This window comes from Homo sapiens, chromosome 11 (assembly GCF_000001405.40).
Source record: "Homo sapiens chromosome 11, GRCh38.p14 Primary Assembly".
Lineage (NCBI taxonomy): Eukaryota > Metazoa > Chordata > Mammalia > Primates > Hominidae > Homo > Homo sapiens.
The window spans coordinates 121,984,015-122,560,730 of NC_000011.10; the positions used below are offsets into that span (position 1 = coordinate 121,984,015).

Below are 576,716 nucleotides of genomic sequence, written 5' to 3' on the forward strand. Positions count from 1 at the left end.
ACCGTTTTTCACCTATCAGATTGTTACATATCCAAAAGTATGATACAATCTGTTCCTGAGGCTACAGGGAAAGAGTCACTTTCATACATTGCTGGTGGGAATGTAAATTGTTACAACCCTTAGGGAGGGCAATTTGGTAATATCTGTTAAGATTACAAATGCATATACCCTTTGACCCAGCTATTTCACTTCTGGGAATGTATCCTAGAGTTATCCTAGGACGCATGCAAAATGATATACCTGAATATCTATTGCAGCATTGTTAATAATAGCAAAAGATTGGAAGCAACCCAAAACTTCCATCAATAGGAGGCAGTTTTTTCATTTCATTAGCTTGCTTTTATGGCTTCACAGTGGGGAAAAAAAAAAAAAAAAAAAATGAGCCTCTGCTCCTAAACCCAGACTGAAGCTGGCCTAAGCCATCTATGCGATTTCTCCTTCCCCTGGTCTAACCCTTTAGAACTTCCAAGGCAGTGAAGTCCCCCCAGGTGGGAGATGGCCTTGGGCCATCTCTAGGACATAAACTTAAGTTTGGGATGGACAGAAGAGGGAGCAATGCAAACCACTCTATCCCCTGCTAATTACAAAATCAAAGCTTCTCTTTACTGAAGTGACATTGAGGGAGAGAAGAGGGTAGTGGGTGAACTTTCCCTAGGTATAGAATGAACCGCTACTAATTGTCATTTTAATCTTGGTCATCATTTAATTAATTAGGGAAAGATATGAATAATACTGCATAAGACTTACCTTTGCCTATTTCAGTAAAGTGGTCCCTTTTCCTAAAATTATACAACTAGGATGCTATTTTCCCCAGATACTAATGTTAATGAGCACTTTATGATACCACAAACAAGGCAATAATATTTACCGTCTGACAGCTACCTAATCTCAGATATAATATCTAGAAGATATAGTTCCCTACATCGTCTAGGTATAGGTGAAGTTGAGTGAAGTTGTCCAAATTGAGACTATAAAATGATGGAAAATGTTGAAGTTAGATGTTCTTCTCCATTTTTGCATTTGCCTACATTTCTTTTTAAGAATCACATGATTTTGGTCAAATGTCGTGTTGCTGATTTGTGGTTGTGGTTGTTTGTCTGCGTGCCGTGAGTTTGTTTTTTGGTAAATACAAATTATTCAAAAGCTATTCAGAGAAAAAGAAGTGGAATCCTGCTAGACAGTAGACAGTAAGAATTCTGTGGGATGGTCCTGGTGAAATAGAAACCACTTTGTGTAAAAAGGCTCATTTTAAGTGGGTCAATCTGTATTAGTTGCACCACTTGAAACATTGAAGATACATTTTAGTGTATCTCGTGTTTGGGGACCTTTTGGGAACACACTATATTTATACTCTATTAAACTAGGTCAGCTTCTTTGTTGGGACAATCCCAGAGGGAGCTATACATTTCACCTGAAGGTAGCAAGAAGAGTTCTGGTATTTTACTGGTTTGTCTATCTTAACTCATGCTACTGAAGTCAAATCTAGTAACGTCCTATGTCCCAGTGAATAAACAGTGTCTCCTTCATTTACAAATATTTATTTAGTGTCTAGCATGAGTTATTTGTTGTGCTAGGTGTGGGAAATATCAATTTCTGCGGTCAAGGAGACTGCTCTCTAAAAGGATGGTAAGACACATTCATGCATATCTATAGAAAGAGCAGAAAGATAAGCTAGGCTTAAGGCTGCTGAGTTTATGGTACACGCATATTAACTAAGAGAAAGTGTCCTATATAGGCAGTTAGAAAGTGAGACACTCTAGAGAGCTTACAGTACTAGATAGAACTTTGTTTAGTTTTCGGTGGTAGAAAATGAAGCTCTCTTTCTAGAAAAGAGGAGTCCTGATTCGTACATAGCGTTTTTTTCTTCTGATGAAAACAAATACATAAACAAGATGTGATTTTTGATATTTTTCAGCACATTTTAACTTAAAAATTATTTTAAAGAATTTGTGTAAGTAAAAATATGTGTTAATTATGAGAACATCAAAACTATAGTGATTAATGAACATTTCCATATAGTAAATTATGGCTGCAAATGAAGGAAGTCACAGCCCACTGTTTCATGTGGCATCTAGTCTCATACATTCAGAGAATAATACTGAATTCTGGTTTTGTATTCTAATTAGAGCACTAACAAGATAGTATTCATTAGAAGAAGACAAAGTGTCTAAAAATCAGGCCATAGAAAGTACAGCTAGATTGGAAGAATAAATTCTGTTTTATAGAAGTATAGGGTGACTATAATTAACAACAATTTATTATATATTTTCAAATAGCTAGAAAAGAGAATTTAGAATGTTTCCAACACAAAGAAATGATAAATGTTTGAGGTGATGGATATGCTACTGATATGATCATTACACATTGTATACCTGTGTCAAAATATCACACTGTAATCCATAAATATGTATGATTGTTATTAATATGTATCAACAAAAAATAAAAGAAAAAAATTGCCATTCAAGGTACTAAAATTTTTAAAAGAATGTCAATTCAAATGGGTTATTCACCTTTGAAAAGAGGTGACTATAGTTTATAATAATATATTATATATTTCAAAATAGCTAGAAGACAATAATTGGAATGTTTTTAGCATAAAGAAAAGACAAACATTTAACATGATGGATATCCCAATTACACCGATTTGATCTTTACAAATCACATGAATGTATCAAATTATCACATGTACCTTCCCCTTCCCCCCACCAAAAAAAAAAAACAGAAAGAAAAGGGAAGGCTTAGAACCAGTGATAGCTATCTTCAAATATTTGTGGTAGATCAGTATTATTTATTGTTATTCCAGAGACCAGAAATAGGAAAATCATAGGTGAAAGTTCCAAAAAAGCAATTTTCAGCTTATGTGGAATGACTAACTGACAATTACAGCTGTCCAAGAACAGGATAGGGTGTTTTGTTTATTTGTTAGCAACCTACATGGCAATTGAATGGCATTCAATTAGAGATGCTGAGATGCAATGCCTTTCAAATTTTAAGGTGCATTTTGAGTCACCTGGGGTCTTATAAAATGCTGTTGGCCACCAAACATAGTTTGAGTACCAAGTATATAAAGAATTTTCCTTTGCTATGTGGACAATTTTGGATAAGAGAAATTTTAAATTTTCCCTCATCTTGAAAAGTCTATTATATTCTATGTTTATTTGAGTACCAATGCAAGGTATTTGCTGGATGCTGTGGAAATAAACAAAAGTCAGGGTCCCTGAGATAAAGTAGCATATTTCAGAAACAAGAGAATGCATAGCACATTTGAAGAATATTGACCTGATTGAGAGAAATTTTTCTGGTAGGAGAAGTGTTGTAGAAATAGGCTTTGAAAAGGCAGAGTTTCCATTGTGAATATAAAATTAAGTACTTCAGACATCATCCTGGGGGGAAAGGTATGCCAGTTCAGATTTGCCTTCTTCTATAAGTAATATACCCCCAGGATAGTGGCTTAAACACACAAATGTTTATTTTTCTATGTAAATAAAAGAGGTACAGAATTAAGCTGTTCAGGGTTGTATGACGACCCCATAAAGTCATCAGGGACTTGGTCTCTTTCTATCTTTCTGTTCAGTCATCTTCCTTGCTGTCTTCCACCCTCAAGATTATTTTAAGATTCAAGACAGCTACTGGAGCTCCAGCAATTTTATCCCATTCCAGGCTTGGGAAGGAAGATGAAGAAATTGCTTCTTTCTTTTGAAGAAAACAACTCAAAAGACAACTGCTGCTTACATCTCACTGGCTAGAACTTGATTACATGACTGAATACAACTGCAAGGGAACCTGGGAAAGATTATTGTCTCAGCTATGCACATTGTCCAGGGTTCTGTTTTTAAGGAATAATAAGTGGATTGATGAACACTGGAAGTCACCTAGCAGTCTTTATCACAAATGGTAAGTCCATTGTTTCTGAATTGGAATGGGACACTGGCAGGGGACTGTTTTTGAAAGATAAGTATGGAGGTAATACAAAGACTGAAAGTAAATGTTGGGAGATGTAGTCAAGATGACTGATTTCTAGACATAAAGGAATTCCGGGGATGTTGGACTAAACAAGAGTAGTAAGAGATTAAGTGAAGAGAGAGAACTATAGAATGGCCTTTACAAAGTTATGATGGACAAGACTTGGTGACTTGACCTGGGTCGGAAAAGACAGGGAGGAACCTAGAATACCCAAGAGGTTTACAACCTGGGTGACTTGGAAAAATGATGAAACCCATAGCAGAAAAAGAAATGGCACAAAGAAAGGCGACTTGTCGAGGAAGAAGATGAGTTTTGTTTTAGATATACTGGGTTTGCTGTGATGAGGGAACATCCCAGGGGACAGGCAGAAATATCTAAACACTTCATGGTTAAGACTATAAGACAGTGTATACTGCTCGGGTGATGGGTGCACCAGAATCTCACAAATCACCACTAAAAGGACTTACTCATGTCACCAAACATCACCTGTTCCCCAATAGACTATGGGAATAATTAAAAAAGGAAGAAAGAAAGAAGGAAAGGAAGGAAGGAAGGAAGGAAGGAAGGAAGGAAGGAAGGAAGGAAGGAAGGAAGGAAGGAAGAAAGGAAAGAAAGAAAGAAGGAAAGAAAGAAAGAAAGAGAGAAAGAAAGAGAGAAAGAAAGGAAGGAAGGAAGGAAAGAAAAAAGGAAAGAAAGAAAGAAAGAAAGAAAGAAAGAAAGAAAGAAAGAAAGAAGGAAGGAAGGAAGGAAAGAAAAGAAAGAAAGAGAAAGGAAAGAAAGAAAGGAAAGAAAGAAAGAGAGAAAGAAAGAAAGAGAGAAAAAGAAAAAGAAAGAGAAAGGAAGGAAGGAAAGAAAAAAGGAAAGAAAGAAAGAAAGAAGGAAGGAAGGAAGGAAGGAAGGAAAGGAAAGGAAAGGAAGAAAGAAAGAAAGAAAGAAAGAAAGAAAGAAAGAAAGAAAGAAAGAAAGAAAGAAAGAAAGAGAAAGAGACTTTAGCTTAGGAGACAATTGAGTGTGTAGGGGATGGCTTTTGAGGGTATTCACATATTCCACACTTCCACGTAAGTGTCTAATAGTCATCTCACACTTTATGTTTCCAAATAGAACTCTCAGCCACCTTTACCCCACTCTAGTTATTGAAGACCCAGAGAATGCTGGTCTGTTTTAATAATGATCTCAACCAAACACCAGTACATAGGCAAATTCTCTGCAGAAAATGAGTTAGGATAATACTCTAAAGCCAAGTATAAATTATTTGATATCATGTTCTCTTTGAGAATACTCCTCTCTGAATTTTGAGTTATTTTCTATAATCGTCTTTGGATGCCTTCAAGTTCAGTTTAGCCATCTGCTTCAAGGGAATGATAACCCATGAAACCAAGGTGTCCCAGTTCAGCCAGCTTCCATAGCACTCTCCTCAGAGATAGACTGAATTTTCCAAATACCAATTCTATATGAATCTGTTAATTGGATTATAGACAAAGTTTCCTGTCTTTTCTCTGGGCTAAGAATCTGATTTTCCCTTGACAATATATTCCTAATGCCAGAGGTCAAGGCTTTTATTAAGCCATTCTGAACTTGCCTTCAAGTGGTTAATGAAAGATCCCTAGAGCACAGCTTTGACCTTAGCCTGCGTTGCATTTTATTTAATTGAATTGTATTTTGCTCCCTTCCTTTGTTTCTCTAGGCTCCAACCAGAGAAGGAAGCCAATTGAACTCCTGGGATATATTAATTACATGTTTTATTTGACGATGTTTTGGTTTTCCATTATGTTCTTGTCATCTTTTTATTGTTCTATACCACAAAACGTCACATGGACTAACTCTCTGGGAGTCTCTTATTTGCATTTAGTGAGGAGAGGACAACCTACCCCAAGTGGGTGGGGAAATTCCTGTATATCAAGTTATAAGGCAGGGGGTTCCCTTTCCACATTCGTAAAGCTACCCCGAGCTCAGGATACCCCCCAGTCAAATGGGTAAATGCTAGACAATTTCCTGTGGGAGACCTGGCCTTCTTGGAAGGAACTGAAATCTGCTGCTAAACAAGAAATCTAGAAATGTTTTGAAAATCTAAACGTGATAAAAATGGAAGAGAGCTTTCTTATTAATAATGGCACACAGATACACAGACCTTTGTGGTTAACAAACTGTTCACACTTGATACTCCTAATTGTCCTTAAGATAGGCATGGTGAGTACCAAATTCATGTTACAGAGGAGAGCACGATACTGACAGAACCTGGTGACTTGCTCAAAGCCACACAGTCTATTCTGCAGTAGAGCTGGGACAAGTCTTATGCTATTTACGCTGCTTTCTTTCCATTTATCTATAGTAAAATCATCAACCAGAGTTTGCTGACCTATCAGGTGGCACAGTACAGACTGCTCTAAGCTGTGGTTGTCAAAGGTGTTAGATCTACAGAATTAAATTGCATAACTGTGAACAGACACTTTTCAAAAGAAGACACACATGCAACCAACAATCATGAAAAAGAGCTGAACATCACTGATTAATAAAGAAACGCAAATCAAAACCACAATGAGATACCAACTCACACCAGTCAGAAGGGCTATTATTAAAAAATCAAAGAACAACAGATGCTGGTGAGGTTGCAGAGAAAAATGAAAACTTATACATTGTTGATGGGTGTATAAATTAGTTGAAACATTGAGGAAGACAGTGTGGCAATTCTTTAAAGACCTAAAAACCGAACTGCAATCCCATTACTGAGTATATACCCAAAGGAATATAAATTGTTCTATCATAAAGACATATGCATGCATATGTTTGTTGCGGAACTACTCACAATAGCAAAGACATGGAATCAACCTAAGTTACCATTGACAGTAGACTGGATAAAGAAAACGTGGTACGTATACACCATGGAACACTATGCAGCCACAAAAAAGAACAAGATCATGATATTTTCAGAAACACAGATGGAGCTATAAGCCATTATTCTTAGCAAACTAATGCACGAACAGAAAACCAAATACCACATGTTCTCACTTATAAGAGGGAGATAAATGATGAGAACTCATGGACACACAAAGGGGAACAAAACACACAGGGGCCTATTGGAATGTGGATCAGGAAAAATAACTAAAAAAAGGGGAACAAAACACACAGGGGCCTATTGGAGTGTGGATCAGGAAAAATAACTAATGGGTACTACAGTTAATACTTGGGTAATGAATGTATCTGTACAACAAAACCCATGACACAAGTTTACCTATATAACAAACGTGCACAAGTAACAGAGAACTTAAAATAAGTTAAATTTAAAAAAACTGCATGTCTGAATCCATTTTATTTCTTTCCCTCACTTACACAAACAGCATTTTTCCCTTACCTCCAAAATCACTCTAGTATATATTGATACTTCACCAAACTACTCTTCACTCCACAAATAGACCATGCCATCTATATATGGCTACCACTTTATTCATATTGCTCTTTTCACTGGATTGCTCCTTCCACACCCTATCTGTCCTAAAGCCTCTTTTGCTTCTCTGTCTGTGTGCTTTACAGTTTGTTGCTTCTTCCTTAAAACACTCATAGTATAATGTTTAATCATGAATTTGTGTAATTGAGATAATGGATCTAAAAAGCTAGTGCAGAGTAGAGGACATTGTGTGTGTTCAGTAAGTGTTAGCTATGATGATGACGATGATAAAGATGAGGATAATGATGTATTTTCTATTAGTCTCCTAACTAAAGTTTTGTATTTAGCACAACACATGTCACATGGTAAGAAATCAGATGTTTTTATTTAATTTGCGGGGTTATTTATACTGGTAGTTTATAGATAGAAATGAAGGCAATCTTTATATTAGTCTAGAATGGGAAATGACAGCATAGATATAAAACCACAGCAATGATAATTTTAAAATGGTGTAGCTGAATCACAAACATAGTGTGTATGAGTTTGAAACTACCTTAGCATCTAGTCGAGTGGTTTTTGAAGTGTGGGGCCCGAACTAGTAGCAGCACCTCAGAACTTATTAGAGATGGAAACTCCAACCATATTCAATATTTACTGAATCAGGAACTCTGGGAATAGGATCTAGAATTACATTGTTTCTGCAAGTCCTGTAGGTGATTGTGATAAAATTGGAGAATGACTGATCTAGTCCAATCATCATCTAGCTTAACACTTGAGAAAAGTAAGGCACAAAGGTCAAATGAGTCTGCCAAAGTCACATACCTTGTTAATGGCAGACATGAGGCTAGAGTTGTGATCACATGACTACATTACCTTTATATTTCTTCTCATTGCTTTAAAAAAATTCTTACTGTGTTTCTTTATTCAGTTAATAGCAATATAATTATATTAAAAGTTTTGCTGTAGCCAGCAATACACACTATCATAGCAGAAAGCCTTAGTACCAGGACACCAGAACTTGTATTCTGGCTTGTCCAATTACTGTCTGTACAGCTATCTGAGGCAGCCCTTCAGAAGAAAACCTGTGGTGCCGAGTGCAGTCAATTGATGGCCTCAGCTGCAGCATCTCTGGGACCTGCCTCAAGATGAGAGCTAAAAACGTGGCTCCCAGTCAGTGCCTGAGCGTGGCAGGGGTCCTAGGGCCTGGCCATTTCTATGCAATGTGAGACTCCTCCAACTGTCCATCTGTCCTTGGGAGCTCCTGTTGGGCTAGCTGCAACTCTCAGGGCTGCTCATCACCCGAGGCTGGCTCTTCTTTTCCTCCATCCTCTCACACTGCCAGAGTTACACCATGGGCTGAAGGCTTTCTGTGTCTTACTTTGCTCTCTCCCCTGTGTTTTTCAGAGAGGTTGGCCCTATCAAATCTCTGCTACTTCTAACTGTACCGTGGCTCCTGATTCCAGGATGACCTGAAGTGACACACTACTCTCCTTGAGCCTCAGTTTCTAGATGAGTAAAACGAGGTTTCAGGAGTTCATTGCTAATACAGAACTGGGAAATGATAAATGGTTTCTCTGTTATTGGTAGTAGCAAGAGCATCAGTGTCACAAGGTCATTATGGTGATGGAAGACATTGGTGTAAGTGTGTGTGTCAGAGACACCTGTTGCTTATGGAATATCCAAGTGACCACCCATGCCTCCAGCCCAGGTGGAGCCATGTGACAAATTCTGGCCAATATGCTATGAGCAGAAGTGATACATTTTCAATTCAGTCTAAAACACAAAAGAATAAATGTCTCCTAAGGCTGGCACAGCAAACCCCAAAGACACGTGTTTAGGATGATGGAGGCTTCATCAGCCTGTGATTTGTGAGCTAATGCGGAACCCAGCCCCCAGCTCACTCACACTGAAAATGTCTCACAACAAGAAATAAAGCTTTAGTGTGTTAAGCACTGGGATTTCAGGATTAATTTGTTACCACAGCCTAAACTATCCTATCCTAACTGAAACAATATGTTTGGTAAAACAGACAGCACAATGAAAAAAATACATTTTCATTTTTAACTGTTCATTTTCAGGCATTCTTTTTGGTTGTACTTGGAAGAAACCATATCATCATAGAGAAAAGATGAAGATATAATTCAGAGACAGAAGAACAATGGAACTTGACTTAGAAATAAAATCCTAGATATGGTTTGCATACATAATTCAGAGAGAGAAGAACAATGGAACTTGACTTAAAAATAAAGTCCAAATTTCATGTTAAAATGTAACCCCGGCCAGGCGCGGTGGCTCATGCCTGTAATCCCAGCACTTTGGGAGGCCGAGGTGGGCGGATCATGAGGTCAGGAGATCGAGACCATCCTGGCTAACACAGTGAAACCCCGACTCTACTAAAAATACAAAAAATTAGCTGGGCGTGGTGGCGGGCGCCTGTAGTCCCAGCTACTTGGGAGGCTGAGGCAGGAGAATGGCGTGAACCCAGGAGGCAGAACTTGCAGTGAGCCGAAATCACGCCACTGCACTCCAGCCTGGGTGACAGAGCAAGACTCTGTCAAAAAAAAAAAAAAGAAAAAAAAAAAGTAATCTCTAGTGTTAGAGGTGGGCCCTGGTGGAGGTGTTTGGACCATGGGGATGAATCCTTTATGAATATTATCACCATCCTCTTGGCAGTGATTGAGTTGATGCCAGATCTGGTTGTTTAAAAGAGCATGATACCTTCCCCATCTCTTGCTCCAGCTCTTACTGTGGGACGCGCCTGCTCTTCCTTTGCCTTCCATCATGATCGCAAGCTTCCTGAGGCCCTCACCATAAGCCGATACCAGAGCCATGCTTGTACAGCCTGCAGGACTATGAGCCAATGAAATGTCTTTTCTTGATAAATTAACCAGCCTCAAGTATTTCTTTATGGTGATGCACAAACAGGCGAGCACAATCCTCAATATTAAGATAGAAAAATGTAGTCATTTTGCAAAATTCAGCAGCCCTTCATGCAAAAAACTCTCAATAAACTAGGTATCGATGGGATGTATCTCAAAATAATAAGAGCTATTTATGACAAACCCACAGCCAATATCATACTGAATGGGCAAAAAGTGGGAGCATTCCCTTCGAAAACTGGCATAAGACAGGGATGCCCTCTCTCACCACTCCTATTCAACATAGGTTTGGAAGTTCTGGCCAGGGCAATCAGGCAGGAGAAAGAAATAAAAGGTATTCAATTAGGGAAAGAGGAAGTCAAATTGTCCCTGTTTGCAGATGACATGATTGTATATTTAGAAAACCCCATTGTCTCAGCCCAAAATCTCAAGCTGATAAGCAACTTCAGCAAAGTCTCAGGATACAAAATCCACTTGCAAAAATCACAAGCATTCCTACGCACCAATAACAGACAGAGAGCCAAATCATGAGTGAACTCCCATTCACAATTACTTCAAAGAGAATAAAATACCTAAGAATCAAACGTACAAAGGATGTGAAGGACCTCTTCAAGGAGAACTACAAAATACTGCTCAATGAAATAAAAGAGGACACAAACAAATGGAAGAACATCCCATGCTCATGGATAGGAAGAATCAATATCGTGAAAATGGCCACATTGCCCAAGGTAATTTATAGATTCAATGGCATCCCCATCAAGCTACCAATGACTTTCTTCACAGAATTGGAAAAAACTACTTTAAAGTTCATATGGAACCAAAAAAGAGCCCACATTGCCAAGACAATCCTAAGCAAAAAGAACAAAGCTGGAGGCATCATGCTACCTGACTTCAAACTATACTACAAGGCTACAGTAACCAAAACAGCATGGTACTGGTACCAAAACAGAGATATAGAACAATGGAATAGAACAGAGCCCTCAGAAATAATACCACACATCTGCAACCATCTGATCTTTGACAAATGACAAAAACAAGAAATGGGGAAAGGATTCTCTATCTAATAAATGGTGCTGGGAAAACTGGCTAGCCATATGTAGAAAGCTAAAACTGGATCCCTTCCTTACACCATATACAAAAATTAATTCAAGATGGATTAAAGACTTAAATGTTAGACCTAAAACCATAAAAACCCTAGAAGAAAACCTAGGCAATACCATTCTGGACATAGGCATGGGCAAGGACTTCATGACTAAAACACCAAAAGCAATGGCAACAGAAGCCAAAATAGACAAATGGGATCTAATTAAACTAAAGAACTTCTGCACAGCAAAAGAAACTACCATAAGAGTGAACAGGAAACCTACAGAATGGAAGAAAATTTTTGCAATCTACTCATCTGACAAAGGGCTAATATTCAGAATCTACAAAGAACTTAAACACATTTACAAGAAAAAATCAAACAACCCCATCAAAAAGTGGGTGAAGGATATGAACAGACACTTCTCAAAAGAAGACATTTATGCAGCCAAAAGACACATGAAAAAATGCTCATCATCACTGGCCATCAGAGAAATGCAAATCAAAACCACAATGAGATACCATCTCACACCAGTTAGAATGGCAATCATTAAAAAGTCAGGAAACAATAGGTACTGGAGAGGATGTGGAGAAATAGGAACACTTTTACACTGTTGGTGGGACTGTAAACTAGTTCAACCATTGTGGAAGACAGTGTGGTGATTCCTCAAGAATCTAGAACTAGAAATACCATTTGACCCAGCCATCCCATTACTGGGTATATACCCAAAGGATTATAAATCATGCTGCTATAAAGACACATGCACACGTATGTTTATTGCGGCACTATTCACAATAGCAAAGACTTGGAACCAACCCAAATGTCCATCAATGATAGACTAGATTAACAAAATGTGGCACATATACACCATGTAATACTATGCAGCCATAAAAAATGATGAGTTCATGTCCTTTGTAGGGACATGGATGAAGCTAGAAACCATCATTCTGAGCAAACTATCACAAGGACAGAAAACCAAACACCGCATATTCTCACTCATAGGTGGGAATTGAACAGTAAGAACACTTGGGCACAGGGTGGGGAACATCACACACCAGGGCCTGTTGTGGGGTGGGGGAGGGGGAGATATAGCATTAGGAGAAATACCCAATGTAAATGATGAGTTAATGGGTGCAGCACACCAACATGGCACATGTATACATATGTAACAAACCTGCACATTGTGCACATGTACCCTAGAACTTAAAGTATAATAATAAAAAAAAATGTAGTCATTTTGAGGGGAAGGATAAGTTAGACAAGTCATATCCCTCCATGAACTACATAATCAAATTATACAGTGGAAGGTAGTTTTTTTTCTATATTAATTTGCTTTAGGGTGACTAATCAGTATTATTCAGATTCTTTATTTTTCTAGTGCAATAAAACTAGAACAGAACATATCTAAAGTGAGGCTGCTTTCTGTGTAAGTGGCTTGTACTCACTGGGGATGGCTCAGTATGCAGCTATTGAGAACAGCTTGTGCTGGCCTTTTTGATAGCTGGAATGCAAGTCAGCTGGTGATTTAGCTCTTCTAGTTCTTAGAAGACAACCAGCCTCCAAGCGGGGCTGGCAATGGCCAGTCAGTCAGAATAGGGGAGAGTGAAAAAGTTGAAACAGGTCTGGGCAAGGGACAGATTTCAAGACTGGATGACGTTTGAAATTTCATTGCTGTCAGACAAATGGCAATTAGCAGAATATGTCCATGTGCTGCCTTTCCAGGGATAAGATTTCAATGAGAAATACCTTGGAGGAAGCCAATATTTTGGATTTGGAAGTAGGGAAGGAATGCTTCTCTGACTCTGGACAGAGAGAATCAAAACATAGAACTTGGAGCTTCTACCTGACATAACCTAGAAAGGTATTTTATATAGCTACTACCTTTTAACTACTCTTGGGTGCTCATAACACTGGAGCAAGTGATACTAGGTCACTCACTTTGTGGTTTGCCATAAATTAAGGAATGGTGCAGCTATCCTTATGGCAAAAGTGGAGAAGGGGTGAGTTCAAGGGCCCTGAAAGCAAACTGTACTCCAGGAAGAAATCTCCAACTAAAACAGAGATGTAGGAAATTTTCATACAATGAAATGATAGTAGAATGAGGGTAACTGTAAATCTCACAGTATTTTAAAGTTACAAGTTGGTACTGAATCTAGTTTCAGAGGAGCTTCATATAAAATATGTAACATCTTGTCTGGATACAGATTTCACATAATCTTACATCTTAGGAAAGAGTTGCTTCTAACAACCTTCTCCCTTACTTCTTCCCTCCCTTTGTCACTTCTTTCCTTCTTGCTGTATTTGTGAGTCTGCACAGTTGTCTATTGATGTGTTTCTGTACTAAAGTCACTGGATAATTTGGCCAACCTATGAAATTGGAAGAATAAAATGACAGGTGGTTTTGCTATATTAGAAGTAAAACAAAACAAAAAATTAAAATAAAACTAAAACTTAAGGATTAGTTGTCACTTTGTGTTTTTTTTTTGTTTGTTTGTTTTTTGGTACTATTGACTCTTAACCTTAGAAGTTAGAAAAACCACGCCTAGCTCACAACTCTTCCATTAACTTTCTGGGCAACTGGACTTTCAGATGCAGAGTTAACCAAAATTTGCTCTGCACTTTCTATATATGTGCCCGGCATTAATCTAGGTGCTTGGAAGTATGCCATTTTACTTCATTGTCATAAATTTACAAAGAGCTTAGAATAACTATATGTTTTGGTTTGCCTGGGACAGTCCCAATATCTATTTCCCACCATCCTATCCAGGTGGCACCTCTTTTCACTCTTGAAAGTCTCATAGTTTGGAAAAGGAATGTCCTAGTCATCTTACATAGGGTAGGTATTACTGTAACATTCTCTTTATAGGCCTTTCTGGGTCTTCATTTTCTCACTGATAAAAACTGGATGCTTAAGTAAGACATTGGATGCTTAAGACGTTACTATCTATGATTTCTTGCACATTCATAGATTTCTTTGCATCAAAGTTTTCTATCTGCTTTAAGTGTCTAAAAATGCAAAGATTCTGCCCCAGCAACCTGTCAACACTGAAAAGGAGAGAAAGAATTCACCACTTCGGTAGAAGAAATAGAATTTCTAGAGAGAAAAGGAGAGTGAAAAGAATGCCTAATTAATGTACATGTGTGAACGATGCAAGACTGTCTATTCAATCACCAACAGTTTATAAAAGATATGCAGAGAAGAGGGGATATACCAAGAAAAATGGGGTGATATAAATTCCTAAAATAATTTGATGATATCTGTTTTGTAATAACATGGTAAGTTCTAGTATATTTCAATTTAGAATCATTGCAACAATGAAGAATTATGAACTGTTTCAGTTATAGGTTACTCGTCTTGTATTATAGGGCTTAAAAATATATACATTTGCAAATGTCATATCAAGAACATAGTTTTCACTTTACCCACAGGCAGCCTCCTGGGTAATATGTTATGGTGAAAAAAGCATGGGTTTTAAAATAAAACATTTAAGTTTTAATCCTGGCTCTGCCAGAATTAAAATGTGTGCTGCTTACTCTTTCTTTAAGACTCAGTTTCTTTATTCATAAAATAAGAATAACAATCTGAATGTACAGGATAATGCTGAAAATTCAGTGAGGTAGTGCTGGCGCATTGTAATCCCTGAGCAACTATTAATTCATTCCTTTTCCCCAACCTGCTCCCAAAGAGGCTCCCATAAGAAATGCATCAAATATGTATTGTGTTGCAGGATAATCAGACACCGATAAGAAATGTATCAAATATGTATTGCAGAATAAAGCATGTCGTTATAAACCTAAATCTCTCATGTTTCAATGGCCACGCAAATACCAGTAGGAGGGATTTCATCTGATAATGGCTTTATGATTAGCAGCAAGTAGTGGCTTGGTTTTTGGCTCTGCCTTACATTAAAGTTCTTTAGAGTAAAGTCTCTGTCTTCTACAAGGCTGTCCATAAGTCTGTTGATCCTCCAAGGTGGAACATGTTCTCTTTTCAGAAGGTGCTTAATAAAGTCAATCTGTCATCAGTTCTCCAAGTTCAAAATATCTTCCCAAATGGAATTTACATGCCTTTCAAGAAAAGAGAAGGCTAGGATCAGATCTCACCTGTGGTATCGAGTTCTGTTCTGGATTCCATACTTTAAAAATGCCACATGTGTAGTCTTGGGATTAATGGGCCTGAAATGATTAGAGGGTAAAATCTTGAGCAGCTGTAGGCAGGAAGTATGTTTAGAAGTGTTTTGGATAAATGTTTTTCTGATGGGAGCACATTTTTTAACCTAAAAATGGCCAATTCTGGCTGAAAATAAGGAGAATATTCCTCCCTTCTGGAAATACAATACAGATAGAACAAAGAGTCAGGCATCTGAGGGAGAGACAGACAGACACAGAGACAGAAAAATGCAGAGGCACTTAGGGAGAACAAACCATTGCCAGAATAAAAGGTAATTGGTAGCAGACACTTCATAATACATATACAAAGAAGTATTTCTCTATGACCACAACTAACAAAGTCTTGCTATTCAAGCAAGTGTTAAACAGTTGCATCACAGAGACTGAAACCTTCTTTCACAGTTTTTGGCATCTGTGAACATCGTAAACCCAATGCAGAATTACCTAGAGCAACAAAAACAATAACGTGAGAAATCTGAGTAATAGTGGCTCCAATAGCTGTCTTGATGAGAGGATGGCCCTAAACTTTCCAGAATCTCCCTCACCTTCCAAAGCTACCCTAAATAAAAATAATCACTTCTAATATTGACAATGGGTCATCTCTTAATCTTAGGTGCTCTATGTGTAAAAGTATCTTTAGAGAACTTCTTTTACTCACACATCACCCAAGACAACCCACAGTGTGGGAGAAAATATTTGCAAACTAGGCATCCAACAAAAGACTATTATCCAGAATCTACAAGAAACTCAAATGAGTCAGCAAGAAAAAAAAAAAACCCACACACACCAAAAAGTGGGCTAAGGACATAGACAATTCTCAAAAGAAGATATACAAATGTCCAACAAACCAATGAAAAAATGCTCAACATCACTATTAATAATTATCAGGGAAACACAAATCAAAACTACAATGTGAAACCACATTACTCCTGCAAAAAATGGCCATAATTTAAAATCCAAATAACAATAGATGTTGGCATGGATGTGGTGAAAAGGGAACACTTTTACACTGCTGGTGGGAAGGTAAACTAGTATAACCACTACGAAAAACAGTATGGAGATTCCTTAAAGAACTAAACATAGAACTACCATTTGATACAGCAATCCCACTACTCAGTATCTACCCAGAGGAAAAGAAGTCATTATATGAAAAAGACACTTGCACATGTTTTCTATAGCAGCACAATTCACAATTGCAAGGATATGGAACTAGACCAAATGCCCATCAACCAAGTGTATAAAGAAAATGTGGTATGTATTTATACACCATGGAATACTACTCAGCCATAAAAAAGAATGGAAGAATGGCATTCACAGCAACCTGGATGGAGTTGGAGACCATTATTCCAAGTGAAGTAACTCAGGAATGGAAAGCCAAACATCATATGGTCTCACTTATAACTGGGAGCTAAATTATGAGAATGCAAAGGCATAAGAATGATGTAACGGACTCTGGGGGAATGGGGGGAAAGGGTGGGAGGCGATGAGGAATAGAGAACTACACATTGGGTGCAGTGTACACTGCTCAGGTGATGGGTGCACCAATCTCAGAAATCACCACTAAAGAACTTATCCATGTAACAGAACACCACCTATTTTCCAAAAGCTATTGGAATAATAATAATAACAAAAGAAAACCTCACTACCTTAACTGATTTGTCATGTATAATATAGGCAAAAATAATTCCTATGCAGAGTTTTAAGAGAAACCCTCTAGTTCCTCTTTCCAACATGATTGCCTCCCCCAATACCCCTGTAGACTGAAACCATCATCAAATCTCCTAGAAAATTCTTCCAGCCTTTCATAGCATTCCTATGGCTTTGCACCAATATTTAGCGGATGGGAAATTTGAAATTCATATACAAATGTCTATTATTTATTAACAAATATTTACTGAGTACTGTCTAGGTGCCAGACACTGACCTTGGTACTGCTTATCACTGCTTTATGGCATATCAATATGTTCATTATCAAATTTATAGAAAATTAAATACTGTTTTATTATATTGTATGAATTAAGTCACTCCCGCTTAACATCTTTTATTTTTTTACTTTTCTAAAACCCCATTTACATTTAGAAAGTGTCAGAGATAGCCATTACTCATAGTCATTCCTATATGGACTCTCATGCCAAGGGGTGGACATTTCATGGGTAACACCTCTTCCAAAATGTTGCTCACTATGTAACCCAAACACATAGTGAGATACCAACTAGATGATAAAGGGATTTGAAACCATTTTCTATGATGAATGATGGAAAGAACAGGGGATATTTAGTGCAGAAAGGCAAATGCTTCTTGGAAGGCAATGAGTTCAAGAATAGACTCGGAAATTGGTAGGGAAAGCATAGGACAGTTCCAAACATCAGATTTAGGCCTGGGCCATAAATCCATCCCAGTTCCGAGAGGTAATAATTTTAATGAAATAAAATGAACATGAGGAGTAAGACAAAAACCAAGTTCTTTGGGTCACAGAAGATGGAAAATTATAAGATTTAGAGAGGAAAAGTCATGGGGCTTTAAAAAGATCTTCTGTTAGAGAAGAACAAAATCACGCAGAGATGACAAGGCCAATGTCCCTAGTGAATAATCTCCAAATGCATTGGGATTGGGCAGCCAGGCTCTGACACTGTGTAGAAAACAAAGGTAATTTAATACTAAGGAAGAGACATATAGTGGGTCAAATAATATAAAATCTGAGCACATTAATATTTCTGTCAATTTAACCAAGAATGTTATGGCATATGTGTCGCTGGGAGTGACAGAAGCTATTACTGAAATGAGATTAGAATCTTTTTGAAATATCAACAGAAGCATTATAGTCAGTAACATTCCCATATAAAATAGATGACATTGATGCTACACAATCAACATACTAGGGGAATAACATACAGAATTACAGACTAGATTATTTTGCTCTATCTAGATTATTTTGCTCTATATAGATTTTTTTTTTCTCTTTGGAGTTTTTGGTTAGCTGTCAACTCAGTTAGTTTTTCTCAGCCCCAAGTACAATATCAAATTTATCTAATTTTTAAACAGAAGTGGGGTGAGTATGTTTGGGTTTCCTTTTATTCATCATGACCACCAGGGTTTGAATCGATTGGCCAAATCAATGGGTAAATTAACCTGTAAAAATAATTATCAGGCTGGGGGTGGAGGGCTTCTTCTGTCACCTTCACAGGATTGGTCAGGACTGTCTTGCCCTTTGGCTGGGCCAGTGCAATGTGAGTTCTATGTTCCAAGTTTTACAAACCCCTTAAGAAGCAAAACACAGTAGGAGGATATTTTAATATTGATGTCTATTTAATCTCATTTTCCCCGTTCTCTAATGATGCAAGCAGCTTCAACAACTTGCTATAGTGCTGTCTTCAAAGTAGAGCTGATGGCAGACGAAGAGTTAAATGCCTCTCTTTGGAGCTCTTCTGTATATTTGGGTAGATCTAAAGCAGGGAAAAAGTCCTTAAAAGCCGTGTCTTTTATTGCAAGTACCAACTACTTGAAATAGAATTATTTTACTTCCTTGGCTTTAAATGTGAAAGTGCCAAGGCCTAGAAGATTCAAAACATAGTATAGCAAGAACAGATGGGTAATGTAAGCAGAGATGGAAACTCTGAGAAGATAATCAAAAGAAAATGCTAAGAATAATAAACATTGTAACAGAAATAAGAAATGCCTTTGATCAGTAGACTGGATATGACCAAGGAAAAAATCAGTGAGCTTGAAGATAGATCATAGAAATTCCCAAAACTGAAATGCAGAGGAAAAAAAATGAAAAAGATGGAACAGAATATACAGGAACTGTGGGACAATTTAAAAAGGTGTAACATATGTGTAATAGGAATAACAAAAGGGGAAGAAAGAGAGGAATGAACTGAAGAAATATTGGAAGTAATACTGGCTGAGAGTTTCCCAAAATTAATAATAGGCTCCAACCACAAATCTAAGAAATTCAGAAAACCACCAAACTTGATAAAGTACAAAAAACCCTACACCTCAGCATATCATATTCAAGCTGCAAAAATAAAAAAAAAGAAAAGAAAAACAGACTCTTGAAAGAAGCTAGGGGCTGGGGGGACCCACCTAACCTATAGAGGAATATGAATAAGAATTATATCAGACTTCTCTTCACAAACAAGCAAGAAGAGAGTGGAATAAAATATGTAAAGTATTAAAAGAAAGCAAAATACCCAACAAAGTACAATTCTTTATGCAATGAAATTATCCTTCAAAAGGAGAGTGAAAGATTTTCTTGGACAAACAAAATTTGAGGGAATTTGTTGCCAGTAGATCTATCTTATAAGAAAGTTAAAAGTTGTTCTTCAGAGAGAAAGAAAATGATAGAGGTCAGAAACTCAGATCTACATGAAGAAGGAAGAACATTACAAAAGGAATAAATGAAGGTAAAGTAAAATCTTTCATTTTTCTTATTCTTAATTCATCAAATGATAATAGTTTGTTCAAAATAATAATAGTGACAATGTGTTCAGAGTAGAGCTTGTCGATAAGTGAAAAAAATGACAATAACATTGTAATAGATGGGAGTTAGGTACTGGGAATCCTCTACTATAAGGTACTTCATCTACTGATGAAGTGGTATAGTGTTATTTAAAAATGAACTTGGATTAGTCATAAATGCATATTGCATACTCTGAAACAACCACAAAAACAAACCAAACCAAACACCCCACCATGTATACCATAAGCCAGAGAGTCAGGAAGATGATGCAGTGACACTAGAATTTATTAACTGGAACAGAAGGGGGAAAAGGTGAATTAGTGGGGTGCTCTGTAGTCTCTGAGACGTGGCCTGGGTCCCAGCTGTGGTTGGAGATCATAGGAACACTAGAGCCCCTGATAGAAATTTCAGATGATCTGGGAGCATTTCAAAATAGAATGTAAAGATTAGCACAGACCCTGCGCAAAGATAACACGCAAATTCGTGAAGCGTTCCATATTAAAAAGAAAAGGAATGTACCATTTTCTCTTTCGCTCTATGCAGTCTGGAAGACTGCAAGCCTCACAGAGAAACCCCAGGTCCAATATGGCATTTGGGTGGTAGAGTAGCAACTGCTGAGGAAATCAACAGATGGGTCAGAGGACAGCTTTGAGTCCCTCAAGCCACAACATGACATGAGAAAAGCAGCTGAGTATTCAGAGACCTCCAAAAGAAGCCTCAGAGTTGGGATGAGGGACACAGGTGCATGGGATTTTTAACAGGAGTTCATCAGGAGATTGTCATCATAAGCAGCAAATGTGCCCTCATGGCTTCTGCTAGTTTTTTCTGCTAAGCATGTCTTCTACTAAGTAATTTTCCATTTCTCATAACTCCAGCATATGCCCTCACTCTACTTCATGGAGTCTTTCTGTGACTCCTTTCAGAATTCGGCTCACACTGTTAATAACCTAATCTTCTCCACAATTCCAAAGCATAACTGCAGAGTTGAGAGAATCTTATCAGATTAGCTTGTTCCTGAGCAGAGATTTAGAGATTTCACAGGCCACTGGCGAGCCTGGGCACTGGCTCCTCTCAAGCCATTTGCTCACCCATGGCCTCATTTGGTGAGGTGAGAAGCAGGACCACTTGGTTGAGACTATGTATGTCCAGGAATGCTCTTTTTAATCCCTCAGCAAGAGATGTCTACAAGGTGGTTTCCCTGAGGAAAGGCCATGGGCATGGCAAGCATGATAGTTGACCTTGACTTGCTTGATTACAGATTGATGCATAGAGAAATATCAAAGCAAAACTGTTCTGTAATCACTAATCTATGGTAAGAAGGGATCACAGATCTGAAAATAATAATACTGTAGAGCGTAGAGTCATGGTGGTAGTACTTTTTCTTTTTTCTGTCATTCCTTAAGCAAATCATGTTAGTATTAACAGTAATAAGAGCTAACATTTGGTAAATGCCTATTATATATGAACTAACCTATTTATATAAAATTACTTAATAAATTAATTAAATGATTGATTTAATTTCCATAATAATTCTGTGAGGTAAGTACTGATATTTTTATCGCCAATCAGAAAATTGAGAGATTGAAAAATCTAGCAACTCACACACATAATTTTCTTGCTTATAGGAAGTAGCATTTGCACATAATGTTTCCCTTGCAAAATATCATTGACTGTACTTCAGAACAGATTTACTTGCACCGAGTAAAGATAAAAGCGAATTTAGAGATAAGAAAAGATAAAAGGGCCAGGCACGGTGGCTTACACCTGTAATCCCAGCACTTTGGGAGGCCAAGGCGGGTGGATCATGAGGTCAGCCATTCTAGACCAGCCTGGCCAACACAGTGAAACCCCATCTCTACTAAAAATACAAAAATTAGCCAGGCGTGGTGACACTTGCCTATAATCCCAGCTGTTCGGGAGGCTGAGGCAGGAGAATCGCTTGAACCCAGGAGGTAGAGATTGCAGTGAGCCGGGATGGTGCCATTGCACTCCAGCCTGGGCAACACAGCAAGACTCCGTATCAATAAATAAATAAATAAAGGAATTAAAATAAGGTGGGAGGGGGCTATCAAAAGCTTATTCTAGCTGCAGTAATTTTACTAAAACAAAACTCCACTGGCTTGGCAAACACATACAGAATCCTAGAAAGCTTTAACTGAAATTTAGGCCTCTATGAGATTTTTATAATCTTGGTGTTTAAGAGGAAACAGTTCACTGGAAAACAGAAAACTGGGTTTTTCTTGGTTTTGTGACTTATGTACTGCAGAACCTTAACCAAGTCCCATAACGTTTATGACATCATAGTCACCACAACAAATAAGACCTCATCAAATGCTTTTAAAATGAACATGGACTGTCAGGAAGGAATCTGAAGATGCTTCAGATGAGCAAATCTGAGTCCTTTTCCTAAAGACCAGAGAATAGCATTATGTATGTAATGTGACGAGCATGCAAAAGTGGGAGACAGTCCCAGTGAGTCCTCAATGAACCCACTAATGAACATAACAGAGATGTAAACAATGATAAGACAATGTGTAGTGAGCTATATTACAAGTCTTTAATAAAAATATATGAGAGCAAAACTAGTTCCCCACCTCATACCCATTGGCAAAGACACAATGATTGCCAATACGATTCACCTTGCATGCCAACTCCCATCAATTATTAGCAGCCCAGAGTCCTATGTGGAGAGATCTGTGACTCTGTCCAGGCCAAGAAGGAAAGAGTGCTAAAAGTTATTAAAAATGTCTGATGCGGATATAGGTGGGAAAGCCCAGGGACATGCGTGTAGAATAAGAACTGTTCAAATGCACAGAAACCTTTGAAGTTACCAGGAACTAGGTTGGAATTCTTGCTTCCTCACTTAACCATGTGACCTTGGACAGCCCAAACCTCAGCTTCTGTATGTATGTAACAAAGGATCTAGTGCCCGTATTTTGTGCTGCTATCGGTATGTCCTTATATAAAGCACCTAGCACAGTGTCTGACAGGTAGTGGTTATTCAATATATTTTAATTTCTTTGACTGGAAATCCAACTTCTTCCATACAATATGTGGTAGGCATTTTTTTTTAAATAGTGATCATTGTAAATATAGTTTACATGGTCTAGAAATCACATATCAGTGAGGACTCTAGACTCCTCTCAGCCCTGAAAACATCTCTCAATACTTACACTAAATTTTAACATTCCATTTGCAACTTCACACCTTAGGTTTATGCATTCTCTTATTATCTTCCTCTGCTTTTCTTCCCTCTGCCTCTTGGATTTCTTATATCTGTGAATGGTACCAACATTTATCTGTGGACTCAACACATAAAACCTGGAATCAAGGATGCCTCCCAAGCCACCATTTTAACTAAAATGCCTTCTGAGTATGAAGTGGTGAAGGAAACTCTGTCACAAGGTTGCCCTACTGGAGATGTGTTCTGTTCTCTGAAGAATCGTTATCCAGTCCCACTGCAATGAAGTCCATCATAGTAGTATGGAGTAGTCATTTTGAAGGCCTTCAAATACCCACTTTACAGTTTAGCTCCATTGTATGACTAAACAAATGGAAACAGCCACATGTTTCTTTCCCTTTCCTTGATATGTGAGTTTCCCTAGACCTCCTGGCCTCTTTGTGCCCTTTGCTGCATACATGAACAGAAACTGCCTCCCAGAGCAGATCTGCAAATAATTTTTCTGGCTGAGGCAACCTGAGGTCAAGAAACCATACAGCTGTCATCTCACAGTTACAGTCTAATGGGAAGAAGCCTGAGGCACGGGTATCAGGCTCCCACACCATCAACCTCCTCACCAGCATTTCAGCTGAACAATAACCACAATTGATATAAGAACAAAGCCACTTCCCAAATATTTCTTTCTTTCTTTTTCTGCCCAGTATGCAATGCTTCCTGTTTCTCTAGTAATGAAAATGTGTTCATCTGTCAAATGGAAAGCTGCCCCACTGTCTTAGGTGCAGAGAACTTCAATCACAGCAGCTGCTGCGACCAGACCGAGAGCCAAGCTCCTCATTTGTTTTGGCTAACACTGAAGAATCAGTTTAGGCATCCCCTAGAACAAAATGGTGCACGGGAACAGAGCCAAGCTATGGAAGAGAAGCAGCAAAGTTGCAACAGATTATTTGTCTGCTAAAGCAGAAGGAGAAAGATATCAAAACCTGGATTCATTTGAGTCCAGCCTCCCTAACATATTCTCTATTTGCAACACAGATGATTTCCTCTAATATCATTCAACAGGTGCTAAACTGTAGCTTTTCTGAAGATTAATCATTGCAGCCTTGGCAACAGAGAATTAGGAAGTAACAAGGTGGCTCCCAGAATTCTTAGGCTATTTCTTCTGAGTACTCAGCACAGGGCACTATATATATATATATATATATATATATAGATATATATATATATATATATATATATGTGTGTCTGTGTGTATATATATATACACACACCCAGTATATATGCACACATATATACACACACACATATATAATGTATATATATTATATAGCCATATAGTGTATACTCAGGGCAATATATATATACACTATATATATAACTTTCCATTTGACAAATGAACACATTTTCATTACTAGAGAAACAGGAAGCATTGCATACTGGGCAGAAAAAGAAAGAAAGAAATATTTGGGAAGTGGCTTTGTTGTTTCTTATATATAGGTATATGACATATATCTATATAGTGCCCTGTGCTGAGTATACACACCCACCCACACACACCCACATACATACCACTACAACATATATAGTGATATATAAATATATAGTACATATATAGTACAATATATTATATATATTATAAATATATAGTACATATATGGCATATATGTATATAAATATATAGTACATATATAGTATATATGTGTATAAATATATAGTACATATATAATATATATGTGTGTATATATATGCTTGTTAATTATAAGAAAAATATTGTTACCCTCTGTGTTCACAGAGCACCTGTGCATGCCTACATCTTGGCATATATCACATTTATAGGAAGTTATATTTGCTTTTGTGTCTCCTGCTTATGCTACAAGCTCTTTAAGATAGGTCTATCTTTAACTTACCTCTTATTTTCAGAAACTAGCTTGTGATAGACACTCAATAAACGTGGATTGAATGATTTATTTGCTGAGTTAAACTACAAAAATGCATGAATTATCAATCTTTCCATGTCATTAGGGAGATTTGAGTAAGCATGATCATTTTTTGGCAATTTACCAGCACTGATTATCCTTAAAGCTCCATTTAGATTTTTATTTTTACCCATTTGAGACAAGGGCCAAGGCCACACAGATGTAAATTATTTAATTGAGTCATTAAACCAAATCCATGTTGTGGTCCAGTTGGCCCACATAAAAACGTAGAGCTTGGGAATATGATATGGCTTCACTTTTTTCCAAATTTATCTGAAAATGGCTAACTTTGAACATCCTTTGAATATTGTAGGGCTCATTAGAGAAGGGGAACAGTGAAGCCAAACTCTAGGAAGAACAAAAAGAGAATTATATAGAAATCTTAGAATACTTAAATGCCTCAAAAATTTTGAGGGTCTATCTCAAGTCTGGCCAGCTTTTATTATAGAAGATTGCTTTCATATGGCCAGCCTGTTTGTTCTGTATGGGGATATGTCCCAAGAACTATCTAAGTTAGATACTTTTCTAGGTCAAGATAAGCCAGTACACAGTGCAAGTGGATTATGGATGTTGCAGTATGATCTACTGCCTGAATTTCCAAGTCTTAGATGAAGGTAGTGATCTGGAGTGAATGAATGGATCATTCATTCAACACAAAAGGGTGTCCAGTAGGAACTGAGTCATTGGCCTGGGAAACTGGAATGGAGAACGGAATGGCCTGGGAATGGAGAATCCTCAGCTTTGTCTTTAGTAGTTAGATCTTTGTGATGGTTAATACCGAGTGGCACCTTGATTGGATTGAGCGATACGGAAGTATTAATCCTGGGTGTGTCCGCATGGGTGTTGCCAAAGGGGATTAACATTTGAATCAGTGGGCTGGGGAAGGCAGATCCACCCTTAATCTGGTAGACACAATCTAATCAACTTCCAGTAAATATAAAGCAGGCAGAAAAATGTGAAAATGAAAGATGGGCCTAGCCTCCCAGCCTACATCTTTCTCCAGTGCTGGATGCTTCCTGCCCTTGAACATCAGACTCCAAGTTCCTCAGTTTTGGGACTCAGACTGGCTCTCCTTGCTCCTCAGCTTGCAGACAGCCTATTGTGGAACCTTGTGATCATGTAAGTTAATACTTAACAAATTCCCCTTCATATATATGCCTCCTGTTAGTTCTGTCCCTCTAAGAGAACCCTGACTAATACAGATTTTGGTACCAGGAGTGGTTCTAGAGGAACAGAATACTAAGGATAGAGTTCTTTCATTGGTTTTAGGGTTTCTGGAATTGGCTGCTTAATATGATTGACCCAAAAATGCTAAGGACTCTACTTCTAATAGTATGCAGAACACTGATAGTCCTTGGCATGAACTATGTAGAGAGTTATGTAAAATAAATGCATTTGACACTCGGGATTCACTGCTCATGAGAGGCAAGGAGTTTAGTGACTCTATGCATAATACCTTCGACCATATGTGGAGAATCAAGGAACATAATCAACCTGGTTGGTTGCTCCTAAGTTCAGTGACAAAGTGATGAAAGAAAATGATGAACTCAGGGATTCTGTCTCCCAGTTTCAGAAGCAGATACTGAGCCTCAAATATGCTAAGATTGCCCTGAGTGAGAGTCTTATCTCCTGTAGAGAAACAGCTGAAATTGTGGAAGAAGACATAAGCTTTTATCATGCGAGTGGCTGACCTGCAATGAAAGGTGCATGCACAGCCTCAACAGGTGTCTACTGTTAAAGTGAGGGCATTGATTGGAAAAGATTGGGATTCTGAAGCTTGCGAATGGGGATGTGTGGGAGGACCCTGATGAAGCTGGGGACACTGAGTTTGTAAAACCTGACGAAACTTTTTTGCCAGAAGGAACAGCTTCCCCATCCCCAGTAATGGCAACATCCCCTCCCTTACCCATGCTACCATCAGCATTTCCACCTCTGTCTGAGGAGATAAACCCTGCGCTGCCTGAGGCAACAGTGATGGCCTCCCTTGAGGCAGTTGCCAGGCTAAATAATGTTGATTCTCCTCAGGAGCCACGCCAACACCCCTGTTTGCTTCTAGACTTATAACTAGACTAAAGTCCCAAACAGGCCCCTGGAGGTGAGGTTGAGATTGTGACCCATGAGGAGGTACGCTACACTCAAAACGAACTGTTTGAGGTCTCTAATTTATATAAACAGCAATCTGGAGCACAGGCACAGGAATGGATATTAAGGGTATGAAATGATATGAATATTATTCATATTCATTTCAAGGTATGAAATGAAATGAATGGATATTAAGGTATAAGGGAAAGAACACAGAGTTGGATCAGGCTGAATTTATTGACTTGGGCCCACTAAGTAGGGACTCTGCATTTAATGTTGCAGCTTGGGGAGTTAAAAAAGGTTCTAATAGTTTGTTTGCTTGGTTAGCCGAAACAAAGATTATAAGATGGCCCACTGTGAGTGAGCTGGAAATGCCTGATCTCCCTCGGTTTAATGCAGAGGAAAGGATCCAAAGGCTTAGGGAGATTGGGATAGTGGAGTGGATTAGTCACTTTAGACCTACTCATCCCAGAGGGTTCAGAAGATATACCCTTGACCAATGCCTTGCGAAATAGATTTGTGAGGGCAGTACCTGCATCTTTGAAGAGCTCTGTAATTGCTCTTCTCTGTATGTCACATCTAATGGTGAGAAATGCAGCCACTCAACTACAAAATTTAAATACAATGGGAATAATTGGATCCCAAGTGGCAGCACTTAACTATCAAAGTCAAGGTGGGCATGACTACCATAATGGACAGCAGAGGCAGCAGCAATCAGAATAGTCTGACTCATGTAGAGCTCTGGCATTGGCTAATTAATCACAGTGTTCTCAGAAGTGAAATTAATAAGAAGCCTACTACATTCCTACTTAAATTGTACAAACAGAAAACTTCTAGGTTGAATGGAAAAAACATTAATTTAAATTATAAAAACAGAGAATCACAGCCCCTCAATCAATTTCCAAACTTGAGCCAGTTTACAGACCCAGAACTCCTTGAATGAAGGGGAGGCCAGGTCCCCTTGAGGAAGGACCCTACTACATTACCAACAATTTATGCAGTGGATCTTTCTCCCATCCTTCCACAAGGAAACTTCCAACCTTTTACCAGGGTAATTGTGCACTGGGGAAAGGGAAATGATCAAACATTTCAAGGACTACTGGACACTGGCTCTGAGCTGACATTGATTCCAGGGGACCCAAAACATCATTATGGTCCTCCAGTTAAAGTAGGGGCTTATGGGGGTCAGGTAATTAATGGAGTTTTAGCTCAGGTCTTACTTACAGTGGATCCCCAGACTCATCCTGTGATCATTTCCCTAGTGCCAGAATGCATAATTTGCATAGACATACTTAGCAGCTGGCAGAACCCCCACATTGGCTCCCTGACTGGCAGACTGAGGGCTACTATGGTGGGAAAGGCCAAATGGAAGCCATTGGAGCTACCTCTACCTAGAATAATTGTAAATCAAAAACAATATCGCATCCCTGGAGAGATTGAGGAGATTAGTGCCACCATCAAGGACTTGAAAGATGCAGGGGTGGTGATTCCCACATCCTCATTCAACTCCCTGATTTGGCCTGTACAGAATACAGATGGATCTTGGAGAATGACAGTGGATTATTGGAAGCTTAACCAAGCGGTGACTCCAATTGCAGCTGCTGTACTAGACATGGTTTCATTGCTTGAACAATTAACACATCTCCTGGTACCTGGTATGCAGCCATTGACTTAGCAAATGTTTTTACTCCATTCCTATCCATAAGGTCCGCCAGAAGCAATTTGCCCTCAGCAGCAAGGCCAGCAATGTATCTTTACTGTCCTACCTCAGGGGTATATCAACTCTCCAGCTTTGTGTCATAATCTTATTCAGAGAGACCTGGGTCGCTTTTTGCTTCCACAAGATATCACACTGGTCCATTACATTGATGACGTTATGCTGATTGGATCCAGTGAGCAAGAAGTAGCAAACACACTGGACTTATTGGGGAGACATTTGCATGCCAGAGGATGGGAAATAAATCTGACTAAAATTCAGGGATCTTCTAACTCAGTAAAATTTCTAGGAGTCCAGTGGTGTGGGGCCTGTCGAGATATTCTTTCTAAGGTAAAGGATAAGTGGTTGCATTTGGCCCCTCCTACAACCAAGAAAGAGGCACAATGCCTAGTGGGCCTATTTGGATTTTGGAAGTAACATATTCCTCATTTGAGTTGTTACTCTGGCCCATTTTTTGAGTGGCCTGAAAGGCTGCCAGTTTTGAATGGGGTCTACAACAAGACAAGTTTCTGCAGCAGGTACAGGCTGCTGCGCAAGCTGCTCTGTCACTTTGGCCATATGACCAGCAGATCCATTGGTGCTTGAGGTGTCAGTGGCAGATAGGGATGCTGTTTGGAGCCTTTGACGGGCTCCCATAGGTGAATTGCAGCAGAGGCTTCTAGGATTTTGGAGCAAGTTCCTGCCATCTTCTGCAGATTAACTACTCTCATTTTGAGAGACAGCTCTTGGCCTGTTACTGGGCTTTGGTGGAAACCGAATGCTTGACTATGGGTCATCAAGTCACCATATGACCTGAACTGCCTATCATGAACCGGGTGCTTTCTAACCCATCTAGCCATAAAGTGGGTCATGCACAGCAGAATTCCATCATTAGATGGAAGTGGTATATATGCGATTGGGCTCAAGCAGGTACTGAAGGCACAAGTAAGTTACATGAGGAAGTGGCTCAAATGTCCATGGTCTCTACTCCTGCCACCACCCTGCCTTCTCTCCCCCAGCCTGTACTGATGGCCTCATGGGGAGTTCCCTGTGATCAGTTGACAGAGGAAAAGAAGACTAGGGCCTGGTTCACAGATGGTTCTGCATGATATGCAGGCACCACCCAAAAGTGGACAGCTGCAGCACTTCAGCCCCTTTCTAGGACATCCCTGAAGAACAGCAGTGAAGGGAAATCTTTCCAGTGGGCAGAACTTCAAGCAGTGCACCCAGTTGTGCACTTTGCATGGATGGAGAAATGGCCAGAAGTGCAATTATATACTGATTCATGGGCTGTAGTCAATGGTTTGACTGGATGGTCTGGGACTTGGAAGAAGCATAATTGGAAAATTGGTGACCAAAAAAATTTGGGGAAAGGTTACCCAGATGGACCTCTCTGAATGGCCAAAAACTGAAGATATTTGTATCCCATGTGAGTACTTAACCAACGGGTGACCTCAGCAGTGGAGGAGTTTAATAATCAAGTGGATAGGATGACCCATTCTGTGGACACCACTCAGCCTCTTTCCCCAGCCACCCCTGTCATCACCCAATGGGCCCATGAACAAAGTGGCCATTATGGCAGGGATGAAAGTTACACATGGGCTCAGAAACATGGACTTCCACTTACCAAGGCTGATCTGGCTGTGGTCACTACTGAGTGCCCAATTTGCCAGCAGAGAGACCAACACAGAGACCTCAATATGGCACCATTCCTTGGGGTGATCAGCCAGCCACTTGGTGGTAGGTTGACTATATTGAACCTCTTCCATCATGGAAAGGGCAGAGGTTTGTCCTCACTGGAATAGACACCCCAGATATTGGTTTGTCTATCCTGCACACAATGCTTCTGCCAAGACTATCATCCATGGACTCACGTAATGCCTTATCCACCATTACGGTATTCCACATAGTGTTGCCTCTGACCAAGGCACTCACTTTACAGGTAAAGAAGTGTGGCAGTGGGCTCATGCTCACTGAATTCACTGGTCTTACCATGTTCCCTATCATCCTGAAGCATCTGGATTGACAGAACAGTGGAATGGCCTTTTGAAGTCACAATTACAATGCCAACTAGGTGACAATACTTTGCAGGGCTGGGGCAAAGTTATCCAGAAGGCCATGTATGCTCCGAATCAGTGTCCAGTATATGGCACTGTTTCTCCCATAGCCAGGATTCGTGGGCCCAGGAATCAAAGCGGGGAAGGGAAAGTGGCACCACTCACCATCACCCCTAGTGAACCACTAGCAAAATTTTGCATCCTGTGCCTGCAACATTATGTTCTGCTAGCCTAGAGGTCTTAGTTCCAGAGGGAGGAATGCTGCCACCACCAGGAGACACAACAATTATTCCATTAAACTGGAAGTTAAGATTGCCACCTGGACACTCTGGGCTCCTCCTACCTTTAAGTCAACAGGCTAAGAAGAAGGGAGATACAATGTTGGCTGGGGTGATTGACCTGTACTATGAAGATGAAATCAGTCTACTACTCCACAACAGAAGTAAAGAAGAGTATATGTGGAATACAGGAGATCCATTAGGGTGTCTCTTAGTATTACCATACCCTGTGATTAAAGTCAATGGGAAACTACAACAGCACAATCCAGACAGGACTACAAATGACCCAGACCCTTCAGGAGTGAAGGTTTGGGTCACTCCACCAGGAAAAAAACCATGACCTGCTGAGGTGCTTGCTGAAGGTAAAGGGAATACAGAATGGGTAGTAGAAGAAGGTAGTAATCAATACCAGCTATAACCATGTGACCAGCTGCAGAAACAAGGACTGTAACTGTCATGAGTATTTCCTCCTTCTTTTGTTAAAAACATGTTTGTGCATGCATACACTTGTACTAAGAACATATCTTCATTTTATTTCCTTTTCCTTTATCATGTGACATAAGATTTATTGACTTCATATCAGCATTGAAGTATTGTTAACTTTATGTAATAGTATTTAGGTTGGGGATTGGTATGTTTCTGGTTGTACAAAGGATAGTTGTATTATGTTAGGTGTAACTATGACCTCATTATTGTCTTTATTTGAAGACTATGTATGATCTCAGGAGATGTGTATGGGTTCAAGATGACAAGGGGTGGACTTGTGATAGTTAATACTGAGTGTCAACTTGATTGGATTGAGGGATACAGAAGTATTAATCCTGGGTGTGTCTTTGTGGGTGTTGCCAAAGGAGAATAACATTTGAGTCAGTGGGCCGGGGAAGGCAGACCCACCCTTAATCTGGTGCACACAATCCAATCAGCTTCTAGCAAATATAAAGCAGGCAGCAAAATGTGAAAAGGCAAGACAGGCCTAGCCTCCTAGCCTACATCTTTCTCCTGCTGGATGCTTCCTGAACATCAGACTCCAAATTCTTCAGTTTTGGGACATGGACTGGCTCTCTTTGTTCCTCAGCTTTCAGATGGCCTATTGTGGGACCTTGTGATCATGTAAATTAATACTTAATAAACTCCCTATATATATATATATATATATACACTTTATATATAAATATGTCAATACTTAATAAACTCCCAATAGATATATGTTAATACTTTATATATATATGTTAATACTTAATAAACTCCCTATATATATATCCCGATTCCCTACATATATCCCGATATATATATATATATATATATCGGGATATATATAGGGAGTTTATTAAGTGTATATATATATATGTGTGTGTGTGTGTATATATACATAAGTGTATATACATAAGTGCATATATAAACATAAGTGTATATACATAAGTGCATATATAAACATAAGTGTATATACATAAGTGCATATATATACATAAGTGTATATACATAAGTGCATATATACATAAGTGTATATACATAAGTGCGTATATATACATAAGTGTATATACATAAGTGCGTATATATACATAAGTGTATATACATAAGTGCGTATATATACATAAGTGTATATACATAAGTGCGTATATATACATAAGTGTATATACATAAGTGCGTATATATACATAAGTGTATATACATAAGTGCGTATATATACATAAGTGTATATACATAAGTGCGTATATATACATAAGTGTATATACATAAGTGCGTATATATACATAAGTGTATATACATAAGTGCGTATATATACATAAGTGTATATACATAAGTGCGTATATATACATAAGTGTATATACATAAGTGCGTATATATACATAAGTGTATATACATAAGTGCGTATATATACATAAGTGTATATATATATAAGTGCGTATATATACATAAGTGTATATAAATAAGTGCGTATATATACATATATACATAAGTGTATATATAAGTGTATATATATACATAAGTGTATATATACACGTGTATATATATACATAAGTGTATATATACACGTGTATATATATACATAAGTGTATATATACAAGTGTATATATATACATAAGTGTATATATACAAGTGTATATATATACATAAGTGTATATATACAAGTGTATATATATACATAAGTGTATATATACAAGTGTATATATATACATAAGTGTATATACATAAGTGTATATATATACATAAGTGTATATAAAGTGTATATATATACATAAGTGTATATATATACATAAGTGTATATATATAAGTGTATATATATACATAAGTGTATATATATAAGTGTATATATATACATAAGTGTATATATATAAGTGTATATATATACATAAGTGTATATATATATAAGTGTATATATATACATAAGTGTATATATAAGTGTATATATATACATAAGTGTATATATATATAAGTGTATATATATACATAAGTGTATATATATAAGTGTATATATATACATAAGTGTATATATATAAGTGTATATATATACATAAGTGTATATATATAAGTGTATATATATACATAAGTGTATATATATAAGTGTATATATATACATAAGTGTATATACATAAGTGTATATATATAAGTGTATATATATACATAAGTGTATACATATAAGTGTATATATATACATAAGTGTATACATATAAGTGTATATATATACATAAGTGTATACATATAAGTGTATATATATACATAAGTGTATACATATAAGTGTATATATATACATAAGTGTATACATATAAGTGTATATATATACATAAGTGTATATATATAAGTGTATATATATACATAAGTGTATATATATAAGTGTATATATATACATAAGTGTATATATAAGTGTATATATATATAAGTGTATATATATAAGTGTATATATATGTGTATATATATACACTTAATAAACTCAATAAAACTAAATAAAAGATATATATATCGGGATATATATATCTCCTATATATATATATCGGGATATATATATCTCTGATATATATATATATCGGGATATATATATCTCTGATATATATATCTCTTATATATATAAATCTCTGATATATATATCTCTTATATATATATCTCTGATATATATATCTCTTATATATATAATATATATCTCTGATATATATATCTCTTATATATATAATATATATCTCCCTCCTATATATATATAGGAGATATATATATCTCTGATATATATATCTCCTATATATAATATATATCTCCTATATATATTATATATATCTCCTATATATATAATAGATATCTCCTATATATATTATATATATATATCCTATATATATTATATAGAGATTATACATATATTGGGATATATGTTAATACTTTATGTATATATGTTAATACTTAATAAACTCCCTATATATATCCCAATATATATATCCCTATATTAAGTATATATACTTATATTAGTATATATATACTTATATTAAGTATATATACTTATATTAGTATATATATACTTATATTAAGTATATATACTTATATTAGTATATATATACTTATATTAAGTATATATATATACTTAATATATATACTATATATAATATATAATATTTAGTTTAAGTATATATATACTTATATTAAGTATATATATACACTTATATTAGGTATAGATATACTTATATTAACTATATATATACTTAATAAACTATTATATACTTAATAAACTAAATAAAGATATATATATATCTGGATATACATATCTCATATATATAGATCTCCTATATATATATAATATATAGATCTCCTATATAATATATAGATCTCCTATATATATATAATATATATCTCTCCTATATATATATAATATATATCTCTCCTATTAATTCTGTCCCTTTAAGAGAACCCTGCCTAATACAATCTTCTACCTTGGCTGCCTCTCTTCCAAATCCACAGTGCTTGCTGGAATGAAGGCACCACAGAGGCAGCCTCCTTCGTTGAGTCCCTGCTCATTGCTGGACAGCAAGCTCTGCCCAGACCCCTCCGTAAAGGAGGGTTTAATCTTCTTTGCCCCATATATTTCATGCTTGTTTCCCCTATCTTCCTCTCACATTATCTCAATAGTAAAATGGTCAGTGCTCCACACACAAACTGATCTGATAACATTTAGTTGAAATGATTAAATTTAGCAAAATATTGGAGTAAAATTATTTAGTTCTGTGATACTATGTGGTTGGATCAAAATGATTTTCATTTCTTTGCTTAGTTCTGTTTTTCTACAGTATCAGGTTACTTAACTCTATCTTGTCAAATATCAGATTTGGGAATGTCAGGATAATAAAAGCAAGTTTTATTATTTCAAGATGGATATTTGGCATTGTGTAGTCATAGCTTATCTGAGATAATATTTTAAGGATTAATATTGGAGCAGAACTAGAAGAAAGACATAGTTATTTAGCATACATGTGACATTTATGTCAAACAAGCATGGATTGAAATAAACCAATTTAATTTCCAAAAGCCCATTGCATTTAGCAGAAAATTTTGCATAATGCATGTAAACCTGTGCCATTGCCCCATAAGTCAAACTCTTCAAATTACTACTGGAGATTTCAATTCAACCCAAGCAAATGCATAGTATATATGTGCTTATATATATGTAAAAATCTGAAGCCTCTGAGACAAAAGTCTTAAGACAATGTAGCAGGTGTCAATTTTTTACCAAGATAATGATGAGAACCCTAAATCAGAATGTTACATACTTAAAACCAATTTGTTTCAGTGGCATATACTCAAGTGTCAAGTATCAAATGCTTATTCAAAGAGAGACCTCATATGTCAGGTTTGTGCAAGACTGTTTCTGTTTATTTTCTTCCTTTAAGTATGCTCTTGTATCCCAAAGTATTTTCTTAAGGCTGAAATTTAGCCATCTGTGGTACAGGAACACAGGACTGGGAAGAACTTGACCCAGTTCCTTCAGGGATTACTTCTTGAACTCCTGAAAACTGTATTTAAAGTGGCTTACAAATGGCTGAGAATTCTTGCTTGATATTTTAAAACCTATGATGGGAATCAGTTTTGGCTTTGAAACCAGGACTTAAGAGTATTAACACTAGGTCCTTCTTCTTAATCACAAGGCAAAAACTGCATGTAAATTTGGTACAACAATGATCGGCCACTTGGAATAAAACTCAAGATGCTGGAAAACATTGATTAGCCTTGAATACCATGTTAAAGGTAGAGTCTTGTTAAGTATACCTACCAATACAGAGCCCTGTAATAGTACCAAACTGTTAAAAGGTAGAGGTGACCATAGAGCCCTCCTCCGTATGGGGAGCTCTGTTACTCTTGGGGTATGGCGTATTATAGTGACTACTGGGTTTCCTTATCAGGAAACTTTGGGTGAAATTTGGCTCTGCCTATATTTGAATCTCAAGCAAGTTACCTTGAGGAGTCAACAACTCTGAGGCTTAATGAACTAAGACAGTGATTCTCAAACTTTTCTGTCTCAGGATTCCTTTATACTCACAAAGTTAGTGAGGACCCCAAAGAACCTTTGTTTATGTACATTGTATCTGTTGATATTTTCCACATTAGACATTAAAACTGAACATTTAAAAATATGTATTCATTTAAAAATAACAATAAACCCACCGTAGACTAACATAAAATATATTTTTATGGAAAAATAACTATATTTTGCAAAAATATTAGAGAGGAGCATTGTTTCACATTTCTGCAAATTTCTTTAGTGTTTAACAGAAGGCAGCTAGAGTTAAGACTGCATTCAATCTGTACTGATATCGTACTTCATGTAGCCTCAGGTAAACACTTCATACTTGAGAGAATGGAAGTGAAAAAGGCACTCATTTTAGTATCACTATGAAAATTGTTTTCACCTCATGGACTGCCTAAAAAAGGGACCACCAGGGGTCCCCACTCCACACTTTGAGAACTACTTTCCTTAGAAATGATACCGAATAATAACAATAATAATAAGCATAGCTAATGTTACTTAAATGCTTGCCCTGTGCTTCTCCCTATTTTAAATGTTTTTTATTATTATCTCACTTAATTCTTCTAGCAACTGAATAAGGTAGATATTATATAGCATTGTCTTTATTCTCCAGATGAGAAAACTGAAGCAGAAGGAAGTTCTGACTTCCCAAGGTCACACAGATCATAAATGATAGAGCGAGGATAGGAGCCCAGGTACAGTGTTGTCATAAAGATCAACAGTATTAGACAACAGTGTGGTGGTGGCAGAGGTGACGGTGGTGATCATACAGTGGCACTGTATGCTATCTAATGTTTAGGAAACACAGGCTATGTAAAATGCTGGGTGCCTTCCATGCATCATCTCATTTTCTCCTCACAACAGATCTAGGATGTACTTTTATTATCATCATCATTTGACAGATAAGGAAACTGAGTCTTTCCTAAGATCATATTTAGTATGTAGGAAAACTATATAAACTCTCTAACTATAAAGTTTTGTTACTACTATAATTAAACATAAAATTATGCTAAGGGCCGTGTGCAGTGACTCACGCCTGTAATCCCAGCATTTTGGGAGGCCAAGGCAGGATGATCACTTGAGGTCAGGAGTTCGAGACCAGCCTGGCCAACATGGTGAAACCCCGTCTCTATTAAAAGTACAAAGATTAGTCGGGTCTGGTGGCAGGTGCCTGTAATCCCAGCTACTTGGGAGGCTGAGGCACAAGAATCACTTGAACCTGGGAGGTGGAGGTTGCAGTAAGCCCAAATCAGGCCACTGCGCTCCAGCCTGGGCAATAGAGCAAGACTCAAACAAACAAACAAACAAACAAAATGATGCTAAGATTAGATGCTGTAATCTGATACCTCATTTAACTGGCATCATAAGATCCAGTTATCTCTGCAGATGTGAATTTCCCAGAGTAGTTCATTTTTACTACTTTGTGGCCCAACTGTTTAAGGTATAACCATAATGATGGAAGAAATCATTATGAGCATCAATTTGGATGCTACGCCTTCCTGTGGAGATGCACTGGAGGCTGTTGAGATGGGAAAGCGTCGATTTCCCGGTCAAATAATTCAAGGATACTCTGCATGCTGTGGCAGTGTTTTCTTTCAGGGTTTGTGTACCTTTCCTGTTTTTACTATCCCCTCCTTATAAATTCAGTAGTATTTTTTTTTTTTTTTTCAGATTTAGCCCTTTTGCCTGATTTTAGCCAACTCTCTTTTTGCTTGCTTGTAAATTATTCCTTCCATTTTGTCCTCTTGGGGAACTAGGCAACCACGTTTGCCTGTACGTATTGCGAGTAAAATAAAGGCAAAACCTATCTGAGTCTATGGACTCTGAATATTTGTTTAGATTGCTCCAAATTCTTCTGCTTACTTCCACTTGATTGGCCTTACTCACACAAATGCAGTTGCTACCTAAGCACTTTCATATAAGTGAGATTTTACCAAGCGATCACAACTTCTGAAAGATGGCGAGTTTTAATGCCATTTACTAGGAGAGTAATTTGCATATGGGCTTTCTTTTCCTGTATTTTTACATTTCAGAGCTCTGCTATTAACTACACTTAAAAAAAATCCTTCAGAGGAAACCAAATATGCCTTGTTCCAATTCCAATAAGGTTGCTTTCAATATTTTGAACTTGTAGTCACGGTTGAGATGACTTAATTTAAAACACATTTGGAAGCGCAACTGAGCCTAACCTATGTAGGTAGCTTCATTATTTTCTTGGAGGGGTTCACTTTCTGTTGTTTTGTTTTTGTCTAAACTCATGGCCCAGCGTTATTTATGTTCTTCTATATCTGAGATGTATCTCTAGTAAAAATAAAATAAAAGGAAAGCCGCTATTGTCAGATTGGAACGAAGTGGTAAAAACAAAAACAGAAAACAAAAATAAAGAACAGGAGGAGCCAAAGTCTGAGAAGAAAGAAACATAAATCATTGTTGTACTAGATTAAAATCAATTCAACAAACAATTATATGCACTGAGGACTGGTCCAAGGGATAAACTTGCAAAGTCTTCTAATCACATCCCTAATAAAACTCAAAGTCTAGGATCTGGCGCCTATCTACCCAGCTAGGCTGCCACTCCTCCTGGCCTTATATGTTCCACAGAAACGCTACCAAAAGCAGTATGAAGCTTCCTCAAAAAATTACAAATAGAATTACCATATGATAAAACAATTCTGCTCCTGGGCATATACCCAAAAGAATTGAAAGCAGGGGCTCAAACAGACACGCATACACCCATGTTCATAGCAGCATTATTCACAACAGCCAACAGAGGGAAGCAACCCGTGTGTCCATCAATGGATGAACAAAATGTGGCATATATATGTAATGGAATATTATTCAGCCTTTAAAAAGAAGGAAATTCGGCTGGGTGTGGTGGCTTTTGCCTGTGATCCCAGCACTTTGGGAGGCTGAGGCTGGTGGATCACTTGAGGTTAGGAGTTTGAGACCAGCCTCGCTAACATGGTGAAACTCCATCTCTACTGAAAATACAAAAATTAGCAGGGCGTGGTGGCGGGCCCCTGTAATCCCAGCTACTCAGAAGGCTGAGGCAGGAGAATCACTTGACCTTGGGAGGCCGAGGTTGCAGTTTGCTGAGATTGTGCCACTGCACTTCAGCCTGGACAGCAGAGGGAGACTCCGTCTCGAAAAAAAAAGAAAAAAGGAAATTCTGATACATGTTACAACATGGATGAATGTCAAAGACATACTAAGTGGCATGAGCCAGTCACAAAAGGACAAATACTGTATGATTCCACTTATATGAGGTACCTAGAGTAGTCAAATTCACAGAGACCGAAAGCAGAAAGATGGTTGCCAGAGACTGGAAGGAGAGAGTGATTGGGAGTGTTTAATCGGTACAGAGTTTCAGTTTTGCAAGATGAAATAGTTCTGGAGATGGATGGTTTCACAACACTGTGAATGTACTTAGTGCTACAGACCTGTACACTTAAAGATGGTTAAAATGGTAAATTTTAGGTTATATATATTTTGCCACAATTTTAGAAAAAATTTTTAAAAATTTTAGAAAGCCTACACATCCTTGCTGTTGTCATTCTGTTGCTTACTTAATATCTTACAGGCTGGATGCCTGAACACACTGACTTTGGTAAACTATCTTCAGTTTAATTATGCTAAGTAAGGCAGAAAGAGAGCAACTGACTTGCCACCAACAGGCTGGAAGGTTGCTGACAAAGCTCCACACAGAACCCAAGGGACTGGCCCCTGGCTCTGTGCAAAAGCCCCCGAGGCTTTGCCACTTCCCAGTGAATTCGTCACAGTAAGCCTGAGAAAGCAAATAGACACTGGGAAGGGGGCTGAGCTGGTTGCTTTGCTGATCATGGACCAGCCTCAGAGAGAAGACACCTGTGATGTGACTTGGCCATTGTGTCTCCTCCACAGTGCTAAGCTCCTGCACTTCCATGCTTATTAAAAGTTATAATTCTGGAGACGAAACAGGGATACACTCATCTGGCTGTAATTCAGGACTGAGAAGAAAGCCTCACCTTCACCCTACCCAGCAAGCCTCCTCCCGCCTTCTTTCTCCACCCAAGAAATGCAACAAACTACTCTGTCGGGGATTTCTTTCCTCCCCATGACTGTTCTCTAATGAAGTGCAGGTGCGCGTGCAGCCAGTGGAGAATATGAGAGGATGGGGCGCCAGGAGGGGTGAAGAATTTCCTGAGAAATTCAAGCCCTTAAATCGCTTCTCTTCCGTTAGCCAAAGAAAGTTTTTGGTTATATCAGGAGGTTGGCAAAGTTTTTCTGTAAAGGGCCAGATATTAAATATTTTAGACTTTGTAGTTCCCCTGACAAGTATTCAGTTTTGCTCTTCTGTGGCAAAAATGGCATAAATAATATGTAAAAAAAAATGTGTTTCAATAAAACTTTATTTATGGACACTAAAATTTGAATTTCACTATAATTTTCATGCGTCTCAAAATATTATTTTTTAATTTTTCTAAATCATTAAAAAATGTGAAAACCATTCCTAGCTTGCAGGTCATACAATAAAACAGGCGGTTGGCCAGATCTGGGGACTATGGACTGTTGTTTGTTCACCTCTGGTTTGAATATTTATAATCTACCTACTTTTAAAAAATTAATGTAGCTCACGTGTTCTTGAGAGGAAAGGCAATACTATTTATGGATAATTTGTTTAACGCAATTTAGCATAGCATGATGGTGAAGAGCATAGCTTCTGGGAGCAGAATGGTTGGGTTTAAATTCCAGCCCTGCTACTCACAAGCTGTGTGACCTTAAGTAAATTACTTAAACTCTCTGAACCTGTGTTTCCTCATCTGCAAACAAGCTGACTCCAACAAAATCTACCCAACAGAGTTGTATGGATTAAATGAAATAGTATGTGTTGAGGGCTTAGACTGTTGCCTGGTGCCTTGTAAATGTTAGATGCTATTTGCTATATGATAGCATTATCACATTTAATCCTGCCAAACGGATATTATCACCATGTGATAAATACAAACAATAAATTTCAAGTCATTTAGGCAGCTTGCTTGTTGGGGGTCAGAAAACACTACCCCAAAGCCCTTTGAGCTGAAGGAGATTGAGAGGGCCTAGGAAGCAAGGTCTCTCTGACCTTCCACCACGTTCCTGTGCGAGAGCCAAACAGAAAGGAATTCTCTGTCTTACCTTTCCTGCAAGTAGATCGTAAGACCCTCATGTGAGAGATGAACCGCCCTGTATCTGGAGGAAAGAAATGCAGCACAGAGAGGCCGAGAAGCGTCTGAATAAATAGGCCTCTCTCAGCAACACGCTCCCGCCCCCCACAGTTCATTACCATAAGGCTCTGCCCCTTTCTGTTGTCCAATCACATTTCTTCACACTTCTTTCGTCAGATTTACCGTTTCGTCAGATTTACAACGTTTTCCCTGGATCTTTGGGGTTTTTTTTATTTCTGAAGCCTCCTGAGTCACAAAAAACTTTTAAAATAAATTTGTTATGCTTTTCTCTTGTTAATCTGTCTTTTATTATAGGAGCGTCCACCATGTCCCTTGCAGTAAGTGAAAAAAAGTTATTTTTTTCTCCCCTCTGTGCTCAAGCTTCAAACAGAAGGGTGGTTCTAACACAGCCTATCTGCTGTGGTCCAGGCTCTTTCCTTCCATTCAAACCAGGCTGCCTCACTGCTCCTGTTAAGACTATTTCTGTAGCTTGTCATGTTGTTAATCACATATTTGCTGACAAATCTCCTTTCTCTTTTTGTTCCGTGATTCTTCTTTTGTTAGGTCTTCTCTTCTATTCCCTTCAAGAGTGCCGCTTCCTCTATCTCCAAAACTTCCCATTGCTGAGGTCCAGAATGTCTACTTTTTTGTCCTCTGCAACATTCCTCTAGTGTCTCCTGCAGCTTTGACGATAAACAATCGCCTTTTGCAAATGTGTCCCACAGCTCCACGTCTCCAGGTGCTACACAATTAGATGCTTCCAGAGGGCAGAACGTGCTAGATGGACTGTGACATCGAGTTGACCTGGCTTCACATCTCAGCACTGCCTCTCATTTACCGGAGGATACTGGGAAAATTGTGTAACCTCTCTGAGTCTTGGTTTAGATATCAGTAAAATTGTGATAATAATAAGAACCCCCAGCTAAGGTTGTTATAAAGTGAAACGATGGACATAATGCAAATAGGAGGCTTATTCATTCATTCCTTTATTTATTTGCTCAGCAAGCATCTATGGTGCCCCTCCTATGTCCCTCTAAGTGCATACTCAGTGGTAGGTGATATTGCGAAAGCCCTGAGTCTTTTCACCTCAACACATCTTCTAAATGTGCACTTCTCTATTTTTGCCTTTTGCTCGTCTTCCAGTCTTCTAGGTTCAAGCCCATAATTCTTGGTAATGCTACCTTCTCTCAGCTCCTGTATTCCAACCATCAAGTCTTGCTTGACTTGCTCATTTTTTTCTTTCTTTTTCCCACCATCCTAGGACCAAGCCCATGTCAGCACAAACCTGGATCCTTCTTTCATGCCAATCCTCAAGTTTTGACTTTATTTCAGTTGGAAATTGGCATCCAGGGAAGTGTTTGAATAGGGAAGGAAAAGGATCAAAGTGGTGCTTTTGGAAGTTTAATTTTTGCTCCACATGAGTTCCAGTGGGAAGTGGCCAGTGGCAAGGAGACAAGTAAAAAGTTTTAACAATTTAAATATAAACTGATAAAGACTTAAAGTAAGGTGATGCTATTAGGCATGGAACGGAGAAAGAGGAGGCTGCAAGAGGCATTTTGAAGGAACCTGTGTGGGAGTGAATTAGGTTTGAGGTGTGAAGATAACTCCACAATTTAGAGTCTTGGTAACTAGGAGACTAATGATACCTGTTTCACAACTTCAGTAGCACTTTGTGCTGCTCACGTGTGTCTTTTCACCTACCATCTGGTGTATGTTATTTTTTTTAATGAATAATTGTCTTTCTCTACAAATTGGTTATAAACTCCGTAAAGCAAGGTCTATGTGTGTCCTAGTCTATTTTCTATTGCTTGTAACAGAATACTTAAACTGGGCAATTTATAAAGAAAAGAAATTTATTTCTTACAGCTATGGAAGCTAAGTCCAAGATCAGGGGACCACATCTAGTGAGGACCTTCTTGCTGGGGGGGACCCTGCAGAGTCCTGAGGTGGTGCTGGACATTACATGGCAAGGGGGCTGAGTGCTAGCTAAGGTCTCTCTTCCTGTTTTATAAAGCCACCAGTCCCACTCTCATGATAACTTATTCATCCACTAATCCACTAACCCATTAATTCATGAATGGATTAATTCATTCATAAGGGTAGGATCCTTATGACCCAATTACCTCTTAAAGGCCCCACCCCTCAATGGTACTACATTGGAGTCTAAATTTCAACATGAGTTTTGGAGGAGACAAATATTTAAACCATAAGAATGTCCCATCACGCTTTCCTTTTTATTTCAAAATTTGCTTACACTGAGTCTAGGCAGTGCTAGTAAGTGTTGCTAATTTGTTCATTCTTGTTGTGAGTACTTTGATGATGTTGCAGGAATGGAAGGTGGGGGAGCAAATTTTTTCCCCAGAGAATTAGAGTTACGTCAGTATTATTAGCTTATTGCTAAACTAAGTCTATTCTATAAAGAAACATAAACATTCACATTATGCAAAAAATTTATTTTCATCAGTGAAATACAACCCCCATGAAAGCTCCCACACAATCTCAGTAGGCTGGTGGTACAGTGCCTTGGAAAGAGAAATCAGGAGTGACATTCAATAGCCAGCAACCCCAGAAAACCCTCTATCTTGATGGAAAGGGCTACTTGTTTTCTGTCTCCTCATCCTCACATGTACATTCCATCTGCCTAATGCTTTCCTCTCTTAATTGAAAAACAAACAGACATGACACACACAAAAAAGCATTTCTTGCCCCATTTCTTAGCAAGCAAGGTCAACTTATGCCGCACTCAGGCTGTGTAGTAGGTGCAGGAAAATGTTTTTGTGATTTCTTGAAGCACAGCTTTTACACAGTGTGGCATAGATATGAAGTCCTGCAGACAGCAGCTGCAGGCAGAGTGGGCTGGTATGCAGCAGGGGAATGCATGGGAGGGCTTTCTGAGCAGTCTTTGAGCAGATGGCGAGTCTAGGCATCCGGGTGCAAATCACTCCAGTCACATCTGAAAACCAAACAAGAATTCTTTAGAATAGAACTGTGACGTCTGGACAGTGTTATTCATTCTACAGTGATATCAGAGAAAGGGCTTCCCATCTTTTCTTCTGAGTAGACCCCCGCTCCAAAAAAATATCCTAGAGCAATAGCAAGAGTCAAGAAGTCCAAGGCTAAGCAAAAGGAGTAACATTGGCTGGAGGCTGGGGTCCTAGAAAAGGAAAGGCAAAAGACTACAAAAATGAAGAAGTGCTCATTAAGCTGAGGAATACGTCCAGGGACAGAACTGGGAAAAATCATAGAACAGATAACAGAGTGGTTAGGGAAATGATTTTAGACTTGCTAGCATCTCTCTTGTTATCTTGGATTGGTCATCTATTCAATACACAGAAAATAAAGGACTTCCTAGAATGATATAACAGAAAGATCAGTAGCTCTCTTAACAGACGGGCTTAGGTTTTAACCTCACACTCTGTGAGTGATCTTGGCAAGTCACTTCAATTTATTGGGCCTGGGACTCTTCATCTATGAAAGAGGCAGGATGATATCTACTCCTAGGGTGTTATGAGGATTAAATGAGATAATGTAGGAGAAGCTCAGCTCAGCTCAGCATGGCTTGGCAAACAGGGGACATTCAATACGTATGTGCTCTTTTTCTCTCTTCTCTCTTCTCTTTTTCTCATAGGAGATAGGGCTCACATAGACCTATAAAGGCAGAATTCTTTCACAAGCTGCCTTTAGGCAGAGAGAACAGAACTTGGTCAAGAACTGTGAAGGGCTGAAACTTTATACTACTTGTAAGCTCACAAGATAACCTGACAGATTCATGGATGCTGGCAGAAGACACAAGATTCCTGGGTCAGAGACAATGGACTTTACTCACAGCACAGCAAGCAATAAGAGTATTAGCATATTTGCTTTGACCCTCCAAGCCCCAATTCCCACAGAACAATGTGAAGAGAGCCAGGCAATACCTGCACACACTGTGGGGTGGCTTATGAGAGAGAAGCCCTGAGTATAGAAAACCCAAATTTTGCATAATGGACCCTAAGTGCACCTGCCCTATGCTCCAGCCCAGCTCCGTTTTTCCATATATGTTTCCACTATGGAAACATCCTTAAAAAGAGAGCCCAGCACAAGGACTGTCAGCACCTGCCAGATGTAAAAATGTAAGACACATGGAAAATTGTTTCCCAAAAGGGATAACAGAAATAATCCCTTTCCTTCCTGTCCTCTTACCAGGTTCATTAGCAGTGGCAGGCTTTCTGCACAACATTACTTTTCCCTGTGAACATGCAGTCTCACACATCCCACACTCCCCGTGTTTCCCTCTTTATCTCTTCTCCCATTAATGTAAGTGCTCAAGCACCTCATCAAGAACTTTCTATCCCCATTTTGACCTTTTTAGAGAAGTGCCAGAGCCCACAGTTGGGGAGGCTGCTGGCCTGACCAAAGGACAGGGCTTTTCTCTGGGAATCTCGTTTAAAGTTTTATGAAAAACATAATAAGAGGGGAATAAGAGAGGAGGTCAAGGGAGAGAATGAGACATCTCTCCTTAACTCTCTGCACTTGGGGAACATTTGATCCCAGCTTGGAGGTGAAAACGGAGCCAAGTTGGTGTCACTGAAATGAAGCAGGAAGTGTTCTGAGTCTCAGATATCTCCCTTCAGGTGCACGGGCCCAGAGCCAGCTGGATGTTTGGAGAGAGCAAGAGGCCACCTACATGGAGCTATTTGAGTGACACCAAAACATCTTCCTGCACCTGATATTTCCATTATGGTCTCTTCTCTAGCAGAGGCATGATCTAAAAAGGACACTGTTCCAATATAAATATGCCATCTGGGAGAAACAATTTCCACTATTTATAAATGCTTCCAGAGGTGGCCTATTCATTTAATGTCCTTATTTTAGTACAGCTACGTGCTAGACATTGTGTTAGCCACTGGACTTCAAGGGGGATCAACCATATGTCTTGCTCTCAGGAGTCTGCAGTAAGAATCAGGAAGTATACTGGGAATTAGGATGCAAGTGACAAGCTTTATGACAAGTGAATTGAGAGAATGACATAGGAACATAGACAAGGGGCATTTAATCTTATTTTGGAAGATCAAGAGATGTTTTTCAGTGGAAGCTAAATGTAAACTAAGACCCTGTATGTTGAGTCTTTCTTAGCTGTATTTTAGAGGTGAAGAAATGGAAGTTTAAAAAGTCTAAATGTCTTACCGAATATTATATGGCCTGGGAGTGACAAAGCCAAGACTCAGACATACTATATTTTAATATTGGCTTTATCATGGGTTTTCCCATGTGTATTAACATATTGGTTTATCTAGGCAGCTAGGGCCTTAGGAGACAAGACCTCTGAGAGACAAGTCTTAGTGGTGATGGGAGGTGCAGGAGTGTGGAGAGGGTTGGGGTGAAGATGATTGTGTGGGGTGAGGGTAGAGAGAGGGTGATGCTGCTTGGGAAAGTCTTCCCAGGGGTGGGGTGCTGGTGTAATGGGGGCTTTTGGAGGAGTGATCGATGAAGCCTGAAGACAGTGGAGAGTGTGAAGTTTCTTAGGGAGAAAAAAAGAGGAAGAAAGAGGGTAGTGGGAGGAGGAGGAGGAGGGAGGAAAGGAAAAGAAGATTAGGAGGAAGAGGAGGTAAAGGAAAAGGAGAAAGGGGAAAAGGAGAAGGGGAAAAAGGAGAAGGAAAAGGATAATTATTTAAGAATGAGATCATATCTTTTGCAGGAACATGGATGGAGCTGGAGGCTATTATTCCTTAGCAAACTAACACAGCAACAGAAAACCAAATACGGCATGTTCTCACTTATAACTGGGAGCTAAATTCATGATGAGAACTCATGAACACAAAGAAGGAAACAACAGACATTGGGGCCTGCTTGAGTGGGGAGGGTGGGTGGAGGGAGAGGAGTAGAAATAAATAACTGTTGGGTACAATGCTTATTACCTGGATTATGAAAGTCTGTACAAAAGACTCCCATGACACGAGTTTACCTATATAACAAACCTGCATATGTACCCCAAACCTAATACAAAAGTTAAATTAAAAGGATAATTAAGGAGAAGTTGTGATAGAAAATTTGATGTGAGCAGCAAAATCTAACTTTCTCTGTTTTATAATTGTATCCAGTGCTACATGAGTTAGTCATAGCCACTATTCCAGGAAGCAGGAGGCCAACACCTTCTCTGTAAAGAGAGAGAATTCAATCAGAGCCTCAACACAAAGCCCACTGCTGATTGGGTTCTTCACAGGAGCCTGAATTAGTAGTTCTTCCAGTCCTTTCAAACACTACTACCCCACCCCATCTTGTCAAGGTTTGCTCTGTTCCAGAAGGAAGTAAAGGAACAGGTGTTAAGAACCAGCTTCCCCACTCTACTTTGACCCTACAGGCGCCTGCAGTTTCCTAGGACTGACCTTAGCATTCGGAATGAGCATAGTGTCCTGTAGAGTGCAGGGTCAGTGCATTTCTGAAATAACAACCAAAAAAAGTAAAACTGGTTTTGAGTTGGACCGGGGCTTATATCATATGCTATGGTTCAAAGCTTTCCTCCTAGTCTTAAAGCCAAGCCAAACTCATTTGGGTTTCGAATATCACCATTTAGCAGTCCATTGGCCTGGGCCTCCTTCTCTTGACCGAACTCTCATCCAACCTAGGCAACATTTGGATTCAATTTGATAGAAAATGTGGGTGAGCTGCTTGCCAAATTCTTATGAATCTGTGTCAAACTCAGTGATTTAGGCTAAGATTTGGGGTGTGGCTGAGTCCCCAGAGGAATTCTGTGGTTGCATAATTCACAGAAAGTGAAGCAAAGGGTATTTTCAAAACTATTTCCAAAGAAGTGGACTCTGTAGAATCTCAGTCTATGGGGATTAAGATTTTGGAGACTTCACCACAGAATTTAAGTCTTTTCACAGTATGTAATGGTCTTTTAGGGATGTTTAACCATCTGTTCATTTTTCTCCCCCATCATTCCACCATATAGGTTATTATCCATTTGAACCAAAGGAAACCAGTACATAGGAATGATACATTACTTAACTCAAGGTCAAGAGGTAAGAAAATGGCTGGACTAGGCTATAGGCCTGGTTCAATGAATTCTGTTGTACAGGGGCTACCAAAACCTTGATCTCTGACCCCTTCAAAGATGGTGATTTTTTTTCTTTCATTACAAGACAGGTTACTACAGCAACAACATACAAGCCACAGTAAATATAGGGTATTGAGACTGTTCCCTGGGAAATTGACTCTGAGGTGGAGACTTGCATGTAGGGAGTTATCAGGAGTGCTCTCAGGGATGATACTCACGAGAGAGTGAAGGAAGCAGGACTGGGCAAAGGGAAAAGATGGACATTGGGCATGTACAGGAGAGGGCTACCCAGATCCCTTGGGGCGTTCTGGAGCTCTGATAGTCATTCACAGTTGTTTAACATTGTGGCAAACGATCTGGACAGACATTAGTTAAGAGTTACCTCTGGAGAGTAGACATGACCTTGGACTAGGAAGTTCTCTTTGGCAGAGAGCAATTTTCATGGAAGGCTCAGCTGTGTGAGGTTAGCAGCCAAATTCCTGGCAGCTGGAGTGCCTTGGTCCTCAAGGAGGTGGTGCCCCACAGCATCCACTACAGGAAGGGAAATAGAATTGTACATTGAAAACCCAGAGTACCATAGCCAGTTTCATTGAGGTCATGTCCATAGTGATGTGAAATTGCTCATGGGAGCTAGAATGGGGCCTAGAGATATCTAAGGCTCGAGAGACCAAAGAGACAAACACCCAGCAAATGCTAAGGGTGTGTAGGAGTAAACGACTATGGCTTTTGCATTTTTATACAGGGGGTAAAATCAGGTTTGATAGAGTAAAAGATAATGGGGGAAGAGAAGATGTCAAAGAAGAAATCAAGGACAGACAAAAAAGTCTGCAAGGGAAAAGGAATGTGATTTAGCTAAGATGAGTGTGGAAACTTCCAGAACAAATTGAAGACACATAATCCTTGAGTTATATTTTGTAAACATCCTGGAATCCCTACTTTCTTCCCAGAAGCTACTCTAAGGCTTCCCAGAAGCTTGGCCTTGGTGCTACCGTCATACCCTAAAGCTGGCCTAGCTAGCAGCTGATCACTGGAGTAGGAGTTAGGACCCCTGAGTTTTTAGGGATCCACTTGAGCAATAGGGTGGCCTTGGACTAATAAATTTGTTTTTGTTACCTATTCTTTTCCTCTCCTTCCAGTACTAAAATTACTGAAAAATGTGCCCATTGTTTTATACCAAATTACTAGGTGAGTATTTCAATTTTCTAAAACATGAAAACATGAGGGGTTTTAAAAATGGCTTCCTTCTCTCTTCTCTTCTCTCTCTCATCTCTGTCCCTAACTCTGATTTTTTTATGACAAGATTATGATGCTATTTTGTTTTTTTGTTGTTACTATTTTCATTTTCGCTTACATTGTTTTCTCCTTGAGCAGATTCTCTTTTCAGATCAACTCAAGGTTCTCGAACACATCTGGTACGCTCTTAACTTTAGCTGCTAGAAGTATTCCCAGCACTTGGAATTCCATCCCATCTACATCAGAGCTGTCAACAAAATGGTATCCAGTTGTTAAGGCCCATCTCAATAGCAGTGTGCACTTGGTTCCTTACTCACGTCATACGCAGCATATTGAAATTGAAATTGCCCACTGACTTCCATTCATTCATTCATTAGCCTTTTCTGAAATCTCCTGTTTTTTGTTCCCATCCTGATGTGATTTGACCCTGCCCTGCCATTTCTTATATCTACTTGTCTCATTCTGCCTTACTCTATAGTCACGTGGTTTCTCATTCTATTCTATTCATCTGGTTTCTATTTTAAACTGAAAACTCTGGAGGGCAGAGATTATATCTAAATATTATTAGATTTTTTTCTTGCAACACAATATCATGATATATATATATATATATACACACACACACACACACACACACACATACATATTATACATATATACATACGAGCAACCTAGTAGTCAGAGCTCATAAATATTTAATTGAATTTGCTTTCTAAGAACAATGAGGGAAACCAGGAAAACATTCAAATAATGAAAAGCTTGATACCCCTTAACTTCTGACTCTCAACTTAGTTATCCAAACTGAGTGAGATAGTCCTGAGCTCAAAGTTAGCTGCTCACAGTGAGTAGCTTTGTGAACTTAAATTAATAATGAGCCTATATGAGCCTTAGTTTTCTCATCTGTAAAATAGGAATGATAATTGTAACTACCATGGTAGATGGGACAGTAGTACATAGCCTGGCATTTTATAAATCTACACATGTTCAACTGAAGAAGGTTGAAGGATGGAGCTGGAGTACATTAGCTGAGAACTGAGTCCCCTTGGCCCCAGCAACAGATCCTGACTCCTTCACATAGTGCCAGTGCTACTGGGCTGTGAGAAGTAAAGGATCTTGAGGTCATTTATTTTTGATACCAAAGTTCTCTTTGATACCAGTTTTAACTCTTCTGAAGAGGATAACTAGATTTTTTTTAATGTGGACCAAAAAATTGTCCACATGAATTTATAAAACTGAATTATATTCTGATCAGCCCTTTATTATTCATAGGAGCAGTTCCACTTCTAGATTATCAGTGGAATTCTTTTCCCTTATTTTTTGGGCTGCCTTCTCCCTGCCACCCAGCATGTGGCTGAGCCACATCCCCCAGTGCGGGCTTAGGGAATGCAAACTCATTTTAACTTTTTCCTGAGCAGAACATCACTGGGAAGAAAATTGGAACCCCCAAAAGCCATACAAAGCATTCCAAAGTAAAATATAAGAAACATTTTGAATGTTTTTCTGTTTTGGATTATCTGTGCCACTATTCATTTCCCTTTTTTGTGGATAATCAAGAACTAGATGTATTATGGTTAACAAGACTTGAAAATTGCTGAGAAAACTCTGCAGGGCATTGAAGCATTTTAAAGGTAAAATTCATAATCCTCAACATTTACACTTGACAGCCCATGCTACCCTGGAGGAGGGGAGTAGGGTAGGTAGATAGCTGCAATAGTTGCAACTGCAGATTTCTTTTTTTTTTCCCCAAGGAAAAAAAACAGCTTCAGCTGTTTCAAATCATATAATTTGAATAATGATTAAAATCAGATAAAGCCCCCAAGACAGACAGAAAAGGAAAAAGAAACTCTATCTTGCACTGCAAAGATTTTTTTTTTACATCAACTTAACTTTTTAAGAAAGGAAAGATTGTTTTCTTTTTTAGCCAAGGAATTTCTTCATTGCATTTAGCCAAATATAGGTTCCACACCCTTTTCTAACTCCAGCCATGTGAATGTCCTGATAAGCACACGGCAAAAAATAAGCTAAGTGAAATATTCTCATTGCCTCATGATCTCTAGAGTGTATGTCATCAAGGCACTCATCCAAATATTGCAAGTGAGTTATCTGAAATTCAGTTTTGAGGAATCCAGAGCCACCTCCTCAGTCATGGAGGGCCTCTGGGATCCAGAGGGAGCTTATAATGAAGGTAAGGATTTGAGCTGGAAGTCAGAGTGCTTGAGCCCTTTCCTTGGTTGTATACTCCTAGGTCAGCTCCAACCAGACCTTAAAAGAGTTAGAAGTTCACACCCATTGCTTTTTTCTTCATAGGATTCAATTCCATGAAAACAATGCAATTTCATTTGTGTAGTTTTAAAATGTAGGAGGCACAAGTGACTAAGATATAGGATCCAAAGCTGAGGGCAGTGCAGTTCCTCTCCTCAAAGAGCTCACGGTCTAATACAAGAGACAGATTATTATCGCTATTGCACAGAGAGATTTGCCCACTCTCTCTAACACAATTGCGCTTTACTGGTTGCTAAGAGTGCAGTGGGAACACGGAGTAGGTGTTCTGAATGGCATTTTAGGGCAGCCCAGAAAGGCTGCATGAAAAGTTGGTATTTAAACCGGGCCACGAAGAATAAATAGAATTTTGACAGATAGAGGAAAAAGAGTGAGACTTTCAAGCTGTCAGCTGATGTTTCTAAGAGAAACCTCTGGCCAAGGGACACTAAGAGGTAATACTGGACAAACTCAGTAAGGAACTGATAAAAAGGTCTTCAGAAGGTGATAGGAAGAGGCTGGCAATCAACAAGTGAGAGGGCTTACAAATATCAGCCTTAACCACCACCCTATTGTGCTTCCACCAGGTACAGTCCCATCTCTCCTTCCATGAATTCCTTTCTCTAGAGGAAACTGACGGTTCTCAGGAGAAGTCCTAATTCCCCCAACCCCACCAACCTTTGCTTCCTCTGAGATTACTATCGTTATTTTACATAACAAAAATGACAACAGTATAAGTTACTCTGCCTTACCTAACAAACAATGATAAGAATAATAATAGCTATCATTATTTAGCATTTATTATATGTTAGGCATTTGTGCTTAGCATTTTACATATAAAATGTCGTTCAATCTTTGCAACAGCCCTTTGAGCTATGTACTTTTATTAACACACTGTATTTCACTGCTGAGGAAATTTAGGCTTGGAAACTTTAAGTAATGTGCCCATCGTCACTCAGCTAGTAGAGTTGAAACTCAAGTTTCTCTAGTAATCTCAAAGCCCAAGTTTTTAATCTCTACATCATCTGGTCTCTCTAGGAATTTCATTCTCCCATAACAATAATATCATAGTTTTATATAGTGCTCTGCAAATGCATACAAAGTTTATTCCTTTTTATTTGTTCATTTAACGGCAATAGCCTTGTGTTGTTATTTTAATGTTTCATTTTTAAAAATTAACTTATTTTTAATTGACGAAATTTGTATTTGTTTGTTGCTCTCTCCTTGAGAATGGAGGCATTTAGTAAATATAAATTAAAGGGAAGAAAGGAAAAGGGAGAAAGTTTGGAAAAGAGGAGGAAGGAAGAGGAAGGGAGGAAGGGAGAGAAAGAAAAGGGAAGAAAGGAAAAAAGAAAGAAAGTATAGAGGAGAAAAAATAATATCTTGCTTTATCCATCACAAGGTTGATGGCTGATACCTTTATAACCAAAGACAGATTAACAACAGAGAAGCATAACAAACGTATGTAATTCATGTTTTATGTGACACAAGTCTTCAAAAATGAAGACCCAAAGACCCAGGAGAAACTGTATTTTTATGCTTAGGTTTGATGATGAATGTAGAGGCATGATTGGACAAAAAGGGGGTATGACTTAAAGATAACCTGGAGGGCACTTAGTAAGGCCTGATTCTTCAGATTCTTCTTAGTCTGTCTGTGGAACATTCCTTCTCTCTGGATGTAGGGCAGGACACCTGTCACATGAGGGTCTTCAAGAGAGGTCAGAAAGACCTTTCTGCTTCTGTGGTTTTCTCTGTTTCCTTCAGCTTAAAATACTCAGCATGCCAAGGTGCCATACTTGGGGGGTAGAATTTCCTGCACTCTGTCAAAAAAAGAAGGAAAAAAAGGAAGGAAGGAAGAGAGGAAGGAAAGAAAGAGGAAAGAAGGAGGGAAAGATGGGAAGAAGGAGGGGAGGAGGCAAAAGAGAGAGAGGAAGGACAATTTTCTGATAAATAAATCGAAGATCAGAGAGCTGAAGCAACTGGACTGGAGTTGTGACAAGTCAATTACAATATCAGGATCAGAATCCAGCTTATGGATTCCTGATGTGACCATCTTTTCACTGGATTGTTGACTTTGGTGATAAAGGTCCAGTATTTTTTTTTTATATATATACACACAGGTGAAGAGAGATTTTTAAAGTTCAGTTTTTATCTTTGGTCATCAGAAACAGTAGCATCGTGAGGTAAAAGAGTTAGCTTTAGGACAAAAATGAATTCTCTGCAGGAAAAATGGTGTCTGACCTTACAAATTAAAGTCACATGACTTAGGGCCTATTATTACACAGCAACAGTCACATACCAAGCATTACACAAACAGATGGAGGGGGTGAAAGACGACTTAATGAGAAATGCATGAGAGGAATGTGAGACATGCATGAAGAAGGAGCATTAAATACCTAGGATAACAGCTATGGCTAAGCTACTCTGAGTTGGGATAAAATAGGATAGGCTAATAAAGGAGTCAAGAATGAAGAATTCATTCTGCATGCCAAGGGGAAGAAACTTTGTGATTGAACCATTACTCTGGGACCTTCTCAAAGAATATTCCTTATCCTATCTCAATACTTATCCCCTCCCTGGAATTCTTTGACTGTGAAATCCTTTTATAACCAAGTTTATAATGATCAAAAGGATATTATGACATCAATTTTAAGGAAAAAAATCACCTATGCATGATGGGAAGGTGAAGTAGAAGTTGCATTAATATTAAGTTGGAAAAATAGGAAGGTGGGCAGAAAAGGAATCACTCTATGGGGAAAAATTAAGCAATTGGCTGAGGAGATGTGAATCTGCCTGGATCATCTAATCTCACCAAGCCTCAATCCAATAGCAGTTCTAATACTGTCACCTCCACACAGTGTCCACAGCCTAACAAAATTTTTCTTGGATGTGAAACCACTATATTCTTTACTGAGGTCTTCACCCTGAAAATTGACTTCACTCTGAAATATTAGTAAGATAAATGTTATGAATGGAAAAATTCCCTGAGCTCATTCTATTCGCTATACATTCTTTCTTTTCTTCTTTTCTTTTCTTTTCTTTTTTTGAGATGGAGTCTCGCTCTGTCACCCAGGCTGGAGTGCAGTGGCATGATCTCAGCTCACTGTAATCTCTGCCTCCCAGGTTCAAGCGATTCTCCTGCCTCAGCCTCCCAAGTAGCTGGGACTACAGGCGCATGCCACAATGCCCTGCTAAGTTTTTGTATTTTTAGTAGATACAAAAATATCTACTATATTTTCACCATGTTGGCCAGGATTGTCTCGATCTCATGACCTTGTGATCTGCCTCCCTCCGCCTCCCATAGGGCTGGGATTACAATCGTGAGCAACTGCGCCCGGCCACTATTCTCTATACATTCTTCTTATTTAGGTCCACTTCACTATTGTCTGTTTCAGATTGTAAAATTGCTGAGTAGAACAGTAATGTAATATACTCTCTATGAACTATTCCCAGCTAGGAAGCATCAATCTTTAGACAGTTCATAAAGAGGATGAAGAGGAAGATGACAATGACAATAACCAGGAGAGTGGACATGGGATTCCATAAGGGATGGGAAGAATGGCTGGAATTTTGCTACCTTGTGTATTAATAATTTAAGGCAGCATGGTATAGAGAAAAAAGCCTGGTCTTTTGAGTGTGAGATAGATATGGCTTCTCATCTTATTTCTCTTCATCATGTGGCCACAGTATAGGGTTTACTCCATGGATTTACAAGGTCAAGATACACTTCTAACAGATAGGAACTATATCCATGCCTCAATATTTAAACTATGGATAGATTTATAAACTTCACCTTGGAAAGTCTCAGAAGTATTCTCCAAGCAAGCTAAAAAAAAAAAAAAAAAAAAAAAGCAAATGGCAGCTGACTTAATGGAAAAATATAACAAAACAATAACCTGGAGACAATATCTAGGAGGGAACAATTCTGGGACAGCATTTCTTTTTTCCCCACCTGACTTCAGAGAGGTAGCAAGTATTCACTGGGAGGCATCACTTTAAGCCAGGTACAAAAACAGGCTCCAACTACAAAAAGTGCGTTTTCCTAACAAAAGTATTCCAAGCAACCTCCCTGTACACGGCACATTTTCTGAAAATCAATCAAGCCCTCTCATTCAGCTGAAGTCCAATCGCATTGTCTGTCCCTTCCTCCAGAAGCCGATTTCTGCCAGGTAGAAAATTAAGTTTCCTTTACTCTTCTTTCAGACACAATGCTTCAGCATCGCAGAACTGTTGTTCTGTGTGGGAAACCGACTTCCTGTCTCAATAAACAAGCGCACACAGGCTTTTCTGGACACATAATGGAGCCTTTTTTATTTTATACAAAAATCATTCCACACTTAACACATCAATGAAGCCACTTAAGCTCTACTGCATCTGAATTAAAGAGGAATTGTGTGATCAAAGGGTGTGAAAAGAACCACACAGGGTGTTCTTCAGATCCTCTACTTTTGTTACATTTGATACATAACAAACCCAATAAATATGCTTATCCCAGGAGCTAGTTTCATTATCTCATACCCTTAAGCCTGGCGAAAGTATGTCTGTACTGCCCTTCGTTCCACAGTGTCCATTTTATACTGACAGTTTTGGTGAAAAAGTGAAAATTATTTGGCATGTGGGTGAGATTGGGGGAATGAAGTGGCTTTCCCTTTAGGTTTTGTTTGTTTCTGTTTCACTAACTATAAATGCATATTTATATGTTTATGTGTGTGTATAAATATATATCTACATGTATCTATCTATATACACACCCAAAAGAACTATATATAAAAATATGTAATATATATATTACAGATATAAAAGCATGTACATTTCTCAAGTTAATATTACACATAAAATGATAACACGGGAAATTTCTTTTTCTTACCAAATATTTGAATATAAAGCAAAAAAGACATGATGAAAATTCTCCAGTGCCTAGAATTGAATAGGTGAATAGGACATACTATAATCCTTTTATACCTTTTCATGCTATGAACATAGCTTCTGTGAAGGTTACTAGGTATTTAACATTAGCTGTATTTTTTTAGTATCATGCATTGTAGGAGATTTGGAAAATTCCTAGAGAGTTCAGGCATCCTCATAAGCCACATATCACAACTACAAATATATTAAAGTGCATTTTGTGAATAATAATTCAAATACCATAAAGATGTGTCTTCCATGCAGTTGAAAAAAGGCATGAAATGCAAAATATGCAGTCAACGAATTAAAGTTGATTGAACATGTTATTTCAATTTATGCAATCCAATCAATATTGAATTGAGATTTATTCCTTTAGCTATCATTTGTATAGCTCTAGTGAATTGTTGAACAAGAACCCAAAATTGTTTAGATAGAAATCCTATCAATGAAGAAGTTCACATTGCAATTAGTTCAAATATAATCTGTGGAATGCCAATTATGAGTTAGCCAGTATTCTAGGTACAGAGGAGTCAAAGATTAAAAAGGCATGTCTCCTACTGTACTCATAGTCCAGTAAGAAAGAGACAACTGCAGACAAAGGTCCCCGTGCAAAGTGTGATGGTAACTTTCATGAGGTGCCCTATTGGAGTGTGGTGGAAGAAACAACTAATTTAGTATAGAGAAGTCAGCAATGACTTCCCCAAAGGAGTTTATATTTGAGCATGGTTTTAAAAATGGATGCAAAGATTAGAAGTTTATCAGACAGACAAATTGGAAGAAAAATATTAGGTAGAATGCAAAGAAGCCAAGGCATGCTTGAAAACATGAAAAAGCATCACGGGCTCTTAAATTGGTGCATAGTCTGTATGATTGGATTGTCGAGTTTATAAAGTGAAGAGAAGCTGCAGATGAGGCTGGGACGACAGGCGTGATTAAAGCATCCAAACTGTACTCTTGTAAGTAACCAGGAACCAAGTAAGATCTTAACAGATCAGAGTGATTTGAATTAGATGTTCTATTTTGTGTCTAGATACAGTGAGGTGTCCATACTAATCAACCCTTTGAATAATTATTCAGATCTGGTTGTATTGGTCTAAATAATTTAGCCAGTTGCATTTTTCTTTCTCAGTGCTCAGTTGTTTGGCACTGCATATGCCAGCCATGCAGATGACGGGCTGAAAGGTTTGGTTTACGTGCAGATGTTTTCAATGTTGTGTAGACAATCACAAACACTGAAAGAAAAAATATTCCAAGGGGGTGAAAGTCCCTTTACCATGCTTTCCAAATACATCATCATTGATGGTATCACTAATAGCAATTCAGCTTTGTTTAAACACAGTTATTAATATCAGATGACCATCTGTTTTCCGCTACAGTATATATATCATACAAACCTTTCCATGGAGCCTATGGACTGTTCTCTATTGCATAGACAAATAAAGCTCAATAAATAACCATAAAAATAAAAACATATTGATGCAGTTGTACATTCTCTTCTTGATTAATTCTGTGTGTGTATATACCCAAGGTCTAGACATACACAATCTGGCTTTCTCTGTGAAAAAATAAATCAATAAGTGCTTTTCCCCCTTCACTAATCCTATCCTGAATTGCCTGTCAACTTCCACTTACACTCACATAAAAAAATGATGTTTCATTTTGCTTTCGAATGATATACAGAGTCTCCTTTTTCCTTATTTTTATTTGGGGTTTATTTGTCCTTGAATTGTATGGCTGCACTTGATGTCATGATTTAAATGTGGTCTAAGGCAAGATCTTTCACTCAACAGCCCATAGGAATTCGAAAATAATGAGAATGGAATTTTCTAGTAAACAAATGCTGACAAACATGCCACTTAGATGTAATAAGCACAGAAAAATCACATTCGTTGGCTACGAGGGAGAGAGCTCGGGAAACAGAAGAAAATTTGTCCATGTTCATTTAAAAAATAATGTGACTCCACCATGAATTTTTCAAGATCTGAGCATGAAGAGGCCTGTACGTTCGTTTAATTAACACATTTAAAGGATGAAGTGACAAATAGAAGGATTTTCAGAGGAAAACAATCAAGAAAGTGGAGGTATTAGAAGCTATATTTTATGAGGAGAAGTAGAAAGATCCAGGAAGCTTTCACCTAGAGAGAATCATCAATCACGGAAATCTCCACAGATGGGTCCCCAAACTCACTAAGTTATGTGGGATAAAAGGATTTCACTTACTGTGCATATCTTTAAAAGGAAGCATGGCTGGAAGAAACAGAGATAAATATTGCTCCAATACAAGGAGAAACCTTCGAACACTCAGAGCCATCCGTATAATGGGTAAGCTGAGGAAGCAAAGGGTTTTGTATATACAGAAGTGTTCAAGCAGATGTTGGAGCACCATGAAGCAGGAATGCAGTAATTCAAGAATTAGAAGGGTTCTTAGGTTTCTAGAGATCCCAAGTTGTAATTCGAACTCATCTCAATCTACTGATTTTCCTTGGGTTCAGCCTATTATGAACTACAGTGCTTTCTCTCCTGCTATGGTTGAATGTTTGTGTCCCCTCCAAAATTCTTATGTTGGAACTTAAGCCCTAAGGTGATATTATTAAGAAGTGGGACCTTCAGGAGGTAATTAGGTCATGAGAGCTCTGTCTTCATGAATGGGATTAACAACTTTATGAAAAGGCTAGAGGAAATTAGCTAGGCTCTTTTTTCCTTTCTATCCCTTCTGCCTTGTGAAGAAACGGTGTTTGTCCTCTACAAAGGATGCAGCGTTCAAGGCAGCAGGACCTCACCAGACAGCAAACCTGTGGTGCCTGATCTTGGACTTCCTAGTCTGCAGAACTGTGAGAAACAAATTTCTGTTAATTACCTTCTCTCAGGCATTTTTTGACAGCATCTCAAGCAAACTAAGATGTCTCTTCAGCATCAGTCTGACTGCTGCCGCTCCTGATTTCGTCAAGCCTGAGTCAGACCTCAGTTCTGGACATCACAGTTATTTTAAAGTAACAGCCTTTTCCTAGATGATGATATTTGGTTGTTTTTGTTTTGATTTGTTTTTTTTCAGTCATAGCTAGTAATCTCACATCGACTTCTGACTGATGCTCTCATTTGAAGATTTGACTTTAGCATTCTTAATCTTGAACTCTATCATAGAGAGAAACAAAAAGAAAGACCTCAACCCTTCCTTGTACAGGGTCATTTCAGAACATTAAAAGATTTGAAACTCCGTCTCTACTAAAAATACAAAAATTAGCTGGGTGTGGTGGGGCTAGCCTATAATCCCAGCTACTCGGGAGGCTGAGGCACGAGAATGGCTTGAACCTGGGAAGCAGAGATTGCAGTGAGCTGAGATTGCGCCACTGCACTCCAGCCTGGGCGACAGAGTGAGACTCAGTTTCAAAAAAAAAATTAAAAAAAATCACACACACACCAAAAAAAAATCACAAAAAAAAAACTCCTTTTTTTTTTTTTTAAAAAAAAGATTGGCATCAAAAAGAGTTATAGAGATGAATGGTGGTGATGTTTGCACATTATGAATGTATTTAGAACAACTGAATTGTACATTTAAAAATGGTTAAGGTAATAAATTTTATGTTATGTGTATTTTACAATTCAAAAATTAGAAGAGGAAATAAAAGGTATAGTATGGGATTTTCGCATAGGCAATAATGCAGTTTATGATTTGAATTGGTCCATTCTTACTACTTTTCAAAGTGACCACTATTTTACTTGAGTGTTTTTCTTTCTAAAATCCTTGGGTCATTTTTACACATTTTAGTCTCATGCCATAAATCTGAAGCCAACCAAGACTGTATAGAGAATTGGGGAAACCTTCAAAGTTCTGGTGTCGCTCATTGATCTCTTGGGTAATTCAGTCCATTAACTAGTGGCTCATGTCATCTATAGACTATTACTCCCCTCAAGGCTCCTAGATTATTAACCAATACTGGAAAAAGGTTTTGGGGCCAGCTTACATGCCTCTCTGACTTGTCTGCTTTGGAATTTCCCTGTAAGTCCCTAGATTTTAGTACATGAGTTATCTCCCAAAAACAAACTTCCTTGTCAAGAAAAGGAAGCTTAAACAGGCGTCAAACGCATTCATGACACTCAGCAGTTTGATGAATGGAGAGTAAATGAATCATAGGCTTATGAATTACATGACTTTCTATGTACTCACATGTCTCAACAGGAAGGGGTGACAAGTTGGAAGCTTCATTCTTGATTCTTGAAAACCAAACTTATCTGAACATGCCATCTGAGCCCGTTTAAGGTTAACATGTCCTTGTTTCTAATGCTGACTGCTACCTTTTGTGGCCTTTAATTACTAAAATCTTTACAAATTTCTAGGAAATTCACATTGGGGCTGATGGGGGTGAAAAATAAATGACTTCTGAACGTCCTTTCAAGTCAAACAATCTATTATTCTTTTTTTTTTACTTAGGTAAGCCATACTGATTCCATAGAACAAGTCTGCTAGATCATAGCCTTACTACATGCAAGGGGAAAGCTCATTACCTGTTGGTAAAAGAAAAAGAAATCAAGCAAAGAGTTCTTTTTCTTTTTCTATTTTTTTTCTTTTCTTTTCTTTTTTTTTTTTTTTTTTTTGAGATGGAGTTTCACTCTTGTTGCCCTGACTGGAGTGCAATGGCGTGATCTTGGCTCACTGCAACCTCTATCTCCCGGGTTCAAGTGATTCTCCTGCCTCAACCTCCCGAGTAGCTGGGATTACAGATGGCCACCACCACGCCCCACTAATTTTTTGTATTTTTAGTAAAGACAGGGTTTCACTATGTTGGCCTGGTTGGTCTCGAACTCCCGACCTCAGACAATCCACCCACCTCGGCCTCCCAAAATGCTGGGATTACAGGTGTGAACCACCACACCTGGCCAAAGAGTTATTTTTCTTTGGAGACCTGGACAATACTGATTCTCTTAGCATGCATTTATTGAAGAACTAATGTGCGCCAAGCACTCAAGCTACAGCCTTTCCTCTAAAGGAGCTCCCAGTGTGGTGGGAAAGGGCCACAAGGGAGCAGGTAATGTTAACACACTATGAGAAACTAAGACAGGAATATGCACAGTGTACTCTGGGAACACAGGGGAGGGGACTCTAACCCCAAGGAGGGGTGGAAGAAGGCTGGGAAGCACTCCTAGTGGCATTGATGCTCAGGTCAAAGATGGAAGGATAAGTAAGACAGGAAGAGAAGAAGGGTGGAGATGCTGGGAGTTTGGAGAGAGTTTAGTGTGAATGTCACTTGGGGTTTCAGTTTCCAGTTGGGAATTCGGTGGGCAAGCCAAGGCTGGCAAACCAGGCCGGGGCTGGCTCATGAAAGGCCTTGGATGCCAGGTTAAGAACAGCAGATTAGGTACTGGCTTTAGTTCACATTTGGTTTCTGCTGTTATTGCTGTATCTGAGCTTGAATGCTGTTAGCATCTGGTTTAGCCACATGTCCTCAAAGAGCGTGTTTTCCTTTCACCTGCGTGTTTCTCTTAAAAATAATTTATCCTACAGGAAATAGGAGGAGGAGAGGGAGTAGGTGGGGATTTACTACTTAGTCTTAAGCCCTGGTAGAAACATTTTGACTTTTTATTCCACAGTTCTCGTTCAACGTTGGTTCAGCCCTCTGCATTCCTGGGCCTCGGTTTCTCATCTGGCAATTGAGATCACTGTGCTCTGTCTCAGACGTGCTGTGCGTCATTTGGAGAAAAGTTGTTATTTGACTACAAATGCTCTCAAGTTCCTAATCAGATTGTATGAATAATTCACAGACAACATCATCCAGGGATAAATTATATTTGGAACTTTTATGTTGACCATTTCTCAAGCCAGACTGCTGTGATTCATAACAACCTTTGGTGACGTTTTCTAAGAGGTAAAGAAAAGTAAACACAAAGAGTTCTTTTTAAAGATGAGGAAAGAATTAAGGAATAAAACAGTATCGGGGAACTGGAGAGACAGACCAAAAATACAGTGGGGGATTTTATATGTTTAAGAGTCATTAATACAAACAAAAAAAAGTCCAAATTATAGATACAGAGCAAGACTTTTTTAACACCTCCCACCCCAGTCCCTGGTTACCATCATTTCTATTCTCTGCATCTATGATTTCAACTCTTCTAGGTTCCATATATAAATGAGCACATGTGGTGTTTGTCTTTCTGTGGCTGGATTATTTCACTTAGCATTATGCTCTCCAGGTTCATTCACATTGTTACAAATGACCGAATTTCCTTATTTTTAAAGGTTGAATAGTATTCCGTTGTGTATATGTACCGCATTTTCTTTATCCATTCATCCATTAATGGATACTTAAGTTGATGCCATAGCCTGGCTACAGTGAATAATGCTGCAATAAACATGTGAGTGTAGCTATCTCTTTGACTTACTGATTTCACTTCCTTTGGATATATATCCAAAAGCAAAAATGCTGGATCATAGGGTAGTTTTATGTTTAATTTTCTGAGGAATCTCCATATTGTTTTCCACAATGGCTGTACTAATTTGCATTCCCACCAAGAGGAAGGCTTTTATTTGGGATCTGATACCATTAAGTTTTATTTTGTTTTATTTTATTTTATTTTATTTTATTTTATTTTATTTTATTTTATTTTATTTTATTTTAATTTTTGAGACGGAGTCTCGCTCTGTCACCCAGGCTGGAGTGCAGTGGTGCAATCTCGGCTCACTGCAAGCTCCGCCTCCCGGGTTCACGCCATTCTCCTGCCTCAGCCTCCCGAGTAGCTGGGACTACAGGCGCCGCCACCATGCCAGGCTAATTTTTCGTATTTTTTAGTAGAGACGGGGTTTCACCGTGTTAGCCAGGATGGTCTCGATCTCTGGACCTTGTGATCTGCCCGCCTCGGCCTCCCAAAGTGCTGGGATTACAAGCGTGAGCCACTGCGCCCGGCCCCATTAAATTTTAAACATTAAGCTGTGACAGATTTAGTAACATGGACAAGGACCCGTAGCTTGTGCATGACTGAGCAGGGATTCGTAACTAAGTCTTTCTGGCTTCAGAGGTCTTCAAAATTCTGCCTTGGTGCCTCTACTCATTGCCTCAGTGATTGATTCTCAAATAAGGACACGGTTTGGGATAAGGGTACAAAGACTTTGCCATACATGGGATTTTGTAAACGGTATCTGGGAAGTGAAGTCAGTAATTCTGGGGAAATCACAACTTTCCCAGGCCTTTCCACGGGGCATGAAAGCCACTACTTTAGTAAGATGTCCTGAGCATTGGTCTCCTGGTAAATCCATCTCAGCCCTGCAGTCACTTCCCATGGGCCCTAAGTACTGCAGGAAAAATCTGACTCATAGCAGCACTTCTTGTAACACATTCTGGCTTTGTGATTAAATTTTCCTTCTTTATTTTTTGAGTGTAGAAGCAGATAAAGAAGAGAAGAGATGAGTCTTATTCAGCTGATGTTTAAGAGAAGGTCCAATTATACCTCAAAAGAAGCACTTGCATAATAAAAAAGATTATTCCCATTTTACAGAAAACCTGAAGAAGTCATATCAAGGACTTGTTTAACTATTTAGTAAGAGCTGTTATCAGAGCAAAAACAAAAATAGAAGGGCTGTTTAGATGGTGAGGAAAATTGTGCACATACAAAAGCCTAAGGGTTCTTTTCTTCTCTTATTTATTTATTTATTTTATTTATTTTTTTTCGAGATGGGGTCTCGCTCTGTCACCCAGGCTGGAGTGCAGTGGCATGATCTTGGTTCACTGCAACTTCTGCCTCAGGGTTCAAGCAATTCTCCTGTCTCAGCCTCCTGAGTAGCTGGGATTACAGGTGCCTGCCAGCACGCTTGGCTAATTTTTGTATTTTTAGTAGCGATGGGGTTTCACGATGTTGGCCAGGCTTGTCTCAAACCCTTGACCTCAAGTAATCTGTCCACCTTGGCCTCCCAAAGTGCTGGGATTACAGACGTGAGCCACTCACCATGCCCGGCCTCTTCTCTTTTTTTAAAAAAAAATTTTGGACTGCGCACTGTGCCTCACGCCTGTAATCCCAGCACTTTGGAAGGCCGAGGCGGGCGGATCACGAGGTCAGGAGTTCAAGACCAGCCTGGCCAACATTGTGAAATCCCATCTCTATTAAAAATACAAAAATTAGCCGGGCGTGGTGCAGACGCGTGTAATCCCAGCTACTCGGGAGGCTGAGGCAGGAGAATCACTCGAACCTGGGATGCGAAAGTTGCAGTGAGCCGAGATCGCGCCATTGCACTCCAGTGTGGGGGACAAGAGCGAGACTTCTTCTCAAAAAAAACAAAAAGACAAAAAAACAAAAACAAAATTGTGGTAAAAGATGCATAGCATAAAATGTATCATCTTAACCATTTTTGAGTGTATGGTTCAGTAGCATTAAATACATTCCCATTGTTGTGCAACCATCACCACTATTCATCTCCAGAACTCTTTTCATTTTGCAAAACTGAAACTGAATCCCCATTAAACACTAACTCCTCATTCCTTCCATCCCCGGTCCCTGGAACCCACCTTTGTACCTTCTGTCTTTGTGAATTTGACCACAGTAAGTACCTCCTATACGTGGACTCATAGAGCATTTGTCTTTTTTGTAACTGGCTTATTTAACTTAGCATAATGTCTTCAAGATTCATGCATGTTGTAGCATATGTCAGAATTTCCTTCCTTTAAAAGGCTGAATGGTATTCCATTGTATGTATATACCACATTTCATTTGTCCATTCATTAGTTTCTTCTTTGTTGTAGTTCATCTGAAAAATGCTGGCAATCTGCATTTGAGTATTTGAATGTCAAATTGGCTTGAAGGAATAGAGGTGACAGATAATACATCCCTGTGTTTTTCCAAGTTTGTTTCTTTGTCTTTGTACTTATCTGACAGCCATGGCAGAGAACTCCACCTACAAAAGTGTGAGTCAAGCTTCCTATCAGGCCTGATTGGGAAAAACCCTGTTCCTTGTATGGATCTCAAAACTTTCCTTGTCAATCCCGCCACCCAATTCAGTATTTAACTGAGTTAACATGTAGCCACATGATACTAGCCATAATACTTTTTAGACATTATGCTCAAGCATCAGATTCTGCTAAGGTTTACGGGCAGGTGGGAGAGAAGAGGAACTCCAGACCACCACATTCAGACTGTTGGGTCTTGCAAGACAGTGAAGGAGCATTTGCTGCTTTCATTACCCTTACTCCAGCCCATGCAGCTGTTTCAGTGACTTCCTGCCATTCTTCTCTCCAGACTCACTCCTCTCTCACAGAGCACACCAAATCCCCCCTTTTCCTTCATGCCTCAACTACATTAAGTCCTCTCTCATAGCCCTAAAAAAAGTGAAGCACAGTGAACCCAGTAAAATGCATGCTTTAGGTTTTGTCTGTCTCTTACATTCAAAGTAAGTATTAGAAATAAATTTGACTTTTCTACACCAAGGTGAATTGCCCTCAAGTTCCTAAAAACAGCTGTTTTTTTTCACCTCTGTTCGACTTAATACTACAAGAACAGAGTCGGTTTCACCAAAGTTAGGATACATTGTTCCAATGGATGATCCTCCTGTATGCTAAAACAAGTCTCTTTTATTAATTTTAATTTGTATGGGTACATAATAGGTGTAAATATATTTATGGGTTACATGAGATATTTTGAAACAGGCATGCAATGCATAATAATCACATCAGGGTAAATGGGGTATCCATCACCTCAAGCATTTATCCTTTGTGTTACAAACAATCCAATTATATTCTTTCAGTTATTTAAAAATGTACTATTAAATTATATTTGACTGTAGTTACCCTGTTGTGCTAGCAAATACTAGGTTTTACTCATTCTTTCTATTTTTTGTACCTATTAATCCTCCCCACTTCCTCCCGCTCCCCAAACACACACACACACACACACACACACACACACACACACACACACTCTTCCCGCTACCTTTCCCAGCCTCTGGTAACCTTCCTTCTACTCTCTATCTTCATGGGTTCAATTGTTTTAATTTTTAACACCCACAAATAAGTGAGAATATGCAAAGTTTGCCTTTCTGTGCATGGCTTATTTCGCTTAACATTAATGATCTTCAGTTCCAACCATGTTGTTGCAAGTAACAGGATCTCATTCTCTTACATGGCTGAATAGTACTCTTTCATGTATATATACCACTTTTTCTTTATCCATTCATTGGTTGATGGACACTTAGGTTGCTTCCAAATCTTGACTATTATGAATAGTGCTGCAATAAACATAGAAGTGCAGATATCAGAACAATATATTCATTTTATTTCTTTGGGGTATATACCCAGCAGTGGGATTCCTGGATTATAATGGAGCTCTATTTTTAGTTTTTTGAGGAACCTCCAAACTGTGATTGTACTTATTTACATTCCCACCAGTAGTGAGTGAGGTTTCCCTTTTCTCCACATCCTCACCAGCATTTGTTATTGCCTGTCTTTTGGATATAAGCAATTTTAACTGAGGTGAGATGACATCTAATTGTAGTTTTGATTTGCATTTCTCTGATGATCATGATGTTCAACAAATTTTTATATGCCTGTTTGCCATTTTTATGTCTTTGGAGAAGTGTCTATTCAAATCTTTTGTCCATTTTTTAATCGTGTCATTAGATTTTTTTCCGATAGGGCTGTTTGAGCTCTTTATATATTCTGGTTATTAATCTTTGGTCAGATGGGTAGTTTGCAAGTATTTTCTCCCATTCTGTGGATTGTCTCTTCACTTTGTTGATATTTTCCTGTGCTGTGCAGGAGCTTTTTAATGTGATGTGGTCTCATTTGTCCATTTTTGCTTTGGTTGCTTGTGTTTGTGGGGGTACTATTCAAGAAATCTTTGCACAGTCCATTGTCCTGGAGAGTTTTCCCAGTGTTTTATTTTAGTGGTTTCATAGTGTGAAGTCTTATATTTAAGTCTTTAATCCGTTTTGATTTGATTTTTGCATATGGCAAGAGAAAGAGTTCTAGTTTCATTCTTTTGCATATAGATATCCAGTTTTCCCAGCACCATTTATTGAAGAGACTGTCCCCTCCCCAATGTGTGTTCTTGGCACCTTTGTCAAAAAGAAGTTCACTGTAGATGTATGCATTTATCTCTGCATCCTCTATTTTGTTCCACTGATCTATGTGTTAGTTTTAAGCCAGTACCATGCTGTTTTAGTTACTATAGCTCTGCAGTATAATTTAAAGCCAGGTAACGTGATTCCTCCATTTTTATTCTTTCTGCTTAGGATAGCTTTGACTATTCTGGGTCTTTTGTGGTTCCATATAAATTTTAGGATTTTTTTTATTTCTGTGAAGAATATTATTTATGTTTTGATAGGGATTACATTAAATTTGTAGATTGCTTTGTGTAGTATGGATATTTTAATAATATTGATTATTTCAATCTATGAAAATAAAATATCTTTCAATTTTTTGTGTGTCTTCTTAAATTTTGGGGGTATTTCTTAAATTTTTTTCCTCTTAAATTTTTTTGTGAGATTTCGTAAATCAGTGTTTTGAAGTTTTCATTGTAGATATCTGAAACAGTTCCCTTTAAAGCCTACCTTTAAAGTCTAATCGCTTATTAAGCCTACTATAAAACAATATTGTTTAAGTCATACTAAGTCATAAGAAGAAATACTGGTTTAGAAGAACATATATTCTAGTATATTCAATGTGCATGTGTTAATCAAACCTATGTTTTACAATTGACTGTGACTCAGTTTCCTCATCTACAAAATGAGATGAAATTTAGCACCTATCTCAAAGAACTGTCATGAGGATTAAATAAAAAACATTCCATGCTCATGGGTAGGAAGAATCAATATCATGAAAATGGCCATACTACCCAAGGTAATTTATGGATTCAATGCCATCCCCATCAAGCTACCAATTCCTTTCTTCACAGAATTGGAAAAAACTACTTAAAAGTTCATATGGAACCAAAAAAGAGCCCACATTGCCAAGTCAATCCTAAGCCAAAAGAACAAAGCTGGAGGCATCATGCTACCTGACTTCAAACTATACTACAAGGCAACAGTAACCAAAACTGGTACCAAAACAGAGATATAGACCAATGGAATAGAACAGAGCTCTCAGAAATAATGCCGCATATCTACAACTATCTGATCTTTGACAAACCTGACAAAAAGAAGAAATGGGGAAAGGATTCCCTATTTAATAAATGGTGCTGGGAAAACTGGCTAGCCATATGTACAAAGCTGAAACTGGATCCCTTCCTTACACCTTATAGAAAAATTAATTCAGGATGGATTAAAGACTTGAATGTTAGACCTAAAACCATAAAAACCCTAGAAGAAAACCTAGGCAATACCATTCAGGACATAGACATGGGCAAGGACTTCATGACTAAAACACCAAAAGCAATGGCAACAAAAGCCAAAATTGACAAATGGGATCTAATTAAACTAAAGAGCTTCTGCACAGCAAAAGGAACTACCATCAGAGTGAACAGGCAACCTACAGAATGGGAGAAAATTTTTGCAATCTACTCATCTGACCAAGGGCTAATATCCAGAATCTACAATGAACTCAAACAAATTTACAAGAAAAAAACAAACAACCCCATCAAAAACTGGGCAAAGGGTATGAACAGACACTTCTCCAAAGAAGACATTTATGAAGCCAAAAGACACATGAAAAAATGCTCATCATCACTGGCCATCAGAGAAATGCAAATCAAAACCACAATGAGATACCATCTCACACCAGTTAGAATGGCGATCATTAAAAAGTCAGGAAACAACGCGTCCTGGAGAGGAGGTGGAGAAATAGGAACACTTTTACACTGTTGGTGGGACTGTAAACTAGTTCAACCATTGTGGAAGACAGTGTGGCGATTCCTCGAGGATCTAGAACTAGAAATACCATTTGACCCAGCCATCCCATTACTGAGTATATACCCAAAGGATTATAAATCATGCTGCTATAAAGACACATGCACACATATGTTTATTGCAGCACTAGTCACAATAGCAAAGACTTGGAACCAACATAAATGGCCAGCAATGATAGACTGGATTAAGAAAATGTGGCACATATACACCATGGAATACTATGCAGCCATAAAAAATGATGAGTTTATGTCCTTTGTAGGGACATGGATGAAGCTGGAAACCATCATTCTCAGCAAACTATCACAAGGACAAAAAACCAAACGCCGCATGTTCTCACTCATAGGTGGGAATTGAACAATGAGAACACATGGACACAGGAAGGGGAACATCACACACGGGGGCCTGTTGTGGGGTGGGGGTAGCGGGGAGGGATAGCATTAGGAGATATACCTAATGCTAAATGACGAGTTAATGGGTGCAGCACAACAACATGGCACATGTAAACATATGTAACAAACCTGCACGTTGTGCACATGTACCCTAAAACTGAAAGTATAATAAAAAAATAACAATTAAAAAAAGAGCCAATGTGCTTAGCCCCTGAGTCTTAAATGGCTGACATTTAAGACTTCAATAAATGTTAGCTGTACTTGTATTAGCCACTTAAGTCAGTGTCTGTCATTTAGGGGGATTACCTGTCCTGATTTGCCTGGGACTCTTCCCATTTTAGCACTGCAAGCCTCACATTCCAGGAAACCCTTCAGGCCCAGGCAAATCAGGATAACTAGTTACCCTCCACCATACATGAAAATCCACAAATACTAATGACAGTCATTACTTCTTTAACACTATTGGAAAGCTCCTAAAAATAAAAAAATTAAAATTTTTAAAAAACTATTGCTTAAAGATACTATTTGTATGATAGTGGTTACATAAAAAATTATGAGTCTACTTGGACACCATTCATCACAAGTTGAGGATTAAAGTGAAGGGGCCCTAAAACAACCACTTTTTCTTGTTCATAGTTTCCAAGTAGACTGAAGATACTAAATAGATTAGTATATAATTTAACCTATGTAATATTCTTTTAAAATTAAAACATATTATCAAAATACATTGATATTTTAAAAACACTAAAATATTAAACAAATGAAATATGAATAAAACACAGAAAGTGTACCTTTTTTGTGTGTTTATGAATAACTTTAGTGTGACTCTCTCACAATGCTAAGCTCAGGTAGTTTTTAAACAAAATCTGATTAATAATCCTATGTTAGTATGTTTTTTAACCTGCTCTTTCCTTTGATTTCATAGAAAGTAGCTTTATTTTTCTCAGTTATTCTGAAGAAAATATCCCTTTTGTTATTTTTATTTTTAAATTCCTAAGTAGACCTTACCCATTGAGGGTCTCTACGGAACTCCATCTGTCTCTGAGAAACTCTCCTCCTTGCATTAAAATGAAATAATTCTGTTGTTAGCTGTCCTTTCAAGACTAAAGAATTGTGTGGCATCATTCTGCTGTAGCTGATTTCAAATAAAGTTCTTATGCTGGAGTTGGATAAATAACAACTTTTAAGAATCCAGAATTTTTTAAAATATAAAATTAACATAGGTTACATACAAAGTTAATCATTTAACAATTACAAGCAAACACATTTCTTCAAAATGTCTATATCATGTCAAAACAATTGGTCATATTGTAAAAAAATCAGCCAAATAAAATTTCATGAATGAAATTGATTACTAAAACCTTTTACTTTTTGATAAGTTGCATTTCTTTCATTTTGATATGACATAGCTTGGACATTTGTAGCTTCATGGGTAAAAAAAACTGTAATAGAATTTAAAAATCCTTAGATTTATATTTGTGTGTGTGTCTGTGTGTATGTGTGTGTGTGTGTGTGTGTGTCTGTGTGTCTGCAGCCATTTTTAATTACATACACACATCCTCAGATATCAAAGATTTATTTCAGGAGAAAGAAAAGAATATGCAATACATAGTATATCTATAGTTGTTATATTTAATACACTTAACAGTTTTTATATTTAAAATGTCTGGATGCAATTTCTCTTCAAAAATGTTAAATACCAAGGACACATCTATATTTTTTGGTAAGATACTATCTATTGAAAGTGCCATGCAGGACAGATATAAAAGTAGCTTGACCAAGTCTGAATTCTCACTAATCTCAGGTGAAGGAAGCCATTTGCTATTGATAAAGCTAGTTAATCTCCAGAGTACAACCTGGGCTTTATGTATTTTTAGATGAGAATCACAAAAATTGATCTGCACTTGCTTCTCATACAAGCTTCACGTGCCGGCTGCAATAAAATCTATGACTGTGATTCAAAGTATACTTCCAGTCTGCATGAAGAAAGAGACTCCAATGCTGCTAAAAATGAATTATCTTCTTTCTTCAATTTTGAAAATGCCTTAGAAAAATTAACTAATTAACAGATGCATCTGATGAGAATCCTGTAGACTATCACTCAGAGATCTTCTATTGTATATGATGTAATACATTACCACTACAATAGAAAATTATCTTAGCTCTTAACAATTCTTAGAAGCTATGTAGAAACTGAGACTGATTCCATGTAGCATTAAGAAAAAAGATTCCCAAGTAGCAAACTCCTTCATCCTTTACTTAGGCCAAGGAAATTATGACCTAAAAACAAAATCAAACAAAACAAACAAAAAAGAACCACAAGTTAAAAAAAGAAGAAACCTAACCCACAGGCGTTTACTTGCAGCTGAGATTGATCTTAAGGTTAGCAGGTATAAAACGTAGTAATGACTACTACCAATGCTGCTTTAATTTTTTGAAAGAGGAAATTCTCATGGGCTAGATGATTTTTGTGTGTGTGTGGGGGATGAATGATGGCTTTGTGTTCCTGAAATAGGAGGTTAGGAAGATGGGTTTTCAAATTCTTGGTTTATGCAGTGTGTAAATAGTGAAAATAGTTATTTATATTTACATCTTGATAAGACACAGGCTTTCTCTAAAACACATTCTACAATGTACCTAAAATCATGTTTTTTTCCAGCACCTAACACAGTACCTGGTACTCAAAATGCATCTGTTGAGGGAGTAGAAACATAAATGACACCCGATAAATATTTGTATTTATATTATCACAGAAGTCTATACATTTGCAACCTTGGTTTTGATCATGTCTACCAGGGTGTTACTAGGGACTCCACATGTACAAAGCCTAATTACAATGTACACTAGAGGAACTCTTAAGGCAAACTGCTATGTGTATCTGTACTATAGAAATCAAGTTCAAAATAGTACCAGATAAAATTTGGCTTAAATTTACGAACACATTTTTGTTTACAAGTTAATGTACATACATTTTTACTATTTGAATAAAACTACATGTGAATCATAGACCCATTTTTGTTCCATTGACTTGAACAGTACGTTTGACATCTCACAAATACTGTGAACAATGTTCTTTCCAAATCAACCGTATGAATACGGAGAACAAACCTACTTTTACATTGCAGTTCATGTAAAGTCTGCCAAGTCTAATACGGTATAATTGACTCTAGTTAGCTCTCTCACCAACGGAATTATTCTTTACCTTGGGTGAATAACACTTTAAAAAGTAATGTAGTTTAGAATTAAAAGAAAATAGAAAAAGTGTGCTTTCATTTTGGTTCCTCTAGCTACAGTTCTCACAGGGCTAAGTAAGATCCAAACTAGGAAAACTGACATAAAACATGAAATTGACAAGGAAGTTGCGTGCATAAAAGTAAATGACTGCTACCTCATGTGATTACTGAAACCTCATTATGTTCTACACACACACATTTATATACATACATTAAAACTAACTTACATATGTACAACAAACTTACTGGAGTGCAATTACTAAGGTGGTATGTCTGATTATGAAGAAAAGCATCCAGACCTATTCTTCAAAGAACTTGACAACTAAAATGGTTTGCATTAAAATACCTGCTTACCAGTGATGACAGAGTAACTGATACACAACTAATTTTCCTGTCATAAATAGCTATAAAATTGGACAAAGTATATGAAATAACCATTTTAAGATGTTGTACGACAGGCAATGCAAAATAGTGGTTACTGCATAAAGAAAACTAAAAAAAGTTAGCTCAACAATCTCCCTGGCTTTCTGTTTGGAGGCATTTTCTGAACTGCAGTGGAAGGAGAGGAAACCCAGAGCACAGTGGTAATTTTTTGGGCTAAGGGGAAAGAGAACAGAATTTGGAGCTCCAGTATTTGCTAGAATGTATGAGTCAGGGTCCAAATAAAAGGGAGCTGTACAGAGCAGGAGCTTCAGAAATCTATAATGAGGACCCTTGAGTGTTTGACGGGAAACACAGCTTCACATGGGCAAGCCAAGAAAATATGAGGTCCAGCATAGAACAACTACTGAGCAAAGACAGCTACTACAGGAAGAAAAACTACTGAGGAGCTGTGAATAGAACAAGTACTATAGCCTGCACAGGCTGAGAGACATTTAAGTTCCAACCAATTAGAGAGCAGAGACCTCTCTAAACACCCACAGTTCTTAGTAGAGTCCAGAAAGGCCATGCCTTAGAAGGAAAAATTTATCCCTAGAGTAAAGGCTACTCTAGGGCTGCTCTAACAAAATTTTACTAAGGATCAAAAGAATCAAGATGGTTTAATTTAACTGCTTTCTGGAACAAAACTTAACACTTTATTAAGAAGGAGACTAAAATCAGACACCATAGGAACTATAACGTTCAGCACAAAATCAGGAATTACTTGATGTGTAAAGACCGCAGCAGAATAGAAACAAACTCAGAAAAGAAAGAGATAATGGAATTAATAGAAAATAGCTTTAAAACAACTACTATTACTATGTTAAAGATTTAAAGGGAAATGTGAATAAAGTGAGGAAACAAGTAGAGAAACAGAATGGAGAATGGAAATTTTATAAAAGAACATAAAAGAAAAAAGAAATCCTCAGCTGGGTGTGGTGGCTCACACCTATATTTTCAGCACTTTGGGAGGCCAAACTGGGAGGATCACTTGAGGCCAGGAGTTTCAGACCAACCTGGTCAACATAGCAAGATGTCATCTCTAAAAATAAAATAAAATAAAATAAAATAATGCAATAAAATAGAAGAATAAAAAATAAATCATAGAACTTTGTTCCCCCCTCTAAAAAATACATGAAATGAAAATTTCCCTGGATGAGTTTAACAGCAAAAGAAAAGATGAGTGAATGTGAACAGAAAAATAGAAATGAGTCAAACTGAAGCAGAGAGTTAAGTGGACTGAAAAAATTAACTGAGCCTCAATGACCTGTGACAATATCTAATTACATGCATGGAATTGGCATACTAGAGGGAGAGACAAGAGGGGGAGAGCAGAAAAATGTTTGAAACAATGGTGGTTGAAGATTTTCTAAATTTGATAAAAACTATACACTCAGAGATCCAAAAAAGCTTAATAAATTCCAAGAAGGAAAAATCTGTAGAAAATAACTCCAAAGCATATCATCACTCATTAGCTGAAAGTCAGTAATAGTAAGAAAACTATTAAAAGAAGACAGAGAAAATAGACATATTACACACAGCAAAAACAATCATAAGAAAAACTACTGACTTCTCATTAAAAACAATGCAGGTGAAAAGACAATAGAAGGACAATTTTTAAGTGCTAGAAGGAAACTGTCAACAATCAATATCCAGTGAAAACTACTCCTCCAAAATGAAGAGAAAATAAAACTACTTTTTTTCTGCTTTCTTCATTTATTTTTCTCAGTAAAATTACACATGATTGGATGTTAGACAGTTTTCTTTGAATATTAGCTAGAAAATTTTGACATATTTTAGTGCCTGAGTCTTCATGATACATTATTTTTTTGACCAAAACAATTAATAAAAAACTAAAAATTTGTCACCAGCTGGCCTGCGTTACAAAAAATGTCAAAGGAAACTTTTAAGGTTGAAGGAAAATAATTTCAGATGGAAATTCAGTTCATAAAGGAATAAAAAGCGCTTGGAATAGCCATTAGATAGGTAAATATATAATATGTTTTTGTTTTTTAATTTTTTGAAAGATAATTCATTGTTTAAGGAAAAAATAATACCAATGAATTGTGAGGTTTCTTTAAACATGTAGAAGTTAAATGTGTGACAAAAATAGAAAAAAGTACAGGAGGGGAAACTTTTAATTTCCTTGTGTTTTACAAACAGTGGGATAGTATTAATGCAAGGCAGACTATGATAAGTAAAAGATCCATATGTAAGTCCTGTAACAACCATTAAAAATAACATTAAAAAATAAATACAGTGATATATATATATATATATATATATATATATATATATAACCAATAGGAGATGTAAAATGGAATAGTAAAAAATAATCTAAAATTAGTCAGAAAAGAGGGGAAAAAAGAATAAAATACATATGGGAAAAATATAAAACAAATAGCAATATGGAAGTCTTTAGTCCAACTATTTTAATAAACATATTAAATGTAAATGAACCAAATATTTTACTAAAAGGTGAAACTGTGAGACCTTATTAAAAAGCATCACCAAATATGTGCTATTTACAAGAGACTCACATATAATGTAAAGACACATTTAGCTTAGAAATGAAAATGATTGGAGAAAGGTATACTATGAAAACACTAATTCTAAGAATGATGGAGTAGCTCTAATTATATTAGACAAAGAAGACTTCAGGAAAATTAGTTTTACCAGAGATAAAGAGGGATATTTCATAATGATAAAAGTGTCAAATCATAAAGAAGCCACAGTAATCATAACAGTGCATGCATCTAATAACAGAGCATCAAAATTCATGAAGCATAAATAAATAGAACAAAAAAGAGAAATAGACAAATTCAAAATTACATTTGGAGGTTTTCACACTCTTATCTCAGTTGACAGAATAACTAGACATAAAATCAATAATCATATAGAAGGTTTGAATCATCCTATCAACAAACACAATTCTAAGTATGTTTATAAAACACTCTTCCCAACAATCAGAAAATCCACATTCTTTTCAAGTGTTCATAAAACATTCACCAAGATAAACCTTGTGCTAGGCCATAAGACAAATCTCAATATGTTTAAAATAATTTAAATCATTTAGAGAATGTTCTCTGACCACAACAGGATTAAATTAAGAATCAATTGCAAAATGTATTTGAAAAATCTTTCAATATCTGGAAATTAATTAAAATGCTTACTAAGACATAGGTCAGATACAAAATTAAAAGGAAATTAGAAAATATTTTGAACTAAATGAAATAAAAATATGACATATCAAAATTTGTAAGATGAAGTTAAAGCAGAAAGAAACAAGGTTTTAAATATTTACATTAGGAAAAAAGAATGGTTTAAAAACGGTGATCTAAGAGTCTGCCATAAGGAACTAGAAAAATCAGGATAAATCAACCCAAAGTAAAAATGAGGAGGGAAATAATAAGGATAAGAGCAGATATTTCTTAAATAGAAAATTGACAAATAATTGAAAAACTAAAAAAAGTTAATTCTTTTAAAAGATTAATAAAATTGATACCTCCTAGCTATACTCATTAAGAAAAAAGAGAAAATATAAATTATCAATATTACAAATGAAAAAGGAAATATTATTACAGATTATTCAAACCAGAAACACAGTAAGTGAATACTATTAACAACTTTGTGAGTAAAAATTTGGCAATTTACATTAAAAGAACAAGTCTCTTGAAGAATACAATTAAACTTAACACAAGAAGAAATAAAAAATCAGAATAGCCCTATATCTATTAACAAATTTATTCATAATTTTAAAACCTTTCCACAAGAAAACTCCAAACTTAGATGGCTTCACTGGTAAAGCCTATCAATTAAGAAAGAAATAATACAAATTGCATTTAAACTCTTTCAAAAATATAAAAGAAAGGAACACTTCCCAATTCATTTTATGAGGCCAGTGTTAACTTGATACCAAGCCATTCACATACATTACAAAAAAAGAAAGGTACAGATTAATACCTTTCAATAACACAGATACAGAAGTCCTCAAGAAAATATGATCAGCCCAAATCCAGGAATACATAAAAAGGCGAATACATCATGACCTAGTGGGATTATACCAGAAATCCAAAGCTGTTTTAACACTCAAAATAAAATGAATGTTAGTAAACATATTGGCAGGATAAAATAATGAAAAATCACTTGATTATCTCATTAGTTGAAGAAAAAGCATTTGATGAAATTCAACAGCCAACTATAATGATAGCAGTAACAATAATAGTAACCACCAGAAAATTAGATATAAAAGAAAATTTTCTCAATCTGATAAAGTCCACTTATTTTTTACAAATAGAAATAATACTATATTTAATTATAAAATACTGAATGCTTTTCCCTTAGGAAACAAAGCAAGGATGTCCATTCTTAGCACTCTTATTCATCCTTGTACTAGAGGTCCCCAGCCAGTAAAATAGGACAATATAAATAAACAAAATGCATAAGGACCGAAAAGAAAAGAGCAAAACTCTTTTGAATTACTGGTGACATAATATATAGAAAATTCTAAGGAGTCTTTAAAAAAATCCTAATAAGCTGATTTAGTATTATCACAGAATACAATGTTTACATACAAAAGTCAATTGCTTTACTGCATACTAGCAATCAAAACTTGAAAAATGAAACTATAAACATACCATTTACAATATCATAAAAACAAAAAAAGTATAGAAATTGGAAAAGTGTGGTATTGCTGTAAAGATGAACGAATAGATTAATGAACCACACAAACACACCGCAAACATCTACCAGCTGCTCAGTTCACCCACATCCACCCGTGTATTATGAGTCAAACACAACCTCATCTGGTGTTACTCTGTCTCATTTCAGATAACCCACCTTCTTCCACCAGACAAGAACTGAAAGTTGAAAATAAATTTACACCTATATGATCTATTAATTCTGAACAAGGTGTGGCCTCTAGACGCTGAAAAGGGCAAGAAAATGAATTTCTCACTAGAGTTTCCAGAAGAAATGGAGCCATGCCAACAGCTTGATTTCAGCCCAGTGAGATCCATGTCAGAATTCTGACCTCTAGAACTGTAAGATAATAAGTTTCTGTTGTTTTAATCCACTAAACTTGTGTTCATTTTTGTTAATTAGAAATAGGAAACTAATAAACTAGCTCAAGAAATAGTATCTTCATTAATTTATTTAGATAATTTTCAGATAATATTACTCTGTGAGTCTGTTTCATGCCAGCACTGACCTAGGCATGGAGATTTGGGATTAAAATGCATAGCTCTTAACTTGAAAGTTGGGATCTAAAAGCAATGACAAATAATTCCTTCCAAATGTAGCAAAAACTATGATAAAGCTAAGCACAAAATGCTGTGAGAGCACGTATAAGAGGCATTTAACCAAACTGAGGAGGAAATAATAGCCAGGAAGACTTCCTGAAAGAAGTGATATTTTAACCAAAGTCTAAATGATTAGTAGAAATTAATCTGGCAAAGACGGAAAGTGAGAATTTAATAAAAGTAACGTTGAGTTCTAAGAGCCATAAGAGAACTTGGCACATCCAGGGAACTGTGAGTAGTTTGCTACTCACCGAGAAGTAAAATGAAATGCATAAGCAATCATGGGCAAATATACAGTTAAGATGTAAACCTTAAGCAGAAAGAAATTATTAATATTGATTTAATTATTATTGAGTTATCATTTACCTGTTGCAAAATGCAGATTTTAGGGGTTACAGTATGATTATATTTGGCTATTGAATTTGCTTACATAACCCATATCCCAACAAGATACAGTCAATTCTACCCTAATATGAAATATGCATTCCTAAAAATCGCCATTGCCACATAAAATCATGCAATAAAAGTCACATCATAAGGTTTAGCACAAAAATGAGACTGGGCAAAACATTCAAACACTTCATCAGTGACACATAAAAATATGTAGGAGCCTAATAAAAACACTAGTGCAGTTTTACACATGTTATGCGATTAGGAAGTTCATAAATGCTACAATAAATATGGCACTTTACCTTGAAAAAGGCCTGAAGCTGGTTTGTGTGGGAGTGGACATCAGAAGGGTTGCAGCTTGTGAGTTTTTGTGAGGTGGAGGAAGGAGGGTTATCTGAAAGCAAAGTTGATCTTATAAAAATTTTAAAACATAGGCATTCAGCATCAGGCTTTTATAAGCATAAAAATGATCAGAACTATAGTCACTAGACATATTAGCAATTGTTCTTACAAGGACCAAAGCTTGGCCCAAAGAAGGAAAAACCTTTCTCCTGATTTTCTCATTGTCAAACTGACGCAAATAGGCTCTTCCTAACTGTTTTTATTTATATAATAAGGATAGCCAAAGGAAAAGAAACACAGGATAGAGGGATGTAAACAAGATGGCTTAATAATCAGAGGGGTCTGAACCCATCATAGTTTATTTGTGTGAATGCTGTCTCAAAGTAATTACTGTTTATAGGCTCAAAAATGGCAAGATTTTGCAGGCACTTGACTGTGTCCTTCACGTTTTAACTCCCAACACAATTCTTTGGTCTTTCTTTTTTGACACCTTTATCCCTGTGTTAATATCTAATCTAAAGCCTAATATCAGTGTCTGTTCTAAGAAAGCTGCTTTTTCTTTAGTTGAATAACACCTTTCAGATGAGACCTTATTTTATATCCACAGGGATGGGGGCAGATCATATAAAATAACAAAGAAACACTAATCTGGTAGTTAAGTAACCTAAATTCTTGTCCTGGTTTTCTCACCAACTTAAATTCTGAAATCTCATCTGCAAAAATAAGGTGATTAACCTTGTCTGTCTTTAAGGTCCATTTAAGTTCTATACTTCTATGACCATTATTAACAAACATTATTGAGATCCTTCTAGGTGTAGAGTGTTTATCAAACAATCTATCCTCATTTTTTACAAGATAAGAAAGCTCAGAAAGGCCAAGTGACTTGCTAATGTCACACTTCCAGTAAATGGCAGAGCTCAGATTCACTTGCATGTCTTGTCCACAAAACAAATGTCTTTGCAAATGCCACACTGTTGTCCTTAAAAAAATGGCTATCATATCACAGACAGAAAAGATCCCATGTGATGGACTCCTGGGTGCCCAGCACCTCCACTCATTCAAGTGGTTTCCTTAGGAGCTGTCATATTTTATAAGATCCTGGCAGCTTAGCCTCTGTTGGTTAGTTCAGGGTGAGACATGACCCAAATTAGGAAAGTAAGATTCTTTCAGATAATTTGGAAATATGAAAGGAAGTTAGTATGTCTGAGATGATTGAAGCCATACAATAAAAAACTCAAAAGATGTTAGCAGCAATGTTTGCTGCCAAGTGAAGAATGCCAGTTTTCAATGACAGTGAAGCAGAGAGGAAAGAGACCGATATGGTTTGGCTGTGTCCCCACCCAAATCTCATTTTGAATTGTAATTCCCATAATCTCCACGTGTCTTGGTAGGGACCTGGTGGGAGGTAATTGAATCGTGGGGGCAGTTATCCCCATGCTGCTGTGCTCATGATAGTGAGTGAGTTCTCATGAAATCTGATGGTTTTATAAGGGGCTTTTCCTCCTTTGGCTCGGCACTTCTCCTTGCTGCCATGTGAAGAAGGATGTGTTTGCTTCCACTTTTGTCATGATTGTAAGTTTCCTGAGTCCCCCCCGCAGCCCTGCAGAACTGTGAGTCAATTGAACCTCTTTCCTTTATAAATCAGCCAGTCTCAGGTATGTCTTTATTAGCAGTGTGAGAATAGACTAACACAGAGGGAGAGTTCTGGCAGAATTTGGACCTGAGTTCTGGTTGCCCATGACATCCCGCTGCACTTTCAAACAGCTCAGTCATTCCTTCCTCCTTTGCACTCCATGTGCTAATAGGTCCTCTTTTTTGCTTTGATTGTTGAAGGACCCTATGTTAGCTTCCCATGGCTATTGTAACCAATTACTACAAACTGAATGGCTTAAAACAACAGAAATATATTCTCTCACAGTTCTGGAGTCCAGAAGTCCGAAATCAAGGTATTGACAGGGTTAGTTCCTTCTGGAGGCTCTGGCAGAGGACTCGTTCTCTGTGTCTCTCAGCTTCTCATGGCTGCTGGCAGCCCTTGGCATTCCTTGGCTTGCAGGCTCATCACTCCTGTCTCTGCCTCCATCTTCATGTGGCCTCCCCGACTGTATCTCTGTGTGTTTTCCCCCTTTCTTTTCTCTTTCAGGTAATCTTGTTTTTGGGCGTAGGCTCCACCCTTATCCAGGACGATATCCTCTCGAGATCATTAGCTTAACTGTATCTGCAAAGACATTTTTCCAAACAAGGTCACATTCACAGGTTCTGGGAGCCTCTTTTGGGGGGCCACAATGGACCGCTAGCAAAAGAGAATTGCAAATTGTAGTGGTGACTAGTTTCAAAGTTTAGTGCTACCCATCCTAGTGAAGTTTTTCATGTTTAATTACACTTTCCCTGCTGCTACCGCTACCTATTTTTTTTTTCCCTGTAAGGTCATTTAGACATTTAACAAATATAGCACTATAATCAGAAGAATGAACTGTGTTGGCAAATATGCAAATACATCTATGAATATTTTAGATTTATCTTTTTGTGTTGCAAAGGCAAGCAAGATGACCAAATGATTTCAGTTTTCTTAGTTCAGTGATGCCAGTGGTAGATAACTGCAGATAAGGTAGATAAACTGTCCTATTCCACTTATATCTTCCATGCACTGCTGAAAATTCATTTGTGCCCTTTCATTGCTTCAAGAATGGTATTATAACACCTTCAAGAATGGTTTACTAGAAAGTTCTGATGTCTAGACACCACATAGGTATGTTCTGATTTGTTTTGTTTTTGAATAAACGACAAAAAAGAGGAAGTGTGTTGGTGTTTAGTGCTTTAACCAATATAAGTTGCCTTCTCTTTCAGAGAAATGTTCCCTATTATATAAAGTCAATTTCCATGTAACCAGCTATTTGCTGGGGTAACAAATTTACCCCATCCTGGAATCTCAAATAAAAAATCCATTGTAATGCCATTATATGACCAGTTTTATGTTTACTAGCAGCTGTCTTCCCATCTTCGCTATTGTAGAGTAAAACTATTGTACTGGTATTAAAAAAAACTCCTGTAACAACAACAAACATACAAAGACCCTGGTTTACAAGAGTTGTTTTATTAGGAAAATAACTATGGGATGGATTCAATAAAAAACAAAAACCATGCCTTCCGCTCAGTATAATCTTACCGATGCTGTCCATCTTCCTGATTCACTGCTGAGGTACTGCTTTACCTTACAGAAGGCATCCAAAACGTTTAAACTTTGTGTTTTCTGTATTCTGACGGTTTCACAAGGCAATTTCCAAATGCATACTGTCTTTAGAAATAAAGTTTGAATTCAGACGGAGCTCAACTTGAATCAATCATACAAGCATTGTATCTGATAATTATATAGATTCTCCCGGAATGGATGTAATGATGCCTCTTCCTTAAGCCCCTTTACCTTGCTATGTTGTAAGCAGTCTCCTTTGTGTATTATAGCACCCTGTTTTAACACAGTCAGTCCAAAAATAGGAATGCCAAGCTCTTGCAATGTAAAATCTCTTAGTGTGGGACTAAAAAAGAAGATATAGCTTTCACAGAGGGACAAAAATGCTATAAACATGTGATGGCTGATTTGTTTGTGGTAGAGTTAATTACTTCTTTGTTAATTCCTGATAGAATTTAGAAGGCTCTTTAACAACTCACTTTTGGCTGTTTATGTATCTTTTTCTTTAAAGAGCCACAGATGATTAAGTTAAAAAAAAAATCCATACTTTTTGGTAGGTAACCGTTTTAGCTGACATTATAATTTTCCGTCCTCAAACTGACTTTATCCTTTTTAATGATGTTCATGCTCTTAATCAGGACTATATAAACAATCCATATTACAAATTTCATACAGACATATGTGAACATTTAACAGGCTTTGGGAGACATTTGCAGTGTAGAATATCTAGCTGGATTTTCTTCCTTGGAGATTATCCTGTACTAGTAACAAGCAGAGAAAATATTTCCCACGCCTGTGAGTATTTAGGAGTTCCTTTGTGTGCCTAGATCTTTTTTTCCCCATACAGGGGAAGTGGTGTGCACTGGGGGTAGGCAGAAGAAAAATGACAAGAAGCAAAAGCTTTGCTGCTGTGGGATCAAATTCCAAGCAGAATTCCTTCATACACTTCCATTTCTGTGAAAGTGCGGTGTGGTGTTTGTTTTCACTGTATCTGCTCGCTTAATTGTTTCTGCCTGTTCATTTCGTTCCTCAGTGAAAACGTTAGCCTAAGGGACATTTGAAAATCAAAAGGTAGGCTTGGAGTTTAACAGGAAATGAACAGTGGTGTTGCTGCAACATTAAAGTAAAAGTTTAGAACCAATAAGAAATAACCACAATTCTAAACTCAACACGTCTTTTCTCCTTTTTGTTGTTTCCTTTGCTCTCCCAAATGTCAAGATTAAAGAAAAACATTCCATGGTTTCTACATGTTTACATTGCAAGGACGTATAAAAGATGCTGTGAGGTATGCATTAAAAGAACTTATCTTAGATACGGCAAAAATCCAGAGATTTTGAATTATTATGCAGGAATATATAAAATCCAGGACAGATTTCCTGACAGCTATAATTATTTAATTCTTTTAGAATTATCTTTTTCCACCCCCAAACCTCCTCTTGCCAGAATTGTTGAGATAATTAAGGAAGTAGTGGGAAGGTTAGAATCTGAACCATTTCAAAACCAAAACTGACCAGACAATTGTCCAACTCTGTTTCACTTACAATGCAGGACTATGACTTCTGTGTTGGCATGTGTGTGCTAAAGTTTGACCTCTGGCAGGGAAATTGTCTTCAGACAGAATAGAACTTGAACTTCAGAAGTCCAGTGGTCCTCATTGTAGTTGCCCATTTGCACTCAACGTAGCATGGCTTAATTGCAACAAATATCAGTTATGCTAAATGCTGGTATTCTAACAGCTCAAGGTGAAGTGTTGTTACCGTCCACCTTTTCTCTGATCACTGAGACAAAAGATCAAACAGAAATATTTTAAAAAACACTCGCAGAGGATCATCTCAACTTAAAATACTGCCTCTTTTATGACCACATTCTCCATCTTAACAAGGAAATCAAACAATTCAAGGGGAGAAAAGCAAAGAAATCCACAGAGAAAAGTTGTTTAAAATTGCCCACTGGATACAGCCATTGTAAGAGTTGAATAATGAGGTGGGAAAATATCAGACTTAAAAAAAAAAGCCTAGATATTTAAACATACAAAAGTTATCACACCATTTATTTTTGGAAATAATTTGGGTTAATCCAAATAGCCATGATGAGGAATAGTTGAATAACAAGTAATTACCTTTTCCTGCCTTTGAAGAACAATGGATTTGGGATGAATCCAAATTTGTAAAAAGCAATCATGATTTTATATTCAATTATCTCACGGAAAGATCTCTGCAGTTTTGCATTAGTTTCTTGATGCTATACTTCATGGGCACTGCACACTTGGAGAAATAATCAAAACTTATTAATGTATTCAATTATTCATTGATTATGTATGGCACTCACTAGTTTTAAGAATAGCAGGTCAACAGAACTATTGATTAGAAAAAAACATTTTTGGAAGAAAAACTGGCTCTCTTAGCTACCTTTGCAGTGGTCATTCTCCGTGGAGAATGTAATCATTTGGTTGTTTCTATTGCTGGAGTGGAAGCGGTGTTTGTGGTGGTGGGTGGGAGCATGACACTAGGTATATGTCTGAAACGGGGAAGCAAGGCAAATGGACAAATTGCAAGTTAAATACTTTAGGAGGGAGGGGACGTATTTTTACAGGTATCAGTTATTGTCCTTACAAGTAATAAATAACGCTAAATAAAACATGTAACTAAATGGGCATTAAAGACCTTTTACATACATAGAAGACAAGAAACGCTTTTTTTCCTCCTATGCTGCAGACTGCAGGCATTTTCCTCTGCCTCTGTCAAGTGTAATTCTTTCTTGATGAATGACAAGGCAGGATAATAGGCTGTGGTCGCCATGGCAACCAGACAGCAGCACTGTGTGCCTAGCATTTTTTCATCTGAAAATGAAACCAGAAGCAAAGAAAAGCTGAAAATGTAACCAACAGATTAACTGATACAAAAAAAGAAAAGAAAGAAAGGAAGAAAAAAGGAACAAAAAGGCAAGTTAGATTACAAGCAATTAAAATTACAGTACCTAGTCTTTCCCTCTCTCTCTCTCACACACACACACACACACACACTGACTAGCTATTTTTAAATACTATTTGAGAAACATGAAACAATCATGTTTTATCTTTATTTTTCCAAATGCTTCATTTGTTTTTGAAATCTAGGAAGAATTGATTTTTAAAGGGGCATTTAAATTCATTAATCACTGAAATTTATTAAGCTTTATGTATTGTGTTTGTATTGGAATTTCTAAATTCCTTTTCTCTCTAGCGCCCATCCCAGAACTATCCAGAGACCAAATGCTTAACGTGCAACAGTTTTATCTGGATGCAGGGTTGGTGGGGTGGGGTGAGGGAGGCAAGGTGACTTGAAGCTGAGAAATAAGAGGGCAATATTATATTAGCACTCATGGATTCTATAGACTTCACTCAAAGTATTTACTAAGCAATCAGAGTTGCTTTTCTATTCAGCAAAAGGAAGGCTGCAATTTTCTGCTATATCCCCATTCCTAAGCATAAGAAGGTTCCTGGATCCTCATTCAATATATTGCATATTCTGTCCATATAATTTCCTTTCATTTACTGATCTCAAAACTTGTATTGAAGCTTTCCTGTGAGATCTTCTCGGTCTCTACTGAACACAAATAAAAGAAAACAGACATAAAAGAGTATTTTCTGAGAGCTGCTGTCCCTTTACACCGCAGGTTTGGTAGAGGCAAAGAACACTGAGCTAGAAGTTAGAGGACAAAAGTCCTGTGAGGGGTGCAGCTTTGCAACTGCAGGCCAAAGAGCAAACCAAACAGGCCTCGGAATCAACATACTTGAGTTTGAATCTTAGCTCCATCCTTTTGGTAATCATAGTTTTCATAATAGGTAATATGATAATAGGTATCTGTTACAAATGAACCAGAGAGTTCTTAAACTCTCTGAGTGTCAGTAGTTTTCATCCTTAAAATGGGCAAATCTTATCTACTTCATGGGAATGAGAGGATTCATGAGATCATCTGTTGAAAGTGTCTGGTATATAATAGGAGTCACTTAAAGATTCCTCCTTCCTGTAATCCAAACACCCAGTTTTCTAATATGTGTAATAGAAATGTCTGTACTGTGTGTGTGTGTGTGTGTGTGTGTGTGTGTGTGTGTGTGTGAGAGAGAGAGAGAGAGAGAGAGAGAGAACGTATACATAACCACCTGTTTTGGAACGATGTAAATCAAATAAGTTACTCTATGTGAAATGATTCAAGGGTACAATGTGGTCATGAAAATGGAAGACAGTGTCACCAAGAGATGTTGACAAACCTCTTTTCCAGAAAAATCCTAAAGAAAGGTGTCCGACTCCAACCCGCCCTGAGGCAGAGAAAAAGATTGACCAGCCAAGTCAGGGCTCCTATTGCAGGAACTTTCCCTTTATGACCAGGAGACTGAAATGTGAAAGAGGCCCACAGAGCAACTTCCGGGAAGGTGATGAGCACACGGGGGCGTCCGAGCAGGCTAGGGCCATGGGTCCAGCGAGCCTCGCCACAGAGCATGCACTCCCGTCCTCCCTCTAACGTACCCAGTGTCTGTGCTGGCCACCCACAGCAAGGCCTCATAAATCCTTCCTTTGTCCCCATTTCCCTAACACACACAAATGCAAAGTGAACAGTTGGATCAAAGCTTTTAATGTGCTTTGTACTGTTTTATTTGAAGAGATCAGGTCTGATATTTGAGAGGAAGAGTCCATCTGGCTGGGCTGAGCTCAAGGAGCCTCAGACAAATTGTAAACAAGACCGGGGCACAAGCTCCTCTCACAGCCCACAGCCTGCCACTGCCATTGCCAAAGCACTATCCCACGCTAGCAAGGTTTTCCTGACCATTCATGCAAAAGGAGCTTAGTTACCAAAATGGACCCTCTTACAGGATTTCCTAAACTTTTCTAGCACATCTTGCAAATTACCACTGGCAGTCCTGTCTAAGCTTCTAATGGCCTAACATCGCACCTATATTTTTTAATTTTCCAACAGTAGATATCATGGTGAATTGCATAGTGTTAAGATCCTCAGTTGTTCAAATAAACTCCCCTAGTAGAGAGAGAATGTGAAGATTGAAGATTGGAGAGAAGGGAATAATTACTTTATTAAATGTGATGTACATTTCTAAAAAATAAAATTAAAGCTTACACTGTTTACTACCTTTGGAATACAAAGAAGGGACATATTAGTTGCATTTCTTCTGTCCCAGCATTTATCACACTTGACATCATCATTTATGCAGTTATCTGTTCTTGCTGGATTGTGCGCTCTTTACCGAGGGAGCCATGCCTATCTTGCTTCTTGACACATCCCCAGGACCTAACAGGTACTTGGCTTATGGTAGGCACTTAATGAATATTTGTCAATCAAATGACCGAACTTTGAAGTCAGACACACCTATATTTGTACTGTTGCTCCGCAACTCCTTAGTCCTGACCATGAGCACCTTTATTTCTCTGAGCCTGATTTCTTCTCCGTAAAATAAAGTGATAATTCTTCACATAATTGTTGTGATTTCTAAATAAGAAACATGATATTTGAAAATGCTTAGTGCCTAGCATAACATAGTAGATATACAACAGCGATTAGTTTTTCTTTAAAAAATTTAAACTGCTTTGATGAATTTTTAGTGAGTTGCTTGCCATTCCAAAAGATCTTTCCTGATAGTCTTTGGAAACCCATACAATGCTGGTAGAGGGGTAATAGGTTTATAAAAGATTCATTCCCCAAAAGTGTGTATGTGACCCTAAAAGTGTGTATGTGACATGTCACCATGTCTTTTGCAAGCACAGAAGAGCAAATGTCATCTGTAATTAACTAGAACAGGGCAGGTTTGAATTTGACTGGAAAGACCAGGATGGAAAGTGAATGTAGACCCCTGGGGTTGCAGAGGGTGAAGGACCAGAAATAAACGCACAGCAGTACAGCCATTAATCTAGGGATGACCACCTGTGTTGGAGCATCTGGAGAACAAATCACAGATAGCAAAATTGTTCTGAGGCACAAGACAAGTGGGATGCACGCAATGTCAGTTGAAATCAAAGATAAAACTAACATTCAGGCAACATTTATTAAGCACCCACTGCATATGGGAAAATGAATAGGTGCATTCGCATGTGTATATCCCTAAACTTAGGAGGCAGTTGCACAGCAGTAAAGCACAGATTCAAAAATCAGATGCCAGGGTTTCTGTCCAGGCTCTTCTACTTAATAGTATGACTGGTACATTATTTAAATTCTCATATCATGATTTCCTCACCTGTAAAAGGGGGATAACAATAGTACCTACTTCACAAAATGTTTGTGGTCATTAAGTGATTCGATACACATAAAAACACTCAGAACAGGGTCTGCACATAGAAAGGATTCAATAAATTTTCATTATTGTGGGTTGATTTGTATTAATTCATTTTTTAACCTTCATTAGAGCTAACAGAGATTGTCAACTTATGACAGAAAAGAGCTGTAGACCTGGGATCAGACGACTTGGGTTTGAAAATCAATTCTGCCATTTACAAGCCTCAGTTTCCTCATCTGAAAATAGAAGGAAGAAGACCTGGCTTGAAAGATGTGCTATGAGTTGTCTATTTATTTAAGGAGACCAAGATCAAGTGTGTCAGTTGAGAACATGCAAATGATAAGCAGAGTTTTAAACTGCAGGCAGTGAATATCAGGGACACTTAGTAGATGATTTCAGGCCAGAGCAGCAGAGGTTAAAGTCCCTGCCCTTGGACACTAAGGAATAGGTAATAAACATCAGAGACAGGAGTCTCTGACATTAGCACAACAGCCAACTTAACCCTGAGACACAGTGGTGCTAAATTACTTTTCCAAATTCACAATTCAGATGAGGTCACCATTCTCAAAGGCCTCCAATGACTCCACCCTGGCCTAAGAATAAAAATCTAAGCTCCTATGACCAACATTCAATTTCTCCCAGGACCTGCTTTCAGTCTTCAGTTTCTGCACCATCTCCCTTTTGAGATTACTAAGATATTGACTATTTACTATACATGCACATGACTTTCTACAGATAGAGGTACAAGCTTTTGATCTCACTCTTGCTTCCATCTAGAACACTGTTTCTTCCCATCTCCATCTGTCCAAGTTTCCCATAACCACCAAGTCTCAGCTAAAGGCTGCTTCCTCTGTAAATCTTTCTCCAGTCCTCCAAGCTCAAAGTGCTCTCTTGAGCACTGAACAGTTTCTATTTTGTATTAGAATCATGTATGTTTCTGTATCTGCCTGTTATCCCCTAAACAATTACAAGTTTCTTCTATTGGTAGAGTTTTTAGCTGTTTCACCCTTGTTTGCTTGAAAAGGGGTTTAAACAGCAATCATGAAATATATATATTTTTTGTTATTTGTTTGATAACAATATATATGAATATATGAATATATATGAATGAATATATGAATGAATTAGTGAGTAAAGGAAAAAGCAAATCTGTAACTCCCTGACCTATCACCAGGTTTGGTTTTATAATAAAAACAAGGCTGATCATAGATGTATTAGTAATAATAATAAGAGTGAATTATTATTTTTTCCTATTATGAGCCACGCTTGAACTATGAGGTAGGGATGCAGTGGTGAGTAAACCATACACATCTCCCTTCTCTGGAGGGAAGTCCTATGGGAGGAGCATGCATTTATCAAATCATTGTCGAAATACATAATTACAAACCATGAATGGTATAAAGAAAAACATTACAGCAAGTTATGAGAACACAAACAAAGGGACAGGATCTAATTGGGAGGAGGTCAAAGAAGGCTTTCTTGAGGAGTCGATATTTCTGTTCAGATTTGGAATGATGATAGCAGTTGCTTATAGGCAGAGCAGTGACTTGACTGCAGGGGACTGAATAGAATGGCCATTAAAGGCATTTTACCCTGCAATCAGATGTTTCTGGGATTGTGAAGGTGGGAAGTGGTCTAGCATCTGTGTGTGTGGAGTAATTTTCAGTGTGTGTGGAAAATAAAGTAGGCAGACAATAAGAAGGATGGCCCGGAGAAGAACATGATAAAGCAGGACAGAGATAAGGCCAGGGGGAGGGGAGGAAATAGCTCAAAGAATAAATAATAAATCTGAAGAAGTAAAGAAATTAAACACAAGGCAAAATGGAGGAAATGGTGAGTATACCACTAATATCAGTCCTGAGTAGCTCAAATAAAACCCATAAACCTTTAACCGAGAAGTATATCTTTGTTTGTAGTTAAACTTTCTGCATTTAGAATTTAAGGAAAGAATTTTGGCTAAAAGGAAATTCTAAGCTGGTTTAGGAAATTCTAAGTTGGTCTTTCATTAGATGGGATTAAGTGCCAGGGGTTGGGGCTAGCCTCTCTGCAGCTTTTGCTGGGGCTGGATATCTATTTGTAAACATAGGTGAACAAATGGGGAACTTAGGAAAACAAATGGGACGGCTGAAGGTTGCACTGAAGAAGAAGGCGGCAAGTGGAGTTGTATAGATGACCTCTAAGTTCCATTCCAGTGATTAAAATCTTAAGTATTTAAAAAGCAAAGGGAGAAGGTGCATCTGGAACTCTGAGACACTGTATTAATGATTCTATTGTCACGTGAACCTTTTAGGATACCAATTGGTATCCTTTTGCTCATGTACATTCCTCAAAAGTAGCATGTTTTCTGGTCCTCCTGCGTGGATGGAATGAATGTCTCTCGCTCTGCTGGCACAATAATGATGGAGACACAGGAGCAAGAACCTGTCTCAGGGCACATCTGTAATTGAACTTCAGTGGGTTTGGATTTGAAAGCAAGTGACAGAAACAGAAGGGCATAGAGTGTCCAGGTTATTGGAGCAAAGTAGGAAGTAGAGCTGCGGGAACAAAAGATAAGCTTTGTCTGCTTAACAGTCTTCCCAGACAAATTGTGTTGAAAAATATAATAAGAGTGATTTATCTTGGGTTCCTCCCTTCACCCCTGCAAGTCTGCCATGGGGTCAAAGAAAAAAAAATCAATCATTGGAGAATCCTTCCTTGAGCAGAGAAGTCTTGTCAGTCTTCTAGGTTCCTTTATTAAAGCCCTAATACCCATGGGAGGACCCCAGCTTATTAAATAATATGTTAGAGAAACGTTACTCTATCAGGTACTCTCTAACAGGTACAGAGAGCTGAGCTCAAGACCCTAAGGGCAGGAGACACAGGACAGAGCTACGGGTTAGGCAGAGCACTACCACATGGGAGAATGCTGGAGAAAATTCTGTCCAACTTCACAAGGGAGGCTCAACCAGGGCCTCAGTTGTATAAAGAGCCTCTGCTGGCTCCCAGTAAATAGCTCCTGGCCCAACACAAAGTCACTGTATGTGCAAACATTTTATTCACAGAGCAGTCACTTGCATCAATTATACAATAAAAATGTGCACATATTTGGGGCACTTGCTCTTTAGTATTCATGGGACTTCACATGGTCAGACATTTAGCCAGATGCAAGAAAAAGTGATTATCAGCTACATACGAAATAAAAAGCATGAGAGAGACTTCCTCACTGCAAGCATGATTGCCTCATCCCATGCTTTTGTGAATGGGCATTACTGACTGGCATTCAGACCGTAAGAAAATTGGCCAATGAGAACTCAGCAATGCTCTGATTGAAAGCTGGTCGCACACACACAAGAAATGCCAGTATGCAGAACCTGATAGCAAGATTTTAAACATTCTCTAGAGCAGAACGTATAAACTGAAGAATCGGGTAAAAAGGTGAATTCATGGTTATTAGCTAATAATAAGACTATAATTATTGCAAAACATCTTGGACAATGCAGGATGGTGAGTAGGGCTGAAAATGGAAATAAATAGTTTTCTAAAAAGGTAAAAATGAATGACTCAGGAAGAAGGTAACTTGTTTTTTATATGACTTTCTTTTAGGGTTCAAAAGCTACTTATAACATTTTTCTCAGCATTGCTTTTAAGGTTATTTCATTTCTGGAGTCAACCTGGTTGTACATTCAATGAACTTGATACTTCACTGTAGAACCTCTTTTCTCTGAAAGGTCTAAAAAAGGCCCTGGTGACCCACCATGGTGGGGGTTCTCAAACTCAGCACTTAATCTCAATTAAGAGATTCAGTGGGGAATGTGCCTTTTCAAAGAAGATACTGAAAACCTAAAATGAAAAAGATAATCTTCTTACCTAGTATGATTCTATAATCAGCTGGTTTGGACTTGGCGTTCAAGATGTAAATTCAATCCTTGTATAGATCAGTTAGTTTCTACTGCACAAACACTTGTCTGTCCTCACTATGTACCATGATCTCAGATAGTCCAGCCTAAGTCCAGCTGGCCACCTACCAAATGCCATTGTTTAAAGAGAACAGGGCCATTATTTAAGGAAAGTGTGGGTGGCTCCCTGTGTGTCTTTAACATATGTTTTCACCTAAATGTGGGTGAGTTAAAGCTTGATATATAAAGGAAAGAGCATATTATTACTTAAGCAAATGGACTATCTAGGGGATAGAAGCATAAGTCAAAGAATGTGAATGTTTCCCCCATTGCTAGTGATTCCCCTGCAAATATGTTTTTAGCGTATTTGGTATAATTATCTGTGAGAACAGATGGAATGGGATCACAGGTACTTCAACCTTCTTGATAATCAGAAAGTCATTTCTATTTGACTTTGGAATACAATGTTTACCACTCCTACACAGGCCCACCTTCTTCATTATGTTCAACTTAACTTAAACCTGTATTTCCATGTCCACTGGAAGGCACTGGACATAATCCTTTATGCAGTCTGTCTCAAGTTTTCATCTTTTACTTTCTTCTAGATATTTTCTCTAGTCTCTTCATCTTCCTGCTGTCCCCCCATGCTTGAATCAGGCAGAAATTCACACCGTTAATTTTCCAGAGACTAAATGTTACTAAGGGTCAGCATTTCTTTACATGTCTGTTTCCCCTAATGAGGTGAGTTCTTTGATGACAAGGATTATGTATCATTCATCTTTGTATTCCCAGGACATAGTATGTCCTAAATTAATGTTTATTGAATGAATTAACTATAAAAATATGTAACAACTCATTAAGATATTTTGCCAGTCAATTCTATAATTTCTTAAACTGTTAGTTTAGCATAAAGCATTACATTGCTCTGGGCAAGCAGGTAAGTGGCTATTTACAAGGCAGATTTATATTTAATTGGATATAATGTATTCTAATGATTTGAATTGATTTGGTTAGTCTAATTTGGATGAAAGACACTCAGTCCATTGGTGTTATTTATTTCCTTGGTGGTAATAAATGAGATTCCTTCTAATACCTTGCTGACGGCAATTTGAATGTCAGTGGAACAGTTGGAGCCTTTCACTTTTGCAATAATGGTTTAGGGGCAAACAATAAGACCCTTAAAAACCTATCTAATCCAGCTTTATGGCCTTATAAGCTGTCAGGCTCTTCATTTTTTTTTTCATGATGGGGAGATAAGACAGGATGTAAGAAAAGCAGAGAGGGGACCATGGGGCTTAAGGAGCTAAAGGACTTTGAGATCAAGTAAATAATAAAATTGGTAGGTGGAGAAACTGCTTTCCCTCTAATCTCTATTTCCATTTTTGCAAGTGGAAATACGTACATAAAGTCAAGCAAATGATAAATGTAGAAATTCCTAATGATCTTGTGAATAGCAAGATTGGAAACAATGAAAAAATGTCTTAATCAACTTGTAGAGACAGAAGGCTATTTTACTACAAGAGGTAAAATTTTGGGACACACTGCACCCACATTAATATGCTTAGTAAACTAAAAGCCACACAGTATGAAGACATTACCTGTGGTCATAAAAATAAAGGTCTAGGGGTGAGGCGCAGTGGCTCACGCCTGTAATTCCAGTACTTTGGGAGGCTGAGGCAGGTGGATCAGTTGAGGTTAGGAATTCAAGACCAGCCTGGCCAACATGGTGAAACCTCATCTCTACTAAAAATACAAAAATTAGCAAGGTGTGGTGGCTCATGCCTGTAATCCCAGCTATTCGGGGGGCTGAGACAGGAGAATGGCTTGAACCCGGGTGGCGGAGGTTGCAGTTAGCCGAGATCACGCCATTGCATTCCAAGCTGGGTGACAGAACGAGAATCCATCTCAAAAATAAAATAAAATAATATAAAATAAAAATAAATAAATAAAAGTCTAGATAAAAGACTTCGAGTTTTTCATATTGTTTGAAGAGAATTCTTTAAATCAAGCACAGCCAATAACAATTTGGACTCAAAATCAAGCAAATTTCTCCCTTTTAAACAGTGTATTAGTAGGCTGAAGCAGTTCACCTTGATTCAATGAACTGAACTGGACTTTGGATTTTAAAATTTACAAAAATCCTCCAAAAATTCAAGTCTTCACAAAAAAGACTTGTGAACGAGGAGTCAGGAAAACTGGGCTCAAGTGTTGTCCTGCAGGTCTTCATGGTACCTGCTCAATATTCTACCCCAAATATTTCCTTTACCAAAATGAGATAATATCATATGAATACTAGGCAGACAAACTAAATAATAGATTAAAATGTATTGCTCTAACCCTTTGGGAGAAATCATTAAAATATAAGGAGTTTGTATTTTTATTACACCAGAATTACCTACAGCCCTGTATCTAGTTCTAGCCATCCAGCTAAGGATAGATTCAGAAACAGTTCAAAGAAAAGCTATGCTGATGGTAAGAGTTCTAGAAATAGATGGTATTTTTTAAAAACATTAAGAGAACTGGGATTATTTATCCTGTGGAAGAAATGTTTGAGAAAGGATGAAATCATGGTTTGGAATTAGAGCAATGATTCTCAAAGTGTGGTCCCAGGACCTACAACAGCAGCAACCCCTGGAAACTTACAAAAAATGTAAATCCCAGGCCTCTATCCCACACCTGCTGGATCAGGAAGTCTAGAGGGGCTCTAACAACCTGTGGTTTACCAGCTCTCCAGGGTGATTTTGATGCTCAGCCTAGTTGAAGAACCACTTGGTGAACAGGAGCAGTGGTCTTGCAGAGAATAGGGAAAGTGAATAGTGATACTCATTGAAACAGAAAAGAAGGGTTGGGACAGCTTTTAAGTATTTAATCTTTTCCCCTGTGAAAGAAACCAGATAGCAAAAGAGGACAGTATACAAGTAACTCGGAGAAAAAGCATAGAAACCATCTAGAAAGGGCTCTTTTCTTTCTTTCTTTCTTTCTTTCTTTCTTTCTTTCTTTCTTTCTTTCTTTCTTTCTTTCTTTCTTTCTTTCTTCCTTTTCTTCAAGGAGAGTACAGAATCCATATGACTTCCTACATGAAGTTTTAGAAGTAATTTTAACATTGGTTTACTCAAATGAAGTTTTAAGGGAACAATAGTAGCATCAGAAGCAAAGCCAAATATGTACACCAAATTCAAGCAGTAATGGCTCTTAAATAATCCATAATTGGCTGGGCATGGTGTCTTATGCCTGTAATCCCAGCACTTTGGGAGGCCGAGGCAGGCAGATCATGAGGTCAGGGGTTCAAGACCAGCCTAGGCAACATGGTGAAACCCCAACTCTACTAAAGATACAAAAAATTAGCTGGGCATGGTGGTGCATGCCTGTAATCGCAGCTACTCAGGAGGCTGAGGCAGGAGAATCGCTTGAACCCGAGAGGCAGAGGTTGCATTGCGCTGAGATTGCGCCATTGCACTCCAGCCTGGGTGAAGGGCGAGACTCCATCTCAAAAAAAAAAAAAAAAAATCATAATTAGTGGAAAGAACCATGACTTTTCAGAAAATCAGTGAAAAAAGAAACATGAAATACCAATGAGAAAAGGAAAGATAGAGAAAAAGGAAAGAAGGAAGGGCAAAAGCAAATGGAATACAGAGAAAGAATCACCAACTCTCAGTACAGGAGTGAGGGCAGGAATGAAAAGGGTGCTTTCAATGACCCAATACACATCACCATGCAACAGCATAGTACATTGGAGCCTTGCTAAGAATTCTGTCTTCAGGAGCCAGATTGTGAAACTGCTTTTTCATGAATTTCAATTCATTTAAAGAATTCTAATTGAGTTGAAATTCCTTACTATTAATTTCTTTAGGCACTTTGGTAGATAAGCCCCTTGAACAGGTGCCAGATCATACCCACCTTATATAGAGGATTGTTACTATAGTGAGAAGCCAAAAACATATATTTTTGAATCACATTTACTTTTACTTTATTTTGTGGGATAGGTAAGTTTTGAGGATATATAGACATGTTAATATCCATAAATAGTATAGACAGAAGATTTCCTACTCTACTTACCCTAAATCTCCTCTTTCAAGTAAGGATAATTATCAACCCAATAAGATAGCAAGAAAGAGAAAAATCCAGTTATTTAAAACATCAGTGTATGCACTATAGTAATCTCAATTATTCACATACAAAATGTTGCCTTTTTTGATTACCTGAAGCAAAATGTTGATCCCAGATCAACTTTCTCTGGCTATCCATCATTTATCTAGATAGCTTCTTCCTAGCATCAGTAGTTGTTAAGAAAAAAAAAAAAAAAAAAAAAAAACATGTAAATATGAGGCCAATGAAAACAAACAAATAAAACTAACCATGCAAAACTAACTTCACTTCTTTCTTTGTTAGTTATTAGACTGATAGCTTTGGGGAATGACATTTGGAATCCTAACTTCAGTATGTGACTTGACTCAGCTTCTTATGATCTCTTTTGGGTAAGTTTGAGTCAAACATTTGAATAAGATGACTCTGAAAAACAATCTTAATTTAGCAGATGTCTTAGGATAAAAAAAATATTGGGAGATGGAATGATGAGTTGAATTTTAGGATGAGGGAAATAGAGTTTGACAGCAGCATGTATAGAAAAGACTTAAGTGTTTTAATAGATGGTAAGATAAGATGAATCAATACTGATAGATGGTTGCTAAAAAGATTAATAGGAATTTTATTCCTGGAAATCCAGTACTTAGGGAAAAATTTTATAAAGGTGATCATCATGCATTTCTTCCCATTTGTCAGTCCACATCTAGAAAAAAGCATTCAATCCAGAGTAGCACATTTAACAAGGCAACCAAACCAACTGGAATGTGGAGACTCACAAGAATGATGAAGGCATGTGAAATAATGCCATGGGAGGAATGACTGCAAGTGCTAAGGGTGTGCAGCCCAGAGAAAAATGACTCTGGACGGAACATGATTTCTTCTTTGAAATATCTGTAAGACTGACAAATAGAAGAGAGACTAGACTTAATAGACTTACACTATATCTCCTAAGGCTAAAATAAGAAACAATAAAAGACGATGCCTTTGTGATTCAATATTAAGAAAAAGTATTCGGCAGGCACGGTGGCTCACGCCTGTAATCCCAGCACATTGGGAGGCCGAGGCAGGTGGATTACCTGAGGTCAGGAGTTTGAGACCAGCCTGGGCGACATGGTGAAACCCCATCTCTACTGAAAAACAAACAAACAAACAAACAAACAAACAAACAAACAAACGAAAATTAGCTGGGCATGGTGGTATGTGCCTGTAATCCCAGCTACTCGGGAGGCTGAGGCAAAAGAATCGCTTGAACCAGGGAGTCAGAGGTTGCGTGAGCCGAGTTTGTGCCACTGCACTCCAGCCTGGTGACAAAGCGAGACTCTGTCTCAATTAGAAAGAAAGAAAGAAAGAAAGAAAGAAAGAAAGAAAGAAAGAAAGAAAGAAAGAAAGAAAGAAAGAAAGAAAGAAAGAAAGAGAGACAGAGAGAAAGAGAGAAAGAAAGAAAGAAAGAAAGAAGGAAGGAAGGAAGGAAGGAAAGAAAGAAAGAAAGAAAGAAAGAAAGAAAGAAAGAAAGAAAGAAAGAAAGAAAGAAAGAAAGAAAGAAAGAAAGAAAAAGTATTCAAATGATCTGAGTTGTCCAAAGATGGAATTGCTGATCAGGAATGTGGTCCATTATAAGCTAACAGGAAATTCAAGCAAAAGATGGCCTTTGTGGCTTCTTCATCAGTGAAAGTCTATGAACCTAGAATTAAAAAGGGAATTTGACTGAAGTGAGCATCTAAGGCATATTCTGAAGACCATATTCATTTTTTATAACATCTGCACCCTGCTCCTCTCTGTTAACCTGGGTATTTAAAAGCCAGTGGTGTGTAATCTAAAGACCTTCTCAAAACACTATACCATATTTACATTCAACATCTCTGTAAAGTAAGAACAAGTCAACTACCTTGTTTCTCTTCTTACTGAAGAGCTAACTCTACTATGGAAATTGTAAAGAAAATAATTATCGATAGAGTTAGATCTATAACATAGCCCCTTTGATTCACGAAAATGAAACTTTGAACATGTGTCTCTTGACCTTCACTGTCTAACATTCCTCCCCAAACTCTCCCTAATGTTGATTGCTTAGTTTATTAATTCAAGTTCGTTGAATAAGTCATAGTCTACAATCACGATAGTAGTTTATGAGAGCAAGTGTTGCTGTTACTCCAAGTGCGTGGGGAAGTTGCAGAGGTCCTTTTCTAGAGGCCTTCAAGATAAGTTGCAGAGGTCCTTTTCTAGATAGTGTGATTATTCTACCATTGGCTCGTTCCTACTTTTCCACTGAACCTACCAGTTATCACACTATGAGCAGAGTAAGGAAAAACTCTGTAATACTTGTGTATTACAGTGCTACTGCACTTTTAATTTTCTCCCTCCCACTATTGGTAAGCAATGATATAGCCTCCTCAACACAATACCTAATGCTGGGTACTGTAATAATCATGGTGCACTGCTCACAATCCCTGTGGCAAGCATTTACACTGCTCTAAGCACCAGCAAGAAAAGAAACAAAAAAAATTTTTTGTGGTTCCTTTTAGTCCTTGAGTATATCACAAGTTTAACCCTAATTGGATTTACCTGATGTCAGTAAATGACCTGGGACTTTCGGCAGTCATTATCCCAAAGGGTAATAATCAGAAAGTTGAGAGGAAAAAACCTAAAATGGCACTTATCTAATGTGGGAAATTAAGTGACTTAGATAGTTATGTACAAAGGGTATAACCAGAGCCAAGTGTAATGTCCCATGTGATTTTTACTAGGAGAGACTAGTTTTAATAGTTTCATCTTTGGACAACCCTCCTTTCTAAGCATGTACCTGCCACTTAGGGATCCCCAACCCAACACGCTGAGGCTCATTTCATCATTATTTTCATCATCCTAGTAAAAATTCACTAGGATCTTTTAAGCCAGGATAACCAACTTCTCAAAGTGTTGAAAAACTTGGTGGCTGATATATGCATGGACTAAGTTATGTATATAAGTTAATAAACCCACACACACACACACACACACACATCTTTTAGGACTGGTTTGCCTGAAGTCTTGACATCATGGAATGTCAAATGTCAAATGTCTTTAAAATATGATTATCGGCTGGGCACGGTGACTCATGTCTGTAATCCTGGCACTTTGGGAGCCTGAGGCGGGTGGATCATGAGGTCAGGAGTTCGAGACCAGCCTGGTCAATATGGTGAAACCCTGTCTGTGCTAAAAATACAAAAATTGAGGCTGGGTGCAGTGGCTCACACCTGTAGTCCCAGCTACTTGGGAGGCTGAGGCAGAAGAATCGCTTGAACCCAGGAGGCAAAGGTTGCAGTCAGCCAAGATCATGCCACTGCACTCCAGCCTGGGCGACAGAGCAAGACTCAGTCTAAAAAAAAAAAAAATATATATATATATATATATATAATATACATGATATATCATGTATATTATATATATATTTATCTGAGTCTCCTAAATGAAGAGAGAGTAAACTGGCAGAGAAATACGCATAAAATAATAATTTGACATTCCACATTGTTGTTATCTATATATAGTGTTTTCCTTGAGGTTAGCAGATGCCAGAATTCCTAGATCAATTAAATAGTGCACCCTTTGCCCACAACTTCCTTTGTAAAAGCTGAATATACAATATACTAACAGATTTTTCAAAATATCTATTTTTCATTTTTAAAAGTATCCCTATTTAAAATGTAGGAGCCTAAAAATATACACAAACCAAATGTTGATTCATTGTAGGAGTTGCATGTTATGATTCCCTCATTGCATCTGGTAACTGCATGTGGTTAGCTACACTTGGTACGACTGGATACAGCTTGACATATTCTGGGATTTATTAAAATGTAAATGACAAAGCAGAAAAGAATGTTCAGACAATTGGATTACTCCATTGACTGAATGTTCCAATACTGTATCTATTTTTGTCAAAGCAATGGTGGTTCCTGCTGTGGAATGCTGAATGGAATATTCCATTGCAGGGCATGGGGAGAACTTGCATAAAAGAAATTGAAACCTAATCATTTAATTTTTAATTCACCTCTCTAAAAGCAACACATTGCCAATACTTGTAAAAGAAATTATGATAATTTTGGCACACAATTATTGGAAGATCATCATTTTCAACTATTTATTCAGTGTCTATTATTGGTTCTGTAACTTCATTCATGAAAACAATGATACATTTGCTTGTTTTTGCTCTTGGCCTTGGCTTGTTTTAGCTATGAGCATTATGTGATGAGCATGAATATCTGTGATATGGCAGGGAATATGCACAATCCAAGAGAGACGTTTTCCTGATAGGAACTGTTCTTATTTATTCCAGAGAAGAGAAGGCTGGGAGGTAGTTGTCTTTAAGGACATGAAGGGATTGAGTTTAAAAGAATGGAGGCCGGCTGTTCTTTCTCTCCACAGGGAACAAGAGAAAATGGGATTAAACTACAGCGTGAGGGATTTGGAATAGAAATAAGAATTTCCCAACTGTGTGGAATCTCAAACACTGAAATCCATTTTGAAGGAAGCATGTGGACATTAGTTTTATTTTGATGCCTTTAAAATATGGAACGGCACATTTTCACTATGTGGTTTTTACATGGATGAAGAAGAGCAGATTTGACGACAGAGTTCCAGGATTCTCTTGATCTATGAGTAGAATCTAAAAGCGATGCATGGTGGTAACTGTGAGAAGTAACTATTTTTTATAGTGGTTATTTTTTAATATGAACTTTTCTCATGGGGACAGAGTGTCAATTTTACCTGTACTGTGAAATGTGAAATGGAATGGAATGGAATATAATAAGTTGGGTGGGGACAGATAATGTGGGAGCACAATGCAATTTTTAATTTTGCCTTCCCACTACCATTTCTGCTATTGAGTTATTCAAGTTTAAAGGCAAAATATCCTTCTAGTGGAGTTTAATATATGTATATTGATTTTTGAATTTGTAAAAATGTGCTCAGGATTCCTGGAGAAATGAGCATCCTCTGTACCCTCGTTATGGGCATATATATGTGTATATATATGTATATGTATATGTATACATATATATATACATATATATATGGATATTTTTAAAGGAGCTGCATTTTCACGTTTGATTAGCAGATTAGCAGAATTATTTGAGTATATGGGATTCAAATTGGTCCAAATTCAATTTTGCTGTTAAAAATTATGACTACAGTGGATATTGGTTGTCTCTTGATTTGAAAATAATTATATTTTCCATTTCCCTGAGATAGTTAGTGTAGCAGGAAGAGTGTTGTGTTAAAATCAGAAACCTGGGGGTCAGGTCTTATCTCAATCATGACCTGGCTGTTTGACCTGGACAACTCAGTAACTGTTAAGTATCAGTTTATATTCTGAGGAATAAACAAAACTGTGTTAAACAGATGGTTTTCCTTCTAATATGCTATCAATTATTGATACCAAAAACTCTCGATTTTCTGAGCTGAGTCTAAGATTATGTTCCCGTAAGTCAACAGTTCTCAACTTTGCCTGCACATTCCAATCTCCAGCGGAGCTTTAGAAAATTCAAATTCCTAGGCCACACTCACACCAACTAAGTCAGAATCTGTCCCAGGTATCAGTATTTTCAAAACTCCCCAGGTGGTTACGATATACAGCCAGGGTTTAAAACTCATGCTTTGGATACAGTGCAGTAAGGAACTGAAATAATCATATTAATGTTATCTATTATGAGTGTGAGAATTGTGTCCATCTTGTTCCTTCCTGTATCCTCAAACCTGAACAAAGTGCCCAGCACGTAGTAGGTGCTCAGTAAATAGTTAATATTTTTAGGAAACTTTGGCCAATTACTAAAAGATATAGGGCATATCAAAGTAGATGGCTGTATCTACTTTAATCATTTTTATGTTCATCTCATTCACTTAATAAGAGCTCAATTCTCTTCTTTTTTTGGTCTGTATAACGTCAAAAGAAAGTGAAATAATAGGTAATATTTTGCTGCAATACAATTCACCTATCCTTAGGATGAAATTTTAAAAAATTGTCTATCACATTCTCTAGAGAAGGGGCCCTTTGGAAGCTAAAGACATGTCTCCTACATGACTTTACACATCTAGGTAAAAATTAAGAAAACTAATTGTCTTTATGTGTCCAGGTGTGATATTCATTCAGCGGACACTTACGAAGTACTTTTGATGCCAAGCATTGTGGTAGGCTATCGTAGACTTTCCTGACCAGGGTTTTATGCTAGAATTGAACCCTAATGCTCTGAGCGTCTTTACCCGTGATGAATTATTTTCCTTCCTTTGCATGTAAAATTGTATTTTTAATATATCATTCTTGGGAGAATTGAGGAAATAGCATTCAAATCATATCTTTGTTCTCTGTGGTTCACATAGCAAACCCCAGTTAAGAAAGGGCTGCAAGTCTGGAGGATAAAATAACAAGCAAAACATAGCATTTATCTTCTGGAGTGGCACTATCCAATGGAAGTTTCTCAGTGATAGATGTGTTCTATATCTGTGCTGTTCAACAGAGTGGCCACCAGTTGCATGTGGCTATTGAGAACTTGCGATGTGAGCAATGCAACTGAGGAACTAAATTTTTACTTTTACTTAATATTAATTAATTGAAATTGAAATAGCCACATATGATGAGTGGCTACCTTGTTGAATGGTGCAGCTCTAGAATCTCATATTCAAATATGAGCACAACACTGGAAGATAAATGCTAATACGAGGTAAGCTCAGAATGACATGAAAGCGCCTAGGTGGGGAAGCTAGTCTTAGCGCTGGTAGAGGTTGGGGTGAAAACTTTCCAGAGAAAATGACTTCTAGGATGGGATGTGAAGGATGAGGGATGGAGTTTGGAAGGTGTAGTGGAGAAAGTACTAGGTAGAAGCTGAAGTGTGTGAGAAAGCCCAGAAGATAGAGGGAACATTAAGAAAAGGCAGGTGGATGGCACGAGCCTAGAATCACAGAGGGGCTGAAGAGTTGATGAGTCCAGAGAGGACTGTTGGAGCCAGGATCAGGGCATGAAGGGCTTTAGGTGTCACGATATCTCAAGGGCAATGGGAAGCCAGTGAAGAGTTTGAAGCCATGGAATAATACAATCATATTCGTGGTTTAGAGAGATTTCCCCGGCTGCCCCTTGGCAGTGTGGAGAGGAAAACTGGAGGCATGGTGCTGTAGTCCAGGTGAGAAATGAGTGTTGTTCTTTAATGCAGTAGCATAGATGGAGAGAAGTAGACATATTTGAACAATGGAAAGAGAAAAAAAATCAAAAGATTACCTGAGTGATTGACCATGGCTGGCGGAGATGGAAGAGACAAGGACCAGACCTTGGTTTCTGACTTGGTAGATGACAGTACCTTTTATTTAAAGGTAACATGGGATCCTTTAGAAGTTGTCTCCACATTTAAATTTTCCTATCACATTAGCTGACTTGTTCCTCGTGGATCTTGAAACTAACTTTGATATACACTAGTGAAAACAAATAAATTATAAGAGCATGCTTTTTCAAGAAATCAACACAAATTCACAGTTGATGCAACATTGCTTTTATTGGGGGTTAGGAACATATGACAAAGTCACATAAAATGTCAACAAAGTCACACTTTGTGCTTGGCTGCTCTTTAAAAAAAAAAAAAAACCCTGTTTATTTATGAACTCACTCAATGAGAACTATGTGAGATGTGGCCAACAATTATCATGCTTAAAACAGGACGGCCAGAGCCATGAGGAGATTGAAGTCTGACAATGCTAGCTAGCTAAGTGGAAATTTACCATTGTCAAATATCAGATACTTCCACACATTTAGATGTTTGTCCATAAGTAGACCCAGCTTAGCTGACTCCTTTGAGAAAGAATTGTGTCTCAAACCTCTGTTATTCAGCTGGCCATATTATTAATCATTACTAAATGCCAGCCACATGCAAAGGGGATGGAAAAGAAGAATGAGATTTGCTCAGTTTTAGCTTTCTGTGGCTGAAGTATTTTTGAGTCAGTTACATGGATACATGAGGATTATAGTAGGAAATGACTGAATATTTTTAAAAACATAAGTACTATGGAAACAGTCATGTATAAACATTCGTGCAGAAGCACTTACAAACATACACTGTGCATAAAGTTGGTTAAGAAGATGCTTGTTAGAAATGATTTATGTAGGTGAACTAAGAATTTGAAATAACTTAATACCATTGAAGACATCATACACATACAACTTTGGACATTATGCATTCTTCTGGGGATGAACCATTGACAACTTCTGGACTTCATTGCTAGCTATTTTTTACATTGAGGTGGGAAACCAAAGAAGTGCAGAACAGAAGCAATCTACTAGGCACAAAGCTCCCTGGTTACTGCCCAGATAGACTGTTTCCACTCATCAAATTGAAGTGCATACTTAATTTAGGAAGGGCAGACCAGTGCAAAAGCTACTGATAGTGAACTGGAGGGCCCGGTTTCCATCCCTTACTCTGCCACACTCCAAAGTTCGATCTTCTGTAAGTCACTCTAAATTTATGGCCTTTAGATTTATTGCCTCTATTAAAAAGGGCATTGCAACAAGTGACTTAAACCTCCCCCTTTTTTATTCTCAAGGATTTGGGATTTTACATAGACAAAAGTGAACAATCTCATCAAAGTCTTGCAAAAAAAAAAAAAAAAAACAAGTCTGAAATGCTGATAAACTTCATTCCCCATTTTTTTTCCCAATTTCTATCATGAAAATACATTCTATCACTCCAGCGTAATTTTAATCAGAAGACTGAAAAGTTTTAGGTGATTATTAAATGAAATAGCTAATTGTTTGCCATGGAAAAATATCAAGGAATATAAAAAGGGGTAATAATTGTGACATTGACTACAATATTGCAACTTGGCACTATAGATCATGAGCTTTGCAACTGCAATACTGAATGTGAGCCCTGTATATGGCACTTCGGCAAGTTACTTAAACCTCAGTTTTCTTGCCTGTAAAATGGGGATAATAATACCTATTTTGCAAGGCTGTTGAAAGGCTTAAGTGAGTTAATATGTAAAATGCTTAACAGAACTCAATAAATACCAATTATTATTAGGTTAATGGAAAAATCATAGTTCTCCATATTGTCACCAATCACCCTTACTTACTTTAAAGGAAGGGAAATATGATAATAATTCTAAGTAATACCTGGGGTGAGAGACAGGAGGTGACTGTGCAGTCTTTTCCAGATATGTATAGAGAGCTGCTGAATGTCTGGGTTTAAGTCAACAAGATGTGTGTATTCATTTCCTCCTCCAATTACAACCACCTAAAGAACTCCATTTTCTCCTTCCTTTCCATTTATCTAAATCTTCCACATCACTCAAGGTTCATCTCATATTTTCCTGTTTTATAACTTTCTTCCCTAAGTAAGTCAGTTTTGCCAACTTGATGGCAAACTCCCCTGAACTCATCTTTTGCTTGGTTTTGTTTTTGATCTTATCCTCTACTGACTCTATCTGTTACTTATCTTTGCAAACATTTCTATAACTTTTTCTAACTAGATTTAAACTCTTTAGAAGCAGTGATTTTATCTGATAGAATCTAGCTTTCTTGATTAAAAAAAAATGATCGATTGGTTAGTGTCAAGTGGACCAATGTGGTACTATGATTATTTTACCCTTTGAATAGCCTCTGACTACTTTATTTTAAAAGTACTTTTATTCTGTAGGTCACTCTCAAGATCCAACCCTATGTGTGGCTAAAAATCATTCTCCTTGTAGGATTCATTTTGTTTCTTAAAATATTAACACATTTGTGCAATTTGGGATTTTGAAACAAGTGCATTAATAAGCATATCCATACTAGGAAAAAAATGAATGTCACATGAATTTAAGTACAAACAGAGGAATACACATGAGGAAGGGAAAGTTCTTGGCTCATGAAAATCTAGATGTCATTATTGAGTTTTTCTGTTTCTTGAAAAGATTGTCTCTTGTTCTGAGAGTTCTAGTGGCAGAAGCTGCACAATTTGGGGGTGTTTCTTAGCAGAGGAGGTGTCTTCAGGTGATCACTTTCTTTGTTTCAACTTCATAGTTGGCTTGAGAGTCCATCAATATAGCAGTCTCTTCAGTCTTTGTCCTTGCACTGGGGAGACATTCCTGAGGAGGGGTACTATAGGACCAGCTGAAAGGAACATCAACACAACTAAAAAAATAACAGAACATGTCACAGAAAGTTATCACATTGACTCTTTAATAATAATAAATAAATGTAATGATACTTTGGGGACCATGCTAAGTCTCACTAGAGATGAAATGCTGCATCACTAGAAAAATGCTGTTGTTTTACATTGTTCCCCTTGCTAAAGAATCAGTCAGCAATGGCATTGCCTGAGTGTGTGTGAGACACCACTCTAATGGCTCTGGGAGAAAATGCTGTGTAAGAAAAGCTTCAGGTTTATCCAACAGGGAACTTACTAAAATGGGACACATAGGGAAAGAACAAAAGAACACATGACATTGAGGACAGATTCAAATAAATCCAAGGAGTGAAAACAAAGTAAGATAGCTGTGGGTACATAACTGCTTAGGAATGCAGGGCTGAATGAAGTCACTAGAATTGTTAGGTGTTGTCAATTCCTTGTATTTGTCTTTGTATTCCCAGCGCATGGCACAGAACATGGTATGGAAAGAAAAAAAGAAAAAAAAAAGAAAGAGGGAAAGACGGAAAGATGGAAGGAAGGAATGAAGGAAGGAAGAAGGAAAAAGAAGAACGAAAAAGAAAGGAAGGAAAGAAAGAGAGAAAGAAAGAAAAGAAAGAAAAAGAGAGAGGAAGGGGGAAAGGAGAAAAACCGAGAAGGATGGAGGGAAGGAGAGAAATAAAGAAGAAGGTTTTCAAAGTGTAGAAGAGGTGGGGGGACAGATTATGCAGAAAGGAAAAGCATATCCTGGAGCATATTCAATGACTTAGAAGCCAGAGAAAGCAGGCTCACTTAATTCAAGAAGAGATTACACATTCTGAGTGGTTTTAGAAAATGGGGTAGGGCAATTTCCAGGTGGCTTTGAACACGTTAAGATTTAATTTGGGAAGTATGATGTGTTACTGTAACTATTGTAGGCTTCTGAGAGGAATATTAAGATGACTCAAATGAATCAAGTGGAAGGAAAAACGTGAAACTCAAAGGAGTTAATCCAATGGAAAAAAACGAACCATACTGCAAGAAATTAAATGAAGGCAGGCCTAAAGAATATAGTCTTAAAATAGAAAGGCAGGTGCTTGTCGGGGTTTCTTCTATGTTAATGTTAATTGAGAGAAATGGGCTTAGAACTCAGATCAAGAATTTGCTTCTCCCACTGTGTAGCTTTTTTCATTCTTCAGCTGTTCTTCTTTTCTGCTACTGCCCCTTCCTGAAAGTGAACTCCAGTCCTTACTGTTTTAGCATCAACGCAAAATATGTTAGTAAATACAGAACGTGGAGGTGGAATCAAATATAACTTTGAAGGACGACTGTTGGAACAAATGAGCTCCAGATCCACCGGTTCTGGAGTTGTTCCTATGCCTCCATACTTTAGAATACCTTCAAAAATTCTTAAAGCTGTAAAAGAATTTAGAGCCCAACTAATCCAACCCATGCATTTTAAAGATAAGGGTATTTGAGAAGAGTTGTTATTAATGTTTCTCTTTTTTTATAAAAGTTGTTATGAATAAAATATACTTCTCAGGTAGATGTTTCTTTAACTGAAGACCTTATCATCAGCCTCTTCATCATGCTTACACAATGAAGATGTCTAATAAGTCAGGCACACCAAAAGGGGTACACTATGACACATCACTGCTTTCTGCCCTAAACACTTTTGATACACCGAGGATGCTGGCTCCCTAGATGGCAGGTATAATATGTTTTTTAATCTGTAAAGTAACTAAGTGTTAAACGTTAATAGGTATTTTTCTGATTAAGCATGCAATAACTGATCTTGGATGAGTAATTAAATATACATCTTAAAGATTTTAGAATTTATTATTTTGTGAACATTGACAGGGATGATGGGGTGCTAAGCTTTTGATACTCATTTGTAAAACTCATTTTTTAATAAATTAAAATATTATGTATTAAGGAATAACATTTTGCACAATTTTTTATGGCTCATTTGGATATCTAATGATGGCAAATCCTTGAATACATGAGCAGGTGAAAAGTAAACCTTGTATTGCTTTGGTATTAGGTAGCTATACATCACGCAAAATGTCTCTTTCTAATAGGGACTCCATCATTAAAACAAATTTTGAGAAACAGATAGTATAAATATGTGAATGACCATATTCTAGGTGTCTACTATGAGTCAACTGTTCTACAAATCAGCTTTCTTTGGGCTCTATGCCTACTCAATTGCAATGAGTCATATCTTGTATCTCAATATAAGCCTCCCTTGGAATCCTTTTTGTCTCCCAAACACATAAGCATAAATCGAGACCCTTGTATTGCCTTGCCCGGGGTCCTTCTGTGACCTGATGGTAATGATTCTCCAAATTTGCATCAAGAGCCTCTTCACCTACTGAGCCAACTACCAGGCTGACCAGCCAACTCGCTGTTGCTCTGACTGGGCTATTCCTTAATAGGTAGATCTTCAGGGATCAGTTCCCTGGAAGGAGGCTCTCCAGTGGGGCCATCAGTAGACCTTGGACATCATGTCAAGACGTTAAAAGGGAAGTTGATGTTAGTGCACAAATAACCTAAGGCAGAGTTTCAGTATTCAACATGTGCCATGCAAAACAGTGAAAAACAATAAAAGAAATTGCTGATTATTGTTATTGTTTTGATTACTTTGGTTAAATTAAAATTATTATCTCTGCCTAAGGTCATTTCCCTGGCATTCTATTTTGTTATTCCAACAAAGGAACTAATATTCTCAATTACTTCAAGTTGTCTAAAGTCAGAAAAAGACTAAATCAATCAAGAGTAGCAAATATTTTACAAATTAAGCAAGTGTCCACAATGATAACCCTTTCAGAGATAATTAATTTCCAACATCTAGGTCGCACATATTTATTCTTGCATAAGAACACAGATCGTAGAGTCCTCGTATCCCTATATTAATTAACAAAGAATTTTTTTAAAATAAGCTTATTTTAAAAAGATTCTACTCAGGAACCATTTCAATGATGAGAAATGCACAAGAAAAGAAAAAAACTCAAGTAGGCAACATGTAAAGCAACAGACAACTATATGCACATTAGTATAATTACACATTGCAAATTATATCGGATGTATCTAATATCTAATTTTTTGAAAGCTGATTCCACTTGAGACTTCAATAACAGCATCAACATTTTGCAGGTGGCTCCTTCTGTATAGTATCCAAAGGGAATTATTCCTCTAATGTGCTTACAACCCTCAAGTAAAAGCTAAAGCTCTCTCTTAAAGGACCAATGAACAATGAACACTAGGAATATTACCTTGATAAAGGAAGGGGGGAGGGTTTCACCATACATAATATTCAGCACGGTTATTTATTCTCTTCCTTCTGTGCCCATGATATTTATTTGCTTCAAGCAATAAGAAACAAACTTAAACAGGAGACTCATTAGAAAATGTGAACGAGGCTACATCTATATTTTGAGGCAGCGATATAAGAAGCTAAGGGTTGATAATTTCTTAGATCACTCGATAATAGAGAAATGTTCAACAGAATGGCAGGTTATATCTTTGACTGAAAACAGAAAGCCCTACATTAAATTCAGCACTTCTAAAACATAGGATTAATTTGTCCTAAAGAGGACACCAGATCAAAGCTCTGCTTTGAGAAACAGGCTTTTGTCCTCATCTTTCTATATGAGTTAATCAATCATCAAATAACCAAAATAAATTTGTGATCTTGGAGAACGAAGCATATTATTCAAGGTGATTGGATCCATTTTCTTGATTCCTCCTTCAAGATCTTTCGGCTAATTAGTCAGGGTTACTATAGAATTATTTAATTATCTGCACTTTTGTGCAATAAAATATGTTGTCATATCACATACTTTATCATGCTGTTGCAGTTCACACTTAATGATGCCTCTATAGTTAGCTGTTTCCTTTGTTCTGCTCAGTAAGTGGTTTTAGAAAGAGGGTGGGCCGGGAAGGTGGAGCCCTGGGGTTTGTAAAATAAAATCATATATTCCTGGTCTACATGCCAAACTTTATGCATTTAAATGAATTTCTTCTTAGAAATTAAGTGGCAATTCCATTCGTAATAAGCTAAGAGGCACAGGTCGGTGACTTGGAATGCAACCGCAACAGTGTTACTATACCTTGAACATCTCTCTAGTGCATTTCCACTGCAGTGCAATGGTAAAACGACGATTTAATTTTTTTTTTTTTTTTCTAATCAGCAAGGAATGTCTTTAACAAGGAAGAAGTAAATTATGATAATTACTCTGAATGGTCGGATCCTTGAGCATTACTAATTAGCATTTATTGCCTGGATTATAGAACAATACATGTGAAACCGAACTGCGATTGCTCTTTTACGTTGAAGACTTGAAAAGGCAATGGAGCAAAAAGCCAGCATCATCGGTAGTGTAGTCAGTAGTTTACATCTCCTTGATAGGACGCAGAACCCCTCACTTTGGAAACACGCAAATATGGTCCTCAGTATTTATGGCCCATTCATTTTTTTTTTGTTAGTCACATATTTACATAAGATATCATAGTCATGGTAGACTAATGAGAGGAGAAGCATTTTGGTTATGTCATTTCGGGATAATTTTATCAGTTGTGAGAGTTTAACAATAAAGAACATAAAACTTGCTGTTTCATAAAAATATGAAATTTTCCTGGAGAAATTTTGACTTAATAAAGGAACAAAGAACTCAGTTTGTAGTGAATAAAATTTTACATTCACTTCCCCACTTTCTCATAGAAGATCTACAGTTGGGGATAACCGATAAGAGGCAATTGGTTTCTGGCTTAAGAGCCTTTTTCATTAGGAATTTTCGGTAAATTAAAGTCTGAAATTAGAAAAACATTAGACATTAATCAACAGACCAACACCAGTCACGTAAATAAATGGCATTCGTATAATTTGGCAGCTGAAATTCTTAAATAATCTGGCAGGTACAAGGAGAGAAAGAGGAAAAATGAACCGTTCATCATTCTCACTGCGGTCTCACCGTTTCCCTCCACACCCCATTACAGCGAATGAAGAGAAAGAACATCGTAAAATATAAAGCCGGTACTAAATACAGTCACTAGTCTTCCAATACCTTCCATGGATTCCCCACCCTGATCCTTTCTAGTTTGAAAGAATAACTTTGACTAAATCTGTGAGGAGATAAAACAGGCTGGTGATAAAAATTAATTCTGCTGAATGAGCAAATGCATTTGGATTGCAGAGATGCAAATAAGATAATACTTTTCTTTTCCTTTGACATACCAAGAGGATTACTTTAGAATGTTAAATTTGATTTTATTAGAATATATTAGCAGTGTTTTAATTAATACCAATCAAACATTTTCTTTCCCTGAGGCTTGATGTGTTCCTCGCTTTCTAAATCATCTGTCTTTTTTTCATCAAAAAGCCCCTCTACCAAATTACCAAAGCCTTTGTTACATTCTTTATAATTTTACTGTATTCAATGGAAAATTATGAGCTCTTTACCTAAAGGTGTCTTGCCTATAGTAATATATTCCCAGGTTCTAGATTTAAAATGAATACTGTTCATTAGTACACATATTTTTTAAAGGTAGAATTAGAGACTTGAAAAGAAATATCTTCTGTATTTTTCTTTTGGGGAAAAATGTTGCAAAAGGAATTTTGGCTGGTTCATATTATTTGGCTTTTATTCTCACTAGAGCTTCCTAGAGCTGTTAAATTCCAACTGCCTTGGTTTTGAGCTGGCATTTCTTTGGAAACAGAGGCAAAAAAGGAATTTTTAAAAAGGAGGTGGGGAGAGAAACTAGTTAAAAATACGGTGAGCCAGTGTGCCCTGTGAACTGAATTGTAACTGTGTGTTCCAAGGAGGTGCTGCATTGCATTTCACTCATTATCCTCTCCTTTTCTCTCAAGCTTCCTGTCCTTCTGTGTCCGAAAGCTCCAGTTCACTTCTTTCTCTTTTCTTCCCGCAACGCACCCCCGCCCCAGTTCCCCGCCTTATTTTTTTTTTTTTAATCTGCCAAGCTGGATTTGCACTTTTAAAGATCAGTATCAATAATGCCCTGCTTGTTTCGGTTGCACTCTCCCTTTAAAAGACAGCCCCCTCTAATTGATGCGTCTGGGCTAGTCTAGACTGGTAGTGATTGAACCAACCACCAATTATGTTATTCATTTCACTGAACTTCACTGATGGGCTCGGTGAGGAAGAAGGGGTGTTGAGAAACCTGCCCTTGACTGAAGCAGTTGCCTGCTGAAATATAAAATCTTGTGTCGTTATGCACTTTTAAATGCCTGGGTGATCAGTTGTATGATAGCAACCTCGGAACATGAGCAATCCACTTGAAAACATGTAAAAACCTGAGAGTGCCTTGAAATACAAATTAAAACACTTGTATTAAATTACTACCCTGTTATCACTGAAAATCACGGAAGAATTTTACCTGGCATGTTTTTATTGATCCATGTATACATTTTCATAGAGTAAACTGCAGATATATTTTAACTTCAAAAAGCACCAACTGTTTTACAAATGTTGGATATGAATAATGTGGTAATATAGATTCGTAAGTTAAATAGATGCCTTGCTATAATTTCCAAATACCTATGCATACACATCAGCTAAGGTAGGGGAAGTCATTAAACCATTGAATATAAACTAACGATGACTCGACAATCAAATAACTATTTTTTTTGAAGCACATTCGGACTATCAAAGACTGGAAAGTAATATTCTAATATTACTACACAAGAGGTTTCAACAAAAGACGTGGTGCAATCGTTGCATAGTTCATATTCTCAGTTCAATTTTCTGATACAAAATGGTTTCTTGATTGCAATTTGGCATTAATGACTAAAATTGCAATAAACACTTAAAATAAAAAACAATAACAGGCAAAGAACAGTTTCCCTAACCTTCAATTACATGTATAAAACAAGGCTACAACCAATATAAAGTCTTTAGAAGAAGAAAGCATTTGGATTGGGGTTGATTTAGGTGTTTTTCAAACATAGAAGAGAAATGTTGGCCCAATAATACGAAAATTGTTTAAATGATATTTTATACTAGAATTTTTCACAACAAAGGAAAGGTAAGTTACTGTTTCTCTTCCCCAACTACGAGACAGCCCTAAATCACTGAAATGATTCAGTTATAAAAAGTTACAGCTCAAGAAAACTACAAACTAGGTAATGCTAGCCATTACCTTAAGAAAGGATAATTTTAAATGTACAGTTTGGGTGTTATAAAACCTTTTTTGGATTGAATTTAAGTACTGATAAAATTTTCCTTAGTTTTAAAATGAAAACCAGTATTTGTTACTCCCAAAGAATACGATAATTGTGTTTGCTGTTGCTGTTGCTTTCATTTTACATATTTAGAAGATTTATTTCCAATCTTTATCACCTTTATATCCATAAAGTATAACATTTTGTAAAAGATACCAAGCAAGGAGGTGGTATCCCTCCTTTTATTTTTAAAAAATCTTGCAAAGTCATACAAACTTAATTTTTATTAATACCATAACTTCCATCCTTTGTGTGGAATTGCAAGAATAGAATTTTAACCTATTAATATTTTACTCCAAACTATTAGTTTGCCTTTATCTGCGTCTGTATGTTCACTGTCTAGCCATCCATGATACACATGTGTGGACACTGAATATATAATATATTCACATGCCCATTTTAATTGGGCACAATTTTAAGATTAACTGTGGAGTTTGAAAGTTGGAGACATGGGGCATGCTGGGACTTCAGCTGAGATGTTCTGAGGTCAAGCACCAGGTACTGAGCTGTTCTTGTTACGCTCGTATACTACTGCGTGTTGCTCTCAAGGAATAGACCAGGCAGATGAGTTCCACAAGCCTCAGGCATCAATAACATGCATACATACACATAGCAGCCAACACGCTATTAAAGCAAAATATATACCTACTTTAACAGAAATCCAGGAGCTGCCACTCTCTGGTCACCTGATCCCATCTAACAATGAAAACCTCAGAGGTATACTCAATCACCTCAGACAAACTTTCTTTTCTTTTGTTTTTGCTTTAAAGAATAAAATTCCACCAAATTTCCAGGATGCAAAAGCACGACTCGCAGCTCCCAAGAGCCTAACCCGTGGATTTAAACGGTAAACATCACAAGTTAGGGTCTCAGGGACTGAGAGGAGCGCAACAATGTTTTCTTTCTTGAGACAAAGCAAAGCAAAACAAGAATGACAGGCAATTTCTGTTCGAGGTTCATAACTAAGATGCAACAAACAGGTGGTATGGTATTTCTTCTCTAAGCTCCTTTCCTTCACAAAATTGAGATTCCGTTTAAGCCTAATACATATATACACACATACGCAGTATCTGGGGGCGCATATACAATCACGCACATACACATACGATCACGAGTACATCAGAGAAAACTCTTTCAAGATTTGGGCAAAATAGTTCACTAAAACGGAAAATAATATGCACAGACTCAGAAATGCCCAAGTTTTTAAAACCATAGTCTACAATAAGGATTTAGTGTCTTTTCAAAGCTTTAATTTACGACTAGCACAAATGACTGAAGAGAAAATAGGAGGCATCTCTTTCCCCCAGGGCAAGTATGCCGCATGCAAAAATCATAGAAATCGGGTTTTCAAAGGAGAAGACCAAGAAGTAGGATTCGGAGGCTATAGAAGTGTAAAGACGAATAGCGTTCTGAACTCACCCATTCGAAGCGGAGCGGGGCCCGCACAGCCTCCTGTGGCACCATCCCGAGCAAGGGGGGAAAATGAGAGCTCTCAGTGCGCTAGGCTGGGCGAGGTGTTTCAATAGAGGACGGAGAACGGGGGCGGGGAGGGGAGGCGGGGGCAGGAAGCGATACACCAAATCTCGAGACTGTAACTCTGTAGCTTATGCTTTGACGAGAGAAAAAAGGGCAGTTGGGTGGGAGTGGAGGGAGGGGCTGGAACTGATCAAATTTGGAAAATATTCACTTAAAAATTAAAAAAAGGCGGGGGGGGGGGGGGAGTATGAAACCTCCCCAGAGCTGCTTTTTGAAAAATTTCTTCCTTCTTTCTTTAGCGTGCACTTTGCCAGTCCTGCAAACGGAGGCTTCGTCTGCATCAGCTGCTTGGCTGAAGTCAAGGCCAAATCACCAAGAGCGAGCACCAGGCTGTCATTTGGTAGACACGAAGTGGGAAGGGCTGGGTGCGGGCTGGGGAGAGACATTCCCCCCGCACCTCCCGCTGCGGATTCTTTGAAGCCTTTGGCCAATATTTCAGAGGAATCCGAAGCATAATTCCCCTCCATCTTCGCAGACAGCCCCTGGTTCTGTACCTGATAGATTGTCGCTTTCCTCATCAGACTGGAAGTGGGGCTTTCCTGTGCCGCCACCAAAAATGAAAGGAAAAGGAGGGGAGGCAGATGGGAAGATGACCCTTTTACAAATGTTTCTTCTCCTTTTTCTTTCTGTTTTTCATTTCATTTCTTTCTTCTTCTTGTTCTTCTTTTATTCCAGGCCTGAGCAAGGTAGATGGCTGGCTAGTCAAAGAGAATGACAAAGCAGCCACAGCCAGGAGGACACTGGAGAGGCCTCAACGCACTTAGTAAAAATGCTAAATATTTTTTTAGATATTTCCATATGCAACTAAAAACAGTTAGAGCTCTAGACTCTCCCCCTCCCCTCCTTTAAAAATGGAATCATACTAGCAACACAGCTAAATTATGTCTCTTCTCCCTCTGTACAGTGTCTGTTTAGCAGCCCCCCCACCCCCACCTTCAAGACAACTTTTTTCTCACCTCTGTGGGTTCTTCTCAGGCACAATCCTCCGTTGAGCTCAGAGGCTCTCCTTTTTCTCTCCCTTCCCTTTTCCTTTTCCTCTCAGAAAAGCTAGTCTGTCATCATCACACCTAGCTTCTCTCTCGCTCGCTCAACCTCTCTCCTTTTCTCTTTTACCATTAAAATATAATAATAATAATGGCCCTTTCGACATAGCAGCATGAAGTGGCTGCCTTTGAGAAGCACATTTAATCTTTACTGGCTCCCCTAGGCTTCAGTGAAGAAGGAGAAGGCAAGGAAAAAAAAAGGAGAGAGAGAAAAAAAGATTGTAAGGGAGGCTGCTGACGGACAGCAGGCATCAGGCACAAATCAGCGACAAGTTGAATTTTCCTAGACCACACTGCCCCCTTTCTTCTCGGCTTGCTCCCTGGGCTCCTGGAAAGCCTGAGTGTCTGGTTACAGGAGGCAACGGGTCTCTTTTTGCCAACCATGGTGCAGATTCCTCGCATGCCTGCTTAAATCTCTGGCAGAATAAGAAATCAATATCCCCCTCTAATCACCTTTAGCTCTTCGATGGCTTCCCCCCTTTTCTGAGAATCCACTTGGCTCTCCTCGCCGCTCCCCCGCCCTGCCGGGCTCCTACATACAAAGCTTGCAGCCCTGTCATTTCTCACTTCCTTCCATATCTTGGAGACAAGCCTCTCTTCTAATATCCTCTCGCGCTTGCTCCCTCTCCTGTTGTAGTGTGTCTCATCCCTGACTTGCAGTGCTGGATGCACTAAGGCATCTCCCTGACTACTAATGAGGCCAAAAATACATCAGCAGGTCAGGGGGAAGGCCAGACACTGCATTATACAAATACAAAAAATTTCTCAGCCCGCAAGACCTAGAGATCAGGTATCACATTTTCGAAAAGGAAAAACAGGGAGGGAAAGAAGTGAGGAAGGGAGACCACAGTGCAGTTCTCTGCCTAACTGTTTCACATCCTAGGGGAATTTCAAGCACACATGCATGTATGAGTGCAGGTGATGGATTTTGTGAATCTTGGTGGCCTTTCTTTATGGACGGAAAGTCAACAATGCCCAAATATTTCTTTGCAATCAGCATTTAGCGGGATAAAAGAGCAATGATTCGGATCTACATTTAAGATATGTAGACTCTCTGTTCAGGCATGTGATGACTACAGAGCTAAAATTCCCTTTCCTTCCAGTGGCTGGGGTTTGCTCGTTGACTGTATTTGCCATATGTATTAATTTACCATCTATGTGCCCTTGGATTTTGAAATGAACTCATCAGTCACTGAAGCTCATCCTGACCCTTTGCTTTCACTGCAGGCATTTTCCTTATTCCTGAAGCATGTTTTTCCTCTTCAAATGTCTGACAGACACATATACACTTCATCGATCAGCCTCAAGTTCCCCAATAATGACAAGTAATATTTCAGATGACAAAAAAAAAGAGGCACAAGAAAAAAGGAAGACATCCTAAGTTGATTGGGGGAGCATCTCCTCTCATTTCTGTTGGCACTCATTTTTAAAGCTCTGCTCTGCTGTGATCCTTTAAGGCATGGATCTGCCGAAAATTAGGGTCTCTACCTATCTATGTACACAGTGGGTATGTTACCGTTCTAACCCAATTTTCCTGCCTAGAATCATGCAGACAACCGGCAGCGTGGTATTAAATATAATGTCAGATTCTGTAAATAGCAAGGAAAGGGAGAAAGGTATCTGAGGATGCAGGTTTCCTCCAAGTCAATATTTTTAAAAGATAGTTTCTTTGTGCTCAACTCAGACATAATTGTGCTTTGTCTCTGACTGTGAGACCTGCAGAAGCATACCTAGATGCCAAGGAAAAGGAGAAAATGCACAAATAAGAAGAAGATACAGACAGAGGAAGAAGGGAGAGGAGAGAAGTAGAGAGGAAAGGCGAGGAGCGCATAACAGCTAAAGGCAAAATGAGAGTGTTGGATTTTTGTAATACTTTTTTTTTCTTTTTGTCGTTATTGGGAAGGAGAAAGAGGTGGTTGCCAGGAGTTGGTGACTAGGTTAGAATCTTTTTCAGATTTGGCTAACGGGGTGTTTTCACTAGACTGATGGAGAAAAAAGAAACACGCTAGAATAATCATGAAGGGTGGAGCTGTTAAAAAAAAAAGTCTTTGACTCACTGGGTGCCTCCCTGTACACCAAAATGAATCATTCCTAACCAGAATCATCAATTGTCTTAGTGTACTTCTATATGAAGGCCAGATTATGGGAATCATGTCATTGCACCCATCTTCAAAACGAAGGGTAAATAGAGGACGAGATTTCCCGAGACTCTTTTAAACCTCTCTATATTTGCAACAATAGTTCAGCATGATTTTCACATAATAAGCTAATTTGCTCTTGCTTGTATTCACTCTGCTTACAAAGATATACAAATATATAGCTTATGAAAGTTTTGCTATGAACACATCATTTTCTCTATACAACTCAGCGATGTCTTTGGAGGATACTTATTTCAAGCAGTTAACACCTGACCCCAATTTCTGTGGGTAATTAGTGAGCTAGATAACCACACAAAGTGGGTAATTATTTAGTACCCAAGGGTACGCTAGAAGTGGGTAGTGGCTTTGTTAACAAAAGCACATCTCTAATTGTTGTATCTATGATGGGTGTTTTAAAAATACCAGTTACTATATCAAGTGAACCATGATAAATAAGTGAACTAGTTTGCTGTCCTTAGCATATACATATGTATCTTCTATCGTGGGTAATAATATTTACCTCTCTTGTATGGAGTGTTGTGAAGATTAATTAGTTAACATCTGTAAGACTCTCAGAAGATGAAATATTGCTAGAGGCCTTCTAAATACTGTATTATTATTGTTATTATTACCTTGGCTAAAAATCCCAGAATGGGAGAAATGGAGAAGGTAAATGTTATTGTCTGGTCTATGTCTAAGTTTGCAAATATGCTGAGATCACAAACATAATGAGTTTGATTATGGGGAGTAGTTTCCTACCTGACAGAGTCTAACCCACACTGTAATAGAAAAGAAAGGCAGAAGGTATTTCATTGACAGCTGGCTCTGGTTGGATCTGAGGAACTGAACTGGGATAGAAGTGGAGAGGAAAGGGAGGAGCAGGAAGAAGGAGTCACTGATGGGCTGGGAGGAAGCCGAAATCTGCTGGACCACACCCTCCTTCCAAAGTCTTTCTATCCTTCTCTCTCACAAGCAGCAAATAAGCACAAAAACCCCCAAAGAAGATATCTATGCAAGTCCTGGGACAAATTCAGCATAATGACAATCTATCTGCCAGTTACATAGCATTGATTCTGGAGGAGAACCATCAGCACAAATTATTATAACAAATGCACGTACATTTGAAAATATTACAATGTTGAGAATAGGCACACACAGATCAACCTCAGATAACTTTAACCCAGGTTATGAGCAGCGATGAAGAAGCAACTTTTTAATTGCTTTTATGACTCACTCTCGGGGGAGAAGGGGGTATTATTAATTTTTGCCAAGAAAGAAAGAAAATAAAAAAGAAAGGAAAGAAGAAAAAAAAGGAAAAGAAAATCCCATGCTTTCAGGGACCTAATTCTGGAGAACAACCAAGCCTTGAAAACAAACAACAACAACAACAAAAACTTACTGCTGCTTTCTCTGTAAATTGCCCATCTCCTTGAGCTGGCTGTCTGGCTCTGGCTGAGGCAGGACAGACAGAGGCCTCTTGGAATCCAAATCTTCAAGTAGGCTCACCACATTTTTTCTTTCAAAGCAAGGTTGTCCTGGGGATTAACCCTAGGAGTCTGGGAGATGCAAGCATGTGGGGAGGGTGAAGAAAAAGACGCAAAGATGTTGTATTCAGTCCAGTTGACGGCTTCCAGGGAATGGAAAAAGGAAAGGACCCCATGAGCCAGCCAACAGGTACCACTGCCGAAATCTCTGCTGGAGGATGGCCTTTGGAACACGTGCTTATGCTGTGATTGGAGGCCAGTGGTGTGATGAGCACCTTTTAAGAGTTTGGGAGCAGAGGGAAAATTTCTCCAAAAGCCACCCAAGCCAGGCTTCTGACCTGAAGCCCAGTATGTGTCACCCCCTCTCTGAGCTCAGAACTACAAAGGCTGACTGGCATTCTCCAACCCGCCCAGCTCCTTTCAAACCCACAGACTGTGCCAGACTGGCCCCACCTCCCACTGCAGCAAATGCTGTAGCCCCGCTCCATGCTGTGTTGTAAGGAGCCAGACTTCCGTTTTAATTGTCCTACCTGGCCGTCCCCTCTGCCACTACCCCTGGCTCTTGGTTCCTGGCATGGTTTCAAAGGCCCAATCAATGGCTTTCCCTCCCCCATCGGAATCTTAAACACTGCTAGTTCTCCCTTTTCCAAATTTTATCTCTTTCAAACTTAAATGTTTTTATGTCTTGTACTTTGTTTCATGTCTAGCCACCACCACCTCGTTTCTTTGGCCACTCTCATTCTCTTGTTTGACACTTTTTTTTGCCATGTCTTGTCTCATATTAGGACTGAAAACCCAAACCAAAAGTCAGCTGCTAGCATCTTTCCCTTATCCTCCCCTGCATTATATTTAATGTATCTGACAATCCAATGGATCTCAAGGCATGTCCTAAAATCTCACCTAAAAAGAGTTGAAGCCAGCAGAGAGCAGGTGTGTATGTGTGTGTTAAATAACCTAACTATGTGAATGTAGCAGGAAAGGGCCTGATGCATGTGGGTGGAAGGAAGAACAGAAGAAAGGAATCTGGTATACTTAAAAACATTTAGGATAAAAGCAATGAAAGCTAATTGTGGCAAGAACTTACGGAGAAAATACCATACACAAACACACATACACACACACGCATGCACACACACACATATCTGTATCAAGCATCCATGCTGAGCAGTTAAGTCACAATACCCTAAGATTATCTGATTATCTGAAAAAGTATTTACCATACTGTGAATGGGACAGGCAGGGCCACATGGTTCTGCAGCTGAAAGCTAAATACAAAAGCCTTCTGGAATGGATTGGAAGAGGATGGCAAACTCCTTTAAATCATCTGCCTCCCTCCACCCTTGTCTGGGCTTAGGGGTTAAGAACTGCTATAGCACCTCTCTTTTATTTCCATCATGATTTTAAGCTTATTATTGCTATTCATTCTTTAAAATATTTGTGCCCTTAACCTTACTACTTAGATATTCATGGCTTTCATGTTGCAAGTCCGCTGTCTGTGACACTTCTAATACATATCATTGAAGGTCTTCTCTGTGTCAGACACAGGTAACTAATATCTCATTTGGTCCCCAAAACAGCCTTTAAAAGGTATCATCAGTATTTTACAGATGCAGAAAATAAGGTTTGAAATAGTTAGAATTGCCCAGCTCACGGGTGGCACGGCTAGGATTTGAACTCAGGTCTAATTCATGGTCTTTCCTTTGCATCAATATACTCTTTGACTCCTGTCCCAGTGTAAATGTCACTTTCTGCAGCTAGTCTCCTCAAACTAGTTTAGTTTCTTCTCCTATGTATTTTCCATAGCACCCTATACTTACACTATCTTAGCGTTCATTCATTCTTTTCATTTTGCTGATTTTATCTAGTCTGTCTAACAGTGGGAAAACAGAGAGAGAAAGAGAGACAGAGGGAAAGAGAGACCATTCCCCTCCCTAAGGTAAGATGCCTATTACCTGTGTACTAAGCGGATCTAGTACATAATTACTGACTACTTAACTCTATGTCAGACACTGTGCTGGACAGTGAAATTTCTTTAGCCGGAGGGCAGGAAGTGATGCTGTAGTACTGGCATCGTCTGTGTACTTTGCTACTCCATCTCCCAACTCTAAGGTCACAAAGACAGAGGCTGTGACAAGGTCTCTCTGTATCCACAGTACATGGCATAGCACCTGTTACACAGCAGGAGCTCAACAAATCATTTCAGAATACATTTTTATGCTAAGATGGCTTTGATTGTAACATTTTGAGAAAGCAATATTCATGCCTAAATAACCCTTAAAAAGGCTTAATAAAATGCCACATAAACGTGGCATTTAATAAATGGTGGACTGCAACCTTATTTTCTAAGACTGTACTCTGGCTGAGGTCCCACTTATAGTCATGTTTGTGTTTCTGAAAACTAGAAAATTGGTCTGTTTAATTCATCCTATACGTTCTGAAGTCATGCTGTTTCTGTTTCAAGCCAGTTAAGCTCTGTCTGAAATCTCTCCAATCGGTAGAGCAGGAGGTCATGTCAAGTGATAAACTGTCCAGGGTGGCGTGGCTGTGAAGGACTATTTTGGGCTACATGTGAGGAGGGAGAGCTCTTACACTTTAGAGTGTGTGGCTAAATCCAGATCTGAGATAAGCAACACAGCTCAGGGTGCCCTCATTTCAGAAAAAGAGGTTGAGAAGATAGAAATGGTTCATGATCATATGACCTAAATGACTCTAGGGTTTCATAATGTATATTCTGAGGAAAGATTAGGCAATTCTTTATTTTGCCTAAGGAAAGAATATTTAAGTATGTATAATGGCTACCCTTGGCAGGCCAGCTTCTATCCTATTCTTTATCTGAGCAGTTCTTGTCTCCGAATAGAGTTAAGCCGGGGAATATCATGGACTCCATTCTGTTTTCCATTAGCATTGACTGACTTTTGTTACAAATATGTTACTATCTGTACTAGGCTGGGATAATATTCATTATGTTAACCTAGAACACAGTTTCTAAAACTGTATCCTTTGGGGCATTGCTGGCATTTCTCAAGGCAAAGCTGGATGGGTACACATCATTCTACTCTAAATGTACTTAAGATAAAGACGATCTAAATTCCCTCAGCAAGAGTCTTTCACTAACTGGCAAAAATATTTCTTACTACTCATCATAGGAAGAGGAAGAGGAAGAGGAAGAGGAAGAGGAAGTGGAAGTTAGTCCTGTTGGTCAGTAAAGCCCTTTTCCTAAAGCAATGAGGCTCTAGACCAGTAGGGGGCAGTGTTTGGTACAGGCACTCTATAGCTCAAGTGGTCTCAAAGGGAATCATCTGGCAGATTTTATACCCGAAATCCACATCGTCTCCAAGTGTCAGGCTAAGTAGTGTCAGGCAAAATACTTGGATTTTTGCCTAGTTAAAAAAATGCTTTCATTAGTATCTTAGGATATTAGGGGAAAAATCAATGCTGAGCTAATCCTTCAGTATATATTTAGTGATATTTATTGATATGAATATATAAAATAATTCTGTTGCCTCCTTGTACCTCATTGGTTGAGTTTCAGAGGACTTTTCCTGGCTTCCATCCTAACTCCATAGAAGAGCTGGTGCTTATCTGATGGGCCCAGGTGGTTTGTGAAGCTCTCTGGAAGGTAATCTATGGCCAATTGATTGCATTGGGGCCCAACTCTACCAATTTGTAGGAAGTACATTTTAGCAGCCTTTGGGTTTTAGGAAGGTGAAGGAGAAAAGCTTCTGTCTAACAATGGGAAAACAGAGAGAGAAAGAGAGACAGAGGGAAAGAGAGACCATTCCCCTCCCTAAGGTGAGATGCCTATTACCTGTGCACTAAGCGGATTGAGTCTGACATTATAAAAGTCATTATTCTTGGCTAGAGGATGTCATCTAAGAGCCAAATGCTATTTCAGTCTAGGTTCCCTGCCATTCAGTCATTAGGTTTAGGCTGGCAAGCAAAGAGGGATATTTTTCGCCCCTGGAACTTTTGAAGATTGCGATTGTAAGGCCAAGAACCTAGAGATGATATTCAAGCAAGGATACAGACCAGGGATTTGTTCTGGAGTTGTTTGTATTGTTTTGAAACTGCTACAGATAGCCTGGTGGTTGGGAGGGAAAGAAAAGAGGTGGAGGAAGAGTAAAGAGACATCTTACTGATGCCTAGGAACCATGGCATTAATAGGACTGGATTTGAGACTGTTCTCATCTCAAATCAGTCTTACTGATGCCATGGTTCCTAGGGATATCTTTGCTGACCAAATTAATGCTCTTTTGAAGATAGGGCTCCTTTTGTAGTACTCCCCACCTCTGGATCTCTAAGTATTTTCCAATACATAGGCAAGAAGTAGATAGGGCAATGACTCACCACTAAGTAGAATTAGATTGTCTTAGGTTGGTGCAAAATTAATTGTGGTTTTTACCATAAAAATTTGTGGTAAATTTTTATAACTTTTGCACCAAATTTTATAACTTTATAACTTTGCACCAAACCTAGTAATTCAGATTTCAGGGTTTCCAGTCATACTCCCAATATTGCTGTTCAACTTTTTATTAATGTTCAAAAAGTCACACTTCTTTACTTTCAGACTTCAGATTTTTACATTTTTTAAGCTACTAAGATTCTAAAGGTTTAGGATAAGGAGAGGGAGAAGCAAATATTTTTATATCATGATTCCTGTTTCATAGTTGGGAACTGAGGCAATTAATGACTAAATACTTTTCCTAAGAAGGTTGTTATAGCACCAAGAATATAATCTAGGTCTTTCATTCAATCTAGCCGTTGTGAGGAAAAATGAGCTAATATGTATGAACTGCCTCAACATCATTCAAAGAGTGGGTTTGTGTAAATCTGAGGTGTTGTTAATAATAATCATACCCTGTGCATCTTGCTTACCCCATAATTAACTGATGACAGCGCAGAAAGGAAGAGCTTCAACAAGATGCGATTAGTTTACCTGAGCATTTGTAAAATAGATAAGTGTGTCAAAAGTGCTGAGTGTGCAGAAGTAAAATTAAAGGAATACAGAAACATATTTTGAGACATATTTTTGGGTCCAAGGTGCAACAGTAGTATCAGAATTCCCACTGAGATTTAAACAGAGAGCAATGAGTAGGGGGCACTCTGGAGAAGCCAAGAAATATTTTAAAGGTGGAAACTGCTACCTCAGAGACTTTAAATTCGGCGCATTCTACACTTCTCAAGGAGTCTCCCTGCCACAAATAGCAGTGACATGAATACCACAGGAACTATGTCGAAGGGAGCCAGGCTCACCTTCTGGGGTCTGCTGCTTTCCCCTTCGTGAAAATCCATCGCATGTTCCAATCCAGGTCAGCACTGAGCAAACCAACTACAGTTTGCAACCAACCTGCACTCCAAAGTCTGGGGGAGGTAGGTAAATATTTTTCACATTCTTAAGCCTTTATTTTTGGTCTTAATTTTTATTTTGAGTCAGAATCTTGTTCTGTTACCCAGGTTGGAGTGCAGCGGCATGATCATGGCTCACTGCAGCCACAAACTCCCTGGCTCACGCAATCCTCCTGCCTCAGCCTGCCAAGTAGCTGGGACTATAGGCATGCGCCACCATGCTCAGCGAATGTTTTTACTTTTTGTAGAGATAGGGTCTCACTACTTTGCCCAGGCTGGTCTTAAACCCCTGGCCTCATACTATCTTAAGGTCTTGGCCTCCTAAATTGCTGGGATTACCAGTGCGAGCCACCGCACCCAGCCAAGCCTTTAAACATTCACTGTGATATTATGACTACCTAGCCCAGTTCTGGACTGTTTGATTTACGGGCTTATGGGTCTATATGCTTAACTGTGCATGATACTTACACGTACTGAATGAGGACATGTGTTCATTTTGATGCTACTAATGCTTACCACTATGTCTGCTGCATAATAGGTGATTTACAAATGATTGTTTATTCTGCACTCTTCTGGAAATTTAATATAATCTAGGTTGTAGCATTATGGAGCACAGACCAATCAACAGATTGAACTCACAAAAGGAATCTTTAATTGATGATTTGCCTTTCCTGTCATGAATTGAATTACTCAAAATACACATCTTATAATTTATGGAAAAGTAAGAAAAGTTCCAAGGTAAGAAAGGAAAAAACATACTTTGAAAATAAAAAGAACATCTGGTTGTTGTTTAGATTCTGTTTAGAATGTGAACAGTGATTTGGGTGCTTCTAATAAATAGTTAGGAGTCTACCTGTCAATGTCTTTTAACGTTATTTTTATTCCTTTTAGAGATGAGGTCTCACTGCCCAGGTCTGAGTGCAGTGGCATGATCCCAGCTCACTGCAGCCTCGAACTCCTGGGCTCAAGTGATCCTCCTGCCTCAGTCTCCTAAGTAGCTGGGACTACAGGTGAGCACCATCATGTCTGTCTCTTAATGCGTTTTTAAAAACAAAGGAAACAGATAAAACAGATTGGAGAACCAAACTACAGGAGGAAATAACTGATGACCAGCATGTTCACTTCAATTACTCGACATATGCATATATCTCTGAGCCCCAGTGCCTTGCTTTCCACAGAGCAGTAAGAATTATTTGAAGTACCGGTAAATTAGCCTTGTTAAGGAAATTCATGAAGAACTGGTGAAGTAGCTAGTCTGGCGGTGGGCATGGAAGGGAGGGAAGAATTCGACATGTTATTTCTCTTCTGCTAAAAACAGGGAGTGTTTGGGAGGCCAAGGCGGGTGGATCACCTGAGGTCAGGAGTTCGAGACCAGCCTGGCCATCATGGCAAAACCCCGTCTCTACTAAAAAATACAAAAATTAGCTGGGTGCGATGGCAGGTGCCTATAATCCCACCTACTCGGGAGGCTGAGGCAGGAGAATCGCTTGAACCTGGAAGGCGGAGGTTACAGTGAGCCGAGATTGTGCCACTGCACTCCAGCCTGGCAGACAGAGCAAGATTCTGTCTCAAACAAAACAAAACAAAACAAAAACAACAACAACCAAAAAAAAAAAAAAAACAGGGAGCGCTTAACCTAGAAAATACCAATGCATAAAATGAACTTCTCTGCCCTGATAATAAAGGGGGCAGGGGAATAAAAGCAGAAGAATTATCACATGATCTACTCAGTATTTTTTGACTGCTTTCAGTGATCTCAGTCTCCCCTTCCTCAGCACCCCGTCAGCACTGTAAGCACACCATGCACAGGACATGTTGCACTATGATTGTAATTAAGACACGGAGAGATATATCTCCCTATATCTCTAGCCCATTATAGAATGACTGGCACACAGTAAGCTCTCAGTAAATATGGAATATAAAATGAGTGGGTCAATGTGAAGATAAAATTTAAGAGCTATAAGATGAAGTGCAAGCACAACCATGTCCAAAATAAGGAAAAGTGAGAGCTCAATTAGATCTAGATTCTGGGCTGGGTCTAATGGGACAGGAAGGGGTAAAAAAGAGTGTTCAGTATGAATCTTCCATCCTTCATGAAGATGCTAAAGTCCTGACACTGAGTTATGCACACAGAGTTGGAATCTGGCCCTGGGGAAAACCAAAGGCTGACATATCCTTGTCTGGTCTGCTTACTTCGACTTCATTTTCTATTTCTGGTTATAGTGGTCCCAAGACACACGACCCAATGGAAGGAATATAGAACTGCAAGTTAAGAGACATAGGTTCTCCACTTAGCTTTGTCACAGTGACCTTGGACAAGACATTTCACCTCTCAGATCCTTAGCTGCCTCAACTATAAAATGAGAGGATTACACTAGATGAACTTTCAAGTTCCCTCCAGGGAAATTCTAGAATTGCATAGTTCCTCTCTCTGTCTAGATTCCATTCTCTTACAAGAATATTTTCTTAACAGCTACGATTTAGATGGAATTTGGATTTAGAAAATAAATACAGCATCTTAGCTGATGTTGAAGAAAAAATAGAGTCTGAATATACACAATGGGAGAAGGGAGATGTGAAGAGTCTCAGCACAGTGAAATTCATCATAGCAGATTGGGTCATGAAAAGGGGATTCCCATTTAGCTATCTACACATCTCCCGATGCTTGATGAAACCAAGAAAATTTGACAAGGTTTTTGGGCAACAAGAAAGCATGTTGTTGTGAAGGGACAAGAATTATTCATCCCATTTCATAGAAAGGAAAACTGAAGCCCAGGAAAGATAGATAACTCATTCAAGACCACACTGTGATGGCGAAGCCAACTTCCCACCCAATTATGTTGTCTGAATTTGTCAACAAAGAAATCACCACTGCTTCCAATGAGCATGGTGCCACAGCCCAATAAAACTGGGCAGCCCCAGAGCCAGCTTCAGTCTCATGACCTCTGCTGCAATCAGACCTGCTCAAAATTTCTGTAATGTTTATTGCTAGAAAAAGTAACTGCATGAATGACCCATAGAGGCTCTTTAGAAGATTTCCTGCGGTCAAGATGCTTTCGCTGGCCTTGGGTCAAGAAATCCGGTTTCCATTCCATTGTCTGTCACTTGAGGCTCTTGCATATTAATTTCCTTCTCTAGTCATCAAAAAACTTTTGAGAGAAACTTATAAAATGTAAAACGATCCCAGATCAATATATATGAAATATTATTCGAAGAGTTTTGTCTGGCGTTACCAATTATCTGAAGAAATTATTCTTATCTACTTTTTAAATCACACAAAGACACACACGCACACACATATATAATACATATAATTTATATTTAAATGTTTATAATAGTGTATATACACACACATAGACACTGTTCTTATAAAAATTATATATATGTGTATGTGTATGTATAATGTGTATGTGTGTATATATATGTCTATATGTATATGATAGATAAGTATGTATTTATATCTCTTCCAGTCTAGCTGGGAAATCTGTTTCACAATCAACTGCTGCTCTGTTCTCGGACTTGATATATAGCCAAGCAAGCCATTCTCGATTAACACTGCTCCCTCCTGGGGAAAGTCACAGAATAACTTTATTGATTTCTCTTTACCCTTCTCCACATTTCTCTGCTGAAATGTTGTCTTAACTCTTCAATGCAAAAGCAAAAGGAAGTGAAAATGAAAATAAAGAGCTTTGCTTCTTTAGGGCAATGTTAATTATATTTTTCTTACTTCCTAAACAAAATTTTCTTCAAACAACAGCATATCCATGAAGGATCTCTATATGGTAAAGAAAAGAGAGGATGACATACTTCCCATGGTTTCTAGACAGCAGATTTCTTTACGCTGAAACCTGTGCTTCACCCACAATGCTGGACTCAGAACTACACGAACCTAAGCGTATTCTCTTATGATTTGGCCAGCCATCTTTGAGAACCGCTAAGACAATTTGGCAAACAGTCCTTCCACTGTTTTCCAACACACTAGAATATAAGGAAAGTTTGTTTCTTGTCAGTTTTTTCTACCTCAAAAGATCCCAGGCATGATTAAGTTTTTGCCTTTTCTTTCTCTTTCTCTTTTCTTTCTTCTACAGAAAATTCTTTACTTTAACAGCTTCAGGATCACTGATGCAATTTAGGAGTTTCTCCGATGCAATTGAGAAATGCAAAAGGGAGGTTCTATAGGCAGGGTCTTTTCTGCCTGGAGCTTTTAAGATCACTGAGGAAAAATAACTCAGATTCTCACTCTTTCTCTCCTCCCAGCTTCTGAGCTGCCCTGCGGGCTCAGTTCTCACTGTGGGTAGGTATGGGTCAGGGTAGTGGAAAGAAAGCAGAGAAGGGGACACTAGAATAGCTTAAAGTAAAAGCTCTGAAACACCTTTTCCATTTCCTTTTCCTTTTTTCCCCACAGATTTAGTTCTACTCACTCTAATAACAGAGTTCATAAAAGATTACTGGAATTTCTATTTCTTTCAGTTCCACAGGTTTTTTTTTTTGTAAAGGGAAAGAAAGGTTAGACTTATTTACAACACAATGACAATCTCTGATTCTTCACTTTAAGCAAATAAAGACGCCTAGTGAAATAAATGGATTGTGTTATTTAAAATTGAAAGCTTATGTGAACCACCACTCAGAAACATGCTTAAAAAATACAGAAAGAAAATGAAAACCCTGTGACTACACAAGATTATTCTGATGCCAAATGCTGAGTGTACAACTAAGTAGAGTAATTGTTAATAATATGACAAGTACCTACTTCCAATGTACAAATGAAATACACTCAAAACTGCAAAGGACAGTGGCACTGTACGCTGCCCTAAGGTTTACCATCACATAGCTTTTTGTTTTTTCATGAATTTGCAAGATTTGTTTTAATTAAATGCCATTTACTTTTAACTAGCCAGTTTATCCTTTTTAAAAATTTTATTGTTTCTCTGCACAATTTGAACCAAATTTGGAAAAGTTATGGGTAAAAGTGGGTAGAAAAGACTGTTAAGAATTGGGTCTTATTGAAATCAAGTTTCCTTCTGTGTTGTGCAGCCTGAATAATGGGCGAAATCTGTCCTAATATCTTGCTGCATCTGTCCTAACTCACTCCTTTTACAGGGCCTCAGCAGAGGAATTGCATAACAATGTAACTTGTATCCTGGTTAAATAGGAAGGTCTCTGAAGCACATGTCCAGGAACATTCCGCTTCATGGCAGAGGAGCCAAGATTGTACCTTTTAAGAGAAAGCACTGTTTCCTTAGGCAACATAGGTTCTTTGTTGGAACCCAAGAGCGCCTCCAGTGGCAGGCGTGCTTTTGCCTCTGGATAAATGGAACTGCCAGAGGCTCGCTCTATCCATCCTGTGTAGAGCACACACTCAGATTCTAGGATCTCAAAGAAATGTATTTCCTGGCCCTCTATAGGCAACAAAGTCACCATAATTTGAAGCTATTATGGAAGAAAGTCCAAAATTTAACTTCCATTCGCTTTATTCAGCAAGTTTTTATAAGGCAGATCTCATATGGACTATGCTTTGCATAAGCACGGTGTTAGATGGGAAGAAAAAAGTGGTGGGATCCTTCCTCCTCTTCCTTTCTTCCCAGCTCCTGCTATTCATGGAATTTCCCTTGATTTCAAGTGGCTACTCACCAAAATCCTCAACTGAAAACAGCTTCCAAGGGGTCATGTACTTATTCAATTCTCTTCTCTCTTTTCTCCAAACACAACATCATCTGACCAAGGTTTGCATGCATAAGCATTGCTAATTAACGATAAGTCTCCACGATGTCCTCCTCTCAGTAAGTTTGACACACAGACCTCAGCGAAGCTGTATGTACTGCCTAAAAGTAGGAAAGATCTCCACGTTGATTTCTGAATTGTAAAAGGCAGGGATATGTTTTGGACTTCTTGTCCCTTACTGTGAACAGACCTAAGAGTACTTACTTTATTTTTTAGAAAGAACCCGGAGCTGCTGATGTCTGAGGGAGTCGTTTCAACAGAGACTAGAATATCGAGAGAGAAAATTGATCCAGCTCTCTTGTCTGGTGCTTATAAAACATGAAAGTATCACCCTCGCCATGGCAGACCACAGGGAATGATCAGTGTGAATTGTTAAGTCCTCTTCTCAGTGATGCTTGCAAGCAATTTCCCTGGGGAAGCAACAAGTTCCTGACCACAGTGTTGTACACAAATAAATAAACAAAATGCTATTACTTTTTGTTCTTCACATTGGGAAAAGTTCAGAAACATCTTGTTTCAATTGATGGGCTGGAATTACAGAAACATTTTAATTTTGTCTTTCCTTGCTAGTTCTGTGCCTGAGATGTATTGGTAAAATGGAACATGAGTCATATTTCTAATTGGGAAAAGCCTGGTAATCATGGGCAACCCAGATCTGGGTGACTTACAGAGTATTTTTGTGTTGAGAGAGAAAAGACACTAAAAGTAGAAGTTTCTTACTTAGCAGCAGCAGAGAGGCTATAAGATTGAATCTGGTGTTTCACATGGCCTGTATCATGGTATAATGAGAAGGAATGTGTCTTGCACAAATTAGCCTATAGACCTTTCTAATCAGGACCAATATGTGACATATACAAAGGCAAGATCAGCTGTAAGGAAGGATTCACTCCTTTACCACCAAGCCATGGAGACTGCTTGAGTCATCATGGCCTTGGTCTCTTGATTTCCCTTATGTTATTTGAGTAGAAACTCAGGCACCAATGATGCCCCCAGTTAACCATAACCATAATGGTAGCATCCAATACCATTTTTAAAAAAGTCAGGGTTGTAGACAAAAGACTGATGTAGACCAGTGGAGAAGACAAGAGGGAGTTATGCAGCCTACTCTGAGAGCAAAGTCTGGTTTGGATCTTCTCTGCTACTTTTGTACATTTCATGCTAGAGGCAGAACAAGTATCCAGGGAACACTTTGGAACTTTCCTAAATTTACAGAGGGGCCTGTAACATTCAATTAGGGGGAACACAGAATGTTCTACTCTAGCAAAATTTATAGGTAGTATAAGAAATTCCATCAAGTGTCTTGTGGAAAACTGAATGCATAAAAGTAAGGATGTGGATAATGGGATCATTCAATATAGATTTCAAACCAAAGTCCGCTGCTTAATAACTCTGAACTTGGGCAGAGTACTTAACCTTACTGAACATCAGATTCTTTATTTGTAAAATGGGGACCATAATATCTTCTTTGCTCAATTATTTGGGGGATTAATGAGGGAAGGAATATAAATTATCACAAGATCTGGTATATAGTAAGAACTTTGCAATGTTTTTTTCCTCTCTTTATTGATGAATGCTTTCCAGATTTCTATTTGGCCTCTTCTCTTTGAGTTTATAGAATACTAATTTTCTGTACTTTGTGGCAAATCTATTCAATTTAACAGTTTTTAAAATTTATTATAATGTGAGACATGGAATATGAAGAATAAATAATGCATACCATTTTTATAAAAGAGACTCATAATCTACTGAGAAAGCTAGAAACATGCTGGGTCACTATACATTAGACAAGGTTAAGTGGAATAATTTGGTTATTTAAACATTTGGGAGAAGGGGTGATCTAATTATATACCAGGCACCATACAAGGTGGCAAAGACCCAAAGATGTATAAGATGCAATTATTGAACTCCAGGGCCCTTAATTTTTTTTCTTTTTCTTTTTTTTTTCTTCTTCTGGTTTTTTTTGTTTGTTTTGTTTTGTTTTGTTTTGTTTTTTATACAAGAGTCTTGCTCTTGTTACCCAGGCTGGAGGTCAGTGGCGCAACCTCAGCTCACTGCAACCTCTGCTTCCCGGGTTCAAGTGATTCTCCTGCCTCAGCCTCCTGAGTAGCTGGGATTACAGGCACCCGCCACCATGCCCAGCTAATTTGTGTATTTTTAGTAGAGACAAGGTTTTACCATGTTGGCCAGGCTGGTCTTGAACTCCTGATCTCAGGTGATCCACCTGCCACGGCCTCCCAAAGTGCAAGGATTACAAGTGTGAGCCACCACGCCCAGCCTAGGCCCTTAATTTAGTACAGGAAGAGACATGTGAACAAACTTCAACAGAAGATGGAGAGAACAAATGATACTGAGTAAAGAAGTAACTCGAAGGACAAGAAATCACTTTTGTTGGTAGTGTCAGGGAAGGTTTCACAGAGGAGAAAATATCTAGGCTAGATATACAAAAATAACTAGGTTAGTAACTTAGATAAAATGGACAAATTCACTGAAAAATACAACCTACTAAAACTGACACAGATATAACAGAAAACCTAAATAGCACTATATTTATTAGGGTAATTCAATTCATTATCTAGACCTTTCCACACAGAAAATTTTAGCTTCAAATGGTATCACTGGTGATTTGAATCAAAATATTCAAGTACAAAATGACACTAGTCTTATAAAATTCTTCAAAAAATAGAGGAACAGGGAATTCTTGACAACTTATTTTTTTTTTATCAAATCAGGCAAAAAAGTTACATAACAATTATAAACCAATATTCTGCATAAGCATAGAGGCAAAAATCCTTAACAAGATTTTAATCAAATCTAACAACATACAAAAAATACATCCTGGCCGGGTGCAGTGGCTCACGCCTGTAATCCCAGCACTTTGGGAGGCCAGGGTGGGCAGATCACAAGCTCAGGAGTTCGAGACCAGCCTGGCCAACATGGTGAAACCCCATCTCTACTAAAAATACAAAAATTAGCCGGGCATGGTGGCGCATGCCTGTAGTCCCAGCTACTCGGGAGGCTGAGGCAGTAGAATTGCTTGAACCCGGGAAGCAGAGGTTGCAGTGAGCTGAGATCACACCACTGCACTCCAGCCTGGGCGACAGATCAAGACTCTGTCTCAATAAAAAATAAAAAAGAAAAAAGAAATACAGCCTGACCAACTAGGGTTTATTCCAGGAATGTAATTTTGGTTTGATATTCAAAAATCAATCAACATACTTGATATTATCAATAAAATAAATGAGAAAACGTATATCATTATTTCAATACATGAAGAAAAACTTTGATAAAATTCAACATCTATTGATGATTTATAAATAAAAAACCCACCTCTCAGCGTATCAGGAACAGAGAGGAATTTTCTCAATCTGATAAAGAACATTCTACAAAAAAATATATTGTTATCTTCATACTTAATGGTGAACTATAATATAATTTTCCCCTAAGATTGAGAACCAAGCAAAGACACCTGCTCTTACCACTTCTATTCAGCATTGCTCTGGCTATCTTAGTCATTGTAACGAAGCAAAAAAAAAAAAAAAAAAAAAAGAGAAAAGCATAAATAGAAAAAGAAGTAAAACTGCCTCTATTTGTAAGCAGCATAATTGTTCATGTAACCAGAACATCTTAAGGGAATCTACATAACAATGACTAGAGCTACTAACTGCATTTAGTAAAATACCAAAATACAGGATTAATACACACAAGTCAATTATATTTTTAAATACTAACAGCAAATAAAGGGAAATAAAATTTAAAAATCCACTTATTAAAAAACATAAAACACTCAGAAATAAATTTTCAAAAATATTAATGTAGTGAGTTGCATTGGGTCCCCCAAAAGATATGTCTACCTGGAACTTAGAATGTGATCTTTTTTTGGGAATAAAATGTTTTTGCACATGTAATTAAGGTAAAGGTCTTATCTTGAATAAGGATGGGCCCTAAATCTAATGACACTGTTCGTATAGGAGACAGAAAAGGAGACACTGAAACGCAGAAGAAGAAGATCATGTGAGCATGTGAAGCGAGAGGCAAAGATTGTAGTGATGTGCCTACAAGCTGAGGAATGTCAAGGATTGCTGACAACACCCGAAGTTAGGAGAGAGGCACGGAATAGATTCTCCCTCAGAGCTTCCAGAAAGAATCAGCCCAGCCCACACTTTGATTTCGGACTTTTGGCTTCTTAAACTAAGGAATAAATTTCTGTTGTTTTTAAACAACCCATATTGTAGTAATTTGTTACAATAGCCCTAAGGAACTAATAAAATGTATAAGACCTTTGCAGTGAAAATGTCAAACTGTTGCTGGGGGAAGTTTTAAAAGGTCTGAAGAAATGCAGAGATATACCAGGCTCATAGACTGAAAGACTCCAGTATTATTAAGATGTTAATTCTTCTCACATTGGGCCATAAATTCAAAGCAATCCCAATCAAAATTTCAGCATATATTTTTGCTGTTGTTGAAGAAATGGACAAGTTAATTCTAAAATTTGCATGGAAACACAGTTTCCAGAATTTTCAAAGTAATTCAAAAAGAATGGAGGATTTATACTACTTTATTGCAAGATTCACTATATAGGCACAATAACAAAGACAGCGTGGTGTTAAAGAGAGAATAGACAAGCAGATCAATGGAACAGAAAAGAGTCGAAAATAGACCCACACTTACGTGGTCAATGGATTTTTTTTTTTGGACAAAAATGCCAAGGAAACTCAATGGGGGTGGAGGGAAGTCATTTCAACAAATGGTGTTAGAACAATTAAATGACTATATAGAAAAGAATTAATCCTGATCCTTACCTGATACCATACACAAAAATTAACTCAAGTTAATAATGAACATTGATGTAAAAGCTAAAGTTCTAAATCCTTTAGAGAAAAACATAGAAGAAAATCTTCACAACTTTGAGGATAGGCAAAGATAACAAAGATAAGATACCAAAACAAAGAACTATAAGAAAAAAATGGTAAATTGGACTTGCTGAAAATTTAAAACTTTTGCCCTTTGAAAGTCACTACTAAGAAAAAATACACAACAGGAATTGAGAGAAAATATTTGTAATACATACAATATGACAGACATATTTTGTATATATAAAGGTCTCTTAAAACTCAATAATAAGATAAATAGCATACTAAAAAAGAAAAAGATTCAGACAAACACTTCACAGAAGAAGATCTACAAATGGTCAATACATACATAAAAAGATCCTCAAAATCATTAGCCATCAGGGAAATGAAAATTAAAGTCACAATGAGAAATGACTACACACCTATTCCAATGACTAAGATAGAATAGACTGACAACTGAAAGTTGAAGATACTGGAACTCACATATGATCTTATGGGAACATAAAATGGTAAACAATTTTGGACAACTGGCAGTTCCTTACAAAATTAAATATACATGTAACACATGACCCAATAATCTCCTAGAGTTTACTAAAGAGAAATGAAAATATATGTACACAGAAAGACTTGTACACAAATGTTGATAGCTTATCAAAAAACTGGAAACAACCCAATGTCCACCAACTGGTGAATGGATAAACAAACCACGATATATCCACACTACAATGAAATATTACTCAGCGATAAAAAGGAACAAACTACTTACACATGCAACAACATGGATGAGTCTCAAAACTGGTATTCTGAATGAAAGAAACCAGACACAAAAGAGTACATACTGTTTCACTCCATTTATACAGAACTATAGAAAATGCATACAAATGTATGGAGACAAAAATCAGATCAGTGCTTACCTAGGGCCAGAGCTGGAGGGAGAGATGGACTGCAAAGGATCTCAAGGACACTTTTGGAGATGATGAAGATGGTCTGTGTTTTGAATGGTGGTGGTCTTACGGATGTAAGCCCTGTTAAAACTCATCAACTGTATACTTTAAATAAATGCAGTTTTTTGCATATGAATTATATCAGACCTCACATGAGCTTTATAATTTCTCCATCTTCCACTGTACACTAGCAAATAACTCTTCATGACAATCCAGAGAGGGATCTGGATTGTTTTTTAATTTATGTTAGTAAACAAATTTGTATATTCTAGATTAGGGATGAGCAATCTACATCCTTGAGTAAAATCCAGCCTGCTCTGTGTTTTATTGGAATACAGTCATGCTCATTTGTTTACTCTTCTCTATCGTTGCTTTGTTCACTGTGATAGCCAAGTTGAGTAGTTGCAACAGAGAACATATGGCCCGCAAAGCCTGAAAGATTTACTCTTTGGCCCATCACAGATAAAGTTTGGTGGCCCTTATTATAGATAATAAAAAGTTAGATGTGTACATGGTAATATTTGCATCAATGTTATGTCAGAAAAAGGAGAATCTGCTTACAAGAATGAGTAAGAATGGCACATTGGACTTAAAAAAAATCCATGTCCATCAATATGAATCAACAACAAAAAAATGAAAAGAGAAAGAATCAAATATATTTAGCCTTTGGGTCCTGAAACCACCTTGTATTAATCAACGCTGTTATAGCCAAAAGCTTTAGAGAGACTAAGGTGGAACTTTTTAAAAAGAGCAAGGAAATACCTTATGAATTCAGCCAAAAATGTCTTGCTGAATTTCCCTTTCTCGGTCATGAAATAAATGGAATCAACTGTCATTTCTATTCACGAGGCAAAACCTGTATCTCAGTTTGGTGAATAGTTACTTATCAAACTATGCTCAATGCCCAATTTCCTTCAAATATAATAAAATCGCCTCAGTTAAGGGTGGGGAGGGGACAATGTGTGATAGTGGAAAGAGATATGTCTTTGGGGAAAAAAAGCTCAGCGCTGGATCCTGGCACTACCATTATGAATAATTGTGTGATGTTGGGCAAGCTGCTCAAAACCATGGCTTCCTCATCTGTAAAATGGAAATAACATTTCCTCATTTATGGGGTTGTTGGGAAGTTTAAATGTGGAATGAAACAAAACCCCAAACACAAAGTAGCCAATCCATAAATAGCATGTCTCCCCTTCCCCATCACCATTGCAATGGCAATCTTATTATTTAAGATGAATTTCATCTCAACATCCCAAGGTGATATTGACTGTTACTGCTCTAGAAAGTATTTTTAAGGTGTTTATTTGGGGGAAGAGACTGATTAATTTCTAAATTTGGCTTTAATTCAATTTTTACATAAATATATCATCTTTGTCTCTTCCTAGAGAAGCATGTTGTGCTTCTACGTGTTGTGAAATACCTGCTATGTTTTCCTAATAACTCTATATCCCCTATACTGATTATGCAAGCATTTGCAAAAGTAATTTAAAAACCATTTGCTTGGGAGGAAAAAAAGCTTTCTCAAAAGTTTTTTTCTTTTTGTGGTGTTATCAGAATCCTTTTTAAAATTGAGTGCTCTCATCTTTCTTGAAACAATTTTTCTAAGATAAGAGAAAGACTTTTCAAATACTGCAAGTCACTTCATAATTTTATGGAAGAAATTGCGCAATGAACTTAGAAATATTAGGTTCAGTTTCAGCATGCCCCTTAGGTAGGATCAATGATGAGCAAATCTTTGTATCTGTGTTCTTGTCTCACTGAGGAGCAGAATTTGTCTTTGGACCTCTCTGTGGCTATGAAAATCCGAAAGCCCTAGAGCCACTTGTGCCAGCAAACAGCATAACATCTCCCATCCCTAAGAGTGATTTTCAGCTTTGCTTGTTAATATATCCACATTTATCACCTGCCTTTAGAATTTGGAAACCTATCTACTTGCTTAGACTTGTTCCTCTCTTGTAAATTACTCCTCTGTAGGGGCACTTTAATTTGCTGCCACCAAACCCCTCTTGCTTAATTAAACTACAAGTCTTGTTCCTTCTAAACAGCCCTGGCCTGTTGTTATCCATATCCCAGCATGACATTGAGCCCTTGGTCCTTCCTGGGTTCTAGTTTAACCATGTATGAAATGGGAATGTTGTGTTCTTGGGCGCTCTGCACAAATGTACTAAAGACAATAAAAGGAGATACAAACACTATTCTAATTTTCCAGAAGAACAGATTTTCTTATTGCTGACATTACTAAAGGTAATCTGAATGGTGGCTTTAATCAACCATTTCTTTTTTAAATTAATTTTATTTTAAGTTCAGGGATACATGTGCAGGACATGCAGGTTTGTTAGAGGTAAACATGGGTTGCTGCACATATCAACCCATCACCTAGATATTAAGCCCCACATGTATTAGCTATTTACCCTGATGCTCACCCTCCCCCTGCCCCCCCACCGCCCTGACAGGCCCCATTGTGTGTTGCTCCCCTCCCTGTGTCCATGTGTTCTTACTGTTCGGCTCCCACTTATAAATAACATGCAGTGTTTGGTTTTCCGTTCCTGTGTTAGTTTGCTGAGAATAATGGCTTCAAGCTCCAGCCATGTCCTTGCAGAGGACATAATCTTGTTCCTTTTTATGGCTACATAGTATTTCATGTGTATATGTACCACACTTTCTTTATCCAGTCTATCATTGATGGGCATTTGGGTTGATTCCATGTCTTTGCTATTGTGAATAGTGCTGCAGTGAACATATGCGTGCATGTATCTATAATAGAATGATTTATATTTCTTTGGGTGTATGACCAGTAATGAGATTGCTGGGTCAAATGATATTTCTGGTTCTAGGTCTTTGAGAAATCACTACACTGTCTTCCACAATGGTTGAACTAATTTACATTCCCACCAACAGTGTAAAAGCATTCCTATTTCTCCACAGCCTTATTAGCATCTGTTGTTTCTTGACTTTTTAATAATCGCCATTCTGACTGGCATGAGATGGTATCTCATTGTGGTTTTGATTTCCATTTATCTAATGATCAGTGATGTTGAGATTTTTTTCACGTGTTTCTTGGCCACATAAATGTCTTCTTTTGAGAAGCATCTGTGCTCATCCTTTGCCCACTTTTTAATGGGGTTGTAATCAAACCATTTCTATAATATTTCAAAATAGTCAATCTAGAAGTTATCATAATTTTTAAATCTTACTATATTTTCTTTAAAATAGCAAGTGGCATGGAGAAAGGAGAGTATCTATATGAACATACCCAGAAGAATCTAAAAATAGAAAAGAAAGAAAAAAAAGCTACATATTGCTGGACACATGAAAAGCCCACCTGACTACTGATAAGGACTCACAAGTAACCATCAAGAAGCTTAACACAAAACCGGAAGCAGTGAGCCAATCATGGCATGTCTTAATCTTTCAGTAATAAAAGTTGCGATTTTCAAAGTGACTCTTTCTCTTTTCTGTCTCTATCCAGAGTGGTGTGCCTAGCCTCCTCTGAAGTGCTTGGCTCTCCTGAGCACCATGCTGGGACTTACTGGGGATAGCACTTTTCAGAAGCACTGAATACAACAGTATTCCCAGTTAGTGAAATGAAAACAATTTGTCTCTGGTTTAAGAAAGTGGCCTGCTGTGAAATTAACAAAATATTGTATGTGTTTGTGTATATTTTGAATAAGGCACTCAAGATTGGTGTAGAATGTCTTTATTTTCATAACGTCATGTTAAGCTAATTTTGTTTTTGAGACAGGGTCTCACTCTGTTGCCCAGGCTGAAGTACAGTGGCATGAACACAGATCACTGTAGCCTCGACCTCTTAGGCTTAAGTGATCCTCTTGTCTCAGCCCCCCAGGTAGCTGAGACTTTAGGCATGTGCCACCATGCCTGGCTAATTCTTTATATTTTTTTGTAGAAATGGAAGTCTCACTATGTTTTCCAGAATGGTCTCAAACTCCTGGGCTCAAGCGATCCTCCCACCTCAGACTCCCAAAGCACTGGGATTATAAGCATGAGCCACCATGCCCAGCCCTAAATTATTATCTTATCAGATTGATTATAGAAAAGTCTCCACTTTTCAGATATGAGACTTTGCTTTGTATCCCTAAATTAATTTGTGACCTAATCTACAATAGTGTAAATAGAGCAACATGGCAACATGCCCTCCCTTACCCAGAGGTCAGTGTTTCTTCAACCTCAACTTCCCAGAGTCCAGCCTAGAATGCAGAAGTGAGCAAATGAAACACTTTAAACACTCGAAGTAGCATCTGAGAGTTTCCACCATACAGTGACGACTTTCTCTTTATAGCCCCACTCAGAATTGGAAACTGACTCATTTCATTTACAATTTATGACAATCTTGGTTAACTTTTTCCCCTGGCCCAAAGATGTTTTGGAGTAACAAACTACAAGTGAATTGGGAGAGCAGCTGGGAGCAGGCACAAGAAGAGCAGAAAAAAGCAACTGCCAACAGCTCAATACAAAATACAGACTGAAAGGCAAAAAGCAGACAAAGACTTTTGAGAGCGTAGAATTCAACAATGGCAGTTCATAACAGTGACCTGTAGCCACCCAGTGCATTAGGCGCAGAAAATTTGTATAGAGACTGAAAAGGCAGAAGTTGTTGTGATGCCTGGGTAGGTAAGCTCTTGTTTTTATAAAAATTTACTTATATGGGGATTTCATTCCTTAATAAAATAGGATAGCTGAGGCACTGCTAATGTAATTGAAGAGGGGCTCATTTCAGCACTTTTATTTGGTCATTTTTACATTATTTTCTGTTGAGTTCTTGCATAAAGGGTCTATGTGCCCAGAGAGGGCAGGCTCATGTGGGTTTTGCCCATGCGTCTATACTTTGCATAAACACAATGAGGTGCTTAATGAATGTCTGGTGATGATGATGATCAAGAGCTTAATAACAGGGTCTTCTCTAAAGGCTGATTAATGGGGCTTCAAGTTAATATCTTTTCATTCTCTCCTTGCACTCATATTTTTGGTGTGTGTATGGGAGTGTGGGGTAGAAGGACTATAAACTGAGTATCCATTGGAAAAAATGTAGAAAGGCTATCCTATTTAAAGAGTAGATAGCTTTTACAAAATAATTGCTGGTGGTGAAATAAGATGTCCAAAATTGTATTCCTATGACACATTCCATTATTTGGACATATCTTATTTAGCCAAACTCCATTTCCAAGATTGTATAATCATACTTGCTATTTACAACATCTGAAATGGATCTGCAAAGTTAAGTGATCTTTGGTTCAATCAATGAATTATCTTGCAATAGACCTATGTGCTAGAAAACCAAGTGGTGCTGACAGCTACTGTGATCCTACAGTTCTGCCATGCCACACACAGGCCATTTAATTTTCTACTTGAATATAGCAGGTGGTAACTCTTCAGTCACCCGCTCTCATCTACCAGTTAGTTTAACTCTTTTTTTTTTTTTTTTTTTTTGAAACGGAGTCTCGCTCTGTCGCCCAGGCTGGAGTGCAGTGGCGCGATCTCGGCTCACTGCCAGCTCCGCCTCCCGGGTTCACGCCTTTCTCCTGCCTCAGCCTCCCGAGTACCTGGGACTACAGGCGCCCGCCGCCATGCTTGGCTAATTTTTTGTAATTTTTTTTTTAGTAGAGATGGGGTTTCACCGTGTTAGCCAGGATGGTCTTGATCTCCTGACCTCGTGATCCACCCGCCTGGGCCTCCCAAAGTGCTGGGATTACAGGCGTGAGCCACTGCGCCTGGCCCAGTTAGTTTAACTCTTATTACCATTAAGTCAAGCATAAAAACAATAAAACTAACCCTGCCCTAAACAGGATCCACTCACCAGTTTCCTTGTTGCCATCCACTGTGCCATCATTTTTCCAGATTTAATGTGCGGGAAGTCATCTTAGATCTGCCCCTCCCGCAGCCTCCTCAAATCCATTTTTAGTGACAACGTTCTATAGCTCTTCTGAGTCACATGTGTCTTTTATCTCTCCACTTTTCACTATTGTCTTTGTCTAAGCTCTTAGGCTTCTTACCTCTTGGATAACTTCAGCAGCTTCCTGACTAGCTTCCCCCTCTCTGGTTACTTCCTTCTCCAGTCCACCTAGAATTTCATTAACAGGATAATTTTCTTTAAAATCTGCTTTCAATTTATCATGCCCTAAGCCCAAAATCTTCACTGGAAACTTATATCATTTCATATTTATGAGTCCATAAATATGAGAAAAACTCCGTAAGCAGGAAAACATTATAGACTTGCCATCGTCACAGTAACGACTCTTCCTGGATGTGACATAATGTGACCCATCTTCCCCGAAGTATAACCTGATTTGAAGCTGCTGACCAACATGCCACATTGGGCCCTGGTTAGGTCAGGCTTATCACTGTCAGCGAGCACATCCTATTCTTCCTGCACCACTCTTCCCTCCAGGGGCTGAATAAAAGTACAGGCAGGAGTTTTTTATATTGTGAAATGACCAGACCTACATGGTTTTCCCAAGAGCTCTGTTCTTGACCCCCTGTCTTGTTTATTTTATTAAAGCCTTGGATGAAAATAGATTACATTCTTATCAAATTTGCAGATATTGAAAATGGGAGGGAAACAAAAGCTATGCCAGATGACAAGATCAAAGCTCAAAGAGAACTCCAACAAGAGGTCAAAATGAAGAGCACCAAATGTGACATAAATAAATACATTTTGAATGTTAGATTCAAAGCTCCAACTGAACTGGGTGGGGGAAGACTCCGTACAATTATTATTCTAAAAAAATTCTCAGGAGAGAAGGTCAGGATAAGGGTGAGAGGGCATGGCTTATTTACAAGGAAAAGATGAACAAAGTCAAGTGTTTTGCTTCCAAAATGGCCAATGCACACTTAGGCTTAGTTAATAGACTTACATTGGCTAAAAGAAGGGAGGGGCTAGCTACATGGTGTTCTTCACTGATGGGACAGCTCAAGAATATTTTCAATTCTGGTTTCTGTGTCAGTTGACAAATACATGGAGAATTATGAAGGATCTAGAAATCATACATATAGTATAGACATAGATTTATAAAGAAATACATATATAGATTTATAAAGAAATACATATAATGTATAGATTTATAAAGAAATACATATAATGTATAGATTTATTCATGTTTAACCTGAAAGAAGTGACATCAACAAAGGATGCAATGTCAGTGTTTTGAAGGACTATCTGAGTAGATTTCCTCCCTGCAGCTAAGGAGGTAGGAACTAAACCCATGGGTGAAAGTTTGGAGGAGGTAAACTTTGGCTCAATAAAAAATATTATTTTCTATCCATGAGAGACATAAAGCAGTGGAATAAGATGTCTTGAGAAATTAACTTCTTATGACTAGAAGCTTTCAAGTATAGACTGAGTGACATCATCACAGAAATTTTTTTGGCATTCTTGGAGTGCAGAAAGTTAGACTAGATAACCTGAAGACTATCTTCCTTTCATCTCTAAGGTGTAATATTAGTCCCCACACCTGTAAAGCCCTCTCCTCTCCCATCTCTACACAACACTTATCATATTTGCTTTCCACTGACAGACATCTCTGGCTTTCTCACCAGACTGGGAACTCTTTGAAGGTAGAGATTCTATTTTTTATCTATATATCCCTGGCTTCTAGCATGATTCCTTAAGGAGCTGAGGTACTCAATATATTTCACTGAATTAACTGAATTATGAAGTTCTACTAAAAAAATTCTATCTTCCCTTCAATGTCCAGCACAAATTTCCACTTTCCACAGAAAGCCTTCCCTGATCACTCCTACAGGATATATTCTGTGTCAGACAATTTGCCACATGTAATTTTCTGTTTCTTTCTGGTATGATGTTGTTTACTATGTGCCATTTCTATTATCCCAACTAGATGATCAGTTCCCAATGAACAAAAGAATACCCATTCATGATCTCATGGAGGTAGAGAGTACAATGACGGTTAACAGAGGCTGAGAAGGACAGTGGGGAGAAGGAATAAAGAGGGGTTCATTAATTAGTACAAAATACAATTAGATAGAAGAAATAAGATCTAGTACTCAATAGCATAATAGGTTGACTATAGTTAACAATAATTTATTATATACTTCAAAGTAACTAGAAGAGTAGACTTGGAATGTTCCCAACACAAAGAAATGATATATATTTGAGGCGATGGATATCCTATTACCCAGATCTGATCAGTGATACACATTGCATGCTTGCACCAAAATATTATATGCACCCCACAAATATGTACAACCATTATGTATCCATAAGCATAAAAAATAAAATAAAATAAATACCATTTTAACATTATGCCTTATTGCTGTGCTCAGCACAGAACTGGCTACTGATAATGTGCTTACTGATTGATTGAAAGGTAATATTGTGGAAGGTTTTGGTGTTAAATAATCATATTCCACTTATTAATTACAAAGAGAAAAATGGTAACTTTATAGTGGAGAAAAGTGAGAGATAGAACCTTAACCAAGTAATCAAAATTTACATCACCTAGGAGACAACATCTTGCCATAATCGACCCTGAGAAGATGCACTGAAAAGGGCACATCATTGCTTGGGTGGTGTTTCTGCCAAAAATGAATAATCTCCATCTAATCACAAGGAAACATCAGACTAAACCCAAACTGAGGGACAGTCTGCAGATATCTGACCAGTAGTAAGCCAGAGAAAAGCTGAGACACTGTCACAGATTGAGACTGGGCAAATGTGACACTACATGCAAAGTGGGATCTTGGATTGGATCCTGGACCTGAAAAAGGGCATCTATGGGAAAGGTTGAGAAATTCTAATGAGGTCTGTAGATTAGTCAGTAGTAGTATAACCATGTTAACTTCCTGGCTTGGATACTATGGTTATGAAGATGTTAACTTTAGGGGAAGCTAGATGAAGGCTCTATGAGAACACTGCATTATTTTTGCACCTTGTCTATAAGTGTAAAATTACTTCAGAATAAAACGTTAAATAAGATTTATGAGTTTGGTTTTCAACTTGATTGAGGATCCAAACAACGAAGGCAGCTACCGTGAACCAAAATGAATAAGGTGCACTCCATTCTTGTTATTCGCGATAGCTGTGTTCTACATGGTTGCTGCAAATAGCGAATTAACAAATACTAAAGCATTGCCCCTAGGGGAAATACAGGGTTCGTTTCCTAAAAGCCTCTGGCCACATTTTTGTCAACTGATCAATACACAACATTGTTTTATGTGTGTTTCTGTTTAAAGACATCTTATTTAATATGTATTGTTGATTCATTAACAATGAACTCATAGCTAAAAGCCCTGTAACTCATGCCGGAATGAAGTTTATTAGCCACATATTTTCCTCATCAGGCACATCACAACCTTCTTATGCTTAGGAACTCTAGCCAGCACTTCAACATTACACTTGGGAGTCATTTTAAACAGCAAAATCATCAACAGAAAGCATACAAATGCAAATAACAGTGGCATCAGGTGACACAAATTTTTCACCACTCTGCACATGTCCATAAATGATTACAGAAGTTCTGCAAGTATTAATTTGGGGATTTCAAATACATTTTAGTGAGTGGGCTAACTCACAATATGGAATCTATGGATAATGAGGATTGACTGTACCTATAAACACATGCAATGATTGTGAACTTCTTGGCTGTCACCTTGAGTCAATAAGAAAATAAGTATAATGATATTTGCATTTGAAATGATAAAAGGAATTCTTGAAAGATTAGCAACTTAGTAAGTAACTTAGTTCTATTTCACTTTATGGTCTTTTCCCCCATCCTGACTACACTGAGGATTTCTCTAGTATCCTGGCTTCATCAATGCTAGTGATATTTGTCTCCTTTCCATTTTAGTCATCGGTATACACAGCCACAACCTGAACTTCAGTGTCAGTATCCCCAACTGCTTCACCTTCAGGAAATCCCTTCCTAATTACCACATATCCCACTATGCACTTCTATTGAATCTATTCAACTCCTACTTATGGCCTAAAAACAAAAACTCCTACTTATTCCCCCAGCCAATCACTCTCTTCTAGCTGTGCTTTATTTAGTCAGCAATACTTGGGAAGTTACTTTGATGATGCTTTCACTAGCACCCCACAATCTACTATCTTTTGATCTTTTACAAGTTTTTATCTTGCAAACTATGATCGCGGTAATCAGTTTGGTTTTTTTGTGTCCATTGCTGGTCTGCCAACTATTTCTGCAAAAATTCACAAACACATATTGTTTAAATGCAAAATAAATTAATTTACCTAATCAACTTTCAACAAGTCTTCATTGTTCTTATTCTTATTGATCTACTTGAAATCCAATTGCACAGACAGGATCTGCCAAATATTCCCTCCTTTCTACACACACTGCCAACACTCTATTTCAGACTGATACATAGATCACCTGAGCCTATAAGTTCCTAACTAGTCTCTCCACATCCTGTCCTGTCCACTTTATAAGCTAATTAATCATCTAAAGTAGACAGTTAATCAACCTACATGCTCCCCATAGCTACCTGGCAAAAGTTCAAACACCTTTACATGGCATTCAAATTCTTCTATGAACTGACTTCAGATTACTTGTAAAGCCTTTTCTTCTACTAAACCTATTTGCAAACTATGTCTCAGCCCAAATAGACTCTTTGCATTCTCAAGGACGTCTTATTTCTCTCTAATCAAGTCCCTTGTCTGCACTTTTCTCTTTATGTGGAATATTTTGCCCCCCTCATCTCTGTCCATCAAAATTTTACCTGTTCTTCAAGCCCCAGTTCAAAGTACATTTCTCCATGAAGCCTACTCTGATTTTACAACTGGAAATAGTCTCTTCCTTGGATTCGCCACAGCACTTTGGAACTGCAATTAACGCATTTGTATTTGTAATTATTTTATTCTTCACACTACATTTCAAGATCGTTGAGAGCAGAAAATACCATTTCAATCTTGCATTTACCATAGCACCTAGCATAAATGCTCAGTAAAGTACTATTTAATACATGAATGAATGAATAAATGTGCCTCTCATATGCTTAATATGTATGTAATACATAATGTATAGATATATGCACATATACATGTAACCTCTGTATAACAGTTAAAATTGAACAAGGTCCAACACATTGTCAATGGACCATATTATTGGTAGATTAAAACTGTAAGTAGACATAGGAAAAAAGAGAAAACAAGAGTGGTAAATTAAGAATTATTTGACAGGCCAAAATAAAATCGACTGAGAAAACTTATGTGTGATTAACTATTATAACATTAACTTTTTAGGCAGGGTTGTATTGAAATCTTCCCAGATATAGAAATTTATGTACTTTATTCCTAGGAACCCAAAATAAAACATAAGAATAAACATATCCAATGAATCAAATTGAATAGACATTGCTAGACACAGTTAATACTATAATTGCACATCACTTAACTTGAAGGACTTTTCAATTATGATTAAATGAAAAAAAAGTAACTCATTCTTTATTCTCTATTTCATTTGCACAGTGAATACTAACAAAATAAATTGCCATCATTACCATCACTATCAACATCATCATAAAATGTATTTCTTAGTTAAAAAAAAAACTTCAAAAACTGTACTAAGAGATGTAGCTCTGTAGGAAGGTACAACTGTAGAAGTTTAGTAACATCAAAGCAAAGCAATTTATCAATTTCATGACTATGATGGTTTTATTTACATCTAATGAACAATATAGAAAAGGGTACATCAAGGCCCAGCCATTTAACAAGGGACATTTCTCCCCAGTAAGTTTTGTTTTGTTGCAGGAAAATTGAATGTGATTACTCTAAAATTTAAAAAAAAAATTAGGTAATGAAAATAAGTCAGTTCTGTACTGATAAGCATTAAAATATTTCTTCCTGAGGTATTTTCTATATACTTATGGTTTAATGAACCCTTTAATTTCTGGTGATTCCCAACATGCTAAGGTAACTTTTCAAAAGCTAAGCCTCAACTGCAGCCTAGTGTCATTGGCTGTTGAACGTGTTTCAGATTGGATCATGTGCACTGAAGCAACAGCAGAACTGAAAGGTGAAAATTCTGTAGATGCTAAAAGAAACCTCTATGGAACTTACACGAAGGGTATAAAGGAGACCTGAGATTAACATTTCCTAAATCATAGACTTGTGAAAAATTGCTTGCCAAAAGAAAACTTTGTATAAGTGAACAGACACTTATTGAGCACCTATTTGAGTCAACCTGGGAATAAAAAGATGGTTAACATGGTGTCTATCCAATCAAACAATTCAAAAAACTATACAAAATAGACATATATAACATTGAGTATCATATACTATGATATGTTAGTTGTTTAAATAAAGTATTCTGTGAAAACAAAAGAAAGAGCTGTCTAAGGGAGGGGAGAAGGAAACAGAGAAAAAGGCTAGTCTTTGACCTAGGCTTCAGAGGACACAAACAGCCCAAACAACATATCCTCAACCTTGAGTGTAGCCTTCAATAGAAATCCAAGTTTTAGGATAATTCCAAAGCATGATATATGAAAGTGATTGAGATTAAAGATATATCATAAATATCTGAAGTGATGAGTATGCTAATTAGCCTGATTTGACCATTCCACATGTATAGGTGTCAAAACATTCCATTGTATTCCAAAAGTATATACAACTATTTGTCAATTTAAAATAAAATAAAACTTAGAAAAGATAAATCCCAGGTAGAATGTGTGATGAGACACTGAATGAAGTTAACAAAATGAATTATGTTTATTGGGATGGTATTCTCGCTTAATAAACCTTAAGACTCTGCAAGATAAGGAATATATTATTGAGTGTGGTGGCTCACGTCTGTAATCTAAGCACTTTGGGAGGCAAAGGTGAGAGGACTGCTTGAGCCTAAGAATTCAAGATCAGCCTGGGCAACAAAATGAGACTCTATCTCTCCAAAAAAAAAAAAAGAAGAAAATTAGCGGGGAGTGGTGGTGCACACCTGTAGTCCCAGCTACCTGGGAGGCTGAGGTGGGAGGATCCACTGAGCCTGAGAGTTGGAGGCTGCAGTGAGCCCTGACCACACCACTGCACTCCAGCCTGGGAAACAGAATGAAATGTGGTCTCAAAAAATAAAAATAAAAAAGGAATATATACTACAGTCCATATTGAATTTATTGTCAGAAGTGCCCCTGAGAGATGTCATCATCTGATACAGAAGAAGTTGAGAGTGACTTACTGGGGCTTTTAGCATTTACAGGTGACTCTTCAACATGGGTTTGAACTTCATGAGTCCACTTATAAGCAGATTTCCTTCTGTCTCTGCCACCCCTGAGACAGCAAGACCAACCCCTCCTCTTCCTCTCCCTCCTCAGCCTACTCAATGTGAAGATGACAAGAACGAAGACTTTTATGATGACCCACTTCCACTTAATGAATAGTAAATATATTGTCTCTTCTTCATGATTTTTTAAAAACATTTTCTCATCTGTAGCTTACCTTATTGTGAGAATCTAGTATATAATACAGATAACATACAAAATATATGTTAATCAACTGTTTATGTTATTGGTAAAGCTTCCAGTCAACAGTGGGCTATTAGTAGTTATGTTATACTTGGATTTTCCACTGTGTGCGGGTTGGTGCCCCGAACTCCTGAGTTGTTCAAGGGTTGGCTGTACTATACAGAGAGAGTAGAAAAATGATCACCTTTTAAGAAATGCTTTAGCTTAAGGATAAGCAACATAATCAATCGTGCCATGAGCTATGGGCTGCCAGAAAGTAATGCGTTATATTTAGAAGGCTTTCTCCTCAGTACTCAAATAGAAGAGATTTCCAAATTATAAATCAGGATTCTGGAAGCAGAGAGCGCGATGGCTGGGCCAAGCCTCAGATAGAATTCCTTGCTACCATCATTTTCATCAGAACAGACCAGCATCCAGACACCTCCTCTGAAAATAAAGAGTGGCCTGAAGTTTATCCTATATTACCTTAGAAACACAATCTACAGACAATATGGATTATCTATACCTTCTTAATAGGTATAATTTAGCTACATTCTTTTAACCACTGTATGCAAGTGTTGGGCAAGTAATCAGCTGAGAAGCCCTAAGCCCTCTGGAAGCAAGACTTTTTGACTGTCCCTATATTTACTTGTAAGAGGCCCAAAGCCAGGTATGAAGGAGATTCAATTACAGAAAAATTTAAATCAATGGCCACAATAAAAACAGCTTTGATTTTTGGTCCCAGATAGGCCATTTGAAGTATTACCTGATGGGGAAAACCTAAAATGCTTGTACAACATAGAGGGTAAAAAAGAGTTCTTAAAAAACTTGTCTTTGAGGGTGGGAGTGGGGGTGAAAGATAATAGACTACACATTGGGTACAGTGTACACTGCTCAGGTGACAGGTGCACCAGGATCTCAGAAATCACCACTAAAGAACTTATCCTTGTAACCAAAAACCACCTGTTCCCCCAAAACTATCGAAATTTTTTAAAAGAGTTGTCTTTGCTAACAGTCCTGGGGAAGCAATTTTTTATTAAAATATTGACATTCCTCCCAATGCTTCATTTGTCTAGATAAATGTAGCCCATGGCACAAAAATACGTTCTTAGGCTGGGCACAGTGGCTCATGCCTGTAATCCCAGCACTTTGGGAGGCCAAGGCAGACGGATCACTTGAGGTCAAGAGTTCGAGACCAGCCTGGCCAAAATGGTGGAACTCCATTTCTACTAAAAATATAAAAAATTAACTAGGCGTGGTGGTGGGCGCCTGTAGTCCCAGCTACTCAGGAAGCTGAGGCAACAGAATTGCTTGAACCTGGGGGCGGAGGTTGCAGTGAGCCAAGATCGTGCCACTGCACTGGGCAAAAGAACAAGAGTCTGTCTCAAAACAAACAAACAACACCAAAAGTACATTCTTAATAAAGTAGAAATGCACGGTGATTATGCTTTACTTATCATGCTGGCATTTTTCTAGCAATTTTTATTTTTCTATCATTCCCAACATTTTTAATTTTCCATGTATCTGGGATAGAATGTGGAATTAAAATAAAAATTAAAACAAATCTCTGTCTAAGAGCTTTCTTGAAGTATGACAAAGGTTTAGGGACAAGCCGTTTGTAATTCGCTGATGGCAGGAAAACTAATTCACTACTGGAGAATTCTGACATCTAAAATCTACATACTGATATGCTGGAGGGGAATGAGAGAGAATGTCTATGATTTTAATTTACTTAACCTATTTAGAAAAAAAAAAGTCATTTGAGTCATCCTGGCTCACTTTCTTTAGCATTAGTCAGATTGCATTTCCTTAAGCCTGCGAGTGTGTTTCTATGTAAATAAACTATGTAGTTCACTTGGGGATAAAAGTCACAGTATTTAGAGATTATAAAGACCTATTAGATCATCCGGTCTGGCCCACAAGAGATAATCCCTAGATAGGGAACATAACTGTTGATCTTTGCCAAGAAGCCAAGAAGAAACAGTTGGTAAAAATATTTTCCATACTTTTTTTTTTTTCATTTTAACTTATCTAATAGTGCTTCAGTCACTTCCCAAGTGGACTAGTAAAATGATCATGAAACAGTTCAGCTTATCAGGGAGATGCAAAGTTTAACTTATCTGAATTGACAATGGTCCACCCTCCTCCATTTGTTAAAGAAATGCTCTTGTTTGCAAAATGTGAACAGTGAAGAATCTGCTCTTTGAACTAGCCAGGCAGTTTCCTTTCAGTTAAGAAAGTCAAAAGGCAAGTTGTACCTCACTGGTTTTCTTAACCTACTTTCACTAATTTCAGAGAAATTAGATATTAAAACAGGAATCTGTACAGAGTAGAAAATGAATGATACATTTACAATTTACTGCTTTACAAACCAAAGTATTTTCCATCTTTATTTTCTATATTACATAAAATATGAAATATTATTGAAACTTGAAGTATACAGAAGTTTGGCATTAGGGTAAAAGTCAAAGTGACTCGGCAATATGAACCTTAAGAAATAAGAATTTGCTTAAGAATTTCCAGAGTCAGTATGATAGTTGTATCATGAGAGATTATATTCCATTAGAAATGCTGTTAAAAAAACATAATGTGGCCCTTGACTTCTTAAAGTCTACATCCTAAAGGCCGGGTACGGTGGCTCACGCCTGTAATCCCAGCACTGTGGGAGGCCAAGGCAAGCAGATCACCTGAGGTCAGGAGTTCGAGACCAGCTGGGCCAACACGGCAAAAACCCATCTCTACTAAAAATACAAAAATTAGCTGGGCGTGGTGGCAGGTGCCTGTAATCCCAGCTACTTGGGAGACTGAGGCGGGAGAATTGCTTGAACCCGGGAGGTGGAGGTTGCAGTGAGCTGAGATTGCACCATTGCACTCCAGCCTGGGCTACAAGAGGAACACTCCGTCGCAAAATAAATAAATAAATAGTAAAGACACCTATTCTGGTCACTGTGTCATTTATTCCCTAGTTCTTAAATCCTGCTTTGATCACCCTACGTGTTTTCCCTACTGAGATTATATTCAGAAAATTGTCAATATTCCTGAAGAGGTGAAAGTCACACACACGTACAGAAATAGGAAAAACTAACGAATAGTAGGGGATGAGCTGGTAACGTTAAATTAAAAGTTAGAAAAACTGGATCTAAACATTTAAAGCAGAATTATTTCTTATCAGCTAAACACAAATCAACCTAACCCAGGAAGGAAATTTTCTATTTTTATTCAGTTAGAATTTCCAGAGTCGGTATGATAGTTGTATCATGAGAGATTATATTCCATTAGAAATGCTGTTAAAAAAAATAGTGTGGCCCTTGACTTCTTAAAGTCTACATCCTAAGTCAAGAGCTTATATTTATTTAAGCCTATAACAAATTTGAGGATTTCAGAACTCAGTGAGACTCTCCATGTGCACTGAGCATGCACTGTGAGCTAAGCCCTTTGCCAGGTTTTGCAAGAAATCATAAAGGCAGTATTAGATATGGTCTCTGCCCTTCCAGAGCTTACAGTATGAGAGGGAAGATAAATATCTACTCCTCCGACCCTCATCTCCCACACATGATGAAAAGTGAGTGACTAACTTCTGCTATCTCATTTACATTGACCTCAGATGGTGAATCAGAGTCTAGACAAGAAAATCACACATGTACATGGGGAAACTGAGGAAAGTTTAATGAAAGGATAATTTGTAAAGATTGGACAGAGTTAAGAGGGACCAAGAAGAGATGGTGAAGTGTCCCAGGACTAACAATAGCAGGAAGTCCTTACACCCAAAGGCCTGAAAGAGCAAGAAGAGGGAGTAGTTATCAGAGGCCAGAGAGAGAGCTGAAACTGCAAGAGATGGCCTCTCTCAGGAAGGAATAAAGCTAGGTCCTCTCTGTAGCCTACAGGAAGTGAGTCAGGGGCATTTAGTACCCTAACCTCTGTCTTCAGTACCCTAACCTCTCTCTTCACTTTCTCTCTAATCTCTCCCTGTTGACTTACTTGGGCCAAACACACTCAGAAGCCGGTGGGCAAAAGAGACTGTTGAGGCAATGCATGAAGGTGCGCCTCTGAGAGCGTAGAGCTAGATAGAAAACGGTAGAGAAAAGATCTGGCAAGGCAGGCAATGGCCAACAGAGCTGGATGAATTTAGAGCCACCCAAGCTTACAGGATAAATATATGCTATATCCAGAAGTAAACATTTGGATAGATCGGTTAAGAGTAATGCTTTATTTGCAACAGAACATTTTGGCACTTTCCCATTAGATAAGATCAGTCAATGTTAACATAAGCTTCCAACTTAAGCCACAGAACATAAATGGTGAACTCTAGTTTAACCAATATTCTGCCAAGTGAGGTCTATAATTTGTACTTTTATGTGTCAACTAATTATACAAGATAAATTTGGTTTTATAACACTGACCTTGAAGCATACAGGATTCAGAATAACTTATAAATCTTAGGAGATGTTAAATTGTATTTAAAACAGTTTTTTGTTGTTGTTGTTTTGTTTTTGTTTTTGAGATGGAGTTTTGCTCTTGTCACCCAGGCTGGAGTGCAATGGCATGATCTCGGCTCACTGCAACCTCCGCCTCCCAGGTTCAAGTGATTCTCCTGCCTCAGCCTCCGAAGTTTCAGTAGCTGGGATTACAGGTGCCCGCCACCACGCCTGGCTAATTTTTGTATTTTTAGTAGAGACGGGGTTTCACCATGTTGGCCAGGCTGGTCTCAAACTCCTGACCTCAGGTGATCCACCCACCTCAGCCTCCCAAAGTGCTGGGGTTACAGGCGTGAGCCACCGTGCCCAGCCAAAAGTTTTAGTTTTAAGCAGAATATATTCTTTATTTTAAAAACTGGTCATTTGTATATCTCATACATGGCAATTCTATTAAAAACTATATTGATTAACCAGAAAACTCTGCTTCTTGGTCATGGCAAATAATAAAAAGTTTACTTTCCATAAATTCATTTTGCACCTTTCTCTTCAGTCTTTGGGGGATATACTATCCTTTAATTATGCTTCATTCAATATGTGTTTTGCAGATTGGTTCCAGTATATCAGTAGCACTTCGTTACTCAATAATAAAAAGCTACAAATAGATTAAAAGACTCTCAAGCCCCTCGAGGATTTAGAACACACACCACGAATGTTCCATTTATGCTTTGAAGTTGCTTATTGGCAGCTGAGCAGGAGCAGTATGTTGCTCTAACACTGCAGGCTCACCATGGAGCATCATGCATCCCAATTTGGAATTCAAGTTATGACTTGAATCCTATACATTTTATTCAAATATAAAAATGGCAACCACAGAACACTTGAGGCCTTATTCATCAAACAGAATTCATCACTGAGTCATTCTGGAATTGCTGTCTTTCTTTCCTGGACTTGATGAACTTTGATACATGAAATTTGGCTGCCCTTGGTACAATTCAATCAACAATTAGAGCACTAGAATTGCAGTGATCAGCCTGGTTTGGAAACATGTCTAAAAGTTTTTGATTCAATGTAAAAGCTGAATGTGTGTCCCACTCCTCTTTCCCCACTCCCCTCATCAAAGCCCTCACAGTCATATGACAGCAGGACTTAGCAGTAATAAATAATGTATATCCCTCAAATGTTTCAAAGACTATATATAATATAAAAAGTGATAATTATTTGTGGGATCCGAACTGTGCAGATAACCCTGAAAATGGATTCCTGACCCAGAATTTTTTTTTTTAATCACAGCGAGAAAAGTCTTTAGCACTTGAAGAAATGGGACATCTTAATTTTAGCTTCTGATCACAGTTTATAAACTATAAAACAAATTTCTTTTTAAAGTCTTATAGGAACAAGAAGTGATCTTGACTAAGATTCCCCTGAGATAGCCTCGCAAGTGAACAGATAATAAGATCACAAAAATGTGTTTGCCTGTGATCTTTAGATGGCCACACACAGCACACAGTCTACTTTCAGGTAATTTTCAAGTAAAAATCTCAGTGTAATCATAATGTATTGATTTGTTTTGCCTTGGTTCCTTTTCACAAATATATTGATCCACATTCCTTCTACCTGAAGCACTCAGAAGAGAAAGGCAAGATGCACAAAGTAGGATAAGTCAGAAAGAGGTGGCTATGTTATCAAACATTTATTTGGATCACATTTTAGGAAATACCCCATAAAGTCTCTACTGTGCTTATTCAAAGAGTCCTCTTTCCCTGAATTTGTATCTTGAGAAGTTAAGTCTCATTTTCCCCTGCCAGAACTGGAACGATTTATTAAAGCAACAGAAAGAAAATGAAAAAGACAGAATCCATCTTCTAGACAAGGCTCAAGCCATATTAAACATGACGCTACGTGAATTTCTCCCCTCCTCCACCCTCCTTAATGCACCATATAGAGAGGCTCTCATGCTGTAAAGATGTCATATATACTTTCTCTTCACTCAAAGCTTCCTGAATAAAGAGAGATCTATTTGTCTCCATGGTGTTTTCGCCATTAACAGTATCAGAGCTGCAGGAACACAATGGGAGATGTGTTTTCCGTTAACCTCTTGACTCAGAGATGTCCTGATGCTAAACGTTATTGCATTTTGCATTAGCACAGAACAGTGGGAGTTCTGTGACTGATGTAAAAGGGTTGAGAAGGGCCACAGAAGCTCTCATGTGCTCCATACTGCAGTTGGCGGTGGAGCACGAAGCACATAATTTTTGTTCAGAAAGAGCACAAACGGGAACCAGGGAAGGAGGTGGTGAATCTGACACAGTCCCTCCTGTTCACCACTGAGATAATCTACACTGTAAAATGATATTCAGTGTCTGATCATAGACATTAACTTGGCAGAAACTAATTTACTTTTCTTTATTACCTTAGCCATCAGCAAACCACGGAACGAACAAGGGGATTAATATTTACTTTCTTCTCAGGCTACTTTTTCCATTGCCTTAATATGGCCTTCAGCGTTAGTAGTTTGATGTGGCAACCATTACTGAAAATGTTCCTTACTATTCTGCTCATGTCCCTTTGACAGTGCAGAGATAGAATTGGGGAAATACCCTTCCACGCTATAAGACAAGGAGGATATGTAGTCTAAGAAGTAAGAGTCGTCTGGGCGCGGTGGCTCATGCCTGTAATCCCAGCATTTTGGGAGGCCGAGGCGGGCGGATCAGGAGGTCAGGAGATTGAGACCATCCTGGCTAACACGGTGAAACCCCGTCTCTACTAAAAATACCAAAAATTAGCCGGGCATGGTGGCGGGCACCTGTAGTCCCAGCTACTCGGGAGACTGAGGCAGGAGAATGGCGCGAACCCGGGAGGCGAAGCTTGCAGTGAGCTGAGATCGCGTCGCTACACTCCAGCCTTGGACGACAGAGTGAGACTCCGTCTCAGAAAAAAAGAAAAAGAAAAAGAAAAAAAGAAGTAAGAGTCTACTCATGAAATCAAAGATTACTGAGTGACAATCCCAGAATTGCAGAATATTCATTATGGGTACCACAGAAACTATTGCGTTTCATTCCACGAGTTTACATATTTGAAGAGTGGAGGTCATAATGTTTAAATGATTTGACTATGGCAGAACCAGGTTGGGTACCAGCACTCATGTACTCATGTCCCCAGGTGAATTCTCTTTACATGCACGAGTCAAGCATGCTTCTGTTGAATGAATGACCATTGTACTAGGAAGATCTATAGGACCTTGCTCAATGTCACAATATCCCTATTTCTAAAATGTAACTTTTTTGTGTGCTGCATCAAAGGGTTCTGTATTAGTGAAGGGAACTAAAATATATTAAAAATATAGGCTGTGTGACCTACAATTAAAGGGGGAAACTTGATGTATTTATGTAAAGATGGGAAGCCATCCTCAGATTTCTTACCCTCAGCTTAAGTACTTGGACTTCTGGAGTAAAGAAGCATTTGATTATGTAAAACTTTGCTACCCTAGAGTGTGTTCCATGTATTAACAGCAGCATCTGCCCTGAAGGATTGGTTAGAAAGAATAGCAGTGGCCTACGTTGTTATTCTATTTGTAGTTGGAACTTATATTAAATATTTAGGAAATATATATTGCTTGAATTAAGAAAAACTTGGTTTACTCCTTTTTCCTAAGATCTTCATAAAGCTCAGAGAAGACAATATGCCAAAGTCAACTTAGAGAGAAGGCTACTGTTTGTCCTCACAAGACTGTCTTTAGAAGTAAATACATTTCTGGTATAAGAAGGGGGCTGCTTGCACTGTTACATGCTAGCTTTAGTATCTCTATTAATAAGCCAATTAGGAAAGAATCTTATGCCTGCTAATTAAGGAGCACAGATGATCCATCTTCAATAAAGTTTATAAACTCACTATTCTAAATGACCAGTCCCCTTAAATTGGGTCAGCAAAACATTCTTTGCTGGATGAAGAAGGTCAAGATGCCAGCAGTGTTTCTACGTTTTGAAGCTCATCAGTGAACTAGGAAAATAGCTGGATTAACAGATTCTGAAAAATTAAAATAACATATGTACCACCCATAGAGATATAATTTCTTGATAAATATGTAAAAGTGTATCCCACTACAAGTTTCTTTTCCTTCCTTTTTTTTTTTTTTTTTTGAGACAGAGTCTTGCTCTGTCACCCAGACTGGAGTGCAGTGGCACGATCTCAGCTCGCTGCAACCTCCGCCTCCTGGGTTCAAGCGATTCTCCTGCCTCAGCCTCCCGAGTAGCTGGGACTACAGGTGCATGCCACCATGTCTGGCTAACTTTTGTATTTTTTAGTAGAGATGGGATTTCACCATGATGGCCAGGCTGGTCTTGAACTCCTGACCTCAAGTGGTCCACCCTGTCTTGGCCTCCTCTTTTCCTTCTTAAACCCTGAGATTAATTCCTAGAAGATACTATGGCCATTTGTCTAAATGATGTATTTGGGATTTATGGGGTTAAAAATGACTGTCCATTACATAAAATTCAGTGAAGAGTTTCCCTGAGGAAATAGAACACATACTCACCAAAGATGAAGACAAGGGATACATTATTTTGGAAAATACTTTACCCATCCACTACTGCTGAAATTCACACTAAGATGGTATCTAAAGTGGCTTCCAACATTATCTATTTTCCTTGCATTCTCAAACTCTTTGTCCCACCATGAGCTATTGGCTAAAAATCAAAACAATGTGAGCTCCTAGACACTACAGCCATTCTAAAAGCACATAAGGCATTATTTAAACTCTAGTAGATAAAACCTCATTACTAAAGTCAGTAGAAATTCAATCCTAGTAAGGTTACTTTGTCTTCAGAAGCAGGGTATCCCAAACACTAGCTTGCTCTTGGGAATCATGGATGTGTAAACCCACTCAGGTTTATCCCATTGAAAAGGAGAGGATCTTATTGTTTTGTAGAAAAAGATAACATGATTTTTTTTTAAAAAAAGAAGCTTTATAAATGTATAAACAGTATAAGTAGGTCCTCATCTGTGTCAAGTGGCTACAGATGTTTAATATACAAACTCATCCAACACAGATACAGGTAACAAGTATGCTTAATGTTAAACTCATAATAAATGTCACAAAGTAATGACAGCATCTTCTAAAGCAAGGCATAGTCCCTTCTAAAGAATGAAAGAATGAGCTAAGAAATAAAGACGGCACAGCAGCCTTTGAGTCTTGCTCCTAGTTCTGCTGCAGAGTACCAGGGTGGTTTCAAAGTAACATCGAACCTTCAGCCGTGCTTCTTTATGACATGGGGCTAGTTATTCTTGACCTCTTAGTAACATGACAATCACTGGTGGTAATTCACCATAAAAATATTTGAGCATAGAATCAAAATCCTGACACAGGGAATTTCATCTTTTCTTTGAGGTAGCTGAGAGAGAGAGAGAGAGAGAAACTATAACTACAGACTGCATAACCATTTCCTTTGACATATTTTGTACATTAAACTACCAGAAAATAATAAAATGGACTAAATACCTCATTATGTACCTTCTGACTACCCATCTGTATTTTCTACTGAAAAGTATCCAGACATGGAACAACTAACTCCTTCCTAATTGACAGATCTGGATTTGAGTGCTGGTTTGGCTGCTCATATGCTCTTTGTAGATTGTGGGATTTCCATCTAAGACAGGTAAAATGTCTGTTGTTCATGACATTGGTTATCACTATGAAATGACCAAGTTTATGCTTTGAGATAATCAATCTCTACATTATTACTATTCCAGTCTTTTGGTATTTTTCCATAGAAGTTTTCATAGAGGTTGGCTAGAGCATATCTCAATAAGAGGGATATAAAATTGCATTCAAAGACCAGCTTAGCCTAAAACCCAAAATGTGAATTCCAAAACATGGCTCTTTATCTTGGAAACTTCCTTGAGTGGAGAGTACAAAATTCTTTTAATTTGATGATATCTAAGAAAGTGCAATACAGTTGCAAAAAAACAGCCCCAATTTGTAATGCCTTCCTGAGTTCATGTCCTTTGCCATGAAACTTTGTAGTAGTGGCCACTCTGCCTTCAGGATTGGCCATGTGGCTTCCTTTGACCAATGAGATATTAGCAAATACAAAGCAGGCAGAAGCTTGTAAGATCCTTAAGTCACTTGGCTTGTCCTTGTTCTTATTCCTCTGCCTTTACCATAAGAATGTGCTAGAACTAATCTGTTGTCAGATGTGACACATAGCACAGAAATTAGCTGCCCCCATCAATCTAGTGACCCCATCTTAGAGCTGACAGCCAGAAGAAATGAGCCCAGGCAAGACCAGAAAACCTGTGTAAATCACAGATACACAGACTCATGAGCTAAATATGCATTTATTGTATGCCACTGAGGCTTTGTAGTGTTTATTATGCAGCATTTTTTTGTGACAATGCTGCATTTTTTGTGACAATTTGGTGTTTATTATGCAGCATTTTTGTGACAATGGACACCTGATATACTGAATCCCTCAAAGCCTCACATTTTTCTTAAAACAAAATCTAACCCGAGGAAACAGAATATGAAAATACAGCATGGGTACAAGGATTAAACAAAACTTGAATTCTAAAATACCATAAAATAATCGTACCCAATCTTACCTTTCATAGGGAGAAAAGGCCTGGAGGAATCATGATCGTTCTCACCATGTTGTTTAGTGCAAGACCCAAGGAAAGCTAGGAGGCTGTACAGTTATCTCCCTTGATGTAATTCTAAACTATACAACCTACTACCTCAACCTGGGAGCATGCAGTCACAATGGCTGGAAAACTACCATTTCTTAAGCAGGGAAATTACAAGTTAGTCTTATAATGATTCATCGTGCTGTCACCTATTTGGGCCATTCATAAGAGACAACATATCAAAGAGTCTGATGATAGAAGAGATAACACAAAAACCTTGGCTTGAGATTACCATGAAAACATGAAGGGAGCAAATACTTGGGACTGGCCTTCTTGAACTATTTGTGCATGGAAATTATAGTAATGTTACATAATGGTGATTCTGAACAATTTAATGCCTTCTGATATCTGTTGACGAAATAGAATAGTAGAACAATATTTAAACTTGGGCAATTAAAAAAAGATTAGAAAAATAAATGTTCCTCTGGTAAAACTGAAAAACTGGAATCACTAAAAGATGGATATATAAGAAGAAATGGCTTAAACCAAAACACAGTGAAAAGACATAGAAAACATGATTCTGAGCAAAATACAGATTAAGAAATACCGCAAAAGCTATATTGAACATCCACCCAACAATATTTATCATGTATTTTACATAATTCTCATATTTAGAAAGTGCTCCTTTTTCCAGAGTTGACTGTTTCAGCATTTCTCATAAATCTGTCCCCAACAGTCTATTCAACAACCTACAAAATGTGCCTATTTCCCTGTTTGCACTTGTAATTTTTTTTTTTTCCAAGACAGAGTCTTGCTCTGTCACTCAGGCTAGAGTGCAGTGCTGCGATCTTGGCTCACTGCAACTTCTGCCTCCCTGGTTCAAGTGATTCTTCTGCCTCAGCCTCCTGAGTAGCTGGAATTACAGGAGTGTGTCACCATGCCCGGCTAATTTTTGTATTTTTAGTAGACACGGGGTTTCACCATGTCGGCCAGGCTGGTCTCAAACTCCTGACCTTGTGATACACCCACCTCATAATTTTAAACTGAATCTTTCTTGTATCTTCAGTCCCAGGCAGGTGCTGGAGCAGGAGATAGGCTCCTACAAGCTTAGCAACTTCTCATTTCTATGTAAACTCAAGTTTGGTCAGGTCTATATTTTCCCACAAGGACTGCTCTGTGGTCTATCAGAAGCCACCTCTCCTCATTGCTTAGCTGGACTCTGGTTTTGCCCAGTAAAGGCTGTGCTACAAAGGAGCTAGGTCAGCCTAGGCAAATAGAGATGGAGGCACATCTGAGCACACTGAGAATCTTCCTGATACTTCTACTGCACTGATCGTGTTCAAAAGACAGATTCAAATGCCATAGCATTGATGTTTCTTCATGTTATTCCACTAGCCTGGAGAAAAGTGATTTTTTTTCCAATGTTTCCAACCCTATTTCCTTATGCTTTGATGAGGTGAAACTGCTTTTTTTGGGGGGCGGAGCGGGGGGGCTGCCTCTGTTAGATCAAGGCTACCTAGTTTGGGAGAAAGACTGGGAGGTTAGTTTTATCAAAAAAAAAAAAAAACTCTCATTCATCCTTCAAGCCTCATTTGAAAGAGTTCTTCCTCTGATTATCTCACAATTTCATATATGCATTTATGCTTTAATTCTCACATCATTGCATTATAGTTTATCTGTTTGTCTCATTCGCTGGACCCCAAGCTATGTGAAAATGGGACCCCATAATTCACCTTTGCCAATCTGGTATTATCTGCAATGGCGAGTAGATGGCACATATAGAAATTTAAAAAAAAAAAAAAACTTTGTCAAATGAAAAGAAGAATATATGCATAAATGGATAAATGGGAGTATAAATGAACTTACAGTTAAGGGATGATCATTTTTATTTTTATGTCCAATCCTTTGTTCTTCCACTTATGTTAGAATTTCACTCATAGTAAGATGGATTTGCTATTAAGATTCCAGAGAGGGCAAAAAATCAGAGTGGCTGAATTCAACCTGGCCGGTTTAACCTTAAATCCCAGATCTCCTATGGAAACTCAAGATGTATTTCCAAGTCTTCTGCTACTAGATGCTCACTTATGTAGAAGATTTAACACTTACTGTGACCAAAAAAGAATATATAATTCATTTTCTTTCCTCTTAATTTGAATTTTTTCATTCACCTTGCAGTGACACTGTGCCTGACTCTGTAAGCACAATCACGATATATAACCCTTATGAATGGGACACAAGGCAGGGGAAGGGCAGTAAGTGTTGACAAAGGAAGACACAACAAAGAGAGGATAAGATCCATGTGCTAGAGTGCTAGTCAATCAGCCACAACATACAGTTCAGAGGGCTTTTAAATACCCAGAAATGGAAAAATTGATCTTTTTCCATGTACGTTCTTATTCTGGGGGTCAAAGATATAAAGATGCTGCTCTTAGAATACTAATGGTTTTCAATACCCTGCTCTTTTGGTTGTGAATTTCCTTGTTTATTTACACTGATTTTAGCCCATTATCATGTATTAGTGCAATTATGGCTCATTACATAATTAGTGTAAATATTTGTAGGCATGTAATAACAACATGCAATTATGATATGGAATGATGTCATAAAAATTCTTATCGAAAAGTACGAGTGAAAAATAAAACAAGAAGTAGTATTTATAGGTGAACAACAGTAGTATATCTTCAGGTAGAGACAATCTATTGTACTTATTAACTTAAAAAAAATCTTCCATACATTCTCTGAACACGTGTAAACAGACTCTCATGCTATCAAACACCGAGGTTTTAAGTGCTGCCAGCAGCAATCCTCCAAACGAAGTAAGGATAAACCTCAAACAATGCTATGAGTGTCTGAGATTAGGAAACAGCAGAGACACCCCATTAGTAAACATATTCTATATTTGATTAGGCATTTGGAAGTTGGACAAATGTTTTGATTAAAACATGGGATTCATTAAAACATGTGTCAGTATGGCTGACACGCAATTCTTCAAAGGGGCCCCTGATCAGATAATTAGTTTTTTGAAGCCAGAGTCATATCTTTGTCCTTTAGCAAAGTGCTGAACACAAAGTAAACATTCATAAAGGTTTGTTGAATGAATGAGAGAATGAAGAAATCATAATTTTTCTAGCCTTACGGCTATGCCCAATGTAAAAAGTGACTTTTTTTCCAATTCATACTTTATTAACTACCATGTTAGGTTCTAATAAATCTTTGAATATCTTTGAAGAGTCATTCACATCGACTTCTCTGTACAAATTCAGTGCTATTACAGGCAGTAGAGGCTTTAAAAATCTTAATTAGAGAGCCTAGGTGGCATTTGATGGGATTAAATACCATAGTCAACAGATAAGGATCCACAGGACCTAACAAATATTGAGGAATGATTCGTAAGCACATTGGAAAACTAAGAAATCATATTAGTTTAAAATTCAAAATTAATTCTATCATACACATACCATTTTTCCCATGTAAAGAAATACATCTATTAATTTTGAAATATAAATAAGAAAACTTCTCAAGCTAAATCTCAGCTTCTCCCTCCTCAAACTCTGATGTTGCAGGGTGAGTTGCTCAGGGTGAGTTGCTTTATCAAATGCATTTCTCGGAATAAGTTTCTTTTCCTGTTTTAAAAAAACAAATCTAAACCATGTCCTGGTATTACATCTTAAATATATTTTGATAGTGATGATTTGAGAAATTTAATAAAACTAGTTTGCTTTATACCCATTCCATTTCCTCCATGCAATAATAGCTGTTGAAATATTTCTTCCAAGCCTTTCTGGGGAAATTCTGAAATTATTTTACTTTCTGCATGATTCCTGTAGGATATTTGGTACACTCTGAGGGAGCCTCAAAGGAATAATTAATATCTACAGAACCATTCATTCATGAACATGGAAGGAGGGAAAAATACTGAATTTCATCATGTAAAATATTTAATATCCTGTTTCTTGTGGCCAATGTCCAGGGGCTTTGGGCTTCCCATTAGAATATTTTCTAACCAGATGAATCAAAGTTTGAAGCCGTTTAGAAACTTTGAAAGGGCCAACTGCTCTATATAATCTTTTTTTCTTGGGATAATGTGTTTTTAAAAACCTCCTTAAAAGAAGTAATCTGGCAGTCACCCACTGGCCATTTTGCAGTCCCAGTATTGTTCCTGTACGGGGAATACTGGGAGCTCATGGTCCCCATGGATCCATGAACTCCACCGCTAATCCCATGGTAGTACACTTAACAGCAGGTTAAAGGATGATGAGTAGAGATGTGATTTTGCCGTTATCAAACAAGTATTTATCTAGTGGAGGTACTGATTTAACTTGCTAGCAGTTTATTCATTCCAAGTTAACCACTTCAAAGAGGCATATAAAACTAACCAAGCAAATTGTTTGCTTTTTGTGTAGATAAAGGCCTTAGGCAAACAATTTATACAACACACACCAATGAGGACAGTCTTTCACTTTGGGTTGTAATATGCCATCATTCTATAATAAAGCAATGCTTTCTTGGCAAGCAGGGGGTTGAGCACCATAGACAACCCTCCTCAGTGCTATGCAAAGGAAATGCATGGAAACAATGTCGTCTTGGTCTAGCAATTACAGAATTCCAAATTCTACCCTTTATACATATGTCATCTGTATCTAGGCTGTCCTAATTCGGAAATGCAAAATCTCATTTCTATATACTGGATAAAAGAAAGAGTTTTAGTTATTCCTGAGTAGGTCTTAAGAGGAGACAGAATTTATCCACTTGAATTTCAAACTTTTCTCTAATGTTAACCCACCAACTACTTCATGTTGACTTTTTTTGTTAGAAGAGGACACACACACACACACACACACACACACACACACACACACACATCTTAAGGGAACTTCTGGCACTATGTTTTACCAAAAGGGCATGCAAAAGTTTTAGAGTCATCCAAATCTGATCAACTTTTCACCCTGGGTTCTAGTTCTGTTTACAGACTCCTCAGCTCACATTGTTGGAATGAAACAAATATAGCCAGTTTTGCTTTGATCTGTGGTCAGTTTAGCTTTTCAATCCTGGCACAATGGTGACATTTAAGAGGCAAGAGGATAAAATTATTTTCATTCCAGCGTTTTAAACAGGATAAAGACTTATAAAACAGCTCTGGCCAAATATGAATTTGGACCTAAACAGGCGATCTCTTTTTTATAAGAAGTCCTTCTTACACTGCTGGATATAAATAGAAGTATAAATAGTTAGGCAGTTAAACACATCCATTCTGATTTATCAGTCCTTATCTTCAGAAGCAAAATTATTGGGGAAATTGGGGGAGGAAGAATTGCAACAAAGGAAAACCCAAAAACCCAAATCACGGTGAAATTGGTCCTGTAAACACATCTGCCACTTTCCAGAAAATATCATAATAACTTTGAAAACAATTAGGCTTACAGAAAACAAAACAAACCCTTGTTTATCTCTTTACTCATCACTCAACAGTAAGTTGTTCCAATCACTCAAATTCTTGCTGCCTCACCTGTAAGCTCAGCCTTCTAATTTGACAGCAGAGACCAGTTACAAGAGATATGGGAATTGAGGGCCAGCCTATTAATTCATCATTGAAGAACCTCATTCATTTCAGGACAAAAGGTCTCCTTCCTCCACCTCAGCCCCCTTTTCCATTTTTATCACTCTTAAAGGAAACTAAGGGGAAGAGAAGGAGAATGAAATAACTCGAAGGGATATTGAATGGCATATAAGCAAAGCCCCAGGTCCGTGAGATTGCCTAACAGACACATACCTATAGATACAAGCTTGTGCGGACTAATACCACAAGTTCGGATCTACGGGTTTGTGGCAACAGGCCTCAATATCTTCTCTCTTTTGGGGCTGTGACATGTCTGAAAATAAAATATTACAACCATTAATCCAATAAAAGAGTCTACCATTCAATTGTTTTATGCCATAAATGGAAAGGACTTCGTCCCACTCTCACAAAAGCAAAAGTTAAGCAATATCTTCTATGTTCTCCCCAACGTGCTTCCCTTGGTTTCCACTTTTTCCACAAATCCAGTGGACTTTAGGTAAACCTCATCATTTTACTGTTTATATATGGAAGACTCATTTATTCACTGCTGAACACATAATCTGGGCAAAGTGATACCAAAATGGCAAACCAGCAGAATAAAGAAAATTCTTTAAATTGTAGGCAGAGAGAAAGAACACATGAGAGCCCAAATGCAAGTCCATTCCTTTAAATACCTGTCATTACATTAAAAATGATGGTGAAATTTTCATTTTCCTATTTGCATTCTGGAAAACAACTAGAATAAACTTAGCAAGTACTACCAACGGATTTATAGGTATATTTTTTTTTTTTTTGAAAACCACTCTAGAGTAGATTTTCAGGTATATTAAGATCCATCTTCGGGAAAAGTTTGCATTTTTGTTCCCACCCCCATCCCATCCCCACACTTATTATTGATTCAAACACCAACAATGAGCAAGTTTGGGTGTACTCTGTAAAATTTGAACCATAGAAGAAATTACATAGTTGTTCCTCCTTCCCCCCGCACCCCCCGCCCCCCGCAATACTGTTTGAAAAAACAGGGATGAATCTGTTTCAGAGACCTTCTTATAAAATGATTGCATTTGTCAACATAACATTTTTTTTCTGCAAAGCCAATGTTCTACATATAAGAAGGGAACATCCAAGACAATGGACTTTCATTAACGACGCCTTTTGTGAATTGTATTGAAGACAGGCATAATCATAAGCACTTCAGGGACATATATTATACAGCTAAATAACTCCCTGTCCTAGATGCTGGGAAACACACATGACTCCATCCCTTTACAGGACCTAAAAAGAGACCTTTTTAACTTTTGTTAGCTATAATTATGGATCCTGGCTCTCAAAATAATTATCTCATTTGCCTCAAAAAATGGACATTCACTCCTTTCTCAAGAATCTGGGGCCAGGCACTGGTGGCTCATGTGTGTAATCCCAGCACTTTGGGAGCCCAAGGCTGGCAGATCACTTGAGGTCAGGAGTTCAAGACCAGCCTGGCCAACAGGGTGAAACCCTGTCTCTACTAAAAATACAAAAAAATTAGCTGGGCATGGTGGCGTGCGCCTGTAATCCCAGCTACTCTGGAGGCTGAGGCATGAGAGTTGCTTGAGCCTGGGAGGCAGAGGTTGCAATGAGCCGAGATTGTGCCACTGCACTCCAGCCTAGGCAACAGAGTGAGATTTTGTCTCAAAAAAAAAAAAAAAAAAAAAAAAAAAGAATCTGGGAGATGAACTGAAGCCCTACCAAGGGGAACAAAAAAAGACAGAGCTGAATTGAGGAATTATTCAGAGAAAAGAGCAGGCCCTCGTGTATGCAACCTAAAAAGTTAAATAAAGAGAACAGGAAACCAACAGTACGATGAACAGAAACTGAGACATAACCATTCATAGATACTTTGTTGTTTCCCCATCTCATCACAAGTGAGCTGTGGTACAATTGCTCAGAGCCTGCTGGTGCTGTGAAGGTTGGCAAAACTGAGAATCTAGTTGTAGCTCTGTGGCTTAATTTTCAGATCCAAAGAAATAACAATAGCAAGTGGAAGTAAGTAGTATCCAAATCAGTCACCCCCAGATGGTCTTTATTTATTTTATTTTAAAATGTTCATTTCCTTTCTAAAATAAAAGACTTTTAAATAAGCTCTGAGCTGCTTCTTTTCCTTCCGTCTCTCTGACAAAGGCATGGGGCTAGAGGTATTTGAGGATGGCCACTTTGAACCCTGTTAAATATTGCTGGAATGTGGGGGATGTAGGTGCTCCTATTATAATGGAGCAGAATAAGCCCAACGTCCCAGAGTAATGAGAATGAATTGTTATCATCACGCTTACTAGAACGATACAATATTTGTTAGCGATAGACTAAGATCTATCAAAGTGGTACACTGAGACATTCAAATAGCACCACTTTCATAAATTTGCATGGCGCTCTTGACCTCCACAGAAAGGAGCTCAATGCTGCGTTTCAGCTGGGGGCAGCTCTCCCTTTCCTTGGCAAATATAGAACAGAGAGAAGTTTTTCATTTCAAATGGTTTGTAGTGTTAACCTCCAAACAATCCAAAGTTTCCATTTTAGAAAATAAAAGAGCAACCAGAAGATACCCAGGCTGCAGGAAAAAAACGAGAAGAAAATCAAATACTGACCTAGTAAAGGGATGGTTTGTTTGGGAGTAGATATTTTTCTTAAAGTATTAATTGAATACGTCCTTTAAGAATCTTCTTTGTGTTGAGGAGGAAAATGAGGGGTTTTTTTCAGAAGAAATTTTGGCTTGCTTCATTAAGCAAGAATCCGTGGGCTCTCTTAGTAATATTAACAAGTTGGAAAATATGGGTTAATGCTGATAAGCAGTGACAAAGGCCGAGTAATGTAACTTATAAAGCAAATATATAATTTATGTTATTAAACATTTTTAGGTGGCATAAAGCCCTTCAATGACACTAAAAGGAAACTGCCTGTATCATGAAAGCTAAGATCAAATCCTACTCACTGAATATATGCATGGGAATAGTTTCATAAAGTGCCATATAGTATTGCCAATCTATGACTAAAGTAAAAAAAAAAATCAATATTGTTATTATGTAATTTATATAAGCTCTATCTTCCAGGAATTCAGAACACATGGTAGGCTTTTTAGAGCCAATCCTGTAATACTTATATTTTTTCATTCAAATGCCCAAGATAGCGACAGAGTTAAGGGGCAGTGCCTGCTAGTTTCAAATGCTTATGATTGCTCAGAGCCTGCTGGTGCTGTGAAGTTTGGCAAAACAGAATTTAGTTGTAGCTCTATGGCTTAATTTTCAAATCCAAAAAACCAAGTGCTGTTCAGTAATAAATTTCTAAAAATTTTCCAAACTCCATAGAGTTGAATGTCATGCCTGCTCTACTCCTTGGCTAGGAAAATTATAAAACTGGTTTCTTTTTTAAAAAATTAAGTTTAAAATGTAGTTATTCTTCATAATTAAATCATTCAAGCATGCCCTAAAAATTTGCAATACTTGAGGAAGCGAAAGGTTTGGGAAAATTACAGAAAAACACCATTACCTGAAAAAGGTAACTTCTTATGTAAAATTTTAAACCTGCTTCCATCTTGTTAGGCTAATATCTTCAAATCATCCACGCGCGTCTGGAAAATAAGACATTTACAATATTTTAAAATGGGTTAAGAATTTTTACTTGTTTTTCAGTTGTTTTTTTTTTTTTTTTTTTTTGCCACCCAACTCTTTTGTAAAGTTGAAAGTAACACTAGAACAAGAGTAAAAAGAAAAACAAAAACTGAAATAAAACTATTTCTAGAAAAACATCGGGAACCATTATGTTTACTTCATTTCCAGAACTACGCATAATAAATAGGTTCTGCAAATAAGTAATTTCACAAATCTTTCCTGGAATTCCCCTGGCTACGCTTGGACCTTGAGAACAATTTTACCAGAAAAATGATCAAATAGGAATGTGAAGTCTCGGAATACTCCCATACTTTTGTACAAATGTTTTATACCAAACCACTCACTTGCTAAGCATGATGAAGAGATAGGCTATCTATGGTTAAGAATAGTTTAAGGAATAATCAATGAATTGGGCAGTGATTACCTGGCATGATGCAGCGCCATTGAGACATCATTTTAACTTTTTTACTGTCAAATGATTCAGGAGTCATTATTTCTCTCGGCTGATAGGGCTGTTAAAAAGAAGCAAGTATCCGATTGTGGTGGACTCATGAGTCTATGCCTCTCCACCACAGCAGGATTCCTGGCTTCCATTCCAGTGTCCTTTCATTGGCCATGTTTTGGACGCGGGGTTCGCCTTCCCTTCATTGTCCCTTTACTAATGGAAGGCGAACTCACAGTGCAGCTGCTTGCAAAAAGGAAAATTTATTTGAGTTTTGCCTGGCTGTGGACTTGAACACTGAATCCATGGTGACATCAGCAGAACGACACCAACGGAAAGATTTCCTGCCCTCTACCCCCCTTCCTTTTTAAAAATGTACGTCTTGTACAAAATCTCAGTGGATCTCCTTTGTCCCAAACAGATGGGACAGTTTGACCAGATAATATTTTTTATCTGGGAAGGACAGGAGGAAGGAAGGAAGGAAGGAAGGATGGAAGGAAGGAGAAAAAAAGAGAAAAGAGAGCGGCACAGAGAGAGAAAAGAAAAAAGAGAGAAAAAGAAAAAGAGCCAGAGACAGAGAAAGGAAAGAAAGAGCAAGATAGAGAATAAAGAAAAAATAAAGAGAAGGAAAAAAAGGAAAGAATAAGGAAAGGAAGGAAGGAAGGAAAGAGAAAGAAAGAAGGAGAAAGAAAAAGTAGGAAGAAAGGAAAGAAAAGAAAGAGAAACAGAAAGAAAGAAAGAAAGAAAGAAAGAAAGAAAGAAAGAAAGAAAGAAAGAAAGAGAAAGAAAGAAAGAAAGCTTGTTCAAATCTAACCTTTGTCGTTCACTCTGACAGTGGGTGTCCCCTGAAGCAGGGGAGACACTAGTGTTTGGTCTCCTACAGCTTTTCAGTTTTTCTGATCGTTTCTCTCATCCTTTGCAGTCACTGGTTTTTGCCAAAAGATCCAATCACCTCAACAAAAGAGGCACATCCAGCAATTGCTACTCCAAGAGTAATTCATTGGTGCCAATTGTCGTGCCACGTTTTATCCACCTGGGACATTGCCACAAGGATATCAGACCACAGAGTGGGAGCAGCGCTCAAGGATATGACGCAGAGGCTTTTGGCATCAAAACCAGTTAGCTTAGGTAGAACTCATTCCTTTTTACAAGGAAAAACTGGCCAGAAGGCAGTAGGGAGCGAGGAGAATGGCAAAGCAATGCCATGGCTTTCATGTTTCTTTCGAGCAAATGGAACACTGAAGATTGATGGATATTTATAATCTTCATCTCACCACACCCTGCCCACACTAAACAATATTTTATGAAAATGATAAATGCAAGTGTGTGTAGATCAAGCAAAGAGAAAAGATGGAAAATGGTATAATAGAAGATAGATCGGATGAAAACAAAAGACACTCTTAGACTATTTGAATAGTGAGCTTACTTTTCTGTAATTAAAAAAATCTTAAACCCACTTAATATTCACTTAAAACAGGCATATAACAGAAATCAACTATTTGAGAGTGAGAAATTGATGGCAAATTCACTTTTGACACACTAGATGAAACAAAAGAGAGACTTTGCCAGTACCAAGTTGTATCGTGTGCGCTGGCTAAGGTATACTACTTTCACTTTTGAAAGGAATAAGTTTGCTCAGGATGACAATTTTTCTTCCTTTTTAAAATGCAAACAATGATGCCAGCCTACAACTTCCTTTCTAGCTATTTTGCTAATAAAGCAGGGGAGGAGAATTGAAATTTGAAAAAATAACAAGACCTTGATTCTGACATAGAAACATCAGACACGTACTTTTAAAAATCAGATGACTGTCATCTCTTTAATAGAAGTGAACTATATGCTATATAAATGCTTCCTAGACACCAGCCAACTTTAACACTTTCTGTTCAAAGCTATGTTTTGCTCTTGAGAAAGTATCTCACAATTAGATGAGAAAGTGGGTGGATAGGATGGCTTGGGAAGATTTGAAGATTGAATCCTGCAAGAAAAGAGATACATAATATGTAAAGAGTGAGTATTTCTTGAGGGTTTTGACCGCATGACAATGGAGTCTTGTTCTGGGAAAGTTATAGAGGAGCCTGGAACGTCCAAAATGATACTTATAAAAAAAAAAAAAGCAACCTTCAAACCCAAGAAAAGATGTTCAGCTGAAACAGAAAGACCTTTTTTCTTACTCCAGGGTGCAGATCCACTCAGAGGAAAAGTCACACACCCCTGTCTCTCTGCATTTCACCCAGCAGGTCAGCGTTTCTCCACCTAGGGCTCTCCATGTCTATTGATTTCCACATGTCTCTCTTTGTTTGGAACAACAACCAACCAACTAGAAGACGATTTTATATACTCTTCACCAAATTGAAGTTGGGAAAGAAAAAAAGTATTAGACTATTTTCCTTACTTCTCGCTCTCAACTTGTCCCAAATATTGATCTGGTTATTTTGCTTTCTAGCCCTCCATCAACCTCCTAACTCTTTCTCTCTCTCTCTCTGTCTCTCTCTCTCTCTCTCTCTCTCACACACACACACACACACACACACACACATACATACATACACACACACACACAACTGCTGCTTGATCCAATCTGGTGCCTGCTTAACAACAAGAGAATGACAAGCAACATCTGTTTGTAAAAGAGCCAAAGTCAAACCTTAACGTTTTTTTGGCTAGGTTTCTTTTTTCCTTTTTCCCCAGACTCTAAAATGGGAGGGGGCAGAAAGAGAAATATGAAGATTTATATTCAGCATCGGCTCCAATGAGGCAGCATCTATACTCCCCTAGAGCTATTTCAAGGTAAAAACAATTTTAGGTAAAACCACTGCAGAATTTATGGTCGTCTCCCCTGCAGCAAGCCCAGCCACATAAAATCCAACATATCAAATCCCTAAAAGTCAGGATTTTTTCCTAATAGCTTTATATTCATCTTCTAATTAGAATTACAGGGTCTTTGTGTTGGGGGAGGGGTGGTAGAGATAGAAAGGGAGGAGGGTAAGACAGAAAAAGAAAAATAGAGAGGAAAGGAGCGCCGTTGTTCCTCCCAGATTTTATAACCCAGGCGTGTAACAGGCATATTTACACTTGTGCCACGCACAGGATCGTGCACTTGAAGCAGCAAGGCTGTGGCAGAAATCTGCACAGCTGTAGCCATCAGAAACAGGCTCGCTCATTCCCCCACGGAGAGGTGGTTTTCTGGAAAGCTACCAACAGACCACAAAGTCACAATGCAAAGGATCAGAGCTCCCTCAATGGGAGGGGCCGGGGGTGGAAGGGAGGAGAAGGAGCTGGTAAAAAAGAGAAAGCCTCACTCACCAAATGAAACAATTTTGCCCCCAAAGAAGGGAAATAGGGGACTGTCAGAAACTCAACTCCCATTTCACTCAGGGTTTGGAATAAACCCACACACATTAAGGGAAAAATAAATGCAGACAAGTTGCTAAGGAGACTTGTGTAAACTCCAAGCGCAGACATATTTCTTGGCCTTTCCCCCTACGCTCCATCTTGTATTCTGATCACGCTGCTCTGCGGCAACGTTGCACCAACCTTCTGCATTAATCTTGGCCCTAACCGTGCATTCTGGCAAAGCACACGGGTTGTAGATATCATCATCTTTCAAACTTAACAAGTTAAAAGGGTGTGTGTGTTTGTGTGCATGTGTGTGTGTGTGTGTGTGTGATTAGTTGGGGGGAAAAGTAGAGAAATCTTAATTTGGATTTTAAAAACATAGGTGTTGAACAAAGAATATTTACAGTGCATATTTTGGGAGCAATGGGGAAAGGATAGGTAAAACATCTAGCACTGGAAATTTCCTTTAGTCTGTAGATTCCTTCATTTCTCCATACCCCTATACTTTTTCCCCCTCCCACATCTTTGGTTAAAATCCTGTGCCCCTGGCAGATGCAAGCAGAGCCTGCATCACTGCAGATGACAGTGTAGGGGCCTAGGCTTCTGCAGAAAACAGTGCATTCGACAAAGTTGAATCCTGCTCCCCTACTCAGGGTGTCCCAGAGAGACCAGCTTTTTGAAAACAAAGGGGGTCAATTCAAAAAAACACCTAAACCAAACCTGTTTAGGTTAGAAACCAGCTAGCATTTTGGAGGAGGGATTTCAGCCTGATGTCCACCCGCTGGAGCTGAGAGCTTGTCCCACAGTGATACATCTTCAGTAGCAGCTGATATATGTCAACATTTGATTTAGAAGAAAATTAACATTTTCTTTCAGGACAGGGATGTTTGTACTGTAGAAGCCAATATTTTCCTTTCTCAGCCTCTCGTATTAGAATTTCTAAAATCTTCCCCAGGACAGAGAGAGGGCAGACAACAAATGTTCTAAATAATTGCTCAGAGCACTGGAGCAAACTATATGCCCCCAAATCAAATCTGTGTGTAGGTTTACATGTGTGACTTTGCATGTTTGCATGTGTGTGTGTTTACATGTGTGCACATGTGTGTTAATGTGTTTGTTCCTTTGTGTCTCCTCTATGTACGTGCGTGCATATTTGAGGATGTATGTTTGTGTGTGTGCAAGTGTGTATGCTTATGTGTGTTTGTGTTTTTGCAGGTGTTTGTGTGTATGTGTGCATATGTGTGTTTGTGTGTGTGTGCTCGCATGTGTGTGTACTTGTGTGTGCGTGTGTGTGAGTGTGTGTGTATTTCCCTGCCTCGCTATGATAGTGGGATTAGTGAGATGCACACCAAGGCAGTTGGAAGGTGAGCCATCTGCTCAGTCCCTTCTCAAATTAGGGAAGTTCAAAACATTTGCCCACCAGCCACAACAGAAAAGCTCCAGTGACGAGCACCCAATCGAGCCTGCTGATTTAGTTGCAATCCTTGGACGGGTGGCCATGGGACAAGATCCTGGTGAAGGGATGGGAAAAGTCTTTGCATTCTGCAAAGGGCTGGGTGTGTCTCTTCATGCTCCAAGAAGGCTATGCATCTTCCATCTCTTCCCTCTGCCAACCTCTATTTGGTTTTCACACTTCAAGGCTAAAGCAAGCTGTGCTGCCTCAGTTGAAATAAGGCCGCCAAGCAACTCTTAAGCTAGCAAGATGGAGATTTGGCTCCCGCCATTTGCAGAGAAAGGCACTGTCCTGTAACTGGGCCTGCTTGCCTACCCTTTACACATAGGAGCCCTCGATTTTAGGGAAGGGGACATCATTGGAGTTTTTTATGACCTTTTCCCTACAAAGCATATCCTCAGATGTTTTATGGCACTAAGCCATCATGACTCAATCAAAATGAAAAATGAACCTGGAGGGAGAAGCTCAGGGTGGGCATATCTCAGCAGGCAACTGGGCAATTACCCTGTGACCTGGTTGGCCTGGGGGCAGGGCAGTGACACCTGCATTTTTTCATTTGTCCATGAAACTGCAGTAGCCTGAATCCCAGGATATCCTGCCTAGGCACCTGTTGGCCTATTTTTCCTGCCTGCTGGGATTGAGAGAATTGTCTCACCCTAATGTGAAGACATATTTGTTAGGATACTGCGTGATTCTATATGATCAAAGAGAGGAAGAACTAATTTACAGGATCAATGCAACAAATGATCCTAAAATAGAGGATTCTTTCCCATGTAGATTGCCAAAGAAAATGCTTTCTATTGTAAGTTGGCTCACTGCTTTCTCAAATTCTCTAAAGAACAGAAAACACATGAGACACCTTTCATTCTACCACCACCTCCCCTCCCTCCAACCTTACCAGTTCTTCGTGGAAAAATGAAAGCTATTAGGAAAGAAACAAGCAACATGGCTAGGCCAGCCTGGAAGGGAGACTGCACCAGACACATAAGTGCATTTGGATAACTTTCAGATAGAAAAAATATAGTTTTAAAAAACATACTGGAAAATCCTTAAGAAGCTTGTTTTTTTGTTGTTGTTGTTGTTGTTTTTTGAGATGCAGAAGGAAAAATAACCAAATTAACAGTGGCTGGAAAATTAAAATGCTACCCAGACACATCTCAAAGAATAAAGTAACACAACTTCTATTTCCAACAGGGGTATTGGGACATGTTTGCATATATGTGTAGATTTGTAAGCAGACTCAAGTACTTGTCATCCAAATCTCTCACTTCTAGCCTTGAAGTGAAAGAACACATCTTTTTCACATTGTGTAAAGTGACCTTCCTTTACTCCACCCTAAAATTCAGTTTTATACTCTACATACAGGTTAAGGAACAGAATGTTCTACCTCCATCGTTTATGAGCTAATGCTCCAGATTGTGAAATGCTTTACACATCATTCAGCAATTGTCTCCCAAGTCCAGTTGGTATTATCACTCCACATTGCATAGAGAGTTGACATAGAGGAAAAGTTAAGTGTCTTTCCCAAGCTCGTATATTATTGTAATGACAGCTTTAGAATTCAGATTTTTCTCCCCTTTTTAAACTGGTGAGAGGGTTCTAGGTCTGGCTGAAGGAATTTGGAGGTGTCCCTTCCCTCATTCTGCATTGTCAGTCAGCTGTTTTGTATAACATGTAATCCCAAGGTATAGAAAACCCCAGCCATGTGGCCTTCAGTGCTGCCATCTTGGGTGACCCCAAAGAATAAGCAACCAATGGCTCATCTTGGGGACTGGCATCAGAGATAAATTCAGGTTGAGAATGGTCTCCAGACATGTATTCTACTCATGCCAATCCATTGGCACGTTTCTGTCATTCTGATCATAAGCAACAGATGACAGGCCTCACTCACAATTCTGCAAAATGGTTTATACTATCTAGACTAAAACTAAAGCCCATCTTTCCATTACCTGAGTTAATTGTCAATGCTCTCCGAATTTGTATTGTTTTTATACATGGACAGGGTTGAGGAGAGGACAAATTCAAGATTTGAAGAGAGGGTATCAAGTACAAAGTATCCTATGTAAAATATTTATGTTTTCTATATATCCACAAGTCAAGTGGTTATTAATGTATACTTAAAAATTGCTAGTGTCTCTCGGGGGGCATTCAAATGGTTAAGATGCTATTCTTGGGTAAAATTAATCCATAATATAATTACATCTGTATTTTCATCTTACATAAATAATTTATTTCTGACATTTAATGCGAACCAGACATCACCTCATGGATGGCTCATAGAAGCAGGGTCATATTTCCCATTTCTTTTGGTGTGGTATTTTTGGGGTGGTAGGCAAGAATGGGTGGGGTAAGTGGAAAGTCAAATCTTGACTCGCATCTAAATGATTTGTAAACAGAAAAGGCTGGGAAAAATCACAGATGCAGTCCAAAACTCCTTCTGCAGACATTTTAATCGTACCATGAGAAGTTGAGATGCCACCATTTTTTACTTTTATTTTTAAAAATTAAACCACTTACTCCAACTCTAATGGACTGATTGGGGCTTTTTGGAAAGTGAGAAGTATTCTGAAATCATGTCTGATCTTGGTAGGAAAGAGTTTTATAAGCACTTAGTAAGTCATCACTGCCATGGGGGAAGAAGGTTGATGATAAAATGTAGACCAAATATTTGCCATTCCTGGCTGACCCCAAACTTTTTCTGTATTGGCAGGTCTTTATCTTTCCCATGACAATGGGAGAAAGCTATTCAGCAGCTTCTCTGTGATCAGTATTTGGATTCCTGAGAAGAATATTTTTATTATTATATCATTTCTGGACATTCTTGCTAATAAAGAAGGAGTTCAGGTTGATTTTTATCTTGCATTAACCAGGTCTGGCACATTTTATTCACATAATCTTTAGGGCACAATCTAAGTTACTAGAGCAAGGTAGAAAAAAAACACAAAATAATTCCCATCCCCTTTTACCCATCACTGGAAGATACAAACCTGCTGATAGCTAAGCCTCTGTTAAAAGCAAAAAATCAAGAAAAAGAGAAAGTCTGGTGCAGCCAGCACCCTCAAATCCATTAATCCTAAGTCTAATTCTCTTTAGAATCTAAGTAAGACAATATATTTTACAACAAAAACCTCTCTCGGGCCAATGCAACATGACAAGACTGGCATGACTATTTCTTCTGGGAAGACTGGGAAACAAACTCTTGGTGATGAGTGAGGGCAAGCAAGGGCGAGAAGAAGCCATTGTAATGAGCTGTGGATGCTTTCCATCTTACCTTATTGACTTTGCCAGGCTCCCTCTCGCTACAAGGTTAGACAGCTATGGCCGAATAGGACATAAAAGTAGCAGACTTGCCCTTTATTTAGGACACTCAGCCACAAACAGAGGCACCAGAAGACCTTAGGCCCTAAGGAAGCTTTATCACTGTGAACGAGGTCTCACTATAAATTCAAAGGATCACTAATGGACTGCTGTTCCTACATGGAGGTGAAGCCTCAGTCTAAGGTCCAAGTAATTCAAATAAAAGTCCCTTTTCAGATACAGATGCCTAAAGGCACCACATTACAGACTCTCTCACTCCTATTGATCTAGATTTCTCTGCTGAACTCATATGGTAGGCCATGAAATCCACCTTCCCCAGAGACAAGGCAGTTGGGTATTGATTCCAACCTGCAGGGAAACCCACTCTATTTCCACATTTCCAAGATGAGGCAGAGGACGCTTTCTTCCCCTTAGCCCTCAGGAGCTACCATAATGGCCCACAGAGATGGAGACTTTCCAGCCATTGAACAGAGGTCATCGGTCCTTTTTATGAGCAAAATAGATAGGGCTCACAGGTCCTCATGAAGTTGGACCATCAACTAGTTCATCCCTCTGTCACCAGCGAGGAAGAAAAATGTGTTCTCCAGTCCCTCCCCACTTTCAGTACATTTGGTAAATGAACAGGAAGGGTCAGGGCCACCAGATGTTTTTCAGTGACCTGTGTGCATGCAGCCAGGGATTAAGATCAAGTTGCTGATGAGTTTTCCTGGTGGACCTGGAGTCCCCAGCAAAAGCAATGACCACAGGAGACAGGAGCCCCTACCTCTGAGGTAGGAATTTTCAAGGAGACTTAGAGGCTTGACCTCCAAAGGGGAAGCCTGGTTGGAGATTACAAATAAAGTACAATAAAAACTCTGTCTGGAACAGGTTTACATAGAATCCCCTGGGTAACAAAAAATTATGAGAAATTCCATCCAGGAGTTGAGCTGAGCATCAGAACCTTCATGTCTGCACATCTGTAAGTCCTATTAGTGCTTATAAGATCGACTTGCCCCTGGATAGATTTGGGAAATGCAGTTACCCTGAAGGGGCCATGACAATATGAGAGCTAACACATGGCTGCCTCAAACCTCTCCTCAGAGCTTCCTTTCGGGGGATATGAGCAAGTAGATTGTGAGCTCCAGGGTACCCCCATCCTAAATTATCACCCCCCCCATCCATGTGCAGAAGCGTAACTGCGTGTCTCCCCAGCAACTGCTTAGTCGATGCCAGTTTGCAGGTAGAGATGCTGGCATTTTACTGCTGAAACCCAGAGCTAGATTTTCTTCTTAGCAGTTCACAGCCCCTCTAGACCCATGGCAGACAAAGGCATCACCAAATCCTCACTAAGCTAACATAAAAGCCCTGAAAACAGAAACCCCTCTCTCTCTAACTGCCTTTCTTATAACATATGGCCAACTGGCCTCACTAACGCTAATACGACGAAATTCCTATTTAAACATCCTAGCGGAGGGCTCTAATATGGCACTGTCTCTACTGTGCATTTTCTTTCTTTTTTTTTTTTTTCTGTTAGATCTCTGCCTTTACTAGATTCCCACTTCCCTGCACACACATACCTCACAAATGGGCTGCGCCAGATGGACTCTTAATCATAGTAATCAGCTGGGAAATTAAATGTTAGAAAATCCAGCTAGTCTCCTGAATTTTCCCACTTGAGATTAGGGCCTGAGCTGTCACCATGTCCTATATGAGACCCAAGCTGCCTTTTAAAGAAGGACCAATGTGACAGATCCAGTATGGGCTTCATGCTTTATGGGTGTTTGTGTTTCTTTCCCGGAAAATGACTGCAGCTCAATTCAGTTTTGTTTCAGTTCTGACGGCTGCTATTAATACCTCCTATTTACAGAACACACACCTCAGAGGAGCTCAAAACATTTACAGAAATTAACCAAGCCTTGCAACATCCTGTCAAGTATGCAGGGGCTAGATCTTACTTTCTTCATTTCAGAAGAAGAAACTGAATTAAGAGGGCAATTTTTTTTTTTTTTTTTTTTTTTTTTTTTTACCATGCCACAAAGACAGGACCTCATTACCCCCTCATTTCTGGTGCTCTGCCAAATGAAGTAGGTGTTGTTGTTTTTTTTCATAGTGTACTCACCAGCTTGTTATGCTAGTATTTTTCAGACACACACAGGCACACATCATGATGTAAAATCCTGATGTGCAAATACGTCTTCTTTCTATAAATCTCCCCACAAGTGTTATCACAGGTTTCCTCTAGTAGGTGATCAGTGAGTATGATTGATTGGTTTGCAATAAACCTAACGTCTTTAGTTTTCTCCATCTTTTCCCAGAAGGCTCCTAGATGCTGCTCAAATGTTGCTTCCTCAAGTGACTCTGAGGTCCCATCAACGGCCAGGTTTTTGATGATTCTGTTGTACCCACCTCATCCAGCTCTCACCTCACTGGAACTATTAAAAGGCATCATAGTAAAAAGAAAGGAACTTTGTAGTCTTTGAGATAGACAGGACTCCATTTGAATCCAAGGTCTGCCATTGGGGGACAAGGTAATGAACTTTTCTCTATTTCCTTATCTATAAAATGATATAATAATATCTACTTCGGAATCCATCAGGATGCTATTTGTAAAAGGTGAAAATGTAAACGATTTACTATTCATCAATATGGGAATCATCAGATACATCACCAGTATTGATGAATATCAATGCTGAGGGATACTCTGTAGCCCTTATAAAGAAATACTAGACATATATAAAGCAAGAACTGACAAAGAAATACTTTTAAGACATATTAAATGTAAAGAACAAGTTGAAGAGAATATATGTGATTATACATATATATATATATATATATATATATATATGAAATATTCCCAAACTATGCGGTTATAATAGTATACAGGCTTACTGAAAGGCAGGGAATGAGATAGGTGAATGAGATAAACTGTATGACGTATGTATAAATAAAGTGCTCAAGAAATGGTAGTTACTTCTGTTACTATTATATGAGTTCCTTGGAGGTGTGACTGTGTTTTAATCTTTTATTTGTAGCTCCTGGCAAACCACAGAGGCTGACTGAGTAAAAGAAAATTACTCAATGAATGACTCAATCAGGAATTAATTGTTGAGTCAGTAAATACGAGCACTAATGTGAATTACAAAGACTCTTATGTATTGTTTGGAATGTTTTCGAATGTAGGGAGGCAACATAGTCCTTTGGGAAGAAACAGGACTAAGAGTCATAAGGCCTTGATTCTTGATTAGTGTTTCTTAAAGTGTGGTCTCAGGACCACCTGCAGCCAAATCACCCAGGAGGCTTATTAATTATTAAAGATTCGTGGGACCCACCCCTGATCTGAATCAGATTCTTTGAAATTGAGATCCTGGGATCTGTGTTGTAAACAATTTTTCTTTTTTTTCAGCTTTTTTGAGGCAAAATTGACATATAGAAATTGTACATATTTAAGGTGTACAACTTAATGTTTTGATATATGTATACATTGTGAAATGTATATATTTTGATTTATGTGTACATTGTGAAATGATCACCACAATGAAGCTAATTAACACATCCATTACTTCACATACTTCTTTCTCTTTCTCTCTCTTTCTTCCTTTCTTTCTCTTTTTTGTGGTGAAAACACTTAAGATTTACCTGCTTAGCAAATGAAAGAAGACACAGAAAAATGGAGACATGAATAGTTTCTTCAATAAATGATATTAGAAAAACTGCATATCCATATGCAGAAGAATGAAATTAGACCCTTGTCTCATATCATATACAAAAATCAACTCAAAACAAGTTAGAGACTTAAAAGTAAGATCTGAACCTGTAAAACTACTCGAAAAAAAAATAGGAAAAACTATCCTGACATTGGTTCTTGGCAATACTACTTTGGATATGACTTCAAAGACACAAGCAATAAAAGCAGAAATAGACAAGTAGGATCATATCAAATAAAAAGCTTCTGCACAGCAAAGGAAACAATCAACAGAGTGAAAAGGTAACCTACTGAATGGGAGAAAATATTTGTCCGTCATATTTCTGATGAGGCGTTAATCTCAGTCTATTTACAGATAAAAGTTTGAGAATTGCCGGTTTAGATCATGTTCTGACTTCCTGTTTGACTTTGGGCAAATCACTAACCTTTCCAGAATATAGTTTCTTCTCTACAATGTAGTGGATGGATCTTAAATGCACCTTGAAGTTGTAAAATTCTACACCCATGACTAATCCAATTCCCTGACTTTAGGTAGGTCTGTATATAAGCCATATAAAATGAACTATTCAAACCTGGTTTGAGCTGTCTTTGGTCCTTGGGCTATCATTTGGACACCTTTCAAATTCAGAAGCTGCTTCCTATTCACCCATGCTCCTTATAGTCTTTAATTATTAAAACCAACTAGTAAGGACATTATCTGAGCATTGGTTCTAAATGATTAAAACATACCATTTTAATTTCTAATACATTTGTATCATAATTATAATAAATATATTAACATAATAACTATAACAAATAATATAACAAATATATTCTCTCTCACACACACACAACACAACACACACACATAAGAAAGGTAGAATAATATAAAGGCTTTGGAACAGATATGAAAAACAATGTTAGGGAAAGATTACTGAAAAATGCCAATAAAATATCTCTCTTTGGCCTTGGGTATTTATGAAATAAGAAGAATGTGTCCAGCCATTTTTATGAAAATTAAAAGCCAAGAACACAGATGGCTGAGTTGAAGGGAGCTGTATAGCATATTTTAAGTGTAGAGGACAAAAAATGGCAAGTGATAGTAACACCCAATAAACCCCAAAGGTTTTAGAAGGCAAAATCCAAAACCAAATTAACTTTTCCTTTTGTCTTCAGATACAGAAGCGTTTCTTAGAGTCACCAAGAAAAGGCTCTACGTCTTAATAAGAATGTTCTGAAAGAGATTTCTACCTAAGAAAGGACTTTGGAGTCAATAAATCTGGATTTCAGTCCTCTCTACCTTATTTATTAGGGGTATGGTGTTGGATGCCTTCCTTAGCCACTTAGAGCCCCAATTTTCTTATCTGTAAAATTGGAATAACGATGAGATATATTTCACAAGGCTATTGGAACAATGCAAAGAAATAGCATGTGACAGTGCCTAGCCTTGTGCCCAAGATGGATTGAGATTTCAGTCAATATTGAAAAGAAAACACACTTCATTTAGCCATGGCATAGAAGGTAATTGCCCCTTGAGCCCTGCCTTGCCTTTGCCGGTGAGCCTGACAAAATAAAGTGGTGATTTAGGACTATTTAAAGGGCCATGCCCTTGAAAATCTCAAATTGTTTTAATTCTAGAGTTTCTATGTTATTCAACTGTGCTCCATATTCTTTTAGAAATTAAAAGCAAATCACAAACCTTATTATAAGTCCTTTTATCAAAAGCTGGAGTCTAAAGACTCAGAGACACATTGAAATGTATCTTATAAGGGAAGGCCAAAATTATTGATGCTAACACAGGGTAGTGATTTTGGGCTAATGAATTACTAGGGTCTAGAACCCTGTCTAACACACAGCAAGTACCAAATATGCACTAAATGAACACAAGATTGGATGCTTCTAGCTATTTTAAAAGTGGGAACAGACTTTAAAAAAAAGGTTAATAGAGTATGGATAGTAGAGACGGTGGGGCTAAACTCTAAAATTCACTGGAAATCTTAGGTCACGGTTAAACAAGACATCTGGAAATAAGCTAGTCTACCAATAACCTAGATTGCTGATGCTATTTAAACATTTGTCATAATTCTAGTAAACTCACCGCTATGGTTTGAATGTGTCCTCTCCAAAATTCAGGTGTTGCCAATATGGTAGTATTAAGAGGTAGGGCCTTTAAGAGGTGGTTAGACCATGAAGGGTCCTCTCTCATGAATGGGGTTAAGGCCCTTATAAAAGAGACTTCACGCATCATTCTGCCATGTGGGGACACAGAGGAGGCTGTACCCCTCTGGAGGATGTAGCCTTCACCAGACAACAGAACCCACCAGCACCTTGATCTTGGACCTCCCAGCCTCCAGAAATAGGAAAAATAAATTTCAATTTTTTACAAACTACCCAGTCTGTGGTATTCTGTCATAGCAGCACAAAGAGGCTAAGACACTCAGGTTCTGTCACCTCAACAATACCAAGCTTTTCCTTGAAAAAGTTTCTAAGGGAGAGAGTTAAAATTCCTTAAGTGACAGCCACCATCTTCAGAATTCTTTGGGCCTAAAAAATAGAGTACTAAGAGCCTTTAGATGTGGTTTCCGACTTTCTTACTGTCCCTCTCCTTCCATATTACTCTCTCACTCTCATGTCTCCCACTCATACTCACTCTCATTTTCACCTCTGAGTTAGACATCTTGGCCTGCACCTTCCTTAGACGCAGTCTCACACATTTCTTGTTCACTGCCATGTGCCCATCCCTGGCATACTTTCGGGCATACAGAAGTACACAAAAAATAGTTGTTAAATAAATTACATATTAGCTGAACAAGTCAGGGAGATTTCACATCAGGTAGAAAATCTCATTGTTTTATCTCTAAAAGTATCCCAAGTCATTTGTACTATACTCCACTGTTTCTTTTTGCTAGGCATATATTATGCATTTCATGTACTTATTTGTTCACTAGCCTATGGACTGTGAGAGCCTCATGAATGAGGAAAATATCTTCCTCCTCTGCATCCTCCCACAAAGAGCCACTTCAAGGCTCCACCCACAGTGGTTTGTGATTCACCAAGCATGGCTGACTGACTCAGAACCAACATGATACTTGCAGCCCACTCTGGACCTTCCATGGGAGAAGGGACCACATCTCACTCATCCTGGCACTTAGTCCAGTGCCTGACACACTAAAGACACCCAGTAAATATTGACTGAGGAAGAGAGAGAAGCAGTATGAGTGAATAATACTAAAAAAATCCAAATGTTTCAGCAAAGCCAAACATGAAGCAAAATAAACTAGTGTGCTTCTTCCATTCATTGTATCCTGCATTCATTCAACAAGTATCTACTGAATGACTAGTTTGTGCCAACCATTGTGCTTGGCACCAGTGACTTGCAGATGAATTATATATGAGTGAGAAAACAGGTCTGCATGGAATTTCCACTCTAGCGAGGAAGGTGGATGATACACAAATAATTGCATGTGTGCTAGCATTGTCCATGGGCAATGAGAAAGTACATCTCAGCCAGGTGCGGTGCCTCAAGGCTGTAATCTCAGCCCTTTGGGAGGCTGAACAGGTGGATCATGAGGTCAGCAGATCGAGACCATCCTGGCCAACATGGTGAAACCCCATCTCTACTAAAATATAAAAAATTAGCTGTGCGTGGGGGCCTACGCCTGTAGTCCCAGCTACTTGGGAGGCTGAGGCAGGGGAATCGCTTGAACCAGAAAGGTAGAGGTTGCAGTGAGCTGAGATAGTGCCATTGCACTCCAGCCTGGCAAAGAACAAGATCCCGTCTCAAATAAAAAAAAAAGAAAAGAGAAAGTACTTCTCTTGTAGAAGTGTTGAGGAAGCACAAAGGAGGCAGGTGAGCAGGGAGAGATGAGGAAAGGAGGAAAGAGGAGACTAAAAATTCTTCAACAAAATTCATCTGCCTCTGCAACAAGGAACTTCTTTTTTTTATTTTATTATTATTATACTTTAAGTTTTAGGGTACATGTGCATAATGTGCAGGTTAGTTACATATGTATACATGTGCCATGCTGGTGTGCTGCACGCATTAACTCGTCATTTCGCATTAGGTATATCTCCCAATGCTATCCCTCCCCTCTCCCCCCACCCCACAACAGCCCCCAGAGTGTGATGTTCCCCTTCCTGTGTCCACGTGTTCTCATTCTTCAATTCCCACCTATGAGTGAGAACATGCAGTGTTTGGTTTTTTGTTCTTACGATAGTTTACTGAGAATGATGATTTCCAATTTCATCCATGTCCCTACAAAGGACATGAACTCATCATTTTTTATGGCTGCATAGTATTCTATGGTGTATATGTGCCATATTTTCTTAATCCAGTCTACCATTTTTGGACATTTGGGTTGGTTCCAAGTCTTTGCTATTGTGAATAGTGCCGCAATAAACATATGTGTGCATGTGTCTTTATAGCAGAACTTCTTATAAAGACAAATGTGCTCAGTACATCAGTCACTCCTTAAACTTATGGCTTAGTGTGACGGCAAATTGTGATATAGCAAACAGATATATTTTATGCATTAGCAATATTGACATGCATCAGCCAAAAAAACCCAACATTCCCATTTGATTGACTCATTTGACAGATTCAAATGCCTGTGCTCAAGTGTAGTCTGGGCTCCCTGACCTTGGTACTAACACACGAGATGTTTCAGTATGTTTCAGCAAGTTGTTAGAAGTGGTCAGATTTTGTTTAACTTAGTTTTCACAGAGATATCTGTTGCCTTGCACTTGGCAGTCAGTGTAGTATTTTTCACCAGGGATTCAATCTCAGTGGGAAAGAGTAGCAGGGATAGAGGATGAGGAGGAAAGGCATCTGGGAAATTTTCAAGGTAGAAGCACAGGAATTTAAACACTAAATAAACTACTTGAAAAAGGAACCCAGAAGTGAGTTACAACATTGTTTTAGAATAAACTCAAGCTCAAGTGCAACTACTTTAAACATCAAGATGAATAAAAGGAAAACCAAGGAGTTCCAGTATTTGGCCATACACAACCCTTTGATCTGGCTCTGACAAATCGTCTCTGTTCCAGATTTTTACCTCCCATAACCATACTGGCCTGCCCTATACCAGAAGTGAAGTCATGGACCCTGATCTCTAACATAGGACCTTTGTATTTGCATTAGCAGGAAAGATGGGGGAAGACTCAAGCTTACATATGTGGAGAAAAAATGAGTGTCCCCCTGTATTGGCCTGTATACAAAAGGAGTGCATGGAAGCAAGAAAATAAATCTTCAAACAGAATATTTCTTATCACCAAGCATGTCCTTTTATCCAGGTTCTCAGAATTTTCTTTTGGTCCTAAGGAGTTACCATGTAGAAATACAGAGGCAGACAGCCAAGGGCTGCAAACAGTCCTACCACCTAGGTGGAAGCTCTGGATAAGTTGCTTAACTTCCTCATAATCAGTTTTTTCCATCTAAGACATGTTGAGTTGGAGAGTACATAAAGTCACCTGGCACCTATAGATGTCTAATAAATATGGATTACTTTTTCTCATTCCCTAACAGAAATACCAGGTAAGAACCAAGGTTGCGTTTGCTTAAATGTTTTTGTAAAACAAGGAGGGTTAATGAGCAGTATAAGCAAGGATACGAGGAACACACCTGAAATACAGTATTGAGTAACCGAAGGTGAATACAGGACTCTTAGAGCAATACAGGAAAGAAAAACGGCACTGTTCCTTTGGGAGATAAATTCTTTGTTTCATTCTCTTTTGCTCTTGTGACCTTCCTGTTTCTATGGTCCTTGCACATGCCCACTTGCTTCTGAATGCCCCAATGCCCAAGGCTCAGTGACACCTCATGAAGAATTTGGCTGCTGTAGGGAGCTATATCCCAGCCACGCTGCTATCCTTCCACCCTAACTTCTCAGGCGAGTCCTCCCACTGGGACAACAGGCTCTTGAAACTTCTTGCAGCACATGCTGTTGCCCTTACTTGGTTGGACGCCCCTGAGTCAGGCAGGCCCATACCATTCTAATTTTGCTTGTTATTTCTTTTATGAAATCCAAGATTGAGATAAAGAGGGAAGGGTGCACATCCACAAGACTGCTGTGGCCTCCTAAAGAATTGTTCTATCTGAACGAATGTAATGAGAAAACTGCTAAGAAACTAAATGGCAATTCACACACTCACAAAGGTTCACTCAAAAGTCTTACATCCATAGTCTGTAAAATTTCTATTTGTCATAGAAAACAAACATAGAAGGCACTTTCTTTTAGTGGTTTTTCAGTTAACTGAGCTTCCAAAATATTATGTTCATCAACACGTTACACAGAGGACTATTGTATTTTCCTTATGGGCATAACATAAATAAAATATAAATAATAAGTTATTTACATTGTAATATAAATATCCATCTAACAAACATTTATTTTGTTTGTTTTTATTATTATTATTATAACCTTCTGTGGTTAAGCAATGAGCTAGATGAACAGAAATGCATACATGGAAGAAATTTTTATATTCTCTTGAATAGTATTTATTGATATAGTTTAGATACAGATTTCATGAATATACAGTGAAATATCCTGCCACATTTTTCAAGTGCATCACATTTAGCTTTCATAATATTTTTATAAACATAACATTTTCACCCTTAGTGCATTCTTTCTTCAAATTATTTTTGGCCAATCCCACCAAACTGCCATCTCTAGCTTTAAAAAAAAAAAGTGGGATTCCCCATTTAAGATGATGCTACACTTGCTATGGAAATATTGATTCTAAAAAGAAGGACTGAGATCAGGTAGTGTTGGACTCAAATGCCAAATAGAAGAGAAGCACATTAACGCCAGGATGATGAGTGTCCTCACATAAGGCCATCCTTTCTTATAGTTTCCAAGGTAAGTCATGTTTGCAGGGGTCTTTGGAGAGAAGAATGAGGAATAAGAATAAGAATGGAGAAGAGAAAGACAAGTAAGGTAGGAAAAATGTCTGTAGCTAAAATACACATTACATATCATTAATAAATTTTAAAAATTATTAAAACATGTTCATTTCAAAGAAAAGTAACACTTGTTAATAGGGTGCTGGGAGTCTAACACGAATTATTATTTGCCCATAGGAAGTAGGCTTAAAGATGAGAATATGGCATCTCAGAATATGAGATAACATATTCTCAAAGTGGTGATTAAATCATATATTACTGCTCAGTCTTAAAAAAAAAAATGAAATCATGTCTTTTGCAGCAACATGGATGGAACCGAATGCCATTGTCCTAAGGGAAATAACCTCGAACTAGAAAGTCAAATACCACATATTCTCATTTATAAGTGGGAGCTAAGCAATGGGCACACACAGACATACAGAGTGGAAAAATAGACATTGGAGACTCCAAAAGGTGGGAGAGTGGGAGAAGAGTGACGGTTGAAAAATTCCCTGTTAAGTACAATGTTCACTATTTGGGTGATGGGTTCACCAAAAGCCCAGACTTTACCACTGTGCAATAGATGCATGTAAGAAATTTGCACTTATACCCCCTAAATCTGTAAAAACACTTTAAAAGAGTTGTGGTTAAAATATGTTGATACTTATGAGGAATCTCATAATGACTCAGTGAATAGACAAAGGCAGGAAAAAGTTAAAAATGCAGAAGGGAAGAAGACACACGGCACTGGCCATCAGTCCACATGCTCTGGGGACATGAGTTCCATGGGGCTCCCACCACTATTAGCTACTGGTTTTTGAATACTTCTCAAATGCCCGGTGCATTGCACGATTTACATATATTCTCATTTAATTCTCAATGGCATAATGAGGTGGGTAATATTTTCCCCATTTTAATCAATTTTCTAAATAAGGATGTGAGACATAGAGAAGTGGCATGTCTAAGCTCACATACTCAGGAAAGGTAGAGGCAGGGTCTAAGCCAGGACCCAAGCTTGCCTTGTGTTGCTTACCTCTGATCAGTTTCAATCCAAAATTCAAAGTGGGAAATCTAGTTGTAAGGAAACAAGGGTTGCTTCAGAATATTTTCTCCATCTACAGTAGTGACTCTTATTATTCATTGGGTCTCAGACTCCTATAACAATTTTATAAAAGTGGTAGACCCTCTCCTTAGAGAGAGGCATATATGTTCATAATTGTGTGCATGTGTACTTTTCAGGGATTTCAAAACTCTTCAAAACCAAGGCTAAGAAACTGCGAACTAAAAGTTGCCACTAAAAAGGGACCTAGATCACAGATAGAACCTGACCGGGATGAGTGCACAGAAATGTCTCCTTGGCCAACCCAACCCAGTTGGTGCAAATCCTCTAGTGTAAGCAACTCTTTACAAGCATAGAATTGACCCTTAATAGGACTAGTCATGATGGACAGAGATCCCCAATGATAAAGGTATTCACAAAGAACACAGGTTACAACCCAATTCTTGAGGGACCCTTGAGTGAGCCAGATGCAGTGTGCAAGGGAGAAGGAAGAACGTTGCTAGAATGAATGTCAACTTTACAGTTGGGCTGTGCCTCTTGGTCATGACCTTGAGGCTCGGAGAATTGGCTCAGACAGTTCTGAACAGAGTAGCCATTTTACAGACAGCCCACAGCCCAGCAGGTCACCGCTCTCTAACTCTGCCATCATGACACCGCCATCTGCAGCCACTGAGCTGAGATTTCTCAAGACCAAATTTATCACGCCCGAGATTCCATTCTTACATAAGAATCACCTGTTGCTGATGCATAAATTTCGGCACCTAGCAGAGCCAAGGGTAATCAGGATTTAAAAGGAAGAGGCCTGAATAAATTCAAGCAGATTTCCTCTCTGTGGGACTGAGTCTTGAAAAACCTTTGTGCCCTCATCTGCCCCTCAACAGAGACTGTCATTTTTCTACTTTCTGTCTGCATCACTATTGTCGAGGGAATGATGCTCTCAGAGCCACAGGCAATCTGTCTTCTTGGAGGTTCTGTTCCAGCTCTGACCTCGGTTTGTTGCAGTTTATGTCTCTTCTCACAAGTTTCAGCTTGCTCTCATCACCAGCTAAATTAACCATAAAGCAAAACCTTGACTCACATTACTGAAGCCTCAGAGAAATTGGTAGAAGCCCGGAGTGATGCATCACTATATCAAATAAAGCACTTTGGATCAATGAGAAGATTCCCTTGTCTTGAAACCTTGGAATGAATGTACAGGTGTGCTAGATGACAGCAAAGAAAATGCCATTTGAAAGCATTGGAAGGAAGGAGAGTTGTCTAAGAAGTGGTGGGATAGGGACAACACTGGATGGTGGGAAGCATCTAGGAAGGAGGGTATTTCCGAAACTAAAAAAGGGCCAAGGCCAAGAAAATCACCTACAGTTCTATTCAGTGAAATGTGGGGAAATTAAATTAGGGTTAACAAATATCTGAGAAGGTCTGCATCTGTGACCTTGGGCAAATAGTTTCCTTCTCTGGGTTTCCATCTGTAAAATGCAGGAACAGAATGGAGGCTTCTTCCAGCACTAGCATGCCAGGATGGAAGGTAGAAGAAAAGGCCTTTGAAGCCAACATAATTACTCCTCTGTCCAGAGAAATATAAACAACAATAACTCCAACAGCCTTCAGCTCTGCTTTTGAATGAGTTCTTTGCTTCTGCCTGAGAGGTAAAGTAGTTCATTCCTTGGGGAAAAGTTGAATGTGGAATGCTAGGCCATGCCCTTCTCACTTTGGTTTCATTATGTTATTTCGAATTATTAATACAAAGAACATTCAATGTAAGTTAACAAGGCTTTACTGAGTACCATGTATCCAGGCCTGCAGTTGGTCCTCTAGGGTAGATGAAGAAAGAGTGTGGGACAAGTTCAGGGTCTTCAATTCCCTTAATCTCCCTTAACAGAGGTTTGCATGTCCCATTTCAAAAGCCAAGCACAAAATCAGCAAAAATGAGGCTAATTGTTTAAATACATCTTACTTCTCTGTATTTACATAAGCAATTGAATTGAATGAAATTTGCTAATTTTGATGCTCTTACTAATACATACTGCATATGTGTTTCGTATCTTTGTTGTGTATGTCTATGAGAAGCCTCACTTTGGCATTTATAGGGTGTGCATTGGCTTGATTCTAGTCAGATGCCTCTGGGTGAAACAGAAATAAAAGTCAATCAACAAACTTTTGACTTTTCAAGCAAACACATGCTTATACATTTTGAAGTTCCACTGAAGTGCAATCTCTGTATGACGTGAAAGCAAACTAAATGAATCATTTTGTGGAAACTACTCTAATTCCTGAGTATGCACATTGGTTAATATTTTTGCATATCTCTGGAACACCAATGCTGCTTCATATTAATTACTGGCAATGTACTATTATTCTTTAATGAGTACTTATTTTTTGATACCAAGTAGATGATCAATTATGACACCTTCCTCAGACTCTTGTCTTCCTTTGAGGTTTTCTAAAACCAATCAATCAATTTGTTGTAAATGGCAATCACATCCAAAATATGCCTTGGGTACAAAACAGAACTTTTCAAGAAGTTAAGATGATCCAAATGAGGTTTTTCCAATGCAAATTATCGTCATGACCACCTGAAAGTACTTTTCTTAAATGTTCTCTATAAATACTCCTGTGTACTTTCAATTACATGTATGTAAACACGTAAGGATGATATAAACCATGATTCCAGTTACATATTTCTAAGCACCAAGAATGAGGCACCAAGAATTAAGGTGCATTATTCTTACTTAAGAACTAATGTACTATAATATACCATATTGCTATGTTTTTCTTCCAATACCCCAAAGCACTATTTTTGGAACTTGGGTGTTCAGAATTGAGCTGATTATTATATTCTTCGGTTCATGAAATGTCAAAGCACTTTTATTCTGCTGCCCGTATGGTGAACACAGTAAGAAAAGAGAGGCAGGTATTTAGGGTGACCAACTATCCTAGTTTTCCCCAGGACTGAGAGGCTTTTGGGACATAGCACTTGCCATGGGAGTGGCCAAGGCAAATAAGGGACAAGTTGGCCATCCTGCAGGTATTATCATTCCCGTTTATAATTGGAGAAACAAACGTACAGAGAAGCAGAATGTGTTGCCCAGCTTACCCAGGAAGTGAGAAGCAGATGTGGGACTGAGTCCTATGTGTTCTAACGACAGCCAGTTCACAACTACACAGATCAGTACTACTTCTTCTGCACCTTACTTTCTCCTTGAACTTTAAGAAAACCCACGTTGTCTTTGCCTTTTTGTGTGCTACCCTTCCAAAAGTGCTAGGTTGAATACCATGGGCAGTACTGAATGGGGCCCTTTGTCTATGCTGCAAATTACTCAGGAGAAACAACATTGCCACTTTGTGTTTTAGAGAGAGGAATGAGACGTTATAATTATCACAGCGCTCTAAAGCAGAGGAAGCACTAGTACAAGTTCTGTCTACCCACCAATTATCTGTTAAGACCACTAAGATATCTGGTCTTGACTGGGCCAGATGTATAATTTCATGAAACAAATCAACCTAAATGAACCTCAGGAAAAATGGCCAGGTAACCACCTTTTGAACCACTATACGCTGACAGCTAACATTTACTGAAGGCTTACAGTGTGCTGGGCGCTGTGCTTAGAGCTTTATAGGGATTAATTCAATTAAGGCTCACAACAATAATTCCATGAATTTGCAATTATTGTTCCCATTTCACATGTAAGAAAAAGGAGGCTGAGAGAGGTTAAGTAATTCACCAAAGCCCACACAGCTGATACAGGTTGGAACTTGGATTTAACCCCAAGCAGTCTGACTCCAAAACAAGTGCTTTTAGCCACCCAGTACATCACTTTTAATAAAAACAACCAAACAATGTTTAATCTGTCCAAACAGTGTTCTGACTTCCAATCACTGAGGCAGTTTATTAGGGTAGATCCAAAACTAGCTAGACTGCAAATTACTGTGAAGCAAAGCAGGTATGTCTGTCTACCTGTTTAGGTCAAAAGGTATGAGGCTTTCTGGTCATAGGCATTAAAGGATCTGAAGGGAGAAATTTTAATCTGTTGATTAATTTAGGAGATTAACTGCCCTGCCAAGCTGCTGTCATGTCTTCAGTACCTCTATTTCCTTCTCTGAAAAATGTAAATAATACATCCTGAGCTTCTATAAGAAATGACGGTGTAAAACAACAGAAAGCACTAAGCAAACTGTAAAGTGCTTTAAAACAATTATTTCATATGTTAAGCAGCTTACAAAATAGCAATTTCTTCAAATGCCCTTGCAAAGCAAATGAGACACAGCTGCTAAAATGCTCTGCAAAGAGGCGGAAATCCAGCTCTTTAAAATGTCCAAGGGGAAAACGCACACTGTAAAATTACTCCAAAGATGAATTTTACAAGAAGGATGGAAGTGTCATCAAGTTTTTCCATGGTTAATTCTAAAAGAGTGCCAGCATCGAAAAGATAAAAAAAGGCAGTTCTTCAACAGAAACCTGGGAAAATATTCTTCAATGACGTTGCATAATAGAAATAGGAATTAAACTTACCTGAGGAGCAGAAGCGAGGAAGCCAAGTTTATGAGTTCTTCTCAATTTTGTCCAAAGACAAGTCTGTTGGGAATAAAAAATATTAAGAGAACTTAAAAAAGGAAAAAGGAAAAGGGAAAAAAAAAGGAAAGTCAAGAAGGATGAGCTGTCGTGGAATGCTGTGAAGTTTGAGAGTGACTCAGCACTAGCTAAGGGGCAGCAACAATTAAATGAGTTTGTTGAAAGAACCCTAATAAAACTCAGCATTCCCTGTAATCTCAGAACAAGGTTGCACCACTAAAGAAAATGTTAAACTGTGCATTAGGGGGGCTGTGGTTTCATGAAGTTGGTTGGGGGTGGGGGAACTCAGGGCTGAGTCACTGGCTCCTTGGAGGCAGCACCATTGGGTCTCTGCCCTCTTGCCTGTTTCTCTCCCTCTCTCCAGGGAGTTCAGTTCCTCTACAATTAGCCAAAAGAAGCAAGTGAGCTGGCCATTGAACGATGACAAATTGTGATTCACTTGTAGCATAAATTATAAAATACATACACTGTATAAATAAGTCCTGAGATGGAGAGGGGAAAAGAACTTCTGCCACATCTGGGCCCACGAGAATCATGAGTGCAGGTGCCTGTTTCTAGATGGAAGAGCAACTAGGTTATCCAAAATGGATGCTGAGCAGATTTTTAAAATTCTCTGGGAAAAAGAAGATCACAATTCCTCCTAGTAACTAATTTATATCTTTAGTTACTCTTTCTAGCCATTAAGCCCCATGCTAAAACTACCCTAAATCTCTCCTGTTCTAAACTGGCCTTGGTGGTTGCGGGTGGGCAAATTGTTTTTTCATTATTGAAAAATATAAATCCTTCATATATTTGCACAGAGTTATTCTTATACTAAGCTCAGAATGGAAACCAGGCAGTTCTCCTCTCCCTTCCAGAATGAGAATTCTCCACCTCTCCATCCAAGTTACAGAAAGAAAGAAACATTTTGAGGCTCTGGCATCATGTTTTCCTGTTTTCATGGGGTCAGCTATAGACTCAGTGAAGAGTTTACATGTTCACGTCTTTAAAAAAACACTCAAAGGGTTAAAAACTGGAGGTTTGACATTTCCATAATAAGTGTTCTAAATGCTTGTATTGATATATATTTTGTTCTAGAATAAACTCAGGTACAAAATATAATATTTGTAAGTTGTTCTGCCAGCCAAACTGTTCTCCTTCATTTATAAATGAAGTTGCTAAGTGTTCAACAACTGATTGCCATAAATGAATGGGGTATGACATCCTTCCAAGTCTCCAAAGAGTTGCTACAACTTGGTTTTCCCCTTGGGAGAAAAAAAAAGTTATTGTTCTAATTGATTTTTTCTGTTCTGAATAGAAAAAAATAAATTAGATCCTTCCTTCCTTCCTTCCTCCCTCCCTCCTTCTTTCCTTCTTTCTTTCTTTTCTTTCTTTCTTTCTCTTTCTTTTTTCTTTTCTTTTTTTTCTTTCTGTTTTCCTATTTCTGCATTCCTACAGGAAGAGAGAAGGAATATTGTGCTTTTCATCAACCACAGCAAGAGTCATTTGAGTTTGAAACACAGCTAGTTTTTAAGGAAACTATACCATGGTCTTCTGGAATGGGAAAAGCTTTTTCTTTCAAGGGACAAAAGGTGAGATTTTCTTTTTGTCTTCAGCCTTTACCAGTACAAAAGAGTGAACCATCTCTACATACATGTTCAGAGGCAAATCCGATGACTAATTGCAGAGTAAGCAAATTTCTTGATTCTGATCAAACCAGCAACATGCATTTGAATTTAGGTTGGATTTAGATGAGCAAGTCAATAACTTAGAATAGTGAAGACTGAGGACTTAGGAATCAAATCCCATGGTGACCTTGGTAAGGATTTTGCTCTTTTATGGACAGCTTAGTAGATAAGGTCAGTCTTTTAATTTACTTAACAAATTGCAGACAGCTCTCCCATTGTAGCATTTAATCATTTCCTCCCAACTCAATTTCCTCATTCATACAATTGGGTTAATACAACTTACTCTGCAGGGCTATCATAAGGACTAAATACAATGTGTATCTAACATGCTTACTACAGTACCTGGCACATAAAAGCTGGACGAATTGTTTCTTTCAATTCATTCTTTAAATTCATGCTTGATAAACTGATGCTGGCTATAGTAATCTTCTGTCACCCCCCACCCACAACACACACATACAAACCACACACACACACAGCAGCTAACTAAGAACAGCGCCCTAATTTTGTCAATTTTATGGAATTTTTCTTAAGGAATCCCATCACCATCTTATACCTACTACAGTAATGTATTAGTCACTTACCATGGGCCATGCATTGCCCTAAGTTACTTTACATGGACAATATCACTTCATTTCCCCTACAACCCTATGAGCTCAATACTATGGTTATTCCCCTTTTGCTTCAAATTCACTTGATCACTAATATGAAAGAATCTTAAAAAGTATTTTTAAAACATCTATCTTATACGTTTTATTATTACAATGGACTGAATATAAGTGCCCCTCCAATATTTATATCTTGAAATCCTAACCCCCAATGTGACGGTATTAGGAGGTGGGGCTTTTGGGGAAAAATTAGGTTATGAGGGTGGAGCCCTCATGAATGGCATTAGTGTCCTTATAAAAGGGACTGCAGAGAGTTCTCTTTCCACCATGTGAGGATACAACAAAAAGTTGGCAGTGTATAACTCAGGAGAGGAACCTGCACAACCAGGCGGGTACTCTGATATTGAACCTACAGACTCCAGAAATGTCAGAAATAAGTTCCTGTTGTTTATAAGCCACCCAGTTTATACTATTTTGTTATAGCAGCCCAAACTAAGATCATTACAATTGCAAAACATTTATGAAATAGCTTACTGAGTTGTGTTTTGTAAATTTTGTTCAAGCAAAGCACTAAAATATAGTTTTTAACCTCCAAAAAGTGACTTTTTTTTATACCAGAGAAGAAACAGAATTTAGATTAAAGGGTCCACTATGTCTTTTTAAAAAATCATATAGGTGCTTCCTATCTCTGATTTAAGTTTATGTACTTATTATAAATAAGAATAGTGGAAGCTCCTGTTTATATCTGTTTAAGATTTGCAGCCAATATCTACAAAGTACCAAATTGACAACACTGATAAGATGATGGGGGCCAATCATCTTGTTGAAATGAAGAGAAAGAGATGGCTAAAGATTTTTCATAGAAATTACTCCACCCACATACAACATCTAAAAAAGTTACATTTATGCACATTTAATTGGCAAATAGAAAAATTTATATATAAATATCCCTATTTTTGAATAAATCTGAAGGTTAATGAAGCAATGAAGAATGCCTGTGCTTAATACAGAGACATTCACCAGGAAAAGAAGTGTCCCTAGTTGAAAAGATATTAGATCCCTATTCTAAAATCTCAATTGCTTCATGCAGAAAAACTCCTAAAATAGAACATTTATGGCATACTTTTTGTATTATGTTTGGCTGTGTTTTATTTTTTGAATAAATACTTATAGAGGCATATACCTGGGCTTCATTTTCTTTTGAACAATTTTTGAGATTGTGTGAGATAATGTTTCCTACTTCATGGAGAAACTAGGTGATAAAAAGGAATTTTACAGAGGGCCTTACTGCTATATCTACTTCATCCCCAAGCAGCATTACTACCCTAAATATGCCTGTTACTATGGATGGAAATAATCTATATTCTCTTTGAAGCCAAATCTTCCACTTGGACATTAGATACTATCACTGTTTTCTGACTCAACAAAATTGCTTAAGGAATTCTTGCTATCTTTCCTAAAACATGAATCTCTCTCTCTCTACTGGACCATTTCCATCAGCACATAACCATATTGTAATTTCTCCTAATCAAAAACAGCAGCAATAACAAACCCCTTAGGTTGACCTCACTTTCCCCAGGTGTTTTCATCCAATTTCTTTACTTCCCTTTGCAGGAACCTCAAGAGTTGGATTTCCTCACTGTTTCAAGTTCCTCTCCTACCATTCCCCATTAAGCTACTTAAACCAGGCTTTAACTGTCACAACTCTACCAAATTATGTTCTTGTTCAGGTCACCAGTGTTGCTCAGTTGGAAAATTCAATGAGTGACTTTCAGTATTCATCATACTGGATCTATCAGCAATATTTGTCACTACTTTTGACTCCCCTCTACTTGATGCACTTCATTCTCTTGGTTTTTAGGACACCACAACCTCCTAGTTTTTCTTCTGCCTTGATAGTCACACCTCAGTCTCCACTTATAATTCTGAGGACCCCCAGAGCTGAGTCCCAGTCTTCTCTACTTTATTTATACACACTCACTTGATAATATCACTCAGCCTCACAGTTTGTAATCCCAACATGTTGGTGACTCCTAGGTCTCCATCTTTGGCTGGGGGAAGTTGACATTCTGGTTAGCTCCAAATATGCATGATCAACAACCAACTTGACATCTATAATTTGGTGTCTAATAGTCATTTCAATACCAGTATGTCCAAAACCTAAAACCCAATATTCCTCACAAACTGGCTCTTCCTATAGCCATCTCAGTCAATAGCATCTCAATCCATATCTCAACCCATAGCTATATTTCTAGTTGCTCAAGCCAAAACTTTGCTTTCTTTTCAACTCACACTCCATATCCAATCTATCTCAAAATCCTATTGAATTTTGATTTCAATATATATCCATATGCAGACTACTTCTCATAACCTCTACTGACCAACCTATGGCCTGAGCCACATCATCTTTTTCTTGGGTTACTGGCACGGCCCCCTAATTAGTCTGTTTGCTTCTATCCTTGCCCTGCTCATCTAGTCTCTACATAATATCCTGAAAGACCCTTGTTAAAAAGTCAACTCTTCCTCAGCACCTTGAAGTAACACCCATTTCACTCAGATTAATGCCAAAGTCTTCTATCAGTAACCTGCAAAGCCTCATGGGGCCTCACCCTTGCCTCTCTGTTATCTCTCTGACCTATAATGCATTCCCTTCCATCTCTTTGAATCAGCCATGCTGGCTTCTTTGCTGTTCATTAAATGCGCCAGGCAGTCTCCTGCCACTGGGCCTTTGCACAGGCTGTTCTCTCTGCCAGTGATACTCTTCCCTGGATATATACTTACAGTCTCACCTGCCTCAGATATTTGCTCAATTGACACTCCTATTTAAAATTGCAACTGTGCACATGGTCCTCCTCTGCCAGTGCCCCACCCCAGTCTTAAACCTAATCACTCTGCTTTATTTTCATCTTTTCCATAGCATTTACTATGAAGAATATAATATATTGGCTGATGTACTGTTTACTGTCTGTCTCCCTGTGCTAGAATGTAGATTCTGCAAGGGTAGGGATTGGTGTCTGTCTTGGTCATGTCTTTTTTTAAGTCCCTAGAATAGTGCTTAGCATAGGAAGTCACACAATGGGTGTTGAACTGAATTGAATAAAATGAGCTTCCAGGAAAAGAACCAGAATTGATAACATTGTACCTATATGAAATAAGAACTTGACTTAAAAGAACTTGATAGAGAATTACTGTCTACTGACTGATTAAATCACAAAGCAAGAGGGTAGAATACCTGAATACACGGCCTGTTTGTTGGAAAAGAGATGACAACCTGGAATGACCACCTGAAAGAAAATGAAAACATATCTCCTCTCCCTTTTTTTAAAAGATTCTGGCAATATATTTTCAGATGACTCCAGAAGGAGCTTGGAACAGACCACAATAATATGTCCTACAAAGTCATGAAGGAGCTGAGCTTAAAACTTAACCTAAAAAAAAAATCTGTTTCTCTATATCTAGGGTTCATTGTAGTTCTATACAGACACTCTGACCCATAGATGTCTGCCTGTGGCTTGTGCTATTGATGGCTTATCTACGTCCTATTTCATTAAATCAGTCTCAGAAAAGAGCAGCAGTCCCACGGAATGTTTATTTTCACCAGGCTTGGCAATCTTAAGGAAAATCAAGTAGCACAGTGTTCTCAAGGTATAGTCCCCGTCCTGTGGCATTAGCACCACCTAGAAACTTGTGATAATTGCAAGTTCTTGGGATCCACCCCACCCCCAAATTAGAATTTACAAAATCAGAAGAAATTTTAAGGGTAGTACCCAGCCATCTGTGATTTAACAAGTCCTCCAGATGACTCTGATGCCCATTCAGGTTTGAGAGCCATTGAGGAAGCAGAATTGTTCATTTACAAGTTTACAATGACTTTCTTAGCAAGGCAATCTTAGAATACAGACTTCCTCCACTGATTAATGCAATAAATTTGCTCTGTTATCCAACACCCAACAATGACTCAACAGACTTCTCTTTTGCACTAACCTTTGCGAAATACTCTTTCTGGGCATTCTGCCTCAGATTAATGAGAAAGTGGTAGACTGCTCACATATTCCAGAAGCCTGAATTAACTGATTTCATAATGCTCTGAGCTGCTTGGCTCCAGGTTCTTCCTGTTAAGATTTATGAACCCAGACTGTAACACCATTTCTCAACATATCTTCAAGTTGATGATTTCATTTCAATAGTAAAGTTGACCATAATGGAAAGTGAATTAAAGGAAATCAAACAAACAGATATCGAGGGTTGTGTGAATTTGTCAAAAATGACTTACTAATTAAAAATATTAATTCACAAGTAGGTCACCAAGAGCCCCTTTGCTTTGATTATTCATGTAAAGCCCGTTAGTCTGTAAATTATTCACTTAAAAACTAGAACTCCATCTAGTCTATGAAGTCTAAAACAAATATTCCTTAAGGTCAAATTTCCTAGGACTCTCACATTCCCATTAAAGGTAGACAGAGATCCCATTTAACCGATGACAAAACAGAAGCTCAGAGTCTTAGCTAAGGCCACATCATTATGGACAAAGTCACAAGGCTCAGATTTCTTGAATTTTCTTATAGATGTCAATTCAATTGTAATTAATAATGTATTAAGTACCTGCTCTGTGCCAGACCCTGGATTAGGGGATGGGGCTACATAAGTTTCTTTTCTTTTCTTTTTTCTTTTTTTTTTTTTTTGAGACAGAGTCTTGCTCTGTCACCCAGGCTGGAAGGCAGTGGTGCAATCTCAGCTCACTGCAACTCCGCCTCCCAGGTTCAAGCGATTCCCCCGCCTCAGCCTCCTAAGTAGCTGGGATTACAGGCATGCACCACCATGCTGGGCTTTTTTTTTTTTTTTTTAGTAGAAACAGGGTTTCACCATGTTGGTTGGGCTGGTCTTGAACTCCTGACCTCAAGCAATCCACCCACCTTGGCTTCTCAAAGTGCTGGGATTACAGGCGTGAGTCACGGCGCTCGGCATAAATTTCTGACATAGTCCCTGCCTTTAAGGAGTTCAATGCAAGAGACCCTGTCTCCCTGATTATTTAATATCTTTCTTTGGCTGACTTCGAACTCCAGTGAAGTAATGAAAGGAATAGTAATGATTGTTGATTTTTACATTGAAGAAATCTTGTGACAGAAAGAATTTCACCAGGAGGAGAATCAAGGTCCTCACACTGACCACGCACTATTTAATCAAGGCACCAAGATGTCCTATATCTTGGTGTTGAAGAGATTAAAAGTGCCCTATTGTGGGCTATTAATATTTCATACCATAACACAATGTAGAGATACCATGTGAAAAAATGATGAGCTTGTAGAAAAGGCAGTGAGAATTGGAGCTCAAGCTCAGAGAAGAATAAAAGCTAAGTATGAACAAGTCACATTTTACAATTTAAAAATAACATGATGTTCAGATATATTCCCAAAACAAAGACATAGTAGAACTGGTCTGCACTCTTGTTATTCTCTTCATTATATGAGTACAAGGTTGAGTTTGGGAGGTCTACATTTTTCAAAACACTAGCACCACCACTTTAGCAAATGTTCAGGTTAAGGCAATAAACTTGTGTGGCTGGGAACTGGAGACCAAGTTCTGGTCTCCACTGTAAAACTTACTGACTTTATAACCAAAGGTAAGGTTATTTTGGGTGGTGGAAAAGGTGAAAATAAGACAACTGCAGACAGGACTTTTTAAGGAAATTGAAGTTTTCCATAAAGCATTAAAAGCTATAGAAATATAAGGTCATATTTATTCAGTCACCATTTTAAGCACCTATAATATACTCTGAGTAGCACCAAGTCCTGGGGATACCCAAGTGCATATACTGTCATCACGTGGCATCCATGAAGAATTGGTTCCAGGATCCCCTGCCAATACCAAAATCTGCAGATGCTCAAGTCCTTTATATAAAATGTCTAGTATTTGCATGTAACCTATGCACATCCTCCTGTATACTTTAAATCATCTCTAGATTACATATGATATCTAATAAAATGTAAATACTATGTGAATAATTGTTATATTTTATTGTTTAGGGAATTACAAGAAAATAATCTGTAGGTGTGCAGTACAGACACAACAATCCTTTTTTTTTCCAAATGTTTTTGATCCAGAGTTAATTGAATCCCCAGATGTGAAATCCATGGATGTGAAGGACCAATGGTAACAAACCATTGGTGTTTTTTATTCATTACTAGAATAGCTGGGAAACATCCTTAGAACATCAGTCCAAAGTGACTTGAAGTGTAAAAAAATTGGATATAAGAGAGCTTTTAAAGAGAGTTAAGTTTCCTTCATTAGAAAAAAAAAAACTAGGGAAGGTAGGCCTAATAACTTTAAAAAATTCATGGCGTCATTTTAAGAAGAGCTTAGGTCAGCCAGTATGAAAACAAAGAAAAAGAAAAGTTAGCCTCAAGTCATAGAGGAAAAAAAAAAAAAAAGATTTGGAAAGAGATTAGGGAGACTGATTTTTCTGGAACACTAGAGCTAGTTATTGGGGGAAAAAAAACCCCGTGGAATTGCTCTGCTGGAAGCATTTGGAAAGTAATTAGCTAATTCTCTTTCTCAATGTGTTTAAAGATAAGACTAAAAGTGGGTGCTAGAATACTCCTTTTCTTGAAGCTCCGCTTCTAGAACTCTGAATGGCAATGAGGTGGATTAAAAGTCTATTCTCTTCTCCCTCCCTTATTTGGCTGGCATGTCTAATTCCAGAATTGGAAACTCATAGACATTGCTATGAAATGTATCATAGATCATGACTCACTATGAAAAGGACAAGTGTGCAAGTTGCCTTACCAGTGAAAAATCCTCTGCCTGCCCTCTTTCTTCCTGAGACAAGACTTCAGTTCTTTCTCTCTGATTCATATCCTGAGGAAATCAACATGATAAAAAATGGCTGCGTTCAATTAAAAAATGTCTCCAACCCACACTTTAAAAACATAAGCTCTTTTCAATCCAGATATGGATTATCTTCCTGAGAAAGTCTTTTCCTTCAGAAGAATTTTGTGCCATTTAAGATAGGCAAAACAGGCAGAATGCCATTCCTGCAATGAAAGTTACGCATTTAGCCAACAGATTTGCAAAGTGCATCTGCCATGGCAATGGATTTAAAGATGGGAATTAGTAGGAGAAAGAACTATGGTTTATTTGAGCCCACCAGCATCAGGTATTCTAGGTACTCTTCAACAGCAGCAGTTAACATTAATTGAATGCTTGCTAGGTATCAGGTACCATTCTAAGTTTTCCTTGCATTATTTCATTTAATCCAAACAAGTTCATGACATAAATCCTATTATGGATCCTAACTCACAGATGAGGAAAATGAGGCTCATCAGAGGTTAACCAATTTTTTCAATATGAGGTAGCAAGTAGCAGAGAGGGCTTTCAAATCAGAACTGTCTGACATCAGAACTTAAACTTCTAACTATTCCTCATACAGTCTTTTAGGAAAAGGTAGATACAAGATCTCCATTGTGGATATGAGAAAATGGAAACTCAGAGAAGAAGAGTAGCTTGATTAAGAGCACAAAGATTACTGATGTTTTTGGCCTAGGATTTGAGCTCAGGTCAGGAGGACTCCAATGTTCACGTTCCAGTCATATCGATAGAAAACCTAGGAGATGAGTAGATGTCCTGACATTCATTCCACGTAGATTATTTTTAATTCAAATAAGCAAATGCCCACTATGTATAAAACTCTGTACAAGTCTTACTGCATGTAAGACTTTGAAGATAGTATGAAAAAATTAAATATATTGTACCTGCCTCCAATGAACTTTAAATTCTAGTTGACAGAGAAAACACACAGATGAATAAACTAAGATCAGTTGCAAAGTATTGTGACACCATAGGTAAAATAATATCCTACGCATTAAATAGATTCAGAAGAAATGCTGGGAGAAGCAGTGATTAGAGAAGAAAATTGATCAAGAAAAGCTTCCTTGGAGAGGTATAAAATGATATGTATGATGAATAGAGTTGATCCCATTGCCTGACTCCCTGTCTATTTTTGTGGGTAGAAAAAAAAAGATACTTTGGAGAACCTATATGGAGAGAAAATATGATCTTAGCACCTATGGGAAACGTCCTATGAAAGATACGGCTCACAATTACAGAGCCATGGAAAGGTTGAAGGACAGGGAAGGATTTCTCTGTGATTACAGTTAAAACTACTAGTGATTACTCTTTCTCTTGGCTAGTAGTTTTCCATAGGGTCCCATCAAATATAAACTATAATAGTTACAGATCAAATCTACACTCATTCTTTATGAAAAAAAGGCAAACAGCCAGAAGAGAGGGAGAGGAAAAGTTCATTTCAGCATTTTCAAGGGATTTTCCATGAGATCTAGCCAGTAATAGAAGAGAAAAAAATTTTTTCTGAATAAGGAATGGGCTCGAATGCTGATTGCTTATTTCACCTCCCACCTCCCCGGCAAACCCCCAATTTAATAAATAATTGGCTATTAAAAAGAACCTTTGGATGGTAAGCATGTATTCCTCAGTTATAAGATTTATCCAAGCTACGTTCAACTTTTTTTCAGTCTAAAGCATGGACTTCAGCCTTCAAGAGGACTATTTACTGAGACTTCTGTAAGAACATTATCTTCTTATAAACTAGAAGCAAGAAGTATTCAAGGTGTTAATGAGTATTACTAAATAAAACAGTTCTAAAGTCAAATCACTGGGAAAGCAAATGTTTTACTTTATTGTATTATTTTTATTTTACAGCCTTAACTATGCTGATGTACATTTTGAATGTCCAGTGGGGACATATTCAGGATTTCTTAAACTTGTTTGACCTTAGAATACCTCCTTATTTTGTAGAATTTGTATTGATATCTCATAGACTTCATATTCCAAGAAAAGAGTCATGCTCTCTTTCCTTACATAAGTTTTAGAAAGGTAGCTCTTAGAACAGTTAGGTCCAGGTGGATGCAGTAATGGATGGAGAAAGAGGACTACCAACTGGCCATAACTTCAAGCCCATAGCTGGGAGTGATGGGCCTCCACTTTCAGCTTCCTTGAATTCATCATTAAGCAAGAGTGAGTGACAAATCTCTAATGTTTCTTTTGATGCTTTTCAGGGCCACGTTCACAGCCACATGGAAAAGCACTGGCGTCACTCTCCTCTATAATGATCAGCTCAGTGTTGGTATCAGTGGGAACGAGGGAGACAAAGCAGGGGTTTCTTCCCACAAGATGGCCAAGGGCTGTCTAGAACTGATGGAGCACGTGGAGTGAAGGATCATTTACACTGCATGCCTGAACACACTGTGTCAATTACATTTTAGTATTTCACCCATAGTCTTTGAAAAGCACTCAAAAGAGTTCAGATTCTTTTAGTGGGTCGTTCTGTATCTGTTAGATGTTCCTTGCCCTTGCCTACATCTGACCAGAGTATAAGACTAATGAAATCAAACTTCTCTAAAGGCCACTTGTATGAGTGTGACTTTAAAATGCTGCCATTGCTTATGGTCATTTAAAGAGGAGGAAATGGAGACAGTGAAGAGAAAGTTGCACCACTTAGAGTTCTATTTTGAGACAGAAATCCTCAAGTAAAACTTCTGTCTACAGGAATGCAGTTTTCTTAGGAGAGAGTTTACTTCTAAATTAGCACACCTGAACTACTTAATTCCTAACACATCACACGTACCGCTGAATCAGACGGCCTACCCTGAAGGGCTGTTTTTCTGCCCTATCCTAAGAGTCAGAAATGTGTAAAAAGACACAGTCAACTCATTAACACATTTGCATTTTTCAATAGCATTAACCAAGATTTTTATAAAAAGTATATGTATAAATATGTAAAATTAACATATTTTTAATGTAAATATTGTATCATTGCATGTAAGTATACTTATGCTTCTTTTTATATCATCCAAATATCTTTATCAATGAAGAATTCTCTATTTTACAGGTAAACAGTTTTAATGAACAAACTAATGTTTGTGTAGTGCTTTACAGTTTACAAGTCTTATTTTATCTTCAATACAACTCTGAGAGTTGAATCTTAGTGTCTTCATTTCATGATGTAGAAATTAAAGATTGAGAAAATATCACCAGGCTAGTAATTGGCAGAGTGAGACTGAAACCCAGACTTTTTTTTATCTCAGATTTAGCACTGTCATTTCTCAAGGAGTGAGTCAGAACCCACATTTTCTGAGAGATTTCCAGAATAAGTGCATGGTGATCCGTTCTATACTCGTAGTTCATTGTACTGCAAAATTAGTACTTGATTGGAAACTGTCTTATTGTCCAACTACTTCATGTGTCTCTGTCTTATCTATCACACCCAAACATAAGCCTTTTATTATGTTGCTCTTTGGGGCATCCCCTGACTTCCTCATGTGCTGTTCTTACTGCAGAGAATGCTCTCTCCTTTCAGACCCCACACAACAAGGCTCAATCATATTCAACAGGACTCAGGCTAGGGGTGGTGCCTTTCCCTTCTTGGAAACTCTTGCTGGCATTCTCAACCGTCATCCTTGCTCCAGGAAGGAGACTCTCCTATATGCTCCTATAGCATCCAGAGCTGACATCTGTAATGGATTCATCCCACTGTCTTGCACTGCCAGTGTCTATTTATCATGCATTTCCCACATGACCTTCACCACCTTGAGAACAGGAATCTTATGTTACTTCTCTTTGAATCCTCAGAACCTACCACATAGTAGGCTATTAATAACTGATAAATAAATAATTGAATAAATAAAGTAACATAAAACCAATTAAGGCAGTTAGTTAATGTCTTTGAGGAGTTCTCAGGCTCATGGGAAGAAGAATCTGTAAAGAGAACAGGACAAGCAACACAGCAAGGTGTACTTCCCCAGTACACAGATGGATTCAGGTGCCTTGGGGGCATACACAAGAAGGGACAGTGCTGCCCTGCCAGTCAGGCCTCAGAGAAAGCAAAGTTGAACAGAGTCTTGAAAGGAGAGTAGAAAGTCACCAGTGTTTGTGGAGCTGAGAGAAGTAGGGTCGGAGTAGGCAGCATGAAGAGAAGGCAGGCTTTAGCAAGGCTCTATTTTATCTTGGCTGTGTAACAACCCTTTCTCTGGGGGAGCTGACCTTCACTGCATCCAACCTTAGGGTTCTATAGCAGCTGCCAGTCATGTTTCTTGTTTCCCTGGCTCAGAGGACTTCCCAGAGGTTTTGCACATTTTTCCAGCCTCATGGAGGAAGGTCTAAGAGAATAAAGCTGACCCAGAGAGAGAAGCTTAGGGCAAAGTGGGAGGAAGTGCCTGGATCCCTGATTCTAGTAATTTCTGGAGCCTGGTGTACCCAGCCCTTTCCAGAGTTTGGTTTGTTACCTAACTAAATTAAGCTGGGTTTCTTTCACTTGCAAACACAAGAGTACTGACCAAAAGTAAAACCTTAAAAGTGGCCGGGCGCAGTGACTCACACCTGTAATCCCAGCACTTTGAGAGGCTGAGGCAGATGGATCACTTGAGGTCAGGAGTTCAAGACCAGCCTGGCCAACATGATGAAACCCTGTCTCTACTAAAACTACAAAAATTAGCTGGGTGTAGCAGCGTGTACCTGTAGCCCCAGCTACTCAGGAGCCTGAGGCACAAGAATCACTTAAACCCAGATGGCAGAGGTTGCAGTGAGCTGAGATCATGCCACTGTACTCCAGCCTCAGCAACAGAGCAAGACTCAGTCAAAAAAACAAAACAAACAAAAAAACCCCACCTTAATAATATCTCCTGTGGGCTGGGCATGGTGACACACGCCTGTAATCCCAGCACTTTGGAAGGCCGAAGCAGGAGGATCACTTGAGCCCAGGAGTTCAAGACCAGCCTAGGCAACATAGTGAGACCCTATCTCTACACAAAATAAAACAATTAGCTGTGTGTGATGGCATACACCTGTAGTCCCAGTTACTCAGGAGGCTGAGCTGGGAGGATCACTTGAGCCCAGGAGTTTGAGGCTGCAGTGAGCTATGATCGCACCACTGTACTCCAGCCTGGGTGACAGAGTGAGACCTTGTCTCTAAATAAGATTAACAACAACGAATCTCCCCTATAGCATGCACATAGAGATAGTCACAAAGTAGCTACTCAAGAGTTTGTTCCTCAAATGGATCTTTTCCCATATCTGTTCAATCCTTTCATTTAAAGATGGAGACACAGACTTAAGTACCTTTTCCAAAGCCACTCATTCTACTCATAACAGATTTTATCCTAGTGCCTGACTTTTCTTCCCAGAACAGAGCTCCATCCACCAAATACTGCTTCCTTTGCTTTTTGCTGGCTAATTAGCCTTAAGGTAAGAGGTGATCATGGGATTCATATTTGATGAAAAAAAATCAAAATGAACAAAGAATTCATGAAATGACTATAAAGTGATGAAATTATGGTTTTTTATTCATTTAACAAATAGCCCCCACATACATCTGTCTCTGTGGTAGGCGGGTATTCTGGGATAAACAAGACATGCTCCTTGACCTCAAGTAAGTTCACTAAGTGGAGGGAGGAACTGTACAACTTACCAGAGCTTCATATATCTTCAAATCAGCAATCTGGGAGAATATATACTTATTATTTTTTCATTTGCTGGTAAGTCCCTTTGAACCAGTTATGAGTCAAACAAAAATGTCAGCTTATGATTTTATAAGTGCATTTAAATTCTTTTTTAAAATTTTTTTTTAGATGGAGTCTTGCTCTGTTGCCCAGGCTGGAGTGCAGTGGCATGATCTCGACTCACTGCAACCTCTGCCTCCTGAGTTCAAGCAATCCTCCTGCCTCAGCTGCCCAAGTAGCTGGGACTACAGGCGTGTGCCACCATGCCCAGCTAATTTTTGTATCTTTAGTAGAGATGGGGTTTCACCATATTGGCCAGGCTGGTCTCGAACTCCTGATCTGCCTGCCTTGGCCTCCCAAAGTGCTGGGATTACAGGTGTGAGCCACCGCGCCCGGCCTTAAATTCATTTTTAATCAAAAATGGTATCATGCAGCTGGACCAATTGAATATGGCACTTGGGTTTTTTTGAAAACACAAAATAGCCTCAAAAGACAATGAATTTCTTCCACTAAGTATATTGAAAGAATATGCTGTAGATTCTTAGGTCTGCTATAAAACAGGAGGTTCAAAGATGTTTTGCCCGAGGCTAGGCAGCATCACTGCCCTGAAAGTAACTATACTATTCAAGATGAGTATGTTTGTATGCATTTGTTAAAATAATGAGTTCTAGAATTTATATTAAATTTCCAGACAGGCCTAGAGGCAGATGCCAGGATCGCCTTAAGTCACCTTGATGCCCTTCCAGCTCTGTGATTCTACGATTGCTTATACTGGATTTCTCCAACCCTGTGATGGGCTGAAGAGCTATTTCTGTCCTAGTTCTTTGCCTTATATAGGTCAAATCCCATTCCAATGAGTACCATAACAATAACCACCTCATGGCCTGGTTATTTTAGACAACCTGATAAAATAAGAATCAAGTATGACCTCCAAACCGAAGTTGGCTGTTACAGAATTTGACCTGAATATTACTTAAGCAAGGAGGTGGCCAGTGTCTTAGGTTTTCATCTTCATGGCACTGAACCATTGCAAAACAGTTAGATTGAAGGTACCAAGAATCTATTAGTGAAACCAAACAACTGTACCCAGAGTCCCTTAGTCAGTGACTCCATGTGCCTGATAGATACTACAAAATCAGAATGTCAGGGGACTGAATGCTATGAATTTCCATGTAAGAATGGTCTCCAACTTATGTGTATCCACTATAGCCAAAGAGTGTCAGGGCAATTGTCCATCTTAATTCAGGGCTATTAATAAGCCTTATTTTCATATTGGGCATCCCAAACCTAAGGTTTCTTCTCCAGTCTCTCCCAGGAAGCTAGATTCATGCTTCTTTTTGCATATATTGTTCCTGCTTGAAACAGGTGTTAGTTATTGCTCTCTGAAACGTACCTTTACAAGAGTGTAAAGACCCCGAGGGTACATATGTTTTTGGTTGATTCCCAGCTATGCTTAATATCTGGGTCCTCTCATTAGAATTTAAGTTCCACAAAAGCGTAAAATCTCATGCCTAGAACAGTGCCTAGCGCATAGTAAGTGCTTGATAATTATTTGTTGAAATAATGAATGAATAATGATGGATAGTTATTCTTTAAGACCCAATTCCAATGCCACCTGTCCCCTCCCAAAGCAGCTATGTGTCTCTCCTCTGATCCTTTAGTACTGTTTGCATTTCTCTATAATAATACTTACAGGATACTCTCTTAATTGTTTATATCTGTTTTCCCAATTAAGCTGGGGAATATTTTATGGCCGGAACTATGTTTTATAATGCCATATGCTTTGTGCCTAAAACAATAGAAGTTCAATAAATGCTTATTGCTTGAACGGCTGAAAGAATGAATAAAAATATTTCTCTTGTCATGATAAATGCTAAAGATTTGTGATCTAACCTTATACCTCAAATTTTGCCTGGACTCAAGAGCTTTCCATGGATCAAACTGATGAAGCCATGAGTCACTGGGCTTGGAGGGAGGGGTGTTTGTTTGTAGAGGATTTGCTTCCCGACCTCGATGAATCACATGTATAATCACCCAAACTGCATCCTGTCTGGGGAAGTAACCAAAACCCCTATTTCTGGCCCCAATGGCTTTTTGGTTTTATGAGTAAATGCCACTGGCATGTCATTAAATAAATGCCCTCAGAAAGTCCTCAGCCAGTGCTATAACCTACAATAGTCAGGGTTGTGACAGAGAAGCAGTCTTGAAATTAGAGCGCAAGGCGGAGGAGGTACCTTTTTCACCTGGCGTCTTTCTGGTGACCTGCCTCAAAGTTCTTTTCCAATATCGGTCACACTCTACTCCCAGTCACAGGTGTGATCATGTAATTCTCCTGCACACAAAGAATCAATGGCTCTCACTATCTACAGAATAAAGACCAAACTTCTTAACTTACAATCCAAGGCCCTCCAGAATCTGGTTCCATCCTGTTTTACCTCCCTCATCTTCTTCTATTCCCATATAACCATACGTTCCACAAACACCGAACAATTTTCGGAACACATCCAAATCCTGCTCTTTGCTCTTATGCTTTTGTTCCCTCCTAGAATGCCACCCCTCCCATTTTCAGATGCCCAACACTTGTGTATTCTTCAAGTCTCACAAAATGCCACTTCCTCCATAATGTCCTCCGTGATTGTCTAAGGAAGAATGACTTCTCCATTGAGCATACCTAAGATTTTATCTGTACTCCCATCCCATTGCTTATTTCTAATAACACATAGGCACATGTTTGTTTCTCTAATCAATTTTCTTAGTCAATGTGATACTCCAACTCTTACCAGTGCCTGCCGCAATGGACACTCAAAATAAAAGTTGGTTGAATAAAAAAATTGAATTAGTTCAATTGTTTAAATCCTTATCTTTGTCTTGGAATCTTCAGGAAAGGTTCGATGTAAAAATTTCTTATTCTTATTTATCTCATTTTATCCCTCACCCCTTTCCAAGAAAACATGAGATTAAGAAAAGCTTTGGTCCCAGCAAACAACTGTTGTTTTATATCTATGAATCTCAAAGGCAAGGTTTTCATTCCAGGCTTCCTTCCTCTTCATATCTAGCACTTTGGGGCCCACTTTGCTAATAGATGTCCTAAGCTCGAGGGGAAAATATAATTTTGATATTAACTTGAATAAAAAAGAAACATAACAAAGAGAGGATTTACTGTTTCAAAATGCAAACTTTTAAAAAGATAGTGTATTCCAAAAACAAAGACTTTTCTGTTATCTGCTGTTTTGGAATATTCATGCCACAGTGCCAATTTCAGCGTGGATGCATTCCTTTCAGTATGGATAAGTGAAAGTTCATGCAGTAAAGTTTAGCTTTGACTGCAAACCACTTTGCTTTCCTTTCTGTTTATTAGTATAACTCTGGTTATGAGAATAAGGACATAGAAGCAGACAAGGCTAAAATCACCCCAGCCAAGTTCAGATAATGAGAGAAAAGAATGTCAAGAGTTTTATTTTCTCTACTGTCTTTGGGCAATGGTCATATCTAGGTGGATAAAAGAGACAGACAGCCATTATTGCAGTTTGAGAGCCATCTCCTTTCCTGCTTCTTGAAAGCCGCCACTGGGGCAGCATTCTTCCTTCGTTAGAGGTCAAGTCCTCCCTATACCACTTTATGGCTGAGTGACTATAGAAAAGTCAGCAACTGGTCATCGGAGAAATGCAAATCAAAACCGCAATGAGATACCATCTCACACCAGTTAGAATGGCGATCATTAAAAAGTCAGGAAACAACAGGTGCTGGAGAGGATGTGGAGAAATAAGAACGCTTTTACACTGTTGGTGGGACTGTAAACTAGTTCAACCATTGTGGAAGACCATGTGGCGATTCCTCAAGGATCTAGAACTAGAAATACCATTTGACCCAGTGATCCCATTACTGGGTATATACCCAAAGGATTATAAATCATGCTACTATAAAGACACATGCACACGTATGTTTATTGTGGCACTATTCACAATAGCAAAGACTTGGAACCAACCCAATGTCCAACAATGATAGACTGGATTAAGAAAATGTGGCACATATACAACATGGACTACTATGCAGCCACAAAAAAGGATGAGTTCATGTCCTTTGTAGTGACATGGTTGAAGCTGGAAACCATCATTCTGAGCAAACTATCACAAGGATAGAAAACCAAACACCGCATGTTCTCACTCATAGGTGGGAATTGAACAATGAGAACACTTGGACACAGGGTGGGGAACATCACACACCGGGGCCTGTCATGGGGTGGGGGCAGTGGGGACAGATAGCATTAGGAGGAATACCTAATGTGAATGACGAGTTAATGGGTGCAGCACACCAACATGACACATGTATACATATGTAACAAACCTGCACGTTGTGCACTTGTACCCTAGAACTTAAAGTATAATTTAAAAGAAGAAGAAAAGTCGGCAATTTCTTCATCAGTTAAGTGAAGATAATAATACCTATTACAACATAACATGGTCAGACTTTGTAAACTCTAAAGTGCTGTTCAAAGATTAGCTACTGTTATAAATTCAAAGATGAATTGTTTTTTTTTTTTCATTACCTAACACAGGGGTTGGCAGACGCTTTTTGTAAGAGAATGATAATAACATTTTAAGATTCGTGGACCATGTGGTGTCTGTTGTAACAACTCCATTCTGCCTCTGTATTAGGAAAGCAGCCAAAGACAATATCTAAATGAATGGATGGGCTTTGTTCCAACAAAACTTTATTTATAACAGGTAGTGGACCAGATTTGGCCCATGGGACACATTTGCAAATCTCTGCCCTACTCCTTTGGTGAGAACGAAACACTAGAGGCAGAGGGGAATATCTAAACTCTGTTTGTGGCATGAAGAGTAATATAGTTGGGTTTTGTGAACAGTTGCCTTGAGGCTTTCAAATATCTTTTTAAGGTACTCTCTTTAACATTAGAGTTTTAATTTTGTACATTATCACCACCATCTTCATCATCATCAATATCATTCTGTACCTATCTGAGAAGTATTACCAAGAGAGGTATAAAAGAACCCTAGTTTTCTATACCTATCACTTGACCATACTCTGTTCTGGGAAAGACAGCTCTGATTATTGTTAAAGAAAATATCAATCATACTTGTGGTGAAAGGTCGCTACATTTTTTAACAAATTGGTCCTTTGAGCAAGATGAATTTTAATGGATTGGTTTATTAACCTAAAGGTTGAACCAGACTGAGAGTAACTGAATGATTTGCTCATAATTAGTATTATTTATAATTATTTTACTTGGGAAAAAATATCACCTTAAATGTCAGGATGTTTTTTAATTGCTTCAGATGAGATTCAAAATAATTGACTTCGCAAATTTATTTTTAAAAACTCATTTAAAAACATCTGAAGCTGTTGACAGTCTGTCTAGAAGAGGCAAGATATTGATATTCATTACTAGGAACAGGGCAGAAATTGATCCATCATTTTTTTAACCACATGAATTGTGCATTGTGGTCACTTCTGGACTCTGAAATAGCTGCAATGCTGATAGAGTGATGCGTTTGTTCCTCTCCCCCATTAAATCTGCTATCTAAGCGAAGATGCTGTGTGTGTGGATGTAGGTATTATGTTTCTTGCTCAAATACATATTTACATATATTTTTATTAAAAGGGGAATAGGCACATGGGCGAAAAAAGGATGTATATATGTATTTAGTATTTTTAGAAAAATACAAATAGTCTATGTACACATTGCGCATCCATTCATGTGACTTACATAGGATACTAACTTTTTGATGGTGAGTAGGTATATGACAAATTTAGCATCTTTATAAATATTTGATTTATCAGTTGATTGGTGGAAATGAAAAAAAGTAAGGGACTATATTAACAGCTGGGGAAAGACAGCTTTTCAAATAATTTTAATTGTGCAATACGGGTAAATCACTAGTAAGAAACATGCAGCAGAATAATGACTATAAAACCTTATAATTATACAGCACTTGGATAGTCAGGAACTGTTGGTGTGTGCAGTATAATCACATGTGCTCCTTACATCTATATTTGGATGCACGAAGGAAGGATGGTAACAGTTTCATTTGACAGATGAGCAAGAGAAGTCAAGTGATTTTCCCACCATCTACATTGCCTTCCCCATACACCACATGGCCTCTGGAACCCGAGCGAAGGGTGAGTGCATCTATAGGCATCAAAGCCAACTTCAGTCTTCGCAGGCAGAATCAACCAGCCAGATCCAGTGTGCAGAACCCAATTTTCATCCAAGACATTTCAAGGAACTAAGTAACAAATGACCCAGACCAAAAACAAACAAACAAACAAAAAAAAAAGCAAACACATTTCAGGCAGTGAATATAGTGATGGGATGATTAACTGATTAACAGAGTCTCTTATTTGCTTCTTCCAAGCATATTTAGTCTGATCATGTGCCTGAGACATGGTGTGACATTTGCTCTGGCAGCAGTGTCCAGGACACAGACAAATCACTCATCAGTCAGGTAGCCAGGCAGACACCATCAATCATTATCTGCATGTTTGAGAAATACAAAACTGTAGCTGAGGTCGGGGAAAAGAACATTTGATGGTGGCTAAAAGGTAAGTATACAAAGATTCCTATTTATCTCCCAAAGAGGTTACTCTAACATGTGCTGTGGAAATAGAGTCATAAATTCTAAATTTTCTCACAGATAGGAGGTTAAGGCTAATATATCTATATAACGTATATGTTATATATTATCTGATTCTTCATATATATATATATATATATATATATATATATATATATATATATCTCCACAGCTCAGTAGGCAAACCCGCTGTTGAGGATAGGAAGAATATATTAACTGATTAATTATTATTAATGCCATCTTTTATTTAACTAGCAATTGTAATCTATTAAGAGCATTCATTCACACTATCTGACTTATTCAACCCTCAGAAAAACCCTGTAGGGCTCATAAGTAATATATTATTATCTTCCTTTTATAGACAAAGGAAAAGGAAACTCAGATATTTCCTTTCTTAAGCTAATCTCACCAGCAAGTGGCAAAGCCTGGACTAGAACACGGAATTTCTGACTCCTATTCCATTACCTAGAGCGACTGTGGAAGAGCCGAAGGAAGAAAGGGAAAGTGTGAAACATGAGTTCCGAGCAGAGAGGACCTGAAAACACACTCAGACCAGAATTCCTTCTAGTTTGGGTTAAAGTCCGGAGTGGGTGTGGCTATACGACACACAACCAGAATGATTAGATTGACTTTCTGGCACACCTACTCACTTTGAATTTTCTTGTGCAACTGAGCCTTTTGTGTCAATCTCCCATCCTCTCCTGCCTTGTGAAGTTTCTGGGGTGGCCGAGTTGGAACCAACTTCAAACCCTCTTATGTCTCTGATTCACTTTCCAAACCCTCCCTCTCCCACTCCGTGGTCAGCCTTTTGTATCACACCCTGCAAACATTTTTTTCTTTTGCGCTCCTTTGGGACTCCTCCCTCTTCTCTCCCTCCATCTCCCAACTCCTCTGCACTGCCTTTCCCCTTTAATCTCTGCTGACCACCTTTTGTGAATGCTCCATCCGCTCCTCCCCCCGTCACGACTGTCCTCTTGCGGGTACCTACCTGTGTGCTCTGCAGCCACACGCACCTCCTGGTTGCCCCTCAGATGTCTTGGTTCTGTCTGTCTGATGTCGCCAGCCTCCACCCGGGGCCTGTGAGCTGTGCATGTCTTCAAGCTCTTTGTTACTATTCCTCCTTAATTTATAATGCTAGGCAAATAACAACACACAATAAAAGATGATATCAGCTGTGTTTCTCGCCTGCAGCCTCCAGAAGTGTTATCTTAGACCCCATCATTGCAACAAAGAAATCTCTCAGTTGAGTGAGTGAAAACCAGTTACAGGACAGGAGGAGAAAACTTCTGCGCTTCCAAAATTCCGCAGCCCCAGCTGCCCTCCGGCGGCTCCCCCTTGTGGGAGATGTGGGGCATAGCAAGGCAGTGCCCAGTTGGGACGGTGCCTGGGTGGGAGGAGGGCGAGAGAAGAGTGCTCGCACTCAGGGATGTGCCCCAGAGGGCGTGGGGTCCGGTTCCGGCCACGAAGAACAGCCTCTGTGTGAGTTGCAGGACTGAGGTCCTCTGCAATTTCTCAGGGAAATACTTCCGGGAGACGCAGTCCTCAGTGCCTGGAGGTCTCTGGGTCCAGGTGAGTGTGGTGTGAGTAATAAGCCTGCATGGCTTACGCGCTGCATGGGAAGTCCTGTATCACAATCACAACGTATCATAAAGTCGGAGGTTCACACAGGGCTGTTCCGAGAGGTAAGGCGTGGTCTCCAGTCTCTGAGTAAAAGACTTGATGGTCCAGTCTCCTGGATTCTCTTGCCACCGTGGACACTTGGCCTTTCGGTCCCTCTAGAGCTCTGGACACATACTGCTCCCCACCTTAGTGAAAACAGACTGTATGTCCAAATAGTATCTTTCTCCAGAGGAACACGGTCTCATTTATACTAACCCACCCTGGCAGATATCACTGTCATCCTCCTCCTCCTCCTCCTCATTTGAGTGTCATACAGCTTCTTTTGCTTACGGTTATTATTGTTTTGTTTTTTAATCTTTATTACTGTAGTGTCTATGTTGCTTATGGAGAAACAGCTCATGAAGTAGCTGTGGTTTTTAACAAATGGAGCTTTATTATTTTATTCCAAGTTCAATCTTCACGTATGGTTCAGTATAGAGCTGCCACCAACATCAGAAAGGTAGTGGAGTTTAATAGAGTCCAGTGGAAATTGGTCTGAGATTTGTTTTGCTGAAATTAAGGACTCCCTTGCCAGGACTGCTGGAAGAGTCAATGAGACAATATGACGTGGCAAAACAAGCTCTAGGCTTCAACAGATCTAGACTCGATACCTATCTCTGCTACTTATTTTATGCTCAATTAACTACTCTCACCTCAGTTTCTTTGTCCATAAAATGGAGTTAACTTAGTTTCACAAGCAAGATCTCACAACTGGTATGATGGCAGAATGAAATAATACGTCACAAACCACATGCTCACCTACAGTTCAGTGGCAGAGCACGGTTGTCATTCTGGAAAGTTTCTTTGTTTGGATTCCAGTAACTGTGCTGATAAATAGAGAGCATCCCACTAGGCCTATTGGTTGTTTCCTCCACGTTTGACATCATGACCAGTTTTCTCCTGCAGACTCGGTCTGGGTCTCTCTGTCTGTGTCACACCCAGCATACTGTTCTCACAGAGGGGGAGCCAATCAATACTCCTTAATGGTGTGGCTCAATGCCCTGTACTGAGGATGATCAGTGAGTGTCACTCCCACTTTTCTCCAGAGACAGGACATAGTCTAGACATACGGTGCAGGAGGAGGTCAGGAACCCTGGGTTCTGATCTTAGCTCCACTTACTAGTGCATTGGAAATGATACTTGAAGTTGCACGAGTCTCTGATTCTGCTGCAGCTACTTTATGAGCTCTTTCTCCATAACTAACATTGGTATTACAGGAATAAAGACAAAAGACAGCAATAACTTTAAGCAAAAGAAGTTGTGTGCCACTTAAATGATGACGATGATGATGAGGAGGAGGATGACAAAGCAGAAGAAAGTATGTCAATGATGATATTGCTATGAACCATAAACTCACTAAATATTTCTCAGACCTATGTTGGGCCTAGGGCTGAATATGAAAGGGTTAAACTGCCCTGAAGATAATTAAGCCCTGTTACAAACTCAAGTTAAAAAAAAACAAACAAAAACAAAAAACAAAACAAAACAAAAAAACAGCCATAAGGATTTAGAGAAATCAAGAAAAGCAGCAAAAACATTCCCTTTCACGCAAACAGATCTAAAACTGAGAACCTTTAGTGACAAGCCCGCTGTGAAAGATGGGATCAAAATCCAGAATTACTTCTACAGGAGTAAGTATCAGAGGGTCTGGAGCATACGTGTCCCCATCAGGGACACGGGGTCATGAGTGGAGAAACAGGAAAATGAGTGGTGAGGGAAGGAGAGTCTTGTTCCCCTTTGGATTGGCAGAGCATTCCATTCTGCTCTGCACCCGACACCAGGAAAAATGCAGGACCCAGACAATAGGACAACAAAGATGAAGCAACCGTGTCATGAGGAACTTGAAGAACTGGAAATATTTAGGCAGATAAAGATGCAACTCTGTAATTGCTGTCTTTGAATATTTAAAGGACTCTTAATTAGAAAAGGGTGGGATTTGCTCCACCCAGCTTCAGGAAATAGAATGAAACTAATGGAGAGACACGTCAAAGAGAAATATTTCCGATCCACTATAAGAAAAATATTCTGGTAGTTTAGTCCAGATTTGGAAAGGTCACTTTGTGTCTGGAGAAGGCTGTGAGGGCTCTGTCATTGGACATTCTTTGGCCAAATGCAGGGCCAGCCATGGAGGCTGCCTGCACTGAGACAACCTTTGGGGATCCTTCTAGCTCTTGGACTATTTGAGTCTATGAACGATCTGGGATCCAAAAGGAGAAACTAGACAAAAGAAGCATGTGACATCCTCACACAGAGCATTTTAACTCCTGCTGAGGGATCTCCTGGTCTAACACATTAGATGATCAGATAAATCCAAAGTGTGCTTGCAACCTTTTCCTCTCTTTCCCTTGAACAGCACTATTTCTTTAACTATCACAGGTAAGTCCAAGAGTTAGGTATCTCCCAGGTGGGGCAAATGGCCTTTAGTATAGTGGAAAACACACAAGAAAAGGCAAAACTCTTACACTGAATGATCAGTTTAAGGAGAATCGCAGGTTTTAAAAGAGATGATGTTTAGAAGCCATCTTATCAAATATCTCCCCCAATGTCTGAATTCCACCCATATCTTCCCTGATCGAGTGGTTGTCTGATCTCTGTTTGAACTCAGCCTCTGAAGTCAATTTGATTGGAGGCCATTCTGATTGGGCTCAAGAATAAGCAAAACACACACATAGAAAATGCAATCAGCAAGACATGGATGCAAGGGAAAAGGCACCTTTGGTATAGTACCAGAATACAAGGCAGAACCTAAAGCTAATTAGAATTTCTTGAAGTCAGAATTACAGTAAATTTTAAAAGCCCTACCTACAGTTTGAGGAGACATACTTGGGACACACAGTACCAGTAAAAATTGTAGGTGACGTTGTTGCCTTTTCTGCAATCTTTTGCGTCTATGTGTGAGCCTTACATGGCAGGCTGGGAAGGCATAAGAATAGGGGTAGGGGCGGTTGAAAGGGTGCAGGTTGCTAAAAAGGAAGGAACTACGGGGCTTTGGGCGGGGCTGGTATGTGGTATGCGTTTGGAGTTGCTTTCATGATATTATCCTGGACAGAGTTGCAAAAAAGGGTGCAAAGCCGATGAGGGTGTCAGATAAGAGAAATGGAGCATTCGAGAATTGACTTCTGATTGAGCAGAGGGAACACTGAGCTCAGACAAAGGAGACAAAAAGAGTTTAGGGATGAAGGAAAAGGGAGAAACATTTAGAGGTAGGAAGATGTGAAGGGAGAAACTGCATAGGAGGTCTAAGATATCTGGGACATTTCCAAGACCATCACGGGGTCTCAAGGGGCGATGAGAGGCAGGAAAAAGGGTAAATGCTGAGGAGGAAGAAGGAGGCCGGGCACTGAAAGATCTTCTGAGTAGAAAGAAACAGGAAGAAAGCTAGACCCATCATAAGACTTGGTGTCTCCATTTCCCGACTAGGTCACTTCTCAGGAGAGAGAATCAAAGGGCACCTTCCTGGCTGCAAAAGATGGTTAATTCACGAGAAAAATCTGAATCCATCAAGTGTTGACTAGACACCTCCTATATGCTCAAGATACAGGATAGAAGTAGAAATCAAGTTCCACAGTAACCTGAGTTACTACTAGTCAGTTAACAATCATTTGCTCAGTAACTACTCTTGGCCAAAGACCATGGTAAGCATGAGGAACCCGACTAGGATGACTAGGCCAACCCTCCCAGGGGTCACAGAGTAACAGGTGAAAGGGAGAAGCACAGCCCAGTGTAAAACTCCTGCAAAGGATTATAGGGTGCTGTGAAGGAAAATAACAGAATATCCAAATAATCATTTCTAGGTTTTATGTTTTTAACAGAAAAGACATGTCAGACGCCACAAAGAATCAGGAGCAGTCAGTCTGTAGGAATCGTCCTGGCCTGGGAATGTCAGAAAGAACATTCCTAGTCCCCAGTGCCCAGATAAGGGCAGTGGAGGCTGAACTCAGAAGAGGACCACTGAGCAACTGGCCACACTGGGGGCTGTACTCCTCAGGGCAATGAGGAGGATGAGAATGGAAGGAGGAGGCCTCCCATTCTACATCCTTCTCCGGCAGACCCCACTCACCCTGCCAGGTGACAGTTCAGTGGATGTGACTTCCACCCGTGGCTAAGCAAGGAAACAGCCTCTTTGGAACTTCTCCAATGTCGCAGCTCTCCTGTCCCCACTGCTGTTCCACTCAAGCTCGCAGATGAGCCCAGCTCCTCTCCTCCATTCTAAACGCCTCTGTTTCAGGGAAGCGTTTGCATTTTCCTTGGCACAGGTACAGCTTGCTGAATTCTTTTAGGCCAGGCCAATTACAACAAGCCCTAAAATTGCTGAGCCAAGTGGTTTCTTCAGAGATCTGCTTACATTCCCTCCCTGAAAAGAGCAGGGGGCCCACTTCGTGCTGTCTCTGCACACAAAAAGTGCACGTTTCGCTTTTAAGGTGGAGTAGGCATAGGACAGTTTTCCCAGAGAGAGGGTGAGATGCAACCTATTTTCACTCTGTTTTTACTTCGCCTAATTGGGCTTCATCCCATTTCAGAGGACGGACAAGATGGCTCAGGGCCGGCTCCCTTGAAGACCGTCTTGAGAAAGGGCTAGAGAGGCTTTTAGTGCAAGCCCCACGGGATCACAAGTTGAAAGAAGTATTTACATGTGTCAGTACCCTCTCATTCCTGAACTTCAACTAGGTTCAGGGTTCAGTATTGCAATCACATTCTCGTAAGTTCTGGCTTTGGGAGGAAGATGGAGTCAGTAATGCATAACTTTGATTTTTTTAAGTAATCATGATATTTGGGTAGAAATAACTCAATTCCAAAGAATTATTTAGATTAGTCTAAAGTTGTTTTTTTTTCCTGATTTTGAAATTGTTACACCATGACTTTTCAACAAACTCACCTCTTTGTTTATTTTCTATTATGCTTACATCAGAATACATAACATTCCCTAGCTATTTCTAGCTTAGAGGAAGACATTGAGAGATTATCTTAATGAGAACAGGTCAAGCGGTGGCATAGCCAGTTTGGAATTTAAAATTATCCATGAATAATAAAGCACCTAATCTGGTGCAGATCATTGAGAACTGACCAATTCTGAGAGGTACTTGCCAGAAAACCAAATAGTGTCCTTCCCACAATAAAAATGTATCACAGAAAGAAGTGTGTCCTTGATTCTTGGCATTAACTCATGGCTAGTAAGGCCACGGCATTGCAGATCTGTGCTCTGAGTCTGAAGGCATTCTTCAGATGGGGAAACAGGATCTCTTGAAAAGGGAAATTTGAACTCATTCTCACAGATGAGATGACCTACATGTGTCCAGAGATATGAGAGCACTCATTTAGAGCAGAACTTTCTTACTCAGACAGAAACTAAAGGGTCACAAGGTAAAAAACTGCCATTTTTAACTTAAAAGGCAAAAAATCAGGGCAAATCTCATTTGCAGATGGATAAATAAATTCTAGGAACGTAATCTGGTTCTAACATCCTTATCAAAAAGCCTGGCATGATGGACAAGAGGGTCTCTGGTGGTCAATCTCCTGGGAGGGGGCTCTACCAAGAGCCCCCAGTGCCACTCAACCCAGAGACTTTCAGCCCCCACTGGGTACTTGGCAATCAGAAGTAACCACATGTCTATGCTTTTGAGGAAATTTTACAAACTGAAATTTGCCTGGCTTAATTACAAGGATGCTTGGTTTTTCTATATCAGCTAATGAATAGTAGAGGTTCACATTTCCATACCAAGAAGGGAAAGAACATCCTAAACTCAGAGCAGTCTTCAATGTGGGAAACCAAATGGGATGGTGAGAGGGTCAAGTTTCTTGTCTTTCATTTAGAATATAGCAGGACTCAAGAGCTGCTCATCTTCAGGGAATTTCATAGGTTTTTGGCTAGGGACCAATCTGGGTCATAAAAAGAGGAAACCCCCCTGGGCCCAGGTAGATCTCTAAAGAAAAAGCTTTGGTTGCCTGGGCTTTGTTTAGCAAAAGAATATTTTTTTCTTGTCCTAGAGTCAGCAAACATACTGCCAGGTAATCTGAGAGGCCCACAGGGAGACTCCAAGAAGACAAGCCCAATAGTCCCATACCAAAATCTTTCATCTTGAAGGCCATTAATGTGCCACATCTTCACTACATTTCCAAATGCCTACTGCCTTTGGGTGGCATCACAGCAATAAACACAGGACTTAATTAAAAGTCATTTCCATTTCATTGCTAAAGCCAAGGAAATCTGGTACCACAGCCTTGAATTTATAAGTAGGAAAATGGTACAAAAAAAGTGAGGGTGGGAACTAATTTAAAACACTAAAAGTCACTCAACACTGCCAGTGGGTGGTGCAGGATATTGCCATGGCACTTTCTGTTAAATTTCTTTCTCCCAATTCTTTGCAGAATTCTCCTCACTTTTGTGTGCAGAGAGCCCCACTAACTAAAAGCAACCTGAGTATTAGATATTATCACCATGAAGGGTTGGGGCAATGGGACGCATCAAATGGCATCACCCGTCAGGGAAGTACAAACCTGCATCCACTGCCCTATTTCTAATCTTGACTCACCCTATGACAGGGTCATACTCCCCTCATCATGAGAGGTTATGGGGGAGTTTGCACAGCTAACAGGCCACTGTTACTCCCTGCTTGTTTGTCGGCAAGAAAAGTGCAGAAAGTTCAGTTGCTCCCATTGGCCATTGGACAAATGCCCAGTTGCTCTCTGGGGAAATCTGATTGTGTCATAGTTAATTCCTCCCTCACGCATGCCCCTCCTTTATAGCTGCTTAGTTGCCAAGCTCTGTCCATTCTTTCTCCATTGTATTTCTTGAATTAGTCCCTTTCTTTTATTCCTACTGCAATTATCCTCAGTGAAGTTTTCATTTTTTCTTGATTGGACTATTGCTATATCTTCTTACTTGGTTTCTTACTGCTAGGATCTATCCACTGTAATCCATTTTACATGTGACTTGTAGTTTAGTCTCCCTAATACATGTCTCTGATTATGTCACTCTTATGTTCCAAAACTCATGGTGATTCTTTGTTGCCTGCACTGGTCACAAGTGATTCTGCATTGCCTACTGACCAAAGTCCAACAAATAAATTGACAGCTTTCTTCACAAAGAAGAAATTGTCCTATGACTCACATGTTACCCCATAATTAAAGGACTGAGACCTAGAAAGTTACTCAAACTTCAAGTAGCCCATGCCCCAGAGGTAAATTTCACTTGCCCTATTTAAACAAGGTTTTCTTCGATATATTCTCCTTGTCACAATCAAAAAGTTCTTTCCAGTGTCTGCCTTGAATTATCCCCTAAGCTCTTGAACTCTACTATCTTTAACTATTATTTGTTTTAATAGCAAGTTCCACTCTCAGAAATGAGACTAGCAAATAAAAAAGAAACAAGTGACTCCCAAGAAAAACACCAGAGCATGACATCATAGTGAGTTGAAAGGGGCTGAAGTTGGAAGTGGGCTAATGGCTGTTTATGATTTTTGTTTGTTCAACACCATACGTCTTAGGACCTTAACCCTCTACAGACTATTATCTTGATGGTGATGGGTATTTCTCTGCTGCACTTATACTTCCCTTCCTCAAATCATAAAACATTTATTATATATCACCACAATCAAGTTGTAATAATAATCCACGATGATAGCAATAGTCTAATGAAGAAATATGCTCTGGTAAAGATCCTTGGATATCAGAGAGCAGTGTAAAGATTGTAGAGGACAGGTGCAGTGGCTCACGCCTGTAATCCCAGCACTTTGGGAGGCCGAGGTGGGCGGATCACCTGAGGTCAAGAGTTCGAGACCAGCCTAGCCAACATGGTGAAACCCCATCTCTACTAAAAATACAAAAAATTAGCCAGGCATGGTGGTGTGTGCCTGTAATCCCAGCTACTCGAGAGGCTGAGGCAGGAGAATCACTTGAACTCGGGAGGTGGAAGTTGCAGTGAACCAAGACTGCACCACTCCAGCCTGGGCAACAGAGAGAGATTCCATCTCAAAAAAAAAAAAAAAAAAAAAAAGACTGTAGAAAGCAACTTGGAGAATAATTAATAGAAAAAACAACTCAGACAGTTTACCCATCATTAGAGCATTGATATTTCTGGGGTTGAATGCAGTAGTGGCTAGGAATGGACATTAACTTTTCACACTGAGGGGAATAACACACTATACCACACACAATGTTGAGGATTCAAATTCTAGAGAGTGTCTTTGTCATGTGTTAATGATGGATATAAAGGTTCTCTATATGAGGCCTATGATAGTCAATGGTCATTCCTCTAACTTGGGAATGGTATGGGCTATACAGATAACAGCCTAGAGAGTTAGAAGCTAACTTTCTTTCAAAAAAAGATGAGGAGAAGAAGGGAAGGGAAGGGAAGGGAAGGGAAGGGAAGGGAAGGGAAGGGAAGGGGAGGGAAGGGGAGGGAAGGGGAGGGAAGGGGAGGGAAGGGGAGGAGAGGGGACAGGAGGGGAGGGGAGGGGAGGGGAGCTCAGCAAATTCTGGGGCACAACTTACAATTTTGCCTGATGTCTTACCACACTGCACAGCTAGGAAGTTCTTCTGAAGATCTAACCTGTGTTTCTTCTGGTGTTTTTGTTTATTTGTTTACCATAGATTATTTATAGCCTTTTTCCAAACAGAGAGATACTCACAGCCCTTCCCAGTTGGCTGTTTGGCTCAGCTAACAGAGCTGCTCTAAAAGTCATGGTTAAAACTTCATTCCCCTAAAAGGGTCATCGAGTTTGCTCCATAAGAGAGCTATATCAATCACCCTTCCTAAATGACACTCTTGTCATACATAGAAGAGAAGCCAGGCAGGTGAGTAGATGCCATTATCACCACTGCTTCTGTCTATTAAAAAAATAAAAACAAGATTTCTGCCTACTCTCCAACCCAGCCAAAGAGAGCCTCAGAGTCAGACACCTGGAATTAACCCTCATCCCTGCATCTACAGAGGACGCCTGGCCAGAGCAGTGCCGGCGGTGACAGAGCTGGGACCACTGACATCTGAAATGCATCCTGCACTCCAGCCCTTATGTGGTACTTGCTTGTCTCATAAAACCATTTTGTTTTTTGAGGATGGAGATAAGGTCCTTTAACACAATTTTCAATCTATAGTTGTACTCCAACGTGTTCCTTATACATCTACAATTTCTTCTATCTTATAAAATAAAATACACCCCTGATTTCAGAAAAAAAAAAAAAAAGCACAGCATTAAAAAAAGGAATCTGAGAGGCCACGAGGCTTTTCACATTTTGCCAGAACCAGGCTTTTGTCTGTGCTGGCGCCCTGGAGCTCAGGGATTTCTTAGGAATGAGAGTACAAGTGGCCTTAGGACCTCAATGATTGGAAAGAGACACCTTGAAGGCTGGAAGGAGGAGGTAAGGGCAGAGTTGCATCCAATCTGTGCTCATCTTCCTGTTCAGAATTACCTGGGCAGGTAGCTTAACATCTCCTAACCTTGGTTTCTTCACCTGTAAAATGAGAATAATAAGACAACACATCCCACAGGATCTTTGAGAACACGTATTCAATGGAATGAAACCCTCAGCACAATGCCTGGCACCTCGGGAGTGACCATTAACGATGCCTCTTGTTATTAATATTATCACAATCATCTCAGGGGGGCAAAGTAGCAAAGACTGACCGTGGGAAAGAGAGCTGTGGGAAAGTGACAGAGGTGCTGCCATCCCCTCGGCCCTACCCATGACCCCACTGTCAGGGGTGCAGAATATTTCTCCCATTCACCAGGTCCCAACCCACTCCCAGATAGAGCAACGTGGTGAAACAATAAAAGCCTGACTCCCGCAAGATGGCACCATGACGGGCTGTGCCTGGATCCAGAGGAGATGTCTCTGTCCAGCATTTCCATCAGGCTCTTCCGAGCCAGCTCCTGGGGTGCGCACAAAGACCCATTCAGGATGGCTGGAGTTCTGAAAGCCAGCAGATGAGCCGAGGGGCCGGGAAGGGGGTGGAGAATCAGCACAGCCCCTGGCACTAACCCCACTGGGACCTGCCCTGGGCAAGCAGGCGTGGAGGGCTCAGGTCTGCCGCCACGGCTGCACTCTTTGTTTTCCCGCAGATTCCGTTCTCTGATGGTGGTCCAGGGCACCAAGGACACCAGCTGCCATGGCTGGGATTGAATGACCTCCCTGGGGTGGCTGGGAACCCCCACTCCCATAGTGCCAGCCCAATGGGCAGGATACCCAGTGGAAACAGGCCATTACTAACAGGCCTGCCATTTCGAAAGTGCCTCTTTCTGGGAAAATTGACTCTCAGAGGTTCCCACCCTGGGAAGGTACAGTGAGAAATAAGAAGCTAAATTACTATGCAGTAGCCAATAGTTATTCCCCAGGGCCTAGAAAGTGACTCTGTGCCCCTCAGCCTCAGTTTCCCCACCTGTACAATGGGGCTAGGTACAACAACCTGTTGGAACTCAAAAAGTAGCTGCTGTGAGAGAACTTATCAGTAGTAGTTGGTTTGTTCCCTTTGAACACAAATATATCAGATCTGATGCATCAAGGATATGCCAGTCCTGCAGCTCCCTGAATGTTAGAGCACAGAGGCTGCTTAATGGATCATGATCCTTGGATGCAAATGAAAATAAGATTCCCTCTTTTACTCTTTCCCTCCTAAGTCTATAAGAGGCTGTCCTAACAAGGTGACAAGCTGAACATGCAATAGAAAACTGAGCCCCTTTAGGCTGCCAGAATTGTAAGACATTTCTTGTGGGACAACAGCATTTCCCAGATGACTCAATTCAGAAGGACTAAAAGGAGTTTCTGTGACCTGAAGATGTTTGTACATCAGCTAATCTAGCTTTCCACCTTTGCTGGAATATGCTGACTGCATTTATTTCTCTAGATATCTCTCACCCAATAGTAAGACTCAGTAGAAGCACTACCTCCTCCAGGAAGCCTTCCCTGACTACACAGCTTGAATTAGTGCACTTTCATATTCTCCCACAACACCCTGGGCACATATACTTCTCTCTTAGCAATCAGGAAATTATATTGAAATTGTCTGCTTGTTAGTCTCTGTCTTCTTGGTGACCAGGTACTATACTTTACAATCTTTTTTACTCCAGTATCTAATACAGTGCTGGCATAATGCAGGAATTTAATAAGTGTTTATTGAACTACATGGATGTGTATCTCTCTCTAGAGTATTTGCTAGCATAAACCCCCATTTGTATTTTATAAGGGTATCCCATAACCTCTGCTCTTAGGAAGTTCTATCTCATATCTAACTCAGTTCTCTCCTGCATGCATATATTTCTCTTTTTTCAAACCTTGGGAGACCACAGCCGGTCACGATCCTCATTCTTATCAGAGTGATCATAGAAATCACAACTTGCACTCATCATTGTTTTTCTCTCAGGTTCAGCTTTATTTTTTTTGGTCTGAAATCAGGAATGAACTTTCACAGTCTCAACTCTGGCCATTTTTCCTTTTAACAAACAAATAGAAAAGAACTTCCAAGAATGATTTTGACCAGATAGAGTCTGCTCCTTTTAACAAGATTGTGTGAAGCACCTACTGTGTGCCAGGCTGTGTGTGATGGAGAGGGAGCAAATGCATAAGTCCCTGACATCAAGAGATCTTCAACCTAAAACAGAGAATAATGGGGGTACTGAATTTAATTCATAAAAAGTAGCACCCCACTTTCTTGTGATCCCTTGGTTAGAATCACCAACTTTTATGAGTTTGTAGAAAAGCCCAGAGTGCTAAAAAGTAAAAAGCAAACATTCCATTTCTGAGCAATTTGGGAGAAACTAAATTTGGCCCAGTCAGGAGACACGTTGGGGAGTACCTTAAAGGATAAGTGTCAAGTGTCTGTTGACATTTCTAAAGAAATCCATTTGCATTTTCACTGCTAAGGAGAGGCCGGCCTCCACTGGCCACACATTCAGAAAGCTGGCAGGAGCCACTGGTCAGCAACCCCCAATCAAACAGGCTTCCTCTTTCTGGCCAAAGAGCTCAGGGTCTGCGTGACTTGAGGCAAGTCATCCAGGGACATTTGGGATTCTGATCTAGTGAGCCAGTGAAGACGGTACAGATAAGGCCCAGACAGAAATCTGGCAGCCTAAGTAACATCTGGTTGGTCTGAGGTTTGGACTCTGGCTGGGGCCGGGAGCCCAGGGCTGGCGACTGGGGAGCCTGCACTTGGAGCTGGTGACAGCAGGTGGCGCAGGAGCGCAGAAACCAACCTTCAGTGGGCCCTGAAAGAAATCATGGTGTTAATGCCACCCCAAACCACAGCCAAGCAAGGCAAAGGCGACCATGTTGTCCTCAAGTCCTGAAAAGGGCAAATTGCACAGATGGAGCAAAGAACCATAGATGGGCAATTCTCCGGTAAAGAAAAGCCAAGGTAGGTCGTCAGAGATCTAGGTAAAATCCTTCGATGGTCAAGGACTTCAGAACTTTAGGAAATGTGCAAAGAAAATGAAAGAGAAAGACAACACATAACATTAAGTTCAGGAGCAATATAAGAGCTCCTGGAGAGGAAAGGCTCAAGTCACTTTGAACCCTTAGGGCAGCTGATGAGCCAGGTATCATTCTCCAAATAGCCTCTCCTTCCCTCCAGCAACAAAACGCAAACAGAATATTCACAACAAAAACCTCACCTATTACAGTTAGTAAAGCCTCGAAAATCAACATTTTTAAACAAAAAATGGAAATGTTATCTCCTTCTTAAAGCTAGTAGAAGGCACCTTCTTGTTGCCCCAATCTCTGCATAAGTTCTCCTCCAAAGCATATCACTGGGGGAAGAAGGGAGAAAGTTCCCCTCCAGTAAGTATCCAAGGTTCTTCTGTTTGTGTGCCCAAAATGGGACAAAAAAGCATAGTCCTACTTATCTATTTACCTAACACCATAAGTCGAGGAATTTTAAGCAGCTGATTCTAAAAGCTAGAATAAAAGCGTTACACACAAGATACGAGACAACCTCCCTCCAAAAGATAACGGGCACAAGCAGTAGACTGCTGAGATATGCAATGGAGAATCTTCCCTCATCCACTTAAGCAGTAAGGGTTGGCTTTGGGATAAATCTCAGGGAATGCAAAGAATATTACTTATTTTTCCATTTGGTTTACTTTCATGTTGTTACTTCTCTCGTGGGAAGTAGATGCCTAAGCTCTGATGTATATAAATCCATTTTCAGTGTTTACTTAAGTACATATACATACACTATAGCAAAATGTTGCTTTGCTTGAAAAATCATTGAAACATTTGATGTGTTTGCTCTCAATCAATATTCTGCAAAAAGCATCTGGGTTCGCTGCTCAACTAGGACAGTAGACAAGTCTGGAGTCTTTTCCATGAGCCACCTGCCACTTGCCAGCTCTATGGGGTCCCACATCACAGTTGTCCCAGTAGCAGACAGTATAAGGGCTATGTGATTTAGGCTGCAACAAAGGGTGATGACAGAACAGAGAAAGGCAAGGTGAATTCCCTCTGAATGTGACCAGAAAGGCTTCATGGAGAAGGACACTCCAGTTGTTTGACTACTCCATGCCTTTGGACATGTTTTTTTTTTTTTTTTTTTTTTTTTTTTTTTTGCCTGAAATGCCATTCCTCAACTCCCACCATCATCCTTTTGGGGGAATTTCCAGTTTCCTTCAAAACTAAGTTCTGATGTTATCTAGAGCCCTCCCTGACCATCACTTTGCCCCTTAGAAGTCCTATACAAATCTCATTCCAAATACATGGCACAGGAATGATGCTTGTGTCTTTGTTGTTGTCTTTATTATAATATTCACTCACCAGCTGGGAGACTCCTTTTTTTCTAATTTTTTTTTTTTTTGAGGTGGAATCTCGCTGTGTCACCCAGTCTGGAGTGCAATGGTGTGATCCTGGCTCACTGCAACCTCTGCCTCCTGGGTTCAAGTGATTCTCCTGCCTCAGCCTCCTGAGTAGTTGGGATTACAGGTGTATGCCACCACACCCAGCTAATTTTTTGTAATTTTAGTACAGACAGGGTTTCACCATGTTGGTCAGGCTGGTCTCGAACTCCTCACCTTGTGATCCACCTGCCTCTGCCTCCCAAAGTACTGGGACTACAGGCGTGAGCCACTGCATCCGGCCTTTTTCTACTTCTTAATGGTTTCCCAGATACCTCTCCCTACAGCTCCTCCCAACTAAGTAGGGTTGCCAAATAAAAACAGAACTGCCCAGTTCCATTTGAATTTTGAACAAACAACAAATAGTTTTTTAGTGTAGTATGTCTCAGATACTTCATATATCATATTCTCATTTGTTAACTATGGCAGTCTTATTCCTGAGATCACTGAGTTCGTGCCTTGTGCCCCCTCCCCGCCCTAGGGCAACCATTCAAAGCTTCAGGTGCACTTTCTCAGCATTAGCCTCTCTCCCCAGCCCTCCAGAAGAAAGGTGACACTCCTTGCACACACTGTTAGCAGCCTGGAAGAGTCATCTAAGGTCAGTTTCAGATCCATTTTGAGATTTTTTCTTTTTCTGTCCTGTATTGGCTGTATTTATTCAATAGAAGTCAAGTTTAAGTGTTTCAATTCAATATAATACCACTTGTTCAATTAATTGTTAAATAGGAGAATATCACTTACTTTTCATTTAAATGTGGTTTAACGAATTGCATGAATTACATGACTAAGACACTTTGCAATCTGTTAAATCCATGTTGAATTTCAAAGTATGGCAGGCTGGGTGTTGTGACATTTACCTTTTCAGCTCCTACTGTCTCTTTCTACCATTTCTCTCCTGCAGAAAACAAGGGAGATCCAGCTGGGAAGGCAGAAATCTGCAGAAACACATCCAATCCTATCAGAGTGCCCATCACCGAGAAACACCTTTAAGTTAAAGTTGCCCACTTTATTTCACTATCTTGTCAAATGGAGCTTTAAACATGAAAATAGAAACATCTTGGATTCTTTTAACAAGTCCCTTCTACCAAGACTAACATTGTTTTCCATTTACATCCACTTCCCAGGGCGAAAAATGGCAAAAAGGATAATTTGTAACAACGCTGCCCTACCTTTTTTCACTTCATGACAGGCACAGAAAATTATAATAGCTGAATGACAGGGATCAATTGGAAAGAATTTGGGAGATTCAGTATGAGGCTTAGTAATAAAATTAATTAATATGATTTAAAATTAATAAAAATTATTTTGTTCATTATTTTAAAATATAAAATGTTATATAAATATATTAAATGTGAAATTTGCATAACGTCTCCCAGTTAATGGTATTCTATTTAGAAATGCCTAACATCTGATTGTAAAAGGTAAAGATAAAAGTCACGTATGCCTTCTACCTTATTAGAACAATACAAAATATAAGAGCAAATTAAATCAGAAAATAATCTAATATTTTTATACTGCAGGCAAAGCGAAGAACTTCCCTGAGAATAAATAAATCATGACTAAGAAAAAATTGAACTCATACTAGGACATTTTAACAGGAAGCTCCAGGGAGTGAAATGTACTTCAGCTGTCGCACAACACGCTCTGGTGGCAGTGTCCGTTCAGAGAGTCGCATACACCTAAACAGTCATCACAGAAGCTAGCGAGTTTATAGACAAAGCGATGTATGTTCAAATACACTTGAAAATTTCTAAATGGTTGTCCAAATGATTTTCATACTCTACCACTACAAAAAGCATGCAATCATGAAGAACTCAGGGCACCCCTGTAGGCCGTTCCAGGTGCCCCCAAGACCACACAGCACCTCTAGGAAGCTCCGCCTTATAGGAAGAGGTCACAGTGTGCTTACGTCCTGGCACATTTTAAATGAATGAATACCAAAGAAGAGAATTTAACTAAATGAAAATCTTCCCCTAACTATTAAAGATTGTAGTGGGAAAATGCAGGGATAGCCTCCCTTCCCTAGCCAGCCCTGGTGTATGGAAAGGGCAGGTGAAACCATTCTGTTCAATCCCACGTGCGAGTAGCTGTGAGATGCCAGGCACGGGGATAGGCACTGGAGAGAGAAAATATGCAAACACCTTGGTCCTATTTAGGATCAGCTCACAATGTGGGGAGTGAGACTAATAGATATAAACAGAGATCCAAGAGAATCTATGGTTTATCATCATCACGCCTGTGATAAGAGTCAATGATTCTCAGAATTCAAGGATTCTTCTCTGCTCACCCTCAATGTATGCTCTAACCAGACACACATGATTTTAGCATCGTGCTGTCTTTCTCCTGAATAATTCTCTTTCCCCCCAATAGCTTGCTTTAAGCTTGCTTCTTAAGAATGTTTTTCTCCTACTGAAGAGTCTGCCACTGTTCTCCCTCTCAATCTCAGCTAGCGCAGATGGTTTCAGAGCTTGGGAAGAAGAGCACAGTACCACCGGTTACCATTTTGTGGCTGTATTCCTACATGCCTCGAATGTTAAACTCAGATGGCTGGAGAGCTGGGTTGACAATGAACCCAACAGTGTTTAAGGAAAAAGAGTTTTCTCTACGCATCCCATTTTCTAGGCCTCAGCAGGGTTTCCTTGAGCAGATGACTTTGAAATTGTCAGCCAAACCTGTGCCTCTCAAGAGCCTGTCTCCTTTAGTTCCAGCCCTAGAAGGATCACAGTATTGAGCCATGTGGTTTTGTTGACTCTGTCATGGATGGCACATCCATCAGGGAGTCCCATCTGAGCCCCCAGCAAAACAAAATTAACTAATGTGCATAAATTAGCACCAAATGTCTCCTCTGTGGAGAAATGCCAAAGCCATTCTTTCCTACAACAGATAACTGACCGTCCCCCAGTTCCCATCAGACTCTCTTCAACAACGACCTGCACCTCACTGCACCTTGTGTTTGCTTTTATACCTTACCAAATGATTTCAAATGTATTTCCTCACTTGATCTTTGGCATTTGGGAGGGAGACAATGTAGATGTTTCATTTCCATTATACACATGACTAAAATAAAGCTCTGAGGAGTTAAATGACGAGCCCACGTCACACCACTGAATCTTGAAGGGGTGGCTGTTGGACCAAGATCTTCTGACTCTGAATCCAGTATTCTTTCCACTACCCCATATCCAGCCAGAAGCAATAAGAAAAATATTTGGGAAAACTAACACTGAAGGAGCCAGCATGTCTCTTTCTTGTTCTCTCAACCTCCAAAACAATTCACCAGAAATCTCTGGCAAGTTTCATAAATGTCTGAGTCACCTTTGGTGCACAGTTGATTCTGAAAAAAACTACACACACATATGCACACACACACACACACATTGATATATGCATAAAATGTATTATCATCCCAGTATTGAAAAATCTTTATCATGTTCCATGTTCTTCTCAATGCAGTATGTGCCTATAACCTAGTTCGGTAACTATTTGCTGAATGAATACATTAATGTTTATCTCCCTTATGGCTACATCTTCTTTTACATCTCAGAATCATTCTTCTATTTCAGTCTGCCCCATACCCTAGCTGCCCCTACCAACCTTGCTGCAGTTTTGGAGCAGGCTCAGCCTAAGAGGAAGACACACACAGATAAATGAATCACAGCCAGACAGAAATAAAACAACAGTCCCTATTCGTTGAAACACAACCTATAAATTCTAGCTTCAGAGATGAGTGGGGTAAATAAATGCTTTACTCCTTTGAGACAGATAACCCCTTGAAATAGATATGCAAATCTCATTTTATAAGTGAAGGGCTATATGCTCAGAGGAGTTAAATAACCAGTCAAAGTTCACACAACAGGCAAGTGACAGAGGCCGAATTTGAACTAGGTTCTGAAAGTTCAGTTTACTGCTGAGTATCTAGTGTCTGGCATGGTAACCGGCCTCTCTGATGCTTCTTGAAGAGGTGCTGTATGATACACTTGAAGGCTTTTGTACTGGACGTGTACTTGGCCTTCAAGGCTCTTCCTTAGCTATTTGCTAGATGGTGGTTAACTCTCTCACCTCCTCTGAGGGTTTGCATTTTACTCAATAAGCCCTCCGCTCACCACCCTAAATTGCAACCCATCATTTCCCCTGCCTCCCTCACTCTAGAGCCCTCTTGCTCTACCTTGTTGTTTTTCCATAAAACTTATTACTATATCTCACATATAAAATTTAGTCATTTATTATGTTTATGGTTATTTGCTAAGTGGGCTTTGCTATAGCATGAATTTTTGTCTTTTTTTTTTTTTTTTTGAGATGCAGTCTTGCTCTGTTGCCAGGCTGGAGTGCGGTGGCACGATCTCAGCCCACTGCAACCTCTGCCTCCCAGGTTCAAGTGATTCTCCTGCCTCAGCCTCCCCAGTAGCTGGGACTACAGGCAAGCCCCATCATGCCCAGCTAATTTTTGTATTTTTAGTAGAGACGGGGTTTCACCATGTTGGCCAGGATGGTCTCGATATCTTGAACTCGTGATCTGCCCGCCTTGGCCTCCCAAAGTGCTGGTATCAGAGGCGTGAGCCACCGCGCCCAGCCGGATTTTTATCTTTTTAAATGTACTGATGCATCCTGAACACTAAGAATTTTACCAGAAAAAGAGCGCGTGTTCACAAAATATTTGCTGAATTGAAGGAATACATGAATGGGAGATACTTATTAATGGTAGTTAATATTTGGTGAATGAATGAAGAGTCAAGACTCCTTGCCTTATCTAAGCCATCCTGTGAATAGATTCCATTTGTTACGCATCTCCTGCCTGCTAGGCCCAGTGATGCATAAGTGATCTCACTTAATCAGCCCCCAAATCCTTTGAGATGGAGAATAGTACCTCATATTCTAGATGAAGATATGTAAGTTCAGGGAAATTAAATTAAATTAGCCAAAGATCATACAACTGGTAAGTAAGAAAGGCAGAATTTGAACTCAGTTCTGTCTAACTTCAAAGTTCAGGGGTCATTCTGCCCTGTCACGGCGCTTCTCAATGCACTCACAACTAGAAAGGTGCTCCTCTGTAAATGAAATGCTGCCCCATATGAATAGGTAAGTTTTAGCCATTCATAGTTAATATTATTTTCTCATTAGACTCATGTTCAACTGGAGACGCTTCCATTAACTGAGATGAGGCTGTTTATTTCCTCCACTATCCTGGAGCTGGGCAGCAATGCTCCATGCTAAACCAAGCCTGGTAATTTACATTTCTAATCACTCCACAATTTAATTAATATCATGGCCTTTATCAGGTGCACTGCAAATACAGCTGATGTCATCAGTGCTTACTTAATTAGTTTGAAGGAGAAAAAAGTTTTTTTACAGTCTGAATATGTCTCCACTGGTATGGCCTCAGGGTTTTGTGGAGGAAAAAAGAAACTAACTTAAAATCTGGATTCTGTGATTAAAGACTTTTTTGCTATATAACCTGGGAAAGGTTTATGAAATTGTAATATCACTGGAAATAAAAATATGAAGGTAAACAAGTGGTAATTTCAACCATTTTTTCCAACCTTATTGAAGTATAATTTACATACCTTAGCATTCACCCATGGTTAAGTATACAATTCAATGATGATTTGTAAATTTATAGAGCTTAGCAGTTATCACCACAATCCAGTTTTAGAACATTCCTATCACCCCTCAAAATTTCCTCAAGCCTGTTTGTCACCAATTCCTGCTCCTGCCCTACCCCTCCCCATCTTCTGACAATCCCAGGCAACCAATGATCTGCTTTGTCTAAAGTTTGTCTTTTCTGGACATTTTATATAAGTGGAATCATACAATATGTATTCCCTTTTCTCCCTTCCTTCCTTCTTTCCTTCCTTCCTTCCTTTCTTTTTTTCTTTCTTTCCTTTTTTTTCGAAGTCTTGCTCTGTTGCCCAGGCTGGAGGACAGTAGCGCCATCTCGGCACACTGCAACCTCTGCCTCCCAGGTTCAAGCAATTTTCCTGCCTCAGCTTCCGGAGTAGCTGGGATTACAAGTGCATGCCACCATGCCTGGCTAAGTTTTGTAATTTTTGTGGAGATGCAGTTTCACCATGTTGGCCATGCTGGTCTCGAACTTCTGACCTCAAGTGAACTGCCCACCTAGGCCTCCCAAAATGCTGGGATTACAGATGTGAACCATCGCACCCAGCCATGCTTGGGTTCTTTCCCTTAGTATGTTTCTAGGTTCATCTATGTTACACCATGTGTCAGTATTCTATATCTTTTTTCTCATTGAATAGCATAAATGCACTCCATTTTGTTTCATCACTCGTCAGTTGATGGACGTTTGGGTTGATTTCATTTTTTGGCTATTGTGAACAATGCTGCTATGAACATTCATGTACAAGTGTTTATGTAGATGTGTACTTTCATTTCAAAAAATTGGGTAGATTCCTGAGAGGGGAATTGATAAGTCTTATGCTAAGTTTCCATTTAATTTTTTAAGACACTGCCAAACTGTTTTCCAAAGTGGCTGTTTCATTTTACATTCCCACCAGCAACAGATGAAGGCAAGCATTGATTTCTGAAATTGCTTTAGATAGTGGAATTGAAAGTCTTCAGCTTTGGTTACATTTGGTCTTTGAACTGCAACCTTGAAAGAAAACTGTGAAATACCTAAATCATACTATATACTCTTAAAGACAAAGAATGATGGGAAATTAATTGAAATAAATGAGGTTTAGATAACAGAAGGGATTTGTAACAAGTAAGTGTTCTCAGGGATAGTATTTTCAGCTTTCGTTTGCTAGGAAATTAAATCAACCAATTAAATAAAATAACTCTCCATAAAGATCAGTTAGATTTGCCATATAGATTGTTCATTTACGAAAATGCACTTTGAGAGTTATGTAACAAAGACACTGGTTTCATTTATTTCATTCTCCCTTCCTTTAGCTCCACATCTTGGAAAGAAGAAATATCTTATGAGCTTCATCCAGTTTTAGTATTTACTAGTAAAGCTGAATTGAGCCCACTTCCACATGGAAGCTATAAATTGTTTTATCTTGTTTGAGATCTTCAGACAAAACTCCTGCATCACCAAGATGATGCAGCCAAATCCTAAGATGCAAATTTAGTTGGGAAAAAAATTCAGGCTCTCTATTTCACAGTTCATTAGTTCATTCGTTTACTGTGGAAAACATTAATATGTTTCTTGAGATACCAAGACTCCTAAGGCATGGGTTGTGGCTTCAAGAGAGAAACAAGCATGTCAACGAATACTGCAGTAAAATATTGTAAGTTCTATCATGAAAATAAATACAAATTGGGGAACAAAACCAGACACACAAAAAGGAATAGATTAGGAAATATATAATATAATATAATATATATAAAAATATAATTTTGACTTAAGATCATGCAAGAGGTAATTATTGAATTGCTACATTAAAGACAAGTAGATGTTTGCCAGAGAGTCAGCCATGGGGTGAGGGGTGGTCATTCTAGTTAGATGCTCTAGCAAGAGCAGAGGCCTGGAGCTGTGAAACAGCAGAGAGTGTCTAGAGAAGTGCAAAATCCTGCAGCATGTCTGGAGTGCCCAAGGGACAAACCGAGTGGATGAGGCAGAAGAGAAAGGCTGGTGAGGGCCTTATTTGTCTTAGCAAAGAGAATAAGCTATTTTATAGAAAATAGGGAGCTATTTTATGCTAGATCTGACATAAGATTGGAATTTTGCTCAGTTTATTTTGAATGCAGTAAAGAGGACAACTCAGAGACCAATTAGGAGACTGTTACAGCAGCCAGGCTCAAGTCTGAACTAAGGCAGCAGCAGTAGAAGTAACAAGGAGGCGTAGGATATGAGTGATGTTAAGGCGTAGGATCTAGAGAAGTTATCTGGGGTGGATTACCATGATCTCAGGCTCATCATGAGATGCAAACTTTCAGGTCCTATAGGCATGATTCACAGGTCTGGACTTTGGCCTAGGAATCTTCATTTTCATAAGCATTCCAGGTGATTCTAATGCATCTTGACTGAGGATGCTGACCTGAAGTTTGTAAGCTCACAATACAGAACCACTGAATCTCCAGCTACCACTGGAACCAGGGGAATCAGGAGACTTCTAGGAGTAAATAGACTGCCAAATGTTAGGTGAACTTTGCTGCTGGTCTTTGCTAAGTTAGCTCCTCATTCTGGTTCAGATAACTTTGAAAAAGAAAATTGTAATTCAAAGGAAAACAAATTGAAATTAGTCAACAAATGCAACCAAATTTAATAGAAATCTCTTGCCCATGTATAAGGTTCCAAATAGGGTATCTCATACTCATCTAAAATGAATTTCTATGTCACCACATAGATCAATAACATTTCTATGAACTAATTCAGTACAAAAATATTATTCTGCCTTAAGAGTATCTGCTCTCTCTCTCTTGTTCCCTCTCCCTCTCTTTCATTTCTCTGTCTGTCTGTCTACCTATGAGACAGAGCTCAGTATTGTCTCTTTTATACCACAAACTCCAAAAGGGTAGAAACTCTACGCATCAAAAATCATGTTATTCTGGCGTGCATATGGAAAATAAGTGCAAAATAAATGCTTTGTGATGATGAATCTGCAAATATGTTGATGCTTTATTTGCATATTGCCATAGATGCTGAATGTATAATTTGTGCATTATGCCAATTTAAGGGAGTGGGGGCTGCGCTGTGTTGTGTTTTGCACATTTTTTAAATGCAAAAACACCAGAGCAATAAATTAAACATTTTAATTAAGTGTTGTAGCATACTGCTAGTAGAATTCACTGTTACATGGCTCCGATAACTGTGTGTCAAATAATGTCCTTATTACACATCTGCATTTACTACAAGCATGACAGAACATGGTTAGCCTATATCTGGTCAACTTTCATTGTGTCCCTCAACCAGAATGATAAATATTGTCAAATACAATCACCTACATTTAGTGCCTAGTTATTTCGTGCCAGGTACTAAGTGCTTTACATGGAAGATTTCATTGAATGTTCACACAGACCTTAAATAGTTGATGTTATTATTAGCTCCATTTTACAGATGAGAAAACTGAGGCTTCAGTTAAGTAAACATGGTCAAGACCATGTGATAAGTAATTAGGGAGTAAGAATTTAACTTAGGTCGAGCAGAGTGAGCTCTTAAAATGAGCCCATTATTTCTTAAGTTTCCTTTCAATGTGAGCAATGAAATAAGTGAATGTCATGTGATAGAAAACGAAGAACGAAAGAACAAAATCTAGAGTATGGAAGATCCTACCCCACAATGGTTATCTGTAGGAATCACCAACTGGAAATTCACCCTACCTCTCTTTCAGTGGTGTGATGGTCAACGTTCACCATGCCGCTCTCCAGGGAAGAAAAAGTCCTGATTTGTAGCATTTGCAGATTTCCGTGTTGCAAACACTCTCACCAACCTTCCATTACTAAAGGTGGAGTTAGGAAGAGATCACACACACAACTGGTTTGCATGAGCTGCTGAGAGCCAGCTCCAGGATACCACAGTGCCTGTTCCCTTCTGAAGATGAAATTTCTCATCGTCTCTGGACATACCCCAGAGACCTTGGACCATGGAGAAGATACTTACCTTTTTCTGTGGGAGGAGCCAGTGCATGGAGGAAGCGTGGTGCTCAACTGTCTACATCAGAGTGCTGGAATGTACATGTCACCAGGCTATTTTTCATTAAAAAGTGATGACAGCTAAATATATTCCCTGACTCTGCGGCTAATAACTTCCTGACTTAGACCTCACTTGCTAGACCCATTCCTGAAACCAGACCGCACTAGTCCCTGTGGGGCTTCTATTATTGGTGAGCCATCTCAACAGATGCAGGTCTAACCAAATCCATGTCTAATATAAGCATGCAAATTGGGAGATGAAAGGGAAAATTTTATGTGCTGAATCACAATCCACAGAGAGAGAAGTAGGGGCATAAGCAGCTGCCTGGAAGACAGGACACCAAAAGTCATTGTCATAGAGGTCCTAAGCAGCACAGGGTTCATTCCGTCCAGCCATCATTCATAGCTATGCCCTTTGAATATTCATCTCTCACATTAAAAATATTTGCCTGGCTACCCTGTTATGAAGGCAGTATGTGTATATCAAAGCATGGTTTTTGCAGTGAGACACACATGAAGCATTTTATCTGCATTTTAATACCATTTAATCCTCACTATTATTATGCCCATTTTACAGCTAGGAGAACTGAGTCACAAGGACACAAGTGGAAGTTCTTGAATTAAAACCAAAATAAGCCTAATTCTAACAGCTGAGCTCTTTGCCAATTTATTTTAAGTCTCATTTCCCTGCTGACCAACTCTCCCTTCGTCTTGCTTCAAAAACCACACTAATTTCTTCTTCTCCTATTTTCTTTTTTTTTTTCTGAGACAGGGTCTCACTCCCATCACCCAGGCTGGAGTGCAGTGGCATGATCATGGCTCACTGCAGCCTCGACTTCCTGGGCTCAGGTGATTGTCCCACCTCAGCCTCCCGAGTAGCTGGAACTACAGGTGCATGCCACCACACCCGGCTTTTTTTCTTTTTTTTCTTTTTAGTAGAGACTGGGATCTTGACATATTGCCCAGGCTGGTCTCAAACTCCTGGGCTCAAGCGATCCACCTCTCTCAGCCTCCCACAGTGCTATGATTACAGGCAAGAGCCACAGCACCAGGCCTATTTCTTCTTTTAAGAGCTTGCCAAATGCTACTATCTTAACTTGGAACTTCTCCCCACCTCCATCCCTTAAACCTATCCAAGTTCTAGCCACGCTTTAAGGCTCTAGTAGGAAAGTCTCAACTTTCCTGTAATGTTTTCTCAGATGATTCTAACCCAGGTAGACATCCCACTCATATTACATGTACTGCCTCTGTTGGCATTAATTTGGCGTTGCCTCAGTTGTACCATTTCATAACTTGTTTGGCTTATTTTCTGACCTAATGCGCAAATTGTCAAGGGCAGAAACCATGTGTAGACCTCATAATGCTAAGTTCTAAGTAGATACTAAAAATTTTTTTAATGAATGAATAATACTGATACCATAGGTCTATTGATGGACTGAAGCTCTGAATATTCTAGAACTGGGAGGAAGATTCAACATTTTTGAAGGCTTACTACGTGCTAAGCCCTAAGTTAGGCATTTTATACAATGATTTTATTTAAACCTATATGGCTGATATTGTGACTTCCATTTTACAGATTTTTTAAAAGGTCCAGAGAGGTTAAGAAATTTGCTAACACAGGGCTGGGTGTGGTGGCTCATGCCTGTAATCCCAGCACTTTGGGAGGCCGAGGCGGGCAAATCACGAGGTCAGGAGTTCGAGACCAGCATGGCCAACATGGTAAAACCCCGTCCCTACTAAAAATACAAAAAATTAGCTGGGTGTGGTGGTGGGCGCCTGTAATCCCAGCTACTTGGGAGGCTGAGGCAGGAAAATCACTTAAATCTGGGAGGCGGAGGTTGCAGTGAGCCAAGATCATGCCACTGCACTCCAGCCCAGGAGATAGTGTGAGGCTCTGTCTCAAAGAAAAGGAAATTTGCTAACACGTTATTAGATTGTGGCAGAGCTACGACTTAAATGTAGACTAGTCTGACTCCAAAGCCCGCACCACACAGCCACATGGGTCATCACTGCATCTGTGAACGAGTTAACCTACACAAACCCCAGGGGACGGGGATCGTAGCTAGCCCAGAAAGAAATGACAAATGGTCACTTGGTAATACATTCTAGGTTCTGTTAACTCTAATATTCAGAAAGTTGTTCTTCATGTCTGACTTAATTCTCTCCTGCTTCCATTTCATGCCATTTCCCCTTGTTTTGTAGTCAAGCATATGGAAAACATCTGGCTACCATTTCCTAGACACCACTCCTTCTTGGTCTAAAAAATTCCTGTGGTAGCAGCTCAACTTTATTTTGTGTCATCTAAAATATAGCCACACACCTTTTAGAGTGTAGGTTGTCCTAACTGATAGGCTTTCCTACCCAGGCAGAATTATAGCTGTCAGCAGGGAAAATGAGTGAGAGCTACTGGCAGGATGAGCTAATCCGTGGTCAGATGCTCTTGGATCAAAGATTCATGCTGAAACCAGCCGTCAGAGCAAAGAAGCCAAGTTCATGGATGAAAAAAAAATGAGGCTGGGAAGCACAATGCACCCCAGTGACCTACCATTACCACTGGCCTCAAAATAGCCTTGGAGCCAGGATAGGGGGTGGGAGAATATAGAAACCAGGCAAGTAGGCCATGGCAGAGATTAATTTGGGGAAACCAAGGATGGGCAGACAGCCCCCATCCCCTGGCATCTGGGGAACAAGGGCAGCTGTACAGGAAACATAAAAACACAGTGGAGACCAGAGGAGGGGAGTCAAATGAGAATGCTAAATGTTTGGAACCCAGTGGCTAAGAAAGACGTTGCCAAGTGTCACACTGAAAACAGGAAAGCTTTCCTGGGCCCTGGGTGTGGAGGCCACCGAACAATGAAAGGGGAAGCCTGTAAGAAGAATAACAATGACACGGAAGCCTGCTCCAGCCTGGTGAAATCCCTTCTGCAGTTTTTACAAGAAGCAAAACAAACAACAGTCTGACCCCTCGGCTCGCCCCCGACGCCACACCCCCTCCTCAGTCCGCATGTTGGGTCAGGAAGGGCAGTGGTGTGGCCAGATCCATGAAAGGGATTCTAAGAACAAAGCCTGTGCCGTTTACCTGCAGATCAAAGTTTGCCGTTAATAACATGTGTGTTGGAGAGGGCAGAGAGAGGACCGTTGCCCCTGCATTCCATTAAAAAGGGATTATGGGCTGTCTGACCAGGTAAGCAGTGTGATCTGTGAACAGAAACTTGTCCTTTGGAAGTGGGGCTGTGGCAAAACAAAAGCCTTAGGAGACGTAATCAGCAACCGTTCACTGCAGCAGGGCGGGTGGCGCGGTGTCTGTGTTTGTGCCTGTGTGCAAGGGCATGTGCGATATTTTCTGCTGTTGCTAAGATGGGTTCCCCCTTCACTGGCCTCTCGCCCAATCGAAAGGTAGCTGCTCCTCATTGGCTGCCTGGCTTTATCGAATGACCATGACGAGCTGGAGCGAAGCCCACCTCATTGGCTTATTCCTATGGCCATTGTCAGGGGAGAGCAAATCAGACACCTAATCAATATTTTGTGAAGTGGCACTAGACTCTTGGCTAAATTTGCATTAAATTTCTCCCTGTCTGTGCCTTTGCACTCAGATAAGCATCATATTAACTTCGGGGATAGAGAGAGAGACGAGCAATCAAACACTGTCATCCTTCAGCCATTTTGGATGAATCTCTGAGTCTTGGCAAAAATCTTGGAGTGCCGAGCGTGCAACAGAGAAATTAGTCATAAACAGATGCAAACCTCCCGAGCAGAGACATATTTAACTAGGCTAGATTAGTGGTGGCCCTTCTAGACAAAAACTGATTTACTTCCTTCCTTCTTCTTTCCTTCCTTCCTTCCTTCCTATATTCATTCAACAATTATTTATTGCACACCTATTCTGAGTCAGGTTCTTCGATGGCCCCGGATATATCACTGTGCCAGGCAAGAAATATTTCCCTGCTAGGTCTTTCAGGGTGCTAAAGGGCCGGGGTTCATCACATGGTAAATTACCTGGCTCTTGAAGAAAAGAGAGGGGGCTCTGATCATCATCCATGGAACGAGATGGAACCGAAGTCCCACAGATGAAAGTCTCCTGAGTAGGCACAGATTCTGAATGAAAAACTGGCCTAGTAACTGGAGTTCCCCAGAATTCAACATGAATGTCAGTTAAAATGTGGATAGGTAGTGGTCCTGAGGAAGAGAAAAAAATGGATGTGAATACATTTCCTGTCTTTCAGAGAAAACCAGGAAAGAAATTCCACATGCCCTCTACCTCCCATCACTAAGCAGCTAAGCTATACCTGCACCCCTGCCCTCTGCGCTCCTTCCTGTTGGAACAAACAACGAGGCGTGTTTCTATCAAAATCAACGCTTTGGCTTGTGTACAAGTCCCAGCGCCATTCGCCCACTCAAGCATCTCCTGTCATTCTCACCTTGTTCTCTTACATCATCAAATTTTCAATCTTCCCCTCTCATCATCATTAAAAAATGCTGCAATATCCCTCATCTTTAAAAATAAAGATAATTAAAAAAAACACACACACAACTCTTTATAGATCCAAGGCTGATGTTCAGCCAGCGCCCATGAGCACTATTATGGTGATTGCTAAAATACTGAAAGAATTCTGGATGGGTTGGTGAGCACTGCTACCCTGAGCCTCCCGAGTATCTGCCTCTGACCTTTTCCAACCTAGCCTCTTCCCTGGGACCTCCTGGACAGCCTATAATCCAGAAACCAAAAGGTTAATGCCAGGACCAGCAAAGTCCTCCAAGACCCTGCTCCAGACCTATAGGCAGCATCCCTTCTGACTGCTCAGTGCCCATGCCATAGTTATTCTAATAGCATCCCTGCTTAGACACGGCATTTTCTTCGAGTCATTCCCTCTTCCCCTCGCCACTACTTTCCTCTCCTTTAGAGTAAAACCCCTGGAAGAGTTGTCTATCCTGTCTCCATTTATCTTTTTTTCTTTTTTGAACCCATTTCAACCAGATTATGTTTCCAATCTCTCCAGCATCACTTTTCTCAAGGTTATCAAGGAAACCTCCACTTTGCCAAATCCAAAGATCAGGCCTCAGTCCTCATCTTATTTGGCTTACTAGTGTCATTTGACACAGCTGACCAATTCCTTTTCCTTAAAACATCTTTTTTTGTTACTTTCTTTCCTTGTCTCTGAGACGCCACTTTCTCCTGGCTCTCCTTCTTTCCGTCGGTCTGCCTTTTGCTCTCCTTTTCTGGTTCCGTCTCACCATCCTGGTCCCTAAGGCTGAAGCTCTCTAGGGCCCAGTCTCTGGAATCTCATCTATTTTCCTCTCTGCATTCACTCTTTGGGTGATCTCTTCTAGTCCCTTGACACTGAATACCATCTATATGCCAATGATTGTCAAATTTCTATTTCCTGCACCAACATTTCTACACTCATAATCCAATTGTCACTCTGCGCCTTCACTTGAATATATAATATACATCTCAAATTTAAGTTGTGTAGAACTGCGCCCTTGCTATTCCCATCAAAACTTCTTTTTCTTGCCCCTGGTCTTCATCTTAGAAAGTGACAACATCATTTTTCCTATTGCTGAGGCCAAAATCCTTGGAGTCAGCCTTGACTCCTCTCTTTTCTCTCACACCAAACTATAATCTACCAGTAAATTCTGAAGCCCTACCCTCAAATCAGACCCAGAATCTAACGATTTATCACCACCTCCCACCACAGCCATTTAAGTCCAAACCACTATCATGTGTCTCCTTTATTAATGCCATGATGATGCAAAGGTTTCCCTGCTGTCAGCCCGGCCCCTTTTACAATCTCTTCTTTGCACATTGGCTGAATAAGTCTCTTCAAGTAAATTTAGTTCATTATACTCCTTTGCTCAGAGTTTCCAAATGGGTTTCATCTCGCCTAGAATAAAATTCAAAGTCTATACACTACAGTTAGACACTAAATGGAGCCCACACATTATTAGCTGGGTTCCGGCTTTGCTCCACAGTGTGGCCATCTTCCAAATATGTTATTCATCACAAGGAAGACTGGGTAAGAATATGAATGTTTTATTATGCAAATCTAAAAATAAAACAAACAAAAACAAAATATTTGTTACAAAGTTAAATCTTAATGATGGTCCCTTATGAACTTCAACTTTTTATTTAAGGGCACTATATTGCCTTAATGTGCATTAAAATGATTTCATTTTGTCTCCATTCATACCATGAGCTGAAATTAAATTATGTCTAATTGTCAGTGTACATAGTGGGCAGTATTGAATCAACAAATGCTTAGAAAATGACCTTTTTTTTTTTGAGACTGGTTCTCACTCTATCATCAAGGCCAGAGTGCAGTGGAGCGGAGCAATCATGACTCACTGCAGCCTTGACTTCCTAGGCTCAAGCGATCCTCCCACATCAGCCTCCAGAGTAGCTGGGACTACAGGCATGAACCATCACATCTGGTTAATTTTTGTATTTTTGTAGAGATGGGGTTTTGCCATGTTGCCCAGGTTGGTCTTGAATTCCTGGGCTCGAGCAATCTGCCCATCTCAGCCTCCCAAAGTGCTGGGATCGCAGGTGTGAGCCACTGGACTTCTTATTAATTACCTGTGAGGATGATAATGATAATCATAAATTGAATATTCCTGGGTAAGTTATGGCATTTTATGTATTTAAATTACATATATTTCCAACAACTTTATCTCCATTCTAAAGGTGCAGCCACAGTTTTGTGGCTCAGAAAATTTGATGCCTTAATCAAGGTATAGTACTTGCTATGGTAAGTAACACAGTTTGAGAGCAATGGTCTGTGTGGCTTCAATGTTTGTGCTTTTGCAATAGCCATATCATGGTGAACCATTTACAGATGTAATACTTTTGTCTTTATCATGCTATCATCATTATTATCTCAACAAACTCTAAGGATCACTGACAAGTGAGAAGCTGATACTGCTGTCCTTGGTCTATGAATGAGTATGCTGAGCTCCAAAGAGCCTCAAGCTCAAGTAAGAAGAAAACCCCAGTCCTCTGTTCCCCTCTCCCAGTATGTTTCCCCTAGTGTCTCATGCTACTTTACCCATATTTTTCTTAGCTAAGTGAGTGAATTGGACCTATTTACCCTTAGAGTTCCAGAACAGATTTCCTAGAATCTATCAGTTTGCAGGTCACCTTTTTCATATACCATGCTTTACAATGCCAATTCCCCATCTGCCAGAACATAAGCCTTCTTTCTGAAGATGCTCTCAAGCCCATGGGGAGCTGAGCTCAAATGTACTAATTTTCTGATGTCAAATTCCAATCAGGTGTTTGTTTTTAATATGAAAAAGAAACTAGACAAATTCAAAACTGTGCACATGCACTTGTATATTCTGACATAATCCAATAAAGAACAACTTCCTATGTGGTGGAGAATCTCCTAGATTTCATATTATTTTTTGAGAATTTAGTTTTTATGAACTAATCATGACTTACCCCTGTTTGCACCAAATATGCCCCTTTTGTCAATAGCCTCTGTGTTGAATGATTCTTCTGTCCTTGGTCCAGGGAAGAACCAAGGAGGGAGAATCCTATTGAGGAATCAGAACAATGGAGTGACATTGTGTAGCCTCTGCCACAAGAAGGCTGATCTTCTAGGTCACATAAATATGAAGCCCCAGCTGGCCAAGTGAATCAGGATACAAGTATAGCTATTAGGAGATGCATGTCTTAGTTTCACTTCTCTAAAGAAAACAGAAATTCATACAAAGCTCTGCCATAGGGTCAACTTCATGGGTTGAATAAATGAATGAATGGTCATTCAGTCATTCAACAAGTACACCTGCTGTTTTCAAGTCACTGCTGTCAGTGTTACGAAGAGAAATCCTTTTTAAAGTTCTTCATTGTATGTACAAGTTATATATAAAGAGTCACTTTGACTGAATGTTGCTGCTAGATACTTCAGCACTTGGATACCTGCACATTCTGCTGAAGGAAACTCACCCTGGGACAATCAGGGTTAGAGAAGCAATGGTATAGTAACACATCCATTTAGTACAGTCCGCAGAAATAATTTTAACACATATGAAACACAACCATGTCTAATGAAGAAAGTAAACCTCTTTTAAATGAATTGCTAATATTATAGTCTACTTAGAATAAATATTTTCAGACAAAGACAAGCCCAGTGGTTGCACAAGCTAAGCAAGCCCAGCTTATTGTCCAGGAATTTAAATAAGTGCATTTTTTAAAGGTATGCTAATTCTGAGTTGGTTTATTAAAATTAATCTTGGAGATGATTTTTCAGCAATCAATGAATTTCTTTAAGACGAGTTATACCGTTGAGATATAATAGTCAGATGCTGTCACATTCATAGTTAACAAGCTTTCTTCTAAGTATTTTTCATGTGTGTGATCTGTGATCATAAGATTCCTGAGGGCAGAATTACAGTTACTCTTTCAAAGAGGAGTAGCTTCTTATCCTCCAATGTTTTATCAGTGCTGAGTACAGAAAGGACTCTTGTACAAAGTTCAAAACAGAAATAGACGGTCTCACTAACAGGAATACTTATATGGACTAGAAAAAGGTAACCATGACACCAGAGACCAAGGGCATCTATAATACAATGGGGACCTACCAATTCACATGATTCAGAGGGAAAAGAAACTGGGCAGGTCTGGCTTGCTTCTCTTGGTACCTCCATGAAATCTGCAGGGCTCTGCAAAGAACAGTTTGAAGACCACGGATATAGCCTACCTTCTAATTTCTCAAAAAGAGAAACTGAGACCAAGAAAGGCAAAATGGCTTCTCCAAAATTATATAACCAACTGTTACTGAGCTGAAATTAGTTTCCTGTTTCCCAAGACAGTACTTTTCCTCATCCCAGACTCATCTCAATTTCAGAGTTTACTGCAGCCTCCCTCCAGCAACCTTTCCTCTCTATTTCAGGCAACCAGAGCAAGCCAGGTTGGGACTGAGCCACCCAAAGCCATTTGTCAGTGCCAGTCTCCCACTGGGCAATGCTAACCCCAGCATCTGGTCCTGGTTTCTAGCACTTACGCTGTCGTGATTAAAGAGTTGACATATGTAAACAAACCATAACTTAAGCACAACATGGTCAGTGAGTAGAGCCCAAACGTGGATGAGTGCTGACTCATAAGTTAAGAAGGAGCCAGTTTAGAAATTTCTAGTCTTGTTTTTCTCTTGTGACAGGTATATAAATATTGCAATTGCTACAGACAGCTTTTTTTTGTGCTTTACATTGATTTTTATTTTATTATTATTTTTTTCTTTCCAATGTTTAGGTTCAGGGGTACATGTGCAGGTTTGTTACATGGGTTTATTGTGTGTTGTGGGGGTTTAGTGTACAGGTTGTTTCATCATACATATATATATGTGTGTGTGTGTATATATATATATCCTATAGATATATATATCCTATTTTATACATATATATCCTGTAAGTCTGTACCTCTAGAGAACCCTAATACAATGTGATATACCACATAAACAGAATTAAAAACAAAAATCACATGATCATCTCAATAGATGCAGAAACAGCATTTGATAAAATGCAGCATCCCTTTATGATTAAAACTCTCACCAAACTCTCTGGTACCAAGCCTAGTACCCAATAGATAGTTTTTTGATCTTCACCATCCTTCCACCCTCCACACTCAAGTAGGCCCCATGTCTATTGTTCCCTTTTGTGTGTCCATGTGTATTTAATGTTTAGCTCTCACTTATAAGTGAGAATATGTGGTATTAGGTTTTCTGTTCTAGCGTGAGTTTGCTTAGGATAACGGCCTCCAGCTCCTTCCATGTTGCTGCAAAGGACATGATTTCATTCTTTTTTTATGGCTGCATACTATTTAATAGTACATATGTATCACATTTTCTTTATCCAGTCCACTGTTGCTGGACATCTAGGTTCATTCTATTTAACCTTTGCTATTGTGAATAGTGCTACAATGAGCACACATGTGCATGTGGCCTTATGGTAGAACAATTTATATTCCTGTGAGAATATATATAATAATGGGATTGTTGGGTTGAATAAAGTTCTATTTTAAGTTCTTTGAGAAACCCACAAATTGCTTTCCACAGACAGCTTCTTGTAATTCTTACGCTCAAATATTTCTTAACCCCATAGCAAGTTTAACAAAATGTATTCTACCCCATTTTGACTAAGTAGGACTTTTTGAGGGCCAGTAGGCTGGAGTTACTTTCAGATTTGAATCAGGTCTTGATTACTCAGTGGGACATGCCAGGGCCAGCATGGTGAGAAAACTCTTTGGGACTCTTTTCAGGTCACCAAAATAATCTTATTTGCTGAGAGTGTACATAATTTTACTGGCTCTCTTCTTGGGACAGACACCATTTTGTGTGGCCACACTCAGACAATATGTGACACAAGATTGAAAGATCCACAGCAACATCAGCAGCATAATCTGAGAGATGTGCTGTTTTCCTCTGTTGCTGAAATCTGGTTGCGTTATTTTGTTTGACTAACAAGTTGTATTTCCCACTTTGTGAAACAAGCTAGAGCCTCGCCATTCAAATTGTGGTCAAGTGCATTAGCAGAACCTGGGAATTGGTTAGATAGGTAGACTCCCAAGCTTCATAGAATCAGACTCACTCAATCAGAATCTGCATTTTAACAAGATGCCCAGTTGATCTGTAAGCACATTAAATTTGAGAAGCACTGATCTAGAGATAAAGACCATGATCCTCTGGCTTCACCATGAGCTCCATCTATAAAATTTCAGTTAGTGGACCACGTTGGTTTTGGACAGTTAAATAGAGAAGAAAAACAAATCCAAAGCTTCCTTAAAGTGAATTCTCTTTTTGCCCCAGCAGGTTTATCACTTTCATCTTTTCCTTTAAGAGCTGTTGGAGAATGATAATGTTTGATGTTGTACCACCATTCAAATCTCATCTTGAATTGTAATCCCATAATCCCCATGTGACATGGGAGGGACCCAGTGGGAGGTAATTGAATCGTGGAGGTCTTTTCCACCCATGCTGTTCTCATGATAGTGAGTGAGTTCTCATGAGATCTGATGGTTTTATAAGGGGCCTCCCCCTTCACCCAGCACTCATTCTCTCTCCTGCTGCCCTGTGAAGAAGTGCCTGGTGCCATGATTGTAAGTTTCCCGAGGCCTCCCCAGCCATGTGGAACTGTGAATCAATTAAACCTCTTTTCCTTATAAATTACTTAGTCACAGGCAGTTCTTTATAGCAGCATGAAAATGAACTAATATAGAGAATAATTTTTTTGAATCACCAATGAGGACTTGAAGGAGGTTATACATCGTGGATTGTTATAGCTGCTAGTATATATGTTGGCTTTAAATTAAGAGTCATTTTGGCTAGGCACAGTGACTCATGCCTGGAATCCCAGCACTTTGGAAGGCTGAGGCAGATGTATCATATGAGGTCAAGAGTTCTAGACCAGTCTGGCCAACATCTACTAAAAATACAAAAATTGGCCAGGTGTAGTGGTGCATGCCTGTAGTCCCAGATACTTGGGAGGCTTGAGGCACAAGAATCACTTGAACCCAGGAGGTGGAGGTTGTAGTAAGCTGAGATGGCACCACTGCACTCCAGCCTGGGTGACAGAGTGAGACTCTGTTTCGGAAAAAAAAAAAAAAAAAAAAAAGGAGTCTCTCCTTCATTTCTAGACATTCAGTTGGCCACCAAGGCCTTTTGATTTTACCTCCTAAATTGTTTTCTAAACTGAGTACTCCCTTTTGTTCCCACTGCTGTACTTTAGAGCTCATCCTTTCACCTATAAAGTGGATATTAAAACAGTCTTTCAACTGCATGACAGGCCTCCCTATGTCATGTTCTCCTCTCATCTAGTGTGTCTTCCAATCTGTTGTCAGAATATTCTCAAAGGCAGCTCTGATCATATTGAAGTCCACCAATGGTATCTGATAAAGTCAACACCTACAAGTATGTTATGCAAGGTCTTTGGTCATGTTGGTTTTTTCTACCTGCCCAATCCCATTTCTTCTACTTTCCTACTTTTATTCCAACCTCCCAACATACACTCCATGCCTTCCCCTTTGCCCAGGCAGCCTCTCTGCTGGGATTTCTCCTTTTTCTCTCTCTTCCAGATAAACCTCTTCTTCTAAGATCATGTCATGCTTTTTATGTGACGCTCTTCTTGACCATGACTCTCTACCACTAAGGTAGAGTTGACCATCCTCAGAGCCTGATAGCACTTCATACTTGCTCTATAAGCAGTGCTTTCACTGAACTGAAGTGTTGGTAAATGTGTCTATTGTTGTACTAGTCTAGAAGAACTTAGGGCCGGGAACCATGTCATATCTTTCTTTTTTTTTTTTTTTTGTATCTTGAGTATCAAGTACCATTGCTAACATATAGTATATTAACTCTCAATAAATATTGATGAATTAAATAACTAAATGAATATAGTCATTGTGCAAAATAGCTATCCCATTGTCCCTGGGAACTGTGAAAACTATGCAGCCTCCACAGGTCTAGGAACTATTTTCAAAGGATGAATCTTTCAATTTCTCCAATAATGGATATTAAGGAATTGGACTGACGTTAACAGTAAAAATTACCTACATGAGCTCTGCCACTACCATAAAGGAAAACAATCCTATCTCAAATCCTGTATCAAACACCAGATCACCTGTGACATCTAGTGAAGAGCAGAATTATAGCCTAAGGCACAACCATGTTGTGCCCTACCTTCCAGTGACTTGGACTGTTAAAGTGAACACCAGCCACTCTGCCAGATGGTCCTAGAACTCTTTCTCTTGGAGCCTGATGTTGTTGTCAAGAGGGGAAAAAGACAAGGGGCCAGATTAGGTGGAGAGAACAGATCTAAAAATTGGTCTTGGCCTCTGCTCCTCCATATCCCCACAGTGGCGTTCACTGAATCCTCTGATTCAAGCTTAGTTCAGAGGGTCTCCACAAATGATTGGGGCCTTGATCAGGAAAGAATTCAAGAGCCCCAGCCCAACATTCTTTCTCAGAGGTCAAGCTACACTTGCACCCTACCTCCTACCTCATATTCCCCTTCCCTGTTCTTGAGGCCCAGAACCTACCTTATACTCCAGTTTCTGTTGATGAAAGCAGTAATAATAATAATGTGATTTCACATTAATGCAACCTTACTATTTGCCAGGTACCATTCTGGGTGCTGTACACGTATTTACAAGTTTAATCACCACAACATATTGCCTTACTAGGCACTGAATTATACACATTTTACAGATGAGGAAGACAAAGGCACACAAAAGCTTTGTAAGTTGTCTACTTTTTGGTTTCTCCTCATTACGTTGTGCCTAATTACTGCATACTCCATGATGCTGACTGCTGTGGACTGTCTTACCCTTTCGATATTATGCCTTGAACACTTGCGGTTAGACCTGCACACCCATGTCCGCTTCCCCCTTTCCCCTGCCACCTCCTGTCCCCTGCCACCAACTATTACAGATCTACCTGCTTATCCCAGCCCTGTCCTGAATAGGAAAGGAAAAGATAGACTAAAGCTCATTTATTCTCTACTCTATTAATATGGGTGCTTAATTAATGCTGATAGAAGAATTAAACTCAGTAATATGAGTAAAAGGCCTAGTGGTGACAGGCATCCATGGTCTATAATATCTGAATTAAGGCTGAGGAAAGACAAGGCACTATTTGAAAGAATGTGTCATTTTGTAGTATTCTCTTAGACATGCAGATTCCATAAACTCTCCTTATAATAAAACACAGGGCGTCCATTAACAAACTGAAGTATCTACATAGAACAAGAAACAAACCGTCACTGCTCCATTACCTGGGAGAGAGAATCCATGGAAACACCAGACTCAGGATTTTATTTGTCCCTAACGAGCCTTTTCGATGAACTTCACACTCACTTACTCTCACATTTGCATAGTTCAGATAATAACAGCTCTCTATTTCATTCTCAGTGTTGAGGTCAATGTCAGAAAAAGCTGTTTTAGCAACGATTCCCCTTTGCAGTGAGTTCTGGGATCAGGTAGAACAGACAACTTGAAGTGGGAACTGAAACCATCTATTGTGCTGTGCTTGGAGTTCTAAAGCAGATTGCACTTCCAGACACACATATGGTAATTTTAGAGTCCTCTGGAGAACTTTGAGAAACATAGATTAGATTTCATTATCCTACTCCATCCCTTTAAATCAGAATTTCCCAAGTGTGACCTGGGTATCTATCTATATATATATTTATGTATGGATATATAGACAGCTATATATAGAGAGAGCTATATATATATATATATATAGCTAGAATACGTATACTGCACATTGTTGTTAATGTAAATAAATTCTTCCAGAATGATAATATAAGGTTGAGTATGAAAGAATTACCATCTTGGAAGAGCAAGAACATTAATAGCATATATATTCTACTCCAATAATATCAGGAAATGTAAATGAGATACTAATAAACTAAACCAAAAGAATTAGGAACAAGGGAGTGTCCTTAAATACCAAAGAATTCTGATCATGTTGAAATGGGTTCTTCAAAACCTCATAAATGATGACTGCCCCTCAGAGATACTTAATTTGAAAACAGAGGGGAGAAGTGAATGTTTAGCTGACCCCTACCTTAGAGAAACATGTATTAAAAATTCCTAGCTAATAAGAGATTAGGTAGAAATTAGGAGAATGAAGATGGGTTTGAGAGAAGATTCCTGGCAGGATTTTTTATTGTAGTTCATTGACTATCTGGTACATTGAAATAGTAATATATAATTTGCAAATACTTGATAAACATAATTTGCAGAAGAACAAGTTCTACTATCTACTCTATAAAAATAAGCTGATCTCTGGACTAGAAGTTTCCAAGCCCACGAAGGTGAATTTTCAGAAGTCACAACATTGGTCAGATTTTCCTCCCATTTCCTGTCAACTTCTGCCCCAATGTTGGTGACAGCGGTTGCCTGAATCGAAGACATCATCCAAGACAAAGCTTTTATGTGATGCAATGTGCAGGTCTTACACAAGCAGGACCCACAAGGAACTGCAGGAGCTTTGGGTCCTTTTTAACCAAGACAGGTCATTAAAAGAAATGAAAAGATGTCTTCTGGAGGCTTAATTAAGAAAGTTAATTCTAGGCCCCATCATAGCCCCATTAACCTTTCTCTGTTCCTAAAATATCTTATGTAATGTCAAAAAGAAGCAAGGATGGGAAAAGGAGCAGTGTAATTAAACCTACTTAACCTTAAAATGGAAATGTGTCAAGGGATAGAAGCAATTGGTATGAAGCTCCTAACCTGTATTTATGACCCCAAAACCCAGAACCCATAAGCCTCATTTTGCTATGCTCTTCTCACATTTTCTTTGCTATGGTGTTGGACAATTTAGCCTGCTAATTTACTTAGCATGTCTGACCTGAACCATGAGAAGTCAGTTCTGAAAAATGCTGGAAGGGCAGCACTGTCCTGGTACAGGGAACAAATAAATTGCTGGTTTCTATAAAGATTTCTTGTCGCATGGAATATTTCTCAAGATTTTCAAAGTGATGGTTTTCCCTGACCCAGAAACACCTGAGCACCGACTTCCCTCTCCTCGGTCCTGTGAGAATGTGGCCTGGCTGGGGTTGAGTTTGGTTAAGATCCAGGAGAACCTGATGGATGTATTTTCTTCAATAAAAGCACATTGTTGGCCAGGTGCGGTGGCTCACGCCTGTAATCCCAGCATTTTGGGAGGCCGAGGCGGGTGGATCACGAGGTCAGGAGATCGAGACCATCCTGGCTCACACAGTGAAACACCATCTGTACTAAAAATACAAAAAACATTAGCCGGGCATGGTGGCACACACCTGTCATCCCAGCTACCCGGGAGGCTGAGGCAGGAGAATCACTTGAACCCAGGAGGCAGAGGTTGCAGTGAGCCGAGATGGTTCCATTGCACTCCAGCCTGGGTGACAGAGCGAGACTCCATCTCAAAAATAAACGAACAAAAGCACATTGTTGTTAATGTAGATAAATTCTTCCAGAATGATAACATAAGGTTGAGTATGAAAGGGAGGGGCATAGCAAAAATTTAGCTGCCTTGTCAACTCCAGCAGAACCTTGTGAAGGGAGTGTGACCAGCAGGTTCCTTCCCTAGTAGGGAACCATCGCAGGGCCAGGGAACCATCTGGTTGCAGTTGTTTCCGTTCTGCTTAGTCACCTCATTTCCTCCAAGTTCTGTGTCCCAGGCTATATCAGTTAGAAAGAGAGCATTTTCCACCAATCTAAAACTGATCAGAAATGCTGCAAGTTCCCAAAATTAACATAAGCAATCAAGTCTCTATTAAATATAAGTAAATTATGCACACTTCAGATAATTCATGATGACTCTATGTCCCCCAGGAGCCTCTCAGTGCAACTTCTTATATTGGGGTTGACATAAAATACAGGATATCTTTATTTTTATTTGAAAAATCTGGCAACCCTATTTGATATCCAATGGGCAATCATCACCCATCACCATAAGACAGAGAGAACTTGGAGCCAGCCCTGGTATCTCATTTTACATATGAGGAAATAGAGACCTGGAGCTTTCTTTTTGATGGGGGTGGAAAGGCTGCTTGTACTTAAGTCTCACAGCTAGTGAGGGGCAGCATATGGACCAGAAGCCAGCTCGATTTCTACGCATTTTGTTTCCACTGCTTATGCTGCTTCTCTAATAAATGCACATTTTTTCAAATTGTTGTCATATTAACTAGGCTTTCCAAAATCTTTCGAAAAACCTGACATTTGTTGAGCATAACCCTGTTCAGGCCTCTATGCTAAATGTTGTGCACAAACCAAAAGAAGTAACATGATCTCCCTGACCTTTAGCGCTTTTATAGTTTTATTCAGTTTAAATGCTAAAGAAAATAAAAATTAAGAAAAGTTTTAATACTGGAAAATGGCCAAAGAATACTTTTTTCAAGCCCAAATATAAAGATATTCTTTTTAATGAACTATTTAAAATTAATTAAGCCATTGTCTTCTTCCATCAATGTTAATAATCCATGCTGGCATTCCAGGCAAAGGGTAAAAAATACAGTGAGGCTTTAGCCAATTGTTAGATCACTCAGCTCTACAGAATCTGTTGTGGAAGTTTATTCCACTTTCCATTTAACTCCAGCTGGAACATCCCTCATACCTTCAGTCACTATCCATCCAGAACCTTCTTTGTACACTTTTTCCAGTAGAAGACATGATATGAAAATTTGACATGTACATAAGTCTTTCACTCACTCATGAAGAGCTGAACAGTAAAACAGCATTGGCAATATTCAAGGTATACGCAATGGAGGGGGAGCTTCATCTTTTCATTCATTTTTGGGCTGGGCCTGGTGGCTCAGCTTGTAATCCCAGCACTTTGAGAGGCCAAAGCGAGAGGATTGCTTGAGGCCAGGAGTTCCAAAGATTAGGAACTCTTGGTTGACCACTAGGTTAGATACCAACCTAGTCAACATAGCGAGACTCTGTCTCTACAAAATTTGGAAACAAAAAAATTTAGGCCATGGTGGTGCATACCTGTAGTTTCAACTACTTGAGAGGCTAAAGTGGGAAGATCACCTGAGCCCAGGAGTTCAAGGCTACAGTGAGCTATGACCACACCAGGGCACTCTAGCCTTGGCAACGGAGAGATCTTGTTTCAAAAAAGAAAGATAAACTTGTTCCTCTCTAGCCATCTCATGCTACGTGAACTCTATATGTGCTTGTGCCTTTCTTATTTAAAACAATATTTTTTCAGGTCTTTCTCAGGAATAATTGATTTTGCACCTGTTTATAAAATATGGTCTTGGACTTTGTAATAATAGGCATCACATACTAATATAAATGAATCCAGTCTAGCTAGGACTTTTACAATGATAATATTAATCCACTTGGAAATTCAACTGTTTTTTATGCCTTTAAATAAAAGATTTATATTTTCAGATGATCAGACTGAATGGTGTCCCCCCAACTCCAGCAATTCATATGTTGAAGTCCTACCCCCAATGTGATTATCTTTGGAGACAGGGCCTTTTAAAAAGGCAATGAAGCTTAAATGAAGTCATAATGGTATGGTCCTAATCTGATAAAACTGTGTCCTTATAAGAAGGGAAATGACAACAAGGATGTGTGTGGATAGAAGGACAAGCATGTGAGGACACACTAAGATAATGGTTGCCTGAAAGCCAAGGAGAGAGGTTGCATAGGAATCCAACCCTGCCAGCACCTTGATCATGGACTTGAGCCCCCAGAACTGTGAAAAACTTAATTTCTGTTATTTATACCATTCATCTGTGGTACTCTGTTATGGCAACTCTAGCAGGCTAATATAATCAGAGTAACTTTTATAAGCATTAGCCAAATAATTATTAGAGTACCACATGAATGTAAGCAAGAATTCTATCTTGTTCACTGCAATATTCACAACATGTAAGACAGTGCCTAGTACATAGTTGGTACTGAGTAAATAGCTAGCAAAAGATTAATGAATGAATTATCCCCCATAAGCTGTATTATCCATACAATGTAACCACAGTGTGAGATTGGGAAAACTGAGCCTTTGGGGTCTGACACACTGGTTTTATCCTCAGTCCCTTTAGTCCCTGGACCTTGGGGAAGTTTCCTTATCTTTCTGGGCCTTGGTTTCTCATCTATAAATTGGCAATGGTAATGTTTTCATCATTAGTTATTGCAACGATTAATTGGGGTAATGTGCCTGCACATATAAAGTGATAGCTGCTATGGTGTTGATGCAAATGGTGGGGAGCTTCATTTTTTCATTCATTTATTCACTCACCAACTATCTATTGAACCCCTTCTATGCACCTAGCATTGTTCCTGACATTGAGGATAAAAAATAGGTAAGAAGACAGTCTGTTAGCTCATGTGCACTTTACATTCAAGAAGATGGAGTCAAAAATAACAAGAAACAATAAAATAATTTCAGAAGATGGTAATTGTCACAAAGAAAATAAAGCAGAGTAATGTGATGATGACTGTGGGTGACAGTGTCTGTGTAAGGGAGCAGAGGCAAGAAGTCTCTTTGAGAAGATGACAGGTGAGGCTGAGTCTCAAATGAGAAGTCAGTCGGCCTAGAAGGTGTCTGGGGAAGAGCACTCTAGAGAGTATAGCTGGTACACAAGTCCTAAGGGGGGAATGACTTTAGCACATTCAGGGGGCAGAACGAAGGCCGGTGTGGCTGTAGTGTTGTGAGCAAAGAGGAGAGAGGTACAAGATGAGGTCCAAAATATTAGTTGGAGCCAAATCATGTGAAGACTTACAGGCTAGGGCAATGGGTTTGGACTTTTTATAAATGCAATGGGAATAATTGTAGGGTTGAAGGAGGGGAGTGCCATGATGAGATTTATATTAAAAACAATGTTCTGCTGCTATGAAGATGGATGGCAGAAAGGCATGAGTGGAAGCAGAAAGCTGGTCAGGAGTCCTGCCTAGTAGCCCAGGAGAGAGAGCATCGGCTTGGACCAAGGTGGTGTAGAGATGGACAGTGGATGAATTCAGTTGCTATGGCAGCAAGTGGACAGTCCCTTGATCGATTGGATGTGAGGAAAAAAAGAATGAGAGGGTCTGGGATGACTTTTGGGGTCTCAGCTTAAGGAACTGGGTGGGATGGTGCCCTCTGTTGTGATCCTTTGTGGGTTGGGGGAGGTAGAGAGAATCAACAGAGATGACATTAACCCTAACTTTGTGTCTACCATTGAGTTGATGCAGCAACCTTCTTGGCATAGCCAGCAGAAGCCTGTCCCCTGAGAAAAATCACTGGTGATTGATCATCAACATTTCAGATTAGTTATTGACTCATTAATCATTGCTGAGAATCACACTTTAAACGGTTGTGTGAAAAATGATCTGGGTGAATCTTAAGTTTTTCACTGGACTCCTATTCTAGGCTTTGGTTTTCTTTGCTACGGAATGAGGTTTTCTTGAGTGTTTATTTTTTAAGACACTTCCCAACTGAGCCACATCATGTACCCTCACTATAAAAAAGCAAAACCAGAGCAGAAGCATCTCCTAAGAGCTACAAGGATGGGAAAATAGACCCTGGCCAAAACGTGGACATTCTGTACCTTGTGCAGAGTTTAGATTTCTTGCTCTCCCTTATTCTGCTCTTGCCACTCTTCCTTTCTCTCTCAGGTATCGTCTTCTTCACTTAGGGCTCATATGGCTGCCATTGGCTGGCTTTAATTAGTCTGGGGTACTGAGCATCATTACCATGTTGGTGGTGTTAAATTTCAATATACTCAAATACCATGAGCTGAAGTCACAGCTCATGACAACTACAGGAAGCTAGCCTTGAACTAAGCTGGGAGATAATTAAAACAGGCAGGAGCAGAGATTGTTCATACAGACCTCTCCTGCACTCCGACCCAACCAGCCTCTTTTGGTGTCTTATCTTTCTTCCTTTGTCTTATTCACTTTCTCTCCAGTAAAGGTTATTCTAAAGTGGGCATCTAACAATGATGACAATGTTGTGAGCAAGAAAAGAGAGCAAGTAGAAATACGAAATGTTTGTCCTGAGAAGCTGCCTCTGATGGGTTTAAAATCACTGTGGAATAAAACCAGAATGAATTGTTCCGAGCAGTACCAAGTGTGCCTTTTAGGCCCAAATACTTCTGTAGTCCTTCTATTGTGTCTACATGAGGGTGAGCAGTTTCTTTTTCCATTGTACTAAAAAGAAAGAAGACAGACACAAATAGTAGCTAACCCAAAATCAGATAGATAGCTTTGGAATTTACTTAGGCAAAAAGCATTCATCATAGGCAGTCAGCAGATATGCTATTTGTCACTTAACCCGAAACCCACCCACCCCTAACCCTCACTGTCACTGGGCCCAAAGTAAAGTGTAAAGATTTTTTTTTCTTTTTTTAGATAGAGTCTCGCTCTGTCACCCAGGCTGGAGTGCAGTGATGTGATCTTGGTTCATTGCAGCCTCCGTCTCCTGGGTTCAAGCAACTCTCCTGCCTCAGCTTCCCAGCTAGCTGGGATTACAGGTGCGCACCACCACGCCCGGCTGATTTTTGTATTTTTAGTAGAAATGGGCTTTCACTATGTTGGCCAGGCTGACCTCGAACTCCTGACCTCAGGTGGCCTCCCAAAGTGGTGGCATTACAGGCGTGAGCTACCACGTCCAGCCAGGTGCAAAGAATTTTGATTGGTTAACAGAAAGCTTGCCTCTATGCGGTTTGGATACATAATTAGCCTTGTTACAAATTGAGGTAAGACTGGATTCTAGGAGATGCTATCATGGGAGCTATAGATACAAACAAGCAAGTAAATGGCTTAGTATCTAACCCCAGAGAAGAGATATTTGGGAAACAAGCCTGAACTACATGGACTACCCCCACTTCCAGGTTTAAGTCATTTTAGGCAAAAATAAGCTCTAAGAAGAAAATCAAGCAGATGTGGTGATAGAGAAGAAATAAGAGGCAGGAGTGGCCTCTCTGAGAAGGTTAAATTTAAACTGAAGCATGAAAAATGAGGAGCAGCCAGGCTCAGAGCCAGACAGGGAAAGAAAACAACAGGTGCAAAGCTCCCGGGGTGGGAAAGAGCGTGGAGTGTCGTAGAAACTGTCACAGAGCCAGGGAGGGCTGGGTAATAGTGACAAGGGGCACAGGAACGGGGAATGAGGTTGGAGAGCTAAACAGGTGGGCAGAAGCCAGATTCCATGTGGTGTTTAAGGCAGAGTAAGGAGTTTAAATATTTTCTATGTAGAATTGGAAGTCATTAAAAGGTTTAAGCAGGGAAAAGACATGAACTGGTTTTGTTTTGTGTTTTAAAGATCACTCTAGCTACTCTCTGATGAATGGATTGTTGGGATGGGGTTGCAGCAGAGAGATCAGCGAGGCAGCCACTGCAATAAGATGGGCAGTAGATAAGATGACTTGGGTTGGGATGGTAGCAAGAGGAGACCAGGAGAATAAAACAGCTTAAGGTGCATTTTAGATGTAGAATCAACAGGACTTGCTCATAGACTGAATAACAGGAATGAAGGAAGGGCAGAAATTAAGGGCAACTCCCAAGTTTCTGGCCTGAGCCCACAGGTGGGTGAAGAGGCCCCTTTTCTTTGGGGGTAATGCCAGGAAGGATGAAGGTTGGGTGCAATGAGAAAGAGTTTAGGAGCAGGAGAAAATCAAGAGTTCTATGTTGGACATCTCAATACTGGGATTCTTATGCGGCATCTAATTAAAGGCCTCATCTATCATTACTTACACAGTTAAGTACATGAATCCGGAGCTCAGACGAGAGGGCAGGGGTGAAGATATGAATGTTGGGGCATCGTCATAGTGATGGCATGTACGTCACTGCGTTAGGTGAGCTCACCCAGGGAGAGAGTGGAGACAGAGCCAAGAGGATAACCCCGAGGTGATACAGGAGGAGACTCGCCTTCATGACAGGAAGAAAGGGTGATTCAAGGCAAAGGGTGATTCACCCAACCCAAGGTGAATGGACCCAAAAAGAGAGAAACAGCCAAAGAGAATGTGGTCCCACCCCAGAGCCTAGTGCCTACCAAGGAAACCACAGTGGGGCCCTGTGAAGATTAAATAAATAATGCATAGGAAAGCGTCTAGTGAACTACAACTTATTATACAATAGGTGGTAAAAGGATTACTATCTCATCTTTGATTTTTGTATGTGTTTACTGCTCTTCCCCTTACTAAGGGGCAAACACATAAAGGCAAAGATGCCACTTCATTCACTCCTTTTGTTCTCTAGCACCTAGAACAAGTAAATGTTTATTGGCTGATGGGTCAATTGTTGTTTTGACCATGCCTAGGAGAATTACTCTCCAATGCCTGCTTCAGGTTGGCTTCTGATAGACCATTCTTGCTGCTTCCTGCAACTTCGTACTTGCAAGACACACATTAGAACTCTTTAATCCTGAGGAAAGCATGCAGCAGAATCTCCTTCTTTCCAATCGATAGGAACAGAATAGATGCTCATCTGTTCAGGATGGATTTTTTTCCCCCTTTAGCTTTGCCAAGAAAATTCAAAATCACACACAAGAGTGGGAGAACTCATTTGAACTAAAAGGAAACAAGGGTTTAACTGAAACTCTTGTAAGAGATCTGGACTTCAGCATATTTCTCGGCAGGGAACATCAATAAGGTAGGCCATCAATCAGAGCAGAGCAAATGCTACTGGAGAACTTTGCGAGAGGAAAAAAAATAAATTTTCTTACTTTTTCCTCCATCAAGTTGTTCTTGTCTATTTTTCAAAGAAGCTTTCCTTTTCTCCTGCTAAAGCCAAATACAGCCTCAAGAAAAAAAAAAAAATTACAGATCTTCTCGCTTATGTTAGAAATCCCCCCTTCCTTCTCGCAGGACTTCTAAACTTTCTTCTTCACCTAACTGCCTTTCAGGAAATCTGAGGCAAAAAAGAGATTAATCTGTATTGTAAAAGGTGAGAAGGTTTAGAGGTTAAGCCGTCTCAGCAGACAATAGTAGAATGCACTTTCAAAACACATTCTGAGACGATGCATACCACCCTCCTTACATCAAAAATAAAACTCCATGAGAATAGCCAACATCTAAAAGGCCTAGAAGTGGAACTACAAATGATATTAACATGGCATATATGGAAGCCGTCCAGACTTCACAATCAAAAGGAATTGGCTTCTAATCCTGATTTGCTGGCTGTGAAACCTTGGACAAATTATTTCTCTGTATCCTTTTCTTCATTTTACAAATGGATTGATATCGCTTACCTTGTATAGTTTTTGTGAGGTTTAGATACAAAGCACAAAGAGTTGGTACTCCACATGGCAGAATATACGGGTTGGGAGACAGACGCAAATGTCTACTTGCTACTCTGCTGTGGCTGTAAGGACACATGGGAAACTGGTGTACAGTAATAACAGCAAACAATATTTTTGAGCTCTTGCTTTGTGTTAGACACTGTTTGAAAGCGATACAATCATAAAATTTAAGACATTTTCTTGAAGTTGCTCAATAGGAAGTGGTGAAACTGGATTTCATATCCAGACATTTGGACTCCAGAGTGCCTTCTCTTCCTACTAATAATATACAATTTCATAGGTATATCAAATATATATACATATAGAAACAGGGCACTTGGATTCTAGTTTGCATTTCCCACAAATTTAGTTGTTTGGCCCTTGGGAAAGTCATCTAATTCTTCTGACTCTCAGTCTTCTCAATTTAAAATGAGGAGAGTGGCTGGGCACGGTGGCTCATTCCTGTAATCCCAGCACTTTGGGAGACCAAGACAGACAGATCTTTTAAGGTCAGGAGTTTGAGACCAGCCTGGCCAACATGGTGAAACCCCATCTCTACTAAAAATACAAAAATTGGCTGGGCATGGTGGCACATGCCTGTAATCCCAGCTACTTGGGAGGCTGAGGCAGGAGGATAGCTTGAACCTGGTAGGCGGAGCTTGCAGTGAGCTAAGATCATGCCACTGCACTCCAGCCTGTGGGACAGAGCCAGACTCTATCTCAAAATAAAATAAAATAGGAACAGTGGGACAGTAGACACTTTTGGATCACTCAGGTTGTGACTCTTCTACAATCATGAAGTCCTGTGATTTTATGCTTGTTTTAATCAACTATGGACTTCCAGCTTTTCAAAACAGGCCAATCCCTTGGCTGACAGAACAGAAACCATGAAAGTCTGCAAAGATGAACCAAGGTTTTGCACATCTCAAGTGGGCTGAAAACTATTGGTTCTATTTTGAACCCACAGAAATGGAAGGAATTGGCATTTTTTTCAGAAAGAACAATGAGAAATTCCACAGTCCTTCTCTATCTCACAGTCTTGGTAGAGTTTCCTGCCATAATCAAACATGAAATATTTTATATTATAGATGACAAGAAACAGCAACTGACCCAAGGAGGTAAGGGCAGGCCTAGAAAGCAGTGGAAGCCACAATCACAGCTCACTGTGATGACCACGTATTACAGTACTCATTGCACCTGTGGCAAAACAGGGCCCATACCACCTAGAAAACAGCACGGTCATGTGGAAAACCAGGGCTGGAAGCCAAATGTCTGACACTCGCATGCTGAGCTCTTCTTTTGACTTTTCTGTTTCATAGCATCAGTAGGAAACAAAGAGCAGATTTTCCTGATCCAACATGATTAGGTATCAAATTTTCAGATATAGAATGATGGTGTTCCCCTGCCTAAACGGCAATGATTAAGTTCCATCTGAAATGGCTGACAGAAGCCCTGTCGTGGCTTCAGTCTAAATTGTTGAAGCATCAGAATTATATGGTGCTTTTATTATCTTGTGGAATGCATGTCCCTGGGGTACTTCTTTGAGTTCAACTAAAACGACAGTTTAATTCTCAGTAAATGAGTGCTAATTAAAATGCTGGGGGAAAGACTGTCATAATTGAATAATGAGAATAATGCAGAATACATTTGTTTAAAGGTTCCTGTAAGCTGAATTTCAGGATCAGAAAATGGTCTTTAGGAGCTCACAGGCAAAACCAACTCTGAAAAACCTTTAATACTCAGCATGGGTATTCACTAAGTTAAGTCTCCACCCTGAGTAGGAATTGTTTTAAAGCTGCTGTAAGAGTCTAAATCTTTCCTTCACGTTTTATTTCTTGCAAATGTTTGTGAACGTGTTCCTTGCTCTTAGATTTTGTGAAATGTAGGCTAGAGTAGAACTTATAGCACTGAAATCCATTTCTGCTTTACTCTTAGACAGGTAGCCATGATGGCATCTCTGGAGCCAAGTCTCTAGAATGCAATAGTCTTTGACATAATAGTGCTTTTGCAAAGCTGGAGAATTAGACAATGCCAAAATTAGAAAGTGTTTGGAAGGAAGCAATGTGAAGTTAGTGGGAAGAACATCAGATTCTAATCTTAGCTTTGCCAATAATTCTAAAACAGGATATAAATAATCTATCCTGGATCCTTATCATTTAGTTAAACCTGTTTGGAGGGTAAAATGAGATAATGCACTTAAAAATAATTCTAAAAGAAAAAAATTATAAAATGAAATAAAACTTTATCTCAACAATTGGTTGACTTAGTATAAATTTATTTAACAATTGGTTGACTTTGGTATAAATACAGGTTGAGAATCCAAAATCTTAAATATTCCAAATTCTGAAACTTTTTGAGTGCCAACAAGGTGCCACAAGTGGAGAATTCCACACCTGACTTCAGGTGATGAGTCACAGTCAAAACTTTTTTTCATGCACATAGTTATTTAAAATATTGTATAAAATTACCTTTAGGCTATGTGTATAAGGTGTATGTGAAATAAATGAATTTTCATATTTAGATTTGGGTCCCATCCCAAAATATCTCATTACGTATGTAAATATTACAAAATCTGAAAAAGATTTCAAATTTGAAACACTTCTGGTCCCAACCATTTCAGATAAGGGATACTCAAACTGTAACATAAACCTCATATTTATTTTCCTAATTCAGATGAGTCTGGTATTAATATATTTAACAGGGTAGGTCTGTAATGGCCAAGCTCATTACAGTAGTATATTATTAGGGAAATCTGTATTATCCTAAAATACAAAATGTATCCTTAATCCCACACGATGTTCAATTTATATACTAACCCCCACCCTCAGCTGCTGAGATAATTGGATTGACTTTCATGCTTCTCAGTTTCTACGTTTCCTTTAGCTCTTCCATCCTAGTAATAGTTAATTTCAAAGGCTTTAGGATTTTATTGAATGCAATCTATTCAGTGAGTTTCTGTCCTGTCCTTAAAGATCTATGGGAAAAATAAATTCTATAACCTCCTTCTACGCCTAACAACTTTTACAGTGAGTAAATTCTGTACAATCTGAATTCCTTGATTGTGAAAAAATGTCCCCAGGGCCACCCATTGGGAGGCCTCCCATACACTTACTAATCCAACACAGCTTAGAGGCCTTGACAGCTCCAGCGGTGCTGCTTAGACACCCCCCTTATGAATATGCAAAGACAATCTTTCACTTACAAAAGAAACTGATATAGCCATTATGGCCTGTGGTTAATCAAACCTCCATTCACTTCCCTCTGCTTTGAGAACCGTCATCAAGAAAATGTGTTGCTAAGCAAACTTAGCAGTAAGGACCTGGTTCCCGTATAAATGACTGCCTAGAGGGCAGCTTGCTTAGAAGTAAGAATCCAGGTTTTTTTCAGCTTCTAATTTGATTTCCTGTAAAATTCAAGCTCATCATTCAGTTTAAGGAAGATTTGAAAGTTGCTCACACATTTATCATTTAAACAAGTTCGAGTTTACACACACACAGACACACATGCACATGCATGCACATGCACACAGACACACACACACTTCCTCATACCAGGTCCTCCCTCTTGCTTCTGCAATTGTTTTTTTGGAAAACCTCCAAGCTTAAGCCAAGGAAATGCATAATAGAGAAGCTGCTGACTTTCCAAGCATCTGGTGAATTCACAACTTTCACTGAGCCTTACATAATATATCATCAATATTCATTCTTTCATAGACATATATCTTAGTCATTCCCACCTCCCCCAGGAAACTTGGTCAAGGGAAAACATAAAGGACGTTTCATAGCAAATTCTTAATAGAGAGTACACATGAGTAGAAATATACCCTGCTTTGCAACTAACTTTCGGTGTAACCTTAAAAGATCACTTAAGGCCAGGTGCGGTGGCTCACGCCTGTAATCCCAGCACTTTGGCAGGCCGAGGCAGGCAGATCACAAGGTCAGGAGATCAAGACCATCCTGGCTAACATGGTGAAACCCCCATCTCTACTAAAAATACAAAAAATTAACTGAGCGTGGTGGTGGGCGCCTGTAGTCCCAGCTACTCGGGAGGCTGGGGCAGGAGAACGGCATGAATCCAGGAGGCAGAGCTTGCAGTGAGCCGAGATCATACCACTGCACTCCAGCCTGGATGACAGAGCGAGACTCCATCTCAAAAAAAAAAAAAAGATTACTTAAAATAATTGGTGCCATGGATTCCATAGTCCCAAAATGGAGAACAATATACTTTCTATGGTACCAAGATAAGGCCTTAAGCCTGCTCACACAAATAGTTTAACGTATTTCATAAATGACCTGGATTATCACATTCTGTCTTGGTTAGCCAAAACTTGTTTTATAGGATTTAGGCACTAATTTTTTCCAGTGGGTGGTAAACCAGTGGTCTCAATTCTCCATTCTATGCAAAAATTTTAGTTTACCACTTGGAAAAGAATTCAAAGAGATGAGATAAGACCCAGGCAGCATAGAACTGGATTGTGGTATTAAGTAATCAAATCTAAGCTACCAAATTTATTTTAGAAAAATGCTTTATTAGATGGTGGATGTAGATTGCAGGTTATGTCATACAACATTCACATTTAATTGCTTTATGCCAAATAACCTTGCTTTTGCCATTTCTTAAGGTATTTGCATATAATAAACATGATTAGAGAATATTGTGTTATTCTGCATTTTCCTAGATTCTGTATTTGTCTATTTGGCATCCATTCAGCACAGGGCCAATTATATTTGCTACGTTTTTAAATTTTCTATATTCTTGATGTTACGGCATTTGAGGGTCTTACATACCCAAAAAGAGACTGTCCCTTCCAGGGTTAGCTAATTCCTAAAGATAGTAAACAAGTTACTTGAGTGCATGTCTCTCATATGCAAGCCGACCACCCCCTTTATCTAACTCTCACATACAAAGCCAATATTTCTTCTGCCCTAAATCATCCCAGGACCAGTGCTATGATTTGGGTGTGGTTTGTTCCTGCCAAAACTCATGTTGAAATTTGATTCCCAGTGTGGCAGTGTTGAGAGGTCGGGCCTGGTAGGAGGTGTTTGGGTCAGTGGGGTGGATCCCTCATGAACAGATCAATGTCCTTCTGAGAAGGTGAGGGAGTTCTCACTCTTGCTAATAGGTTAGTTCCCATGAGAACAGGTTGTTAAAAAGGGTCTAGCTTCTTCTCCTGCCATGTGATCTCTGCACATACTCTCCCTCCTTCCACTTTCCACCATGAGTTGAAGAAGCATGAGGCTCTCATGAGATGCAGCTGCCCAACCTTGAAATTTCCAGCCACCAGAATCATGAGCCAAATAGATCTCTTTTCTTTATAAATTATAAATGACCCAGCCTCCGGTATTCTGTTATAGCAACATTAAAATGACAAAGACAGCCAGATACTAGGCATCTAAGGACTACCCCTATAGCCCGAAGCCCTCTAGAATTTTATTCAAACTAGCCAGTCCAAAACTGCTTACTCTGCCCTGCCTTGCCTTTCCTTTGGAAACCCCATAAAGAGAGGCTTTGGCTTAGATTCTCCTCTCTCCACTTTCTGCCTTGTGACCAATACTCGTGCTCCCCATGTGCACTTGTGTAGCATGACATGGCCCTTCTCTGGGAATGCAAGGGAGAAAAATGTTCTTTCCATGGCATGAGCTTCCCCATGTCACCACTTGGTAATCTCCATAAATTAAAACCCCGTGGGCACAAATGAGACACATGTCTGCCCTCAGTTTAGTTTGTTATGGTATTAATGTTATTTGATATAGGATAAGTGATATGGTTTGGCTCTGTGTCCCCACCCAAACCTCATCTCAAATTATAATCACCACGTGTCAAGGGAGGAAAGAGATTAGATTATGGGGGTGATTTCCTCCATGCTGTTCTCATGATAGTGAGTGAATTCTCACGAGATCTGATGGTTTTATAAATATGGTCGTTTTTCTTGCACTCATTCTCTCTCTTGCCTGCTACCATGCAAGATGTGCCTTTGCTTCTCCTTCACCTTCCACCATGGCTGTAAGTTTTCTGAGGCTTCCCCAGTCATTCAGAACTGAGAGTCAATTAAAACTCCTTCCTTTATAAATTACCCAGTCTTGGGTATTTCTTTATAACAGTGTGAGAACGGACTAATACAATGAGAGGTAGCAACAAGTAAATTGCCCTCTAAAGACTTAAGCTCCACTCAACCCTGAACTTCTTGATTACAGAAACGGTGTAATTATTTATCTCACTGTGTCTCCTGGACACAGTGCTTGGCACATGTGAAGTTCCAATTAGTTTTCACAGAATAAATACATTGGAAATGGCTAAATTAATATTTTCCATTAGTGTGATGGTGACCATAGATCAATGGTCCAGAATCATCTGAGCACTTGTGCAAAGATGAGATTCTGAAGCCCTACTCGATGCTTTCTGAATCCTAATCTCTCTTTATGAGGCTGAGGGATCTGCCATTTAAACAAACTCCAAGGCAGTTCTTGGTTACATTTTGGTAAGAGAATCTCTGCTTTGCTTTCTTGTCTCAAAAGCATCATTCTTGGCTTTAATGGAACTCTTCAGTCAAGATGAAGCACATAATGATTCTAAAATATGAGGAACTCTTATTCCAAACACTTACTATTCATATGTAGTTTGAGGACCTATATTTTTGATATTCCAAAAACCTATCAACAATGCCAATATGTGGATGACTATTTGGTGCTCAATCCATCTCTGACATCAGATGCATGAAATCAGTTTCTCCTATATCTGTTTTGCCTTCTAATTAATATGAATTGATTGGTTAAGTTTTTCCAATATGGAAACTAACAGACTTTTGAGTCAAATAATATGTGCATGTGTGTGTGTGTGTGTGTGTGTGTGTGTGTGTGCTTGCATACATGTTAACATGTGTTTAAATGCTTTACTTTTGTTTTACTTTATTCAATTCATTCATTAGCTTGCAACCAGTCAAGTGTGACTTCTTAATAGTGTGGGTTATGTATACTCCTTCAATCAACTCTTGGCATCTTATGCCCTCATCTTCTTCTCAGAACACTTGTATGAGACCTCTGCCTGCTTTGGCTACATCTTATAGAAAAGGTTCTCTGAGGGCACTTGTGGATTTTTTTTTTTATTCAGTCATGAGAAAACACATGAAAGTACATTCTAATGAATATTCAGGTCCACATTCCTGAAAAATATGCTCCTCAGGGGCGCCATGGCATAGCTTTGTGAAGGAGCTCTTCTCTAATAACAGTTGATATGAATCAAGGTCTCAGCCAAGCCTTCAGTGAAGTTTTCCATCCAACCTTTTCTCTTAGAATTGACGATTCTGGCACTTCTGTCAACATTGTGCCTACAGCTTCTGTGACATGACTGAAACTCCTCAAGGGCAGTAAGTGATGGCATGTCTTTTTTTCCTTTCATCTCACCTTCTGTCTCTCTCAAAGGCATCAGGAAAAATCTGAGATAAGATGCTTACTTCTACACAGGCGACAATGCAGCCACATGAATAAGTAATTAAGTATAAGTCAGTTTCTCAGACCTCAAAGGGCCAGAATGTTAGAATGGAAGAGGGTGAGAGATACACACTGAGTGTCCCCCTGGCAAATCTGTGGGGCGCTCAGCTTCTCTAAGCCCATCTCTGGGCCCCTGGCAGTTCACATTTTTGTCCTAAAGGGCTGAGCTTCCCCTCTGATGCTGCTAATCATGTCTCTCCTCTGTTTCATGACCGAAATTCTGGCTGCCCTGGAACTCATGGATCTCATTTGCTGATCACCACTATTGTTGGCCTGTTCTCTCTTATGAGTCCCCTAATGCTGCAGTTACATTGATCCTTACAGAGTTTGGACTACATCAAAATTTTCAAGGTACAAGATTGGGATGGAAAAGGAAGAAAAGAGGTAGAAGAAGGGCTCTTCCTTCCCTAGCATTTTGATGGCTTCATGAAGTCCAAACAAAATGGCACTATTCTTTTAAGGCCTTTAATTGTGTCCCTGGTGTGAATAATATTTCATTTGATTTGATTTTTCAGTGACTTTCATGAAATTCTGTCCTTCAAAGAACAACAAATAAAACACTTGCCACTAATTATCTGTGACTGCATCAGACAACAATGTGAATGTGACCACATTTAAGACCAAAGCTCTTTGCTCTCCAACAACCAGAAGCCCTGGACAAGGAGAGTGCAGTGACTATCCCACTTCTAGTTGTCCTACTCCTAGGGCTAGCTATCAAGACTACAGCTCTAGCCTGTCCACTTATTGTTCCTCTTTCTATGAGACCCAGAGGAAATGATAATTTAGCAACCTTCACAGTTAAGCCCACGTGCCCTAGAGCAGCTACCTTCAAATCCTTTGTCATGTAAGACTTAGCCAGATTCTGCCACAGAGATGAAGGTGAACCCCCTCCAGCCATCCAGTAATATTGCCAATTAAATCAGATAAACCAAATTGCATCTAGTAGATATCTCTAACTCAACTGGCTCTAGGGAAATAGTGACTGCCAGCAGGTGGTTCAGAGCAACTCTTTGTAATACTCATTTCCTGTTGCTTAAAGATGTGAAAAAGACCAAGTCTACCAGCTTCTGGTGTTTGACAAACCAAGCTCCTGTTGGATCATATTTGAACAGACAGCTGTATCTGAGTGTGCCAGGGAAAGCCTTCCCAGACAATCAAGTAAGGTCAGCAAAAATTCCCCAGACTAGCTAAGAATTGGTAATCACCTAATCCCATGAAAACATAGTGGCAAGCTATGCGCACTGTTGGCTTTTTTGTACACGTTTGTTCATTTACCCATCACTCATTCACTAGCCAGTCATCCAGCTCTAATATGCACCCATCTCTGTCCTAGGTGCTGGGCACACACTGTCCCGGCCAACGCAAAGCCTACAGGCTAGTGGCCAATAATGACCACGCCTGTATTTTCTCATACATCAATCGGAACCTTTCCTGAAAAAAACTTACAGGATGCAATTCTTACTAATAAAACAAGATTGTCAGCAATGCTTAATTTAATTATTTAATTTTGTAACCGCAAAATAAAGTGGCAGAATAAATGAAGTATTTATACCCTGGATCAAAGTCAAATAGAAGTTCCTGTCTAACCCAGGAATAGATTTCAAGTTGCCTAATGTCTAATCTGGTTTTCTCACTAATCATCACTTCATCCCTTTGCAAGAGAAAACCTATAAAAAGTGTAACAGTCCCATGGCTAGAAAAATATGTAACTTAGATTATGCCTAGAAATAAAACAAACAAGCAAATAAAACCCCAATAAGACACAACCATATAAAAGGCCAATTCTTGCTTTCTGGATAATATCTGAACCAGGCAATGAGAGCAAAAACATCTGAATTCTGAATTAGCTGTCATAAGAGTGTCTTCTTTTTCCCAGTCTTCATCTATTCCCACTGAATATGAGTTCATACATCTTCTTCTGTAGTTAGCCAATGGAAGCCTTCCCATTACTCACTGGCATGTAATTCTTAATAGCTTATTTACTTACTGATTTGGAATGTATCATATTATAAATAACAAAATAGAAGGGAACGGGGGTAAGAAGCTTTTACATTAAGCATGATAAGAGAAGTGCACGTTGATAACGTGGGAAGAAGAAGAACTGGCATTAGGCATACAGCTATTCTCAGGAGTTAATGTTCATAACAATACTGGGTGTTCATCCTGCTGATACCGTCTTGCTTGACTAAAGAAATAACTGAAATCCAAGAGAAATTGAGTTTTAAGAAGATAACAATATCTATGCTACACTTTTGATAGATTTCCATCAACGAATAATTTAGTAACATTCACTTACGCATGAATTTCCAAATAGTACTTTACTCTAGAATGGCAGCTTGTACAGTTTCTCAGACATGTGTTCAACCCATTGATCTTCATAGCAACCCTGTGAGGCACATAGATATTCATTTATTTATTCATTGTTTGTTCATTTGTTTTCACTATTTTTTCATTTGCCTTCTCATTTATTCTGCCAGTCAATAAGTATTTGTTGATTTCTTCCCCATTGTGGGCACTGTGCTACACTATTATCCTGGACTGTCCAGTATGGTAGCCCCAAGCCACATGCGGCTATTGAAATTAATTAAAACTAAATGAGATTTTAAATTCAGTTATTCAATCACACTAGACACATTTTAAGTACTCCAAAACCACTTGTGGTTAAAGGTTACCTTATTAGAGTACAGATACAGAATATTTCCATCACTGCAGAAAATTCTATTGAACAGTACTGCATATTATCATCCATTGACAAATAGAGTCACCAAGACTTGCCAAGGGATGCCAAGCTGATTTACATCTTCTTAAGATTTATTACCTCTGACTTTGGAAAAGTACTATCCTTCTACCTCACACTTACTTATACTTCCAAGTCTCTATATGGGAGATACAGGGGCAAGAGAGATGAGGGAGGATAACACACACTTGTTCCATTCTAGAAGATGCTCAGCCCAGCCACTGTTTCACGCCTACCCGTGGAAGGATATCCTGCAACTTCCCTTCTCCTGTTAGTTATGTTTTGTTCTATCTTCAGCACATCTCATTCACCTACACTGCCTGAGCCAGTTAAGCAAGTGACTGTCTCTCTCCTTTTCTCAGTGATTTCCAAGAACTCCACATCCACAATTACTAACCTACTCTAAGGTACCATTGCTTGCTTTAAAATTCTGTCTATATTGTTGACAACTATGAAAACAATCCAACTCCCTTTCTCTTCTTTGCCTTTACTTCCCTTTTTCAGATGACAGAGCCAAGGTTGGAGAATTCTTCCAAAGAATACCTCAAGGCAACAAAACTGTCATTTCTTACAGAGGAGCTGCCCAATCTTTCACCTTCTGCTGTGCTCACCTATGATGCCAGCCCCCATAACAACAAAATCTTTCTCTTGAAGAAGAGTAATGTAACTTTTCCAGGAATGCTCATGTTTTTCTCTCAACCGGGAAATTAGATATTGAAAAGGAACAGTCTTTGTTACCTTAGAGTTATTCTGAAAGTTTAATTTCTTTTTAAGCAGAAAATATAGACTCAAAATGCAGAGGAAGCATTTCTGTATCCATGCAAGAAAAAAAAATGATAAAGAAACTAGAGTGGATATGATCTAATAAGCATGTTAGGGACAAACCCTAAAGATAACTCAAGGATTTTAAAAGGATTAATGGCAAGTCATGATGATTCATGCCAGTAATCCCAGCACTTTAGGAGGCTGAGGTGGCAGGATGACTTGTGCCCAGGACTTCAAGACCAGCCTGGGCAACATAGTGAAACCTCGTCCTTACGAATAATTTAAAAAGAAAAAAATTAGCTGGTCATGGTGGTGTGTGCCTGTGGACCCAGCTGTTTGAGAGGCTGAAGTGGCAGGATCACTTGAGCCAGGGATTTTAATGCTGCAGTGAGTCATATGGACTTCACTGCACTCCAACGTGAGAGACAAAGCGAGACCCCATCTCAAATAAAACAAAATAATTAATGTTGTTTATGAGAAAAGAAGTAATGGAAATGTGAAGAGGTGATTCTGCAGGCCAACCAGAAGCTATGGAAAAGACCACCTTAAGCTCAAAGAAAAATACAGACTCAGTTGTTACCACCGAAGTCTTATCAAAAACCTTCACCAGTCACGGAGCTTTTTTTTTTTATATATATACTTTAAGTTTTAGGGTACATGTGCACAATGTGCAGGTTAGTTACATATGTATACATGTGACATGCTGGTGTGCTGCACCCACTAAGTCATCATCTAGCATTAGGTATATCTCCCAGTGCTATCCCTCCCCTCTCCCACCACCCCACAACAGTCCTCAGAGTGTGATGTTCCCCCTCCTGTGTCCATGTGTTCCCATTGTTCAATTCCCACCTATGAGTGAGAATATGCGGTGTTTGATTTTTTGTTCTTGCGATAGTTTACTGAGAATGATGATTTCCAATTTCATCCATGTCCCTACAAAGGACACGAACTCATCATTTTTTATGGCTGCATAGTATTCCATGCTGTATATGTGCCACATTTTCTTAATCCAGTCTATCATTGCTGGACATTTGGGTTGGTTCCAAGTCTTTGCTATTGTGAATAGTGCCACAATAAACATACGCGTGCATGTGTCTTTATAGCAGCATGATTTATAGTCCTTTGGGTATATACCCAGTAATGGGATGGCTAGGTCAAATGGTATTTCTAGTCAGTAACCAAAACAGCATGGTACTGGTACCAAAACAGAGATATAGATCAATGGAACAGAACAGAGCCCTCAGAAATAACGTCGCATATCTACAACTATCTGATCTTTGACAAACCTGAGAAAAACAAGCAATGGGGAAAGGATTCCCTATTTAATAAATGGTGCTGGGAAAACTGGCTAGCCCTATGTAGAAAGCTGAAACTGGATCCCTTCCTTACACCTTATACAAAAATCAATTCAAGATGGATTAAACACTTAAATGTTAGACCTAAAACTATAAAAACCCTAGAAGAAAACCTAGGCATTACCATTCAGGACATAGGCACAGGCAAGGACTTCATGTCTAAAACACCAAAAGCAATGGCAACAAAAGCCAAAATTGACAAATGGGATCTAATTAAACTAAAGAGCTTCTGTACAGCAAAAGAAACTACCATCAGAGTGAACAGGGAACCCACAAAATGGGAGAAAATTTTCGCAACCTACTCATCTGACAAAGGGCTAATATCCAGAATCTACAATGAACTCAAACAAATTTACAAGAAAAAAACAAACAACCCCATCAAAAAGTGGGCAAAGGACATGAACAGACACTTCTCAAAAGAAGACATTTATGCAGCCAAAGAACACATGAAAAAATGCTCACCGTCACTGGCCATCAGAGAAATGCAAATCAAAACCACAATGAGATATCATCTCACACCAGTTAGAATGGCAATCATTAAAAAGTCATAAATCAACAGGTGCTGGAGAGGATGTGGAGAAATAGGAACACTTTTACACTGTTGGTGGGACTGTAAACTAGTTTAACCCTTGTGGAAGTCAGTGTGGCGATTCCTCAGGGATCTAGAACTAGAAATACCATTTGACCCAGTCACGGAGCTTTGAGGAAGCACTGCAGCCTTAACCAAAAAATAAAACTAAATACAACAAGTATAACAAAATAAAATAAATAAAGGTTGCTTTGTGAAGGCCAGTACAATGAGTGAATGAAGGGACTGTTGTAATTTAACACAGCCTTTAATTTAAAAAAAATTTTTGGGGTGAGGACATTTTCCCCTGAATGTCAAGTACTGGTTAAACACTGTGGCAGCACAGTCTGCAGTGAATGAGATATGAGAAGCGAATGAGTTCCCATTCAGAGGGAAAGATGATGACCTGAGTCTCAAAACCAATAGTGGACCCTGGGGCCCCCAGCTGCCCAGCTCCAGCCAGCTACAGGTGCTGAAAACCATCAAGCACAGGGCTTTTCTGCACCTACCCCTGAATGAATGTAAGCTCTAAGGAACCCCACTGCCCTGAAACCCCAGTGGATGAGCCCACAAGAGGTCATTCTGCCCGAGGTATACTTCAGTCTACCCAGCTAAAGCCTTCCTTCCTCCTCCCTGTTACCCAACCACTGGTTTCCAGAATACTAGCCAGTTCTCTCCTGGACTACAGTCCTATTCTGAACCCAGGTGATTTGCTAGCGTTCACAGGGAAGCTGGACCCTGCCAGGCGGTGCTTAACACATCTGGAACCACCAGCCTGGGGCGTATTCTCACTGCTTCAAGAGCCTTATTATAATACCTCCTCCCATATTGACCCCCTAAGGACATTGAGGCCAGCCTACATTGGACCCAATCTGCCATGTCCCCTTGATGTTGTGATTTGACCACATTTCGACAGCTGTGTTTATCCTCCTAGCTCTGGTCTAAGCTCTCCTGGCCAGCTGACCACTGAGATTCTAAGCAAGCTGTCCAATTTTAAGCTGATCATTGCAGATCCAAGATGCTAGTATCATACAAAATCAAACATATGAATGCCTGTAAAGCCTTGTAGACCAAAGTAAAAAATTTGTATTTGATTCTAAGTATAAGTAAAGAGTTTTATGCAGAAGAGTGGCATAATATAAGGTACCTTTTAAAAATGCAACTCTGGCTACGACGTGAAGAATAGATCTTAAAGTGGTAAGAGAAGATGTGAGGTAACAAGTTGGGAGAAAACCTAATAGACCAGGGCTTACCTAGTGCTCACATGGTAGTTCAGGTGAGAAACAGTGATGACTTGGACTAGGGTGGTAGCAGTGGAGATAGACAAAAATATAAGGATTAGAGATATGTTTTAAAGGTAGAGTTGATTAACATTCTCATACAGAAAAACAAGGGATGCCTGCAGCCCTTGTCCATATCAAGAAAACATCAATTTAAACTATAACACACAAAAAGGATTTCAGTAAGACACAAGTAAGAATTTCATTTTAATTTAGGACTAGATAGCACTGACATAGTTATTCATACATAGATGTTGGAACTTTTCATGGTGGTGGGAGATTGCTTTAGAATAGAACAAGTATCCAACTCCCTAATTTAAATGAAGTTAATTTTAACAGTAACTTCTTGCTTGGACATAGTAAATACTTTTGCTCTAAAAATTACTCTTTCCCCTAAATAAGTTTCCCAGTGCAACAACAGAAAACCAACATACTAGCTCAACACCGTGACTTTTCAGAAGGATTTTTGCAATGGAATTAAACACATTTTAAACTGTTTTGAGAGACTCTATCAAAGTTTATTGTCTAGTATGAACATATTTTTTAAATTTCACAAATGAATATGAGCTGTTGACAAAGGATTCTCTGACTACACCTATGGAAAAAGAATCTTGGGTAAAATAAGCTAAGTAGCCTGGAATACGTTTTGTTTGTTGACAATATTTTCAATGTTATAATCAATTAATAAACAGACATGGCCTCTATTAATGCTTTCATTTGAATTCATTCAACTGTGTGTGTACGGCTCAGCCAATGTAGAGATTACCTTCTGATATGACAATACAGTTTCTTTGCTATACTTTATGTACAGAAAAATCATTCTTACTACTTATAACTTCAGTTTTTCATAGAATTATTCTCTGGCCTACCCCCCGCTCTCTTTTTCTGTTTAAATTATAAACCAATTTTATAACCATTAAAATGTATTACACAATTTTATCAATGTGAAAAGGTGAGTCAGGAAAGTCTAATGGTAGCAAATAATCCAGCAAAACCCAAGACTGGAACTGAGTGATGATTCTGGGCATCAGCATTAGACAAAGTTCGCTAGACCTGTGGCCCAGTGTGTTGACATGTTCCCTAACCAAAGTCTTCAAATGTGTAGTTGATCACGTATGTGTAAAACGAAAACATCATTGAATGGGATTACCAAAGAAAATTATAAACTAATAAAAACGGCATAGACATTGCAGCCACAGTGTACGTGGAATTTTCTAAATCCTTCAATAAGAGCACAGGTTCCCTGTCAATCTGGATAGTGATTCTGTGTGTATACATTCTTTAGTAGGAAACCATCAGGGCCTCAGGGCTATTTATTACGTGTGGGCCTTTCCCATTCTAACATTCTATCATTCTGTCACCTTGTACTGTGTCTTCTGAAGAGATACACAAGAAATAAAAAAAAAAAACCACCCTTTTACCCCATAACAAAATGAAGTAGAAATCCTCAAAGCTGTGGTTTGAGACAGATGGCATGGTTATGTAATATAAGTGGCAATATCTCCACTAGACTGTGGATTTCATTTGTGAAATATGTCTCTGAACTATGACTGATGATTGTTGGATTTTTTAAAGTGCCTTCAATAATCTCGTCAGTGTAATGAATTATCAAATATCTTGGTCCCAGATAAAGCAAGAGCCATGACAAGTACAATGGTTAGATGCATTTGTATTGCAGAGACAATCAGAAGTTGTGCATGCATGGGCTTCAGATCTTTTACTGAATTTGCTTCAAGATAAAATGAAAGTAGTTTATTATCACATGAATTCCAGAAATGAGGCTTAAAAAAAAACTCTCCAGCAGGCTCAAAAGAAGTAATTTCAAACACAGGATCTACTGAGTTTCTAGGTTGGAAGCAGCATTCAATTGCTCTTGTAGTACCTGGAAAGGGATTTACAGTACCAGCAGCTTCTCACCTCGCTCCTGAAAAGATTCCCTTCTGGTTGCTGGAAGATGTTCTGCTTAAGTAGGCAAGGGTGACAAGGTCTTCTGCCGGAATCACATAATGGAGTCAAATACTCCAAACTAAAAATCCAATTTGTAATAGCATAAGCTCTGTGAGCTCAAAATAACAAAAAATCTCTACAGTGAACCATAGTATTCCTGGCATATGTAATGTCTGTGGTCTGTGCAGAGGCAGCAAGCACAAGGGCTGTCTTGTGCTTCAGCTCTGTCTACCTAGTACAACAGATCTGTGATGTTTTTGAGGCAGATTATCTGGTAAATTGATCTTTTTTCTTGTAATTTTCTTCCAATTACCTACCTTTAGGGAGAATGAATGCAAAATCACTGGCCTTGAAATGCCTTTTTACATTTTCACTTTAGCAAATTTTTAAATTATGATGGGATACAAATTCCAAAACGATTTGGCAGAGATCAGGAAAGAGGACTTTGGTGTCATCAGAAAGAAACGCACCTGTTTGATGGGGGCAGAGGAGGGAATTACCCTGGTGTCAGAAATCCTGAGCATGTTAATGGTGCTCCATTCACTAACTGCATAACTCTGGAAAAATTCTCTAAACTTCCATTGCTCAGTTGCCTCAGCTGCAAAAGGAATAATCACACATCCCCAGCCCACCCCACCAGACTGTCAGATTAGCGAAAGGCATAATCCTTTTGCAAATTGTAACCCCACAATTCATGAAGTTAAATGCCTGATCAATCAATTATACAATTGGGATTTTTTTTAACAAGAGGAAATAGGCAAAACTCTTCCTTAGTTGACATGGAAATAAAATGTCTCTCATCAACCTTTGGAGTCAGAAAAACGAAGAATCAAAAATTCAGAGAGGTAAATTTGATAATAAAGCAAATAATGGCAGAGCACTCACTAGATGCCAGGCTTCAACTTATTCATGAATCACATAATTTAATCCTCACAGGAAGGCTATGAGGGAGAGACTCTTCCTTTCCTCTCCTTTTGCAGAGAAGATAACTGAAGCTTGGCAGATTCAGTATTTTTGCCCTTGGCCACTTCCCCAGTATGTAGCTGAGTCAGCACTCAAACCAGGGCTATCTGATTATAGAATCCATGCCCTTAACCACAGGGCTGATTACCTCCTATGGAGCTGTCAGTTCAGAACCCAGCTCCATCCAGTCTAGCCTCACACTCCACTCATCACTCAGCTTCAGCCCAGTGGTTGTCTCCAGCTCTGCATTCTTCCTCATGCTCTCCTTTCCTAAATAGTCTCCTCGGCTTCACTGCGTTCTTTGCATCCTCAAAGGCTCACCAGAAACCTTGTCTCTGGCACATGCCTTCCTAATAAAATTCCATTTCCTACTGATCACTCTCTGTGTTGCCCTGATTGGTTAATTATGTCTTAGATGTCTCCTTTGCTTGGGTCTCTCATGAAAGCATACATTTCATAATACATGCCTTCTCTCTCTCTCCCCCATCCCCCAACTAATAAACGCCTAAGACTGTACTAGGTTAAGAGAAAACTTCCTAAATAATTTCTTGGAGATATTAACAAAACTTTTCCTTGTCCTACTCAAGTCCAGGCTGGCTTTCCCATTCCTCATATTGTCTGAGGGCAAATATCACACACAACAATACACTGTATGCAGGTGAGCAAGACAGGGTCCCTTCCTCCAGTAACCTGTTCAGTTTATCGGGGAAGACAGAAAACAAGCAATCCTGTCAGGCTAAGGGAAGTGCAGATTAAGACAGAGGCACAAAGTAGCCACAGCCACCCCAGTCTATAGAACCATGAGAAGGTTATTTAATGAGTCAGGTATTTAGGCTGAAATTTTAAGGATTGTATAATGATAATAACAATGAATTACTGAATGTGTCCTCTCTTCTTAGAACTTTATATGTATCGCCTCATTTAATCCTCTCAATAACTCTACAAAGCAGATGCTATTATATCTCCCTATTTTACTGATAAGAAAACTCGGGCTAATACAGAATAATTTACCCACGGTTACTAGTATATGGTAGAAATAAAATTCAAACCCAGGCAGGCTGGCTTCCAGAGACCACACCTTTAACTGGTATGCTATCCTTCCTCTCAAGTAGATGAGCCACTGAAGTGAGAGAGAAAGATTGTTCCAGGGAGATGGCCCAGGGTTTGCAAAGGTCATGAGAAGAATTCAAGCAGGATATGTAGAGAAACTAAAGGAATTTAATACAGGGCCCTGACAACTCCAGATGAGTCATTGGGCACCTGAGATGGACATTTAGCCGTTTTCCAAAGAGGGTGTAGGAAAGCACCTGTCCCTGCGGGGAGGTTTGCGGTTCTGCCACAGAGAGGCCTTTGTTGTACTTGGATCACCAGGGATTGTGCTTTCCTGGCCTCAAGAGCCAGCAGAGTCCACTCCATTGTGCATCAAGAGACAGGTCTCTGACTCTCCTTTTTAACATCAGTCTGTCTCACCCCTACGGAATCAGAGAATCCTCAAAGATCCTCTGGTTCTAGAAGAGAAGAGAACTAGAATGGCCTGTTCCTCTGTTGCCAGGTTTCCACACCATCAGATTCCAAAGAAGTTTCCAGAACTCCCTTAACCTCTCATTTTAATGTCAAATTATCCTTTCCATGAAGACAGTCTTACTTAGATCTGATGTAAACCCTTCATGCTAAAAATCTAGCCCCAATCTCAGCTCTCTTTTCATGTGTGGCAGAATAGTAGGTCATCTCCTCTGAGGAGACCACCTCAAATGCCTGTGACACAGCCATGTCTTGGGCTTGCAGTCACCTTGGGCCTCCTGGCTTGACCACTTGTGAGCTGTGATGTTAGGCAGATTACTCAACCTCTCAGTGATTCCATTTCTCGTCTGTAAAATGGGAACAATAATTGGGCTTATACATGAATTTGTTTTGAGGATTAAAAATAGATAAAAGGCTTAGCCCAGTTGCCTAGTTCATCATAAATGCCTATCAAATTTTAGCTTAAAAAAGAAAAGAAAAGGTATAATTCCATCTTATCTTGGGCTAATGTGCATACAGATTAGGGACTAACAAATAAACCTCTGGTCAACTTTTCCCGGGAGAGTAAAAAAGATCAAATGCCTAAAAGTAGTAATTACACTTTCAGTCTTCTTATTTTCTACAAGTATGCAGATGAATAGAACATCCACTTTTAAATGGCAGGTATAAATCAGTTATAAAAGTGTTAAATAGATCTATGAAGGCCAGGAAAAAAGAAAAAAGAAAGAGACAGGAACCATCCCGCTGTTGCCATGACAATGAGGCACGTTACCTGGACAAAGATTTTGGAAATCTCTTAAAAGAATAGCCAGAGATGCTTCTGTCTATTTTGGGAAGGACAAAGTCTTCTTTTATCCTGCACTAAAGACACGCATCCACTTGTCTGCTGAATATCTCCCAATTAACACAGGGCAAGATCTGAGAGGAGCGGGGATGTCATGAGCAGGCAGGAGGTGGCATGGAAAGGGACTTGGCAGGGGGCTGAGAGGTGAAGGCAAATATCAGTGGAAAATGCAAGATCAAACTGCCCAGAATCTCTATTGTTTCATTTAAAATGCCCACAGAACATTCATTAAAAAGCATCATTCTCACGCATAAAGGCCCCCAACTGCTGCAGACGAAGCTTACACGAAATGGAATCCTAAACCAATAACACTTTTATTTTTATTAACAGTGGTGACATGAAGAAAGTGACTGAAAACTCTGGTGGGCAAGGCTTTCCCTGAAAGTCATTTTTATGTGTAGAGGAATAGAGAGCTTAAGATTCATACAATGTGTTTTCTCCACCATCTCTTTAGGTGTTTGTAAGTAGATCGTGTGTGTGTTTGTGTGTGTGTGTGTGTTTCCCTCCTTCAATCTGTAGTTTACACTTAACATAATAATCTTGCACACCTCTCTCATTTTTCAGTTAATCGATAGTATTTTCAAAGCAACAAATAGAGGCTATTTGTAATAGTATTTCCTTTAATTGCATATTTTTCAAACATGAGACTATTAAAGTAGCTGTCCCTGAAAGCAGTCATTCAATTCTCCTCTGAGGTGCCCCTTCATTCTGAAAGGGCCTCCGTAATCAAGCTCAATAGCATCTCTTGGCTGCCTGAGAAAAAGCACTGGAGGAAAAAAAAAAAAAGAAATCTATTTTCCAGATCAAAGTAATCCCTGCTCCATTGCCATGGCTCCAGACGTCTCTTTTTTCTTTTCATTGACCAGACAAGTTTCTTCTCAGCTCCCTGCTTCATTTTTTTTTTTTTTTTGCCTGAATTTGTTTTCTCTTTGGGAAAAGTGGTCATTAAAGTATTAGTTTAGGTTGATTGGTTCTTCAGCAACAGAAGAGGCTTCTGATGCTTTGTTATCTTTGACATGATCTCAAAACAGTTGCCTGATTATTATACGATATGGAAATAATAACTCAAGGCAACTGGCCTCCCTCTGAGACCAATGCAGGTGCCAGGTACAGGATTACACACCTAATCTACTAGTCTTCTCATGGGTGCTTTTAGGGCCTGAGTGTCTGACCACATCCCTGGATGTTACAGGGGACTTCACCTCCCTGCCCTAGCCATGGAGGCCCCGCCCCCACCCATGGACCTGAATTCTTCCCAAGTGGTCGAGACTGCTCAGCACTTGTCTCCATTTATACCAACCAGTGGCGCATTCAGTGGGAAGAATGAGGCGGAGGAGAGGGTGGCTTTGATGTTTCCAGGGGCAGGAAATCACTTGGATGATCTTCCAGGGCCACTTGGCAGCAGGTAGAGGGTGTGACAGCTGGTGGGAAGGTCAGCGGCTGGGATGTGGCCACTCAACCATAGCAGGGAACTGCTCTGCCCTTGCAAACTGAGAAGTTTATTTCTATAGTCTGGTGGGGGGTAGAGATGAGGGAGAAAGATCAGAGGGCCTGGCACATACCACCTGGGAAAATGAGAATTCAGAAACAATCAAATAATATGCCAGAAGAGTTCACTACTTTTAAAGACCAATTGGCCCAAGCCCTTAAATCCAATCTAATAATAATGTATGACTGCCAGTGCACAAGAGGTGGTACAAATGGTGGTTAGCCACATCAACTTCGAATCCAGACTTTAAGCCTCTCTTTGCTCATCTGTTAAAATGCAGTTAGTAACAGGCTTACTGTGAGGATTAATAATAATAATAAGGCTTACTGCATACTTTGTGTCAGGCACTGTGCATGTTACTTGGCATGCATTATCTTATTTCCTACTCACAATAACTCTTCGGAATAGATACCAGTACTATGCCCCCACTTTCTTATCAGAAAACAGGCATAGCGAGTTCGTTATCCAGAGTCACACAGCTGGTAAGTGAAGCCAGAATTCACATCTAGTCAGCCCAAACTCTAGCACCTGCACTATTAGTCATTACTTAGGAATGAAATGGAATAATGTATAAAGTATCGATTCTGGTACCAGACACTCAGCACATTATCCATCATTAATTTTACATTGCTGACATTATTATTAGACTCCCTCTGTTGCCATGGCCAATTGAACTAAAGTAAGTGACAGTACTTCAATAAGTGAAAGGGCTTTATTAAAGCATGCACATGAAATATAATGAGGATGACTGGAGCTGGCTCAAAGAGGTGGTGATCCAAAAGTTCCATGGACATAATCACACTTACAGAATTTGCTGGTAAAAATGGCAAAAGGAAAGGCAGTAAGGAAATGGCAGTTGGGGGTGGGAATGGCAGCTCATTTCTAGAGGTTGCCCAAACAAGAGGTATGACCAAAAGGTCTGGAGACACTGGTATCATTGCTGCCTTAGCTGGGTGGACTTATAGATGTAGACAATGTCTGAGAATTAGACAGGGAGACAGAGGATGTCCAGATGACAGGTGCATTCTGATTAGCCAACTAAGTAATACCTAACCACATGCTCACTCCCATTCATATTCAGAAAACACATTCACAGAGGAACTAAATCTTTCCCCACTCCTATCTGAAGTTCCCAAGTAATCAAGTGCTACTACCATCTGCAAATTTTTAAGGAGACCCAGAGAGCTTACTCAAAAGCCTCATTTATTTATTCATTGGAGGAGTATTTATTAAAAACCTTTTATGTGTCTTAGGTGCAAAGAATGTAAGAAGAGCTTACTCGGTCCCTGACCTGTAGTAGGAGAAGATCCGTGTGCTATGTCATCTCAGGGAAATGTGTGCAGACAATTCTGGGAAGGATGGCAAGGCAAGGGTGGCCAGGTCTGACTTGAAGGTGGAAGGAGGGTGGGATTGTGCATAATTCAAAGCAGTTTTTTTCTCCTTCCAGATAAGGAGTATCTTGTTTGTTATCAGAATGGAACTTATCAGTAGAGAAAAATTGGAGACAATTTATGAAAGAGGAGAGAACATGGAGAGCTTGCATGCAGTGGTTCCAGCTGGGAGCCCTAGTCTCAGCAAGAAGGAAGACACTATATTTTCTGATTCAAGTAGAAGAAGGAGAAGACAGATGAAGATACAGATAATTTTGATATGGAGGGAAGTTGAGGCAACTCATGTCAGATGGTCCCAACCTTCTCAGCAAGGAGAGTTCATCTGTTGAGAGTTTCAGGAAAGGAGGTGTGGATGTTGCTGGAGAATGCCTAGATAAGTCACTGTGGAAAATGCCATTCTCCATTTCTGTCTGTTTGGCAAACCCCAATAATCCTCCAGGACTCAGATCAAACAACATCTCCTGTAACCTCCCAAGTTCTCAGACAGAGTTGGGAGCTCTGTTCCCTGCACTTGTTTTTCTATTACCTTATTAGTCATATCGTATTATAATTCTTTTCATTTCTGTCTCTCTTTTCCTCTTGCCTGAAATCCTTGAGGGTGGAGACCATATTTTACTCATCTTAATTTCTCCAACTCTAATCTGGTACAAAATGATATTCAGGAAATGTGTGTTGAATGCATAAATAAATTACTCCATAAGCCATACATAAAAGAATTGCAATTCAGATCCAGAAAGATTAAGGAATAACATTTTAGAACTGGCATCCTAAATGTCTAGTTTCATTTCAGAGCAAAACAGTCTGCTCTTGGCCAATTACCCTAACCTTGCTGCATCTAATAACCCAGGCTCTGAAAAATGGAGACAACAATTCATGGAGCTGTGAGTTTCAGCATGAATGCCTGTAAAGGGCTTTTTAAGTGGCAAAGCAGATAATTACAGAAAAGGCCCTTGAGGAGGAAGGATGACTAAGACATGTCTCGGAGACAATGAAAGACCATCCTTTCAGGATTTCTACCACATTTCACTCTGATACAAGCAGTTACAGAGGATCTAGGGCCCTCTCAAAGGCCTTGGCACCACTAGATTCCAAGATTATGTGTTCACCAAGTTCACGAACTGTTGTGAAGGAATAGTGGTTAGAAAGAACCAGAGTCCTTCTGCTCAGCACCTCCCAGCTCAGGGCCACTGTGCTCTCTGCGGAACTTTCAGCTTTTTCTATTGTTCTGTTTTGCCTTGGCTCCTAGTTTCCTCTCTTACAGATCATCAACAGATCACTCAAATGTGCTTGACCTTTGGAAATACACTTCTGTTCCTGGGAAGTACATGATCATTTATCACTGCCATTTACCAAGTGTTAGCAAGATAAATAGCTACCTGGGTAAGCCTTGAAAGCAGCCACTAGCCCATTTGCACGAGATGTGATACAATTTATCCCAGAAGAGCCACAAAAAGAGTAAGATGCTGAACAATACGGTCTGTTAATAGATGCATACATTCTGGAGCTTTATAAAAACAACAAATAGGTGAATAAGACATTTTATACCTATTTCTAAGACTGTAGAAACCTAAGGCATAATCTACACTAGATTGCCTGTTCTAATTTACAGTAGCATTGCTATGAATAAAATAAGAAAATTGATAATTCTAAAACATTGTTTGATTCATAATTCCCCTCTACACACACAAATGCACACAGACACACAAACACACACCCACGTGCATGTGTGTGCACAGACACCTGCCTCTAAAATTGGATTTTGTTGAAGATAAATTTTAATTAGTTTGCCCCCCAATACACATACTCTAGGTTTAGCAATATGTGTGATAACGATCGGTAAGGATAGCCTGGGGTTTTTAATTGTCATAGTTAATCAAAAGGTGACTATATACAGGAGAACAGATTAGAGTTGGAAAGAGTAGTAGAAGAAAAAAAAGAATTGGGACTAGAAGAGAAGAAAAAAATAGAAAACCAAAAAAGAAGGATAGGCCAGGTGCGCTGGCTCGCACCTGTAATCCTAGCACTTTGGGAGGTCGAGGCGGGTGGATCACGAAGTCAGGAGTTCGAGACCAGCCTGGCCAATATTGTGAAACCCTGTCTATACTAAAAATACAAAAATTATCCGGGCATGGTGGCACATGCCTGTAGTCCCACCTACTTGGGAGGCTGAGGCAGAAGAATCACTTGAACCAGGGAGGCGGAGGTTGCAGTTAGCTGAGATCGCACCACTGTACTCCAGCCTGGGAGACAGAGCAAGACTCTGTCTCAAAAAAAAAAAAAAAAAAGAAGGATAACAATCTTTATTAGTAGATAGGAGTGTCAGTTAGTGGTCTCAATTCTTTCCCATACTGATTGTCAGTACATATTCAACACATAAACACCTCCAGAGTAGGGGCAGTTCAGATTTGAGGAGGACCTTAAATAGCTATATACATTATCCTAAAGGAGCTTTTACTTTCTGAAACTGCAGGCTGCTTTCTTATCACCAGAGCCTGCAGTTATGCATCAACATTAAATGTAGAAAGTTTGCTACAGCTATAATCAAAACTCTGGTTAGTATCTACATTAGCTAGTTGATATTAATATTAGCCACTCAGAGCTCTTTTGAAACTTAAAATTAGTTGGAAGAGAAACAAAATGACAGCATTTCTTATTATTGATATAACTTAAGGGCCCACACAGAGCCTGAATTGACTTTACTCAAGGATTCCATATATAGAAGCCTTTCAATTGCTGGAAAGTTAGATCACTTATAACTGTGAAGTATGATTGAATGACCTTGTGTGAAAATGGCAAGATTATTCTGTGATGTAGCCTTCATTGGAACGTTCCATCCCTGCCAGAGAGGCCACTTGTTCATTACGTGGGAGAAATTGCTAAAACAATAGTCAGTCCTGCCCTCACTGATCAAAACATCTCCAGGGATCCTCTATGCTGCTTGGGCCCAAAGGACCCGACTCTATGTGCCTTGATTAACTTTCTTTGGCCCTAGTTCATCACTCAGAAATGTCTGTCTTTAGCGGAATCTTAGCTTGTGACTTTTTTTGGGTAAAGTCAAGGTAAATAATTTTGGAGCCCAACATACTTTAGAAATTGTAGGTCACTATTCCATCAATAAAAACATAAATAAAAGAAAGCCTCATTCGGAAGAATAAACCAGTATGTCCTCAATGTAACAGACACAAATTAGAAGAGTTAGAAAGATCTTGCCTTTTTTGAGGTCTAGGTCTTCAAATCTCTCTCCTCAGTATCTCAATTCCTTCAAAAAAAAATTCAAGTACTGAATTTGGAAAGATTAAAGTCTAGGGAAGAAAGAGTAGGGGAAAGCAAGACCAGTAGCTTAGGAGAAGGGGGGAGAGGAGAAGAGGGGCCATATCATGATTAAAGCTTCCATCATGCAATCAATCAAATGCAGGATATAAAAGGCAACCATAATGAAAAGTACAAACACTCGCTGCATACACTTAGAATCTAACACTTGTAGAAAAAAGTAGGATATAAGTCATCACTTCAACTGTCCATTTATAGATTTATAGAAACTAAGGCTCAAGGCTCTCAAGTGACTAATGAGCTGTTTTAGAGTACAAGAGAAGCCAAGCCACAACCAGAATTTAAAAGCCAAGATCTGAAAACCAAGCAAATGTATGAAATTCTCTTCTTTTTTCTTAAAAAGCATTCAAAGAGAGAAAAAACTAATCTCTTCCATGGCAAAATGCATAAGTATATACAATAACTCATAGATAAGGGTTTTTTTAATCTAATAATCTAACTGCTTCAATTTCTTCTGCTTGTGGACGCTGCATTTACATCCATGCTTTGTCAATTACTTTATGTTTCTTGGTTCTGTCTCCCAAACTAAACTCCAAATACTTGAGGGTAATGTCTTTTTCTTTTATCAATATCAATTTCTTACCATGCTCACTATGATTGATAGTGTCCCATAGAATTACTGAAAATGCTTAACACAAGTCTAACTTTGGTTTTCCCTTAGGTAAGAGGGATTTGTTGAAGTGCAACACTCTTGACCCACTGCAAATATCACTACCAAAATTCTCCATTTGAGATATTGATAATAATTACTCTGTACCTTCTTTCATTTGGATTGTAGTAATTGTAACGTTTCAAAGCATATTTTATGGCTACCGTTTCACTTGAATATTTGTTTCATGAGTGGACCTCAAAGAACATTACAACTACAAATCCGCCAATTGCCCCACCTGCCAAAAAGATTATATCCTGGGTCTTGGTGTGTTTTGGTGCACTGGTAATTGGTTATTCCTCCTCCAGGCATGGAAATCTCGATTCACAATTCACTGGGTTAGAATATAACAATAGTCAGCACTGGAGACAGACAGTGCTCAACTGACAAAGTATATCAACTCCAACTGTAAAAAGATCCAGAAGGCAAAAATACAGACTTCTGAGTCCTTGTAGTGTTGAGGGAAGAGACCTCAGTGTCCTTCCATGACCCCCGCCTCCAGTAATATGTCCTTAGTGTTTATAGCATCCTCCCATCCTGACATTTCCTCATAATTTAGCATTCCTGGTAAGGCTTAAAGGAAAGCTGAATTTTTCACTGGAGGTAGGTCATGCTGACAGTGATAGCAACTGACAGGAGATTAAAAGGAACCAAAGATACAGTGTTGAAAAAGTCTCATCAAGGTCACCCACTCTTGATAAGGCAAGTGAAGAGCGAGGGAGAAATATAGGCTTATCACTTAAGAACCAGCAGGGACAACTACATTATCTAATTATTCCTCTTCATTTCCACCTCCTGTAGTCTCCCACTCCTACACACGTGCTTTTAAGCCAGTCCATTATTTTAAAATTACTTTACGGTAGTTCTCCTTATCAGTTCAAGGTACAGCTGCCTTTAAAGGCAGTGCCACCAGCAGTCCCAACCCTGCCAAGTAGAGGTAGCTGCTCCCCAGGGCACTCAGCTCAGCCTTTTACTATAGCACGTACATGTTTACATGACTTTCTCCCCCCAAAACTGTGAACCCTTCATGGTTACAAGCATGTCTTACTCATCTTTCTACCTACCTGCATGGTGACAGAGCTAGCCAGCTATCTATTAAATTCAGAATTCTCCCCTAGCACTGAGTTGCTGCTGGGAAGCTGCTACCAAGCCAGGGACTACATTTTCCAGCTCAATTTCCATCCAGATGTGGCCATGGGATAATAATTAGCCAATGGAAAATGAACAGATGTGAGGTATTTCACTTGGAGGCTTTTATAACACATCATATATATATACACGTATATATACATATATATTATGTGTTATATTTCATATATATACATGTATACATATGTATATATATGATGTGTTATATTTATATATATTTATATGATGTGTTATAAAAGCCTCCATATATGTAACTTTTTTTTTTTGAGATGGAGTCTTGGTCTGTCACCCAGGCTGGAGTGCAGTGGTGCGATGTCGGCTCACTGCAAGTTCCACCTCCTGGGTTCACACCATTCTCCTGGCTCAGCCTCCCAAGTAGCTGGGACTACAGGTGACTGCCACCATGCCCAGCTAATTTTTTTTGTATTTTTAGTAGAGACGGGGTTTCATTGTGTTAGCCAGGATGGTCTCGATCTCCTAACCTCATGATCCACCCACCTCGGCCTCCCAAAGTGCTGGGAATAATTTTCTTTTTTTTTTTTTTTGAGACAGAGTCTCGCTCTTGTCGCCCAGGCTGGAGAGCAGTGGCATGATCTCGGCTCACTGCAACCTCCGCCTCCCAGGTTCAAGTGATTCTCTCGCCTCAGCCTCCTGAGTAGCTGAGCACTTGCCACCACACCCGGCCAATTTTTTGTATTTTTAGTAGAGACAGGGTTTCACCATGTTGGCCAGGCTGGTCTCGAACTCCTGACCTCAAGTGATCCACCCACCATGGTCTCCCAAAGTGCTGGGATTATAGGCGTGAGCCACCATGCCCAGCCATATTTTTATAACACGCCACGGTCTTTGGCCTGCTGTCAGGTAAGTGGATGCAGAGGTTGATAAACAGCAAGGAGCTGGCTGACCCGTGTGATGGAAAGAACTTGGACTCCTGAATCACTGTATCAGCTACTACTGACCAGAAACAATGTATTGGACAATTACAAGAGGAGAAAATAGGCTTCTATCTTTAAAAATCTTTATATATTTTTGGGTCTTCTTTTTTTTACTGAAGTATACTTTATTTAATACATGAATTTAATACAGTGGCATATATAGGTGTTCAAGAGATGGTGAATAACTGAATAAGGTACTTGCCCATTTGCCCATGGAAGAGCCTGAATATTTCATACTTTCCCAAGAAAGATTATTTATGGATTGCAGCTCATGAAATTATATGCAATAATTGTTATTATGGAAATCTTCCCAGAATGCTATATGAAACAGACTAATGTGACTGGGGTTTTATTTAATCTTATAGTTGTTTTTTACAAATTCATAGATACAAATTTAATTTTTTTTTTTTTTACTGTGGGAGAATGTTGAGGTTGCCATAGCAACAAGTTAAAGCAATAGAGTGTATGTGATGGACTAAGATGCTTGGTGCTAGCCATGCCAGCAAAAAAATAAAATGATTGTATCATACAGAAAACTAGACTAAGGGCTATGGTGTGATAGTCAACTATTTGTCTTTCACCTTCTATTTATTATAATTTAAGACACTGATTAGTTGACAATTTTGACAATATTGCTAGTTTATTGCTAGTTCTGTAATGAAATTAATTTTAGAATAAAGATCATCATTCTAACCACCCTATCCCCACCTGCCTGAGGGGAAAAAATACACACACACACACACACACACACACACACACACACACACACACACAGATATCTACTGCATAACAACATTTTGGTCAACAACATACCACATATACAATGGTGGTCCCATAAGGTTTTAATGGAGCTGATAAATTCCTATCTCCTAGTGATGTCATAGCCATCGTAACGTCATAGCATAACACATCACCTTTTCCATATTTAGATATGTTTAGATGCACAAATACTTGTTTTGCAGTTGTTTACAGTGTTCAGTACAGTAACATGCTGTACAGGTTTGTGGCCTAGGAACAATAGGCTATACAAAATAGCTCAGGTGTGTAGTAGGTTATACCAACTAAAGTTGTGTAAGCACACTCTATGCTGATCACACAACAATGAAATCACTTCATGATGCAGTCCTCAGAATATATCTTCATTGTTAAGTAAAGCATGACTATGTATGATGCATGACTGTCTCTCATATCCATTTATGTATCTATTCATGAGAGGTTTGGGAGCAAATTTTTAAAACAATTACTCCAACTCTCTGATTTACTTTACCACACAGACAGGGTCTTTATTGATCCCTTCTCTGTGGACCGGAAGCCTATTTTTCCGCCATATATTTGCAACTCATTCAAATGATCATCATTACCTTACAGAAAATTAAACGATTCAAGTGGTGCTATCCTACCTTCCCCCAGAGATATTATTCTCCTTTCTAAGTGACCCTAGGCTTCAAAGTGTCTAGAGGCACTGACACGTGTCTTGAGACAACAAAAAAGACAGGTGACTTGGATTATCATGCAGGATCCAGAATAAGCATGTGGTCAGCTAGAGTAGTTTGGCAAGTAAGGATGATTTGGGGTGACTAATATTCCTAACTGTTCTTTGAATGAGTAAAATAAAATAAGAAAAAAAATTGCTTATTTTCAGATTTCCTTTCTCACTGAAGCCCTAGAAGGTAATTCAAGAAAACCTTCAACTCTTGTGGGGGGCGGAGGGGAGAAGAAACATGACATCTCCACTTTTAGCCTAGAGTCCCCCTTTTCTCCCCATCTCATTATGTCATTTCTATTTACATGTGCTGATTAAATAATTTCTTCTCCAGCCCCCTCCTTGCTTCATTCAGAAACTGTATTGACCCAACTTCCTGGAGAGGAAACCCAAGCTTTGAGAGCCCCTTCCCTAACTGGGATAGCAGGAGCCACGCAGGGAACAGATTCTGACCCTGGGAGAAGTCATTACTATATTGAGAAGCATGACACAAAAGATGCAGACCCTCAACTCCACTGCAATAGTATGAAGCATTTTAATGTAGAACAGGAAGGCATATGCAAACGTAAAGAGGAATTAAATTCGGTACAACGCCAGACAGTCTCCAGCGCCCCCACCCCCTTGACTGCTCCTGCTACAAACCAGGGTCAAAGGCAGAGGGGATCAATAATGCTAAAGAGTAGTGCTGCAGTAAGAAACAAATCATTGCAAATAGATAAAATGGTCTCTGTGCTCAGGGCTCCTGATGAAAGTCCCACATCTGCCATTTGACATTAGCCTAGTGACACCCCCTCCATAGGAGAGGGGAATAAGCAAGAGAGATAGGGAAAGAAATAGCAGGAGCCGGGGGTGATATCACAGGATTGTGTTGTCTTCAACTGAGAAGCCCCAAATACCTGTGTCCGTCTGGCCAATTCAAGGAGAAATCACTGAGGTTGTAAACTATTTTTAGAATCACTGGGGATAAACTATACCTCAGTTTCAAGAGGTCATAAGGTAGCTTAGTGAAGTCAACAGAAGGATAAACAGAAAGCTAATTGTATTTAATGACTTATATTTGTTAAGTGCTTATAACATAAACCATGCATTTTACTAATAAGAAATGCAGGCTGGGCTCAGTGGCTCACGCCTGTAATCCCAGCACTTTGGGAGGCCGAGGCAGGTGGATCACCTGAGATCAGGAGATTAAGACTAGCCTGGCCAACATGGTGAAACCCGTATCTACTAAAAATACAAAAAATTAGGCATATGTGGTGGCTTATGCCTGTAGTCCCAGCTACTTGGGAGGCTGAGGCACGAGAATCCCTTGAACCCAGGAGGCAGAGGTTGCAATGAGCCGACATTAGGCCACTGCACTCCAGCCTGGACAACAAATTGAGACTCGGTCTCCAAAAAAAAAAAAAAAAGAGGCCGGGCGCGGTGGCTCACGCCTGTAATCCCAGCACTTTGGGAGGCCGAGGTGGGCGGATCACGAGGTCAGGAGATCGAGACCATCCTGGCTAACACGGTGATACCCTGTCTCTACTAAAAATACAAAAAAATCAGCCAGGCGCAGTGGCGGGCGCCTGTAGTCCCAGCCACTCGGGAGGCTGAGGCAGGAGAATGGCGTGAACCCGGGAGGCGGAACTTGCAGTGAGCCGAGACTGCGCCACTGCACCCCAGCCTGGGTGACAGAGTAAGATTCTGTTTTGGAAAAAAAAAAAAAAGAAAGAAAGAAAGAAGGAAAGAAAGAGAGAGAGAGAGAGAGAGAAAGAAAGAAAGAAAGAAAGAAAGAAAGAAAGAAAGAAAGAAAGAAAGAAAGAAAGAAAGAAAGAAAGAAAGAGAGAGAGAGAGAGAGAGAGAAAGAAAGAAAGAAAGAAAGAAAGAAAGAAACAGAAAGAGAAAGATGAGGCTCAGAGAAATTAAATCACTTTCCCAGTATCATAAGATTATAAATGGTAGATCCAGGACCAAGGTCTGCTTCACTATAAAGCGAGATAGTGCTCTTAACCCCAATGTTACCTCTCTCAAGGTTCATTTGTAAATACAATTAAATATCTTTCTCAAAGCATTTCCTGTTGTCGTGGTCTTCAACAGGTAGAGGTCATTAGTGTGCATGTGACCTATCTGGATTCATAGCCCCTGATGAAATAAGGAGAAAAGTGTCTCTAAAGGTGATTGTGCTGTCTGGTTATAGGGTAGAGCCATAAAACAATGGATTGTAGGGAAATGCAGTCAGCATAGAGATTTAAGCCTAGTACTATACCATTTGCTTCCGTTGGCTAAATCTGTTCAGAGAAAATTATGCTGTTGAATTAAAGCAATAAACTGGTGATTTCTACTGTTGGTCATTAATCTTCTGTGTTTTTGTTGTTGTTGTCAATATATGACATATAATGGTGAGAACCTTCACTGATAGAAGCAAGAGTAGTATAGGAGACAGAGAACTGCTTGCCAAGAAATAAATTCCATATTGGGAGTGCACTTTTGCCTTTTCTGTAGGCAAAACGGCCTCAGTATTCCCAAGTCTCTTGACTCACTTCACTGATGCTACCCTAGCGGTAAAAAAGGAAAAACTCTAAATGACCAACAACCACTTTGTTTTACTTGTGGTTGAAAATTATTTTTCTGCTTTATGAAGGAAAGTAAGATTTATTGAGCAGGTACAATACATTTCTTATGCTAGGTGATTTATACACACATTATCTCACCGACTTCTCACAACTGTCTTTTGAGATACTACATGCCCACCTTCCAGCTGATGGAACTGGAGTTAGAGTGATCAATTTGCCTGGAGCAGCAATCTATGTAGCTGCATAGGAATTCAAGTCCACATTCTTGGGACTTTCCAGTCAGTACTCTTTCCTCTACTCTCTTCCTTGGTCCTCTTTAATGATTTAGGTCCTTGTCACACCTCTTTGGGTTATCATTCTAAATTTCAACAGTCATAGATCAATAGAGTAGGAGGTATAGATCAGAGGTGCCCAATCTTTTGACTTCCCCGGGACACACTGGAAGAAGAAGAATTGTCTAAGGCCACACATAAAACACACTAACGCTAGCGATAGCTGATGAGATTTTTTTTTTAATCGCAAAATATCTCATAATGTTTTAAGAAAGTTTACAAATTTGTGTTGGGCCACTTTCAAAGCCATCCTGGGTCACATGTGCCCCACGGGTCATGGGTTACACAAGCTTGGTATAGAAGATTAAGCTGAAAAAGTGTACTGAAATAAATGTATATTCTTGAAGTTAATGCTTTGTCTAAACTCTTAAGCTAATGGGTTTATCTCTCTTTATCTCTTTCAACTAAAGTTGGAATATAGAAAAATCATTTTAATTACTTGAAAGTTTGGGTTAGCTGATTCCAGATTTCTGGAGACTTAAAGATAAGCATCTCATGTCAAAAAAAAAAACCCCTCTATTGGATAATGAATAATTGGCAAAGAATGTGAGAGGAGGAGATATAATGCGTCTTCAACCTCTGAGAACCATGCATGTAGAGGAAAGAGCTTGATCTGAAAGTCACCCAGTCCCAAATGAGAATGCTGGATCCACCACTGGGTAAAGTGGAGCAAGTTATTTTATGTCTCTGAGCCTCTTTCTCTTCATCTTTATAATCTAAATGATGCCATCAACCTTAGAGTGTTGTTATGAGGGCCAAATGAGATGATATATACAAAATGTCAAGCATTCTGCCTGGCACATAGACACCTTCAGTAAAGCTTAGTTTCTTGCCCAATCCCTTCTGATATAGCTTTTTATTAATGTAGATTTTTTTAAATTTTATTTTTAAATTTTTGAGATTTTCAAAATATTTTTACATTTTGGGGGGTTCCATCATGATATTTTGATACATGTCATGTGTAGTGATCAGGTCAGATGAATTAGCATATCCATCACCTCAAATGTTTGTCATTTCTATGTATTGGGAAGTTCACTATCCTCTCTTCTAGCTATTTGAAAATACATATTATTGTTAACTACAGTCATCTTACAGTGTGCTAAAGCACTAGAAGTTATCTCTCTCATCTGGTTGGTACAGCCACTATGAAGAACAGTATGGCAGTTTCTTAAAAAGTGTATCCAGCAATCCCACTACTGGGTTTTTTTGTTTGTTTGTTTGTTTGTTTGTTTTTTAGATGGAGTTTCACTCTGTTGCACGGCTAGAGCGCAGTGGCGTGGTCTCGGCTCACTGCAACCTCCGCCTCCCAGGTTCAAGTAATTCTCCTGCCTCAACCTCCCAAGTAGCTGAGACTACAGGTACCTGCCACCACACCCAGCTAATTTTTGTATTTTTAGTAGAGACAGAGTTTCACCATGTTGGCCAGGCTGGTCTCGAACTCCTGACCTCAAGTGATTCGCCCGCCTCAGCCTCCCAATGTGTGGGGATTACAGGCATGAGCCACCATGCCTGGCACAGTACTGGGTATTTATCCAAAGAAAAGGAAATTGATATGTCAAAGAGGTGTCAACACCTTGATGTTCACTGCATCACTATTCACAATGGCCAAGATATGGAATCAACCCAAGTGTCCAACAACAAATGAACAGATAAAGCAAATGTAGTATATGTGCCCAATGGAATACTATTCAGCCATAAAAAAAGAATAAAATCCTGTCATTTGCGGCAACATGGATGAGAGCCTGGAGAACAATATGTTAAGTTAAATAAGCCAGGAACAGAAAGTTAAACACCACATGTTCTCATTCTTGTGTGGAAACTAAAGAAGTTGCTCTCACAGAAGCAGAGTAGAACAGAGGTTACTAGAGGCTAAGAAGGCTAGGGGGAAGGAGGACAGAGATTTATTAAACTATGCATCTGTTTATTATACTTGGATAAGTTGGCTTGAGGGCATGTGCAGTGCACACTGTAGTCCAGTGGAGAGTCCATCTAGGGAGGAAATTGTTTCTTATTCTCACTTTCTGCAAATTGAATTGGTTGGAGGAAGAGGCCATTTATAGCCTTGCCATTTATAACCATGGCTACACTGGTATTCATGGCTGGGAAGGTGGCATTTCAAACAAAGAATGTCTGACAATTGTAGGCCCAGATGATTACTTTACTACTATTTGTTGTGTTGTAGAACAGATCTCCATATTGTGTCATTCGGAGTCACTCACAACTGCCTGGATCCCACAGATGGTGTCTCCGCTTTTATACTGCCCTACTTTCCCAGAATTTCTCCATCTCCAGGGCCATTACCGCCTCCTGACTCTCTCGCACTTATCTTATTATGCTATTATCCTGCACCCAGCACTGGCTGTTTTATTTTCTACTTTCTGCCACAATATTATGGTCCTGAGTTGCAGCCTCCTAGATAGTGTCTGTCTGCTTACTGTTTGTGTGCTTCGCTGGGGAAAAGGGTGGTACGCAGTCTCCATTTGTACATACGTTATCAGAGGAGAGACAATGCCAAAGCATTCAGGGGAGCGGGAACATGCTACTGGGGATGCTGCAGGCAGAGGGAGAGGTAGAGCACTCCAGCTAAAAGAATTAAAACCCATAGTTTAAAGTCACCACATACCCTGATACATAAACAATCCAGACTGAAAGGGAAAGTTAGCAATTAGCTAGCAAATTATTTTTACATTCGTTCTCCTTTTTGAAAAATCACTTTGCAGTATTAATATCAAGAGTGACTGCCTACACAGAGTTCTCTGCCTCAATTACAGCCATGTTTGCATATAGATTGAACAGAATGGAATTCAAGGGTTGTTTGGATCCAGTGCCAGGTTCAAATTACACCTTGAGTTTCAAGTATTAGTTGTGTCATCTGGATTATAGTCTTAGCTCTGCAATGAGTCTGCCAGATTACTCAATGTCTTTGAGCCCCCATTTCCTCATCTATAAAATGGGAATAATACTGTCTATCTTGCATGGTTTTAGGAAAGATAAATGAAATATATATGAGCTTCTGATTTTGTGCCTGATTCATAATCAGAGCAACTGATGTCTCTTTACTCATCCTTCTTCGTTCTTTAACACTCAAATTCATCATCACTGCATCAATCCACAAGCAATTAATTATTACATAACCCTGATGGCCTATCTTACCAGCTAAAATGAAGTTTCCATGGGGCTAGAATCATTGCATTTTACTCAGCCCAGGGACTTAGACTAAAAGCTCAACAAATATTAGTGGATTTAGGAGAGAGTGGGATGATAAACCTGTACAACAACTGATGAGTTCAAGGGAAGAGAAGATTATAGTTTTCCTAATTTGATTTTTTAGCCACATTCTTATACAAATTATCATTAGTAGTAACCTTTTCAAAAATATTCTTTCTCTATTTTTATGTACAGAAAATGAGAGAGAGAAAGAAAGAAAGAGAGAAAGAGAGAGAAACAGAGAAAGAAGATAATCCTTAGAAGCTTCCTATGCTAAATAGCAGTCTCTGACCCATATTAACCAGAATGCTCACAGAAAACAAACCAATCACTTCTAAGGATAATTACTACTAATTATCTTCATTAGTAAAGATATTGTAAGGCCAGATGATTACTTTACTACTGTTCGTTGCAGGCATGATAAAGTTTGAATCAAACTCTGATTTACTATTAATTCTCTTTATTAGTAAAGATAACTAGCAGTAATAATATTAGTATTACCACTAGTTTAGTATCAATACTACTAAATACTAGTAGAACTAGTATTATTACTATTAATAATTACAATTCACTACTAACCACTTCTAGAGATAATTTAGAAGGAAGATGTGATTTAGGAAAAGAGGGAGGGAGAACCCCTGCCTCCCACAGCTAAACAAAAGTGACTTTTCAATTTTCTGACATTTTAATATTATCAGTGTTAGTATTCTAGTCCAGTGATGAAACAGATTGAAAGTTGACAGTGTATCTTTCCTGAACTCTCAAGCAGATCATAATCAGACATCATCTTTATTTACTGAACACCTACTACGTGTCCCTAGCTCAGCAGCCCAGAAACTAATTCAGATCACCTTAGCCCCCACGGGATGAAGTTTGAGCCATGCATGATAAAGTTTGAATCAAACTCTGATTTAGAAGGAAGAAACAAGCGAGCCGCCTCAAAAGGAAGGAAAAAGGCACCGGCCCCCATTCTGGGAGGGACATCGCCTCGACCTCTCCTCAAAGGAAGTCTTAAGTGTGGACCCAGGTGCTGCTGAGGGGGGCCTGGTAGGGCGGGGGAAGATAAAAGGCTTTCTGGAGGCCCTCTGACCCCAGCCATCCCACGGGAAATGAGCGAGGAGGCTGCTGGCTGGCAGACAAGCAGGTGTGCCCTTCAGAAGCCACGGAGATTAGCTGGGGCTTATCCAAACCTCTGCAGGAGGCAAATCTCTCCTGGTTCTCTCAGGAGACCTCGGTGCTCCTCTGGCATCAAATAAGCCAGATGCAGAATGAACGTCAACTTGGCCTTTTGTGAATCTAGGGCCCCAGACTGGGAATCGGGACACTATCATACTCACCAGGGCCCCAAAGAGAATAAGTTTTTAGAGAGTAAATTTAAAAAAGGAAAAGGGGGAGAAAAATGACTTCAAGGCAAGATCACAGATGAAGCTTCACTTATGTTTGAATCTTTGTCTTTGGAGCAATTGTCTGCCACCCATATTAGACCAAAAGCTGCTTTTTTCTCTAGAAAACAACTTCTGGGGAAAATAGGTGATATTTGTTCTTCAGCAAAGGTAAAAACCAGAAGACTCAAAGGTTGAGAGCTCTCTTTCTCAGAAACTCCAAAAGAAGAAAGCAAATTAGCAATTTCAGCAGTGAGAGGAGGGGGACGTAGGTCCCCATGGGTGTAGAATATGTCAGCTTTGTGCTGTGTCAAAGTATATGGATGTCCAAGAAAGATCAGTGGTGTTAGATCCAGCCGATCAAATATGCATTGAAATTCTGATTCTTCTATGTATCTGCTGTGTTATTTTAAAGCAGTCACTTAACCTCTCTGAGCATCAATCATCCCACCCTAAGATGAGCCCAGCAATGGCTCCTTCACAGAGCAGTTTAAGCATTAATAGGATAACTTATGTAAACACCTGGCATAGTAACCAGCACATAGAAGACGCTAAAGAAAAATTAGCACCTTCTATTTTTCCCTTTCTTTCAGCAATCCAATCATATATATATTAGCTATACAGATAGATATTATATATCTACTATATATTACATAAAATGATGGATTACATATTTTATATATCTACAATGTATATTATATAATTGATATATATTATATGATATATAATTGATATATATCAGTGTTACTATTACATTCAATGATGAAACAGATTGAAAGTTATATATATACAATATGATATATAATTATATGATATATAAGAGATATATATTATATGATAATAATTGATACATATCAATTAATATCATTGATATCAGAAGTCACAGGTATCAATTATATATCATATATGTCATATGTCAGATATCAATTATATATTTTATATTATAGATCTATATTTTATATATATCTATATATAGATATATTTTATATTATAGATATATATTTTATATATATATTATAGGTATATATTTATATATATCTCCCTCATATAAAACAAAAGATAAAATCCTTACTATTTTGGACCTGTAGAAACCCATTCTCAGCAGGATAAGTACTTGCCCAAACTTCACATAGACAGAAAGAGCAGAGGTTAGAACACAGATCTCCCTGATGCCCTTGCTAGAACTTGCTGTTTAATTGGCACCATAAAGACAGCCTAATACTCAGTCTCAGAATGATCTAATAATGGCCATAGTAGAAGAGAGACCTCAGAATCAGATACCAGTATACCACAGGCCACTTCTTGCAGAGGTGTCCATCAGGGAGATGGTAGTTGTAATTGTCTCTCAAACATGGTTGAAACTGGCTCACAAAACATGTGGGGCATATGGAGTATAGGTGGGACTGGTAGGGTGTGGTACTCATTTTTTTTGTTGTTGTTTTTTGTTTTGAGACAGGGTCTCACTCTGTCACCAAGAATGGAGTGCGGTGGTGCGATCTCAGCTCACTGCAACCTCTGCCTCCCAGGCTCAAGCGATTCTCCTGCTTCAGCCTCCCGAGTAGTGGGATTACAGGCACACACCACCACGCCCAGCTAATTTTTTTGTATTTTTAGCATAGACGAGATTTGGCCATGTTGGCCAGGCTGACCTCAAACTCCTGACCTCAAGTCACCCACCTCATCCTCTCAAAATGCTGGGATTACAGGCGTGAACCACCACGCCCAGCCTCAATACTTTTAACTAGTAATGTCACCAAGAGCTCTTTTATCTTTTAAACTGGTTGTGCCACATATATATATAAGACAATTCACTCTGGAGAGGCTGAAAATGTAGAGCTGTCCCTGATTCAATAACAACAACAACAACAACAACAATAATAGTAACTTTATTTTATTTTATTTTCAAAGCCCCCTTCTTCACGAGCACTTATGGCAAAAGCAGGAATATAACTCTGAGGACTGATCCACAGCCTTCCCCCAAACTATCCCAATTATTTTTGTGGTAGGAAGTTTCTCTGTGAGAGATCAGATTGTGGTAAACCTTGTCTTTGTTTGTTCCCAGAAATAGTTGAATTTCTACTCCTGTTAGAATTGTCTTGTCACCAACAGCTAAACTTTCATAATTTTAGAACTAGAAGGAATCATGTACAGGTTCTAATTTTCCCCTCTTGCTTTCTAAATGAAGAAATTAAGGGAGACTCAGAGATGTGGAATAACTCACCCAAAGACAAGAAACAAACATGGCCAGCTCTTCACCTCATGCTTTCCCCAGAGTTTCAGGGACCCATGTGTGGACAAAAGAAACAATCTTCTTGGGCAATCTTTATTTTCCCCACAGAGCTAACTGTGCACAGAGCCCATGATAAAGGCACTTAAGTCCAAAAGAGCACAATTATTATGACAAATATCCAAATATTTCATTAAACATCCTCAGGAAAAAGTAAATAAATAAAATGCCAAAAAGTCCTTCAAAGATTTGAAAGCAGCATTGCCTTTTTAATTTAGAGCTTTCTTTGTGGATTGTCAAAGCACTTAAAATTTTTGAAACTGCTATAATTAATTATTATTAAGCTAGCAAATCACTGAAAATATAATCTTTGGTTTATTTTCATTATATCTGATGAAATTGTTTCACACAACTAAAATTAACTGAGCACTTACTACGTGCCAGGTAGATGCTAAGTGCTTAGAATACAATGATGAAAAGCCATCGTCTCTCTGCTCAAGAAATTCACAGTCTAGGGTGGGGTAAAACAGCTACTACACAAAATAGATCAATGACCTAAATGTAAGACCTAAAACTATAAAACTCTTAGAAGAAAACATAGGAGAAAAATTTCATGACACTGGATTTTTTCAATGATTTCTTGGATATAACACCAATAGCACATGCAATAAAAGAAAAAGTAGATAAATTAAACTACATCAAAGTTAAAAGCTTTTGTGGACTAAAGGACGAAATTAACAGAGTGAAAAGACAACTCACCGGATGGAAGAGAACATTTGCCAATCATAGATCTGATAAAGGATCCAGAATATATAAAACACTACCAAAACTCAACAACAAAAAAACCAGACAACCTGATTCAAAAATGAGTAGACTTGAATAGACATTTCTCCAAAGATATACAAGTAACCAGTAAGCACAGAAAAAAAACAGCATAACTAATTATTAAAGAAGTGCAAATCAAAACCATGATGAGATATCACTTTACCCCTATTAGGATGGCTACCATTAAAAAAAAAAAACACAGAAACTAATAAGTATTGATGAGGATACGGAAAAATTAAAATCCTTACTGGAATGTAAAATGGTGCCACTGCTATGGAAACTAGTGTAGTGGTACTTCAAAAAATTGAAAACATAGTTACCATTTGATCTCTCAATTCCAATTCTGAGTTTGTACCCAAAGGAATCGAAAGCAGGGACTCAAAGAGAGATCTGTAGCAGTATTATTCTTAATAGCCAAAAGATGGAAGCAAACCAAGTGTCCATGGATGGATGAATGGATAAATAAAATGTGGCATATACATACAATGGAATATTATTAAACCTTAAACAAGAAGGAAGTTCGGACACATGCTATAACATGGATGAACCTAAAGGACATATGCTAGGTGATATAAGCCAATCACAAAACAACAAATATTGTATGAAACCACTTATATGAAGTATCTAGAGTTCAAATTCATAGAGATAGAAAATAGAATGGTGGTTTCCAGGAGCTGAGGTGAGGGAGTAATGGATAAACATTTTTAATAGATACAGAATTTCAGTTTTGCAAAATGAAAAGAGTTCTGTGGATGGATAGTGGTGATGCTAGCACAACAGTGTGAATTAGTTTACAACTACTGTACATACAGTTAAAAATGGTTAAGATGGTAATTTTTATGAATTTTTTTACCGAAATTTTAAAAATATACAAGTACTACACTCACCATTATTAGTAAACTCACCAGATGCCAGCATAGGTCTCCAGGGACTATATTAGGTGGAACCCCTATAGAAATCCACTCAAAAAGAAATCTTCAGATTCTATTGAAAGTATAATATGATATACTGAGAGTAAAAGAGAAGAAGCTTTGTTGAAAAAAGCTGGTAAACTGCAGAGCCCTATCTAGTCTTTTTTGGAGACCATAAAGCTCACTAGAACGTTATAAAACCAATAGTGCTAAATTTTTCCATTAATAAAAATCATTTTAAATGCCATTTCCATCTCTATAGAATATACACATTAGGACAGACAAACATTAGTTTTTGCCATTGACCATTGAGAGGCTGTGCTTCATGGTATGTGGCAGGGGCATGGGTACTGTTTGCCAGGCTTGGGGGATCTTTGTTGTTATTTGGTACATTTTAGAAACAAACGTTAAACTCGCTGGTAAGGACTTACCAGTTGTACTTCCTCGAGGAGATACTCTAGATCTTAGTTCCTCTTAGCAGTGAAGGTTTCCTGGAATGTCATAGTCTTGGAAGGAGGTGAACGATTGGATGTGTAACACCGGGATCTTCACTGAGAGTGAATACAAGAAAAATCAATTATCTAAGATGCAGGTAAAATAATTTCCCATGACCCCAACATTCATAGATGTCATCCAATCTATCAGTGCCTTTAAAAAGCCACAACTTTACTCAGAGCATTTAACAAGCTCTCCTTTTATGTCTTCTCTTTGCTGGATACTGTGAGAGGTTAGGGGTATGCATAAACAAGATACAATCCCTGTATTTGATAATCTTACATCCTAGAGTATGACAAAGCATAAAGAAGGAATGACAATGTCATTATATAGGATATATTTTGGTTTCATCTGCATAAGCTAAAGAAAGCACACACACCTCCCCTCACACCACTTTCCAACGAGACAGCCAAAGCCTATAGAAACGAAAAAGTGAGTCAAGTAATGCCACTTCATGCATTTTGTCCAATGAGGTGACTGTCTGAAATCCATAGTTTCTGATGCCCAGTGTCCCCCTCATGAGATGCCCCATCTCCATCTGAACTTGGTTGGAGCCAGAAACTAAGACTGAGATTGTAGTCTCCCATCCTCATTCAAGCTCGTGAGCCTCCCAAATAGGAAACACTCCCTGTCCCTTGGCCACAGAATAGGCAGCCACTTGATCAGAAAAGCAAGCAGCCAGCTAGTGCAAATGGCAAATCCATCAGCACCATTATCCAAATGGTAAGGTTGGCAGTATTGTCGTCACAAATTAAAAATGACACATCACAACAATTACATGGCTTCTCACTGCCTGACATGCTGGTTCAGCCTAATTCCCAGACTGTTTCAGACACCCAAACAAATTAACACGTTTTCTAATGATATAAAATTGTGTTGCTCTGTGTGTGTGTATGTATGTGTAAACCTCCATACAACCACATCATCATCAATTAAATATTTATCAGAGTTCCACTGACCTGTGACAAGCATCAGCAATTGGCCCTTGGAGCATCAGTGTTGGCTATTTTTTAAAGCCAGCTTCTAGCCTCGGTCAGTGGAACATGTTAAACCTCAATGAACAGCTCTCACTATCTTTTGTACTGGATCCATACTCCAGGCTGAAGGAAGCTTTTAGAACCAGCAAGAACCAGATGGCCCTCCAAGATCATTTTTGAATGTTTGGATCTGAGTCATTTGTATGCGGAAGCCTTCACAAAATAGCAATCTGGGGAACATGCTCCAGGCTGAGTCCAGCTTTCCAGACAGCCCATCTTTGCCTACAATTGAGAAGACAAGCACAATATTGTAGGGTTCCACAAAAATATTGCAGCATTTATCTATATGTGTAGCACCAAATACATGGAGTGTCCCAGTCAGGCTGTCACTACAATGGTAGTTCGCCACCGCTCTTCCTCCTCACTCCCCCTAATTATTTTTCTTTTTTCTATTGTACCTACAGTTTCTCTTCTAGCACAGGCATAAAGCCATCTTTGCAAATCGGCCAGCAGAGGGTACTACAATACTGGTGCAATAATCCAAATCACAGCAAATTTACAGCTGAAAAAGATTTAGACAAATTAAAATGGGCTTTGGTTTTATGATGTGCTTGGAGCTCCTAGCCAGAAATAAGAGAGTGGTGGGATGGAAGAGATGGAACCAAAACTGGTAGACAGGGACTGCTCATCAGAGGAAGAGGCAAGGCAGCAGTGTAGGTTCAGTATCACTAATCCGGGGGTGAGGCAAACCTAGATTCAAAAGTGAGAAGGAATCAAAACTAAGGGGTCAACCGCTTCTAGGTATTCACCCTAGAAAAACTTTTTAAATACCTGTATGTGAATATTTATAACAGTTCTATTTATAATCGCCCCAAACTAGGAACAATCCAGATGTCTTTTAATCAGTGAATGAAGAAACCAAGTGTGGTATATCCATACAATGGAATACTACTCAGGGGTAAAAAAGAAGAAATTATGAATACATACAGTAACAGGGATGAATCTCAAAGGCATTATGTTGAGTGGTGGAAGCCATTCTTAAAAAGAAAGTTAGATAAATATGAGTCCATTTAGATGACATTCTCAACAGATCAGCAATTGCCAGAGATTGGGGCTGAAGAGAAGGTATAACTATAAAGAAATAGCATGAAAGAATTCTTTGGAGTTATGGAAATGTTCTGTATTTTATTACTGTTGATGATTACATCAATCTATACATGTGTTAAATTTATAGAAACAGTACACCAAAAATTAATGTCAGTGTTTCAGCTTAATGTAAAATTGTTTCATTAATGGTATGCTAAATTTAAAAAAGAAAATTTTAAAAAGAAAAAAAAGACATTAAAAAAAGATGGAGCCTGAGGGCAGAATGGGATAAGCAGATAAAGAGTGAGGCCAATTTGAGGTCTCATCAAGCATGTATAGAGGAGGTAAATTATGAGAAGACAGAGTTGAGTTGAGACTTGGAGGACAGACTAATAGGAAATTGGTGAGAAGATCAGGTTCTTCACACTCACTTTGTTTTTGTGAACAGTGGTGTTTCACTGAGTATCAACCAGCAGCTTGAGCTGAAGGGACCACAGAAGCCACCTGGACCCACATGGTGTTGATGGACAAGAAGGTCACCAGTCAGGGTTGGTGCAGGACCAGAATCTGCCCACCCTAGGAGCCAGCATCTATGCTGGTGTAGAAAAGAATCAAGTTAATTCTAGGAGCCATCATCATGACAGTATGGACAGCCTCAAGTTAATTCTTCACCTCACTCGCTGGTAGGAATAGGCTCATTATCTTTGGGCAGGGGTTTAGTTGAGAGAGGAAGTGATAAACAAAACTAGATAAATGTAATCTAACCCTCTCATTTACAGATGAGGAGCCTGGGAGAGCAAAGCAGTGTGAGTTCTCCAAATTGCACAGCTTATGAGTGCCCTTCAGGGTTCTGTAAGTTGGCCCTGGACCAGGGACCAGGAATGGTATTTCTTCTCATCTGCCTTAGGTAGGTGAGATTGTGTTTTATATTTAAAAGATAGCAAGACAAACAATGGTGACTCCATAGCATGCCATTAGAATCCATTGAAAAATATACTACCTCCCTTCAAACCTTTGTTGTTGTTCTTTTCTCAGATGAATTGCTCGAGAATTCCTGTGCCTGATTCTTATATCAGCCTTCTCTTATTCTATCCAATGATTAGACTGCTGATTGAAAAAAACAGTCCAAGAGTTCTTATCTATCAGATTGCCTCCTATGTCTATCTACGTTTTTTGTTTCTGTCTAACTTTGGAGAGCTCAGAAGGAGGAGGACAGTCTCACACTTTGCAATCTCACTCTTAGATTGAATGGTATGCGAAAAAAGTCCTGGTTGAGAAGTTGAGGCACAGGTTTTGCTCCATATTTGCTGATAACTGCATGTGAGATTTTAGGTAAGTCTCTTCCTTTCTCTGGGCCTTAATTTCCTCCTCTATAAAGTGAGCCAGTTGGATTTGAAGATCTTAAAGTAATTTCTAGTCCTACAATGTTTCACTTCTATGTTTAGTCTTAAGTGTAAATGATAAATACTTAAACTGATGCACAAAAGAACTGATAATTTTCAGTTTAATTCAAAAATATGTACTTAGAGTCTATTTTCAGGCTATATACTAGCCATGAGGGATATTAAAATAATTAAGAAATAAACCCTGCCTTTAAGCACATACAATCTATGGATTAGAACAAGAGTCTGGAGTTAAAGGTTACAGATTCAAGGACACTGCTCTACTTGAAATGACTCAGACCATTTATTTAACCTCTCTGAACCTATTTCTTCATCTATAAATTGTGAATAATAATAGCTCCCCCTGGGAGTGAAGAATAAATGAAAGTATATTAGTTTTTATTATGAAGTCATTCATATCACTATCCTGCCCTCTTGAAACAGCATTTTTCTTTCTCGCCCATACCTTTTGGCAAATGATCTCCATTTTTAATCTCTCAAAGCTGAACAAGCTATTAATACTTTCAGATGCAACTCAAGTTTCACTTATCCGAGAAGACTTATCTGTCTGCTCCAGACAATACAGATCTCCCTTGCCTCTGGTTTTCTGTTGCCAATGTTTAACACTTCTATGGTACTGTCTATTGCTTCTATTCTATTGCCTCACAATTACTTGGGTATTTATGGTTTTAAGCTCTCTTGAACTCCAGTTCTTTATATTATCAACTGCCTATAGTGACTTCAAATTCTACCTGTATCAAGTAGAATCCACAATTATTTCCAGAAACCCTACTCCTCTTCTTGGGCTCATTTCAGTTTATAGTATCTCAGTCACTCAAACTAAACACCTGTTTGTCATGTTTCCTCTCCATTACACCCTCATCCAATCCATCCTATGTAATTCCAACTCATGTGCCTCTCAAATCCATTCTTTATCATCTCCATTGTCACAGCCTTACTTAAGTACCTCTTGGCTAAATTAAAGCAATGGTAGAGGGAAGGATTTATCAGTATCATCTAGCAAGCATTTTTCAAAATGCTTACCTTCCTGTAACCCCATATCGCATCAGAAGTGTGGTTGAAGGAGAAGACAGAACGGTGGAGGAAAAACCAGGCTTGCGTATTTTGCAAAAGCTTTACAGATTATTCTCACAGATTTCCCATTCCTGTTGAGAATCACTGTCTTAATCTTTCTCCTTCCAATCCTTCCTGCCTGTCCTGCCTGAGTAACTTTTCAAAACTTCCAGTTAATCAATAAAGGCTTCTCATTGCCTTTCTTCAGGTTGGCTTTCACATTCTGCCCCAGGCCACTCTCTTGCCCTTGTTTTCTTCAATTTCTTCCATGCCTATATTAGTCCATTTGTACTGCCATAAAGAAATACCTGAGGCTGGGTAATTTATAAAGAAAAGAGATTTATTTGTCTCATGGTTCCGCAGGCTGTACAAGAAGCATGGCATTGGCATTTGCTTCTGGTAAAGACCTCAGGAAGTTTCCAATCATGTCAGAAGGTGGAGGGGGTACAGGCACATCACATGGCTAGAATGGGACTCAAAGAGAGGAGGGAGAGGTCTCAGTTTCTTTTAAACACCCAGATCTCATGTTAACTAACTGAGCATGAACTCACTCATCATCAAAGGGATTGCACTAAGCCATTCAATAAGAATCTGTCCGCCTGTAATCCCAGCACTTTGGGAGGCCGAGGCGGGCGGATCACGAGGTCAGGAGATCGAGACCATCCTGGCTAACACGGTGAAACCCCGTCTCTACTAAAAATACAAAAAATTAGCTGGGCGTGGTAGCGGGCGCCTGTAGTCCCAGCTACTCGGGAGGCTGAGGCAGGAGAATGGCGTGAACCCGGGAGGTGGAGCTTGCAGTGAGCCGAGATCGCGCCACTGCACTCCAGCCTGGGCGACAGAGCGAGACTCCGTCTCAAAAAAAAAAAAAAAAAAAAAAAAAAAGAATCTGTCCCCATGACCCAATATCCTCCACTAAGCCCCATCTCCAACATTGGGGATGACCTTTCAACATGAGATTTGGAAAGGACAAACATCCAAACCATATCATTTTCCCCTGGCCCCTGAAATCTCATGTCCTTCTCATATTGCAAAATTCAGTCATCCCTTTTCAATAGTTTTTCAAAGTCTTGACGTGTTCTAATGCCAACTCAAGTGTCCCAAGTCCAAAATCTCATCTGAAGATGAGATCCTTTGACCTATGAGCCTTTGTGATCAAAAACAAATTATTTATTTCCCAGATACAATAATGGTAGAGGCATTTTGTGGACATTCTCATTGCAAGAGGGAGAAGTTGGCCAAAAGAAAGGGGCAAACGGCCCTATGCAAATTTGAAACCCAGCAGGGCAGTCATCGAATCTTAAAGCTCTAAAATAATCTACTTTGACTCCATGTCCTGCATCCAGGGCACACTGGTGCAAGGGCTGGGCTCCCAAAGCCTTAGGCAGCTCTGCTTCTGTGGCTTTGCAGGTTGCAGCCCTCATGGCTGCTCTCATGAGATGGAGTTGAGTGCCTGCAACTTTTCCAGGCTCAGAATGTAAGCTGCCATTATTGGGTCTGGAGGGCAACAGCCTTGTTCCCACAGCTCCACTAGGCTGTGCCCCAATGGAAATTCTATGTAGAGGCTCTAACCCCACATTTTTCCTCTGCACTTTCCTAGTAGATGTTCTCTATGGGGGCTCTGCCTCTGTAGCAGGTTTCTGCCTGGGCACCCAGGCTTTCTCATACATCCTTTGAAATCTAGATGGAAGCTGCCTAGTCTCCTTCACTGTTGCATTCTGTGCACCTGCAGGCCTAACACCACGTGGAAGCTGCCAAGGCTTGCAGAGGTTTGGCACCTGCTGGAGCTGCCAAGGCTTACAGAGGCTTGCACGTGCTGGAGCTTTGACCTGAACTATACCTGTGGCCCTCTGAGCTGAGGCTGGAGCCAGAGTGATTAGGATGCAAGGAGCAAATTCCCAGGGTGGCGTAGAGCAGTAGCACCCTGGGCCTGGCCCATGAAACCATTCTTTCCTTATAGGCCTCTGGGCCTGTGATGGAAGGGGCTGCCTTGAAGATCTCTGAAACGCCTTCAAGGCCTTTTCCCCATTGTCTTGGATATTAGCACCTGGCTCCATTTTAGTCATGCAAGTCTCTCTTGCAAGTGATTGTTCCACAGACCATTTGTATTTCTCTCCTGAAAATGCTTTTTTCCTTCTTTATCACATAGCTAAGCTGCAAATTTTCCAAATTTTTGTATTTAAAGTTCCAAATTTAAGTCGTTTATGTGCTTCTGTATATGATCATAGGCTGTTAAAAGCAGCCAGGTCACATCTTGAATGCTTTGCTGCTCACCAGATATTCTAGGTCATCACTCTTAAGTTCAAGCTTCCTCAGATCTCTCGGGCATAAACACAATGCAGCCAAGTTCTTTGCTAGAGCATAGCACAGGTGACCTTTACTCTAATTCCCAATAACTTCCCCATTTCCATCTGAGACCTTGTAAGCCTAGCCTTCACTATTTATATTTCTATTAGCACTTTGGTCACAATCATTTAACTAGTGTCTAATATGTTTCAAACTTTCCCTCATCTTCCTGTTTTCTTCTGAGCTCTCCAAACTCTTCCAACCTCTCTCTGCTCATTACCCAGATCCAAAGTCACTTCCACATCTGCAGGTATCTTTATAGCAATAGTAATACCCCACTCCCAGTACCAATTTTCTATGTTAGTCCATTCGTGTTGTCATTAAGAAATATCTGAGTCTGGGTAATTTATAAAGAAAAGAGGTTTAATTGGCTCAGCATTCTGCAGGCTATACAAACACGGTGCTAGCATCTGCTTCTAGTGAGGGCCTCAGGAAGCTTCCAATCATGGTGGAGAGTAAAGAAAGAACGGGTGCTTCATATGGCAGGAGCAAGAAGGGGGAGGTCTCAGACTCTTTTAAGCAGCCAGATCACATGTGAAATAACTGAACAAGAACACACTCATCACCAAAGGGATGGTGATAAGCCATTCATGAGGGATCTGCCTCCATGATCCAATATCCCCCACCAGGCCCAACCTCCAAAATTGGGGATCACATTTTAATGTGAGGTTTGGAGGGGACACACATCCAAACCATTATCAGTGCCCCGCAAGTTCCAGCCAAACCAAAGTAGACCTTCTTTCTCTAAATACACCAGAGCTGTTCACAACCCCAAGCATTGGTTCATGCTATCTCATCTTCTTGGGATTTTCTTCTGTTCTTATTTCACTCTTCCTACCTGGGAGCATTCCACTTAATTTTCAGTGCTCAGATCAAATGCCACCTCCTCCATGAAGTCTTAAGAAATTTCTACCCTCTTCCAGGCAAAATTAGTCACTCCTTCCTCTACATATCTTCATATCTCTCTATTCACAGTGCTAATACACTTAATAGCAGCTTGGGTAGGCCACCTTTCTTAACTCCCTCCAAAAGGATCTGGATTCCTCCTTTGGTTTCCTAAAACAAATTTTAGACCTCTGTTATAGTCTATACCCTATTCCACTTTGTGTGTACATGGTGTGTTTTATAACCTGTTTCTTAAATTAGACAACAATCCCCCTCAAAGATAGACACTGCCTTCTCCTTTAATTTCCCAGCATGAAGCAAAGATTCCACAGTTTTAATGGATACTAAATAAATAATTCTTTAGGCAAGATTCAGATTAGACATCATCATCTCAGGAAGCCTTTCCAAGCCCTAACAAGTGGTAGTGAGCTGCATCTGTCACATCAGCACCCTACATGTAGCACATTCTATTGAAATTACCTGCTTATGAGCCTGTACTTTCACTAGACTGCAAGTTCCTTCTGGGCAGCAACAGTATTTTTCTCTCTCTCCTACCATGGCACATTACACAGTGCCTGGCAGACAGTTGTACTCTTCAGTGTTCTGGAACAACTATGCTGAATTTACTGTAATTTCCTTGCAGATGATAAACACTCCAAGTGCACTTATGGCATTTTTTACCACTCTCAAATTTTTGACAGCATCTTCCTCCAACCCTGAATTGAGAGCAAACTTTCAAACAATATTTGTCAATTGACAAATTATTATTAAATATTCCTGAATAAGTTTAGGCCTGCATATGAGAGGATGGAATGTCCCACTTAGATGTGTTCCCAGGAAAGGAAGGATTCAGTCTTTTAACGGCCATACCCCAATTCTGTTTGTTGTCATGTATCTATATCCTGATAGTTCAGCAATGATTAGTCAAGTCTCTAGTAGGTTGGATCTGTCACTGATTCAATCTCAGCATATTGACCTGGTTCCATTCTGGCCACTTTCCTCCTCTCCTGTGGTCCCAATATATACACCAGATTGGCATATTAACCTTGTCTAGGAATTTTTAAAAATTAAAGGCCGGGCGCGGTGGCTCATGTCTGTAATCCCTGTACTTTGGGAGGCCAAAGAGGGCAGATCACAAGGTCAGGAGTTCAAGACCAGCCTGACCAACATGGTGAAATCCCATCTCTACTAAAAATACAAAAATTAGCCGGTCGTGGTGGCGCGCACCTGTAATCCAGCTGAGGCAGGAGATTCGGGAGGCAGAGGTTGCAGTGAGCTGAGATCACACCATTGCACTCCAGCCTGGGTGACAGAGAGAGACTCCATCTCAAAAAACAGGAAAAAGAAAAAAGAAAAAAAATTAAAAGGGACATGCAAATAAAATTTTCGGGAAAATTCAAAATAATGCCTACTCATGAGACAAGTGCCATTCCAACAAAGCTGAGGGTTGGGTCATTGCTCAATGTATTCATAATACATAGACCTGCTGGGTGATGAAAACTTATAACATTGCTTTATCTAAAACTGAAATGTTTTGGAATTTTTTAGGTGAATGAAAATATCAGGATATTTGTGGAAATAAACCCAATCTCACATCATCATTATTAAAATAAAAGTTACAATGCTACTATGTGATATGTTTTATTTTAAGCATAAAATAAAGCATGTTTTACTATTAGGTTTTTTAAAAGCATAAAAATGAAAAGAAGCTCCCTTTTTCTCCATTGTTTAAATAAAATAACATAAATCTCCTTTTACAAGTTTATAAATTAATCAACCATTGTTGAATGCCTGGGCATAACTTAGCTGACACCATATCCAAACATTAAGCTAGTGCTGAGCAACCAATGAGAAGATAGTTTTTCTGGAAGTTGGAAAATCACATCAACTTGATGTAAATAAAAAGAACAAGCTCGACATTGATCACAGCATATCAACTGGGAGGAGGAATGGAAGCACGGTTGCCATCATAATATATCACAATCGCAGATATGTCAAAAAATTGTAAGGGTTTTTCCAGATAGGTCTAGTATGAAATTACTTGGAGGCAAAAAATAATGACACTGCACTTCTTACTTAAAGTAAAACTCATGGGATATCAGTGAACTTTAACTCACATCTTATGATTTTATTTAAAAGTCCCCAGAGTCCTGATTACTCCAAAATTCTGTGATCTAGGATTGATGATTTTCTCTCTGCAGTGAGGTCATTGATGTGATTAGCTGCAATGCAGTATTTTAAGGCTCCATTGAGAGGAATGGAATAAAGTCAAGAATTGAGGCATTCGTCCAGATTAGTCTTATAAAATCTGATACTAGATGAGAAAAAAAAAAAAAGTTGGTGTGGACTTGAATGGTCCCAAGTGACTACCTGTACAACCAAAATTCACTGATATAAAATGGGAGGAAGTGGAATATCCAAAATTACTAGTCCTAGTCAGCGAAGGACAGGCCCCAGTAAAGGTCAACACCCTGTAGGCCTGAGTTGCCATTACAAATCATTTCTCAGGTTAGTAAATAGTGGGGAAAAAATAAAACAAAACATTTTAAGGAGTTTTGACACTTCTCATATTATTCATTCTAATATCCCTATGTTCGACTTTTGTCAAAGTTTTACATAACAGAAATAAAAATTCACAAGTATTTAAAATGTCTCAAATGTGCAAAAAGGTTGACTTTATCTACCAAGAAATAGGTGCCTGAAACCAGCAAAGGGCATCATATTGAAATAACTTTCTCATTTGGTTGTGAGTTTCTTAAAGGGCAGTCCAGGTCTCAGGTCCTACTAACCAGCCGAGAGCAGCAACTGAATTCCTATAAAATCTCAAATACAACCTTGAAAAGTAATGCACGCTAGCACAGGGATCTGGACCAGGGAGCACAGGTCTTAGCCTCAGTACATGCTCCAGCACCACATGTTTCTTAATCTTAGGTAAGCCAAAACGGTCTTTGTTGTTGTTGTTGTTGTTGTTGTTGTTGTTATGGAGTCTTGCTCTGTCGCCCAGGCAGAGTACAGTGGTGCTATCTCGGCTCACTGTAACCTCCACCTCCCAGGTTCAAGCAATTCTCCCGCCTCAGCCTCCCAAGCAAGTAGGTGGGATTACAGGCAAGTGCCACCACACCTGGCTGATTTTTGTATTTTCAGTAGAGATGGGGTTTCACCATGTTAACCAAGCTGGTCTCAAACTCCTGATCTCAGGTGATCCACCTGCCTCGGCCTCCCAAAGTGCTGGGATTACAGGCATGAGCCACTGCACCCGGCCCCAAACTGTCCTTGATCTTTAGTTTCCCCTTACACATGGCAGGGAAAAAAAAAAAAAAAATCACCCTTTCTAAGAGTACGATGATGAAATACATATTGACAGTCAAATAAGTTTAATTTCTTGGAAAAAAAGGCTTTGCACAATAAAAATAACCTATTTTCTTCAAAAAACTGAATAATATGAATACATCACATTTACTTTGCCAGTTCTTGATTTATAGTTAGATACCCTGATCTTATTGGGTAAGGGCATTGGTATTCCTTGCCAGCATTTATTTTAGCTCTACCTTGCCAGTGGTTGGGGCAAGGGTAGAACGAGAGGACCCAAAGGAATGGGGGATAATAAAAGGGATTGAAGAAGGGTAGAGAGGCACTGCTAATCTTTTAAAGAATTGCTAATCTGAGATATCCCTGTTAATACCTGCCCACAGACTTTCTTTTTAGCACTTGTGGAGTGGGTATTTTGCATATATTCTTCTCATTCTTCCAGATTTACACTCACAGAAGAGTAGAGGGGGCAGTTTCTCCAAGTCATCACTGTTTCTTTTACATAGACTTTCACATTAAATGAATATATATTCACTTAATAAGAATGAATATATATAAATATGAATGAATATTTAAAAATATATATCAATAAAATAAATATCAGCCTTGGATTACAACATAACTTCTCTTAGAATATGCTTGGGAGTTTTATAATCTACTTAACACACCACTTGTAAAAATAATAGAGTTATTTTTCAAGGAGATTCCAAATTTCAGTCTATATGAATGAAATAATACCTATCCTTGCCACACACTAAAAAAATATCAGGGAGGAAAAGAGAACTTTGTCAGAGCATTCTCTATAACAGGGTCTTCATTTTGCATATTTGCTTATTTTTAACCCCAACTCCTTGAATATAAAATATTATATCCAAATGCTCCCCCTTTGCTAACTTAACAAACCATGAGAAGGTTTCTGTTTGTTTGCCCAAATATTACTAGCATTGTTTGTTGAGTTGGTTGATTAGCACTGTAGAAAGTCTTTGTTTTGCTGATACTTTTCACATGCTGTATAAGTACTACCAGGAAACCTGCCTCAAAGTAAATTAAATGAGCATGTTATCTCTGAAGGCCTCATACAGTTAGGAAGTGGAAGGCAGTCAGAAAGGGGAAGCTCAACTTTGTCCTCCCAATTCGGAGTGGAAAAAAGAAATCCAACAAAGTTTAAAAAGTGGGAGCTCTGAAAGCTGTGTCTGCTACTTAACTGTAAAGTCTCAGTGACATGCTTTTGAAAAAGAAAACTTTTTCAATTAATGGGGCCATTGAAAATAAATTTAGTATTTTTGGTCGTGTGCTGCCATCTTAGTGATTATTTTAAATCAGCCTGAGGGCATTATGGGTAAAGAGAAGGAGAACAGTTACATCCTATTTCATCTTCTGTCTACCTATACATGTGATCTTCTGCTTCATGTTCTTCCAAAATTCCAGAATGTGTGCTATATTTCTCTTTCTTTTTAAAAGATATTTGTATTTTTAGGGCTCAGAAGATATAAGTTACAAACAATATTTTGACCATATTATGTTCAGTATGTTAAATACTGGGGGTGGCCATTTTCAAGAAATGTCAGGGTTAGGTCTTCAGTCTGATTTACAAGTTTTCTATTTATTGGAGCAATTACAGACACTTGTTGAAATGTCTGGATTAATGGTTGAACTTGAACCTATGCTTTCAAAATGTCTTGGGATGGACCTTGGCCACAAGATGAGTTGTTCCTTTCAAGTTGTTCCAGAAGTTAAATATCTGCAGAAGACACAGGCTAAGAGATGGGGTTCCCTCCAAATCTGTTCTCCCAAGGGTTTCAGCATTCCTTCCAGCTCCTTGGAGAACTACACTATTTGTGAGTGCAAAAAGAACTTGTTTCGACTGCTTCAACCATAGAGACTCAGCTTTTCATTAACCTCTTTGTCTCTTCTAGCATTTTAGGTGGAAATATTACCCAGCCTTATAATATTTCAGCCATTTCCTTCCTTCCCCCTTCATTTCACACCTTATTAAAGCATAACTGATCAGAAGATGGGACGATCCATTTTTCTCCAACCAAAATGCACCGAAGAATTTAGCAATGCCAACTTCTCCTTTCACAAAAGCTTTGGAATCATTTGTTTAAATTTGACTTTTGAATCAGCCCCAAGTGACTGTTCTTTGGCAACAAAATATGTAACTTTATCACAGATAAATTTTCTTTGCTCACAGTTCCTGGCCTGGAGTTGCTGTAAGGATCATCCAGACACATGCTGGAAATTAAACAGTGTACTACCAGGGTGGCCGCAATTAAATTCAGACTTGCATTCAAACCATGGCCCGCTCCGCATTTCTTCGAGAAGTTTGCTTTCTAAAGACATTTCAGAATGTCTTTTCACAAAAGAAAGGCAGGGTAGCTCTGCCCAAGTCCCCTAAATCAAGGCAATGAGAATGAAAAGGGAGAGATGTATTTGCAGCATGCCACACTAGATGTTCATCTACAGGAAGATCTGAGGCTTCTAATTTAGGGTGTTTTCTTCTGGAACCCAAAGGTAATTCTATCCACGCCTTCACAGACAGACTACAATTATTATTTGAAAAAGAAATAAATCATGAGTTCTCATCGGACATCAACCCACCAGCATGTGTTATAAAATGGAATGGCTCCTTGAAAGAAAATATTTCCTCCTCTGCATGTAGACATATCCCCCTTGACTTAAAAATATATTTTAGAATTGAAATGCTGAATGCTTAGCAAATTCTGAAAATAGTGAAGAGTTCTGGACTCAAGCCAAATGTTGTATGGCTTAAGGGAAAAAATGATCAATTTGGAATAATTTTTTCTAGATACTTACGGATAGTACAATATTTAGAAGGAAGAAAACTATGGAGGACCATTTATAGGTATGTGATATTTCTAGGCTAAAACTAAGTTTATAAAATGTGTAAATTTGTTTTTTAGCAAAATCGTTTAAAGATGGAGTTCAAATTTAATCTGCTCCTCTGTTTCTTTTTAGGTAGAATCAGTTTTAATCACTTGTATTGATTTGAAGAAATATAAATTGCATAAAGTTAAAGTGGCTGGAAGAGATCTCCAGATTTTCATGTTATGTCAAATGCCTATTTGAAATACTTTCCTAAAAATCTGTTTTGACGGTGTAACTCTGTAACCTTTGAAAACTTTGGGAGTTGTCAGGAGTTGGCCTGTTCATAGAAGACAATCACTCATGCATAAATGTCATTCAAAAGAACAGCTATGTTTAAGGTACAAAATAACATAGTACCAAGACTTAATAGCCACACAAACGATAGTCAAACCCTTTTTTTTTTTCCTACAGAGCAGAAAGTTACCACAGAAATTTCACATGCAAGCATAAATGATCTGAAAAAGACAATCACCAATTTAGGTTGAAATGATTTCAACATTTGAGCAAATTACAAACAGCAGACCTGGCCTTCCTTACAACTTCCATCTAGTTGTTGCACTGAACAAAAATAAACAAATGGAAAGCTTGACAGATGAATAAGACTTTTCTCATGATTTTAAAAAATGAAAATGCAACAGCAAAGCAAATATCACCACCGAAGTTATTCCGAAGAAACTGCCTTTGGTATGTAGGCTGGAGCAAAGACTCCAAAGCCTCCCCTCGATCTCCCATCAGAATCCTCCACTTTTGCTGTATTTCCTAATTTTGTAGACTCTATTGCTGAGCTCTTTATCAAACCAGTGTGCAATAAAAAAGCCTCCACCGTTCTACTAACTTGCAATTTTCTCCCTCCTCCTGGACAGAGGCCACTAGGAAGGGAAAGCCTCAAAAAAAAAAAAAAAAAAAAAGAGGAGTGAAAGCGAAGAAACAATAGACAACCGTGGCTTTGACAATGCCTTCCCTCAACCCCCTTTCTGCTCCTGCTGTGACACTTGCATTCAAGAGCAAGGACGTCTGCCATCCGATGCATGGACAATGGAATGAGGAATACAAGGCAGCGGGGAAGAAAGGAAATCAGATGAATTCTGAGCTAAGATGGCAGGGTTCTCACCTTTTCCATTTTGGGGAATTTTTTTGTTTTTTGGGTTTTTTTTTTTTTTTTTGCCAAAAATAAAAAGTCTGGATGGAGTCTTCCCGCAGAGAAGAAATAAAAAGAGTGTTTGAATTGTTGGATGGTTCTGAAGGCTTCTGAATTTGCAAACGAATTTTAGAACTATTTGCAGAGGTCTACTTGCTGCCAGTCATCTCTCTCTCTCTCTCTTTCTCTTCTGTTTTATGTCCTGCTATCTCCATCATGCCTCTGTTACTATGAAGACTTTCTGCCTGTGTAAGTAAGTGAGAGTGTGCATTCCTTAATGTTTGAATCAAGACACACGTCTGCATGCATTTCTAATCTAAGAAGCCTATAGCAGTTACTACAACTATCAATTAGTCAGCAATAGCTGAGAACTTCAACGCCTCTGAAGGAACAAAGGTGGAAAGACAGGCAGATACTCCAGCATCTGGATCATGCAACTTGCTGGCTACAAATAATGGCACCTTCTCTGGCTTTTATCTGTGTTTAGTCCTCAAATCTATGTAACATTATGGGTTATTAATGTATCCAGCCACATAATTAGATATGGAGCATCTAAGACATATATGTTTCTTTGGCATTATTGGGAATAAAATGCATTAAGCTGAACTAAAAGGAATTGCCTGCTGACAAAAAAGAGTTTATCGTATATGTGATCTACGTTCCATTTTAATCAACTCCCACTAGAACTGAAATTAACTATACGGTAGAGTTCTTTGTTCATTTCAGTGGTTTTTATGAAAGAAGCTAAGAAAATAGTGATTAAAAAAGGAAAGCTAAATATTTAGCTGTAGAAAAGCATATAAGAAGATTAATTTTCCTCCATAAATGAAATCATTTTGGTTTAAACTCAAGCCTGGATTTTGGTTAATGTTGAGTGGGTTTGTGTGGGGGGGCTGTGTGTGTTTAGTTGCAAGTGTTGTGAGCACCGTCTTACACTGCATATGTCTGTGTTAACTTGTATTGAATATATTCTGGGCTAACCACCTGAAACAAAATAAAGACTTCTTTTATCTCATTTTACAGAAACCTCAAAAAAATCGACCCTTCCGAAAACCAATGCTCTGCCTTTCGTTTTCAAGGACATTAAAATATTGCTAACTTGAATACACAAGAAGAAAGAGGGTGGTATAAGTAACAGCTGATCTCACTCCCTTTTAAATATAAATCATTTCAAATGGAATGATGTCCTTTGCATCTGATGTTATCTGTGATTTTGTCCCTCTTTTCTGGTGCATGAAAAGCAATGCTTCTTTCCTCCGCACTTTTTGTTAGAATTGAAATAATTTCCAAGCGAGATATGGAAAATATCATGAAGGTTAACATTTGTCTCTAACTCCATAAACACAACAGAAAGTCTCACCTGAGCACAGGTATTCACAGCCAAGCCGTAGCAGAAGCTGCAAAACAATATCCCCTCATTTCCCTCTGCTACTCATTCCTTTTCTTGGGACTATCACCCCAAAGAGCAAAATTTTTTTCTTCCTAAAGAAAATAGCTCAGACAATAATTTTACCCCTGTTAACTTGTGAGGTAACCACAGAAGCTGAGAAATTCGGGACTAACATTCAAAGAGAAAACCCAAACAATAGAGCAGAAAAACTGAGTTGCAGGAACCGGGAATGAGAGTCTAGCAAGCTTTTATAATGAGGAGAGGTGTTAGAAATCAGGATAAAGCAAGTCCTTATCAAGATAAAGCAGGGGTAGACAGGGGGGCACAGTAACCCCCATCAAACCCTGTCACTTAAGAAAGAGAAAATTCTAACAAGGTTGAGGAAGAGAAAGGAAATGGTGCTAAATAGCTGGCGAGGTGACCCACCGTCCTGTTTGCTCCTTGGCTCTTGCCGAGGGGAATAACAGCCACAGCAGTGACAACGGAGTTCTAATGTGTCAGGTGCAACCTCTGCCCCGTGCTCTCTACCTCCCAAAAACGAAAGAAAATCATGCCTCAGATAGAACACAACAGGAACGAGCAGGCGCCATCGTCAAGTCCCGGACCCCATCAGCACCGGCTGGTCTATGAAAGCCTTGTATCAAGGGTCCCATTCAAAGGCAACGAAGAACCAGAGACAATGGCAAATCAAAAACTGGCAGGGTTTCTGGAATAATTTAATTCCTCACTCCAGAATTTAGATGGGTATAGCAAGAAACACAGGCGAGAGCTCCTTCACACCAAGACGCGAGCATATGCCTGCCTCTCTGTGGATGTATTTTTAGACATAATATCATGGGGAAGGCAGCCTGTGCACTCATCAACAGCATTTGCTTCCTAACGTGGGTGCAGCCTCTTTTTCACTCTGAGAGTAGCTGATGAGCAGAGGAAGCAATCCACATTTCTCACCAAGCCAAAGGTCAGGAAGGAGGACCCCAAACCACAATCCATTGTCTCTGTGCTCAGAAAGCATTAAATACATTTTCAAGATGTGTTCCAGTATGAGGTCATGCCGCGTGGCAATTCGCTCACTTCCTATTTTTCCACAAATGACTTATTCTATCATCCAAAAGCATAACCAGAAAAAGAAATCACACCTTGACAAAGACAATTCAAACACTGTAGACGAAGGATAAAAATATTTGACAGGACATCTATTATTAATAACATGTACTAAACTTTTTAACATGTCTGTTAAAAGCAAGAGACGGATAATGATTTATGTCAGATTTAAATGTGCTTTAAAATTGGATATTCTTCGCATTCACTTCAAGCTTCAAACATTTAAAATAATAAACACACACAAAAATAGCTCAGCTCTTTAAAATGTGATTAACTAGAAAGGAACAATTCAGCCTTTGCAAACAAATTAACTGTAATCTGGTATATTCTTATCTGATCTGGGGAATTTTCCCTTCGTGTGGAGGATTAAAAAATTTTTAAAGACTCCTTTAAATTTTTCATATTAAAGTAGTAATCAAATATGTATGTGGACTTATCTATACATAGACAAAATTCTCAAGTTAATTTAAACTTATGAGAGAAATCCAAGGACTAGTAGGTCAAACCATCAGAAAAGAAAAATAACCATAAAAACAATCTTTAACCACACACCAATTTCTAGTTTCATGCACTTCTGGAATAGAAATGGACTGAATGGAAATGAATGAAATTAATTTTTCACAACCACTATATTGCAAAACACAATCACTTAAAATGAAGAACAAACAGCCCACCTTCCATATTTTTGAGTCAGAATTTGTTTGTGTCAGAATTACGTTTTTTAAAAATATTGTATGTAAGTAATCTGTAAAAGAGAGTTACAGGATGGATTATTTCTAACTCTACAAATAAGCATTCTGAGTTTTGATTTTGCTTTAACAATTGAAACAGTTTACAATTTCACATTGTAAATCTCACTAGGACTGAATAATGCTCTCACATGGATTGACAAAGAAAGAAAAATTCATGTCAGACCAAAAGGCTTCTTTCAGTCAGTTTCATGCAGCTTTCTTCCAACGGATCTGGGCCAAAACAAATGTAGAATCTTGAGCTGAACTATCCATCACATTTTCCTAGTCTTTCAATTAATGACACTGCAATCAGATCGATAGAATGTAATAAGAAAAGAGCTTTGCATTTCTATACCTATTAATTCGCTGAGTAACTCCAGCAGTAAAACGTGACCTGAAAGGAAAAACACTCAAGGAAAATGAATTCTCTTAGCGTATTGAGCAATGACTCCCTGACCCAAAAATGAACACTAGAGTTTCTATCTTCCAACCAGGGTTATTAAGATCTAAAGATCAGATTGCCTTGTCAAGAGTGAGCTTATTCTTTTTTCACAAGATTCTCTGCAATACACTCACACCACAAGAGGTCTAGTCAAATTGGCCATTTTTTAGAATTTTGGAACAAACATCTTTGAAGTGCAGGTTAGAGTATCTGAAAGGAAAGGCATTGTTCTTCACTTCCTAGGCCACCCTGAACTACCACATTTCTGATCTTGGTTTTCTGTGATGTTCTGCCCCAAGGAATTGGGTTTAGAAAGGGTGAAGCAGGGAAAGAATCGTGGGAATGCTAATTGAGCACAGCCCCATTCCAAATTATTGCATTGGTTTGAGTCTATGCAAACAGTGACAGACATAACAATGCAATACGATGTCTGGATACTCCATATTTATCACCAGAGACAGAGAACCCGGAACACACGGGATGAGCTTTCTGTGGGAAGGATGAGGCAAAGAAAGGCTGGCCTGAGATTATCATGTGCGTGTCTAGATTTTAATGTCACTGGAGGTTCATAAACAGTAACTTCAGTCATAAAAAGTAGACTCTTTCTACTAAATTAGGGTTATAAGGTAGTTCAATCAACCACTAGTGTAGCAGAAAGAACATAGGTTTTGTTGCCAGACAAACCAGAGTTTGAATTTCAATTCTATCATATACTAGTTAGCACCTCTGAACCTCAAATTTTTATTAGCAAAATAGAAATATTATTGCTTACTTGAAGGGCTACTATGAGGGTTGAGTGAGATAACATATGTAAACTATGTGGCACATAATAGCTAAACCTTTCCCCTCACAATCCTTGTGTTTCCAAATATAAACTAGCAGTAAAAATACAATCTTGGCTGAGCACAGAGGCTCAGGCCTGTAATTCCAGCACTTTGAGAGACCCAGGAGGGTGAATCGCTTGAGCCCAGAAGTTCAGTACCAGCCTAGGCCACATAGTGAGACTCTGCCTCTACAAAAAAAATTTTTTAAGTTAGCCAGGTATGGTGGATGTGCCTGTCGTTCTAGCTACCAGGGAGGCCAAGGTGGGAAGATATCTTGAGCCCAAGGAGGTCGAGGCTGCAGTGAGCTATATGATCACACCACTGCACTCCAGCCTGGGCAACAGAGTAAGATCCTGTCTCAAAAAAAAAAAGGAAAAAATGCAATCTTATTGTACAAATTAAATGAAATAGTGTATATAGAACTCTCAATAAACTGTTCACCAATGCACAACTGAAGGTATTATTATTGTTGACAAAAATAACAATAAAGCCTTAAAAATTGAATATGTTATTTCATCTAAGACATAAAGAAATAGTATGGTCTGAGACCTCCCTTTTTTGCAATTATGTATTTAAATCCAAGGGGAAATATTGCTGCTGGAAGAGCTGTATCAAGTGAATTGGCCACCAGCAACCAGTCTTTCAGTGCACGCCAATCTTAGTTGCCAATGGTAGCACCATCTTTTGAAGGTTAAAAAAAAAAAGTACTTAAAATTCCAAGATGAAACTACAAGAAGAAATCTAGCAGTGAGTTGGCGGAAACACCTTTGATGAGAAGTAAGAATAGCACGGCTAAGTGTTCCCTGTGTTTGCAATAAAAGAGGAAAAGATCTGATTATTCATTTAATAAGTTTTTATCTATCAGTAGAATATTCATAAAACAGTATAGGTGGGAGCTGTAGGGAAGATAAATTGCCCTCAAAGAGCTTCAAGTCTAAATAAAAAATATTTATGTCATAAAATGAAAATAATTACAAAACCTGAAGTGAGAAAAATACTACTAGTCTTGGAATAAAGTTTGGCAGTAATTGATGTTTGACATCTGCAGTATCAGAAGTATTTTAAAAGGACCTCTTTTATTACTTTGTCATGACAATCATTAACTAATGAAATCAGACAATAGATGAGAGAGCTTAAAATAATTGCTGCAAAATATCAAGCTTTATTAAGACATCAAGTTCATTACCTATGCATGGTCTGGATAGAAAATATTGGAAAGCTTGTAGAAACTAAAAAAACCAATTCAATAGGTATAATTAACTGAAGAAGATATCTGCTGCTTTTAGGGGAAAATAATAATAACAATATCTACCACTTACAGAGTACTTATACAATGCCAGACAACGTGCTAAGTGTTTTATGTCTAACAACCCACTTAATCTTCAAAATATCCCTAAGAGGTGTGTACTACTGTTATCATCACAGCTTTACAGATGAAGAAACTAAAGCACAAAGACGGCAAGTGACCTGCCCAAGATCACAGAGCTAGCACATAATACAGTCAATTTCACACCCAGGCAATTTGATGCCTGAGCCCATGCCCTTGACCACTCTCATCATTTTTTCCTCCTTAGAACCTCTTTAATCTGATTTTCAGTAAAAGTGGGACCAAATGGCCGATAAGCTAAGTTTACTGTGGGTAAACTCTAAGAAAAAAAGAGAGATAACCCACTTGGTCAAGTATAACTTATGGTCAGAAGCAAAATATAGCAGTGTAAATTTATTCATTCCTTGAGTGCATTCATTCACTCAACAAATATTACTGAGCATGACTCTACTATACTGAGCGGATCTCTACCCCATTAAAGCTCACAGGCTAGTATATGAGACTGCCACTAAAAGAAGCAATGGGCCAGGTGCGGTGACTCACGCCTATAATACCAGCATTCTGGAGACGAGGCAGGAGGATTGCTTGAGCCTGGGAGTTCCAGACCAGCCTGGGCACATAGCGAGACCCTGTCTCTACAAAACTTAGCTGGGCATGGTAGGGTGCACCTGTGGTCCTAGCTATTCAGGAGGCTGAGGTGGGAGGAGGACTTAAGCCCAGGATTTTGAGGCTGCAATGAGCTATGATCCTGCCACTGCACTCCAGGCTGGGTGACAGAGAAAGACCCTGTCTCAAAAACAAACGAACAAAAACCCACAAGTAATCACAATATAGGGAGTAAGTGGGCTGTTAGAAAAACTAACAAACAAAAACCCACAAGCAATCACAAGACAGGGAACAAGTGCTGTATTAGAAAAACTAGAGCTGAAAACTCAGAGTAGTATTTTTCCATATGAGATAACTGTTAAGAGAGCAGGTTCAGGAGATGAAAACTGGCTGGATCCAGATGTCCCAGACAGGAACAGTTATCAGTAGTATTTTCATTTGGTTTCATGCTAACCACAATCATTCCTTCTAATCTGGGGCTTTGGAAAGTGTCTGGGGAGGGGATGCTTTTTTGGCACTGTGTGGCATGTGCAACTCAACCAGGATGCCCTTTTGAGTTCCCTGGAGATGCACGTTCTCTGCTTCTGAAACAACTTACTCCAGCCCAGGTACTACAAAGGGAAGAAAGACACCTGCGTTTTTACCTCTCTCCCCTGATGCTTTACAGAAATTTAAAAAGAAAGTTCCATAATAACTCAAGAGTACAGGTACACACATTTTAATAATGTTAGCATTTTTCCTCATATTTCCTGATATTTCCTGATTTTCCTGATATTTTCTTTGGTATTTTAATAAATTTATTTCTAGTCTTTTATATATGTGAATGTTTATTCATATTTATATAATTTTTACAATGTTTGGATCATAATATAAATATTTATTCTTCCTATTCTCTTAGTTTAACATTGTATCAGGAACATTTTTGAAGTTTAAGTATCTTTCAAAAACAGTTTAAAGGACAATATAATATTCCATTGTATAGATATGTTACTTGACCATTCCTCCAATATTGAACATTTAGGATAATTTCATTTTTTTGCACTATACGTAAGATTGTGAGAGACATCTTTCCACATGAATATTTGACTGCTTTCCTTAGTACAGATTAGGAGTGAGATTATTGGATGAAAGTGCTTTCTTTTTTTTTTTAAGTATTGCTAAATAGCTTTCTAGAAAGTTTTGCCAATTTGAAGGGAGTTGAAATCTCACTAGGTTTCAGTTTTACTTAGCAGTGCTTTTTAATTTGGTTTTTTAAAATTGAATTCTAGTGAGATTGGATTGATATTTCAAGAGTTCATTGATCATGTCTCTTTTTTTTAAATTTTGTTAATTATCTGTTTGTGTTCTTTGTCATTTTCTCAGTGGTGCTGCTATTTTTTTCTGATTGATTTGTAAGACACACACATATATGTATGTGTATATGTGTGTTTGTTTATATATACACACATGCACAAACATACCTCTATGTATGCACGTATTTGAACTCTTTTTCAATTATTGCAAATGCGTTTTCTACTTTTTCTCAGTTTACAGAACTTTTATATTCTATATATGCAGGTGTATTGATATTTTCTTTGAGGACATCATCACATGCTTTTATATCTTGAAGTATTTTTTACTCAAAATCAAATATTCACTTATATTGTCTTCAAGTTATTTATGTATACAATTTTTGCATGTAATCTACCTGAAATTAATTGAGGTGCCTTTTGTGAGGTGAGAATATAACTTGAGGGTTTTGTTTCCCTTTCAACAGGTAATTTTCCTAGGATCCAGTCCTACTTATATTGATATTTTAAGTGTGACAAAATTGTTTATATATTCAAAACTGTTTTGGGGCCGCCACCTATTCCATTCAGATGTTTGTATTTAAATTCTTTCTAGTAAATGAAACCATCAAAACTTATTTCTATTTTGTCAACACTAGGACTATCAGTGTGAGAGACAATAATATCCTATTGTTTAAGGATTGGGCCAAGTTGTATTGCTGATTATGGATGTGATAAGACAACTGCAAAAACTTGCTGGGTCTCAGGAATGGCCTTAGTGGCAAAGGGGCTGAAATTTAATTCAGAAGAGTTGAGATTAGGACAGGAGATTCCACCTTAAAGCAACCAGAGAAGCTAGAAGTCAAAGGGGTTAATCAAATAAAAATCTGCAGAAGAAAGCCAAGGCCCAGATACTGACAAGAGCACTATAAATTAAAGTTTGAAGAGATCAGACCAAACTTGAGCTCATCTTCACAGAACCAGGTGACAACAGGAGCCAAGGCATCTCAAAGAGGGAAAGATAGAATATGGGGTGGGGAGGAGCAGGGATTCAGGCTCATCTTCTTGGCTAGCATGGGGACAATGCATGGATGGAGAGAGTGAGTCCAGGGCAAGGAGCACCAATTTATTTGGGCATCTTGTTTGCAGAAACTTAACACCAGTTTATATTTCCTCAACATAATGGTGAATTTATTACAGAAAGCTGACTTGGATAATTTAAATGCCTCCCCACCTTTTTTTTTTTTTTTTTTTTGATTGGTACAAAGACAGAGTTTTGACTGAAATAAGCAGAGGGAGATACCTGTCTCAGTTCACCTTCTTTGGCAGTGCCAGAAACTGATTCAAATGGAAAGAATGAAAACTGAAGCAGCTCATTTACCAGGAGTGTGCTAGGTATTGAAAATAAGAGAGTTTTCAATTCTGAAAAGCAGGTCAATTTAACTAAACAGTACTGTCAAAAGAAGATCACTTCCCCTATCTAAAATACAGTGAGGAAGGGGCTGTACCACAATGATAGAAAAACTTGCCAGTGTATACTTCCTGCTGCAGTTTTGATGAGCCACTGGCATGGCACACAGCTAACTAGTCCCACAAGGCCACCAAGCTCCACTGTCCATGCAAGGGCATTTCTGGGAGTGCATAGGGAGTAATGGGTAGTGGCTGGAAATGCAGTCTTTAGTGTAAGCTGATCAAAGCTTGAGTCTAGCAATGCCAATAACTAACCAGCTGTGTGATCTTGAGTAATTTCCCTAACCTCTCTGAGCTTCAGGGTCATCACCTGTAACATGGGCATAATAATTTTATTCACTTCATAAGGTTGTTGCAACAACTAAATAACAAAATGCATATGTACTATATGTGGGCCTGATTCATGCATAGAATTCAATTAAATATTAGACTGTGTTCAGAGGCAGTATGGTGAATGCAAGTGGTAGAACTAAACCTGGATTCAAACACCAGCTCTACTACTTGTTTATTCTATGGCTTCATCCCTCTATGCCTCCTCTAGAAAATGTCCATATTAATACAGTGACATCTATTCCATAAGACTGTTGTGAAGATTAAGTGAAATAATATGCACAGGCACTTGATAGTGCCTATCTCTGTAAAGACTGGCTGTAGTTATTGCTATCATTTTAGTATCCAGAATGTAAAGCTAAAAATCCTCAGGCCAAAAGTCAATAAGAAACTGAAAACATGAAATAAGGGAAAATTTCTTTTCCTTTGGAAATCTACTATATAAGTAAAGCTGATTTTCTGAGTTGGTTTTCCCCTCTCTAATGGAAAATCCACATTGCAATAAAATGGATTCCTGTGGCAATGCTAGAGGCATCCAGCATGTAATCACAGACAAGGCAGCACCTCTAAAACAGCTGGGATGACACTTGCAAGGCTCTGCTGAGTTCATTCAGAGGCCACAGGATGTCTTTTCTCCAGACTGTGACAGCAGGCATTCTCTCTCAATGCTTTCTTGGGAATCCTGTGGGTGATTTCAGAGCCAGCAGCCAGGAAACATCTCTGGCTATGATAAGAATCCCAAGGAGACCTTAGGTGTCCTGATTCCTAGGGCCATGCAGCTCTACCCACTCAAGATTTTAGTTTTAAATCCTTTCATCCATCCATCAAGCATTTATTTTTTAGTATCTAGGCTAGGGGCTAAGTGTGGAGTGGTGAACAAAACAAATTAGGGGCCGGGTGTGGTGGCTCATGCCTGTAATCCCAGCACTTTGGGAGGCCAAAAAGGTGGGCGGATCACTCGAGGCTAGGAGTTTGAGACCAACCTGGGCAATATGTTGAAACCCTGTCTCTACTAAAAATACAAAAATTAGCCAGGTGTAGTGGAGGATGCATGTAATCCCAGCTACTAGGAAGGAGGAGGCACAAGAATCACTCGAACCCAGGAGGCGGAGATTTCAGTGAGCCAAGATCGCACCACTTTAGTCCAGCCTGGGCGACAGAGTGAGATTCTGTCTCAAAAAGCAAAGCAAAACAAAAAACAAATTAGGTCCTTGACTCATAGAACTTACATTCTAGTGGGAGAGTCAAACATGAATCAGGTAAGTGCACAGGTTAACATATAATTGCAAATTGTGATATAAGTACTGCAACTGAAAAGAAGAGGAATGATTATGTCTATCTGTAGGGGAAGAATTCCCCAAAGAAGGGGCATTTAAGCTTATATGAAGCATGAAGCCAAGTGTGGTGACTCATGCCTGTAATTCCAGCATGTTGGGGGGCCAAGGCAGGAGGATCATTTGAGGCCAGGAGTTCAAGACCAGCCTGGCCAACAAGCGAAACCCTGTCTCTACTAAAAATACAAAAATTAGCCAGGCGTGGTGGCAAGCACCTGTAGTCCCAGGTGCTTGGGAGGCTGAGGTATGAGATTCGCTTGAACCCAGGAAGTGGAGGTTGCAGTGAGCCCACATCTCACCATTGCACTCCAGCCTGGGCAACAGAGCAATACTCTGTCTCAAATAAATAAATAAACAAATATGAAGCATGAGATATAAGGAGCGCCACCAGCTTTGAGTATAAAATCTTCATGAACATTGGCTTGGAGAAAGCTGCCACCAGGTTGAAGAAATTACCAATACTGCCCACCGGAAGTTACACGGCCACTGGTGAGCACCACGCTAGACGACCAGAGATCCCTGGGTATCTGAGCTTGCCAGTTCTTCATTAAAGGAGGCAAAGGTGAGGCAAATACCAGTTTAGTCCTGCCCACCACGAGGAAGGAAGGCAAAGTGTGTAGTCATGAATCCTTTTCTGTGGGCTTATTCCTCCTTCAGCACCTAATATGTATGTCTCATAAAAGGGGTGCTTATTGGAGAATGACTAGCACAAAGCTCTGTCAGTATAAATCACAGAAGCTTTGATCATTGCTGAAGGTGGAGGATATGGGTTATAAGGTGGGCAGGATGGTCCCTACAACCTGCATAGGAGCAGTCTCCAGGGAGAGAAAGGAATGAAATCTCAATTCCTGTATAAGCTACACAGACATTAAGATGTTTCTCCCAAGCCCTCTATTTTCTACCAGTTTAAATCCAGCACATTCCTCAGAAGCCAATTCAAGACTGGCCTCATTCCATGAAACTTCCCTACATCCCAGAGCATGTCGTCTGCCCCCACAGTATCATCCTTCCACTGCACTGTGCTGTATTGTTCTCAAGTCACTCAGTGAATTATTTTCTTGCCCACTCAATAAGATGATATACTCCTCAAGGACTAGGACTATTCCTTTAGTTCTTTTGTATTCCCCACAGTGCTGTGCTTAGTATTGTGCCCACTCTAGGCACTTAACATATCAATGCCTGTTGGGTAAATGAATGGTTTAATTAATCCATATATCTGTAAGATTTCAGTAGGTGGGGAAAATAAAAAGAAGTGGCTCTGAGTATAACAAAATTGAGCCATCCCTGGCTGGGGCTGGACAGTTATCTTTAGGAGAGTGTTTAATACTGTATATTGGTTCTTATTTAAACAGAGGGCTTAGGGTCCTATATCTGGAGATTTTCATCTGTCTAGGGTAATTGAAGGGCACCTCTGCCTGGCAATAAGCGATGGTCTAGGAAGACCTTTCAAAGCCCTTTCCATTTCTAATTCTGATTCTGTAGATTAGGATGTGTTACCATCTCAGTCCAGAGAGTACATGGTGTGAATGTTAGCCAGTCCTTACAACAGTCCCTGAACCATCTCCTGCAAAGATCTCTAGAAACTCCAGACCCCTTTGTGAGCTCTGGAATGGGAGATGCACCCCAGCCCCCACCAAATAAAAGCATATTCCAGGGGCCACCAGAGTGCAGCCATTGGTTTAGCCTCATTAATGCTGGGCTTCTATGAAAGAGTGGGGAAGAAAGAGGATTGTTGCATAAAACTATTTGTCTAAAAATGAAACAAGGAAGATTCAGCCCAGAGTGCAGTGCTGCTTTACTTCCTTCCTGTTTTAATGGAGGTACAGCATGAGGTAATCTTTTAAGAAAGTCTTAACGGGTTGGAGTAATTTTATTGTACGTTTATTATTATTCTCATTTAGAAGACTCAGCTATTTTATTCCCAGTTAGGATTAAAGGGATCCTTTCTATTTACTTCTAACAAGCTTTAATATAAAACATAGGAACATAAAACTTGCCTCTCTAAAGGCGCCAATAGCCCATCAAATCTGATGTCACTGGTTCAGAAGACACTGAAACAAAAGGCCAGTCTCTGCCAAGCCAGGCATCTCACACAGCCCAGCAGCAGCAAGGCTGCCGGACAGGAAGGTCTGAGCCTCCACGCATAAAGCATCCATCACTCCCTGGACTCACCCCAGCACAAAGGACTCGGTTTTCTCCCATTAGGCAGCACGGTATGCCCTCTTACAGACCCCTTGTCACACTCTATGACCTCCTCAGTTGGTGTGGTCTTTGTTTCCCGCTCTTATTTTAAAATAACTCAGCTGGCATAGCATTGAAGCCCAGCCAAGTTTTTAATTTAAAAGTTGCCACTCTCTTGAAAGCCTTGGGTGAGTTTGCTGCTAGGCAGGTGCCATGCTTTAAAGCTATAAGAAGGCATTGTTTTTGTAAGTATTGTCTACCTGTAGAATTGCTTGGAATTATTTTGCTCACTTTGGCTTTTCTAGTCTCACTTGGCACCTTCTCCAGTCTGTCTGGCCCCCTCAACCCTAAAACCCCAGTTGGAGTTCAGTGAAATCAATTCACCAATGAAGGAAGAAAGTATTTAGAGACACAGAGTTCCCCCACGCAGCAGTCACTGGCAGCATAAATCACAGGAAACTATAGGAAGGGGCAGCAAAAACCCAGTGAGCTTAGTGCATTATGCATTCAGCCTGGAATAATGACCTCTAATTTATTTTAGCTACGTTGCTCTTGGGGAGGGATGCCCTAATCTCACTCTGAAGATTTCAGAATATTTTTCAGTTGTTCTTCTTGCCTTTAAACCCAGGAATATGGCTTATTCTCTATCTGTGGAGTAGTTAATCTACTCAGACATTTCCCCCTACATTACCATCTGCTCTACCTTGAATTTTTTACCTCTTCACACTACCCCAGCCTTAGCCTGCTCTGCTGGCTCATTCAGAGATCTTTAATTTCTCCTCTGCCTTTATGTCTGGTTGCTTATGTTTTGGAGCAGACAATAGAGGTGATATAGGCCATTATTCATGAGTAGCTTCAAGGGTAACGTGAGAAATGCCTCATCTCCTGACCTCTTTTAGCATAAGAATTGCTGATAAAATTCTGAACTGAAAAGAAAAGTTCTTCTAAGAAAAAATATTAGAGAGCTACTCACTCTGGAGCAGCTTCCTGGAGAAAAGACCTGAGGTGGGGAGGGCATCCATAAAAATTTTTAAAAATAAAAATGTTGCACACAAAGGAAAATATTGATTATAATTGACATCACCAGTTTATTACAATCCATGACAGCATCTGGGAATGGCAATGTAAATTCAAAAGAACTAAAACATCATGACAGCCAACAGTTGAATGGGACTATCTCCAAACCTAATAGACTAGGGGTCTCTCATAGGAAGCTGAGTGGGCCCTTTTGGTTTCCCTCTCCTCACCTTCATTCCATCAGCCTCAGGTGAGCAATGGCATCGCAGAAGATACGCAGTAGGAGAAGGAAACTCAACTACCTACCAGCAGCCCCATCACTCTCTACACACTCTGGAGTTGCCAGTAAGAGAAATGTGCAGCCCCAGTGAAATGCCCAAAACTGTGGTTCTTAGAGGAACTTTATTCAACAATTACCATTTGTGTGGTAAAATCCTCTGGTCTCTGCAGACACAGACAAAACTAAGCAATTTCTCACTGCCCATTCTCCCTGTGACATCTTTTCCACAGCTGACGCTTCAACTCTCCACTTCACTGATATTGCTCATTTATATTCTCTTTGCCATCCCAAGTCTCTCTCCAGAATAGCAAATACTTCCAAGACTTTTGCCAATGGCCCCCAGAAACTAAAATTCAACATAGCTAAACAGAACTCCTCATCAGTACTTAACCCTATATGGCTGGTGTTGTTGATAGCCAACCATTCACCCAGTCACCAGAGCCAGAAACCTGGGAGTCACCCCAACTCCTTCTTTCTAAATGGCTCTCCCCTCCCAATAACCAACCCTGCCAAATATATCCAAAAGATCTCACCAATCTGAGTTGCTTTTCCAGTGCCTTTGCTGTAGTCTTAATGTGTGTCTTCAGTTTCTCTTGCCTAGATGATGGTAGCACCTAAAACCAGCTTCCAGTAATCACACTCTCCAAGCCTTTTCTACATAAACAACAAAGTGCTCTCTTTTTAAAAAAAAAATCAGCATGTCATTTTATGTTTGAAATCATGCAATGTTACTCCGTTGCTTTCAAGACAAATAAATGTTCATCCCTTTGGCGTGGCATACAGATTTCTTCACAATCTGACTCCAGCCCACTTCCTTCAACTCAACTTCTGCCAAAGCCTCAGATTCTCACTGTGCTTTAGCTATGTGGAAACACTTGCATTCCCTGGATGTTCTCTCACAATTCTTTACACTCTATGCACCATTCCCTCTATTCGTCCTGTCCTTCCTTCCTCTGGCCTTTTGTCTAGGTAATGCCAACTCATCAGTCAGAACCCAGTTCAAGGATAACTTTGCCAAACTCCCCTGGCACTTGAGTGCTTCCTTACTTGTGCACACCAAAGCACCTTGCTTTCATTATTCACCTGAAAAAAAATTGTTAAATGCTTGTACATTGTTTATTTTTTATACATCTGACTTACCCACTACGTGTGAGCTCTCCAAGTGCAAACACTATACCACTCATATTCCAGTTTCCCTCATGTCTAACACAGTGCTTAGCCCAGAGTAGGTGCCTATAAGAACATATTAAATGAAAATACTTGTCATATATAGACCCAGGGTTAAAGCCAACGTTCCATCCTTCCCTCGAAGAAATTCTCTTTCTGGTCTCCCACCCAGATCTTGGAAAACAGCACAGTGTATGACTTTGAGCATTAACCTGAGTTAGAGCACCTACGTCCTAGGCCAGGTCTGTCATCAGGAATGTGTGAGATCTGGAGCAAAGCACCAAATAAACAGCCAACATATGTTCAACATTGATTATGTGACAGATTCCCTGCTAAGCATGCTACATGCATGATCTTTTTTCCTCACAGCTACCTGAGGCGACAGATGTTAATATCATGCACATTTTACAGGTGACGAATTTAAGTAACTCAAACTCATGTTTGATGCCACCTCCCTTCATCTGGGTTATGGAGAGATCAAATGAGACTTGGTGTGTAACACAGCTCTGTAAGCTATACAGATCTACACAAACATAAGTCACCATAATTATAGAAAGCAACAAAGATTGTCTAAGTGTAATTGAAGCTTTGTGATTATAGTGAAAAATAAGATGTAAAGATTTAAGCCGGGTGCAGTGGCTCATGCTTGTGATTCCAGCACTTTGGGAGGCCGAGAGAGGCACATCACTTGACCCTAAGAGTTCAAGACCAGCCTAGGCAACATGGCGAAATTCTGTCTCTACAAAACATACACAAATTAGCTGGGCGTGGTGGCCTGCACCTGTAGTCCCAGCTACTTGGGAGGCTGATGTGGGAGGATTGCTTGAGCCGGAGAGGTTGAGGCTGAGTGAGCTGAGATGACATCACTGCACTCCAGCCTGGATGACAGAGCAACACCTTGTCTAAAATATATATATATATACTTGTTTTTAGACCTTGGCTAAAAATAAATAAAGATTTGAGACAGAGCAAGACCCTGTCTGAAAAAAAAAGATACAAAGATGTTATAAAGATATTAAGATCCATCATCTTACACAACTGAATTCAGATGACTCAGCTGAAATAAGCCCCCAAATCAGGGATATATTGTAAAATCATAGGCGTAGGAACTCAATGTGTCCAAACCCTTCTCGTTTTGCAATGGAGAAAAAGCTACACCCAGAAGCCGCACAGCTAATCTGTAGAAACCCAGGACTCCTTAGTCAAAAACCACACTATTTGCCCCAGTAGAAATAGAATATGAGGTTCAGAGAGTGGGACTGATAGAGCTGAGTGTCCAAGTCAGAGAGCGCCTGAGTGTTTCAGAGCCAACATTGAGCTCAATACATGTTCCTGACGTCTCTCCTCCCAGACGTTGTGAATGAACACATCTGTCCTTACCAGGCATCCAACTAGTACCACATCCAACAGCCCCAACATATAAAAAAACAGAAACGACATGTGTCCAGGAAATTGAGTTTAATGAAAAGCATTAGGATGTAATAGAAAGAGTAAAGACTTTTGAACCAAAAGATGTGGGTGGAAATCCTAACTCTACCACTTACTGACTCTTTGGTAATTGAGCAAACCACTTTTCTGAGCCTTGACTTCCTCATCTCTAAAATGAACAAAATGATACCCCTTTATTGAGGGAATAAAATATTTGCCCCTGTGTTCAGTACCTTTTGGCTTCTCTTCTATTCATTAAGGTGTGTTGATGTAATACATGAGCCTTGGCCAATTTGCCAAGCCACAATATAATTTCATTTTTCTACTTTTAGGAAGTGACAATGTTTGTCTGGTATAACTACATAAAAATGTAGACACATCAAAGACATTAAATATGTTTCTCCTTTTTCTTGTCACAAGTATCAAGTCTACATTCAGCCAACATGAGTGCCAAGAACACCCTTATTGAATGATAGATTTAGTGTGTGGTTTAGTGATGCTAAGTTCTCCTGCGTGACTCTCAGCAGTCTAAAAAGAATGATCAAATGTGGGGAAGAAAAATTAACACCAGCTTAATACACTTTCATGCCATATCCTACTGCAGGTAGTGAATAAGAGTCTGGGCTCTGAAATCAAAACAACATGGGTTCAAATTTCACTCCAGTATATACTAGCTGTCTGGTCTTGGGCAAGTTACTTCTCTTTAGTTGTGGAATTTTCTTACCGGTAGAATGGGCAGAATAATAGCACCTACTTTATAAACATACGATGAGAGTTAAATTAATGGATGTAAAGGAGTTAGCACCAGGCCTGACACATTGCAAGAGCTTAATAAATGCAAGCTGTTGTCAATACTTACTTTAGACGCATTGTTAAGTGGGGAAAGAAAGCATTAAAATAAAAGAAATATAAACCTAATTTTATTGAAAGAGCTCTGTTTTTGTTATCCGTCAGTTCTCCTAATTTGATAGTTGGTATAAAATACTATCGGGTGCTTTGTATGAGGAATTTCTCAAGAAGGTACCTTGTTCAGATGTCCTTCCACATTTCTCAAATTCCATCATCTAATGCTAGTCTATCTTCATCCATTATGAAGCCTTTAAAATATGACCTAATGCCACTGACTCCTCGATTCTATGAAACATTCCTGGAATCAACAAGGAAAAATGGCATTTTGTTCCAATGATGCCTAATTTAATAATGAAGTTCTAAAGACTACTCCACTCATTCGAGGCCCCATCAATGCAGTTTCCTTTTGTAGCCATACATATTTAGACAATGCCTACTACTTCCTATTTGAAGCAGCTGTAGATTTGTGAAACCAGCACTCAAATTGGCATCAGGAGATTTGAAGTTCAAACCTCGCTCTCTGCTCATTTTAACTTTGGTGGAGGTGCTTTATCTCACTGAGCCTTATCTTCCTGATGTGAAAATGTATATAATAACATCCATGTAATGGAATATATTCAGCTCTAAAAAGAAATGATCTATCAAGCCAGAAAAAGGCATGCAATCGTAAATGCATAATGCTAAGTGAAAGAAGTCAATCTGAAAAGGCTACATACTGTATGAGTCCAGCTATGTGACATTCTGGAATAGACAAAACTATAGAGACAGTAAAAGATCAGTGGTTGCCAGGGGTTAGCGGGGAGGGAGGGATGAATAGGCAGAGCATGGAAGATTTTTAAGGCAGTGAATCTATTCTTTATGAGACTATAATGGTGGGTACCTGTCATTATATGTTTGTCAAAACCCATAGAATGTTCAACACCAGGAGTGAACCCTCATGTAAACTATGAACTTTGGGTGATAACGATGTGTCAATGTAGATTTATTGGTTGTAACAAATGTACCGTTTTAGAGGGGGTTGTTGATGGGGGGAGTCTGTGTATGTGTGGCGACAGTGGGTATGTGAGAACTCTCTATACTTTCCACTTAATTTTTCTGTGAATTTAAAAGTACTCTAAAAAATAAAGTCTATTTTTTTACAAAATGCATGTAAACTTGCTCACAGAGCATCTAGAACATTGTGTGTGCTCACTAAATGTCAACTGAATCTAAATGTTCCCTCTACATAGCCTGCTGGATTGTAAATTCCAAGAAGGAAGGCATCACATATGACCAGAGCATTCTAGAAAACACCTAGCAGAATTCCAAAAACAATCAGTCACAAAATGTTCATATTATGAGGATAATGATTCTGTCATAATTTTGCAGGCTAGACTGTACTATCTAGCCTATCATGCACTATCTTCTTAATCTATGCTTCTTCAGGAAGCGTGCCTTTTTAAAATAATTAAGACAATATTTTTAAATGAATTCACTTGTCACTGGTGCACACACAGACACACACACACATATGAAAGAATTAAGGCTAGGATTAGTGAGATGAGTGAGGTACTTGCATCAAGTACAAATAAAGGTGGAACCAAAAATCTCAGTAAATCCAGGTAAATAATGTATTGCATTAAAACATTTTTATTACTTTATAAAAACATGTAAAAATACATTATTACGTTATTACATTTAATGCGATATGTATTATAAAAAACATGATTCATGCAAAAAATTCATGATGAATACAATATCTTTTTTTAATACAGAATCAATATAACTAATTATTTCCTTTTGACTTAGTTTTCAACACGGCTTGGTCCAGCACTAAAATGACACTGAGGCACCTGCCACAGATTTTCACTAAGGTAAAGGTTAAGTAGCTCTTCTTCAGTGGCATCAGGTGCGTCAGTGGTACTAGATGCATTACTGGCCCTTTCTTTTGAAGACCAGACACTTCCTAACAATGTCCAGAATTATTCTTTAACCTTTCAATGGTGTCCATTAGCAAACATGTTTTAGAGGGTGATTTTAATAAGACACTAAAACCCAAAAGCCATGAAACTGTCTCCAATTTCTCACTCCAGCTCTTACTCTCCTCCCATAATACTGTGGAATAGTTTACTGGCCCCTGTAATTATATTATAACCAAGATAACTGTACTCAGATTCATAATATATTCTAGGTTTTTGACTTGGCCGAAGGGACAGTGGCTTACCTAAGCATGAGTGCTGAAATTAAATGAATGGCAGAAGTTCGTGGTTCTCTTTACTTCCTAAAACATGATGAAAACAGGGACAAACGGGGAATAGGTAAGTGTGAGAATCAGTATGTTGGGGAGGCTGGTGGGAGGAAAAGTTTAAAGGGAGGGTATCAGAGAACCCCTATGATCTCACATTTCTAAAGGATACCTTGTCTCGTTTGTAAACAAACACAGTCCTACAAGAACAATTTGCTAACCCACTCTCCTTCCTGTGGAGATGATTCGACATTCATTCACTTGATATTTCCTGAGCTCTTGTTATGGGCAAGGCATCATGCTTCAAACTATTCAGGACACAAAGGAAAAGTATTGGTGTGCAAAATGCAGCACTGGGGTTCCTAAGACTTGCAAACTAATAGAAAAGATAACATATAACAAGAGCCTCTTTGCAGTGTGTAACACTTTCACATAAATATCATTTTCACACTTGATCTTTATCCTACTCTAACAAAGGTTAGCTAGGCATCCACACCCTCATTTCAAAAATGAAGAAATCATTCCAAAAATGGTGACACTAGAGCTACATCATAGCTAATGCTATGTCTTCTTTGATATGAGGCAGTAGATGACAAGTTTGAAGTGAGTAGGATAAATCACCTAAGTGTTGCAGATTAGAAATGGTAGGATTACTTTTGAATGGTGTGGTACAAAAAGGAATTACAAAGTGGGTGCGAAAAAAAGAGTAAGGCCAGGCAAAAGAACACGGAGAAAGAGTGGTAGCGGGGAGGATAGAAAGGAAGAAGGTAGACATTTCTAAGCAAGGGGACCGTCACCGGCAAAGCATAGAGGTAGGCAATCACCAGGTGCCTTTTGGGATAGTCGGCAATCAGATAGCTACAGCATAAAGTTTTGCTTGGGAAGTGGTGTTAGACAAAGCAGCAAAATAATGTCATGGAGAGACTGGGAAGCCTTACATATCAAGCTAAGGAGGTTGAACTTTATTGGGTAGAGAAAAAAGAGATTAAATTTTTACATAGAAAAGTGGGGCAAATGTTAATTTTAGAAAGACTAATCTGCTTATACATTGGATGCAGTGTGGTTTGGTGGAGAGATACTATTCTGAATCAAAGAAAACTTGTTAAGAAGCCATTTCAGGGGTCTAAGTAACAAGATCCTGACTTAGTGATGGAAATGAAGAAAAATAAAAGGGAGTTGGTGTCAGAAAACCTGGTTTCAATTCTCTTCTACCTTACCCATTTCCAAATGGACAGTGGAAAACAAATGCTGACCCACTTTTCGATGCATATTTTAACTAATCAAATATTATAATTCACTACATGCCAGATGCTATATTAAACATCAAGATACCAAGGTGAAGATCAGTCCTTGCCTTTGAAAGGACCACAAGAATGAGAAAGAAAGAGCAACCAGATGTCCTGGGAGAGTCAGGGAGGTCTTCATAGAAGGATAGATGCTTGAAGTGATTCATGAGGCATGAGCAGTGCTATGGATAAAACGGTGTCCCTAAAAATTACTATAATATGTTGAAATCCTAACTGCCAGTGTGACTGTACTTGGAGATAGGGCTTTCAGGAGAATGATTAAGGTTAAATAAAGCCATAAAGGTGGGGTCCTAATTCAATAGGATTATTGGGCCTTATAAGAAGAGGAAGAGAGTGGGGGTGGGAGAAGAGAGATCGCTGAACACACACCAAGGAAAGGCCATGTGAAGTCATAGCAAAAAGGCAGAAGTCTACAAACCAGAAAGAGAGGCCTCAACCAGAAACCAACCCTGACAGTTCTCGATCTTGGACTTTCCAGCCTTCAGAACTGTGAGAAATAATTTTCTGTTGTTAAGCTGCCCAGTCTATGGTGTTTGTTGTGGAAGCCCAAGCTGACAAATACAAGTAGGAAGTTTCTGAGGCAGAATATAAGGAGTGAGTATACTTTGCAAAGAGGGAAGAGGGTGGAGGTATGCAGGGAAAGAGAAAGAGATAACATGGAAAGATGTCAAAACAAAATGGCATAGTGCATTTTAAGAATTCCAAGTAACTTGGTAGGACTGAAATAATGGTGGATTTGAAGAAATGAGAAGAAGCCAAATAGGATAGTGAGAAGAGGCCATATTGTTCACACCAAAATGTTGGGACTTGTTTTGGGAAAGGAAGTGAGGCCATTTTAGGATCTTTAGCAGGGCAATGGCATGCTCAGAGAAATGTCTCAGAAAGATAATTCCAACAGGAGAGTGAAGAATGGATAACAGGAGATCAAGACTGGAGGCAGGGAGCTTATTAGGGGAAATTTATCAATCATCCAGACAAGAGCAAATGAGAAGGTAGGGCTGCAGAAGAAGCAGTGACTAAGAGTGATATTTAGGAGGAAGAATCATCCACTCCTTAAGGAACATTGCAAAATCTGCTAACCACGGAAGACAAACACCTTTTAACGTGTCTGCCCACTTCAATCATCTAAAGTTTCTTGGAATTTCCTAAAATATTGCCTTGACTATCTGCAGCCAGACCTGGCCTCAGAGGAAAAGGGGGCCATGGCCATTGACTAACACCATTTGCCATGGGTGTGTCAGTGAGGAGTGGTGATTGACAGAGTGACTGCCAATCCACTCTCCTTTGGAGCAAGATTAACCTAAAACAAGATACATTAACACAATTCAAGTTTCTTTTAAGGACCTCTACACAAGAAACACATGTTTTGTCATAAAAAGCATTCCAGGGCCTCACAATCCTGATTGTTAAAAGAAAAGCTTAATCTCTGAAAATTCTTCTTCCTTCAGATTTCTTTTCCATAAGGAATAATTCTCATCTATTGAATCTTTCCTTCAGAGCCTTATTCTTCCTTGTCAACAGCTTTCTTGGAAGATTACAGCTGCTGCTAACCAGTTAGATGTCTCCCTACCCGTTCACCCCGAATCCTTCCTTTCTTCCTAAGTCTATGAGAATAACTGTGTTCACAGTCCATGCCCTGTGCCCTCTGTCCTGCTCCACATTGACAATGGTCTGACTATGAAAGCCCTCTACCTCCTTGCAGCCTGATCATATTGCTAGTAGCCTCTGGTCTCCTTGTGCTTACCACACATGATCATGGCCTGCTATGGGGCTAGCTAACCTCAGCTAGAATTTTCCCTCCAGCTTCCTCTCTGTAATATCACATCCTTCCCCTATTTCCAAGCTAATATTCAAGATTTATTTTTCTGGGTAAGACTTTCTTCTAAGACATCCCCAGTCAACACACACACACGTACGTGTAATGTAATGCTGTTGCATTATCAAAGCCACACCTCTCCCACAGTTATAAAGAACAGGATTACTTAATGGTTAAAAGCTTGACATCTGGAGTCTGATGGCCTGGATGATAATCCTAGATCTGCCCTTCATTGAGCCAGTTATTTACAATTGCTGTGATTCAGTTTCCTCATCTGTATAATGTAGATCATAATAGTAGAGTATCCACCTCATTGATTTGTCGTGAAAATTGAATGAGTTAACATATGCAAAATGCCTGGAATAGTGCCAGGCACATGACTGGCTATAAATGTTCCTAGTATTATTATTGCTATAGTGCAGTGGTTAAGAGCAGGGTGTTGGACCTCTCTGAATTTCAGCTTCTTTATTTAAAATATGAATGGAAAATACCTATTTTATAAGCTTACATGAAGATGAAATGAGATCATGTCAAAGATTTTAGCATAGAGCAATCAATAAATTGCATTATTATAATTATTGTCATTATAACTCAATATTGTCCACATACTAAATGAACTTGTATTTATTTTCTAAAATGCCCAGACTGTCAGAAACCTCAGAGACTGTTGACTTCAATCTCTTCATTTGCACAGGGACCTGTCTAATAGAAAGTTGACATGACTTGGCAAGGCTGCACTTCCATATGGTGAGTCAGAACTAGAACTCAGTCCTGCTGACTCCCAGACCTTCTTCCCACCACATCACATCGCATGGCACAGTTTGTCTTTTTTCTCCTCTGTGTGCTGTGCAAACCCTTCTCAACAGCACAGTGCATACAAACTAGAACTCTTTCTTTCTTTACTTGTAACTTTTATTGTAGGTTTGGGGTACATGTAAAGGTTTAATACATAGATATACATGTGTCATGAGGGTTTGTTGTACATATTATTTTATCACCCAGGTATTAAGCCCAGTACCCGATAGTTATCTTTTCTGCTCCTCTCCTGCCTCCCAACCTCCCTGCTCAAGTAAACCCCAGTGTCTGTTCTTTCCTTTTTTGTTGTTGTTTTTGTTTGTTTGTTTTTGAGATAGAGTCTCACTCACTCTGTCACCCAGACTGAAGTGCAGTGGCACCATCTCAGCATACTGTAGCCTCCACCCCCTGGGTTCAAGAGATTCTTGTGCCTCAGCCTCCCTAGTAGCTGGGATTATAGGTGCACACCACCACTCCCAGCTAATTTTTGTATAGTAGAGACGGGGTTTCTCCGTGTTGGTCAGGCTGGTCTTGAACTCCTGACCTCAGGTGATCCACCGCCTCGGCCTCCCAAAGTGCTGGCATTACAGGCATGAGCCACCTTGCCTGACCTGTTATTTCCTTATGTTCTTAAGTTCTTATCATTTAGCTCCCACTTATAAGTGAGAACATGCAGTCTTTGGTTTTCTGTTCCTGTGTGAGTTTGCTAATAGCCTCCAGCTCCATCTGTGTTCCCACAAAAGACAAGAACTTATTCTTTTTATGGCTGCATAGTATTCCATGGTGTATATGTACCACATTTTCTGTATTCAATCTGTCATTGACAGGCATTTAGGTTGATTCCATGTCTTTGCTATTATGAATAGTGCTGCAATGAACATTTGTATGCATGTGTCTTTATGGTAAAATAATTTATATTCCTCTGGGTATACACCCAGTAATGGGATTGCTGGGTTGAACGGTAGTTCTGCTTTTAGGTCTTTGAGGAATCTCCATACTGCTTTCTACAATGGTTGAACTAATTTACACTACCACCAACAGTGTGTACATATTCCCTTTTCTCTGCAACCTTGCCAGCATCTATTATTTTTTGACTTTTTAATAACATCCATTCTGACTGATGTGAGGTGGCATCTCATTATGGTTTTGATTTGTATTTCTCTAATGATCAGTGATATTGAGCTTTTCTTCACATGCTTGCTGGATGCATGTATGTCTTCTTTACCTTTGAAGTTCTTCTGTGTCCCTGTTCATATACTAAATCCTCTCGCACACACCTGCCAAAGACGTGCTACAGTTCTCAGTGCACAGCATGTGCTCAAGTATGGCAATGACCTTCTTTAATATTTTAACATTTGTCCTTTGAAGGCTTATCATAAGGAATCTTTATATATGTGTGACTATTTGTAATGTCATATTTGTGTCTGTGATGAAAACAATGGACTTATTCCCGGGTGCAGCATTTGATTTTCCCTATGTTCTGGCTAGCAGTGTTCTATTAAACAATACACTGCCTCCCGTCTAAAGCTATAAAAGAGGCATACACAATAATCTTAAAAGCAGGCAGGGCTGGTTCCATGTCATTTGTGTAGCCAAAAAGTTCCCCTCAGCTGCCACAAATTCAGTAGAACCATCAAAGGTAAGTTCTGATCATTGAATAGTATGTCCAACCCAATCCAGTAATTTACAGCCTTCTAGGGTAACACAATCCCTCTTTATCAGATTCCTCATTATTCCCAGTGTCACCTGCACCCTTCTGCACTATGCAGAGAAGGTAGTGTGATTCGAGTGGAGTGTCCATGTGATGTGTTTCATTGTATTCTTTTCTTCTCTTCTGTTCTGTTTCTTTCCCTTCTCTTTCCTTTCCCACCTCATTCTGTTTTTCACTTTTTTCTTCTTCATTTCTTTCTTTCTCCCTCCCTCCTTTCCTTCCTTCCTACCTTCTTTTCTCTCCCTCCTTCTCTCCCTTTCTTCCTTTCTTCCTTCTCTTTTTCCCACCTGCCTGCCATAACGATCATGTCTTGCCTGAAAGGACAATGATTAATAGCATTTCCTTACATTTGTATAGTTTTTTTAAGTACTGTCCTCTATCCATTTCAACGATTTCCTTTGTCGTCTCACTTGATCCTTCATACCAGCCCCCATGAAATGAAGCAGAGCAGCCATTTCTAAAATTATTGAAAAGGAGGTCACGCAATGAGTTAGTAACAAAGCCAGGACAATGAGCCATGCCACTCATTTGTTTATTCATTCATTCATTTATTCATATTGAGTTCTGCACTGTAAAATTCATTACAGGTTCTTACAGGGAGTCAGACTTCATGCATGCCAGAGTTCTGTACCAGAGGGCCTCACCAGTGGCAGGTGCTCCCGCCCAGCACGGAGAAGTCAGTCAGGTGGGACTTTTCATGACAGTTACTAAGAAGTAGGAAAGGAATGTCTGGAAAAGTGCAGACATTCCATGTTTATCCTAATTCCTTGGTGGGACCAACCAGAGGAAATGCTAAGTACCCTCCTGTCTCCAGTAACCCTCATCCAGCCGGAGATCCTTTATTTCTCCCCATTGTCTCTACATATATCTATTACAATATGCACAACACTTCAATCCATTTATTTACATACTTGTTTATCTTGAACAGCTAAACTACTGGCTCCTGAACATTAAGACTTAGCTCAGCACCCAACACACTATGTGTGGGCACCTAGACATTTGGCGTGAGTGAATTAATGCATGAAATTCAGGATTGTACTATAGCATACTTCCTCCAGAACATAGCAGGAACCTGGAGGCAGAAGGGCCAGTGCACTGACTGCATCGGCCTCTTTCCTTCTGCCCCTGAAGTCTACACTGAATGACATTGGGTCGATTTTCCTGGTCAGACTTAGTAAGAGACTTGTTAGGGGCAACAGCAGAGGAGGGCTTGATATTTGGCTCTTTGCTGATTTGGAGACAAAGAGGCAAAGGGGAACAGTTCTTATCAAAACATTTAATTATCTAGACTCTCCTAAGACATAAATTCTTCCTGCAAATATCTCTACATGCTTTAAAAATATTCAGAGTAACAGGTTTCCACTTATAAGTTATGAAGTTTAAGAATGGTTAAGTACTCTCTGTAGTCTGAAAAAAAATAGCATTGCATCTAAAGGAAGCTAACTTTCTCTAGAAGAACAATTTTAACAGTGGGGGAATCTGTCCCCACACTTGGGCCAATGTTTATGACAAACCATCAAGCTCATTAAAACTCCCAGAGAAGAAAGCAAAGAGGATGGTACTTGGTCCTTGATTAAGGTTTTGCCATTGAATCCTTCAACCTCCTACCACTGCTTCTAGCTGTCAGTTCCAGAATTTGAAACGCGGTGGAAGAGGCTAGTGGGTGTACAGAAAAACCTTCCTTGTGAAGCAGGGCAGTTTCCTCACACTCTGACCACAATCAAATACCATTAACTTACAAAAGACACAGGCTGCAAAGCTGAAGAGAAGGAGAATTGTATTCCCCGAGACAGCCTGAAACAGGCAAAAAAAAAAAAAAAAAAAAAAACAGGGAGAGAACGCAAATAAGACTGCCTGTGTGTTGAAGCCCCAGGAGAACAGAAAAAGATATAAATTATAAAACTGTTTATACTTAATGCACATATCTCTCCAGATGAGGCAGCCCTAAAACATTTCCACAAGCTAGTGATAGAGGAAATTTTTAAAAAAGCAACTTTTGCAGAAACCCGCAAGTGAGTACTTGATCTTGCTCAATTTCAATTTGTTTCTTTAGGAACTTTTTTCCATAAACGCAGGCCTGGGAGCCGAGCAGTACGTGCAGAGGGCCCATCTTCTGAGGGCCCAGGGACCTCCATGTTCCATTCCCATGCCAAGGAAAACACAGACGGAGAAAATGATCACCTCCAGAGGACTGCTTTTCATCACTGTACTCCGTATCAGGAGAAAGTGTGTGTTCACAGAGACCGAGGGACCCAGACTGTATACTGACATCTGCCTTAGAAGGGTCCAGGGAAAGTTAATCAGATTTTCTTGAGCCACAATTTGACCACCAACTCAGGTAGGAATACCTGAGAGTTTTAGGCACTCCTTACATTCAAAATGATGGTAATTTTGTGTGCTTTCATTGGCACAGGGTCTCCATCAGTCCAAATCCCAAAAATGACATCCCTACAACAGATGGTTCAAAGTGCAAACAACTTTGCCAGCTGAAGTGGTGGAATCTTTGAAACCAAGGAGCAAAAAAATCATAGAAACAGAATTCTAGAGCTGGTATGGTCTTTAAGAAATGATCCGGGTCAGCACCAGCATTTGCAAAAATAGTGTCTAAGTGTTGCCCAAGAGATGAGTATTGGTCTAATTGTAACAGTCTTTTGCAGAGTGAAGGTAAGAGAAATTCACTTTCTTTGCTCTACTCTTAGGCACAGTGTGTATCTTTTCTTAGATAAGCATAGCTTGGAAAAGTTCACACAACTGGGATTGTTCAACCCCACAGAACCAGCCTTGTTACAAAGTTCCATTTATGGCTATTAAATCTTTTTTCTTGATATCAAACAGAACAGGGCAAGCAGGTACCCAAACAGAATGGCTTTAAAAGATAAATAAAATAAAATAAAATAAAATAAAATAAAATAAAATAAAATAAAATAAAAATGAAAAGATGTTTGCTATAAATGAATCCCCAATTCTGTAAGAAAATACTAAGAGAATGTTCTTTAGAAGGTCATGGGATATGTAAGTAATAAAGAAGAGAAAAATGTTTTAAGAAACAGAATAAAGGCATGGGAAATTGATTGTCAAAGCATTATTTGAAAGCTTTCTTAAATTTAGTATAATATCCAACAGAATATCTCCTTCATGGTGATACTAATCTCTCTTTGAAAAGAATCAACACAAAATCTCATTAATTTGAGTCACACTATTTCAGAATTCAGGATAATTCAAACCAGACAGCTAAACTTACTTTTGTAAGTTACTGCCAGGTCTCTTTAAAAACTCAGTGCCAACAGGAAAAGACAGAAAAATAGTTTTAGCACTTTACAAACATCAACTTACATACAAATAAATATAATATTATAATTTTTATACATACATGAAAAGTTACATGAAAATTCTAAATGGCAACACTTTGTTAATTCTGACACAGCACAGAAGGGAGCAGTCAGTTTTTCCCTGGAAAGACCTGATTTCTGCATTTTCCAGGCCGTTTTCTAGCTGTGGGAGCTTGGGGAAAACCACCTGATCTCCCTGGGTCTCCGTGGCTTCTCTATAAAAGGACAGTTATTTTAATAACACGTCACCAAAGGACCAGAGGCTTTCTTGAGCCCTCCAGCTTTTAGGTCTCTGTTATAACTTTCATGTAAATACCGTGTGTTTTTCTTTTAGATCTCCTCTTTAGTTCAAATTTCTTTATAAGTTTAAACTGATCCATCCACAAATGAATTCAAATGAACAAGATTTTTTTGCACAACACACATCTTTCAGGCTACAATCTGAAATATATGTTGACCAAAGGAATATATTTATCTTCAGTGCTGCTGTGAGCACAAACAGAACAGCAAACCAAACAATGACGATGGATGACGATGGTGATGATGCACTTGCTTCTCATCTCGTTCATTTCTGTAGCAGTCTCTGCCTTTTGGAGCCTAATGATCATGGAACTAAACAGCGATGGAATAGCAGTCCGTGCTGCTTAGTATCTGTTTCTTTGCTATTTCATAACCAACTTGTAGTTTACTAAAAAACTTCTTCATAACCCAGCTCAGGTTATATGACTAATTCAAATGAGACCTTGAAGTCAAAGTATCCTGTGTATATAGTAGTATATGGTGATATTCTCACTTGAAAATTAATACCATAATATTATTGTTATCTCTCAGAGAGGAGAGCCTCAACATCTAATGAATTATGACGTAAATAAGAAAAAAAGGGAGGAAAACACAGTATGGGATTTAAGTCACAAAAATGATTTTAGAATCTAATTGCTATTTACTTAACTGAATTTGTTAACTATGTGGCTTTGGGTAAGTTACCTAATCTCTCTATGCTTCAGCTTCTTTACTCATGAAGTGGGCATAATTATTCCTAATTCATCATGAAACTGAATGGCTACATGAGATAAGGGATGAGATAGTGCCTCGCCCGTTATCTGCCACAGAGGAAGTATTTGTAAATACTTGGTACTTCCCTTTCATACAGACATTCGTTAGCCCAAGGAATGCAAAAATATTCATCTTTACCTGTGATAGACAGACAACGATTCTCACTTAAGGCTTTTTATAAAGAGAAAGTCATTTTCCGAAGGTTTTCCATTAATATAATCAGAAGAATTTCAAATATCCATAAAACACAGAGACAAGAAAACAAGTTTCTTGACTGTTTTCAGCCCTGGCTGTTGATATTGGTTTCACTCCCGCCACTCCCAACAACTTGACTGTTGTCTCCTAAAGCGCAGGCACAGGGACTTATCTTGGCGTCCCCTGCCAAGCCTTGCAGAATCCTCACATGGAGTATGTGCGATGTGAATATTTGTTGAGCCAAATTTATCTCAAAATTCTTCTGTCCATCAAGACAGATTGTTTTTAACTCATATGGTATTTGGATACAAAACAGTCAACTTTCATGACCCCTGATGGGTCAGCAGATCAGAGACTGCACAAGAAAAACACTTGACATCTGTGAATGCCAACTAAGATATTCATGTTTCCTGGTTCTGTCAAAATACCCTTATCTCTAAGTAGAAAGAAAGGTTAGTATTCTGAAGGCATGTCAGAGGTTTCCTATTTAAGTCCCTCCCTAGATCACAGTGAGCATTCCATTCACTGGTGACAAAAAGACTGGTACTAATTTATTATAGAATTCTTAGCAACCAATACTTTAAAGAGTCATGAAAACCACATGTTCATTCCCTTGGCCTTTCAAGCACCCACTTCCATGGGGAAGAGCTTTTGCCCTCAGCCAAACGAGTACCCTTTCTTTTACAAGTATCATCATAATTTATATTAATGAAATTTTGACGATGTTTGAAGATTGTTCATTGACTTAATAGAGGTTTGCATAACTACCACATGCCAGACAGTGTTCTAGATGCTGATGCTTATTAGTATTAGTAGTATGAACAAAGCATCTCCCACTCGCTACCCCCCCCACACACACCTGCTCTCTTGTACTATACATTCTAGCATCGGAGGGACAAACAGTAAACAAAGAAGGGAAATATAGTAAATCTGATAGCGAGAAGTGCTTAGAGAAAAAAAGTAGGGAAGAAGCTTCTAGAGAACAGAGGGGAGTCAGGTCTTGTAAACGTCAAGATTACAGAAAAACATAACAAAGACACTGAACTTCTATGCATATGTTCACCCTACGATGGTTATAATAGTAATAATTATTATTATATATTAATAATCTTTCTAGAAAATGTACCAACTAAGCTGATATATAAGAATAGGCAGAAATTGGACTAACGATAATTAGGCTAATGATAATATATTGATCAACAGGCACTCAGACAAGCAATTCCATATGTTATCCCATGAATCATCACAATATCCCATAAATCCCATGTGTTATCTCATGAATCCTCTAGGGAGGAGGTAGTGTTCTCTTTTAACCAATACAAATAAGGAAACAGCACAATGAAGTTATTGGCCTGATGTCACAAACCTAGTGGCAGAGTTGAATGTGACTCCAGGCCCCAGGCTCTTGACACTAAACTGCCCTTAGCCCCAAGCCCGATATTGATATTCAACAGATTTAAATAAATATCTCCAAGAAATATAAAGAATACCTTATTTTCTAAAAGATAGAACATATTTTTGATGTTCCACTTCTAGAGAGATTTACTAAATTTAATCCGATCACTTTGCTCTAAATTACACTAAATTGCATGTGTGTCTTTCAGGGCAGAAAGTACCCAGTATTCCATAACTTTGAGCATTCTTAAGTTTCTGCATTTAAACAAAAAAGTTGTTGTAATTTATGAAGGCAAGATAAGGCAAACCTGCAGTGTGACTGAAGAACAAACTCAAGAGTAAAGACACACAAGGCTGATTAGACCAAGGTTATTGGCAAAGATTTGTGAGGACTAGAATCTGAGCATGTCCTCTGCTCCCTGAGCTTCACAAAGCCTGGACTGCCAACTCACAAACAAGAGCTGGGGTCCTAGGAAAGAGTGAGTGAAAGTATGTGGGCTGACATGAAAATACACCCCTCAGCAGCAGAGAGCAAGGCAAAACTCTCAAATTCCATGCTATGCTAAGGCAATTTAATTACATTTTAATTATTTATATCTTGCTTTATTCCAGAAACGATAAGATAAACTAGATGTAGAAGAGAAAAAGAAAGGAGAAAAATATGGATAACACTAAAGAATGGAGACAGGAATGGAGCCAATACAGAAATACAGGCCACCAAGACCTAAACATTTGCAGGAGGTGTTGAGGGGGTAAAAATTTAGCTCTAAACTGGCTGGCAGCCAATCAAAGAAGAAAACCTAATCAGTTACATTACTCAGTGTCTGGGAGATAAAATATGTCTGTTGTGTTCACATAAAAGGAAATGTTACTAAATGATATTCCAGCTCCCCACAAAGAAATTTCCAATTGATAAAAGGCAGAAGACAGATGAGCTTCATCCTGCACAAAAAGGGAGACAAGATGGAGTGGGCAGATTATGGGCTCCTTCCTCTACAGATAATCCTGATTGTGGTAAGGATTAAATGACACCATATTTGTAAGCGCCTGGTAGGCTCTAACCCATGGTAGGGGCTCAACACATAGTGGTCATTATGATGAAGATGAAGATCAAAAAGAAGATGACAAAGAGAAGGAGGAGGAGGATGGAGACTTCTTCAAGACTCAACTTTAGCAATTACTCATTAAATAATCTTGGGGAAGTCATCATGTCTCTGGGCCTCATCTATAAGATTGGGGAATATTATCTATTTCATGGGTTTAATGTGATAATTAAGTTAGATAACATGTGCACAAGAATTTTTTAAATGAGGTTATGATTGCTAAGCAATTATTCTGTGATCACTCACACAGAGCCATGCGTAGCTGGCCCTGAGTGAGTGTTTTCTTTCTATGATGATGGAGACCCATGGAGGTAAAACTCCCTACTCTTTGCACTGTCTGCTGTAGACACATCTGTTCTCTGCCATCTAAAGGCTTTCACATGTACTATTCCCTCTGCCTTGAGCAATCTTCTTCTCTTGCCACCCTTCACTTAAAATCACATACTCTTCATTCAGGGCTCAGCCCTTCTCCCAGACAGTCTTCTCTGCCTTTCTTGACTGACTTCCATGTATCTCACACTGCCCTAGTTGTCTCTGGTCATAACACTGCCTTGCAATATTCAGTGCTCTTGTCCAGACCCTGACACTGGACCACAAACTCCTCAAAGGTAGAGAATATGTCTCCTCCTTACCATTGTAGTTGTGACATGTAGCCCAGTGCCAACACATGGAAGGAATTCAGTAATATTCATTGAACCATGAAAAAGTAAAAGTGGATTCCAGGAGACCAGTCATGTGATTCTTCCTTTTTCTCCTAAGGTACTGTGATGCTGAACTGATTGTCATTCTTTCTTGCACTGAAGATGTAGCATCCACACTCTCAACTAGAATTAACAAGCGCTAGAAATTATACTTAAACCTGTGCTCATTCACATTTCAAAGCCATCTTCCAGAAAGCTTAGCAACACGAAAAAAAAAAAATTGTTTAGATCTGAATATTTTTCATCTGAGAGCATTTAGAAAGGTTCAATAAGTCAGTTCAACAAATATTTATCTTGAACCAAGTCCTTTTTTTCTAAGCTTTTTACAACTTTGTTCGGTTCAAAAGAAATGCAATCCCTTATGTTATTCCTTCATTTGTTTATAAATCATTAATATGATGGTTTGAATGAGCTTTTAAAGATGAAAAAAAATCACCCTTTCATAGTTGTTTAAAGCAGCTTTTTCTGTTAAATATGGAGGTCATTTTTTACAGAAGAGAAACCGAAATATACCAAGATACTGTTGCCTCCTAATTTGTACCATTTGAAGTACCAAAATTGACTAAATACATTTTCCTATTATGTTTCTACATTTTCAAGATGTACCTAAGATTGCAGTGGGCCATTCAAAACTACTCAGCAAGTCAGCTATGAAAACCTTCAGACGTTTTCCAGCAAATAGTGAAAGGACATTAAATGTTTTGGTCATCTAAAGAAACAAAGAGCTGTTGAATGGAAAAATAAAATTACTTGGGCTACTCAGTGAAGCTAATACCCAACATATGACCTTTCTTCACAGCCTTATTAATATCTTTCACATCACAAGTGGTGCCAGAATTGAATAGAGAGACTTTAAAACAAGGCTGTTTATAGGCAATAAGCTATTATCCTCTAGGACTTAGCGAACTGGCTGTCAGCCAACCTTATATTTGGATACTCCTGGAAGGATAAAATATGACAGTTAATTGGTTTATGTGAGAAGAGTAAAATATCTTAAACAAAAATATAGCCCATGCCAGTCAAACGCTAGGGAAGATTATTTTCTCAGAAAACCACATTGACAATATCAGACACATGGAAGCAGAATATCTTAAATAATAGTTAATAATGTATTAATGTTTTATCTGGGGGTTCTCTTTCTCCCTTTACTCACTGGCTAGAAGCCTGTACAATTCCTTCAAATTGAGCTAATCTGTAGGTACTCCAAAATCACTGCAGTTGATAGATAAAAGGTCTTACCTAATATATTTTACAATAAATACCCACATGGTACCCTGAATCCATGCTAAATTGATCTATCTCATATAGGCATAATGTGTAAAAGACTCTAGTGGTCAAATGACTCAAGTCATTTTGCAGCTAAGATTATTTGTCCCCTGTTACATAACAGGGGGTTATTCATAGAGGTTATTCATAAACAGGTTATTCATCGAGTTAAGTATAGAATGCAGGTCTCCTGACCCTTGCCCCAGGCTCTGTCAACTGCCCCATCTCAAGTCTTCAAAGCCTACTTCCCATGAGTCAAGAGTAACTCACTGTTCTGAAGCTGTGTTAAAGCATTGTATTACTCTGTTCTCACACTGCTATAAAGAACTACCTGCGACTGGGTAATTTATGAAGAAAAGAGGTTTAATTAACTCACAGTTTCACAGGCTGTACAGGTAGCATGGCTGGGAGACCTCAGGAAACTTACAATCATGGCGGAAGGCAAAGGGGAAGTGAGCATGTCTTCACATGTCAGAGCAGAAGACTGAGAGTGAATGAGGAAGTGCCAGACACTTTTAAACCATCAGGTCTTGTTAGAACTCATTCATTACCATGAGAACAGCAAGGGGGATATCCGCCTCTATAATCAATCACCTTCCACTAATTGCCTTCCTTAACACTGGGAATTAACAATTTTACATGAGATTTGGGTGGGGACACAGAGCTAAACTATATCAACTATCTACAATTTGCTTGATAAGGAACAATTTGTACACATTCCTGAGTCCACCCAGAAGGAGTGAAGTACAGTCTGAATGGAAAGTGTAGTGGAAGAAGTTTCTAGTAGCAAAAAAGGGGACTATTCTCTGAAAGCTTTGTAATTAAACTAAAGAGAAGAAACAAAGGTACAGCCAGAAAGGAAGCCCTGGTCATAGAAAGTAAATAGAGTGTTCACTCAGAAGAACAAGGTTGTGTACCACAACTATGGCCAGTAAACTCAGTGGAGAAGAGGACTTAAACAATGGCTGGGAAATGTAGAGGGGTCACGAATCCTAAAACTCTGGACATGAGATAGAATGTTCACGTAATGAAAGTTCCGTGCATCTCACTGGTATTGGTGGAGAACAGGATTTCCTAAAGGAGGCAATCTGGCCAGAACATACTCATTTGTCCCTGACATAAAGGAACCTCCATTTGTGTTCACATCTCATCACTGTGATTCTGTGATGAATGCATGATCCCTGCATCAAATCCCAACTTGAAGAGCTCCTGCTTCCACTTGCAGTTTCAGGCTTGCCACGGTTTTCATTTAGCCCTCGTCTCTTTATCTACTGAAAAGATTAATAGCCAAACACCAGTGAGACCAAGACCAAACACTAAATCTAAGAACCACAGGCAGAATGGAGTTTAAGGTTGCCAAGCCAGGCATTTGGAGATGGGCTGAGATTAGACAAGGAAAAAAGCCACTGAAAAAAATTAATGAGGATATCTTTGCAGTGAGTGTTTAGGCTAGAATCAGGGGACAGAGGAGGGGAAGGTATGCAGTGGCTGGCTGAGTATAGCTGGCATGATTGGCATGCGAAAGACACAAAAAGAGAAAATTTTTATTTATAATCACTCTTTTTGTTGTTGTTGTTTTTGAGAAGGTGTCTCGCTCTGTCACCCGGGCTGGAGTGCAGGGGCACGATCTTGGCTCACTGCAACCTCTGCCTCCTGGGTTTAAGCAATTCTCCTGTCTCAGCCTCCTGAGTAGCTGGGACTACAGTCGCCTGCCACCATGCCTGGCTAATTTTTGTATTTTTAGTAGAGACGGGGTTTCACCTTGTTGGTCAAGCTGGTCTCGAACTCCTGATCTACCCTCAGGTTCGAGATCACCTCTCAAACTCCTCAGGTGATCCACCCACCTCGACCTCACAAAGTGCTGGGATTATAGGCGTGAGCCACCATGCCTGGCCTATTTATAATCATTCTACTCTATATTTTCAAAAGATATTTGAACATCCATTAGGCTAACTGCTATGGATAGATGCCTTTTCCTTTGTAATCTACAATCGGATAATGTTTTCCCAATTTGATGAATATTCTTATTAGTTCAGAGAAAGAAAATAATATGTTTGATTCTATACCTTCAATGGCCCTAGTAATTTCCAGCAAAGAATTCTAAATTAATCCAGGAAGATACTGTAGGGTTTCTTTCATTGTATTTCCTTCCAAAGGTAGTGGTGGCCCTGATGAACCACAAGCTCTGTGATGCCCAATCACTTTACCTCTCCAAGTCCCTCTTGCATCATCTGCAAAATTAAGGCATCAGTTTCAAAGACCTCTCCATTCTCTTCTACTCTAACAAGCCATAAATCTCGGAATATATTCTGGGTTTGGCCCGAGTACATCTTTACGTAGATATTTTATCTATCTTGCTACAATAACAACCACATGCCCCAGATGGGAAAACTATGCTGGAAAAAACCCAAGGCTCTGTCAGCATAATGCATGGGTGTGGTGAAGACAGGCAACTAGATTGTGTGTGAGTCAAAAACATGATTAGAAAAAGGCAGATTCTGATAAACAGCTCAAGCTCATGGAATGTAGCTAAGAAAGACAGCATATAAAATAGTCCATTGATTTAGAATGTCACAAGTCAGAGAGGGTAGTAAAAACAAAATAAAACAAGAGAAGGGAAAAGATGCTTTTAGAGTGACAATACAGTGAAACATCGCTAAATACTGTTCAGTTATTGATACTAAGCCTACATTTTCATTTAGGTGGTTTTTAAACTTTCTTAGCCCCAGAATTTGTAGTCAAATCACACCATCGCTCACCCCTCTCACCCCAAAATGAAATTCTGCATTATCCTGAAATGTGTGATTTGCATTTGAGAAAATTTTGAGTTTTTCAAACATGGGTTTGAGGAAAACAAAAATGGAAAAGAAACATCCCTTCTAATTATTTCCACTCTAAATATTTTTCTTAAAAAGAGGATAGTTGCTTCCTATGTAACAAACCTGCACATTATGCACATGTATCCCGGAACTTAAAGTAAAATTTAAGGCTGGGCGCCGTGGCTCAGGCTTGTAATCCCAGCACTTTGGGAGGCCGAGGCGGGCGGATCACGAGGTCAGGAGATTGAGACCATCCTGGCTAACACGGTAAAACCACGTCTCTACTAAAAATACAAAATATTAGCTGGGCGTGGTGGCGGGCGCCCGTAGTCCCAGCTACTCGGGAGGCTGAGGCAGGAGAATGGCGTGAACCCAGGAGGCGGAGCTTGCAGTGAGCTGAGATCGCGTCACTGCAGCCTGGGCAACAGAGCGAGACTCCGTCTCAAAAATAAAAAAATAAAAAAATAAAAAATTTTAAAGATAGTTTCGAAGAACACCAAAACCTTCATAATCTCCACCATTATCTAAAAATTTGCTCATAACTTATTTCAGAATTTGAAAGTACACAGAAACTACTTCTCCCATTACATGACTGAACATACATAGGTTCAAAGAAGTCAAGTAACTTGACCAAGGCCACACAGCTGAAAACAGGAACGTAATCGTCCGGGCTGCAGGTTTCTCTAAGTCTTAGACTACACTGCCTCGCTCGCCTCTTGTTTGGAGTAAAATGCTAGGCAACAAAGCTCCCATGGGCAGCCTTTTGGCAGAAATCTACTTCTGTTGGGGTGAATTGCTGAACCCCAATTGCTAAGAATAGCTGAAAGCACCTTGGAAGGAGTGCTGGTTTCTAAAGAAATCCCCACTTAAGGAGTGTGCCTCCTTCCCCTCAGCCCATCTGTCGTTATGAATCTCGAGTAACGCATCAGAGATCATTCAATCTATGGAAACATATTGAAGGTATTATATATGTCAGAGATATCTTCTTTCATATTTCCATTAAAAGCTCCCAGCTATGCCAAAAATGCTTCATTCCCAAATGAGGTACATTTCAGTAAACGAGATGACGGATAGGACTTAAAGAATCCTCTAAGGAAGAAGGAAAGTTGCAAAAAGAGAGGAAAAACTTGCCAAAAAAGAAAAATGCAGGCAGTTTCATAAGAAAGGGTTTCTTCCTTTAATGATACACTATCTTTAAGGCCTGTAACCTGTGAAGTACAACTTTCCATTCATGTCACCTTTCCAAGCTTCTATTTCTAAATTAGATAGCAAAGATCAGTGGGCCAAAAAGTGGACAGAAATAAGTCTATGTGGATATGCATGTGTTTGTGAACACACGTGCACAAGTGCTCCTGTGATCATGGGATGCATTGTTTATTGGAAGAAATGCAGTGATTCTAAAAGTGTTCATTTCCAAGTCTTTTCCCAATTTCACCTAGTGGCCTCAGAGTTGTACGATGTACATTTAAACTTCAAAGGATCTTTCTACTTTAGGGAAGACTTTTTTCCAACAAATATAGTTTTTTTAATTTATGAAATTCCCAGTCTGTTTCAGATACAAAGTGAGAAACTGGAGATGCAGTTGTGACCAGGATAGACCAACTCCTGCCCACATTTAGATTTTATTCTATCAAGAAAGTCTTAAACACATCTTTAGGACAACTTGTTACACATGTGTCAATGAGATCTAAAGAGAGTGCCCAAGTCCTAGAGACATGGCAGGGAGCAGCTAACTCATTCGCATCTCTAATTCTCTAGATAACCTCAACACTTACAACTTGGAATCCTTGCAAGGTCCGAGGATATCTGTGATACCACACTGCCAGAAAAGAGACACAACAAAAACTACTGGGGTGATTCTTCCTATTCATTTGAAGCTACCCTTGTCCCAATGCTTTAGTAATTACCAAGCCTCTAGTTACTGTTCAGTTATGAAGTTGCTTGACCTCACTCTGACATTTGCTAATGAAGATTATTCTTATATATACACCCAGGACTCCACATAGTACATACTCAATTAATATGATGTATGATTAAAAAATAGGTAATACTAAAAAAATAGAAATCTGTATCATAGAGATGCAACATAGTCATAATACATTCAATTTTTTTTTTTTTTTGAGACGGAGTCTTGCTCTGTTGGCCAGGCTGGAGTGCTGTGGCACGATCTTGGCTCACTGCAACCTCCGCCTCCCAGGTTTAAGCAATTCTCCTGCCTCAGCCTCCTGAGTAGCTGGGATTACAGGCATGTGCCACCACGCCCGGCTAATTTTTGTATTTTTTTAGCACAGACGGGGCTTCACCATGTTGGTCAGGTTGGTCTCGGGCTCCTGACCTTGTGATCTGCCTGTCTCAGCCTCCCAAAGTGCTGGGATTACAGGCATGAGCCATTGTGCCCGGCCAATACATTCAATTTTTTAATTATCATTTAGTTTTCATAGTACAGTTAACACTATTAAAATAAATGAATATTACATGCGATTTTATAAGCAATCCTTTTCCTTGTGAATTTTATCACTCTACATATTCAATACTCCTTTACCCTCCACCTTCATGGAAGGTAATTCAATGGCTTTCTATTGGAGATTCCAAAAGTGCTCAGCTGAGCACATCAGCACATGCTTTGTTCACTTAACAAACACCCAGGAATGCCTAGGACATAGAAGGGAGTTGGCATCAATATAAGCCACCATGTATTGTATGTAATATGTCATCAACTGAGCACACAAAATGCTAAAACAAAATTGGTTGCCAGTTCAGTTTTAAGGCATCACAGGAGATCTGATTATTGTATTTATTCCTTTTCACCTTCCTCTGGTTCTAGAATCTATCTTCCTGTCACACACTCCTGACATTTTCCAATTCCCACTTGCTTGAGGGTCAAATAGCCTAATCTCCCCCTTTCTCTCTCACTAGCGATTGAGTCATGATTTCTATGCAAATAATCAATATGCTGTGTAGCCACAAGTTCACTGCCCTCTCTACTTTAGAAAACAGCCAGTAATGTATCCAATTCATACATATATTCAAAAAGCCAATTTTCCATTATTACAACACCATTTTTTTTTTTTTGAGACAGAGTCTCACTCTGTCTTCCCAGGCTGGAGTGCAGTGGTGTGATCTCAGCTCACTGCAACCTCCGCCTCCCAGGTTCAAGTGATTCTCATGTCTCAGCCTCCCAAGTAGCTGAGATTACAGGCACACACCACCACACCCAGCTAATTTTTGTATTTTTTGGTAGATACGGCGTTTCACTATGTTGGCCAGGCTGGTCTCAAATTCCTAACCTCAAGTGATCCACCCACCTTGGCCTCCCAAAGTGCTGGGATCACAGGCGTGAGCCCCTGCACCCAGCCTTATGACACCATTTTCTATAGAAGCAAAACTCTTCTCATTAACATTGCCACTGCACTTGGCCTAATTCAATGTCTGGAAAGTTAGTATTATTCTTTCTACTGATAGAGATTAAGTTACATTATTTTAAAATAATTCTTCAGCATTCTGATCATTCTTTATTTGGGAAATAAAACAAATAAATGATCAAACCATTCTCCATTCTAGGTTCCAAAGACCTTGGCTGACTGTTGTCCAATCCACACAGCACTCTCATAACTATTTGTTATTCCAAAGAATTCAGACAGATTTTCTCTTCCTAATGGCAGCAATAATCATACTCCTTTCCTATCTATCTGTAAGTATCTATCATACTCCTTTCCTATCTATCTGTAATTTTGCACTGCAAAATCTGGAAAGTTTCAAAAGTATCATCTATTATTTTACCTTTGTTAAAATCATATTAAAAGGTACTATTATGCCCATTTTACAGGTAACAAAATTTATCTCAATTAAGTTTAATGACTTGCTCCAGTTAAAATAGCTACTAAGTGAAGAGCCTGGGATACATCTGGGTCTCTTTAAGTCTCAGTCCACAGCCTTCCTCCATAATCTTCTTGCCACATTTTCTTGTCCCCAGCTGGTGTTCAGAACATGCTGTCTCCAAAACACACGTTCCTGAACACAAAACTTTCTTCTTTTTTCCCCATGAACTCACTGCCTTCAGGAACTCTTTCTAAATTAAGAGGAAAAAGATATCTAAAGCAAAGAACTCAGGGAGAAATTGTAGGGGTATTTTTGTATGCGTGCTTTCTTTAAAATGCAGCTTCCTTGGAGATATTAACGATTTCGCCAATGTTATCCAGGCTTGGCATATTTGTAGAGTCCCAACACAGTTTCTCCTCACCAAGGGATGGAATATCAGACAGTATGTCACTAACAGAGAGGGTGTTAGGGATAGAGGACAGACCTCAGAATCTCCTGTCTCTAATCACTAGGCACCTTTCCAACTGGGCTATAAAAGCCGTAGCACTCTCAGTTGTCTGATGCATTCTGACACAGTAAAGAACGGCCATAAGCAGGACCCTGCCGCACCGTCCTTGGACTGGCCTGGAGGCAGCCACGCTCTTCCTTCTACAGCAATTTCTCATGTCTACCCATTCATGAGAAACTTTCATGGCTATATTACAGTCAGGAGTCAGAGGCTCCTATCACTTGTTCAAGGGAATCTCAAGCCTCTTCCTAAACTCATCTCCTGTACAACCTTCTGAGCCCCTCAATGCACACACGTGTGCTCCCAATACCACCTCCATCACAGCTAAAATGTATCAAATTCTTTCTTCATTTATGTTGAAAAACTCTATTTCAAAAAGGATTTTAAGCATCCCAGGCCAGGGAGATGCTCTCAGTTCCACCTTCTTTCCTCAGCCACTTAATAACTTTCTCGCCACCACAACCTGGCCCTCTCTATAATAGTGACTAAACTAAAATTGTCATTGATGTGGCACTTTAAAAAAAATAGTGAAAATTTTAATTTCCATTCTTCATCATGAACGTCCACAAACAGGAGAAAAAACAACATGGCCAGATAATTTAAATCAAATATCCTAAGACAGAAGCAGATGATCCTGGAAGAATGCAACTTACAGAGGGATGGTTTTCCTCAGGGTTCACCAGCTCCAGAACCACCTTTGCCTTCACTCCTACTCCTATTTCTCTCCAAGCTGCCTTCCTCCCATTTTTCTGCAAGTGAATCCTATTTTGAAAACTAGCCCCATCGTCTTTGCCTCTGAAGATCTGTTTCCTACTTGGACTGGAGGATGGAGTGTCTCCTTAATCTGTGTTTCTGGAGTTTTGTCAATGTCTCCATTCTGCCATATCTCACATGGCATTGTAATCAGTTGGTTGTTTTTTTTTTTTACCCACTTCTCACAGTAGGCTAGGAGATCCTCAGGAAGATAAACTATGCCTTCATTATAATTGTCTTTAGTACCTGCTAAATCTGGCATGTAGCAGTCTCTGGTAGGATTTGTTTTCTGCATCTTACAGTACCATGGGGTCATCTGAGTATCTGCTGATACCTTTGTGTTAGCACTTTAGTGTCTTAGCTAGGACTCTATGTCTTGTGTTTATCTTTACCATCAAACTAAGCTTCTTGGGGGCGGAAGGATGGCATTTCTTTCTGGAACTCTCACAGCACCTACCACCATGCTTTGCTCATGGTTGGTGTTCAAAGATAAATAATTATCACCAGTAATTATCATTCCCCTGTAGAGGTATGTAACTTCCAATAACTAAAGTCCCAGATAGATATTTGTGATATTGTTCCCAAGCAGAATTAGGTCTTTAGTCCAAGAATAGGATGCCAAGCCTTTGCAGGTATTCATGCCACATGACTGCCTCTAATTTTGCAGGAATTCATGCCACTTGACTGCCCTTTTAGTCATAGTCCCTGCCCATAAGACCTCCTTTGGTTGAGCGGAGATGAGAAACTGCAAGTATAAAAGGCATCCTTTTTCTTCATGAGAGCACAACCACGTAAAAATAAGCACAAAACATTAATATGAAGGATGATGGCATCAAAAATTAGGAATGTGTGGAAGCCATGTAAAGTGCAATAACTATTAGTATCGGGTTCAAATCCACATGGTCAAATTCCAACCACTATCTGAGATCAACAGTCTTGTCATTTCTTGGTTCTTAGGTAACTATGAGCTCAAGTTATAGCAAAGCATGGAGCAAAATGAAAGTTAAAATTCACTTATGCTATAGTTAATTTTACTACTAACTGGTAACCACCAAAGTGAATGGTAAGTTTGACAAAACATATATTAACCCCTTCCCTGCTGGTAAATATTAGAATCCTCTAACATTCCCCCATTCCTAAAAAAGTAGGGGACAATTTCCTTGATAAAGAGAAAGCCTTGAAGAGAAAATGAATGGTAATTTATATCAGATTGTGACTTTGTGATAAATAATTCAGAAATACTTTTAAGAATATTTGTTAAAACTTTGTCTATGCACCAAACAGAAAGCCAAATCATGAGTAAACTCCTATTCACAATCGCTACAAAGACAATAAAATACCTAGGAATCCAACTTACAAGGGATGTGAAGGACCTCTTCAAGAGAACCACAAATCACTGCTCAAGGAAACAAAAGAGAACACAAACAAATGGAATAATATTCCATGCTCATGGATAGGAAGAATCAATATCGTGAAAATGGCCATACTGCCCTAAGTAATTTGTAGATTCAACGCTATCCCTATCAAGCTACCAATGACTTTCTTCACAGAATTGGAGAAAACTACTTTAAAGTTCATATGGAACCAAAAAAGAGCCTACATTGCCAAGACAATCCTAAGCAAAAAGAACAAAGCTGGAGGCATCATGCCACCTGACTTGAAACTATACTACAAGGCTACAGTAACCAAAACAGCATGGTACTACTACCAAAACAGATATATAGACCAATGGAACAGAACAGAGGCTTCAGAAATAACACCACAAATCTACAACCATCTGATCTTTGACAAACCTGACAAAAACAAGAAATGGGGAAAAGATTCCCTATTTAATAAATGGTGCTGGGAAAACTGGCTAGCCATATGCAGAAAGCTGAAACTGTGTCCCTTCCTTACACTGTATACAAAAATTAATTCAAGATGGATTAAACACTTAAATGTTAGACCTTAAAACTATAAAAACCCTAGAAGAAAACCTAGGCAATACCATTCAGGACATTGGCATGGGCAAGGACTTCATGACTAAAACACCAAAAGCAATGGCAACAAAAGCCAAAATAGACAAACAGGATCGAATTAAACTAAACAGCTTCTTCACAGCAAAAGAAACTACCATCAGAGTGAACAGGCAACCTACACAACAGGAGAAAATTTTTGCAATCTACCCATCTGACAAAAGGCTAATATCCAGAATCTACAAAGAACTCAAACAAATTTACAAGAAAAAAAACAAACAATCCCATCAAAAAGTAGGCAAAGGATATGAACAGATACTTCTCAAAAGAAAACATCTATGCAGCCAACAGACACATGAAAAAATGCTCATCATCACTGGTCATCAGGGAAATGCAAATCAAAACCACAATGAGATACCATCTCATGCCAGTTAGAATGGCAATCATTGAAAAGTCAGGAAACAACAGATGTTGGAGAGGATGTGGAGAAATAGGATGACTTTTACACTGTTGGTGGGAGGGTAAATTAGTTCAACCATTGTGGAAGGCCGTGTGGCGATTCCTCGAGGATCTAGAACTAGAATTACCATTTGACCCAGCAATCCCATTACTGGGTATATACCCAAAGGATTATAAATCATGCTACTATAAAGACACATGCACACGTATGTTTATTGAGGCACTATTCACAATAGCAAAGACTTGGAACCAACCCAAATGTCCATCAATGATAGACTGGATTAAGGAAATGTGGCACATATACACCATAGAATATTATGCAACCATAAAAAAGGATGAGTTCATGTCCTTTGCAGGGACATGGTTGAAGCTGGAAACCATCATTCTTAGCAAACTATCACAAGGACAGAAAACCAAACACCGCGTGTTCTCATTCATAGGTGAGAATTGAACAATGAGATCACTTAGACACAGGGTAGGGAACATCACACACTGGGGCCTGTTAGGGGGTGGGGGGCTGGAGGAGGGATAGCATTAGGAGAAATACCTAATGTAAATGATGAGTTGATGGGTGCAGCACACCAACATGGCACATGTATACCTATGTATCAAACCTGCATATTGTGCACATGTACCCTAGAACTTAGAGTATAATAAAAAAAAATTGTCTATTCACAACTATACACCTGCACTGCCCAAGACACTAACCATTAGTCATACAAAACATGGCTATTGAATGCCTGAAATGTGCTAGTCCAAATGGAGATGTGTGGGAAGTATAAAATACACTTCAAAATGCGTAGACTTAGTAAAACCATGTAAAATATATCATTAATAGTTTTTATATGAATTTTATGATATACTTTAGATATAAGGGCTTAAATAAAATATATTATTAAAATTAATTTTAACTGTTTATTTTTACTTTTTTGATGTAGTTACCATAAAATTTTAAACTGTATATGTGACCTGCATTTTATTTCTATTCGGCAATACTACTAGAGATGACATTGCAGCAGAAACCCCGTAAAACATGGCTTATGCTACGATTCACACTGCTTTCCTCAAAATCTAGTGCAGGTAAGACAGTCTGGGATCAGCTTTAAGGATATATAGTGAAATTCACCACAGCAGAAACCGTAAAACTTGTAGCCAAATTTAAATGGAACTAAGGGGAGGAAGAAACAATGAAAATACAAAAGAACGGAAAATTCCAAAACCGTAACTTTTTGATCCTAGAAAATAGCGTATGCAGTCCTCTACTGGAGACACATACTGAGACACTACCTCCTCCCACCTCAAATCCTTCCTATCCAGCTCCCTGATGAAGACCCATCAGGTCACTCCTCCCATTAACTATCCTCCCATTAACTATCCTCAGGAGACACTAAAAAGTACTGAGCTTGGTAATGAGAGACAGACACTCCTTCTGCTACTATGGATGGATAGTTACTGAAGGTCACTAATATCTGATGCAAATTTCCAGGTGTTCTTTACGGAAAGGATGGTAGTCTTTGGTCCTTTCAAATGGACAAGTATAATTTATTTCATATGTTTCTATCAGAAGCACAAGAGGCAAAACCCAGAGGGGGATAATACTTACGAAATAGAAAGCAATTACATTTCTTTTTCCTCCAACTTCCAAGACAGGGAGGAAAATTCATTGATGAGTATTTATTAGCTAATGATGAAAGGGCACTTCAAAAATGAAAATGGCTCTAAAATGCACTGCATTATCCTGATTGCAGAAAATGGAGACTAAAGAGAAAGGGCGCTCTATAAAATGTCCTCGGCAATTGGCTCTGTCTCTCATGAGCCACTCAGATTTCTTTGTCCCTCCCACCATAATAACTTGTCTTCATGGTCATAGCCAAGAACGCATTCTTTGTTTGGTTACATAAGCTTCTAAAAATAGTAATTTATCATGGAAATGCTAAATGATCCTTGAATATAGTGTTTTAATGGACTATTAAGTTATTCCAGTGTCTATTTTCTTTAACATATTATAATTAAAGATAAAATCTTTTTTGGTGCTTTTCAAACTAGAAGCATATCAGTCTCATGCTTTGGATATTTTTTCATCTTGAAAAACATGAAGAAAGGTTTCCTGTGGTCAAAGAAGTTTCACCACAGGCAGAGAGATGAATTTTCTCCTCATTACTGAGGTCCAATAAAAAAAAAAAAGAGGAGGCTAATTCAAAGTGTAATTTATTTTTTCTGTCTGTCTAGCTAGATTTGATAAATGAATTCAAAGTAAAATAATCTGAGAAATTAGCTGGCCAAATATTTAAAGGAAACCTAATAATGCATTTCTCATTTCTTCTTAGAAGTTTATAACTGAAAGAATCCCAAGAAATGATCTACTTAATGTCCCTCTGAAACCAGAAGGGTAAGGTACCCACCAAAGTTACACAGCAGGGCTGCTTCCCTGTCCTCTGTCTGGATCACACGTTATCACTCGCCTTAGCACCCGGTGAGTGAACAAGTGGATAAATGAATGAAAGGAAGAAAAAGAAATGACTTAAACAGAACTTGAGTAGTCTTGGAGGTATATAATACCAAGGTGTTAAGATGGGCCTACAGAAGGTAGGAAAAAAACATAAAGAAGTATAGGAGACTTTCTTCATCAAACTCACAAATGACCAAGACGATATAAAGAGCCAGGAAGGCTTCCTATACAGTCAACTTCTTCAGTGTTTTTTTTTATAAATTTATTTTTATTTTATTTTGTATTTTTTGAGACTGTCACTCTGTCACTCAGGCTGGAGTGCAGTGGCGCGATCATAGCTCCCTGCAGCCTTGACCTTCCAAGCTCAAGCAGTCCTCCCACTCAGGCTCCTAAGCAACTAGGACTACAGTTGTGCACCTCCATGACTGGCTAATTTATTTATTCATTTTTTTGTAGAGACGGGGTCTCCCTGTGTTGCCCAGGCTGGTCTCAAGATGCTGGGTTCAAGCAACCCTCTCACCTTGGCCTTCCAAAGTGCTGAGATTACAAGCAGGAGGCACTACACCTGGCCTGGTGATTTGTTTTGTTTTGACAGTATTTTTTTTTAATTGAGGTGAAATGCCCATCACATAAAATTAGCTATTTTGAAGGAAATAAGTTGGTAGGATTTAGTAAATTTACAATATTGTGCAACCACCACCTCTAACTAGTTCCAAAACATTTTTATCATCCCCGAAGAAAACCCCATACCCATTAAGCTCCCTATTTTCCTCTTCCATAACCCCTGGAAACCACTAATCTGCTTTGTTTCTATAGATTCACCTATTCTGGAGATTTCATAAAGGTGGAATCACACAGTATGTACTGTTTTGTGTCTGGGTCCTTTCACTTAGTCTGATGTTTTCAAGGTTCATTCATGCTGTAGCATGTATCAGTACTTTATTCCTTTTCATGGCTGAATAATATTCCATTGTATGTATATATCACCATTTAGTCAACTCTTTCTTATCCATATGTAACTTATGTGTGGTAACTTTCGATTTTCAGTACTCACTGAACTCCCTGCCATCAATTAACATACTCTTAAGGGTCTTCACTCAGACGCCAGTCATTGTTCAAAAAAATGGAAAGCTGTTTTAATATTGCATCAAGTCAACATAATGACTCTCTTTGTAAAATCTGTTATATTCTACAAAGCATTTCTAACAACAACCCAAGGAAATTAGTACTATTATTATTATCTTTCTTTTGAAGATGAGAAGACTGCAGTAGTGAGCTGAAGTAGCCATTCAGTGTCACAGCTGGTAAATGGCAAGACCAGGACTGGATCCCTTCCCTTTCCATTCGCTGCCCAGGATCTGAGCTCGAAACATGTTCCATTTTCAGAGTGAAGAGATCTGAAAATCTGAGGGACTCACTGCACATTGCCCAGCCCCACTCACTCTACTTTGCTCCAGTAATTGAGGAAATTCCAGGAGCAGTGAGATGGAGTCCTGCAGATGAGGAGCTTGAATTAAATAAGTTCCCAGACAAACCTCCAAAGAGGGACAGGAGTGGATATGAGGATTAAGCAAACTCTCAGAGCAAAGCTGCAGAATATTTCAGAAGTAAGGAGAGAGATAGAATGGAGCAGGGATAAGGTTTGTTTGATGTTTAGTGGTGGGTTCATTGGTCCAAGTCATAGCTTGACATAAATTCCAGTGTTAAATAGAGACAATCTGGAAGGTTGATCATTATGACAGCATAGATAATTGAGATGACAATAATTGTACATGCATTTCAAAAACTCAAATGATACAGCATAAGTTCTCCCCATAGGCACAGTGCTTTAGAGTTTATACAACACTTTCACATCCATTATCTCCTGAGGTCCTCATAACAATACCATTAGGATAGGTATTTTTTTTTATTATACTTTAAGTTTTAGGGTACATGTGCACAATGTGCAGGTTAGTTACATATGTATACATGTGACATGCTGGTGCGCTGCACCCACTAACTCGTCATCTAGCATTAGGTATATCTCCCAATGCTATCCCTCCCCCCTCCCCCCACCAGGATAGGTATTGTTATACCCATTTTCTTGATGCAAAAATTGATAAGGACAGTTAAATCCTGTAGCCACACAGCTAATAAGTCATGAATCCGGGACTCAAATGAAAGTTTCTGAAGCCTGTACGTTTTGAATTCTGTCTGCAACACCATGCCACCTCAGGCCAACTTCAAGGGAAAAATAATTATCCTAAATCAGTTTGCAAAAAGGAAAAGAGCTGAGAAATAAAAATTCCTCCAGGCAGGAGAAATAGCAAAACACAGCATCTCACACTGTTGATGGGGAAGAGAACATGACTTCGTCTTGAGCGTTTCTAATTTTGCAGCTCACACACATCCCATCTCAAAATTGTAAATCATGAGACAAAGTTTACCTCTGAGACAGTAGGAATGTAGCCTGCCACCTGTAAAGGAGGAGTTTAAGGTTTTGCCAAAGTTCAGATTTTTTCAAATCAAAATAGCTTCAGTTAATCCAGGGATATGCACAGTTACATTTTATTCCTAAACACTGGGCATTTTATTTTGTCTGTAAGGTTACCCCTTCTTCTTTCATTACAAGCACTTAGGAAAGAAGCCTTTCTACAACACCATCATGTTATTTTTCTAAAAATAGAATGAGGCTGGGTGTGGTGGCTCACACCTGTAATCCCAGCACTGTGGGAGGCCGAGGTGGGCAGATCACTTGAGGTCAGGAGTTTGAGACCAGCCTGGGCAACATGGCAAGAGCCCCATCTCTACTAAAAATTCAAAAATGTAGCTGGGCGTGGTGGTGCACACCTGTAATCCCAGCTACTCTGGAGGCTGAGGCATGAGAATCGTTTGAACCCAGGAGGCAGAGGTTGTGGTGAGCCAAGATCATGCCACTGAACTCCCGCCTGGGTGACATACATAAATAAAATAAAATAAAATAAAATAAAATAAAGAATGACTCAAATCTGGGGCCTCTTTATTGGGCTGTAGGGCTCTGAGGCAGCAGCTTGGCCATCAGTCAAGAAGAAATGGTCTGTTCTTCCCCAGTTAGAGGGGTCCAGATAGAAGACGACCCAGTTGTGGAAGGCCCACCAGCTCACCATCGCTATCATTTTGTCCTTTTACTAACATCTTGGAAGCTCCTTACACATGCTGTAGAAATGAGAGAGGATCTTACAGTATCTGGGATTTATAGGCATAAATTCCATTAGCCAGCCTCACAACTAATTGCTGTTCTAACACTCAGCGCGGGATAAATTATAATTGATGGTAATACATGAGGAGCAATGATTTATTATAGTCTCTCTAAAAAATAGAATAATATCTGTGAGTTTGCTGGGGTGGAGTGGAGGGCCAGTGTGTGGGAAGGAGGGAGAAAATGGTCACTAGTGACTGTTTTGCCCTTCTTTCTAAAAGCTTATCAGACCTCAGGTGGACTGACCTTGGACATAAATCAGATGAGTGGAAACATAGGTGTCTGTGTGTTTGGTTGAGCTCTGATTCATTTCATTATTGTCTAAGTAGTTAGGCAAAGTTTGACCTATCGCATCCCCTACTCTCTAGCTTCTGCTGCTCAGCACTGGGTGACCTTGGTGAAACATTACTGCCCTTGCACTACCGTGGTGTCTGGTAATGCAACCTGAATCTGGAATCAGGTGCCCTAGACTTGAATCTTGCATTTGTCATTTATTAGTCATGTGACCTTACCTAGGCAGCAAGCAGGCTAATGAGCCTGCATTTCTTCAACTGTGTACAGAAAATAATACACCTACTTCTTGGCACTGTTAAGGAAATGAAATAAAATAATGCATATTTTAAAAACTTGAAAGCTTTAAAATGTCATTCAGATATGATTTATCTACCCACTAAACAAATGCAAGTCACTATTCAGGTGAAAATAATAATCTACATCCTTCCTCGTGTGAGTTTATTGCCAGATTTTCTTAGTCATTTTCACAGGATAAAATTAAGTGGACATTTAAGTACAACCAGACCATGAAAGGGCTAACTTGATATGTTCTAGGCATAGAGGGTAGGGAGGTTTATGTTAAGGTGGTTCGATTTAATATCTCACATGTCACTCATTGTAAAGGCAGTCGCAGGGACTGACCCACGAATGTCCTGTTGTTGAAAATCCCATAATGAAGAAGAGAATATGACTTCACCAGTCTCCTTCCTGCCCCTAGAAGGGTTTCCATCATTTCATTAAAAGAGAAAAAACCCACCACGTACTGCTCAATATGGTGACTGGCTCCTGAACAGTCAAGATGTTATTTTCAAACACATTCTTTCCTTGCTTTTCCATCCCCATGGGGCCCTGCTCTAATTCCTGGCCTTCTGAAACCCCGTGGCTGCAGCTTCCATCTTACTGAGCAGATTTTCAAACAAAGTCCCCTTGCTGTGTGCACAGAACTGCCCTCCAGAGCTGCAGGCACGCCGGTCGGGGGGCTCAATGCTGAATTTATTTCCTACATCTTGGACACGTCGTCGCTCTCTCTCCTCCCTCCCTCCCTCCCTCCAGTCCCCTCTCCCCGCCTCCCCTTCATCCTAAATCCTGCAGCCATGACAGAAATAAATTAGCTAGAGGTACAGGTCACACCTTGGAGAGCAGTAAACGTTCCGTGGGAAATCAATAGAGAAGATGGGATTCTCAAACAGCTGAAGCAGAAGGAATGATGCATTGATGGCTATACATAAACCAAACAAAGGAGTCTCAGCACAGCCTTCCCGGAAGGGACTCGCGCACTGGGCTTCATTTATTCTAACACCTGAACCTGAGACAGCACCGCAGAAAAAGACGCTCCGCAGATACCTGGGCTTTTTTCCTCAGGAAGGCTCAATGTTGCTGGGCGAGTGTTGGTGAAAATGAAAAATTATGTTCAGATCGTGGATGTTAAAGCCAGAGCCCCCAGGAAACCCCTGGAGAACCGTAAGCTGAGTGTGTGAGACACACATCTGTTCCAGGAAGACCTCCTCATCCACGGCTGCTGACAGCAAAAGCCAGAGAGGGATTGGCTGGATAGTTACCTGAAGAGGTGTAATTCCTAAAGTCATTTAGTGTGATGTGTCGGAAACGCCTAGGCTTTAGGCTCTGGCAGACCTGGGTTCCAGTCCTGGCTTCACCACTAGGTAGCAAAAATGGGAAAGCTGCATTTATAAAGTGGCAATAGGAGGTCTACCTTAGAGGCAATTGTGCGGATTAAATGAATAACACACATAAACACCTAGTACAAAATAGGCACTCAATAAATGCTAGTTGCTTTCCCTTCCATCCCCCTGCCTGATAGTAAGCGGCTTCGTCATGTCTCTGGAGTTCTACAACTTCTCCCCACAGAGTTTTCACAATGGCAGGCCCTCATAAAATTTTTCTCTGATGGCAAAAGCAATGTCTAGCAAAAACAGGTGCTCAGCAGGACTTTCGGTGCCCTACAGTCTCGATCAGCTGCCAAATGCCACCCCAAATAAGCCACCTAAGTTAAAGCAGTGTGCCTGCTATGCAAATGCAGGGATGGAATACAATCCTGCCCCTGAGCACCTCCTATCTAGAAATCCTGAAATTTCCATTGCTATATACCAAGAGCCGATTTTTCTCCTGTCTTCCCTTGCTCTTTTTTTTCTCCTGAAAACTGCATTTTTAATATCTTTTCCTCCTCAGTTTGAGCCTGATTTCTTCCTCACACACAGCTGAATTTCAGTAATAAAACAAATAGTTACAGTGAGAAGCCATTATAAATTATCTAGAAAATAAACATTTAAATAATCTCCATCCTAAAATGTTTAATTGTGGCAAAATGTAGAGAGCATGAAGTTGACCAGCTTCACCATTTTTACGTGTATGCTCAGTGACATTAAGTACATTCATATTGTTGTGTTAACATCACCGTTATCCATCTCCAGAACGTTTTCACCTTCCTCATGTACAGCGCTGTACGTGCTAATCATAACTCCCCATTCACCCCTTTTCACAGCCCCTGGAACCCGCCATTCTACTTTCTGTTGCTATAATTTTACTACTCTAGGAACCTCCTGTAAGTGGAATCATATGATATTTGTCCTTTTAGTCCTGTCTTATTTCACTTACCGTAATGACCTCAAGTTTCTTCCATGTCGTAGCATGTGTCAGGATTCCTTCCTTTTTAACACCGAATAATTTTCCATTGTATGGATATACCACATTTTGTTTATCCATACCTCCTTTGATGGGCACTTGGGTTGTCTCCACCTTGTGGCTATTGTGAACAATGCTGTTATGAATATGGGTGTGCAACTATCCCTTCAAGACCCTGCTTTCAGTTCCCTGGGGATATACCCAGGAGTGGAAGTGCTCGGTCAAATGGTAATTTTATTTGTTAATTTTTGAGGAGCCATCATACTGTTCTCTATAGCAGCTGCACCATTTTACATTCCCACCAACAGTGCACGAAGGTTCCAACTTCTCCACATCCTTGTCAGCACTTGTTATTTTCTGTTTTTTTTGAAAGTAACCATTCTGACATCTTTTCACGGTTCGTATCTTCTCTGGGAAAATGGGGGCTGTATATGTGTGGCAACCATTTGTTTGGTAGCCTGACTTGTTCATTCCTCCTTGCATACAGGAAATTCTTAACGTCAACCAGATTCTGCTCTGGCTATAGCTTCTGTCTAATGTCTCTGTCTTTTCCAAGTCTTCTATCTTTCATTAATTCAGGAAATGTAAAGTTAAGTTGAACAATTCAAGAGTTTTCAGTACTCTGATATAAAGCAGTTTGCCTAGCCCAGTTACTCATGCTACCCTCAATCTCAGTAAATGAAGGAGAAAGCCTTTTGGTTTTGTTTTGTCATCTAGGCTGGAGTGCAGTGGTACAATCTCAGCTCACTGCAATCTCTGCCTCCCGCTTCTCCTGCCTCAGCCACCGGAGTAGCTGGGACTACAGGCGGGCACCACCACACCTGGCTAATTTTTGTATTTTTAGTAGAGATGGGGTTTTGCCATGTTGGCCAGGCTCGTCTCAAACTCCTGACCTCAGGTGATCTGCTTGCCTCTGCCTCCCAAGGTTCTGGGATTACAGGCGTGAGCCACTGCACCCGGACAGGAAAGCCTTTTCAGAACAGAAAAGGTAAAAGCACTAGAACCTACTAGAAAACACTGAGATAGCTTGGAGAATAAAAGTAACAGCTCTCATATAGCAGGCTAAATTTTAAAACATCGTTTAATTTTTTTTACTTCATTAATTTTATTTTATTGTATGTGAGAACACTTAACATGAGGTCTACCCTCTTAACAAATTTTTCATGTACAATACAGTATTGTTGACTATAGGTACAATGTTGAATAGCAGATCTGAGCATCTCACCTGAGAAAATTCCCATTGACAATTTCAGATGTGGGAACTGAGGCACAGTGAAGTGAAATCATTTATCCAAAGTCAGACAGCAAGTAAATTCCAGGGTCAGGACCCAAAACCCAGTCATATCACTCCAAATCCCTTTTTTTTTTCACCATACAATACGACCTAAAGATTACTAAGCTCTTTACTTTTGAAACTGCCAAACTTTTAAGGACCTATTTGTAAAAGACAAACAAAAAAGAAATGTGGTTTGAGCTTGCTGTTGAAGAGGAATGGTTCCCTAAAGGCAGGCAGTACATAGACTTCACCAAGCACTAACTTCATGGGACGTGACTTGCTCAACTCTGGACAATACATGTTAATGGACCCAGAATGAGGCAAGACATAGGCATCACCCATGAAAGGAATGTAGTCTATTGGACAACAGCAGTCCTTTCCACTTAGAATGTTTCTTGAAGGCCTTGTGTGACACATGACATCCTATGCTCAGCTGGTGAATCATGTGACTCCTCTTTGCCCGGGGGGAAACCTATCTCCTATGGGGATAGGTTTCCTCCTCTTTAAACTTTCCAGGGGTATTGTGAACTTTAAATATAATATTGATAAAGCATGAAACCTAGCATCAGGTGTGTAATAGATGCTCAATAAACCAAAACCCATTGCCATCTCGCTGCTGTATCCCCAGAGTAGCTTTTCATTCCCAGCAGGGACAAGTGGGTAAAGACCATGAAGAGGCATCTGAAAGAGAACTCTGAACTGAGTGGTAAAGAATTTAAGAATTTTAGGCCAAGCAAGGTGACTCACACCTGTAATCCCAGCACTTTTAGAGGCCGAGGCAGGCAGATCACCTGAGGTCAGGAGTTTGAGACCAGCCTGGCCAACATGGCGAAACCCCGTCTCTACCAAAATTACAAAAATCAGCCAGGTATGGTGGCGCATGCCTGTGGTCCCAGCTCCTTGGGAGGCTGAGGCAGGAGAATCGCTCAAACCCAGGAGGCAGAGGTCGCAGTGAGCCGAGATCACACTACTGCATTCCAGCCTGGGTGACAGAGCAAGACATCTTCTCAAAAAAAAAAAAAAAAAAAAAAAAAAAAAAAAAAAAAAAAAAAAATTAAGAATAGACACTTAGAATATTTAACCATCAACTGCTGTCCCTGAAGTTTGCCTCACATTTCTGCACCAACAGACTTGTTTTACTGGTCTGCATTTGAGTGCTCTGTGCACTTCTGTGTACCATTTATTCATTTAGACTGCACATGCTCTGAGGGAGTGGCCCCTCCTTCCATTTGGTCTTACAGCCCTGTGACTGTGCACTTACAGTTCCCGGTTCTCTACAGAGAACAGTCCATTACGGATCACTGATTTGCTCAGAAGCAGGCCCTTGAGATTCATCTCTCTAAAGGGATTTCTCTAACGTAATGATATGTGTAAGCCAGGAACTTCGGAGCCCAGACAGTGCACCTCAAGAGCCTGGTCAGCACTGGTCAGAAGACCCCCCATAAAACCCGAAATCTTGACATTTCCAAAACCTGTCTGCATATGTGCCTTTACTTCTTTTTTTCTTTTTTCTTTTTTTTTTTTTTTTGAGACGCAGTCTCGCTCTGTCGCCCAGGCTGGAGTGCAGTGGCGTGATCTCGGCTCACTGCAAGCTCCGCCTCCCAGGTTCACGCCATTCTGCTGCCTCAGCCTCCTGAGTAGCTGGGACTACAGGTGCCCGCCACCATGCCCAGGTAATTTTTTGTATTTTTAGTAGAGACGGGGTTTCACCGTGTTAGCCAGGATGGTCTCGATCTCCTGACCTCGTGATCCGCCCACCTCAGCCTCCCAAAGTGCTGGGATTACAGGCGTGAGCCACGGCGCCCGGCCTTTACTTCTTTTTTGACTCCCACTGAACCTTTGAGACTGTAATTGACTCCCTTCCCTTCAGAGAGACTCCTCACTTCCGAGCAGCCTGCTTAGCCGCATTGGAAAGTTATGGAAGATAACTAGATTTGACTCAACAAATGTGCACTTATCTCAGACATATCTGCCTGGATAGCCTCCCTCTGGTCTCTCCGTGGACTAAGAGCAAGAAGAATAAGCGTTCTGCCTCAGTTAACTCTCTGTGCCATCTAGCACATTTTTGTATTTTCAATAAATATGCCTTAAGCACTATTCCTCTTGTGGTGTTAATTTACCAACACAAGTGCCCTGAGGATCTGTGGGTTGAGCTAAGAGCTGACTGGGATTCACAGTAAGAATAGTTCATGCTTACCTTGGGTGATACAACACAAGCAACAAATAAGAGCATATGCCAATCAAAACATTTTCGGGTTTAGTCTGCTGTGTGAGGCACCGTGCTAAGTACTTTACATGAATCCTTTCATATAATCCTCATAGCAACCCCTTGGTATCCCCATTCTACACATGATGAAAAAGAGATGCAGAGAAATTAGCAAAGCCCATGTGTATAGTCACCATACCATAGAACACACACTTTGGGATTCTACGGATAGGATTTAAATTCAAGTCTCCAACTCCTTGAGTGTGACTAACATACCATCTCCAGCTGGAGTTTTCTCCTTCGTAGTGTGACAATATCCAAAGTCCCTGGTGCTGCCACACTTTCCACCTTCATGAATCATGGAACTCCTCTTTTATATCCTATCTACCTCAGTAACCCAGGGATTCAGGATGGTCTAGAATTTCAAATCCCCAGTTGGGCAACCTGAATTCCCATGTAGCCTCTATCCTGACCTTAGGCAGCAAGTCATTCAATCTTTCGGTTTCCTCATTTGTCAAAAGAAAATGACAACACTGGCCCAATTTATTTTAACAGGTAGTGTTGAAGATAAGATCAAAGGAAATATGTCAAAGTCTTCTGAAAAGCTTCAAATACTTCTCAAATTATTACAGTAATGGATTCAGTTGGAGAACTTACTGCACAGAATGTCTTTGTCCAAAATCTTAAAATGAATGGGGAAACTGAGTTCAAGGTGCAGAAGTGGAACCCAGATTATTTCTATTCTTGTATAAGCAGAGGCTTGGACTGGAGCTCCAGGTATCTGTATGCTTGCTCCAGCCTAGGCGCTGCTTGGGGCAAATCACTGCACTTCACTACAAAATATGGATGTGATACCTACCTTCTCCCGAATCCTATGGGTAGGGTCTGAGCAGGAGACAAAAACACTCAGAAAACTTGAGACGAGAAAAACTCTAGAAAGTCAATTATATGCATTTTTTAATATGGTGTCAGATTTTTTTTCTCCCACTCATTTTCCCTTGTCTCAATCTAAATTTTATCCAGATGTGAACATGAAGAGGCCTGTCTTTGTTCATTCTCTGCTTCTTTGGTTTTCCTTTGTGCCTCAAAAGGTTTTGGTGCTATGCTTCAAGACACAGGTCATGAAGGGGAAACAGTTGGGGTGCTGTGGGGAGACTGCAGTATTAGGAACGAGGACTGAGGGTAAAGAGTTACAGCATGCTCCAGAATGTGCACCTCCTCTTTGCCAACGCAGAGACAAGGTGATGAAAAGATCCCTGGCTCCAGACAAATGCCCTCAGCCTTGCAAAGCCTTCCAAGAGGCAGCGTCCCAGAGTCCAGACTGCAAGTGACTTGCATGCGCACACACACACACACACACACACACACGCTCACACACACTCTTCCATGGAAAACTGTGCTCTCGCATCCCAGAAAAGGTTTGTTGTTTCAATTAAACCTCATCAATGCCACATGTCAGAGAAGAAAGAAAAAAACAAAACAAGACTCAATTACTTCAGCTATCTCCTTAGGGATTGATCTGTATCGAATAAACCACCATCTACACATGGGGAGAAGCTTTTACTTATGAAAAACAGAGGCAGGTGCAGAAGAGCAGCATTTGGTACTAAATCAAAGCTCTGGGAGCAGAAGGAAGTGGATTTAGACGCATCCACTTAGCTCCTCCTGATATCTAACTTGCAGGGTGGGGAACAGATCACAGCCTTGGCTGGGTCTGGCCTCTGCTTCCTGGTCCCCGCTGAGGTCCCGTCCCACTTTGCTCACTGCTTCAGCTGCCCGGTAAGAACAGATGGACAGAAGTTAAAAGAGCAAGGTCAGCTCATTGGCTAAGTCTCATTTCACACCCTGCCCCACCTCTATCATCCCTTTCTGGGACATAAAGATGAAGAAAGCAGGGCAGGGGTGTTGCTGCATTTGATTCTGGCTGAAACTATGGTCGTTTCATTTACATCCCCTGAATAGCTGGCGAGTCTGATTTACACATTGATAATATGTGATGCTTTGTATTCCAGCAAATATTTAATCCCTGACGGATCAATAATCCTCGCCTGGCTGTTCTTTTTTGAAAAGAAATAAATCCCCTTTTACTCTTAAAATTCTTGAATAAAATTAAAGTGCTTTAGCCTAGGATGCACTGCTCCTACACGAAGCCATGTGGTTTCATAACCTCAGTCCTCAGATGTTTTTAAAGGGGCCACCTTTGCTAACTTGATATTTTCTGAGATCCTAACATCTCTCCAATGAGTCCTCTGTGTTATCAGTTGATATTATAAGACAGCCCTTTAAGGCCTGGTATACTTTTTTAAAATTAAAAAGTAAAATTATTAACCTAAACTGAATCAGTATGTACATAGCATGCAGTATTTTTTTGCATTTTTTGCTTATATTCACCATGGCAGTCTTGATTTAAATTCTTTATTACAAACCTTTCTATAAACCATTTCCCTCCAAAACTACATTTTTAAGAAAACTCTATTCCTACACAGATTCTTAAAAAGCTATACTCCCGTCTTAGAGTTAAATTTGAATATTTTGAAAAATGCACATTAAACGTGGAAAGAGATGGCTCTCCTCTCTATAAGGGGCTCCCAAGGCAGCCTCAAAGCTCACCAAAAGTTCCAAAACAACATCCACAACAAAACAAACTCTCTTTCATCTCTGGCAGCAACAAAAGCAATAACTTTCACCAAACCTACCCAAGCCAAGAATTAATATAACACAGAACAACACATCCACATTCAGACCATTACGGCTACATCAGCTCACCACAATATTTGTTTAAAAAACACATAATTTGTGGTAGAGAGAAAGAACCTTTCATACAAAAAGAAGTTCTTTCAAATGCAAATTAACCAAAAGACATATTTTCCCTGTGTTTGGGAAATCACTCCAATACATGAAAAACATAGTTTTTGTGTGGAAAAAAAAAATCAGTGTACACCCACTAATTGAAAAGGCAATTACATTAGCTGTAGATTACCTTAACAGTTAAGAAAAGTTAACTCCTGGCTCCATAAGTCTTTAAGAACTTTATTAGCATTTACTGACCTAAGTAGTCTTCAGTTCCCAGGTAGCAAAGTTTCTTTTCTTCTCCACTGAAATGCTCATATGGACACTGAAGGACATTGTATTACTGAACTGATCGGAAAAGAATACTGTTTCCATTCTTCTGGAGGAAAAAAAAAATGGAAAGAAAGAAAAGAAAGATGGAAGGAAGGAAGGAAAGAAAGAAGAAAAAAAGAAAGAAGGAAAGAGAAAGAGGAAAGAAAGAAAAGAAAGGAAAGAAAGAAAGAGAGAGAGAGAGAGAAAGAAAAAGAAAGAAAGAAAGAAAGAAAGAAAGAAAGAAAGAAAGAAAGAAAGAAAGAAAGAAAGAAAGAAAGAAAGAGAGAGAAAGGGAGAAGGAAAAGCAAGGCAAAATGCAGTCTAATCGAGTATTCTTCCTGGTGGGGAAAAAAAAGTAAATCCACTATCCTGGAACGAGTTCAAACATAGCTTGACAGGCTCCAGGAGAATTTACACTGAGCATGCTTAGCCCCGCACTGCTTGCATGAGACACTCTTAATGAATATTACTTCCTTCCCACTGGCTATTCCTGCTGGAAGTCCACACCCACCCCTCTTTCAGAAGTCAGGAATTTAGCTTCAGCCAAAGTCCAGAAAACATGCTTATGCGGAGACAAGGCCTCACCGATCCATAAACTTTCAGGTTGTGACCTGCCGGTCAGTTTGACAAATAGAACATAGGGGTGAATTTTTTTTCTGCCCTTGGTTATGTTGCCAGCTTTATGCCTGTCCTAAACTGCAGTTCCTCTGGAGAAAAGAAAAACAGACAGCTTTCTTTCTGAAGAACATGACGTCCTCAACACCACAGTAAAGACCTTTCCTGATCAAGCTTCCAAACTGAAATCAGAATAAGGGTCATCTGCATATTAAAACACAACACTCGATGATTTTTAGCTTCTGGATAAAACAAAAGTCCTACCCCAAATGTATGCTTTTTGATAACTTACATAACACCTCTCTCAAAAATGCTGCATGCCAAAGCACTCTCTGAAAATATGTTCAAAATCCAGCTTTAACCTGCTATGTTGTCTAAACATTGGACTTGTATACATTTAGGTCACACTAAAAACTGACTTTCTTTTTCAAACAATGCTTTCTCTTTCCCTAAATCCCTCTGTCATGTTTAATGACAGGAGACCTGAAATTCTGAAAATTTAAAAATAGATTACTTTTCTGACAGTCTGAGAAGGCAAGATTCTTGCTCTGCCAAAAAATCAGGGGAGTGGGGAAAGGGGAGGATAAGCAGGTGAGGGCCTGATATAGACCGCATAGTAAAAGAAGGGCATTTTAGATTTTAAAATTAATAATAAGGTACTTTTTTGTTGTCCATTTGATATTTCTAGGGTGCCATTTATATGTATCAAATTACAAGTTATAAATATTATTAAATACTCATTTGAACTGTAATGCTTATTTGCCTAGACACACACACATACATGCACACACAAAAACACACACCCCAATTTGTGGTTTGAAAAAAATGATGTCACAAAGCATCAAAAGGCAATAGAAATTTTCTAAGTCTCCAAGAAATATGGCGTGCCCAGTGTCTAATACAAAGCCTGCCTGGCCAGCATTGATTCTTTGGATTAATAAAGGATGCATCTATGAACCTGATACGTAAATCCGTTGCCTCTCCATGCCTGTAACACTTTACGCAGCCCACTGCTGAGCTGCCATGATATGTTCTCCCTATGGAAGATCTTTGTAGCATAAAATACGTCTTTGCCCACTATTCAATAAATAAAATCTCCGCAGACATATTTTCCTTGTGGTAACTATGAGCTTTTTGGAGACTTTAGGCATGGTGGTTGTTTTGTTTGTTTTTATGCTTTGCCTAAGGGAAGAATAAAATGTAGCCCCCTGCCCCAAGTGTGCTTATTTATATTACAAGAGCAAACTAAGTTTTCAGCAGTTAGACGAAGCCCAAGAGAAATCAGGCTTTGAAAGGCTAAGTAATCCTCGTGACCACACATAAGGTAAGTATAAAATAGGAAGGACATTTATTCATTTGACTCAAAGAGATTGCCTAGAGACAAGGTCCCGCAACACAGAGTACAGGGACCCTTCTCTGTAGACAGCTTACCTCCCTGCCATCGGGGTGCAGTTTCTTTTGTCTCCTTCCATGAGGATGACTCTCTCCCCTGAAGCTAAGGGGAGACACAGAAGCCTGTGTAGGAAACACAGGAGCCTGAGTAGAACCATGCTGTTTCCAGCTTGAATGTTAAAACCACTCTGTGTAAAGCTGAGATAGTCTTTACAGTGCCATCACACTCATTAATTCAATTAGCAAATATTCATTGAGCCCCTACACTGACATTCATTTGGGTGCTGGAAATTGGGACGTGACTAAGACAATGTTCCTGCACTCAGGGAGTTTACATTCTGGCAATTAGATGTTTAATGGAAAACATTAGATGTTTAATGGAAAAAATTCAAGATGTAGGCTGGGTGCGGTGGCTCACGCCTGTAATCCCAGCAATTTGGGAGGCCGAGGCGGGTGGATCACCTGAGGTTGGGAGTTCAAGACCAGCCTGACCAACATTGAGAAACCCCGTCTCTACTAAAAATACAAAATTAGCTGGGCGTGGTGGTGTATGCCTGTAATCCCAGCTACTCGGGAGGCTGAGGCAGGAGAATCACTTGAACCCATGAGGCGGAGGTTGTAGTGAGCCGAGATTGCGCCATTGCACTCCAGCCTGGGCAATAAGAGCAAAACTCTGTTTCAAAAAAAAATTCAAGATGTAAATAGTAAATACATTTACAAACTGTGATAAGTCTAAGAAAGAACTAAAAGGGAAATGATGAGAAAGAAACAAGCCATGTGTGTTGGGGGCTGAGGGACAGAGCATCAGGAAAATGGAATAAATATTTGGGAAAATCATTAGTAACCAATCCAATATAAGTTAAAATGAAAAAAATATGTGGCATGGCTGGATTAAAGCCTTGAATGCAACACTAATGCATTTGGATTTCATATGGTATATAATGGGAAGCTATTGAGGGCTTCTGAGAAGAATTATTTTACTAATTTGACTATGACTATTCTTTATAGCAGTTTGTAGGATACACTGGGGATGAGCATGAAAAGACCAAAGCTTTTGGAAGAGCCAAGATTGGCAGAGGTGAGGAGAACACCTAATCTAGGACAATGCAAATACTGATGGAGGAGAGAAGACAGCAATGAGAGGTATTATTACTTATTTATTTATTTATTTATTTATTTATTTATTTTATTTATTTTTTTGAGATGGAGTCTTGCTCTGTCACCCAGGCTGGAGTGCAGTGGTGCCATCTCAGCTCACTGCAACCTCTGCCTCCTGGGTTCAAGCAATTCTCCTGCCTCAGCCTCCCAAGTAGCTGGGATTACAGGTGCCCACCACCATGCTCAGCTAATTTCTGTCTTTTTAGTAAAGACAGGGTCCCACCATGTTGGCCAGGCTGGTCTTAAACTCCTAACCTCAGGTGACGCACAGGCCTCGGCCTTCCAAATTGCTAGGATTACAGGTGTGAGCCACCGTACCAGGCCGAGAGATATTATTGAGGCAGAATGACAGGCTTTGACAACTAACTGGATGTGCAGATTAGGGTGAGAAGGCATTTAAGGGGAAGGCTAAGATTTCTGGTCTCAGTAGCTCTCAGTAGATCAGGAGCTCAGACATCTCTTCACTTACTTTATACCTGAACTCATGCAGCCGAAGATAGCTGGACCAAAATGTACAAGCACGTCAACTGTTCTCACATTACACTCTTGCTCACTAAACCTCACATGGGTTCTTAAGCAGATGGTGAGAATGGAGAATGATGGTCTCTTAAGCAGAAATGGAGAAATCTAGGGAAAGAAATATCTGGCACATGGTGAACTCAAATATTTACTGGATGTATGGAATATGGAGTTGAGGGTTAGGGGGATATCCATCCTACACTATTATTTTACTTGGGAATTTTATTTAGCTGTTAATAGGGACCTGATAATAGTCAAACACCTAAGGGTATATTTTTCTCTCATTTAAAAAAAAAAATCTGTGATTGAGAGTTCAAAACATGACTACCTGGGACCCAAATCCTTCTATCTTTTTGGTTTCCCATTCTTAATGCAAGGTGTCCAGCTTCAGTTTTACGTTATGGTTCATTGTGGACTATGCCTAATTTTGAGTAAATGCACAAACGTAACAGTCAACTCTAGAAAATGGTTTGGTAGCCAAGGAACCAGGGGCTCAGACACCTCTTATATAAGAATCTGGGTCATACCACCAGATAAGCTACCTAGATAAGCAGAGGTGCTAGCCAAGAAAGAGGAGAATCTAGAATGGATAGTACATTGAGGTGGTACAAATGAGGAGTATCAATGGCAGCCTCTAGACCGGTCATAGAGGCAGGATTAGTCCCACTAACCTTCCTCATGTAATAAGACTTTCTAGGAAAAGAAACTTATCAGAATGCGGGAGGAGGTCTTCTTAGAAGGAGTAAGCTTAGTACACAAGCAAGCAGTGCAAATGGCGAACTGTAGCAGATTCTGTGGTGTGCCATCTATTACCTTCCCTTCAGGACTAAGGCACTTACTACCGCACCTACTAGGAGTGTTAATTTCTGTCATCTCACAGCCAAGTCCCTCTTGAGGAATCACCCTCACTTCTTGGGAGCCTCTGTGACCACAGGAATTCCATGTCTAAGTGTCAAAAAGGGGCACAAATGCCAAGCCTCCTTACTCCAATTTGGGACAAATCAGAGGGTTGTTCCAGCTCCACAGCTCCCTGTAGGATTGCCTGAGACCTGTTACAACTGCACTTCTGTTTAACCCCTCCTCTGCTCATTCTTCCTGCCCTCCATCCCTTATAGATGTTGCTTCTGAAAACACTCCTCAGTAAACTCCTGCATACAAATCTCGATCTCACAGTATGTTGTCTGGAAACCCAATATAATCCAGCAAAATAAAAACCCTGGATAAATTCAACTCTTCACTTACTCCATGCCTGAATTCATGCAGCTGAAGATAGCTGGAGAAAAATACACAAGCATGTCAACTGTTCTCACATTATACTCATGCTCACTAAACTTCACAAGAGTTCACCCCAGAAATCATCCTTTCTTTCCCTAATCTATTTTTTCTTCACTCTCCAGAACAAGTATTTCAAATTTTCTCTTCTAATTTCCAACACTTGTTCCTCACCATCATTCTCAGTAGTCAATCTTGCTTTCCACTATGATGAGAAAAATGAAGCAATTATAAGAGAATTTTCAAAAACCTCAACCTAAAATCTACACACCTGCCAGAATCAGAGTGAATATACTTCACCTCCCCTTCTATTACTATGGATGAACTGTCCATCCTCCCGCAGAGCAAATCCCTCCACCTGTGCACTACATCTTCATTCTCCTTCCTACTTCAAAACATTGCTCCACGAAGTCTTCTCTCATTCTTGTTTTATCAAACTTCCCTTTTTTATTAGATTGATTGCAACATCATAAAATACACTGGTATTTCTCTCATCTTAAAAACAATAACCTTTCTTTAATCCAGATTTCCTCTTCAACTAATGATGTATTATTATCGCTTTCTTATAGCACTCTTGAAAGCATTCTCTACTAGATCTTTCTAATATGTCTTCCCATTCTTTCTTCTTTTAAAAAATGTTTCATGAGATATAATTTTCATACCATAAAATTATATAAAATTCAAACTTTTAGCATGCACAAAGTTGTGTAAGCATTAGCAAAATCTAAGTTTAGAATATTTTTATTACCCCCAAAAAACCTGCCAATTAGCAATAATTTCCTATTTATCTACATCCTCTATCCCCAGGCCCAGGAAATCAGAAATATACTTTCTATTTCTATAAATTTTTCCTATTCTGGTCTTTTCATATAAATGAAAAGCATACAATATGTGGTCATTTGTGACTGGCTCCTTTTACTTAGCATAGTGTTTTCAAGGCTCACCACTGTAGCATGTATCAGTTTTCTTTCATTTAAATTCTCAAATAATATTCCATTATAAGAATATACCACATTTTATTTATGTATGCATCAGTTGATGGGCATTTAGATTATCTTCCCTTGTTAGCTCTTATAAATAATACTGCCCCGAACATTCACTTACAAGTTTTTGTGTGGATGCATGTTTTTATTTCTCTTGAGTGTATACTAGGAATGAAATTTTTGGGTCATACGGTAACTCTGTGTTTAACTTTTTCAGGAACTGTCAGATCATTTTCTAAGTTGTTGAACCATTTTACATTCCTTCAAGAAGTGCATGAGGGTCCCAATGTCTTCATGTCCTTCTCAACTCATGTTATCACCTACAGTGTTTATCACAGCCATCCTGGGTGGGTATGAAGTGGTAGCTCATTGTGATTTTGATGTTTCCTTTGTGTTCCATTATGTTGGACATTTATCTTTTCATGTGCTCCCATTCTTTCTTAAACACATTCCAATTAAGCTTTTTTCTCCATCACTACACTGAAATGATTCTTCACAAGGCTACCAACAGCCACCTTGTTACATTCTAAGACCATTTCTCAGTCCTTATTTTTCTTTACCTATCAGTAGTTTCTGACACGGGTAAAAATTCTCTCAATAAAACACTGTATTCTTGGCTTCCAGAACACCACATTGTCTTTGTTTTCCTCCTTCACTTCTGGTTGCACCTGTTTAGCTCCTTTTCCTGTTTGTTTGTTTGTTTGTTTGTTTGTTTGTTTTCTCATCTCTCTCACTTCCAAATGTTAGATTTCTCCAAGACTCACTTCTAGAATATATTCTTTCTTACTATCTACACTCATTCCCTATACAATCTCATCTAGGATCTACATAACTTCTCCTAGAATCATGACTTTAAGTGCCATCTATATGGTTATGATGACTCTCAATATTATATCCTCAACCTGGATCCCTCCACATATTCGAAACTAACTATTTAACATCACTTGGATGTCTAAGAGGCAAAATTAAACATGCCCCAAACTGAGCTCCTACTGTTTTTCCCAAACTAGTTCCTTTCCTTTCTCAATTTCTGGCAACTTAAAATTTGAAGCTAAGACAGAAGTAGAACAAGATGGCAGAATAGAAGCTGGACTGATCATTCTTCGAACAGAGTACCAATTCAACAACTATCTACACACACAAAATAAAAACACCTTCATAAGACTCAAAAATGATGTGAGCACTCATAGTACCTGGTTTTAACTTCATATCACTGAAAGAGGCACTGAAAAGGTAGGAAAAACAGTCTTCAATAGCCGACCCACCCGTCCTCCATCTCCTGGTAGGGGTGGCATGGTGTGGACAGTGTTTCTGTGCACTGGGGAGAGGCAGAACTCAGTGACTGTGAGGCATTGAACTCAGTGCTGCCCTGTTATAGCAGAAAGATAAACAAAACCAAGCTCAGCTGATGCTTGACCAAAGAGGGATCATTTCCCCAAGGAAGAGGGGAATTACAGATTCCAGCAGTTGGAACTTAAGAGTTCCTGCAAGGCTTGCCATCATGAGTTAAAGTTTTCTGGAGCCCTAAAAAACCTTGAAAGCCAGTCTAGGCCACAAGTTTTGCAATGCCTAGGTGAGTCCTAGTGCTGAGCTGAGCTAAGAGGCAGAGAACTGCAGGGGCAGTGACCTACTGAGACACCAGCCAGGGCAACTAAGGAAATGTTGGCATCACCCTTCCCCTAACCCTAGGCTGCACAGCTAGTAGCTCCAAAAGAAATTCCTTCCTTCTGCATGAGGAGAAAATATGGAAGAGTGGGGAGGACTTTGCCTTCCATCTTGGATACCAACTGAGCTACAGGAGGATAGAGCATCAGTCAGAGTTTTGAGCTCCCCATTCTAGTCCTTAGCTCCAAGACAACATCTCTAGACATACTCTGGCCCAGAAGGGAACCTGCTGCCTTGAAGAAAAGGATTCAGTCCTAGCAGCATTCATTACCTGCTAACTGAAGAGCCCTTGGGCCCTGAATAACCAGCAGTGACACCCAGGTACTACACTGAGGGCCTTGGGTGAGACTCAGTTTTGCTGGCTTCAGCTGAGACTCAGCACATCCCCAACTCTGGTGACTATGGGGTGAGACTTCTGCTTGAGAAAAGTGGAGGGAAGAGTAAAGAGGGCTTTGCCTTGCACCTTATGTACCAGCTTGGCCACAGCAGGTAGAGCACCAAATAGGCTCTTGGGGTCCCTAGTTCCAAGCCTTGGCTTTTGGATGGCATTTCTGGACCTTCCCTGGGCCAGAGGGGAGCCCACTGCCCTGAAGGGTGAATCCCAGGCCAGGAAGCATTCACCATAAGCTCACTGAAGAGCCCTTGGGCCTTAAGGGAACCTCAGCAGTAGTCTGGCAGTAGTCCCTATGGGCCTGTGGTGGTGGTGGCCATGGTGTGAGGCTGCTCTGCCTTTGGAAAGAAGAAGGAAGAGTGACAAGGACTGAGACTTGTGGTTTGAGTGCCAGCTCAGCCACAGTACAATAGAACACCAGGTAGACTGTTAAGATTTTTGACTCTAGTCCCTGGCTCCCAAGTGGCACCTCAGGCCTGCCCAGGACCTGGGAGACCTCACTGGCCGGAAGAGAAGAACACAGGCTTGGCTGGCTTTGCTACCTGCTAGTCGCAGAGACCAGGGCATTGAGCAGACATAACCAGTAGCCAGGGAGTGGTTACAGCAGGCCTTGAGTGAGACCCAGTGATGTGCTGGCATTGGGTCTGACTCATCACAGTACTAGTGGTGGTAACCACAGGGTGCTTGTGTCACTCTACCCCTAGCTCCACGTGGCTCAAAAAAGACAGAGAGACTCCATTTGCTTGGGAGAGAGTAAGAGAAGAGAGCAAGAGTCTGTACCAGGTAATCTAGAGAAATCACCTGGACCTCGTCCAAGACCATCAAGGCAGTACCTCTATGAGTCTATAAAAGCCACAGTGTTACTGAGCTTTGGGTGTTCCCTAAAGCACATACAGCTTAGATCATGATACCCGACTCCATGTGAATATCTGGAAAGCCTTCCCAAGAAGGACGGGTACAAACAAACTCAGACTGCCAAGACTACACTAAACATGTAACTCTTCAATGACCAGATACAGATGAACATCTACAGGTACTAAGATGATCCAGAAAAACGTGACCTCATCAAATGAACTAAATAAGGTACCAGGGACCAATCCTGGAGAAACAAAGATATATGATTTTTCAGACAGAGAATTCAAAAGAGCTGTCTTGAGGAAACTCAAATAAATTCAAGATAATACAGAGAAAAATTTCAGAATTCTGTCAGATAAACGTAATAAAGATACTGAAATAATTTTAAAGGACTGAGCAGAAATTCTGGACCTGAAAAATTCAATTGGCCTACTGAAGAATACATCAGAGTCTTTGAATAGCAGAACTGATCAAGGAGAGGAAAAAATTAGTGAGCTTGGAACAGGCTACTTGAAAATAGGCAGACAGAGAAGACAAAAGAAAAAAAGAATAAAAAACAATGAAGCATGCCTCCGGGATCTAGAAAATAACCTCATCAGGGCAAATATAAGAGATATTGGCCTTACAGGGAAGGTAGAGAAAGAGATAGGGGTAGAAAGTTTATTCAAAGGGATAATACCAAGGAACTTCCCAAACTTAGAGGAAGGTAACAGCATTCAAGTACAAGAAGGTTATAGAAAACCAAGTAGACTTAACACAAAGACTACCTGAAAGCATTTAATAATCAAACTCCCAAAGGATAAAGAAACTATCCTAAGAGCAGCAAGAGAAAAACAAACAACATGGCAATGGAGCTCCAATGCATGTGGCAGCAGACTTTTCAGTGGGAACCTTATAGGCCAGGAGGCAGTGCATGACATTTTTGAAGTGCTGAAATGCTGAAGGAGGCGGGGGGGGGGGGAGGGAAAGAAGAAAAAAAATCACTTTTACCCTAGAATAGTATATCTGGAAAAAAATATATCCTTCAAACATGAAGGAGAAATAAAGACTTCCAGACAAACAAAACATGATGAATCAACACCAGATCTGCCCTGCAAGAAATACTAAATCAATCAGAAAGAAAAAGACATTAATGAGCAATAAGACATCATCTGAAGGCATAAAACTCCCTGGTAATAGTAAGTATACAAAAAAACACAGGATATTATAACACTGTAACTGTGATATGTAAACTATTCTTAAGTAGAAAGGCTAATCAATAAATCAATCAAAAATAATAATTACAGATCATCATGGCAGACAGAAGGCAGGACTAGATTGCAGCCCCGATTTGGACAGACAGAGCAGAGTGCAGAGGCTCACATGATGAATTTTAGCTCCAGAACAACTGCAAGAACAAACCAGGAATCCCGAGAGGACCCACAGACTCTCTGAAGGAAGCAGACTGCTCCTGCAGGACCCGGGAGACACCCCAAATACTGTGAGTGCCCAAACTGTGGAGCTGGGAAGGGAGACCCTCCACTCCTGAACACACACCACCACTGGGGAAAATGAAGGTCTAGTTTGCAGGAGAAGTTTCTGACCTTACCTGGGGCTGAGTCAATTTAGAGAGCCAAGCAAAATATAGGGGTAGAGGAAGCAGCAAGAAAGGCCCTGGGAGCTCACTGGGTCCCCAAGCAGGCCATTCCTGCCTGGCACCACAGGGGCCCTTCGGGACAGTGGCCAGAGGCATGGGGTAAAACGCCACAGGAGGAACATAATCTTCATCAAAATACCACCATCATTCTTCACAGAATTAGAAAAAAAAAATTGTAAAATTCATATGGAACCAATAAAGAGCCCACATAGCCAAAGCAAGACTAAACACAAAGAACAAATCCGGAGGCATCACACTACCTGACTTCAAACTATGTTATAAAGCCATAGTCACCAAAACAGCATGGTACTGGTATAAAAATAGGCACATAGAATGGAACAGAATAGATAACCTGGAAATAAACCCAAATACTTACAGCCAACTGATCTTTGACAAAGCAAACAAAAACATAAAGTGGGGAAAGGACACCCTTTTCAACAAATAGTGCTGGGATAATTGGGTAGCCACATGTAGGAGAATGAAACTGTATTCTCATATCTCACCTTATGCAAAAATCAACTCAAGATGGATTATGGACTTAAATCTAAGACTTGGAACTATAAAAATTCTAGAAGATAACATTGGAAAACCCCTTCTAGACACTGGCTTAGGCAAGGATTTCATGACCAAGAACCCAAAAGCAAATGCAATGAAAACAAAGATAAATAATTGGGACTTAAACAAAAGAGCTTTTGCACAGCAAAAGGAACAGTCAGCAGAGGAAACAGACAACCCACAGAGTGGGAGAAAATGTTCACAATCTATACATCTGACAAAGGACTAATATCTAGAATCTACAATGAAGTCAAACAAATCAGTAAAAAAAAAAAAAATCAGAAAGTGGGCTGAGGACATAAATGTCTAGACAATTATCAAAAGAAAATATACAAATGGCCAACAAACATATGAAAAATGATCAGCATCACTAACGATCAGGGAAATGCAAATCAAAACCACAGTGTGATACCACCTTACTCTTGCAAGAATGGCCATAATCAAAAAATCAAAAAACACTGGATGTTGACATGGATGCGGTGATCAAGCAACACTTCTATCTACATTGCCGGTGGGAATGTAAACTAGTACAGCCACTATGGAAAACAGTGTGGAGATTCCTCAAAGAACTAAAAGTAGAATTACCATTTGATCCAGCAATCCCACTACTGGGTATCTACCCAGAGGAAAAGAAGTCATTATACAAAAAAGAACTTGTACACACATGTTTATAGCAGCACAATTCATAATTGCAAAATCATGGAACCAACCCAAATGCCCATAAATCAACAAGTAAAGAAACTGTGGTATATACATAAATACAATGTAACACTACTCAGCCATAAAAAGGAATGAATTAATGACATTTGCAGTTACCTGGGTGAGACTGGAGACTATTATTCTAAGTGAAATAATTCAGGAATGGAAAACCAAACATCGTATGTTCTCACTGATATGTGGGAGATAAGCTACAAGGACACAAAGACATAAGAATGACACAATGGACTTTGGGGACTTGGGGGGAAGTGTGGGAAAAAGGTGAGGAATAAAAGACTACAAATAGGGTGCAGTGTTTACTGCTCAGATGATGGGTGCACCACAATCTCACAAATCACCATTAAAGAACTTACTCATATAACCAAACACCACCTGTACCCCAATAACCTGTGGAAAATATAAATAAAATAAATAAAATAAAAAATAAAAATATATAAAAGTAACATCAAAGATGATTAAATAATAATAACTACAACAACTTTTCAAGACATAGTACAATAAAGTATAAATAGAAACAACAAAAAATTACAAAGTTAGGGGAACAAAGTTAAGGCATAGAGTTTTTATTAACTTTCTTTTTGCTTATTTGTTTATGGAGAAACTGTTAAGTTGTTATCAGCTTAAAATAAGGAGCTATAAAATAGTATTTGCAAGCCTCATGGTAATCTCAAACCAAAATCATGTAACACATACACAAAAAAATTAAAAAGCAAGAAACTAAATCATATCACCAGAGAAAATCACCTTCAGTAAAAGAAAGAAACAAAAGAAGGAAGAGAAATCTATAAAACAACCAGAAAACAAATAACGAACTGGAAAAAGTAAGTCTTTACTTATGAATAATAATATTGAATGTAAACGGACCAAACTTTCCAATCAAGACAGAATAGCTGAATGGATTCAAAAAACAAGACCCAATGATTTGTTGCCTACAAGAAATACACTTCACCTATAAAAACACTCATATACTAAAAATAAATTAATAAAGAAAAGGACATTTCATGCCAATGGAAACCAATAAAGAGGAAGAGTAGCAACACTTACCTCAGACAAAATAGATTTTAAGACAAAAACTACAAAAGACAAAGAAGGTCACTGTATAATGATAAAGGGGTCAATTCAGCAAGAGTTTATAGCAATTATAAATATATGTGCACCCAACACTGGAGCACCCAGATATATAAAACAAATATCATTAGACCTAAAGAAAAAGAGACTGCAATACAATAATAGCTAGAGACTTCAACACTCCACCTTCAGCATTGGACAGATCTTCCAGACAGAAAAATCAACAAATAAACACTGGATTTAATCTACACTATAGACCAAATAGATCTATTAATAATATATATTTACGGAAAATTTCATCCAATGGCTGCAGAATGCACATTCTTCTGCTCAGCACATGAATCATTCTCAAGGATAGATTATATGTGAGGTCATGAAACAAGTCTTAAAACATTCAAGAAATGGAAATAATATCAAGCATCTTCTCTGACCACAATGGAGTAAAACTAGAAATCAGTAACAAGAAGAATTTTGGAAACTAAACAAACACATGGAAATTAAATAATATGCTCCTGAATGAAAAGTGGGTCAATGAAGAAATTAAAAAGGAAATTGAAAAATATTTTGAAACAGATGATAAATGAAACAAAACATACTAAAACCTATGGGATACAGCAAAAATGGTCCTAAGAGACAAGTTTATAGCTATAAGTGCCTACATCAAAAAAGAAGCAAAATTAATGATACATCTTAAATAACTAAAAAAAAAAATCAAACCAAACCCAAAATTAGTAGAAGAAAATAAAAAACAAAGATCAGAGCAGAAACAAATACAATTGAAATAAAGAAAACAATACAAAAGATTAGTGAAGCAAAAAGTTGTTTTTTTGAAAAGTTATACAAAATTGACAAACAGCCAGACTAAGAAAAAAATAGAGAAAACCCAAATATACAAAATTAGAAATAAACATTACAACTGATACCACAGAAATTCAAAGACTCATTAGTGGCTACTATGAGCAACTATAAGCCAATAAATTGGAAAATCTGGGAGAAAGGGATGAATTCCTATACATATACAATCTACCAGGATTAACTATAAAAAAATCCAAAACCTGAACCGACCAATAACAAGTAATGAGGTCAAAGCTGTAACAAAAAGTCTCCCAGTAGAGAAAAGCCTGGGACCCAATGGCTTCACTACCAAACATTTAAAGAAGAACTAATACCAATTCTACTCAAACTGTTCTGAAAAAGAGAGGAGGGAGTATTTCCAAACTCATTCTATGAGGCCAGTAATACCCTGATACCAAAACCAGACAAAGACACATCAAATAAAGAAAACTACAGGCCAACACTTCTGATAAATATTGATGCAAAAATCCTCAACAAAATACTAGCAAATTGAATTCAATAACACATTACAAAGACCATTCATCATGACCAAGTGAGATGTATACCAGGGATGCAAGGATGGCTCAACATATGCAAGTAAATCAATTTGATACATCATATTAAGAGAATGAAGAAGAAAAGTCATGAGATCATTTCAACTGATGCTGAAAAAACATTTGATGAAATTCAACATCCCTTCATGATAAAAGCCCTCAAAAAACTGGGTATAGAAGGAACACACTTCAACATAACAAAAGCCATATGAGACAGACCCACAGCTAGTATCATACTGAATGGAGAAAAACTGAAAGCCTTTCCTCTAAGATCAGAAACATGACAAAGATGCCCACTTTCACCACTGTTTATTCAACATAGTACTGGAAGGCCTAGCTAGAGCAACCGAACAAGAGAAAGAATGAAAAGGCATCCAAATTGGAAAGGAAGAAATTAATTTATTCTTGTTTGTGGATGACATGATCTTACATTTGGAAAAAGCTAAAGACTCCACCAAAAAACTATTTGAACTAATAAAAAAAATTAGTAAAGTTGCAGGATACCAAGTCAACATACAAAAATTCATAGCATTTGTATACCCAAACAGTGAACAATCTGAACAACAAATTTAAAAAGTAATCCCATTCATAGTAGCCACAAGTAAAATTAAATACCTATGAATTAACTTAACCAAACAAGTGAAAAATCTCTACAATCAAAACTATTAAACACTGATGAAAGAAATGGAAGAGGGCACCAAAACATGGAAAGATTCTATGTTCATGGATTGGAAGAAACAATATTGTTAAAATACTCATACTGCCCAAGGCAATCTACAGATTCAATACAATCCCTATCAAAATACCAATGACACTCTTCACAGAAATAGAAAAAACAACCCTAAAATTTCTATGGAACTACAAAAGGCCCAGAATAGCCAAAGATATCCTAAGCAAAAAAAAAAAAAAAAAAAAAAAGAAGAAATAACATTGCATGAGTTCAAATTATACTACAGAGCTATAGTAATTAAAACAGCATGATACTGGCATAAAAACAAACACATAGACCAATGAAACAGAATAGAGAACCCAGAAATAAATCCCCACACCTACAGTGAACTCATTTACAACAAAGGTGCCAAGAACATACACTGAAGGAAAGATAGTCTCTTCAATAAATGATGCTGGGAAAACTGGATATCTATATGCAGAAGAATGAAACTAGATCCCTATCTCTCACCATATACAAAATTCAAATCAAAATGGATTTAAGACCTAAATCTAAGACCTTAAACTATGAAACTACAGAAAGAAAATACTGAGAAAACTCTACAGGACATTGGACTGAGCAAAGATTTCTTGAGTAACACCCACAAGCATGGGCAACCAAATCAAAAATGGACAAATGGGATCAAGTTAAAAACCTTCTTCACAGCAAAGGAAACAATCAGCAAAGTGAAGAGACAACCCCAGAATGGGAGAAAATAGTTGCAAACTACCCATCTGACAAGGGATTAATAACCAGAGCTCAAACAACTCTATTTTTAAAAATCCAATAATCCAATTTTTAAACGGGCAAGAGATTTATTTATTTATTTATTTATTTATTTTTGTGACAAGGTCTCCCTCTGACACCCAGGCCAGAGTGCAATGGTGCAATCATGACTCACTGCAATCTTGACCTCCTGGGCTCAACTGATTCTCCCACATCAGCCTCTCCAGTAGCTGGAACTTCAGGAGCTACACACTCAGCTAATTTTAGTATGTTTTGGAGAGATGAGTTTCTGCCATGTTGCCCAGGCTGATCTCAAACTACCAGGCTCAAGTGATCCACCTGTCTCAGCCCCACAAAGTGCTAAGATTATAAGCATGAGCCACCATGCCCAGCCTGGGCAAGAGGTTTGAAAAAACATTTCTCCAAAGAAGACACACAAATGACAAACAGGCATATGAAAAGGTGCTCAACATCACTGATCACCAGAGAAATGTAAATCAAAACTACAGTGAGATATCATCTCACCCCAGTTAAAATGGCTTTTATACAAAAGACAGGTAATAACAAATGCTGGCAAGGATGTAGAGAGAAGGGAACCCGTGTACACTGTCATTGGGAAAGTAAACTACTACAACCATATGGAGAACAGTTTGGAGCTTCCTCAGACACCTAAAAAACTAAAAATAGAGCTACCATATTATCCAGCAATCCCACTGCTGGGTATATACCCCAAAGAAAGGAAATCAGTATATCAAAGAGATCTCTGCACTCCTATGTCTATTGCAGCACTGTTCCCAATAGCCAAGATTTGGAAGCAACTTAAGTGTTCATCAACAGATGAGTGGATTTTTAAAAAACATGGTACTTATACACAATGGAGTAGTATTCAGCCATGAAAAGAATGAGATTCTGTCATTTGCCACAACACAGATGGAAATGGAAGTCATTATGTTAAGTGAAATAAACCAGGCACAGAAAGACAAATATGGCATGTTCTCACTTATTTCTGGTATCTAAAAATCAAAACAATTAAACTCATGGAGATAGAGAGTAGAAGGATGGTCACCAGAGGCTGGGAAGGATAGTAGGGGCTGGTGGGGCAGGGGTAGTGGAGATAATTAATGGGTACAAAAAACATAGAAAGCGGTTGGGCGCAGGGGCTCACACCTGTAATTCCAGAACTTTGGGGGGCCGAGGCAGTGGATCCCCTGAGGTCAGGGGTTTGAGATCAGCCTGGCCAACATGGCAAAACCGCATCTCCACTAAAAATACAAAAATTAGCCAGATGTGGTGATGGGTGCCTGTAATTCCAGCTACTCAGGAGGCTGAGGCAGGAGAATTACTCGAACTTGGGAGGCGGAGGTTGCAGTAAGCTGAGATCACGCCACTGCACTCCAGCCTGGGCAACAGAGCAAGACCCCATCTAAAAAAAAAAAATAGAAAGAATGAATAAGACCAAGTATTTGCTAGCACAACAGGGTGACTATAGTCAAAATAACTAAAAGAGCATAACTGAATTGTTTCTAACACAAAGAATAAATGCTTGAGGGGATGGACACCCCATTTTCCATTATGTGATTATTATACCTGTACATAATGGATGCTTGTATCAAAAAAATCTCCTGCACCCCATAAGTATATACACCATGAACCCACAAAAATTTAAAATTTAAAAGACCTTTGAGCTATTCTTGACTCTTCTTCCTCTCATACCTCATGTTCAAAATATTATTAATTTATGTCAGTCACCTTCAAAATACATCTAGAGTTTGAACCGTTCTCACCATCCCCACATCTCTGGTTCGAGTTAACATAATTTCTGACCTGGATTGTAAAACTAGCCTCCCAAATTATCCTCCTGTTTCTGCTTTTGACTCCCTGCAGTCATTTCTCAACATAACCACCACCAGAGTGACTCTATTAAAATCTTAGTCAGAATGTATTTCTCGGCCTGGTGCGGTGGCTCACAGCTGTAATCCCAGCACTTTGGGAGGCTGAGGGGGGTGGATCACCTGAGGTCAGGAGTTCGAGACCAGCCTGACCAACATGGTGAAACCCCATCTCTACTAAAAATACAAAAAATTAGCCAGGAGTGTGGCAGAGACCTGTAATTCCAGCTACTCGGGAGGCTGAAGCAGGAGAATCGCTTGAACAAGGGAGGCGGAGGTTGCAGTGAGCTGAGATTGCACCGCTGCACTCCAGCCTGGGCAACAAGAGCAAAACTCTGTCTCCAAAAAAAAAAAAAAAAAAAAAAAAGAATGTATTTCTCCTCTGCTCAGTACCCTGTAATGGCTCTTCAATCTGCTCTACGGAAAAGCCAAAGTCCTTACTGTGTCCTACAAGGTCCCAGGTTCTCCCCTCTCTTTACCTTTCTTATCTCACTTCCTCCTAGTCCCCACTCCTCAGTCTTTCCATTTCTCTCATCCTGACCTCCTTGCTGTCTCCCAAAGACCCCACATCTGCACCTGGCTCAGGCCTCTGCACTTGCTGTTTCCTCTGCTCAAAGCATCCTTATCCCTGTTGGCCATATGATTAGTTCCCTTACTTTCTTCATAGGTTTATTCTGAAATCACCTTCTCAGGGAGGCTTTCCAGGTCATTCTACTGAAAATATTAGTTCCCCTCCCGGCATTTCATATCTCTCATGCCTGCTTGATTCTTTCTCATTACCACCTACATGTAACATTCTGTATATTTTAATCATCAATCTTATTTATTTTCTGTCTCCCTAACTAGAATGTGAACTCCCTAAGTGTGGACTTTTGTCTGTTTGTTCATTGATATATTACAAACAACTAGAAAAGCATGTAATGCATAGTAGGTGTCCAATAAATACATACTTGGAGAATGAATTCCTCTACAATCTTCTCTCCCTAGAATGCTATTCCTCCTGTTCTCTATCTGCAAAATATGTTTACCCATTCAGATGCAAATAAATATTATTTTCTCTCTGTAGCTTCTTGTTGTTCTTTGCTTTCTCTGCTTTCTCTTCTTTCTCTCTGTATTTACATCTTCTATAGAGTTTATTGCTTCCCACTCTATGCTCCAAGATCACATTACATTTAACCTCTGCTGTTGCTTATAATATTGCTTTGTGACTTACGGTATCAAATTTTCCTATTAGATAATGAGTTATTGCAATGCAAAATCATCATATTATTATTTTTTATAATCCCTGGTGCCTGGCCCATCATAAAATTCAATAAAAGTGTTGAATGAATCACCAAACACATTCTCTCTTCTTTCAGCTCCCTCCTCCCCCTTTTCATCACCCCTTACCTCTACCCAAAACTGACAGCTAAGTCTTCCATTCCAAAATTATCCATGAGCCTCCTGCTGACCAGACTTTATTGGCAGTGTCTGTTTCCCGGTCCCAGATTCTGCCTCCATACCCCTTCCTCCTGGTCAGACAGTTATTCCCTCAGGCATTTGCTAAGAAAGATAATATAGCCAATTAATTGTGCCAAGATTCCAGTAAAAGTTAATGGATTGATGATTGAATATTAAATTGTAAGTTACTACATATTTTTTAATTCAGGCAACTAAGTAACCTCATGCTGTGGGAAGAAAATTTAAGGGTAAGAAACCCAAGCAGAAAGTACTGTTTAGTGGTTGCCTGATTGCTATGATATAGAAGATTTTGACCTCAGGGTGAATTAATTTATCAGATTACTTCCTGAGAATAGAAAGAGGATTTCTTAAGAAGAGAATTAAGGAGAAGAGCATGGATATACTGGACGCCTGAGAAGAGGTAACTCCACTAAAGGAATGAAATGGGCATCAGGGTGACACCATCACCAAAGACAGTTTTGGGGAAAGCCTTGGTTCCCTTCCAGCCACTCCATATTGCCCTTCACAAGGATCAGTTCTGGGTAAAAGCATGATCCACAATCTAGGTAATCCAATACAGAAAAGGCTGAGTGAATAGAAGAGGCCACACAATATGAATCATGTGAAAATGCTTTGGAGACTAGAATACACCATTCTCCAACACTCACTGAGCCCAGAGAAGTAAAAGCAAGTCCAAGCATATATTGTATATTGAACACTACCTCTGTGAAAGAATTAAGCACCAGGGCTACAAAGATGAGTAAAACAAATTTCTAATCTGAAAGGAACTTAAAATCTAATATGGGAAAAATCAATGCCAACAAGTAGGACAAGTACTAGATAACAGAATTATGAACACATCATAGTATAGAGGCAGCATTCAGCTCTGGTTAGGTAGTGCTGGCTAAATGAGATGGTGTCATGCAGTAATATTTGAGGTAGGTCTTAAAGGATGAGTAGTTTTCTGGACAAATGAGAATTGGTAGAAAGAAGGGCATATAAAAAGGATAGGGTCACAAAGCAGCCTGGGTTGGGGAGAACTATTAGTAATGGGATATGGCTGAATCATAGGATTGGAGAGGATGTGTAATGATAGATGAGATTCACAGATAGTAAGAGATCAGGTTATGAAGGATCTTGAAGTCCATGCTAGAAAGTTTAGATTTTGTCTTTTTAGACAACGATAAGCCATTTAAGAACTTTAAGCAAGGGACTAACATGTTCAGAATTTTATTTTTGAAAGATGACTGTAGTTGTAATATAGAGAACGGATTGGAAGGTGAGGAAGATTGAACTCAGAAAGACCAATTTGTTGACAAGTGTGTTATGCAAATGAAGATGAATGAGAGTCTAAGTTAGGCAACAATAGCAAAGATGAATAGAAATAAACAGATGCAAGATATATACAGGAAATAGAAAAAGGCTTCATGACCAATTGGCTATGATGGGGAGGGGTCATGGATGGCACAGTCAACTGTTTTGATGCTCTAGTGGATTTGCTGATATGGATAATACAGAACTCTTTTTACTGACCAAGTTTTTGTGGGACTGTTATAAATCTGTGCTGGGTCATATTGAGTTTGATATTGCACGAGACCAAGGGAGAAGTTTGAAGGCAAATGGAATATGGACAGTCAAGCAGGAGACAGATCTATCTGGAAGGTGTGAACTTGAGAACCACATCAACATATAATGTTATGTGGAAACCATGGGTAGAGATAAATTGTCCTAGGAGAGTATGTTAACAGACAACCAGATATGCTATGCCCAAATGTGAAGACTGGTTGAAAAAGGAAACCTATGCAAGAGACCAAGAGTATCTGGAGACAGAAGAGGAGAATAGAGTGACCATAAAGATAAAGGAAGAGAGTTTCAATGAAGGAATGTCAAATACATAAAGAGACCAAGAATGAGATTTTCAAAGCCTGAACATGTTCATTGAATTTAACAATATAGAGATCATTGTGACCTTGCTAAGAATACATTTAATGAAGTGATAGGCCTAAGTGAGTCAAGAAAGGCACCCAAGGAGGAAAATTTAAGGCGGCACTCACTCTCAAAGTTGTGCAAACATGGGGTCAGCACCTGAGAGTGAGAGCAGCCTTAAATCTGGCACCTGAGGTGCCTCACTGGCTTCACCCAAGTCCCATGCAGGCTAAGGAGTAAATGAGAGGAGAAGAAATAAAGTTAACAAGTGTACGCTGACTGCACTGACTCAGGCCTTACACTCCTTTGTCCTGTAAATCACCCTGAAGAAGTAGGTTTAAGCCACCGTATTTTGTCTTTTTTTTAAAATTATTATACTTTAAGTTCTAGGGTACATGTGCACAACATGCAGGTTTGTTAGATAGGTATATATGTGGCATGTTGGTTTGCTGCACCCATCAACTCATCATTTACATTAGGTATTTCTCCTAATGCTATCCCTCCCCCAACCCCCCACCCCCCAAAAGGCCCTGGTGTATCATGTTTCCCGCCCTGTGTCCATGTGTTCTCATTGTTCAACTCCCCCCTGTGAGTGAGAACATACAGTGTTTGGTTTTCTGTCCTTGTGATATTTTGCTGAGAAAGATGGTTTCCAGCTTCATCCATGTCCCTGCAAAGGACATTGAACTCATCCTTTTTTATGGCTGCATAATATTGCATGGTGTCTATGTGCCACATTTCCTTAATCCAGTCTATCATTGATGGACATTTGGGTTGGTTCCAAGCCTTTGCTATTGTGAATAGTGCCACAATAAACGTGTGTGGATGTGTCTTTGTAGTAGCATGATTTATAATCCTTTGGGTATATACCCAGTAATGGGATTGCTGGGTCAAACGGTATTTCTAGTTCTAGATCCTTGAGGAATTGCCACGCTGTCTTCCACAATGGCTGAACTAATTTACACTCCAACCAACAGTGTAAAAGTGTTCCTATTTCTCCATATCCTCTCCAGCATCTGTTGCTTCCTGACTTCTTAATGATTGCCATTCTAACTGGCATGAGATGGTATCTCATTGTGGTTTTGATTTGCATTTCTCTGATGACCTGTGATGATGAGCATTTTTTTATATGTCTGTTGGCTGCACAAATGTCTTCTTTTGAGAAGTGTCTGTTCATATTCTTTGCCCACTTTTTGATGGGGTTATTTTTTTCTTGTAAATTTGTTTGAGTTCTCTGTAGATTTTGGATATTAGCCCTTTGTCAGATGGGTAGATTGCAAAGATTTTCTCCCATTCTGTAGGTTGCCTGTTCACTCTGATGGTAGTTTCTTTTGCTATGCAGAAGCTCTTTAGTTGAATTAGATCCCATTTGTCTAGTTTGGCTTTTGTTGCCATTGCTTTTGGTGTTTTAGTCATGAAGTCTTTGCCCAGGCCTAGGTCCTGAATGGTACTGCCTAGGTTTTCTTCCAGGGTTTTTATGGTGTTACGTCTTACATTTAAGTCTTTAATCCATTTTGAGTTAATTTTTGTATACAGTGTAAGGAAGGGATCCAGTTTCAGCTTTCTACATATGGCTAGCCAGTTTTCCCAGCACCATTTATTAAATAGGGAATTCTTTCCCCATTGCTTGTTTTTGTCAGGTTTATCAAAGATCAGATGGTTGTAGATGTGTGATGTTATTTCTGAGTGCTTTGTTCTGTTCCATTGGTCTATATATCTGTTTTGGTACCAGTGCCATGCTGTTTTGGTTACTGTAGCCTTGTAGTATAGTTTGAAGTCAGGTGGCATGATGCCTCCAGCTTTGTTCTTTTTGCTTAGGATTGTCTTGGCTATGAGGGCTCTTTTTTGTTTCCATATGAAGTTTAAGCCACCATATTTTGTCTTACATGTATGGTAACTCAGGCCTCATTTGACTGACCCAGGTATGGACATATGACCCAAGGACAGCTCATTTTAAACTCTCAGTATGAAGGGCAATCCTATTTTCTCTGCTGAGATTTTAAGCAAGAGAATACCATAAGAATTTATTACTTGGCAGTAGAAAAAAACTGAAGAAAGCTTATCTTTTAGAGGCTAGAATAGCCATAATGGACCACACATATGCCAAAGTTATGAGAAGACTGAGCTCTGAAATAGCGAATCCTTTGGTAGAAAGAAAATGGAATCCAGGCTAGGTGTGGTAGCTCACTCCTGTAATCCCAGCACTTTGGGAGGCTGAGGCAGGCAGATCACTTGAGGTCAGGAGTTCAAGACCAGCCTGGTCAACATGGTGAAACTTTGTCTCTACTAAAAATACAAAAATTAGCTGGGCATGGTTGTTGGCGCCTGTAATCCCAGCTACTTGAGAGGCTGAGGCAGGAGAATTGCTTGAACCCAGGAGGTAGAAGTTGCAGTGAGCCGAGATCTTACCACTGCACTGCAGCCTGGGAGATGGAGTGAGACTCCACCTCAAAAAAAAAAAAAAAAGGAATCCAGTAGGAGAGAGAAGATAGGCAATAAACGAGACATAAGGAATCACCAATCTCTACTACTCCCTCAGCTCCAGAGAGCTTTTTGTGTCCTGTTCAAATGCTTTCACATTAAGCTTTTTTTCACTCAAGTTACTTTGAGTTGAATGTTTCTTCCTTGCCACTGGAAGGGCCTAACTAAAGTTATTTTTAAAGGAAGCTTGTCAGAGCAACAAGCAAAAATAGACAAGTGGGATTCCATAAAACTAAAAAGCTTATGCAAGCATAGAAAATAATCAACCAAATGAAAAGGCAACTTATGGAATGAGAGAAAATATTGATGAGTCATACATTTGATAAGGGATCAGTATCCAAAATATATAAGAAACTCAACTCAATAGCAAGAAAACACATAACTTGACTTTAAAATGGACAAAAGACCTGAAATGGCATTTCTCTGAAGAAGACATACAAGTGGCCAAGTATATGAAAAAATACTCAACAACAATAACCATCAGGGAAATGTAAATCAAAACCACAGTGAGATATCACCACCCATTGGTTAGGGTGGCTACTATCAAAAAGACAAGACATAGCAAGTGTTGGTGAGGATGTGGAGAAAAGGAAACTCTTGGACACTCTTGGTGGGAATGTAAACTAGAACAGACATTGTGGAAAACAGTATGGAAGAAGTAAAGTCAGCAAGTGTATGTTTAATTTCTCAAAGAATTACAAATGTAACTACCATATGATCTGAGTACACATTCAAAGAAAATAAAATCAATTTGTTGAAGAGATATCTCAGCCTTATGTTCATTGGAGCATTATTTACAATAGCCAAGATAAGGATGCAACCTGTGTCCATCAACAGATAAACAGATAAAGAAAATATGGTACTTATACACACTGTATACTATTCAGCCTTTAAAAGAAAAGGAAATGCTGTCACTTGTGAACCTGAAGGACATTGTGTTAAGTGAAATAAGCCAGGCCCAGAAAGACAAATACTACATGATCTCACTTACAAATGGAATCTAAAAAAGTTGAACTAACGAAGCAAAGAGTAGAATAGTGATTGGGAAGATGCTATCAAAGAATACAAAATTTCAGTTAGACAGGAGGAATAAGCTCAGGAGATCCACCTTACTCTGTGGTGACTGTAGTTAATAACAATGTATCGTATACTTGAAAATTGCTAAGATGGTTGAGTTTACATGTTCTCACCACAAAAAAAAAGACACGTATATCAGGTAATGTGTATGTTAATTTGCTTGATGTTGCCATTTCAAATTGTAGGTATGTATCAAAACTTCATGCTGTATACCATAAATATATGCAATATTTGTCAATTGAAATAATAATAATTTCTAAAATAAAACAAACTTTTTAAAAAGGGAGCTTGTCTGTGAAACAAAGGAAAAAGCTCAGATATTAGAACAAGGCTCATTTGAGCTATATATAACGGAATGAAAGGAGAAAATATTAATGAGCTACTCTGACTAACTTGGCCAGCTTATTTGTCTTATTGATTTGTTTCTAAAGAGCTCTGGACTTGCAAGACAAGAGATGTAATGCTTGCCTAACAGCTGGTTGTTCAATAAGTCTTAGTTTTCTTCCCTAAAATGTGGAAATGTAAACATTTATCTACTTATCTCATAGGATGGATGGTTATATTGAAAGACAAGTTATTACACTGAAAAGTGAAAATGTGAGATGTTAATAATTGTGAATCATATCAATTATAAGAGTAATGATTTATATTTACTGAACAGTACTGCACCCACCCTATCTCACCCGCCTGCCTCTCCCACTTCTTTCTATCTCTTTCATGAGTGCTTGAAGCTCTTTGATACTCTGCCATTGCTATCTTTTACTTTGGTTGAGTTTTACTAATGTCCGATAACTGAATAATGAACAAACCTCACCTGGAAAAGCTCCAACGTGTTTGTTCACCTTCAAAAAAGTATTCCAGCTATAACAGAGCACTTTAGAAACAGAAAATGTTCTGTGGTAGTGGCCATAGTAGTGATAATAGTAAGTACTGGTGGCGTAGTAATAGCTGTCTACACTATAGAAAATTGTATTTATTAATCTGAAATTGAGCTTAGCTCTTATATCTTTGTACCTTACAGAGAGTCCTATGTTCACCCTTTTGCCATACTTTTTAGACCAGAGTTTTTTCATGCCATTATACCAAGTTTTAATATAATTTGAGAGCATCAACAATCTAATTAATTAGCAGACAGATGAGAATAACATTGTTATAACACAGTCTCACGAACTGCATAGACCCCAATTCCATGCTCATGGAGGCCAAGAGCTAATTCAAAAGGAGATTTAGGGTGCTGTGAAAACTTTTACAGCAGTAGCATAATTTTGGGATGCTATTAGAAAATGGGTACATTTTGTTACTTCATGTAGAAACATATTGCTTTATTCAAAGATAAGAGCAATTTTTGGAGCCCTCCTCTTGGTCAACACAGGAAGTCAGTTGGCTGGTTCAGAAGAGATTACTTGGTGATGCAATCTGTGAGGCTAGTCTCATTCAAACCAGGGAACAGTAACAAGAGTAACAGCAGAATGGCTAAGAAGCCAGCCACCATGAACCCCTCACTGGCTGGGCAGGTGGGTTCTCAATGCATTCTCAGGTCTCCTGACCGCCCGGGGATGGGGAGAGGAAAGCGCTAACATGCAGTCCACAATCCAGTGCTCTAGAAGTGTCCCAGCAGTGCCCAGGACTCTATTCTGTGTCACCCTTAGAGAAATCTTCATCCTTGGGCTGTTGAGCAACTCACCCTGGCTGAGGCTGAGGTGGGGAAGAGAAGGGTAAGAGCGCTCCTTTCAGCTCTGAATTTACTTGTCAAGCATGGTGAACATATGTAAAGAAGGCAGCTGAAGTGATGGGTTCACAGGGGTTGTTATACTATGCTCCCTACTTTGGTGAATGAAATTTTTCATGAGAAATGCTAAAACAGAAAAGGCAGCTTCTTCACTGCAAAAAGTAAGGGTTTTGGAGAAGGAGATCTTTCTTCTCCAATTTTTTTCCATCATTTTCCTGGACAATGCTTTTTGTTCCACAGTTGGAAATAGGATTGGATATACAAATACAAAGTAGAATTGGGCAGCAAATAAAATTCACTTTCAGATGGAAACTACTGAAAGTAGATCCTTTCCCAAGAGGGAGTAGCAGGGGACCAAGCACCTAAAAGGAGAGAGCGAAGCACCGAGGAAGCAACATGGGAGAGTAGAAACTGGGACCCTCAGACACATTTTATTGACCTCTCCGCGTGGCCATCTCTCTGCCTCAAAGGTGTTCATTGGAGGACTCAACCTCGTGCTTCCTAAGGTCCCCTCTTCTCCTATGAGCTCCCCATCCTACTCCATCCCTGACACAATTACCCTGGGCTTCACAGACAAAGTCCCTCACTGGCTTTTGACCCCTGCCCCCTTAATAATATTAGACTATAAAGTTGCCTAGCATGAGGAGTTGCCATGACGACGGCACCCATATCCCTGTACAAGTGCCAGCACTGAGACCCGGGGGCTTGGGCACATGGCAAAAGGACAGCTTGAGAGAAACAATGGAGGGAGCCAACTGCAGATTCTTTTCATGCCTAATTACCCATGAGCACATGGCACAATGGCTTATTTAACTCTGCCTTGGCTCAGAGTAGAGACAGGTTCTCATTCCAGTTGGAAAGGATTCCAGCTCTGGCCCATTGCAGGGAGGGGCAAAAGGAAAGGGAAAGTAAGTTACTGAAATGCATAGACCTTGTCTTCTTAATTATTTTGCATTTGGCCATCATTCCTTGTCTCAGAAGCTAATTATTCCAAGTCAGGAGAATTGTTCCACCTCAGAGTTAGCTGCAAGCAAAACGCTGACAACCTGTGCTGGGAACAACTGTTTCCTGTGCCTAGCTAGGCAATGGAAGATCATTCTTTCTCAGAACTAACTCAGCCAGTCAGAGCATGGAATGACTTATTAAATCCTCAGGATGTGTAAGGTAACCTACCTACCTGTCTTCCTTCTTTCTTTCTTAGAATAGAATTCAGGCCTCACCACCCCCTGGAATTTTGCAGACTGTGGAGAAGCAGTCTTGCCAGAACCATGCTGTAAGATGATCCCAGGAAAAAGAGACAGAATGGACACACACGCAAAGAAGACTCTCCGCCCAGTGCAGACTCAAGGCCATGTGACCTTCTCCACACAGTGAGCCCACAGGTAACCAAAAGTGCTTCTGAGTCCTCAAAGATGGCAGGAGAGCAAAGGAGACCATTGCCTTATAAGCGTTAGGAGGGTGAGTGTTTTCAGAGATGTAATGCCATTGTTTTTTTTGTGGGTTCTCTTGTCATGGCAGCCAAATACATGTGGTAAGAAATATGTGGAGAATATTATATATTTTTATTGATTACCAAAATTGCATCCAAGTCAATTCAGGTAACATTGCTTTAATTATCTGTTTGGATTCCTACTTCAGGTCCTGATCCCTTCTACTTTCTTCCCAATGTGATATGCTATTTATCACCGGACTCAAATAATGACAGGCAGGAGGCCAAAGGCTTTCCAACTCTCTTTCCTGACTCAGCAAAACCCAGTGGGTCCACCTGTATACCCTCTGAATATTTCTGCCTTAGCAGTGAAGGTACTGGATTGTAAGATTTTGGAAGCCATAATTCTGGGAGGGTCCAGAACATATTCTTCATTAAGGCAAAAAGAAATGCACAGTTCCAGGGGTCACTTACATCTCTGAGGAGCTCAGTGGTGACTGTCTTCTGTAGAACAGGACTGACAGGAGATGTAACCATGAAATTGAACCTCTTGATATTAAGTGGAGTTTCAAGTGGGGTCCGGAGTAAGATAAGGCTCTGCTGCAGATTCAGGCTCCAGTTCAAATCATCTTGCCACTCAGGCCTAGATCCAATGGTATAGAAGTGTTGGAGGTGGATAAAGAAGATATGTAGAATTGCAAGCCCCACTTGGAGACTCAAAGCACAGATCTATGATTGTGGAGGAATACCATGCCTTCTGCAGCAGAAAATTATTCTCATATGAAAAGAAGCTCATAAGTAACTGAATGAGAGTAGGATACCAAGTGTCTATGTGACCAGGGCTGCTCATCAAAGTTGGAGATTGTCTGGGCAACTGATTCATAAGATCAGGTGGTCAAGGAAGTAATATCTATGTAATAGAAATTGAGCATCAGGCCTACAGAACTCCAGGAGGTACAAGTAAATGATATGAGCAAGTGGCCAGACTTCTACATCCCCTTGCTCTGTTTCTCTCTCAACTCACATCTATAAAGAGTAAAAAATAGTTCAAGTCCAATTAAAAGACTGGGACTACACTATATTGGGTGCTAGCAAAAAAATGAACAGCTGATACATTACAGCATCACTCAGGAGTGACATTAAGGGATCTTAGCAAAGGAAAATTCTCCCAGAGGTCAGAGCTTTAAGCACTACTCTGGGCTATTCACTTCCTATGGAAGAAAATTTGAAATGTGTGTATGTATATATGTATATATGTGTATATATGTGTGTGTGTATATATATATGTATATATATATATGACTCCTGAGAAGTGACAACTTACCTGGCTCAAGGAAACAAGACTGGAATGTTTGTGTATTAGTTTCCTGTGGCTGCTGTCAAAAACTACCAAAAGCTTGGTGACTTAAATCAGCAGAAATTTCTTGTCTCATGGTCTAGAGTCCAGAAGTTGGAAATCGGTATCACTGGGTTGAAAGAAAGTTGTCTGCACCTCTTCCAGCTTCTGCTTGCTGCTGGCATTTGTTGGTCTTGTGACCACATCACTCCAATCTGTCTCCTTCTTCATATCATGTGCTCCTCAGTGTGTGTGGAATCTCCCACTGTCTCCTTCTTCTAAGGACACTTGTGATTTTATTTAAGGCCCTCCTGGATAATTCAGGATAATCTCCCTATTTCAAGATCCTTAACTTAGTCACACCTGCAAAGACTATTTTTTCATATAAGGTAATATTTACAGGTTCCAGGGATAAGGATCTGATATCTTTGGGGGTTGGGGTGCATTACCAATCTACCATGATCTGGGACAGGTAGGTTTTAGGAAGACATTTGTTGGGGGTATTATCAGCCTACCACAATCTGGGTCCGGTAGACTTTAGGAAGACATTTGTAGCTGAACCTATGGAAATGGACGCAAAAGGTACAAGGATCTTTGTGTCTCGTGTTGCTGCCCACCAAGATGTATTCACCTCAGAAAAGGTTCTCAGTCCCCAGGGAGGTGGCATAACCTTCTGTGGACATCAACCAGCCTCTTTTCATGGTTTAATACTGTCTTGGGCCTTTGAGCCAGTGGCTATGATGGCAAAGATGGAGAACTGCATGGCTGCAACAACCTGGGTTCCCTCTCACCAAGGCTCTTGATACTGCTCAATCTGCCAGCATTAGAGACTGATTATAATCACTTGACATGGTTCTATTCCTTTCGGACAGAACATCTTAATCTTTGGTGAGTAAACAGTTTTTATATTTGCTGTTTTAAAAAACTTCCAAACACTGGCCAGGCACACTTTGGGAGACTGAGGTGGGCAAATTGCTTGCTCCCAGCACTTTGAAAGGCCAAGGTTGGGGGATTGCTTAAGCCCAGGAGTTCAAGATCAGCCTGGGTAACATGGCAAAGCCCATCTCTACGAAAAAAAAAAAAAAAAAAATACAAAAATTAGCTGGGCATAGTGGTGCACACTTGTAGTCCTAGATACTCAGGAGACTGAGGTGGGAGAATTGCTTGAGCCTGGGGAGGTTGAGGCTGCAGAGAGCTGTGATTGTGCAACTGCACTCCAGGCTGGGCAACAGGGCAAGACCCTGTCTCAAATATATAAATAAATAACCAAATGCTATGGAAAATACTTTTATATAATTCAATGAAATCATCATGGAAATAATCAGAAAAATTATCAGATGCTTAGACATTGTAGCAATGTCAAATTACTTTAAAAATGTTCCTAAACATTTACAATTTATATACTTATCACAGATTGGTAAAAGTGTGCAGACCAGCCCAGATCCATGGATTATGTTTTGAAATCACTGCCCTAGAAAATTATCCAGCACCTATTGGCAGATCACGTACATCAGATCCTTTCCAGCCTGACATGGGCAGTGATTCCTCTTTATCCAAGGCTATATCTATTCTGAAAATGGATTCTCCTCCCCTGCTCCTCACCATGTAGCTTTTACCAGCACCATGGTCTAAATGCCTAATCAATGGACACGGTATGACACTCCATGTTGCCTCAGGCCAAGAGAAATATTTTACAGCCAAAGAGGTACAACCATGGACATATAACTATGGGACTTGTGGGTGTTACCATGTACCCCTCACCCAGAGGCAGCCAGCCAAATACAAAGATGAAACTGCCTGTGTCTCTAGAAACTGGAACTCATTAATCTTGAAAGCAAAGGATAGTAGTAAGATTGAAACCTCTCTGAATCATTCCCAGTGACCTACTTGCAGAATTTGTGTTTCTCCTTCTTACATCATTGGACTCTGACAGATTAGAGGTCCTGACTCCTGGGAGGGAATGTTTCCACTAGGAGTTGTACTGAATTGAAGGCCGAGACAGCAGCTATGCCACTCTTTACTCCTCATCCCAATGGACAAAAGTCAAAGAAAAGAATTACTGTATTCCTAGTGATAATTGAACCTGATGACTATGAAAAGTTAGGAATGCTGCCCCACAATAAGGGTAAGAAGTCTAAGGAATTCCCAGAATCCAGAGATCCACTGAGACTTCTCTCTGTGCTTCCATGCCCAATTATAAGAGCAAATGAGCAGCTGGATGCAATGGCTCATGCCTGTAATCCCAGCACTTTGGGAGGCCGAGGCAGGCAGATCACCTGAGGTCAGGAGTTAGAGACTAGCCTGGCCAACATGATGAAACCCTGTCTCTACTAAAAATACAAAAATTAGCCAGGAGTGGTGGCACATGCCTGTGATCCCAGCTACCCGGCAGGCTGAGGCAGGAGAATCGCTTGAACCTGGGAGTCAGATGTTGCAGTGAGCTGAGATCATGCCATCATTGCACTCCAGCTTGGGTGACAAGAATGAAACTCTCTCTCAAAAAAAAAAAAAAAAAAGAAGAAGACCAAATGAGCAATGTAGCAACCATAACTCAAAAAGGCAAGGCAATTTAGGCTGCAAACCCCTCAGGAGTAGAACTGTAGATTACCCCACCAGGGAGAAAACTCAGCAGCTAAAGTGTTGGCTGATGGGAAGAAAAATCTAAAATGAATGGAGGAGAGGAGTGATGATGATTATTAAGGATGGCTTTGGGACCAGATGCAGCTTGTTTCCATATCCTTCTTGCTGTCAGTCCTCTCCCAAATTGCTGCTGGCCACTCTCCTGAAGGGGTCTTTGTCACTGGTTGGGCTTGTCCCTCCCCTATCAGAACATGAGTGAGGATGTTTTGTTTTCACAAAAATTGAGGTACTAAATTGTAATAGTGAGCCAGATATAATAGGAGGCCCCAAACGGACTTTAATGGTGCAAGGGTTACACTATTAGTCACTTATTTTGCACCATCTCAGATCCTCTCAGCCTCATCAGTTTTGGATACTTCTAACCACTTGTTCCACCCCAGATCCCACTGCAACAACAAATACTCTGAGTTTCAGTTCACTTAATTACAAGTAGCAGACACCTTGGTAACATATCCTCATATTGACTCACCCTCTTAATCTGCCTCACCACTCCTTCTTCCTTGACATTGTATACCTTAATCAAGTGGTAGTTCAGAAGCTTTTGCCTTAGCCTCTGTTTAGCCAAGGGCACTCTGCCCGTGACTGCAGAGTTCATGTTATCACTGCCCTTCTTCCTAGGTGGGTCACCAATTATTTATGCTACTAATAATGGTGTATATTTTTTCTGCTAAAGCTGAACATCTTTCTTTACCTTTGTTTATCAAACAGTTAAAGAATTTCTGGACAAGCTAAAATGCTGGAGTCAACTAGAAAGAGTTTAAGGAAACAGAGACCAATCACAAAGGTCAAGAGTTTGACATGGGGGAAAGTGAAAGGAAGAAACTGTATCATTGGAAGAATGCCATGAATATGAACGTCTTCCCATTGACACTGAATTGAAATATTCTGCAGAAGATGCAATATTGCATAGGAAAGGCAACATGCCATCTTCCATTAAAAAAGTAAGAAGGATTAAAGGGAATTAGCAATGTTGAGGAAATTGTGCACCTTGAAAAAGATTCTCTCTAATGAATCTATTCCTACTAAATTTGGTGACAAATTTCCTCAATATTGAGTTCTTTCAATGGCAAACTACCTCATAGAGAATTGCTACAGGCATAACATATTGCAAGTGATGGACCCTACAATGTGGAATTGTCTAAGTCAAAATTAAGTAGTGCGCATCTTTTTATATAAGAGGATTGATTTATTTTGTTGTTGGTTTCTCACTTTTCAACTCTACTTTCAAATAATATCAATATAATCTATTTCTGATTTTTTAATATTTGCCTGAAGAGAAAGAAATAAAAGGTATTCACGTAAGAAGAGAAGAAGTCAAATTGTCTCTGTTTGCAGATGACGTAATCCTAAGAAAACCCCATCATCTCAGCCCAAAAGCTTCTTAAGCTGATAAGCAACTTCACCAAAGTCTCAGGATACAAAATCAATGTGCAAAAATTGCTAGCTTTCCTATACACCAACAACAGGCAAGCAGAGAGCCAAATTATGAATAAACTCCCATTTATAATTGCTACAAAGAGAATAAAATACTTAGAAATACAGCTAAAAAGGGAAGTGAAGGACCTCTTCAAGGAGAACTACATACCACTGCTCCAAGAAATCAAAGTGCACAAACAAATGGAAAACATTTCATGCTCATGGATAGGAAGAATCAATATTGTGAAAATGGCCATACTGCCCAAAGTAATTTATAGGTTCAATGCTACTCTCATTAAACTACCATTGACATTCTTCACAGAATTAAAAAACAAAATTTTAAATTCATATGGAACCAAAAAAGAGCCCAAACAGCCAAAACAATCCTAACCAAAAAGAACAAAGCTGGAGTTATCACGCTACCCGACTTCAAACTGTACTACAAGGCTACAGTAACCAAAACAGAGTGGTACTCATACCAAAACAGATATATAGACTAATGGAACAGAGAAGAGGCCTCAGAAATAACACCTCACATCTACAACCATCTGATCTTTGACAAACCTGACAAAAACAAGCAATGGGGAAAGGATTCTCTATTTAATAAATGGTGCTGGGAAAACTGGCTAGCCATATGCAGAAAACAGAAACTGGACCCCTTCCTTATACCTTATACAAAAGTTAACTCAAGATGGATTAAAGACTTAAATGTAAAACCTAAAACCAGAAAAACCCTGGAAGAAAACCTAGGCAGTACCATTCAGGACACAGACATGGGCAAAGACTTCATGACAAAAACACCAAAAGCAAATGTAATAAAAGCAAAAATTGACAAAAGGGATCTAATTAAACTAAAGAGCTTCTGCACAGCAATGGAAACTATCATCAGAGAGAACAGACAACCTACAGAATGGGAGAAAATTTTTGCAAACTATCCATCTGACAAAGATCTAATATTCAGAGTCAATAAGGAACTTAAACAAATTTACAAGAAAAAAAAAACACAGCCCCATTAAAAAGTAGGACTGCAAATGTTCATGTCCGACATTTCTCTAAAGAAGACATTCACGTGGCCTACAAACATGTGGAAAAAACTCACCATCACTGGTCATTAGAGAAATGCAAATCAAAACCACAATGAGATACCATCTCACACTAGTCAGAATGGCGATTATTAAAATGTCAAGAAACAACAGATGCTGGCAAGGTTGTGGAGAAAAAGGAACGCTGTTCTTCCACTTCCACTGTTGGTGGGAGTGTAAATTATTTCAACCACAGTGGAAGACAGCGTGATGACTCCTCAAAGACCTAGAACCAGAAATACCTTTTGACCCAGCTATCCTATTACTGGGTATATACCCAAAGGAATATAAATCATTTTATTATAAAGCTATATGCACACATGTGTTCATTGCAGGACTATTCACAATAGAAAAGACATGGAATGAACCCAAACTTGAAAATGTGGTACATATACACCATGAAATACTATGCAACCATAAGAAGGAACAAGATCATGTCCTTTGCAGGGACAAGGATGGAGCTGTCGTTTTTTTTCTCAGCAACCTAACTCAGGAACAGAAAACCAAACATGGCACGTTCTCACTTATAAGTGGGAGCTGAACAATGAGATCACATGGACACATAGTGGGGAATAACGCACGCTGGTGCCTGTCATGGGGCGGGGAGAGGGAGAGCATCAGGAAGAATAGCTAATGGATTCTGGGCTTAATACCTAGGTGAGGGGTTGATCTGTTCAGTAAGCCACCATGGCACATGTTTACCTATGAAACAAACCTGCACACTCTGCAGATGTATCCCAGAACTTAAAGTTGAAGAAAATAAAAAGATGAATTTTTTAAAAAGTGTTTGCTTTTAGTTTTATAATAGCAATCCATGTTATGCAGCAAAGTTGCTGACTTCATGTGTGCCCTTTGGTGTCTTGAGGATTAATTAAACAATGCTCCCTCCAAAGCTGCTGTTTTAGGAGGCTTGCCACTGCTCATGCAGTGCTACCTTAGAGACAAGCATCATTCCAAACTAGCTGGATTTGAAATCAGAAAGGAACAGCACAGCAAAGATATAGCTTAAGAAAATTTCTTTCTGCCTGTGGCCCCTGCTCTAAGATCATGGTAGGTCAGAGCATCGTGTACTCTGTAGAATTGCAAAAGCTACTGTTTCACACTTAAGTTAGTGTAAAAAAAGGGAAGAATATAGGAAGCCCTTGTGACGTAAGTTGGATAAAGAATTGAAGGAAACTTGATTCCTGAGATTTCCTTCAAAAACTTCTGCCTTAGTCTTTATAAATCAGATATAATCGCTACCCCACTCCCTTTGTAAAATGCAACTCACTGGGGAGCAGTGCAGCAGCAGGGGTCATATTTTCTCTGTCCACCATACCAGGTTATTATTTCACGCTGCAGTGAGGCAGAGAGGCCAGGCAGGGAAACCCCGGACAATGGGTACATCTCTTAAGCCTATTGCTGAGGGAGAGAAATCACAGAGGAGAGCTCCAAGTTCAAAGATTGCAATTAAAAAATAGCATTTGTTACTATCTAATGTAAAACTTTAAAAAATAAAACAAAGAAGTAATTTGGTTTTTGCTTTTTGAGACAGAGTCTTGCTGTGTTGCCCAGGCTAGAGTGCAGTGGCATGATGTCAGCTCACTGAAACCTCCACCTCCTGGGCTCAAGCAAATCTCAGGTTTCAGTCTCCCTAGTAGCTGGGATTACAGGCGCCCACCACCAGGCCCAGCTAATTTTTGTATTTTTAGTAGAGACAAGGTTTCACCGTGCTGGCCAGGCTAGTCTTGAACTCCTGGCCTCAAGTGGTCTGCCAGCCTCAGCCTTCCAAAGTGCTGGGATCACAGGCATGAGCCACTACGCCCAGCCAAGACGCAGTTTTTTTCATTTGTGTGTTTTGACAGAGAAAATTCAAATCAGGCAACCAAATGTTTTTTTTTAATGTTTAAATTTATTTTCTACAGCACACATTCTACACTTAAAATCAGTATTTTTTATCTTTTTCTATAAGATGATTGATTGATTTTGCTTTCAGTTTCCCACTTGTCACCCTTGCTTCCAAATATTGTCAAGATAATCTAGATTTAAAAGCTGTCTTCTTGCTATAAATTTGTTCTTACAATATATTTTATTTCTAATTGTTTATATTAGATTTCATTTTATAATGGCACTTATAACAATTGTATAATAAATTTGTGTTTACTGGTTTGGGTGCTCACTACTTTTTTTTTTTTTTTTTTTTTTTTTTTTTTTTTTTTTTTTTAGGCAGTCTTGATCTGTCTCCTAGGCTGGAGTGCAATGGCACCATCTCGGCTCACTACAACCTCTGCCTCCCGGGTTCAAGCAATTCTCCTGCCTCAGCCTCCTGAGTAGCTGGGACTACAGGTGCGCACCACCACACCTGGCTAATTTTTCACCATGTTGGTCGGGGGTTTCACCATGTTGGTCAGGCTGGTCTCGAACTCCTGACCTCATGATCCGTCCACCTCAGCATCCCAAAGTGCTGGGGTTACAGGCGTGAGCCACCACGCCTGGCGTCAACATTCTTATGACTGTTTGTTGATAGACATAAGCACTCATGTTTTCGGGAAATATATTCACTAATTAATTATAGAATATGTGTGTTTAGCTTTACTAGATACTGCCAAACAGTTTTTTTGAAGTAGTTGTGCCAATTTACTAACCAGTCATGTAGTAGAGTTCCATTTGCTTCACATCCTCACCAGCATTTAGTACTGTTAGTCTTTTTACTTTTAGCCAGTTTATGGAAATGTAATGGTGTCTCCTTGTGGTTTTAATTTTAATGTCTCAATAAGTACTGAGGCAGAGGACATTTTCATATGCTTAGCTTTTGGATATTTTTTTGAGTGAAATGCCTACGGAGGCTTTGCCTCGAAGAAAGAAGGCCATTCAAGCTAAAGGAACAGAAATGTGCAAGTCACCACCAAAGTGAGAAATGTGCTTTTCTCTACATTCATTTAGCTTGAAGCTCATTGACCTTTTTGGTGCTTTGGTTTAAGTATTTTTTCATCAAATTTGAACAGTTTTGGCATTATTACTTCAAATCTTTTTTCTGCCTCAATATTTCTCTACTATCTGATATAATTACAGGTGTACATTACAGGTGCACAAGTGAGCAATGCTAAAGAAATGACAATGAGGAAATTGTGACTATTGCATAGACTGCATGAGGAGCTGTGGTCAGAGATAAGGGTGTACACACAAGCTTGGGCCATATCACAAAAGACTCAATGCCTAGATCTCTCACTTCCATGTCCCTGTTTTACTCAACCAATTTTTATTCAATACTATTTATTAATTATTTTCTATGTGTAAGGCACTGTCTTAGTCCATTTGTGTTGTTATAACAGAATACCTAAAAGTGGAGAATTTATTAATAAAAGAGGTTTATTTAACTCATGGTTCTGCAAGCTGGGAAGTTTAAGGGCATGGCCCTGGCTTCTAGTGAGGGCTTTTATGCTGCATCATAACATGGTAGAGAAGGTCAAAGGGAAAGCAGACACCTGTGAAGAGACAAAACTCAAAGAACGTGCTGGTTTCAAAACAACTCACTCTTGCGGGAATTAGTCCATTCCTATGGGAATTAATTCAGTCTCACTAATTTAGAACAAGAACTTACTACAGCAAGAATGGCACCAAGCCATTCATGAGGGATCCACTCCCATGTCCCAAACACCCCCCACCAGGCCCCACCTCCCAATGCCACTACATTGGGGATCAAGTTTTAACATGACATTTGATAATGGGATAAACAGACCATTTCCAAACCATAACAGACACTATTATAGAATATTTAGGAAAAGCAAAACTAAGTCAAGGACTTGACTGTCCAGAAGGTTGAAATCCAGATGTGATTGTTTAGGATATGACTTTGAACAAAGAAATGATTCTGTAGATAAAGCTGTATCTGCAATGGGACTACAGTCTTTTGCAGAAGGAAACTGACTCCTCTTCGGTCCCATAAGGACAGATCAGGAACAAAAACAAGCAAACCCACACAGATAATTAGGATTAAAATTCAGAAATGACATTAGAATTTTGTTTTGCATGCCTCATACTCTGCATGTCTCATACTCTGCTAATTCCTTTGCTTCCTCCGAATTAAACACAATTGCCAGTAGAAACTAGCAGAAACTTTAGTCTGCCACAACATCCTGACCTAGCAAAAGTTAGGGGCACTCTTACATCAATCGCCAATCTGATGAAGAAAATTGTTTACTTGAATCATAGAAACACATATTTTGCTGGAACACAGTGAAAATGTAGTAGTAACAAAAATATCTAAACTCTAGCCTTTATTCTCTGAAAAGTTTACACAGATCTTTTCCTCATGACGTTATTATGTTAAAGTTTGTGTAATTAGACAGTCTCAAAGCATAAGCAATTTCAATGTGACGTGTGTATTTTAGGGGAGAGGGACAGGAGAAGGACTTTTGGTGGAATTTATTACTACTTCAAAAAAGTAAACTTGGCAAATCCATCCCTTCTTGGCATTAAACAGATATTGTCTTCATAGTGGTAAATGGTCTCCATGACTCAGCCTCCAGTTGCAAGGCAGATGAGAGGTCTCTAAACCTGTCAGAGAGCCCACAGGGTTACTTAAGTCAACTCCCTGCCCCAGTCAGCTATCTATCTACTCCCCACAATAAATGGCTGGTCAGTTCCACTTTAAATATCTCTCAGATAAAGACCTATGCTCTTTCCCAGTAGATTTCTTCAGTCTTTTCTTGTTCTAAACATACTTTCTATAAGAAGATATTACTGCTTCTTCTGCCCTCCACATACGGCAAATACTTGCTCAACGTCATCTTTTTAGTAACAGAGGCCACATTATCTCAAAAAGTATATTTATTAAAAGGCTGGATTCTGCAATAAAAAATGTATACTTGGAAACATTCTTTGTTTCCAAGCAAATCTCAGTTATTGTAGGCTTTTTATCGTCATTTCTCTCACCTTCAATCAAGCAGGAAAATTTGCCCTACACTGTCTATTCTTCTTCTCTTTCCATTCAAATCTCCTAGTCTGGGATGACATAATGCCTGGTATTTAGGTGCATGCTACAGCCTCCGGGCTGTTTTTCCTGTTTCCAACCTTTCCCTAGATTGATCCTGCACGTATATGCCACCTTTATCTTCTTAAAATACTGTTTTTTTCCTCAATATGCTTCCAAAACGGAAGAAAGGAAACATAAGAAATAAGAGAATATGTTCATGACTGAGGGACAGGCAAATATTTTTAGACAAAAGCCAAAAAGAAAAAAATGATAAATAAATTGACCTATATTAAAATCAAGAACTTCTGTCCCTCAAAAGAAGCATTAAAAGAATGAAGGGCCGGGCCGGGCGCGGTCGCTCACACCTGTAATCCTAGCACTTTGGGAGGCCGAGGCGGGCGGATCACGAGGTCAGGAGATCAAGACCATCCTGGCTAACACGGTGAAACCCCGTCTCTACTAAAAATACAAAAAATTAACTGGGCGTGGTGGCGGGTGCCTGTGGTCCCAGCTACTCGGGAGGCTGAGGCAGGAGAATGGCATGAACCCGGGAGGCGGAGCTTGCAGTGAGCCGAGATCGAGCCACTGTACTCCAGCCTGGGCGACAGAGCGAGACTCCATCTCAAAAAAAAAAAAAAAAAAAAGAATGAAGGGCCGGGTGCAGTGGCTCACGCCTGTAATCCCAGCACTTTGGGAGGCTGAGGCAAGCAGATCACAAGGTCGGGAGATCGAGACCATCCTGGCTAACACAGTGAAACCCCATCTCTACTAAAAATACAAAAAATTAGCTGGGCGTGGTGGTGGGCGCCTGTAGTCCCAGCTACTCAGGAGGCTGAGGCAGGAGAATGGCATGAACCTGGGAGGCAGAGCTTGCAGTGAGCCGAGATGGCGCCACCTCACTCCAGCCCGGGCGACAGAATGAGACTCCGTCTTAAAATAAAATAAAACAAAATAATGAAAAGGCAATCATAGAGTGGCTTATGTGTATAATACACATAAACGACAGAAGAATAATAATCAGAATATAGAACAAATTCCTTGAACAATAAAGAAATAATTTATTCAGTAGAAAATTGACAGGCATTTTATGAAGGAAGATATCCAAATGAACAGTAAATCTGTGAAAACATATTTAACTTCATTATTCATTAAGAAAATAAACATTAAAACCACAATAAATTGCTATTGCATATGTCACCAGAAAGACTAAATAAAAAAGACAATACCTAGTGATGGTGTGAAAGTAGAGTAACTGGAACTCTGAAACCCACTGATGGGCATGTAAATTAGTGCAACCATTTAGGGAAAACTGTTTGCCAATATCAACTAACCTTGCTCATGCACGTAACCTATACCCAGAAATTCTATCCCTAGGTATACATCTAAAGAGACTTGTATACATATTCAATGAAGTACATATACAAGAATATCCATTCATTCAACATTATTTGTGATATCCAAATCCAGAAAGCAACACATATGTCTATGAAAAGTACAGTGAATAAATATATTGTGCTGTAATCATATCATGAAATACTAATCAGCAACAAATGTGACTCAAGTATTACTATGTGCTGAATCTCAGAACATGAATGAATCTCAGAAACATGTTGAATGAAAGTAGCCAGGAACACAAAGAATACATTCTGCAAGATTTAATTTATATAAAAGACTAAAACAGACAAAAATGAATCTATAATGCACAGATTCAGGATAAGTGGTTTCCCTTACAGGAGATATCGACTGGTCAGGGTTAGAAGAATAGCTTTTGGGATTCTGGTAATGTTCTGTTTCTTAATCTTGGTGCTGGATGCACCGGTATGGTTACTTGGTGAAAATTCATCAGGTTCTACACTAATGATTTGTGCCTCTTTCCATATATAAATTATACTTTAGTAAAAAAGTTAAAACAAAACAATGTGTACATTTTCCTCTTATTACTCAATAATTTGCATGGCTTTCCAGGATCTACCAAACCAAGTTTCATTTTTCACACACACACACACACATACACACACACACGCCCTCCTTCACATCTTTATTCATACAGTTTCCCCTTATTGAAATATTCTTTATTCTCCATATGCTGGTTTGGTAAACCATATCTCCTTGACATGTACTAATTTGCTCAGGACCGTCCTACTTTGAAGCTGTTGCCCTGGAGTAATTACCAAAAGTAACTAGAACAATTAGAAATATTTAGAACATGTCCCTTACCTTTAGAGTTGTCTTTACCATACTTAATTCAAAAACAAACTTTTAGTGACTCTATTTTCCCATGTCTTTGCAAAGCATTCGGCATAGTTTTTGTAGAAACAACATTTCATGTAACATGTAATTAAGTTATATCTACTTAGCAAGTAAAACTGGCAAAAATAGGAACAAACATTAGTGGCTTTTGGGAACTCAACTGACGGAGAGGCAGGCTGGTGTACTGGCTGCACTGCATTAGGTTTGCATCTATAGCACCCACTTACGTTTTACAGAGAGAATGGGGCACCTTATTTCATCTGTCTAGTCAGTTAATTGGAGGTTGGATGAGAGAATTTCTACTATATATCCATTTGTTAAGAAAACTACCAAATACATCAGGTATAAAAGCAAAGATACCAAATCAACAATGAGTGAAAGGAATTTTGTTTAATTTGGTCTAGAGTCAGACTCTTAGCTTCTTTCAAACTAAGTGTGGGTTTAGTCAAGACATCAAAAAAGCTTCAGGTTGAACTACATAAATCTCTTTTGGAATCTAAAAGCCAGCACTTGTAATCAGAAGCATTTTTCATCCTTATACAGCCAAATGTTCGGTCCAAAACCATCAGGGAAAGAACAGCACTAGGACATAGCTCATCCTGAGGGTACTCAGAGTTTCCCTATCACCTGCAGGTTAATGTTGGCATGACCACAGAAACCTGCCACCTGATCATTAGCCAGTTCCTTGATGGGGGTGTGGGTGAAAGGAAGAAACCCTAATGGGATTAGAAAAATGAAAAAGTAGGCTGGAGCCAAGATGACATTAGACTAGGAAGGCTAGAGATGGGAAAATATTGCAAGAAAGGACATTCTTAATTCATGTCATCTTCAGAAAACCCATTCATCTTGATGCTAAATTCCTTGGCAAGGTCTAAATATGAAATTTAAAGAAGCTTTTCCCATTAAATTGCCACTTGGCATTACACATTTGGAGGGAAAGAAGTCTCAGAGATGGAAGTTTTGTCATCTAGCTGGCCAACTACTCAGCAGAGTGAATAGAGGTGCTCCATTTCTCTGAATCTAGCACTGCTCACTGTGTCCTAGTCAAGTCAACCAGGAACAGCCTGACCCAGAATGTCTAGCAAGAAGGGAATTAGATCAAAGTGCTCTTCCATCCTGGATGCCTTTAAATAATATTATGGGATTAAAGGTTTTACAAAAAATGTAATTCAATTAACTGGTTCCTCTTACTGTTTTCTTAAAGCAACAATGATTGAATAGATTTGTAGGCCCAAGGACAGAAGGGCATCATCTAACCCTATTTGGAGAATTTAACCCTATTTTGAAGAACTCTTTTTATGAGATTACTTTATGTTTGTAAAATCCATCATAATCACCTTTTGGCTGTTCCAGAAAGTCTCAGAACCTGGTCAACACATTTGCTCATCACAAGTGGAGGAAAAGCAGAAGCAACAAAGATAGACGTGGTCAGAAGAGAATAAAAGCAGCAAAAATAATGTGATCAGTAGCAGATCCCTTTCCTCATAAGCTGTTTCTTTCAGAATAAAAAATTCACTACCACCCCACCCCAAACCACCCAACACGTAGAGCTACCATGCTCACTAGCTTAGCTGCCCGTCTGCTAGGACCTGCCAAGCTGGCAGAGGAATCTGGTGCTGGCCCTCAATAAAGGGTCATCACTTTCCCTTCATCTTGCCTTATGAGGACACTCCTCCTGTTCTGTGTCTCACAGCCTTGGGGCTACAGGCAGTAAGTTCCACACCTATCTCATATTCTAGTCATTTTTGAACTTTAAAAAAAGTAGCTAAATGCCTTTTATACAAATAACAAATAAGTATATGAAAAGGTAGAAGACGTGTCTTAGTCCATTTTGTGTTGCTATACAGAAATGCTGGAAGTTGGGTAATTTATAAAGAGAAGGGGTTCATTTGGCTTACAATTCTGATGGCTGGAAAGTTTAAGATAGGCGTCTAGCGAAGACCTTAGGCTGCTTTCATTCATGGCATAGGACAAAGGGGAGCCAGCCTGTGCAGAAATCACATGGCAAGAGGGAAAGCAAGAGAGAGTGGGGAAGTGCCAGGCTCGTCTTAACAACCAGTTCTCAGGAGAACTAAGAGCAACAACTCACTCACCCCCAAGGGAAGACATTAACCTATGCTTGAGGGATCCACCCCCATGACCCCAACACCTTCTATTAGACCCAATCTCCAACACTGGGGATCAAATTTCAACATAAGTTTTCGAGAAAACAAACATCCAAACCATTGCAAGGGGTCTTCTCTGGTTGCAGCAGAAGAGAGGCAAAAAATGTCCACATTCCTTGTGTCTCCCTCCCCTGTCATCCTCTCGGGACACTGTGTAAGGAAACCTGGCTTCTTAGAACAGAATGAAAAAACAACTGACAACAAACTGCCTGGCAGATGTGCTAATAGGAATAAAGGAAACCAAAAATATTTTACCCTAAAATATACTTCTTTAACATATTTTGAGATGGCTATTCAGAGGGTCTGCAAACAGGAATAGCCTTGAAAAGCTGCCTTTTGTGGAGGAGATTTGCATCTGTAGAGAAAATCTACATTGGTGAAATAAATAGCCAGGCTTTCTCTGCCCCCTGTTCTCCATCTGGATCTAGAAAGGGCTGTCTCATGGGAGAGAGAAACTGAGAGTCTGACACCTTTGGATGTCTGACAGAAACCTATTCTGAGAACTGTTACCTGTGAGGTTTCATCTGCATAACAAGACCACCTTTGCTAGCCTTGCCTTTCCTCTTCTCCCTCTCCCAAAACCTGTCTTGCCATGTTCCATGCCTCTTTTTCTATAACCTCAAGATGGTATAAAAGAATCAACTATCTGGGCCTTTCTTTGAGTTTTTATATTTTGTATGACTTCCATGCACATGTGTACATGTTAATACATTTTGTATGCCTTTTTTTTCTATTAATCTTCCTTTTGTCCATTTATTTTCACTGAACCTTCAAAGGGTGAAGGGGAAGGTTTTCCTTGGCCCCTACAGTTTTTGGTACTGTGAGCAGGATAATCAGAACTATCCTGCTGTTCTGAAAGCTGCAGTCAAGGTTACCCAGAACCTGACAAGCCAGCAGAAGGGCACAAATTTCTTACCAGTGAGATTCCTGGGTGTCTGTCTGTGAAATCCAGTGAAGCAGATGGTAAAAATCACTGTTTCTTTCTTTTCTCTTTTCCAAATTAATTTTTTTCCTTTGTCTGTATCTTTCTATGGTATTTGTCATAAAGAGTCCCTCTCATTTTACGTCCTTGAGAGCTTGACTTGTAACCAAGTAACTCTCTCTTGTTCTCTGATCTCCATGGGGTCACATTTGGTGGCCAGCCTGAAACGACTGGGAACCTGAAATGTTAAGCAGCAGACTCTGTGTTCTAAGTGTGCCAAGCTCTTAGGGGAATTTTAATAAGGAGTTCCTTCTATAAGGGGCTTTTGTTGCCTTAACTCTTGTTGCCTGGTTAGAACTGGGACAGTTCAATCCCAGGAGGGCCTATCCAGTGTCACAGATTAACAGGTCCATGTCTGGTGGACCCTCACAAATTTGTGAGATACTGGAGACACTATAGGCATAAATAGCGGCTGTAACTGTCTATGACAAGAGTCTTTTGCTATCTTAGTTTATTTCTGGGACTAAATTTGTGAGACGGGTATCACTGGGGAGGTGCAACTTTTGCATCCATTTTTAAAATGCCACTTATGACCATGGTATTGTAAACCTGGAAAATTACCCATGGGACTTTCCATGGAAAAGGCTTATTGGCTTGAGTCACTGATGGAATAAATAAATTGGCTAGATTTAAAAGAGAACTCTTAAGAGAGCTCTTGTCCTAAACAGCTATCTTATCAGTACCTATGAAAGAAATATAGCCTTAAAAACTTCCTTGGCAGGATTTGAAAAAAGCAGAAATCAGAGTTAAAACTAAGTTAAAATCCTTCGTACATTCAAACTGCCTGCTTTGGATCCCCCACAGGATCTTCAAGGAAGGGTATCCAGCCTGCAGTCTAGTGTCAAGGATTCCACACATTCACTGCTGAGGCATGAGTTTAATTTCCAGTCAGAGAGTCAGTTCCTTTGGGATGTAAATCCTTTAACTCAGGAGAAAAAAAAAAGAAACATCTACAAGAATTAGTTTGAATTATTTGTTTTGAATTTATATTTGTGTGACTCAACTTTTTAAGATATTCATTTGTTATTGATCCTTTTCCCTTCTGTGGACAGCTATTGTTTTCCTGTTCATCTCCAAGTCTCTTTTTTCTTCCAGCTTTCTTTGGAGTGGCTCTGGATCTTGTGAGCACTGCTTTTTTGCTGCTCTTTGGAGATGGCTAGTGCATCCATGGTGAAATTATAAAAAGCATGCTGGTTTTGGTTCTGAGTCGCTTGATAGTGACATTTGATTTAAAAAAAAAAGAGAGAGAGAAAAAGAAGTTCAAAAGCCAGGAATATTGGCTACTTGTCCTGACTAAAATCTGGTAATGAAAGATTAAAAATATATATATATTTTAAGAGCTCTATGGTCAAAAGTCAGCTTAATTAAAAGCTGATATTCAGACTGATTAAAAAAAAAAGCTCCTCTTTTCTCTTTTGGATCCTATTTCTCTCATGTATTTTTTCAGTCAACTGAACCCTTTTTAATTTTATGTTTGGCCCTTCTGTTAGCTTCCTTTCTTGTTGACAAGATTTTTGCTTTAAAAGAAAAATATAAAATTGTATTGGCCTTTGTGAGAAGCTTAAGATCTTCCCAAATTGGCTCCCCTCAGACTCATTCGCCCATTTGCTTTTGCCCTTCCTTTTGCCACCTTTGTCATCCCCAACTTCCTCCATTTGGTAGTCAGTAGATTTAAAAATTATAGAAAGGAAATATGATGGGTTTAGTTGTTGCATAAAGATATCTGAAAGAGGCTTCTAGAGACTCTAAGTTCCTATGAGGAACACAGCCAAAGCACCACTGACCTTTTTAGGGGTCCCTGTCTTCCTCATGGAGCCCCAAGAGTCATGAGTAGGTTCAGCACTATTTTTTAATGAGCTTTGCCCTGAACTCAGTAATCCAGTTAAAAACAGAAACTAAGCTTTTTAGCCACCTATCCAAATAAATCAGTTTCCAAAGTACAACTTTCTGGCATTTAGCTGGCTATTTTTTAAACTCTTTGTAAAAGAAATTTATATCTATAAAGAAAATCTCCATTTGTAAGGGCATCTTCCTCTACATAAACCACTAGAAACTGTTACAATGGGAAAGACATTTACTTAAAAGTTTACATAGAAAACCTTACCTTTGTTTAAAGTCCTTTTCCTGACCATCTTACCTTAACCGGGCTTTTACCCATACCATTCTTTGTCTTGGTAAATAATGATGTTTATATCTAAGTTTTGTGCCTTTGAGATATAAATTTTCTTCTTGTTCTACCTAAGAGTTATCCTTTTGGAAGTGTGAATTTAGAGTTGCCTAGTTAACAATTGCTTGGGGCAATGAAACAGGTAATTAGAAGTGTAATGATCTGAATGGGGAAAAACAAAAACTAGCTAGAAGCTGGCAAATGCAGAAACTTAATGAAAGCTTTAAGATCTGCTTCTGTTTGTATATCTATATGCATATGTGATATTTCATGTGATCTGAAATAATCTTAGGTAAATAAAGCTAGTTTTAAGGTTGTTGGTAAAATAAAATAGAAATGTTTTCAGAATTGTTGGTATTAAATATAATTCAGACATTTTTGCCTGGATCTACTGGTCAGATAGGTTTATGCTGTCTCTGATACATGTTTTAAGTTCATGAAACTACTTCTGTAATACTTCATATACATGCCTGGTTTATCTGTAAGCTAAAGCTGTAAAGTCTGACTGCTAGGCTTTCCTGAATCCTTGCACACATCTTGCTATAAGCTTATGTTTTTTATTTTGAGCCTCTGAATTCTGTAGTCTGAACAGGTGGCCATGGCGGCGACTGGGGACATGAGTGTCCAGAGTGCCTTGACAATTAGCTGCAAGGAAAAGCCAAGCTCAATTTGGCCCCATCCTGGCCAGGAGGCATAGCTGGACCTGGGAGGATGGGGCCAGACAGACCTTGCTCTTCATAGGCATCCTGGGTGCCATGTGGGCACTGGAGAAATGAATTAGGATGGGTATCTGTGTCATAATTTCAAATTTATTTTTAGAATTTAAAATCTTGGTCATGTTATATTAAATTATGTAATAGATTATCATAAAACGTCTGAGTCATTTCCAAGTAAGTTAAAATACTGAAACATTAATTACTAAACAAAAGTTAAGTTTATATACTTTGATATCTTGTTTTTTTATGCTATAGAAAAGCTAAATATATTTAGATTTGTCAATAAACAAAAAATTGAGAAAACATATCTTTCTAAGATATTATGAAATAGTTTTTAACTACAAATTCTGATATAAAACAGTTCAAAAGCACAAACTTCCTAGATTTTCACTAGAAATTATGGTAAATAAGTGTTAAGATTTATATTAGTATATGTAATTAAGACCACTAATGTGAGAATAATAATTCTATATGCAAATTGCACCAAAAAGAGGGGGACAAGATATGTTTTTGGTGAGAAAGTTATTAAAAAAGGCAGGAGAATGTGGTTTTATTGTTAAAGAAAACATGATTTTGTCTAGTTTAGAAGTAATTTAAAGGTTGTTTCAAATTGAAGGAATAAAAAAATGATATGGATAAAACTAAAAAGATATAAAAAGAGGATAGAAAAATATAAGAGGTTATAAAAGATTTATGGAAATCTTGTGTAAAATCTTGTATAAAATCTTGTATAAAAGATTTATGGAAATCTCAGTAAGTCAAAGCTTACTGAGACTGGATAAATTTGTTTATAAGATTTTATTAAAATTAGGTTTAGTATGAATACACAAACACATGTAAAATTTGGTTTTCTCTTTTGAAAAAGATGTTTGTGTAGTATTAATAGGAAGCAAAAACTGTAGTAGTAAAGAAATGATGTTTAACCTTCTTTGAGTTATCTTGTATATGCATATTATTAACAGGTGTTCCAAAATTATATGATTCCTAAAATGTTGATATGCCTTGGTATATTTTATGTCATAATTATGACTATTTGGTTAAATTTTTATAGAAAATAACCAAATTTCCTTGTCAATTGTGTCTTTAATCATGGCCATTTTAAGTCTTGTCATCCACAGTTAATTGCTTTATTTTGATGCCTTTTTTCCTAAAAGCTAGTTGCAAATCTTAGTATTGTGTCTTCAAGGACATTTATGGAAAAGACTGCAGCAAGTACTCTTTTGAGACGGAGTTTCACTCTGTCACCCCGGCTGGAGTGTAGTGGCATGATCTCGGCTCACTGCAACCTCTGCCTCCTGGGTTCAAGCAATTCTCCGGCGTCAGCCTCCCAAGTAGCTGAGATTACAGGCACCCGCCACCACGCTTGGCTAATTTTTGTATTTTTAGTAGTGACTGGGTTTCATTATTTTGGCCAGCCTGGTCTCAAACTCCTGACCTCAAGCGATCTGCCTGCCTCAGCCTCCCAAAGTGCTAGGATTGCAGGCGTGAGCCACTGCGCCTGGCCAACAAGTACTCTTAAATACAGATTTCTGACAACTTTGAGATCATATAATTGAACTGGGTAACAATTTCAAAAACTCCAAGGAAAGAAAAATGGACTTATAAAATTTCTAACATAACATCAACCAGAATAAGAATGAATGACATGGGATGAAACTTATGGAAAACTAAAATGACTTTTTTGCCTTTTTTTGTTTAAAACATTATTGATTCTTTTTATATTTTGTTTTCCAGAGTCAAGAAAACTTTTTTTCTTTCAAAGTTATCTATAGCTTGTAGCAATTGGGTAAAAAGTATCTGTGAGCAAAACTTATTTACTTTTCTCTCTACCTGATCCTTCCAGAATTTGAATACTATTCATGAGTATTCTTATTTTATGGCAACATAAATGTTTGTATAAATTCAGTAAGAATCTGTTTTCTTTTGTAACAGAACACAATTGGAGACATTGGTTATTTTACCATGGCTCTGACTGGAATGTAATATTCTCAAACATGACCAGATTGCTTTGAGGAACTGAGGTTGAATTTATAAGACCAATAGACTTGGGAAAACACAAGCCTAGTATCTTGTTTACGTGGTTCTCTAACAAGGTTCCTTGTGGCAAGTAAAGAACGTCACTTTCTGACAGGCCCAGGAACCTCGGGATATTTAGGGGACCTCAAAAAAGAGGAACTCATCCTATTTGTACAGGTATTACAGAACCTTTGGCTTGGCTCATAAGCATCACCAGGTTTTCAAAAGTCATATCTGAAATTATTTACAGATTTGCTGGAACAATGTTCCAGCAAAACCAATCTAAAAAGATCCCATATGGCATATCACTATTTTTGGTACACTTTATGCAAACAATCAAGCCAAGTATAATAATGAGACTAACATTTATTTGGCTAATAAAGGTCTCACTATTACTTATTCTTGGTAGAAATGGGGGACTGAAAAGAGAAAAAATTATGTTCTGGAAGAAAACCTATAATACACCCATTATTAGGTAACAATGCCTCATTTGTTCGTTTGTTTGTTTGAGGTTTTATTATTTACCTCCTATCCAAACCAAATTCTAAGACGTTAGTTCCTTCAAATATCTGGCTGTGACCCTTCAGACTAATGATTCCCATTTTTCTCCCACCCTTATTACTTTAATTGACAGAAATTAAAACTGTGCTTTTCTTAAAGGCCTAAGTAGTAAAGCTAGATTACTTGTTATAAACTTTGAAAGAAATCACTACAGCAATTTATATGTAAATGGCTTTTGTGCCTGCTGATATATGAACTATCCAGACAGTTCATTGGAACATCTGATTCAAACTGCAATCCAGAAAAATCTGCCAGTCTTCCACTGCCTGCCTACTCCAACTAAAGATGCTTCGGAGACTCTAGAAAAACTAGCTTATAGACGACTCCAGACATTAACTTTTATTTTTCTTCTGTTTCCATAGACATGCCTCTTATTAAAGATCTGTTTTCCTGCATCACATATAGAGGCTGAGATTTGAAAATGTAGGAGCTCAGAAAATGACACCCCAAAATAAAGTCCTCAAAATCTGCTCTCTCTGACCTTCTCCCACCCTTCTGTCTCTGGCGTCTCCTTCTTTCCCAAGGTCAGCCATAGAAACCAGAATCCTTTTTCCCTGAGGTAGTTCATAGAAACCAGAATACCTTTTCCCCAAAGCCAACCATAAAATGTAAAAATATTATTCTAACTCCCCCAAACCTCCACAACACACACCTTTCTGTGTAAAAACTGACCAAAAAGAAATTACCTGATCTGTCTTGTTTCATTGTAGGTCCCAAGACCTCCATTCCAGAGAGGGCCCTGCCCGAGACTCAGAAGGAAGGAATGCTCCGCAGAAAGGCCAAGAAGAATCTAACCAGACAGGCCTTGCTGCATTTCCCCGCTCAGTCTATTACCATTATATTACACATTTTTTGTCCAATCATATTTCTACATGGCTGTCCATACATTGTTAAACCTAGCATAAAAATGGACAACTTTCCCTGCATCTTTAGGTCTTCATTAGAAGGCTGCTGTGTCACATAAAACTATGACCCAATAAATTTATATGCCTTTTCTTCTATTAACCTGCCTTTAGTCAGTGATTTTTCAGTGATCCTTCAGAGGTCAAAGGGGGGGGGGGGTTTTCCTTGGCCCTTACAAGAGCCCATCTGCAATGCCATCATAGGGAACACAACTGTTTAACTGAACGGACCTATTCTCATGACTAAGAGACTGATTCAAGAAGATGTGGGATGCTTGTTTCAATAGGGATTTCTTTTCCCCTTTTACCAACTTCGTATCTCACAATCTCTAACCCAAATCTCCCCAAACCTACCAACTTGGGCTTTAATATGTGACACTCTAAAAATAAAAGTTTCAAATGGGGGACTAGAGGAAAATAAAAATATTCACCCCAAAATATTTCTTTGACATGTTTTGAGATGGCTATTCAGAGGGCCTGCAGACAGAATAGCCCTGAAAAGCTGACTTTTGTGGAGGAGATTTGCATCTCTAGAGAAGATCTCCATCCGTGAAATCAACAGGCAGGCTTTCTCTGCTCACTCCCTTGTCTAGATCTAGGAAGGACTGGCTCACGAGAGAAAGTGACTGAAAGTCTCACACCTTTGGGGGTTTAACAGTAACTTATACTTTCTGAGAGCTGCTACCTGTGAGGTATCATCTACAATAACAAGGCCACCTTTGCCAGCCTTGCCTTTCCTCTTCTTTCCCTCCCAGTACCTGTCTTGCCATGCTCTGTGCATCTATTCTTTCTGTAACCTCAAGATGGTATAAAAGTGTTAAAAGAACAAACCTTAGCCAAATTAAATTTAACAGAGTTTAATTGAGCAAAGAATGATTCATGAATCAGGCAGCCTCCTGAGGCAGAATAGGCTCAGAGACTCCAACACAGCCACATAGTGGAAGAAGATTTGTGGACAGAAAAAGGAAAGTGACGGTCCGGGCATGGTGGCTCATGCCTGTAATCCCAGCACTTTGGGAGGCCAAGGCCAGTGGATCACATGAGGCCAGGAGTTCAAACCAGCTTGGTCAACATGGTGAAACCCCGTCTCTACTAAAAATAGAAACACTAGCCAGGTATTGTGGTGCATGTCTAAAATCCCAGCTACTTGGGAGGCTGAGGCACAAGAATCTCTTGAACCTAGGAAGCAGAGGTTGTGGTGAGCCGAGATTGCTCCACTGCACTCCAGCCTAGGTGACAGAGTGAGACCCTGTCCCAAAAAAAAATGGAAAGAGATGTACAGAAAAATAGAAATGAGGTACAGAAACAGCCAAGTTGGTTACAGCCTGGCATCTGCCTTATTTAAACACGGTTTGAACAGTTGACCTCCTTTGATTGGCCAAACCTCTGTGATTGGCACAAGAGTAGGCTACAGTCTGTTTACAACTGCATTTAGGTTATAGTTCACGATGTACAGAGAAATCTTTAGGCCAAACTTAAAATATGTAAGAAGGCAGCTTTGGACTAAACTTGATTTAACAAAAGAATCAACCATCTGGTCTTTTCTTTGAGTTTTCATATTTTGTATGACTCCAGTGCACATGTGTGCCTCTTAATACATTTTGTATGCATTTTTTTCTGTTAATCTGCCTTTTGTCAGTTTATTTTCAGTGAACCTGCAGAGGGCAAAGAGGAAGTTTTTCCTTGCCACCTATGGGAGAACATCGCAGGGCCTTCTTCCTAGCTCCCAGAGCACAAACATTTCTTTAACTGGCTCTTGGTAGACAATTTAGGTCAACAGACAATTTCAACCGTGATTAGCACAAGAGTAGCAACTGTTTAAAATGTACAAAAATCCTATTACCTCTTCCCTGAAGCACACCCTTCGTAACACCTATGCTCAAGGCACTGTTCTTAGTGTCAGAAGAGAAAGGAATCAAATTCTAGAACTTTAAAATTACAAATGAGTATGACATGGAAAACAAGTATGCTGTCCTCAGAGTTAAAACAAATATATCTATAATAATCTAGATGGAAACTTTCTGATGGATATTCTGGGTTTATTGAAAAGCAGAGATCACAGCTCTCAATGTGAGCTTTGGTCTTATTCAAATTATGCTGTTTCCCATTATAATTAGAGGCAAACAGATTACTTTCCTCCTCGTTTATCCTTTTTAAAAAATGAGTATTCTGGCCAGGTGCAGTGGCTCACACCTGCAATCCCAGCACTTTGGGAGGTGGAGGCAGGTGGATCACTTGAGGACAGGAGTTCGAGACCAACCTGGCCAACATGGTGAAACCCATGTCTACTAAAAAATACAAAAATTAGCTGTGCATGGTGGCATATGCCTGTAGTCTCAGCTACTAGGGAGGCTGAGGCATGAGAATTGCTTGAACCTGAGAGGTGGAGGTTGCAACGAGCTGAGGTTGCACCACGGCACTCCAGCCTGGGCAACAGAGCAAGACTCTGTCTCAAAAAAATATAAATAAAAAGAGTATTTTGTTGAAAAACAGGAACAAAAACCCTAATATCATTAATTGCTAACAACACTTGCAGGCAGATACAAAGAAATGAACTCACTGAAATACACTCTCAAACATACAGAGCACTCACCACACAACCCCTTTGTGTATTGAGACATTATATACACAAATTCTTAGCTATTGCAGTCACTGATCAATCTATTCCAGATATTCTCCAAGTTTGTACAGTAATTACAACTGGATCTCTTAATTTGAGACTAGACTTCTTCAATCGTCTCTGTTTTTTGAGGTTTTCAACAACTTCACCAAGTATAAAAACCCGGCAATATCTCTTCCATTATAGATTTGATTCCTGTAAAAGGAAGTAATTTGATAGCCAAGGCTGGCTGTCTCTCTTGCTCTTTTTCTCTCTTTATCTTTTTCCCTGCAGTGCTCAGCACACTATCTACACTTCTATCTTCTTTCTTTGAAAGAAGAAATTGCTTTTCTTCACCATTCAATTGCAAAAAAAAAAGAGAGACCATAGACCCATAGTGTGTATCCATATCAACAGTATGACACAAGTCCATATTTTGCCATCAGAAAAGCTTAATTTCCTTTACAATAAAGACTTATTTCTTCTTACGTGAACCGTCTAAGACTTCCAGTGGCTAAGTGCTGGTGAATCTAAAAACAATGGCATCCCAAGCAACCCTCTCTAACACAAGACATTTTAAAACTTCCTTCTTTCTTTTTATAGGTATATTATCAGCCTGGGTGACAGAGCAAAACCCTATCTCAAAAAAAAAAAGCATATTCATTTTGAGCTTCAAATCCCAGTTAATGCAATCATTATAAATACATTTATGTCAAACCTGATGAAATCTGAAAATAAAATACAATTAAACAGAGCATAGCAGAAATTTACATCACAGTGTGAGATAATTTTACCCTAAGTACTTGCACTTGAGGTCAAAGTCATTTAGGCGTCTGTTCCTAGTGTTCCTATAGTTTCCTGAAATTGACAGCGATTGGAGAGCACAGTAACATGCTATCTGTTGACTATCTACAGCATTACCTCATCTAAAAACATTCAACATAACCATGCCCAGACTTGAAAGATCTGGCTGCCTGAACTCTTTCACAGCTCCTCCTTGGAAACTCATAAGTGACCTAAAGTCAAATTTGACCTAAAGTCAAATTTTACACCAAACAGGCTTTTCTTTTCGTTCTTTGTGTTTAGTTGTTTTTTGTTGGTCTGTTTTTCCTATTTGAAAATTAAGGAAATTGAACCAAAGACCCACAAGTTCTCTTCTAGCAAGACCAGAGTACTAGGTTTGAATCTACCCTGCCACTTGGGACGTGAGTGGCATAGGCAAGTTAGTTGAGCCACCACGGCTCACTTTTTTCATTTGTAACATTCTCATCCCAGGGTGGTTGTGAACATTAGGGAAAACATGCATAACAGGCTTAGTGCTGTGCCAATTCTTTGCTACTCCCATGGAGACCTGGAGGACAACTCCCCTCCCCCTGAATATGGTCTGGCCTTAATGATTTGCCTGAATGATAGACCTCTGAGGCCAGGTCATAAGAAGCCTTTTAGACTCAACCTGGGCTTCTGAGAAGAGTAACTCTGGAAACCCCAAATGGCAGATTCATAAGCAAAATAAATGATTGTCATTATTTCAAGTCACTGAATTTTGGGGTGGTTTATTATATAGCAAGAGATAACAAGAGCACCCACGTAAGATCCTCAAGGGAGAGGCAGCTACTAATTCATCTTTATATTCCCCAGGAGTGTCAAATCCAGACAGGTGTCTGTTTACTCTTCATTGCCAAAGAAATGTTTTGCCTGTCAGCAGACAGTAGCTGAAAACTCAGTTTTGCACTTACCCAAGGTGGTGCTGAGCTGAATGAAGCCTTCCTAATGCTGCATTGATTGGCCTCCCATTTGAAGCGATGCCCTTCTTATCTTTAGCTAGAATTCTGCAAGCTCCCTGAAGAGCCACAGGGACACAAATAATCCCACTGAAAAAACCTCACGGAAACTCCTGGCAGGATTAAAACATCAAGAGAACACACAAGGAGAGCACTCACCTTAATGGAATTTGCCTACGCAAGAATGACGCACTTGGGAACTAAAAAATGAACCTTTATAGTCAATGAGTTTTGCAGCATACCTAATATTTCTTGCCAAATCACTAGTAGACTGAAGCACAGCAAATTCCATTTAATTGCCTTGATAAAATACAGATAGGCTAACAGCACCAGTGATCTTGGGGCTACAGGCAGAGATCTTGGGGCTAAAAGAGATCTTGGGGCTACCAGAGATCTTGGGGCTACAGGCTGCCCCAGCATCACTTGGGCTTGCTAGGAGAGTTTACTCTTCCCCAAGAGCTCCGATGGGACACTAGGCACTTTGAATGGATATACTGTTTGTGGTTTTCTTTAACTTTTTGAAAAAATTTTTCCAAAGAGCTCACTAAAAATACACTCTGAGGACTGAAGAGGAGAGAAAACTTTTAGAGAAAATGATGGCACCTTTCTGTATGAGATATTTACCAAAGAAAAACATAGGGCAAGGATACTTTGTGTGAACACCATGTCTTCCATACAGTCACATTTCCCAGACTTTTAAATCAGGTTTCACAATGTGAATTTACATGAAATTCCAGGCCTCCAATTATGCACAGTGGCATGTCAGCACATCAGTCTTTAAGAGCTGGAAGAAAAAAAGTGACACCGAAACTCATCTCCTCCTCCATTTAGAATCATCATAAATGATGTTCCCAGTGAGAATATACTGGATTTTTAAAAAAATAATAATTAGGTTAAATGTTTTCAAACTAGATTTTATAGAATGTATCCTAAAATCCTTTATAGAATGTAACCTTAAAGATCCTTTTTTTTTTTTTTTTAACGAGAGCTATTCTTTGAAGGAACTCCACAGAGGAAGCCCCATTTGCAAAATTGTGAAATGCAGAGATGCTCTTTGTTGGATGGTAGTTTGCAGTAACCCTTGAAATATCTGGCAGTACAAGAAACAACAGATCTATGCCCACAATCTCATTTTACAAATTAGGAAACTAAGGCCTAGAGAAGTTTCATGTAAGCCCAAAGCCACACAGCTAAGTCAGTGGCATTGCCAAGACTAGAACCCAGGACTCCTTAATCCCAGGTGAGGCTCTGCAGTCTGCAGGCTCACTCCTAGTAAGTTCAGACTGGTCACATAGCCTGCGGACATTGGCAGGTGGCATAGTATGAGAGCAGTGGTTCATCACCTTCAGGGCAGGCAGGCAGCTGCCACAATCCTGAGGCTGGCACCCCATACACACAGCAGGCCACCCTCGACCAGCCAGCTGAGACTTACCTAAAGGGAAATGTGCAGCATCACCAGCCAATAAGCATCACCTAGAGACATGGCTGTCTTAACGTGAGACAGAGAAAATGGACACCTTCTAGCTTTAAAAGGCCTGTTTCATACTTCTCTCCCGAATCTTATTCCCTGGAGTCTAGACTCTATCATACTAGGTTCCCTGCTTGAGAATAAACTTTTCCACTAAGCACTTAATCTTTGGCCTTGTAGTATGTTATTTCTCTTTAACACTACCCTACACAATGCCATATGGATATGAATGCACAGCCTAGCTGAATTGAAGCAAGCACTGATAAGATACTCAGTGGATTCAGGCAGAGTAGGTCCCAATTTTCTTGAAGAAAAATGTTAAATTATTTAGAAAACTGCCTTTAATTTCACATCAAATTTTCTGTACAGATATGCCACTAATGTATTCTTAGTCATAATACGCAGTCAGAAATGAAAACTCAGATTTCTTGAGTTGGAAACTAAGGAAATTTAAACAAAAAATAAAACAGATATGGACCACACCACCCAAATCTCATCTTCCTCTTTCTTCCTGGGTTTGATTAATGACTTTCTGGTGCCAGTTGACTAGAACATTAAGCCTCACCAGTCCAAACATTTGAGTAATTCTGGAGTTTTCAGCTAAATTTCTCAGAACAAGCCAAGCATCCACCCACTATACTCCAGACATGACTTCAGAACAGTATTTTTTTCCGTTCCCAGTCTTTAAAACAGCCTGATGCTGATTATAGTAGCTTCCACCCACCATTTAAATGACTGGGTAGTATTACAGAAGATTTATCAAATCAGAAACATATTTAGTAATTTAAGGCTTGCTTGGGACTATAAAATAGAAGGAAATGTAAAGACCAATGTATTTGGGTAGATATAATTTTTATGAACAGGAAATTTTAAAAAGAAGCTTGAAATGAGGTTTAACTGAACAGAACTGCCCCCACCACTGCCCCGATCTTTACCTTACATTACTACTTAGTTTAACAATGTGATTAAAAAGGGAGACTCTGAAATTGAACAATTTGAGTTCAAATTCTCACTCTACCCCTTAATACTTACATAACCTTGGATAAATTAAACCTCTCCATATCGCATAGGATGGAGATGAGGATTAAGATGAGTTAATAACAGTGTCTGGCTCAGAGTAAAATCAAAATAACTATTAGCTATTAACTATTTTTTTCATAGGTTTGTTGTATCTTAGGGTGGTTATGAGGATTAAATGGCATTATTATGTAAATCACAGTACACGATACAAAGGCTTAACAGATGTTTCTTCTTCCTCTTCTGATTATAATTATTATTATAAAATAATAGAAAATTACAACTGAAAGGAATTTTAAAAACTTAACCAGATCAAAACTCTCATTTTAAATATGAGAAAACTAAAGCTGAGAGAAGGGAAGAAATGGTCCATGGTTACTCAATCAGTACATCACGAAGCTAGGATTTCATTCATTCATTCATTTATTCATTCATTCATATATTCAACAAGTATTACTGAACAGTAACCAGCCAAGTCAGTCAGCCCAGTTTTAGTTACAGGATATAGTGAGGAACACGATGACAAAGTTTGTGGGATTTGAATATTGGTCTTAGTCCAGTGCACTTTCCACTACGGTGCTTGTAGTATGAAGCTGAAATAGACCAAGAATTGACTTGATATCAACAAAAAAAAAATATGCCTTTAACTAGCTTTATCTTCTTGGATAGACAACTTTAGCTCTATGTGCCTTGATTACTTCAAAGGTAAAATGAGAAGGATGTTTTAAGGGCCCTCTCAGATATGTTATACAATTGTTCTACCTATGCTTTTGTCTCTTAATCGCTTATCTAATTCTTGATCCACTAGAACACACACTGTACTCACCAAAGATCTCATCTCTGAGAGAGAATGAATTTAACACCTGCTGACAATCTAACAGATAGGGACAAACCAAGTTTCTATTTCTATAGTTAGATAAGTTCAGATGGTAAGAAAATATAATAACCCCTCCCGTTTATGAAGCAAACAAGACGACTTCCTATGTTCTGAGATACTTCACTAATTGTCAACCACTTGACTCATGCAGTGAAGCTGCTTCAGGGAGAGGTCTATAAACCCAGCTAATTAATTGGAAGGAGGCTGATGAGAGCACATACCTTATAGTGTTCAAGAGAAACAGTAAATACTGAGTAACACAACTTTTCAGACACTTCTGTTTTAAAACTATTTGATACTTCCCTGAGAAAAAGGCAATACTACTTTCAGACAGGTCTGGAATCTTGAAAACCAATGTGTGTATTAGTATTTGACCTCTTGTAGAGCTTCGAGATAAAACTTTTATGACTCTTATTTACTTGTGATATTTTAGAGATAACTTTAAACCAAAGAAAAACAATTTCACTCTAATTTTCAAATTTCTATAGTTAATAGGATGGATGTGGTATTTTATTTAGGTATGATGATCATCTGTGGTAGGCAGTTTTCAAATATGGCATTTAAAGACCCCCACTGGTATTCACGCCATGTGTAATCCCCTCCCCTTAAGTGTTGGAAAGAGCTAATGACATGTGTCTACTAAATAGAATACAGCAAAAATGACAGAATGTGCTCTCTTGATCAGATTACAAGAGACAGTGACTTATGTCTTGCTAGACTCTGTCAACTTCTTAGTCTCCATCCTTTAATGAAACAACATGCCATGCAGAAGAAACTCACATGGCAAGAAACCGAGGGTGGTCTGACAACAACATCCAGTGAGGAACTGAGACCCTCAATCTGACAGCCCATGAGAAACTAAATCCTATCAAGAGCGATGTGAGCTTGGAAGCTGAGCTTCCCAAGTTAATCCTGGAGGTGACTACAGCCCAGCCATCATCTTGATAGCAGCCTGGAGAGGCCTTAAAGTAGAAGACCAGCTAAGATGTGCCACAGTAATACATGTGTGTTATTTTAAACCACTATGTTTTAGGGGAATTTAAAATGCCAGAATAGATACCTAATACATCATCCTAGACAACACACACACACACACACACACACACACACACACACACACTCTCTCTCTCTCTCTACTTGTACACATTTTAAAAACTCAATCAATCCTAGTCATCTATAGGTAGTAAGACTCTTCATATATGGGCTCAGCACTGACTATTTTTTAAGATCAAGATTAGATCGGATCAAGGCAATAATATATTGGTAGTTTTACATCCTTCTCTTCTAACGAAACTGATCTAAACTGATTGGGGTTTTTTTCTTTTTCTTTCTTTTTTTTTTTTAAGAGATGGGGCAGCAGGTGCGGGAGTCTCGCTTTGTTGCCCAGGCTGGAATGTAGTGGCATGATCATAGCTCATGCAGCCTTGACCTCCTGGGCTCAACTGATCCTCCCACCTTAGCCTCCTGAGTAGCTGGGACTATAGCCACACCTGTCTAATATTTTTATTTTTTTATAGAGACAGGATCTCACTATATTGGCCAGCCTGGTCTCAAATTTCTAGTCTCAAGCAATCCCCCTGCCTCAGCCTCCTGAGTAGCTGGGATTACAAGTGCGAGCTACTGCTTCAGGCTAAAACTGATTTCTCTATAACCTTGGTCTCATATCCAGAGTGAGCCCCAGACATTAGTTTTTCTGGGCTTTTCTCTTACTGCTGACTTTGTGTAATCCCTGAAACAAGAATCATTTGCTTGTTATTTGGCTTCCAAAATAGCTGAAGATTTGTATTAAATGCTGGCTACTTGGTTATGCCTAATCTTTGCCTAACCCCTCTCTTAGAGAACTAGAACTGGAATCTCTAATTCTAGCTACTATGTGAAAACCTGAGCCAATCATGTATCTATCTATAATCAGAAGACTGATGCCTATCTAATATTGAGGATAGAAAAGAGAATCAAAAATATATATTTTTTTTTACCCTTGGAAGGGATTTTAGTAATTATTTTGACCTTCCAAAAGACCACCAAAAAATCTACAGAACAAGCAAATCTAAGTTTACTGGAACTACTATAGTAAGAGAGACAAGATGTGTCTCAAATGGAGTAATTCAGGGAACATACTTACGGGGTTAAAGGGTCTGGATTGCATGGTTTTAAAGTAGGTCTTATAAGGCGTGAAACTGGTTGAAATTGGGTGAAGTTTATGACACAGGAGCTTTGCAGTGGTGGGCATGATAAGTCAATGACCTTAAAATGAGCCTTGATAAACATCTTGTTAGGTTTTTTTTAGGTGAAACTCACATAACATAGAATTTGCCATTTTACAGTAAACAACTCAGTGGCAACTAGTACATTCACAGTGTTGAACAACCACCACCTCTATCAAATTCCAAAACTAATAGGAAAAGCCTTACCCACAGCAACTACTTCTCATTCCCATAGCCTCTGGGGTTTTATGTATTCTGGATATTTCCTATGAATGGAATCATGCAATATGTGACCCTTTGTGTTCGGTGCCACCTATTAGTTTTGATAAATAAACCCTTTTAGTTGGTCAACAGTCTGATAATCCCAGAGGCAATATTACCTAGCTAAGTTATTTCTTTGCTGGTCCCACTGTTGTTTAGCACAAAAATGGGAAGATATGCTTAATCACAGACTTATTTAGCATGGGAACAGGAAAGCATATTTGTTTTATTTCTAAGTTCCCAATTTTTGTCATTCTTCATGTTTATGGAATGATGAATTCAGATCTGCAAAGGTGTTAGATGGAGTTTCGATGGTAGTTAGTCCAACTCTCAGCATTTCTTTTGTTGTTGTTGTTGTTTGGGAATATAATTTCTTGGATCATTTGACTGGTGTACAGTAGCATTTAAGACTCTAGAAACCAAACATCTGAGCACTGCAAGATGAACAAATTCTAAGAGAAGGCACTATGATCTGAATGCCTCTCCAAAACTCATGTTGAAATTTAATTGCTTTTATGATGGTGTAAGAGTACGGACCATTCAGAGGGGTTTAGGCCATGAGGGCCCTTAAAAATGAATTAATGTTGTTATTGCAGGAGTGGGTTTGCTATCATGAGAGTGGATTGTTATAAAACAAAGCTTGGCCCTCTTCTCTTGTGCTCTCTTGCCCTTCTACCTTTCACCACAGGATGCCATAGCAAGAAGGTCCTCACCAGATGTAGCCCCTTCATCTTGGACTTCCAAGCCTCCAGAACTGTGAGCAAAATCAAAGTTTTTTCTTTATAAATTATCCAGTCTCAGGTATCCCGTTATAGCAGCAGGAAACAGACTAAGAAAATACTGAGAAGTGGATATCGTGAAGTGGGGCTGTTGCGATAACAAATAACTGAAAATGTGGAAGCAGCTTTGGAACTGGTTAATGGATAGAGGTTGAAAGAATTTGGAGGAGCAGGTTAGAAAAAGTCTAAACTGAGCATTCAGGGCAATCCTGGTGAGGGCTCAGAAGAAGAGAATAGCTATAGGAAAAATCTGAATCTAGTTGGAGATTACCTAAGTAGTTGTGATCAGAACATTCATAGAAACATGGCCACTAACAGCCATTCTTTTTTATTATTATTATTATACTTTAAGTTTTAGGGTACATGTGCACAACGTGCAGGTTTGTTACATATGGGTGCAGCACACCAACTAACAGCCATTCTGATGAGGACCTAAACACAAGTAAGAAACATCTCATTGGAAACTGGAGTAACGGCCACCCTTATAATAAATTGGTAAAGAACTTGGTTGAATTGTGTTCATGCACTCCCATGTGTTTATGGGAGGCAAAATTTAAGAACAATGAATGAGGGTATCTGGCAGAAGAAATTTCTTAGCAAAATATCTAAGGAACTGAGTAGCTACTTTTAGCCACATGCAGTAAGATGCAAGGTGAAACATATGTATTAAAGATGGAATTTATAATTAAAAGAGAACCAGAACAAAAAGATTTTGAGCCAACCACAGTGGCTCACACCTGTGATCCCAGCATTTTGGGAGGCCGAGGTGGGAGAATCACTTGAGCCCAGGAGTTTGAGACCAGCCTGGGCAACAGAGTGAGACCCCATCTTTAAGAAAAAATAAAAAGAATTAGCCGAGCATGGTGGTACACATCTATAATCGCAGCTACTCAGGGGCTGAAGTGGGAGTATTGAGTGCAGGAGGATGAGGCTGCAGTGATCCATGGTCACACTAATACACTCCAACCTGGGCGACAGAGCAAGACCTGTTCTCAAAAAAAAATAAATAAATAAAGACTTTGAGAATTTTTAGCCTATTTATGAAAATAAATAAAAGGCATGTTTAGGAGAGCAAATGGTCACTTGTGGCCAAGTGACAATTTGTTAAAGAGATTGGTACAGATTAGAAGGAATTGAAGACAATGGAAGAATAACCCTGAAGGCATTTCAGAGATCTACAGGGTTGCTTCTCCCATCACAGGCCCAGACCTCTAGGAGGGCAGAATGGTTTCAAGGGATGGGCCCGGGGTTTGCTGCTCGTGGTCACCTCAAGATCCCTGCTCCCTGCATTTCAGCACAGTGTTCCTCAACCACCCAGCCCTGGCTCAAGCAGGCCCAAGAGTTGCTCAATCCACTGTTCCAGAAGGCATAAGCTGTAAACTTTGGCAGCATCCACATGGCACTAATCCTGCAGGCGCAGAGAATGCAAGAGCTGTGAGGGTACGGCTTCCTCCATCTAGACTTCAAAGGTTGTAATAGACAGCCTGGGGGTCCAGGCAGAGACTTTCTACATGAGCAAATCCACTGCTGCAGAGAATCCTTACTAGGGCAATGCTGAATGGAAACAGGGTCAAAGCCACCACACAGTCCCCACTAGGGCAATGTCCAGTGGAGCCATGGGAGTAGGGCCACTCCCAAGACCCCAGAACTGTAGACTACCAGCTTGCAAGATCAGCCTGGGTGAGCTGCAAGCACAAGACTCCAACTTGTGAGAGCTGCTGGATGGAGCTCAGCAATGTCACAGGGGTGGGCTGCCTGAGACTATGGGGACCCATCTCCTGATCCAGTGTATCCTGGAGGTGGGACATGGAGTCAAAGGAGATTATTTTGGAGCTTTAAGACTTAACGTTTTTCCTGTTGAGGTTTGGACTCGTGACAAGTTACCCCTTTCTTCTTGCCTATTTTTCTATTTTTGGAATGGGAATCTCTAACCTAAGCCTGTCCCACCATTGTGTTTTGGAAGCATGTAACTCAGTTTGATTTCACAAGCTCATAGAGGGAGAGAAATTTGCCTTGGTTTGAATCCCACCTTGAGTCTCATCTATATCTGACTGAGACTGGGCTTTGAACTTTTGAGTTGACTTGGAACAAGTTAAGATTTTGGGGCTATTGGGATAAAATGAATGTATTTATAAGTGAGAAGGACATGAGTTTGGGGGGTCCAGGGGTGGAATGCTATTGCTTGAATGTTCCCTTCGAAACTCATGTTCAAATTTGTAACTGTGATGGTGTTAAGAGGTAATTAGGCCATGAGGGCTCCTCCCTCATGAATGAATTAATGTTGTTGTTGTGAGAGTGGGTTCATTATCACAAGAGTAGGTTGTTATAAGAGAGTTCAGACTTCCCTTACTATCTCAAGCTCTCTTGCCCGTCTGCCTTCCACCATGGGATGACATAGCAAGAATACTTGCACCAGATGCAGCCCCTTGATCTTGGACTTCCAAGTCTCAAGAAGCATTAGCCAAGTGAATTTATTTTCTTTACAAATTATCCAATCTCAAGTATTCCATTATAGCAGCAGAAATAGACTATGACAGAAGAAATTATACAATTAGTGTTTATAGTACACTTTCAAGCTAGAATCCTAGCATGCACAAATGAAATCAAGAAAATAGCTCCCAACCCCAATCCAAAAACACTAAAGAACCAGATATGGAGGAATTAGCCTATTTACATAATTTCATGATTATGTGTGTGTGTCCTAGATCTTGTTAGTAATATTAAACACATTAGAGAAGTCTGAGGAGACATCCTCCTAGCACGCATTCTACAAGGAGACAGTGTTATATAGATCACAAACCACTATGTGCCAAATTTCATGAGCCTTTAGGGCAAGATGTCCTATGGTCCTGTTGACATTGTCTAGCTCTCCCATTCTTTTCTGAACCATAGCATGTATGATTCTCCCACTTTGTGAGTCTCTTGTAAAACATGAAATAAAGGGGCTTAAAGACAAAAGAAGGCAGTTCAGAGTTCTACTTGAGTCGTTAAAGACTTTGAATGCTAAATGAGGCCCAGTTTTTCTCCTTCTTGAATTAAATTATTTAAAGATCTTTTTTTCTAAGAAGAGAAAGTTATGCTTCAAGACAGACTCTGGATGATATCAGGGGCTATCCTGAATGCAAACAACAGTTTAGGGAGAAAACAAATCTATGTCCAATTTGTGGGTAGTCACCAATACACTTTTACACTACAAATTTAGTAACAGACATTAGGGGTCATCCAATGCCCTATTTTCAAGTAATATACTCCAATGAGGTTATCAAATGGTACAGGAATTTGCAATGTAGAGATTATCAGGTTAGGGCAAAGCAAAAGAATGTAGGGATGAGGGAATGCAGTGACCTTTATTTGTAAGGTCTGAAAAAAAGTGAAATAGTCTCCAAATACACACTACCATTGCCTAAATCTTTCCCAAGCTCTATTTCTTAAAAACCTTGGTTATAAAGGCAAGCTCCTTTTCTAATACCCTTTCTTTTATAAGGTGAAGGAGTCAGTCTTTGTGCTACTTAGTGGTCATACCATGAAACCCAAAGATGAATTTTGTTTAAAATGTATCTTAACAGTTTGATTGCTTTGATTTGGTGATTTTTACCTTAGAAATGGGAAGTCAAGAAGAGGTATCAAAGGCAACAAAATAGAAATATGTCAGGATATTCAAAGACAAAAAAATAGTTATAAAGAAATTTTTTAACTCACAAAAAAAAGTAACAATGATTACTAAAAAACTTAATTTTTGTCAACAAAAAAGGGAACTTTCTGTCAAAGCAATTCAAAATATTCCAAAAGTTTCAGGATTTAGTAGAATATTTTTGTGACTGAAAAAAACCTCTGTTATCTAGACACAGAATAATTTGGTCTTTTTTTCTAAAGAAAGCCCAAATCCTCATTTTACACTTTATATATATATTATTATTGCTATGAACTGGATGTCCATGTTTCCCTGAGATGCATATGTTTAAGCCCTAATTCCCAGGGTAATGGTATTTGGAGGTCTTTGGGACATAATTAGGTCATGAGAGTAGAATTCTCATGATTGGATTAGTGCCCTTATAAGAAGAGACATAAGACGGATGATCTCTTTTAGATACATGGGAATACAGAGAGAAGAGGGCCGTCACCAGACACCGAAATAGGACTCCAGGACTATGAAGTCCCTCAGTCTATGATATTTTGCTATAGCAGCCCAAACAGACAGAGACAATCATCCATACAACCACTTGCAGTAGAGGATTCATGAGCCTTTCCTTTCCTTTTTTTTTTTTTTTTTGGAATAAATTCATTAGCTTGGAGCCAACTTTGTATATAATTTTTTTTTTTAAATAATTGTTTCCTTCAAACTCATGCCAGCATTACCAACTTGGGCAAACAAATTTTGCCTTCCTCAGACCTTTTACATTTAGGGTTTTTCTTAAAATTACATTTTTTAAATTTTTAATATTTTGAATTAAACTTAATATACCTTTATATGTATGTATTTAGACTTATACAAATACTTAACTGTGAAAACAGATTATTTAATTAAACTTTTTAACTTTCTTAGCATATCAAATAAAACAATGCATGTATGTATGTAGGGGTGTGTGAACATATATATAATTGAATTTACCATACTAATAAACTGTAACAATTTTCTTAAAAAGCAAATAAACCACATTTATTATCTGGTATACATATTCATATTTCTCCCAAATTATTGTACCTAATATTGTCTCAACAATTTATATTGTAAGCAGCTTTTGTTTTTCTAGACCTGAGACAGGAAACAAAAACAATCCAGTTAATTTTTTCCACAAACATTTATATTACTTTAACAAATTTTAAGGTGGAAAAGTAAGCATATATATTGCATCACTTAAAGACATTTGCATACCCTGTTAAGGTATAGTCATTTACATATATAAAATAAAGAGTAGGGGAAATTAAAACTATATTTAGTAACTAATATTTGCATATTTGTCTTACTTATAAATTGCCCATATAGCCAAAGTTTATATATTAATTCAATTGAATATTAGTCTAAGGTTGGCTAAAGATCTGGAAATTACAATTTAAGCTAATATATTATGTCCATACAATTTGCAGCATTACGAGAATTCACAAGATTAACCCTTTTTGAAAGACATGCATTCTTACAAGTTCATATAGTTAAATATGATTCAATATTCTTTTACTTCTTCACCAATTTGTAGAAATAACTTACTGAACACATAGAATTTATGTAGAAATTTTTAAACTTTAAGAAAATCTTAAATCATGAGAAACTAAACCCAGATCTCATCTTAAATAAAAATTGTGCTTACATCATATTTACATGTCGATAAAATCAGAGAGAAAAAAGTTTTTTATATGCTAAAGGTCAATTTCTTTAATTTGATTAAAAGTCATCTATTTATCAGAAATATTACGTAAATTATTTTAATACAAATTAACCTCATTTGTCATATATAAAAAAATGTGCACCTGTAAGCTCCCTCAAGACAAAAGGAGTCTTTTTCCCTCAGTTCAGAACCTGGTACTGAGAAGGAGTACAATCTTTAGAATGAGCTGTCTCCAGTGTGTTTCTAAACTTCCAGGCCACACTGCTTCTGTTTTTCTTCATCCATAAGACTTATCAGTGAGTACAAAAGTATACTTTTCCCTCTCTCCTCTCTCCCTCTCCTCTCTCTCTCTCACACACACACACACACGTGGAAACACCTCCCTTATCTGCACAAACAGACCTTCTCAAGCAGTCCTGATTCACTTTCCAAAGCCCTGATTCATGTGGGAACCAAGTGAAGAAAATCAAAGTATTTCACCCCAAAATATATTTGTTTAACATATTTTGAGATGGCTGTTCAGAGGGCCTGCAAACAGGAGTAGCCCTGCAAAGTTGCCTTTTGTGAGGGAGATTTGCACTTGTAGAGAAAATCTCCATTGATGCAGCCAGTCTTTCGCTGATGGTCTTCCCTTGCCTGATCTGAGAAAAGTTAACAGAGAGTCTAATATCTTTAAAGGTCTGAAAGAAACATTCACCATCTATTTTCTCTGAGAGTTGCTACCTGTGAAATTTCATCTACATAACAAGACCACCTTTGCTAGCCAGGCCTCCTCTTTTCCCCCTCCAATAACCTGTCTTGCCATGATCCAAGCCCCCATTCTTTCTGTAATCTCAAGATGGTATGATATATAAACTTCTCTACCCTACTGGAGTAATCACTCCATCGTTTTCCTCCATGTGCACGTTAATAAATTTGGATACCTTTCCCTTATTAATCCGCATGTTCTCAGTTGATTTTTCGGCGAACCTTCAGAAGGTGAAGGAAAGTTTTCCCTTGGTGCCTACATGAGTAATAATGGACGCCTGCCTGAAGACACCAGTCCAGAAATGGCACTGACACTTTGATTGTCCTTTCATAAATCAGTGTCATCTTGAGCTGAGCCCTAACCTGATGACAGAGCCACTGCTTCTGCACTACAAGATTGCATTTCACTTGGGTTAAAAGGTCTATTTTTTTCTGTGCCAAAAATGTCCTGTCTTCTCACTAGTCCCCGCACCTGCCCCCTGCAAAAGGTCAGAGAACCTTTTTTTAAATACCAGAAGTACCACCATGTCCAACCTTCCTATTCTTGTATTTCACAACAACAAAGATTGAACCCTCCTTCCCCCACCAATAAATGATTGAAGGAAACATGAGCTGAGTGCCTGTTAATCCTCTTCATGCATTTATGAAATGTCCACCATGTTGTAATTATCATCCTCTTAATATACATTGTCACATACAGTGACTATATATAATTCAGTCTTATACTCTTCAAGACAGGCATTATTATTTCTACTTTTATAGTTAGGAAAATTGAAGCGTAAAGACTTTAAGTGACTTGCCCAAATCAAAACACCACTAAGGGATTAGAATCCAAATTTGACTGAAGCCAAGTTCGACATCACAAATAGTGCTCTTTTTGCTGCCTCTTCCCAGATGCCTGGATGTTTTCCAGTAAATGAATATATTCAGTTGGCTAACCTGGGTCACACTCTGCCAGGTTTCCTTTCCAAAGAGAGCCAAGGGAGGAGGCTGCCATTAGCACCAACACTATTCATGGCACTGCCCCCAAAGTAGTGTTTCCTGTATATTCTTCTGGAACTTGAAAGTATGAAATGCAATATTCCCGAGCATGTCATAGTGGTTGAACTCATGGTCAAGTATATATTGTGGGTCAGCAATACAGGCAAGAATGTTTTTTATATTTACAAATGCTTGAAAAAAATAAAAGAATAATATTTTGTGACATGTAAACATTCCAAGAAATTCAACTAACTTCAGTGTCCATAGATAAAGTTTTATCAGAACGTGTCCCACTCTTTCATTTACATATTGGCCATGACTGGTTTTGCACTGCAACATCAGAGTTGAACTGTTGCAATGAGACTGTAAGGCCTGTAAAGCCTAAAATATTTACTATTTGGCTCTTTCTAGAAAAATCTTGCTGATCCTATTCACAATAGCAAAGACTTGGAACCAACCCAAATGTCCAACAATGATAGACTGGATTAAGAAAATGTGGCACATATACACCATGGAATACTATGCAGCCATAAAAAATGATGAGTTCATGTCCTTTGTAGGGACATGGATGAAGCTGGAAACCATCATTCTCAGCAAACTATCACAAGGACAAAAAACCAAACACCGCATGTTCTCGCTCATAGGTGGGAATTGAACAGTGAGAACACGTGGACACAGGAAGGGGAACATCACACACTGGGGACTGTTGTGGGGTGGGGGGAGGGGGGAGGGATAGCATTAGGAGATATACCTAATGTTAAATGAAGAGTTAATGGGTGCAAGTACACCAACATGGCACATGTATACATATGTAACTAACCTGCACAATGTGCACATGTACCCTAAAACTTAAAGTATAATAATAAAAAAAAGGGAAATCTTGCTGATCCCTAGTGTAAATGATTAATCACAGAGCCATTTTAAGAACAAGATTTTTTTGTTTTGTTTGAGCAGGCTAGGGAAAGAAGAAAGGGAATGCCAGGACAAATGGATGTTTAAAAATAAGAGAAGTAGTGACATGGTGATAGAAAAACAGAGAGTTGAAAAAGAAAAGCCTTATCAGCTTCACAGTACAGCTTAGGGTCCACCCATGGCATGGGAAAGAAAATGTCAACTATCCATTTTAATCAATCAATTCTAATATAAATAAAAGTGATGATAATAATTCACATAATAATGGCATAATAAATAGCATTTCATATGAGCCAGGTACTGCGCTAAATGCTGTACACGTTTAATCTCAGGGCAATCCTTACCATGATCCTATGTCATAAATGCTACTATTCCTCCACTTTTCATGTGAAATTAAGGAATAACGGGGTCAGATGGGTGAGGTGGCCCATGCCAGTAATCTCAACACTTTGGGAGGCTGAGATGGGAAGATTGCTTCAGGCTAGGAGTTTGGGACCAGCCTTGGCAACACAGTGAGACCTGTCTCTACAAAAAACTTTTAAAAATTAGCAAGGCATGGTGGTGCATGCCTGTAGCTCCACATACTCAGGAGGCTGAAGCAGGAGGATCGCTTGAGCCCAAGAGTTCAAGGTTGCAGTGAGCCATGATTGTGCCACTGTATTCCAGCCTGGGTGACAGAGCAAGACCCTATCTTAAAAGAAAACAAAAAGAAAGAAGAATAGAGGGGTTGAGTAATTTGCCCAAGGATGCAGGGTCTGAACTGAGAACTTACTGTACAAAAGAGGAGGTCATAGCAAAACTCTTACAAATGACTATGATGCTTTTAAAAGCTCTCACCTTTGCCAAACAGGTCGGTATTGCTAGCAAGAATTAGCAGCTCTTCTCTTGCAGTGGCCTTAGAGCTAAAGGCTTGTTGTTTGATTTCAATGACAAATGTCTCCAGTCTTTGAAGATATGTTTGATTTTAAAAGTCATGTGAGGTTAAGTCTGGTAAGTGGTCAGGCTGAGTGGCAATGGTTTGAGTTATTAAAAGCAAGGTGTTCCCTTCACTATGAATGATGGTTTTCTTAGTGATAATCTTTGCCTAACTGGACAGATAATTCCAAGAAAGATATTACTGAAGAAAAAAAAAGACTCAGTTCTTGTCTTTGTAGAGCTTCCAATCAAACTAACTCTTTAAGTCAGTATGACTGTCAGTCACTGAAAATTCTAACCTTAACTATTTATTTATTTATGTATTGAGACAGAGTCTCACTCTGTGGCCCAGGATGGAGTGCAGTGGCATGATCTTGGTTCACTGCAACCTCTACCTCTCAGGTTCAAGTGATTCTCCCGCCTCAGCCTCCCAAGTAACTGGGATTACAGGCATGTGCCACCACGCCAGCTAATTTTTGTATTTTTAGTAGAGAAGGGGTTTCACCATGTTGGCCAGGCTGGTCTCAAACTCCTGACCTCAGGTGTTCCGCCTGCCTCGACCTCCCAAAGTGCCACTGCACCCGGTCTCTATTTTTTTAAATAGTCAAATGGAAGTATAGAGCAATCTATTCACACTATCTCAAAAGATTATAAATTTTTGAGTCAGGAAGGAAATTTCCATTATTGTTGGCATTGTTGGCTGTGTGATCTTGAGCAATTTCCCTGAGTCTCTGTTTCCTTGTCTGTTAAGTTAGGATACTTCACAACTTTCTCAAGAGGGACCCTGAGAGGGAATTAAAACTAATGCCTTCAAGCATTCATTGTATAAAGGGAATCAATTTCTCTTCTATCATATAGAATGGTACTAGTTATGCACCATCCTTGGGGTAATTGAGAAAACAAGTCACTCAGATCATTTCCTATGTCCTATGGCTCAGATAAAACCAGGTACTACATGTGAAAGACTGCATGAGGATTCAATAGGATAATAAATAGCGTTTATTGTAGGTATAAAATAGCATTTACTATAGGTTTAATAAATAGCATTTATTATAGGTGTTATTTATTATATGTGTAATAAATAGCATCATGTATGGCACATGGAAGGGGTACTCAGTAATATTAGTATTTTTCCTTTTCTACAGCAGGTTGGAAATTGGGCTGAGGTTTTCACTGAAGATGATAGCAGTGCCCTTCCACAGTGTGACTCTCAAGGCAGCTTCTGGGCGCCCATCTGCCCAGAATGACAATTTTTCCTATAAGGAGGCACTTTTGAAGAAGGAGAGGAAAGGGATGTTGATTGGCATTCTGTCAGGCATTCCATGAACTAAGAAATGAATGGGGATCATGCTGGTGGCTGTAATGGATCTGGCAGCCCCATAGTCACTCCTTCTTCCCTGTATTTATCTGTTTACCTAATCCACTTCTTGACCGACAGCTCCTTGAGGGCAGGGGCTAAGGACTAGTCTTTAATTGTACCTTTATATCTGCAGAGACTAGCAAATATTAATACCTATGAGGCATTAACGACTTCACGGTTTCCGAGGAAAGCCAGAAGGTATGAAACTGGGACTGTGGAGCAACCTCTTGCTTTTCATGGAACTTTTAGCCTATGAGGCACTTCAGGGAAAAGAAGTTCTTCCTGGAACCCAGGAAGCTGAGTTCCTCACGTCTCTGAGCTCAGAGCGTCTATCTCATGTCAAGATCCCTTCGACAAGTGCAGGAGAGGGTGACAGGACGGCTGCATAATCAACCCCGCCAGCTCACACGCAAGCTATGACCTCCAGAAGGGACAGGACACCTTTAGAATACTTTCTACCATTTCGCAAGCTTCTGGGCACGAAGTTCTCTAATCTCAGGTCCCCACGTGACTCCACAGTCCATTTTTCTCTTCTCACATCTCATCTGGTCAAGCTTGACTAAAATTATCTTGTGAACCACCCAAGTAAACACTTGCCTTTGTCTCTTCAAATGGTGTCGATGATATGTCAATGTACACACACACCAAACTGATATAGTATCGCTAGCAGTGTCTCTTTAAAGAGGAGATGTTTTGGAAGGCAGGACACTCTACAGTAAGAGCCTTTTGCTGTGCAAGGTTCACAGCTGTTGCTGTGGCAACTCTCACAACCTCGCTGAGTATCCAAATAAATAGTTTGTTCTTTTTTTTCCTCCCTAAGTAAGATGGGGGAGGGGGACGATCGATGAGACTTGCTATTGGGATCCATTTGGAGTTCTGGAGTCAGTGCAAAAATTGAGGTTTCCTAAAACGACAAAGAAATAAAGGCTTTGGGAAAAGCCCACACCCCTCAAAGGCTGCAGATGGAAAATGGAAGGGAACTGCGTGCTGGAACCTTAGCAGGCGCCGTGGCTTTGAAAAGAAGCTCCCAGCAGCAAACACCCAGGCAGAAAGAAAGAAAGCTGCGGGGTTCCGACCCCACATTCCGGCGGAGAGCTCGGGCCTCTCTGCGGGGGGGACGCCCAGCCTCCCCCGGCCTGCCACCCCAACCCCCCTCCTCCGCTCCCCCCACAGACACGTCTAAACAGCCCAGGATCTCCGGTTAAACAAAGAGAGTGGTATGCCTTAAAAAAAAAAAAAAAAAAAAAAAAACAAACAAAAAAAAACTTTTATTTTCGTGTGATAGGTGATATGTGGAAAATTAATTACAGGAAATAGCACTGCGAAAAGCAGCAGCATTCGTCTTTAAATGGATATGGTCCCCCCCTTCTCCGCCCCCCTCCTGGCTCTTCCTCAGCCCGGCGCAGACAGACACCGCCCCTACCCTCCCCCAAACTCTTTTGTTATCAGTTGAATCACGTCTCGTGCCAAGCAAAAGGTCATTTCAGGTCATCTTGGAGATGAAAGGACGGGGTAATGTATATGAAGGTGCGGGAATTGGCAAGCCCAAAAAATATATACATACACATATACATATACATATACATATACATATACATATACATATACATATACATATACATATACATGCACATAGAGACAGAGAGAGAGAGGTGGGGCAGCGCGGGGGCGGGGGGAGCGCGGTAGTGGGGATGTGAGAAACGCCAGCATTCTAACAAGAACAGAGTGATGCCAGAAAGACGCAGGAAATGTTTCAAAGCATGACAAGCACTGTCCAATCTGTAGCTAATTCCTTATAAAAATAAGAATGTGGCTTATAATTGTTAGGTGCCTGGAGGGTAATTAGAGTTTCTAATTGTTCTCATCCACAATCTCATTTTTGACCCTTCATCAGAGAGCGAGAGATGCCGCCCATTGCGAAAGTGCGCGTTCTGGAAACGTGCTGCATCTGCGGGGCTTTGGCGAACGTGCTCTGCTGGGCCAGAGAGGCGGGACATATCAGACTTAGAGCCTCCACCAGAAGGGGGTTGGGGGCAGAGGGTTGGCCTGGTCCAGTCACCCTCTTGAAGGGAATTTAACCACCAGGGTATGTGGGCAGTATATTTAGGGTGTTTCAGTAGCAAGCACAGATCACTTTGTTTGGAGATAAGAAGAGAAAAAAAAAACGAAACAAAAAAAAAAATACCTTGCATAGAGTTGTTGTTGTTAATGTTTTCCCTACACTGTTTACTGGGTAGGGATGGCATGGTTTTTTATTTCTCTACTAAAAGAGACGCCACTCCCTCCTTTGAGTTTGTAATTCAATGCCATTTCAATAAAGACAATTGGCTCTCGCTGTCTCTGAATTCTTGCCAAGTGCATTTTCCCCTTTCTTTTCCTTCCCACTGCTGTATTTGAATGTCCTGTATTTGCCTCATCAATTTTTTTTCTAAGAAGCAAGTTTGTTTTTTTTTTTCCAATAACGCAGATGCCAACAGCAATCTATCAAGCGAGTGGGAGGTTTAGGTAATAAATCGTTTGTTCCCAGATACCAAAAGTTTCTTACATGGAAACTCCCCCTATAGCCTCCGCTGCCATGGGCTCCGCTCCACTCCCTCTTCTTACTAGTCAAACTCCATCTACCACCCCCCATTCTTTCCACACCCACAGCAATTCAAACAGGGAGGCTTCTGAGGCAACCAGTTAAAGGTAAGCTGATTCTTGACAGGTTCTGTAATAGTAAAGCCAATGAGATTTGGTAAAATTCGTCTGTTACCCCATCAGTCCTGGAAAATAGCTTTTTACAATGGTTATCATCTCAATGTGTGGCACCTGCTAGAGAAACTGGCCTCCATATATGCCTATTCCCCAACTCACACCATTATAAAGGCATACTCACTAAAGTTATACTAGCTTCCTCATTACTAGAGTCATGTGTTTCTAAAGAAATACAAGTCATTTCTGTAACTGTTGTAGATGCTAGCAGCAGAAAGCTCAACATCCTGGGGGTTTGAAGGGAATGGACTCAGTTCTTAACAAAATGGCATTCGTATATATGGGGTGTAGGGAGGTGGTCATTGTGCAGAATGAAGGGAGGAAGGAATAGAGAGTAGTCCAGAGGGTCGGGCAAGATACCTTGATTTAGCCAAAGTCAGCAGCTACCTGATTAATAATTGAAGTGCTGTTAATACGTGGATGAGGATTGTCTGATGCTTACACCAATCAGAGGATGTGGCACCCCCAAGTAACCAATGAGACTTCTCAGGCATTGGTCCTTTTCCATTCGTTACATGCACCCTGAGGAAAAACCCCAAGGCAAATCTGATGATGTCGGCTGGGGCATGCAACTGTCACATAGAGAAGATGGCAAGTTTCCTCTATTTATCATTTCTGTTGAGCAGTATTGTATTATACACACGAGCAAAGCAACAATATTCCATGTTTATGTCTTGCTAGATCACCTAGAAGTTCCGACAGACTTAAAATACAATCAGGCATTTCCCATGCCTTACTGAGAAGGAAGAAAGAAAGGGATCTAGTAGTGATTAAATAATCACTATGTATCATGTGATAGTCACTTTAAATCACTATCACTCAGTCCTCACATCAACTCTGTGGATAGTGTAATTATTTCATTCACTGGCGAGGAAACTGACAATCAAGGTGGGTTGAGTAACCTAATTAGAGATCACCACACATCTAACAAGAGAAGGGAAGAAAGCTCACATTTAGTGAGCACCCCTTGTTTCAGAGACTATGCTTAACTTATCACACATCTACTTTCAAATAACCGTATGCTATGCATAATATTGTCTCCATATGATAGATGAAAGTGAGATTCAAGAAACTTAAGTAACTTATTCAAAGTCACAAAGTTGGTAAATGCAGGAGCTGGAATTCAGACTCAAGCCAGTGTGACGCCCAAAGCTCATGCTGTTTGCCTGCAACTGATGCCTCAAATATTAGCCTGGGATAGAAGAATGAAAGGTTAGTTATCAGCCTTACTCCCAATAGGACAGCACACAGTATATCCTCAATCCCTATAAGCTTACCTCGAAAAATTTACCTTGGCATGTATATAAAGACTGTCCATGATTGGGCATAATGAACAAAGTCCCATTTGTCTAAAGGAAACTGTTTCAGACAGTTTCACGGAGGATCACAAATATAAGCCTTTAGGTCTGATCTTCAACTCAGACCTCATGAGCGATGTTGGTTTGCTTAATGTTTCAAAGGCAGGAAAAGTGAAAGACAGGAAATTCCCTGGGCTTATTCTCATTCTAGCTTTTTACTATTAAGTCTAAGATTATTTCTGAATGTAATCACCAAATCTGTCATTTTCAACTGATTTGGCCATTTTAGTGTGTGGCATTTATTTACTCAATAAAATATTGAGTGCTTACTAGGCACCAGGCAATGTGCTCTATGTTAACCATACACCAGTGTTTGTGCAATTGACAGAGTAATGCTGCCATTCATTGTTTAGGGAACATCAGAGGAGAAGGAGAAAAAGAAGGAAGATCGGGAGGATGTAATGAAGTGGGTGGATTTGGCAGACTAAACTGAGTCTGAGGTGCCTGCAGAAGCACCTGCTGGTGCTTCCTGATAAGTAATTGGAATTATGGGTCTTGCTTTCCGGAGACAAATCTGGACTAAAAATATAGTCTCAGGATGGACTCACATATGGCAGATGGTAACTCAAGTCATGGTGGTAACTGAGATCATCTGGGGAAACAGGGCAAAATGGGAAAAGAACGGGACTTAGAATAGCAGAGACCAGAAGAACCTAATGTTTAAGGGATATTTGGGATCAAGTACGTTCCCCAATTTCGTATGTGGCAAAGTAGGCCACCCTTTTCATTAATTTGCTAATTTATCCAACCAGCCCTTACCCATCACCTCCTATATGTTAAGTGCTCATAATGCAAGCATGAGTAACATCTGATTCCTTGCCTTGAGGGGATATAATAGAGGAGAATTCAAATGTATTTATATACAAAGATCTGTCTATATTCTTTCTGAAGGAAAAAAAGAGATTGGTGAGACAGGCTCATAGTGGTAATGATTTTTTTAATTAATGAATTTATTTATTTATTTTTGAGACAGAGTTTTGCTCTTGTTGCCCAGGCTGGAGTGCAATGGCACTATCTTGGCTCACTACAACCTCTGCCTCTGGGTTCAAGCGATTCTCCTGTCTCAGCCTCCCGGGTAGCTGGGATTACAGGCACCCGCCACCACACCCAGCTAATTTTTATATTTTTAGTAGAGATGAGTTTTCACCATGTTGGCCAGGCTGACCTGCAACTCTTGACCTCAGGTGGTCCACCCGCCTCGGCCTCCCAAAGTGCTGGGATTACAGGTGTGAACCACCATGCCCAGCCGATATATTTTTTTAATTTTTTACTTCCATAGATTATTAGGAAACAAGTGGTATTTGGTTACATGACTAAGTTCTTTAGTGGTGATTTGTGAGATTTTGGTGCACTCATCACCTGAGCAGTACACACTGCACCCAATTTGTAATCTTTTATCACTCATCCCCTTCCTACCCTTTCCCCCTGAGTCCCCAAGGTCCATTGTATCATTCTTATGCCTTTGCATCCTCATAGCTTAGCTACCACTTATGAGTGAGAAGATATGATGTTTGGTTTTCCATTCCTGAGTTACTTCACTAAGAATAACAGTCTCCAATGTCATCCAGGTTGGTGCAAATGCCATTAATTTATTCCTTTTATGGCTGAGTAGTATTCCACTATGAGTGTGTGTTTGTGTGTGTATATATATATGTATGTATATCAGTTTCTTTATCCACTTATTGAATGATGAGCATTTGGGTTGGTCCCACATTTTTGCAATTGCGAATTATGCTACTATAAACATGAGTGTGCAAATATCTTTTTCGTATAATGACTTCTTTTCCTTTGAGTAGATACCCAGTAGTGGGATTGCTGGATCAAATGGTAGTTCTACTTTTAGATCTTTAAGGAATCTCCACACTGTTTTCCATGGTGGTTGAACTAGTTTACATTCCCAGCAGCAGTGTAGAAGTGCTCCCTCTTTGTCACATCCCTGCCAACATCTATTATTTTTTGATTTTTTGATTATGGCCATTCTTGCAAGAGTAAGGTAGTATCGCATTGTGGTTTTGGTTTGCATTTCCCTGATCATTAGTGATGTTGAGCATTTTTTCATATGTGTATTGGCCATTTATATATCTTCTTTTGAGAATTATCTATTCATGTCCTTAGCCCACTTTTTGATGGGATTGTTTGTTTATTTCTTGCTGATTTGTTGGAGTTTGTTTTAGATTCTGGATATTAGTCCTTTGTCAGGTGTATAGCTTGTGCAAATTTTCTCCCACTCTGTGGGTTGTCTTTTTACTCTGCTGACTATTCCTTTTGCTGTGCAAAAGCTCCTTAGTTTAATTAAGTCCAGCCTATTTATCTTTGTTTCTTGTTTTGTTTTGTTTTGTTTTGTTTTTTGAGATGAAGTCTCACTCTTGTCCCCCAGGCTGGAGTGCAATGGCATAATCTCAGCTCACTGCAACCTCCACCTCCCGGTTTCAAGCGATTCTCCTGCCTCAGCCTCCCGAGTAGCTGGGATTACAGGCACCTGCCACCACGCCCGGCTAACTTTTGTATTTTTAGTAGAGACGGGTTTTCACCATGTTGGCCAGGCTGGTCTTGAACTCGTGACTTCAGGTGATCCACCTGCCTCAGCCTCCCAAAGTGCTGGGATTACAGGCGTGAGCCACCATGTCCAGCCTTATCTTTGTTTTTATTGCATTTGCTTTTGGGTTCCTGGTCATGAAATCCTTGCCTAAGCCAATGGCTAGAAGGGTTTTTCTGATGTTACCTTCTAGAATTTTTATAGTTTCAGGTCTTAGATGTAAGTCCTTGATCCACCTTGAGTTGATTTTTGTATAAGGTGAGAGATGAGGATCCAGTTTCATTCTCCTACATGTGGCTTGCCAATTATCCAAGCACTATTTGTTGAATAGGGCATCCTTTCCTCACTTTATGTTTTTGTTTGCTTTGTTGAAGATCAGTTGGCTGTAAGTATTTGGGTTTATTTCTGGGTTCTCTATTCTGTTCCATTGGTCTATGTTCCTATTTTTATACCAGTACCATGCTGTTTTGGTGACTATGGCCTTATGGTACAGTTTGAAATCAGGTAATATGATGCCTCTAGATTTGTTCTTTTTGCTCAGTCATGCTTGGGCTGTGCAGGCTCTTTTTTGGTTCCATATGAATTTTAGAATTGTTTTTTCTAGTTCTGTGAAGAATGACAGTGGTATTTTGATGGTAATTGCCTTGAATTTGTAGATTGCTTTTGTCAGTATGGTTGAAAATAATATTTAAATTGGACCTTGGGTAATGAATAGGGTGGTAAATAAAAGAAATCTGACTTCTGTATCTTTTATACAATGTAAATACTTAATAAATACTAACAATGGGATAGACCAAAAACATGCTAAGAAAAAACAGAATATAATGGAAGAGTAAACTTGGGAACCATGCAAATAAGGATCACCAGGGAAATGTATAAAGGAAAGAAGAATGGAATTAAAGATTTTTTAAAAGAAGAAAAGAATAACTGTATTCCTAGAGGAAATGATTTTATTAACCAGGGAAAAGCACTGGAAAGAGCAGTTTGGGAAAGTTTCCTTAGAATCCCGGGGAGGATAAAGCATCTAATTTTGGAAGTTGGAAACAGCATATTAGCCAAGGGTCTCTAATTTGGACTAATGAAAGCAAATTCAAAGTATAAGAAAAAAAGTGGAGATGTGGTGTTTGTTATATGAATGATGTGGTATTTCACAGAATTCAAAAGAAGGGATAGAGCTGGATCTCAGGAAGAGATTGGAAGTATGAACTGGAAAATTGTTAGGAAGCCAAGTCTGACTCTACCTCTCTATCATCCCTGCCTTTCTGCATCGAACTTCTCCCTTTGCTAATCAACTTTCTCTGCTTCTCAGTTCACATGTTGGAATGTGGGTGAAAAACAGCTTGGGAGTTTGGATGCTCCAATTCCTGCTCCACACAGTTCTTACTACATGATTTCTGAAACCAGATTCCAAATTAAAAGGCAAGAAAATGCAATAGACTTGCTGTGGGTCAGCTGTCCACCTATGACAATAACATGGCTGGGAGACAAGGCACGTGATGGTAGAAATTAGACAAGCAGGGCAGAAAGAATGCAGATAGCTTTTTGCATGTAAATCTATTCTAATGGCTTGTGGATTGGACATATATTCCATATATCCAGCATATATCCAGAATATGCTCTGAAATTGTGACTTTGACCTGAAACCAAGCTTGTACATGGAAGCTATCACAACAGGTATCATTTCCTTAAAGAATGGAAGACTATAATCCTTTGGATATATATACCCAGTAATGGGATCGCTGGGTCAAATGGTATTTCTAGTTCTAGATCCTTGAGGAATCACCACATGGTCTTCCACAATGGTTGAACGAGTTTACACTCCCACCAACAGTGTAAAAGCATTCCTATTTCTCCACATCCTCTCCAGCATCTGTTGTTTCCTGACTTTTTAATAATCGCCATTCTAACTGGAGTGAGATGGTATCTCATTGTGGTTTTGATTTGCATTTCTCTGATGGCCAGTGATGGTGAGCATTTTTTCAGGTGTCTGTTGGCTGCATAAATGTCTTCTTTTGAGAAGTGTCTGTTCATATCCTTTGCCCACTTTTTGATGGGGTCATTTGCTTTTTTCTTGTAAATTTGTTTGATTTATTTGTAGATTCTGGATAGTGGCACATATATACCATGGAATACTATGCAGCCATAAAAAGAATGAGTTCACGTCCTTTGCAGGGACATGGATGCAGCTGGAAACCATCATTCTGAGCAAACTATCACAAGGACAGAAAACCAAACACCACATATTCTCATTCGTAGGTGGGAATTGAACAATGAGAACACTTGGACACAAGGCAGGGAACATCACACCCCGGGGCCTGTCATGGGGTAGAAGGCAGGGGGAGGGATAGCATTAGGAGAAATACCTAATGTAAATGACGAGTTAATGGGTGCAGCAAACCAACATGGCACATGTATACCTATGTAACAAATCTGCACGTTGTGCACATGTACCCTAGAACTTAAAGTATAATAATTAAAAAAAAAAAAAGAGTGGAAGACTAAGAGTTGGAAGACTGAGAACCAACTGAACTACAGGATTAAATCAGGTGAAAGTAGGGGAAAAAAGACTTGTTATGATCTCAGCAAAATTGGCCCCTGAAGCCATGCCAAGCACCTATAATTTGTTTCGCTGACATTGATCATACTGAGAAAGAGCAGCTGATAGCAGTCGAGACAGCAGGGCCAGATTTAGGGTGAGCCGAGTGAGGCAGGGTCATGTGAATGCAGGGTAAAATCCTCTATCTTTATTTATATTGTTGATATTTTGTTCATCATGGATAGTTGTGTGAATTTCTACTTTTAAAATATTGCATAAAGGTATTATTCATCTTGATTTCCAAAGTCTTGGTGCCTCCTTAAGTTTTGCACCTGGAGCACGTGCCTCACTCACTTCATTCTCATCCACCACTCAGCTATACAGTTGGAAAAGCATGTGATGATATGGACAGCACCTAGTATAAAGAGAAGCTTGAAAGAATTTTGAAAAGTCAACTTAAGGTTTACTACTGTCCAATGAGTGCACAGTGAGGGCACTACTGCTAACGCCTACACAAGACACCCACATCAATTAGAGCTTTGCTTTACTTTGGTGCAATTTTTGGAAAAATGAAAACCTGATTTTCCACAATAAAGAAAATAAAACAATAAATAAAATTTTAAACAAAGATTTATAGAGCTAAAACAATAAAATGCCTAAAGTAAAGCATAAGACAAAATCTTTGTGATCTTGAGTTAAGCAAAGATTTTTTATATAGGACAAAAAAATTATGAACTATAAAAGAAAAACCTGATACCTTGAAATTTATCAAAATTTAAAACTTCTGCTTTTCAGAAGACACTGTAAGAAAATTAGTAGACAAGCTACATACTTGGAGAAAATATTGCCAAACTTATATCTGATAAAGAACATATTTAGAATATATGAAGAACTCTCAAAATTCAATAAGACAATCCATTAGTAAAAAGTGCAAAATATTTGAATATACATCTCACCAAAGAAAATATACAAGTCAAGTAAGTGCTGAAAAAGAGGCTCAACATGATTAGTCAAGATTGGAATCAACAGAAACACTTTTTTAAAAAAACCTCAAACTCTATGGCAATAACACAAGAGAAGTGGTTAATATAGAGAAACCTTTGCTCATATGTGGCTCTGGTGTTTTGTCAAAAGTAAACTGACTGATCATCTATATAGAAAATCCCAAATAATCTGCAGGAAAATATACGAGAACTAGTAAGTGAATTTAGCAAGGCTGCAGGACACAAGGTATTGTGGGTTGAATTGTGTCTCCCTAAAATATATGTTCAAGTCCTCACCTCCAGTACCTGTGAATGTGACCTTATTTGAAAACAGGGTCTTTGCAGATGTAATGAGTTAAGATGAAGACTTACTAGACCAAGGTGAGTCTTTAATTCGGGGACTGCTGTTTCTACAAGAAGAGGGAAATTTGGACACAGAGACCAACCCAGAGGGAGAATGCCATGTAGCAGTAGAGGCAGAGACTGGAATGATGCAGCTACAAGACAGGACCGTCAGGGATTGCTGACAACCACCAGAGGCTAGGAGAGAGGCATGGGACACGCTTCCCTCAGAGCCTCCAGAAAGAACCACATTTGCTGGCACTTTGAATCTGGACTTCTAGCCTTTCAGAACTGTGAAATAATAAATTTATATTGTTTTAAGCCCTCCAGTTTGTGATAGTTTGTGATAGCAGCCCTAGAAATTACAAGGTCAACATATAAAAGTCATTTGTGTTTCTAAATAGTAGCAATGAATAACTGAAAACTAAAATTTTTAAACATTATTTAAAATAGCCTAGAAACTATAAAATATTTCATGGTATATCTAACAAAGTGTGTCCAAAGTTCATGCACTGAAGACTATAAAATATTACTGAAAGGTATTAAAGAAGATTGAAGTCAATGGAAAGGTATATTGTGTACATAGATCAGAAGGCCCAGTTTTGTTAAGAGGCAATTCTACCCAAATTGATCTATAGGTTTAATGCAATGCCATGCAAAATTCCAGCAAGTTTTTAGAAATTGACAAGCTGACTCTAACATTTATATGGAAATGCAAAGGACCTAGGATAAACAGTGTTGGAAAAGAAAAATAATTTGGAAGAATTATACCACCTGACTTCCAGTCTTACTACAAAGCCACAGTAATCAGTCAGTATGGTAGATTATTGGCATAAGCGTAGACATATCGATCCATGGGAACAGTAATAGACCTACACATACAGAGTCAATTGATTTGCACTGAAGGAACCAAGTTATTTCAGTGGAGATAGGATAGTGTTTTAAAGCAAAAAGCAACTAAAACGATATCCACATTAAAAAAAAAAAAAACCAACTTCAACCTTTACCTTGCACTCTACACAAAAATTACCTTGAAATGGATTATAGCCATGAATTTAAAGATTTATAGAGCTGGCCTGGCGCGGTGGCTCATGCCTGTAATCCCAGCACTTTGGGAGGCTGAGGCAGGTGGATCACGAGGTAAGGAGATGAAGACCATCCTAGCTAACACGGTGAAACCCCGTCTCTACTAAAAAAAAAAAAAGTTATACAAAAAATTAGCCGGGCGTGGTGGCCGACGCTGTAGTCCCAGCTACACGGGAGGCTGAGGCAGGAGAAGGGCGTGAACCTGGGAGGCGGAGCTTGCAGTGAGCTGAGATAGTGCCACTGCACTCCAGCCTGGGAGAGACGCCGTCTCAAAAAAAAAAAAAAAGATTTATAGAGCTAACCATTCTTTCCTTGGGGTTGCGCTACTGTCCAATGAGTGCGTGGTGAGGGCACTACTGCTAACACGTACACAACACACCTACATCAACTACAGCTTTGCTTTACTTTGGTGCAATTTTTGGAAAAATGAAAACCCCATTTTCCATGACAATAAAAAAAAGAAAACAATAAATAAAATTTAAAAATAATTTATCTAAATGTATAAAATGCCTAAAGTAAAACAAGATAAAATCTTCATGATCTTGAGTTAAGCAAAGATTTTTTTATATAGGACAAAAACTTAAGAACTATAAAAGAAAAAACTGATAACTTGAAATTTATCGAAATTTAAAACTTCTGCTTCTCAAAAGACACCATAAGAAAATTAGTAGACAAGCTACATACTGGGAGAAAATATTAGCAAAACTTATATCTGGTAAAGAACATATTTAGAATACATAAAGAACTCTCAAAATTCAGTAAGACAATCCATTCGTAAAAAGTGCAAAATATTTGAATATACATCTCACCAAAGAAAATATACGTGTCAAATAAGCACCGAAAAAGAGGCTTAACATGATTACTCATTAGAGGAACATAAGTTAAAGTCATAATGAAATGCCATTATACACAGCTATTTATTTATTTATTTATTTATTTATTTATTTATTTATTTATTTGAGATGGCGTCGTGCTCTGTTGCCCAGGCTGGAGTGCCCTGGCAATCTCAGCTCACCGCAACCTCCGCTTCTGGGTTCAAGCCATTCTCCTGCCTCACCTTCGCGAGTAGCTGAGATTACAGGCATGCACCACCATGCCTGGCTAATTTTTGTATGTTTAGTAGAGAAGAGGTTTCCCCATGTTGGCCAGGCTGGTCTCAAACTCCTGACCTCAGGTGATCCACCCGCCTTGGCCTCCCAAAGTGCTGGGATTACAGGCATGAGCCACCACACCCAGCCTACACAGCTAAAATTTAAAAGACTGACAATACCAAGTAGTGGCAAGGATACAGAGAAATTGGAATTTTTTATGCTTTGCTGGTGAGAATGCAAAATGGCACAGCTGCTTTGGGTAACAGTGTGGCAGTTTCTGATGAAGTTAAACATACACTTACCACATGACCCAGCAGTCCCATTCCTGGGACTATAGAGAAATGAAAATATATATCCATGTAAAGACCTGCATGCGGCTGGGCGCGGTGGCTCACACCTGTAATCCCAGCACTTTGGTAGGCTGAGGCGGGTGGATTACCTGAGGTCAGGAGTTCGAGACCAGCCTGGCCAACATGGTGAAACCCTGTCTCTACTAAAAATACAAAAATTAGCCGGACGTGGTGGCACACGCCTGTAATCCCAGCCACTCGGGAGGCTGAGGCAGGAGAATTGCTTGAGCTCGGGAGACGGAGGTTGCAGTGAACCAATATCATGCCACTGCACTCCAGCCTGGCCGACAGAGTGAGACTCTGTCTCAAAAAAAAAAAAAGACCCGCATGCAAATGTTTATAGAAACTTTATTCTTAGCAAAAATTGGAAATAACTCATATGTGAATCCACTAGTGAATTCATAAACAAATTATTATACATCCCTACAGTGGAATACTACTCAGTAATAAAAAGAAACAAATTACTGATAAATGAAACAACAGGGGCAAATCTCAAAAGCATCAGACTAAATGAAAGAAGCCAGATTTGATTTACATAGCATTCTGGAAAAAAGCAAAACTATAGTGACAAAAAGCAGATCATTGACTGAGGATAGGAATGAAAGTAGGATATTTACTGCAAAGGAGAATAAAGGAAGTTTTAGGTATAATGAAAATGACACTGACAGTGGTTATGTGACTGTACACACTCATCAAAGCTCATTGAACCATATCCTTAAAAAGAATTAATTTTGTTTTATGTAAATGATACAATAAAACTGATAGAAAGAAAACTGACTAAAATGACCATGAAAGGAACTGAATAAGTTCTATGAACCAACTGCAAAGTTCAAAACGTTAAAGAGCTCATTATTTTACTCTACAATCACAAAATAAGCACAAGGCTAACAGCAGTCTCATAATTTTTATAAATTAATGTGATGCAAATTTTTCTATTGTATATAGACCTGTACACTGGGCATAATCTGTGCATTAATTAAAAATCTTATAACCAATCTGACCTGACCTCCTCCTGATCCAAAGGCTGTGGGATCCAAGAACACAGATGCTAAGAACTCACAGCTAACCCACTCCGAGCTGTATCCATTCTCCTCTTCCCAGACCTGGGCATCAACCCAGGAAAAGTACACAAAGAGGAAACATAATGAGGAAGGGTTGATTTTATTTCCAGCAGATTCGCTCTCTGATTTCTTTTGAAGAGTGGCTGATCTGACCCCTATTGGTGTGGTTTTTCAACACTGTCTACAAAACTTGGCATATCTCTCAGCAGTCAGTTCTCTAGGTCAGAATGGGGGACTATTTTTCTTTAACACATCATTGACCCAGATTAAAAATCAGTTATAGACCAGACACCAAGTAGGCCTCCTGGTGGAGATGAGCCTTGAGCCAGGTTCTGAAGGAAGATTGGAACATGAGTTGGCGGAGAGAAAAGGGAAGGAAATCACCGAAAGCAGGGGACCAACAAGAGAACAGTGAACAGGTCTGCCTGACTGGTTCGATAGAATCTTCTTTTGGAAAGTGCGACAGTATCCCACAGAGTCTACTCGCCCATGAAAACCACAGATTTTCTGTGCCTCCTGTCTCCTCCCCCTTCAAACTTTTCAGCATAGCCAAGCTGCCTTTTCCCCAAACATTTCTGCCTTCATTTTTTGCCTACACAAAAAAATTACTCCCTTGCAGGATAACATTGAATCATTCATCTTGGCAGGTTTAAATTTGGTCCCAACCTGCCTCTCCACCCAAATCGTTCAATAGCTACTATTTTTTACAAATTCACTGCTCTAGTCAAACTTCTCAATACATCATTTCAGGAAGACGCCAAATAAATGGCCATTTTCATGCTTTTGTTCATGCACACACCCCTTAGGGAGAATGCTTTCTTTCTCATCCAGTCTTTATGTCCTGACCTTCCTTAAAGCACTTACCAAATTCCTCAGGAAAACTCACTACTCTGGGTGTTTAACATCTGCTCTCTCATTCAATCTTCACACCTGTAAGATTTGTACTAATATTATTCTCTAAATAAGAAAACTAAGATGAGTAATTACATAACTTGCTTAAGGACAAGTAGCTACAAAGGTACAGAGTAGCGATTCAATAGAAAATCTTAATTATACCAAAGTCATGCTATTCTATATAGTATTGTCTCCACGAGGATACACAGCATATGTGCACTACCTTGTAGTGATAACGTGTGTGTCTGTGGAGATTTACATAGTAAAGAGACCTTATCTTTACTTGCATTATCTTTGAGTTTTAAGGTTGGCATGTATAGGAGTACACAGTCTTCCTGGTACATTGTACAAGAAGATATTGATGAATGGACCCCCTTCACTCCTACTAACAATTTACGAAGTGAAGGTCTTTCTAGAGAAAATTCATGATTGGTAAAAATGCATATAGATTAAGCAGCTATTGCTACAAATGCAATCTTCCGGAGGATTTAGGAAATTATTTTTCAAAAACAAATGCTGGGTTTATGTCTACCAAAGACACGTACAATTATGTTCATAACAGATTTCTTTTTAGTAGCTAAAAAGTAGAGATTATCTAAATATCCATCAGTAATAGAAAAAATAAAAATATAAATTGAGAGCACATTTAAAAGATTATTCAACATGATCAAGTGGAATTTATCCCAGGGATGCAAGGAGGGTTCTACATATGCAAAAAATAAAGGCGATACATTGCACTGTATGGACAAAAGCCACACAATCATCTCAATAGATTCAGAAAAAGCACTGGATACAATTTAACATCACTTCATAATAAGAACTCTCAACAAATTAGGTATAGACAGTACATACCTCAACAGAATAAAGGCCATATGGGAAAACACACAGCTAACATTATACGGAATGAGGAAAAGCTGAAAACTTTTTCTCTAAGAACTGGAAAAAACAAAGATGCCTAGTCTTACCACTTTTATTTGACATAGTACTAGAAGTCCTAGCCAGTGAAATTAGGCAAGAGAAAGAAATAAAGAACATCCACATTGGAAAATAGGAAGTCAAATTGTCCCTGTTTAAAGAAGATATGATCTTATTTCTAGAAAACCGCAAACACTCCACCAAAAAACTCTTAAAACTGATAAATGAATTCAGTAACTTGCAGAATACAAAATTAACATACAAAAATCTGTAGCATTTCTATACACCAATAATGAACAAGCAGGAAAAGAAATAAAAAAATTAATACCACTTATAAGAGCCTCAAAATGTAAAATATGTAGGAATAAATTTAACAAGGAAGTGAAATATCTCTATAAGAAAAACTATAAAACATTGCATATTCATATGCAGAAAAGTAAAATTAGACCCATTTCTCCTCATATACAAAAATCAAATCAAAATGGATTAAAGACTTAAAAGTAAGACTTGAAACTATGCAGCTATCAGAAGAAAACATTGGAAAAACACTTGACATTGGTCTGGGTAAAAGTTTTTTGGGTAAGATCTCAAAAGCACAGTCAACAAAAACACAAATGGACAAATGAGATTACAGCAAACTAAAAAGCTTCTGAAGAGCAAAGGAGACAATCAACAAAGTGAAGAGACATCTTGTAGAATGAGAGAAAATATTTCAAACTACCTGTCCAAGAGATTAAAAACCAGCATACACAAGGAATTTAAACAACTTAGTAACAAGATAAATAAATAATTTGATTTAAAAATGGGCAAAAGATCTGAATGGACATTTCTCAAAAGAAGACATACAAATGGCCAAGAGGCACGTGAAAAAAAAAATGCTCAACATCCTAATAATCAGGGAAATGAAAATGAAAACCTCACTGTATTTTCTCACCCCAACTAAAATGGCTTGTACCAAAAAGGCAGGCAATAACAGATGCTGGCAAGGATGTGAAGAAAGAGGAGCTCATACACTGTTCGTGGGAACGTAAATTAGTACAGTCACTACAGAAAACAGTACGGAAATTACTTAAGAAACTAAAACTAAATCGACCATATTATCCAGCAATCCCATTGCTGATTATATATCCAAAAGAATGGAAATGAGTATATCAAAGAAATATCTACATGCCCATGTTAATTGTGGCACTATTTTCAATACAAACAAAATATGGAATTAACCTAACTGTCCATCAATGGATGAATGGATAAAAAAAAACTGGAGCCAGGTATAGTGGCTCATGCTTGTAAACCCAGCACTTTGGGAGGCTGAGGCAGGAGGATAGCTTGAACCCAGGAATTCTAGACCAGCCTGGGCAAAATAGTGAGACCCCCATCTCCACACACACAAAAAAAATTAAAAAATAATTAGCTGGCCATGGTGGCATGTACCTGTAGTCCCAGCTACTTGGGAGGCTGAGGTGGGAAGGATTACTTGAGCCTAGGAGGTCAAGGCTACAGTAAGCTATGTTTGCACCACTTTAGCCTGGGTGACACAGCAAGACCCTGTCAAAAGGAAAAGAAAAGAAAAAAGAAAAGACAGAGAAAGAAAAAAGAGAGAGAGAGAGATCGGGGGAGGAAGAGAGGGAGGGGAAGAGAAAGAGGAAGGAAGCAAGGAAGGAAGGAAAAGGAAGATGAAAGAAAGAAGAAAGAAAGAAAGAAAGAAAGAAAGAAAGAAAGAAAGAAAGAGAAAGGAGGGAGGGAAGGAGGGGGAGAGGAAGGAAGAAAGGGAAGGAAGGAAGGAAGGAAGGAAAGAAAGAAAGAAAGAAAGAAAGAAAGAAAGAAAGAAAGAAAGAAAGAAAGAAAAGAAAGGAAGAAAAAAAGAAAAGAAAAGAAAGAATTTGGTATATATATGCAATAGAATACTATTCAGCCATAAAAAATAATTGAACCCTGTCATTTACAGCAACATATATGGAACTAGGGGTCATTATGTTAGGTGAAATAAGCCAGACATAGAAAGACAATTTTCACAGGCTCTCATTCATATGTGAGAGATAAAAAAGTTGGTGTCGTGGAGGTAGAGAGTAGAATGATGGTTACCAAAGGGAAGGGTAAGTTGGTCAATGGAAATACGTTGGTTAATGGATTCAAAAATAGGTAGAAAGCCAGGTGCCGTGGTGCATGCCTAGCTAGAGTCCAGCTACTCAGGAAGCTGAAAGAGAAGGACTGCTTGAGCCCAGGAGTTTGAGACTGTAGTGTGCTATGATGGTACATTTGAATAAGCACTACACTCCTGCCTGGGTAACACAGTGATACCCCATCCCTATAAAAGAAATACAATTAGATAGAATGAATAAGTTCTAGTATTCAATAACACAATAGAGTGACTATAGTTAACAAAAATTTATTGTATATTTCAAAATAGCTAGAAAAGATTTGAAATATTTCCAACACAAAGAAATGAAAAAATGTTTGAGTTGATGAATATCCTAAACACTGTGATTTGATCACATTACACATTGTATACATATATCAAAATATCACATATACCCAATAAATATGTATCAATTAAAAATAAAAAATAAATATAGAGGCTCTTTTAAATTATGGGATATTTATACAATGGAACACTACACAGCAAATTTTAAACTACTTATATATACAACAATAAAAATAAATTTCACAGACATAATATTGAATGGAAGAAATTAAACCTAAAAAGAATAGATAACAACCATGATACACTTCCAGGAACAAAATACACCCTCCAATCTTAAACAATTATAAAAATGGTTAGTGATCACTAAGAGAAGGTAAATAAATAAAGTGAGCCCTATAATTGCCCAGCTTACTTCCCAGTGTGAGTTTCCAAGCTGCAGTTTGCTAAACTGAGGAGACAAAGTTCAGAATTCAGAAACACTGAGGTTGCTAGAATTTATGAGGCAAAATAATAGGAAGAAGCATCATAGAGAGAAGGTTTCAAAGATCCGCACAGAGGTATACTAAAGGTTTTGGCTAAGTACTGGTTTGGAATTGTGAGAGAGAAAATTGCCCAAGGCCAATTACAGAATGAACAGAAATCAGTAGACATAATCATTCTTAAAACAAACATAGTACTCAGAATAGTTTATTTTTCCAACTAGAGAAAGTGAAAAGACTTCCTATGCGTGAGGCATATAGAATCCTCAAAAGGATGTTATTTCAGTACCAGAGTCAAATTAGCTCCAAGTAAAAGATTATTTAGAACCTGCCTAGCAAAACTTAAAATTAGGCCTAAAATATTATCAAACATAGGCCAAGCCATTTGTGCACATCTTAGAGCAAAGGTCCCATCATTAAAGGAATACAACAAAATCCAGCATGCAACAGGGTAAAATTAGTAATGTCTTGCATACAATAAAAAATGACTAGATATGTGTTATATGCCCATGTTTGTTGCAGCATTATTCACAGTAGCTAATATGTGGAAGCAACACAAGTGTTCACTGATGGATGAATAGATAAACAAAATGTGGAATATATATATAAAATGGAATACTATTCAGACTTTAAAAGCAAGAAAATTTTAACACATGCTACAAAGTGGATGAACTTTAAGCTAATGAAATAAGTCAGTCAAGAAAAGACAAATTCCATTTATATGAGGTATCTAGAATAGTCGAATTTATAAAAACAGAAAGTAGAATGGTGAATGCCAGCAGGCGGAGTATAAGGGAAATGGGAAATTTTTTTTAATAACTATGGAGTTTCAGTTTTGAAAGGTGAAAAGAGTTCTAGCAATTATTGCACAATATAAATATACTTAACCCTACTCAACTGTATACTTAAAAATTATTAAAATGTACATTTTATGTCATATATATTTTGCCACACCTAAAAATAATCCTTAAATGACTAGGCAGGCAAAGAAGCAGGAAATATATCTATAAACTGGAGAAAAATCAATCAATAAAAACAGACCAATATGACACCGATGGCAGAATTAGCAAACAATGACATTAAAACAGCTAATATACATACAAATATGTTATATATATTACAAGTATTAATTTATAAGTATAAATATATTTATAATAATTTATATATTATATAATATAAACTATATAATATATAATATATTTTATAATAATATAATTTATATTATACAATATATAATTTATATATCATTATATTATCATTTATATATAATTTATATTTATATAACATATAATTTATATATAATCATCATTATATTATACATAATATATAAATTATATACAAATCATGTTATAATATTCTTAATAATTAATTTAATTAATTTATCATTATTAATTTATTATAATGATTAATTATTAGTATTAATATATTGTATAAATATATTTATACAATATATTAATATATTTATATGTATATTTATAGTATGGTATAAATAAACATTTATAAACATACATGTATTTACATAAGACATATACATATGTACATATACGTATTTATACTATATTATAAATATACTTCATATAGTCAAGAAAGTGGAGGAAAACATGGTCATGATGACTAGAGAAATAGATATAAAGAGGACTCAAGTTGAACTAAAGTTAAAAACATATATATGGGATTAAAAATTTACTGAATGAGTTTAAGAGATTAGACACTGCAGAAGATTAGTGAACTTAAAAACATATCAGTAGAAATTGCTATGAAACACAGAAAGGAAAAAGACTGGAAAAATATGAACACTGTATTAGTACACTGTGAGAAAATATCAGGCAGTCTAAAATATGTGTAATTGGAGTTTAAAAAAAGGAGAGGGAGAAGGGAGAAAGATAATGCACATACAAATTATTTTTAAAACTAATGACATAAAGTTTTTTTCAAATTTGGTAGAAGCTATAAAACCACAAAATTTAAAATCTTAAAACGTTTTTAAAGTAGAAGAAACAAAGAAAACCACAGCAAGACATGTCATAATCCAATTGTTGAAAACCAGTGCAAAAGAGAAAAATCTTAAAGTCAGCTAGAGTAAAAAGATGTATTACAAATACAGGAACAAAGATAAAATAATTGAAAACAGACCTTATCAGAAATCAGGCAGATGAGAAGATAATGGAAGGCATCTTTAATGCACTGAAGGAAAAGAACTGTCAACCTAAAATTCCACACCCAACAAAAATATCTTTCAAAAATGACAGCAAAATAAAAACTTCTTCAGACAAACAAAGATTGTCTGAAGTTAATGCATTCATTGCTGAGTTAATTCATCAGCAGCAGACCTGCACTACAAGAAGGGAATTTCTTTGCACAAAAGGAAAACAATACCAGGTTGAAATTTGACTCTACATGAAGGAATGGAGGACACTAAAAATAATTAAATATATCTGTCAATATAAAAGACACTCTAAAATATCATTTCAAAAATTTCTTTATAAAATAATTGATTCTTTAAAGTAAAAATAATGACAATGTGTGATGGGGTTTATAGCATTTGCAGAAGTAAAATGCATTACATCAACAGCACAAAGGACAGAAGAAAAATGGAAGTATATTGCTTTAAGAGTCTCACATTCTACATAAAGTACTTTAATATTATTTTAAATTCCACTCAATACATTGAAGATTAAGTTAAAACAAATCTTAGGAAACCTCTGGAAAAAGAAGTATAGCTAATAAGCCAATAATAAAGAATGTAAAATGGAACCACAAAAAATTAATCAAAAAAGAAGTCAGTATAAGAGGGAAAAAGTACCAAAGAACATATGGATGAATGGAAAACAAAAGGCATAGAAGGGGCTTCAAGATAGCTAACTATTAGGATTTCGTGCTTGCATCCTCCACTTAGAAGAACCAAAATAGTGTATAAACAATCATCCTTCAAATACATTATCCAAGAGAGAACTCTGGAATTCAACAGAAAAAATGACTGAAAACACCAAAAGCAAGGAAGGAGAAGGAAGAGAGGCAGCCTGCTTGGCCAGGATTGGCAGGAGCCAGAGTAACTTTCCAACACAAAGGATAGTTGAGAGGCTTCTAGCAGCCCACTTCACCATGGATTCATGCATTCTTGGCCATGGAGGAGCACCTTAACATTCCCAACTTCTGAAACCAACATAGGGAGCTGCTGGGAGATTGTGAGAGAGAACTACTCCAGAAACGGAGTTTGTGTGGGATTCCACACCCTTTCTGAAACCTAAGGATCTACAAACCTAGCCTTTGGCAGACTGCATGCTGTCTTGCTGCCCAGCCCTGCTTGCTGGAGCATTAGGGAAACATGGACTGCTGCTGCTGGGACGAAGGTGCAAGCTGGGAGTACTCCCACAGCCAGGACCAAGAAGTCAGCATGGCGTGGGCTGCAGCTGTCAGTATTGGGAAGTGTGTACCACCAGGACTGAGACTGAGATGTGAGCAGGGTACAAGTTGCCACTGGGACTTAGTTGTGAGTTGGGCAGGGGCTACCTACATCCAGGGCTGTGGCACGAGCTAGGCATGGGCTACAGCCACCAGGGGTAAGGGACAAGGGCCACTGCAATTGGGTCATGAGAGGGACATGCATTGCCCAACCACTGGCCCAGGCTATGGCCACCAATGCCAGCCCCTACCTCTCCAGCTGCAGGGCCTCAGCACAACTGCTACCACACTTCACACAGGAACTCTGCCTGGGCCTGAATATTCCCCTGCTCCCTCTCACCATGGCTGGTGCCTGCTGTCATCACTGGGGAACCTGAGCACAAGCCCACCCAGATGGTTTGTTTCTCTTCCCTGAGATAGAGCACATAGCCCATGATCCTTGTGTTTGCCCAACTCAATTCACCACGTTAGGTTCCTGAACACTCTCCCAGCGGCCTGAAGTTAAGCCTAAACTCCTACCCGCTACCACCTCAGCTGGCGCTTACCAGTTAGTGCCACCTGCACGCCTGGAGATTGCCATCAAAACACACTGCTGGGGACCCAGAAAATTGTCCCACCACTGCTACTGTCATAGCCCATGCCACACTAGCTGCCTAGGAACCCAAGAACCTGCCCATCTGCCTGGATCACTCCTGCTACTATTAGTATCTGAGCAAGTCACCCGGAGGCCTATGAATTGGCTGGCCAGTAACCACGAACACTGATGCCAGTGTACATCATCCTGGGCAAAAAGATAGGCATTCTCAGCCTACCACTGTCACCACTAGGGCCTGAAGACTAGCCCACATGGCATCCCAGTCCCCAGCACAACTTTACTACAGTTTTCACTAATAGCTGCACCCTAACTCACTGAGGAAATCACAGATACCAGTAACACCACCTACAGCCAAACAAATCATACAGAGGCTGTACTACTGCATGCACCCAGAATCAAAGCCAAAATGCCCCACCCAGCCAACACCTAAAATGCATCTTCAGGAAAAATTGTCTCCTACAAAAGTAAATTCAAAAATAGGAGGAAGTGACTGCTACACCAAATACATAGATATCATCATAAGAACACATGAAAGATGAAAAAGCAAGGAAATATACCTCCAAAGGAGCACAATAACTTTCCAGCAATAGATCTTAATAAAATTTTCAAAATATTGATTTTAAAGAATTCAAAATATTGATTTTAAAGAAGTTCAGTGAGATGCAAGAGAATTCTGAAAAAAAATACAAATAAATCAGAGCAACAATTCAGGATATGAATGAGAAATTTAATAAAGAGATAGATTTTTTTTAAAAGAATTGAATAGAAATTCTGGAGTAATCTTGAAGGAAGTATAAAATACATTTGGAAGCTCAACAACAGACTAGATCAAGCAAAAGAAAGATTCTCAGAATTTAAAGAAAAGTCTTTTGAAATAATACAGTCAAACAAGAGATAAAGGAAAAAGAATAAAAAAGAATGAGAAAAAGCCTTTGTGACATTTGGTACAACATAAAGCAACTAAGTATTCAAATTATTGGTATCTCCAAGGGTGAAGAGAAAATGAAAGGACTAGAAAAACCTATTTAACAAAATAATAGATCAAAACTTCCCAAGTTATTAAGAGATTTAGACATCCAAATACAGGAGGCTCAACAAGCCCCAGGCAGATACAATGCAAAAGGGTCTTCTCCATGGCACATTATAGTAACAATGTCTAAAGCCAAAGATAAAAAGTAAATCCTAAAAACAGCAAGAGAAAAGCACCTAATCACCTGTAAAGGAAACCCCATCAAATTAACAACAGATTTCTCAACAGAAACCTTACAGACCAGAAAAGAATGGGATAATATATTCAAAGTGCTAAAAGGAAAAAAAAAAAAAAAAAGCAACATCAACCAAAAATACTATGTCCAGCAAAATTATTCTTCATAAATGAATAACAAATAAAGTCTTTCCAAGATAAGCAAATGGTGAAGGAATTCATTATCACTAGGCCAGTCCTAGAAGAAATGCTCAAAGGAGTCTTCAACCTGGGCATTAAAGAATGAGATTTGTCATCATGAAAACACATAGGACTATAAAACTCACTGGTAAAGTAATCACACAAAGGAAAAACAAAAATGATTTAAATGGTACCACTTTAGATATCCACCAAACTATGACAAACAATAAAAAATGAAAAAAATAAAGCATAAACAACCAGAAAACAATAAACAATATGACAAGAAAAAAGCCTCGCATATCAATAATAACCTTGAACATAAATGAATTAAATTATCCACTTAAAAATATAGAGAAGATGAATAGATTTTTAAAAATCCGACTATATGCTGCTTATAAGAAACTCACCTTACCAGTAAAGACACATATCCACTGAAAGTAAAAGGATGGAAAAAGCTACTCCATGTAAATGGAAACCAAAAGCGAGCAGAAGCAGCTATACGTATATTAAATAAAACAGAATTTAAGTCACAAACAGAAAAAAAAGACAAAGAAGGTCATTATATAATGAACAAGGGATCAATTGAACAAAAGGATATAGCAATTCTAAATACAGATGCAGCCAACACTGCAGTACCCACATTCATAAAGCAAATATTACTAGATCTAAAGAGATAGATGTGCTTCATTACAATAGTAGTAGGGGACTTCAACACCCTACTCTCAGACAAATCATCTAGAAAGAAAATCAACAGAGAAACGTTGTATTTAAACTGGGCTTAAAACCAAATGGACCCTACAGACATTTACAGAACATTCAACCCAACAACCACAGAATATACATTCTTTTAATTAGCACATGGAACATTCTATAGGATAGACCATATGATAGGCTACAAAACAAGGTTCATCACATTTCAATAAATTAAAATCATATCAAGTATTTCCTCCAACCAAAATGGAATAAAACTAGAAATCATTACCAAAACAAACTCTAGGAACTATAGAAATACATGGAAATTCTACAACATGTTCCTGAATGACCATTGGGTCAAGAAAGAAATTAAGATGAAAGTTTTAAAATTTATGAAAACTGAAACACAATATACCAAAACCTGTGGGATACAGCAAAAGCAGTGCTAACAAGGAAGTTCATAGCAATAAATACCTACATCAAAAAAGTAGAAAAATTACAAATGAACAATTTAACAATGCACCTAAAGGAACTAGAAAAGCAAGATAAAATCAAACCCAAAATTAGCAGAAGAAAAGAAATAATAAATATCAGAGCAGAACTAAATGAAATAGAGATATTACAACATGCAAAAGATCAACAAAACAAGAAACTGTTTCCTTGAAACAATAAACAAAACTGATAAACTGCTAGCTAGACTAACCAAGAAAAGAAGAGGAAGAGGCAAATAAATAAAATCAGAAATGAAAAAGAAGACATTACAAGTGATACCAAAGAAATACAAAAGATCATCCAGAGACTATTATGAAAAACTGTACACTGACAAATCAGAAAATCTAGAGGAAATAAAGAAATTCCTGGAAAAATACAGTCTACCGGGATTAAATCAAGAAGAATAGAAATTTTGAACAAAGCAATGATAAGTAAAAAGTGAATCCAGAATAAAATGCCTCTTAACAAAGAAAAGCTCAGGGCTAGATGAATTCATAACCAAATTCTAACACTTGTATAAACAAGAACTAATACCAATCTTGAAACTATTCCAAAAAATCAAAAAGGAGAGAATTCTCACTAACTTATTCTATGAGGCCAGCACAACCCTGATACCAAAACAGACAAAGACACAACCAAAAAAAGAAAACTAACGCCAATATATCTGATAAACAAACACAAAAATCCTCAACAAAATACTAGCAAGACAAATCCAACAAAACGTCAATGAAATTAATACAACATGATCAAGTGGGATTTATGCCAGGGATGTAAGGATGGTTCAACATATGCAAATCAATAAATGTAGCATATCTTATCAACAAAATGAAAGATAAAAAACACATTATTGTCTCAATGGGTGCAGAAAAAGCATTTGAAAAAATTTCACATTCCTTCATGATAAAAACTCTCAATAAACTAAGTATATAAGAAACATACCTCAAAATAATAAAGGCCATATACAATAAACCCATAGCTAACATCATACTGAATGGAGGAATTAGCATTTCCTCTAAGAACTGGAACAAGCCCACTCTAACCACTCCTATTGAACTAACCCTAGAAGTCCTAACCAGATCAATCAGGCAAAAGAAATAAAAGGCATCAAACTTGTAAAGGAAAAGTCAAATTGTCTCTCTTTACTAATAATATGATCTTATATCCAGAAAAGTCTAAAGACTCCACTAAAAAACTCTTAGATTTGATAAATGAATTCAATAAATTTGCAGGACATAAAATCAACATACAAAAATCAGTAGCATTTCTATACACTAATAATGATATAGTCAAGAAAGAAATCAAAAAATCAATCCCACTTACAATGGCTATAAAAAAATAAATACCTAAGAATAAATTTAACCAAGGAGATGAAATATCTCTACAAAGGAAACTACAAAATGCTGATGAAAGAAATTAAAGATGACACAAATGGAGAAAATCCCAAGCTCATGAATCAGAAGAATTAATATCATTAAAATGACAATATTGTCCAAGACAATTTTCAGATTCAGTGTAATCCCTATCAAAATAACATTATTCTTTACAAAATGAGAAAAAACATTCTAAAATTCACGTGGAACCAGAAAAGAGCCTGAATAGCCAAAGCAGTACTTGGCGGGGCAAGATGGGGACCTAAGATGGAGGCATCACATTACCTGACTTCAAAATATATTACAAGGCTATAGTAATCAAAACAGCAGAGTATTGATATAAAAATAGACATATAAACCAAAGGAACAGAAGAAACCCATATTAAAGCCACATATTTACAGCAAACTGATTCTCTACAAAACCAACGGGAACTTATATTGGGGAAAGAGCACCCTCATCAACAAGTGGTTCTGGGAAAATTGGATAGCCACATGCAAAAGAATGAAACTGGACCTCTATCTCTCATCATATACAAAAATCAACTCAAAATGGATTAAATGCTTAATTGTAAAACCTGTAGCCATAAAAATACTAGAAGAAAACCTAGGAAAAACTCTTCTGGACATTTGTCTAGGCAAAGGATTTATGAATAAGACCTCAAAAGCACAGGCAACAAAAGCAAAAGAAGATAAATGAGTCTTAGTTATACTATAAAGCTTCTGCATAGCAAACAAAATACGAGTGAAGAGACAACATGTTGAATGGTAAAAAATATTTGAAAACTATTAATGTAACAAAGGACTAATATCCAGAATATATAAGGAACTTAAACAACTCAACAGGAAAACAAACAACGAATAATCCCATTTAAAAGTGGGCAAAGAAGATGAATAGACCTTTCTTAAAATAAGACATACGTCCATTTACTGTAGGGGGAAAAAAAACAAAAAAGACATACAAATGGCCAACAGTTATATGAAAAAATGCTCAACATCAGTAACAATCAGAGAAATGCAAATCAAAACCACAATGAGATATCATCTTATCCCAGAATGGCCATTGTTAAAAAGAAAAAGATAAAAAATAGCAAATGTTGGCAAAGATGCAGAGAAAGGGAAGGCTTATACACTGTTGGTGGGAATGTTAACTAGTAAAGCTACTGTAAAAAACAGTATGGATATTTCTCAAAGAACTAAAATAGAATTACCATTCAATCCAGCAATTCCACAACTGGGTGTCTATCCAAGGGGAAAAAAAAAATCAATATATCCAAGGGATACCTGCACTTAACGTGTTTATTACAGCACTATTTACAATAGCCAAGACATAAAATGAACCTAAGTGCCCATCAATGGATGCATGCATGAAGAAAGTGTAGTATATATACACAGTAGAATACTATTTGGCCATAAAAAAATGAATTCATGTCATTTGCAACAACATGAATACAATGGAGATCATTATCTTAAGTGAAATATGCCAGGTACAAAAGGCAAATATCACATGTTCTAACTCGTATATGAGAGCTAAAAAAAAATTGATCACATGGAGGTACAGAGTGGAAAGATAGATAACTGAGACTATGAAGGTGACTAACGGAGTGAGAGAGTGAAGTGTGTTAAAGAATATAAGCATACAGTTAAATAGAAGGAATAAATTCAATGTTTGAGAGCAGAGTGGGGTGACTATACAAAAATATATTGTATTTGGGTGATGGACACTGTAAATACCGTGACTTGATCACTACACATCATATACATATAACAAAATTTCGCATGTATCCCATAAATGTATACAAATTTTAAAATACTTTTTAAAAAGAAAACAAAAAGGCAAGATGGTAAATTTAAACCCCAAAGAGTATACACTACAATAAAATGTTAATATTAGAATCTGAGTATAGACATATGGATGATAACTGTAAAATTATTTCTGCTTTATTGTATATTTAAAATTTCCATAATAAAATGTTGGAAAAATGCATTTCAACCAGAAGAAAATATATTTATATTGTATGATTAAATTCATGCAAAGTTTAACAGGCAAAAGTAATCTTTACATAAGGTGGTCAGAATAATTGTTACCCTTGGGGATGTGGTCTGGGAGAGTGCTTCATAAAGTGTTTTTGGGTTGCTAGAAATGTTCTATATCTTGATCTGAGTGATGCTTATGTGTGTGTGTGTGTAAAATTTATTATTAGATTTTACACTTTTTAGTACGTGAGTTATTCCTTACTTTTGAAAAATCCTACCAGGTTAAGTTCAGAGGTCATTGATGATATTTAAAACCCATTATTTTTCCTTACTTATAGAAATATATAGGAGAAAGCAGATTCTTTGCTCAGTTTATTATGAGAATAAAATCAAATCTGAGTAATTTAGTGACAGGTTGGATTTCATATTTTAGAGTGTTTGGGGTCTAAGTTATTCAGAATCTCTTAGTTTCACAGTTTCAAGCTGGCACAGGATGGTTTCAGCACCATCAGAATTCAGATTTCTGTACTTGGCACCTTTATACTTATCTCACTCCTGGACATCTCCACTTGAATGCTTCAACATCACATCAAAAATCTTAAGTCTACAAGTGAGTCTATTATCTCAAAGTACTCTCTCTCTTCTCTCCCTAAATTCCTTTTCCTTGTTCTATTTTTATCAGATAACCACTACTCTTATTATTACCCACTTGAAAACTCATCTTTGAGCTTCTCCTGTCTCTAACTCACGAAGATTTTTTTATGCTCTCTTTTTAACATTTCTCACATGCATCCTTTTGGCCATGATCCTATCAGCTTATTGGAATAAATTCCTAACTAGTATTCTGGCTCCAGCCTCACTCCTTGGCTATCACAGCACCACCAGATAAACTTTCCCTCCATGTTCACGGCACTCCCCTACTGCACATGTTTCAGTAGGTCACCATTCTTGGTAGGATAAAATTCAAATTTCTTAATATAACATTCAAGGCCTTCTGTGCTGTCCCAATCTGCTTTTCTAACCTAATCTCCCAATTGTCCCTAACATGTACCTGGCACTCCACCAGTATTATTAATTAAATGTACACTGCATAATTCTCTCTCAAGACCTGTTTATTCTTAAAGACAAAGGTAAACCTTCACTCCCTGAGATATTTCTGCAGAAACAACTTTCTCCTTGAAATGCTTTTGTAGTTCTATGTACCACTTACCTGACAGGTAACTCTAGGCAACATTTCTATGTTGTTCAACTTTTTCACTGTCCACATTTTATGCCTTTAAACCTGGAGGAAGCTCTTTGAAGATAAGAGCCATGTTGGGATTTTGAGTGCATGTGAGATAAATCTGAGGATATTTTGCAAGATTAGTTCACACATGGCACTGCAACTGTGAAATGGAAGAATGATTGTGAAGTCATCTGTGCATCTGTAGGCCAGAGTTGATTTTTTTAATTAAATAAATAAATAGAAGAACTCATCTGTGCAGATGCAGGAAAGCTTAATTCACAATTGCATCTCCAAATTACCTCTAAAACTGTTATGTGTCTATTCCTTTAATGTTAGGATATAATATTGTCATTGTTCAGATGACACATTGTTCACTCAGCCAGGGTATCTTGACTCAATTGAAAGTTAGAGTTAAGAAATCTGGGTTCCTTCCTGTTTTCTAGAACTACCTGGCTGTGTAATCTTGGATCAATTCCTCTCAACCTCATCTTTTCTATAGACAAAACAAGAAGTTTAGATTAGATGAGCCCTAAATCTCTTCTAATTCTAAAATTATATTGGTATTTATCTTCTATTTATTTTGTGAACTTCATATTATCCTCACTTCAGCAAAAGCTAGGGTTAAGCAAAGAAGCTTACATTTTTTGAACACCTATACTATCTTTGCCACAGTACCTGAAATAACTTTTGTTATATAGACTCTGAGGGTTTGAGTGATTTGTGTAAGTTCCCACAGCTATCAAGTGATAGAATAAACTTTTGATCCTCAGAATTTCCAAGTTGATTAAATCCAAAGCCAAGTCTTTTTCTACTACTCAAGAGGCTCAAGTAAGATCTGCTAAAAAGAAGAACTAATAAACAAATTAATAAATCTGAAACATTGGCCAAGAATAAATATTGGCATATATTTATATTGCATTTAAATAATAATTTTGCTATATAATGTCCTTATTAGAATCCATGCCAATATTAGAATTATAATAGTTTACATTTGTATAAACTTTTATAATCTACCTACAGTATCTCATGACCCTCATACCTTTTAAGTGGGTGCAACAGGCATTATTATCACCATTATGTAAGAGAAGAAACCAAGACCTGGAGAAGTTAAGCAACTTCCTCTAAACACAAGGTAGCTAGTGTAGAGATAGCATAGTAGAGTGATTAAAAGGCTGGGTTTTGAAATTCTACAGGCCTGAAATCAAATGCCAGTTCACTCTCTTCTTACCTGTGTAACATCACATGAGTTGCTTAACTTCTTATCTGAGAAATGGGGTGGCAGAAGTGCCTGCCACATGGGATTTTTATGAAAAATGTATGAGGAAATATAAGGCATTGAGTACTATGTCTAGCCTATAGTAACAAATATTAACTCTTAACAATGGTAGAACCCCCACTTCTAAATCAAAATTTCATGTCCTCTCCACTGCACCTCATGATCTTTTGATTCTTCCAAAAAAATCTCCTTTGAATAAGAAATAAGTCATAGTTTTATCATCAATTCGGTACTATAATAAGGTGCATAAATAGCACACCAAAGGAGGTATTAATGACTTACCTTCAATAAAAGGTTGAGTTATTTTCCAGGAGTGATGGTGGCTGATTTGCTTTAAGCCATTCAATGCTCTTATCCAATCCCCAAATGACCAATTATTGCACCTGCAAGATGACTCCTCCAATTGTATTTCTTTCCTAATTGTGAATCAGAGTTTTTCTCCAGATAAAGATAACTAGCCTGTAAGGGGACAGACCCCAGGAATCTAGCCTCATTAGCACGAAATGCTAAACAATTGATTCAACCATTCTAGGCCCATCAGTATTTAGTCACATGTACCAAATTTACTTTTTTTTATCATAAATGAAAGATCCTCGGTCTTGATCAAGAATTAATTAGGCTCTATTTTTATTATGTTCTGGAATATAAACTGGAAATAAATTTTAGAATGGTGGTACCATTTTTTTCTTTTTATTTCACATGCAGCCACTATAATACCTGGAGTTTCAAAATGAGAGTGTTTATATAGTAACTCTCATTGGTTGTGAGCATGCTGGCAGTGGATCAAAACCCCAGCCAAGTTTTGCAGCAGTAATTTTATTTTGATTTTAATTAGTATCAATTAGGGCTAAAAAAATAGACAGTCTGGATAAACAATGTGCAGTTGGCTTTAACAAGTAAATTAGATATTTTGCAGAAAGGAAAGGGGGGAAAATCAAGGGAAACTCTACTTTATTCTTTCCAACCCCCTCCTCCTCCCCCATTGCTGTTGCTGCAGGCAACTCAGCCTTTCAGAATGCTATCTATGTTAATATTTCACAGAGACCCCTATGTGCTTAGGGGTGTCAAAGTTGGAAAATTTATATATCTCTGATTGATGCTAATGGGGTTTATATTGTCTAGCATTGGATCCCTACCTCACATATGAACATTCTTTTCCCTCTGAATTCTTCCAGGTTTGTAATCCAGAACCCACTGAGAAATTCCCTTTTCCCTTTCTCTTTCTGCATCTTCACATCCAGGCCCAGGTTATCTTGTGAATAAGAAACTCTATAATTGTCATGAAAGGCATCCAGTAGTATGCTGATAAATGTTTAACAGCTGTCTAAAACAAGTATGATCTATAAATACATAGATTAAAAAATATATATGTATGCATATATTTTGTAAACTGTTGGTAATTGGATAGTTCTTAACCACTTGCTCTCAAACCAGTAAACTGTGTCTTCTTACTGAATAAGTTGATAGGCACTCACACCAACACATAGGGAATCTTATGTGTGCAGAAAATCAGGCTGCTGTGGCTACATGGAAAATGTTGTATGGGGCTTAGAAAAGAGAGTGGGCAAGTAATTTCTCCATCTATAGAAAAGGAGTCTAAATTAGCCATCATCCCTTTAAAGTCTAACTTTCTGTGCTTCAATTTATGTAAAATAGACCCTTGAATTTGGTCATTTGTCATAGTAATTATTTTGGTTTGGTTCTTTTTTTACATATAATTTCAACTGTTATTTTAGATGTGGGGTTATATATGCAGGTTTGTTACATGAGTATATTGTGTGACACTGAGGTTTGGAGTACTATTGATCCTGTCACCCAGAAACTGAGCATAGTACCCAATAGGTAGATTTTTGGCCCTTGTCCCCCTCTGTCTTTCCTCCATCTAGTACTCCGCAGCACCTATGTTCCCATCCTTATGTCCATGTGTACCCAATGCTTAGCTCTGACATATGACTGAGAACAGAAACACATAGATATTTATGTTAATTAAAATATTACTAATACTAAGGATATGTAATATATAATTTATAAATAATAGAATACGTAATACCATTTATTATAAAGCTCCTGAAACCAATTAGTTCTTGATGTGATTTCATTCATTGTTTTTTGCCAAACTCCTTTATCCATAGCTGTTACAAGCTCTCTATTCCCAACTCCAGATATCTTTTCATGTCCTTGCTAGTGTGCCTCTCTGCATGACACTGAGCCATTTTTGTAACTTGTCATATATGCAATTAAGTAAGTGCAGGTGACCATAGTGTAACTATGGTATGGGGAACAGCTTATTTGTTGCTTGCTGGAAATGGTGCTGCATGTTTAGCCCTGAGTTCCTCAGGTGCAGCACAACTCATTGCATGCCTAGCTTCCATGTGGGCCCATCATGTTGCCTTGTTGCCTTGACTAGCCAATTTCAAGCTACTAATGCGATGTCTCTGGATGTAGAGTAATGAATAGTGCACCATTAAATCGTATTTCAATTTTGTAAATTCAGTTGACATAAATAACCTCAAAAGCATAGGTAATAAAATGTTGTAAAATAATTAAGAAGTGATGAACATTTATTATTTTTGTTTTAACATAATCATTAAATTGTAAGTTTACCATTGGGTACACATGGACATAAAGATGAGAACAACAGACAATGGAGAATTCAAGAGGAGATAAGAAAAGAGAGAAGGAAACAAGGGTTGAAAAACTGCCTATTGGGTGCTATGCTCACTCCCTGGGTGACAGGTTCAACAGTACTCCAAAATGTAGCATCATACAATATACCTTTGTAAAAAATCTGCACATGTATCCCCAGAATCTAAAATAGAGGTTGAAAAAGAAAAGAAAAAATTAATTAAAAATTTTTAAAATTGTAAGTTAATTTAATTCTTTTGTTGTTTGATTTTGAGACTGAGTTTCACTCCAGTTGCCCAGGCTGGAGTGCAATGGTACGATCTCGGGTCACTGCAATCTTTGCCTCCCAGGTTCAAGCAGCTCTCCTGCCTCAGCCTCCCGAGTAGCTAGGATTACAGGTGCACACCACCACACCCGGCTAATTTTTTGTACTTTTAGTAGAGACAGGTTTTCCCCATGTTGGCCAGGCTGGTCTCAAACTCCTGACCTCAGGTGATCCACCTACCTCCGCCTCCCAAAGTGCTGGGATTACAGTTGTGAGCCACCATGCCCGGCCTAGTTAATTTAATTTTTAAGAACAATAATGTTTAGCAACCAAAAGGCAAAATTCCTGAAAATTTAATAGCCATCTCTTACAAACCAATATGAGCCAGCCCCCACATATGGCTGAGTACATCTCAGCTTGGTAAGTGTCTATTCACTTCTTAATAACAATGCAGGTCTTCAAGAGATCTTAAAATGAGATAGTGAGGAAATAGCCTCTACAGAAACTGAAGGGGCCAGTCTTGCCATTTCATATAGACCATTTGACATCACCAAATATCTCCTATCACTCAAGTTTTTGTCCAGTGGATCTTCTGTAGATATGAACTTCCAGACTCAATGTTTCATACATTGTTGAGACCATTTAATCAGAAACTGAACACAGTCCAGATCAAAACAGATAAATATAGGCAACATTTCCAAATGTGGAATTGGCGAAGGAATAGTTCTTCAGCCTACAATATTCTCTATAGCTTTAAGCAAAATTAGGTCCTAACCCATGGTTTCCAGAACAAAACCAATGACTTCTTAGCTGATTTGCCTCAACTCATCGATTGACCTACCTCTTGTGAAATATGATTCAAGTGTTTCTTTTTAGAGCCTTATACCTTTTTGGGGGTTATTTGGCGTTGAGAAAAGGAAATTGTGAGAAATCTGGAATCCAAATTAGTGATGATCAGACAACATTCACTCACATCCTCTTCACCGTAGCTCCTTAAAGCCAGCCTTTCAATCAGACACCAATTCTCAGGCCTCCTCCTCCTGGATCCAGTTATCAGGACTGCACTAGAAAAGCCTTCCCTGGACATTAACTTCTTACTTTTTTTTATTTAAAAAAAGAAAAAATGCAAAATGCAAACAAAACACTTGTAATTTAAACTTCCTGGTATCCAAAATCATAATGTATTCTCTACATGGAAATCCATAATCAAATGTCAAATATATGTATATATATGTATGTGTGTATGTACAGCTTTGTAATACATATAGATTATATGCAGTATGTACATATAATTTTTATTCATTCACTTTTGCAGATCAAAGCATGTTTTTAAGCCAAGCTGCCTTTTCTATGCTTATGTGGCTAAGCAGGGTTAGAGTGCATTTTTAGCTATGCAATCTTATCTTTATTAAAAAATGTTTTCTTACTTTCCTATTTTGTATATCCCTCATCTTCTTTGTGAGGGTATAGCTATGCAGTCTTGAATCACTTCAGCCAGAGTAATCCTCTGGATCAATGGTTCTCAACACATTAGACTTACATAAAGAACTTTTTTACAATCAGAAGCCCAAAGCATACCTCAGTCTAATTAAATCTCTATAGTTTTTAAAGCTCTCCAGATGATTCCAATATAAAGTCAAAATTGAAAACCTTTCACCTAGTCAATCAATAAGTCAGTATTGATAGTTTAGTATATGTCTTCTTTCACCCTTTTGGCTATACTCATACAATCATACAAAAAAAAAAACATTCAAACTAAAGAATTTTGATTAATTAAAACATGGCATATTAGCATGCATAGTACTCAGCACCTTGCTGTTTTAACCCAACAATTTACCATAGACATCCCTCCAAGTCACCACGTATAGTTCTAAGTCATAGAACAATTTTGTTAGAAGAGTGGCATACTAAAAATAGTATTTTCAGATTAACAATCTGGTGGCATTATATAGGAAGAATTCGAGATCAAAGGGACTAGAGATTTCCTAGGGGAAAGCTAACAAAATAGTTAAGAGATGAAAGCCAAGGTCTCAAACAGGAGAGGTGGCAATGGCACTGGAAAAGGGTGCAGAAATAGAATTATCAGGAAGAACAAACCATTGCCCTTAATAATTGACTGAACTAGAAGACAGGGAAGTGGGAAGAATTAAAGGTAGTTCTAGCATTTTATCTTGGAAGCCTAAAAGAATAATTCAATTGAAAACTAATTATGAGAGCAAGTTAAATGAGGAAGAAATGATTGGTTCCATTTTATACAATCCTCGTAGCCTGCCCTATAAATTTCAGACTTGCCTAGCTGCACACCACAGCAGCAAAAAACCAATTCCTTGTAATACATTTCTTAGCATATATCTCCTACTGGTTCTGTTTGTCTGGCTGAACCCTGACTGATACGATAGCCTTCAATTATACAGTAAAATGAATAGTAAGAAAGGAAAGAGAGGAAAGAGAAATAAAAGAAGGAATAAGTGGCTAGGTGAAGTGGCTCATGCCTGTAATCCCAGCACTTAGGGTGGCCAAGGCAGGTGGATTACTTGAGGCCAGGAGTTCAAGACCAGCATGGCCAATGATGAAACCCTATCTATACTAAAAAAAAAAAAAAAAAAAAAAAAAAAATTACCCAGGCATGGTGGCACATACCTGTAATCCCAGCTACTCAGGAGGCTGAGGCATAAGAACGGCTTGAATCTGAAAGGTGAAGGTTGCAGCAAGCCAAAATCATGCCACTGCACTCTAGCCTGGGTGATGGAGTGAGACCTTGTCTCAAAAAAAATAAAATAAAATAAAATAAAGGAGGAAGGAGAGATGAAAGAAGGGACTGGGAACTGAGAGAATGTAATTGTTTGAAACAGCCACTGGGAGACTCCTCAATAAATCAAAACAATTAGCTGTGCAGTAATCTTGTCTCCCCCATTATATGATTATTCTGGTAGAGGTTAAGCCTGCATATTCCATATTCATTTTAAAATCTTTCATTATACCTGGCATGTTATCCCTGGATCAGTATATGTTTGTGCTTCACTGATTCTTTCCTTATAAACCTGTGAATATATTTTCTTATCTTTGCTCTCCTAACCAAACTTTTAAGTAAGATCTAAGATTTAATGAGACCAGTTACATATCTTCTATTGCCACAGATAGGAGAATCCTCTGGTCTTCTCCAGTTGGTTCAGAACCCTGGGAAAGAAAGGAAATAAAAGAGGACACAAACAAATGGAAGAACATTCCATGCTCATGGGTAGGAAGAATCAATATCGTGAAAATGGCCATACTGCCCAAGGTAATTTACAGATTCAATGCCATCCCCATCAAGCTACCAATGACTTTCTTCACAGAATTGGAAAAAACTACTTTAAAGTTCATATGGAACCAAAAAAGAGCCCGCATCGCCAAGTCAATCCTAAGCCAAAAGAACAAAGCTGGAGGCATCACACTACCTGACTTCAAACTATACTACAAGGCTACAGTAACCAAAACAGCATGGTACTGGTACCAAAACAGAGATATAGATCAATGGAACAGAACAGAGCCCTCAGAAATAATGCCGCATATCTACAACTATCTGATCTTTGACAAACCTGAGAAAAACAAGCAATGGGGAAAGGATTCCCTATTTAATAAATGGTGCTGGGAAAACTGGCTAGCCATATGTAGAAAGCTGAAACTGGATCCCTTCCTTACACCTTATACAAAAATCAATTCAAGATGGATTAAAGATTTAAACGTTAGACCTAAAACCATAAAAACCCTAGAAGAAAACCTAGGCATTACCATTCAGGACATAGGCGTGGGCAAGGACTTCATGTCCAAAACACCAAAAGCAATGGCAACAAAAGCCAAAATTGACAAATGGGATCTAATTAAACTAAAGAGCTTCTGCACAGCAAAAGAAACTACCATCAGAGTGAACAGGCAACCTACAACATGGGAGAAAATTTTCGCAACCTACTCATCTGACAAAGGGCTAATATCCAGAATCTACAATGAACTCAAACAAATTTACAAGAAAAAAACAAACAACCCCATCAAAAAGTGGGCGAAGGACATGAACAGACACTTCTCAAAAGAAGACATTTATGCAGCCAAAAAACACATGAAGAAATGCTCATCATCACTGGCCATCAGAGAAATGCAAATCAAAACCACTATGAGATATCATCTCACACCAGTTAGAATGGCAATCATTAAAAAGTCAGGAAACAACAGGTGCTGGAGAGGATGTGGAGAAATAGGAACACTTTTACACTGTTGGTGGGACTGTAAACTAGTTCAACCATTGTGGAAGTCAGTGTGGCGATTCCTCAGGGATCTAGAACTAGAAATACCATTTGACCCAGCCATCCCATTACTGGGTATATACCCAAAGGACTATAAATCATGCTGCTATAAAGACACATGCACACGTATGTTTATTGCGGCACTATTCACAATAGCAAAGACTTGGAACCAACCCAAATGTCCAACAATGATAGACTGGATTAAGAAAATGTGGCACATATACACCATGGAATACTATGCAGCCATAAAAAATGATGAGTTCATATCCTTTGTAGGGACATGGATGAAATTGGAAACCATCATTCTCAGTAAACTATCGCAAGAACAAAAAACCAAACACCGCATAATCTCACTCATAGGTGGGAATTGAACGATGAGATCACATGGACACAGGAAGGGGAATATCACACTCTGGGGACTGTGGTGGGGTCGGGGGGAGGGGGGAGGGATAGCATTGGGAGATATACCTAATGCTAGATGACACATTAGTGGGTGCAGTGCACCAGCATGGCACATGTATACATATGTAACTAACCTGCACAATGTGCACATGTACCCTAAAACTTAGAGTATAATAAAAAAAAAAAAAGAAAGGAAAAAAAAAAAAAAAAGAAAGAAACAGAAAGAGAGAGAGAGAAAGAAAGAAAGAAAAGGAAGGAAGGAAGGGAAAGAGAGAGAAGAGGCAAGGGGACAGGGGATATTATTTATTGAGTGACCCAAGTACCCAACAATAGAATTCATAGGACTCTTGTAAAATTGGTATCTTGATGCTTGACTACATAGTATCTACAGCTGTGACAGTGTAATCAAGGTATTGCCCACAACAGACCTATCTGTGCACAATCACCATCTGTCATTTTTTTACATGGATAATGAAGGAAATCTTGTCTATAATTCAATAGACAAATTAAAATTATCATAGACAAGTACTGATTTTGTTTTACCAATACACTTATTCATTTCTTCTGGTCATGGCAATTCAGAGGGGTGGATACAAGACTTAAGCTAAAAGATAATATCTCATATCTTTGTTCAAGGATAGAATCTAGGACTAAACTGGCCAATCAGAATTCCCAGGAATTGTTTTCTCTGGAGCTCAGAGAGAGAAAAATTCTTTCCTTTTTTTTTCCTACACAGTGGTAAGGCTGTGAACCCAGAGCTACAGGCTGCCATGCACCACCCATATGAGGAAGTCTGCCTACAACGGGAGAGAATTAGCCAACTGTCAAGAAAAACAGACCAGGGAGGGAGGAGGCGTATCATCAGTATTGCAACCTCCTTTTAATTGTTTCCTGCTGCATTCTGTTTCTCTTGATTATGTCAACAAATAGAGGCCCCTTTCTGTTTAAACTGGGTCAAGTTGACCTTCTGTTACTTGCACTCAAAAGAGTCTTAATACAAATCATAATCAAGGAGAAAATCCCAAATATTAGAGCTGCATAAATGGTACTGAAAAGCAAGTTCTACCATGGAGGCAAGCTTGTAAACAGGAAACGAATCTGGGAATCAGGTGCCAAGGAGATAAGGAAAAGGTCGAGGATCAGTGTGCAAGTCATGTTGTGCTGGTTCTTAAGATATTGTCTCTTAGCTTCAAATCTACCCTTCTAGGGAACACACTGACATGAAGAGGACGACTCAGTCTTGGAAGGATTCATCATCTCCTGACTAAAGAGCCCTTGGGTCCTGAATAACTAGCAGTGATACCCAGGTAGTACACCATGGGCCTTGGGTGAGACTCTGAGACTTGCTGGCTTCAGGTGAGACCCAGCTCATTCCCAGCTTTGGTGGCTATGGTGAGAGACTCCTTCTGCTTGGGAAAAGCAGAGGCAAAAGTAAAGGAGACTTTGTCTTGCACCTTAGATACCAGCTTGCCCACAGTGGGGTAGAGCACCAAGCGGGCCTTTGAGGTTTCCAAGTCCAGACTTAGGCTCCTGGAAAGCATTTCTGGACCTTCCTTGGCCAGAGGCAACCCACTGCCCTGAAGGGGAGTCCCAGGCCTCACAGCATTTACCACAAGCCGACTAAAGAGTCCTTGGGCTTTAAGTGAACATCAGCAGAGGTCTGGCAGAACTCCCCATGGGCCAATAGTGGCAGTGGTCACCAGGAGAGGTCCCTCTGCCTATGGAAAGGGGAGGGAAGAATGGGAAGGACTTGTAGTTGGAGGGTCAGCTTAGCCACAGTAGAATAGAATGCTGAATAGATTTCTAAGGTTTTTGACTCTAATCTCTGGCTCCCAGACAGCATCTCTGGACCCACCAGGAGCCTGGGCGAACATGGTACCCTAAAGAGAAGGACATAAACCTAGCTAGCTTTCCCCTTGCTGATTGTTCACTCTAGGGACTTAAGTGAACATAGGCAGTAGCCAGGTAGTGGTTACAGCAGGCCACAGGCAAGACACAGTGCTGTGCTAGCTTCATTTCTGATTCAGCATAGTCCCAGTGGTGGTGGCCATAGTGTACTTGTATCAACCCGCCCCCAGCTCCAGACAGCACAAAGAGAGAGACATCACTTGTTCAGGAGAAAGTAAGGGAAGAGAACAAGAGTCTCTGCCTGGTAGTCCAGAGAATTCTTCCAGATCTTATCCAAGACCACTAAGGCTGCACCTCTATGAGTCTACAAGAACCACAGCATTATTGTACTTGGGGCCCAAATCCTTTCAAATACCTGGAAAGCCTGCTCAAGAAAGATAGGCACAAAAAAACCCAGACTGCAAAGACTACAATAAATACCTAACTCTTTAATGCCCAGATACAGATGAACATCTGCAAACATCAAGACCATCCAGGAAAACATAAAATCATGAAATGAAATAAATAAGGCACTAGGAGCCAATTCAAAAGAAACAGAGATATATGACCTTTCAGACAGATAATTCAAAATAGCTATTTTGAGGAAACTCAAAGAAATTCAAGACAACACAGAGAAGGAATTCAGATTTCTATCAGATAAATTTAACAGAGATTAAAATAATTTAAGAGAATCAAGCAGGAGTTCTAGAGTTGAAAACACAAGTAACATACTGAAAAATGCAGCAAAGTCTTTTAGTAGCAGAATTGATCAAGCAGAAGAAAGAACTAGTGAGCTTGAAGACAGGCTACTTGAAAATACACAGAGGAGACTAAAGAAAAACAAGTAAACTACAACGGAACATGCCTACAGGATCTGCAAAATAGCCTCAAAAGTACAAATATAAGAGTTGTTGGCCGTATGGAGGAGGTAAGGAAAGAGATAGTGGTAGAAAGTTTATTCAAAGGATAACATCAGAGAACTTCCCAAACCTAAGGAAAGATAAACATTCAAGTACAAGAATGTGATAGAGCACCAAGCAGATTTAACACAAAGAAGACTACCTCAAGGCATTTAATAAGCAAACTCTCAAAGGTCAAAGATAAAGAAACTATCCTAAAAGCAACAAGAGAAAAGAAACAAATAACATGCAATGGAGCTCCAATACATCTGGCAGCAGATTTTCAGTGGAAACCTTACAGGCTAAGAAAGAGTAGCATGACATATTAAAAGTGCTGAAGGAAAAAAAACTTTTACCCTAGAATAGTACATCTGATGAAAATATTCTTCAAGCATGAAGAAATAAAGACTGTCCCAAACAAACAAGAGCTGAGGAATTTCATGAACACCATATCTGTCATACAAGAAATGCTAAAAGGAATTATTTAATTTGAAAGAAAATGATGCTAAAGACCAATAAGAAATCATCTGAAGGTACAAAATTAACTGGTAACAGTAAGCACACAGAAAAACACAGAATTTAACACTGTAATTTTGATGTGCAAACTACTCTTATTTAAGTAGAGAGACTAAATGATGAACCAATTGAAAATAATAACTACAACTTGTCAAGACATAGACAGTACCACAAGACATAAAAAGAAACAACAAAAAGTTAAAAAGTGGGGAAATGTGTTAAAGAAGTGTAGAGTTTTTATTGGTTTTCTTTTTGCTTGTTTGTTTGTTTTTGCAATCAATGTTAAGTTGTCATCAGTTCAAAATAATGGGTTATAAGACAGCATTTGCAAGCTTAACGGTAACCTGGAATTGAAAACATACAATGGATACAAAAAAAGAACAGCAAGAAATGAAGTCATACCACCAGAGAAAATCATCTTCACTTAAAGGAAGACAGGAAGGAAGGAAAGAAGGAAGAGAAGACCACAAAACAACCAGAAAACAAAAAAACACAGTGAACAAAGTAAGTCCTTACTTATCAATAATAATGTTGAATGTAAATGGACTAAACTCTCCAATCAAAAGACATAGAGCAGCTGAATGGATTAAAAATACAAGACCCAATGATCTGTTGCTTAGAAGAAGCTTCAACTATAAAGATACACATAGACTGAAAGTAAAGCAATGAAAAAAGATATTCCATGTCAATGGAAACCAAAAAAGAGGAGGATTAGCTACCCTTATATCAGACAAAATAGATTTTAAGACAAAAACTGAAAGAAGAGACAAAAAAGGTCATTATAGAATGATAAACGGGTCAACTCAGCAGCAGGATATAACAATTATAAATATATACACACCCAATGCTGGAGCACTCAGATATATAAAGCAATTATTACAGCTAAAGAGAGAGATAGACCTCAACACAATAATAGGTGGAGACTTCAACATCTCACTTTCATCATTGGACAGATCTTTCAGACAGAAAATCAACAAACAAACACTGGACTTAATCTGCATTATAGATGATATGAACCCAATAGGTACATACAAAACATTTCATCCAGTGGCTGCAGAATAGACATTCTACTCCTCAGCACATGAATCATTCTCTAGGATAGAGCATAAAACACAATTCTTAAAACAAAACAATTCTTAAAACATTCAAAAGAATTAAAATAATATCAAGCATCTTCTCCAAACACATGGAATAAAACTTGAAATCAGTAACAAGGGAAACTTTGGAAACTATTCAAACACAAACATTAAATTATATGCTCCTAAATAACTAGTGGCTTAAAGAAGAAATTAAGAAGAAAGTTGAAAAATATTTTGAAAAAAATAGTAATGAAAACACAACATACCAAAACCTATGGGATACAGAGAAAGCACTACAAAGAGGCAAATTTATAACTGTAAGTGCCTACATCAAAAAAGAAGAAAAACTTCAAATAAACAACCTAGTGAGGCATCTTAAAGAACTAGAAAAGCAAGAGCAAACCAAACCCCAAATTAGTAGAAGAAAAAAATAATAAAGATCAGAGCAGAAATAAATGAAAATGAAATGAAGAAAACAATACAAAAGATTAATGAGACAAAAAGTTTATTGAAAAGATAAATAAAAGTAACAAAACTCTGGCTAGACTAAGAAGAAAAGAGAGAAGATTCAAATAAATAAAATCAGAGATGGAAAATGAGACATCACAACTGATACCACAGAAATTCAAAGGATCATTAGTGGCTACTACAAGCAACTATATGCCAATAAACTGGAAAATCTAAAGGAAATGGATAAGTTCCTAGACGCATGAAACCTACCAAGATTGAACCATGAAGAAATCCAAAACCTGAACAGATGAATAAAATGTAGTAAGATTGAAGCTGTAATAAAACATCTCCCAGTAAAGAAAAGCCTGGACCTGATAGCTTCGCTGCTGAATTCTACCAAACATTTAAAGAGGAACTAATATCAGTCCTACTCAAACTAGAAAAATAGAGGAGTAGGGGATACTTCTAAACTCATTCTACAAGGCCAGCATTATCCTGATACCAAACACAAACAAAGATACCTCAAAGAAAACTAGAGGCAAATATCTCTAATGAATATTGATGCAAAAATCCTCAACAAAATAATAGCAAACCAAATTCAACAATACATTAAAAAGATCACATATCATGACCAAGTGGGATTTATTCCAGGAATGCAAGGATGGTTCAACATATGCAAATCAATCAATGCAATATATAGTATCAACAGAATGAAAGACAAAAACCATATGATCAATAACATAGATGGAACTGGAGATCATGATATTAAATAAAATAAACCAGGCACAGAAAGGCAAACATCACCTTTCTTGTGGAATCTGAAAATCAAAATTGAACTGAACTCATGGACGTAGAGAGTAGAAGGATGGTTACTAGAGGCTGGAAAGGGTAGCATAGGGTGGGAAGATAAAGCAGGGATGCTTAATGGGTACAAAAGAAAACACAAAGAATGAATAAGACCTAGTATTTGATAGCACAATAGGGTGATTATAGTCAATAATAACTTAATTGTACATTTAAAAATAACTAAATAGCATAATTGGATTTTTTATAACACAAAGGATAAATGCTTGAGGGGATACTCCATTTTCCATGATGTGATTATTACACACTGCATGCCTGTATCAAAACATCTCATGTACCCCATAAATATATACACCTACTATGTTACTACAGACAAAAAAAAGTGATAATTTCAACTGATTCTGGAAAAGCATTCAATAAAATTCAACATCCTTTCATAATAAAATCCATAAAAAACTGGGTACAGAAGGAACATACCTCAACATATTAAAATTCTTATATGACAGACTCAGAGCTAGTGTCATACTAAATGGGGAAAAATGAAAGCCTTTTCTCTAAGATCTGAAACACAACAAGGATGCCTACTTTTACCACTGTTATTCAATATAGTACTGTAAGTCCTAGATAGAGCAATCAGATGAGAGAAAGAAATAAAAGGCATCCAAAATGGAAAAGAAGAAGTCGAATTATCCTTGTCTGCAGATGACATGATCTTATGTTTTGGAAAACCTAAAGGCCCCCCCCCAAAAAAATTATTAAAACTAATAAAAAAATTCAGTAAAGTTGCAGGATACAAAATCAACACACAAAAACCAGTAGCATTTATACATACCAACAATGAACAATCTGTAAAAGAAATCAAGACAGTGATTCCATTTACAATAGCTACAAATAAAATTAAATTCTTAGGAATTAACTTAACCAAAGAAGTGAAAGATCTCTACAATGAAAACTATAAAACACTGATGAAAGGAACTGAAGAGGACACAAAAAATGGAAAGATATTCCATGTTCATGTATTGGTAGAATCAACATTGTTAGAAAGTTCATACTGCCCAAAGAAATCTACAGATTCAATGCAATCCTTATTAAAATACCAATGACATTTTTCACATTCTTCACAGAAATAAAACAAAATCTGAAAATGTATATGGAACTACAAAAGACTCAGAATAGCCAAAGCTATGTTCAGCAAAAATAATAAAACTGGAGGACTCACATTACCTGACTTGAATCTACACTACAGAGCTGTAGAAACCAAAACAGCATGGTACTGGCATGAAAACAGACACATAGACCAATGGAACAGGAGAGAGAACCCAGAAACAAATCCATACACCTACAGTGAACTCATTTTTGACAAAGGTGCCAAGAACATACAGTGGGGAAAAGACTCTCTTTAATAAATGGTGCTGGGAAAACTGGATATTCATAAACAGAAGAATGAAACTAGACTCCTATCTTTCACCATATACAAAAATTAAATCAAAATGGATTAAAAACTTAAATGTAAGCCCTCAAACTATGAAACTACTACAAAAAAAACATTGAGGAAACTCCAGGATGTTACTCTGGCCAAAAGTTAAAGTGATACCCGACAAGCACAGGCAATCAAAGGAAAAATGAACAAATGAGATCACATCAAGTTAGAAAGCTCCTGCACAACAAAGGAAACAATCAACAAAGTGAAAAGGCCACTCACAGAATGGGATGAAATATTTGCAAACCACCCCTCTGACAAGGAATTAATAACCAGAATATATAAGAAGCTCAAACAACTCTATAGGAAAAAAATTGATAATCCAATTTTAAAATGAACAAAAGATCTGAATAGAGATTTCTCCAAAGAAAACATACAAATGTCAAACAGTTATACAAAAAGATGCTCACCATCATTGGTCATCAGGGAAATGCAAATTAAAACTACAATGAGATATCATCCTGAACCAGTTAAAATAGCTTTTATCCAAAAGACAAGCAATAACAAATGCTGGCTAGGAGAAAGGGAACCCTCGTACACTCTTAGTAGGAATGTAAACTAGATCAACCACTGTGGAGAACAGTTTAGAGCTTCCTTGAAAAAACTAAAAATTGAGCTACTATATAATTCAGCAATTTCACTGATGGGCATATACCCAAAAGGAAGAAAATCATCATATCAAAGGGATATCTGCATGCTCATGTTTGTTGCAGCACTGTTCACAACAGCTAAGATTTGGAAGCAACCTAAGTGTCCATCAGCAGACAAATGGATTACAAAACTGTGGTAGATATATATAATGGAGTACTATTCAGCTATAAAAAAAGAATGAGATCCTATCATTTGCCACATGAATGGAAATAAGGGTCATTATTTTAAGTGAAATAAGCCAGGCACAGAAAGACAAACTTCACATGTTCTTACTCATTTGTGGGAGCCAAAAATTACAACAATTGAACTTATGGAGATAGAGAGTAGAAGTGATGGTTACTAGAGGCTGGGGACGGGTCTTGGAAAGTGGGAATGGCTCATGGGTACAAAACAATGATTAGAATAAATAAGTTTTTGGTAGCACAACAGGGTGACTAAATCAATAATAATTTAATTGTACATTTTTAAATAACTGAAAGAGTATAATTGGATTGTTTGTAATACAAAGGATAAGTGTTCGGTGGGATAGATACTCCATTTTCCATGATGTGATTATTACACATTGCATGCCTGTTTCGAAGTATCTCATGTACCCATAAATACATACATCTACTATGTACCCACAAAAATCAAAATAAAATTTAAAAAATTCCTACCTTTCTAGACTCTGCTTCATGACACTAGGGGAGGGACTTAGAAAACCTCATTTCTCCTTCCGAGTGGTCCCTGTTGGGCTATGCCAACAGGCTGTAAGGCTAGAGAAGGGAGAAGGAACATTGTTCTTCCTGTTTCTTTGTTGTTTCTCTAAGTGTTGCCCAGCAAACCTTAGTCATCTCAGCAGTGGCAGTTCGTTCCAGTAACAAGTGATCCAGGGTCCAGGTTTTTCACTCTCCCTTCTCACAGCCCCCTTAGAGCTATTAGTGCCAACTGAGCAGAACTCCTTCTGTAGATCTCCAGTCTCCATTCTGCATGGTCCCTAACCCAAGCTCCTGAGGCACCAGCAAGGGCAGAACCCCCTCCTCTAAGGAGGTCAGTCCCAGCTTCATGAGGTCATGGCTTGTCTCTTCGTCCTCCCTAAAGGGAACGGTCCTAGGGATGATGGTTGCTTCCTACAGTTACTGTCTCCAGGCTACCTCCGTGTTCCTTTATGCCTTCTCATTCTTCCCATACCTGTTTAACAAATTCCTAACATAAATCATCTGTTAAAAATTCATGTGGTTTCTGTTCTTGAGACAAGCCCTATTTAGGATTCTGTTTATGAATGAAGATAGTATTCAGAACAGCCTTAGCACAGGCTCCAGGCTCCTAACTGTTCAAGGAACTAGGGGGAAATGAAGTGGAATGGACATTTGAGAGGAGAAATAAGGCTTTGTTGATTGGCTCTCTCTTGTTATTGGGAGGATAAATGTTATAATTTTCTCAGCTCTTACTATGGGCTAAGTGCTTTGTATACATTATTTTATTTAATCTTACAAAGCACTTACTTTCATCATTTTACAGATTTAGCTAAAAGAGGTTAAGTAATTTGCTAAATGTCACCCAGCTAGTAAGTGGCAGAGCTGGGATCAGAACCTAAATCAGTCTTATACTAAAACTCATGCTCTATGAATCTGAAACCTATGAAACCCGTCTACTTAGCTTCAGCTACAGGACAACCAAAACCCATTTTTTATGTCCCCTTTGGTGCATGTGTCTTAGACTGCCCAGTTGTCAACATGCAGAGTGTAAGTTTACTCTAATGCCCTTCTCAAGTTCTGACTACCCATTTAGGACATGTAGGAATCTCCTTCACTAAAACTAAATGTCACAACGGGAGCTGGGAATGGCGGGCATCTGGAGAGGGTAGAGTTGGTCTGATTAAAACAAGGAAGGGGGAGAGAGTGAGAAGTAGAAACAATTAGAGCCATAACAGTTGAACCAATTAGTAGAAGAAGAATTGTAACCTAATGCTCAATAAGGAAGAAATCCACTTGTTCTAAATATTAGCATACTCCTCCCGTTATGCAGTGTCTACTCCCAGCAAGCAGTCTAACTTGTGGAACAGTCTGAGCTTCTATTCAGATCTAATCATCATCAGAAGCTTTTCACTGTTTTACAACACATTTTACACAAATGTGGCCCTTTCTTTGACCCTTTGACACTCTAGTCTCTGTGGTTCAACCATTTCCAAGTGAGCTAGCCATTGTCAGAGCTAAAATAAACCAGGGGCTTTTAAGTTGGAGTTCCCATGAGGCAGGCCAACCTTACTGCTTACTGTATGTGTAATGTCAAACAAGTGACTTCATCTTACTGCCCCCATCCCAAAAAAGAAATGTTAATAATAGCCATGATGTGTTAAGCACTATTTGTCATGCACTTTGCTAATATTTGGTGTGCACTGCCTCAATCTAATCTTCACAAAAAAAATCCTGTTATTAGCCCTCTTTTATAGATGAGGAAACTGATGCTTGCAGAAGTGAATGACCAGCCTAAGGCCCACAGCTGGTAAGTACGGAAGCAGAAAACAAATTTGTCTGACTCAAACACCTATGCTCCTGGCTTCCACCCAGAAGGAAGTAACTGGTACAAAACTTGCCTTCCCACTGCAAACAACTAGAAAGCCAGACAAAATACATGAAGAAACTATTTTCAGAGAGTGGGCTACAGGGAGCACAGGACTACAACCTGTGAAAGAAGGGAAGAAGCAAGTGAGCCCTAAGATAACCTATTATTCATCTGGAAGCAATGTCCAAGCAGCTTCATGGGGGTGGGAATCCAAGCAAAGTCTCAGGTTTTTACTGAAAAATCAGAAATAAGAATCCAGGTACAATACGAAAGATGACATTTGTAAGAAAGAATACAGAAAAGGAGGAAACTATGCAAAGAACGAGCTCCAGAAATATACGTAAGATTCCCGTCAAATCTTTGGCTAAATAGTAATCTGTGCATGTGCAGGGTGAAACTCCACAAGGCAAAACAAAAATTGACTCAATTCCAAGAAGATATAAACTGAACAATTCCGAAAGCCTAGAAGATATTCCAGTACTTGTCGCTCAGGATGGCGAGACCTTGTTGAACATGGAGAGGATTGAGGAAAAACATCAGAAAAGTCACATCTTGGTAGTATGGCTAAACTATCCTCAAAAATAAAGCCTCAAAGGCATTAAGCCAATCCGTAAATAACTTAACAGCCTGCCTAAAAAAAACCTAAAGATTTTTCAGGAAAGACCACAAAATGCAACATTCAACAATATAACATTCATAATGTCCAATATCCAATAAAAATCATTAGACTTGTGAAGCAGCAACAATTAAGGAGGAAAAGATGAGCCAATAGAAACAGACTTAGAAATGACAAAGATAAGAAAATTTGCAGAGAAGGATTTGAAACAGCTGCTATATAATTACATGATTTAAATTGAGATTTAAAGCAAGGATTGGCAAATTTTTCCTATAAAGAGCCAGATAGTAAATATTTCAAGCTTTGTAGGTCCCATACAGGCTCTGTTGCATATTTTTATTTTTTATAATCCCATATAATGTAAAAACCATTCTTATCTCACAGGGCATCCAAAAACAGGCCATCAGCTAGATTTGTCTCACAGACTGTAGTTCACTAACCCTTGATTTAAAAAAAAAATCATAACATATAGAAAGAAATGACAGATGTAAAAACAAAAGAATCAAGTGGCTCTTCTAGAAATAAAAGCTACATTAGCAAAGTTAATAAATTTACTGGATTACAGCATATTAAAAGATCAGTAAGCTTGAAAACAGCAATAAAAACTATCCAAAGCAATGCATGACACAGAAAAAAAACTGAAATAAATTGAATGAATCTTGGTGACCTGTGAAACAACTTCTAGCAAGCTAGTAAATGTGTAATTTGAGTTGTAGAAGGGGAGAAGAACAGAAATTGTATTTGAAAAAATAGTGGCTAAAATTTTTCCAAATTTGATTTTTAAGAAACGCCAGTTCACACCATAATCAAATGCCAAAAACCAATGATAAATAGAAAAGTTTAGAAGCATATACAGAAATAAAATGCATTACATTATCTAAACGGGGAAAACATAACTTGTCTGGACTTCTTATCAGAAATATTGCAAGTCAGAAGACAATGGAATTTCAAAGTACTAAATTAAAAGTCTTTCTTTACCTCTCTGCTAATCTGCCTCTCAATGAGTGTAGTAATAATTCTTAATACACATAATTTCTATAAGGACTGAATAAAATAATACCTCTTACTTTAAAAACTCTGAATATGAAATTTGTTATACTATTATTGTTAGTATTAACAATAATACTGTTAGTAATAATATTGTTACTGACAATAGTATCGTTAGTAATAATATTGTTACTAACAATAGTATTGTTAGTATACTGTTATTGTTAGTATTACTGTTCCTATTCTTATCTATTATTATTTCTATTATTCTATTTAAACATGAAGTAATCACACTTTCATATCTATACTACAAAATCCCAGACTTCTAGTATGGTAATCTGCCCTAAAGGATCTTTCAGGTTCATCTCCCTCTTCTCCCACATACATTTGCCTATTGGATTACTCCCTGTTCTCTGGTCCACTGTTTTATCACTTCTACGCCTTTGCACATACTTTAGCTAACCATTTTCAAGGCCTAGCTCAATGCACACGTCTGTTAGAATCTTTCATTGTCATCTTTCCAGAAGCAATTTCTTCCTCTTCTATGTTTCCCATATAAACATTTATACCAGTATTTCTCAAACTTTCACGTGCATAAGAATCATCTGGAGGGACGCCTGAGAGCTGGATTGTCATGAGCTCCTAAATGCTGTCAATGCTGCTGGTCTGAGCAGACCCCACTTTTGAGTAACAAGGTTTTATGCCTTTTCTTATGATTATATTTCTATTGTCTCGCCTTCTAGAATAACTCTTTAAAGAAGAGAACTGACTTACTTTTGCTTTCGTAATTATCATGGCACCTAGTAAGGGACTATGCAGCTAATTAATAATAAATAGATGATAGATAGAGAAATAGATATCATCTTAGCCAAACTCCTGGTTCCTAGTCAAACCAAACCTCACCTCTTGACACTTATTAATCCGTATCCAGTTTTTAAGTGTTGAGGGAAGGTGAAAAACCTAAGGTCTCTATGAAGCCATTTACCAATGTATAGCCCACTACACCATGATAGCTATCTGAAATTATGAGAAATTCACTGAGAATGATACTGTTGATAAAATTTTCACTCATCTTGCTGAATTTAAAATGTGAATTTGCTGAAACTTATTCTTGACACAAACACCATAAGTACCTTCTGTTTCTTGGGTAAAAAGGAGCACATGTGTGATATGCTGTATTCTGAGTAGGAAGATTGTTATAACTGAAAACAGAAAAGCATTTCTTCCAAACTCTTATAAACTTAATGGAGTCTCTGCATTTCAAAAGCTTCAGAGACTTTTTCTTCCATTCCCTACCCACAAACTCCATGCTCTGCAGGCTCCTGGATAGTGCTGCCTAACTATACACTGTATCCTGTCATGTGACTGACAGGGCCAGCTAGCAGCACCTCAACATTGTTTTGTACTGCAAGACTCAACATGTGTTTCCCCTTTGCAGAAATTACATCATGTCTCAGGAAGTCTCCTCTCTCCAACAGAACCAGCGGATATTCTCAGCCAAGGCTTTGCAAGTAAGAAAAGAAGATAAATGGATCCTGGTGCCGTTGTTTAAAGTGTGCATGCTTGCTACAGAGTCTTCATTTCATAGTCCAGCCTCAACCAATTCACCTATGCATTACGTTCCCACTGCCTCGCTTCTCACTGAAACGAACAAGACATGGGTGAGGAGGAAAGTTTGCACTTGTTGTCTGTGCACTTCTTACATAAAGTACAATTGTTTTCTATCCTTGGCCTTTGACCAAAAGTGAGCCAGCTAATAGTTTAACTTCCACTCAAACAAACATTTTAACCTGTAATCAGAAGAGTTGAAAATAGCAAATTTCTGGGGATTCCATTTCTTTCATGATACCTTCTCCACTTTCTCAGAAGAAAACTAACAAAACATGCTTGCCTTACTTAGTTTGAAAAAAATTGAGACTGCTGTCTTTACTCTTCACCCAAAAGATACGTTCCTTTGTTCCTCAATCTGAAATGCATTTCCCATATCTGCATATTACATTAAAATCTTCCTTTCTAATATCTTTTTAAAGGACTAGCTTTGTGTTCAACTCTTACTAAGCCCTATATATCCCCATCATGGTTATTTGTCACAGGTTGCAAGCAACCAGATGCCGGAGACAGAGACAACATGATTCTCTTTTGTCAACGCTCAGCAGAGCACTATAGATAATTTACAGCTTTTTTGAATATGATGATAATCCTAATGCGCCCTTACATTTTAATAACACCTACGAGTTTTTTAATGATTTTCTGCCTGTGATATTACCATCATCATTCTTTATTTTAGAAATATTTGTTGAGTATTTGCTCATGAAAGGCACCATGGAAGGCATTCATAGGGATTATGATGAGTCTCTGCCCTCATTTAAGTTATATTCAGTGAATGTTTATTGAGCTTCTCTGAGGTGATATTTTTTTAAAGGGTTATAAATTTCTTGGTCGGGTGTGGTGGCTCACACCTGTAATCCCAGCACTTTGAGAGGTAGAGGTGGGTGGATCGTTTAAGGTAAAGAGTTTAAGACCAGCCTGACCAACATGGTGAAACCCCGTCTACTAAAAACACAAAAAATTAGCTGGATGTGATGCTGCACGCCTGTGGTCTCAGCTACTCAGGAGGCTGAGGCAGGAGAATTGCTTCCATTCGGGAGGTAGAGGTTGCAGTGAGCCGAGGTCGCACCAGTGCAGCCTGGGCAACAGAGCGAGATTTCATCTAAAAAAAAAATGTTATAGATTTCTCCATTATGTACATCAGAAATGTGAGGTCCAGAAATATTTAATGATTTTCCCAAGTCCACTTAGTTAGCTCTGGTACAAAGGATGTAGCAAACCACAGGTTTTGTGACAGAGATTGATTCGAGCCCAGATGGCCAGAAGTTGCCTGCATCATTGACAATTAGTTTCCAAACTAAGATAACAAATAAATTATAAGGCCTTGGCATACTGGAAGAAACATCAGACTAGCAATCAGGATATTTGGATTTGGATTCCATAAATATAATAAATTTAAATAATAAATTTCCTAATGCATTGAATAAGGATAGTAGTTTTAAAACAGTATTACTCAGAGTCCTAGGGTTCTAAGGAAATGACTTAGGAGTCTTTGAGTGGAGTAATGGGAGGATGAGTTGGCTCCAAGCAATCTGCTCCAGATTTAATCAGAGCTTTGATCTGTTTTATATATTGATGTTCTGCATGTAATCTTAATCTTAAAAAGAAATTATTTTTTTAAAAAAACAATAAAAACAAAAATAACTTAGAAACCAATTAACTGAGTGACCTTTAAAACCTTTTTCAATTCTGATCATCTATAACTTGGTAAACTTTTCAACATTATCAGCCAAGAGTCTGTTTCTTCTTCATTTGGGATGGTTAACAAGGGGCTTAATTCCCAACAGACCCATTGATACGGTAGACTGTAGAGTTTTGCTGCTCAAAATATGGTCCATGTATCAGCAGCATCAGCATCACCTGGAAGTTTATTAGAAATACAGAATCTCAGGCCCCACCCAGATCTCCTAAATTAGAATTTGAATTTTACCAGGGTTTCCAGGTAATTTGATGAACAATAAAGTTTGAGAGGCATTATCTACAAGATTTTGGAATCTTTCTTGGTTGACTTGTATCATTGGTTCCCGTCACGTTCTCCTCACCATGGTTTATACCAGGAAGATTAGGATAGCTGACATTTGTGCTCTGTCCTTCCTCTCTATGGCCCCAAGGGAAAAGGTAGAGTCAGTATTTGCCATTTTTGCCCATGTCTTAACTAACAACTTAACAGTCACCATCTACCAATGTATCGTTATAAATGTCCCTATAGTACCCATGACCATTTGGGATGTCAGGGATATTGAAAACAGCTCTTCCCTAGTAAATCTGAGACCCCTTTGATGAGATCATCTTTTTAACCCAGTCCAATTCTGAGACTCACTAATTTTATAATACAGACATTCATAACAAAAAAACTCTCAGATCCTTTACAAATTGCCCCAGGCTTGTCCATGTGTTATTAAAGTTGGGCTGAGTAATAAATGCTATAAATGTCTTAGGAGACAGCACTCATGCCCAGTGAGCATGACATCCCATAATAGACCTATTTGGCTTGTTACCCTGGCGCCTTTCTCCACCCTGATCTCTGGAAACCAGAGAAAGGCAAACATTAGAATGTCAATCCAAAGCTGTAGACATGGGTATAAGATGCTTTGCTTGGAGAGTTTTCATAAGATCATATTTCTGGCCAGATTCATATTACTTCAGAGTTGTAGTCAGAGGCGATTTTTTCATTAGCATTTCTTTTCCCAGAAGGAAAACATTATCTCCCAAATAAAATTCAAGTGAACTAAATCGCTTCCAACCTCAGCATCATTTCAGGCTTGGTGTCACTTGTAGATTCAAGACTGAGTCCTATTTAATCTACTCAGGTTCCACTCCTAATAGGAAAAATGCCAAGAAACAAAGAAAAGATGCATCCCATTTTCAGAGGCAATCACCGTCTACACTTTAGACTGATCATAAAGCAGTTCAATTTATCAACGTCTTACAGAGTCAGCTCTCCCTGGCATAGTCAAATCTGACTGCATTCATTCTTTCACCAAGCATTTACTGAGTGTCTACTATATGCCAGGTACTGGGCTGGCCACTAGAGAAACAAAGATAGTATTTTAAATCAAGAAACTCATAGTTTACCTGCAAAGACAGAAATATAAATTACTATTAAATCATATAATCAATATCTTACTGATGGTTTGAACAAGATAATATGGGAATACAGACTGGTAAGCAATGAGGAGCCACAAATGGGTAAGACTGTGTCCTTGCTTTTGAGGTTATAATCTAGATGGGAAATCAAGAAAAATGCACCCTAACTCTGTTAGGCCATTTATGGTAAGTGCCAAATGTATGATTACCCAAAGCACAGCCAGGGCTGAATGTTGATGGTGAATTAGTCATAGTACCTACATAGTGATTAAGTGCTGTCAGGTGGGCCGGGAGCGGTGGCTCCTGCCTATAATCCCAGCACTTTGGGAGACTGAGGCAGGCGGATCACAAGGTCAGGAGTTCCAGATCAGGCTGGCCAATATGGTGAAACCTCGTCTCTACTAAAAATACAAAAATTAGCTGGGTGTGGTGGTGGGTGCCTGTAGTCTCAGCTAGTCGGGAGGCTGAGGCAGGAGAATCGCTTGAACCCGGGAGAAGGAGTTTGCAGTGAGCCGAGATCACGCCACTGCACTCCAGCCTGGGTGACAGAGACTCCATCTCAGAAAAAAAAAAAAAAAAAAAAAAAAAAGAGCTGTCCAGTGGGCTGTGGCTGTGGGAATCAGGGACAGGGAGAGGAATGAATGGATTTTAGCAGACTAAAAAATGAGAACAATTCCTATTGCAGAAAGAAATGAGAAAGGGAATGTCTGAGAAGGGAAACTAGCATGAACAAAGGCACCCAGATAGGAAAGCACCCCATCTCCCCACTCTGGAGCAAAAACAAAGTTCTCAGTCTGCTTGGAACAGAGGTTTCACGTATAGAGTGTGTTCAATGATAAATTTGAAAGGCATACTGTATTAGCCTGTTCTCACGCTGCTAATAAAGACATACCCAAGACTGGGTAATTTATAAAGGAAATACATTTAATGGACCTACAGTTCTGCACGGCTGGGGAGGCCTCAAAATCATGGCAGAAGACGAAGGAAAACAGACTGCTTACATGGCAGCAGGCAAGAGAGCTTGTGCAGAGGAACTCCCATTTATAAAACTATCAGATCCCATAAGACTTATTCACTACCAGGAGAACAGTATGGGGGAAACCACCCCCATGATTCAATTATCTCCATCTATCCCCACCCTTGACACCTGGGGATTATTACAATTCAAGGTGAGATTTGGGTGGGGACACAGCCAAACCATATCACATACTGAGGCCAAAGTAAGTATGGGATCTTGAATAGCATATATAGAAATGTGGATTTTATTTTTTTTTGAGAGTTCCTTTTTTTGTTGTTCTCAATCTTCTTTATTGTGGTAAAATATACACACATAAGATTTACCATTTTTGCCATTTTTTTAAATCTTACTTTAAGTTCTGGGATGCATGTGCAGAATGTGCAGGTTTGTTACATATGTGTACATGTGCCATGGTGGTTTGCTGCACCTATCAACCCGTCATCTAGGTTTTTAAGCCCCACATGCATTAGGTATTAGTCCTAATGCTCCCCCTCCCCTTGTCCCCCACCCCCCGACAGGCCCAGGTATGTGATGTTCCCCTCCCTGTGTCCATGTGTTCTCACTGTTCAGCTCCCACTTATGAGTGAGAATATGCCATGTTTGGCTTTCTGTTCCTGTGTTAGTTTGCTGAGAATGATGGCTTCCCGCTTCATCCATACCCCTGCAAAGGACATGAACTCAGTCTTTTTTATGGCTGCATAGTATTCCATGGTATATATATGTCACATTTTCTTTATCCAGTCTATCATTGATGGGCATTTTGGTTGGTTCCAAGTCTTTGCTATTGTAAATGGTGCTGCAATAAACACACGTGAGCATGTGTCTTTATAGTAGAATGATTTGTAATCCTTTGGGTTTATACTCAGTAATAGGATTGCCGGGTCAAATGGCATTTCTGGTTCTAGATCCGATTTTATTCTGTAACCAATAAAGAGTTCACAGGTGAATGAAAGGAAATCAGTGAGAAATTAAATTTGTGGTAGTTTGTAGGATAAATTAGAGTAGGAAGTTACTGGTGAAAGGGGGATATTTGGAGGTAATTTTTATGAATAGAATGCTATGCCTACCTTTAATAATCATTAGTAAGCAGCCCTTATATTGGAGAGGGAATCCAAGGTAAATGCATCATTATTTCTGAGGAGTGTTCCTTGTATAAAATGTAGTTGAGGATCCTGGATTTGAACTTAAATCCTCATCTCTAGATCATTTCCTTCATTTAAGTTGGTTAAACCCAATGAACCAGCACTGTAGTAGGCACTAAGAAGATATCATCTAGAATTTCAGAACTAAGGGAATATTAGAACTGTAGGGAGCTTAAAAGTTATTTTGTATAATGACTTCATTTTGTGGGTGACAGAGCCCCCAAATGACAATAGTCAGAACCTAGAGTTAAAATGCCAGTATCTAAGTCCAAATCCAATGTCCTTTCCACTACATCAAATTCATCGTCCAGTATCAGGCACTATGCCTCCGCTCAAAGAGTTTGCACATAGAGAAACATGCAAACACTGTTTTTTATGCAAGGAAGGTATAAAAGCACGTGCTCATCCCACTGTAAGGAAAATGGGGTAATATTTCTTAAAGACTGGTAGAAAAACAAGCTTCCCATGCATTAAGATAGTAAAGTTTTCTTCCTGTAATCTCAGCACTTTGGGAGGCCAAGGCAGAAGAATTGCTTGAGGCTAGAAGTTCAAGCCCAGCCTGGACAATATGGCAAAACTTTGTCTCCACAAAAATTTAAATTTAAATTTAAATTTAAATATTAGCCAGTCATGGTGGCATATACCTGTAGTCCTAGTTACTCTAGAGGCTGGAATGGGAGGATTGCTTGAGCCCAGGGATTGAGCTTATAGTGAGCTACAATTGCCCCACTGCACTGTAGCCTGGGCAACAGAGCAAGATCCTGTCTCAAAACAATAGCAATGAAAAAAAAAATGAATAAGGTTTTCTGACAGGCTTAATGGCCACACAATGAAAAGGTACATTTTTCCTTGAGTTTCAGCTTCTGAAGCAAAGTTTGTCCTGGTAGATAAAGAGAAAGCCAATCTCTTTCCTGTGGAAATAAAACCTTCACTTGATTTGCCTAATGCTGCCTCCTTTCTAAATGGTGGGCCCCTAGAAATCAGGACCAAAGGATTTGTAATTTGGGGGTCACAATACAAAGTGTTCAATTACTTTAAATAGATCCAAAAATCAACACAACATTTCAAAGCCCTCAAAGAAACATATTCATAGACACTCCAATAATTAATCATTTTCTTACCTGTCAAATCCCTTTTTATAAACTAAATGCATTGATATTTGGCATGCAGATGGCAGCAGAATGGAATTGTAATTGCTCATTAAGCATCTCAACCATGGGTCTTAACGCTTTCTTTCGGTCCAGCTATTACAATATGCATGGACATTAGAAAAGAGAGATGGAGAGGTCTGTCTCAAAAAGGTTTCTATTTTTCCAAAGCTTATTGAAATAGATATTATTTTATCCAGACTAAGTTTTCTACCTGCAGATCTTTATGTCTATTTCTTCTTTAAAACATCTTCCTCTTTAAAACATCTACCAGCATAACATGTGTTATTATGCCCCAAAACAGACTTGAAATAATTAAAATATATTTGTTTTATAAATGTATTCAACATAAGTCAAAAAATTATGGAATATTGCTATTCATTGAGTTGTTACAGGATATCAAGTCTAACCCTCCACTGGCTGCTTAAATCCCTACTATGGTACCTTATGAAATTGCTATTCTAGCTTCTACTTGAATATCATGAATGAGAAAAAATCTACTACCTATCCATTTTTCCAAGGTTACCTCTCCATTTTTATGCATTATTACCTAATGAAAGCCAAAATGTGCTATCTTATAGCTTTGTGGTTTTGAGAAAACAGAGATCGAATCTGTTTCCTCTTCCACATGACAACTCAAGTCAACAGATATTTATTGAATCTGAACCAGGCACTGTGCTGTGTACTGGATATTGAATGAATGGATGACACATGGTCCTTGTTTTAGAGATACTTATATTAGTATGGGTAAGACTGATGTGGATTAGTATACTCGGAGTGTTCAGATGCATAGAAAGGGATACTTAATCCAAATTTTGAGGGGTAGGGGAAGTCTTAACTAAATTTTTAAGGACAAATAGGAGTTAGCCAAAGAATTAATTCCCTAGAAGAAAAATTTAAGCAATGGTGTACAAATGAGAAATTGTAGGCTGTAATATATTTGAAAACAAGCTCCCCTTGCATTTCTACAAGTAGAAAGACATGAAGAGGGAGTGATAGGCAACAGGGCTAGAGACATAGACAAGAATCAGATCAAGAAACTTGTACACTACACCTAAAACCTCTAAAGTGGTTTTAAAAGAAGAATCATACAACAGATTTACTCTTTTGTTAGATCATCTTGGTAACAAGAGAAACAAGGGTAGAAGAGACAAGACTATTTAAGAAGTTATTACAGTAAGCCAAGTAAAAATGATAAAAAGCTGAATCCAATCTGTAGTAATGTGGACGCATTAAAGAAATATTTATGAAGTAAAACTGACAGGTCTGGATAACTAATTAGATGTACAGGGTAGAGGAGGATGACAGCTCAAAGATGACTCTTCGGCTTCTAACTTGAGTAATTGGTTGACTGTTGGTACTGCTAATTGTGGGTACATCAAGTTGGAGATGCTAGTATAAGTTGAGGTTGGATTTCTTTTTTTACAAAGTTTGATGTAATTTTAAAATACCATTTAAGATGAATGGTTTGTAACTGAATACAAGTCTGCCGCTCAGAGGAAGATTGGTCTTGGAAAAATAAACCCAGCATCTAAGTGAATAATTATCAGCTCAAGAGTATGTGAGATCACCCAGGCATAGAAAACAACCTGAGAGAGGAGAAGCATAAAAAGAGAAGCCTGAGGAACAACATTTACGGGAATTTCCAATAGCTGAAGACAGCCATTGTGTTCCTTCTTTGGATTTTTCTCTTCTACACTAAACATTTACCGATTTTTTCATTGTATCTTCTATTCAATTGCCTTCAAAGATGCTTCATGTTGCTGATTTTTCTTCTAAAACAGGATGCTCTTGATTGATGCTAATCCATGAGCTGTGGACTGACTAGAGCTGAGAAGATGGTCTCCATTCTGGATGTCATAAGGAACAGAAATGGCAAGCAATTCACCAATCTGTGTGCTCCTACTTCCTTACTATAGATTTGTCCATAGAAGGCAGGAACTGTATTTCCTCATCTCTCTTGCTAATGAAATGTGAGGAGAAATGACGTGTATCCTCTCTACTCTTTCTTTCCTCACCTTTAAGCTAAATGCAAATGACAATGAGGCCAATGCTTAGAGGACTGCTGAGCCATGAGATGGAAGGAACTCAGGACATGGAAGAAAACAACATATGAGACAAGATATATCTATCTGAGTCTGACAGTTAAATGAAAAAGAATTAAATTTCAATTATGTTATGCCACTGAGACTTAGAGGTCTACTTTTTTGCAGTAGCTATTACTCTAACCTAATACCATACCCCTAATAAAACAATGTAAGAAAACATTAATTTTGAGAGGAGGGACATCGCACCAACATGTTTTCAACTAAAATCCCTCCCATAGAGAGAAAGGTCTGTGAGAGGGAAGTCTAGAGTAGATGGAAGTGAGGAAAGATCGGAAGCCAGATGAAAACGCACTACATCCAAAGGAGTGATTGGGAACTGGGGAAAAGCTTGGGCTCCTGGGATGGACAGGAGGAGGACAGATTACCTTTGATTTCATTCCATTTTTATTCTTTTAATTCTCCCATCTTCAAGTCCTGCAAAACTCAAAGCAGAACTTTACATGCATCCCTAATAAATTTCATCTTACTAGATTTGGCTGATGACTGAATATTTTGAAGATCCATTTGGAATTTGATTTTTGTCCATGCAGTATGTTAACTATTTCTTTCAACTCTTTGGCATCCACAAATTTGACCAACTATCTTTGAACCATTATCAAAAATAATTGAAAAGTTGGGCTTGGGCTACCATTTTCAGAAGTGTTTCTGTAATTGCATTTTGCATGAGCTCTCTATGGGTCTTTCCCAACCCTACTGATACGCTCCCCTCCCCCAACTTAATCAAACTTCTATAATTCTACTCAACTACTGCTTTGAGTTTTGCAGGACTTGAAGATGGGAGAATTAAAAGAATAAAAGTGGAATGAAATCAAAGGGAATCTGTCCTCCTTCTGTCCATCTCAGGAGCCCAAGCTTTTCCCCAGTTCCCAATCACCCCTTTGGATGTAGTGCCTTTTCATCTGGCTTCTCATCTTTCCCCACTTCCATTTACCCATTACACTTCCCTCTCACAGACCTTTCTCTCTAAAACCAAACTGTCGCATCACTTCCTGCTAAAGACCTCCAGTGACTTCCCATTAAATCCTACTCCCTTCGCGTAGTGTACAAAGATGTTTTTGAGATGGACCCCATCAGTCTCATTTTCCTTCACCTCCATCATAAACTCCTTGTCACTCACCAAATGTACTATGACTTTCCATAGGTCCATAGGTTGTAAATATTGTTCTTCAGCTTGAACTGATGTTTCCCATACTTTTCTACCTCCCTTTTCTTTGGGATATATACCGAGATGAGGTGTATATCTGGATCATATGGTCGCTCTATTTTAACTTTGTGAGAAACTTCCATACTGTTAGTTGCCTTCTCCTCTATGTCTTCACATTTACTCTGCTCAGCTTCACTGCTTACAATTCCTTTTTCCTCCTCCAGCCTGCGAGCATGTTAAGGACAGGTCTGTGGCTCTCAGCTCGATTTCCCTTGCTCCTAGCACAGGGTGTCCTTCGCAATTGGTTTTCAATAAATATGTGTTGGCCAGGCGCGGTGGCTCAAGCCTGTAATCCCAGCACTTTGGGAGGCCCAGGCGGGTGGATCACGAGGTCAGGAGATTGAGACCATCCTGGCTAACACGGTGAAACCCCGTCTCTACTAAAAATACAAAAAAAAATTAGCCGGGCATGGTGGCCCACGCCTGTAGTCCCGGCTACTCGGGAGGCTGAGGCAGGAGAATGGCGTGAACTCAGGAGGCGGAAGCTTGCAGTGAGCCGAGATCACGCCACTGCATTCTAGCCTGGGCAAGAGAGCGAGACTCCATCTCAAAAATAAATGAATAAATAGATGTTGAAATAATGAATGATTATAGAGGGAAACACAAATGGTCAGTAAATGGAAAAAAAGGTGGTAAAAGGTGCAAGACAAACTTCTGATAAGGAAACAAAAAGTTCAAATTGCCAATGTTTGTGCAGCTTTAGGAGAAACATACATGCATTGTATGTCTTCCAACTTGATTAATGTATAATTGGCAAATAGAAATTGTATATATTTAAGGTGTACAACATGATATATTGATGTATGTATACACTGTGAAACAATTACCACAATCAAGCTAATTAATATATTAATCACTTCACGTAGTTACTATTGGAGTGTGTGTGTGTGTGTGTGTGTGTGTGTGTGGTGAAAATTTGTAAGATCAACTTTCTTAGCAACTTTTAAGTATGCAATGCATTATTATTAACTATATTCTTATGTTATACATTAGATCTCCAGAACTTATTCATTCTACATGATCGGCACTTTGTACCCTTTGACCAATATCTCCCCATTTCCTCCACTCCCCAGCCCCTGGCAACCACTGTTCTACTCTCTACAACTATGAGTTCTAGTTTAATTTAGAATCCACATCTCAATTAGACCATGCAACACTTCTCTTTCTCTGTCTGGCTTATTTCACGGTATCATGTCCCCCAGGTTCATCCATGTTGTTACAGATGGCAGGATTTCCTTCCTTTTTAAGGCTAAGTAATATTTCATTTTATATATATACTCATGGACCACATAATGTTTTGGTCAATAACAGACTGTATATGCAATGGCATCCCATAAGATCATAATACTGTATTTTTACTATACCTTTTCTATGTTCAGATACCTTTAGATACACACAGAACCATTTTGTTACCATTGCCTACAATATTCAGTACAGTAACATGCTATACAGGTTTTTAGCCTAGGAACAACAGGCTGTACCATATAGCCTAGGTGTGTAATAGGCTACACCACCTAGGTTTGTGTAAGTATACTCTATGATGTTTGCACAACAACAAAATCACTCACAAACACATTTTTCAGAATGTATTCCCATTGTTAAGTGATACATGTCTTTATAGACGATTGAATATATAGATATGTGTATATCAAGGAGCAATAGGCTCCTAGATGCACACACCACATTTTATTCATTCATCCATTGGTGGAAAATCAGAATGATTCTACATCCTGGCTATTATGAATAATGCTTCCATGAATATGAGAGTGCAGATATTTCTTCGACATACTGCTTTTATTGCCTTTGATGGCAGATGGAGGATTGCTGGATCATATGGTAGTTCTATTTTAAAATTTTTTTTAGAAAACGTCATGCTGTTTTCCATAATAACAGTACTAATTTAAATTCTCACCAATAGTGTACAAGAGTTTTCTTTTCTCCACATCACACCAACGCATGTTACCTTTTGTTTTTTTATTATAGCCATCCTAACAGGTGTAAAAATGGCTCAGATATCTCATTGCCATAAATGCATTATTGTCCACTTCATTAACATGTGACTTTAAGAACCAGCATTTTTTTATTTTCAGAATGACTAAAGGTCATCATATGTACACAGAGCTTTATCTTTATGAGACCTGGACCTACAAGGATATGTAATGTATAATACAACATAATAGACTAAGAAATTCCCTTTATATTTAACTATGGATATAGTTAAGTATGAAACTTCCTTAATATTTAAATTTTTAATACTGGTTCTAAAATCAGCACTCTTGTACCTGGTCAGCTCAAAATACTATTATTTATTTATTTTTGTTTGTTTTAATAAAATAATGAAGAATATCAATGAAAAATGTCCAAATACATGGAAATAAATTGAGTAAAAAGAATAAATCCAGTAATTAGTCTGGGAGTACAAAGCAGGGTTGATTTCATTACATAATCATTTCCAAAGGGAACTAGCTGTCTTCCTTTTGAATCTTGATTAAAGGTGTGCATAGGAAGGATATTCTACTCCATGTTCCTTGGGGATTTCTTTCCATGATCTGGTTTCCCTTGAGTAGTTGGTATGATTAACTGGGCTGGTTTCTTTTATAATTGTCCTGAAGCGCTTTGCATTTTGCAAAACTGCTTCGCAATTGTTTTTTTCTCAGGATGTACTTAAAAATGAATCCATTAGGTGTAGCGGGCAAGCACAGCTCAGGGAGGTGTTGTTAGCAAAGCCAGAATAAAATCACAGAAAGTCTTCCCATTTTTTTAGGGTGCTCAAAGTGCTTTTCTCAAAATATTTGCATTTCCAAAACTCAAATATGTCCAGAAGAACGGTGAACTTAGCTTTTCCTCTTTGGATTTAGGATAGAGTTGTCAGATAAAATACAGGATGTCCAGTTAAATTTGAATTTCAGATAAACAATGAGTATTTTTTTAGTATAATTAGGCCCCATGTAATACTAGAAATTCTAATAGTTCTGCATTTTATTTGCTAAATCTGGGAATCTTAACTTAGGAAGATAATGTTACTCACCCCAGAGCTGTATGAACTTTGGGCAAGGAACTTAATGGATTGAAATCTCCTCATCTCTAAAAATAAAATGTTGTACTACAAAAATTGCAAGTGCATTTTATTTCTAATTCAGCTATGATACAACATCTTTTCATCATGCAAGATTTATCTAGAGGTATAATTACGGGTCATGCAAAGAGTGCCCCATTTGGAGTAAGAAGGATCTGAGTTTGATCCCACCATTAATTAACTATGTGATCTTAGGCAATCAAATTCTTGAAATCTCGGATTCTTTATCTACAAAAATGGGGATAAGGTACTCATTATAAGGGTCAAATTAGTTGATGTGTATAGAAGTGTTTTGGACCTATGTGAAGTCATAAGCAGATTATGACTTACTAGGAAGAAGTTACTCTCAAGCAATGTAAAATGAGTTATTAGCTAAGTTGCATGGTCAGAGATCCGTTCTCCTGTATGACTCAAACCAAGTTTTCAAGCTCAGGTAAGTTCTTAAAAAGGTACCCACAAGTAGTCATTTTACTATCTTTGCTCTTTGTATTTTAGGAGACTTACGGTTCAAGCGTCAGCTCTACACCTCGGTTTCTTCAAATAGCAAATGAGCAAAAATAATACCCACTGCACACATGTATCATGAGAGCTGAGTGTGAAAACATAGAAAACACCTGGCACACAGAGTTTCTCACTAGAAATATCAGTTCCTGCTCTTCTCTATGGTTCTCTTGGATGCCTCAGTTGAAGCCTGCTCTGGGTACAGACCACTGGTGAGTGGGTGTGTTTAAGGCGCGGGCCTCTGTTTCCATTCCCCTTTTCTATGTAGCAGTTCTGTTGTCAGAGCCCAGCAGGACTAGGAAGGCCTCTTCCAATCTCCAGATCTCCCTCTATGAGGGAGCCTGAGATGCCTAACATGTTTTGTATCTTCTGATCTCTAGGGACTCAGAAGACAATAATAACCTTCCCTACCTCAACCAGATTCAAACCAGAAAGTGGCAAGAGAAAAGTCGCCTTGACCCAAAGGGGCATCCAGCCTCTCCCATTTCAGACGCAGGATAATGCAATCCAGACCACATGAAATTTCCCGTATTTGAAGACTGCCTCAGCCCTCTTTGCACCAGGCTTTCCAGCCTCTCTCCCTCTTGCCTCAGACTAAGCTCTCCCTCAACCACATTGTGTGACCAGGCCAATCCTTGGAGACAGAGAGATGTCTGCACTAGGGAACTTCCAAGCTGCCCAGGGGATGATGAATTCACCCCTGGCAGAAGCCAACTTGGAAACGGCATCACGGTGCTTTGTGAACATATCTATGGTGCAACAGTGACCTCCAGTGGCTGAGCCAGGAGGCAACCACTGCCCACACTGTCTCAGGCAACCCTGTCCTCCCGGAGGCTAGCGTACAGGATGATAAGCTCTTCTTGGAACCACTTCCCAGAACACCTATGCACAATATCTTAAAAAAAAAAAAAAAAAAAAAAAAAAAAAAAAAAAAGAGAGAGAGAGCAAAAACATAAGCCCAGAGTTACTCACCAATTGAATCCGACCATGTCACTCCACCACTTAGAAAACGTATGTGGTTAGTAGTCCCTCTATTGATCACAGAATAAAGTCTAAAGTTCTTAGTACCACAGACAGAGTTCTTTAGGATCTGGGTATGACTACCTGTCATTTCCTACAATGTCCTCTTTCATTAATACACACCAGACTTTCCCCTAGTCTCTAAATGGCCTGCTCTATTTTAAGTTGAGCAGTAGAGGGTCCTCTATTTAAATGACCTTCTTCACTTTTCTACTGGTACAATTTTCTTTTCTTTTTTCTTTTCTTTTCTTTCGTGTGTGTGTGTGTGTGTGTGTGTGTGTGTGTGTGTGTCTGTGTGTGTTTGTCAGGGTCTTGCTCTGTCACCAAGGCTGGAGTGTAGTGGCACAATCAAAACTCACTGCAGCCTTGACCTCCTGGGCTCAAGTGATCCTCCCACCTCAGCCTCCTCAATAGCTGGGACGATAGGTGTGCACCACAATACCTGCCTAACTTTTTAAAATCCTTTTTCTTTGGAAGGGTTTCATGTCAAAAATTGCCATCTTAGTGACACTTTCAGTATTATCTCTCCTTACCACTGTAGAATTAATTTTGTTTTCAAAACATACAGCAAGTGGAGTTAAAAACAATCCATTTATTTATTCAAAAAACAATAATAAGACATCTATTATAATGCCAGTCATTGTCCTGGATAGTCAGGATAACAGATAAAAGAGGCATGCTTTCTGACCTCAGAATGCATATAGACTAGTGGAGAATACATAGAGAAATCATTGCCATAAAGTATAGCAAGGAGCTATGTGCAAATTACACAACTGGCTTAAGAATGGAGGTCATCCCTTCAGCCTGTGCAAAAGGCAATTAGAGATCCTGCCCCAACAGTGAGAGGCATTGTCTGGGTCTTGAAGGAGTAGGAGTTAGCCAGGCACTGTAATCCCAGCCACTAGGGAGGTTGAGGCAAGAGGATTGCTTGAGGCCAGTTCTAGATCAGTCTGAACAACATAGCAAGACCCCCATCTCTACAAAAAAATTAAAAATTAGCCCAGTGTGGGGACGAGCACCTGTAGTCCCAGCTACTTGGGAGGCTGAGGCAGGAGGATTGCTTGAGCTCAGGAGTTTGAGGCTGCAGTAAGCTATGATCAAGCCACTGCGCTCCAGCCTGGGTGACTGAGCAAGGCACCATCTCAAGGGGGAAGAAATAAAGGAGCCAGGAAGATAGGATAATTTTAAAAGGGAAAGAAGAAATGAAGCATATTTGAGGCATCAAGTAACTTACACAGAAGCACGAATGTGTTGGAACAAGGGAGTAATCCATCATGGTTGGCACATGCTGCACAGCAGAGAGATATAGAGCTAGAATGCAGACTGGGATCAGAAGGCAGGATCAAGAGTGTAAAATGTTGGTTATGGGAATGAGGAGTCATTAAAGGCTCTTGAATGAAAGCACTATTTAGAAGGAATACGCTGGCACAACTAGCAATAGCACATAAGGAAAGCAAAAAGAAATCAAAATTAGGTTTCTTCCTGTTCTTGGTACTCAGAGTCACTGGGGTGTCAGTCCAATCTAATCTGAGAGGCTAAAGTAAGGTCAGTGAGTGGGTAAACAGACAGGTCAGGCACAGGACATAAACGGAGAAGACCTAAAACACAAGAAGAGCAGTCACTTGGTGTGTAGTTGTGAATAGAAACAAATGCCAAGGCCAGGCACAGTGGCTCACACCTGTAATCCCAGCACTTTGGGAGGCGATGGGGGGTGGATCATTTGAGGCCAGGAGTTTGAGACCAGCCTGGCCAGCATGGTGAAACCCCATCTCTACTAAACATACAAAAATTAGCTGGCTGCGGTGGCTCATGCCTGTAGTCCCAGCTATTCGGGAGGCTGAGGCAGGAGAATCACTTGAACCCAGGAGGCAGAGGTCGCAGTGAGCCAAGATCATACCACTGCACTCCAGCCTGGGTATAGAGTGAGACTCTGTTTCAAAAAAAAAAAAAAAAAAAAGCCAAAGTTTCAGAAAGTAAGAGGTCCAGGTCCAGGTGAAAATGTGGAGAAGTCCCACCTTAGTCTAGTGAACAGCACCTTGCTGGATCATGGTCACTTTGAAAGGGCTGGATCCTGACTGTCAAGGGAGAGGGTCCGATGAAGCTGCTCTAAAAAGTCTATTGTGACCCTGGAGGGCCTTCCCCCAAGGGACCAATGGAACTCCACTCATGATTCAAATATGTGTCCTGAGTATCTGGGAGATGACAGAGGCATGGGTCTGTTCCTCGGCCTCCAGATAATAAGTACTGGCTGGACGTCCTGTCGCAGGATCTATTATGTGTCCTTTCTGGACATTTTATGAATGGGGGAAGATAGCTGTCCCTTGACATACAGGTGACTAAGATATCTGGAAGACAGTATAAACTGGAGACTGCATATCTATGCATTTTTGCATGTACACATCCCAGAGACATAAGGCACACAGATGAAGACCCACGATCAATTTCTAATAGCGCCTCTCTTAGGGAAGGCAGCCGACGTAGGAAGAGGATGGTATGGACCTCCATCTCCCCTATACTGAGCTGCTATTGTTGTACTTAACACAGCATAGTGCACCCGTCTGTTCACTTATCTATTTGTTACACTAGAAAACATGCTCCTTGAAGACAACAGACACATCTCCTTCAACTAGCACAGTCAGCATTCAATAAATATTGGTTGAATTAAAGAATAAATAAGCGACCCTGGGATGGGAGAAATTGGTTATAAAGTTCCCGCAGACACCTACGCATTGGACTGGAGCACCAGAAGGTCCTGAATCTTCCTGGATTTGTCCTTTATCCTTTATAGACATTGCTAACATGTGAATTAGAACAATAAATGTTAATTTTGGAAACAGATGAAAGTAATTTTGAATTCAAGCTGTGCCACTTTATTCGCTTGGGCAATTTACTTAAATTGCCTAAGACATTGTTTCCTCTCCTAAAATATAAAGATAATAATAATACTCTTCTTACTAAAATGTGGCGAGAGTAAGAAATTATACATGTAAAGTGCAGGATGTAGCAAATAGTAGACCTCCAATGAATAGTGGCTGTTGTGATTATTGCATGGAGTCTCTCCTTACAATGGACTTTGAACCAACACAAACCCCGGAAACCACAGTGGATAATTTTATCCAACAAGCACTTCTGGTGCAGGATTCAGGAACTAAAGAAGGCTTTGGTATGACTGGGGTGTTTTGCGTCCATGATTCTGTGGTGGAAACATACAGATGGGTGCTTGTGCACCAGCCGGACAATTCCAGGGGCCTTGCTGAATATGAAGTAATGTCAGTATGGGGGCATGCCTGCATCCATACATCAGTCTGCTGTTGCTGGAGTTAGGGGAGGGAAGCTATGAATTCCTCAGGTCCGAGAATCACTTATGGAGGCTACACAAGTACTTTGACATCCAAGACAAGACAAAGCACTAGTGAAACGAGAAAGGTTCCCTTGGCCCCCTTTCAGGGCATGTGATGGGGGTGTGGCTCGCTTCTTCAGTGCCCCGCTGCTCAAACCTCTAGGGGAGCATACAGACAGGAAGGCTGTGGGGTTTCAACCCCATGGCAGTGTCTAGGGGTGGATGTTTACAGCTCCTGAAGCCCCAGTGGGCATGTGTTACAGGGTGCTCTCTTAGTTTGCCGCCTACAGGCGGCTTGCGTTGACCAGCTCAATTAGACCCTCTAGCTTGTCCCAAGGACAGAGGGCTTTCTGTATCCCTGGATTTCTTGCCTTGGTGTACTGGAAGAATCTGATCACGCATGGGTTTGGAGAATGAGTGCAAGGTTTTATTGAGTGGAAGTAGCTCTCAGCAGATGGGGGAGCCAGAAGGGAGATTTTTTCCCCTGGAGACCAGCCGCTTGGAGATCCGGGCTCTCCTGCGACTGCCCCAGCCAAACTCCCCGTCGCTCCGTGGTCTATGGCCTGCCGCCTGCTGGTGCCTATCGGGTGCTCTTCCGCTGCTGTGCTCTCAACTACCAGCCGCTTGCGTCTTCTTCCACGATGTGTTCCTCATGACATCCAGCCACTGTGTCTCTGCCTTGCTAAGGTTTCTGGTTTTTATAGGCCCAGGATGGTGGCGTGGGAGGGGGGCCAGGGTGGTCTTGGAAAATGGAACATTTGGGCGCCAAAGGCAGGAGCGCCTGTTGTCACCTAGGTCCTTGGGGGTGGAGCTCTATCCAGGGAACCACCTTTCTCTACTCAGCACTTCCCTTACCCCCTTCCCTGTCATTCAAAGGGACCACGTTCTTCCCTTCCCAGCACTTCCATATCACTAGTACTACATCCAAAGCACTAGTACTACAGATCTAGCTCCTACAATTATAGGTGACAGCATAAAGAAGTAAAAAAAAAAAAAAAAAAAGAAAAGAAATGACACTCTTAGCTGAGGTTGCTGGTTAGAAAACAAAGATGTTTAATACCATAAAACTCACTCTGAAGTTGACTTCATAGAAGTAGAGTGTAAAATAGTGGTCACTAGAGACTGGAAAGGCATCAGAGGTGGTGGTGGGTGAGGACGGAAAACCAGAGGTTGATTAACAGACACAAAATTAGGGACATGGATGAAATTGGAAAACATCATTCTCAGTAAACTATCGCAAGAACAAAAAGCCAAACACCGCATATTCTCACTCATAGGTGGGAACTGAACAATGAGATCACATGGACACAGGAAGGGGAATATCACACTCTGGGGACTGTTGTGGGGTGGGGGGAGGGGGGAGGGATAGCATTGGGAGATATACCTAATGCTAGATGACGAGTTAGTGGGTGCAGTGCACCAGCATGGCACATGTATACATATGTAACTAACCTGCACAATGTGCACATGTACCCTAAAACTTAAAGTATAATAAAAAAAAAAATTATAGCTAGATAGGAGGAATAAGTTCTAGTGTTCTATAGCACTATAGAATGACTAAATTAGCAATGTACGCATATTTTCAAATAGCTAGAAGAGCAGATTCCGAGTATTCACACCATAAAGAAATCATCACACTGTACCCCATAAATATTTGCAATTATTACAAATCAATCAAAAATAACAAAAGCAAATGGAAAATCAGTCTGAACAGCCACCTAGTATCAGCCACCTGTAGTTAGTGGTGGCAGAATTCGTGGCCTGGCACTGCTCTCACATATGAAATAATTCCACTTGGTTGGATTCTGTCGATCCAAGAATGGGGAGTGGCATCCAATTTGAGACTCCTCCTGGGTTAAATGGCCACGTCGAAGACATTACTTTCAACCAAAAATCGCTGACAGATGTACAGGTTTGCCTCTTGTGGACTTGGGCAATCTGGAGTCTATGGCCTTGGAAGTCAGCTTGAGGAAGCAGGGATCTGGAGGGGACTAATGTTTTCCCAAATATCTTCTGGGAGTGATAAACTGAAGCAATCTCATCCATTGTATGTATGATGCAGAAATACAATATGTAAAATGTGAATCTGTAGCCCAGATCTCTCTTCTAAGTTGCAGACCCTGTCCAACTACCTACTAACAGGTCCATGTGAATATCTCTCAGGGTCCTGAAACCCAACTTTCCCAAACTAAACTGTGGCAATAGCATGGATTCCCAAGCACTCTTCTCAGTTGTTCACTCATCCTCCCTTCCCCACAGCCAATCAATCACCACATCCAATTGATTCACTACCCAAAGTCTCCGATATTCAGTACTAGGCTCAGCCCTCAACAGGTGTATTAGTTTTCCATTGCTTCTATAACAAATAACTACAAACTCATGGGTTTAAAACAACACAAGTGTATTATCTTGCCATTTTGTATGTTAGAAATCCAACACAAACCCCAGAAGCCATAGTGGATAGTTTTATCCAACAAGCATTTCTGGTGCAGGACTCAGGAATTGAAGAAGGCTTTGGTATGATTGGGATGTTTGTGTCCACAATTCTGTGGTGGAAACATACAGATGGGTACTTGTGCACCAGCCTGACAATTCACTGGACAAAAATCAAGGTCCCGGCAGTACTACCTTTTTTTCTGGGCTCTCTAGGGAAGGATCTATTTTCTCGCCTTTTCCAGCTTCTTTTTTATAATTTTTATTTTTAATTTTTTGGGGCACATAGTAGATGTATTAATATATTTATGGGGCACATGAGATATTTTGACACAGACAATATGTAATAATCACATCGGGGTAAGTGGAGTTTCCATCCCCTCACATATTCATCATTTCTTTGTGTTATAAACATTCTAATTGTGCCCCCTCAGTTATTCAAAGATGTACAACAAATTATTGCTGACTGTAGTCACCTTGTTGTGCTATCAAACACTAGATCTTATTCGTTGGGCCTAACTATATTTTTGTACCCATTAACTATCTCTATTTCCTACTCCCTCTTCCCCGGCAACCCTTCCCTGCCTCTGGTAACCATCATTCTGCTTTCTGGCTTTATAAATTCAGTTGTTTTAATTTATAGCTCCCACAAATGAGTGAGAATTTTCCAGCTTCTAAAGGCCACCCACATTCCTTGGCTCCTGGCCTCCTTCCTCCATCTTCAAAGTCACCAACGTAACATCTCTGTGACCCATGTTCCATCACCACATCTCTTTCTAGACACAGCCAGGAAAGGCTCTCTACATTTAAGGATTTGTATAATCAGATTTGGCCCGCTTGGATAATCAGGAATAATCTCCCCATTGCAGGATTTTTCCTTTACCCTAATCACATCTACAAAGGCTCTTTTGCCATATCAGATAACATCTATTCATAGGTTCAAGGGATTAGGATAGCAATATCTTTTGGGAGGCAGTATTCTGGCTACCACAACATGAATTACCTCATAATCTCCTCAAGAATTTGGTGAGATAGGTACTATTGTTGTTTCTATGTGTCAGATGAAAAAACAGATTTAGCCAAATTGCCTCAATTGCCTGAGGTCACACTCTAGTAAATGGCAGAAAGAGATTCATCCTGAGGCCTGTTTGACTTACTATAAGGCATTCCTACTTGTTATGTATCTCTTGACTCTATGATCCCACCACATTTGTTCAAGCCACCATTACAATTGATTTAGATTACTACATTATCAGACTACTCTCTCTCCCCTCCAGTCTTGCAGTCCTTCAGTCCATTCTCCACTCTGCAGCCACAGCTATCTTTATAAAACACTTATTTTATAAGGTCTCCCACCAGTGACACTCCATTCCTCTTGGGGAAAAGCCCAGACTTCTGGAGACGGTGTACAAGAATAAGATGTAGCATCTGCTTAACTCTCCAGCTTTATTCATCTCTCCCCATTACTCTCCCCCTACTCCTACAATTTCAGTGCTAAAAGCAAGACAGTACTGCTGTCAGTTTCCTAAAGTCGTCATGCTTTCTCTTGGCTCCAGATGTTTCCCACATGCTAATCCTTCATAGAGTGGCTGGGTGGATTAAGTAAAATGCAAAGTCCTTATTATTGTACATTGAGCATAGAAGTTCTTAATAAAGGACTGACTGCAGAGAAAGACAGTGCTTTGTATGACAGTGAACAATATGTGAGAGACCTCACCAACATGAATCTAAAATAAATTAAATAGGAAGCATAATGGAAATTTGTCAAATTGGTTTCCTTTTTTTTTTTCAATTTGTTTTCTATGGGTGCCTTCAATGACTGGTTTAAGTAGAGATAGGGAGAACAAAAGCATATTTCAGAAACAACACAACTAAGAATTACTGAATAACTCATCCTCTCCATTCTGTTATCTAAAATATAAGCACATAAATGTAACGAAAGTAACAGAATTCAAAGATGAAATGACAATTCCCTCTGTTATAAATTATAGCAAGTGCAGGGAATGGGCTGGTTAATGTGAAAGCATCTGCTTTTGAAGCACTTTGTCCCAGGGAACAGACAAAGGTCTAGGTGGTTTAAGGAACAGGGTGAGTGATCTTTATAAACAATTTGCATTTTATGTCAAATGGAACTTTTTATAGTATGATTTAGAGAAAATATTCAAGGTTGGGTCATATGTTATCCCAGACCTGCACATAGAGTAATCTACACTATTAATTCATTGGGCAAAGGTTGATTGCACATGTCTATGTATTCGGCACTGATACAGACATAAATAACCCATTACCTGCTTTTAAGGAGCTCAGAGGTTAGTGACAGAAATAGGCAAAGAGCAAAACATGACAATGCACTATAGACATATAGATTTATAGACAATCCCACAGTTAGGGAGCTGAGGGACTTGACGGGAAGAATCACTTCCTGTTTTGGATGGTCAAGAAACCTTTATAGAAGTGGAAATGCTTGAGCCAAGTCTTTCAGAATGCTCAGGAATAACCCAGACATCAAAGCTTGGGAGGGAAAGGCATATGCAATGACACAGAGGCACAAAACAACACGAAGGGGAAGGGCTAGGATGAGACTGGGGAGAAAAGCAAGAGCAAAATCTTGCAGCATCTTGATTGTGATGCTATGGAGCCCGAGCTTTATCTGAAGTTGATGGGATTCCCTGAATAAATTTTAAGCATAGCAATGACATAGGCAAATTTGAATTTTAGAACTATTTTTTGGTCTGCCGTGGAGAGGATGGATGGGAGGGGGAAGAACGAGAGCTTTGTTTAGAGGCTGCTGTAGTAATCCAGGTAAAGGCTTTTAATCATGTCCTGAACAATGATCAGCAATGGCAATGGAGATGACAGAACAGAATTTAAGAAGGAATAAAAAAGGCTTGCTGACTACTTGGATGTGGGTGATGCTATCCTTTGACACAAAGGATTTAAGATGAAGACCAGTTTTGGGGGGTAAGTAAAAGGTTTGGATATTTTCAGTTTACAGCATCTGTGGAACATCTAGGAAGAGATATGCAATTGATGGTTGGGTATCTGGACTTGGAATTCAGTAAAGAGTTTCACAATAGATATAAATTTCAGAATCATCACCATGAGATGTTGATTCCATCAGAGGGAGAATGAAAAGGAACAAGAAAGGACCTTGAGAAACCCTGATATTTAGGATTTTAGGTGGATAAAAAGTTCTTGGAGAGGATTGGGTTATAATAACCAGAATAATCAGAAGAAAAACCACAGGAGATGAGCATCATTGGAGCCAAGGGAAGACAACAGCTTCAAGGAGGAAGAACTGGCACAGCATTGCCATGCAGGCAAGAAGAGGCAACAGGAGGAAGAACGCACGGAGCCTCACCCACCTAGTTTTCTCTGAACACCCAATCTATGCAGCCCACTCTCCCTGGCCCCTACCTCCCTGCCATGCCAGGCACTTTCTACTCTATTGCCCTGAATTACTTTACTCATCATATAAATTCTAGCTGAAAATAACTTGTTTATTTTGGTTTCCATTGTCTGTATCCCTCTGCGGAATCTAAATGTCATGAAGTCGGGGACCTCATACATCTTGTTTACCACTGTCTTCATTCAGGTTTCACAAAATCCAAAGGATTCAATGCAAGGAGTTTATCTGGGAGGTGGTTCAAGAAAACTTGGATCCAGTAGAGTTGGGAGATATTAATTTATCATAACACTCATCTTGATGTTCTGTGTTTTTCCATAATCATGCTCTGAAAAACAGGAGGAGGATCATAGATGGTGGGCAGTTATGTTGACACAGCATTGTAGTTTTTTGAGAGGAGGACAGAGAGAAACTAACACAGCAGAGGAGCTGAGGTAATTGGAAGAGTTACTGAAGAGATGCCCTGCAGGTCTAGGTTGCTCTCTAAGGGCAAAGGAAGGGATGTAAGGGAGTAGGGAAGAAAGGGGGAGAGAATCTGAAAGGTAGAAAGTGTTTAAACAGGTAACCACTGAGGGCAACTGCCATCTCATCCCAAGGGGAAACTTAGTGTAGAACAAACACCTCAGAGATCTTCTTCTGCAAGGGGCAAGGGGACTGGGGTTTCTATATGCCCACTCCTGTTGGTCACTCCTTGAGAGCTTTAATTTCCCAGCACTCCAGCCCACCTTAGATGTAGGCAGAGTCATGCCAGCAGCCAAAGAAAGCCCTCAGGCAAAGAAACCAAGTGCTGGCAAATGCAAGCAGATGTTGGGCCAGAATGTACAGAAAAAGTAGATGCAATGGAATAGGAACAAGCACTTGAGGGCATCTGCTGTGACTCCCAAATCCCCAGCCCAGATAATAGTGCTGGGTACATTACAAGCTCCCAGTGAATATCTGGATGAATATTACAATCAATGAAGGAAGGAAAGAATGGCCTTCCCCAGCATTGCCTCATGCCACTTTCTCCTCAAGCTCTATGCTCCAGCCATACTGGATTTTTACCAATTCCTCACCTCAGGCCCTTCTATGCTGTTCCTATTCCTAGGAATATTTCCTTTGCTATTAAATTTTACTTCTTCAGGAAAGCCTTCTCCAACCTCCTTCTAAATAGTCCACATCCTCAGGTTAAGTACCATCTCAGCACCCTGTCTCCTCCTTCCCTTTTATAATCATCAGCACATTTGTAATCACTTGTTTCCCTTGTGCATCACCATGACTCAAAATGCAGCATGATTCCTATTAGATAGCAAGTTCTCAATGTGTATTTGTTAAATAATTAATGAGTTAGGGTTAGAGTTGATTATCATGGAGGGGTTTTGTGTAGATAAGCAAAGGACTGAAATAGCAGCTGAAATGAAATGCAGGAAGTTGTTGATTAGAAACACATGGAAAGATTCTAGGCAACCCTGAAGACACGGTAGAGCTGGGAGATATTAATTTATCATAACACTCATCTTCATGTTCTGTTCTGTGTTTTCCCTTAATTAGGCTCTGAAAAACAGGAGGAGGAACATAGTTGGTGGACGGTCATGTTGACACAGCATTGTGGTTTTTTGAGAGCAGGACAGAGGGAAATTAACATGGCAGAGAAGCTGAGGTAATTGGAAGAGTTACTAAAGAGACATCCTGCAGGTCTATGTTGCTCTCTAAGGGCAAAGTTGAGCCAGGGTGGCAATGGGTGTGTGAGGAAGTGGATAAAAAGAAGTAAATAAATGATTATTGATAAGCAAGGGGATGAAAGTACCAAGAGGTGAAAGCTTATAAAATTGTGGTTATATGCGTGGAATATTAAGGTTTATGATTTCAGAGATGGAGAACCATTGCATTATAATAAGAAACCTGGGTACTTCAGATTCAGCATGGTCAAGACTGAATTTAGCTTTAGCTGGAGAGATATGCATGAGATAGATTATGGATGTTATGGTGTTCTTTTGTAAGATATGGATCAGTGAGGTCACTTTCAATACCCCTTTTAAAATACAGTGTATTTGTTTGTTCTCACACTGCTGTGAAGAAATACTCAAGACTAGGTAATTTATAAAGGAAAGAGGTGTAATTGACTCACAGTTCTGCATGGCTGGGGGGCCTCAGGAAACTTATAATCATCATGGAAGGCACCTCTTCACAGGACAGCAGGAGACAGAACAAGTGCCAGCAAGGGAAATGCCAGACATTTATAAAACCATCAGCTCTCGTGAGAACTCACTATCACAAGAACAGCATGAGGGTAACCACCCCCATGATTCAATTACCCCCCGCTGGGTCCCTCCCACAACCTGTGGGGATTATAAGGATTACAGTTCAAGATGAGAATTAGGTGGGGTCACAGTCAAACCATATTATAGAGACTGTCTACATTGTCACTGCATTCTCCCTAACAGTGTTTAGAACAATGCAGAAGCTCAATGAATATTTGTTTAATGAATGCATAAATAAATGAAATAACAGAAATCTTGAGCCATCTGGCTTAAGCAAGCAAAGAAATGTATTCGATTGCACAAGCTGAAATCACAGGGTAAGGCTGGCTTCAGGATTACTGAGGTCACAGATCAAATAAAGTAATCAGGATTCAGGATTCCTCCACAGCTGGGCTCCACCTTCTATTGTTTTGTCATCAAACCTGGGCTTTATATAATAACAAGATCTGAGAAGAATCACCTTCTCAAAAATCCCAGCAAAACTTTCATTGGTTAACATGCCCATCTCCAAACCAGTCACTATGGCCAAAAGAATGAGATGTTATGTTTGGCCTAGGCCTGGATCACATGTATCGTAAAGGCTAGGATGGAATCAGCCTCAGTCCAGTCCCAGAGTCTAGGATTGAGAAAAGGCAGCAGTAGGGAGCTGCTGAAAGATTTATCAAGAGCAGCATGGTCTGATTTGCATTTCATAAAGATCATCCTGGAGCAGTGCAGAAGACAAGTTACAGAAGTTCAAGCCTGGAGGGAGGTACACCTATAAGAATAAGGGAGGAGACCACCCCTCATATTGTCTTGTGCTCAATTTCTGCCTCCAAAGAAAGAAGTAAAAACTAAAAGGCAGAAATGAAATCCTCAAGCAGACAGCCCAGCGCCACACCCTGGGCCTGGTACTTAAAGATCGACCCCTGACCTAATCAGTTATGTTATCTATAGATTACAGACATTGCATAGAAAAGCACTGTGAAAATCCCTGTCCTGTTCTGTTCCGTTCTAATTACTGGTGCTTGCAGCCCCCAGTCATGTACCCGCTGCTTGCTCAATCGATCATGACCCTCTCACGTGGACCCACTTAGAGCTGTGAGCCCTTAAAAGGGATGGGAATTGCTCACTTGGGGAGCTCGGTTGTTGGAGACATGAGTCTTGCCAAAGCTCCCAACCGAATAAAGCCCTTCCTTCTTTAACTCCGTGTCTGAGGGGTTTTGTCTGTGGCTTGTCCTGCTACAGGAGGACATCTTTCAAATTTAAAATCATCAGCTGTCAATGGAATGTCTTTCTTCTCTATCTGGAGAAACAAAAATGAACAAGACATAGCACCTGCACTCAAAGAACTTCTGGTCTAATGAGGAAGACAGGCAAGTAACAGTCATTTACATACATAATGATGGTGCCATGAAGGCTTCCTGCTGTACCATGAAGTGGCATCTAAAATAAGGTCTGAAAGATCAGAAGGCATTGGCAGTATTTGCAACCAGAGGCAAGTAGAAATGTGCATGTTTGGAAAAGTATGTGCAGGATAGCCAGAGCATGAAGTTCCAATAGTGACACAAGAAATGAGATCAGGTTATTAGAAGCCAGAATCTTGAAGGGTCTTGAAAACCCAAAGTTGGCCAGGTGCAGTGGCTCATGCCTGTTATCCTAACACTTTGGGAGGCCAAGCGGGGTGGATCACTTGAGATCAGGAGTTCAAAACCAGCCTGGCCAACATGGTGGAATCTTGTCTCTACTAAAAATACAAAGCAATTAGCCGGGCACGGTGGCAGGCACCTGTAATCCCAGCTACTTGGGAGGCTGAGCCAGGGAAACTGCTTGAACCCAGGAGGTGGAAGTTGTAGTGAGCCAAGATCGTGCCACTGCACTCCAGCTTGGGAGACAGAGAAAGACTCCGTCTAAAAAAAAAAAAGAAAAAAAAAAAAGAAAAAGAAAAAGAAAAGAAAAGCCAAAGTTAAGAGTTAAAATGTATCCTCACAGCTTTGCAGAACCATGAATGTTTTAAAGTTTGAGAGTGGCATTAACCCATCAGCACTGTATAAATGTCAATGTGGGGCCGGGAATGGTGGCTCACACCTGTAATCCCAGCACTCTGGGAGGCAGAGCCCAGCCTACACAACATATTGAGACCCCATCTCTACTAAAAAGAAAAAGAAAAACTTAGCCAGGTGTGGTGGTTCTCGCCTGTGGTTCCAACTACTCAAGAGACTGAGGTGGGAAGATCTCTTGAGCCCAAGAGGTTGAGAATGCAGTGAGTCATAATTGCACACTGCACTCCAGCCTGGGCAACAGAGCCAGACTTTATCCTGCCCCCACTCCCCAGTAAATCTGGCCAAGTGGAATCTGGATTAGAAAATTACAAAATAGGCCAGGCGCAGTGGCTCATGCCTGTAATCCCAGCACTTTGGGAGGCTGATGGGATCACTTGAGCTCAGGAGTTCGAGACCAGCCTGGGAAACATGGCAAGACCTCATCTCTACAGAAAATAGAAAAATTAGCTGGGTGTGGTAGTGTGTGCCTGTAGTTCCAGCTACTTGGAGGGCTGAGGCAGGAGGATCACTTGAGCCTGCATGGTCAAGGCTGCAGTGAGCCATGTTCATGCCACTGTACTCCTCCAGCCTGGGTGACAAACTGAGACCTTGTCTCAAAAATAAATAAATAAATAATATGTAAGATCACCATGCAAGAGGCTTTTGCAGTAATTCAGGGAGGAGATGGTAGTGCCCTCTACTAAGACGGTAGCAATGGAAATGAAGAAAAGTGGACAGATTTAAAATTTGTGGAGAGTTTTAAAATTTGGAATCATCTGCACTTAGAAATAAGGATAAGGGAAGCGAGAGCAAGGAGTTAATAAAATGGCACTTAGATTTCTAATCTGTGCAACTGAATGGATGGGGCAGTTACTCACAGTAGGAGAGAAGGTTTAGGAGAAAAATAATAAGCTTGTTTATGGACACTGAGTTTGAGATGATTGTGGGATATCAACATGCAGATGTCCAGTTAGTTGCTGGATATGTGGATTGGAAGCTCAGGAGAGAGTTTGTAGCTGGAAACGTGCATTTGGGAGCCATCAGCATAAAAATGGCAGCTGAAATCTTGAAGTGGATGAGGTCACTCTGGTACAGTTCAGTGTTCAAAAGAAGACTCTTGGCAGCAATAGCCTAGGAAGTATGAACATTTAAGGATGACCAAAGACCAGGAGCCATCACAGGTGACCAGAAGAATACACCGAGGGGCAGAGGATTAGGAGCCTAGTCTAAACGGATGTTGGAAAGAAATATTAGAAGATGAATATGGGAATTATAATACTTAGGATAGAAAATGAACAGAGCTCCTCAATATCCTTAGTGAGGGGAATGAGAGGGAGAAAAGGGTTAAGAATGACTCCCAAGCTTCTCGTTTGAGTGACCAGTTGGTGAATCAGAAGGAGGAAGTTAGGTTCTAAGATAATTGTTTAAGTTGCTCATGGGACATCAAGGAAAAGACCTATAGGCAGTCTGAGCTCAAGAGAGCATCTAGATAGTGGGCTAACCTGGGAAGTATCAACACAAAGGTGGTATTTAATATCAGGGGAGATGAGATGGCCCTGGAGGGGCTGTTAGTTAAGCCCCATTAATATTCTCATTGAAGGAATAGGCAGAGGAAGAACCTAGCAAAGGAGACCTTACAGTGAGAGCAGGGAGAGCTAAGTTTGTCCTCCAGAAGAAAGCCTCCTTATCCACAGTTCATGTAGGAGGGATATTGGTCCTTGTATGTTTTTCAACCATCAATTTCCTCAGCTACTTTAAGCCTTAAGAGGTCAAATTACATAATGATTCCATGTGCCTTCTAAATGTATCCCATAGCTTATTACAGGTCCTAGGACCCATAAGGAGTTCTATATAGTTTCCTACCCTGCCTTTGAATAAAGGACTTTCATGGGTTAAAAAAAGTGGACCACTTAATTCAGCAATGGCTTGAATTTACTTCCATATTTGGAAATACTTCAGTCATTAGGGTTGAGCAGAAACACACAGCATCCTTCAAACACTGTTCTTCTTTCTTCACATGGCATTGTGAATGGCTCAGCAAGTGGGCCCATCATTTTCTTGCTAATTAATTTAGGTCTAATTGGTTTCAGCCCACACAACAGTGCAGGTTGTAAGAGAGGGCAATAGCAGTCATATTCCACTAAAAGTACCTGCCAGCATCAAAGCCTCTACCATTAAGCAATTCACTACAGAGGGAAGAGCTCTTAAGAGCTAAACAAAGTGAATTAATTCCCCCCCTCCCAATTAACTTCGGAAAGAATCTCAAAGTGCTCAGAACTCTGTCAAAGCATCAGGAAACATTTCATCTTACTACCACCATTCTAGCATAACACAGTCTTGCAAGGAGTTACCAAACATTTACCAGCCTGCATGCTGTGTATCGTTTAGAAGGATTTCAAGTTCTCCAGATGACTGTTATCTCCACAGGAGCCACAAGCAGGACTAGTTTTAATTATTATTTTATCCCCAGAAGCTAATACAATGCAGATAGATGGTATTCAATTAACATTTGTTACAAGAATTAAAAAATGAGGAGAAAGAAGAAGGAAGGTAGAAGAAGAAAGGAATAGAGAAAAGGAGGAATTGATTTGTGGTGTTAACACCAATTCAAAAACTCATAATAAAAGAGCATTTCATTTAAAGCCAGTGAGATAATTCCATCACCTCTGAGCTGTGTGGCAATGAACAAGTCATTTAACTTCTCTAAATCACAGTTTCTTCTTTCATTTAATAGCAATGCTGTCTTCAGTACATACTTTAAAGAGTTATAATGAAGCAAAATAGAGTTAATGAATTTGAAAGCACTTTGTAAACAGTAAAAGATAGCTGTTGTTGCTATTAAGACTGGGAATCTGGCTGGGTGCAGTGGCTCATGCCTGTAATCCCAGCACTTTGGGAGGCCGAAGCGGGAGGACCACTTGAGGTCAGGTGTTCGAGACCAGCCTGGTCAACATGGTGAAACCCCATCTCTACTAAAAATACAAAAAATTAGCCAGGTGTGGTGGCAGGCACCTGTAATTCCAGCTACTTGGGAGGCTGAGGCATGAGAATCACTTGAAACCAGGAGGCAGAGGTTGTAGTGAGCCGAGATCGCACACTGCACTCCAACCTCGGTGATACAGTGAAACTCAGTCTCAAACAAACAAAAAAGACTGGGAATCAAACTTTAAATTGTACTTTAGTGTGCCTATAGTTAGATCATGGTTTTGTGCCATATAATGATATTTTAGTCTGACAAAACTTGCAAGACAATTATCATGGGTTTATGTCCCAAGTGGACAAAGAAAAATGCAACTCAGTCGTTATCCTTAAGGAGCTCACAGCTTAGTGGAGGAGACCATCATGAAATTAGAAATTATAACACCAGCAGTATTAACTAGTAATGGAAAACCGTATAAATGAGTGGCAGGAAGTCACAAAGGAGGAAGAGTTACTCTGCTGAACAAGTCACAGACTTGAGAGGGGAGTGATATTTGAACTGAGCCATAAAGGATAATAGACACTTGCCAGATGAAAACAGAAAAGGCTTTGGGTGCTTAAAAGTTTGCATAAGTAATACTAAATAGTAATTTAAATATAACTGCACATATTTTTTTCAACTTTCTTTTTACATTCAATGTTATTTTTTAAAATGTACCCATCTAGTTATATGATGGATTCACAAGTGTCTATGTGTTTTCTAGTTGTTTCCTATGTTTGAAATGTGCCATAATTTAAATTATTTTATTTAAGGAAACAAAGAACGATGCCTGGCTACCACAAAGGATCTGAAGTGGTGGGAGGTGGATTTTGGTAGGTCTGAACCAGATCGAGACAGATGTTACATGTTGGCATGAGGAATTTGTATTTCATCGTTTGAACAAAAGAGATTAACATTTAATTATTAAATAGGATCGAAATGATTTTTGTTGTCACTGTTGTTGTCAGAAAGCTAAGTCAAGTGGTAGCACAGAATGAATAAATTTGCTGCAACCAGTAGAGACTTGAACCATTCTTACCCTTTGCTTGCTGTTTCCATGAACAATGCCCTCTAGATTCTAAGAGTAAACCAGACAAGGAAAGATCATCAGAATCTGGGAGACCAAGCATGCTTAAGCCGGTGTCGGTGCTTTCAAGGCCAGTGTACAAAGTGCCAGCCAACATGGTCAAAAGTCCTCTGCCTCATATCAAGGTGGGAGGAGGAGAGAACCAAGCCAGGCATACAGAAATATTTTGTATTCACTTTTGTTTTCCCCAGCTTTACCAATAAGTCATCTTTGCACCACCTTGTACCACATGAGGTCCCAGCCTCAGCCCCAGGATTGAAGGCCAATTGTGTGTTGCTGTGACAGCAAGTATTTAAAAGGAAAATAAAGAAGCGACAAGCTGCGACATGCTATCATTAAGCAATCATAACTTCCTCCCCATATTACGACAATAGATGTCACTCTCTCATCTGGAAGGCAGGCCACGTATAGAAACACCATGTCACAAAGCTTTTCAGACAAAGACGTAGTGGGGGTGAGTTCATTGGGTGCAGAATAGAATATTTTGATGGGTTGCATCCAACCCATTTCCCACCCCCCAACTCCTACATGCTCTGATAAAAGTCAGATCTGTAAAGAACTTCAAAGGCTCCCCAGTCTGACAAACAGTAATAAAACAAGAAATCGAAAAAAAAAAAAAATCTGCCAAAGTGCTTGGAGGAAGCGGAGCTGCCAAGTGCTATGATGGTTCTGTTTTAGTAATCAGCAGACTAACTGCAGGGCACTTCCTCCTAGCGGGAAGCCGAGTCTGGGCTGTCAACTGTGAAGGAGTACAGAAAGGTCAGGCAGCAAAGGGATTCTAAAGGCCTGGAATAAGCGATTGCACATTCTTTCTGGTGATTTTTCTTCTAGTCCACATCCCACCCCAAGCCCACAGCCTGCTTCATCCCAACTGCAATCTCAACTACTCCCTCACCTCCTTCTTCCAAAGAGAAAGATGTGAAAAAGCAAAATCAGTCAGTCTGATCTCACCTTCCCTTCCCTCCATTTAATGGAGGGTTGGGGGTTGGGGAGAGCATGCAACAAGGAAATAGCTCTGGAATCCAGAACATCTGGCTTCTATTCAGACCCAATCACCAACCTTGGGAGCATATTGAAAGCATTTGGCTGTCTCAACAGTCTAAAAGAAGCTATTTATTTCAGACTCAACAACCAGCCCAACCATATGCTTCCATTTGGAAACAATTGGAGGTAAGACAGAGTTTCTTTTTCTTTTCCTTTTTTTTAAGGAGGAAGGTGGAAATAACACAGGACTTTGAGTCAGAGAACTGACCTGCATTCCACTCACTCATCTGCCACTTGCTTGTGTGTGACTTTATTTGACTTCTTACTCTCTCTGCAAATTTAATTACTAAGCTATCAAGCCATGATTAAACTCCCCTCTCATGGAGTTCTTGAGAGGATTAAAAGCACAGGGTATCATAAGAACGTACTGTAGTGCCTGGTATATGATTCCTTCTCTCCTCAGACAAACCACTTACCCATAATTTATTCATTGGGCATCAAAGAACCTATCTGTCTTGTCTGTACCTCCCATGGTACTGCAATAATCAGATGAATAGTGTACGCCTAAGTGTTTGGTAATTTTAAAGTGCCTTGCAGATATGAAGGATTGCAGTTGGGATCATTATTACACCAATAATGTGTAATAATGTGTCAAAGCCAAAGCTTTGATTCCTAAAACCAATCCAGGAAAAACTGTTAATGAAAAGTTTCTAGATGACCACCAGCCATTTATTTGTCCAGGTTGATGACTAATGCTGGTGAGAATTCTTTCCATCTCTTCACCTCTATGGTTTAGTCCACTCCCTAGGTGCTTTCAATCCCAGGTAAAGGTAGAACCTGAGGCTCCATTACTTTGGCAATTAGTGGAGCCCCTTTTATTTCTATAAGCTCGGCATCATTTCCAGGACATTTCTAAACTATCAGGCCTCACTTCTCTCATCTCTAAGACTAGGAATCTCTAAACTGTAAGAATAAGAGCTATCTACATAGTAGTTCATAATTTATAAGACACTTTCACAAATGTACTCCTACCTGCTCCATACAATCACCCTGTGATTGTGTCTAACATTTCAGATGAGGAACTGAGGCTCAGACACTTAGGTGAGCCCAGGGCTCCTTGCTCAAAATCCTCGCTTTCTATCACAGCTTCCAAGCAAGGCAGCATAAGGGAATCCCAGAACAGGAAAGTAACCAGTAGGAACCAATATTAGGTCCTCAGGAACCTTGGAAGACACTAGGAAGCACAGATATTCAGTGAAGACCTCATGTGACCTCAGAAAAAAAACCCTCCCAACTGAGGATTTTGGCCAGGTGAAATTATTCCCCTGTCCAATCCATACTAAACCTTTCACCCGAAACAGAAGATATCACTTCTTAAAATTGTGGAGGATGAAGCAGTCCTACTTAGAAATATCTGGTCTCCAGATTCAGCTGCAATGCCCCGTATTCAACCCCCAGATCTCTTCACATTTCTGGTTCTGTCTTCCAGCTTGGGTCTCAATTTGCCCATGACACCAAGTGGATCTGTTGACTGACCATGTGCCCCTGAACCAGCTCATGCCTCAGCTAGGCAGTTTCAGGGTCTCCTACCAGGTAACCAATCAAGCTTTCTGGAAGGACTTTTAGAGTCATGAAAGTGTCGTTGGAGTCCACTATGACTTTTAGCTAAGTGGAAAAAGCAAAATAAGAAAGTATTTCTTCACCTTAATTTAACTTAGATGCTGGCCTCTCTAGGAGGCCTTTTTTGAATGCTCCTCTTCCCCTGCAGTGCCCTCCCAGTCTGTGTTAGATGCCACTCCTATGTCCTCCGTGGTGCTTTTCACTTTCCTCCAAGACAGCACTCAATGAGTACTGTAATTGTGTGCACATTTATCTACCACTGCTTCTAACTTGTGAAACATGTATTCTCTCTTTTACTGCTAAGTCCATGGTACCTGTTGCAATGTCTTTAACATGATAGGTATTCAGTAATGAATGAACTAGGTAAAAAAATGTATCTGTAAAGACAGAGCTATAATAGGACACAGAAAAATGGAAAGTTCCATACAATGCTGATATGAAGTGATTTTGTTTTCTTTTTGTGATTTGAAATATTATTTATGCTGCTCCAAAGAAAAATAAGATAAACTTCTAAAAAATTTTTTTAATTAAACTTTTAAGTTCAGAGGTACATGTGCAGATTTGTTACATAGGTAAACTTGTGTCATGGGGGTTTGTTGTACAGATTACTTCATCACCCAGGTATCAAGCCCAGTACTCATTAGTTATTTTTCCTGATTCCTCCACCCTCTACCCTCTGATAGGCCCCAGTGTGTGTTGTTCCCCTCTATGTGTCCATGTGATCATGTGTTCTCATCATTTAGCTCCCATTTATAAGTGAGAACATGTGGTATTTGGTTTTCTGTTCCTGTGTTAGTTTGCTAAGGATTTTAGCCTACAGCTCTATCCACATTCCCACAAAAGACATGATCTCATTATTTTTAATGGCTACATAGTATTCCATGGCATGTACCACGTCTTCTTTATCCAGTCTACCATTGATGAGCATTTAGGTTGATTCCATGTTTTTGCTATTGTGAATAGTGCTTCAGTGAACATACATGTGCATGTGTCTGTATTGTAGAATGATTTATATTCCTCTGAGTATATACCCATTAATGGGATTGCTAAGTTGTATGGTATTTCTCTTTTTAGGTCTTTGAGGAATTACCACACCATCTTCCACAATGTTTGAAATAATTTATAGTCCCAAAAACAGTGTATAAGCATTCCTTTTCTTCAGCAACCTCACCAGAATCTGTTATTTTTTTTTTTTTACTTTAATAATAGCCATTCTGACTGGCATGAGATGGTATCTCACTGTGGTTTTGATTTACACTTCTCTAATGGTCAGTGATGTTGATCTTTTTTTCATATTATTGTTGACCATATGTATGGCTTCTTTTGAAAAGTGTCTGTTCATGTTCTTTGTTTACTTTTTAGTGGGGTTGTTTGCATTTTTCTTCTAAATTTGTTTTAAGTTCCTTAAAGATGCTAGATATTAGGTCTTTGTCAGATGCATAGTTTGCAAAAATTTTCTCCCATTCTGTAGGTTGTCTCTTCACTCTGTTGACAGTTTCTTTTGCTGTGCAGAAGCTCTTTAGTTTAATTAGATCCCATTTGTCAATTTTTGCTTTCATTGCAATTGCTTTTGGCATCTATATCATGAAATCTTTGCCTGTTCCTATGTCCAGAATGGTATTGCCTAGGTTATTTTCCAGGGTTTTTATATTTAAGTCTTTAATCTATCTTTAGTTAATTTTTGTATATGGTGTAAGGAAAGGGTCTGGTTTCAATCTTCCGCATATGACTAGCCAGCTATCACAGCATCATTTATTGAATAAGGAGTCCTTTCTCCATTGCTTGTTTTTGTCATGTTTGTTGAAGATGTGCAGCCTTATTTCTGCACTCTTTAGTCTGTTCCATTGGTCTATGTGTCTGTTTTTGTATTAGTACCATGCTGTTTTGGTTACTGTAGTCCTGTAGTATAGTTTGAAGCTGGGTAGCATGATGCCTCCAGCTTTATTCTTTTGGCTTAGAATTGCCTTGGCTATTGGGCTCTTTTTTGATTCCATATAGATTTTAAAATAGTTTTCTCTAGTTCTGTAAAGAATGTCATTGGTAGTTTAATAGGAATAACATTGACTTTATAAATTGCTTTGAATATTATAGCCATTTTAATGATATTGATTCTTCCTATCCATGAGCATGGAATGTTTTTCCATTTGTTTGTGTCCTCTTTGATATCTTTGAGCAGGGTTTTGTAGTTCTCCTTATAAAGATCTTTAACCTCCCTGGTTAGCTGATTCCTAGGTATTTTATTTTATTTCATAGCAATTATGAATAGGATTTTGTTCCTGATTTGGCTCTCATCTTGACTATTGTTGGTGTATAGGAGTACTAGAGATTTTAGTACATTGATTTTGTATCCTAAGACTTTGCTGAAGTTGTTTATCAGTGTAAGGAGCTTTTGAGCAAATAACCTGCTCCTGAATGACTTTGGGTAAATAATCATATTAAGGCAGAAATCAAGAAGTTCTTTGAAATTAATGAGAACAAAGAAACAACATACCAGAATCTCTGGGACATAGCTAAGGCAGCGTTAAGAGAAAAATTTACAGCACTAAATGTCCACGTAAAAAAGTTAGAAAGATCTCAATTTAACCACATAGTAACACAACTAAAAGAATGAGAGAACCAAGAGCAAACCAGTCCCAAAGCTAGCAGAAGACAAGAAATAACCAAAATCACAGCTGAACTGACGAGATTGAGACATGAAAAACCATGCAGAAGATCAATGAATCAAGGAGCTAGTTTTCTGAAAAAAAAAAATAATAAATAGACCACTAACTAGACTAGCAAAAATTTTTATAATGTAAGAATAACACTGACACCTGGCAACAGGCATAAAACAAAGCTAAAGAAGATTAAATTTTACAATTCTTCTCTAGCAAGGGCTCCTTCCAAAGCCCTGGCCCAAAATTTATATTAGTAACTCACTGTTCTTTTTCTTGGAGTGCCCCCCAAATTGTAGAAGCATCAGTCTTCTTAAAACCTATGTCAAGCCGGACACGGTGGCTCATGCCTGTAACCTTAGCACTTTGGCAAGCCAAGGCAAGTGGATCACCTGAGGTCAGGAGTTCAAGACCAGCCTGGCCAACATAGTGAAATCCTGTCTCTACTAAAAATACAAAATTTAGCCAGGTGTGGTGGCATGTGCCTGTAGTCCTGCTTACTTGGGTGACTGAGGCAGGAAAATCACTTGAACCTGGTAGATGCAGGTTGCAGTGAGTCGAGATCACACCACTGCACTCAAGCCTGGGTGACAGAGTGAGACTCCATCTCAAAACAAACAAACAAACAAACAAAAAACCTAGGTCCCCCTCTCCTAAAATCAAAACTGAATAAAAATAGCACAAAAATAAGAAAACCACAGTATTATTTTACTTATGAATATCAATACAAATAATCCTCAAAAAATGTCATTAAACAGAACTCAACAGCATATAAAATATAACACATGATGACCCAGTGGATTTTCTATTAGGAATGCAAAGATAGAGAGAAATTCACTAATATAATTTATCATCATAATAGCTCTAAGAAGAAAAGCCACACATCTTCATAGCTGCTGAAAAGCCATTAGTTACATATAATACTAATTTTTTAAATTTAAAAACCCCATTAAGAATAAATGGAGTCTTCCTTAACATGATAAAGGTACATCTAACTATACTAAAAAGTCTGCATTGCACTTGTCTATTACTATGCACCAAATGCATTTAAAAAAATAGTGGTTTTACAAAGATATGGAATCAAACTAAATGGCCATCAATGATAGACTGGATAAAAAAAAATGGTGTACACATACACCATAGAATACTATGCAGCCATAAAAAAGTACAAGATCATGTCTTTTGTGGGAACATGGATGGAGCTGGAGGCTGTAATCCTTAGCAAACTAACACAGGAAGAGGCAAACAAATTTCACATGTTCTCACTTATAAGTGGGAGCTAAATGATGAGAACACATGGACACATAGCGGAGAATAAGCACACACTATGGTTTTTTGGAAGGTGGAGGGTGGGAGAAGGGAAAGGATTAAGAAAAATAACTAATAGGTACTAGGCTTAATACCTGGGTGATGAAACAATCTGTACAACAAACCCCTATGACACAAGTTTACCTGTGTAACAAACCTACACTTATACCCCTGAAGTTAAAATAAAAGTTAAAAAAATAGTGGCTTTAAAACAATTACAATTATTCATTTTGCTTACAAATCTGGAGGTTGCATAGGCTTTGCTAGGATGCTTTTTCCAGGGTCTGTCAGAGTTACTGCCAGACAGTGGCTGTGGCTCAGGCCAGGGTCTGTCAGAGTTACTGCCAGACAGTGGCTGTGGCTCAGGCCACCTCCAAAGGTTTTTCACTTCAATGTCTGGTGCCCAGGCTGCAAAGACTGAAACAGCCGGGGCTGCAGCAGCTGAAGCTTCTCTTGCATTCCTCTCTATATGAGACCTCCAGGTAGGGACCTCAAGAGAGCTGGATTTTTTAAATGACAGCTAAAGGTGCCCAAAGTGAGTGTCCCAGTAGAGAGAAATTGGCATAGCCTTTTCTACCCTTCTGGGAAAGCCGACAGAGCAAACTTTGTTGCGCTGTATTTCTTGAGACAGCCATAAAGCCCTATCCAAGTTCAAGAAGAAGATGCATAGATTCCATCACTTAAAAAGAGACTGTCAAAAATTTGCAAATATGTTTTAAAAGCCACTGTGGCATTATACAATGGGGAGACACCAGAAGCATTCTGATTAAAGTCAAAAACAAAATAAGGATTCCATTATTAATTATGATTTAGTATTTGATATTATTCTAGAGTAGAGATGGGCAAACTTTTTCTATAAAATGCTGGGTAGCAGTTATTTGTAAACCATAATGTCTCTGTCACGACTACTCAACTGTAAGGCAAAAGCCATAGATGGTACATAAATGAATGGATGTGGTTGTGATCCAATAGAACTTTATTTACAAAAACAGGTGGCAGGCTAGATTTGGTCCATAGGCTGTCATTTGTTGACCCTTGTTTTAGAGTTTCTGGCCAATACAATAAGAAAATTCAGAAAGATAAATGGGTACACAATTGAAATACAAAAATGAATAGAACTCAAAAATACCAGGATTAGACCATGCGCAGTGGCTCACACCTGTAATCCCAACACATTGGGAGACTGAGGAGGATGGATCACTTGAGGTCAGGAGTTTGAGAAGAGCCTGGCCAACATAGTGAAACCCTATCTCTACTAAAAATATGAAAATTAGCTTGGTGTGCTGGTGGGCACCTGTAATCCCAGCTACTCAGGAGGCTGAGGCAGGAGAATCACTTGAACAAGGGAGGCAGGGGTTGCAGTGAGCCAAGATCGCGACACTGCACTCCAGCCTGGGCAACAGAGCAAGAGTCTATCTCAAAAGAAAAGAAAAGAAAAAAATACAAGCATGAGAAGATATAACAAAGGAGTAGGAAAAAAAAAAAACCTAAAATACCTGGGAGTATAACTTTAATACCCAAGAAGCAAGAACTGTGGACAATCTAGAATGGAAATTTTAAGATGTTCCAGAAGACCATAATTTGTTCTACAAATTTGCTTGTGAACCTGCAAGATAATGAAAATGCAAGGTTATATATTACAGTAGTGTTTGAAATCGCAAAACATTGCAAACAACTGGCCTGGCAATAGAGTATGGGTTAAATTATTGTATATGCATCCAATAGAATATTAAGCATCTCTTAAAGAAGAATGAGGAAGCCTTTTGTGTACTGATGTGAAATGTGTTTCAAGACATATTGTTGCCGGGCATGGTGGCGCACGCCTGTAATCCCAGCACTTTGGGAGGCCAAGGTGGGCGGATCACCTGAGATAGGGAGTTCAAGACCAGCCTGGCCAACATGGTGAAACCCTGTCTGTCTCTTCTAAAAATACAAAAATTAGCTGGGCATGGTAGTGCACGCCTGTAATCCCAGTTGCTCAGGAGGCAGAGGCATGAGAATCACTTGAACCTAGGAGGCGGAGGTCGCAGTGAGCCAACACCGCACCACTGCACCCCAGCCTGGGCAACAGCAAGATTCTGTCTCAAAAAAAAAAAAACAACAAAAAAAAAAAAACAGAAAAAAAAGAGATATATTGTTAATAAAACACACATGTATAAAATATGAAAAATGTACAGTCTTCTACCATTTGTCTGAAAAAGGTTGAAAGAGGGAATATATAAAAATACATACATGTAGGCATTTGCTAAGATGGTTGTGAAAAGACACACAAGTGACTGAGAACATTTCTCCCAGAAAGGGCAAATGGTTGGCTGAGGACAGAGGTGGAGAAAGACTGTGTGTGCACCAAATATTCATTCTAGGTTTTGATTCTTGAGCCATATAAGTGCATTAACTATTCAAAAATAAATACTATTTTTAAAATACTATTTATACACTAAATAAAGTCAAGTGCTTTTAAATCCTTTAAAACATTCGTGGTTATTGTTTACTTTTCCTCACAAGTCTTTACATACCACAGGCTTTGGAGGCATACAGATCAGAACAAGCATAGAGATTAGTGATTAAGAGCACAGACGCTATAGCTCCAGACCACCTGCATCTGAATCCCAGCCCTTCCAGTTAGGATCTGTGTGATCCTGAACTAATTAATTAATATCTCTGTGCCTCGATCTATATACCTGTAAAACAGCAATATCAATAACTCCTTCATAAGATAAATGGAATTATCTGTTTAGTGTTTTATCCAGTGCCTTGATGGAGTAACTGTGTATTATAATTATGCTGTAGTGTCTAGACAAACAAAAGATGGAGGAGGAAATAGAAAAGTGAGCATGTTTCTGAGGATATTTATCTTATAGGTTAGTGAACCATAGTTTTAACAGGCCTTAAATTTGAGAAACACTTCTCCTACTATAATCTCCTGTCAGACCTTTGCAATGCAGGATAGAATACCTGTTTGGCTTTGTTAAAATCCACCTGTTAAATGCAGATGTTCCTAAGCTTGTTTGATAATGGTACCTTAGACACACAGAAAACCTATTATTATCTCTCAGGAAACTTTTATTTAGAGCCGCACTTCTCAAACTTTAATATGCATATGAACCACCTAGATTTATTCTTAAAATTCAGACTCTGATTCAGTAGATCTGGGGTGGGGACTGAGATCCCTTTTTTCTATCTCCCAGATGAAAGGCTTTTTAGAAGCAGCTTGGGAAATGCTGACGTGTATCATACTGCTATAGATAACTGGAAACATCTACAAGTTTCCATTCATTTCTCCATTATTCAAGTGCATTACTTGTCAACTTGTATTTAATGCCTTTTCACCTTTCACGGGACAGATTTTGTTAATTAAATGTGCCAGTTGGCTTATTATGCAGTCAAGAAAAAAAAATCTCAACCAGCCCCAACAGCAGTGACAGACATCAAAATTTATAACAGTGCATACATTTTGCTTCAAATGAAAACAGCAACAATAACAAATATGCTATTTTTAAATGACATTAGATAACATTTGTTAATTGGGCATTGTTTGTTTTTTTTAAATCTTAGGATAGTGGACAGAGCCCTGGACTTGCAACTGCTTACTTTTCCGAGCTCTAATTTCTTCATCTATAAAAGGAGAATAATAATTTGCATGTCAGAAAACTAAATAGAGATCAAGTGGCTTAAGCAAGATGGGCCACTAGAGGTACCTAGTGCTAATCTCCCCCTCCGAAAAGGACCCAAACAATAAATAAACAATCACATTTTGACTACAGGGTCTAAAGGAGAGTGCTGGAGTACAGCAAGGAAGTAGCAGAATCCTTGTGGAAACCCAGAATGGCAGCATATGGAGGGGAACAAAGCACTCTGCCTCTGCCAACCCGTCTGCCCCCACTAGGATGGTCTTGGAGCCTGGGGTGACTTCTTGTGGGGAAAAGATAAGCTGGAGGCTTCTAGCAACCCTGTTACCACCACAGACACTTGCAGTCATTACTACAGGAGAATCCCACAGTCCTCACAGGCCTTGAGCCCAGGACGGAGAGCTGCCTGGAGTTCACAAGGCTGCATTGCTCCAGAGTAGGAGCCTACATTGTGCACCGCCCACCCACCCAAGTGTCTACAACACAGGGCCATCTTGAAGTCAGACGTACTGCTACAGTGTGTCCTGCTCTTGGGCCACTAGCAACTTTGTCTCTCCATCTCTGAGGCTCCACCATTATTTTCCATGTCTATAACAGGTGGATGCAGTGCTCCTACTCAGAGCCTAGACCCAGTGGAACAGCTATGACTCTGATAGCTGAGCCCACATGACGCGCAGCCGTCCTCCCTGACCAAGGAATAGGCAGTCCTGCACAGTGGGGAAACCAGCCCAAAACCAGTGGACCTGCCATATGTGCATGCTCTTAGCCTGAGAACCAGCCTGGAGGCCCTGCCTCCAGAGAGCTTGTCCCCAAGCCAGCCAACGCACCATATATGTACACCCTCGGCCTAAGAAGCAGTCCAGAGGCCCTGGCCCTGGTGAGCTTGCCCCCCAACCCAGCTGATCAGCCACGTGCATTCCCACCTTGGACTGAGAGCCAGCCAACCACACTGCTCACAGCAAAGTCACACCACTGCTGATGTGGTTTGGATCTGTGTCCCCACCAAAGCTCATGTTGAACTGTAATCCCCAGTGTTGGATGTGGGGCCTGGTGGGTCATGGAGGCAGATTTCTCATGAATGGTTTCGCATCGTCTCCCTTGGTAGTGTCCTCATGTTAGTGAGTGAGTTCTCATAAGATCTGGTTAGTTAAAAGCGTGTGGCACCTCCCCGCCCTCTTGCTCTTGCTCTTGCTCCTGCCATGTGAGACACCTGCTCTCCCTTTGCTTTCTGCCATGATTAGAAGCTTCCTGAGGCCTCCTCAAAAGCAAAAGCCTCTATGCTTCCTGTACACTCTGAAGAACCATAAGCCAATTAAACCTCTTTTCCTTATAAATTACCAAGTCTCAGGTATTTCTTTACAGAAATGTGAGAATGGACTAACACAGAAAATTGGTATCAAGAAGTGGAGCACTGTTCTAAGTGTGGAAACGACTTTGGAACTGGGTAATGGACAGAAGTTGGAAGAGTATGAAGGGCTCAGAAGAAGACAGGAAAATGAGGGAAAGTTTGGAACATCTTAGATACTGGTTAAATGGTGACCAAAAAGCTGATAGTGATATGAATAATGAAGTCCAAGCTGAGGAGTTCTCAGGTGGAAATGAAGAACATACTGGGACCTGGAGCAAAGGTCACTTTTATTATGCCTTACCAAAAAATTTGGCTGCATTGTGCCCCTGCCCTAGGGAATCTGTGGAACTTTGAACTTGAAAGTGATGATTTAGGGTATCTGGCAGAATAAATTTCTAAGCAGCAAAGTGCTCAAGATGTCACCTAGCTGCTTCTAACAGAGTATGCTCACATGCATTTGCAAAGAAATGACCTAAAGTTGGAACTTATATTTAAAGGGGAAGCAGAGAGTGAAAGTTCAGAAAATTTGCAGCCTGGCCATATGGTAGAAAGGAAAAGCCCATTTTCAGGGAAGTAGTTCAAGCAGGCTGCAGAAATTTGCATAGCTAAAAAAGAAGCAAGTGCTGATAGCCAAGACAATGGGGAAAAGGCCTCAATGACATTTCAGAGATCTTAGAGGCAGCTCCTCTCACCATATGCCTAGGAGGAGAGCATAGTTTTTGTATGCCAGACCCAGAGCCCTGCTGTCTCACACTACCTCAGAGCACTGCTTCCTGCATCCTGGCCAGTCCAACTCCAGCTGTGGCTCAAAGGGACCCAGGTACAGCTCAGGCCACTGCTTCAAAAGGTGTAAGCCATAAGCCTTGGCAGCTTCCATGTGGTGTTAAGCCTGCTGGTCCACAGAGTGCAAGGGTGAATAAGGCTTGGAAGCCTCCACCTAGATTTCAGAGGATATATGAAAAAGCCTGGGTGTCCAGACAGAACCTTGCTGCAGGGGCAGAGCCCTGACAGAGAACCTCTACTAGGGAGGAGTGAAGGGGAAATGTGAGTTAGAGCCCCCATATAGAGTCCCCAATGGGGCACCGCTTAGTGGAGCTATGAGAAGAAGGCCACTGTCCTCCAGACCTCAGAATGGTAGATCCATTGACACCTTGCACCCTACCTCTGGAAAAGTCACAGGAAGTCAACACCAGCCCATGAGAGCAGCCACAGGAGATGAACCTTGCAAAGCCACAGGGGTAGAGCTACCCAAGGCCTAGGGAGCCCCCCCTTGCACCAGTGTGTTCTGGATGTAAGACGTGGGGTCAAAGGATATTATCTTGGAGCTTTAAGATTTCATGACTGCTTTGCTGGCTTTCAGACTTGCATGGGGCTTGTAGCCTTTTTTTATTCTGGCCAATTTATCACTTTCAAAATGGGAGTGTTTACCCAATGCCTATACCTCCAATGTATCTTGGAAGTAACTCACTTGTTTTTTTATTTTACAGACTCATAGATGGAAGGGACTTGCCTGTCTCAGATGAGACTTTGGACTTTTGAGTTAATGCTGGAAAGAGTTAAGACTTTGGGGGATTATTGGGAAGGCATAATTGTATTTTGCAATGTGAGAAGATCATGAGAGTAGGAGGGCCAGGGGCAGAGTTATATGGTTTGGATCTGTGTCTCCAGCAAATCTCATGTCAAATTGTAATCCTCAGTGTTTGGAGGTGGGGCCTGCTGGAAGGTAACTGAATTATGGGAATGGATTTCTCATGAATAGTTTAGCACCATCCCCTTTGGTACTGTCCTTTTGATAGTGAGTGAGTTTTCATGAGATGTGCTTGGTTAAAAGTGTGTAGCACCTCCCCTCCTCACTTTCTCTTGCTTCTGTTCCTGCCATGAGATGCCAGCTCCCTCTTTGCTTTCTGCCATGAATGGAAGCTTCCTGAGGCCTCCCCAAAAGCAGAAGCCACTATGCTGTCTGCACAGCCTTTATAACTGTGAGCCAATTAAAACTTTTTTCTTTATAAATCACCTAGTCTTAGGTATTTCTTTACAGCAATATGAAAACTAACACAACTGCCACCATGAATTATCACAGCTAGGCCATTGAGGCACACATAGACATTGCTGACATGAATTACAGCTGAAGAAACTGCTCAGAGACTGTACAACTGCATCCACCAGAATCAAAGCCAAAAAACCTTACAAAACTGACACCGTAGAACTGATTTACATTACATTAAAAAGGATTTTCTTTAAAAAGCTACTTTTAAATTGGAAGCAATGACTATTCTGTAGATGCACAGATACCAACATAGGGACACAAGACACAAGAAGAAGCAAGTAAACATGACACCCCCAAATGAACAAAATAATTCTCCAGTAACAGATCCAAAAGGAACAACAGAAATTTATGAAATGCCTGAAAAGGAATTCAAAATAGTGATGTTAAGGAAAATCAATGAGATTCAAGAAATATAGACAAATAATTCAATGAAATTAGAAAGACAATTTATGATATAAATGAAAAATTTAACTAAGAAATAGATATCATTTTAAAAGAAACAAACAGAAATCTTGGAGTTGAAGAATTCAATAAATGAAATTAAAAAATACAATTCAGAGCTTTATCAACAGACTAGACCAAGAAGAAAAAAATTCTGAACTTGAAGGCACATCTTTTGAAAAATCCAGTCGGGGGGAAAGCATAAAATAAAAAAGAATAAAGAAAGCCTATGGGACACCATTAAGCAAACAAATTTTCACATTTATTGGATTTACAGAATGAGAAGAGATAGAGAAAACTAGAAAAAAAAACATATTTAACAAAATAATAGCTAAAAACTACACAAGTCTTGGGAAAGATATGAGCACCCAGATCCATGAAACTCAAAATTCCTCAAATAGACTTAACCAAAAATTTAACCAACAATGTGCTCTAACGCACATTATAACCAGACTGTCAAAAGTAAAATGAAGAATTCTAAAAGCATCAAGACTAAAAGCATCAAATGACATATAAGGGAATCCCCATTAGACTATCAGCAGATTTCTCAGCAGAAGACTTGCAGGCTAGAAAAGAATGGAATGATATATTCAAAATGCTAGAAGAAAAAAAAACCTGCCATCCAAGAATACTATATCCAAAAAAGGTATCCTTTAAAGATGGAGGAGGGCCAGGCATGGTGGCTTATGCCTGTAATCCCAGTACTTTGGGAGGCCAAGGTGGGCGGATCACGAGGTCAGGAGATTGAGACCACGGTGAAACCCCGTCTCTACTAAACATATAAAAAATTAGCCAGGCGTGGTGGTGGACGCCTGTAGTCCCAGGTACTCAGGAGGCTGAGGCAGGAGAATGGCAAGAACCCAGAAGGTGGTGCTTGCAGTGAGCCAAGATCGCGCCACTGCACTCCAGCCTGCGTGATGGAGCGAGACTCCATCTCAAAAAAAAAAAAAAAAAAAAAAGATGGAGGAGAAATAAAAGTCTTCCCAAACAAGCAAAAGCTGAGGGAATTCATTGCAACTAGACTGGCCTTACAAGAAATGCTTAGCGGAGTGCTATAACTAGAAGCAAAAGAATAATTACCATCATGAAAACACATGAGAGTATAAAATTGACTAGTAACTCTAAATTCATAATTAAGCTCAGAATACTCCAGTACTGTAATAGTGAGATGAAAATCTTTCAAACCTCTCATATGAGGGTTAAAAGTCAAAATGGTAAAAATAACTAAAGCTCAAATTAGCTGTAAGAAACATAATATATAAAATACAAATTAAGTCAACAAAAATGTAAATTGTGGGGGGTACGGTAAAAGTTTAGAGAAGTTTTATGCAAACAAACATAAGTTATCAGATTAAAATAGTCTAAGATTCTTTATGTTAGCCCCATCATAAACACAAAGAAATTGCAGCAGATACACAAATACAAAAGGGAGGAAAAAATAAAAGCTTAGCACCACAGAAAGCCACCAAACCACAAAAGTAAACAAGAGATAAAGAAAAAAACCAAAATATCTACAAAACAACCAGAAAACAATTAGCAAAATAGCAGCAGTAAGTTTTTACCCATCAATAATAACTTTGAATGTAAATAGATTAAATTCTTCACTTAGATAGAATGGTTGAATGTATAAGAAAAACAAGACCCAACTATATACCACCTACAATGGACTCACTTTACCTGTAAGGTCACACAAAGACTAAAAGTGAAGAGATGGAAATAAAAATATTCCATGCAAATAGAAACCAAAAGTAAGCAGGGTAGTCATACTTACATCAGACAAAATTAACTTTAAGTCAAAACTGTAAAAAATAAAAAAAAGAGGAAAAGGTCATTATATAGTGATAAAGGGATCTATTCCATCAGAGCATATCACAATTAGAAATGAATATGCACCCAACTTCGGAGCACCTAAATATGTCATACCAATATTAGAGGTGAAGGAAGAAATAGACTGCAATACTATAATAGTAGGAGACTTCAACACTCCACTTTCACCAATTGATAGATTATCCACACAGAAAATCAGCAAAGAAACATTGGATTTAAAATGCACTCTAGACCAAATAGACCCAACAGACATGCACAGAACATTCTAATAGCAACAGAATACACATTCTTCTCAACTGTACGTGAAACATTCTTCAGGATAGATCATACGTTAGGCCATAAAACAAATCTTAACAAATGTAAGAAGGTAGAGATCATATCAGGTATCTTATCTGATCCCAAAGGTATGAAACTAGAAATCAATAACAGCATTTACAACTGCCACCAAAAATATAAATAAGATACCTAGAAATAAATTTAAACAAGGAAGTGAAAGATCTCTTCCCTGAAAACTATGAAACATTAATAAAAGAAATTGAAGAAGACATAAATAACTAAATAAATATACCTTGTTTAAGGATTGGAAGAATTAATATTGATCAAAAATCCACATTATTCAAAGTGATCTACAAATTAAATGCAACTTCTATCAAAATACCATTGACATTCTTCACAGAACTATAAATAACAATCCTAAAATGTAAATGGAATCACAAAACTTTCCAAATAGAAAAAGTAATTTTGAGCAAAACAAAGCTGGAGACTACACTACCTGACTTCAAAATATATTACAAAATTATGGGAATCAAATCAGCATGGTACTAGCAAAAAGCAGGCCCATAGGCCAATGGAACAAAACAGTCCACTAATAAATCCACACAGTCAAATTATTTCCAACAAAGATACCAAGAACATACATTAGGAAGAGGACCCAACTCTTCAATAAATGGTACTGGATAAATTAGATATCCATATGTAAAAGAATGAACTGAACCCCCTATCTTTCACCATACCAAAAAAACCTACTTAAAATGGATTAAAGACTTCCTTTGTGATTTAAAATTTGGATTTAATTGCTTTTCCAAAGGTTATTGGAATACAGGTGGTATTTGGTTACATGAGTAAGTTCTTCAGTGGTGATTTGTGAGATTTTGGTGCACCCATCACCCAAGCAGTATACACTGCACCCTACTTGTGGTCTTTTATCCCTCGGCCCCTCCAACCCTTCTCCCCAAGTCCCCAAAGTCCATTGCATCATTCTTAAGCCTTTGTGTCCTCATAGCTTCGCTCCCACATATAAGTGAGAACATACAACGTTTGGTTTTCCATTCCTGAGTTACTACACTTCGAACAATAGTCTCCAATCTCATACAGGTTGCTGCAAATGCCATTAATTCATTTCTTTTATGGCTGAGTAGTATTCCATTGTGTGTGTGTATATATACAATGTGTATATAAAGAAACTGTGAGATATGTATATATATACATATCTCACAGTTTCTTTATCCATATCTCACAGTTTCTTTATCCACTCATTGATTAATGGGCATTTGTGTTGGTTCCACGATTTTGCTATTGCGAGTTGTGCTGCTATAAACATGCATGTACGAGTATCTTTTTCATATAATGACTTCTTTTCTCTGGGTAGATACCAGGTAGTGGGATTGCTGGATCAAATGGCAGTTCTACTTTGTCTTTTTTGTTGTTTTTTGTTTGTTTGTTTTGAGATGGAGTCTTGCTCTGTCACCCAGGCTGGAGTGCAGTGGCACGATCTTGGCTCACTACAACCTCCGCCTCCCAGGTTCAAGCAATTTTCCTGCCTCAGCCTCCCAGGTAGCTTGGATTACAGGCACCTACCACCACACCCAGCTAATTTTTTGTATTTTTAGTAGAGCCGGGGTTTCACCATATTGGCCAGGCTGGTCTCAAACTCCTGACCTTGTGATCTGCCCGCCTCAGCCTCCCAAAGTGTTAGGATTACAGGCGTGAACCATCACACCCAGCCTCTACTTTTAGTTTTTTAAGGAATCTCCACACTGTTTTCCATAGTGGCTGTGCTAGTTTACATTCCCACCAGCAGTGTAGAAGTGTTCCCTGATCACCACATCCATGCCAACATCTAATGTTTTTTTATTTTTTTATTATGCCCATTCTTGCAGAAGTAAGGTGGTGTTGCATTGTGGTTTTCATTTGCATTTCCCTGATCATTACTTATGTTGAGCATTTTTTCATGTTTGTTGGCCATTTGTATACCTTCTTTTGAGAATTGTCTATTCATGTCCTTAGCCCACTTTTCAATGGGATTGTTTTTTCCTTGATGATTTGAGTTCATTGTAGATTCTAAATATTAGTCCTTTGTCAGATGTATAGACTATGAGGATTTTCTCACACTCTGTGGGGTGTCTGTTTACTCTGCTGACTGTTCCTTTTGCCATGCAAAATCTCTTTATTTCAATTAAGACACAGCTATTTATCTTTGTTTTTATTGCATTTGCTTTTGAGTACTTGGTCACGAAATCCTTGCCTAAGCCAATGTCTAGAAGAGTTTTTCCAACGTTGTCTTCTAGAATTTTTATAGTTTCAGGTCTCAGATTTAAGCCCTTAATCCATCTTGGGCTGATTTTTGTATAAGGTGAGAGACGAAGATCCAGTTTCATTCTCCTACATATGGCTAGCCAATTATCCCAGCACCATTTGTTTAAAGGGGTGTCCTTTCCTCACTTTATGTTTTTGTTTGCTTTGTCAAAGATCAGTTGCCTGTAAGTATTTGGTTTTATTTCTAGGTTCCCTATTCTGTTCCACTGGTCTATGTTCCTATTTTTATACCAGTACCATGCTGTTTTGGTGACTATGGCCTTATAGTATAGTTTGAAATCAGGTAATGCGATGCCTCCAGATTTGTTCCTTTTGCCTAGTTTTGGTTTGGTTATGTGGGATCTTTTTTGGTTCCATATGAATTTTAGATTTTTTTAAATTGTGTGAAGAATGATGGTGGTATTTTGATGGGAATTGTGTTGAATTTGTAGATTACTTTTAGCAGTATGGTCATTTTCACAATATTGATTCTACCCATCCAGAGCATAAGATGTGTTTCCATTTGTTTGTGTCACCTATGATTTCTTTCAGCAGTGTTTTGTAGTTTTCCTTGTAGAAGTCTTTCACCTCCTTTTCGTTAGGTATATTCCTAAGGTTTTTTTTGTTTTTGTTTTGTTTTGTTTGTTTGCATTTATTGTAAAAGGGGTCGAGTTCTTGATTTGATTCTCCACTTGGTTGCTGTTGGTGTATAGGAGAGCTACTGATTTGTGTACATTAATTCTGTATCCAGAGACTTTGCTAAATTATTTTATCCATTCTAGGAGCTTTCTGGAGTCTTCAGGGTTTTCAAGGCAAACCATCATATCATCAGCAAACACTAACAGTTTAACTTCCTCTTTCAAACTGGATGCCCTTTATTTCTTCTCTTGTCTGATTCCTCCAGCTAGGACTTCCAGTACTATGTTGAAGAGGAGTGGTGAGAGTGGGCATCCTTGTCTTGTTCCAGTTCTCAGAGGGAATGCTTTCAACTTTTCACCATTCAGCATTATGTTGGCTGTGGGTTTGTCATAGATGGCTTTTATTACATTGAGGTATGTGCCTTGTATGCCAGTTTTGCAAAAAGTTTTAATCATAAAGAGATGCTGGATTTTGTCAAATGCTTTTTCTACATCTATTGAGATGATTATGTGGTTTTTGTTTTTAATTCTGTTTATGTGGTGTATCACATTTATTGACTTGCATATGTTAAGCCATCCCTGAATCCCTGATATGAAACCCTCTTGATTGTGGTGGATTATCTTTTTGATATGTTGCTGGAAGCATCTATGTTCACCAGGAATATTGGTCTGTAGTTTCATTTTTTGGTTATGTCCTTTCCTGGTTTTGATATTAGGGTAATGCTGGCTTCATAGAATGAATTAGGGAGGGTTCCCTCTTTCTCCATCTTGTGGAATAGTCTCAATAGGATTGATACCAATTCTTCTTTGAATGTCTGGTAGAATTATGCTGTGAATCTGTCTGGTCCTGGACTTTTTTGTTGTTGGTAATTTTTAAATCACCATTTCAATCTTGCTGCTTGTTATTGGTCTGTTCAGGGTATCTAATTCTTCCTGATTTAAGCTAGAAGGGTTATATCTTTCCAGGAATTTCCCCATCTTTTCTACGTTTCCTAGTTTATGCAGATAAAGGTGTTCATAGTAGCCTTAAATGATCTTTTGTATTTCTGTGGTGTCAATTGTAATATCTCCCATTTCATTTCTTATTGAGGTTACTTGGATTTTCTCTCTTCTTCTCTTCGTTAACCTTGCTAGTGGTCTATCAATTTTATTTATCTTTTCAAAGAAACAGCTTTTTGTTTTATTTATCTTTTGTATTTTTCTGTTTCAATTTCATTTAGTTCTGCTCTCATCTTGGTTATTTCCTTTCTTCTGCTGGGTTCAGGTTTGGTTAGTTCTTCTTTCTCTGGCTCCTTGAGGTGTGACCTTAGATTGTCAGTTTGTGCTCTTATAGTCTTTTTGATGTAGAAGTTTAGGGCTATGAACTTTCCTCTTAGTATGCCTTTCCTGTATCCCAGAGGTTATGATAGTTTGTGCTACTGTCATCATTCAGTTCCAAGAAGTTTTTAATTTCCATTTTGATTTTGTTTTTGACTCATTGATCATTCAGGAACAGGTTATTTAATTTCCATGTATTTGCATGGTTTTGAAGTTTCCTTTTAAAGTTGATTTCTAGTTTTATTCTACCACGTTCTGAAAGAGTGCTTGATATAACTTCAATTTTCTTAAATTTATGGAGGGTTATTTTGTGGCCTATCATATGGTCTATATTGGAGAAAATTCCATGTGCTGTTGAATAGAATGTGTATTCTGTGGTTGTTGGATGGAATGTTCTGTACATATCTGTTAAGTCCATTTGTTTCAAGGTATAGTTTGAATCCATTGCTTCTTTGTTGACTTTCTGTCTTGATGACCTATCTAGTGCTGCCACTTAAGTATTGAAGTCCCCCACTATTATTGCATTGCTGTCTATCTCATTTCTTAGGTCTATTACTAATTGTTTTATAGATTTGGTATCTCCAGTGTTAGGTGCATATATGTTTAGGATTGTGACATTTTCCTGTTGGAAAAAGGCCTTTTCCCAGTATATAATGTCCCTGTTTGTCTTTTTTAACTGCTCTTGCTTTAAAGTATGTTTTGTCTGATGTAAGAATAGCTACCCCTGCTCACTTTTGGTGTTCATTTGCATGAAATGCCTCTTTGCACCCCTTTACTTTAAGTTTATGTGAGTCCTTGTGTGTTAGGTGAGTCTCTTGAAGGCAGCAGAAAGTTGGTTGGTGAATTCTTATCCATTCTGCAGTTCTGTTTCTTTTAAGTAGAGCATTTAGGCCATTTACATTCAATGTTAGTATTGGAATGTTAGGTAGCATTCTATTCATTGTGCTATTTGTTGCCTGTGTATCTTAGTTCTTTGGTTTTTGTTTTTGTTTTTTAAATTGTATTTTTGTTTTATAGGTCCTGTGAAATTTATGCTTCTAAGAGGCTCTGTTTTGATGTGTTTCCAGGATTTATTTCAAGATTTAGAGCTCCTTTTAGCCATTGTTATTGTGGTGGCTTGGTAATGGCAGATTCTCTCAGCATTTGTGTGTCTGAAAACGAATGTATCTTTCCTTCACATATTTTGCTTAGTTTTGCTGCATACAAAATTCTTGGCTGATAATTGTTTTGCTTGAGGAGGCTGAAGATTGGGCTCCAATCCCTTCTAGCTTGTAGGGTTTCTGCTGAAAAATCTGCTGTTGATCAGATAGTTTTCCTTTATAGGTTACCTGGTACTTTTGTCTCACAGCTCTTAAGATTCTTTCCTTCATCTTACCTTTAGATAACCTGATGGCAATGTGTCTAGGTGATGATCTTTTTGTGATTAATTTCCCAGGTGTTCTTTGTGCTTCTTATATTTAGATGTCTAGGTCTCTAGCAAGGCCAGGGAAGTTTTTCTTGATTATTCCCCCAAATATGTTTTCCAACTTTAGATTTCTCTTCTTCCTCAGGAATGCTGATTATTCTTAGGTTTGGTCACTTAACATAATCCCAGACTTCTTGGGGGCTTTGTTCATATTTTCTTATTTTTTTCTTTGTCTTTATTGGATTGGGTTAATTCAAAGAACTTGTCTTTGAGCTCTGAATTTTTTCTTCTACTTGTTCAATCTATTGCTGAGACTTTCCAGAGCATTTTGCATTTCTATAAGTGTGTCCAATGTTTCCTGAAGTTTTTTGTGTTTTATTTATGCTATCTATTTCATTGAATAGTTCTCCCTTCACTTACCATTTTTTCAATTTCCTTGCCTTGAGTTCCACATTTCTCTGTTGCCTTCCGGATTAGCTTAATAACTAACCTCCTGAATTCTCTTTCAAATAAATTAGGGATTTCTTCTTGGTTTGGATCCATTGCTGGTGCTCTAGTGTGATCTTGGGGAGTGGTGTTATACAGCTTTGTTTTGTTATATTACCAGAGTTGGTTTTTTGGTTCCTTCTCATTTGGGGAGCCTCTATCAGAGGGAAGGTCTAGGGTTGAAGGCTGTTGTTGAGATTCTTTTGTCCCATAGGGTGTCCCCTTGATGGAGTACTCTCCCCCTTTTCCTATGGATGTGGCTTCCTGGAGCCAAGCTGTAGTGATTATTATCTCTCTTCTGGGTCTAGCCACCCAGCAAGTGTACCAGGCTCCGGGCTGGTACTGGGGGTTGTCTCCACAGAGTCCTGTGATGTGAACCCTCTATGGGTCTCTCAGCCATGGATACCAGCATCTGTTCTGGTGGAGGTGACAAGGGGGTAAAATGGACTCTGAGAGTGTTCTTAGCTTTGGTGGTTTAATGCTCTATTTTTGTGTTGGTTGGCCTGCCAGGAGGTGGCACTTTCCAGAGAGCATCAGCTGTGGTAGTATCGAGAGGAACCGGCAGTGGTCAGTGTCAGGCCTCTTAGCCCAAGCCAAGCCATTGTATCACCTGTGACTTGCATGTATATGCCCAGATGGCCTGAAGTAACTGAAGAATCACAAAAGAAGTGAAAATGCCCTGCCCCGCCTTAACTGATGACATTGCACCACAAAAGAAGTGAAAATGTCCAGTCCTTGCCTTAACTGATGATATTCCACCACAAAAAAAGTGAAAATGGCCAGTCCTTGCCTTAAGTGATGACATTACCTTGTGAAAGTCCTTTTCATGGCTCATCCTGGCTCAAAAACTCCCCCACTGAGCACCTTGCAACCCCCACTCCTGCCCACCAAAGAACAAATCCCCTTTGACTGTAATTTTCCTTTATCTACCCAAATCCTATAAAATGGCCCCACCCTTATCTCCCTTCGCTGACTCTCTTTTTGGACTCAGCCCGCCTGCACCCAGGTGATTAAAAGCTTTATTGCTCACACAAAGCCTGTTTGGTGGTCTCCTCACACAGACACGCATGAAATTTGGTGCTGTGACTCGGATCGGGGGACCTCCCTTGGGAGATCAATCCCCTGTCCTCCTGCTCTTTGCTCCATGAAAAAGATCCACCTACAACCTCGGGTCCTCAGACCCACCAGCCCAAGGAACATCTCACCAATTTTAAATCGGGTAAGCGGCCTCTTCTTACTCTCTTCTCCAACCTCTCTCACTATCCCTCAACCACTTTCTCCTTTCAATCTTGGCGCCACTCTTCAATCTCTCCCTTCTCTTAATTTCAATTCCTTTCATTTTCTGGTAAAGACAAAGGAGACATGCTTTATCCGTGGACCCAAAACGCCGGTGCTGGTCACGGACTCAGGAAGGCAGCCTTCCCTTGGTATTTAATCATTGCAGGGATGCCTCTCTGATTATTCACCCACGTTTCAGAGGTGTCTGACCACGCAGGGATGCCTGCCTTGGTCCTTCACCCTTAGCAGCAAGTCCCACTTTTCTGGGGGAGAGGCAAGAATCCTGACCCCTTCTCTCCTTGCCTCTACCCCTTCTCTGCTTTTCTGGGGGGCAAGAACCCCCCAATCCCTTATTTCCATGACTTGACCCCTTATCTCTGCACCCTGATCCCTTATTTCCACGCCCCGACCTATCTCTGTGCCCCAACCCCTTATTTCCACACCCCAACCTCTTATCTCTGTGCCCCAACCCCTTATTTCTGCTCCCCGACCCCTTTCCCACTTTTCTGGAGGGTAAGAACCCCCGAACCCCTTCCCTCCATGTCTTTACTCTCTCTTTTCTCTGGGCTTGCTGCCTTCACTATGGGCAACCTTCCACCCTCCATTCCTCCTTCTTCTCCCTTAGCCTGTGTTCTCAAGAACTTAAAACCTCTTCAACTCACACCTGACCTAAAACCTAAATGACTTATCTTCTTCTGCAATACCACTTGGCCCCAATACAAACTTGACAATGGCTCTAAATGGCCAGAAAATGGCACTTTCGATTTCTCCATCCTACAAGACCTAAGTAATTTTTGTCAAAAAATGGGCAAATGGTCTGAGGTGCCTTACATCCAGGCATCTTTCACACTTCGTTCCCTCCCTAGTCTCTGTTCCCAATGCGATTCCTCCCAAATCCTCCTTCTTTCCTTCCCGCCTGTCCCCTCAATCCCAACCCCAAGCATCGCTGAGTCTTTCCAGTCTTCCTTTTCTACAGACCCATCTGACCTTTCCCCTCCTCCCTAGGCTGCTCATCGCCATGCCGAGCTAAGTCCCAATTCTTCCTCAGTCTCTGCTCCTCCACCCTATAATCCTTCTATCACCTCCCCTCCTCACACCTGGTCTGGCTTACAGTTTAGTTCCACGACTAGCTCTTCCCCACCTTCCCAACAATTTCCTCTTAGAGAGGTGGCTGGAGCTGAAGGCAGTCAGGGTACATGTACCTTTTTCTCTATCAGACCTCTCTCAGATCATTCAGCATTTAGTCTCTTTCTCATCAGACCCCACTAAATATATACAGGAATTCCAATATCTAACTCTGTCCTGTGATTTAACCTGGAGTGACTTAAATGTCAACCTGACTTCTACCCTCTCCCCAGATGATCGGGAAAGAGTTTTTTCTCTAGCCCAATCTCACGCTGATAACCACCGGCTTCACGAGCCAGACCTCCAGGAAGGCAGTAGAGTAGTTCCCCAAGAGGATCCCCAATGGAACTCTCAGGCAAATTCCCCAGGTATAGCTAGGTGAGATTACGTGATTTCCTGCCTAGTTGAAGGGCTTAAAAAGGCAGTTTACAAAGCTGTTAATTAGGACAAGCTTAAAGAGACTACCCAAGGTAAAGAGGAAAACTCAGCCCAGTTCATGGCCCGCTTAGCAGCAAACCTTAGACACTATACTGCCCTAGACCCAGAAGGGCCAGAAGGCCGCCTTATTCTTAATATGCATTTGATCACCCAATCCACTCCTGACATTAGGAAAAAACTTCAAAAATTAGAATCTGGCCCTCAAACCCCACAACAGGAATTAATCAACCTCGCCTTCAAGGTGTACAATAATAGAGAGGAAGCAGCCAGATGGCAACGCATTTCTGAGTTACAATTACTTGCCTCTGCTGTGAGACAAAACCCAGCCACACCTCCAGCATGCAAGAACTTCAAAATGCCTAAGCCACACACGCCTAAGCCGCAGCAGTCAAGCATTCCTACATGACTTCCTCCATCAGGATCTTGCTTCAAGTGCCAGAAATCTGGCCACTGGGCCAAGGAATGCCCACAGCCTGGGATTCCTCCCAAGCCATGTCCCATCTGTGCAGGGACCCATGGAAGGCAGACTGCCCAGCTCACCCGGCAGCCACTCCTAGAGCCCCTAAAGCTCTAGCCTAAGGCTCTCTGACTGACTCCTTCCCAGATCTGCTTGGCTTAGCGACTGAAGATCGACGCTGCCCGATCGCCTCGGAAGCCCCTTGGACCATCACAGACGCTGAGCTTCAGGTAACTCTCACAGTGGAGGGTAAGTCCATCCCCTGTTTAACCAATACGGGGGCTACCAACTCCACGTTGCCTTCTTTTCAAGGGCCTGTTTCCCTCACCCCGATAAGTTGGGTACTGACAGCCAAGCTTCAAATCCCCTAAAAACTCCCCCACTCTGGTGCCAATTTGGACAACACTCTTTTATGCACTCTTTTTTAGTTATCCCCACCTGCCCACTTCCCTTATTAGGCCGAGATATTTTAACCAAATTACCTGCTTCCCTGACTATTCCTGGACTACAGCGCATCTCATTGCCGCCCTTCTCCCCAACCAAAAGCCTCCTTTGCATCTTCCTCTCGTAACCCCCCACCTTAACCCACAAGTATGGGACATCTCTACTCCTTCCCTGGCAGCCGATCACATGCCCATTACCATCCCATTAAAACCTAATCACCCTTACCCCGCTCAATGCCAATGTCTCATCCCACAGTATGCTTTAAAAGGATTAAAGCCTGTTATCACTCACCTGCTACAGCATGGGCTTCTAAAACGTATAAACTCTCCTTACAATTTTCCCCATTTTACCTGCCCAAAAACCAGACAAGTCTTACAGATAGTTCAGGATCTGCACCTTATCAACCAAATTGTTTTGCCTATCCACCCTGTGGTGCCCAACCCATACACTCTTTTGTCCTCGATACCTTCCTCCACAACTCACTATTCCGTTCTTGATCTTAAAGATGCTTTTTTAACTATTCCCCTGCACCCCCCGTCCCAGCCTCTCTTTGCTTTCACCTGGACTGACCCTGACACCCATCAGTCCCAGCAGCTTACCTGGACTGTGCTGCCGCAAGGTTTCAGGGACAGCCCTCATTACTTCAGCCAAGCTCTTTCTCATGATTTACTTTCTTTCCACCCCTCCACTTCTCACCTTATTCAATATATTGATGACCTTCTTTTTTGTAGCCCCTCCTTTGAATCTTCTCAACAAGACACACTTCTGCTCCTTCAGCATCTATTCTCCAAAGGATATTGGGTATCCCCCCTCCAAAGCTCAAATTTCTTCTCCATCCTTTACATACCTCAGCATAATTCTTCATAAAAACACACATGTTCTCCCTGCCGATTGTGTCTGACTGATCTCTCAAACCCCAACCCCTTCTACAAAACAACAACTCCTTTCCTTCCTGGGCATGGTTGGATACTTTCACCTTTGGATGTCTGGTTTTGCCATCCTAACAAAACCATTATATAAACTCACAAAAAGAAACTTAGCTGACCCCATAGATCCTAAATCCTTTCTCCACTCCTCTTTCCATTCCTTGAAGACAGCTTTAGAGACTGCCCCCACCCTAGCTCTCCCTGACTCATCCCAACCCTTTTCATTACACACAGCTGAAGTACAGGGTTGTGCAGTCGGAATTCTTACACAAGAACCAGGATCATGTCCTGTAGCCTTTTTGTCCAAACAACTTGACCTTACTGTTTTAGGCTGGCCATCATGTCTCCGTGCAGCACCTGCTGCTGCCCTAATACTTTTAGAGGCCCTCAAAATCACAAACTATGCTCAACTCACTCTCTACAGCTCTCATAATTTCCAAAATCTATTTTCTTCCTCACACCTGGTGCATATACTTTCTGCTCCCTAGCTCCTTCAGCTATGCTCACTCTTTGTTGAGTCTCCCACAATTACCATTGTTCCTGGCCCGGACTTCAATCCGGCCTCCCACATTATTCCGGATACCACACCTGACCCTCATGACTGCATCTCTCTGATCCACCTGACGTTCACCCCATTTCCCCACATTTCCTTCTTCCCTGTTTCTCACCCTGATCACACTTGGTTTATTGATGGCAGTTCCACCAGGCCTAATTGCCACTCACCAGCAAAGGCAGGATATGCAATAGTATCTTCCACATCTGTTATTGACGCTACCGCTCTGCCCCCCTCCACTACCTCTGAGCAAGCCGAACTAGTTGCCTTAACTCAGGCCCTCACTCTTGCAAAAGGACTATGCATCAATATTTATACTGACTCTAAATATGCCTTCCATATTCTGCACCACCGTGTGGTCACATGGGCTGAAAGAGGTTACCTCACTACACAAGGGTCCTCCATCATTAATGCCTCTTTAATAAAAACTCTGCTCAAGGCTGCTTTACTTCCAAAGGAAGCTGGGGTCATTGACTGTAAGGGGCATCAAAAGGCATCAGAACCCATTGCTCTAGGCAACGCTTATGCTGATAAGGTGGCTAGACAAGCAGCTAGCTCTCCAACTTCTGTCCCTCATGGCCAGTTTTTCTCCTTCACATCAGTCACTCCCACCTACTCCCCCGCTGAAACTTCCACCTATCAATCTCTTCCCACACAAGGCAAATGGTTCTTAGACCAAGGAAAATATCTCCTTCCAGCCTCACAGGCCCATTCTATTCTGTCGTCATTTCATAACCTCTTCCATGCAGTTTACAAGCCGCTAGCCCGTCTCTTAGAACCTCTCATTTCCTTTCCATCACGGAAATCTATCCTCAAGGAGATCACTTCTCAGTGTTCCATCTGCTATTCTACTACCCCTCAGGGATTGTTCAGGCCCCCTCCCTTTCCTACACATCAAGCTCAGGGATTTGTCTCTGCCCAGGACTGGCAAATTGACTTTACTCACATGCCCCGAGTCAGAAAACTAAAATATCTCTTAGTCTGGGTAGACACTTTCACTGGATGGGTAGAGGCCTTTCCCACAGGGTCTGAGAAGGCCACTGCAGTCATTTCTTCCCTTCTGTCAGACATAATTCTTCAGTTTGGCCTTCCCACCTCTATACAGTCTGATAACAGACCAGCCTTTACTAGTCAAATCACCCAAGCAGTTTCTCAGGCTCTTGGTATTCAGTGGAACCTTCATATCTCTTACCATCCTCAATCTTCAGGAAAGGTAGAACAGACTAATGGTCTTTTAAAGACACACCTCACCAAGGTCAGCCTCCAACTTAAAAAGGATTGGACAGTACTTTTACCTCTTGCCCTTCTCAGAATTAGAGCCTGTCCTCGAGATGCTACACGGTACAGTCCATTTGAACTTTTATATGGATGCACTTTCTTGCTTGGCCCCAACCTCATCCCAGACACCAGCCCTCTAGACGATCATCTTCCAGTCCTCCAACAGGCTAGACAGGAAATTTGCCAGGCTGCTAATCTTCTCTTGCCTACTCCAGATCCCCAGCCATATGAAGACACCCTAGCTGGATGATCAGTTCTTGTTAAGAATCTGACCCCTCAAACTCTACAACCTTGATGGACCGGACCCTACTTAGTAATCTATAGTACCCCGACTGCCGTCCACCTGCAGGATCCTCCCCACTGGGTTCACCGTTCCAGAATAAAGCTGTGTCCATCGGACAGCCAGCCTAATCCCTCCTCTTCCTCCTGGAAGTCACAAGTATTCTCCCCTACTTCCCTTAAACTCACTCGTATTTCTGAAGAACAGTAATAGCCCTTATGAGCCTAATACATCCCTTCATTCTATTAGATCTGTTCGTCCTTACCCTACTTTTTGCAACAGGGCTTTACGAAGTCACCCTCACCACTTGGGCTGATCCCCAAAAAACTAGTCAACCCTACTATCTTCTGTCTAGTCATACTCCTATTCTCCATTCTCAACTACTTATAAATGCCCTGCTCTTGTTTTCACTGCTGGTTTACACTGTTTCTTCAAGCCATCACAGCTGATATCTCTTGGTGCTATCCCGCAACTGCCACTCTTAACTCCCTCTTAGAGTGGATAGATGATCTTTGCTGGCAGGGCACCCTCCAATACTTCCGCCCTGATGAAGTTCTATTCTTTACTTTTATACTCACTCTTATTCTCATTCCCATTCTTATGCCACCCTCTACCTCTCCCCAGCTATCTCCACCACACTATCAACCTTACCCATTCTCTCCTAGCCGCTTCTAATCCCTCCTTAGTGAGCAACTGCTGGCTTTGCATTTCCCTTTCTTCCAGTGCCTACACAGCTGTCCCCGCTTTACAGACAGGCTGAGCAACATCTCCTGTCTCCTTACACCTCTGAACTTCCTTTAAGAGCCCTCACCTTTACCCTCCTGAAGAACTCATTTACTTTCTAGACAGGTCCAGCAAGACTTCCCCAGACATTTCACATCAGCAAACTGCCACCCTCCTCTCCACTTATTTAAAAAACGTTTCTCCTTATATTAACTCCACTCCCCCCATATTTGGACCTCTCACAACACAAACTACTATTCCTGTGGCCGCTCCTTTATGTATCTCTCGGCAAAGACCCACTGGAATTCCCCTAGGTAATCTTTCACCTTCTCGATGTTCCTTTACTCTTCATCTCCAAAGCCCAACTACACACATCACTGAAACAATTGGAGTCTTCCAGCTCCATATTACAGACAAGCCCTCTATCAATACTGACAAACTTAAAAACGTTAGCAGTAACTATTGCTTAGGAAGACACTTACCCTGTATTTCACTCCATCCTTGGCTACCTTCCCTTTGCTCGTCAGACTCTCCTCCCAGGCCCTCTTCTTGTTTACTTATACCCAGCTCTGAAAATAACAATGAAAGGTTGCTCGTAGTTACTCAACGTTTTCTCATACACCATGAAAATCAAACCTCCCCCTCTGTGCAGTTACCCCATCAGTCCCCATTACAACCTCTGACGGCTGCCGCCCTAGCTGCAACCCCAGGAGTCTGGGTACAAGACACCCCTTTCAGCACTCCTTCTCACCTTTTTACTTTGCACCTCCAGTTTTGCCTCACACAAGGTCTCTTCTTCCTCTGTGGATCCTCTACCTACATGTGTCTACCTGCTAATCAGACAGGCACATGCACACTAGTTTTCCTTACCCCCAAAATTCAATTTGCAAATAGGACCAAAGAGCTCCCTGTTCCCCTCATGACACTGACACAACAAAAAAGAGTTATTCCACTAGTTCCCTTGCTGGTCAGTTTAGGACTTTCTGCCTCCACTACTGCTCTCGGTACTGGAATAGCAGGCATTTCAACCTCTGTCACGACCTTCTGTAGCCTGTCTAATGACTTCTCTCCTAGCATCACAGACATATCACAAACTTCATCAGTCCTCCAGGCCCAAGTTGACTCTTTAACTGCAGTTGTCCTCCAAAACCGCTGAGGCCTTAACTTACTGCTGAAAAAGGAGGACTCTGTATATTCTTAAATGAAGAGTGTTGTTTTTACCTAAATCTATCTGGCCTGGTGTATGACAACATAAAAAAACTCAAGGATAGAGCCCAAAAACTTGCCAACCAAGCAAGTAATTATGCAGAACCCCCTTGGGCACTCTCTAATTGGATGTCCTGGGTCCTCCCAATTCTTAGTCCTTTAATACTCATTTTTCTCCTTCTTTTATTCTGACCTTGTATCTTCTGTTTAGTTTCTCAATTCATCCAAAACCGTATCCAGGCCATCACCAATCATTCTATATGACAAATGTTTCTTCTAACAACCCCACAATATCACCCTTTACCACAAGATCTCCCTTCAGCTTAATCTCTCCCAATCTAGGTTCCCACGCCGTCCCTAATCCCGCTTGAAGCAGCCCTGAGAAACATCGCCCATTCTCTCTCTCCATACCACCCCCCAAAAATTTTCGCCACCCCAACACTTCAACACTATTTTGTTTTATTTTTCTTATTAATAGAAGAAGGCAAGAATGTCAGGCCTCTGAGCCCAAGCCAAGCCATCACATCCCCTGTGACTTGCACACATACGCCCAGATGGCTTGAAGTAACTGAAGAATCACTAAAGAAGTGAAAATGCCCTGCCCCGCCTTAACTGATGACATTCCACCACAAAAGAAGTGAAAATGGCCGGTCCTTGCCTTAACTGATGACATTACCTTGTGAAAGTCCTTTTCCTGGCTCATCCTGGCTCAAAAAGCTCCCCCACTGAGCACCTTGCGACCCCCACTCCTGCCCACCAGAGAACAAATCCCCTTTGACTGTAATTTTCCTTTATCTACCCAAATCCTATAAAACGGCCCCACACTTATCTCCCTTCACTGACTGTCTTTTCGGACTCAACCCGCCTGCACCCTGGTGATTAAACGCTTTATTGCTCACCCAAAGCCTGTTTGGTGGTCTCTTCACCCGGATGCGCATGAAAGTCAAGGCCCTAGAACTCTCAAGAATATATGCCCTTTGTGTTCTGTGACCAGAGTGGGTAGGGAAGGACCATTAGGTGGGAGCAGGGCTAGGTGTCTTTGAGCTCAGACTCTCTCCTTGGGTGGGTCTTGCTGCAGCTGCTGTGGGAAATAGAGGTGAGGGTTCCAGGTCAATGAAGTTATGTACCTAGGAGGATTATGGCTGCCTCTGCTGAGTCATGCAGGTTGTTAGGGAAGTTGGGGAAGCTGGCAGTCACAGGCCTCACCCAGCTCCGACGCAATGTGAAGGGCCAGTCTCACTCCCGCCATGCCACCCCTAACAGCACTGAGTCTGTTTCCAGGCAGTGGTCAAGCAGGACTGAGAACTTACCCCAGGCCACCTGCCTCCCAGCTGCAAAGGAAGGTAGGGCTTTAATTCTTCCCCCACCTGTGGGGTCTGCCTGCCGGATTCACGCCCTCCCCGAGTTCTGGCCAGGAGGCTTCTCAACCAGTTCAAATTGTTACAAAGTTCAGCTGTAGATTCCCTTCTCCCTGTGGCATTTTCCCCCATGCCTCTGGCCACCCTCCCAAAGGATCCCTGTGATGCCAGGCAGGAATGGTCTCTCTGGGGACCCAGAGAGATCCCAGGGCCTTTCCCACTGCTTCCTCTACCCTCGTATGTTGCTTGGTTCTCTAAACTGACTCAGCTCCAGGTAAGTTCAGAATCTTCTTGTGTAAACTAGACTTTCGGTTTCCCCATTTGGGGTGTGTGTTTGGTGGCTGAGAATCTCCCTTTCCCACCTCCACAGTTTAGGCACTTACAGTATTTGGGGTGTCTCCCATATCCTGTGGGAGCAATCTGCTTCCTTCAGAGGGTCCTCTTCATTTTGTTTATTTATTTTAAAAACATTGCTGTGTCGCCCAGGCCATAGTACAGTGGCATGATCATCTGGATTAAAGACTTAAACACAAAATCTTATACTATAAAACTAGTAGAAGATGGCCGGGTACAGTGGCTCATGCATGTAATACCAGCACTTTGGGAAGCTGAGGTGAGAGTGAGAGGTGACAACGTGCTAGCAGCCATCGCTCGCTCTCTGCCCCTCCTCAGCGTCGGCTCTGGCCGCCCTCGAGGAGCCCTTCAACCCGCCGCTGCGCTGTGGGGGCCCCTCTCTGGGGCTGGCTGAGGCCGAAGCCGGCTCCCTCTGCTGGCGGGGAGGTGTGGAGTGGGAGGCGCGAGCGGGAGCCGGAGCTGCGTGCCGCACTCGCCAGCTGGCTCGGTTTCTGGGTGGGCGCGGGCTCAGCGGGCCGCACTTCGCGCGGCGGCCGGCGCCTGATGGGCTTGATCAGGGGGACGAGCTCCCTTTGGGCTGCTGGAGAGCCGGGGCCAGGTGCCGCAAAGTCCCACTGCAAGTGCCATTGAGAGGTGAAGCCGGCTGGGCTTCTGGGTCGGGTGGGGACTTGGAGAACTTTTCTGTCTAGCTAAAGGATTGTAAACGTACCAATCAGCATTCTGTGTCTAGCTAAAGGTTTGTAGATGCACCAACCAGCCCTCTGTGTCTAGCTAATCTGGTGGGGACTTGGAGAACTTTTGTGTCTAGCTAAAGGATTGTAAACGTGCCATTCAGCACTCTGTGTCTAGCTAAAGGATTGTAAACACACCAATCAGCGCTCTGGATCTAGCTAATCTAGTGGGGACTTGGAGAACTTTTGTGTCTAGCTAAAGGATTGTGAAGGCACCATTCGGCACTCTGTGTCTAGCTAAAGGATTGTAAACACACCAATCAGCACTCTGTCAAAATGGACCAATCAGCTCTCTGTAAAATGGACCAATCAGCAGAATGTAGGTGGGCCCAGATAAGGGAATAAAAGCAGGCCACACGAGCCAGCAGCAGCAACCTGTTTGGTCCTGTTCCACGTTGTGGAAGCTTTCTTCTTTCGCTCTTAGCAATAAATCTTGCTGCTGCTCACTCTTTGGGTCTGCACTGCCTTTATGAGCTGTAACACTCACCGCAAAGGTCTGCAGCTTCACTGCTGAAGCCAGCGAGACCAGGAACCCACCAGAAAGAAGAAACTCCGGACACATCTGAACATCTGAAGGAACAAACTCCGGACACACCATCTTTAAGAACTGTAACACTCACTGCGAGGGTCTGCGGCTTCATTCTTGAAGTCAGCGAGACCAAGAACCCACCAATTCCAGACACAAGAGGATCACCTGAGGTCAGGAGTTCGAGACCAGCCTGGCCAACATGGTGAAACTCCATCTCTACTAAAAATACAAAAATTTTAGCCAGGAGTGGTGGCACATGTCTGTAATCCTAGCTACTCGGGAGGCTGAGGCAGGAGAATCACTTGAAACCAGGAACTGGAGGTTGTAGTGAGCCAAGATTGCGCCACTGCACTTTAGCTTGGGTAACAGAGCGAGACTCCATCTCCAAAAAAAAAAAAAAAAAAAAAAAAAAAAAAAAAAAAAAAAAAAAAAACTAGCAGAAGAGAACATAGGAGAAACAATCATGACATTAAACTGGGCAGTGTGTTTTCATGGTTTTGTAGATAAGACCTCAAAAGCAGAAGGATTGAAAGCAAAAATAAACAAATGGAATCATATCAAGCTAAAAAGCAAGCAAAGAAAACAACAGAGGGAAAAGACAACCTATAAAATGGGAGAAAATATTTGCATACTATACATCTTACATGGAGTTAATATCTGGAATAGATAAGGAACTCAACTCAAAGGCAAAATAATCATCATCATGCTATTTAAACATGGGCAAAATGGCTGGGCTCACACCTGTAATCCCAGCACTTTGGGAGGCAAGACAGTTGAATCACTGGAGCCCAAGAGCTCAAGACCAGCCTGGGCAACATAGTGAAACCCCATCGCTACAAAAATTAGTCAGGCATGGTGTAGATGCCTGTAGTCCCAACTACTTGGGGGACTCAAGTGGCAGAATCGCTTGAACCCAGGAGGTCTAGACTGCAGCGAGTCATGTTCTTGCCACTGATTCCCAGCATAGGCAACGGAGTGAGACTCTGGCTCAAAAAAAAGCAAATGGGTAAAAATATTTAATAGATATTCTTTCAAAAGAAAACATACAGATGGCTAACAGACATATGGAAAAATGCTTAACATCATTAATTAGGGAAATGCAAATCAAAACCACAATGAGATATCACCTCACTCCATTTCAAATGGCTATTATCAAAAAGACCAAATTATTGTTGAGGATGTGGAGAAAAAAGAACCATTACAGCCATTTTGGAAAATAATATGGAGGTTCTACCAAAAATTAAAAATAGAACTACCATATGATCCAGCAATCCCACTATATATATAGATATATGTAGATACATAGTTTTTTTGTTTTTTTTTTTTTTTTTTTTTGAGATAGGGTCTCACTCTGTTGCCCAGATTGGAGTGCAGTAGCGTGATCTTGGCTTACTGCAACCTCCGCCTCCTGGGTTCAAGCCATTCCCCTGCCTCAGCCTCCCGAGTAGCTGAGATTACAGGCATGCATCACCACGCCCGGCTAATTTTTGTATTTTTAGTAGAAACGGGGTTTCACCATATTGGTCAGGCTGGTCTTGAACTCCTGACCTCATGATCCACCCGCCTCGGCCTCCCAAAGCACTGGGATTACAGGCATGAGCTGCCGCTCCCAGCCTACTAGGTATGAAATGAAAACAGTACGTTGAAAAGGTAACTGTACTTTCATGTTTATCGCAGCATTATTTACAATAGCCAAGATATAGAATCAAGCTAAGTGTTCAATAACAGATGAATGGTTAAAGAAAATGTGATATATGGCAGGGCGCGGTGGCTCATGCCTGTAATCCCAACACTTTGGGAGGCTGAGGCGGGCAGATCACCTGAGATCAGGAGTTCGAGGTCAGCCTGCCCAACATGGATAAACCCCATCTCTACTAAAAATATAAAATTAGCCAGGCATGATGGCACATGCCTGTAATCCCAGCTACTCAGATGGCTGAGGCAGGAGAATCGCTTGAACCCAGGAGATGGAGGTTGCGGTGAGCCGAGATCATGCCATGGCATTCCAGCCTGGGCAATAAGAGCGAAACTCCGTCTCAAAAACAAAGAAAAAGAAAATGTGGTATATATACACAGTGGAATACTATTCAGCCATAAAAGAGAATGGAATCCTGTCATTTGCAACAACATGGATGAATCTGGAGGGCATTATGTTAAGTGAAATAAGCCAAACACAGAAAGACAAATACAGCACGATCTCACTCACGGGAATCTAGAGAGTTGGTCTTGTAGAAGTGGTGAGTACGACAGTGGCCACCAGAGGCAGGGAGATTAGGGGAAAGGGAGAATGGGGAGAAACTGAGTAATGGGTAGCCTGGATAGCTCAGTTGGTAGAGCATCAGACTTTTAATCTGAGGGTCCAGGGTTCAAGTCCCTGTTCAGGCGATGGCGTTTGTTTTTAGGCTGGGAGGCGAGCGGAGGTTGCACTTAGCCGAGATCACACCATTGCACTCCAGCTTAGGCAAAAAGAGTGAAACTCCATCTTAAAAAAAATAAAATAAGAAAAATTAGAGGCAAGCGGAGGTTGCAGTTAGCAGAGATCATGCCATTGCACTCCAGCTTAGGCAAAAAGAGTGAAACTCCTTCTTAAAAAGAAAAGAAAAAAAAAAAAAAGTTGGTCAATGGGTACAAAGTTGCAATTAGAATAAGTTTTGGTGTTCTATTGCACAGCAGGGTAATAATATCACATATTTTGGTGTTCTGTAAAGTTACAATTAGAATAAGTTTTGGTGTTCTATTGCACAGCAGGGTAATAATATCACATATTTTGGTGTTCTGTTGCACAGTAGGGTAACAGTATGGTCAACAATAAAGTATTATATATCAAACTACCTAGAAAAGAGGATTTTGAATGTTCCCAACACAAACAAATGATAAATGTTTTAAGTGATGGATATGCTAATTACCCTGATTTGATTATTATGCGATATATATGTATCAAATCATCACATTTCCCATAAATATGTACAATTATTATGTGTTTCATTAAAAACCTAAAATAATTTTAAAATTAAAATAAATTAAAATGTTTAAATTAAAAGTTTGAAAAGAAAACTAAATAGAAAGGTTCATATACAGAACACATGGCATTTAACA

The 576,716-nt window shown here is 39.1% G+C and overlaps 1 protein-coding gene, 1 long non-coding RNA gene, 5 other non-coding genes and 3 pseudogenes across 29 annotated transcripts, besides 11 other annotated features; 4 read left to right on the forward strand and 6 right to left on the reverse strand.

Annotated features, from left to right (window-relative positions):
- Nucleotides 20,341–20,437, forward strand: RNU6-256P (RNA, U6 small nuclear 256, pseudogene; annotated as a pseudogene).
- Nucleotides 44,315–438,857, reverse strand: MIR100HG (mir-100-let-7a-2-mir-125b-1 cluster host gene). 23 transcript variants are annotated; one of them, NR_137178.1, is made up of 5 exons: nucleotides 116,360–116,832; nucleotides 82,122–82,420; nucleotides 80,166–80,257; nucleotides 49,300–49,448; nucleotides 44,315–44,831 (listed from the first exon to the last, which is right to left on the reverse strand). It is a non-coding gene; the product is annotated as a mir-100-let-7a-2-mir-125b-1 cluster host gene (long non-coding RNA). The 23 variants fall into 23 exon arrangements; NR_137179.1 differs by lacking the exons at nucleotides 44,315–44,831; nucleotides 49,300–49,448; nucleotides 80,166–80,257; nucleotides 82,122–82,420; nucleotides 116,360–116,832 and adding exons at nucleotides 105,089–107,726; nucleotides 171,537–171,618; nucleotides 196,322–196,384; nucleotides 308,270–308,389; nucleotides 438,678–438,857; NR_137193.1 differs by lacking the exons at nucleotides 44,315–44,831; nucleotides 49,300–49,448; nucleotides 80,166–80,257; nucleotides 82,122–82,420; nucleotides 116,360–116,832 and adding exons at nucleotides 105,089–107,705; nucleotides 171,537–171,618; nucleotides 196,322–196,384; nucleotides 308,270–308,389; nucleotides 325,236–325,473.
- MIR125B1 (microRNA 125b-1) lies at nucleotides 115,743–115,830 on the reverse strand. The gene has a single exon (NR_029671.1). It is a non-coding gene; the product is annotated as a microRNA 125b-1 (primary transcript).
- Nucleotides 121,563–122,063: an enhancer, noted in NCBI's record as "H3K4me1 hESC enhancer chr11:121976285-121976785 (GRCh37/hg19 assembly coordinates)". NCBI's record gives its function as "activates a minimal SCP1, AML or CMV promoter by ChIP-STARR-seq in primed H9 embryonic stem cells {active_cell/tissue: H9 hESC(primed)}" and the evidence as "EXISTENCE:reporter gene assay evidence [ECO:0000049][PMID:30033119]".
- BLID (BH3-like motif containing, cell death inducer) lies at nucleotides 131,326–132,201 on the reverse strand. The gene has a single exon (NM_001001786.3). It carries the CDS (start codon nucleotides 131,906–131,908, stop codon nucleotides 131,582–131,584), a length of 327 nt encoding a protein of 108 aa, NP_001001786.2. The 5' UTR covers nucleotides 131,909–132,201; the 3' UTR covers nucleotides 131,326–131,581.
- Nucleotides 162,508–162,579, reverse strand: MIRLET7A2 (microRNA let-7a-2). The gene has a single exon (NR_029477.1). It is a non-coding gene; the product is annotated as a microRNA let-7a-2 (primary transcript).
- On the reverse strand, nucleotides 168,089–168,142 carry MIR10526 (microRNA 10526). The gene has a single exon (NR_162117.1). It is a non-coding gene; the product is annotated as a microRNA 10526 (primary transcript).
- Nucleotides 168,215–168,294, reverse strand: MIR100 (microRNA 100). Its single transcript, NR_029515.1, has one exon. It is a non-coding gene; the product is annotated as a microRNA 100 (primary transcript).
- Nucleotides 196,113–197,312: an enhancer, noted in NCBI's record as "MED14-independent group 3 enhancer chr11:122050835-122052034 (GRCh37/hg19 assembly coordinates)". NCBI's record gives its function as "activates an origin of replication core promoter dependent on BRD2, BRD4, P300/CBP and CDK7 cofactors, and independent of MED14, by STARR-seq in HCT116 cells {active_cell/tissue: HCT116}" and the evidence as "EXISTENCE:reporter gene assay evidence [ECO:0000049][PMID:35650434]".
- Nucleotides 212,764–213,963: an enhancer, noted in NCBI's record as "P300/CBP strongly-dependent group 1 enhancer chr11:122067486-122068685 (GRCh37/hg19 assembly coordinates)". NCBI's record gives its function as "activates an origin of replication core promoter dependent on BRD2, BRD4, P300/CBP, MED14 and CDK7 cofactors, with strong dependence on P300/CBP, by STARR-seq in HCT116 cells {active_cell/tissue: HCT116}" and the evidence as "EXISTENCE:reporter gene assay evidence [ECO:0000049][PMID:35650434]".
- Nucleotides 219,166–219,375: an enhancer, noted in NCBI's record as "active region_5665". NCBI's record gives its function as "activates an Ori minimal core promoter by ATAC-STARR-seq in GM12878 lymphoblastoid cells {active_cell/tissue: GM12878}" and the evidence as "EXISTENCE:reporter gene assay evidence [ECO:0000049][PMID:35858748]".
- Nucleotides 231,636–231,685: an enhancer, noted in NCBI's record as "active region_5666". NCBI's record gives its function as "activates an Ori minimal core promoter by ATAC-STARR-seq in GM12878 lymphoblastoid cells {active_cell/tissue: GM12878}" and the evidence as "EXISTENCE:reporter gene assay evidence [ECO:0000049][PMID:35858748]".
- Nucleotides 245,835–246,665: an enhancer, noted in NCBI's record as "H3K27ac-H3K4me1 hESC enhancer chr11:122100557-122101387 (GRCh37/hg19 assembly coordinates)". NCBI's record gives its function as "activates a minimal SCP1, AML or CMV promoter by ChIP-STARR-seq in naive H9 embryonic stem cells {active_cell/tissue: H9 hESC(naive)}" and the evidence as "EXISTENCE:reporter gene assay evidence [ECO:0000049][PMID:30033119]".
- Nucleotides 389,584–390,118: an enhancer, noted in NCBI's record as "OCT4-NANOG hESC enhancer chr11:122244306-122244840 (GRCh37/hg19 assembly coordinates)". NCBI's record gives its function as "activates a minimal SCP1, AML or CMV promoter by ChIP-STARR-seq in naive H9 embryonic stem cells {active_cell/tissue: H9 hESC(naive)}" and the evidence as "EXISTENCE:reporter gene assay evidence [ECO:0000049][PMID:30033119]".
- Nucleotides 415,452–415,571: a silencer, noted in NCBI's record as "silent region_4007". NCBI's record gives its function as "represses an Ori minimal core promoter by ATAC-STARR-seq in GM12878 lymphoblastoid cells {active_cell/tissue: GM12878}" and the evidence as "EXISTENCE:reporter gene assay evidence [ECO:0000049][PMID:35858748]".
- Nucleotides 438,209–439,408: an enhancer, noted in NCBI's record as "P300/CBP strongly-dependent group 1 enhancer chr11:122292931-122294130 (GRCh37/hg19 assembly coordinates)". NCBI's record gives its function as "activates an origin of replication core promoter dependent on BRD2, BRD4, P300/CBP, MED14 and CDK7 cofactors, with strong dependence on P300/CBP, by STARR-seq in HCT116 cells {active_cell/tissue: HCT116}" and the evidence as "EXISTENCE:reporter gene assay evidence [ECO:0000049][PMID:35650434]".
- Nucleotides 457,411–458,075: an enhancer, noted in NCBI's record as "H3K4me1 hESC enhancer chr11:122312133-122312797 (GRCh37/hg19 assembly coordinates)". NCBI's record gives its function as "activates a minimal SCP1, AML or CMV promoter by ChIP-STARR-seq in primed H9 embryonic stem cells {active_cell/tissue: H9 hESC(primed)}" and the evidence as "EXISTENCE:reporter gene assay evidence [ECO:0000049][PMID:30033119]".
- RNU4ATAC10P (RNA, U4atac small nuclear 10, pseudogene) lies at nucleotides 465,196–465,317 on the forward strand (annotated as a pseudogene).
- On the forward strand, nucleotides 467,460–467,585 carry RNU4ATAC5P (RNA, U4atac small nuclear 5, pseudogene; annotated as a pseudogene).
- Nucleotides 521,818–521,877: a silencer, noted in NCBI's record as "silent region_4008". NCBI's record gives its function as "represses an Ori minimal core promoter by ATAC-STARR-seq in GM12878 lymphoblastoid cells {active_cell/tissue: GM12878}" and the evidence as "EXISTENCE:reporter gene assay evidence [ECO:0000049][PMID:35858748]".
- On the forward strand, nucleotides 575,933–576,005 carry TRK-TTT2-1 (tRNA-Lys (anticodon TTT) 2-1). The gene has a single exon. It is a non-coding gene; the product is annotated as a tRNA-Lys (tRNA).
- The last annotated feature ends 711 nt before the right edge of the window (nucleotides 576,006–576,716 follow it).

Coding starts and splice junctions, on each gene's coding strand:
- BLID (NM_001001786.3), bottom strand. CDS start 131,908: ATGGTGACTTTGTTGCCTATAGAGGGCCAGGAAATACATTTCTTTGAG.